Consider the following 560,000-nt stretch of genomic DNA (forward strand, 5'->3'; position numbering starts at 1 on the left):
CTCTCTCTCTCTCTCTCTCTCTCCATTTATTTATTTATGTACCATTTTCTTTTTCTTCTCACCTTCTCCTCCCTTTTTCTATTTCTGTTTCTCTTTCTCTCTTATGCCCTTTACTTCTTTTTTCCAACTTTCCCACTATCTCTATTTCTCTCTCTGTCTTTTTTACTTCTCTCGTTATTTGATCTTTCTCTCGTTCTCACTTTCACTTTTTTCCTCTCTTTTTTTTCTTCTCTTTGTTCCCTTTCTCTCTATACAGTGCTCTCTCTCTCTCTACTGTGCACCCCTTATTTCTCTGACTCTTTCTCCATTTTTCTGTCTATCTTACCTTCTCTCTCTCTCTCTTTCTTTTCTCCCACTCTTACACTCTATGTGTCTCTCTTTTTCTCTTCCTTTGTTGCTCTTTGTCTCTTTCTCTCTCTGTGTCTTTTAACCTCTTTTGCTCTAACTTCCTTTTCTCTTTTCTCTTTCTCTCTTTATACCCTTCGCGCTTTCTTTTCTCTTTTCTCTCCTTCTGTCTTTGTATTTCTCTTTGGATTTCTTTCTTCCTCTCCCTTTCTTGTCCCCCTCTCTCACGACTTTTTATCTTTTGTTTCTCACGCTCTCTCCCTCTCTCTCTCTTTCTTTTTTGTCCCGCCCTCTCTCCTTTTTCTTCCCTCTTTCTCTTATTCCTTTATCTCTTTTTTTTTCTCTTTAATCTACTAATCCGGCCCCCCGACAGAATGTGTGTTCTATTGTGTGGCCCCCCCGAATGAGTTAGACACCCCTGCCTTAGCTACAGCTAGCAATAGATATTTGATTATTGTCTCTGCACATTTCTTGTTTCCACGTCAGTGTTATAGAAAATGAGCGCTCCACAAAGGCAACATGTCTTATCCACTATTCTGAGCTGTCTGTGCAGCAGACCCTTCATCAGAACCTTGCATTCATGCTGGACTCGGTTCCCCCACACGGCATCCGCAAATCCAATAATATTGATCGGTCATCCAATTCCCGGCTCTTTCAGCAAAGTATAAAAAGGAAAAGAAAAGAAAAAGGCCATTTGAAACACCAGCATCCCATACTGAGTATCGAGTGGACAGACAGTTGCATGTTCACCTCGTCCTCATATAGGATTGCCGTTTATTGAAACTGATGAGCAGGGTTGGGTAGGGTTACTTTAACTGGATTACTTTCAATGACTTTTGGATTACTCCGATACCAAATATGCTAATAAAAGACAAAAGAAACTCAGTATGAGTAAAATGACTCAATTTTGTGCAGGCTTGGGGAGTAACGGAATACATGGAACGGCAAAAATGATGTTGGCAAGCTGTTTGGATTTATTTTCATTTTGTTTCCGTCCCATTTTATGTTCGTTTTGCCGTAGATCAAATAAATCAAAGCCAGGAGACAAAGCTTACCACGTGTTGTGAGTCATTATTTTATTCATATTTAGTTTATTTTGTCGATTATTAGCATATATCCAAAAGTAATTAAAAGTAATCAAGTTAAAGTAACCCTACCCAACCCTGGTGCTTTATCAGTTATGCCTTATGTGTGTAACTGAGACTGCGTACATCAGTATGGTGTGCCGTAGTTTGAAAAATGTTGCTTATAAGTAAGGATCTTTTTTTCAGTGTTTAAATGTTAGACCTTGAACAAGACATTGAAGAGTATCACTAAGTGCTAATATGCGGGGTTGGGTAGGGTTACTTTAACTTGATTACTTTCAATTACTTTTGGATTACTCCAATACCAAATATGCTAATAAAAGACAAAAGAAACTAAATATGACGGAGTAACAGAATACATGGAACGGCAAAAATGATGTTGGCAAGCTGTTTGGATTTATTTTCATTTTGTTTCTGTCGCATTTTATGTTCGTTATGCCGGAGATCAAAGAGATCAAAGCCAGGAGAGAAAGCTTACCATGTGTTGTGAGTCATCATTTTATTCATATTTAGTTTCTTTGGTCTTTTATTAGCATATTTGCTATTGGAGTCATCCAAAAGTCATTGAGAGTAATCCAGTTAAAGTAACCCTACCTAACCCTGGGCATTTGATGTTAGTTTTGCCGGAGATCAAAGAGATCAAAGCCAGGAGAGAAAGCTTACCATGTGTTGTGAGTCATCATTTTATTCATATTTAGTTTCTTTGGTCTTTTATTAGCATATTTGCTATTGGAGTCATCCAAAAGTCATTGAAAGTAATCCAGTTAAAGTAACCCTACCCAACCCTGGAATGTATATACATTTATTTTTTCAATTTACCTTTTATTTTGAAAGGTAATCCAAACAGGTACCATATTTTCAGTCTATAAGGCTCACTGGATATAAGTGAATTCACTTTGATTTTTTTTTTAATGAAGCCTTTTATTTTAATTAATTTATCTGCAGTCTTACTTAAAAGCAATTTAATAAATCATCATACAGGGACAAAGAAAAGTAAAGGACGAGATGAGACGTGAACCTTAGCGGACTCCTGGGAAGACGGGAGACTAGCGGTCAGGGCTGCTAATTGAAGGGTTACCGGTTCAAGTCCCTGGACTGACAAGTCACTCAACAACTTTGAAGAGCACAGTCTGCACTCGTATATAACACTGGAACATATAACTCCGTTTGTCACTTTAACAATTTGTCAAGTAAGTTTTATAGGCCTCTAGCGAGGGTCAGGGATGATGGGAATGTGTGGATATTTTTTCCTGAGAATGGTAACTTGTTGGGGTTTTTTTTTTATATGCTCAACTAAAATCATAATTCCAGCTTAGATAAATCATATTATTTGCAAGGTTGTTGTAATACTAGTCTGTGTCATGATTACTGATGTGACTCAGCTTATTTGATTGGCTCCCTGTTACTGTTTCAACTCTGTCAATCCCCTGTTGTCAGTCCGTCTGCGAACCTCAGTGTATACTAGGCAAGCCTTTTTCGACCCTGAATCCAACCTGTCCCGTTTTTGCTCCCGTCTGTCTCCGGTTGCGACCCGTTTTTGACCCCGACCACGTCTGCTCTCCCGTCCCGGCCTACGACCCGTTTCTGACCCCGACCACGTTTTTGGTCTCCTGTCCCGGCTATCGACCTGTTTTTCCGTCCTTGACACCACCATCGCTCGCTACGGGAGATCCACTTTCATGTTCGGATTACAATCCGAGTACGAGACTTGCTTCCCGCGCCTAACGAACGCAGGATAGTGGGCGCAGCCCTTCCTCTTTCCTTTAATAAAACGTAACGCAATTGGGTCCTATTTCCGTTCTGGTCCTGAGGGTCTGTGGTCCGTGCAGCCCTCTGAAACTCTTTGTGATTAAGGGCTATATAAATAAACATGACTTATACTTAAAAGTAAGTGAGCATTAATACCCGGTATTGCTATCCCACAACACATGATTGTCAGGACCTGAACAGAAACAGGACCCACTCGCATAACATTTCTCACAAGTTTTATTAGAAGAAAGGGAAAGGTTTGCGCCCACGATCCAGGGATTGCTGGAAACGGGAAGCAGGTCGCTCTGAACGCGGAACTTCCGTGGCAAATGATGGCTGTGTCGGGAACGGAAAAAACAGGTCAGTAGCTGGCAAAGAAGGGCAAAAACGTGGTCCAGATTGGAAACAAGTTGAAAGCCAGGAGAGAAGACTAGACGTGGTCGAGATCAAAAAACGGATTGTTATTCAGGGCGGGAGAACAGACGTGGTCCAGATCAAAACAGATCGTAATTCAGGACGGGAGAGCAGACGTGGTCGAGATCAAAAACAGATCGCAGCGGGAGACAAACAGGAGCAAAAAACGGGACGGACGAAAAAGGGCTTGCCGTATAAAAACAGAGGTTCGCAGACGGACCGACAAAAGTGGACTGAGAGGACAGAGTTTAAATACTGACAGGGAACCAATCTATCAACAAGCTGCAGCTGGCGCCACACGGGCGGTCCAATTGGGCGCCATGGCAACTTTGACAATGGTATCACTATACCCCCAGCCCACCTCAGCTCTATGGGGAGCAGAGCTTTCAGCCGCTCTGCCCCCCAGCTCTGGAACTCATTTACGCCTGACCTCCGAAATTCTGCAACCCTGTCTACCTTCAAATCCAGACTCAAAACTATTCAGACTTGCCTTTTCTTGACCATCTGCCTCACACACTGTCCTGCTTATTTTCGATATCCTGTCCCGTCCTTGTCCAGTATCAACCCCATCTGTCCGATATCAACTCGGACAATTGGTATCGATCTCGTTGGCCTCTGGCTTCTTATCATTTCACGCCAGACCGCTGCCTAACGTGCATGACTCCCCATTTCCCGTAAAATAAAAGGCTTGTGTGAGAACGTCACGCGTTTGGGTCCTGACCATGTTCTAGTTCTTGACATAGGTAATAACAAAAAAAATATTAAGAAGTCCAAGACACTGAGTGTCAGTTTAAAGACAATGTTTCCTGGACATGAATTAATTGGGGAAGCACGGCGGCGCTGTGGGTAGCGCGTTTGCGACACAGTTCTGAGGTCGTGAGATCACACCTCCTGGGTGGAGTTTGCATGTTCTCCCCGCGCTTGCACGGGTTTCCTCCGGGCACTCCGGTTTTCCTCCCACATTCCAAAAACATGCATGTCAGGTTAATTGGCCGGTTCAAATTGTCCCTAGGTGTGAATGAGCGAGCGAACTGCCCACTGCCCGAAGATAGCTGGGATGGGCTCCAGTACCCCCGCGACCCTACTGAGGATAAGCAGTGCAGATAATGGCTGGATGGATGTATTAATTGGTCCGCAATGAAGAAAATCATGTCCTTTCGCATGTTTGATTATATTAATAGCAATACAAATGTAATAAAGACTCAGTGTCTCTTAAAACAGGTTTTCATAGACCATTTAGATCATGGGTGTCAAACAGGCGGCCCGCGGGCCAAATCAGGCCCGCTAAGGGATTGAATCCGGCCCGCGAGACAACGCTTAGAGAAGCACAAGAGAAAAACGAGCCGCAGGTTGAAATATATCCACATGATGTTGCCAAAGCCGGGTGCCTGTGAAAAACGCTGTACTTGGATTTCTCTCTCACTCTCTCTCTCTTCCTTCCTTTTTCTCTCACTCTCTATCTCTCTTTCACTCTCGCTGTCTCTCTTTTTCTTTCTTTGTTCTTCTTCCTCTTTGTGTCTTTTTACCTTCTTTTGCTCTCTTCCTTTTTCATTTTTCTCTCTTTTCTTTCTCGCCATCTCACTTGCTTTCTCCTTCTCTCTTTCTCTTTTTCTCCTTCTCTCTTTGTATTTCTCTTTGGATTTCATACTTTCTCTCTTTTAACCCCTTCTCTATTTCTCATTTCATCTCTTTTGTTTCTCTCGCTCCCTCTTTCTCTCTCTTTTCTCTCTCTCCATCTCACTTGCTTTCTCCTTCTCTCTTTCTCTTTTTCTCCTTCTCTCTTTGTATTTCTCTTTGGATTTCATACTTTCTCTCTTTTAACCCCTTCTCTATTTCTCATTTCATCTCTTTTGTTTCTCTCGCTCCCTCTTTCCCTCTCTTTTCTCTCTCTCCATCTCACTTGCTTTCTCCTTCTCTCTTTCTCTTTTTCTCCTTCTCTCTTTGTATTTCTCTTTGGATTTCATACTTTCTCTCTTTTAACCCCTCCTCTATTTCTCATTTCATCTCTTTTGTTTCTCTCTCTCCCTCTTTCTCTCTCTTTTCTCTCTCTCTCTTTCTCCCTGTCTCTTTTTCTTTGTCCTATCCTCTCTACTTCTCTCTCCCTCCCTATTTTTCTCTTATTTCTTTCTCCCTTTTTTTGTATCTCTAATCTACTTCTCCGGCCCCCGAGAGAATGTTTGTTCTATCGTGTGGCCCCCGGGTTAAAATGAGTTTGACACCCCTGATTTAGATGAATAATAATCATTGAAACTGCAAATAGGGTAGAACAACATGGACAATATCAATTTTTGAGAATGCGCGTGCTTCAAATACATTTTAAATCATAAAGAATCAACGAGCCATAAAATAAACCGTTTCTCCTTAATCATTTGACAGGTTTTAAAAGGGCAGGAGGGACCAAATTTTGAGCCTGTGTCAGTCGGGTCGATAGCAAGATCCTGTCATTAAACCTGTGCCAGTCAAACATCCAGCCATAATTGATGAACGTCCCCCTGGGAGAGGAAAGCTGTCATCGGGCTTCAACAGACAGGAAAGCGGGAATTTGTGCACGGATTCGGTCCTGGAGTCAATCTGTGAGAAGATAGCTCACTGACTTCTGACTCTGAAACAAAGACCAGGAAGCCAAAAGATTATTGGCTTTAGGACGATAGACCTGTGGTTCGTTGCAAGTCCGGAAATGGACTTAAAAGGAATGGGTCATTGCGTGGCATGTAGGAAAGTCATGAACCATTTGTCTAGAAATAGAAAGGCTGTTTCTGTCAAGAACCAGGTCAGGAAACAGGAATGGAGAACCCAATCGCGTAACGTACTCACAGTTTATTAGAATAGAATAGAATAGAATAGAATAGAATAGAATAGAATATGCCTTTATTGTCATTGTTACAACATGGGATATGCTGTGACAACGAAATTGGACGACCCCAGGTCCACATTTACAGTGAGGATAAGGAAACAAAGAGATAAAGGAACAAAGAACTAACTGACTTTGTTGTAAGTAGGCTTTGTTTTCCTCCAAGGGGGTTGAGGGTCAAACAGAGTTGCTGGATACAACCGGAATGTATGATGTTTGATCTTACATTACACATAGTCCAGTGTTTTTCCGAATGCGTGCAGACTCGATCCGGGGATAGAGGGTCGCGGAAGTGGATTTGAAATCCGAACAAAAGAGTTCAGGCCAAAAATAAAACAGGATCAAACACAGGCAAAATTCACAGAATGAAGCATTTCACACAGAGTTTAACAGGAGTCTTGCAGGCAACTCGCGAGACTGCCTTTAAGTAGTCCGGCAGCAATCTGTCAATGCGTTTCAGCTGGTGTCAGTGGGCGGGGCCAATTTGGGCGCCGTGGCAACCGTGGCAACCGTGACAGAACCTGGCGCCACACGGCGGGGACCAATTGAGCGCCATGGCAACCATGACAGTTTCTTCTAGACTTTGCCCAAATATGGCCCTAAATATTGATTCGGAAACGTCAACAAACTGACAGAACTGCCGGGACCAGAACGGAAACTGAACTCAATTGCGTTACGTTTCTCACAAGTTTTTATTTGCGTCGTCGGGGACAAAAAGAGGTCGTAAGCCGGGACGGGAGAGTAGACGTGGTCAGGATCAAAACGGGTCGTAGCTGGAGACAGACAGGAGCAAAAACGGGACAGGTGGGAGTCAGGGTTGAAAAAGGCTTGCCTAGTATACACTGAGGTTTGCAGACGGACTGACAACAGGGAACAAATGTGCTAACTTTTACTCTATGGAAACACGGTCTGATGAGACAAAGACGAATGTATTTGCCTCAGATGGTATGAAGAATTTGTGGCGGCAACCAGGTGAGGAGTGAGGATGATGGTGACGTCGTGTGGTGGGGCTTGGTTGACAGCCTGGTGGAGTTGGTCAAAGAACGCGTCCTTCGCATCCTCATCAGCGACATCGGTGGGGGCGTAGGCGACGATCACTGTCATCTTGCCGTGATGGTGGAGGAATCGAGCAGACAGTAGTCTGTCACTTATTGGTGTCCAGCTGATGAGGGACCTCCGGAGGGCTTTTGGAATGGCAAGAGCCACACCGTAAAGGCCGGTCCGACTCTCGGGGCCACTCCAGATGTAGCAATGGTTGCCAGCTGTTGTTTCACCATTGCCTTGCCATCGTACTTCACAGAGCCCTGCCATGGTGATGTTATAGCGACAGAGCTCTCGGGACAGCAGGGTGGCAGCTCCGGGGCGAAGGAGTGTCTGGACATTCCAGGTGGCGACACGGGTCTTATGACGAAGATCGATCCGTACTCGTTGGTCGGGGGCAGGCTGGGGTCCGTTACCGTGTTATCGCCAGAGACTTCAGTTGCTCCATCCGCCGCTCTCTTGATACCCTGGCTCCTGACAAGCTGACAGACTGGGCGGCCTTCAAGGAAAGTGTCCTCCAGTCTGCTCACAATGTCCTCGGACGCCCGCGATCCTCCCCGAGAAAGCCCTGGATATCAGAGAGGACACTAAACATCATAGACCAGCGGCGTGAGGCCCGACTCCGAGGCGACCTCACAGAGTATCGGAGACTGAATCGCCTGCGCAATGTGGCCATTGCTGAAGATAGGGAGAGGTTTTGGCAGGCAGAAGCCCAACAGCTTGAGTCCGCGGCCAACAACAACAACATGAGCCGCGTATTCAGTCTACTACGCCAAGCCCGTAGCGGCCCACACATAAAGACAGCCCTGGTAAAGGACTCAGACGGCAACCTCATCATGACAGAAGCCAACTGCCTCGAGCGCTGGAAGGAGCACTTTAGCCTCCTCTTGCAGCACAGCACCATCCCGGCTGATCCCACCCTCCTACGGGCTGCGAGCACAGCACCTCCTAACGACACCTGCTGCACAGACCCCGTAACACCCGAGGAAGTGAGAGCTGCTCTGAAGAAGCTGAACACCAAGAAAGCCCCCGGCATCTGTGCCATTACCGGCGAGATGCTCAAGGCCGGCGGTGATGGCATGGTGGAGTGGCTAACCCGCCTATTCAACCAGGTGTGGGAATCGGAGCAGCTGCCCACCGACTGGACCAGAGGAGTCATCTTGCCCTTCTGGAAATGCAAGGGCGACAGGCTTGTCTGTGGAAACCACAGAGGCATAACCTTACTCTCCATCCCGGGCAAGGTCTTTACCAGGATCTTGCTCAGCCGTGCCCTTCCAGCAATCAGAAGCTGCCGCCGTCCCCAGCAGGCTGGCTTTATGCCCAACCGCTCCACAACGGACCACATCTCTGCCGTCCGTTTGCTGATAGAAAAGACCCGTGAATTCCGTAAAGATCGCCATCTATATATCGGATTCATTGATCTGAAGGCCGCCTTTGACACCGTCTGCCACTCTTCACTGTGGAACATCCTCCAAGCTCTCAGAGCACCACCCAAGATCATAGCCCTGTTCAAGCTGCTCTACAGCAACACAGAGAGCTGTGTCCGTATCAACGGCATTGACTCCGACTGGTTTGCTATCTCCAGCGGCGTTCGCCAAGGCTGTGTGGCTGCTCCCGACCTTTTTAATTGCATCATCGACCATCTGATGTTCAGGGTTAGTGAGCGCATCCCCGGAGTGTCTTTCGGCAACTACCACCTGACTGACCTGGAGTATGCTGACGACACCATCATTCTCAGCACTTCCTACAGCCAGCTGAGAGACGCTCTGGGCATTTACAGCGAAGAGGCAGCGCGGCTTGGCCTGCAAGTGAGTTGGACGAAAACCAAGTTCATGTATGTCGGTGATGGACCAGATCCACCTCCCATCCAAATTGGTAGCGACATCGTAGAGCCTGTCAAGAGCTTTGTATATCTGGGGTCCATGGTGACAGACAATGGGGACCTAAAACCAGAGATTCTCCGCAGAAGAGCCCTGGCAGCATCTGCTCTGCAGTCTCTCTGGAAACCACTCTGGCGGCACCAGACCATCGCACGCAAGACGAAGCTCCGCATTTACAACCTCGCCGTACTCCCTATCCTGCTTTATGGCTCAGAAACATGGCCCCTGAACGACACCCTGGCCACAAGAATCGATGGTTTTGATAGCAGGGCTCTCAGAACCATCGAGAACATCAGGTGGCCCCAGCGAGTCTCCAATAAAGAGCTCAGAGCCCGCACGTGCCAGCCCCAAGCATCTTCCTTGGTCGCACAACGCCGCACCCGCTGGTTTGGCCATGTCCTTCGTCTACCACCAGACCATCCGACACGAGCCATTCTCCAGTTTGACCCAAAGGCCGCAGGCTGGAGACGACCACGAGGGAAACCCCGCACTCGATGGCTCGACGTCGTTGCGGGCGACCTCCAACAACACGGAGTTGCCGTAGAGGATGCAGAACAGCTGGCACAAGACCGCCAGCATTGGAAAAACCTGGTTCATCTGGTCGGCTCAACGCACAGGGACGGGACCCCCCGACCTTCGCTGGAGCAATAAGTAAGTAAGTAACCAGGTGAGGAGTGAAAACATGTTTGTGTTGTGCCTAAAGTCAATCATAATGTTGGGAATGTCATGGTTTAGGGCTGCATAAGTGCAACTGGAATTGGGGAGTTGTATTTCATGAAACACAAACTCAAGGATGTATTTTGAAAAACTGAAGCAAAGAATGATCCCCTCTCCCTAAAAACTGGGTCGCAGGGCAATGTTCCAGCCAGACAACGACCCCAAATACACTTCTAAGATGACCAAAGCTTTTCTACAGGGGGCTAAGGATAAAGGGGATGGACTGGCCTATGTTTTTAGGGGATTTCTTTGGATGTTTTTGCTCTCCTGTCCCGGCTAGTGACCTGTTTTCCGTCCCTGACACAGAATGCAAAAAATCTGAAAGAAAATGGCGCGCTAAGCTTCAGGTTTTCCGTCAAACCTGGTGTGACAGCTTGTTAAAGTATAAAGCAGCCCTTGCCTCTGCAAAATCAGCCTATTTTCGAAGGTGATTGCGGCACAAAAGAATAACCCTAAAATCCTTTTTGACACTGTAGCATCGCTAAGTCCACTTTTATTAAACCTACACTGAAACGACCCAACCTTGATCCAGAAAGATTATGTACCGTATTTTCCGCACTATAAGGCGCACCTAAAAGCCTTTATTTTTTTCAAAAACTGACCATGCGCCTTATAATACAGTGCGCCTTATTTATGGATCAACATTAAGTTTTCCAACTAACTTGCAGCCGCCAACTAGATTTTCCCCCGAACGCCTAGTAGTACGCAGTGTATGCTGGGATTTATTTACCGGCGTTTCATTGGCTAACCAATGTGTCAATCATCATTTGAATCGATCACTATTGGCTAAAGTTATTCAGAGGAAAAGAGGGCGGATCCTTTTTATCATTTACAGGCTGGCATAGGCTAAAGCGGCAAAACACAGCCTGCAATTGGCCAAAAAAGATGTGTCAATAATCAGTTGAATCGATCACTATTGGCTGCACATTATTATGAACACAACGACTTCGGTGAGCTACTCCGGGTTTTATATTGTCCCTGTATCTTGTTTCAGACTGAACTCGATGTTTCTGTGATAAGCGGTGCAGATAATGGATGGAATGGAGTGTCTATTTTTAAATTCAACTCAATTCCAAGTGTTTATTGTCATATATACAGTAAAGTTGCGAGCGAAAAAGAAAATAGAAACTAAAGAATGGTTGGCATTTCTTGAATCCCAAGACTTTAACCTTCCGAATGATGGAACGATGCATTTGAGTGACATCGTACGGACACCGCTTCTGCACGTGTTCTCGACACGTATTTGCGTCTTTGCAAGCTTTGGGGATGTTAAGGGGGTAATAAGTTGGACTGAACTATCTGACTGTTTTGTCCACGTTCCCATTGTAGCGCCTTATAATCCGGTGCGTCTTATGTATGTCAAAAATAGGACCAAAAACGATTTTTTCGGGGGGCGCCCTATAACCCGGTGCGCCTTATAGTGCGGAAAATACGGTAATTGACTTGATTTTTATTTTATCAAAGCTAGCAAGACACCACATAGTCATTACCTGGTAATTACAGAATTGTATCGGTGCAGGAAATATACTGCAAGTCAATAGTGTTGCATCATGGTGCTTTGGTCTTTAGAACATTCTTCCCTGGGTTTTGTATTGTGACTGCAGATCTTCTGCTAAGCTCTCATCAACACCAGCCAAAAAAAATGGTGGGGAGGGGCATGGGGTGTTCATGCAAATTCACAATGTCCCCTCATGCGATGGTAGTGTGAACTGGAGCAGCTCGTGCCAAATTGACAAAAACTGAAATCCACAAAACAGCAGTGTGGGTGAAGCAGATGGAGGGAGATAGCAGGTGAAAGGAGCGTTTCCGACCCCGACCCCGTCTTGCTCTTGCCTATCAGTAGCCCATTGTTCCGAGCATTGGGTCATGGAGGTCAGAGACTCCTCCTCCTTGTCTGCACATACAAAACCCTTCACTTTTTTTCCACCAAATTGATGTTCAAGCCAAAGAGCGATAACGATTACCATATTTTCCAGACTCCCCTCTCATATCTTTTAGATTTCATTTCCCACTATGTTCCTGCTCGGAGCCTTCGACTTGTGATCCCAAGAGTCAAGAAGAAATGTGCAGGTGGCCCATAGGAAATAAGTGTATGTACGATGTCACCAGTTTCTGAAATACGTCATGCCACATTTGAAGGCTTTCAAGGTCGAGTACGTCATTTAAAAAACATTGATCGTGACTTAAAGCCAGCAGATGGCGGCAGAGTAACCCATGATTTGCATGCATGTCTTCGAAACGCTTTTTTCAGCCTCAAAGAGGCCCGATACAAGTAAGATAAAAGCGGATAGGCGCAATTGAAAATAAAGTATAGGGGCTCTTTGAACTCAGTTAGGCTGTCACGGTTGCCCATGGCGCCCAATTGGCCCCACCCGTTGGGCGCCAGCTGCGGCTCGTTGACTGATTGGCTTCCCTGCTGTTTAAGCTCAGTGCTCTCACTCATCCTTTATCAGTCCGTCAAGGAACCTCTGCACCTGCACCTGCAAGACGTGGGTTTCGACTCTGACCCGTTTCCTGATGGTATTTTCTGTCTGGTATTGTTCCCGTTTATTTTGTCCTGTTTAATATCGGTTTCCAGTTTCGTTCCAGTCTAGTTTGTCCTGTTTACTTTCGATATTCTGTTTTGATATCATTCCTGTCTGTCCTGTCCTGTCCGGTATCCACCCCATCTGTCCGATATCTGCTCGGGCAATTGGTATCGATCTCGTTGGCCTCTGGCTTCCTATTATTCCACGCCAGACTGCTGCCTAATGTGCATGAATCCCTATTTCCTGTAAAATAAAAGCCTTGTGTGAGAAACGTCACGCATTTGGGTCCTGATCCTGTTCCGGTTCATGACGAAAAAAATCAAATTTGGCCAGAAATTATATAGTGCGACTTATATTCCGCAAAAATACGGTGGATAAGATTGGTAATGCATACAGTAATTATAGGTATGGATACCGTACAAGGTTTTACGCCACACAACACTGTGTATTCCAATCAGACCCCAATATAAGAATGCGTAACGTCTTTTGTGATTCATTTTTCTGCACCATTGTTAGGCGCAAGAGTGCGCAATCATTAGTTGACTTCTGGAAAGAGAAGTAAAATATTTACTACTCTTTCAAAATGTCTAAAAATCCAACAGTATTTGAACCCAGTCCTGTCAATCCCCTGTTGTCAGTCCGTCTGCGAATCCCTGTTTTTGAAGGCAAGCCTTTTTCGACCCTGATCCCCGCCTGTCCCGTTTTTGCTCCCGTTTGTCTCCGGCTACAACCCGTTTTGATCCCGATCACGTCTGCTCTCCCATCCCAGCTTACGACCCCTTTTTATTCCTGACTACGTCTACTCTCCCGTTCTGTCTTACGACTCGTTTCCGACCACGTCTTGCTCTACCAGTCCCGGCTACCGACCAGTTTTCCGCCCCTGACACCGCCATCGCTCGCTACGGAAGATCCACTTCCGTGTTCCGATCCCAATCCGAGAGCGATTTGCTTCCCGCGCCCAGCGAACACCGGATCGTGGGCGCCCTTCCTCTCTCCTTCAATAAAACTTATATAACCTTTATTGCTCGCTGTCAGTATTTGAACCTAGTCCTGTCTGTCCCCTATTGTCAGTCCGTCAGCGAACCTCAGTGAACACTAGGCAAGCCATTTTCGGACCTGAATCCCACCTGGCCGGTTTTTTGCTCCCCGTCTGTCTCCGGCTAGACCCATTTTGATCCCGACCACGTCTTCTTTCCTGTCCCGGCTTTCGACCTTTTTTTGTCCCCAACTACGTCTACTCTCCCATTCCAGCTTACGACTCACTTCCGACCCCAACCACGCCTTGCTCTCCCAGTCCCGGCTACCGACCCGTTTTCTCCGTCCCTGACACCGCCATCGCTAGTTACGGAAGATCCACTTCCGTGTTCGGATCACAATCTGAGTAGGAAAGCGACTTGCTTCCCGCGTCCAGTGAACACCGGATAGTGTTCCTCTTTCCTTCAATAAAAGTGGGTCCTGTTTCCGTTCTGGTCCTGACAGTATACCTTATCACTTCACATTGTAAAGCACGCCTATAAATACTGTGTGCATTTTCAATCGTATCCACTGTATTGTGCGGTATGCAAGGTGCACCGGGTTTTAAGTGTCAAATCTCTAGGTGAGGCTTATATTCCAGAAAATATGGTAACAATGTTCTTGTCACACTGCCACAAATGGATGCAGTTTTCCACAAAGAGTGTGGGGGTTGCCTTCAATAACAGACTAGACTGCAGCGATAGCACGCATTGATTCTGGCAATTTTGATTTATCGATCCGTCCCCCTTTCTAAAATCGACGTCCGAGATGGGCGGCTAATCTGGAGCTGCTACGGACAATCTCTGACAGATAAGGCTCACCTCAAAAGGAACGACACTTATCCGATTCGCGCGGCGATTTTGGCCTTCCTTCGGATGCCAGCACACGGCAAAAACCTTTCTGTGCGGTTGTTGGTGTGTTTTGGTGCTGTGCGGAATCCGGGCGGGGGTTGTGAAGCAGTACAGTCACCAGCAGTGTTCCCTCTAAGCTCCGCACGTGCGCAATTGTGCACTGCTCGCATATTCTCAGCGCACAAGGGGGCGGCAGTAGCTCAGGAGGTAGAGCGCCCGTCTTGGGATCAAGGGATCCCAGTTCGAATCCCGGCTCGTCCGTGTTACATGTCGAAGTGTCCTTGGGTAAGACACTGAACCCCTAATACCCCCAATAAGCAGGTTAGCGTCTTACATGGCTGCAATACAAGGCCGCTATTGGGAAATGTGAAGCACACTGTAAAGCGCTATATAAATGCAGATCATTTCATTTCATTTTGTACATAAACAAGCCGCACCTGTATATAAGCCGCATGCGCCCACACTTAAACATGTAACACAAACACAAAGTTAACCCGAACCCGACTTCAAGTCCCGCGATTGAAACTAAATTAAAAAAAAATCCACAGTCCAAAAACCATAGTCTGCAAAATAAACGGAAAATGATACCGGTACTTAAGGTTTGATGCAGACCTGCAGAGTCCGGGTCCCGTTGAAAGTAATCCAAGGGTCTATTTCCAAGGGTAAGGGTGGGAAAAATATATCAGATGAACACATTTACTCATGCAACTCCTTTAACTTGAACCAACTTTTTACCCCCTCTTCTTTCCTTGTCTGTCCCTCACCTTTAGCGGTCCCCACTTAAACTCGGCACCCCGCGTTTGTTCCGCCCCTCATTTTTCGTTCACACGTGCAAAACATATCAGAATAAGTGTCTAAAATAAATGTGTCCTTGGGTAAGACACTGAACCCCTAACACCCCCAATAAGCAGGTTAGCGCCTTACATGGCTGCAAGGCAGCTATTGGGAAATGTGGAGCACATTGTAAAGTGCTTTGGGAAGTCATTGACTTGAAAGCGCTACATAAGATGCAGATCATTTCATTTCACAAGAAAATCTAGCCGGCGCACAAAAATCAGGGCTCAAAATTACTAATTAAGAAGCGACTTAAGTCAAAGTTACAGTGCATGAAGGTCAAAAAACACGGGTTCCCTTGACGTTGTGTTCTGAATGCGGTATTTTGACGTCGAGTCGAAGTAGAACGAAGTTGAGTAAAGTTAGTAGAGTTTGCCGAGAACCGGCTTCTTCGGCTCGGCTCACTAAAAGGAATCGGCTCTTTCGGGTCCTAAACGGCACTTCAGGTTTTTTTTTTGCCTCTTTCATCCCAACATGACAAAATATTATGTAAAATTATGCACAAAATGACTTAAAGGAAGGGGGTAATAGAACAAAAAAGAAAAAAAATACCAAAATGAAAAAGAAGTGAAAAGGAAGAGAAAAAAAGAAGGAAAAATTTAGAAAAAAGCCAGAAAAAAAGAAAAGAAAGAAATGTAGGAAAAAAGTAACAGCTCGGAAAAAAATAAACACAATTAGATTTTTTTTAAAGGAATTAAAAAATAGAAGAAAAAGTGTGTGTTGCATTCAAACAATTTCCAATGATATCAAGTGAATCATGTTGCCAACATTCTACTTCCACTAAAAAAATGTGATTAAGTACAGTTCTGTATCTTACAACCGACTAAAAAAGCCCCCAAAAATGTTAATATTATGCGACAAAATATATCAGGAAATAAAAAGAAACGGATATCTTGTGAAAGAATTGTAAGAACAAATGACATTTGTGAGCCTGCAGCCTTTGCAATAGTACACGAGTCAATTCATTCCAAAGAGAAAAATCATTTTGCATTGCCGGAAACTCCGCAAAATGTAACTTGATGTCAAGTTTTGGACATGTTTGATCATGAATTATCTTGCCACACTTGGGATTACGGTTACTCACTGTAGTTTCAAGCGTCGCTCACCGACTTTGTGCGAACGCTCAGACCCGTAAGGAAAATGACAGGGAACATCGGTCACCAGGCAGAACAGAGTGGATCTATAAATTGATGGAATTCAAAGCCTCCAGCATCGATTACCATTATAACAAACAGCAGCGCGCAGAATGTCTGATTATTTTTAGACAAAGATTCTGTGCTCTCAGCAGCAATTCTGCTGATGCTGTCACACTTTCCAACATCTGCCTATGATTGCAATTAGACGGGATACAAAAAGAAAAATAATACCCCATCTGCGTTTTCCGCACGTCTCCGCCTCTTTCCCTTTTCTTTCCCCGTCTTTAATTTGCGCCGGCCGAGCCGTGCGTACAATAGTGCCCACCTTAGTACCTTACTAGAGGTTTTTTTCTTCCTCACTCGTCAACATTTTGGTTTTGTCTTTGTGAGAGGCCCCGAAAAAAGCTTACGACGACAGATGTAATCAAGGCGAACCTACTTTAATGAATCAATGTCAAACGCTTTCCATGCAATTAATTAGCGATCCTGTAATTTGCCTAAAACTCTTCTTCTTGCAGAAAACCATGCTCTCCTCTCTTGCTATTTTGATTTAATATACTGTATAAGCAGGGTTGGGTAGGGTTACTTTAACTTGATTACTTTCAATGACTTTTGGATTACTCCGATACCAAATATGCTAATAAAAGACAAAAGAAACTCAGTATGAGTAAAATGATGACTCACAACACGTGGTAAGCTTTCTCTCCTGGCTTTGATCTCTTTGATTGTATACTCTTCAATGTCTTGTTCAAGGTCTAACATTTAAACACAGAAGAAAAGATGCTTACTTATAAGCAACATTTTTTGTCAACTGTATTTTTAAAACTACGGCACACCATACTGATGTGCGCAGTCTCAGTTAGACACACATAAGGCATACCTGATAAAGCACCAGGGTTGGGTAGGGTTACTTTAACTGGATTACTTTCAATTTCTTTTGGATATATGATAATAAAAGACAAAAGAAACTAAATATGTGAGTCTTTCCTGGCTTTGATCTCTTTGATCTCCGGCAAAACTAACAGAAAATGCGACAGAAAATGAAAATCAATCCAAACAGCTTGCCAACATCATTTTTGCCGTTCCATGTATTCCGTTACTCCCCAAGCCTGCACAAAATTGAGTCATTTTACTCATACTGAGTTTCTTTTGTCTTTTATTAGCATATTTGGTATCGGAGTAATCCAAAAGTAATTGAAAGTAATCCAGTTAAAGTAACCCTACCCTTCCCTGCATATTAGCACTTAGTGATACTCTTCAATGTCTTGTTCAAGGTCTAACATTTAAACACAGAAGAAAAGATGCTTGCTTATAAGCAACATTTTTTGTCAACTGTATTTTTAAAACTACGTCACACCATACTGATGTGCGCAGTCTCAGTTACACACACATACGGCATAACTGATAAAGCACCAGGGTTGGGTAGGGTTACCTTAACTTGATTACTTTCAATTACTTTTGGATATATGCTAATAAAAGACAAAAGAAACTAAATATGTGAGTCTTTCCTGGCTTTGATCTCTTTGATCTCCGGCAAAACTAACAGAAAATGCGACAGAAAATGAAAATCAATCCAAACAGCTTGCCAACATCATTTTTGCCGTTCCATGTATTCCGTTACTCCCCAAGCCTGCACAAAATTGAGTCATTTTACTCATACTGAGTTTCTTTTGTCTTTTATTAGCATATTTGGTATCGGAGTAATCCAAAAGTAATTGAAAGTAATCCAGTTAAAGTAACCCTACCCAACCCTGCATATTAGCACTTAGTGATACTCTTCAATGTCTTGTTCAAGGTCTAACATTTAAACACAGAAGAAAAGATGCTTACTTATAAGCAACATTTTTAAAACTACGGCACACCATACTGATGTACGCAGTCTCAGTTACACACACATAAGGCATAACTGATAAAGCACCAGGGTTGGGTAGGGTTACTTTAACTTGATCACTTTCAATTACTTTTGGATATATGCTAATAAAAAACAATATAAACTAAATATGAATAAAATGATGACTCACAACACGTGGTAAGCTTTCACTCCTGGCTTTGATCTCTTTGATCTCCGGCAAAACTAACATAAAATGCGACAGAAACAAAATGAAAATCAATCCAAACAGCTTGCCAACATCCTTTTTGCCGTTCTATGTATTCCGTTACTCCCCAAGCATGCACAAAATTGAGTCATTTTATTCATATTTAGTTTCTTTTGTCTTTTATTCGCATATTTGGTATTGGAGTCATCCAAAAGTAATTGAAAGTAATCAAGTGAAAGTTACCCTACCCAACCCTGGCTCTGACACCTCTCTAAGCTGAAGACTGGTGTGATATATCAGCCCAAACGATTAATCGCCGGTACGTCAGTCTGTCTTTAAACAGCGTGCTAAAACTTACACATGGAAAGAAACGTGCACGAGCGTTATGATCATCCGCAAAAGGTGCGAGCGGTGTTGTCAGCCATTCTTCGTCACCCGCCGCTTCTTCTGAGAGTTTTTGGCACCTGACGCGAGAGAGGACAGCCTACTTGTCAACGCCTTTCTCGTTTTAAATCCTAAAACGTCCACTTGATTCGCATGCACACCGTCATTTTGTACAACAATATGGCATGCAGTACAGTATTTGTCCCCTTCCTGATTTTATGCATATTTCATCACTCCCAAAGGTTTAAGATCATCTACCTGTCATGATTACTGATTAGCATCACCTGTGCCCGCTCATTTGTCAGTCCGTCAGCAAACCTCTGTTGTTACAAGGCAAGCACCTTGACTCTGACTCCCGTCAGTCCCGCTTTTTGCACTCGTCCGTTCTTGATCTCCCCGTTTGTCTCCTGTTTCTGATCCCGACCACGTTTGCTCTTCCGTCCCGGCTTACGACCTGTTATTGATCCCAAATATGTTTTTCTCTCCTGTCCCGGGCTATCGAGCTGTTTTTCCGTCCTTGACACCGCCATCTCCCGCTCCAGAGGATCTACTATCCGTATTCGGATTGTGTGAGCAGCTTGCTTCCCGCGTCCAGCCAGCACCGGATCGCGGGCGCTGCCCTTCCTCTTTCTATCAATAAACTTGTGGTTAGCGCTACGCATTTGGGTCCTGATTCCGTTCTGGTCGTGACACTACCAATTTTGATATCACACAGAGACAACCCAAGGAAATACAAAAATACAGTTTTTAAACGTTAATTCCATTCAAGGCACAAACAAAAAAATCCAAACCTGTTTGGCCCTAAGTGAAGAAGTATTTGCCCCCTGAACCTAATAGCGAGTTGGTCCACATTTGGTAGATTTCAAGCGTATAAGATCATAGGTAATGAGTCTTCTACGACGCTGTGGAGGAATTTTGGCCCACTCTTCTTTGCAAAGTTGATTCATATCTGCCATATTGGAGAATTTTCTAGCATGAACTGCCCGCTTAAGGTCGAAACACAGCATCTCAATTGGATTCAAATCCGGTCTTTGACTTGGCCAATCCAGATACTTCATTGGGTTTTGTTTACGAGCTATTTGGAGGTGAACTTCCTGGTGTTTTCCTGCTGCATGATCCAAGAGTGCTAGAGTTTGAGGGCACGGACTGATGGCCGGACGTTCTCCATGAAGTGGAACACACTGTATTGGATATTTTAAACTTTTTTTAACAAATAATAAACGAAAAAGCGGGTGTGCAAAATGATTCAGCCCCTTTACTTTCAGTGCAGTCAACTCTGTCCAGAAGTTCAGTGAGGATCTCAATGTTGATCTAAATGACTAACGATGATAAATGGAATCCACCTGTGTGTAATTAAGTCTCCGTATAAATGCACCTGCACTGTGATAGTCTCAGAGATCTGTTTAAAGCGCAGAGAGCATCACGAAGAACGAGGAACACACCAGGCAGGTCCGAGATACTGTTGTGGAGAAGATTAAAGCTGGATTTGGATAAAAAAAAGATTTCCCAGGCTTCAAACATCCCAAGGAGCACTGAGCAAGCAATAATATTGAAATGGAAGGAGTATCAGACCACTGCAAATCTACCAAGATCGGGCCGTCCCCCTAAACTTTCAGCTCACACAAGGAGAAAACTGATCAGTGATGCAGCCAAGAGGCCCATGATCACTCTGGATGAACAGTAGAGATCTACAGCTGAGGTGGGAGAATCTGTCCATAGGACAACAATCAGTCGTGGACTGCACAAATCTGGCCTTTATGGAAGAGTGGCAAGAAGGAAGCCATTTCTTAAAGATATCCATAAAAAATGTCGTTTAAAGTTTGTGGGATACATACCAAACATGTGGAAGAAGGTGCTCTGGTCAGATGAGACCAAAATCGAACTTTTTGGCAAGAATGCGAGACGTTACGTCTGGCGAAAAAACAGCACAACTCATTACCCTCAACACACCATCCACACAGTCAAACATGGTGGTGGCAGCATCATGGTTTGGATATTTTTCGTCATCCCGAAGAAAATGATCGTATCTACCGTTTTTCGTAAACCGAACGTTCGTAAGTAGGGGGGCGTCTGTATTGTGTGCATGATCCAAATACTCTCCAAAGGGAAATTTTGAGTATTCAATATGCTTTGTTATGTTATTTCTTAAATAGAAGAGGGCAATTCAAAGTTTCTTTATAATCCGGAGCAATTTAAAGTCCGGGTATAGGGCGAATAGAACACATTTTGTCATGATTACTGATTCTGGGCACCTGCCCCGTTGGCGCCAACAGCCCTGGTCGCTGATTGGCTCCTTGCCACTTTTTAACCCCCCCAGCTCCCCGTTACCGGCGTCAGACCGTCCTGCGAACCTACGCTTTTGCTAGGCAAGCACCGTATCCTCCGACAATCTCCTGCTCTGTTTTCTCCTGCCTGATTACCTGTTGCCGACCTGTTTCTGGACCTGTTTCTGCCCTGCTCTTCCGTCCCGGCCATCGACCTGTTTTGCCCAGTTTCCTGATATATTTTGTCCCATAATATTAACATTTTTGGGGGATTATTGAGTCGGTTGTAAGATACAGAACTGTACTTAATCACCTTTTTAGTGGAAGTACAATGTTGGCAACAAGATTCACTTGATATCATTGGAAATGATTTGAATGCAACACAAACTTTTTCTTCTTTTTTCTGTGTTTTTTTCTACTTTTTTTGTCAATTTTTTCATTTTGTTCTCTAGTTACTTTTTTCCTACGTTTCTTTCTTTTCTTTTTTTCTGGCTTTTTTCTAAATTTTTCCTTCTTTTTTTCTCTTCCTTTTGTTTCTTTTTTTTCTCAGCTTCTCACTACTTTTTCCTTTTTTGTATTTTTTTTCTTTTTTGTTCTATTCCCCCCTTCTTTTAAGTCATGTTGTGCATAATTTTACATCCTATTTGGTCATGTTGGGATTAAAGAAGCAAAAAAAACCTGAAGAGCCGTTTAGGACCCGAAAGAGCCGGTTCCTTTTAGTGAGCCGAGCCAAAGAAGCCGGTTCTCGACAAACGCTACTAACTTTACTCAGTTCCTTTTACTTCGACTCGACTTCAAAATACCGCATTTAGGTCACAATGTCAGGGGAACCTGTGTATTTTGACCTTCATGCACTGTAACTTTGACTTAAGTGGCTTCTTAATTAGTAATTTTGAGCCCTGATTTTTGTGCGCTGGCTAGATTTTCTTGTGCGCGCAGCTTAGAGGGAACACTGGTCCTGTCTCCATTTCGGGCTTGTGACACATTTTGCTTTGCGATGTTCTTTGAAAGCGGAGAAGTCAACTGAGCTAGTTTTCGTTCCCAAGCTCAACCATCCAGGTCAGTTATCGGAAGTGACAGGAGACTCTGCAAATACAGTTGTCACGACGATGGCCCACTTTCACCGCAAACTACAACGCAACCTCACCTGCAATTGTTTATTCTCTCTCAAGAAATGTCAATCTGTTCCCTCTCAGGTGCGCCGCTCTTCCTTTTGTTTTTGTTGTTTTCTCCGCCGCACTCTCCCTTTTCCCCTGTCGATTGCGGCGAGATCAAAGCGCCACTGCCGGAAGAATCTGAATATTTCAGGTAGGGAGAGGCGGCCATGTTTCGCACCACCTGGTCCCTCCTCTTAGACTCAGTTAGAGGGCCCTCGGGGGCCCGGCGACATAAAACCGAGGCCACCTGTCTGAAAGGGAGGGAATGCTACTTTACCCTGCTTTCGTTTTACAGCTTTTTTTTGAACCCAAAATAAAACGAATCTAAATAGAGCGCTGAGAGTGGGAATAAAACTAGTGCTGACAACAAGCAGCTTGGAGCTTTGAGTCCTGTCGCAAAGGCTCCGAGATCTGTACTAGAGCGGCACAATGGGAGCAGACGCTTAAAAGGGCAGTTTATACATGAATCATTTTGGAATGGGGCCTCATCTGAGGCATGAGGCTAAGCTGTAAAGTCAAATTAGACCCCCAAAAAATAAGGAGCCTGGTCAAAAGAGTATATTTTTCACAGTTTGCAGTAGAATTACAATTCTCCTTATGTCAAGGTTGCCATGGCGCCCAATTGGCCCTGCCCGTGAACAGCACAGCCCCACGTTCCCACAAAACATCCACCGCCCACCAGCCACCCAACCATGCTGCACTCTGATTCTATTTAAGCTCAGTGCTCTCACTCATCTTTTGTCAGTCCGTCAACGAACCTCTGTCCCGCAAGACGTGGGTATTGACTGTCCGGTTCCTGCCTGTGTTTCCTGTCACAAGTTTTATTTTGATATCGGTTTCCAGTTTCGTTCCTGTCTAGTTTGTCCTGTTTAATTTCGATATCGGGCGGCAGTAGCTCAGGAGGTAGAGCGATCGTTTTAGGATTAAGGGATCCCAGTTCGAATCCCGGCTTGTCCGTGTTACATGCCGAAGTGTCCTTGGGTAAGACACTGAACCCCCAATACCCCCAATAAGCAGGTTAGCGCCTTACATGGCCGCACAGATCACGGCCGCTATTGGGAAATGTGAAGCACAATGTAAAGCGCTTTGGGAAGTCATTGACTTGAAAAGCGCTATATAAATGCAGACCATTTCATTTCATTTCATATCCTGTTTGGATATCAATTCTGTCTGTCTGTCCTGTCCAGTATCGACCCCATCTGTTCGATATCTGCTCGGGCAATAAATCTCATCGGCCTCTGGCTTCCTGTCATTCCATGCCAGACTGCTGTCGGGAACGGAAAAACGGGTCATAGATGGGACAGGAGAGCAGAAACGTGGTCAGGTTCGGAAGAGAGTTGTAAGCCAGGAAAGGAGAGTACACGCGGTCGGGAACAAAATGAGGTCAAAAGCCGGGACAGGAGAACAGACGTGGTCAGGATCAAAAACGGGTCGAAGTCGAGGGACAGACGGGAGCAAAAAACAGGTGGGAGTCAGGGTGGAGAAAGGCTTGCCTAGTGTTAACTGAGGTACGCAGACGGACTGACAAAAGGGGACAGATAGGAGTGGGTATAAATAGGGACAGGGAGCCAATTAGAGTCCGAGGAATTTGGCGCCAAAGGAGTGGGCACGGGTGATTCACATCAATCATGACATAAAAAGATGAATAAATAAAATTGTTTGAAACAAAAATTATATTCTCTTAAGTAATTGCTTAAAAATGATTATTACTTGAATACCTATATATTGTTTGCCCATGAAGCCCATGAACTGTAATTTATTCATTTGAATCTCTAAAATATCAACTTATGTTATTACCGGGTTAATTATTAAAAACAGGGTTAAACAAAACTCATTCAACCAAAACTATTAGAAAATCACCATGACCTAGCACTGATGAGCTCATCTGTCCTGAGATTCAACAGATTGTGTTTATTGCCATATGCACAGTAAAGAACTACAATTCCCTGCACAATGAGGGGGTACCATTTAGACCCCCGGTTTAGGGGGTGTAACGCTACCGATTCATTGGCCCGTCTCTCCAAAGGGCCATTAAGTCTTTACGGCAAATTCCTTACATTCATCTGTGTCAGGCCACTCGGCGCACATTAGGCATTTACACAAGAGGAAACAAAATCTATTTGATGCAACACTGCCCACGCGTTGGTAAACCTCCTCCCCCCTGCCGGAGATTCAGTGTTTAACTTTCATTTCATATTCTGAAGAGAGATCGGACTCCATCTTTCTGTAAATCAGCATCTAAACACTCGGAAGAGTCAACAAGCGGCCTCCTAATGATCTATGCCAGACCCAAAAACTCACACCTTGTCAGAATCGGACCCAAACGCGTAACGTTTCACACAAAGCTTTATCGGAGAATCGAGGAAGTCTGTCATGATTACTGATTGGCGCCAACAGCCCTGGTCGCTGATTGGCTCCCTGCCACTTTTTAAACCCCCCGGCTCCCTGTTGTCGGGGTCAGACCGTCCTGCGAACCTACGCTTTTGCTATGCAAGCTCCGTACCCTCCGTCAATCTCCTGCCCTGTTTTCTCCTGCCTGTTACCAGTTGCCGACCTGTTTCTGGATAGATAGATGCCACTTAAGTCAAAGTTAAAATCAATTGATTGGAATTTAATATGCTGTATTTCCGGTAAACAAATGAATAAAAAGATGAATAAATAAGGTTGTTTGTAATTGCTTAAAAAAATGATTCGTACTTGAATATTTTTTTCGTCCATGAAGCCCATGAACTGTAATTTATCTATTTGAATTTCTAAAATATTGTCAGGATTACTGATTCAGGACACCTGTGGCTGCCCCGTTGGCGCCAACAGCAAACGGGACCTGATTGGCTGTTGGACTCTTTTTAAACTCCTGTCTTCTGAAAGGAACCCGTCAGACCGTCTGCGAACCTATGCTCTCAGCTAGGCAAGCTTTGTCCTCTCCGACATTATCCTGCCCTGTTTTCCTGCCTGATACCTGTTGCGGACCTTTTTCTGGACCCGTTTCTGCCTTTACTCTTACGTCCCGGCTATCGACCGGTTTTGCCCTGTTTCCTGCCTGATACCTGTTGCCGACCTGTTTCTGGACCCGTTTCTGCCCTGCTCTTCCGTCCCGGCCATCGACCTGTTTTACCCTGTTTCGACCCTGACCCCGTCTGTCCCGTTTTTGCTCCCGTTTGTCTCCTGCTACAACCCGTTTTAATCCCGATCACAATTACGACCCCCTAGAAAAATGACATAAATCGGCCGCATCACTGAATAAGCCGCAGGGTTGAAAGTTAAGGAAAAAAGAATAGAATAGAATAGAATAGAATATGCCTTTATTGTCATTGTTACAACATGGGATATGCTGTGACAACGAAATTGGAAGACTCCAGTTCCACATTTACAGCGAGGATAAGGAAACAAAGAGATAAAGGAACAAAGAACTAACTGTCTTTGTCGTAAGTAGGCTGGGGGTGATGAGGGGGGTGAGGGACAAACAGAGTTGGTGGATACAACCGGAATGTTTGATGTTTGATCTTACATTACACATAGTCCAGTGTTTTCCCCGAATTTGGGAGTACAGTCCATAAACATGCCCGATTAAAGGCTTATAGTCCGGAATTTACGGTATCTGTGGTGCTTATGAGAACAAGTGGAGGTTAATCTGGAGCAGGTCATCTCCACTCTTCTCATTGGAAATGTCAGCAGAGACATGCAGGTATTTCTTAATAGCACCCTCAACCAACAAGGGAGACGGCACCAAGATGGATGACTGACTCGGAGATGTCCTTCCCCCTCCTCTCGCCACAATCGCCCACCGATCCTGCTCCAGAAAACCCTATCAATCAATCCATCGATTTATCGCCATAAATCAGGCCGCACTTTGATTGTATCAGCAAATCGTGCGATCAATCAATTAGTCCGGACTAGAAACCTAATTTACCTAAAGAAAGATGAATGCTCCGGCGGATCCTTCATTTGGTTTACCCAACGAACGGGGTTGTTGTCGAGTCCCGGACCCGGCAAGAATCCTTTTATTGATTTCTGCGGATTAAACTTGCAAAGGAAATCAAAGGACACTCAACTGACTGGGAATCATTCTTTCTTCATTTGTAGTCAAATACGTCCTATGCTCTCCTTTGATAGAGCTGCCTCGTCATCCCGAACATACAGTACGTAAATATTTGGATTTGATGTACCAAAATGACTCAAAGCAAAGATAGATATAGATAGATAGATGTCTCGATGTCTAGATAGATGTCTAGATAGATGTCTAGATAGATGTCTAGATAGATGTCTAGATAGATAGATAGATAGATAGATAGATAGATAGATAGATAGATAGATAGATAGATAGATAGATAGATAGATTTGGATATAGATAGATAGATAGGTATAGATAGAGATTTGGATATAGATAGATAGATAGATAGATAGATAGATAGATAGGTATAGATAGAGATGTTGATAGAGATAGATAGATAGATAGATAGATAGATAGATAGATAGATAGATAGATAGATAGATAGATAGGTAGATGTCTAGAAAGATAGAGATAGATGTCTAGATGTCTAGATAGATAGATATATGTCTAGATAGATAGATGTCTAGATAGATGTCTAGATAGATAGATAAATAGATGTCTAGATAGAAATAATAGATGTCTAGATAGATAAATAGATAGATGTCTAGATAGATATATAGATAGATAGATGTCTAGATAGATAGATAGAAGTTTAGATAGATGTCTAGATAGATAGATAAATAGATGTCTAGATAGATAAATAGATAGATGTCTAGATAGATAAATAGATAGATGTCTAGATAGATAGATGCCTAGATAGATAGATAGATAGATAGATGTCTAGATAGGTAGATAGAAGTTTAGATAGATGTCTAGATAGATGTCTAGATAGATAGATAGATGTCTAGATAGATAGATAGATGTCTAGATAGATAGATAGATAGATAGATAGATAGATAGATAGATAGATAGATAGATAGATAGATAGATAGATAGATAGATAGATAGATAGATAGATAGATAGATAGATAGATAGATAGATAGATAGATAGATAGATAGATAGATAGATAGATAGATAGATAGATAGATAGATAGATAGATAGATAGATGTCTGGATAGATGTCTGGATATATGTCTAGATGTCTACATAGATAGATGTCTAGATAGATTGATCTATCTATCTAGACATTGATATATGTCTAGATAGATAGATGTCTAGATAGATAGATCAATGTCTAGATAGTTTCCTGCCTGATACTTGTTGCCGACATTTTGTCTGGACTCGTTACCGCCCTTGGTCCCCTGTACCGGCTACCGACCAGCTTTCCTGCCACCCACGACTATCCTGCCATCAGCCACCCGGAATTTACGGTATCTGTGGTGCTTAAAAAGAACCTGTCGATATAAATTACACCACATCAACTATAGGGAATTTCTACACAACACGGAACCTTCAAACCACTGTTTTGTAACAATCACAAGCGTGTTACATATATATCTATCTAGACATTGATCTATGTCTAGATAGATAGATGTCTAGATAGATAGATCAATGTCTAGATAGATAGATAGATGTCTAGATGCCTAGATACATAGATCGATGTCTAGACATATGTCTAGATATATGTCTAGGTGTCTAGATAGATAGGTAGATGTCTAGATAGATGTCTAGATAGATGTCTAGATAGATGTCTAGATAGATGTCTAGATAAATAGATATAAATAGATAGATGATCAATGTCTAGATAGATAGATAGGTGTCTAGATATCTAGATGACTAGATACATGTCTAGATGTCTAGATGTATAGATAGATAAATGGATACTTTATTTGTCCCCGTACGGAAATTCCCACTACGAGCAGTACCCTTGTGTTGAAAAATAAAAACAAAATAGAAAACATTTAAATAGTGCTACGTAAAGTACACTCCGTAATATAAATAGGGTAATATGCAAATGTGGGGGTGGGGTTTCATGTGGGCTTTTACTCCCCCGGGTGAAGTTAAAGAGCCTCATGGCATGAGGAAGAATTGATCTCCTCAGTCTGTCCGTGGAACAAGACTGTGACAGCAGTCTGTCGCTGAAGCTGCTCTTCCGTCTGGAGATAATGCTGTGTCGTGGATGTGACGAATTGTCCATGATTGACCACAGCTTTTTCAGTGCCCGTCTCTCAGCTACAGTTGTCAGGCCGTCCAGCTCTCTCCACCAGTTTATTAAGAAGACTGTTCCAAGGAAAAGTACATCACGGAGTCACAAGGCACAAATCTCAGATCATTACGACCCCGTTGCGCCCCACCTCGCCGAGCTAGGAACCAGGAAACAGCCGGGTGAACAAACTGTGAAAAGCATTCATATGAAAGCACATTTGCTTCATTTTTCATTCCAACTGTGAATTCCAATCCACGTGGTGACACCGACTTCCCTGGTCCAATGCCTCCCATCTGTAACTCTGGTGTCAGCATGTCTCACAGGACAAGGTTGGAAACTACAGGGACCACAAAATGTCAGGAGCAAGTAGAGCACGACAGAGTGTGTTGCTAGTCCCTGTGCGGGTTTTTGTAGTCTTGCCTAATAAGTAGACTGTATCAGCAAATGGATAGACGTCTAAATAGATAGATAGATGTCTAGATAGATGTCTAGATAGATAGATGTCTAGATAGATAGATAGATGTCTAGATAGATAGATAGATGTCTAGATAGATAGATGTCTAGATGTCTAGATGTCTAGATGTCTAGATGTCTAGATAGATAGATAGATAGATAGATAGATAGATAGATAGATAGATAGATAGATAGATAGATAGATAGATAGATAGATAGATAGATAGATAGATAGATAGATAGATAGATAGATAGATAGATAGATAGATAGATAGATAGATAGATAGATAGATAGATAGATAGATAGATAGATAGATAGATAGATAGATAGATAGATAGATAGATAGATAGATAGATAGATGTCTAGATAGATAGATAGATAGATAGATAGATGCATGTCAAGATAGATAGATGTCTAGATAGATGTCTAAATGTCTAGATAGATAGATGTCTAGATAGATATATACATGTCTAGATAGATAGATAGATGTCTAGATAGATGTCTAGATAGATAGATGTCTAGATAGATGTCTCGATGTCTAGATAGATGTCTAGATAGATAGAAGACTAGATAGAAAGAGAGATGTCTAGTGCACAGTGACGATAAAGGCAGGGTTGGGTAGGGTTACTTTAACTGGATTACTTTCAATGACTTTTGGATGACTCCAATACCAAACATGCTAGTAAAAGACCAAAGAAACTCAATATGAATAAAATGATGACTCACAACACGTGGTAAGTTTTCTCTCCTGGCTTTGATCTCTTTGATCTCCGGCAAAACGAACATCAAATGCCACAGAAACAAAATGAAAATCAATCCAAACAGCTTTTTGCCGTTCCGTGTATTCCGTTACTCCCCAAGCCTGCACAAAATTGAGTCATTTTATTCATATTTAGTTTTTGTCTTTTATTAGCATATTTGGTATTGGAGTAATCTAAAAGTCATTGAAATTAATCCAGTTAAACTAACCCTATAGGTGAACTTGGGGAATAAATATTGCAGACTCTCTTCGACCAACTCACCGATAAATAAAAAAAAAAACGAAAATTAGATATTGTCATGAATGCCCATTGAGCGCACCTGCGGTGTCTTAATTTGCGCCAACAGCCCAGACAGCTGATTGGCTGTCTCTTTTTAAACCCCCGGCTTCCTCTTAGAAGCCGTCAGATCGTTATGCAAACTGTTGCCTTCAGCTCAGCAAGCCTTTTCGTCCGACTCTGTTTTTGCCCTGCTTTTTTCTGCCTGATCTTTGTTGCCAACCCTTTTCCGGACCTGACTACGCCCCGTTCTGCTTGCCTGTTACCTAACGTGTTTTGCCCCGTGACCTGTCTACCTCCTGCTACAGACCTAGCTTGCGAACTCGACACCGCCTTTGATCTCCAGTCCCGGCCAACGACTTGCTGTTCCCGCCTGTCCCTCCTTCTCGCCAGACACGGAAGTGCCACAAGTTGCTTGAATCTATGCCACATCCCTAATTCAAACCCACTCCTATCTGTCCCCTGTTGTCAGTCCGTCTGCAAACCTCAGGTTACTGTAGGCAAGCTTGTCGACCCTGACTCCCACCTGTTTTTTGCTCCTGTCTGTTTCCCGGCTTTGACCCGTTTTTGATCTTGACCAGGTCTACTCTCCTCTGCTGGCTTTCGTCTCGTTCCCGATCCGGACCTCGTTTTTGCTCTCCTGTCCTAGCTACTGACCCGTTTCTTCCGTTCGTAAAGCATGGTGGTGCAGGTATCTTCCTCTGGTGTTGGACCCATTTATCGTATACCAGGGATCCTGGATCAGTTTGTAAATGTCAAACCCACTCCTATCTGTCCCCTGTTGTCTGTCCGTCTGCGAACCTCAGTTTACATTAGGCAAGCTTGTCGACCCCGACTCACTCCTGTTTTTGCTCCCGTCTGTTTCCCGGCTTCGACCCGTTTTTTGATCTTGACCACGTCTACTCTCCTCACCTGGCTTTCGACTCGTTGCTGATCCCGACTACGTTTTTGCTCTCCTGTCCTGGCTACTGACCCGTTTCTTCCGTTCGTAAAGCATGGTGGTGCAAGTATCTTCCTCTGGTGTTGGACCCATTTATCGTATACCAGGGATCCTGGATCAGTTTGTAAATGTCAAACCCACTCCTATCTGTCCCCTGTTGTCAGTCCGTCTGCGAACCTCAGTTTACTCCTGACAAGCTTGTCGACCCCGACTCACTCCTGTTTTTGCTCCCGTCTGTTTCCCGGCTTCGACCCGTTTTTTGATCTTGACCACGTCTACTCTCCTCTCCTGGCTTTCGACTCGTTGCTAATCCCGACCACGTGTTTTGCTCTCCTGTCCCGGCTACTGACCTGTTTCTTCTGTTCGTAAAGCATGGTGGTGCAAGTATCTTCCTCTGGTGTCAAGCTTGTCGACCCTGACTCACTCCTGTTTTTTGCTCTTGTCTGTTTCCCTTTCCTTTCCTGGCTTACGACTCGCTCCCGACCACGTTTTTGCTCTCCTGTCCCGGCTACTGCCCAGTTTCTTCCGTTCCCGACACGGGAATGCCACTTCCGCGTTCAGAGCGACCTTCTCCCCGCGACCACCGGATCGTGTGTGCAATCCTTTCCATCTCATCTCATCTCATCATCTGCTGCACCGCTTATCCTCAGTAGGGTCGCAGGGGTGCTGGAGCCCATCCCAGCAGTCATCGGGCAGTGGGCAGGGGACACCCTGAACTGGTTGCCAGCCAATCGCAGGTCACACGGGGACAGACAACTCACTCGCTCAGTCACACCTAGGGACAATTTTGACCGGCCAATTCACCTGAAATGCATGTCTTTGGAATGTGGGAGGAAACCGGAGTGCCCGGAGGAAACCCACGCAAGCACGGGGAGAACATACAAACTCCACACAGTAAGGCCGGGAGCTGGATTTGAACCCACTCCGGAGGTTCCCACGACCTCAGAACTGTGCCGCACACGCGCTAACCACTGCCCCGCCGTGCTGCCTGCAATCCTTTCCTTTCTTCCCCCCAAAAAACTGAGAGAAACGTCACGCAAGTGGGTCCTGTCTCCGTTCTGGTCCAGACAACAGGCCTATAATTAATGCAGAGGGATCAAAACCTGTAATTTTCCAGTATGCAAAACCATTGCATACATAGTCATATGTATGAAAGTGCTTCGAGGTAAACAAGGACATTTTCCACTATCAAACTCTCCGGCGGCGAGCGAAAAAAAATCGTAAAAGAGCACAGGAGGGACCGGGGTATATTCAAGACACACACAATTATGCAACGGAGGAGATCCATTATTCATCTCAGAAACATTTTTCATTTAAGAGTGGGCCGAATATGAGCAAAGATGAATGTATGGCCCGGAATGCAATTTGTATGTAAAATAACGCAAGATTACAGACAATGTTTTAAGAGCAAATGGAGTTGGTTGCCATTTTAGGGCAAAATACATTTTGGTACGATTGGAAATAAGACCGGAGTTTCCTAAAATCACTTGGCCCGTAGCTATTCGGCTTTCAAGATTTTATAAACGGTCACAATAAGAAGCTCGAGTGATAAATGAGCTGCCCAAATTTTTATCTGTATAAAACACAGCATCGTCTAGGGCTGAGCGATTGTGGAAGAAAAAGTACCGTCAATTCCGGACTATAGAGCGCACCTGATTATAAGCCGCACCCACCGCATTTTAAGAGGTAAACCGATTTTGGGGGCAGCAGTAGCTCAGGAGGTAGAGCGCTCGTCTTGGGATCAAGGGGTCCCAGTTCGAATCCCGGCTCGTCCGTGTTACATGTCGAAGTGTCCTTGGGTAAGACACTGAACCCCTAATACCCCCAATAAGCAGGTTAGCGTCTTACATACTTTACATACCTCCTGAGTGGGTTCAAATCCAGCTCCCGGCCTTACTGTGCGGAGTTTGTATGTTCTCCTCGTGCTTGCGTGGGTTTCCTCCGGGCACTCCGGTTTCCTCCCACATTCCAAAAACATGCATTTCAGGTGAATTGGCCGGTCTAAATTGTCCCTAGGTGTGACTGAGCGAGTGAGTTGTCTGTCTCCGTGTGCCCTGCGATTGGCTGGCAACCAGTCCAGGGTGTCCCCTGCCCACTGCCCGATGATTGCTGGGATGGGCTCCAGCATCCCCGCGACCCTACTGAGGATAAGCGGTGCAGCTGATGAGATGAGATGAGATGAGATGAGACAAGCCGCACCTGTATATAAGCCGCATGCGCCCACATTTAAACATGTAACACAAACACAAAGTTAACCCGAACCCGACTTCAAGTCCCGCGATTGAAACTAAATCTAAAAAAAATCCACAGTCCAAAAACCACAGCCGGCAAAATGAACGGAAAATGATACCGGTGCTTAAGGTTTGATGCAGACCTGCAGAGTCCGGGTCCCGTTGAAAGTAATCCAAGGAAAAAAGTGTATATTTCCAAAAGTAAGGGTGGGAAAAATATATCAGATGAACACATTTACTCACGCAACTCCTTTTTCTTTAACCAACTTTTTACCCCCTCGTCTTTCCTTGTCCGTCCCTCACCTTTAGCCGTCCCCACTTAAACTCGGCACCCCGCGTTTGTTCCGCCCCTCATTTTTCGTTCACACGTCCAAAACATATCAGAATAAGTGTCTAAAATAAATACAAATAAATAGATTACAAAAATATACAGTTGCATATACATATTATACATGGGTTACACATATTTACAAAGAAAGACGGTACACCGAGAGACACAATGTGGCTGCATCACTGAATAAGCCGCAGGGTTGAAAGTAGCGGCTTATAGTCCGGAATTTACGGTATTATATTTCTATGGAAATTGAAATCCCGATTGATTAAAACTATAGGCAATATCAATAGTATTTATTGACAACTGAAATGATGTAATATCATGAAAAACAACGAATTGTCTGTCCCTGTGTGCCCTGCGACTGGCCGGCCACCAGTTCAGGGTGTCCCCTACCCACTGCCCCAAGACAGCTGGGATGGGCTCCAGCACCCCCGCGACCCTACTGAGGATAAACATTGCAGATAACGGATGGATGGATGAATGAGTCAGAGAGAAATGGAGAAATACGACCACAATTGTTTTGCAAGTGTTAACTGGCTTTGGTGACATCCGGTGGAAATATTTTAAACTACAGCTCGTTTTCCTCTTGCGCTTCTCTCACTGTTGTCATTGCTGGGCCTGATCTAAATCTGTGATTTACACCCAGTGAGCAAACGAAGCAAACAATCGGATACATGCCCACCCACACAAGAACTTGCAATCACCCTTCGGACAAATGGGTCTGAAAGCTCTCGTCAGCTTCACTCCCCGTTTCGGTTCAGTGCTTTTCAAAGTGCATTCCCCTTTTCCTCTATCCACAGCCCAAAGATTGAACACAGCCTCCCGACACAAGACATTCCCACTACACAGCGTGTAATACAACTCATTACTGGTCTTGGGGGGGTGCAGAGGGCTCCTATCACAGAGTGACAAGCACAACAGACCGGCCCGCAAGACAAAGCTGAGGGAAGCGCAAGAGAAAAACGAGCTGCGGGTTAAAATATCTCCACTTGATTTTGCCAAAGCCAGGCGCCTCTCACAAACGCTGCACTTGTATTTCTTTCTCTCTTCCACTCTCTCTCTCTCGTCCTCCCTTTTTCTCTCACCTTCAATCTCTCTCTCTTTCACTCGCTCTGTCTCTCTTTTTCTTTCTTTGTTCCTCTTCTTATCTTTTTCTATCTGTGTCTTTTTACCTTCTTTGGCTCTCTCTTCCTTTTTTTCCCTTTCTCTGTCTTTTCTCTCTCTCTCTCTCTCTCTCTTGCACCAACCTCCTCTTTCTCCCCTTCTCTCTTTCTCTCCTTCTCTCTTTGTATTCCTGTTTGGATTTATTTTTCTCTCCCTTTCTTTCCCCCTCTCTCACTATTTCTCTTTTGTTTAACATTCTCTGTCTCTCACTCTCCTTTGTCTCTCTCTCGCTTTCTCCCTTTCTCTTTCTTTGTCCCACCCTCCCTCTTGTCCTCTCCCTCTCTTTCTCTTATTTCTTTCTCTCTTCGTCTTTCTCCTCAATTTACTAGTCTTTCTTTCTTTCTCTTTTTCTTTCGTTGTTTCTTTTTTCTTTCTTTCTCTTTTTCTTTCTGTCTTTCTTTCTCTCCATATTTTCTTTTCATTCTTCCTTTTTTCTTTCTTTCTTTCCTTTACATTCTTCCTACCTCATTAGTCCGGCCCCAGAGAGAATGTTTGTTCTATCCTGTGGCCCCCGAGTTAAAATGAGTTTGACACCCCTCATCTAGGGGTATCAGTTGCGCTAGATCAGGGCTTCTCAATTATCCAAAAAAGCGTCTCCTATTGGATTATAGTGTCTTTAAGTGAGAGATTCATTGATTTGGCTTCATGCTGTCCTCTGCCAACAGTTTTAACGTACCAAGTCAAGTCATGTTTATTTGTATAGTCCTTAACAGGGTTGGGTAGGGTTACTTTAACTGGATTACTCCAATACCAAATATGCTAATAAAAAACAAAAGGAAATAAAAATGAATAAAATGATGACTCACAACGCGTGGTAAGCTTTCTCTCCTGGCTTTGATCTCTTTGATCTCCGGCAAAACGAACATCAAATGCGACAGAAACAAAATGAAAATCAATCCAAACAGCTTGCCAACATCATTTTTGCCGTTCCGTGTATTCCGTTACTCCCCAAGCCTGCACAAAATTTAGTAATTTTATTCGTATTTAGTTTATTTTGCCTTTTATTAGCATATTTGGTATTGGAGTAATCCAAAAGTAATTGAAAGTAATCCAGTTAAAGTAACCCTACCCAACCCTGCTTGCGCTAGATCAGGGCATGTTTTTGGAATGTGGGAGGAAACCGGAGTGCCCGGAGGAAACCCACGCAAGCACAGGGAGAACCTGCAAACTCCACACAGGAAGGTTGGTAGCTGGATTTGAACCCATGACTTCAGAACTGTGCCGCACATGCGCTAACCACTGTGCCGCCGTGCTGCATGTCAGGTTAATTGACCGGTCCAAATTGTCCCTAGATATGAATGAGCGAGTGAATTGTCTGTCCCTGTGTCCCCTGCGACTGGCTGGCAACCGGTTCAGGGTGTCCCCTGCCCACTGCCTGGAGATGGCTGGGATGGGCTCCAGCACCCCCGTGACCCTACTGAGGATAAGCGGTACAGATAATTGATGGATGGCTAGTCCAAATTGTCCCTTGGTGTGAATGAGCGAGCGAATTGTCTGTACCTGTGACTGGCTGGCAACCAGTTCAGAGTGTCCCCTGCCCACTGCCCGGAGATGGCTGGGATGGGCTCCAGCACCCCCGCGACCCTACTGAGGATAAGCGGTACAGATAATTGATGGATGGATAGATCAGGGCTTCTCAATTATTTTCTGTCAAAGAAACTCAAGTGTCTTATCAGCGTCTATCAGGTGTCTTTAAGTGAGAGATTAATCTATTTGGCTTCATGCTGTCCGCTGCCAACAGTTTTAACATACCGAGGATAGAAAAATTAGGTATGTGCCGTTACGGTGTGGTAGCAGACAGGAAAACGCTCCAGAGGGTCATCAAATCAGCCCAGGAAATCATCGGTTGCTCTCTGCCCAGTCTGGAGGACATTGCCTGCTCTCGCTACCTCAGCAGAGCAGAACACATCATCAAGGACTTTTCTCACCTCTTTGACCTGCTGCCTTCCGGCAAGCGCTACAGGTCACACAAAAGAAAAACAAACAGACTCCGAGACACAAAAACCTTATCCTCCTTGTTTTTATAACCTTATCTTCTCTGTTCCTTTGTTTTCTTGGTTTCTTTTATCCTCACTGTGAATATGTGAAACTGGAGTGCCATGCCCAATTTCGTTGTCACAATATGTTAACCCATTTTGTATCAATGACAATAAAGGTATATTCTATTCTATTCTATTCAGACTAACTTCAACAGATCGGATACAGGTCGCGTTTGTGCAAAAAAATTCATTTTCCTGCAGTGTAAACATAGCCTATATATTTGGGGGTGTCATTCATTTTTTTTACTGAAGATTCTTCACTTTGCCATCCTAAAACTGTTTTGGCTCACCAGCAAACTGTGCCTAATCACTCAAGCAAAAGACGCGACTGTATCTGGGTCAACACATTGATCTCCGTGCCTGACCTGTCCGGAACCACCCCGTCGTCATATTTTTTTCTGGAAGACATAGGACAGAAAAATCGCCAATTCAGACGCTAGAACACAGGTGTCAAACAGGCGGCCCGCGGGTTAGATCAGGCCCGCTAAGGGATTGAATCCGAGACAACACTCAGAGAAGCGCAAGAGAAAAACAAGCTGCAGGTTGAAATATGTCAACGTAATGTTGCCAAAGCCAGGTGCCTTGAACAAAGACACTGTACATGTCTTTCTTTTTCTCTCTCTCTTTTCCATTCCTTTTCTCTCACTCTCTGTCTCTGTCTCTTTCACTCTCTGTGTATCTCTTTTTCTCTTCCTTTGTTGCTCTTTTTCTCTTTCTCTCTCTGTGTCTTTTTAACTTCTTTTGCTCTAACTTCCTTTTTTCCTTTTCTCTCTTTTCTCTTTCTCTCTTCCTACCCTTCGCGCTTTCTTTTTTCTTTTCTCTCCTGTCTTTCTATTTCTCTTTGGATTTCTTTCTTCCTCTCCCTTTCTTTTTTCCCTCTCTCACAACTTTTTTTATCTTTTGTTTCTCACGCTCTCTCCCTCTCTCTCTTTTTCTTTCTTTGTCCCGCCCTGAAACCAAATATTGATATTATCGATACTAAGCAGATACTTGGATCGGAACGATACTATTGTGTTAAAGATCGATACCGTCTCCCCAACTGCCTCGGACTCTGATTGGCTCCCTGTCCCTATTCAAACCCACTCCTATCTGTCCCCTTTTGTCAGTCCGTCTGCGAACCTCAGTTAACACTAGGCAAGCCCTTTTCGACCCTGACTCCCGCCTGTTTTTTGCTCCTGTCTGTCCTCCGGCTACGATCCGTTTTGATCCTGATCATGTCTGCTCTCCTGTCCCGGCTTACGACCCCTTTTTGTTCCAGACTGCTATGGAAATTGTACAACTATTGTAATAAGAATAAGTAAAATATCCATCAATAACACTTTAAATTTACATTTGTAAATAAAGATACGACAATATCAACCATTGATGTGTAGTGCCTAATTTCGACTCCCCTGCAAAATCCTCCCCCCTCGCCCTTCCGACAATAGCTTTATTGTTTTAATAAGCTTGTTATATAGAATAAGATTGCTATTGTCGGAAGCGCAGCATAATGCGCGTTCACGCAAGGGGGGAGGATTTTGCAGGGGAGGCGAAATTTGGCACTACAGCGGCAGACGCATGCGCACAGTAGCAACGAAGAAAAACGATACAGAGATAGAGGCTACCGCGGCGAACTCCTTTGACTTGACTGATTTGCCGATTCGTGATAGTCGGTGTCAATGTTCCCTCTAAGCTGCGCGCGTTCTCTGCGCACAAGAAAATCTATCCAGCGCAGTTTTTCGAGAACCGGCTTCTTCGGCTCGGCTCACTAAAAGGAACCGGCTCTTTCGGGTCCTAAACGGCTCTTCGGGTTGTTTTTGCTTCTTTCATCCCTATATGACCAAATATTATGTAGAATTATGCACAAAATGACTTAAAGGAAGGGGGGAATAGAACAGAAAAGAAAAAAATACCAAAATGAAAAAGTAGTGAAAAGCTGAGAAAAAAAGGAAACAAAAGGAAGAGAAAAAAGAAGGAAAAAGTCAGAAAAAAAGCCAGAAAGAAAAGAAAGAAACAAAGGAAAAAAGGTAAATAGAGGACAAAAAGAAAAAAGGTAACAGCTCGGAAAAAATAAACACAATGAGATTTTTTTTAAAGGAATTAAAAAAAAAAAAACTTCGATATCACTCTGAAACAAGATACTGGGAAAATATATAGCCAGAGTAGCTCACCGAAGTCGTTGTGTTCAATAATAATGTGCAACCATGGTCCTCTTATATCCGTGAGTGTAGTAAATCCAGGAGAGTAAAATGTTTACAAATACAGACTAATGAAACATGTTTCTTTATGGCGTTGTTTAGCAAGCTTGCTGTTCAGTCATCTTTTTCGGCCAATTGCAGGGTTTGTTTCGGCCCTCTAGCCAATCCGAGGCTCCGAATAACTTCAGCCAATAGCGATCGATTCGACTGATGATTGACACATCTTTTTCGGCCAATTGCAGGCTTTGTTTTGGCCCTCTAGCCTATCCGAAGCTCCGAATAACTTTAGCCAATAGCGATCGATTTAAATGATGATTGACACATTGGTTAGCCAATGAAACGCCGGTATATAAATCCCAGCATACAAAAATCGAAAATCGAGTCGGCGGCTGTTGCGTAAGTTGCGAGACCTTGCGATTTAATATTGAGCCATATATAAGGCGCACTGTTTTATAAGTGTGCCCTGCGATTGGCTGGCAACCAGTTCAGGGTGTCCCCTGCCCACTGCCTCGGAGATGGCTGGGATGGGCTCCAGCACCCCCGCGACCCTACTGAGGATAAGCGGTGCAGCTAATGAGATGAGATGAGATTGGTCGGTGTATACCGGATGGTACCCATCATTGACAAATTTACGTTTTTCCGTACAGATTTTCTCGTACGTCGAACTCGTCTTAAAATCCTTAATAAACGTACTTTGTACGGCAAAAAACGTACAGGTTGACAGGTATGAAAACGAAATGAATGGAAGCTTCATGACAGCGTTTGGAGAAGGGCTATAAACAAGTCGGGAACGGGAGATAGAAAAGGACGAGCGGGGTTGTCAGCATCTCCCTTTCTGTCGGTGCGTTTCAAACCGAGGCGAGCAAATGGGCCTAATTCGCACAGGCTGTGTAGCGAGTGTCTCCGCTGTCTGAGCGGGAATTAGATCTATGGTTTGCAGCCTTCATCCCTTCCCAGACAGACTTGTTCCGGCCCACAGGCGCTGCCTAATCCGCACCCCTCTCTCGCTCGCACTCCCGGAAAATGACTTCACACAGCTGCTTCCGACGTCGAGCAGCGATCCTCCGCTGGCTGACTCGCCCTGTTAAAAAAAAAAGCCTTAGCAGACCTCCCCTAGCTCATTTAACATACCGATTCCTCCCAAAAGCTTTCCCCGGGAGACAAAAAACAGCGAGAAAACGACTACGGCCTCACTTGATGATTTAAGGGGCTTTTTCCTCCAGAGGTGTCAAAATATGGAGTACAGATTCCAAACAACAAGGAGTTTACGAGGGGAAAGGTACGGTATGACGAGTTGAAAACTATTGTACGGGGTTCAGCCTTTCGTGTATCCATCCAATTAAATTCAATGTCAACTCATATCGAGGCTAGCTGCTCTTTATATAAGACGGTAACTGCAAATAGAAGAACAAGGTGAGAGAGTGCATCAGGGTAAGTGTAAAGTAGGCTTAAACGTATCTGCTCAAGGTGTGTATTTCTAATCAGTTTGATGTCGTCTCCTTGTCTTCCTATGTTAAACTGCAATTTTCCCTGGATAACCTCAAACGGGCAATATTTTTCTTCTGGCAGTGTGGCGCATCTACACAGGAGGTATTTGATCAATTATTGATTAAATTGACACACCGTACTTTAAATAAAATATCAATTAAAGTAATAAAATCACTCTTTGTGTCGCCAGCGAGAAACAGGTGGCCCCCAAAAAGCACCTGAGTATCCCACGGAGCAATTGGGAAAATAGCTTTACCAGTAAACAAGTCATTGAGATTATCAAGGAAATTTAGGAATGAAAACTGTGGATATATAAAAGGATATATTAAAGGTGTTTTCCAGGGGGGGTGGTCTTTTGTGTTTGACTCAACATACCAGTACTTTTCCATGTCTTGTGATCTCAATAAAACACAGAGGCGTGAGGGAGATTGAGATGGAGATTGAGCCAGAGAGCTACTGTCAAGACCAGAAGGGAGACAGGACCCACTTGCGTTGCGTTTCTCTCAGTTTTATTGAAAGAGAGAGTAAGGCCAGTTGGGCGTCAAAACAGGTCGTAGCCGGAAAAAAACGGGAGCAAAATTGGGACAGGTAGGAGTCAGGGTCGAAAAAGGCTTGCCTTTTATACACAGATTCATAATATTTATGTTCTTTTTATCTTCTGTTTTAATCTCATGCGTGTCAGGACCAGAACGGAAACAGGACCCACTTGCGTTGCGTTTCTCTCAGTTTTATTGAAAGAGAGAGGAAGGGCAGCGCCCACCATCCGGTGTTCGTTGGGTGTCAAAACAGGTCGTAGACGGAAAAAAAACGGGAGCAAAATCGGGGCAGGTAGGAGTCAAGGTCGAAAAAGGCTTGCCTTGTATACACAGATTCATAATATTTATGTTCTTTTTATCTTCTGTTTTAATCTCATGCGTGTCAGGACCAGAACAGAAACAGGACCCACTTGCATGACATTTACCACAAGTTTTATTGAAAGAGAGAGAAAGGGCTGTGCCCACCATCCAGTGTTCGCTGGGCGTGGGAAACAAGTCGCTCTCATACTCGGATTGCGACCCGAGCACGGGACTGGATCTTCCGTAGCGAGCGATGGCGGTGTCAGGGGCAGAAAACTGGTCGGTAGCCGGGACTGAGAGAACAAGACGTGGTCGGGGTCGGAAACGAGTCGTAAACCGGAATGGGAGAGTAGACGTAGTCGGGAACAAAAAGGGGTCGTAAGCCGGGACGGTAAAGCAGACGTGATCGGGATCAACACGGGTTGTAGCCGGAGAAAAACGGGAGCAAAAACGGGACAGGCGGGGGTCAGGGTCGAAAAAGGCTTGCCTTGTATACACGGAGAATCATGACACAACTGAGACACTAATATACAGTCAACTGATGGTACTCCCAAAGAACTCTTTGGACCAGGGATGTCAAACTCAGTATAACCCGGTGGCCACACGATAGAACAAACATTCTGTCGGGGGCCGGACGAGAGATAAAGAAATAAGAGAAAGAGGGAAGGAAAAGGAGAGAGGGTGAGACAAAGAAAGAAAAAGAGAGAGAAAGAGAGAGGGAGAGAGCATGAAAGGAGAGAGGGGGAAATAAAGGAGAGGAAGAAAGAAATCCAAAGAGAAATAGAAAGACAGAAGGAGAGAAAAGAAAAAGGAAAGCGCAAAGGGTAGGAAGAGAGAAAGAGAAAAGGAAAAAAGGAAGTTTGAGCAAATGAAGTTAACAAGACACAGAGAGAGAAAGAGACAAAGAGCAACAAAGGAAGAGAAAAATAGAGACACAGAGAGTGAAAGAGACAGAGTGGGAGAAAAGGGGTGGAAGAGAGAGAGAGAGAGGGAGAGAGAGAGAGTAAGAGAGAGAGAAATTGAGAGTCAGAGAAATTGAGGGGGCACTGTATAGAGAGAGAGGGAGCACTGTATAGAGAGAGAGGGAACAAAGGAGAGAGAAAAAAAGAAAAACACGAAAGAAAGACGAAAAAAAAGAAAGTGAGAACGAGAAAGAGAAACATCAAATGACGAGAGAAGAGAAAAAGAGAGAAAGAGGGAGAGAAACAAAGGGAGTGGAAAAGTGGGAAAAAGAAGTCAAGAGTGTAAGAGAGAGAAAGAGAGAAACAAATACAAGTACAGTGTCTTTGTTCGAGGAACCTTTCTTTGGCAACATCAAGCTGACATATTTCAAGCTGAAGCTTGTTTTTCTCTTGCGCTTCTCTGAGTGTTGTCTCGCAGGCCGGATTCAATCCCTTAGCGGGCCTGATCTGGCCCGCGGGCCGCCGGTTTAACACCTCTGGTGTAGACTCTTCTATCTACCAAGAGAGCTAACTGTGGTCATTGTGGTTGCTGTTTACGTTCCCCCGGATGCTAACGTTAGCATAGCGCTAAATCTCCTGCCCGCTGCTATCAATAAACAGCAGCTTTTATCGTCACCAGCGACTTTAATCAGGCATGCTTAAGGACTGTACTTCCCAAATCCATTCAACACGTGGACTGAGCAATTAGGGAAAAAACACTGGACCGTGTGTACAGTAAGATCAAACATCTAGTTGGATCCGGCCATCTCTGTCTGTCCCTCACCCCCTCATACCCCCCCCCCTGTGGAGGAAAACAAAGCCTGCAACAAGGACAGTACAAACATCTTCTTTGTTCCTTGATCTTCTTTGTTTTCCTTATCCACACTGTAAAACGTGGACCTGGAGTGCCACGTCCAATTTCGTTGTCACAATATATTCGACCCATGTTGTAACAATGAAAATAAAGGTATATTCTATTCTATTCTATTCTATTCTAAACATTTAGAATGGAAAAAGGGATTTGAGTGAAAAAGGGAAAAACTCTGGACCCATTTGAAGCCATAGACAATCATGTAAATGCTGCGTTAGCCAATTGTCCAGACCGGACCGGGGACAGGACCCACTTGCGTTGCGTTTCTCACAAGTTTTATTGGAAGAAAGAGAAAGGGTTACGCGGGTTACTGGACGCGAGCGAAGGCGGTGTCAGGAACAGAAAAACGGTCAGTAGCCGGGACAGGAGAGCAAAAACGTGGTCGGAAGCGAGTCGGAAGCCAGGAAAGAACAGTAGACATGGTGTTGGGATTATATACGTATATTTATCCTACAGTTGACACAAATATGTTATAAGTGTTCTCAGCCCTTTTTGTATAGTTTTCAGCCTAAGCTGTTTCTCAAGGCCATGAGTTTTTGTTTCTGTCTCTTTCACATTCCAGTGGGTGCACCCTGACCTGTGCATGCCATAACTCAAGTTGTTTTTCTCCAAGAACCTGAATATTAGAAGGGAGGGTTCGGAGACATCTTCAGAGCGAGGGAGGAGGAGATTCTAACAGCTTGGTCTCCGCGGCTCTCATAATGATGATTAATAAAATAACCAATTCTAAAAAACCGATTCTCTTTGTCTTTTATTTCAGAGCGTTTTATTAAAAATGTTGGGGACTTGAACCTAACACATGGTCGGGGACAAACAGAGGTCGAAAGCCGGGACGGGAGAGTACAAGTGGTCAGGATCAAAAACGGGTCGAAGCCGGGCGACACACAGGAGCAAAAAACAGGTGGGAGTCGGGGTCAAAAAGGGCTTGCCGGATTCAATCCCGTAGCGGGCCTGATGTGCCCCGCGGGCCGCCTGTTTCACACCTGTGCTTTGGACAATGACGAGAAGAGGAAGCGATATCACGAGAACAAGAGAACGATTCATCCCTTCACAGCCTTTTGACGCCAAAATAAACTCTGGAGTCCGTTCCTCCGTGCCAGCTAGTTATCTTCCCGGGCTAATTGAACACCATCATTCACGTTCCGTATAAAATCCACCCTGATGTGTGGCTGTAGATCATTTGCAGAGCATGCTCCACTTTTGGGCAAAAAAGCCGGAATGAGATCATATTCACCAAGCAATTAAACACTTCAGTGGGAATCGATGTAAAACCCATGAGCCCTGAAAACAATGCATATGGCGGAGAACATTAGAAGACATTACCTACTCTCGGTTCCCCTTCTCTGCAGATGCAATTTCAAATCCTCCATCGCTTCGGATTCATAACACACGGCGATGATAAAATATTTTTTCAGAAACATATTCAAAGACTAAATTGCCCGAGGTAACGGAGTATCAGAAGATTGCAAAGTGAATTAGCGAGTAGGGGGACCGTTTGCTCTCAACAGGGAGGGGTGTCGTTATTGGCCAAATTAGGAGTTTGCTACAAAGAGGGGCGAGTGATGGTAAAAACTACCGTATTTTCCGCACTATAAGGCGCACCGTGTTATAGGGCGCACCCCCAAAAAAATAGTTTTATGGTCCTATATTTTCCATACATAAGGCGCACCAAATGATAAGGTGCTACATTGGGCGTGGGTGGGAGCCAAAAATGAGTCGAAAAGCCAAGAGACGGGAGTAGACGAGGTCGGGGGTCTAAGCAAGTCAAAAAACGGGGAAAACTGAGTATACGAGGTCAGGAGCCAAAACGAGTCAAACAGACGGGAGCAAAAACAGGTGGGATAGTTCAGTCAAATTTTTTACCCCCTTAACATTCCGAAAGCTTGCAAAGAAGCAAATACGTGTCGTAGACACGTGCGGATGCGGTGTCCGTACGATGTCACCGAACAAACATTTCTTAGTTTCCATTTTATTTTTTGCTGGCAACTGTGTGGACAGCAAAGTAAGAATTTGATTGTGCAGGGAAACGGGGTTCTTTACTGTGCATAGGACAATAAACACTTTGAATTGAATTGAGTTTAAAAATAGACTCATCGCAGAAACATCAAGATCGTTCCAAAACAAGATACCGGGAAAATATAAATCCGCGTAGCTCAACTAAGTTCTCTTGCAGCCATCACGTTCAATAATGATACGTAACCATGGTCTTCCCACAACCGTGAGTGTAGTAAATCCAGGAGAGTAAAATATTTACAAATACAGAATAGTAAAAAATGTTTTCTCTATGCCGTAGTGCAACCCAACGTGTGATTCACATTCATCTTTTTTGGCCAGTTGCAGGCTTTGTTTCGCCCCTTTAGCCTATGCGAGCCTGTAAATGATCAAAAGGATCCGCCCCCTTTACCTCCGAATAACTTTAGCCAATAGTAATGGATTCAACTGATGATTGACACATTGGTTAGCCAATGAAACGCCGGTAAATAAATCCCAGCATACACCGCGGACTATTTCGCGTTCGGGGGAAAATCTGGTCGGCGGCTGCTGCATTAGTTGCAAGACTTTGCGACTTAATATTGATCCATATATAAGGCGCACTGTATTATAAGGCGCATGGTCAGCTTTTGAAAAATATAAAAGCTTTAAGGTGCGCCTTATAGTGCGGAAAATACGGTACTTTCAATGACTTTTGGATTACTCCAATACCAAAGATGCTACTAAAAGACAAAAGAAACTAAATATGAATAAAACTACAAAATTTTGTGCAGGCTTGGGGAGTAACGGAATACATGGAACGACAAAAACGATGTCGGCAAGCTGTTTGGATTTATTTTCATTTTGTTTCTGTCGCATTTGATGTTCGTTTTGCAGGAGATCAAAGAGATCAAAGCCAGGAGAGAAAGCTTACCACGTGTTGTGATTCGTCATTTAGTTTATTTTGTCTTTTATTAGCATACATCCAAAAGTAATTGAAAGTAATCCAGTTAAAGTAACCCTACCCAACCCTGGTGCTTTATCAGGAATGCCTTATGTGTGTCTAACTGAGACTGCGCACATCAGTATGGTGTGCCGTAGTTTTAAAAATACAGCTGACAAAAAATGTTGCTTATAAGCAAGCATCTTTTCTTCTGAGTTTAAATGTTAGACCTTGAACAAGACATTGAAGAGTATCACTAAGTTCTAATATGCAGGGTTGGGTAGGGTAACTTTAACTGGATTACTTTCAATTACTTTTGGATTACTCCAATACCAAATATGCTAATAAAAGCCAAAATGAATTAAATATGAATAAAATGACTACATTTTGTGCTGGCTTGGGGAGTAACGGAATACATGGAACGCATTTTATGTTAGTTTTGCCGGAGATCAAAGAGATCAAAAGCCAGGAGAGAAAGCTTACCACGTGTTGTGATTCATTCATTTTATTCATATTTAGGCTTTTAGGTGCGCCTTATAGTGCGGAAAATACGGTAATCACTCAGTGACTTTGATATGGTAAGGCATCAAAACTCCATCTGCCCGCTTGAAGCTCCTGCTGAGTTGATGATATTGACCGATTCCCCAAGAGAAGCAGTGGGGGATTTCTTACGGATACAGAGATGAGAACATGATATTGCGTTGCCGCAATATACACTATTCCCATGTACTGTAAACTAAAAACTGCAAGAACGAAAAGAGACAATACCACCTCCCCGCAGGACAGCACTATTTAAACCCAGTCCTGTCTGTCCCCTGTTGTCAGTCCGTCTGCGAACCTCCGTGTATACAAGGCAAGCCTTTTTCGACCCTGACTCCTACCTGTCCCGTTTTTGCTCCCGTTTGTCTACCTGTTTTGATCCTGACCACGCCTGCTCTCCCTTCCCGGCTTAAGAGCCATTTTGGATCTTCACTACGTCAATTCTCCTTCGTCCTGGCTTACAAATCGTTTCCTATCCCGACTACGTTTTTGCTCTCCTGTCCCGGGTATCGACCTGCTTTTCCGTCCCTGGCACTGCCATCGCCCGCTACATACTTCCGTATTCGGATCACAATCCGATTGCGAGGGCGACTTCCTTCCTGCGTCTAGTGAGCACCGGATGGTGGGCGCTGCTCACTTATCTCAATAAACTTGTGAGAAACGTTACGCGATTGGGTCCTGTTTCCGTTCTGGTCCTGACAGTTTCCTTGTTTGTTCTATTTTTACATGTTTTTGTTTTGTGAAATTGACAATAATCAGGATGCCTTGCAGTATTTGTAATGCATATTCAGAATAAATAACAACAACAACAACCGCCGCTTTAAAGGACAAACAACAAGCACCACAAATCAAACAAATAAAGCAAAATGTTTAATCCAATTTAAAAAAACGTCTTTTCTGTCATGATTACTGATGCCAGGCCCCTGTGCCTACATCTCGGACGCTGATTGGCTCCCTGTCACTCTTTAAACCCCCGGCTTTCTGCTACCAGTTGTCAGACCGTCTACGAACCTCAGTCACACTAGTCAAGATTTTTGACTCCCGTTTTTGCTCCCGTCTGTTTCCTGGCTTTTTGACTCGTTTTGGCTCCTGACCTCGTATACTATGTTCTCCCCGTTTTTTGACTCGCTTAGGCCCCCGACCTCGTCTACTCCAGTCTCCTGGCTTTTCGACTCGTTTCTGGCTCCCGACCGCGCCTTTGCTCCCCTATCCCGGCTACCGACCCGTTTTTCCGTTCCCGACGCCACCCTCGCTCGTCACGGAAGTCCCCACTTCCGCGTTCAGAACGAACGGCTCCCCGCGACCGCCGAGCTCCAGATCGTGTGTACCCTCTTTTCCCTTCTTCCCAATAAAACTCTGTGAAACGTTACGCGACTGGGTCCTGTCTCCATTCTGGTTTCTGACATTTCCGTTTCTCTCAAATGGTTATGTAAGGGAAAAGCACATGAGTCATAATCGACCGTAAGGCCTTTAGATTTCTAAGGAGTTCTCACAGTGAGAGTTGGCCTTTCCAACTCCAAACAGCAATTACGCTTAATGGTTTGCTAATATGTCCATCGGTTGTGGAGGTGAGTAAACGGGTCACTCTGAAGGCATTAGTTTGTCAGACAGGGTTAAAATGCTTCCCACCTTTTTCTTGCTTCAACCCGTTTTTGATCCTGACCACGTCTACTCTCCCGTCCCGGCTTATACCCGTTTTTGATCTCCTTTCCTGGCCTACGACTCGTTTCCGACCCCGACCGCGTTTTTGCTCTCCTGCAGAATAGTGACAAAAATGTTGAAGAGGAAGTAGCAAAGAGACCATTAAATATGTATAAAAATTGTCATTAGATGGTTGGCTAAAAAGGTAAACGGGTCAAAATCTATAGTATAAATAGATAGTATAAATCCAGGCATAAAATATATTTCTATTCTTTACTTATGAATGACCTATATTTCATGTTGACAATATCCGTGTGTTGTTTGTATTGCCTAGAAAGGGGATTACCTTCTCAAAGTTTCTTTATTTTCCTCATCTTGGGGTTTTTGAGTTTTCCTTGCCCTCATGTAGGTTTTAGATCAGGGAATGGTGTCATAATAGTCTGTAGTTTGCAATAGTCTGTGCAGCCCTTTGAGACATCTTGTGATTAAGGGCTTTACAAGTAAACATGACTTGACTTGACTGAGGTTTTTGAGTTTTCCTTGCCCTCATGTAGGTTTTAGATCAGGGGATGGTGTCGTAATAGTCTGTGGTTGTCATGATTTCCGATGTGATGCACTCTGATTGGCTCCCTGTCCCTATTTAAACGCATTCCTTTCTGTCCCCTAATGTCAGTCCGTCTGGGAACCTCAAATTACACTCGGCAAGCTTTTTCGACCCTGACTCCCACCTGTTTTTTGCTCCCGTCTGTTCCCGTTTTTGATCCTGACCACGTCTACTCTCCTCTCCTGACTTAGGACTCGTTTCCGACCCCGACCACGTTTCTGATCTCCTGTCCCGGCTACTGACCCGTTTTTCCGTTCCTGACACCGCCATCGATTTTTCCAAATATAAGACTTTTTCAGACCTTTTCAAGAGCATATCCGAATAAATTTAAGACCCGTCTCTCACCTATTCTGATATAGGTGACAACAGGTTAGAGTGACTGTATGTAAATCAAACAACACATTGTATTTATCGGTCGGATACAAAACTTCAAAGAAATATGTCAAAAATACTTCTATTGAAATATTACAAAAATACTACGAAAATACTGCTTTGAAAATACATCAAAAGGACTTCAACAAAAATACTACTACCTAATACTATGAGAAGCATTACAACAGAAATACAGCATTGAATACAAGTACAGCAATACTGCAGAAATTCTACAATGAAAATACAAAGAAAAATACAACTATAGTAATACTGTACTTCAAAAATACTACAGATATACTACAGACAAAAATTCCATTATAGAAATATTACAAAATACCCAAAAAATACTCCAAAAATACTAAAATACATTTTGTGATCAAGGGTTTTCGAAATAAATGTGACTTGAGTTGACCTGAAACTAATCTTGTCAAGAACCAGAACAGAATCAGGACCCAAACGCGCGACGTTCTCACACGAGCCTTTTATTTACGGGAAATGGGGAGTCATGCACGTTAGGCAGCCGGTCTGGCGTGGAAAGACAGGAGGCCAGAGACCGACGTGATTGATACCAATTGCCCGAGTTGATATCGGACAAATGGGGTCGATACCGGACAGGACTGGACAGACAGGATAGATAATGAATGAGGATATAAAAAATAAACAGGAGAAACTAGACAAGAACGAAAACTGGAGAAAATAATAAACAGGACAAAAACAGAAACAAAACTGGAAACCCAAATTAAACAGGACAAAATAAACGGGAACAATACCGGACAGGAAATACCAACAGGAACAGGACCGTGTCGAAACCCACGTCTTGCGGGGCAGAGGTTCGTTGACGGGCTGACAAAAGTAAGAGTGAGAGCACTGAGCTTGAATAAACGGAAAGCCAATTTGTAATGAGCAGCAGCTGGTGCCACACGGGCGGGGCCAATTGGGCACCATGGCAACAGTGACAAATCTACTTAAAAACAAATATAACATGTAAAATATGTATTCATTCAGAAATGAAAACAATAGATAAGTCAGCGTGATGAGCCCCTTGGCCACAGGTGTCAAACAGGCGGCCCGTGGGCCAGATCAGGCCCGCTAAGGGATTGAATCCGGCCCGCGAGACAACACTCAGAGAAGCGCAAGAGAAAAACAAGCTGCAGGTTGAAATATGCCAACTTGATGTTGCCAAAGCCAGGTGCCTCGAACAAAGACAATGTACATGTCTTTCTTTTTCTCTCTCTCTCTCTCTCTTCCTCTCTCTCTCTTTTCCACCCCTTTTCTCCCACTCTCTGTCTCTCTTTTTCTCTTCCTTTGTTGCTCTTTGTCTCTTTCTCTCTCTTTTAACCTATTTTGCTCTAACTTCCTTTTTTCCTTTTCTCTCTTTTCTCTTTCTCTCTTCCTACCCTTTGCGCTTTCTTTTCTCTTTTCCCTCCTTCCGTCTTTCTATTTCTCTTTGGATTTCTTTCTTCCGCTCCCTTTCTTTTCCCCCTCTCTCACGACTTTTTATCTTTTCTTTCTCACGCTCTCTCCCGCTCTCTCTTTTTTTTTCTTTTACCCGCCCTCTCTCCTTTTCCCTCCCTCTTTCTCTTATTTCTTTATCTCTTTTTCTTTCCCTTGAATCTACTAGTCCGGCCCCCGACAGAATGTTTGTTCTATCGTGTGGCCCCCGAGTTCAAATGACTTTGACACCCCTGCCCTAGGCCATATTTTTTAAACCCAACGCGGCCCTCGACTCCAGATAGTTGCCCACCCCTGGAGTAGAACATGAAATCCGATTTTGCTTGGGCCAGACATGTCCCAGAAATACATTTACTATCACGTCCAAGCAGCCGCACCATTTCTAAAGCCGAAGCAGCAAGAGAGTCGTTGGAAAATTCACATTTCGATCTACTCCTCCAGATTTAGACCTATTTAGAGTCTTTTTCTCCAGGAGTTCCACCTTCAAACGGATCTCTGAACTCAGACACCCGGGCCATTGTCTTGTCAACCGTGGATGTTGTGCGTCGGTGAATTCCTTCCCCCTCCCCCACTCGATTACCCTCGATACTAGCCGTGTTTTCTGAGAACAATTAGAATACGACAAACGATCCGTCATTGCCGTCTATCGGGTCGGAGCTGACAGGAATCCTTTAGATAGGGGGCGCCGTTCGGCCCAACCTCCGGGGTCCCCTGCTTTAGTATCCATGGCAACGAGCAAGCCACTTGCCACGCTTGCCACTTCACACTGAGAGATGAGCGTCGTGAGGGGCTTGGAAAATTAGCTTTTGACACACTCTTCTTCTGCTCTCCTTGTCTACGGTCCGGCCCCTCTGGGGGCCCTCGGAATATTCGGGGCCCTCGGGACATTCGGGGCCCCGTTTGGCATTCTGGCCCGCACAAACACAAGACAGATCACTGCGTAAACATCATTTCGGAGTGTCTTTAAGGTCTTTTTATTATTTTGGGGTTTCAATGATTAAGTTTTCTGAGAGAAGCACAAGGGAAAAATGAGCTGCAGTTATAAATATGGCAACTTGATGTCACCCGAGCCAGGCACCAAACTGGTAGTATTTCTTTCTTTTTCTCTCTCTATTTTCTTTTTCTCTATTTTTCTTCCGTCCTGTCGCTTTCTTTCTATCTTTGTCTCTTCCTTTTTCCCTCTTTTACTCTCTCTCTTTCTTTATCTTTTTCGCTCTTTTACTCTCTCTCTTTCTTTATCTTTTTCCCTCTCTTGCTCTTTTTCCTTATTTATCCATTTCACTCTGTTTCTCTTCCTCTTTTTATTTATCTCTCTCTATCTCTTCCTCTTTTTCTCTCTCTCTCTTCCTCTTTTTCTCTCTCTCTCTCTCTCTCTCTCGCTCACTCTGTTTCTCTCTCTCACTCTCTCTCTCTCTCTCACTCTGTTTCTCTCTCTCACTCTCTCACTCTGTTTCTCACATTCTATCTCTCTCTCACTCTGTTTCTCTCTCACTCTGTTTCTCACATTCTCTCTTTCTCACTCTCTCACTCTGTTTCTCACATTCTCTCTCTCTCTCTCACTCTGTGTCTCTCTCACTCTGTTTCTCACATTCTCTCTTTCTCTCTCTCTCTCTCTCTCTCTCTCTCACTCTGTTTCTCACATTCTCTCTCTCTCTCTCACTGTTTCTCACATTCTCTCTCTCTCTCTCTCACACTCTGTTTCTCACATTCTATCTCTCTCTCACTCTGTTTCTCTCTCACTCTGTTTCTCACATTCTCTCTTTCTCTCTCTCTCTCTATCTCACTCTGTTTCTCACATTCTCTCTCTCTCTCTCACTCTGTTTCTCTCTCACTCTGTTTCTCACATTCTCTCTTTCTCTCTCTCTCTCTCTCTCTCTCTCTCACTCTTTTTCTCACATTCTCTCTCTCTCTCACTGTTTCTCACATTCTCTCTCTCTCTCTCTCTCTCTCTCTCACACTGTTTCTCACATTCTCTCTCTCTCCCTCTCTCTCTCACTCTGTTTCTCGCATTCTTTCTCTCTCTCCCACTCTGTTTCTCACATTCTTTCTCTCTCTCTCTCTCTCACTCTCCCTCTCCCTCTCCCTCTCTCTCTCTCTCTCTCTCTCTCTTCCTTCCTTTTGTTTTTTTTTCTCAGCTTTTCACTACTTTTTTATTTTGGAACTTTTTTCTTTTTTGTTCTATTCCCCCCTTCCTTTAAGTCATTTTGTGCGTAATTTTACATCATATTTGGTCATGTTGGGATGAAAGAAGCAAAAACAACCCAAAGAGCCATTTAGGACCCGAAAGAGTCGGTTCCTTTTAGTGAGCCGAGCCGAAGAAGCCGGTTCTCGACAAACTCTACTAACTTTACTCAACTTTGTTCTCCTTCGACTCGACTTCAAAATACCGCATTTAGGACACAATGTCGGGGGAACCCGTGTATTTTGACCTTCATGCACTGTAACTTTGACTTAAGTCGCTTCTTAATGAGTCATTTCGAGCCCTGATTTTTGTGCGCCGGCTAGATTTTCTTGTGCGCAGAGAATGTGCGAGCAGTGGGAACACTGCTCCTGATTCTGCTCTGGTTCATGACAGAAACAAACAAAAGGCCTGAAAATGCAACAGGGTGTCAGAGGCATTGGTTTTACGCCGTGTTTTAAATCATATTTGGAGAAACATTAAAGGGAAGGGAGGTAAGGATGTCAACCGATATCAGCAGCAACTGACATCAAGCGGAGCCGACTCGTTCATTGATGTGGCAGCCTCTCATTTTCACCAAGCAGACAGTTTTGCAGCGCCCGGCGGTTCTTAATTATCTCCCGACTTTGTCTAATTCAATCAACACAACTCAGATCCGGGTGCGAAATGGCACTCGCATCCCCTCAAGCTCGGCAAGACAGAAAACACTGAATAAGTGGAACGGGCGAACTGACAAAATGGCAGAGCACGTGAGAAAATTCCAGTCTTTTCATCTCCGGGGCGGGGAATCTCAGCCGGAACGACGGGGACGGGGGGCAAAAGGACTCGAGAGTCAAGGGTTTTTACTGTGTGAGGTCAGAGTTTTTTCTTCGGGCCCTTGCTGTCTGACTGCTAAAGGTTTTATATCCCGCAACAGGAGACCAAACCAAGAAACATGGATGTATGTGTCAGAACCAGAACGGAGACAGAACCCACTAGTGTTCTGTCTCACAAGTTTTATTAAAGGAAAGAAGAAGGGCTACGCACACATGATCCAGAGTTCGCTAGGCGCAGGAAGCAGGTCGCTCTGAATGTCAAGAACGGAAAAAACACGTCAGTAGCCAGGACAGGAGAGCAAAAAATGTGGTCGGGATCAGAAACGAGTCGAAAGCCAGGAGAGGAGAGTAGACGTGGTCAGGATCCAAAAAACGGGTCGAAGCCGGGAAACAGACGGGAGCAAAAACAGCTGTGAGTCAGGGTCGAAAAAAGTTTGGATGTATATGTCAAAACCAGAACGGAGACAGAACCCACTTGCGTAACGTTTCTCACAAGTTTTATTAAAGGAAAGAGGAAGGGCTACGCACACAATCCAGAGTTCGCTAGGCGCCGGAAGCAGGTCGCTCTGAACATCGAGCGATGGCGGTGTCGGGATCGGAAAAAAACGGGTCAGTAGCCAGGACAGGAGAGCAAAAAACGTGGTCGGGATCAGAAACGAGTCGATAGCCAGGAGAGGAGAGTAGACGTGGTCAGGATCCAAAAAACGGGTCGAAGCCGGGAAACAGACGGGAGCAAAAACAGCTGTGAGTCAGGGTCGAAAAAAGTTTGGATGTATATGTCAAAACCAGAACGGAGACAGAACCCACTTGCGTAACGTTTCTCACAAGTTTTATTAAAGAAAAGAGGAAGGGCTACGCACATGATCCGGAGTTCGCTAGGCGCCGGAAGCAGGTCGCTCTGAACATCGAGCGATGGCGGTGTCAGGATCGGAAAAAAACGGGTCGGTAGCCGGGACAGGAGAGCAAAAAACGTGGTAGGGATCAGAAACGTGTCGAAAGCCAGGAGAGGAGAGTTGACGTGGTCAGGATCAAAAAACGGGTCGAAGCCGGGAGACAGAGAGGAACAATAAACTGGTGGGAAGTTAGGGTCGAAAAAAGCTTGCCTAGAGTAAACTGAGGTTTGCAGACAGACTGCTAAACATTTTATATTCCGCAACACCAGACCAAACCAAAAAATATGGACGTATGTGTTAAGACCAGAACGGAGACCGAATCCACTTGCGTAACATCTCTCACAAGTTTTATTAAAGGAAAGAGGAAGGGCTGCGCACATCATCCGGAGTTAGCTAGCCGCGGGAAGCAGGTCGCTCTGAACATCGAGCGATGGCGGTGTCAGGATCGGAAAAAACGGGTCGGTAGCCGGGACGGGAGATCAAAAACGTGGACGGGATCAGAAACGAGTCGAAAGCCAGGAGAGGAGAGGAAACGTGGTCAGGATCAAAAAAACGGGTCGAAGCGGGGAACAGACGGGAGCAAAAACAGCTGTGAGTCAGGGTCGAAAAAAAGCTTGCCTAGAGTAAACTGAGGTTTGCAGACGGACTGACAACACGTGACAGAAAGACGTGGGTTTAATTAGTGACAGGGTAAGAAGAGAGAAAGAAAAGAGAGAAAAGGAAAAAAGGAAGTTAGAGCAAAAGAAGTTAAAAAGACACAGAGAGAGAAAGAGACAAAGAGCAACAAAGGAAGAGAAAAAGAGAGATACAGAGAGTGAAAGAGACAGAGAGTGGGAGAAAAGGGGTGGAAAAGAGAGAGCGAGAAAAAAAGAAATACAAGTACAGTGTCTTTGTTCGAGGCACCTGGCTTTTGGCCACATCAAGTTGACATATTTCAACTTGTTTTTCTCTTGCGCTTCTCTGAGTGTTGTCTCTCAGGCTGGATTCAATCCTTTAGCAGCCCTGATCCGACCCGCGGGCCGCCTGTTTAACACCTGTGATTTAGACCATATTAGCACAAATGGCGATAGAAATCCCCACTGTCTTTCCAAACCCTTTAGTTTGTAACTCACTGCCAAATCTGTTTTGCACTTGCTCCAAATTAGTGGAGCTTGTCTCAGAGGTTAATTTAAAGTGACGGGGGCTAAGTCGGTGACAATTATGCATGCGGGGAGATATTACGGCACTTTACATCGCGATTGGATTAAAATGTTTCCGCAACAATGAAAGTTTGATTCTCCAATACAGCGCTGACTGATAGCGATACTGTCAGAACAATGCTTTACAATACCGTTTTGTTTTTGTGCTTTCCATTGATATTAATAGGAAACTGCCCAAAGAAATAGTGTTAGAAATCCAGTCAAATTGGAAAAGGATTCGACAGAGATGAATTTTTAAAAGATGTGCTTATGGAAAGCTCTGCAAATCAACCGCCTCGGATTCTGATTGGCTCCCTGTCCCTATTTAAACCCACTCCTATCTGTCACCTATTGTCAGTCCGTCTGCGAACCTCAGAAACCCTAGGCAAGTCTTTTTCGACCCTGACTCCTACCTGTTTCTTGCTCCCGTCTGTCCCCCGGCTTCGACCCACTTTTGACCCTGACCACGTCTACTCTCCCGTCCCGGCTTTGACCTGTTTTTGTCCCCGATTACGTCTACTCTCCTTTCCTGGCCTACGACTCGTTTCCGTCACCGACCACGTTTTTGCTCTCCTGTCCCGAGAGAGCCATCCTAAAATTGATCAGAACTGTGTCAAGAACCGGAACAGGATCAGGACCCAAACGCGTTCTCACGTTCTCACACGCACAGGCCTTTTTATTTTACGGGAAATGGGGAGTCATGCACGTTAGGCAGCGGTCTGGCGTGGAAAGACAGGAAGCCAGAGACCGACGAGATCGATTCCAATTGCCCGAGTAGATATCGGACGGATGGGGTCGATACGGGACAGGACGGGACGGACAGGATTGATAATGAAACAGGATATCAAAATTAAACAGGACAAAAATAGACGGGAACGGAACAGGAAACCAATATTTAACTGGACAAAATAAACGGGAACTACATCGGACAGGAAATACCTCAGAACCCACGTCTTGCGGGGCAGAGGTTCGTTGATGGACTGACAAAGGAAAAATTAGCACTGAGCTTAAATAGACGGAAAGCCAATCTGTCGATGAGCCGCAGCTGACGCCACATGGGCGGGGCCAATTGGGCGCCATGGCAACCGTGACAAACTGTTAAACCTGCTTTTTCTTCAAAAGCTTTTTTTTCAGCACCTTTTATTTCTCTGTATATGATTTAATTTTATGAAATAATATAAATGCCAGACTCTGTGTTTCATATCAACCAATATACCACTTAAAACTTCTCCCAGTCCCACAGTTACTTAACATCATTGAGGCACATTGCAACCTATATTTTTTCATAAATGATTTCAAAACAAGGTGAAAGCAGAGTTCTTTTGTAGATATGTCACAAAAAACTGCAAACAAAAAATGTATGGATGTGTTTCCCTTGAGTGCAGTGGGCATGCAAAAGAGAGTGGAGCATAGTTCCGCCCACCCCTACCGCTCACCCGATCCAATTCTTCTGTGAGCTTAACTAGAGTTTGTGGTTAATTACAGTTTGTTCTGTAGGTTTTTGTCATAAAGTTTCTCAACAATGAACATACAATATTTAATGAGCTTCCATATACATTATTTTAACCACGTAGGTGTGACAGCTAGACTGTAAACTGTAAGTAAAACTGTGCCCTTTATATACAGGACCGAAAATAAGTCATTATTAGAATAAGCGGAGGAATTTGCAGGAGTAACATTTTATCACCGAGCCATTTGTACTCATGAAAAGGAAGAACAGGTCGATGGCCAGGACGGTGGAGCAGAAACGTAATTGAGTTCAGAAAAGGGGTCGGCGCCAGGAATCAAACCGGAATCAGGACAGGAGAGAGTCAGGGTCAAAAGGGGCTTGCCTAGCGTGGGGCTGAGGTTCGCAGACGGACTGACAGCAGCTGACAGGAAGACGGGGGTTTAAAAGGAGATGAGCAGCCAATCAGGGTCCGAGGCAGTTGGCGCTAACCGAGCCGACTCAGGTGCCTTGCATCAGTAATCATGACACACAAGCTATATGTTCCCAACCCCATGCTTTACAGAGTCATCCATCAGCCTGTGCACATACGTATTGTTTTTGTGAAACTAACCAACTGTCTATATCTGAAATATGTACTTTTGTATCCGAGGTCCAATTCTCTCATGAACTGTTGACAGCCAGGTGTAATGAAGGCAAGCTTTGGGTAATAGGGTAGAGCGAATCTGCCAGTCTCCTGGGGTATTCCCCACCGTCCCGTTACCTCCGATAAATCCCAGTGCTTTACGATTAGGTACATAAAATGACTCAAAGATCTAGACGGTAAATAAGAGCTTGTCAGTGGGGCTGACGCCAGGTCTACCCCCTCCTGCGCCGGATGGTCCCACTCACCATCAGGCTGCTGCTATTGAGCAAGGGTTGAAAAGGTTCTCATAAATAACACTAATAGTTCCCTAAGGGTAGGTATGGTGCCACCTAGAGTTAGGCATTTGTCACACGTTCGATCAAAATTCTAGTGAGTTATACAGTGTTCTGGTTTGCCCGCGTCCCTGCGTCCTGGACGCATCATTTTTGCTGGGGACGCATTGTGTCAAATCAACGTGCGTCCCCGGGACGCAACTTTTTTGACACCAAATTGTCATTATCATTTTTTAACAAAGGTTTACCGCACTCCAAACTTTTCGTCAGGCAGATCCGCCATTGTTGTTTTGGTCTCGCGGTTGGAGTTTTATGAGATTGACGTCATTGTTGTGGTGCTTGTTGTCGAGGGAAGGTGAAAGTTAAGTATGCCTCCGAAAAAAACTGTTAGGTGCAAATCAACACAAAGTTGGTCATTTCTTCAGTGTCGGTAATAAGTCGAAATGTAACGCAGAAAGTAGTAACAACAGCAATATTTCCGGCACGAAAAAACGGCGGAGAAATTCTTCGGAAGAACGCGGAGGCAAGGAAAACACGCGTGTTGAAGCCAACGATTCTTTTTTCCTGGCCTTTTTTCTGAATGTTTCCTTCTTTTTTCTCTTCCTTTTGTTTCTTTTTTTCTCAGCTTTTCACTCCTTTTTTCATTTTGGTATTTTTTTCTTTTTTGTTCTATTCGCCCCTTTCTTTAAGTCATTTTGTGCATAATTTTACATAATATTTGGTCGTATAGGGATGAAAGAAGCAAAAACAACCTGAAGAGCCGTTTAGGACCCGAAAGTGAGCCGAAGGACGATTGGGACAATTGCATCAACACGGCGCGGACCAATCAGCCAGAGGCTTGGTCATGGGACGTAAATATTCCATCGGCATGAATTATAACAGAGGAGCCCCCGGACTCTCGTCGCTCTGTTTCTTGAACACTATTGTAATTGGCACAGACAGATACCTGATTTTGTTCAACTATGTGTTTCGGCTAAATAAATTAATATGTGGACTAACTTCTCCGACTTTTGGGCATGCTCCAACTGGAAGGGTTTGGACAAGAAACGGGAAGTGTCTTGGAGTCAGATTGCAGTTTAGGGAATGTTAAAACCTTACACAACCCAAGTGGGTCCTTTCTGCGTTCCGGTCTTGACAAAGACCCCTTACCTTCCTGTGAGTGAGCAGAGCCGAAGAAGCCAGTTCTCGAAAAACTCTACTGACTTTACTCAACTTCGTTCTACTTCGACTCGACTTCAAAATACCGCATTTACAACTCAGCGTCAGGGGAACCCTTGTATTTTGACCTTCATGCACTGTAACTTTGACTTAATTCGCTTCTTAATTAGCAATTTCGAGCCCTGATTTTTGTGAGCTGGCTAGATTTTCTTGTGCGCAGAAAAGCTTTGGGTAGTGCACGCGCAGCTTAGAGGGAACATTGGTTGGGACCCATAGATTTTTGAGCGTGGGAGTGTTGCGGAAAATAGACTTGCATTTGTAGAATAGATTTACATACATTTAGAAATGTAGAAAGACTTGCTTACAGTTGTGAGATAATTTTGACATCATTTCGGGAAGGTCCTTGGCAGCCTTAAAAGGGCATGGGAACTTCGAGGACTCTCTGAGCAAACTGAGGCGAACAGCATGTCCTAATAAGGGTACGACAGCATCTTCCTTGTTGTTACTGAGGACTAGGGCCGCCTTTTGGGTTGTACTCAAATTAAAGCTATAAAAGCATTGTTATGTCTGGAGTTCTCTGAGTTCTTTGGGATGACGAAATAAAGAGCTCCCCCTCATGACAAGGCCTCCGTGTACTTGATTAAATCACGTAAGAAGACTTAAAAGATATCGAACCTCCATTTTCTCCTACAGGAGTCCCCGGGACCCATCACTTTTCACAGGTCAAATCAGCACTGGTAATAGGAAAGTGAGTTTTTGTTTTCAGCATGTTTCCAATGACTTCATCCAGACAGTGAAGCTAAGAAGTTATCAGATCAATCCATCTACATATCTTCAAACTTTACACTTCAAGATCTTTTAATGGACCTCCAATCCATACTGGCAATTACGCAAAATATCCCATTAAGTAACTCCACTTACAGTACACAGTACTTACTGCGCTAGTTGTTTGGGTGCTTTTCAGACTCACGAGATGTGAGCAACAATAAGACCCGGAGCGCAGAGGTATAGAAAAGTTAGAGTAGGTATTTTCCAAATGGAAGAATAAAACGGAAACATTCTCAGTTGCAGTCTCTGATTGGCTCTCTGTCCCTATTTAAACCCACTCCTATCTGTTCCCTTTTGTCAGTCCGTCTGCAAGTTTTTTTCAACCCTGACTTCCACCTGTTTTCCACCTGTCTGTCCCTCGGTTTCGACCTGTTTTTGATCCCAACCACGTCTGCTCTCCCGTCCCGGCTTACGACACGTTTCTGACCCGTGACTACGTTTTTGCTCTCCTGTCCCGGCTATCAACCCGTTTTTCCGTCCTCGACACCGCCATTGCTCGCTACGGAAGATCCACTTCGGTAATCGGATCACAAACCGAGTACGAGAGGGACTTGCTTCCTGCGCCCAGCGACCACCAGATCTTGGGCTTTTGATCCTGACCACGTCTGTTCTCCTGTCCCGGCTTACGACCCATTTTCTTCCCCCGACCACAACTGCTCTCCCATCCCGGCTTACGACGCGTTTCTGACCCCGACCACGTTTTTGCTCTCCTGTCCCGGCTATCGACCTGTTTTTCCGTCCTCGATACCGCCATTGCTCGCTACGGAAGATCCACTCCGGTAATCAGATCACAAACCGAGTACGAGAGCGACTTGCTTCCCGCGCCCTGAGAACACCGGATTGTGGGCTTTTGATCCTGACCACGTCTGTTCTCCTGTCCCAGCTTACGACCTCTTTTTGTCCCCCGACCACGACTGCTCTCCTGTCCCGGCTTACGACACGTTTCTGACCCCGACCACGTTTTTGCTCTCCTGTCCCGGCTATCGACCTATTTTTCCGTCCTCGACACCGCCATCGCTCGCTACGGAAGATCCACTTCCGTAATCGGATCACAAACCGAGTACGAGAGCGACTTGCTTCCCGCGCCCAGAGAACACCGGATCGTGTGCGCAGCCCTTCCTCGCTCTTCCAATAACACTTTTGTTCCTGACCACATCTGTTCTCCTGTCCCGGCTTACGACCTCTTTTTGTCCCCCGACCACGACTGCTCTCCCGTCCCGGCTTACGACCCGTTTCTGACCCCGACCACGTTTTTGCTCTCCTGTCCCGGCTATCGACCTGTTTTTCCGTCCTCAACACCGCCATCGCTCGCTACGGAAGATCCACTTCCGTGTTCGGATTACAATCCGAGTACGAGAGAGACTTGCTTCCTGCGCCCAGCGACCACCAGATCGTGGGCTTTTGATCCTGACCACGTCTGTTCTCCTGTCCCGGCTTACAACCTCTTTTTGTCCCCCGACCACGACTGCTCTCCCGTCCCGGCTTACGACCCGTTTCTGACCCCGACCAGGTTTTTGCTCTCCTGTCCCGGCTATCAACCTGTTTTTCCGTCCTCGATACCGCCATTGCTCGCTACGGAAGATCCACTCCGGTAATCGGATCACAAACAGAGTACGAAGGCGACTTGCTTCCCGCGCCCTGAGAACACCGGATTGTGGGCTTTTGATCCTGACCACGTCTGTTCTCCTGTCCCGGCTTACGACCTCTTTTTGTCCCCCGACCACGACTGCTCTCCTGTCCCGGCTTACGACACGTTTCTGACCCCAACCACGTTTTTGCTCTCCTGTCTCGGCTATCGACCTATTTTTCCGTCCTCGACACCGCCATCGCTCGCTACGGAAGATACACTTCCATGTTCGGATCACAATCTGAGTACGAGAGCGACTTGCTTCCTGCGCCCAGAGTACACCGGATCTTGGGCGCAGCCCTTCCTCGCTCTTCCAAAAACACTTTTGATCCTGACCACGTCTGCTCTCCCGTCCCGGCTTTCAACCTCTTTTTGTCCCCGACTACGTCTTCTCTCCCATTCCGGCTTACGACTCGCTTCCGACTCTGGATCGTGGGCGCAGCCCTTCCTCTTACCTTTAATAAAACTTGTAAGAAACGTAATTGGGTCCTGTTTCTGTTCCAGTCCTGACGATTTGAAGCCTTTAAGCATTCTAAAAGTGACACAACACTGTGTGATTAAAACCCCAGTGTGTATTATAGGACCACTATATGGCACTGTATTGTTTAATACGAACAAAAAACAATGAGTACATCATAGAAGGAAGATTCCAGACCAACATGGCGGCAAATTTATGCCCTCTAAAGTCGGGTTCATCTACAGATACACCAAAGAGTTGTTTCCCTCATCGTGCTTTTTTTTGTTTATTTTTTATCTTTCAGAAACGACTTTCTGTTTTCTCCATTCTCCAACAGTCGTACTCTCCTTTCCTGGCTTACGACTCGCTTCTGACCACGTTTTTGCTCTCTGTCCCGGCTACTGACCCGTTTTCTGTTCCCGACACCGCCATCTCCATGGACGATCCACTTCCGCGTTCAGAGCGACCTGCTTCCCGCGTCCAGCAATCCCCGGATAGTGGGCGCAACCTTTTCCCTTTCTTCTTATAAAACTTGTGACAAACATAACGCAAGTGGGTCCTGTCTCCGTTCTGGCCCTGACAATCCTTCCCTTAATAACCACCTTTGCATTTTAAACAGGCAAACGGAAAGTCAGGGCACAAAATGTTACAGGATTTAAGAGCTGGGACACACCGGGAGTGTCACATTGTCTCATTAGCTCATTTTAAATAAAAACCCATCTGGTTATGTTTTGATGAATATGCGATGTAATGTGCTCAATAAAAACATAATTATGGCCACTTGAATCATTGATCACTTTAAGTATTTTTACACGCATATATTGCTCATTAGTCTTAGGGGTGTAGTTTTATGTCATGATTACTGATGGCGCCAACTGCCGCTGGTTCTGATTGGCTCCCTGTCAGTATTTGAACCCAGTCCTGTCAGTTCCCTGTGGTCAGTCTGTCTGCGAACCTCAGTGAATACTAGGCAAGCCTTTTTCGACCCTGACTCCCACCTGTCCCGTTTTTGTTCCCGTCTATCTCCGGCTACAACCTGTTTTGCTCCTGACAACGTCTGTCCTCCCATCCCAGCTTACGACCTCTTTTTGTCCGCCGACCACATCTACTCTCCTGTTCTGGCTTACGACTCGTTTCCGACCCCGACCACGCCTTGCTCTCCTAGTCCCGGCTACCGACCCGTTTTTTCCATCCCTGACACCGCCATCTCTTTTTGTCCCCCGACCACAACTGCTCTCCTGTCCCGGCTTACGACCCGTTTCTGACCCCGACCACGTTTTTGCTCTCCTGTCCCGGCTATCGACCTGTTGTTCCATCCTTGACACCGCCATCGCTCGCTATGAAAGATCGACTGCCGTGTTCGGATCACAATCCGAGTACGAGAGAGACTTGCTTCCTGCGCCCAGCAACCACCGGATCGTGGGCACAACCCTTCCTCTCTCTTTCAATAAAACTGAATCTGAATCTGAATCTTTAGATCCTGACCATGTCTGTTCTCCTGTCCCGGCTTACGACCTCTTTTTGTCCCCCGACCACGACTGCTCTCCTGTCCCGGCTTACGACACGTTTCTGACCCGTGACCACGTTTTTGCTCTCCTGTCCCGGCTATCGACCTGTTGTTCCGTCCTTGACACCGCCATCGCTTGCTACGGAAGATCGACTTCCGTGTTCGTAACACAATCCGAGTACGAGAGCGACTTGCTTCCCGCGCCCAGCGAACACCGGATCGTGGGCGCAGCCCTTCCTCTCTCTTTCAATAACACTTTTGATCCTGACCACGTCTGCTCTCCCGTCCCAGCTTTCGACCTCTTTTTGTCCCCGACTACGTCTTCTCTCCTATTCTGGCTTACGACTCGCTTCCGACCACGCTTTTGCTCTCCTGTCCCGGCTACCGAACCGCTTTTTCCGTCCCTGACACCGCCAACGCTCGCCACGGAAGACCCACTTCCGCATACCAGAGCGACTTGCTTCCCGCGCCCAGCAAACACCAGATCGTGGGCGCAGCCCTTCCCCGCTCTTTCAATAACACTTTTAATCCTGACCACGTCTGCTCTCCCGTACCAGCTTTCGACCTCTTTTTGTCCCCGACTACGTCTTCTCTCCTATTCTGGCTTACGACTCACTTCCGACCACGCTTTTGCTCTCCTGTCCCGGCTACCGACCGGCTTTTTCCGTCCCTGACACCGCTCGCCACGGAAGACCCACTTCCGCATACCAGAGCGACTTGCTTCCCGCGCCCAGCAAACACCGGATCGTGGGCGCAGCCCTTCCTCTCTATTTCAATAAAACTTTTGATCCTGACCACGTCTGCTCTCCCGTCCCGGCTTTCATCCTCTTTTTGTCCCCGAATACGTCTTCTCTCCTATTCTGGCTTACGACCCGCTTCCGACCACGCTTTTGCTCTCCTGTCCCGGCTACCGACCCGCTTTTTCCGTCCCTGACACCGCCATCGCTCGCCACGGAAGACCCACTTCCGCATACCAGAGCAACTTGCCTCCCACGTCCAGCGAATACCGGATTGTGGGCGCAGCCCTTCCTCTCTCTTTCAATAAAACTTGTGGTAAAACGTCACGCAAGTGGGTCCTGTTTCCGTTCTGGTCCTGACAGTTTTACCTATATTTAATGTTTTAAGGCCAATTTTTCAATACAAAGCTAGAAATCAAATGACAGTCGGTCTCTCAATGGAAGTCTGTGAAGTCTGGCAACAGGAAAGACGTCGTCATTTTTAGTTGTGGATTCCTTGGCGAAATAGAGCTTTTTTAAAATATCACGATTTTTTTTAATGAAATGTGTTATGTATTGCGATAATATTGATCTATTCATTTGACTTTGATGAATGATTTACTCACATCAGGACAGAACAGTATTGATTTTACACCATGTTGCGTTATTTGACCTTGCATACTAAAACATTTCATGGCCTAAAAGGACACTGGATTTTTTAAATGCATGTGTCCAACAGCCACGGACCCTGATTGGCTGCTTCCTCTTTTTTAAACCCCCGCTTTCCTGACAACACTTGTCGGATCGTCTGTGAACCTATGCTACCCGCTAGGCAAGCTTTTGTGACTCTCCGACTCTATCCTGCCTTGTGTTCTGTCTGATTCCCGTTGCCGACCTCTTTTCTGGACCCGTTTATGTTTTTACTCCTACGACTCGGCCATCGACCTGTTCTTCTCGTTTTCAACAACTACCTTCGCTCGACACGGAAGTGCCACTTCCACGTTACAGCTACCTGCTACCCGTGACCCGTCTCCGTTCCTGCTTCGTGACAAAACATGTTAGTGAGTAACAGTTTTTCCTGTAAAATATCACACACATACACGTTACTTTGAATCATTAACGAGTGTGCAGCCAGATAATGCATGGCGCAGTTGCCTCACGATGTCAAGACCAGAACGGAAACAGGACCCACTTGCGTGACGTTTCTCACAAGTTTTATCGAAGGCGGTAATAGAATCGGTCTGTGATCCGAACATGGAAGTGGATCATCCGTAGCGAGCGATGGCGGTGTCAGGGACGGAAAACCGGTCGATTGCCAGGAGAGCAACAACGTGGTCGGGATCAAAAAACGGGTCGTAAGTCGGGACGGGAGAGCAAACGTGGTCGGGAGCAAAACAGGTCGTCACAGGAGACAAACGGGAGCAAAAACAGGACAGGCGGGAGTTAGGGGTTGAAAAAGGCTTGCCTTGACAAACAGAGGTTCGCAGACGGACTGACTCCAGGGGATTGAAAGGACTGAGTTTAAATAGGCAGGGAGCCAATCAGAACCCGCGGCTGAGTCACATTAGTTATCATGACACACTAACTTGGGCATATCTTCAATTTCACAATGGTTGCAGATATTTAAAACTTTGTCTTAATATATAACGCAGATGTATTCCCCGAACGAAAGGGCCATACTAGACTACATCTGTAGATGCAAATTGAGAAGCTGTCACGGTTGCCATGGCGCCCAATCGGCCCCGCCCGTGTGGCGCCAGCTGCAGCTCGTTGACAGATTGGCTTTACGTCTATGTAAGCTCAGTGCTCTCACTCTTCCGTTGTCAGCCCGTCAACCAACCTCTGACCCGCGATACGTGGGTTTTGACTCCGTCCAGTTCCCTGTTGGTATTACCTGTCCGGTAATGTTCCCATTTATTTTTGTCCTGTTTAATATCGGTTTCCAGTTTCGTTCCCCTCTATTTTTGTCCTGTTTATTATTCTCTCCAGTTTTCGTTCCTGTCTAGTTTATCCTATTTAATTTCGATATCCTGTTTTATTATCAATCCTGTCCGTCCCGTCCTGTCCGATATCGACCCCATCTGTCCAATATCTACTCGGGCAATTGGTATCGAGCCTCTGGCTTCCTATCATTGCCATGCCAGACTGCTGCCTCACGTGCATGACTCCCCATTTCCCGTAAAATAAAAGGCTTGTGTGAGTAACGTCACGCAATTGGGTCCTGTTCCGGTTCATGACAGAAGCCTTTATAGAGAAAATACCATAAACTACAGATATCATTACAGTCAACCACTTTAATCAGTGGATGTGATGCACAAAGTTAAATAGCATTTACATAATGACAAAAAATTCAGGATCGTGTGGTCTATTGGTGTGTGAGTGTGTATGTGAATGGGTAAGTGTGAAGCACATTGTAGAGCGCTTTGGGAGGTCTTCATTGACTTGAAAAGCGCTATAGAAATGCAGACCATTTACCATTTAGCATCTTGATTATCCTCAAAACGTTTAGAGGCTGACTCCCTATTGGTGTGTGGATGTGGGTGTGAATGGGTAAGTGTGAAGCACATTGTAAAGCACTTTGGGAGGTCTTCATTGACTTGAAAATCACTATAGAAATGCAGACCATTTACCATTTAGCATCTTGATTATCCTCAAAACGGTTAGAGGCTGACTCCCTTTTGGTGTGTGAGTGTGTGTGTGAATGGGTAAATGTGAAGCACATTGTAAAGCGCTTTAGGAGCTCTTCATTGACTTGAAAAGCGCTATAGAAATGCAGACCATTTACCATTTAGCATCTTGATTATCCTCAAAACCTTTAGAGGCTGACTCCCTATTGGTGTGTGAGTGTGTGTGTGAATGGGTAAGTGTGAAGCACATTGTAAAGCGCTTTGGGAGGTTTTCATTGACTTGAAAAGCGCTATAGAAATGCAGACCATTTACCATTTAGCATCTTGATTATCCTCAAAACCTTTAGAGGCTGACTCCCTATTGGTGTGTGGGGGTGTGTGTGAATGGGTATAGAAATACAGACCATTTACCATTTTTTTTTTCAAACAGACATTCCAACAAATCAAGACAGCTGACCAGCAACTGTCTTTCCATCCACTATGGTATTGACCATAGTCAGATGCTCCGCTGATTAAAAATTGATCCATTTTGAAAAATCTAATCAACTGAATAGGATTGTTTCGCGCGTGGGTAGAGGTTGGGTCTATTGTCGGAGATGCTGGGGGGTTGAACAGCTACTGACAGACCTGTTATTAACCCCTGTGACTCCACGGAGCCCCTGCACCCCAGTTCACATCCCTCTGCGCCCCGGGACTAGACGCTGCCCAGACGTTCTGAATTATTCAGCAGTCTAAGAGACGGCTCCGGCCACTTGGACTATTAAAGCCTGCGGTGGAGGCTCGGGGCTCTAATGGACAGTCCTGAGGAACCCCAGTTCCCTGCAGACAGGAGGAGCTTCAGAGGCCAGACTGCAGGGGATACAAGAGCCAATTCACCAGAGGTAGAGGTCGCAGCAGGTTAATGATGCTGCACGTCTAGACGGATGCTGGACACACAGCCATGGCCAAGAGGCAATGGGGGGGGGGGGGGATATAATACAAGAATCTGAATGAGAACCAGCTCTGTGGTATTATGTTTGAAGGCTTTATCAAACACCAGCCCCATTGCCGAAAGCCATGATCTGAAATCGACCTGACAATCTTCCTTAAAATGAATACATAAGTATCAGGTGCCGCAGTTTACACTGTGTGAGTCGTTATTGTGGAGGGGAAAAAGGCTTGGGCACGAAGTTTGGGCTGATCATTTTCAAGATTTTCCTTTATAAATCAATGGTTGTTCGGATTAGCAATTTCAGTTAAATACATCATATAGCAGAAAAACACAGTGATATCTGACAAGTGAAATGAAGTTCATCAGATTTACAGAAAGTGTGCAATAATTGCTTAAACAAAAGTAGGCAGGTGCATAAATTTGGGAACCCTTGTTGTTTTATGGTTTTTAATACCTTTAGCACTAATTATTCGAACACAAAATCTTCTCTGAAGAGTGGCAACATGGGAGCCTCAGAACAACTGACCTGACCTGAAAATAAAGATTGTTCAACATCAAAGTTGAGGGGAAGGATACAAAAAGCTACCTCAGAGATTTCAGCGGTCAGTTTCTACGGTGAGGAACATAGTGAGGAAATGGAAGTTCTCAGGCACAGTTCTAGTTAAGGCCCGGAGTTTCAGGCAATGAAAAATCTCAGATAAGCAGAGGCAAAGAATGGTGAGAAGAGTCAAACTCAACCCACAGACCAGCTCCAAAGATCTACAGCATGATCTTGCCGCGGGCTCTGATTGGCTCCCTGTCCCTACTTAAACCCAGTTGTCAGTCCGTCTGCGAACCTCTGTGTATGCAAGGCTAGCCTTTTTCGACCCTGACCCCTACCTGTGCCGTTTTTTGCGCCCGTTTGTCTCCGGCTACGACCTGTTTTGATCCCGACCACGCCTGCTTTCCCGTCCCGGCTTACGACTCGTTTCCGATCCCGACCACATTTTTGCTCTCTTTTCCCGGCTATCGACCTGTTTTTCTGTCCTTGACACTGCTCTCTCCCGCTGCGGAAGATCCACTTCCGCATTCAGAGCGACCTGCTTCCCGCGTCAAGCAATCACCGGACCGTGGGCGCTGCCCTTCCTCTCCCTATCTCAATAAACAAGTGAGAAACGTTGCGAGATTGGGTCCCGTTTCCGTCCTGGTCCTGACAGCGGAGTGCATTGGAGCATTGATGAGGGTTCTGAAACTGTTATCTTTGCCACTGTGCAATATAAAGCTAGAGGCAATTCTTATTTTTGTCTTAAAAGTCTGGTCATGGAGGTTCCCATCAAGATACCAACCCTCGGACAGAAAAGACTTTCTGAATTTCTCTCGTTAGCTTGCTCACTGCAATCCTCCTGTAGTGTCTTTTCCAGATGATTTTTTTTTATTTTCTTCCCTGCACTCGCTCTCTTATTCCTTGCTCTCTCACTCCTCAGCAGTTTTCCCCAGACAGGTTCCACAGTGTTTTAGAGGGGATGGATTTAATTGCTCTGCTGGGATTGGTTGGCTGTTCCGGGCTCGGCTGTTTAATTAGTGTACCCTGCCGGGATTGGTTTAATGCTTCATGATCTTGAAATTGTCTGATTGTTCAGTCCTCTGGGGACTTTCCCTGCCTACATAGACAGCAGGTTTAGCTAAACATTGCTCCAGGCTTGCGGCATTGTGCCTAAGGACCCAAGGAAGGAAAATTTGAGATGGGTTGCTCAATTGCGGGGTGGGGGTCAACTTAAAAGACGGACCATGTTTTTCTAGTGGATTTTATTGCACTTGAGTTGAACAATTCTCACTGGAATGTTTCCGCTTCATGTAATCAACCTAAACTTGATATTATAAAATATAATCATCATCTTGATTATTCATGTATGTTAGACAATGATATTGTATTTTTTAATAGTAAGCAGTTTTGGTCACTTAGCAAAATTGACTGGCAATGGACTCCGATGCTTCATCACTGCTGCCTTTGACACTGTGGACCATAATATCTTACTAGAACGGTTGGAAAATTGGATTGGTCTCTCAGGAACCGCCCTCTTATGGTTCAGATCCTACCTCTCTGTGTTAAATAGGGTGAAATGACATCTGAGCCCTGTGGTGTTCCGCAGGGTTCAATACTTGGCCCCCTTCTTTTCAGTATTTACATGCTTCCATGAGGTGATATTATTCGCAAGTATAATATCAGTTTTCATTGCTATGCAGATGACACTCAACTCTATCCTCCGACGCAGGAATCTGCCACACTAAACTGTGGAAATTTGGAGGCCTGCCTCACTGAGATAAATGAACGGATGTCACTCTTCAACTTTTTGCGCCTTAACTTTGAAAAGACCGAAAAGTTAGTTATTGGTCCATCTAAATGCCGTGACTTGTTCTCAAAAACTGCTCTGAACATTGACAAATGTAATATCACCCAGAGTAACTCAGTCTAAAATGTAGGTGTCCTATTTGACCCCGATCTGTCCTTTCAAACACACGTTAAGAATATTACTAGAACAGCTTTTTTTCCATCTTAGCAACATTGCTAAAATTCACCCCATGCTGTCTCAGTCGGATACGGAGATTATAATTCACTCGTTTGTCCAAAATCAAGAGCCTTCAGCTTGTACAAAATGCTGCAGCGAGGCTTTTAACTAATACAAGACAGTTTGACCACATGACCCCGATTTTAGCTAACCTGCATTGGCTCCCTGTTAGCTTAAGATGTGATTTTAAAGTTCTGATGGTAGTATACAAAATCATGCAAGGACTTACTCCCTCATATCTTTCAGATTTAATGTCCCCCCCCATTGTTCCGGTCCAAAGCCTTCGCTCTGAAAATGCTGGTCTACAAGTGATCCCAAGAGTCAAGAAGAAATCCAACAGTGATTTCCATTGGGGGCCTTGGTGCTGTTCAATGCTCTTCCCCCTGAGATTCGATCTGCAACCTCAGTGGAACTGTTTAAATCTAAGCTTAAAACACACTTCTATTCTATAGCGTATGAATAACCTATATTTTATGTTGACAATATCTGTGTATTATTTGCCCTCATGTCGGTTTTAAATCAGGGGATGGGGTCATAATAGTTTGTGGTTTGCAATAATCTGTGGTCTGTGTAGCCCTTTGAGGCTCTTTGTGATTAAGGGCATCACAAATAATCATGACTTGAGTCGGGGTTTTTGAGTTTTTCCTTGCCCTCATGTAGGTTTTAGATCAGTGGATGGTGTCATAATAGTCTGTGGTTTGCAAAAATCTGTGGTCCGTGCAACCCTTTGAGACTCTTTGTGATTAAGGGCATCACAAATAATCATGACTTGACTTGAGTCGAGGTTTTTGAGTTTTTCCTGCCCTCATGTAGGTTTTAGATCAGGGGATGGTGTCATAATAGTCTGTGGTTTGCAAAAATCTGTGGTCTGTGCAACCCTTTGAGACTCTTTGTGATTAAGGGCATCACAAATAATCATGACTTGACTTGAGTCGAGGTTTTTGAGTTTTTCCTTGCCCTCATGTAGGCCTTAGATCAGGGGATGGTGTCATGATAGACCATAGTTTGCAATAGTCTTTGATCTGTGCAGCACTTTGAGACTCTTTGTGATTAAGGGCGTCACAAATAAACATGACTTGACTTGATTTGCGCTTCATGTAGATTTCTGCTTCTTTGCTACTGAAAACATTTACTCTATAATCTAAATAGATGATGTTCCTGGATCTGTTCTTTGAACATAGGCAGTAGCATCTCACGACGATCTGTGAATGATGTGCGTGGTCACCTTGAGTTAGGAGAGTTGCAGAGATTACATTTGTGTAAAAGGTTCGGGGCGTGTCCGTGTCCCTTCTGCGGCCTTCCGCGGCATGCCCTTGATTTTGTTCAATCACGCCACTGTTTTTGACCTTAAGAGTAAATGCGCTTGGCATTAGATCACGGATGAGGAAGAGAGTGGCGGTTCAGCCCAGTACAGACAGTACTTATTGAAGGCTAAACTCATTCCGCTTCATCAAACTTATTGAGCCATCGCTTTCAAAGAAGTCAACCTTGAAGTGCATAAATCCTCATTGGCTGGTAATAAGAGTATGGTCCTGCATCTGTTTGTGCTCTCATACAATGGTAAAAGGGTGTTCTTGTTTGGTGACCGCTTGGTAGAAACATAAGATTTTATCAAATCTTTAGAGATCTTCCATCAATTACAGAACCCGCATAAGAAGGTGAGAACCCGGGAATTTAAAAGCACTTGGTTGTCGAAAAACGAGTTACATTTACTCGTTACATTGAATTGAGTGAGTCTTGGGACATTTTGTACTTCTGAGAGTATTTTCAAATCACTTCTGTTAACTTTTACTTGAGTAGATTTTTGAAGAAGAAACGGTAATCTTACGGTTGTCTACATTAGGCTATCTATCTAGACATCTATCTATCTTGACATCTATCTAGATATATATCTAGACATATATCCATCTATCTATCTAGACATATATTTATCTATCTATCTCTATCTACCTCTATCTATCTAGACATCGATCTATTTAGACATCTATCTATCTAGACTTGTATCTATTCATCTATCTATCTATCTATCTAGACATCTAGACATCTATCTATCTAGACATATATCTATATATATATCTAGACATATATCCACCTATCTATCTAGACATATATCTATCTATCTATATCTACCTCTATCTATCTAGACATCTATCTATTTAGACATCTATCTATTTAGACATCTATCTAGATATACTCAGTATATATCTAGACATATATCCATCTATCTATCTAGACATATATCTATCTATCTATCTATCTACCTATCTCTATCTACCTCTGTCTATCTAGACATCTATCTATCTAGACATCTTTCTATCTAGACATGTATCCATTCATCTATCTATCTATCTATCTATCTATCTATCTTGACATCTATCTATCTAGACATCTATCTAGACATCTATCTATCTTGAATGAATGAATAAAAAATTTTATTTCGAACATAAAAATAAAAACAGGACAAAAACAATGACTCAAGAACAAAAATAATGTTAGCATAACATTTTCGAAAAGGGGTAGTAAGAAGCAGAGTTTGGTTTTCCCTACCCCTTCATCTTCCCTATTTAAAACATTCTACAGATAGCTCCTCTTGTGTCCAATACAACAAAATCTCATGGATATACTTATTACATGGGTCAGATATCAATAATTATAATAGTTACAATAATCACATATTTTATACACTAATCATCGCAATACCATCCCTCAACGTCAAAATGCGCATAATGTCACTGCGGCACCAGTGATAATTACAATAAATATAAACACAATACTTATAATAACAGTTCTGATAGAATAATAGCAACACTAACAACAAATTAACCATAGTTTGAAATGCAGTATTTCCAATCTCCCTCATATCCCATTTTCTTCATCCCTGTATTTCGCCAGTAATGCTTTTTTGTATTTAAATTTGAACACATGGATAGTTGGACATTGTTTGATCTCATTTTGCAAACTATTCCAAAGTCTGACTCCGCACACAGACACACACATACTTTTCCTGGTGGTTCTCACCTTTGGGATTTTGAATTAATCTATCTTGACATCTATCTAGATATATATCTAGACATATATCCATCTATCTATCTAGACATATATCTATCTATCTATCTCTATCTACCTCTATCTATCTAGACATATATCTATCTCTATATATCTAGACATCTATCTATCTATCTTGACATCTATCTACATCTACTTCCTGCGGAGGATGAGGAGAGCCCACCTGCCCCCACCCGCCCTCATCACATTCTACAGGGGCACCATTGAGAGTATCCTGACCAGCTGTATCTCTGTGTGGTGTGGAGGCTGCAGCGCTACCGACTGGGGTAGTGTGAGGAGGGTAACGAGGACAGCAGAGAAAATAATCGGGACTACACTTCCCTCCATTCAGGACATTGGCCAGAGGCGCTGCCTATCCCATGCTAAGAACATTATCGGGGACCCCTCTCACCCCCATCATGGACTGTTCACTCTGCTAGCCTCTGGGAAGAGGTACTGCAGTGTGCGGTGCAGGACCACCAGGTTCCGCAGTAGTCTAGTCCCCCTGGCCATTAGACTGTTAAATGGTCAATCTAACATATAGTTAACCTAAATCTAAACGGCTGCTAATCTGACTTTTTGCACTACTGGCAGTTCTTTATAGCTTGCCACTCCTTGCACATTTGCTCTCTGCACTATTGTACTTACAGCGTTATTGTTACAGTGTTAATGTTACTGTTTACCTGACTTGTTAACCTGAATGCCCATCTGGTTAGCTACTCCTCTTGCACTATCGGCACTATGGTAAAATACTATACGTAGCCATAATACAATACAACTTTTACTTATATCTGTACATTCGAGGAAACTGTGCGGGTCAGATGTATCGACGTTTTGTTCTGTATACACGTGTACTAGAATGACAATAAAGTAGGTCTGAATCTGAATCTGAATCGATCTATTCATCTATCTAGACATGTATGTATTTATCTATCCATCTATCTAGACATGTATCTATTCATCTATCTATATATCTATCTAGCTTGACATCCATCTATCTAGACATCTATCGAGACATCTATCTATCTACCTTGGTCATATCCCTCAAGAGGGGTGACCCACAGCAAGACAAACACGTATACAAAAACAATGAAAAAAGGAAAAAGTAGCAAAGAACAAAAAAAATTGACCATGGCCAACCCAATTGCCCAAACACCCAAACAAGTTAGGCACCTAAATTGGTCATGCTTTCGTCCCTCCAGATGAAACGGGACACAAGACAGCGGCCATGTCACTCGGGTCCGGGTGACACAACACACTCTTCTCTTCAACAGCAGGGCCCGACAGCTTTCACTGGTTTACCCCTGCCGCATCATAGAAGTGCCCTGCCCATCCCTTAGAACACGTCTAAGCATCCCACTATCCTTTTACAACACCTCTCCACTCATTCCTATCACTAACAAGAGCTCTGTTGAAAAACGATCTTCCATAACTTATCTAAGAGACAGAACTCTTATTCTCACAAGTATCAAAAATGAAAAAAGGATACTCATTGTTGATGTCAACTGAGTGTTTCTGGAAATAACCAAAAGCAGGGGGCTTTGTAAACGGTTTAGGATGTCACCAAGTTGGGAATCGTATTTGAAAATACTCAAATTGAAGACAGTTGGTTTATTTACTGCTGCATCCTGTTTCCTCAGTCATTGCAGTTTTGATTTGTGTCATGATTACCGATGGGAATCACCTGTGCCCGCTCCTTTGGTGCCAACTGCCTCGGACTCTGATTGGCTCCCTGACCCTATTTATACCCACTCCTATCTGTCCCCTTTTGTCAGTCCGTCTGCGAACCTCAGTTAACACTAGGCAAGCCTTTTTCGACCCCGTTTTTTATCCTGACCACTTGTACTCTCCCGTCCCGGCTTTCGACCTCTGTTTGTCACCGACCATGTCTACTCTCCTTTCCTGGCTTCCGACTCGCTTCCGACCACGTTTTTGCTCTCCTGTCCCGGCTACTGACCCGTCTTTCCGTTCCTGACACCGCCTTCGCTCGCCACGGAAGATCCACTTCCGCGTTTAGAGCGACCTGCTTCCCACTTCTAGCAACCACCGGATCGTGGGCGCAACCCTTTCTCTATCTTCCAATAAAACTTGTGAGAAACGCAACGCAAGGTGCGTCCTGTCTCCGTTCTGGTCATGACAATTGGCTAACGCACCATTTACATGATTGTCTATGGCTTCAAATGGGTCCAGAGTTTTTCCCCTTTTCACGCAAATACCTTTTTCCATTCTAAATCTTTAGAATAGAATAGAAAGAATAGAATATACCTTTATTTTGATTGTTACAACATGGGTTGAATATATTGCGACAACGAAATTGGACGTGGCACTCCAGTCCCACATTTTACAGTGTGGATAAGGAAAACAAAGAAGATAAAGGAACAAAGAAGATGTTTGTACTGTCCTTGTTGCAGGCTTTGTTTTCCTCCGGAGGGGGGTGTATGAGGGGGTGAGGGACAGACAGAGATGGCCGGATCAGACTAGATGTTTGATCTTACTGTACATACGGTCCAGTGTTTTCCCCCCTGGTTGCTCAGTCCACTTATTGAATGAATTTGGGAAGTACAGTCCTTAAGCATGCCTGATTAAAGTCGCCGGCGACGATAAAAGCTCAGTCCGGGTGTGCAAGCTGCTGTTTATTGATAGCAGCGGGCAGGAGATTTAGCGCTATGCTAATGTTAGCATCCGGTGGAACGTAAACAGCAACCACAATGACCACAGTTAGCTCTCTCGGTAGATAGAAGAGTCTACACCACAGGCGTCAAACAGGCGGCCCGCGGGCCAGATCAGGCCCGCCAAGGGATTGAATCCGGCCCGCGAGACAACACTCAGAGAAGCGCAAGAGAAAAACAAGCTGCAGGTTGAAATGTGTCAACTTGATGTTGCCAAAGCTAGGTGCCTCTCACAAAGACACTACTTGTATTTATTTCTCTCTCTCTCTGTATCTCTGTCTCTCTCTCTCTCTCTCTCTCTCTTCCACACCTTTTCTCCCACTCTCTGTCTCTGTCTCTTTCACTCTGTGACTCTTTTTTCTCTTCCTTTGTTGCTCTTTGTCTCTTTCTCTCTCTGTGTCTTTTAAGCTTATTTTGCTCTAACTTAATTTTTTCCTTTTCTCCCTTTTCTCTTTCTCTCTTCCTACCCTTCGCGCTTTCTTTTCTCTTTTCTCTCCTTCTGTCTTTTTATTTCTCTTGGATTTCTTTCTTCCTCTCCCTTTCTTTCCCCCTCTCTTATGACTTCTCTTTTTATCGCTTTTGTTCCTCACGCTCTCTCCCTCTTTCTCTTTCTTTGTCCCGCCCTCTCTCTTCTTTTCCATCCCTCTTTCTCTTCTTTCTTTATCTCTTTTTCTTTCTCTTTAATCAACTAGTCCGGCCCCCGACAGAATGTTTGTTCTATCGTGTGGCCCCCGAGTTAAAATGAGTCTGACACCCCTGGTCTTACACGATACTATTACTATTACTATTTAGGGTTATAGGCTCTACCTTATGAAACTTTATCACAACTCGGAGTGAGAATCTGTGAAGATTTAAAATAGTCCAGCTTTCTAATAGCATCATTTATGTATTTTATCCATCCCCCATTTTTCCAACTGCCTATTCTCACTAGGTTTGTTGGTGTGATGGAGCCCATACCAGCTGTGAGCATTCCTGATTTAAATGCGAGTTTACCCTGTGAACAGTCCTTTAGGTAGACATCCAAGTTGCTTATTCTTCTGTTGACTAAGTTGCATCAAACCCTGGGGGTATTTTTTTTCTTCTTCTTTGTTTCCTATGGTGTTTACATCATTAGAGACCCCGGGCGGATGCACATGATCACCAAGGCGATTGAACACATGGTAACGGAGCTGCTCCCAAATGAGTCCCACCCTGAATTCCCTCCTCTTTCTCTCTGGGGGAGATGCCCTGATTACCAAGTGCTGGAGTTGAGGGTCCTCTCCAGATGTTTGGATTGTTGAAGTATGATGATGAGAATCCGGAGTTGTACTGTAGAGATAATCTCGCTTATACAGTCGTATGCAAAGGTTTGGGCACCCCTGATCACAGCCGATTCTAGTTTGAGTTTTTTAAACTAATTTCGCCTAAGTATTAAGATACTTTATTTTCCTAGATGCTATTGTCGACACTATTTCCTGCCCTCTGTGGAAAAACTGAATTTATCTTATTGTAAAAATGGCTTCATCTTAAAATTATTCCAAATTTATATATTAATACATGTTTTTACCTGAGTAAATACACCAATCTGGCTCGTTTGGAGAAGCCCTGAGTCGATCCAAGAATCCCGAATGCTAACCTCGTGTTGCTATCTGCCATCTTGTTCTTCCCCATGTGCTCTCGCTTTGTCTTCTCAATCGTTCTTAATCGGCCAACAAGGGGGTCCGATCGGATCGTTTCGGCACCAATTGTTAAAGTTAGAACTTATATAAACTCTATGTTGGCAAAATGACTCAAATAAAAACAAGCATTAAGTTAAATAAACTTCCCAAGCGGAAGAGCCCTGTCCGGTCAGAAGCCCTTTTATTGACAAAGGAAACAGGAAAAGGAACACACATGAACGCGACTTCAAAATAAAAGAATATAAGATCAATAAACGTATAAAAGATCTAATTAGACTGATATTTGAAACGTAAATTTATGTGTGTGTGTGTGTGTGTGAGAAAGATTGTTTTTATATTTAGGAATATAAAAACAAGTTATTTTCATTGCATTGAATTCTGAGAAATGTACATATCCAAAACGGCCAACTTTACAGCATCCAAGACCAGACAGGTTACAAAAGTGTCATGACGTAGAGAGGGGCAAAACAAACGCAGGGAGACAGGAAGTGGGGACTGGTAAAGGTGAGTGTTTGTGGACGGGGCGGACAATAGTGGATATATATTTTCCCCACCCTTACCTTTGGAAATATACACTTTTTTCCTTGGATTACTTTCAACGGGACCCGGACTCTGCAGGTCTGCATCAAACCTTAAGTATCGGTATCATTTTCCGTTCATTTTGCCGGCTGGGATTTTTGGACTTTTATGAAGGACATTCGGTTTGTTAAAATAAACATACCGTACATATAGAAATCTTGATGCTAAGTCCTTAGCTTGGCCTCTTTGATTTTTGCATTTCGGAGATGGAATATGAGCTTGCTCTGTCCACTCCACGCATCGGCCCGGTATTGCAGTACCTCCGGGAACGGTGCATTCGCAATGATCGCAGCAAGGCTTTAGGGCTAGGACCTTAGCTTGGCCTTTTGGCTGAGAGTAAGTGTCCCGGCTCCTAGGCTTTGTAGCGTATTATGAACTGACCGATAACGGATAATGGATAATGAATAACGAAGATAGATCAATAACCCTTAAAAACCCCAAACCCCATTCAGTTTCAATCGCGGGACTTAAAGTTGGGTTTCGTTAATTTTGCGTTTGTGTTACATTTTTTTATGTGGGCGCATGCGGCTTATATACAGGTGCGGCTTGTGTAAGTACAAAATCGGTTTTCCTCTTAAAATGTGGTGGGTGCGGCTTATAATCAGGTGCGCTCTATAGTCCGGAATTTACGGTAACTCAAATTCAAACATTTTCTTGTTCTTGAAAACACAACAGGGCAGCACGGCGGCACAGTGGTTAGCGCATGTGCGGCACAGTTCATGTCATGGGAAACTCCTGCGTGGGTTCAAATCCAGCTCCAGACTTCCTGTGCGGAGTTTGTATGTTCTCCCCGTGCTTGCGTGGGTTTCCTCCGGGCACTCCGGTTTCCTCCCACATTCCAAAAAAAAAAAACATGCATGTCAGGTTGATTGGCCGGTCCAAATTGTCCCTAGGTGTGACTGAGCGAGTGAGTTGTCTGTCCCCCTGTGCCCTGCGATTGGCTGGCAACCAGTTGAGGGTGTCCCCTGCCCACTGCCCGGAGATGGCTGGGATGGGCTCCAGCCCCCCGCGACCCTAATGAGGATAAGCGGTACAGCTAATGAGATGAGATGAGGATTTCAAGCACCCGTATGAACCCTGTGCATAAAAACAGAGTCTGCGCCATAAAATCGACCATTTCTTAGGGACGAAAGATTGGCATGCACGCGAAACCTCCAATTTTTGCGCCAGGCCAAAATGACAGCCGTGGAAGGGGTGGATTGAAATAGTCAAAACGTTGTAGGATAGAGTAAATCGAGGACTATTTTTATCGTACTTGGTAAATCCTCCCTTTCTCCCCAGAGACAAAAGAAAGGTCCGCTTTGCTAAAAAGAAAGCCAATAATGTGAAAGCACTCAGGTTTGAGGGGGGGGTGCTTCATAACAGACTGTAAGGACAAGGAAGATAGTGTGGACTTGCTCTTTCCTCCCCCAAATGCGTCGCCATATAAATCACAAAGCTCGCTTCACGTCTTTACTTCCTCTTCCTCTCCATTAAAAATGATAAACTATACCTCTTGAAACCGCTGGCTCGCTTTAAGGCCCCGGTCTACACCTTTCTGGTGAAGCTGCTCGGGTGCGTGACTCAGATTTATTCTATCCCCTCGCATTGTTGGGGATGAATAAAAGAGTAATTAGCCGAGTGACACGACCGGACCCATCCATCGGTTTCTCACCGTTGCGTGCTTTCAGTGTTATACTGTTCAAATCGCTGCTTGGTAACAATAAAACATGGACTACTCTTGCATAAATGTCCGGCCCCTGTATAGGAAACCCTCTCCAAGCACCATCGCATAATGAGAGCAACCGAGGTCCCCGAAGACAAGCAGGAGAGGGTTAGAGATGCATTGATCTCATGAGTGCAGTGGGCCCGAGAGTCCCCATCCCACGATGCTATCATGCGCTACATGACAAGGAACATAAGAACACAGGACTCCCGTTTTTCGGCGTGAAGAATGAAGCGACTGAAATGAAAATAAAGTGGAACGTGCCTGCGGTTAGATGAGGCATGGAGAGTCCTGATCAGAGGTGGGTGGATGGAGCCAAAATATTTTCACAAGTAAAAGTAGTGTTCATTCATTCATCCATCCATCCATTATCTGCACCGCTTATCCTCAGTAGGGTCACGGGGGTGCTGGAGCCCATCCCAGCTGTTTTCGGGCAGTGGGCAGGGGACACACACCTAGGGACAATTGGGACCAGCCAATTAACCTGAAATGCATGTTTTTGGATGTGGGAGGAAATCGGAGAGCCAGGAGGAAACCCACGTAAGCACGGAGAGAACATGCAAACTCCACACGGGAGGTTCAATCTCATGTCCTCATGCCCTAAAAGTAGTGTTACTTCAGACTCAAGTAGAAGTGAAAAGTAGCCATCCAAATAAATACTTGATTATTAGTAAAAAAGTACTTGGTGGAAAAACTTCTCAAGTGCTGCGTAACTGTAGAAAAGTCAAATTTTTTAATCATTTTTTTTAATTAAACTACCATTCAATCAGATCTTCGAATCATCAAAAGCCATCCCATTATCAATAACAAGTCAAGTCATGTTTATTTGTGGAGGAGTCTCAAAGGGCTGCACAGACCACAGATTATTGCAAACTACAGACTATGATGACACCATCCCCTGATCTAAGACCTACATGAGGGAGAGGGAGATTCAAAAAACACAAGTCAAGTCAAGTCATGATTATTTGTGACACCTTTAATCACTTGGAGTCTCAAACGGCTTCACAGACCACAGGCTATTGCAAACTACAGACTATGATGACACCATCCCCTGATCTAAAACCTACATGAGGGCAAGGAAAAACTCAAAAACCTAAAATCAAGTCATGTTTATTTGTGACACACTTAATCACAAGGAGTCTCAAAGAACTGCACAGACCACAGACTATTGAAAATATACTATTATGACACCAACCCCTGATCTAAAACCTACATGAGGGCAAGGAAAAACTCAAAAAAACCTCAAGTCATGATTATTTGTGACGCCCTTAATCACAAAGAGTCTCAAACGGCTGCATAGACCAATGCCAATGACAGACTACAGACTATTATGACACCATCCCCCGATCTAAAACCTACACGAGAGCAAGGAAAACTCAAAAACCTCAAGTCAAGTCATGTTTATTTGTGACACTCTTAATCACAAGGAGTCTCAAAGGGCTGCACAGACCATTGCAAAGTGCAGACTATTATGACACCATCCCCTGATCTAAAACCTACATGAGGGCAAGGAAAACTCAAAAACATCAACATAAGGAAACACACAGTGACTCTCACTCAGGGGACATCAATGAGTAAAGAAGCAAGCAAAGGAATAGATAGAGTGAGAGATAGATAGAGTGAGTGAGTGAGTGAGTGAGATGTCTAGATAGATAGATAGATGTCTAGATAGATAGATGTCTAGATAGATAGATAGATAGATAGATAGATAGATAGATAGATAGATAGATAGATAGATAGATAGATAGATAGATAGATAGATAGATAGATAGATAGATAGATAGATAGATAGATAGATAGATAGATAGATAGATAGATAGATAGATAGATAGATAGATAGATAGATAGATAGATAGATAGATAGATAGATAGATAGATAGATAGATAGATAGATAGATAGATAGATAGATAGATAGATAGATAGATAGATAGATCATTTCCTACAGGGATGAATAAAGTAAGTTACTTAGTAACGGGATAAACGTAACCTAAGGTAGACAACCGTAAGACTACCGTTTCTTCTTCAAAAAATTTCAAGTAAAAGTTAAAATAAGTGATTTAAAAATACTCTCAGAAGTACAAAATGTCCCAAGACTCACTCAAATGGTCTATGGTCTGCATTTCTATAGCGCTTTTCAAGTCAATGAAGACCTCCCAAAGTGCTTTACAATGTGCTTTACATTTACCCATTCCAGACACACCCATACACCAATAGGGAGTCGGCCTCTAAACGTTTTGAGGATAATCAAGATGCTAAATGGTAAATGGTCTGCATTTTTATAGCGCTTTTTAAGTCAATGAAGACCTCCCAAAGCGCTTTACAATGTGCTTCACATTTACCCATTCCAGACACACCCACACACCAATAGGGAGTCAGCCTCTAGACGTTTTGAGGATAATCAAGATGCTAAACGGTAAATGGTCTGCATTTATATTGCGCTTTTCAAGTCACTGAAGACCTTCCAAAGCGCTTTACAATGTGCTTCACATTTACCCATTCACACACACACTCACACACCAATTGGGAGTCAGCCATGCAAGGCGCCTACCTGCTTATTGGGGGCATAAGAGATTCAGTGTCTTGCCCAAGGACACTTTGAAATACAACACAGAGGAGCAGGGAATCGAACCTGCGACCCAGAATATAGTTTGGACGGAGGCAGTTTGGGGGTATAAAGCCTGTGATATGCACAAGAAAAAAACTGGTGCTCAATATGTGCGCAGTGGCGTCAAACGGTAAAAACAAATAAAACCAAGGCCGGGGCGGAGAAACACAGCTCGATATAAGTAGGGGGCCCGGCTGTCAACAGGGAGAACGGCCCCAGCTTTATACTCCTCCCGAAGAGCCATTGCATCTTCCCTGATGTTTCCGCTTTGCCCATGTGTGAGTGGAGAAGAGGCTTCCCTACCACGATGGAGCAGTCCTCCTGCAGACTAATGTGTCCCCGAAGTTTTGTTAAAGCCGGTTATTTACTCCTGCAGAGCGATTGCTTCAGCCTCGGGGCAGTAGAAGACCGCGATAAAAATTAGGCATCACTGTGAAGTACCGTCATCTACCAAGGGTGCGCTTGAGCTGGGGAAAAAATAGAACTGAGCTACTGCCTTTGAGACATGAGAAAATATTGAGAAAAAAAACAAAAGTATATCATCAATATGGCTAGGGGAGGTTGGATCTACAAATACATGCTATGAGAACTGAAACATTTTTAATATATGAATGAATGAAAACCTTATTTCGAACATTATAAAATAAAAACAGGACAAAAACAAAGACTGAACCACAAAAATAATGTAAACATAATATGTTCGAAAAAAGGTAGTAAGAAGCAGATGCTTATTTTCCCTACCCCTTCATTTCCCCTATTAATTATATTCTACAAATAGCTCCTCTTGTGTCTAATATAACAAAATTTCACAGATATACATATTACATAGGTCAGATATCAATAATATGATATTAGCACTTGGTGATAGTCTTCAATGTCTTGTTCAAGGTCTAAGATTTAAACACAGAAGGAAAGATGCTTACTTATGAGCAACATTTTTTGGCAACTGTATTTTTAAAACTACGGCACACCATACTGATGTGCGCAGTCTCAGTTACACACACATAAGGCATACCTGATAAAGCACCAGGGTTGGGTAGGTTTACTTTAACTAGATTACTTTCAATTACTTTTGGATGTATGCTAATAAAAGACAAAAGAAACTAAATATGAATAAAATGATGAATCGCAACACGTGGTAAGCTTTCTCTCCTGGCTTTGATCTCTTTGATCTCCGGCAAAACTAACATAAAATGCGTTCCATGGATTCCGTTACTCCCCAAGCCTGCACAAAATTGAGTCATTTTATTCATATTTAGTTTCTTTTGTCTTTTATTAGCATATTTGGTATCGGAGTAATCCAAAAGTAATTGAAAGTAATCAAGTTAAAGTAACCCTACCCAACCCTGCATATTAGCACTTAGTGATACTCTTCAATGTCTTGTTCAAGGTCTAACATTTAAACACAGAAGAAAAGATGCTTACTTATGAGCAACATTTTTTGGCAACTGTATTTTTAAAACTACGGCACACCATACTGATGTGCGCAGTCTCAGTTACACACACATAAGGCATACCTGATAAAGCACCAGGGTTGGGTAGGGTTACTTTAACTGGATTACTTTCAATTACTTTTGGATGTATGCTAATAAAAGACAAAAGAAACTAAATATGAATAAAATGATGAATCGCAACACGTGGTAAGCTTTCTCTCCTGGCTTTGATCTCTTTGATCTCCGGCAAAACGAACATAAAATGCGACAGAAACAAAATGAAAATCAATCCAAACAGCTTGCCGACATCATTTTTGCCGTTCCGTGTATTCCGTTACTACCCAAGCCTGCACTAAATTTTATTCATATTTAGTTTCTTTCGTCTTTTATTAGCATATTTGCTATTGGAGTAATCCAAAAGCAACTGAAAGTAATCCAGTTAAAGTAACCCTACCCAACCCTGGACACGACATGCCCGACTTTAAAAACAACGTCATCACAGAGTGGCTTATCCAAACAGCGCACATCCACGGCAACGTGAAGACAGGAACACAAGCGGGAAAAAGATAGGTATGGAAATCTACTTGAAGGAAGGTCAGAGTGATTAAGCCGACATTAATGACAGGCCCGGTCTTTGAGTGTGAATGCCGAACGTAGCTTCCTCTAAACCCATTTGTCATTCGTCTTCCAACACTCCAGCGTCTGCTTTGAAGTCTCTACCACTAATGCTACACTGTGAGGTTAAACAGCTTAACGCTAAAGTCTGTTTCACTCCTCTCACGCTCTCATGTTCCCCGGTTATATATAAACTAGGGTTATTGCTCCTGGATTTCACGTCTCAATTTGCCGCAGATTGCTGCCTTTTCTTTGTTGCTTCCGTCAAAGGGAAAGGACCCGAAAGGATGCCGGCTCGTGACAGACACGGCCCTCCCTTTGAGTCGAGTAAGTCGTGGTAGCGGGGGCCATATGTTTACACCACGATTCGATATAGTGCTTTTACATTAAACGCGGCGCTTAATCTGCAACACTTTTGAAAGAGCTGCCGACATGAGACAAGTTGGGAAAGATGGAATCATGAATTCCGTATTTTACTAATCAGTAAAAACAGGAGACAGGCCAACCAAAAGTATGCAGTAAGCAGCCAGGATACCCGGGATCCAAAAACAAAAAAGCTGCCGACATGAGACAAGTTGTGAAAGATGGAATCATGAATTCCGTATTTTACTAATCAGTAAAAACAGGAGACAGGCCAACCAAAAGTATGCAGTAAGCAGCCAGGATACCCGGGATCCAAAAACAAAAAAGCTGCCGACATGAGACAAGTTGTGAAAGATGGAATCATGAATTCCGTATTTTACTAATCAGTAAAAACAGGAGACAGGCCAACCAAAAGTATGCAGTAAGCAGCCAGGATACCCGGGATCCAAAAACAAAAAAGCTGCCGACATGAGACAAGTTGTGAAAGATGGAATCATGAATTCCGTATTTTACTAATCAGTAAAAACAGGAGACAGGCCAACCAAAAGTATGCAGTAAGCAGCCAGGATACCCGGGATCCAAAAACAAAAAAGCTGCCGACATGAGACAAGTTGTGAAAGATGGAATCATGAATTCCGTATTTTACTGATCTGCCATCAGTAAAAACAGGAGACAGGCCAACCAAAAGTATGCAGTAAGCAGCCAGGATACCCAGGATCCAAAAACAACAAATGGCCCATGAGTCGAGTAAGTCGTGGTAGCAAGGGGGGGCATATGTTTACACTACGATTCGATACAGTGCTTTTACATTAAACGCAGCGCTTAATCTGCAACACTTTTGAAGGAGCTGCCGACACGAGACTAGTTGTGAAAGATGGAATCATGAATTCCGTATTTTACTAATCAGTAAAAACAGGAGACAGGCCAACCAAAAGCATGCAGTAAGCAGCCAGGATACCCGGGATCCAAAAACGAAAAAGCTGCCGACATGAGACAAGTTGTGAAAGATGGAATCATGAATTCCGTATTTTACTGATCTGCCATCAGTAAAAACGGGAGACAGGCCAACCAAAAGTATGCAGTAAGCAGCCAGGATACCCGGGATACAAAAACAAAAAATGGCCTTTGAGTTGAGTAAGTGGTGGTAGAATTCCGTATTTTACGGTAGAACCGGCTTTTTTGGCTCGGCTCACTGAAAAGAGCTGGTATTTTTTACTCCAAAACAGGTCTTCTGTACCAATAATGATGAAACATTGTGCACTAGATTATTGACTTTACAAAATGTATTATCCGAGTATATCTTAATAGCCTTTATTGTTTCAATATTAAGTGTTCTTTTACCAAATTTAAACTTTCAAATAGTAAGCAAACCACACAGAAATGACACCAGAACAATCACTAGTGCAGTCAAGAGAGAATGAGAGAGACAAAGAGAGACAGATATACAAAAATAAAAGAAAGGAAAGAAAAAGAGAAGGAAAGATAGAGAAAGAAAGAGAGCAAAAAAAAGAGAGAGAGAGAGAGAGAGATAAAAGATAAACAAAGAAAATGAGACAGATATTAAGAAGGAAGGCAATAGAAAAAGAGAGCAAATAGAGAAAAAGAGAAAGACAGAAACAGGGCAAAAAAAGAGAAAGACAGAGACAGAGCTAGAAAGACAGAGAAAGTGAGAGACAGAAAGACAGAGAAAGCGAGAGACAGAGCGAGAAAGACCTAGAAAGTGAAGACAGAAAGACAGAGAAAGACAGAGACAGAGAAAGACAGAGTCAGAAAGACAGAGTCAGAAAGACAGCCAAAGACAGAACCAGACCAAAAAAAAGACTCAGAAAGACAGAGAAAAAAAACAAAGAAAGAAAGAGCTAGATACTGTGCGAGAGAGCTGATTGATGGGGACCCTGCTCCCGTCGATCACCCCAAAGAGCCAACTCAAAGAGCATCATCAAAGAGCCCTTTCCTTCACAAACGACTCCTCACCACAACGGAGAAAGAGACAGAGAAAGAAACAAAGAAAGAAGGAGCGAGAAAGCTGATTGACGGGGAGCCTGCTCCCGTCGATCACCCCAAAGAGCCAACTCAAAGAGCATCATCAAAGAGCCCTTTCGTTCACAAACGACTCCTCACCACAACGGAGAAAGAGACAGAGAAAGAAACAAAGAAAGAAGGAGCGAGAAAGCTGATTGACGGGGAGCCGGCTCCTGTTGTTCACTTCAAAGAGCTGACTCATAGAGCCGTTTCGTTCACAAATGACTCTTCACTACCACGGAGAGCAGTACCCACAGCGAAGGACATCTTTGAAGCCAACTCAGCTTTGCAATCAAACGATACATCCATTAAGATCAATAATACGAAATCGGAGCCAGTCTTACGGCACGCTACAATGAGATTACGCCGAGACGAGTGACATGAGCGCTATTAGCAAACAAATATTTAAAGCGTGAACGAATGAGAGACAGACAGGAATTTTCACAGCCAATTTGAGCGGCTTGCCAGACGGGATCACGAGCCGCGAAGCAATTTGGCTCTTTGGCAAGACTCTCGTCTGTGGATTAGAGCTGACACCGGAGAAACTGAGTCATGCTGAATGTAGCGAGGCTTTTGTTCGCCAGCGAAAAAAACCCGCGCCGCCTCTTTAATTCGTGGAAGAGGAGAGTAGAAACGAGGTCAAGGAATCCCAACAAATCAGTGAGGCGTTATTTCGCCCAATGAGCAAAGTGTTGCAACATCGCATGAAACAACAGACGGCTTTGTGGGGGACCATACGCTTTCAAATCTCCGTCGCATCCGATTTGTTTTGTTCCAAATTAAGGATAAGAAGTCCAGTTTTGACGACCTTGATCTACATATACAACACGGAAGAAAAACCGGAAGAAAAATGGGCGTACATGTCTTTCCGTCTATTTAAGCACAGTGCTCTCACTCTTCCTTGGTCAGTCCGTCAATGAACCTCTGCCCCGCAAGACGTGGGTTTTGACTCGGTCCTGTTTCCTGTTGGTATTTCCTGTCCGGTATGGTTCCCAGTTATTTTGTCCTGTTTAATATCGGTTTCCAGTTTCGTTCCCGTCTAGTTTGTCGTGTTTGATTTCGATATCCTGTTTTGATATCAATCCTGTCCGTCCCTTTGTTTAATATCTGTTTCCACTTTCATTCCCGTCTAGTTTGTCCTGTTTAATTTAGATATCCTGTTTTGATAGCAATCCTGTCTGTCCCATTGTTTGATATCGGTTTCCAGTTTTGTTCCCGTCTAGTTTGTCCTGTTTAATTTCGATATCCTGTTTAGATAGCAATCCTATCTGTCCCGTTGTTTAATATCGGGTTCCAGTTTCGTTCCCGTCTAGTTTGTTCTGTTTAATTTTGATATCCTTTTTAGATATCAATCCTGTCTGTCCCGTTGTTTAATATCGGTTTCCGGTTTCGTTCCCATCTAATTTGTCCTGTTTAATTTCGGTATCCTGTTTAGATATCAATCCTGTCTGTCCCGTTGTTTAATGTCGGTTTCCAGTTTCGTTCCCGTCTAGTTTGTCCTGTTTAATTTTGATATCCTGTTTTGATATCAACCCTATCCGTCCTGTTGTTTAATATCGGTTTCCAGTTTCGTTCCCGTCTAATTTGTCCTGTTTAATTTTGGTATCCTGTTTGAATATCAATCCTGTTCGTCCCGTTGTTTAATATCGGTTTCCAGTTTCGTTCCCATCTACTAGTTTGTCCTGTTTAATTTTGATATCCTTTTTAGATATCAATCCTGTCTGTCCCGTTGTTTAATATCGGTTTCCGGTTTCGTTCCCGTCTAATTTGTCCTGTTTTATTTCGGTATCCTGTTTAGATATCAATCCTGTCTGTCCCGTTGTTTAATGTCGGTTTCCAGTTTCGTTCCCGTCTAGTTTGTCCTGTTTAATTTTGATATCCTGTTTTGATATCAACCCTATCCGTCCTGTTGTTTAATATCGGTTTCCAGTTTCGTTCCCGTCTAATTTGTCCTGTTTAATTTCGGTATCCTGTTTGAATATCATTCCTGTCCGTCCCGTTGTTTAATATCGGTTTCCAGTTTCGTTCCCATCTACTAGTTTGTCCTGTTTAATTTTGATATCTTGTTTAGATATCAATCCTGTCTGTCCCGTTGTTTAATATCGGTTTCCAGTTTTGTTCCCATCTAGTTTGACCTTTTTAATTTCGATACCCTGTTTAGATATAAATCCTGTCCGTCCCGTTATTTAATATTGGTTGCCAGTTTCGTTCCCGTTTATTTTGTCCTGTTTAATATCAGTTTCCAGTTTCGTTCCCGTCTAGTTTGTCCTGTTTAATATCAGTATCCTGTTTTGATGTCAATCCTGTTTGTCCCGTTGTTTAATATCGGTTTCCAGTTTCGTTCCCGTCTAGTTTGACCTGTTTAATTTCGATACCCTGTTTAGATATAAATCCTGTCTGTCCCGTTATTTAATATCGGTTGCCAGTTTAGTTCCTGTTTATTTTGTCCTGTTTAATATCAGTTTCCAGTTTCGTTTCCGTCTAGTTCGTCGTGTTTAATATCAGTATCCTGTTTTGATGTCAACCCTGTTTGTCCCGTTGTTTAATATCGGTTTCCAGTTTCGTTCCTGTATAATTTGTCCTGTTTAATATCAGTTTCCAGTTTCGTTCCCGTCTAGTTTTTCCTGTTTAATTTTGATACCCTGTTTAGATATAAATCCTGTCCGTCCCGTTATTTAATATCGGTTGCCAGTTTCGTTCCCGTTTATTTTGTCCTGTTTAATATCAGTTTCCAGTTTCGTTCCCGTCTAGTTTGTCCTGTTTAATATCAGTATCCTGTTTTGATGTCAACCCTGTTTGTCCCGTTGTTTAATATCGGTTTCCAGTTTCGTTCCCGTCTAATTTGTCCTGTTTTATATCAGTTTCCAGTTTCGTTCCCGTCTAGTTTGTCCTGTTTAATTTCAGTATCCTGTTTTGATGTCAATCCTGTTTGTCCCGTTGTTTAATATCGGTTGCCAGTTTCGTTCCCGTTTATTTTGTACTGTTTAATATCAGTTTCCAGTGTCGTTCCCATCTAGTTTGTCCTGTTTAATATCAGTATCCTGTTTTTATGTCATCCCTGTTTGTCCCGTTGTTTAATATCGGTTTCCAGTTTCGTTCCCGTCTAATTTGTCCTGTTTTATATCAGTTTCCAGTTTCGTTCCCGTCTAGTTTTTCCTGTTTAATTTCGATACCCTGTTTAGATATAAATCCTATCCATCCCGTTGTTTAATATCATTTTCCTAAAAGTCAGGTGAACCCCACCCTGTCATCCCAACAAATGTTCCTCCCGCCCAGGGTTCTTCACTCGGCTTGGCAGCAGAGACCCTGACCCGTCCTTTTCCCGCTCGCCCACAGAAACGCCATCTGGCCGGTGTGAATGATTACCACAGCAACGGGCGGGCGACCTTCAGCCAGCAGGAGCCAAGGTCACCCCACCTCAGCGCTTCACACTCTCCGTGCCCTCATTTCGTCCGCCTGCAGGTGAAATATTCCTCCCGGAGGCAAAAAAACTCAACCGCACCAATACTCGAGTACTCGTAACCGATGCTTCCCTGTCATTTTCCTTACGGGTCTGAGCGTTCACACAAAGTCGGTGAGCAACGCTTGAAACAACAGTGAGCAACGGTAATCCCAAGTGTGGCAAGATAATTAAGAATAGGATAGAATAGACTATACCTTTATTGTCATTGTTACAAAATGGGTGAACATATTGTGACAACGAAATCGGGCATGACACTCCAGTTTTATCGTGAAATGAGTCGAAATCTAATCTTAGACCCAGGTTAATAAGTTCCTGGCGACTTAAGGTGATAGTTGCCGAGCAGGTATTTATCAAAGGAAAGATGAGAGATAAAAGAACACTTAAAGTAAAAAGATTTACTGGAGAGACACGTGAAGCCGCAGCGTAGAGACGCGCCGCCATCTTGAGAAAAATAAGACGAATCGGCCTGGGCTCGAACCAGCGACTGACGTGTCTGAGAGCAGCCGGCCTACTTACCAGGCCATCAGTTATTAATTATGAAACATGTCCAAAACTTGACATCAAGTTCCATTTTGCGGAGTTTCCGGCAATGCAAAATCATTTGTCACTTTTGAATGAATTGACTCATGTACGATTGCAAAGGCTGCAGGCTCACAAATGTCATTTGTTCTTACAATTCTTTCACAAGATATCCGTTTCTTTTTATTTCCTGATATATTTTGTCTCATAATATTAACATTTTTGGGGGCTTATTTAGTCGGTTGCAAGATACAGAACTATACTTAATCCCATTTTTTAGTGGAAGTAAAATGTTGTCAGCTTATCTTTATTGCACAAATATAGTAATATACTACAGGCAAAGCCTGAGTTTGACTTTAATTTGGATAGAATAAAAGTGAGTGTTCAGTAGTCTCTCGCTTTTTTGCGGGGGTTGCGTTACAAAATCTTTAAAGTGAGGGTTATTTACTTATTTATTTGTTTGTTTGTTTGTTTACTTATTTATTTATTTAAAGTAACTTTAACCCTAACCCTAACTCTAACCCTAACCCTAACTCGAAGCCTACATCCAAAACACACCTACAGGGGCTTAATACAATCACAGTTGCTCAGATTCCACAGAATCTGCTCACAAAATACGGACATTGAAAAGGCTACTCAAACCCTGTTCAAGGCACTGAGACCGAGAGGATACTCTAGATCTTTCCTCAGGCAAGTCCGTAAAACATTTTTAACCACAAAACAACTGGACACACAGAAAATCATCCCCCTAATAAGCACCTACTCAGCATTTAGCCAAACTGCTAATAGAAAAATTAGACAAAATATAAACCAGACACTACAGAACACAGACATAATCCAAGATTACAAAATCATCTCAGCCTTTAAAAGAAACAAAAACCTAAAAGACTACTTAGTAAAAAGTAAATTACCGGAAATCAACATAACACAAACGCAGGGCCCCACATTCTACAAACAAGCCACCACAGTTAGGAACACCGTCACCAACACAAACTACCTAATTAAACAAACAATCACACCTACTACAGAAAACTGTATATATGTCATAAAGTGCAAACACTGTGACATTAAATATATAGGAGAGACAGGAAATTCTATCAGATGTAGATTAGCACAACACATTTACAACATTAAGAACCTTAAACAAAGTAATACACATCTTGTAGCCCACTTCATACACCATGGACTACAGGCACTAGAAATATGGGGCCTACAAACAAACAGCAATTGGACGCAAAAGGAAAGACGCAAGGCAGAAAAACACTGGATAATAAAACTCAACACTCTCTTTCCAAACAAACTAAACAAACGCATGTAAAACAAGAAAAGCTCCGGTATCCTGAATAGCCAGTGCAAAACTTCCTTTCCCAAGGGCCTCAGATTTAGGGGAACTTGGGAAAGAAAGGTGTTTCCTGACCTAACCCTAACCCTAACCCTAACCCTAGATCAACCCCAAAAAAAATTTTTTGAGGGACCTTGGGAAAGTAAGATTGCCTCAAAAACCTAACCCTAGATCCTAACCCTAACCCTAACCCTAACCCTAGCTCTAGCCCTAACCCGAACCCTAACCCTAACCAACAAGATTCACTTGGTATCATTGGAAATTATTTGAATGCAACACAAACTTTTTCTTCTTTTTCCATTTTTTTTTCTATTTTTTAAATTCCTTTAAAAAAAATCTCATTGTGTTTATTTCTTCCGAGCTGCTACTTTTTTTCTTTTTGTTCTCTATTTACTTTTTTCCTACATTTCTTTCTTTTCTTTTTTCTGGCTTTTTTCAAAATGTTTCCTTCTTTTTTCTCTTCCTTTTGTTTCTTTTTTTTCTCAGCTTTTCACTACTTTTTTATTTTGGTGTATTTTTCTTTTTTGTTCTATTCCCCCTTTCTTTAAGTCTAAGTCATAATTTTACATAATATTTGGTCATGTCGGGATGAAAGAAGCAAAAACAACCCGAAGAGCCGTTTAGGACCCGAAAGAGCCGGTTCCTTGTAGTGAGCCGAGCCGAAGAAGCCGGTTCTCGAAAAACTCTACTGACTTTACTCAACTTCGTTCTAAATCGACCTTGACTTCAAAATACCTCATTTAGAACACAACGTCAGGGGAACCTGTGTATTTTTACCTTTATCCACTGTAACTTTGACTTAAGTCGCTTCTTAATAAGTAATTTTGAGCCCTGATTTTTGTGCGCTGGCTAGATTTTCTTGTGCGCCGAGAATGTGTGAGCAGTGCTTCAGCTTAGAGGGAACACTGCTCATAATAGTGTGTAATGAGAAAATAAATGTTGCGCTTTTAAGTGCTGATATAAATAGTCGATACTGACAGACCATAAACGCGAAGATGGCATTTTGGGTCATGCCATTGCTCCGATGATTGTTCATTCTCCGGTAACGGAATCGCTTTAAACCCGCGTTCGTGTCGAGCAGGTGGTGGAAAAATAACGTCGCACTAAAATAAGACAAGGTGTGCAAATCACGCCGGCCACATTCAAACCACACGATCCTAATTGTTTGTAAACTTATCCGTGAGTGGGGGATTCGAACCCGGAGCGAGACAAAATTCACACCATAGAGTACATGCAAATATGGGCTAAGATTTTCAAAACAAAATATATGTCATGATTACCGATATGCTTCACCTACGCCAACTGCCTCGGACTCCGATTGGCTCCCGGTCACTATTTATCTATCTGTCACCTGTTGTCAGTCCGTCTGCAAACCTCAGTTTACTCTAGGCAAGCTTGTCGACCCTGACTCACTCCTGTTTTGGCCCCCGTCTGTTTCCCGGCTTCGACCTGTTTCTTTTTATTCCTGACCACGTCGACTCTCCTCTCCTGGCTTTCGACTCGTTTCCGACCCCGACCACGTTCTTGCTCTCCCGTCCTGGCTACTGACCTGTTTTTTCTGTTCCCGACTCTGCCATCGCTCGCCACGGATGTCCCACTTCCGCGTTCAGAGTGACCTGCTTCCCGCGCCCAGCGATCACCGGATCGTGGGTGCAACCCTTTCCTTTCTTCCAATAAAACTGAGAGAAACGTAACGCAAGTGGGTCCTGTCTCCGTTCTGGTCCTGACAATAAGTTAAAATATGAATATTAAATTATGATGTAGAGTGCCAAAGAATTAATACTTTTTATGATTTTTTTTCAGGGTTTTTGTGTCGTTGTTTGACTAAATGTGTTCAGTGTGTAAAAAGCAAAAATTGTTTAGTATTTTACAAATTTTGGGGTAGATCTGTGAATATTTTAATTTATATTTTGTGTTTTTAGGGATGTTCTGCAAATATAATGTTTGAATATTAATGATAATCGATCATTTAGAGAAAAGAAAATAATATGAGGAGCCGTTTGGGAGCTGAAAGAGCTGGCTCTCTCAAGAGCCAAAATAGGCAGTTTTCTAAATAGAGCTGTCCTCTTGGGCGCGACCAGTAGGGGCTGATTTACAGCATTTTCAAGCACTTCACCCAAATTCTAACATTTTCCTGACCTTGAAAACACATTAAAATTGAAGCATTGTCAAGGATTTCAAGCACCCGTATGAACCCTGTGCATAAAAATAGAGCGCGCCTAAAATCGGACGAAAGGTGGGCATGCACGCAAAACCTCCGATAAACAATTTTGCGCATATTGAGAATATTAATAAGTAACTTCTACTACGGGCAGCACGGCGGCGCAGTGGTTAGCGCATGTGCGGCACAGTTCATGACTTGGGAACCTCCTGCGTGGGTTCAAATCCAGCTACCGGACTTCCTGTGTGGAGTTTGTATGTTCTCCCCGTGCTTGCGTGGGTGTCCTCCGGGCACTCCGGTTTCCTCCCACATTCCAAAAACATGCATTTCAGGTGAATTGGTCGGTCCAAATTGTCCCTAAGTGTGAATGAGTGAGTTGTCTGTCCCTGTGTGCCCTGCGATTGGCTGGCAACCAGTTCAGGGTGTCCCCTGCCCAATGCCCGATGATTGCTGGGATGGGCTCCAGCACCCCCGCGACCCTACTGAGGATAAGCGGTATAGCTAATGAGATGACTTGATTGGGGGCTAAGACAGCCCGGAATATCGCAACGACCCTACTCGGCAACCGAATATTCTGCATCCTCGGCAGTGTCTCCGAGCCGGGGACGGTCCGGTCCGACAGCCAGGAACTGCAGTAACACTCGACACCGATACGCACAGCAGATGCGATTGTTCCCGCTCGCTAGGTTTGGTGGAGGGGGGCGGTCCGCCATGTTCCTGTCATTTGTCATGATGCAGGACATCAGTCAGACGGCGGGGACGGTGCCCTTGCGCCAAACCCGGCCTGATTTACAAACATTAGCGGGGAATACAATTACAGCCCCCGCCGCCCCTCCGGTCAAGCAGTCCTATGCGGCTTCGGGGGAGGGGGGCTCCGGAGGGAGGGGTGCGGAAACCACATTTCAACCCTTAGCTTTCCGATACATTTGCACCAAATGCATTTTGCACAACCCTACGATATCAAACTGTATGTAACATCCTACATGCCGACATTCCTCGGGTAAATTTTGTGTCAATTATAACTAAAACCTTATCCTTCTTATTTTATAACCTTATCTTCTCTGTTCCATTATCTTCTTGGCTGTTTTACCTCACTGTGAATGTGTGAAACTGGAGTGTCAAGCCGCTACTTTTTTCCCAAATGTTCAACCCTGCGGCTTATTCAGTGATGCGGCCAATTTATGTATTTTTTCTAACAGCCGCCAGCAGCGCTCGAGTACAAAAGGTAAGATTTAGAACGGTGGAGTGTGTAGCTGGCATGTTTTTGAATAAAGGAGCGTAGGACGACGTCCATATGACAAATCCTCTTTCCCATATTGGGGAAGACGACTTTAATGACGTCAGTTATAAGGAGGAAGATGAGGACGGTTTACCATGATTTTTACAAGTACCGTATTTTCTTTAACAGACACGTTTCCTTGTGTTGCCAGCGTGTTCCTAGTAGCGTTTTGCTACCCTTCACAGACACGGTTCGGGATGAAAGTTATAATATTATTATTAATGCTCTCGGTGTACCGTCTTTCTTTGTAAATATGTGTAACCATGTATAATATGTATGTGCAACTGTATATTTTTTTCATGTATTTATTTTAGAGACTTATTCTGATGTGTTTTCCACGGGCTAATCAAAAAGAAGGGGCGAATACAACGGGGGCTGATGGGAAGTGGAGTAAAGGTGAGACGTGTTTGTGGACGCAGCGGACAATAGTGGATATATATTTTTCCCACCCTTACCTTTGGAAGTATACATTTTTTTTCCTTGGATTATTTTCAACGGGACCCGGACTCTGCAGGTCTGCGTTATATCTTAACTACCGGTATCATTTTACGTTCAATTTTCCGGCTGTTGTTTTTGGACTATTTACTTCATATTCAGTCACAATTGCGGGACTCAAAGTCGGGTTTGGGTTAACTTCGTGATTGGATTACATGTTTTAATATGGGCGCATGCGGCTTATATACAGGTGCGGCTTGTGTAAGTACAAATGCGGTTGTCCTCCTAAAATGTGGTGGGTGCGGCTTATAATCAGGTGCGCTCTATAGTCCGGAATTTACGGTATAACCTTACCCTTCTTGTTTTATAACCTTATCTTCTCTGTTCCTTTATCTTCTTGGGTTTTTTACCTCACTGTGAATGTGTGAAACTGGAGTGTCCTAATTTCGTTGTCACAATATGTTAACCCATTTTGTAACAATGACAATAAAGGTATATTCTATTCTATTCTATTCTACATGCAGCGGAAAATATCAAAACGGGAGCAGTTGTAGCTCTTATCTTGTATGTTTTCTCTGAATTTTTTGGGATCATTTAAATTGTGTACGACTGTCGTACGTTTTTGCCGAACAAAGAAAATCTGTACAGAAAAAGGCAAATTTGTCAATGATCCGACTATCACGAAACGGCAAATCAATCAAGTCAAACGAGTTCGCCGCGGTAGCCTCTATCTCGGTATCGTTTTTTTTGTTGCAAACGAAGCGAGCGGTTTGATACTACTGTGCGCATGGGTCTGCCGCCTGGGGATTTCCCATCATGCATCATTCCGCAGTAGTTGTGTAGTGAAAGGAAGTCCGTCTCTTTTTAGAGAACCGGCTTTTTCGGCTCAACTCATAAAAGAGAGCCGGCTCTCAAACGGCTCACTTGCTTTGATGGATTATATTACGAATGATTATGTTGTATATAGAATTGAAGAAAAAAAGGAAGTATAAAAGGAGAAAATGAAAAAAGACTGGTTTGTGGTGATCCCTTGGATCAGTATATTACCAACAATCATTTAATGCAGAAAATGAATTCATAATTTGAATAAGAAAATGTATTATTCTACTTCATTCTACTTGCATGTATTTTTTCCTTCTACAGTGAACGTCCAAGCGACTTCATTTTTGAACTTTTTTTATAATAAACCTCATTCATGTCGAGCAACTGACAACAAAATGTTCATGAACAATATATAGGATAGAACGAAACACATGTACAATATAACATGTTAAACTACATAAATAAACACGTTTGAAAAAAAAATGGTGTAAGATTATTTTGTATTTTGTAAAGGAAAATACAACATTTTGTACAGGCATGGCGCCCTGGAGGTTGACAGGTATGGACTGTAAACAATTTTTTACGGGAATCTTTTTTCCTCAAACCCCTGCTGAGTAACGTTTGACCACTGCGCAGCACTGTATTTTCTTATGCGAACGAAAACCAATGCTACAGAGCACAGCAGCAAGTTGCCAGACAAACATTGCGGCGACATTAGGTAGGGATACCACTATGTAGCAATACAAATGTTTGGACCTTTTTTCTATAAAATTTAATATTGGCATGATAGTTCAGGTATGTTTCCCTAGTATTCAATTTTTTTACTGATTGAAAATGTTTTTGTACCACTAGGAGGCACTAAATAGTAGATAGATAGAGAGATAGACAGATAGATACAGATAGATATACCGTAAATTCCGGACTATAAGCCGCAACTTTCAACCCTGCGGCTTATTCAGTGATGCGGCCAATTTATGTCATTTTTCTAACGGCCGCTAGCGGCGCTCCAGTGTTGCTACCATTAACTGCCCTGTAAAAGCAATATTATTATTATACAAGCTTTGACAACTCTCTCGGTGTAATAATTAATAATAATAATAATTTCCTTTGTATTGTCATTCTTTGTAACAATTTACACAGAACGAAATGTCGATACACCTGACCCGTTGTAGCGAGTCGATGCAGCCGCAGCCAGAGGGCGCCGCCATTATACCAATTAGGTATGACTCGGCCGAGGCGCGAACCAGCGACCTCCCAGTCTCAAAGCCGGCACACTACCATCTAGGTTACTGAGCTGGTACCGTCTTTCTCTGTAAATATGTGTAACCCGTGTATAATATATATTTGCAACTGTATATTTTTGTAATGTATTTATTTTAGACACTTATTCTGATATGTTTCGCACGGGTGAACGAAAAATGAGGGGCGGAGCAAACGTGGGGTGCCGAGTTTAAGTGGGGACCGCTAAAGGTGAGGGACAGACAAGAAAAGAAGAGGGGGTAAAAAGTTGGTTAAAGAAAAAGGACTTGCGTGAGTAAATGTGTTCATCTGATGTATTTTTCCCACCCTTACCTTTGGAAATATACACTTTTTTCCTTGGATTACTTTCAACGGGACCCTGACTCTGCAGGTCTGCATCAAACCTTAAGTACTGGTATCATTTTGCCAGCTGTGATTTTTGGACTCTGGACTTTAATGAAGGACATTTAGTTTCAATTGCTGGACTTGAAGTCGGGTTTGGCTTAATTTTGTGTTTGTGTTACAAGTTTAAATGTGGGCGCATGAGGCTTATATGCAGGTGCGGCTTGTGTATGTACAAAATCGGTTTTCCTCTTAAAATGTGGTGGGTGCGGCTTATAATCAGGTGCTCTCTATAGTCCGGAATTTACAGTAGATAGAAAGATACATTATTCATCCCCGTCAGGAAATTCACATTTCCAGCAGTATCCTTGTGTTGAAAAATAAAAGATATTGAATACAAAAATGTTCAATAAAGCGGTGTTTCTCTACTGGTGGGTCGGGACCCAAAAGTCGATCTCGGACCTTTTTTTGAGTGTGTCGCGGGCGTTCGCCTCGGCGAAATATAATGCTAAGGAAATGAATAACTGAGGGTCAATTACACTTCAGAACAGTAGATGGCGATACCGCCCTGCAAATGAAAGCTGACATTCACCATTTTTCACCACAGAAAAAGACCAGTACAGTTTGTTGACACATGTTGAGAATGGCCGAAGCAGATACAATGGAGACTATATGAGATATACATTTTTTTCTTACGTCAAGGACAACGCTACTAAAGTGAAGCGTTTCAGATTTCATAAAGGATGCGGACAATGTCTCAAACCAGGGCAGGAAACAGAATTGAGAACCCAATAGCGTAACGTACTCACAATATATTAGGGAGAGGAGGAATCCGCGCACACTCGATCCGGTGATCGATGGTCGCGTAATTGGATTGAAATCCAAACAAAAGAGTGGTCAAAATCACAAACAAATCAGGCCAAAAATAAAACAGGCTCAAACGCAGGCGAATTCACAGAACTAGGGTTTGCACAGAGTTTAACAGGAGTCTTGCAGAAGTTTTACAGACGCTCAGACAACTAACGGCTCACAGGACCGCGTTTAAGTACTCCCAAGGAGCAATCAGTCAACGCGTCTCAGCCGGTGTCCATGGGCGGGGCCAATTGGGCGCCGTGGCAATCGCGATAGAACCCGAACGCCACCCGGCTGGGACTAACTGGACGCCATGGCAACCGTGACAGGTAATTAATCATTAAAGGGACACTGTGTAATAGATGACCACTCAATGTCGGTGTATTGTGAAGCACAACCAAATACGACTGCTACAAAGCACTAGGAAAACCAGAAACTACGGGGACTCAGTCACCAAACCGTACCATTTTCCTTCTCGTTCTTTTACGACCTTTTTGTTTCTTTCGGGTACCCGTCCGTAGCAGCAAGATGGCAGACAAAATGGTGCGGCTCGTGGTATGTAAAATAAATTCAAATTTCTCAACAATTTGATTATTAAAACAATAAACTCAATAATGAATTTATATTGATTTTTTTATAATGGAGTTTTTTACCATAGCAGGTAGTTGACTTGGATGGCTGACACTGCTATCGGTTGGTTAGTGTGTAAAAGGGAAAAGTGTGAAGCATATTGTAAAGCACTTTGGGAGGTCTTCATTGACTTGAAAAGCGCTATAGAAATACAGACCACATACCTGTCAACCTGTACAGTTTTGCTGTACAAAGTATGTTGTGGCAAATACACTTGCAAATGTAGAATGGATTTGCATACATGTGGAAATTTAGAAAGACTTGCTTACGTTTGTGGGAAAAGGTCGGGTAGACATCCTTGAAGATACTCTTGGCAGACATTAAGTTTCCTTGAAGATAGCGTGCAAGGGACGGGACGCTCTGTACTTGATACGTGATACAGGACCGCCTTTTGGGGTGTACTCAATCGAAGCCTAATCGTCACTACCAGCTTTAAATACATTGTCATGTTCCTAGCTCTGTGAGATCTTTATTGACGCATCAATAAAGTGACATCTCCCTCCGTAACGAAGCTGGCTCCTGTCTATTTCTCTTATCCACTTATGAGAAGACTTTCTCTCGATTATCGGACCTCCAATTTCTACAACAAGTACTTTTATTATGCATTTTAAGACGTGTATGACGTACGAGAAAATTGTCACGAGGGAGACCGGACCAGAACGGAGGCAGGAGGCAGGAAGGGAGAACTCAATTGCGTTGACGATCAAAACTTTTATTTACCAAAATAAAAGTCGTCCAAAACTCAGGGACAAGACAGAAAAAACAGGCTTAAACAAAAAACGTGCAAACACAGGTTTCTTCCGACTCAAACAAAACAGGACAGAGCAAAACAGAACGGTAAATGCAGACAGAAAACGCAATGAGCCAGCACCCGCAAAACCCAAAACCCACCCTTAAGTAGCAGACGCGCAAATTAGGCGATCTCCTACAGCCGTGCCCAGTCAATTATGGGTACCGTCTGGCATACACCGACTATGACCAAACGGCAAATCAATCAAGTCAAACGAGTTGGCCGCGGTAGCCTCTATCTCTGTATCGTTTTTTTTCGTTGCAAACAAAGCGAGCGGTTTGATGCTACTGTGCGCATGCGTCTGCAGCCTCAGATTGCATGTGGTAGTTATGTAGTGAAAGGAAGTCCGTCTCTTTTTAGAGAACCGGCTTTTTCGGCTCAACTCATTAAAGAGAGCCGTCTCTCAAACGGCTCACTTGCTTTGATGCATTATATTACGAATGATGATGTTGTATGAAGAAGTTAAGAAAAAAAGGAAGTATAAAAGGAGAAAATGAAAAAAAAGACAGGTTCGTGGTTATCCCTTTCATCAGTATATTACCAACAATAATTTAATGCAGAAAATGAATTCATAATTTGAAAGAGAAAATGTATTATTCTACTTAATTCTGTTTGCATGTATTTTTTCCTTCTACAGTAAACATCCAAGCGACTTCATTTTTGAACTTTTTTATAATAAACCTCATTCATGTCGAGCAACTCAGGATCCCACAACAAAATGTTATTTCACAATAAAAATGATATAACGAAACACATGTACAATATAACATGTTAAACGACATAAATAAACACGTTTGAGAAAAAAATATGGTGTAAAATTATTTTGTATTTTGTAAGGGAAAATACGGGCATGGAGCAGTGGAGGTTGACAGGTATGTGCATCACGCGTATCACAATGTGAATATCAATGACAATAAAGAAAATTCAATTCTAATGTATTTGTTAGAGCACTTTTGTCCCTTTTAATTTTAAATCTCTCTCGCAGTCTATATCAAATCATATGCGGGGCACATTGGAGCCCCCGACCAAGAGTTTGACACATGTATTCTACATAGTATGTGAGTAAATAGGTGCCGCGTCGTGTTTTAAAAGGTTTATTATCGCTTAAGGGCGAATAGCAATCCTTACTAAGGGGAGACGAGGTACACAGGCGTGAAAATATCCAAACCGCCTTGCATCGTTTTTCCAGTCAAGCTTCACGAAACGATGTTCCTAAAATAAAAAATGCCTACCTGCCGCATTCTCCAAACGACCCATTTCTGTAAAAAAAACTCCAACAGATCGCTTGGGGATCTATTTCCCGCACGATGATGCGTTCGCTTGTTTATCGCATAAACCTCAAATGTCCGATTCCCATTAAATGTAACACCTCGGTTTAAAAAAAAAAAAAATTAAATAAAACTTACCTAAAAAAATGTGAAATCCACTCCAGAAAAAACGTTAGATTTAGGTCGGGGTGTATTTTAAAAAATAATAAAATCACCGTGGCGTTCGTTGACGAAAACCCCACGCGTGAAAAGTTAGCACGCGACAAGGGCAACCCAGCGGCGCATTAAAAGTTTCCGTACATGTGAGCACGGATGTGCAAATCCACTCCCAAAAATAAGTCGTAATTCGAATCCACGGAAAGAGAAATATGCGAAAATATGAAATATGAGTGCTGTCCGCGGTGCTGATCCCAGATCGGTCTGGCTGGCGGAAGCTTGTGCTGCTGATCGATGATTGAACCGAACAAAGGCAGAAAAGCCGATCAATTTCTAATAAGTAGCCACGCAAAACTCGCCGCTTTCCCTCTCGCCGTCACCCGAAAAGACCCGAGACCCTCCCCACGAAAACCCCGACAAACCGCTGAGGAAAATCCAGCGAGAAGGAGGAGGATGGCACTAACCTGCAGCCGCCGTAGATCAAATTTCTTCCAATATTGAAACATCGATCCTACATCGGCGGCCATCTTGGGGGATATTGAGGAGATTTCGTTCGGTGGCTGCAATAAATATGTGGGCTGGATTCGCCCCCCGCTTTCACGGATGCCACTTTGCGAAAAATGCACGATCCGTCGATATATCTACCATTGTATCTGCAAAAAGTCAATCCAATAAAAATCAAGAAAAGTCATTTTTCATCAACACTGCTTTTAACAAGAAACGCCGACTAATGGACTCCAAGATTTCACGAACTGGACCTTTACGTTTGATTATTGCTTTGGGTAAAGTTATCGATACTGACGTAAAGCTTAATCGATGGCGTCTGGGAGGAGAGAGAAGATGATGACTAGATCGGCGCAGTTGAGGGAATTTAGCCAAGCCCACTTACTCGTTTCTCTTGGAGCTCAATTTCTATCAGGGAACAGCCAATAAAATGCATTACTGGGATGTTGTGATATTAGGACAGGGGGGTCTTCGAGTTTTTTTTAAGCTGAGGACTACTTTTTCCGATTTTTTTGGGGGGGGGGACCCGGTTTGGTATGCGGTTCTAAGATAACGACTTCTCTTGGATGACTTAGTATATATTGCTACTATGTTGGTACCAGTCCGATTATTGGAAGTGGGATGAAGAGAGAGAGAGAGAAAGAAAGAGAGAAAGACAAGACAGGCAGACAGACAAAAATAAATAATGAAAGAAAGAATGAAAGAAAAAGAATGAAAGGAAGAAAGAATAAATGAAAGAAAGAAAGAACAAAAGAAAGGAAGAAAGAAAAACAGGCAGACTGACAGGCAGACAGATAGACAGAAATAAAGAATGAAAGAATGAAATACAAAACAATGAGAGAAAGAAAGAAAGACAGAAAGAAAGACAGACAGAAAGAAAGAAAGAAAGAAAGAAAGAAAGAAAGAAAGAAAGAAAGAAAGAAAGAAAGAAAGAAAGAAAGAAAGAAAGAAAGAAAGAAAGAAAGAAAGAAAGAAAGAAAGAAAGAAAGAAAGAAAGAAAGAAAGAAAGAAAGAAAGAAAGAATGAAAGAAAAAGAATGACAGAAAGAAAGAATAAAAGAAGGGAAGAAAGAACAAAAGAAAGAATGATGGAAAGAAAGAAAGGAAGAAAGAAAAACAGACAGACTGACAGACAGACAGACAGACAGACAGACAGACAGACAGACAGACAAAAATAAAGAATGAAAGAATGAAATACAAAACAATGAAAGTAAGAACGAAAGAAAGAAACAAAGAAAAATGGAGAGTAAGAAACGAAGAAAGAAAAACAGACAGATAGACAGACAGACAAAACTGAAGAACAAAAGAATGAAATAAAAAAACAACGAAAGAAAGAAACAAACAAACAAACAAACAAAAAGCCAGAGACTGAAAGAAAAAGTGTGAAAGAGAGGGGGAGAGAAGAGAGAAAGAGAGAAAATAGAGACAGTAAAAGAAAAGGAGGAAGAAAAAAGAACAATAGAAAAAGAAAAGGTTGAAAGAGGAAGAGAAAAAGAAAGAGAGAACAAGAGAGATAGAAAGAGAAAGAAAGAGAAACAAAAAGATGAAAAGAGATAAGTAGGGAGCAAGTTCACTCAAGTAAACCACATAAAAAAAAATCATTTTACTAGAAAATCTCAATGACCCAGCACTGCCAGGTATTTTTAGAACAGGTCCCCGGGCACCTCGGCTGTCCTCAGGGGGCTTCTCTATTGAAACGTCCCCAAAATCCTTCCCTCCCGATTATAGACATCAATATGGGCTCAAGCACCCCCAAATTCAACCAAAGCCCCCCCAAAAACTCTAGCATTTTTAAAACCCTCCTTGCCTTCATAAAGAACAAGATAGGCTTCGATCTGATGAACAAGGCAGCGTCTGAAACACTCCACTGTGTTGAAATGGTCCAGTCCATTTGATTCCTGGCACCACTCTCGCCCCCTTTTGAGAAGGGTACAGTTAGCGCTGTTGAGGCAGAGCGTGCACCAAATGACTGATTGACAGCAACCTGTATTCCAAAGCAGTCTCAGATCTAAGTACTAACAAGTCCCGACCTAGCTTCGGTTCCTGAGATTGAATTCGATCCCCTTAGGAAAATTCATTTTCACTGAATGTAGGGGAGGAGGGTACAGTCAGTGCTGTTGAGGCAGAGCGTGCACCAAATGACTGATTTACGGCACCTTGTATTCCCAAGCCGTCTCCCACCCAAGTACTCACTAATCCTGACCCTGATTAGATTCCTGAGATTGAATTTGGTCCTCTTAGGAAAATTCATTTTCACTCAAGGTAGGGGACGAGGGTACAGTCAGTGCTGTCCCAGCAGAGCGTGCACCATATGACCGCTGCTTAGCTTCCTGAGATCGGGCGTTCTCAAGGTGGAATGGCCATAAACAGGTCGATTAATACATAAATCAACAGAGATTTTATGGAAACATTCGGCAAAACGAAAAGTGCGAGTCACATGAGAGCGAAACGCGCAAATTTAAGTGGAATACGATCATGACAATTATTACTTGTGTCTGCAGATTTTGAGTTCATGGTATAACAAAATGTAGGAAGTCATGTCTATTGAGTAGTTCATATTCTCTTAGTTGGCGTCGTAGCCTTCATGAAGTCACATGATTGTGTGTGATTGTGCTACGAGTATCAATTAGGAATGACAGAATTTGCAACTGTTGTATCAAAATATTTCCTGCAACATGAAGATCATTTTTCCCCATTAGGTAAACAAGCAACTTCAATCTTTCGAATCCTGACAGCTAGCGCTCTCTAGCGGTTGTTAAAGGTAAATGCATGCAATTTACTCCACGCCAGGGGTCACAAACTCCGGTCCTCCAGGACACCCATCCGGCATGTTTTGGATGTTTCCCAGCTCGCAAACAGCTGATTCATATGATCGGCTCATCGGCAACTCTGCAGAAAAAACAGGATTTATTGTGGAATACATCTAATAAGATGGTATTTGGAGTGTTTAAAGGGACAGTGTGTAACATGTAGTGCCTATAAAAAACTTCATTTATCAAAAAAAAGGTATTGATTTGAATACTAGGACAAAATACATAACAATGTTCATCTTATCTCATTAGCTACGCCGCTTATCCTCAGTAGGGTCGCGGGGGTGCTGGAGCCCATCCCAGCAATCATCGGGCAGTGGGCAGGGGACACCCTGAACTGGTTGCCAGCCAATCGCAGGGCACACGGGGACAGACAACTCACTCGCTCATTCACAATGTTGATTTTTATTAAAAATAATTGATCGAGAAATTTGTATTTTACATAGTGGAATCCCTACCTAATGTCACCACTGTTATTGTCTGGCATCCTGCTGCTACACTGATCTGCTGTATTGTTTTTAGATCGCGTTAGACCAGGGGTCTCGAACTCGCGGCCCGGGGGACATTTGCGGCCAGTGGAAGGATAGTTTGAGGCCCCGGTATGAAAGTGAGTATTATTTGGCGCCTCATAGTGGTGGACGGAAGATGTCATTCTTTACAAAAACGATATTTATTTGAAAAAAAAAAAAGCGAAAATAAGTAAACTGTGATCTAAATATGTTTTTTTTAAATACCAGTGGACACATTTGCATTTATTCAACACATGATATGATTGTCTGCCATCTTGCTGCTTTGGGTTCTTTTTTTTTTTCTTTACGTTTATCTTCTTTTTTTCTTATCTTTTTTTGTTTCTTTTTTCTATATTTTCCTCTGTTCTTTTCTTTTTTTTATCCTTTTTTTCTTTTTTTTTCTTTCTTTGTCTTTTTACTGTACATCTTCTTTTTTGTTCTCTCTTTTTTTCTTTCTTTTTTCCTTTTTGGTCATTTTCTTCTCTTTTTTTTCCTTTTTCTTCCTATATCCCTTTTATTATTTGCAAAGACCTGGTGTATAAAATGTATAAAATAATTAGTCCTGATTTTTTTTTTAAATGAAAACCCGGATTAATGGCTACATTTTATTTAAAGCCCCAGTGAGTTATATTCGACCACTAGATGGCAGTGTATTGTTTAATGCGAAGGAAAAAAAACAGTCCCAAATGAGCACAACGTAGCAGCAAGTTGGCAGACAAACATGGCGGTGACTAATAGGTATGGATTCCACCATGTAAAAGAAATATATATTTCTCCACCTATGAATATTAATGAAAAAACAACATTGGGATGATACTTTATATATTTGTACCTCGTATCCTCCACTAGGGGGCACTAAATATTACACACTGTCCCTTTAAAAGATGTGGAGATCATGTATTGGCTTCAAAGCAAACTATGTATGGAATCAGACACAAAATATATTATTGTTAAGGTGTTAAAAGTATCATACTTTATAATACACTAAAAATTAACAAATTATTAATGATTAATAAAGCTGTTATCATTTCGTCTTTTGTATTTCCGGGCCTCCATTCCAGTAGGAGGCAGTAACGAGCCTAATAGTCGAAAAAAGCACCCTAGTCTGCCCATTTCTACAAGGTGCGGCAGTAAAAAAAAACAGGAAAAAAACAGTGGAAGGATCTTTGTGTAGTCGATCGTCGATATTATTTTACATCCCCGCCTAGAATTTAGTCATTTAGATGTAGCCTTTTTTTAATCCTGTTAAACTTAAGACTCTCCGAATAGTTGCATCGAATCAGGCGCAAACCAACATATTTGCCCTCCACCGGAAACCACCCAGACGCTAACGCTGTGTGCTAATGCTAACAGAGCTAGCGGGTAACACCGAAACCTACTTTCGTTTTCGAATATTTGATATATAAATAGCAAAACCGCAATGGCCGACGTCGATAAACTCAATATAGACAGCATAATCCAACGACTCCTGGAAGGTAAGCCCTTTGTATTCCATTTCTCGAATGTACGAAAACAGTTCGTCGATTATAGCGGACATTCGGCCAAGCGTGTTTGTCAACAGCTTTCCTAATGGAATTGTTTTCCGTCGCTTGAAATGGTAAAAATGGTCTGCATTTCTATAGCGCTTTTCAAGTCAGTGATGACCTCCAAAGGCGCTTTACAATGTGCTTCACGCTTACCCATTCACACACACACACACACACACACCAATAGGGAGTCAGCCATGCAAGTCAAGTCATTTTTATTTGTATAGCCCTTAATCACAAAGAGTCTCAAAGGGATTCACAGGTTATTACACAGACTATTATTACACCATCCCCTGATCTGGAACCAACATGAAGGCAAGGAAAAACTCAAAAACCTCAACATGAGGAAAATGAAGAAACCTTGAGAAGGGACAGCACATGTGGCATCCCCCTTTCAGGATTACCAGACGGCAAAGGATGTTGCAATCACAAATAATACACAGATATTGTCCACGAAAAGTATAGGTTATTCATATGCTATAGAGTAGAAGTGTGTTTTAAGCTTGGATTTAAACATTTCCACTGAGGTTGCAGAACAGATCTCAGTGGGAAGAGCATTCCACAGCACCGGTGCCCGGATGGAGAACGCTCTCGAACCAGTGGAACACTTCTCGGCTCTTAGGATCACCAGAAGACCGGCGCTCTCAGAACGAAGGCCTCGGACCGGAACATAGGAGGAAATCAGATCTGAAAAATATGGGGGAGCAAGTCTATGTATGATTTTGTATAATACCAAGAGAACCTTGAAATCACATCTTAGGCTAACAGGGAGCCAATGCAGGTTAGCCATTTTGGCGTGATGTGATCGGACTTTTTTGTCCTAGTTAAAAGCCTTGCTGCAGCAATTTGTACCAGCTGCAGACTCTTGATTCTGGACTTCGGGAGACCGGAGAATAGTGCATTACAGTCATCGAGACGGGAGGTAACAAACGCGTGAATTATAATCTCCGCATCAGACTGAGACAGTATAGGACGAATTTTAGCAATGTTGCAAAGATGGAAGAAAGCGGTTCTGGTAATTTTCTTCACGTCTGTTTGAAAGGACAGATCGGGGTCAAATATGACACCTACATTTTTACCTGAGTCACTCTGTGTGACGTGATATTTGTCAATGTTCACAGCAGTTTTTGAGAATAAGTCAGGGCATTTAGATGGACCAATAACTAACATTTCGGTCTTTTCAGAGTTAAGACGCAAGAAATTGAGTGACATCCATTCTTTTATCTCGGTGAGGCAGGCCTCCAAATTTCCACAATTTAGTGTGGCAGATTACTCCGACGGAAGATAGAGTTGAGTGTCATCTGCGTAGCAGTGGAAGAAGCCTACTTGCTTGAACTGCAATAAACTTGTCTGATTTAATGCATTAAGTGCGACATGTGATGATTGTGGTACATTGTGTCCTTTCAAGTGAGAGGAGCCAAACCGGGCAAGAACGTCCAACTGCAGGAGAATGAGATTCGTGGACTGTGCTTGAAATCCAGGGAGATTTTCCTCAGTCAACCCATTCTTCTGGAACTTGAGGCTCCTCTCAAGATCTGCGGTAAGAAGACCAAAAATCGTGCTATATTTAATACATAAAATAGTAAACCCTCTTAATTTGTGTACCAGGTGACATCCACGGACAATACTATGATTTGCTAAGGCTGTTTGAGTATGGAGGTTTCCCCCCAGAAAGCAACTACCTATTTTTGGGAGACTATGTGGACAGGGGCAAGCAGTCCCTGGAAACCATCTGTCTTCTACTTGCTTATAAGATCAAATACCCTGAGAACTTCTTCCTCTTGAGGGGGAACCACGAATGTGCTTCAATCAACAGAATATATGGCTTTTATGATGAGTGTGAGTAAATTGTTTATTTTAAATGCATCTTTTTCTATAAAATCTCGAGCCACACAGTCCATCAAAAATGTTTTTAAAAATGGTTGGAGTCACTGAGCGGATCATCGGAAGAAGACGAAACTGAACAATTGGAAATTTTCGCTTGGTGTCGCGCGCTTCCCTGAATTTCAATCGGGCCATATTGGATGGGTCCACCAGAAGCCAGTCTACACTAGATTTGTTGAAAATTCAAATGAAAAGAATGTACAGTGGAACCTCGGTTCTCGACCATAATCCGTTCCAGAACCCTGTTCGAAAACCGATTTGTTCGATCACCGAAATCATTTTTCCCATTAAAAATAATGTAAATCGTTTTAATCCGTTCTAACACCCTCAATGTTTACCTTGAATGTTTAACGTAAACATAAAGCTAACCCAGGCTAATCGTACGTTCGCGTTATCTTAATCTTCTGTACGAAAGATTACGCTAACATGAACGTGTAAAAATAAAAAAATCAGGTCGTTTACAAGTCATTTACCCGGGTCTCCACAACAAGTGGTGAGCGGTTCATTGGAAAGGGGGCTCCGTTCCAACACCCTGAATTTGGGCTCCGTTCCAACACCCTGAATGTTTACCTTGAATGTTTAATGTAAACATAAAGCTAACCCAGGCTAATCGTACATTCGCGTTATCATAATCTTCCGTACGAAAGATTACGCTAACATGAACGCGTAAAAATAAAATGATAAAGAAAATAATTATGAATAGGATTTCTTACCTTTGTGGTGGTAAGCAGAAGGCGCTCGCACACCTCCATCATATTTTGCTATTATTTCCTTCTTAAATGCAATAGTTCTACGCATTACTTTTCTTTTTTCACCTGTAACAACTTTGCTGCTTGCACTGACTTTCTTCGGAGGCATAATTAGGGGCTAAAACATTTCGTACACCTATATTAAAAGCGAAAGCAAAACGAAACACGTCCGCACGCGATAACAGTTGGTCACGAAAAGAGCGATAAAAACCCTCAAGTCAAGTCAAATCATGACTATTTGTGTCACCCTTAATCACAAGACGTCTCAAAGAGCTGGACAGACTTTTACAAACTATTATGACAGCATCCCCTGATCTAAAACCTACATGAGGGCAAGGAAAAACTCAAAAACCTCAACGTGGGGAGCGTTGTTTTGGGGGGACTTCACTGAGGGACTTTATTTTAGGTACTGTTACTTGGTGAGTAGAGGACATAGCGAGAACCTCACTTGAAATGCGCCCTACAAAGATAGTGGCCCTAGCGCATAAACCCTTGGCAAACAATGCCGAAACCACCTCCAAAGAAAGCACCTAGTGTTCCCATAGGTCTAGCCATAAAGGGTGTACTATTATCGGGTGAGTGGAGTGGAGGGGAGAGATGGGGTCAAAAATAACGCGATGCGACCCCTGGGGATGCCCCTGGTATGCTAAAATGCCCTGCCGATGGTGGTGTGCTGTTCGTTGGCTAAAATAAGTCACAGAGACACGCTTTTCTCTTGCTCGTATGGGTCTTGTTTGTACATCAGTGAACATTATTTGTCGTAACTCATCCCGCAACGTTTAACGCCAGTCAAACTACAGCTTTGATAGCTGTATTTCTAATTGAAATCAGAATAATATGGAGTGGGGAAAACCTACACTCATCCGGCAAGGGCACGACTACTCAGGTTGTCTGGATGGAGTTCACGTGGTTAGGAATGATTAATGGCGTTCTTTTTTGCAAAAATATAACTGGACACCAGTCCAAATAGACAACATGGATATACATTGAAATCATATAACTAACCAATTTATCTTCCACTATCCTTGTTCATCAATCAACTAAAAAATGAATGTGGAAAAACAAGTGGAAAGGCCTGTAGCCATCCATGACTTTCAACTTCTTACCACAAGAATTAACCGGAATCAACCATTCTTCATCAACAATGAATTACAATCAAACAAGTGATATGGAAAGCAACCATACTATTCATCAATGATATAGTCTTGCAGAAAATATCAAAACTTAAAATAACAGCAGCAAAGTATAAGGCACACGCACGCACACACACACTTCTTAAAAATATTCGCCATCAGTAAATTGTTTTCTGTGCTTTGCTATGCAGTGAGCAATGTGATAACTTGCTTCAGTGGTGGTGTTTTTAGCTGTGACTAAGGTTTTCAGTCTGTTTGTTGGCCGTACCTGGACACAGCGCATTTTAATGTCTCCGCCTTGTCGGACTGATCCTTGAATTCGTGTTCATGTTTCGTCTCGTAATGACGATTAATAACACTTGATGTGCGGGGACAACGCACTCGAGGCATAATGCACAAAACAGCACGGTCATTTTTTGCACAAAGCCTCATTCGTCTGTCCCCGCTGGCTGGAAAGAACATGATGTTTTCGCTCGTCATGATTAGTTCATTTATCGTGCGCGTTTCGTTGGCTGGAATAAAACACGGATCTCTCCTCTGTTAGCCGCACACGAGGCGCTAACGTAAAGCCTCTCAATAACACGGCGCGCAACTGAAAATGTCTAAACTTCAGCTAAAGTGTGAATTTTTAAAATATAATCATTATTATTTTGCCGTGCGGTCGCGTGCCACTGGTTAACCCCTCTTGTGCCGACCCCTGGTCCATACTCTGTGGAATGGCATGTACAAAATCTATTGTCTACCTAATTACTATTCTAACTTTTATATATCCTCATATATTTTGCTTTTTCTTCTGCATGTTGTAGGTAAAAGAAGGTACAACATTAAGCTCTGGAAGACGTTTACAGATTGTTTCAACTGTCTCCCAATTGCTGCGATTGTGGATGAGAAGATCTTTTGCTGTCATGGAGGTCAGTCTTTGTTTGATGTAGAGGAAAATAAAGCAAGGGTCACCAACCCTTTCGAAGCTACCTTTTGCTATTTATTGGCGTGAAAGGCGACCATTTTGATACACATTTATAGAATAACAACTTGAATTATTACTATTTTCAAGGTTTGTACATTGTGCTTGAAATCTTTGAAAATGTGTGAATTTTAATGTTTGCAAGGATTGAAAAGGACTTAAAGCTTGTAAATGCTTTAAATGGTTGCCATGTTTCTCAACTAGTCTGCTTTAAAATGACAGACTGCTCTATGTTGCCATTGCATTTCCTCTTCCCCAATGATTAACTTCTGCTGGCATTAGGTTGCGCCCAAAAGGAAGGTGCATGCCACACCTAAAAAGGGCACTATGAAATATGTATTTGTCCAAGGATTATTTTTACGTAATGCACATTTATTGTGCACTGTGCAAAACAATTAGTGTTTCCTAGGGGTTAATTGTAATGGGGAGAACTTCCTGCATCTTTTATTGTCAATTTTAACACTTATTTGGAGAGAGATTTGTCCAAAATATATTTACACACGTCTTGTTCAGATCAACAAATATACTCGAGATCTAAAAATCATGTTTGATAATTGCATATATTTGTGACTCTGCAAAATACACAATTCACACTGGATTTCTTCTCTTAATAGTACTGGAAATTTTGGATTATTAACTTGAAAGTCCTTAACATTCGGCCACAAAAAGGTGTACACACCCTGTATTTAGTTACCACATTATTATCAGGTTGTAATTACTATAGTCAGTGTCTGAAAGTCGTGAGAAAAAGTTAGCCGACACCAGGCCATAAAGTTGCCTGCCCCAATTTTCACAACTTGAAACACAATAAGACGACTCAACGCAAAAAAAAAAAACATTGTTGCAATTAAAGATTGATGATAAGAATATATAACAGAACAACACTTTAAAATTAAGTTTATTATCAATCTACTTATAACATACATTGCGTGTATATTACATCGCTGTTTTCCATCTGCCATCTGTATGTACCTGTAGTTACTCATCTTCATTCATGCAATGTTTGCGTTGCGTCATCTGCTACAAGCCACGTGAACTCCTCTTTCCACGATGCTTTTTAATGTACGTTTACGTTTTTTAGTGTCATCAATTTTGTTAGCTTCTTTTGAATCTTCTGGGGCTGAGGTTTCGGCTTGATTCCTAAGCACTTCTCCATTTTTCTTGTGTTCTCCGTGCGTCTACTTTGGAAAATGACATGCAAATGCACCACCTTATAACGATCGGGATGCAGCCACCCGACTGGCTGCAGAGTATGCAAATTGCCAGTCGAAATTCCGAACGAAGATTTTGAAATTAGAATAAAGCAAACGTTGATTTGAAAAACACCCCAGCAGAGACGTTTTTTAAGTTGTACGCCCGATGTAAATAAAAGATGCACGCCCCAGGCAGACGTTATTTCAGACACTGCTATAGGTCAAGTCAACAACTAAAACATTTCGGTTAGAATTTAAATTTCTCTAAAATCGCTGTGACCTATCACTGGTGAGTTTCATTCAGAATCTGCCTGTGAGCTCCTGAGATGTTCTTACGTAGGAACCACTTTTGGACTTATTTTTGATGTATAAAGATATATAAAAGTATTCTTTGAAATGATGTCATCGTGCTAAATTCTTCAGCACTTGCAACACTGCACTGCATTGGAACCACATTGTTGGATTGATTCCTAAGTACCTCCCCGAATTTGTATTTTGAAGAAACGTGAGATCTGTTTACTTAAAAGCTGTATTTGCTTTGAGGAAAAACAAGCAGGAAAACATGTTATCTGTAACTCTGGCTGCCAACAATTTCCTGCAGTTTTAAATAAACGTACTAAGGACACGCTTTGACGTCAATCTTTTTCATTTGTCCTTGATAAGGCCCTGTCGAGTTTGTCTACCGGAGTTAAGCAGACATCCCGAGTATGGCAATGTTTGAACTACTCTGCTCTTTCTGTCCAGGACTTTCTCCTGACCTGCAGTCCATGGAGCAGATCAGACGCATTATGCGGCCGACTGACGTTCCTGACCAGGGTTTGCTCTGCGATTTGCTCTGGTCTGATCCGGACAAAGATGTGTTGGGCTGGGGGGAAAATGACCGAGGTGTGTCATTTACCTTTGGCTCGGAAGTGGTGGCCAAGTTTCTTCACAAGCACGATTTGGATCTGATCTGTCGTGCTCATCAGGTATTTTTTTAATCAGGGAAATGCGATTAGCCCTTCTGCGAGTTGTGGTGGAGGTTTTTGTCTCAATTTTTCTAGGAGCTATGTTGTCTTGGGGCTACAAGCCTTTAGTAGGGTTACGCATGGCTCTGCCAAGGACAGATACTGGATACAAGCGGTGGATTTTCTTCCGCAGGGTGGCAGGACTCTCCCTTAGTGATGGGGTGAGAAGCTCGGTCATCTGAGAGGGACACGTTTTAGAGCCTCTGTGTTAAAAGGAGCCAGTTGAGATGGCTTGGGTATCAAATAAGAAAGCCTTCTGGACGCCTCCCTTGGGAAGTGTTCCGGGCATATCCCCCATGCCACAGGCCTTGGGGACAACCCAGGACACGCTGGAGGGACTCCGTTTCTAGCCAGGCCTCGGGATCCTGTCGGATAAGCTAGATGAAGTGGCTGGGGATAGGGAGGTCTGGGCTTTCCTGCTTCCCCTGTAACTTGACACCAAATAAGCGAAAGATAAGTGATGGATGGAATTTGGATTATACAAGCAAGGGGTGAAAGGTTATTGAAAATAATTTATGATTGACCCCCAACCAGACCCAATATTTTAGTGGTGTAATATTTAATGATTTGGTTTGGGTCATTTTGAAATGTCTCATCTCATTAGCTGTACCGCTTATCCTTATTAGGGTCGCGGGGGGGCTGGAGCCCATCCCAGCCATCTCCGGGCAGTGGGCAGGGGATACCCTGAACTGGTTGCCAGCCAATCGCAGGGCACACAGGGACAGACAACTCACTCGCTCAGTCACACCTAGGGACAATTTTGGACCGGCCAATTCACCTAAAATGCATGTTTTTGGAATGTGGGAGAAAACCGGAGTGCCCAAAGGAAACCCACGCAAGCACGGGGAGAACATACAAACTCCGCATAGTAAGGCCGGTAGCTGGATTTGAACCCACGCAGGAGGTTCCCACGACCTCAGAACTGTGCCGCACACGCACTAACCACTGCCCTGCCGTGCTGCCCATCATTTTGAAATGTATTTAATGACATTTTACTTTGACATACTCATAAAAATGGACAAGCATTTAGTGTTAACTCACCCTCTCACTACTGCTCTTAACTATCAGGAATGTTATGTAGAGAAGAGGTATGGGTGTCCAAACTTTTCTCCTCTGAGGGCCACACCGGAAAATATCAAAGGGACAATTGGATTAAAAAAAAAAAAAATACTGTAAATTTGGGTACACCCACAAAACACCAAAAATACCTTTCTAGTGTATTAAACAAGGGTCCCTAAGCGTTTTCATGTGCGGGCCCCATAACACTTCCCTTCTTTGATACGGGTCAGTAACAGAAAAGGTGTGACGATTGCAGGAGTGCATAAATGTAAAAAAATATTGTTTTCTGAAAGCCTCAATTATATTACCCTTCTAGATTCTTCACAGAACAAAAGTCAGAAAATAAATATAACAATATTAATTGAATACTAACCAGATAACAATATCAAATGAATTATAACCATATTAATAACCAAACAACATCCATCCATCCATTATCTGCACCGCTTATCCTCAGTAGGCTCACAGGAGTGCTGGAGCCCATCCCAGCTGTCTTAGGGTAGTGGGCAGGGGACACCCTGAACTGGTTGCCAGCCAGTTGCAGGGCACACAGAGAGACAACTCACTCGCTCATTCACACCTAGGGACAATTTGGACCGGCCAATTAACCTGACATGCATGTTTTTGGAATGTGGGAGGAAACCAGAGTGCACGCAAGCACGGGGAGAACATGCAAACTCCACACAGGAGGTTTTATCTCATGACCTCAGAACTGTGCCGCACACATGCTAACCACTACTCCACCGTGCTGCCCTGACCAAACAACACTCAACATAGAATTTCTGTTTCTCTTAAATGGTAAATGGTCTACATTTCTATAGCGCTTTTCAAGTCAATGAAGAGCTCCCAAAGCACTTTACAATGTGCTTCACACTTACCCATTCACACACACTCACAGCAACAGGATCAGCTTAGTTTTCAGAGCACTGGACGACCAGTGGCAGAACATGATTTGCAAAAAGGCAGTAATTTTCTCATTCTCGCACTATTTTCTGTCACAGTACCTGAGACAAATGTTAATTTCGTTTTGCTTTTTATATGTTACAATGACAATAAATGATATTCCAAGCATTGTAAGTAACCAATATATTTTTATCGTAACATGTAAAATACACTTTGAAATTTGTCTCTGGTACCGTGACTTGATAATGTGTGGTAATGGGATAAAACCCAATGTCTTTTCATATGTCATCTATATTACTTCTGCTCCCGTGACCCAGGTTAAAAATCCTGTTTCACCCCAAAACGCACTCACAGAATTTGCTTTCAAAAAGAAAGTGTCAAAATAATCTCTGGTATTGTTCAGGAGGCGGGCTGTAGTTTGGGGACCACTGACACAAAACATTGATTTGTGGGTCATAAATCTTTTGTAGTTTGTGCGACAGGACATAAATAATTGTTTGCGGGCCGCATATGCCCCCAGGGCTGAAGTTTGGACTACCTTAATCAATAGTAATTGTATTGATACAGATATTGAATGAGTGTTATGTATAATCTTCTGAAGCGTTTGCTTTTTGTCTCTGTTCCAGGTTGTTGAAGATGGCTATGAGTTTTTTGCCAAACGACAACTTGTCACTCTGTTCTCTGCACCAAATTATTGCGGGGAGTTTGATAACGCTGGTGCAATGATGAGTGTCGACGAGACGCTCATGTGTTCTTTTCAGGTATGGTGTTTGTTTTTTACTTGTTTAGATAGGTGGATAGATACTTTATTCCTCCCCGTAGGGAAATTCACACTTCCAGCAGTATCCTTGTGTTGAAAAATAAAATAATAAAATAAAGATATAGAATTCAATCACACACTGTAATAAAAATATGGTAATATGCAAATGTGGGGGTGGGGTTTAATGTGGGCTTTTACTCCCCCGGGTGGTGTTAAAGAGCCTCATGGCATGAAGGAGAAATGATCTCCTCAGTCTGTCCGTTTATGAATGTTTGGGGGTTTATTTCACTAAAGCCCACTAAGAAGAGTAATGCTGACTCAAGAATGCTGCTATGTATGAGTTCTCAATTTTGAAATTACCATGGCGTTTGTCCCAGAAAAATTCCTCCCACAATGCAACTTTGCTTGTTGATTGGTCTGAATCGGGCAAAAATCAGCAGGCTGCAAAATGTATTTTGGGACTTTTAAATTCACAAACACAGAGAATCTTGCAGCACAACGTTTGTAGTCCCCTGTCACCCACCAAATCGTAAACTGGAAATTGTATACGACCCCCCAAAAAATCTTCTCGTTCCCGTTTGGTTGACAAAAACTGATATTTTTTCTCAAAGCGTATGCATATTCTAGGGTTTGTACAGGTGCTTGAAAGTCTTAAAAATACTTGGATTTAAATGTTGTGTTTTCCGGGTTTGAAAAGTGCTTGAATTTTGGGCGACTTGCTAGAAAGTGTGGCCATGTCTCCGATAAATCACGCATTAAATATACAAAAAACAAGTCTGACTAAAAATGATGCACCTGATGGCTTCGCTTTAAAGTTGCATTTCTTCTTCCCTTGTCATTAATCGCAGCTGTCCCTTAGTGTGTTTGCCATTGTCCTATTAAGTGTCTTCGCCCACTACTACACCTTAACATGGCTTTGTCAAATGTGTATTAGTGCAAGGGCTACATATGAATTCTGGACATTTATGTAAAAAATGAGGGTAGAATTTCTCAGTGGTAAATTGTAATAAGGAGAACTTCATTTTACTGTAGATTTAAGCAACAAATATCCATCATTTTTACCTAACACCTACAGGGAAAGATTTGGCTCGAGCATATTTACACATGTATTGTTCAGATCCACACATATATAAATCATATGCCTTGATAAATGCCAGTGTCTGAAATAACGTCTGCCCGGACACCCGGTACGTGCATCTTTTACGTACAACTTACAAAACGTCTCCGCCCGGGTGGCTGACAACTTTCCCAAGAAAAACAAATCGTTGGGTTTTTTTCTCCTTTTTTTTTCATTTTTTATCTATTTTTTTCCCCATATCAAACGTTTGCTTTACTACGATTTCGAAATCTTCGCTCGGTTTGGCAATTTGCATACTCTGCAGCCAATCAGAAGCCTGCATCAAATAACTTGCTTCCGGACTCTCCCGAGCGTTATAGACAGAAAACATAAGAAAAATGGATGGGTGGTTAGGAATCAAGCCAAAACCTTAGCACCAGAAGAAAGATTCAAAAGAAGCTAACAAAATTGATGACGCTACAAAACGTAAACGTACATTAAAAGCATCGTGGAAAGAGGAGTTCACGTGGCTTGTAGCAGACGACGCAACGAAAACATTGAATGAATTAAGATCAGTAAATACAGGTACCTACAGCGATGTCATTTACATGCAATGAATGTTATAAGTAGATTTATAATAAACTTAATTTTAAAGTGTTTTGTTTTATATTCTGATTATCAATCCTTAATACTTTGCAACAATGTTATTTTTTGCAATGAGTCGTCTTATTGTGTTTCAAGTTATGAAAAATGGGGCAGGCAACTTTATGGCTGGGCAGGCAACTTTTCAGAGTTTCTGCCCTAGTGTCTGCTAACTTTTTCTCACGAGTTTCAGACACTGTAAATGCACACGCAATATATATTTGTGGATCTCCAAAATACGTGATTCCCACCCAATTTCTTTAAATGGTTCCAGAGAAATCGGAACATTTAATTTGAAAGTCCTTAATATGCTTGAATTTGGCCATGAACGAACCTTGCTATTCATGTCAGTGAAACTCACGGTTTCTCTATTAATTTAGCATTCACCCTCATCCTCCTTTTCCGTATCCTCCACAGATTCTCAAACCAGCCGAGAAAAAGAAACCCAACGGCAGCCGTCCGGTCACTCCCCCTCGCAATATGGTCACCAAGCAAGCAAAGAAATAAAACCAGGGCCGGGCACAGGTTACCCGCCACGCATCACCTTGTTTTGTTGATTGCACTCGAGAAATCGGTCAAACATTGTTTTACCAGATCCGTCAAAGACGTTCACTCTCACTCCTTTCGAAAACAAAATGTTTTGTCACCATGAAATCCTCAGGTGTTTTGCACTCCCATTTTGCAGCTTCGCCACGTGACTGTCCAACCATCAAAACCTAACAATGATGCTACTTATGCACAGGGATGCCATGTTTATAGCCGTGCACAATATTAGCCATTATCTTCAAGTCACGTTTCCGCCATTCCTTCCCAGTAAGGGTGATTAACACTACAAACGATAGACATTTACAGATACCACTTTACTGTAGAATTCTAAGCTTATTTACAATTAATGTCTTGGAACGATGACTCTATCTACTCATATTTTTATTCAAGTCTTGTGCTAAATGAAACGACTAAACGAGCTCTCTTTTAATTCAAACTTTTATTAAACTTTGAGTGTATTTAAGGGAATATTTTGTTGAGGGTTTTTTTTTCGGGTGTGTGTTTTTCAGTTCTTGTCACACTGCAACATACGAAACGGCACATGTGCCAGGCATGTCATGAGGATGTATGTTGGTATGATTATAATCAGGGTTGGGTAGGGTTACTTTAACTTGATTACTTTCAATGACTTTTGGATTACTCCAATACCAAATACGCTAATAAAAGACAAAAGAAACTAAATATGAATAAAATGATGACTCACAACATGTTGTGGCAAATACACTTGCAAATGTAGAATGGATTTGCATACATGTGGAAATTTAGAAAGACTTGCTTACGTTTGTGGGAAAAGGTCGGGTAGACATCCTTGAAGATACTCTTGGCAGACATTAAGTTTCCTTGAAGATAGCGTGCAAGGGACGGGACGCTCTGTACTTGATACGTAATACAGGACCGCCTTTTGGGGTGTACTCAATCGAAGCCTAATCGTCACTACCAGCTTTAAATACATTGTCATGTTCCTAGCTCTGTGAGATCTTTATTGACGCATCAATAAAGTGACCTCTCCCTCCATAACGAAGCGGGCTCCTGTCTATTTCTTTTATCCACTTATGAGAAGACTTTCTCTCGATTATCGGACCTCCAATTTCTACAACATTTGGCGCCGCAACGTGGATTGGCACTAATTAAATAAACAGAAAAGGGAAAAGACTTCTCAGTGGAACGGTCTCGAATGAGCGGTTGAGGTAAGGATAGTTTTTTCTCTCCTTGTTTCAATTTGCTTGTCGAGATTCGTGGGGGGACGGGAGCTTGTGACGTCGGAGCTAAATTATGAAAATGCGTGCACGTGGAATTTTCCGTCTATAATCAGGCCCAAGTTCGGACGGATGAGATATATAGACTGAGTTGTGATTTTTATGTCCGACGGGATTCTGAGCTCACAGAGTCCTGTTTGTTTTGGGACGTAGGCTGCTTGAAAAAGGAAAAAAGGCTAATTTTACCTGGATAAAATGGTGCAGCGGCGTCGGTATTTATATATTTATGATTGTCTTGAGATCTGTGTAAAGCTGTGATAAGACGTCGTCATTTGCTAAAGTGACAGTTCGAGAGTAGACGATCTATGTATGGTTAATACGGGGCATGTTTTATGTGTTTCCCTAGTCGATTGATGATTTGGGAGGGATATGTAACCTTGCACTTAGGAAAAAGTGTGGTGCATGGAACCTCGCCATTTTCTACAATCTAAAAGGTTATACCGGCGTTAGAAAAATGAGCAGTAATCAGATGTTGTATTATTAAGATATATTCGCATAGAAACAAGCGATACACAGAATGTGTGAGAATTGCTTACATGTTTTCAGTCTGGGAGATGTCTCATTCGGAAATGTTGGTGTGTGTGCCAGCTGGCGTTAATTGTGCGTGTGTCTCTCTGTATGTGGATGTGTGTTCTGTTCGGTTCGGAGGTAGTGTTTTGATTACCCCCACCACTCTCCGTCTTCCCTGTGTGAGTTGAGCTCAACCGTGTGGCCCTACGTATTTACGTATTTGGGAAAGTATAACGATTCAATATTGTGCTTTAAAGGAAAGCTAATTAAACGATTTAGGTTCACTATCAAGACATTTCTAATAAAAACTCGCAGGAAAAAACTAGGTTTTAACTTATTTTTACGGAATGTCTCAACTTCCCCCCTGAGTTAAAACCTAAGTTCACAATCTATGTCTCTCTTTCGTCTGTCTCATCCCATAATACTCGGAATTTCAGTAATTCAAACCTGTCTTCTATCGCAATCGCACTATTTATACACGTCCTTCTACTCAATCAAGGAAGCAAGGTCTAGGGCGCTCTGAGGAGAGGGATGACTGAGTATGGGCGCCAAGAGTGGACTGAGAGTGTGATCGTGGCCACTGTGTTGTGCGGTGCAGAGACGATTCAGTTTTATTAAGACGACAGCAGTGTGCGTGTGTGTGTGTCGTCGTATCGATACTAATAACTAAATGGAGTGGAATGGAACTATGATGACTATAACATGAAACCAAACGAGACGTCACGCTCTATAGAGAATTATCGACCTATTTCATCATCGCCTACAATCAGCTCAAAAAAACCTTAACCGAGAACGAACGTTTTATCCAGAAGCTGTAGCAAAGAAACTCAAACGTTTTGATTGTTTAAGTGTTAGGAACTATAAACAGGACTGGCGCATTTGGCTCCATTGCCCAGCGCCTGTGCTAAAAGTAAATACGTAAGTGTCTTCAGTTGTAGGGATTTTTAACACTTTCGTTTTGGAATAGAGTGGCAGACAAAATGAGCCTCAGCACTCATAAGTGACGGCGGGAGGGAGTCGAATTTTAAGTCACTCAACACTCAAAACATCACACAGTGAAAATTAAAATCGCTGAATGAAAGTACCGTAAAAATACTACGACAGTAATAAGGTAATAGAGAAATGCCCCTGGGGCAAGGGTGTCAAAGTCATTTGAAGTCGGGGGCCACACGATAGAACGAACATTCTGTCGGGGGCCTGACTGGTAGATTCAAGAGAAAGAAACTGAGAGAATAAGGGGAAGAGGGAAGGAAAAGAAGAGGGGGAGAGAGCATGAGAGACAAAGGGGATAAAAAGTCATGAGAGAGGGGGAAAAGTAAGTAATCAAAAGAGAAATAGAAAGACAGAAGGAGAGAAAGGAAGGCGTGAAGGGTAGGAAGAAAGAGAAAAGAGAGAAAAGGAAAAAATGAAGGTAGGGCAAAAGAAGTTAAAAAGAGACACAGTAAGTGAAAGAGACAGAGACAAAGTGGGAGAAAAGGGGTGGAAAAGAGAGAGAGAAAGCGAAAGAAATACAGAACAATGTCTTTGTTCAAGGCACCTGGGTTTCATAATTCAACCTGCAGCCTCTTTGACACCTGTGCCCTAGAGGTATACTAAACAGTATTACAAATCATAGATAACAATACACGGACAGAGTTTACGCGAATCGAAAATAAAATAAAATTCTGGCGGTCAGCCTGCTGTGATCATTCTAACTTTCATTGTTCATGTTTCATTTACAAAAACCCCCAACACTCCAAACATCTGACCCATGCACTAACCCCCCCTTCATTTATCTTTATCCGTACACACTGGATTATACACGCGGACCGTCGACGGTTGATCGGTACGTGATAAAGGTAAATGAATAAATGAACTGATAAGTGAGTGATAACAAATTTCGGTAACAGTCGTCGATACATTTCAAGATGAGTGCATGACTGGATAGTGATATCCACATTGGCCTTTGGCCTGACCCCCGTGAACAATTTGAAGACCATGCATTGTCGTATTCGTCAACGGGTGTCGTGAAGTCAGATGTTGGAGTGAGTGTTCATCCCAGCAGGCATCACGCTCAGTTTCCATGCAGCCAAAAACCCGGAAGCGACGATGCATCCTGACCATCCCAGACAGCAGCTTGCTCCCCGGCAGTGTGACATACCAACAAAAGAATCACAATCAGAAACCAATATATTTGTTGCTGTTATTCCTAGTGAGACTGACTATCAACGTTGCCAGATAAAATTCAAGGCGTTGAATTTAGTTGAGTCATCTGTTCTTCCTCACTTAGGAATAGGCTTGGATATTTAATCACTAACTGTGCTCATTGAGCTTCTGCCACCCTAGTATTGCCACTACTGTCATTTGTTCTCCAAAAGTCTTAAGAATTCTTCTTTCAAGAATAGGTATGGCACAGAAACACATAATTATTACGACAGGTAGCACAAAAATTTCCCTTTTCGCTAACAGACTACCCCAGTACCCAAATGTAGACGAGAACCAATCAAAAGAGATACTGTTCTTCTCAGTATTTACTGTCACTTCATTGCTCAACTCACAAATCTTCGACAGTGCTTCCTGCTTCGGCTGTGTTTAAAGGTATATAAGTACAGCATTCCTCCTTTATCATATGACACACGCCTCCTTTACTGGCTAAGAGAAAATCGAGGGCCTGACGATCTTGCCAGGCCATCCTAGATGTCTCATGTAATTGCTCTCCTACTGCACTAAAGGCCTCGTTAATGTAATTAATGTAATTAATAAAACGTCGTTGGTTGTAATAAATCAATAAATGTAATTAAGCCATTCTGCGTTCTTATTCGGAGTTTTCCAGATCAATATCGATTCTAATCCAGACTTAATTTTATTCCTAGCTTTAAATTCTTCTCGAATTCCTCTCGGTTGTCTGATGGTATCTAGCTATACACGTCCACCCGGAATATATGCTCTTTAACTCCGGCCAATTGTCAACAAAAATATGTCATTTAATTACTTTTTCCCCTTTTCATTTCTTCCTTTCCTCACTTGTATGTCCCTCTCTTCTCTTTTCCTCAACGCCTACTTTCTTTTCCCCTTTTTACCTTCTTATCTTACTTGCATGTCCCTCTCTTCCTTAATGTCTACTTTCTTTTCCCCTTCTTATTTTCTTTTACTAACTTTTATCTTTCTGTACTTGTAACTTCCTTACTTGCTCTGCCAACAATCCATTTTCTACATAACTTTCCCTTCTCCTACGCCCTCTAACACATTCTTTTTAGCCCACTAGTTCAATGTGAAATTGACATATAACCATCTCACTAATTTATTTATTTATCTATTTATTTATTTTTTATTTTTATTTTTTGTCTCTCCAAACCAATTCAATCTACTATCTTAGCTTCACCTACTTAATGTGAAAATGACGTGCATTGATCTACAATGATTCATCTTACTCATTTTTATTCGACTCAATGAATTTTTCCTCCATATTCAATGAAAAGAAAGTATTTACTCACGCTTTTCCACTACTTTCGTATAACAATGCTTTTCATTCTCAAATTACTCCATTCCAATTCACTCAATTGGATTCTTCCTCGTCTTCACATTCCTTAATTTTCCAATTCTGAACTGAAAACCGGAATAGGTTAACTTTTTTCTTTTTGTTATTATTCTATCCTTTCTTGGTGTTATTCTGGCATTAACTTCATTTAACGCATCTAAAATAACTCAAACATAAGTTCTCTAAACTTATCACCCCTAAATTCATCGTTTTCCAACTGAAAAAACATTTATTTTTCCGGGAACTCCATAGGCTCTCGGACGTTATGTTGCACACCCTTAGCGTCAAAACGATTTCTATAAAAAAACGAACGTTTTCGATTCCTAACGAGACGTGCTATCGGTTCTATCTAAAACAATACATTTTAAACCGTCTTCCTCTTCAAAAACGTTTTTCTCGTCTCTTTGAGCACTGTATTGTTCCCTTTTTCCTTTTCCTTCGATATTATTCTGTTAATCCTTTCAGTTACGTGGGCCGATTAAACGCTGGACAACCATATAGACAAGAAAGATAAGAATACAGGAAAGAATACAAACACTTACAACATTGAACAAACATAAAACATAAAACAAGACAGATGGCCCACACAAATTTAAGTTAATTAGTCTAATTAAGTCAGTGCACACTGAGGCCATGCGCCTACACAACTACCGAGTTAGGGTTATGGTTTTCCTCTTCTACACAATTTCCCGAATTTTACGTACTGGCCGTGCACTCATTTTTGGCTGTCGGCGTTGTAACCTCACTCTTCAGTGCTGTCGCCGTGGGTGTTGGTTTTTCTGGACTTTGGCGTGTCGGTACCCTTCTCGCCTGTATCGTCACATTAAGGTTTAGCATATTATCCGTCACTTTAGTCTGTACTGTCGTTAACACATTTGGTTTTCGGTAGTCCATCGGCACTCCGACTGGTTGCACGTTTTTATATTTATTTTAAGTGAAAATCAAAATCCCTACTATAAGATGCCCTATCCATTTTGAGCATTCTATCCCAAAATTCTAACTAGAAGATAAACAATTTATTTTTTAAATTGTCAGTTCTAAATTTCAAATTTTGCTTTTTCACTAAATACAGTCACTGGATCAGTTTAACCATTATCCCTGTCAGAATCATTTACCCTGATTTGAGTGTTTGAGTGTTCTCTTTTGTAGATTGATCACATCCGAGAAAAAATTTGTATGCACTTTTTATTTGCATTTCCTTTTGATTTTCAACGTGTTATCTCGCTGTTGGCCATTCCCCTCGAGGCAGATGACCAGGATAGATTGTTAAATTGTCAATTTAACCCAAGAAAAGACGTTTTTATTGTTATGATTCACTCTTTGTTTTGCCTTTTACAAAAATCATAACCTATATAAGATCTCTTCAGTAAGTAAACTTGTTCAAAATAACAGTATTTTGCAAAGAAAGCAGGTATTTCACGCTCAAAGTGAATGATTTTGCCAAAAATGAAAAATACCATCCCAAAATGTTCTCAATGTGGGCGATTTGCTAATGGTGAATGGTTATCTTAATTGATTCTTGTTAATCAATTTGACAAACATTGTAAATTTTGTAATATTACAACATTTCTTCTGTGTAATATTTTTCTATCCGTCCATAATTTCAGTGTCCATCTTTTCGTTGGTTATAAATGGACAAATTCAAAAGAGGCGTAATACATAAAAAGATTGTTTCCTTAGTTTTTTTTCATATTCAATAATAGATTACTAGTGGTATGAATGATTTCGAATAACGAAAAAAAAAAAAAAAAAAAAAAAAAAAAAAAAAAATTGAAAGAAGTTTGAAAATGACGACATATTATCACAGGGAAGAAAATTCGAGACTAGAAATCATTAATAACGTGGCTGAAGCTATTTCAGTCACTGAATGAAATATGTCTTTTAAAAAAGAAAAGAAAAAGAAAAAACAGGCAAAGAAAAACAAAGGGAACTAAGACAATTGCGTAAAAACGAAGATTGTTGCGCGGAATAAAAGATTATGATAATAATATAAAATAAATACGAGTCAAAAAGATAATTCATGAGTGACAAGTAGGTATTGCTTTATATCGAATCAACAATAAGAGATTATGATTACAGAGGGATGAAAAGACAATTAGAAATTTTTGACATTGAGTTCGAGTTGGCAGTTTTTTTAGGACAATTGGTTCCACACTGAATTTTTTAGAATGAGTGTTACGTTCGACAAATGATTAATAAATGTGAAACAATAGCTGACTTATGGTTTGGTTAAGTTAAAATGAAACAATGTCTATGGAAAAGAGCATTTTTGTTTTAGAAGACAATGAGAAAAAGATTGATCAATCCTGGAAAGGATTAAAGGAATTCAAAATAACGGATTAGTGGATTTAGAGACAACCATACAAGACGATTTTGGTGATTTAGAAATATAACTGCATGGGAAATGAATGGAAATTAATTAAACTAAGATAATTAATGTCTACTAGTACTTAAATTTAGAGAAAAATTTAGAAATTGAATAAACTGGCTAATTTACTAAAACATCTCAGTACGTAAGCACGATGAGACTTAACGAGACTCTAAGTGCCCCTGAATTACACAAAAAAGTTAACCTAGTATATTGTTTTGCTTTAATTCCGAAAGGAAAGGGAAAAGAAACACTAAGACAAACATACAACATAAGTTATTTAAATAAGGATAATTTGCTGAAAAATGGGTATGAAAAACTTGAGACAAAAGTATGAAAAACAACACATTAGGTGGTGTTTTTGGAGTTCCCCAGGGTCTTGAAAAGCACTATATAAATCCAGACCATTTATGATGGAATGGAATATACCTTTACGGACATAGTTACAAAACGGGTTCACATATTGTAACTGACAATTAATTTGGCATGACACTCCATCTTCAAAGTTAGGTAAAGGTTCGGAAAAGATAAGGTTATAGTTATAATTAATACAATATTTACACAAGAATGTGCATTTAAAATGTTACATACAGTTGAGGTTTGTGTAAATATGCATTTGGTGAAAAATAGTCATTGTAGTGCAAAAAAAAAAAAAAAAAAAGTTGTCAGCATTGTGCAAAACATATAACAGTATTTTTATAGATAAGCTATGAAAATAAAAGGAAATTATTAAAAGGATCAATATCTAATTGAAGGCAAGTAAACATAGACATAACATGTTGTTTTGCTTTAGAATAAGAAGATACGTACCACGCAATACATAAGATTTTGTTATAGAAAAAGATGCTGAGCACAGGGGTGAACGAATTAATCAGATGGATAGATAGATAGATACTTTACTCATCCCCTGAGGGAAAATCACATTTCCAGCAGCATCCCTGAGCTGAGAACAATACAATAATAAAGCCAAAAGAATACAATATACAAATACCCAGTGTGACGTGCAAATGCCCACTTTAGCATGTTATATAGAGTAACTAAATAGTGCTACACAGAATACATATTGCAGTAAGATTCGGTAATGTCCAATGTAGGTGGTGTTGTTTAATGTACGTATTTTTGCGAGATGAAACCCATATCCATAGGATAGAAAGTAATCCAAGTGTTGCAAGGCACTGATAAAGTAAGCAAAACTAAATAAACAAATAAATAAATCACAAAAGTAGCGAAAATAACACGGGGGCTGCTGGAATGGCTGCCATTCGTGACGGCGCCGGAAGTAACATTGTCAAATACATTTTTCCACAATTGGGTCAGAATTAAACCTCTAGGGTTTAATCCAGCCATTCATGTGCAGTAAACCAAAGGAGAACAAGAAATGGGATGGTAAAGTATTACGATAATGTAAATCCTACTACAGAAATTCTATGAAATTACTAGAAAACGGAATATAGAGCTTGGAAAACGGGACATAGTATATGGTACGGCTATAATTCTAAAAAGACCAACTACAGAAATTCTGCAAGAATACTGCTACAAAACTACAACAGCATTAATACTAGCGCTACTAAAAAAAAAAAAAAATCCTTCAAAAATACTACAACAGACTTCGAAAATATTACAGAATCTTATTTTGTAAATATTATAAGATACTACTGCAGGAATGGTTGAGTTAAGTGCAGACCGGACCTGAACTCAATCGCTTAACGACCAGTTACTTTTATTCAGCAAAATTGTCCAACGCTCAGGGAGAAAACAAAACAGCAACAGGCCTACAGACAAAAAGGAACTCAGACTAGGAATACTCATAAAACAGGCTTTTACTCAGAACGGGCAAGCCCTTAAGAAGGACACACGCAAATTAGACGGTCGCCACGGCGACCATGCTGGACATGACAGAAATACTACATACGTGAACAACTACAATAACACAGTTGTACCTCTACTTATAAGTTTAATTGGTTCTAGCAGTAAATATGGAATGATGAAACTATTGTAAATCGAAACACATTATCAATTTGAATCAATTGGATTGAAACGGGATTAGTCCGTTCCGAAAGCAAACGAACCTTGTTGAATCAACTGCAATTGCCCTGAAGGTATGCTGGTGTTCAGTAGGGGTTCATACATATACACAAAATAGATAAACATGAAATAAATATAATGAAATATAACATCATAACTGTAAATGAGAAAAACTGGATGTGTCCCCAGGCTCGTGACGCCAAAAGTTTGCCCACCCTTGACTTAGAACCATTGTTTTTGGGACGATGGACTGGTGGTTAATTGCGCTTTTAATGACGGATTTCTTTTTAGGTTCTTTTTAAGAAGCAGAATGTTGGAAAAAAATTTTGAGCTGATTGTAGGCGATGATGAAATAGGTCGATAATTCTCTATAGAGCGTGACGTCTCGTTTGGTTTCATGTTATAGTCATCATAGTTCCATTCCACTCCATTTAGTTATTAGTATCGATACGACGACACACACACACGCACACTGCTGTCGTCTTAATAAAACTGAATCGTCTCTGCACCGCACAACACAGTGGCCACGATCACACTCTCAGTCCACTCTTGGCGCCCATACTCAGTCATCCCTCTCCTCAGAGCGCCCTAGACCTTGCTTCCTTGATTGAGTAGAAGGACGTGTATAAATAGTGCGATTGCGATAGAAGACAGGTTTGAATTACTGAAATTCCGAGTATTATGGGATGAGACAGACGAAAGAGAGACATAGATTGTGAACTTAGGTTTTAACTCAGGGGGGAAGTTGAGACATTCCGTAAAAATAAGTTAAAACCTAGTTTTTTCCGAAATTGATGAAAAATTGTCTTCTGAATAAGCTCTCCATATAGCTGTTTTTTGAGATTCACATTACGAAATTTCCAATTTCTACAACAACACGTGGTAAGCTTTCTCTCCTGGCTTTGATCTCCGGCAAAACTAACATCAAATGCGACAGAAACAAAATGAAAATCAATCCAAACAGCTTGCCAACATCATTTTTGCCGTTCCATGTATTCCGTTACTCCCCAAGCCTGCACAAAATTGAGTCATTTTATTCATATTTAGTTTCTCTTGTCTTTTATTAGCATATTTGGTTTTGGAGTAATCCAAAAGTAATTAAGAGTAATCAAGCTAAAGTAATCCTAATCCTACCCAACCCTGATTATAATATAGGTTACTGTACTGTAGAAGGAGAAGGCCCGGGTGGTTATGGATTTGAGAGAGTCCTCCGATCATCTTGTTAGATCAGCGGGTACCAAAGTTCAAACAGGAAGGAAGTGGAAGGCAGAAGAAAAGGTCGACCAGGCAGTCGGCAGGTTAAAACATGGCGAAGTGGTCGGCAGAGTCCAAGTAGGGCGAGTAGGTCTTGGTTGGAGCGACGTGCCCCTCTTCTGTTCAAAGGCTTCCAGGCGGGAGAAGAAAGAGATAGTGGTGACGGAAGTGATAAAGTCTGAGCAGGAACGCCATACCATCAAAGCGGTTTCCCAGAGCAGGCAGGGCATCTGGACAACATGGGAAGGGGTCATGGACAGGCCTTTGTCCCTCAAGCCAGGCTCATCTTTCTGATCCGGGCAAACTATAAGACACTACCCTGCCCCCAAAATCTACATCTGTGGTTTGGCACCAATGTTCCCTGTAATTTTCCAGGGGTCTGAGCGTTCACACCAAGTCGGTGAGCAACTCTTGAAACAACAGTGAGCAACAGCAAACCCAAGTGTGGCAACTAAGTCATTATCAAACATGTCCAAAACTTGACATCACGTTACATTTTGCTGAGTTTCCGGCAATGCAAAAAAAAATGTTTACTTTTGAATGAATTGACTAATGTATTATTGCAAAGGTTGTACGGGCCTACAAACGTCATTTGTTTTTACAATTCTTTCACAAGATTTCCATTTTTTTTTTTTTTCCTGGTATCTTTTGTCACATAATACTAACATTTTTAGGGGATTATTGAGTCGATTTCACCATACAGAACTGTATTTAATCACATTTTTTAGTGGAAGTACAATGTTGGCAACAAGATTGACTTGGTATAATTGGAAATTATTTGAATGCAACACAAACCTTTTCCTCTTTTTCCGTTTTTTTTTTTTTTTTTTTAAATTCCTTTAAAAAAATCTCATTGTGTTTATTTTTCCGAGCTGTTACTTTTGTCTTTTTGTTCTCTAATTACCCTTTTCCTTTGTTTCTTTCTTTTCTCGCTGTTTTTCAGAATTTTTCCTTCTTTTTTCTCTTCCTTTTTTTTTTCCCCTCAGCTTTTCACTACTTTTTCATTTTGGTATTTTTTTTTCTTTTTTGTTCTATTCCCCCCTTCCTTTAAGTCATTTAGTGCACAATTTGACATAATATTTGGTCGTGTAGGGATTAAAGAAGCAAAAACAACCTGAAGAGCCGGTTCTTTTTAGTGAGCCAAGCTGAAGAAGCCGGTTCTCGAAAAACTCTACTGATTTTACTCAACTTCGTTCTCCTCAACCCCTGTATTTTTACTTTCATGCACTGTAACTTTGACTTAATTTGCTTCTTAATTAGCAATTTCGAGCCCTGATTTTTGTGAGCTTGGCTAGATTTTCTTGTGCGCGGAAAAGCTCTGGGTAGTGCGCAATTGCGCACACACGCAGCTTAGAGGGAACATTGTTTGACACTGATGCGATCTGCCCCATCTGTGGTACCATCAATGCTAGCTTTCGGCATATCCTCTCAAGCTGCAAGATGGCACTTTCCCAAGCCCGCTACAGGTGGCGGCATGATGCCGTCCTAAAGAAGCTGGCAGAGGTAGTCAAAGGTTGCAGACAGGGAGCAAACAGTCGGCCAGCTCCTCCATCAAATCACCTCATCCAGTTTGCAAGGGCTGGCGACAACATTCGCAAAAACATCAATGCCCCTCTCCCGTTACACTCCGGAAGGCTCCTCTCGCCTGCCAGACCTCAAAAGGCAGTTGCAGTGCCCTAGGGAGATCGCCGAAACATTGTGCTGTGGTCTGTAGCCAGCAATGGGCAGTGTTCTGGTCTGCCCGCGTCCTAGACGCATCATTTCACCCTTACGATACCAACGGTATCACGATAACACTGTATGTAACATCCCACATGCTGACATTTCTTGTGTAAATACCATGTAAATCATAACTATAGTCTTATCCCCCTTGTTTTATAACCTTATCTTCTCTGTTCCTTTATCTTCTTGGCTCATACCTCACTGTAAATGTGTAAAACTGGAGTGTCATGCCCAATTTCGTTGTCACAATATGTTAACCCATTTTGTAACAATGACAATAAAGGTATGTTCTATTCTATTTTTGCTGGGGACGCATTGTGTCAAATTAACGTGCGTCCCTGGGACGTAACTTTTTTGACACCAAATTGTCATTATTACCTGATTACTTTTTTCTTTTTAACAAAGATTTACCGCACTCCAAACCTTTCGTCAGGCAGATCCGCCGTTGTTGTTTTGGTCTCGCGCCGATCTCGGCAAACGAGATCTCGTGGCTTCGAGATGTGATTGTTTTGGTGGTTGTCGAGTGAAAGAAAAGTATGCCTCCGTAAAAACAGTTGGTATAAGGTGCAAATCAAGAAAAAATCGGTAATTTCTTCAGTGTCGAAACAATACAGAAAGTGGTAACAAAGGCAATAATTCCGGCACGAAAAAAACGGCGGAGAAATTCTTCAGAAGACCGCGAAGGTAAGGAAAACACGTGTTTTGAAGCGAAAGATTCGACGAAAGATAATAAACAAAAGAATACTCCTAGCAAGAAAAGGACTTTTTTGCCAAAATGGACTCAATTATATTCCTGGTTACGCTAAGAGGAGGATGATGGATTGGACCTTGAGAAGGCATAACCACTGTGGCGGGACAGCAAACCACAAAGAATATATGAATCGGAACATCTGAAGTGATAATTTGCTTTGTATTACCAATTAACTGTGATGATTAATACTGAGGGCAGTACGGCGGCGCAGTGGTTAGTACGTGTGCGGCACAGTTCTAAGGTCTTGGGAACCTCCTGTGTGGGTTCAAATCCAGCTACCGGACTTCCTGTGTGGAGTTTGTATGTTCTCCCCGTGCTTGCGTAGGTTTCCTCCGGGCACTCTGGTTTCCTCCCACATTCCAAAGACATGCATTTCAGATGGATTGGCCGGTCCAAATTGTCCCTAGGTGTGAATGTGCGAGCGAATTGTCTGTCCCTGTGTGCCCTGCAACTGGCTGGCAACCAGTTCAGGGTGTCCCCTGCCCAAGGATTGCTGGGATGAGCTCCAGCACCCCCGCGACCCTACTGAGGATAAGCGGTGCAGCTAATGAGATGAATTATATTTGCATGTATTTTTCCTTCTACAGTGAACGTCCAAACGACTTCATTTTTTAAACTTTTTTTTGTAATAAACCTCATTCATGTCGAGCAACTCAGTATCTCACAACAAAATGTTAATGAACAATATATATGTCATCTCATTAACTGTACCGCTTATCCTCATTGGGGTCGCGGGGGGGGTTTGGGGGGGGGGGGGGGGGGGGCTGGAGCCCATCCCAGCCATCTCCGGGCAGTGGGCAGGGGACACCCTGAACTGGTTGCCAGCCAAACGCAGGGCACACAGGGACAGACAACTCATTCGCTCATTCACACCTAGGGACAATTTGGACCCGCCAATTCACCTGAAATGCATGGGAGGAAACCGGAGTGCCCGGAGGAAACCCACGCAAGTATGGGGAGAACATACAAACTCCGCACACGACAGGTTCCCATGACATAAACTGTGCCGCACAAGCGCTAACCACTGCGCCGCCGTGTTGCCCCAACAATATACCGGTATATGATATATCGAAACACATGTAGATTATAACATGTTAAACTACATAAAAAAGACGTTTGAAAAAAATATGGTTTAAGATTATTTTGGAAGGGAAAATACGACATTGTAAGGGCATGGAGGCCTGGAGCGCGACAGGTTTGATAATGTGATCAAACTTTTTTGCTAGAAAGGCAGGCTGCATCAAACGAATCAATTATGCAAAATAAATCATATTCAGAAGATAAATATCGAAAGGAGTTTTTTTTTTGGTTTGAACAAATTTATTGACACTAATATTAAAATAAAACAATCATGACAATCACAACAGCAATCAAGCACATTCATAATATTATGTTCCAATATGATGTTATTACCAGCAAACACATAGTGAGGATTTGAAAAACCCTTCTCGAAAATCCTATTAGCAATCAAACATATTCACAATTTCATTAAATGACATCTTTGTTAGTGTCAATAGATCACCAACAACAGAAAACAATTATGACCAACACAACAGCAATCATGCATATTCACAATATTATATTCCAATATGACGATTTTAACAACAAACACAATGTGAGGTTTGAACAACCTTTCTCGAAAAACTCAATAGCAATCAAGCATATTCACAATTTCATTATATAACATCTTTGTTAGTGTCAATAGATCCGTCCAGGCCAAAGTTGATTGTCCTCGGTCTGAAAAAATCCACCGACTCCAACAGCAGCAAAAACAAAACCGACATCAATTAAACAATTTCAGAGTTATTTTCTTTCAACAGTAGTTAACCAGCGTGTAAAAGGCAATACTATTGTGCAAGGGCGTAGCTCTGCCATCCCATCCTCCCAAACAGCACTCTTACAGTCCTCTTTTTGGGTCTTCTCCAGGCCGTTGCTGCCGGGACTCCCACAGTGTAGCTTCCGCTGCTGTCGGGACTCCCACAGTGGGTCCTCTCAGGCCGTTGCTGCCGGGACTTCCACAGTATATCTCCCGTTGCTGCCGGGACTCCCACAGTGTAGTTCCGGTTCCCATCTCTGGGTGGGTGCAGACGAGTCTTCTTTATGGCTGCGTCCTAGCCCCGCCGCTCGCAGATTGTATGGTATCCGCAGCCATTTGTAGCACAGCCACAGGGGGGATCTGCCTGCACCTCCATACCAACAGGTTTCTGGAGGTCCAGATGGCGTCCTTGATGGCTGCGAGAGTGAGCCAGTCCCTGGCAAAGTCGTTCTGAGACCTCATCGACCGACTCACCCCGTAAAGCACGTACTGTGCATCAGGGACCTCCCCTGCTGGCAAGTCCGGGAACTTTCCTAGTTGGTCGGCCATTGTCCACAAGACCTCGGCAGCGCTGCACTCACAAAAAAGGTGCCTCACCGATTCCTGGGCGCCACAGCCAGGTCGAGGGCACGTCGAAGTCGCCGACATACCTCGGTGGTGCATTACGGCTCTGACTGGGAGAACTTCATGAGCCACCATCCATGACAAGTCTCTTAGTCTGTTTGGGAGGGCAGGATGATTCACGTTTCTCCAAACCGTTGTAGGTTCGCCAAACGCAAGCCCCCGCACAGGGCTTACTGTTGCTCGCTCTTGCACAATAGCAATAAGGGCCCTGTGGTTTTGTAAATTGTGACATTCTTGTTTTTCCAAATCAAACTTCTTTAAAAAATCCCTAATAAAGAGATGTGTTGGTGGCAAGTTAAATGATACTGGAATCAAACGATTGTTTGGTACAAGCTTTAGCTTCCGCAAATATGAGCCCATCCAAAACCGGGTCATTGCTTGACTTTTCGGGTTGTTGGGTGGGCCCACAGCGTTTTGGAAGTGGAGAGAGACATATTTGCTTCCCAGGAAAAGCTGGAGGTCAGGTACTCCTTTTCCCCCTTTTTCCTTTTTCTTTTTCATTGTATCTCTTTTTATCCTTTCCCACTTTGATCCCCAGACAAAGCGAAAGATGGCTCGGTCCAGTTGTAATAGCACGTTTCTTTTGGGCATAAAAACTAAACTGATTGACAAAAGCATTGGTAGGATGATCGCTTTGATGATAAGGACCTTCCCCTCTATTGTCATTTTTCTCAGTGACCAAAAAACAAGTCTTTGCTTAACTTTCCTTGTCATGTCATCCCAGTTGGTCTCGCCTCCTCCATCCGCATTGAATTTTATCCCTAGGATTTTCTGGTCTGTCTTTAATACCGTCAGCGGGAGTCCTGCCTTTTCTGTCTCTTTCCACATTCCATAAAACTTTACTTGTGATTTTTCTCTATTTAGCCTTGACCCAGACGCCCTTCCAAACAGGTCAGTCAAGTCAAGGGCTCTTCCAACAGATGCGCGGTCAGTACATAAAATATTAAAATCATCCATGTACAAAACACACTTGATAATTTGTCCCCCACTTCCTGGGATATTGATCCCTTCGACAAATCTATCTTTTCTTAACATTTGTGCCAAAGGTTCAATGCAAAGAACATAGAGAAGCGGAGACATAGGGCAACCTTGACGTACACCGCAGTTGACCTCGATTGCTTCCGATAAATTCCCGTTAATCATGAATTTGCTGAAGATGTCTCGGTATAGCAGTCCTACCCACTTGATGTATTTTTGGGGAAAACCACATTTTTGCAATACCCTGAAGAGGTATTGGTGCGAGACTCGATCAAAGGCTTTTTCAAAGTCTAGGTTTAGGACCGCTAGTCGCATGTTTCTGTCTCTCGCATAACAAATGGTGTCACGGATCAGCATGAGACTGTCGTTGATCTTCCTTCCCACAATGGCACAGGTTTGGTCTGGATCAACCAAGTCTCCCAAGACTACAGACATTCGTGTCGCTAGAAGCTTGCTGAAAATTTTACAGTCCACATTTAAAAGTGTTATAGGTCGCCAGTTTTTTAAGTCAATTTTGTCTCCTTTTTTGTGCAATAGAGTAACTATCCCTATTCTGAAACTGTCTGGCATATTGTCTCGACTGGAAAATTCGTTAAAAACCGTAATCAGATCTGGTGCTAAAATATCCCAAAAAGTCCGGTAAAATTCGAGGTTGAGTCCGTCCTCCCCAGGTGATTTGCCTTTTTTCATAGCTTTTATGCAATCATTCAGTTGTTCTTGGGTAAAGTCTGACGTTAAAAAGGGGTCTTGACGCACTGATCTTGAAATATGATCCAATACATGCCCCATTTCATTCTCATGTGTTTCTTTCTTTTCAAATAATTTTTTGTAGTAGTCTTCTACCAATCTGGTTATTTCACTACTTTCCTTTGTTATTTGCCCGTTTTCGTTTTGAAGTTTAAAAAGCCCCTCATTTTTGCTCATAATTTTTTTAAAAAAGTAGCGTGTACATTTTTCCCCTTCTTCTATTTCTCTTTCTCTGCTTCTTATTATGATGCCTTTACTCTTTATTTCCGCCAAAGCGTTTAGTTCTTGTTTGGTCTCTTTGATTTCATCATTAAAGTCCATCCCCTTTTCTGTTAGGATGAAATAGCGTTGGAGTCTTCTTTGTAGACCCGACATGCGTTTCATCTCTTTAAGTTTCTTGTTTTTCCCTGCATTTTTAAAAAAGGTCTGTGTTCGTTTCTTTGTCATTTCCCACCATTCTGCTCGAGAATCATACGAGTCTTGAAGGGTCTGCCAGTCTTTGTAAAGCTCTCTGTATTGTGTGACTATAGCCTCATCCTCCAGCAAAGAGCAGTTTAACTTCCACAAACCCTTCCCAACAGTCATACCTGAAGAGAATGAGAGAGAGCAGGACAATAGCAAGTGATCCGAAAAAAAAACAGGAATTAATCTTGCATCACTCTGTGCTAAACCCCTTGTAAATATGTAGTCTATTCGAGAGGCTCTGGCATTGTCACTACTGAACCAGGTGAAGCCCTCTTCTCCTGGATGTATGGATTTAAAACAGTCCACCAGTTTAAATGTCCGGCACATGTCTTGTAATAAAGTTGATGTTTTATCTACTTTAAACTCCTCATCGGTCCTCTTTCTATCCTTCCGACTTAGGATGCAATTAAAATCTCCTCCCACGATTAGTGGTTGATGGCCTAGCATATGCGACTGGATGTCCTCTAAAAGTTCGTACCTGAGATGTCTGTCGGCATGGCCGTATATGTTAATTAGGTTAAAATCATTCCCTATATAAGAAAGTTTTGCTAAGATTGCGCGTCCTTCTCTCATCACAGTACTCCCCTTTATGATGAGTTGAGGGTTGTTTATTAAAATGGCTACCCCATCGTTACGGTTTTCATTCGAGCCACTCCATAATGAAGGATATGGCCAAATCTCTTCCCACTGTTTATAATTTTTTAGAAAGGGGATGCAGCATTCTTGTAGTAAAAACACATCTGTTCTGATAGTTTTTAAGAACGATAAAACACTGTGAGCCTTAATCTTTGATCTCACACTTCTCACATTGATAGTAGAGAATGTAATGTTCATAATTGTGGTTAAAGTATTTAAACTAGTTAGACAAAACCGGGGGATCTGAGTCCATTCTTTGGTGATCATCAAGAGTGTCACCTGTGTCAGACATATCACTTAAGAGTAGTACTTCATTTGGAGACTCACCGGGGAAAACTCTGGAATCCTCCGACTCTCTGTCTGTGGTTCCAGGTCTTCCCCTTTTTTCTGGGTTAGGGGGTGAGCCAGAGGACCTATCAAGGGGTCTTTTACTTCCCTGCCCACAAAGGGGCAGATTTTTTCCTTCCCCGACTTCCTCCATCTCAACTTCATACAGTTCCCTTGTGGGCTTTTTTGTCGGCAATCGGCTTTCTTCTAAATCTCTTCCCTTTGTTTCCGGTGTTTTCACCACCCCCAATTTTGTCTTACTTTTACCCCTCTTTCCAGTGCCTGTAGGGGTTTTTGGAGAGTCGTTCACCTTTTCAATTTTTTTGTCTTTTTCAAATTCCGGTAGTGGCGTAGTAAAACATTTTGTTATTTTGGACTGTCTTCCAGGCCCTTCCTGATTAATATGTGTTGTCTTTTCTATTTGTTTGTCTTGTCCAAATTCAGGTATTTGATGAAAAATCGAATTAGAATTTCCAGTTCCTTCCTGACTCAAATTTGATTCTTTGGTCTCTCCTCCAGAGGTTTGAGGTGTATTTTCAATTTGTTTGTCTTGTTCATTTTCTTTGTGCATTTCTTGTTCATCTTCATTAGATATTTCCATAACTTTATTCATTTTCTGTTCATCTTTATTGGGTATTTCCATAAATTTATTAATTTCTTGTTCATTTTCATTTTGCATTTCCATAACTTTAGTCATTTCATTGTTTTTGTTGTCTTTTTTCATTTCATTGTCTTTGTTGCATATATTAATTTCATTATCTATGGTTTCTGACATCATTTCATTGTCTTCTGACATCATTTCATTGTCTTTGTTGTCTTTGTTAACTGCCTTCCTAGCTTTCAACTTGTTAGCAAACGACTTTGGGCAGTTCCTATAGAGGTGGTTCGTTTCTCCACAGAGATTACATTTTCTGCTATTGGTGCATTCTTCAAAGGAATGTCCAATTGTCCTGCACTTTCCACAAAAAACTCGATCACATACCTCAGCTAGATGTCCATGCTCACCACATTTGCGACAGAGTTTCGGTTGACCTTGATAGTGGACAAAGCCACGGTTTTCCCCCAGGAATATAGTCGACGGGAGCTGTTTCAGTCCCTGAAAGCCCTGAGGATCTTGCAATTGCTGGATGGGTATCCTCCAGGCACAATTCCAAACGCCTTTCTCATCCCTCACCTTCATAGCTGGTCCTTTTATCAAGCAATATCTACTCAACAAAAAACATATATCCTCAGCATTCACCATTTCATTAAACATCCTGACAATAACTGTCTTGTTGGCATTATCAGACAGCTTCTCCACTATAAAACCAGAAAACTGGGGCCTCACCCCCTCAAAACGATTCCAAAACTCTTGATAAAGAGCCGCCGTTACAAAACTTACATCAAAGCCCTTGCCAGAAGTCAAAGTTATGACGCAATGCAAGTCCTCCATTTTAAACTTCAGAATTTTATCAAGAAACTTGTTCATAAAATCAAGTCTTGACATTCCTACATCTTTGAATAAGAATCGCACGCAATTATGTCTCCGCCCGTTGGCATAACGCCCGGCCATGGCAGGACTCTGCGGAAGGGAATTCCCTTCGCACGCGCACGGCCAATTGAGTGAGTCTCGGAAAAATATCCCAACAATTTCCTAAAATAAAAAAAAATCTAGCCACACAATTTTTGCAAGGGGTCAAAACATCTGCAATTACTCCATTTTTGTCGTCGATCAAAGTTGCGTTTAACCTTAAAATACTTGTGACATTTTGCCAAATGTTGGATTGAGAATGCGCAGGAAGAGATCAAGCTCAAAGTAATGCGATAGTAATCACTCCTTATATGGAACGGAAGGTTGCGTAAGGGGGATGACGTCAGAGAAGTCACAAGACCTCGTGAGCAGCCGCTCACCATCACACACTCTGCCTGCAAACGTCTTCAAAGGCACCAGCAAGCACCATGGCCGCGGTCGTCAATGACGGACGACACTCGAAGGAAACCACCTTCCTCTAAGTCCCTTCACTCTGACGTCGAGTTCCTCCTGCCTTCTCCTTCCCTTTCGTCAACATTAGCTAACCTCCGAGGTAAGCTAGCGCTCGCTCGCGCTAGCCCCGGCCGCCTCTCTCCGGAGTTGGGAAGCCGTTTCCCCGGGTGATGTTATCCGTGCTGTCGTACGGGCGACTGGTGGCCAGAGCGGTCATCGGCGGACTCTCTCAGACCGACGGCCGCGACTACAGCCTGGTGACGGCGAGCTGCGGCTTCGGCAAGGATTTCCGGAAAGGAATCCTCAAGAAGGGAATGTGCTATGGGGACGACGCCTGCTTCATCGCCCGACACAAATCTGCGGATGTTTTGGGTGAGACAAAGGATCATTTGTATTCCTTTCTATTGTCTAAATCAGGGGTCGGCAATATTTTAAATTTAAATTTCCCTGTAAATCAGTGTGCCTCACCAAGATTCATGACTCGCTGAACATTTTCTTAATATCCAACAGAGCTGACATTTACACCAAATATACAACATGGATAGACATTTTAATCATATAACTGACCAATTTATCCTCCACTTCTTGTTTATCAACAAACTAAAAAATGAATGCAAGCAACACGTGGAAAGGCCTGAAGACATCCATGACTTCAACTACCGTAAAATCTGGACTATAGAGCGCAACTGATTATAAGCCGCACGCACCACCTTTTACGGACATTATTGGTTTTGTCCTTACGCAAGCCGCACCTGTATATAAGCCGCATGCGCCAACATTTAAACATGTAACACAGTCATAAGTTCATCCCAAACCTGACTTTAGGTGACGTGATTGTAACTGCAAATATCGTACACAGTCCATCCACCACAATCGGCAACATGAACTGAAAATGATTCCGGTAGTTAGAATTTAATGCAAACCTTTAAAGTCCAGGTCCCGTTGAAAGTAACCCAACAAAAAAAGTCTATATTTCCAAAGTTAAGGGTGGGAAAAATATATATCCACTATTGTCCGCTGCAACAACAAAGAGATTTAACTCAGCTTTACCCCACTTCCTGTCAGCCCGCGTTTGCTCCGCCCCTTCTTTTTGATTCGCTCGTAGAAAACATATCACAATAAGTCTCTAAAATAAATACATTACAAAAATATACAGTTGCTAATACACATTATACATGGTTACACATATTTACAAAGAAAGACGGTACACCGAGAGAGTTTTCAAAGCTTTAAGAATAATAATATAACTTTCATCCCAAATTGTGCCTGTGAAAGGTACCACCACGCTACTCCTAACACGCTCGCAACGCACAAAGCGTAGCTGTTGAAAAAAGCCGTACCGCAATTGCGAAATTCACGGTAAACCGTCCTCGTATTTCTCCTCATAACTGTCGCCATTAAGAGCGTCTTCCTCATAATCGGAACGAACCTCTGTCCTCTGTCGTACGGACAATTCGAACATAAACTAAGAGGATGCAGTCTACCTCGGCGCACAATTCTACCGGTCTAAATTTTACCTTTTGTACTCGAGTGCCGCTGGTGGCCGTTAGAAAAATTACATAAATTGGCCGCTTCACTGAATAAGCCGCAGGGCTGAACATTTGGGATAAAAGTAGGGGCTTATAGTCAGGAATTTACGGTATTCTTCATGTCAAGTCAAGTCATTTTTATTTCTATAGCCCTCGATCACAAAGAGTCTCAAAGGGCTGCACAGGTTATTGCACAGACTATTATTTCAGACTATTATGACACCATCCCCTGATCTGGAACCAACACGAGGGCAAGGAAAAACTCAAAAACCTCAACATGAGGAAAATGTAAAAACCTTGAGAAGGGACCGCACATGTGGTATCCCCCTTTCAGGATGACCAGACAGCAAAGGATGTTGCAATTACAAATTATATAGAGATACCACAAAAAGTATAGGTTATTCATATGCTTCATCAACAATGAACTACAATTAAAATCAAGTAATATGGACAGCTACCATACCATTCATCAGTAAAATCTTATTTTAGAAACTATCAAAACTTGAAACACATACACACACGTTTCTTTAAAATATTCGCCATCAGTAAATGGTTTTCCGTGATTCCGTTCAGATGAGAAAACGAAGTTTCAGTCGGGCACAATAAAGAGAAGAAACGCGATAGGGGGTTGAGCAGCCAGGCGTCAGGAGAGTAAATTGTAAATGGTCTGCCTTTATATAGTGCTTTTACAAGTCAAGCGCTTTACAATGTGCTTCACACTTACCCATTACACCAATAGGGAGTCAGCCATGCAACCTGCTTATTGGGGGCATTAGGGATTCAGTGGAAGCATTTTTTTGGCTTGTGCAATGTTAAGAGCTTGCTAACAAAACCTCAGAGACACTCCATATCCATTTTTGGGCGTTAGGGATTCAGTGTCTTGCCCACTTTGACTTATAACACAGTGGAGCCAGGAATTGAATCCACGACCTCTTGATCCTAAGCAAGCGCTCTACCTCCTTAGCTTAATGGCGCCCGGGTGAACAATGTCCAGTAAGTAAGCTATCCTAACTTCAAAGGCGCTTTCATTTATGACACCATGTCTTATCAAACTTCTCCGCATATTATAGGTTTTAGACCCAAGATTACATTTCAACCATGGTAAATTATCGTGCGTGACAAGCATGGGATCTACTGTTGAGATGGGACTTTTTCATGTTCTATGGCAGTGACTTTCAACCACTGTGCCACGGCACACTAGCGAGAGATCGTCAGGGGTGCTGTGAGAAATGATCCAATGTCACTTTTTAAAATTTTATAAAAAATGTATGAATCATTTTCTGCAAATATGTAATTGTAAAGTGTCTGTGTTGTAAAAACAAAGGGTTTTATAAATTATATTGTAATTAAACAAACTGTTCAGTGTCATTTTATAACATTTTTGGTTAGTGGCGTGCCGTGAAATTTTTCCAATGTAAAAAAAACGTGCTCTGGCTTAAAAAAAGTTGAAAAACACTGTTCTACGGAGTAGAACTTTTCAAATTGTCTGAATACATGTGAAAAAATTGAAGTAATTGCTCTAGATTCCCCTCATTAATCCTAGCATTCTGATTCCTGACTTTGAAGCAGCTTGCATCAATAGAAATTGCAGTTGACTTTATATGTTGCATGAAAAAAAAATATGATTCCATGTTGATACTGAGCATGTCTTCATCTTAACGGATCCAAGCGTATAATCATCTTTCTGAACCTCTGTTTAAAACTGGAAGCTATCTGCTTAATGCAATTCTGAGAACGGTTCGCTGAAGAAGTGGAGTTGGAAAAGAGGAGATCCTCTCAACGAGATGTGTTATTTCGGGATGTTTGTTGTAAAGCAGGACACCGTTTGTTTTTGGCAAACGCTAAGCAGGCTTGAGGCTCTTCCATGTATGGTCAGAGAAGTCTGTTATAGGAGTGACAATGAAACTATCTACTCTGGTCATATCCCTCGAGAAGGGTGACTGACGGCAAGACAAACACATACAAAAATAAAGAATTTTTTTTTTTTTTAAAAAGGGAAAAAGTAGCAAAAAACACACACAAACATTTTTGGACCATGGCTAATCCAAATGCCCAAACACACAAACAAGTTCAGCAACTCGGCACCTAAGTTGGTCAGGCTTTCCTCCCTCCAGATGAAATGGGACACAAGAAAGCGGCCATGTCACTCATACGGGTGCCCTGCCCATCCCTTAGAACGCGTCCAAACATCCCATTATCCTTCACACCCCTCCACTCAAACCAACGAGAGCTCTAGCTTCCACGATATTTAGACCTCTTTCCTGCAGTGCACTCATAACACCATGCATCGACGTCAATTGCAGCCTTCCTCTTGGTCTCCTTCCATTTACTTCTGCTCTGTAGATCCTCAACATTCGCTCCTCATCCATTCTCCCCATGTGTCCAAACCAACTGAGTACTCTCTTATCCACACGCTTGCTCAGTTCCACTACTACTCCAATTCTGTCTCTCACAATTTCATTTCTCAATCTATCCAATCTTGTCACTCCTAACATACTCCTCAAACACTTCATCTCAAAAACATTTATTTTTCCTTCTCAAATCTGCGTTCAGCCTCCAAGTCTCTGCACCATACAACACAGTCGGCACAATCACACTCTCATACAGTCCCCCTGGGAGGTGTGAGAATTCTCCCACCGTGGTCCGCTGAGTGTCATAAGAGTTGACTAAAGTGGAGGGGACTGGGGATCCCTTCCTGTCTATGTCTACTCCCTAAGAGACAGCAAGGCAAAGAAAGGGGGGCGGGGGACCGAAAGGTCTCGTAAACCCTAGTTATAGGGTCACTAAATGTGAGAGGATGTGAAAGTAAAGCGACTGAGTGGAAGAAAGAAGAGATCGGAAGCATGATGACTAAAAGGAAGGTTGATGTGTTAGCCTTGACTGAAACAATGAAACTACATCTTGGAAAGTCTATGAGCCTCTTATTTTCTACACAATTGATTGCAGGATGTTGTTGATTCGTTCCTATTTCAGAGTAAATTCAAAGTAAGATGTTTACTGTGACAGTTTTAGTGCCACATTTATTTTAAGTCTTGAATTACTGGCTCAGGTATATTTTAAGGCATTGTTTATCATCATTTACTATGTAAACTGTAAATTTGTTACCTTTCCAGCCTGATGCCTTTATTTTGATATGTGTGTGACTGCAGGTGTAGCAGACGGAGTAGGAGGCTGGCGGGACTACGGCGTGGACCCGTCGCAATTTTCCAGCACCCTGATGAAGACGTGCGAGCGCCTCGTGAAGGAGGGTCGCTTCGTTCCCAGCAATCCAGTCGGTGTGCTCACCGCCAGCTATTATGAGCTTCTGCAAAACAAAGTGCCGCTGCTGGGTGAGTGACTATGTGCAAACGACATACACATTGCGTTATATTAACCGCATAAATTAGCTATTGTATTATCTAAGAATTAGGCGGCTTGTACGAAACTGAATGGTGTTGAAGTTAAGGCAACCAAGAGCGAACTTGCAAACTTAGAATGAGAGAGGGAGAGAACAAATTTAAACTATGATAAACTAGTTGATATTTATTGGGAGAGCAGGGTCGCTTTGATCAAAGCCATGCTGACAGAGACGGGGAGCGCGAGCGAGGCAAAAAGAGAATAAAGGGTTCGACGGATGCATTGCCTTGGCAGCATGATGAAGGCGCAGAACATAAATTCTTCTCAGTGAGATGCAGTGGAACGCAGAGCAGGTGTCCGGTAACAGGATAGTACGAAAGACGCTTTGATATGAATTGGCAAATTGGATTCGGAGATTTAATGTCAAGAGGTGATGGCCAATCGGCTTGAATCTTGGCTGCCCCTGCCCCTCACTACCCCCTCGCGCAGTCGAGCTGGCACAGAGAGTGATTTCGCAAGAGCGGTGCAGGAAGCATTCGTTGTGGTTTTTAATTGTTTTTCTTATTTTTTTCCTGTGAAGGAGTGAACCAGTGATAACTAAAGCACAAAGTAGTTAGAGGCGCTTGTCTGAGAGAGATATTCCATCACATAGAAACATGTTTGTTTGTGGATTTTTCTTTTGTGCTGTATCTGAGTTAGATCTGGAGGCTTCTCCTATTACTGGCAACCATGGAAACCAGTACAATCGGTTTCATGTGGGGAAGCAAACTCATACCTCATAAAACAGCTTTAAGGGATAACCACCAGGCTCTACTTACCCAAAACACACCACAGGAAGTTGTGCCTACGACCCAGGCGGATAAGGGATTTATGAACAGTGAACATAAAACATCAATCATTATTTGACCAAAGAAAACAAAGGGAGTTAGCTGAAGCTTTTTAAGTTCCTACCCAGGTTTCATTTTTTGTTTTCCCTTGTAGGAACGACATATTCAAAATGGCACTATACCCAAAAAGGAAAGCAGCACTGGTCGCAGATGTCTGAAATGCCTCAAAAATTGTAAAATAAATAAATAAATTAAAAACTAAATAAAATCATAGCCTCCGCAAATGCAAATTTGCTGTGACATAGCAGGCTTATTTTACACTCATACATAATCTTTTGACCGGAAATGGAGGGAGGGAATGCTGAAATTTGTCACAATCATTGATATGAATGTAAAATCTATCTTGGGAGATTGTAGTTTCACAGCTTACACACATTGATTTTAACTCATAAAGAGAGTAGTTTACTGCAGACAATTCCATGAACTGATTAAGCTTTAATATCAATATTTAATGATATTTCACTAGACAAAATTGATGACACTTCACTCTTTTGTATGTTTGAGAAATTGTTCTTTGGTTTTGTTTGGATAAAATTGATAATATTACTGAAAGGGAAAATGACCTTAGTTTAAAAAAAAATGAGGTGAATTCCTCCTCCTTCCTACCAGTTATTTTCCAACTCCTTTTCACGCGAGCACCAGGCACAAAATGTAGTCATTTGATGAACACTCATTCGATGAATTGCGGGCGGCAATGTGTTTCCTATTGTGGTTGGACACTGGACAAAGAATGTAGAAGGGAGTGAGTCATAAGCGGGCTTTTTGGTGGTCCAACAGAGCGTATTTCAGTGTTTTTTCCTCAATGAGTCACGACAAGGGTGTGGTCGGCTGGCTCCACCGCAGACTTGTGTTTCATAAAAGGTGGAACATCAAGTTCTCTCTATACCAGCTCCGGGGCTAAATGGTAGAAAAACTCATTTGGGCCGGACTAGTCGATAAACAGGGTTCTCCCTAGTTCTTAAAAACTTTGAAAAGTCTTAAATTTGATGAAAACAAATAACTGAATTGAAAAGGTCTTAACTTTTCCCTACAATTTTTCTCTTTAACTCTCATATGTCTTAATTTTCCCTTGCTTTATCTGTGTGATAGAGCATAACTGTACAGTGGTACTTATACTTACAAATTTAACTGTTCTGGGAGTAGTTTTGTAACCTAAACATTTGTAAGTAGGGGGCGCCTTTTGAATGTGCAAGCTTCGCAAAAGTATACATTTTTTAATAAATCGTAAAAGTATCAGAACATGAAACAAAAGCATATATAAATTAGATTACCGAACAATGGAACTAAAACGAGGCATATAATGTAAAAAGAAAAAAAAAAGAAGGAAAGAAGGTTCAAAAAAATCGTTTACCGTTTAAACTGGCCCTCAGTATTGTTCTTGCCTTGCAGTTTCTTGAAAAACTGATCCAATGACGTCTGCTTTTGCCAGCGTTTGAAAATTTGTCGTAAATGCGTGAGGCAAATGTCATCAAAATGAGCACTAGCCCGTCCTGTCAACCCTTTTTTGGGGTGATTCCGTTCCACAAATTCTGAGACGTCATGGAAGTTTGCCGTGCTCACAGAATGATGGCTGTATCCCCCTCGTCCTCTCCAAACTCCTCCTGAACGGCAGCGTGTGTTTTACTACCTTTCCATTGCTTTGTTTCGATGGCCAGAAAAAGTCCCTTCATCTTCTTTTCTCCTTGCCCACTTTTCTGCAAGTCTTTCATGGGGTCCATTTTGAATGATAGCTCTTTGTAGCAGTACCATACAGTAGACTGATTACAGAGCGGGTAGGGGACACAATGCGCTTACTGGGATTCTCTCAGATGCAAAGGGTTGCTAGGTAAAACTCTGTAAGTGTCGAATGGCAGCGCGTACTGTATGTTTGACTTTGTATCCTGGAACACCTTTGTAACCAGGCAGCAGCTCATGAGTCTGCAGGCACCCGGGTCAGTCTGTACCCAGCCCCGAATCCTGCGCAGTCTTGCTCATGGCACCCACTTAGTCCAAGCTTAGCCGCAGTTGGGTTGGGGGCCTCTCCCCCCTTAGTGCCAATGCGGTCCGGCCGCACTTGGAACCCTAACCTCAGCCGCCGGGTGCGCAAACCCTCCTTCAGGCCGGGGCCTTAAACTTGCAGCCAGGTGGCGCCAGGGGCAGGGGTCTGTCACGACTCGGCGTTTGCCTCCTGCGTGCACGATTGGTCTTTAATATCAATGGATGTGGTCTTGAAAAAGTCTTTAAAAAGTCTTAAATCGTAATGGGAAAACCCTGATTTAACAGAAAGAAAAAAAGAGGGTAAGTAAGAAAGAAAATCAAACAAAAGAGGTAGAGTGAGAGTTTGACACAAAAGGTTATTTTCAGCATAAACCCTTCCAGACACCATCCCCTGATCTGGAACCAACATGAGGGCAAGGAAAATCTCAAAAAACCTCAACATGAGGAAAATGAAACCTTGAGAAGGGACCACACATGTGGTATCCCCCTTCCAGGATTACCAGACAGCAAAGGATGTTGCAAACACAAATAATACAGAGATATTGTCCACGAAAAGTCTAGGATTCTTTAACCTCATGTGCGCGGTCCCTTTTCAAGGTATCTTCATTTTCCTCATATTGAGGTTTTTGAGTTTTTCCCTTGCACTCATGTCGGTTTTAGATCAGGTGATGGTGTCATAATAGTCTGTAGTTTGCAATAATCTGTGGTCTCTGCCGCCCTTCTTGTGATTAAGAGCATCACAAATAAACATGACATGTCAATGTCAAAAATATTATGTTGTGGCTCTACGAATGCATTTTTCAGTTTGTAGAATGAAATAAAATCCTAATCCATCTGTGGGGGTGACCATTTTGAGTTTGTGTGGAGTATGGATAATAATTGAAATTACAAATATTTTTATTATCATTTTAAGTCTTTCTCTGCTATAATCCAAAATTCGAGAGGGCATGACTGTTCTGAGCAGAGCCATCAAAACACAATCATGAATCAAAAGAACCTAACAGGGATACCCAACCCTGTAAGAATCTTCCATAGTTTATAGCAAATTACAAAATTTTCTATGAGAACATCTAATGTTTTGAAGAAAACTCAAGCTTTTCACGCTCTTATTAAAGAAGCCCTAGGTCAGGAGGTAGAGCGCTCGTCGTGGGATCGAGAGATTGCAGTTCGAATCCTCCGTGTTACATGTCAAAGTGTCCTAGGGTAAGACACTGAACCCCTAATGCCCCCAATAAGCAGGTTTGCGCCTTACATGGCTGCACGGCCGCCATTGGGAAATGTGAAGCACATTGTAAAGCGCTTTGGGAAGTCATTGACTTGAAAAGCGCTATATAAATGCAGATCATTTCATTTCAATTATAGACCACTTGGTAGCACTGTATTGTCTACTGCGAATGAAAACAAGTGCCAAGAGCACAGCGTAGCAGCAAGATTCCAGACAAACATGGTGGCGACTTCTAGGGAGGGATTCCACCATGTAAAAGAAATACAGACTTCTCGACTTCTTATATAAAAACTTCAGCTATTTTTGCCTAGTATTCAAGTACGTTTTTTTTTTTTTTTACTGAATGGCTTTATTTGTAGTACTAAGAGGCACTGATTATTACACACCGTCCCTTCAAAAATGTAAGATTTACAAATGTGTTTAGCTGTGAGTTATTGATCTTCAAAATGAAACAAAAGTGGGTCGCATCACATGACATGCACACAGAGCAACCTGCATCATAAAGTGACCACGGAATTCATCGACCATTAAGGAGTTGACGAAACTTATTTTAAAGTCTCGGGATAAGTTCATACACAAAGGGGGAAGCTTTGCTGGGTGGACATGTCTAAATTTAAATTAACATCAGAGATTGGGTTCATAGCCCTTTTTTAATGGACAAATATAAGCACTTTTAAGGACTTTCAAAACCAATTTTCCAATTCCTCCAGTACCATTAAATGAAGAAATCCAGTCCATGTATTTTGCAGAACCACAAATATATCTGCGCTATACATCTGCATAAAGTAAATCGCTAATATACGTGTGAGGTAAAATGACAGTAATATGTAACTTACATTTTCAGTTGCAGGAAGTTCATCCTCTGAGAATCTATCAACCTATGTTCGTTTTAGAGACACTTTATGATAAAAAGTCACAGAAAAAACTAACACAATTCAAACTTTTTACCTAAAAGCTCTAGCCAAGCACTTTGAGCAATTTGATTGGGTAAGCGATAGGAATGGGTGGAGCTATACACAGGGTACGGGCACTCTTTCTCCTCACCCAGTACCTTCTGCACTGAGGCTAAATGATTTGGTATCCTCGTTTGCAGTATTTTGTGACGTTTTTACGAAAAAACTTTGCTTACACCTTATTTTGAAAGCATTATTTAGGACAAAAATGACAGTCAAAACGAGCCTCAACACTCTTAAGTAACTGCGGGAGGGAGATTAAGTGATATTTTTCCTTGCCGTTTTAGATCAGGGGACGGTGTCATAATAGTCTGTAGTTTGGAATGGTTTGTGCAGCCCATTGAGACTCTTTGTGATTAAGGGCGTCACAAATAAACATGACTTGAGAAAAGCTACCATTTTTTGCACTGCCCATTTCAAATGTCCATAATTAATATGAAATCTTAGCACTTATATACGTTAGTGTGGGGTAAAATGACAGTGATATGTAACTTACATTTTCAGTTGCAGGAAGTTCATCCTCTGACAATTTACCATTGAGAAAAAGCTACCATTATTTTTTCCGCGGCCCATTTTAAATGTCCATAATTAATACGAAATCTTAGCACTTATATACGTTTCATAGTGCCCTGTTTATGTGTAGTATGCACCAGTCCTGTAGGTGGAGATGACGCCTCATAGGACAATCCAATACAAACTAATGCCAGCTGCTGTTAATCACGCAAGAAGAAATTGCTGGCTTATTTTTAATCCAAAAACATGGCAACAACTTCAAGCATTTACAAGCACGTCACCCAAAATGCAAGCACTTTTTAACCCTTGCTACCACAACACTAAAATTCGAGGATTTCGAGCACCTGTATAACCCTGCAAGGAGTCTGAAGATCTTGATCATTTCTGTTGCATTTTCGTGCTTTCTGTGCAGGCAGCAGCACAGCGTGCATTGTGGTGTTGGACCGGCAGAGTCACCAGCTGCACACGGCCAATCTGGGCGACTCGGGCTTCCTAGTGGTCCGCGGCGGAGAGGTGGTCCATCGCTCGGACGAGCAGCAGCATTACTTCAATACGCCCTTTCAATTGTCCATCGCGCCTCCGGAGGCGGAGGGGGCGGTCTTAAGTGACAGGTACCCATGAAACTCGAGATGTGGCTAAAATTGTGATGAAGCTAATCTCTCGTGTTACCCCGGTGGCCGATTCGAGCCAATGCCTTCTGATGACCATTCACTTAATCAGAAACTAAATACAGCGCTACCTCTGCTCATGAATAAAGTTAGTTCCAGCAGCGACGTATAATGAAACGGTTGAAAATCAAAACACGTTTTCCTAAATTGTTGTAGTGAAATACGAAAAATTTGCCTCAAAGTCTTATATCAAAAGTAGTACAGATGCTACCCTACTTACGAACGAAAGATCATTCGTAAGTTGAATTTGTTCGTCAGTTGCTTTAGTGCTATATTTTTTATGGAATGTATGTTTAAGGTTCATATAATTATGTTTAAGGCTTAAGTATGCTGTATAGTTTTGTACTAAAAAATAAGCATTCAATAAAATAATATGCTCCATAAAGATTAAAAAAAAAGTTAAGTTTAGCTTACTTTTGGAAGATGTGCTTCAGGAGGTCCTCCCCTGTGGTATAGAATGAATGAAAAAAAAGCGATCTAACAATTTTCTCAACCGCATTAATCTTTCCTATTCCACTTTCTTTTCTAAAGAAACCACTTGCCTCTTTACACTTTACACCAACCATATTAAATGGATGCACAAGATATTAAACAATAAAAAGTTCTTACCGCGCTGTAGATAGAATATGGATCGATTTCACCCGAACTAGAAGGAGGAAGCGGATATCTTCTTCAGGGTGGATGCTCGGTGACCTCTCACAGTGCCACACGCCTGTAGAGGCGGAAAGAAACACTGCAGTGATGTCCTGTAGTCATAAAAAGGTGCACACAATACAAAATCTAACTTACAGCAATGTCCGAATATTTTTCGACATCCCGAAAAAAATGTTCGGATCTACCGTTTTACCCAAGTCGTTTCAAAAAATGTTAGTCCGTTGCCGCTTGCAAATATCTTAAGGGATGATGTGTAATATTTAGTGCCTCAAAGTGGTACAAAAACATTAATTTGAATACCTCAAACTATCATGACAAGTTTTATTAAAAAAAAAAAATCATATGTTGAGGAAATTTGTATTTTTTTTAAAGTGTGATCCCACCGTTTGTCTAACAGCTTGCTGCTACGCTGTGCTCAGTTGGCACTGGTTTTCTCCACATTAGATAATACGGTGCCATCTAGTGGTCAAATATTACACACCGGGGTTTCAGATAAACATTCTGAGCACACTGCCTCAGGCCTGACCATAGAAAAAGGATTCCTTCCTGGTTGCTATGTGACCAATGTTGAGCAAAAACAGTTTGTTCTTCACGTGGTGTTAAATCGATGAATGCTGGAGCACGAGAAAGTGCCGCGTGCCAAGAGGCAGTGGCAGGGCGGGCTTTGGTCATTTGCTAAGGTTTTCCTCTCACTGGCCAAAGTTAGTGAATTCTAGTATAAAATCAGGAATCCTTAAGGGGGTTATAAAACACTCAATTTTTCCAATTAGGAACAGGATAAGTCTTGTTCCTCCCTTCAATCATGCAGATATGTTGCAAAGTATTCCACGCGCTGGGGGACTCGAGAAATTGAGTCTCAAAGTCGATCGATTTGCCTCATAACCTGTAAAGCTGTGACGTCAACAGATTTTAAAAAAGGCGCATAAATGTGGTGGGCCTCATTAAAAAGACAAACGAAGATTGGAGTAAACAGCGATTGCATAGAGCTCATTTCTGTTTGGAGAATGTGGAACTTTGCTTACCCTGTTGCCGGGGGACCCGTGTTTGGTCCGAGTTGGGTGAGATAGGTTTGCCTGTCTTGTATAGCGTGCGTTCCTTTTTTGCCTTGGCCTACTTTTAGGTAGGCAACTGTGTTTTTCGCTGCGTGTCTTGCAACTGGTATAATATTGTCCAGATAGCTCTCCACTGGTGTCTGTGCTGCCGAAGGCTTTCAGGTTTTTTTTGCCCGATTTTCACTCCTTGATAGTTTGTTTTGCGTCTTTGAACAGCCCTGACGCTGCAGACAGCTCTTCTTTTGACGTCCAATTGGGTGACATCATCCTCACCGCCACTGACGGACTTTTTGACAACATGCCTGACTACATGATCCTGCAGGAGCTCAAGAAACTGAAGGTGAGAACCTTTTTTCCAGACTATAAGTCTGGGGTTTTTTTCATAGTTGGGGGTGGAACTTGCACTCTGGTGTGACTTGTGGGTGAAATTGTTAGCACATCATCACATCATTTCACATATTATTTTCCACCGAAACCTTATGTAAGAAATTATTCTCACATTGATGGGAGAGCAGAGCTTTCAGCCGCTCTGCCCCACAGCTCTGAAACTCATGACCACCTGGCCTCCAGAATTTCGCCACCCTGTCCACCTTTAAATGCGGATTCAAAACCAGCCTCTTCAGACTTGGCTAGTAGTAATTTACTGCCTCAACATACAACCCCCTTGTTTAACTACCCTTTTTGGGGATTTATTGCTTGCTTGTTTTATTCTTGTTTTACTGTTTTGATATTTTGTGTACCGCGACCTTTGAATTAAAAAAATATTTTTATTATTATATCATTTTGAATATTATTTTCACACTGAATTGCAATAGGGCGTTCTAGGCCTGTGTTGATAATTTCAACATTGGTAGTTTATAAAACCACTTAGAAAAAAAAAAATCATATTCTGCAGATTACAAGCTGCAAATAGTGAAATATGAAGCCGAAAACCGGAATCGAGCATCAGAAAGTTTGGAGGTGAGGATGAATCTGACGTAAGAGATGTAGAAGAGAAAGCGGTGCATCGTCTACTTCCCAGGTTGGGAGAGTTGTTTACTGGTAAAAATGACAGAGAGGATGAACATTTCATTTAATAATTTAGAGTGAAACTGACAGTTTGGTAATCATGTTCTTTTTGCTAGTTATTTAAATAACTCTTAATATGTCACGACATTAGATAGATAGATAGATGATAGATAGATACTTTATTGATCCCCGGAGGGAAATTCACATTTTCAGCAGCATCCCTGAGCTGAGAACATTACTGACATTACCAGGCATTTACCGTCTGTGTACACTTATTCAGCCTGTTGTGCTGTTTATTTTTAGTTCTGATTGCCTTTCAAGAGCACATGTTTTTGGTGTTGAATCTAATGAAAAAAATGTCCCTCAAAATTCGACTTATACTCCAGGTCTGACTGGTATATGTTCCTTCCTAATTATGCATTTCTTGGCTGGTGCGATTTATTATACGGAGCGACTTACAGTCCATAAAACACGGTGGTAAAAAGGAAAAGTGTTGCTTTTATTGACTGCTTTCTGTTTTTTTTTCTAGAACGCCAGCTACGAAAACGTGGAGCAGACCGCCCGCAGTATCGCGGAGCAGGCCCACCACCTTGCCTACGACCCCAACTACATGTCACCTTTTGCGCAGTTCGCATGCGACAACGGACTCAACGTGCGAGGTGACGAGAAGAATTTCCTCACTGTCTTGTGAAGAATGTTTATTTCCGGATTCTATTTTTCTGGCAAAACTTAATTTGGACACATTTTTATTCACATTAAAATAATTATACATTTAACTGCGACAAGATTTAAAAGAAAACTAAACAATGAATGTAAATTTCGGAATACACAGCGCACCTTAATGAAAAGTGCGCAAATTAAAGGAAGAAACTTAACTTTTTTATGCATAAGCCGCTCTGGATTTTAAGGCCGCCAACTTGAACTCATTCAATGCAATAAATACAAAAATAAAATATTATTACATTTTAAAATAGGAGGGGGTTGTTAAGCATGTTAGCAGTTTGTTATGGATAGGCAATTCGGAAGAGATGGGTTTGGGTCTGGATTTGAAGATGGACAGGGCAGTCGAATTCTGGAGGTCAGGTGGTAATGAGTTCCAGAGCTGCGGGGCAGAGCGGCTGAAAGCTCTGCTCTCCAGCGAGCAGAGACGAGCAGCTTGTACAGTGAAATCGAGGGAGCAGGAAAGCCTGCGGGTGTGGGATGGCATGGCAATGTGAAGAATGTCTGAAAGGTAAGAAGGAGCAAGGTTATAAGGTGAGGGGTTGGGTTTACAGTGAAGGTAGAGTGGGGTCTCGTCCACGAAGTAGTGGAAGGCAATTCTAAATTCATGGAAGATTTGCCCTATGGGGGAGGATGTAGGTTATGAAGAGGAGAGGCGCCAGGGCGAAGCCCTGAGGCACACCTGTGATGAGGCATTTGGCTACCGAAGGTAGTCATAGTTACTCCCACCATTTACTCCGCTTCATTAAATTTCTTCACTTTGACATTCAGAGCACCAGGCAGAATTCACATCGCGTCATCACCTGCCTGCACCCCTTGCGACACTTTTGTTTTAAATATAACAGTCGAATGCCCCTGATCCGCACCAGTTATATGCCAGCTGCTAATTGTAGCTGAGGCGACCTGCCAAACATGGCGGGGAGCGTAGACGCGGTACCCCGACGGCACCGCAGCTGGGGAAGTCCACGGGAAGGGCCCAGTGCATGTCTGAAATTGCTGCAGACACCATCCATCTCGCAAAAAAATAAATTACAAAAAAATAATGAGACTCATAATATGGTAAGCTGCTGTCTTTAAAATGTCGGAAAAAATGATACATGGCAATTGGAATGCATTTATATAGCTTGGCCAGTCACTGAGGACCTCAAAGCGGTTTACAATATACCTTACCCCTTCACTCACTCACTCACACACCAATAGAGGACCATTTCTTTATTTCAATGCATTGTTTTTTGTTTGCTTTTTAGGAGGGAAACCAGATGACATCACAGTGCTGTTGTCCATAGTAGCAGAATACACTGACTAGGCGTGACGAGAGGCTGTGACCGGCCCAAGTGTTTTGACTCCTGCTGGACAGGAAGAGAGACTCGGGACGACGTCGGACGTTTTGTTTTGGGTGGGTGTTGAAGAACTGTAGCAGGCGCCAAAAAAGTCATTTGGCAAAAAAGACAATGCGGCGGTAGAGAAGAAATATTGGGACTTGTAAACGTCCAAGCAGCTTCTTGATGGGAAGGGTGTACTTGATCAGTGGTGTTTGCAGAAGATGCTTCAGGCTTTCATGCTGAATACTATAAGGCGCACTGGATTGTAAGGATTATAAGGCGCACCCCCTGAAAAAAGTCTTGTCATGCATTCTTCATATAGAAGGCACATGAATTAAATCAACATCTTCGTCCTGTCATTTTTTTTTTACCGGTAAACAACTCCCCCCACACAGAAGGTAGACAAAAAGCTGCTCCCGCTTCTACGTTGCAGTCAAGGTTGAATTATAAACACAGACCTAGAGCGACCTCGCATGGTTTATTGTGAAAATAACATGAAGTGATGTAAAGTACCAGTAATGAAAATTTAAAACTCAATTTTCTAATAATGTGTTAAGAATTTAACATATATGTCTTAACAGAGTACAAGTAGAAGCCCGGCCAAATTATGAAATAAACTGTCACTTATAGTCTGCAAAATACAGTATTAGTGCAATGATTGATCAGTCGCTGACTAGGATCACAAAACATCGTATGCAAGGGGAATCAAACCCATTATATTAATGTTAGAGAATGGAGAAAACCACATTGTTTGATTTTTAAATCATTAGCAAATCATGGTGGAAAACAAAGTATTTGGTCAATACCAAAATGTTCATCTCAATACTTTATGTAGCCTTTGTTGGCAATAACAAAGCCTAAACGTTTTCTGTAACTCTTCACACGCTTTTCGTATACTGGTATTTTGGCCCATTCCTCCATGCAGATCTCCTGTAGAGCATCATTGTTTTCAGGCTGCAGTTGGGCAACACAGATTTTCAAATCACTCCACAGATTTTCTATGGGGTTGAGATCTGGAGACTGGCTAGGCCACTACAGGACCTTGGAATGCTTACAAAGCCACTCCTTCGTTGCCTTGGCTGTGTGCTTGGGATCATTGTCATGCTGAAAGACGCAGCCACGTCCCATTTTCAATGCTATTGCTGATTTTCACTCAAAATCTCACTTAATCTACTTATACATGGCCCCAATAATTCATTCTTTGGCACAGCTCAGTGCTCAGTGGGGGGTTGTGGAGTGCGGCTTATAGTCCGGAAAATTCGTCAAATGAAGATGTTAATAGTGGTTATTAGCTATCTTTGTTTATGAATGCAAAGAGCAAATGTTTTATTGTTTTTTGTCAATGTCTAAGCGAAAAAAACCTCCTTACTCAGTGCGTTTGAAATCTGCTTTTGTGAAGAAGCAGCTGCCTTTTGTATAAAATAAGTCACGTTTCGTGGAGCGTTTGGTCCAAAAGGTGGTTTCCCTTTAATATCACTGCTGCTGTGATAGTTTGCAAAAGGAGAATTTGTGAGAAATCATTTTTGAGGTTTGAAAACGCTGGAGATGCCACAGTGTGCCAGTGTTCAACGCACAAAGCTGAAAGCGTGTATAAAAGTCAGTGTATATCTGTTCTTTTTTTTTTTTTTTTAAGGGACAGTGTGTATAATTTGATCACTAGGTGTTTTTGTCATGCCACTTAAGAAGAGTGCTAGTACGCATAATGCAGAATGTAAACTAAAGTGACCAAATTGCTCCTTTTTTTTCTCTTTTTTTTTTTTTTTTACCCTGCCTTATGCAAGGTTTTTTGGGTCTTTGTAGCAGCAAGAAAGTTCGCTAAGCTCCCTCTAGGTGAGGCTCATGTTATGTCTTATAAAGACATTAGTATAGAAAAAAATGCTTGTTTGTAGCGGTTTATTTTCTTTTTGCATATTATTCAAATATATATATTTTGTTTCAATGAAATTTTGTTCTCCACTAGGAAGCACGCACCTATAAACAAGCGGCAAAAGTTTTTACAGAGACTTTGCGATCTGGGCAAAACCATCGCACAGTGGCCGCTAAAAGAAAATGTTGAAACTAAAGATAATTATTCATTTTTTTGTACAAGATCTACGCATCCTCAAACACGTGAAATTAGGATAATTGGAAAAAGGTAGCACATTCATATTTAAATATTGGTTTTTGGATGAGTTATATAAAACTAGGAGGCACTAAATAAATACACACTGTCCCTTCAAATAATATATTTTACTTAACCTACATAGTAAAGTTCAACCAATGTCTTTGTCCCCCCCTGTCTTCTGAGACAATTAAGAGGGACATTGTGTGTTTTTGTTTATTTTTTTACATACCGTATTTTCTGGACCATAAGGAGCACCGTCAAAATAATCCTTTGAACTATTTACTTATATAAGGCGCAGCGGACTATAATATGCATGAAACTAACACTACAGTAAGACTGAGTTGCATTGAAAAACCCCATAGAAAATCCAAAATATTTTCTAGACCACAAATATTAGGAAATCTGGTCTTGCAGATAAAGATTGACCGATACGGGTACTTCAGGGACGATACTGATTATGGGTATTAAGAGGACGCCAATAACCGATATCTGGAGACGAAATGTACTCCTTGTAAAAGTTTAAAAATTAGCGCAAGAATTTATAATAATGCAAAAAGAAAACATTTGTTTATAAATTTCAAATAAAACTTGAATAGCTTTCAGAAACCTTTCACAGTAAACGAATGAGAAGTTAAAAAAAACTAGTATGACTAATCTTCAACCGAAAACTAACTGCAGGAAACGAGGCTTAGTAGCTACTCGTTATAGGTACTCAAATAGCTGCCTAAAACTTTTTACAATAAATAAAACTGTCAATGCAACCGACATGACTTAAATCAAAAAGTATAAAAAATGTAAACAGTGCTTGCAAATTGAAAATTGTGGGCACTCCTTGTTTTAGAGCCCGGTTAAAGATTGAATGTTATGGTAACAGCTAATCACTCAGCCTTTCACTTTAAAGTGCTTTTTATTCAATCCCAACTAAGCTCACGAAAAGAGCTAATTTATCAATCTCTACCTGAACGTGCATCCCTAAAACTAGTTAACTACATGTTTTATGCGTTCTCTTAATCACACTCATGCTTTTCTACCAGTTTTTAGACTGTCAATATTATCATTGGTCTTGATCCATAGGCATGTCGGGACTCAGGAGTTAGCTGAGCTGCCGTTGTAAACTCCACTCTAATGTTATTCTTTCCGCCTCAGTGGCTCCGCCCTGCTGGGCCAATCAGGCGCGGGGTGTGTTATATCTGAGACAGCGAGTGGGAGAGAGGCTCGCCTGCATCTGAGCCTAAATAATTGGCCTATGGAATAAATAAAAATACCGATGTCGGTCCTTGCCAGGTCATCGGTAGATCTCTAATAAATCATCCCTAACGTTAGTCGTAGCATTTTCTATTTCACTTAGTATATTTCTATTAAACGCATTGGATTTTTAGGCGCACTTTTAAATTTCCTACACATTTTTTAATGGGCTTTCATAGTCCTGAAAATACGGTATTGTTGTCAATGAAATCCCTGCACCTTTTCAAACAGATCATACTTGCAACGCTAATCCCTGTGTTTAGCTATCAGTCCAAATGTCATTTTTACAAATATTTCAGTATACAATCTTGCACTCAAGAACTGTTTACAAAAAATCGTATTGGAAGAAAAAAAGGGAGTGATTACAATGTTTTAATCTCTTATCGCAAGCCGGGGAGACCTAATCCCCAGAAAACAGTTTCCTACCTGTTTTCAGGCTCTATCCTCCAACATGGCTGCAGCTCATCAGTGAGCTCCATAAATGCCGATAACTTGCTGCAGCCCTGTTGGAGGAGCGAGATATTGGAACCAGACGGGCTCTATAGGACTAATGTTCCCGGTCTTTGTTATATCGCCTTAACCAGTGTTTTTCAAGCTTTTCTGTTAAACTTGATGTACACCGTCCTTCAAAAATGTTTACAAATTAACCCCGGGCACTCGTTTCATGATGTTGTTTTGAACTTAAATTAACATATTGCTTAAATTGACAGGATTAATTTTTAATCTTTTGTGGTTTCCATGGCTCAGGAGGTAATACAGATTATTAGGTATTCTTATTAGTCATTTTTCCTTATCAAGGTGTCATTTTCTTCATGTTGAGGTTTTCCTTGCCCTCATGCAGGATTTAGATTAGGGGATGGTATAATAGTAGTCGGTAGTCTATACAGCCCTTTGAGACTCCTTGTGATTGAGAGCGTCACAAAAAAACATGACACTTTTAGAATATATAAAATAATAAAATAAAACTGCGAAATGCCGCGCAAGGGTTTTTACATTTTTTGATGTATTGTTATTTTTCTGTGCAAACCTAAACATTTCATAAAAACAAAGGGCTCGGTGGAAAGTCTTCAGAGCAGGTTGGACTTCCTTAAAGGCTTCTCTCCCTGTTCCATTGATGTCCTCTCCTTATTTTGAATGTCTTGCGCTTGTATCCCTTAAGCACACGGGTTGTAGGGGCACCATTTCCTATGGTGTGTCTTGGGCAAGTACAACCTGGTGGCACCCATCCCTCTCCAGGCCAACAAATGTCTTGAACTGGGAACCTTTCGCACGTCTACTAAACTTTAGGCTTTTTATTTGAAATTAAATATGTTATCAAATCTATTTCCCTGTACTACCTCATGAGCATATGCTTAGTATATAAAATAAAAAAAATGGCAATCTGCTGCCACCTGACTGGAAGAAAAGGCGGTGAACAATGTCCGGCTTTTTTGCAATAAAAATTCAAATCGGGCAATTTCTCGCGGCACATTAGTGCACCCTTGCGCACTGGTTGAAAAATACTGGCCTTAACAATTCGGTGACATAGCTACTCTGGACTCCCACCCTAAAATCATATATATTTTTTGCCCTTTTGACAAAGTAGAGCATATTTTGAGTGTCTGCTGTTCATTGTTTCAATAAAGATGTTATTTATGATTCTCTTGTAAAAATGACCTCGGTGTGTTTTATTTTTATGAATTGAAGTTTCGTATGTAATACATCACCCAAGAACCTGAAGAGTATGAGTCAACGAGTGAAGGAGCTCAATTAGCACTCCGAGTCTTCATCCTCTTCCGTGTCACTGTCATGGGCAAGAACAGTTGCATCGTCCGGCTGCGATGACGCGGCCCGGAAAAGGAGAGAGCAGACCTTCGAAAGTAAAGAGGGAAATGCATTATCTAACTCTTTTACTTCAGAAATTCCTGTTAACCACGAGCAAAAAGTGAAAATCCACTAAGTAGTGTTGTACATTTTAAGAGCGGGAGGGAGGGCCAAAGAGACAAGGGCCAAAGACATAGGGGGGAGAGAGATAGAAGGAAGAGATTGAAAGGGGGGTGAAATTGAGAGAGGGGAAGCGTGAGATAGAAAGAGGGGAGGGAGATGGATTGGGGTGAAAGGGGGCAGACAGGATGAAAGAGGGAGACCAAAAGAGGGGAGAGAGGGCAAAAGAGAAAGGGGAGTGAGAGATTGGGGGTAAAAGACAGAAAGGGGGGGGAAGGGAGACTGGGGCAAAATATAGAAAGAGGGGAGAGAGGGGGAGGAAGAGTGATTGAAAAGGGGGTGAATTTGAGAGGGGGGAAGAAAGATTGAAAGAGGGAAGATGGATTGGGGTGAAAGAGGAGAGGGGATGATAAAGCGAGATCAAAAGAGGGGAGAGAGAAGGCAAAAGAGACAGATGGGGGACAAAAGAGAGAGGGGAGCAAGACAGATAGGGGGGAGACGGGCATAAGAGATAGAAAGAGGGGAGAGAGGGAGGAAGAGAGAAGATGAATGGATTAGGCAGCACGAGGAATGAAGCAAGAAAAACTCTTCTCAGCAAAGAAAAATTGGACATCTTCATGCTTTGCCAGAGTATCAGATGCAGACAATCAAATCGATCGTCGTTTTTCTCCCTTAGGCCCCTCTGGTAAATTTTGTGGCCCGCCACTCACCGATTTTAATGCTGCATTGCTATTGAAACCTCAATAACAGTGTTCAGAACTAAATTTTGTCATTTTGTACTTTCTCCAAGTCAAGGGTCTCCAATATGGTGCCCGCAGACCCGTACTGAAAGTAGCTCACTGGTGCAGGTCATTGTGTTTTTCTGATAAAAGTAGTCCATTTAACCTTACTTCCGAAATGTTACCTGTAATAACATAGTAACAACATAGTCATAACATAGGTTATTTCAGAAATGCATATCAGGCTGGGTGCCTTTTGAGCTAATGAGTTACAAAAAGCGTCACTAAGCTAAAACAGCTTGGAGACCCCTGCTCAAAGTATTAAAGGTGGGCAAAGATGCAGCACTTGTCATCACAACATTTACCGCAGAGGAGGCCGGACTGGCAGTCGTAGCGGGGTTGCCGAGTGCAAGAAGACTGCGCTCGTGACGCTCCCACAACGGGGTTGTCGGGACCCTCGGGCTGCCCTGGCTGGATGCAACCAATTCCGTACCAAGATGGAGACTCGGGGATCGATTCGGGGCCGTTGCTTCTTCGTACCTGTCACGCAACAATCGTCTTAGTGACACCAAAAGCTGAGAGTGAGGGATATTTGTTGTAGACTTCCTGTGTTATGATACATCTCATCTAATATATTTTCCATGTAGACACCCAAAAACCAGCACTATCACTGGATTTAAGCGGAACTGACTACCTTGTAAATCCCGCCTAAGGTGGAAAGTATAGTAAGAGATTACGTAGAGTGAAGCAGACGCCCACACGACTCCCTCCACGCGGCCTACTTGTCTCAGACACAGACGCAAGAATGACTTTAACCCTACGCCGACTTAAGAATCTAAAAGCAGCCAATCGTAACCGAGTAGCATGACTGACTTCCAACAAAGAGCCTTGGGTCAAAGAGTCAGGTACAGTAGATTTCTATCTATCTATCTATCTATCTATCTATCTATCTATCTATCTATCTATCTATCTATCTATCTATCTATCTATCTATCTATCTATCTATCTATCTATCTATCTATCTATCTATCTATCTATCTATCTATCTATCTATCTATCTATCTATCTATCTATCTACCTACCTACCTACCTACCTACCTTTTGCACGTTTAAGAATTTGGGATTAATATTAAAATCATAGAAGAGTTTTGTGTAGGTATCTTGATGGTGTGATGTCGTGTCATACCTAGGGGACGTCGGGTCCGGGGTATTAGTTTTTTGTGAGGGGTCTCCGCTGTCAAGAGTAGCCAGGACCACAGTGGCCTCCAGGCCTGCGTCCTCCACAGAAAAGCATGCAGGACTAGACACAAAACACTTCCCTCATTCCTCATTTTATGCCTGTTTTGTTCACTTAATAAGACTTACTTTCCTGCAGCGCCAAATTGGACTGAAACCGGAAGGTAGTGCATTTCCGCAAAGGACAGCAAACCCTTTAAAAGACATCAACGGATTTGCAAGTCATGTGTAGGAATATTCAAGTGTGTCACGCATATCTAATCATGATTGTACGAGTCATAAACTTTATTGTTTCAATCATTGATAACTTCTTGACTTAGTTGTATTGAATGCACTTCATGATTGGATGGGCGTCAGCAGGCTGTACTTGCCCAAGACACACAACAGGAAATAGTGCCCCTACGATCCTAGCGCTCAAGGGAGCCCTAATATAATGACTTGACTTCTTGCTATATCCATTATTAGTTGGCGATACTTGGAATTTTGGCGTAAATCTGACCTAAGTAATACAGGGTCGTATCAATCGATAGTATCAATCAATGATCCAATTACCAATATTTTTTGCTTGGAAATGTCATGATTGTTGAATAATATGTCCATTTTCTTTGGTCGATCTGCCCACTCCTAATATCCATTAATTCAGTGGTGTTTTTAGTTTGCAGTTATGAGAAAGCTTTGAGTTTTATCAATACTTGCCAGACAAAGGGCTGGTGTGAAGTAGGGATTTTTCGTTTTGTTTGCGTCATGTACTGCCCTCCCAGTATTCAAGTAATTGTCAGTTATTTTGATAGGAAATTTAGGTCCTGAAGCTCATTTGTGCCTGGAATACTCTCTTATTATAAAACTTCGAAGAAATTGCTCATCTCAGCTCCAGCGCTTGTTTTACCAGTCTTAAAACCTGGGTGTAAGCGAACGCATGGAGGAAGAAAAGTCATTCCTCTTCGGTTTTCCTTGAATAGCGAGGCTCGATGGGACGGATCGGACTTCAAACAGAAGAAAGGGCAGGCCAAGACGGGGGCAGTGTCAGTGCCTCACAGTAGGCCATCACAGACGCCTTCCAAAACAAGTTGAGGGTGTTAATGCGGGTCAAGTCTTCCTAATTGGACTAACACCACGGCTGTTTATCTAAATTTCCACAAGCCCTCCCAAACGCTTTGTCGTTTGGATTCTGTTACAATGAGGGGAAACAGCAAACTAGTTTTAATGCTTCTTCTTTCATGAGACCGATACCAGTACCTTTTCCTTTATTTCCTAAAAGAAAGACATTTATATGTCTAACACAGATTTTTAAAATCTTAAATGCATTACAAATTCATGGCAAATATGAAAATATAAATACATAAATAAATGATAAAATCCATGAATAAATGAATCAATTACATTCATGTTATATATTCAGGTATTATCTGACGTATCTATGAGTTAATTTATATGGCATACATTTATAGGTATGTGTTACTTCTACATATGGCATGACCTCCATAGAAAAGCACTGTACTTAACAGTCTAGTTCACTTAGTTAAGAACAAACTAATTGGGACGTTTTGAGTAAACGACCCAGAAAAAATAGGTCAACCTGACCCGTCTTTAGGGTTGGTGAAATGTTTGCGCTTTGTGATTTTACAGTATTGTGCATATTTTACAATTTTACTTGGGCCTTAAGAATTATCCCAACTAAGTCTCTTTATGTTCAGCAGCTTGAGTTAACACCATTGAGGAAAAGTAACATAGAAAAGGCGTGAACGGATGTGCTCTGAGGTGTCAAACTCATTTACGCTTGGGGGCCACATGGTAGAAAAGACATTCTCATGAGAGTAAAGAGAAATAAGCGGAAAGAGAAAGAGAGAAAGAAATAGAGAAAATGAGAGAAAGAAAGGGAGAAATAGAAAAAAAGCAAGAGAAATAGAGAGACCAATGGAGCGGAGGGGAGAAGTAAAAACAAAAAGAGATAACAAGAAAGTAAGAAAGAGAGAAAAAAAGTAAGAAAATAGAGAGAGTGATAGAGGGTGAGGGAGAAAGAAATAGTCAGAGATAAAAAGAGAGAGAAATAGAGAAAAGAAGAGATGGAGGAGAAAGAGAATAGGGTGAGAGAAATAAAAAAGAAACAAATAAGCAAGGAAGCAGACAGAAACAAAGACAAAGAGAAAGCTAGAGAAAAAACAAACAGAAAGAGAGAGAAAAGAGAGAGGGAATGAGATAAGGAGAGAAATGAGAGAAAGAGTGAAGACAAAAGATAAACAGAAAGAGAAATTGACATAGAAAAAGGGACGGAAAGAGAGGAATAAGCGTGAGAAAGAGAGACAAAGATAAAGAGAGAAAAAGAAATACAGTTACAGTGGTTATGTGAGTGGCACCTGACTTTGACGACATCAAGTGGACATATTTAAAACTGCAGCTCGTTTTTCTCTTGCAATTCTCTCAGCAATGTCTTGGGGGGACATTATGGCTCATGTTTGAAACCCCTGTCCTATAATTACCACACAATAAACAGTACAAAGAGAGACTGGAACAGTGTCCAATACTTCCAATCACAGGCACAAACAGTCCACGCTCACGAGCCGTGTTACCCTCAGCTCCTTCAGACAGAAGGTCACGGCCGCGTCCCCTCCGGACGCAAAATAGTCAAACTCGTCCGGGTGTAAGGACATCTCGGTGTACATCGTCCTCATGTGATCTGCGACACAAGTGCCTCTGTGTAAACCCGATCGCTCGCATCGGCTAGTCGCTGAGTGATCGTTTTACAAAAAGGTCAGAGATAGACCAAGATTAGCTCACCATTCTTTCCATCGTGGTAATTCCTCAAAGAGACTCGCGAGGGGGTTAGGGAGAGTGTGACTTCCTCCTGAGATCGTTGAAAGTGCGTCACCATGTTTGCAAGAAGCCTGAGTGACAACAAAGTGTGGGATAGTCCTTACAAATGGGAACTCCACTGCTGTTTATATCATCATTAGGTTTAAGCGGAGCATTTTTAGAAAATATTGCCCATTTGTTGGATCACTTCATCAGATTAAGCGCATTGTCTACAGAAGTTGTACAATTCGTGGAGAGCAGAGTATTTGAAAAGCAGGTTAATTCAACTGGGAAGGTAGGAGCAGGGGTGTCCAAACAGAATTGGTGAGCTGAAAATGTGTGTCGGCCGACTATACGGCCTGGCATTCTTTAGTAAAATTAAATAATAAATACTTAGTTTGTAGTGCTTGGGGATTAGTGTCACAACCTCGTAGCTTGCCTTTTTAGCATTTTCATTTGACTGGCAGGGTCTTGTGAAAAAGTGCTGGTTGCCATAGATAAAGCTTCCGGAAAAAAAGAGAGAAAGAAAGAAAGCCAAAGAGAAATAGAAAGAGAGAAAGACATAATGAGAGAAAAAAGAAAGAAAGAGAAAAGGAAAAAAGGAAGAGAGAGCAAAAGAAGGTAAAAGATACAGAGAAAGAGACAAAGATGAACAAAGTAAGAGAATAAGAGAGAGGGGGGGGAAAGGGGGAAGAGAGCGAGAGAAAGAGAAAGAAAGAGAGAGAGAGAGAGAGAGAGAGAGAGAGAGAGAAATACAAGTACAGCGTCTGTTAGAGGGACCTGGCTTTGGCAACATCGAGTGGACATATTTCAACCTGCAGCTCGTTTTTCTCTTGCGCTTCCCCCTGGGTTGTCCCGCGGACCGGATTCAATCCCTTAGCGGGCCTGAACCGGCCCGCGGGCCGCCGGTTTAACGGTTTTGGTCTAGTATCTATTTATTGCACGCCACAAAACTGTATTGGGCTGGAACACTGCTGTATTTTAAGCTACAATAGGTTTTCTACTATCCAATCCCTTTTTTGCAAACTCATGTCGTTTATCAATGATTACTATTTTCCCGTTGTTGCATTACTGGAACTACAGGACACAATGTTTATGTCGTTTTCAACTCTTAAGATTTTGCCCGTGTTTAACAAATTCCCCCCAAATTCGTAGTATTGTGAAAGTAGATAATACGGATATTACAGGTGGGGTGTGTAGTTTAAGGTGTCCTTAAAAATTGAACAAATGTTACATATTTTCTCTATTAGGTATGGGTTAACACTGCTCAACTAAGTACAAAGAGCACATGACCGTGATTTTAGCTAACCTGCATTGGCTCCTTGTTAGCTTAAGATGTGATTTTAAGGTTCTGTTGGTAGTATACAAAATCATGCAAGGACTTGCTCCCTTATATCTTTCAGATTTAATTTCCCCCTATTTTCCGGTGCAGAGCCTTCGCTCTGAAAATGCTGGTCTACTAGTGATCCCAAGAGCCAAGAAGAAATCCGACAGTGTTTTCCATTGGGGCCTTGGTGCTGTGGAATGCTCTTCCCTCTGAGATTTGATCTGCAACCTCAGTGGAAATGTTTCAATCCAAGCTTAAAACACACTACAATTATATAGCATATGAGTAACCTATATTTTATGTTGACAATATCTGTGTATTATTTACCCTCATGTAGGTTTTAGATCAGGTGATTGTGTCATAATAGTCTGTGGTTTGCAATAATCTGTGGTCTGTGCAGCCCTTTGAGACTCTTTGTGATTAAGGACTATACAAATAAACATGAATTGACTTGACATGTCATTATTTCCTTTCATCAGGCCTGTTCAGGGCGGAACCAACCCCCAAAAAGGTGAAAAAAGAAGAGTATTTGAGCGCATCTAAGAAAGACCATGTGTTATTCTGCCACCACCCCTGGCTAAAGTTATGATTGCAGCCTTAAATTTCGAAATCGCACACCACATTTAACCAACCGTGAAGAAGTAGAAATAAAGGAAAAGTCCTACTAGTGTTAATGTGACGTAAATAGAAAACTCCTGTGTATAATTTTCTTAAGGAGTATTTGTCTTTATTAAAGGAGGCTGCTAATATTTGTGTATGGAAAGTATGGACAATGGATCCATCGATGGAGAGATGGATGGATGGATGAACAGCTGGGCAAAGAGTACAACAGATTTACTTGCCTTGCAGGACCCTTGAGCACATTAGAACAGAGATGTGACTCAAACACAGCCTGCAGAGCTGCACTTTCCTGGTAACACAGATAGTAAGTTTTGGTGATACCTAAGGAGAAAACACATCATGAACAGTATTACACAACCAAACGCTACCACCCTGTGGTGTCATCGTGTACTGAACGCATAAAATACACCTAACTCTACCGTGTCTGCAGGAAAACTGCAACAAGACTTTGTCTTTGGGAGAGCAACAGGATATATAGCATCGCTCCACGTTCTTCTCTTTTGAAGTCAAACATCGGAAAAGTGGCAGCAAAGACTTCAGAGGCAAAAGGAATAATATTCAGATTCAGATATACTTTATTGTCATTCTTGTACACGTGTATACAGAACGAAATGTCGATACATCTGACCCGCAGTTTCCTTGAATGTACAGATATAAATAAAATGTTGTATTGAGTTGGAGTATTGAAGTACTAATATTATACTAAATAGTTATAGCTATGTATAGTATTATACAGTAGTGCAAAGAGTGCAAGAGGAGCAGCTAACCAGATGTGCAAAATGGGCAGTCGGGTAAACAAGTCACTATACAATAACAATAACACTGGAGTACGATAGTGCAGAGGAGAACAGATGAGCAAAGGAGTGGCTAGCTATAAGAGAATTGCCAGTAGTGTAAAAAAACAAAAAAACAAACGGATGTACAGATTAGAAATAAAGCTCATTGTTTAATCGGCAGGCAGCACGGCGGCGCAGTGGTTAGCGCGTGTGCGGCACAGTTCTGAGGTCATGGGTTCAAATCCATCTACCGGACTTGTATGTTCTCCCCGTGCTTGCGTGGGTTTCCTCCGGGCACTCCGGTTTCCACCCACATCCCAAAAACATGCCTTTCAGGGTAATTGGCCGGTCCAAATTGTCCCTAGGAGTGAATGAGCGAGCAAATTGTCTGTCCCTGTGTGCCCTGCGATTGGCTGGCAACCAGTTCAGGGTGTCCCCTGCCCACTGCCCGAAGATGGCTGGGATGGGCTCCAGCACCCATGCGACCCTACTGAGGATAAGTGGTGCAGATAATGGATGGATGGATGTTTAATCGGCTTTCGGGGGGATGTAAAATAGATTGCATCCGACTTTTGAGTGCGTCAGCGTCCCCTACCTTCATTTGCAGCTTGCATTTAATGGATTCACTGGCCTCCTCCGACCCCAGGCTGTAATTGTGGAAGAACATCGGCGAGAATAAGAAGCAACCGTATGCAGACTGAGATGAATTGACAGATCTCAGAGCCAGCTGGAAAAGAGATGTATAATATACCGTAAATCTCATGACTTGCAATATTCCTCTCAGATCCGATTCTAGAAGCCCACTCACCCCTTTGACCGTAGGATCCAACCACAGCTCATCTCCAATTCGTGAAAGTGCATGAATGGCTTTTCCGAAAGCTGTAACATGCACACAGGGACACTTTGTTCACTTTATTTTTCCTAAACCACACTTTCTACCTTGTTTGACGATATCCTTTTGACATTAAAGCTTTTACCGCTAATTTATGGGGCGCTTTAGCTAGCTTTGGCCATTGTAAAGTTAGCATATCAAAAAAAACGGGATAAAGTTGGCAACTCCACTCGATACTAGACCCAAAACACAAACGTTTAATAAATGTAGACCAACATAAACTTTGTTTTAACAAAATATTACCTTTAATGGCGTTTCCTTCGAGAGTGCAGTCCATTTTTACAAGGTGACTGTTTTCCCGCTCAACGGTGCCTCTAAAACGAACGTGCCATCCCATAATAGTAAAGTGTAATGGCAGGCTGAAATTTGGATGTTATAGTACGTTTTTATTAATATCCTTCATTATTTTTTTTAAATCTTATTTAAACACACATTTGTATTAACTCACCTTTTTTATAGTTGAAATATCATTTTTGATATTTTTTAATATTATTTATTTTTAATATTATTATAATTGTTAATATTAATGAAAATGTTGATATTTTTGATAAATATACATACATATTCTAGCTTCAGGTGTTATATTTAGAAAAAGGGTCAAAGTCAAGTCAAAGTAAAGAAAATGAATGTGTTATTTATTTTATGCATTGTTAGAATGGTAACACTGTTTACATTTAAATGAAGAAGTGTGACTTTTTCACAACATAGACAATATAGTTTTTTTTTTTTTTTTTAAATCTGCAGATGTATCATTAAAGCAGTTTTAGCTGCAATAGGAACAATCCACATGAGAAACTAAATATGCTTCCATTGAGCTTACACCATAGTAAGCTGTTTTTGTCTATGTGTTTGGTTTTTCAGAGATAAATCTATTATTAGTTGTTTGTGAGGGGATATGTGCAAACGTGTTTTCCGCCTAACATATTCAAATCATGTGTAATAGGATTTCAAAAGTCATGTTTATTTATTAATCACAAAAAGTCTCTAAGGGTTGCACAGATATCACCTGATCTGAAACCTACATTAGGTCAAGGAAAAACTCAAAAACCTCAGCATGGGGGAAATGAAGAAACCTTAAGAAGGGTCAGCACATTAAGTAATCGCTCTTCCAGGATGACTAAACTGGACGTTGCAAAGCCATCAACAGCCACTGACATCATCAACATGAAATATCTATCCATCTATGTAGTCTGGTCTATTATATAAATCCCGATTTGCGTGTGTGTGTTTGTATGCGGCTTACAGGCTCCGAAACAGCTGAACCAATTGTCTTGAACATGTACACAGTAGTACCTCAGACCTCTGGGAGTGTCTTTAGCTAGGTTTCATGACAAGGCACCCCAAATAAATACCAACAAAATCTATAAACATCTGCTTTTGTGTACAAGCAGTTCTGTAGTTGCATGCAGTAATACAGATTTTTGGCACTCCCCAGTGGTCTCCTAGCGCTATTATTTTTATTTTTGTCAACATGGAATATTTGCCCAAAACAGGTTGTGTTATATTTTCTTGCGTACCTCTGAGAACAAAGAGCACCTCTCAGGGCAGGGGTGTGTGAGAGGAAGCACATGGCCTCACAAGAAGATGAAGAAAGCCCTGTTTCTACCCCTTTTGGTGGTGGACCTCACACCGGTTTTTCTCATCCAGATGACAGGGACGGAGAGAACCAAAGGCTCTCCAAGCCTCATGGCTCTGGGGTGGCCAGTTCTCAAACCTTTAGACCTCAGTCGTCCATCTGGGTCCATACCCCAAAAATTTAGATACAAAGTCGTTTTAGTAACATTTGCACGAGGGGGGTCTTTCTCTTTGCATTTTTCAGCACAACGAAGAACAGCTGCCTAGAACTGGTAAGCATCCAGACTTTTAGATCAGCACTGGTGTATGGGATACTCCATTTGCATTATAGTGTTACAGTAGGTGCGGACGGGTAGCTAACCCTGCTAATGCTATCATCAGTTTCTCTGGGTGTGAATGAGCGGGTGAGTTTTCTGTCTCTGTCCCCTGTGACTGTCTGACAACCAGTTCAGGGTATCCCCTGCCCGCTTTCTGAAAATGGCTGGGATGGGCTCCAGTGCCCCCGCAACCCTGGTGAGAATAACTAGCTTAGTAAATAGATGGATGGATAGACCAATAGAACCTTAAAAAAAATCACAACTTAAATCATGACTGAGAGGTACCAACTGCAAACTTTTGATTCTAGACATTACAGTAATTGAGACAGGAGGTAATACACACAGGTATACTGTAGTTTCAACGCCAGACTGGAACAGTTTACGGTAAATCTTTGCAATGTTGCAAAAATGGAAAAAAGCTATCCTAGTAATATTCTTTACATGTAGCTGAAAAGACATATTAGGGTCAAATGTGACACAATGTGAAGTCTGGGGCAATTATTACAAAAAGTTCACTACAGCCCCTTTTTATCCTCCAATAATGTGCAGTTAGAACCATACACAGGTTAGGGTATCGGGATCATACTCATATTTTATTCCTGTAGTCCCAATTATTAAAATTGGATGATTTAGTAAAATGTTTCACTGCACAACTGCTATATAAGGTCAACAAAAACAGTGCCAGAAAACATCCAAAAATTATTAATTCGGAGAGAGGTAAGTTATAATTTAAGGGGTTGTAGTAAATTCAAAATCCCAAAGGTGAGAACCACCAGGAAAAATATGTGTGTGTCTGTGTGCGGAGTCAAACTTTGGAACAATTTACAAGACGAGATCAAACAATGTCCAACTATTTGCGTGTTCAAATTTAAATACAAAAAAAACATTACTGGCGGAATACAAAGATGAAGTAAATGGGGTATGAGTGATACGAGGGATTGGAAATACTGCATACAACTATAGTTAACTTTGTTGTTATTGTTACTGTTATATCATAACTGTTATTATTGCTTTTGTTATTATCATCGGTGTCACAATATTTAGTGTCTAGTAGCATTATAACGTTAATAGATGGGTACTACGATTAGTGTATAAAAAATGTGACTATTGTTATTATTACAATCATTAATATCTGACCTATGTAATATATATATCCGTGAGATTTTGTTATATTACACACAAAAGAGTAGATATCTGTAAAATGGAATTAATAGGGAAGATGAAGCGGTAGGGAAAAATAAGCTGCTTCTTACTACCCCTTTTCTTAACATGTTATGTTAACATTATTTTTGTTCAGTCATTGTTTTTATCCTGTTTTTATTTCATAATGTTCGAAATAAAGTCTTCATTCATTCATTTACCTACATTTTTGAGTGAGTCACTCTAGATTTTACTAAATATGGTTCAGAGCAGCGTTTGACAACAAGTCATGACATTGAGCTAGACCATTTCGGTTGTTTTAGAATAGAATAGAATATACCTTTATTGTCATTGTTACAACATGGGATATATTGTGACAACAAAATTGGACGTGGCACTCCAGTTCCACATTTTACAGTGAGGATAAGGATAACAGAGATAAAGGAACAAAGAAAATGTTTGTACTGTCCTTGTTGTATAGGCTTTGTTTTCCTCCGGAGCGGAGGTGTATGAGGGGGTGAGGGACAGACAGAGATGGGCGGATCCAACTAGATGTTTGATCTTACTGTACACACGGTCCAGTGTTTTTTTCCCTAATTGCTCAGTCCACGTATTGAATGGATTTGGGAAGTACAGACGTTAAACATGCCCGATTAAAGTCGCTGGCGATGATAAAAGCTCCGTCGGGGTGTAGGGTTAAAACGAGAGAAATTGAGACACTTGCAAATTAGAAAGAAATTTAAAGTATGAATGCTAAACAAAACCCAAAGAAAGCAGTCATTTTACACACTTTATTGAGCATCATGTCCAATATACATTGCGTCGACACAAAATGGAAACCAAAACAAGTCGCGTTGTTATCGGGTGTAAACCCGGACACCATATTCAGAGCATATTGCTTGAGGATGTTTGAAAAACGCACCGAATTTGTGCAAATACAGTGAACACCGGTCAGAGGAGGTCATGGTGGGTGCAAAAATTCTGACGGAAAACATTGACAGCGGCGACATGATCGTCAATTCAAGAAAAGGTCTACGATTACACACCACATTCACTCGGGATTTACGTCGGAAAATGTTGTCCTTCATATATACTCATTCAACCCTGATTGCATGTGCCAAAAGCAATTTTCTAATCCATCTGTTGGTGCCATGGCTTAGTATTTATAATTTTGGAGGGGGAAATAGTAAATCACATATTTTACTTCAATTAAAAGTGGCGTTCTGCAATATTTTTGTCATCTTTTTGCAAAAAAGTAACCCAAATTGTGACCTTAACGTGATACCTGTTGGCTAAATGTGCACCAGCAAAAACTGAAGGCAACGGTTTGATCTTTCAATCTAGCTAGTCTACAGTAACTACACACAAAAGTGAAACGTGCAACAAACTGCCGGTTACACCTAAAGAAAAAAATCCTCATGTGCAAACACATCCTAACAGCTACTCCGATTCAACAATGGCTGACGCTAAACCTCCCCACATCAGGATCTCAAATCACCAGATTAGGGTCAATTCTAAAGCCAGAGGAGTCCAAACTATGCACCCAGAATGATCACAGCTTAGGTTTTTCGGTTTCCTTGGTTGAAAACAAAATCGACCGATAAAGGTCATGCACAATTTGAAGTATATATATACCCTACTGATAACTGTTAGCAACATGAGTGAAATCCTGAGTTGGCACAAACTTTTGAGTTAATACGGGGACATCCAAGGAAAAGATTCGGTTTAAAACATCGAAATAGAGTTGATGGGATCCTGCAGGTCACTGCTTAACCCTAGTGGCTTCCCCAAAATACAAAGAAAAACCTTTAACGGACACAAAAATGCCTAATCATCACTTTCTGGACAGCAAAACAAAATAAAGAAATAAAGCCAATCATGAATCACAAACACATCGGTGACGATTTGTTCGGAGATGATGTGTATGGTTTGTAAGTAAAGGAGCTGATGACGTAAAATAACACAAAAAAAAAACAGGCTTCCATTTGTTCCTCTAAATCCTGACCACGAAATTGCATAAAAACCTGGTCGTACAAAGTAGAAAGTGTTCAGCAGCAGATAAAAAAAGCAAGTTCATTTACAGTAGTCACATATTTTACATCGTTAGTTTTCCCCAAAATAAATAAAATTAAATATACAATTCCAGGTAGGAAGTAACGTGAATTTCGCTGGTAGTGTTCTCAAATTTGCGGTTCTCGTGGCGGCTTGCGAGGAGAATGATTCGTTCCTTCTCGCAAAACAAGGAGTCGCGACGTTTCCTTCTCGGAGGCGTTTCCTGAAACAGGACGGAAAACAAAGAGAAATGACACTAGTGTTTCCCAACCTTTTTATTGATGCACCCCTTGCTGAAATATTTTAAACTACATTACCTTTGTATTTTCTTTTATTGAAAATATATATTTCTGAACCTTTAGTAACACTCGTTTTAAATATATATATTTTTTGTTCATGTACTATATCATAATACCAGGAAAAAAAAAAGAATCTTAATTTTTTCCCCCCAGAAAATCAAATAAAAACATTTCTGCGTAGTTAGGGTCGTTGTCGTGTGGAAAAACCCAGCCTCGACCGATCTTCAATGCTCTGACTGGAGAAGGAGGTTGTTCCCCAAAATCTCACAATACACGGCCGAAGTCATCCTCTCTTTAATCCAGTGCACTCAGGATGTCCCATGTTTAGAAAAACACCCCAAAAGCATGATGCTACCACCCCTATGCTTCACAGTAGGGAGTGTTCTTCGGATTGTACTCTTTATTCTTCTACCTCCAAACACACTTGGTGGAATTATGACCAAAAAGTTCTATTTTGGACTCATCCGACCACAAAACCTCCCATGACTCCTCTGTATCATCCAAATCCTCATATGCAAGCTTAAGACGGGCCTTGACATGTGCTGGTTTAAGCGGGGGAACCTTTCGGGCCATGCATGATTTCAAACCATGACGTCTTAGTGTATTACCTACAGTCACCTTGGAAACGGCGGTCCAAGCTCTTTTCAGGTCATTGACCAACTCTTGTCGTGTAATTCCAGGCTGATTCCTCACCTTTCTTGGAATCATTAAGACCCCACGAGGTGATATCTGGCATGGGGTTCCAGTCCGATTGAGATTGACCGTCATGTTGAGCTTCTTCGATTTTCTAATAATTGCTCCAACAGTGGACCTTTTTTCACCAAGCTGCTTGGCAATTGCTCTGTAGCGCTTACAAGCCTCGTGGAGGTGTACAATTTTGTCTCTGGTGTTTTTGGACAGCACTTCGGTCTTCACCATGTTAAAAGTTAAAGTCTTACTGATTTTATGGGGTGCACAGGTGTCTTTATGCAGCTTACGACCTCAAACAGGTGTATCTGATTCAGGATGATAAATAGAGTGCAGGTAGACCTCTAATGGCCAGATTAAAAGCTCCTTAAGGGTCAGAATTCTAGATGATACACAGGTGTTCAAATACTTATTTGCAGCTGTATCACACATACAAATTCTTCAAAAATCATGCATTGTGATTTCTGGATTTTTCTTTTTAGTTTATCTCTCTCACAGAGGACATGCACCTTAGATAAATATTTAAGACCCCCTCCATGATTTCTAAGTGGGAGAAATAGCAAAATAGCATGGTGTTCAAATACTTATTTTCTTCACTGTAGATACATACAGCATGTGTTGCATTCATTATAAAGCTTATATAAGGCTTTTGTTTTTTTTTCAGCTCCTGACAGTTTGTTTTGATCCAATATGGCTCTTTCAACATTTTGGGTTGGGACTTTAAGTGTGCTACTTGTGCTTAGTTTATTTCTTTGATTTATAATATTTTTTGTTTATTCAAGTACTTGAATATTTTAATCTATTTTACATTTAATTTATTGTTCATTGAAACGACTTTGATGATTCGTTGATCTGATCAAAAGGTTGTTTAAAAAAAACTTACATGTTTTTTTCACTTTTACTGAAGTAATTATTTGGAGGACTACTTTTTACTTTTACTTGAGTCATATTATTCTGAAGTAACAGTACCTATACTTGAGTAAAATGTTGGGCTACTTTACCGACTTCTGCTTAGAAGGCAAGTAAACATTTTGAACACTTCGGCGTTCTTACCCTGGAAGCCACAGCACGCTTCTTTCTAATCAAAGGCCATCTCTTGACTCTTTCTTACACACCGAGCGACTTTTCTCTTGAATTCTCCATTTGGGTCCTCCCTCCACTCTTTCTGTGAGGAAAAGCGTGAAAATGGTCATGCCAAACTCCAAGAGGTTCGCATGGATAAGTTTGAAAAGATCAACTCACCGCCGCGTCCACGTTAGCTGGCGAATCGCTGTTGGGGTCGGCCAACATGGAGATCACGCTGATCATGATTGTCTCAACCGTATGGATGGGCAGCCAGCGCTCTTCGGGCTTCTCGTAGCCAAACTTGTCTTCTCCGGGCTCATGCAGGATGGAGATGCACACGTCCCCGTTTTTTGCAACTGTGTGGGTGACAAATTATTAAAAAAATGATGAAAATTGACAGTAAATAAATGTGTCTGACATTAATTTTGCAAAGAAAGACAAATAGTGGGGCTAGAACTCCTGCACTTTTGCCCAATTTCAGAAAAAAAAGATACCCATAAAGGAACAGTGTGTATTGTTTGAGCAATAGTTGTTGCTGTAATGCAGTGCTTTTTAATTGTTTTCTGCCACGCCCCCCTCAGAAGAAGAAATCTTTTCACGCCGCACCAAGAAATCTGTTAATTATTTCTTTGGGGCGTCACTTGAGGGTCTACACTTCATACCTAATGCTTATACTCTGTGCTATTTGCACAGCATGGAGGTAAAATGTAAACGAAAAAGGCCAACGAGAGCGCTACTGCTCCCTAATGTAGTGGAGGTGCAATTGCACTTGATTCTTTGTAAAGTTAAAAAAAGAAAAAGGTATAGATTCCATGACCTCCACGTTTAAAAAACAAAACAAAAAAAACCCGCACTTTTATTTGATATTCCATATGTTTTTGCTTATTACTATATTCAGACCGCTACACTCAGTTGGGTCTAAAATAAACACAAATAAAAAATGTTAAAAAGTAACTACTCCACTAATTGGGTTGTTTTATTTAAAGGTGGTGCCTGCAACTACAAAATATTCTACTTGGTGACGCCATTTTCATTGCAACCTCTATCAAGCTGCTTGTACGGCGCATGCACATCCAAGTCTCTCAGACACGCTCGAATAAACTCTTCTTTTATCATTTATCTTGGAGTTTGGGTTGGCGTTTGGACTGTATTTGAAAAGTTTATAGGGATTTTTATAGCTTTAATTTTGAAAATCGTCAGGATTGAAACAAATTATTCTTTACTGATATCAGTCGACAAATTTGTCTCTTGTGCTCCACCATAAACCTTTTTGTTCTCTGAAGGATGCTGGAATTTCCTACACTGATTTAAAAAAAAAAACGTTATTACTTTGAGTACTTGGAGTTCTGATATGAATCACTAATCCCCCAAAAATGGATTTAATGAACAAGGCCGATTGAAATAGGACACACAATTTACTAACAGACGGAGATTATGGGAGTTTTCAATCGCTGAAAGTTACCTACACAAAATCAAGTTTCCTACCATAATGCTTGTCAATTTGGGGAGATCCCTTTGTACAAAAAACAAAAACAAAAAAAAATGCTCATTCCTAAGAAGCAGCAAACATGGAGTTAAATCTGAAGCCATCACCTTATTCGTCATCGTGGAGAGATTTGGTCTCGTGCTCCTAATGGTCGCAATGTGTCCCACGTGCTGATCTCAAGGCCGCACACAGTTCAGGCCCGCAAGGACGCGCCAAGCGCTCGTAGTGCGCGGCGAACCAGCCGGGCAGGCAGAAGAGAGGCAATCGCTCAGCCAATTCTTTCTATATGGACCAGTGACACTAGACCAGATCATGCCTCTTTGGGCACGGTTTCAGATATTTGATACCATCAGTATCGGATGACGGTGTTTGAAATTGCTAAAATTGTTAGAAAGCCAAAGAAGTGGGAAATTTGCGTAATGATCTGCACTTGAGAATGTCCCTCCCATCGACATAATTACATACGGTGAGAACATTATTCCAAAATTCTGAGTTATTTGAACTGGGCAACTGTAACAGTTCAGTTTTTGTTTGTGGAAAAGAAAGCGGGAAAAAAAATCACATGGGAAAAAGAGGAATGCGGTAGTCATTTTTGTGCTGAGCTTATTTGCTCTACATGGTCCTTTTCTTAATTTTACCATTTTCATCAAAGCGCGTGTTTGTGACATAAGACATTTACCGTTTGGGTGCCAGATTTCAGTGATGAACTTCATCTTTGGAGGTCGAAGAGGGTAATCATATGGGAAGGTTAGATATGCTTTAAAAAAACCTCCTTCACTGCAAGAGAAAAGAACATCGTTCACTGGTTTGGACTGGAGCAAAGTAAAAAAATGAAAGTACATGCTCACTCACAAAAGGGTATCTTGGGGACCAATGATCACAACCTCCCATTTGTATATGTCGATGTCATCTATGAGGCCGGCTGAAAAGCCCTCCACAGGGTTCTTGTTGAGCTCTGAAAGAAAAGACAAAATACATGCTTTCAATGACCAAGTCGAACGTTCAACATTTTGATGGTTCTTTAAAGGGACAGTGTGTATTATTTGAACAATAGATGTTGCTATATGGAGTAGTGCAGGTGTTTGGGAACCTCTTTGACCCAAATAGCCATAAAAGCAAAAACACGGATTTCTTTGGAGAGAGAGCCACACCATATATTTTAAGACAAAACTTGTGAAACCCCCTCTCCAGACAAAAAAAAATTCATCAGCACATTTTAATTCACTATGTGACGTCTGATGATTGGATCAAATGGAATAATAAACAGAAGAGCAGCTTCAGCGACAGACTGCTGTCACAGTCTTGTTCCAGACAGACAGAGATCAATTCTCCCTCATGCCATGAGGCTCTTTAACTCCACCCGGGGGAGTAAAAGCCCACATTAAACCCCAACCCCACATTTGCATTTTACCCTATTTTTATTACGGTGTGTATTTCATGTAGCACTATTTAAATACTCTATATTAACACGTTATATTGGGTATTTTTGTATTCTATATCTTTTATTTTATTATTTTATTTTTCAACACAAGGATACTGCTGGAAGTGGGAATTTCCCTACGGGGATGAATAAAGTATCTATCTAATGCCAGACCCTGTGACCCATATCAATACAAATCACTGTTTCTCAATTATTTTTTGCCACGCCGCATAAGAAAGAGTAGTAATGTCTAAGTGACAGTTTAATTTATTTGACTTCATGCTGTCTGCTGCCAACATTTTTTAACATAGGAAGCACACCAGTCTTTGGTCATCTCTTTGTGGGGCGGCAGTGGCTCAGGAGGTAGAGCGCTCGTCTTGCGATCAAGAGATCGAAGTTTGAATCCCGGCTCCTCCGTGTTACATGTCGAAGTGTCCTTGGGTAAGACACTGAACCCCTAATGCCCCCAATAAGCAGGTTAGCGCCTTACATGGCTGCACGGCCGCTATTGGGAAATGTGAAGCACACTGTAAAGCGCTTTGGGAAGTCTTGACTTGAAAAGCGCTATATAAATGCAGATCATTTCATTTCATCTCCTTCATAGATTGAGGAAGTGCTCTAGAAGGAGACTTTTGTTAGACTCTTTACCCAGTCTCTCTTCGCATCAGTGTAAAATATTTTTTTCAAGCGGTAACTTGAGGGCCTGCTACACTTCATATCAATACCTTATACTCAATGCTTAAACTTTGTGCTTAATGTACTGCTGGAGGCTAAATGTAAACATAATAATAATAATAATAATAATTTCCTTTGTATTGTCATTCTTTGTAAGAACGAAAAGTCGATACACCTGACCCGTTGTAGCGAGCCGATGCAGCCGCAGCCAACAGAGGGCGCCGCCATTTTACCAATGTTATAAGTCTTAGGTATGACTCGGCCGAGGCGCGAACCAGCGACCTCCCAGTCTCAAAGCGGGCGCCCTACCATCTAGAGGTAAGATTTATGGCCCGAGCCCGAACCCGAACCCGAACCCGAGGCAATTTCGGGCCGGGTCGGGCCCTGAAATGTCAGTCATACGGTCGGGTCGGGTCGGGTTCGGTCCTGCTTTTTTTTTTTTTTTTTTTTTTTTTTTTTTTTTTTTTTTTTAATTAATTAATAATGTGTTAAATGTTCATTAAAAATATATACTTAAACTATGTATGGATACTAGACCAAGGAATACTTGTTATAAAATAAATAATTTGGATAAAACGGAGAAGGAGCTGTAATCGCTATTTTTCCGACTCCTATGGAAATTCCTCCCCCCCTCCGATTTTAAATGAAAAAAACAACAATTTGTTTACACCGCGGGATCCAATGCAACCAGGGTTTCATTCACAATAAAAAAGACATTACGTACGGATATTATAGTAAATCAAATGAATATTATTTGTGTACAATTAGTTGTGGTTGCGGAAATCATAGCGTACAGTGACGTTGGTGACTTTTCCATCCGCGTTAAAAAAATGCATTTTGTAAAATACGATCGCGCTTTATTGTTTAAATAAACGCGATCTCCCAATGATTATAATTAGCTCGCTTTATTTTGTTTTAAAGCGTATTATATAGAATACGATCGCTTTTGTCGGAAGCGTACATTGACGTTGGTGAGATTTTCATCCGCGTTAAAAAACGCAATCTGTAGAATACGATCGCGCTTTATTGTTTAAATAAACGCGTTATATAGACTAGGATCTCCCAATGATTATAATTAGCTCGCTTTATTGTTTTAATAAGCGTTTTATATAGAATACGATCAGGGGGGGGGGGGGGGGGGGGGATTTGCATAGGAGTCGGCACAACACGTCAACATCCCCTCTCAATGAAAGTGCTGCGCTAAAATCTTAAAGGCGTACTACTACTGCTGCTGTGGATTATGGCCCAATGATCAAGTCGTCAAAATGACGGACGCCTTTAAATGTTTTCGCTACCTCAAAAAAAAAACCGTCAATGACAGATTGTGGCTTAATGTAACATCTGCAGTGCAGACACAGAAATATAAAAGATGTAAATGTTTATACAGTTTTATTTAACTTAGGCCTAGATGTTGTAACAAAAGGCAGAGTTTAATTTGTTATCATAAATCACCCCTCCTTATAAATAAAATATGTAATTTCGGGCCCCCTCGGGCCGGGCCAGCAAATCCAGTTAATTAGTCGGGCCGGGTCCGGGTCGGGTTTAATACCCCCCGGGCCTGCGTCGGGTTCGGGTGCTTTTTTTGGGCCCGATCTTACCTCTACTACCATCTAGGCTACTGAGCTGGTAGCACTACCACTGAGAACGCCACTGCCCCCTAGTGTAGATGCAATTGCACTGTATTCCAGGAAGGTTATAAAAAAATAAAAAAGTTTCCATAAGTCAAATGCACTCATGCCACCCTTGATGGAGCCATTGACATGAATATACCACTTAAATTTGTCTCCCTCATGCAGTTACTTGAGAGTGTTGAGGGCCATTTTGTCCTACATAATGATGCCTCCTCTTAGGTACGTGATTGTGGCTTTTCCTTTGTACTTTTCACCGCATGTTTTGAGGTTGGTATAACATTGTCTGGTTAGCTTCCTTATAGTCTCAGGGTTGCCGAAGACTTCCGATTGTTTGATCTAGGTTAGCCCGTGTTAGCAGCCTGCTATGTCCCGACCTGGTTCAGGTTTGTTGCCATGGCCGTTTTTGTTGTAGATGTCAGGGTAGCCTGGCTGCTTCCTGCATGTTTTTAGTCGGCCAGCCTCCCGTTTTTTTCCGTCGATCGGTCCCGGTAAGCCCTTATTAGCAGCGGGCTAGCCTGCCGTAATCATTCGGTATATTTTCGGATGGGTTCGTGTTGGTTGCCGTGGCCGCTTTTGTTGTTGTCGGCTCTCGGCTATTCTGGCTGCTTACTGCATGCTTTTGGTCTGTCATCCCCCCGTTTTTCCGCTGATCAGCTCTGGTTAGCCGGCTTTAGCAGCCAGGTAGCCTACCGTGTCGCGGCAGGTTTAGCCCCTGTTAGCTCTCTGTGTGTTATTTTTGCCAGTTTGCCTGCCCACCATTTGTTGTACCATTGCTGCACCCACCTGTAACATCACGCCTAAGCATTCTCCAGGAAAAACTCCCAAATTTTCACCTAAAACCTTTTTGACTAAATAAAATGCAAAGTCAAGTCAAGTTTATTTGTGACGCCCTTAATCACAATGAGTCTCAAAGGCCTGCACAGACCACAGATTATTACAAACCACGGACTATTATTACAACATCCCCTGATCTAAAACCTACATGAGGGCAAGGAAAAACTCAAAAACCTCAACATGAGGAAAATAACGAAACCTTGAGAAGGGACTACATTTTGGTGACTAGCTTGCGAGGGGCCTGGTTTTACCCTGATCACATCACAGCTTGGGATGCTTAGGACAAGAATGGCTGTCTTCAAAATGCATTCTCCCAGAAAATAATTGGAATGTACCGACGAAATATATAGATGTGATGCAAAAAATATGTACCATTTCATCACATTTTGTATGTTTTAGAATCTGGGTATCCATTTAAGGCACAGGTGTCAAACAGGCGGCCCGCGGGCCAGATCAGGCCCGGTAAGGGATTGAATCCGGCCCGCGAGACAACACTCAGAGAAGCGCAAAAGAAAAACAAGCTGCAGGTTGAAATATGTCAACTTGATGCTGCCAAAGAAAGGTGCCTCGAACAAAGACACTGTACTTGTATTTCCTTTTCTCTCCCTCTTTTCCACCCATTTTCTCCCACTTTCTGTCTCTTTCACTCTCTGTGTCTCTCTTTTTCTTCCTTTGTTGCTCTTTGTCTCTTTCTCTGTTCCTTTCTAACTTCTTTTGCGCTAACTTCCTTTTTTCCTTTTCTCTTTCTCTCTTCCTACCCTTCGCGCTTTCTTTTCTCTTTTCTCTCCTTCTGTCTTTCTATTTCTCTTTGGATTTCTTTCTTCCTCTCCCTTTCTTTCCCCCCCTCTCACAACTTCTCTTTTTATCTCTTTTGTTTCTCACGCTCTCTCCCTCTTTCTTTGTCTGGCCCTCTCTCCTTTTCCCTCCCTCTTTCTCTTATTTCTTTATCCCTCTTTTTCTTTCTCTTTAATCTACTAGTCTGGCCCCCGACAGAATGTTTGTTCTATCGTGTGGCCCCGAGTTAAAATAATTTTGACACCCCTGATTTAAAGTAAAACCATGAAATGTGTTTTCTTTGCTACAGTTTGTATATTTATTTCTTGCTCTGCCGTTCGAATGATAAGATGTAGGTTCCTTATTTGTATTTTTGACATGCAAAATACGTTAGATTTGGCAGCGATTGGCTGGCAACCAGTTGAGGGTGTCCCCTGCCCACTGCCCGATGATTGCTGGGATGGGCTCCAGCACCCCCGCGACCCTAGTGAGGATAAGCGGTGCAGCTAATGAGATGAGACGTCATATAGGGCATTTTGAGGACACACTAGCCTGGAAAGTGCATCGTGTGCCAGCCTGCTCTTTCTCATCACGAGTTGGAATTGCACGATGAATCCTGTCAATACAATCAATAGTTTGTCAGAGACGCCACATGGACAACAATTCATTTCCAATTCAGAGTCTGCAACGACGACTTGCCCCCCCCCACACACACAAAAGGCACCACCAGCAACATTTAATCCCCCCTAAAACCTCTACGCATTTATAATTCGACAGTATAAAGTTGCAAATTCAGGAAGACTGCGATTTGTGAGCATCTATTATTAGCGAAGCATAATTGGGTCCTTGTCCTGATAATTCCTTTGTTCTGTCAGCGATCTAGTGACGAAGTACGTTAGCAAAGCTATGTTTCTACGATTGTGTTTTCGTTTCTTAAATGTTTATCCGATCGTGAATAAAACAATTTGTTTCCTTAATAAACTACAACTGGAAGAGTAAACAGAAGCCACCGTGCTCGATTTACGCTCCTGCGTGATAGCTTGGCAGTGCTAGGACGTAAATGATAGCTACGTAAACTTTCTATTAAACTCCTTTCCTCCGCACACAATGAGAAAAAGCGTACCTGCAAGTTGTTTTCGAAGAAGTAACGCCGATTGTTCGGTCATGGTATGTGTACGTTATTGTTTAATGTGGTTTTCTAAATCCTCCGAGGAAAATTCAAGCTAGCAAAGATTTGCAGCCTGCTGCCGATTTCCCTCTTGTGTTTTGACACAAGATTCAGCTGCTGGCTTCCGTTCTGCGCATGCGTGAATGTGATTACGTGATGAATGGGAAATACATTAAAATTAGATTTTGAAATTACATAAAAAATACGTCAAAAAATAAAATAATTCAAAAAATACAAAGTTTGCTTTTGATCTCGTTTATTTGTTAAACGACCTTGTTTGAAATCCTTTCTATGCGTTTTCAATCTAATTTCGGTGGTTAATTATTAAAGAAGCACGCGGTGAAATATAATCAAATAACATTTTTTTTTTACTCAAGAAGATAGAACATTAAAAAACAACAGATACTTGTTCTGGGTCTTTGAATTTTTGTAAAGTTTATTATTTTAATTTTTTGTTGTAGTTGAATGAAATAGGGGCAGCACGGCGGCGCAGTGGTTAGCGCTTGTGCGGCACAGTTCATGTCATGGGCCGGTCCAAATTGTCCCTAGGTGTGAATGAGCGAATGAGTTGTCTGTCCCTGTGTGCCCTGCGATTGGCTGGCAACCAGTTCAGGGTGTCCCCTGCCCACTGCCCGGAGATGGCTGGGATTGGCTCCAGCCCCCCCGCGACCCTAATGAGGATAAGCGGTACGGCTGATGAGATGAGATGAGATGAATGAAATAGTGAAAAAGTATAATATAGCACGAAACTGACCAAAAATGACATATATATATCTATATATATAGATATATATAGATATATACATATATAGATATATACATATCTTGATTTACCAGTCGATCTACGTTCTTACCCTCACCTATGGTCCTGAACTGTGGGTCATGATTGAAAAAACACGATCCAGGATACAAGTGGCTGAAATGAGTGTCTCTGCAGGGTGTTTGGGTTTACCATTATCTTTCAGATCTGATCTGCCCCTATGTCCCGGTCCGAAGCCTACGATCTGAGAGTGCCGGTCTTCTGGTGATCCCGAGAGCAAAGAAGTGTTCTGCTGGATCGAGAGCGTTCTCCATCCGGGCACCGGTGCTGTGGAATGCTCTTCCCCCTGAGATCCGATCTGCAACCTCAGTGGAAATGTTTAAATCTAAACTTAAAACTCACTTCTACTCCATTGCATATGAATAATAACCTACTCTTCTTGTCGGCTGAAAAATAGTCTGTGTAACATAGTGTACTAATCTGTGAAGCCCTTAGAGACTTATTGTGATTAAGGGCTATACAAATAAAAATGACTTGACTTGACTTGACCATTAGAGATAAGGTGAGAAGCTCAGTCATCCAGGAGGGACTCTATGTAGAGCCACTGCTCCTCTGTATTGAGAGGAGCCAGTTGAGGTAGCTCGGGCATCTGTTAAGGGTGCCTCCTGACGCCCGTCTCGGGAGGTGTTCCGGGCATGTCCCAATGGCAGGAGGCCCTGGCGACGACCCAGGACACGCTGGAGAGACTTTGTCTATTGGCTGGCCTGGGAACGCCTCAGGATCCCGTTGGATGAGCTGCAGGAGGTGGCTGGGGATAGGGACGTCTGGGCTTCCCTTTTAAAGCTGCTGCCCCTGTGACCCCGACCCCAGATAAGCGAAAGACAATGGATGGATGGGTGGACCCTGGAGTGTCATGTCTAATCTTCTTGCATACAATGTTTCACAACATTGATTTCAATGACAATAAAGACAGTTCTAATTGTAATTTAAAATCAAATTCTAAATGATGTTCCCCTGAACCAAATTCCTCCCTTAAAATTGGTGTCTCCCTAAAAAGTTGGAGGTAAAATATTTCCTCTATAAAAGGGACAGTGTGTAATATTTAGTGCCTCCTAGTGTCACAAAAGAACTTCAGTTAAAAAACAAACAAACAAAAATTGATTTGGATACTAGGCAAAAATATCTGAACTTACATGCTAATGTTATCCATCCATCCATCCATTATCTGCACCATTTATCCTCAGTAGGGTCACAGGGGTGCTGGGGCCCATCCCAGCTATCCTGGGGCAGTGGGCTTGTTTAACTTGCAGCCTGGAGGACAATTACGACCCCAGCCAGTCACAGGGAGCACAGGGACAGACAATTCGCTCGCTCATTCACACCTAGAGACATGCATGTTTTTGGAATGTGGGAGGAAACCGGAGTGCCCGGAGGAAACCCACACAAGCACGGGGAGAACATGCAAACTCCACACAGTAAGGTTCGATCTCATGACCTCAGAACTGTGCCGCACACGTGCTAACCGCTGCGCTGCCGTGCTGCATGCTAATGTTATTTTTCATTAAAAAAATCATAGCGAGCCTATTGAGCAGATAATGGATGGATGAATGGATACATTATTGTCAGGGTTGGGTAGGGTTACTTTAACTTTATTACTTTCAATTACTTTTGGATTACTCCAATACCAAATATGCTCATAAAAAACAAAAGAAACTAAATATGAATAAAATGACTCAATTTTGTGCAGGCTTGGGGAGTAACGGAATACACGGAAGGGCAAAAGGGATGTTGGCAAGCTGTTTGGATTTATTTTCATTTTGTTTCTGTCGCATTTCATGTTAGTTTTGCCGGAGATCAAAGCCAGGAGAGAAAGCTTACCACGTGTTGTGAATCAACATTTTATTCATATTTAGTTTCTTTTGTCTTTTATGAGCATATTTGGTATCGGAGTAATCCAAAAGTAATTGAAAGTAATCAAGTTAAAGTAACCCTACCCAACCCTGATTATTCTAATACAGAAGACGATACAATCAAAAATATACAAAAACGTTGTCAACTGACGTAATCTTTCTTTGTATGCAAGCTGTAGATCTGAGAAAGTGTTTTAAAAAGCTCATGTGATATGCATTAAAGAAATAAACACACGATACGAACAAAATAAAAGAATCGTAGAACAATAATTAAAAAACTATTCATTGATTTTACAATTAATATACGTATCGTATATTTGTTGTGACACAGAACAATGTACTTCTCATACTTCCGAGTGCACCCAAACTCACCATTTCACATTATGCGGAAGAGGGGTCATCGGGCGCCATTTTTGATACAACGAACAGAGCTAGCGAGCTAGCATTAGCTGTTTATAAACGGAAACTTTTCCGAAAAAACGTGTCTCTACCCCAACTACACTCTTCATCGAAAGCGAAAAATGAACGTAGTGGATCATGTGCGTGATATGGCCGCTGCTGGTCTTCACTCTAATGTGCGGATCATGAGCAGCTTGTTGCTGACGATGAGCAATAACAACTCGTAAGTATTTATATTCGGGGTTGGTCTATTTCTTCATATGCTGCATCAAAATATTTACGCTTTATGTCATTTAATGGGAATAATGCATAACACACCCGATCGCCTGCTTATCCTAAAAAATCGGCTATTAAAGTCACACCCGGCATTTACTGTTATGTATATATTACTGCGTCATATTATACACCATTTAAATATTAGCACTCAATAATTCACCACCTCTTTGTATTGAATAATATTAACAGTAATCCGATCCACTATCCACGTTTTATTATTGACAGATCCACCATGACTTATTGTCATCAAACCGTTATAATTTGTATCCCTCATCTCATTAGCTACACCGCTTATCCTCAGTAGGGTCGCGGGGGTGCTGGAGCCCATCCCAGCAATCGTCAGGCAGTGGGCAGGGGACACCCTGAACTGGTTGCCAGCCAATCGCAGGGCACACGGGGACAGACAACTCGCTCGCTCATTCACACCTAGGGACAATTTGGACCGGTCACTTCACCTGAAATGCATGTTTTTGGAATGTGGGAGGAAACCGGAGTGCCCGGAGGAAACCCACGCAAGCACGGGGAGAACATACAAACTCCGCACAGGAAGTCTGGAGCTGGATTTGAACCCACGCAGGAGGTTCCCAAGACATGAACTGTGCCGCACATGCGCTAACCACTGCTCCGCCGCGCTGCCCTAATTTGTGTCCATCCAGCAAAAAAAATCTGTAGTATAAGTTAATTGTTACCAGGTAAAGTAACTATTTCCGTTACCTTAAAATGTCGTATGTCAAGAATTTGAAATGTATCTAGCATTACCACCCTAAACACACACAAATTGAAAACTCTTGCAAACACACTACCTCATACGAACGTCAAATGGTACTCATGTCTATGTTTCTTGCACAATGTTGACTGCAGTTTACTGCTCACCTTGCACAATGTTGACTATTTTTTTTGCACTATGTCGACTATTTTTGCACCAAATGCATATTGCACAAATCCTTACGATACCAAACTGTATGTAACATCCTACATTTCTTTGTGTAAATATTGTGTAAATTATAACTATAACCTTATCCTCCTTGTTTTATAACCTTATCTTCTCCGTTCCTTATCTTCTTGGTTTCTTTACCTCATTGTGAATGTGTGAGACTGGAGTGTCATGCCCAATTTCGTTGTCACAATATGTTAACCCATTTTGTAACAATGACAATAAAGGTATATACTATTCTGTTCTATTCTAATTGAGATGGAAATTGTTAGGGAAAAAAACTATAATATAAATTTAGCGTTTACCAAATTGTTCGGATTAGTTATCTGACTCCATTTACCAATCACAAACTTTATTCTCCTAACAATGCATGCTTGTTTTCTTAATTTTAGGGAAACATATTGACAAGAGACAGGCTTTTCCACTCGGGGGCAGATTTATTTTCTTAATTTATTATTAAGGGAATTCCATCGAATTTTGCCGAATTATTATCGAATTAGTCTAATTAGTCTTGCTTGTGGTAAGCTTTCTCTCCTGGCTTTGATCTCTTTGATCTCCGGCAAAACGAACATAAAATGCGTCAGAAACAAAATGAAAATAAATCCAAACAGCTTGCCAACATCATTTTTGCCGTTCCATGGATTCCGTTACTCCCCACGCCTGCACAAAATTTAGTCATTTTATTCATATTTAGTTTCTTTTGTTTTTTATTAGCATATTTGGTATTGGAGTAATCCAAAAGTAATTGAAAGTAATTCAGTGAAAGTAACCCTACCCAACCCTGCCCATGATATATTTCCAGAACCATTCCACAGGCGACTCAAGTGGTCTTAAGGGGCTACTTGGTGCTTGCGGGCACCAGAATATAAAGAACATGATCACAATATTCCAAATTTCAGAAAATCCTACACTTTTTCCCCCATTTGCATTTCAACCCTATTTTGTGTCTGTCCCCAAGGGAGCTCTTCTCACCTGCTCAAAAGTACCAGCTTCTGGTTTACCACGCCGACGCCATCTTCCACGATAAAGAGTATCGCAATGCCGCCTGTAAATACAGCATGGCATTGCAACAGAAGAAGGTGATCAGCAAAACATCCAAAGTTCGTACTTCAGCTGGCGGGGCGGCCGCAAACCTTCAGGCACAGGTATGATCATCAAAAATATTTGAAGACAATAAATAGTCAGCGGGTGTATTAGCAAATAATATTTGTGATGTTAACACGAATTAAATAAATATTCCCCCTTGCTCTTCCCAACCTGACACTGAACATTTAGCCCAAAGCACAACAAAAGGTGAGTTGCTGTGCCTTGGAACCCCAAATCAGTCGAGAGGCCTGACAGCTTACACTGGTTTACCCCCTCTGCATCATCTTTGATAACGTACAGTGACCGCTATGATGATAAGTGATTTGTGGTTTCCTTCCTCGTCATGTCAAGAATCAAGGTTGTGCAAAGTCAGAGAAAGAAAGGTCAATTCAAGTCCTTTTTATTTGTATAGCCCTTAATCACAAAGAGTCTCAAAGGGCTGCACAGGTTATTGCACAGACTATTATTATTTCAGGCTATTATTACACCATCCCCTGATCTGAAACCAAAATGAGGGCAAGGAAAAACTCAAAACCTCAACATGAGGAAAATGAAGAAACCTTGAGAAGGATGACCAGGCTGCAATGGATATTGCAATAACAAATAATACACAGATATTGTCAACAAAAAATATAGGTTATTCATATGTTATAGAATAGAAGTGTGTATTAAGCTTAGATTTAAACATTTCCACTGAGGTGGCAGATCGAATCTCAGGGGGAAGAGCATTCCACAGCACCAAGGCCCCCAATGGAAAACACTGTCTGATTTCTTCTTGGCTCTTGGGATCACTAGTAGACCGGCGTTTTCAGAGCGAAGGCTTTGGACCGGAACAATGGGGGGGGAAATCAAATCTGAAAGATATGAGGGAGCAAGTCCACGTATGATTTTGTATAATACCAACAGAACCTTAAAATCACATCTTAAGCTAACAGGGAGCCAATGCAGGTTAGCTCAAATTGGGGTCATGTGATCAAACTGTCTTGTCTTAGTTAAAAGCCTGGCTGCAGCATTTTGTACCAGCTGGAGGTTCTTGATTTTGGACTTTGGGGGACCGGAGAGTAGGGCATTACAGTAATCTAGACGGGAACTAACAAATGAATTATAATTTCCGACTCATCCGACTGAGACAGCATGGGACAAATTTTAGGAATGTTGCGAAGATCGAAGAAAGCTGTTCTAGTAATTTTCTTCACGAGTGTTTGAAAGGCTAGATCCGGGTCAAATAGGACACCTAAATTTTTAACTGAGTCACTCTGTGTGATGTGACATTTGTCAATGTTCACAGCAGTTTTTGAGAATAAGTCACGGCATTTAGATGGACCAATACCTAAAATTTCGGTCTTTTCAGAGTTAAGGCGCAAGAAGTTGAGTGACATCCATTCTTCTATCTCAGTGAGGCAGGCCTCCAAATTTCCACAATTTAGTGTGGCAGATTCCCCCAACGGAAGATAGGAACATCTGAAATACAATGAGGGTTTGTACAGGTGCTTGAAATCCTTGAAAACTTGAAAATAAATGTGTTATCGAGGTCAGGAAAATGCTTGAATTTTGGGTGGAATAAGAATAAAAAATGTAAATTAAATTAATAAAAGCAAAAGATCAGCAGTGTCTAAGATTGAAAGATTGAATGCACTCGGTTTCGGATCAATCAATATCATGAAAATGCGTTCAAGTTATGCTCTTTTTTCTGCTTTTCTCACATACAGTACTTTATTTTTTTGTCTTCTGTATTAAAATCAATTATCACCCAATATCTATAGAGCTCAAATAACAATAACCTTTGACACTGTGGACCATAATATCTTACTAGACCGGTTGGAAAAATGTTCAGATCCTACCTGTCAGATAGGACGCAGTGTGTTAAATATGGTGAAATGACATCTGAGCCCTTTAGTGTTACCTGTGGTGTTCCGCAGGGTTCAGTACTTACCCCCCTTCTTTTCAGCATTTACATGCTTCCATGAGGTGATATTCGAAAGTATAAGATCAGTTTTCATTGCTACGCAGATGACACTCAACTCTATCTTCCGATGGAGGAATCTGCCACACTAAATTGTGGAAATTTGGAGGCCTGCCTCACTGAGATAAAAGAATGGATGTCACTCAATTTCTTGCGCCTCAAGTCTTAAAAGGTTTCTTCATTTTCCTCATGTTGAGGTTTTTGAGTTTTTCCTTGCCCTCATGTAGGGTTTAGATCAGGGGATGGTGTGGTAATAGTCTGTAGCTTGCAATAATCTGTGCAGCCCTTTGAGACTCTTTGTGATTAAGCGCTATACAAATAAACAAGACTTGACTTGACATTGCGCATGCATTGTTGAGGCAGAAATCATGTCAGTTTATAGCAGCCCATTGGCACAAAAAGATCTTGGCTCATGGATAGGAACAGCTCTAAACAGCAAAATGTATATGCTAGCTGCAAGATGGCGACTTTATTTTAGTCATCAAAGTTAAAAACAACCAAAGTGAAGTTATTTTGATCAGCGCTGTATTTTTATTTTTTTTTTAGGTGCTGGAAATATTGAAAAATTGGCTTTGAAAGTGCTTGAATTTGTAGTTTAAAAAGGTGTACAAACCCTGTGCAAGACTCAATTCTACATAGTTCATATCTTATTCCATGTTTATGAAAAGTAGCTCTAAATATTTGTCTATATCAGGGGTGTCAAACTCATTTTAACTCTGGGGCCACACGATAGAGCAAACATTCTGTCGGGGGCCGGACTAGTAGATTAAAGAGAAAGAAAAAGAGAGATAAAGAAATAAGAGGAAGAGGGAGGGAAAAGGAGGGCGGGACAAAGCAAGAGAGGGAGGGAGTGTGAGAAACAAAAGATAAAAAGTTGTGAGAGAGGGGGAAAAGAAAGGGAGAGGAAGAAAGAAATCCAAAGAGAAATAGAAAGACAGAAGGAGAGAAAAGAGAAAAGAAAGCAAGAAGGGTATGAAGAGAGAGAGAGAGAGAAAAGGAAAAAAGGAAGTTAGAGCAAAAGAGGTTAAAAGACACAGAGAAAGAAAGAGACAAAGAGCAACAAAGGAAGAGAAAAAGAGAGACACAGAGAGTGAAAGAGACAGAGACAGAGTGGGAGAAAAGGGCTGGAAGAGAAAGAGAGAGAGAGAAATAAATAAATACAAGTACAGTGTCTTTGTTTGAGGCACCTGGCTTTGGCAACATCAAGTTAACATGTTTCAACCTGCAGCTCGGTTTTTCTCTTGCGCTTCACTGAGTGTTGTCTCGCGGGCCGGATTCAATCCCTTAGCGGGCCTGATCTGGTCCGCGGGCCGCCTGTTTGACACCTGTGGTCTATATTATCCGAGTATTTGTCACTGGTAGTAGCGAACCTCCCCACTGAGTTGAATTATCATTGTTTTTCAGAGTCTCCCTTCAGAGATCGAAGTGAAGTACAAGATAGCTGAGTGTTATACTATTTTGAAACTGGATAAAGATGCCATCGCAGTGCTTGATGGGATTCCGTCTCGACAGAGGACCCCGAAGGTAAGATTAACAGGATTGGGTAGGGTTACTTTAACTGGATTACTTTCAATTACTTTTGGATGACTCCAATACCAAATATGCTAATAAAAGACAAAAGAAACTCAATATGAATAAAATGATGACTCACAACACGTGGTCAGCTTTCTCTCCTGGCTTTGATCTCTTTGATCGCCGGCAAAACGAACATCAAATGCGACAGAAACAAAATGAAAATAAATCCAAACAGCCTTTTGATGTTCCATGTATTCCGTTACTCCCCAAGCCTGCACAAAATTTAGTCATTTTATTCATATTTAGTTTCTTTTGTCTTTTATTAGCATATTTGGTATTGGAGTCATCCAAAAGTATTTGAAAGTAATCCAGTTAAAGTAACCCTACCCAACCCTGAACATAAGCATAAGAGGTACCATAAGACAGGAAACAGAGCCCTTAAAATGGAAGACAAACCTTTTGCTCTTTGAGTTTAAAAATACTACAATAACTTCCATCGATTAGGACGAGCTGCGGCTAAGAAGTCGCATGCAGTTCTTTAGCACAAGAGATTAACTCCCCGGCGTTTTTCCAAAAATCTTTTCAAGTGGAAAAAGATAGATAGATAGATAGATAGATAGATACTTTATTCATCCCCGTAGGGCAATTCACACTTCCAGCAGTATCCTTGTGTTGTTTATTAACAGATGAACAGGATGGCCTCGGGGTGCTGTGTTGTATTTTAGCAACAGCGGAGTGGATGATGTCACACGCTACGCCAAAAGTTCGACGTCCCTGATGGAAATCTTTGTGCCCAGGGTTACACCACCTCGTGTTCACGTAGATAGCGAGTCCACCTCCTCTCCGCTTCCCGGAGGCTTTAGTGTCTCTGTCTGTCCTAACAGCGCTGAAGCCGGGTAGCTCCATGTTAGCGTCCGGGATGCTAGACGTGAGCCACGTTTTCGTAAAACACAGCAAACTGCACTCCCTGTACGCTTTGATGTTTTTCATCAGCACAGCCAGTTCGTCGGTCTTATTTGGTATAAAGTTCACATTTACCATGATTACGGACGGTACCGAAGACTTATAACGCCGCTAGCCGCTTAGCCTTAGCTCCGGCACTGCATCCACGATGGAGTGGGGAAATCTACTTTTGTTTTAATATATTTTCTGAGGGAGGACAAATATGACACACTTTCAGCGTTTTCCAATTCTGGCGCAGTGGTTAGCGCGTGTGCAGCTCACTCCTGAGGTCATGAGATCGAACCTCCTGTGTGGAGTTTGCATGTTCTCCCCGTGCTTGCGTGGGTTTTCTTCCGGCACTCGGGTTTCCTCCCGCATTCCGAAAACAGGCATGTCAGGTTAATTGGCCGGTCAAAATTGTCCCTAGGTGTGAATGAGCAAGTAAATTGTCTGTCTCTATGTGCCCTGCGATAGCTGGGATGGGCTCCAGCACCCCCGCGACCCTACTGAGGATAAGCGGTGCAGATAATGGATGGATGGATGTTTCTTTTGGAATCCTGAACATACACGTGTACAAAACATATAAAAAGAAATGATGGGTCCCGGGGACTCACATGCTCAAAAATCTATGGGTCCCAACAGAGATCTATGGCTCCCCAAAATTTAGTGTGCTCCATGCCCTGACAAACTGTCGTATTTTCCCTTATAAAATACAAAAAAAACGTTTTTTTTTCAAACATGTTTTTTTATGTAGTTTAACATGTTATGTTCTACATGTGTTTCCTTATATCATATATATTGTTAATGAACATTTTGTTGTGAGACACTGAGTTGCTCGACATGAATGAGGTTTATTATAAAAAAAATTAAAAAAAATGAAGTCGCTTGGACGTTCACTGTAGAAGGAAAAAAATACATGCAAATAGAATGAAGTAGAATAATACATTTTCTTATTACAATTATGAATTCATTTTCTCCATGAAATTATTGTTGGTAAAATACTTATTAAAAGGGATCACCACAAACCTGTCTTTTTACATTTTCTCCTTTTATACTTCCTTTTTTTCTTAACTTCTTTATACAACGGGGCGGCAGTGGCTCAGGAGGTAGAGTTTTGGGATCAAGAGATCGCAGTTCGAATCCCGGCTCCTCCGTGTTGCATGTCGAAGTGTCCTTGGGTAAGACACTGAACCCCTAATGCCCCCAATAAGCAGGTTAGGGCCTTACATGGCTGCACGGCCGCTATTTGGGAAGTCTTGACTTGAAAAGCGCTATATAAATGCAGATCATTTCATCACAACATCATCATTCGTAATATAATGCATCAAAGCAAGTGAGCCGTTTGAGAGCCGGCTTTCTTCAATGAGTTGAGCCTAAAAATCCGGTTCTCTAAAAAGAAACGGACTTTCACTACACAACTCGAACTGGAGATCGGCGTGCAGACGAAAACTCGAACCGCGAGGCCAAAACAACAATGGCGGATCTGCCTGACGAAAAGATTGGAGTGCGGTAAATCTTTGTTAAAAAATGATTATGACAATTTGGTCTCCAAAAAGTTACGTCCCGGGGACGCACGTTGATTTGAGACGATGCGTCCCCAGTAAAAATAATGCGTCTAGGACGCAGGGACGCGGGCAAACGAGAACACTGACACTATATGGCCCAATGTCATTGGCATCTGATTATAAAAAAATAAATTAAAAAAATAGAATAGAATAGAAGCCTAGATGGTAGTGTGCCCGCTTTGAGACTGGGAGGTCGCTGGTTCGCGCCTCGACCGAGACATACCTAATTGGTATAATGGCGGCGCCCTCTGGCTGCGGCTGCATCGACTCGCTACAACGGGTCCGGTGTATCGACATTTCGTTCTGTGTACATTGTTACAAAGAATGACAATACAAAGGAAATTATTATTATTATTATTATTATATGCCTTTATTGTCATTGTTACAACATGGGATATGCTGTGACAACGAAATTGGACGACTCCAGTTCCACATTTACAGTGAGGATAAGGAAACAAAGAGATAAAGGAACAAAGAACTAACTGTCTTTGTTGTAAGTAGGCTTTGTTTTCCTTCGGAGGGTGAGGGGGGGGGGGGTTGGGGTGAGGGGGGTGAGGGACAAACAGAATTGGTGGATACAACCGGAATGTTTGATGTTTGATCTTACATTACACATAGTCCAGTGTTTTTCCCGAATTGCTCAGTCCATATATTGAATGGATTTGGGAGTACAGTCCATAAACATGCCCGATTAAAGTCGCCGTCGACTAAATATGCATTTATTTAGCGCTTTTCAAGTCAATGACTTCCCAAAGCGCTTTACAATGTGCTCCACATTTCCCAATAGCGGCCTTGCAGCCATGTAAGGCGCTAACCTGCTTATTGGGGGTATTAGGGGTTCAGTGTCTTACCCAGGGACACTTCGACATGTAACACGGGCGAGCCGGGATTCGAACTGAGACGAGCGCTCTACCTCCTGGGCTACTGCCGCCATGGGTACAGATGAAGATTTTGTGCGTCTTCTAGTAACTTTTTCTCCTGCGTTTCCCTCCGACTCAGATCAATATGATGCTAGCCAACCTGTACAGGAAAGCAGGCCAGGAACGCTCGGCAGTGACGAGCTACAAAGAAGTCCTGCGGCAGTGCCCCCTCGCCTTAGATGCAATCATCGGTAGGCGAGACCGCAACGCTTTTACAAAAACCTTGTGTGGTGAAAATCTCCGCTTTTGCCTCCCCCAGGCCTTTTGTCCTTATCGGTTAAAGGGGCAGAAGTTGCATCCATGACCATTGATGTCATCCAGAGCGTCCCCAATTTGGATTGGCTTTCCGTGTGGATCAAGGCGTACGCCTTCATCTATGCGGGTGATAATCAAAGGGCCATCAACACGATTTGGTAAGGAAACATTGTTTTTTGTATTAGATACAGCTAGCACAGAACTGAAATTGTTTACATATACAGTGAAGAAAATAAGTATTTGGCTATTTCTCTTACTTAGAAATCATGGCAGAGTCTGTAGGTGCATGTCCCCTGTGAGAGAGATAAACTAAAAAGAAAAATCCAGAGATTCCAATGCATGATTTTTTTAAGTTTATCAGTGTTCATTTGACTTCTGAAAAGTGATGAGTCCCCCGGACTCGCATGCTCAAAAATCTATGGGTCCCAACAGAGATCTATGGCTCCCCAACATTTAGTGTTATCGAGGTTGAAATTGTAAATCGGTGACAAATATAGAATAAAAATCTATATGTTCATTCAGTTTTAATCATCAAATTATTAATTCATTTTCTGCGTCAAATTATTGTTGGTAATATACCGATTAAAGGGATCACCACAAACCTGTCTTTTTTTCATTTTCTCCTTTTATACTTCCTTTTTTTTCTTAACTTCTTTATACAATATCATCATTCGTAATATAATGCATCAAAGCAAGTGAACCGTTTGAGAGCCGGCTCTCTTGAATGAGTTGAGCCGAAAAAGCCGGTTCTCTAAAAAGAGACGGACTTTTCACCTCGAGATCGGCGTGCAGACGAAAACTCGAACCGCGAGACCAAAACAACATCTGCCGGATCTGCCTGACGAAATGTTTGGAGTGCGGTAAATCTTTGTTTAAAAAAAAAAAAAAAACTAATCCGGTAATTATGACAATTTTGTGTCAAAAAAGTTGCGTCCCAGGGACGCACGTTGATTTGAGACTATGCGTCCCCAGCAAAAATGATGCGTCTAGGACGCAGGGACGTGGGCAAACCAGAGCACTGATTTATTTGTGATACAGCTGCAAATAAGTATTTGAACACCTGTATATCATCTAGAATTCTGACCCTGAAAGATCTGTTAATCCGCCCATTAGAAGTCCACCTGCACTCCATGTATCATCCTGAATCAGATGCACCTGTTTGAGGTCCTTAGCTGCATTAAGACACCTGTCCACCCCATAGAATCAGTAAGACTTTAACTTGTAACATGGCGAAGACCAAAGAGCTGTCCAAAGACACCAGAGACAAAATTGTACACCTCCACAAGGCTGGAAAGGGCTACGGAGCAATTGCCAAGCAGTTTGGTGAAAAAAGGTCCACTGTTGGAGCAATCATTCGAAAATGGAAGAAGCTAAACATGACGGTCTATCTCAATCGGAGTGGAGCCCCATGCAAGATATCACCTCGTGGGGTCTCAATGATTCTAAGAAAGGTGAAGAATTGGCCCGGAACTACACGACAGGAGTTGGTCAATGACCTAAAAAGAGCTGGGACCATGAAATCATGCATGGCACAAAAGGTTCCCCTGCCTAAACCAGCACATGTAAAGGCCCGTCTTAAGTTTGCATATGACCATTTGGAGGATACAAAGAAGTCATGGGAGATAGTTTTGTGGTCAGATGAGACCAATACAACTTTTGGGTCATAATTCTACGAAGCTTGTTTGGAGGAAGAAGAATGAAGATTCCGAAGAACAACATGTCTAATGTGAAACATGGGGGTGGTAGCATCTTGCTTTGGGGGTGTTTTTCTGCACATGGGATAGAAAGAACGGCCCTGCCCATTCTCTGTTTGGCAGCCCTGATGACATCTTTGTTTCAATAGCATACAAAAAGATGTTTAGCGATCTAACTCCTTAGCTAGGTCACCCTCATGTTTGTCTGCTTTGTTTCAATTGACATCGTTTTTCCGGAACTCATTGCTAGTGTCACAAAAAAAGAGAAGATAAAAAAAAACTTGCAGCGTAATATGAGCAAGCAAGTGGGATAAGGTGTCTGATGGTGGAAAGCACATGCGCACTGATAGTGGTGGTGAGCGTTCTTGAGCGGTCTCTAGTGGTAGCCTCTGGGAATGCTCGTAACTTGGATTCTCTGACTTACGTCGAGCAAGATATTTGTTACAATTAAATCTTATATCTGAACCCTCATGTATACAAAGGATACGACTGTAATTTATTTGAAGGTTTATCAACTTTTAATTCAATTTAATTTTCAATGTCTTGGATGTATTGAACATACAAGGAATGGAAATTTCATTTCACACTCTCACATGCGTAGACATTGAAAAGAGTAAAGTGTAGATGCACAGAATATTTCTAACCTAACATATTCAATTGACCTGTTTCCTAATACTGAAGTAAAACAACTTATCTATCCGACATGACATACAGTAAAATGTTCCAAGCAGCAGCAATACTGGCAGCATTATAGATAAAGGTAAAATATAAAAGGTAAAAGATAAAATAGGTAAAATGTAAATGCAATCAGGAGGTATGTTCAAGTTTATGTGCAATCAAGAGTGTGCATTTCTCTTCTCGTTTGGTGTAGAGAGTGTTCAGTATTCTTACTGCCTGGTGGATGAAGCTGTTAGTGAGTCAAGTAGTGCGGGAGATGAGGACAGGGGGCTGAGTAGACATTGTGCAGGATGGGTTATATGCAGTGTTCCCGCTAAGCTGCGGCCGTGCGCAATTGCGCGCTGCTTGCACATTCTCAGCGCACAAGAAAATCTAGCCAGCGCACAAAAAATGAGGGCTCAAAATGACTCATTAAGAAGCGACTTAAGTCAAAGTTACAGTGCATGAAGGTAAAAATACACGGGTTCCCCCGACGTTGTGTCCTAAATGCGGTATTTTGAAATCGAGTCGAAGTAGAACGAGGTTGAGTAAAGTAGAGTTTGTCGAGAACCGGCTTCTTCGGCTCGGCTCACTAAAAGGAACCGGCTCTTTCGGGTCCTAAACGGCTCTTCAGGTTGTTTTTGCTTATTTAATCCCAACATGACCAAATATTAAGTAAAAGTATGCACAAAATGACTTAAAGGAAGGGGGGAATAGAAACAAAAAGGAAAAAAATGCCAAAATGAAAAAGTAGTGAAAAGCTGGGAAAAAAGAAACAAAAGGAAGAGAAAAAAAGATGGAAAAATTTAGAAAAAAAGCCAGAAAAGAAAGAAATGTAGGAAAAAAGTAAATAGTGAACAAAAAGAAAAAAGTAACAGTTTGGAAAAAATAAACACAATGAGATTTTTTTTAAAGGAATTTTTAAAAAAAGTAGAAAAAAACACGGAAAAAATAAGAAAAAGTTTGTATTGCATTTAAATAATTTCCAATGATATCAAGTGAATCTTGTTGCCAACGTTGTACCTCCACAAAAAATGTGATTAAGTACAGTTCTGTATCTTACAACCGACTAAATAAGCCCCCCAAAATGTTAATATTATGCGACAAAATATGTCAGGAAATAAAAAGAAATGGATATCTTGTGAAAGAATTGTAAGAACAAATGACGTTTGTAGGCCGTACAACCTTTGCAATAGTACATGAGTCAATTCATTCAAAAGAGAAAAATCATTTTGCATTGCCGGAAACTCAGCAAAATGTCTCTTGATGTCAAGTTTTGGACATGTTTGATAATTAATTATCTTGCCACACTTGGGATTATGGTTTCTCACTGTTGTTTCAAGCGTTGCTCACCGACTTTGTGTGAACGCTCAGACCCGTAAGGAAAATTACAGGGAACATTGGTCAAGAGTGTTCATTTCTCTCCTCATCTGGTGTACAGAGAGTTCAGTATTCTTACTGCCTGGTGGATGAAGCTGTTCGTGAGTCTAGTAGTGCGGGAACTGAGGCCTCTGTATCTCTTCCCAAGGGGCATGGGGTTGATTATACATTGTGCATGACAGGTTATAGAGTTTGTCCTTTTTCCAGTTCTCTGGAGAAGAAGTCTCTGTTGCGGGACAACGTGGACCTTCTGGTGAGCCTGGCCGACGTTTACTTCAGGGCTGGCGACACCAAGAATGCCATCCTCAAATTTGAACAAGCCCAAATGCTGGACCCGTATCTCATCAAAGGTAGTTCATTGAAAATTATTGTTTTGTTCAAAAGTGATTAAAAATTGTAAAAGCGGAGATGACTAATAAAATCATGGTGTTTTTCTTTGGCTGTAGTTTATTGTGAAAGGTCTGGAGTTGCATGAGGGTTAAACCATTCACAGTTAATGTTGATAATATTTAATTTTTTTTTTTACTCATGAAAGTTTTAGCTGGATGATTTAAAATATATTTTCATTCTAATCCTGGTTGCACCCAACTAAAATCTGCGCTAACAATGAAGACATGGGGGTGGTAGCATCATGCTTGCCATTTAAAGCTACCATTTGTTCAAATTCCAAACCTCTCATATAAAAAATCGTCCTTGCACTGACACATTCCGACAGGCATGGACGTGTACGGCTATCTGTGGGCGCGAGAAGGCCATCTTGAGGATGTCGAGGTCCTGGGCGGGCGATTGTTTAATATATCCGACCAGCATGCGGAACCCTGGGTCATTTCGGGGTGAGTACTACTTTGAGAAGTAAATCATATTTGCTCTCACATGTAACAACATACTCTCACACGTGCACGACTTTACTGTCATACAGAAACAGCCATACTCATGCACAAACACTACTATTCTCTCATACGTACATTGTTCTCTCTCATGCCTTCTACTATATTCTCATACAAACTACTATACTCCCACACATGCTATTATGCTCTCACACAAATGCTACTAAACTCCCTCACACATATAGCTATACACTCAAACACACACTATTATACACTCACACACACTACTATGCTGTCACACACGTGCCACTATACTCTCTCACATTTACAATTATATTCTCTCACACATACTTTTTTCCTCTCTCACAAATACCACTGTACTCTTACACACACACACACACACACACTACTAAACTCTCACTCATGCCGATATACTCTCACACACACATTATGATACACTCTCACACATACTCCTATACATTCATACACACTCATATACTCGCTCACTCACAAAACTATTTTCTTATGCAGACACTATATTTTCACGCATACTGATATACTCTCATACAAATTACGATACTCTCACACATAGTCCTACACACTCATACACACACTTTTATATTCTGTCAAACATTACTATATTCTGATACACTACTATGCTGTCACACACATGCTACTTTACTCTCTCACATATACTACTATATTCTTTTACACATACTACTATATTCTGTCACACATACCACTATACTCTGATACACACACGACTAAACTCACCCATACCTATATACTCATACACACCTTACTATACTCTCTCACCATTGTTTCTATACACTTATTTACACACTATTATGCTCTCACACACACTACAATATTCTCATATATGCGCACTACTATGCTAAATATATTACCCTTTCTCATAAACAGACTACTATGCTGTCACACATGGCCACTATACTCTCACACATACCACTATACTTCACACATAACCTAAATCTTACCCATACTGCTATACTCTCATACATACATTACGATACTCTCACACATATTCCTATACACTCATACACACACTATTATACCGTGTCAAAATTATTACTATATTCTCATACACACACTACTATGCTGTCACACACATGCCACTATACTCTCTCTCGTGTACTACTATATTCTCTCACACAACTACTATACTCCATCACGGATACCACTATACTCTCATTCACACACTACTCAACTCTCTCACACATACTGTTTTACTCTCATACACCATCCATCCATCCATTGTCTTCCGCTTATCCTGGGTGTGGTCGCGGGGGCTTTTACTCTCCCACTCACATTACTATATTCTCATATACACACACTACTACACTCTGTCAACATATTACTATATTCTCATACACACACTACTATGCTGTCTAACACACTCTACTATGCTCTCTCATACAGTACTATACTCTCATACACACACTACTATACTCTCTTACACACATTACTATACTCTCTCTCTAAGTACGATACTCTCATACACACACACTCCTCTGCTGTCTTACACACATTACTATACTCTCACATGTATTACTATACACTCATACACATACTATTATACTCTCATTCACTGGTGTGTGAGAAAGAGTAATAGTGCATGAGAGTCTATAGTAATATATCAATGTGAGTTTGTTGTGTGTGAATGGGAGTATAGTGGTGTGTGTGTGAGAGTATAGTAGTATGTGTGTGAAAGCATTGTAATGTGGTTATGAAAGTATGGTAAGTAATATGTGTGAGCGAGTATAGTCCTGTTTTTACAAAGGTATGACTGTGTCTGTATGAGAGTATAGTGGTGCAGGTGTGAGAGTATGATGTTAAATGTCTGTATGATTACTCTCATATCTGAGATCCTCTATAAGAATCTGGAATCACCACTGCTTTCTCCTTCTATTAGTTGTCACAGCTTCTACAGCAAGCGCTACTCGCGAGCTCTGTACCTGGGAGCCAAAGCCATTCAGTTGAACAGCAACAGCGTTCAGGCTCTCCTCCTCAAGGGGGCGGCCTTGAGAAACATGGGCCGGGTCCAGGAAGCCATCATCCACTTCCGAGAGGCGATGCGATTGGCGCCCTGCCGCCTCGACTGCTACGAAGGCCTGATCGACTGTTACCTGGCGTCCAACGGGATCAGAGAAGCAATGGGGATGGCTAATAACATCTACAAAACACTGGGGGCCAACGCCCAGACATTGACTATTCTGGCCACCGTGTGCCTGGAGGACCCCGTGACGCAGGAAAAAGCCAAAACCTTGCTGGACAGAGCGCTGGCCCAGAGACCCGACTACACCAAGGCTGTGGTCAAGAAGGCGGAACTTCTCAGTAGGGAACACTTGGCAAACCTTTGTTCCTGTGACACATCAATAATGTCCTTTCATCAATATTCTTTTATTTGTGCAGGCCGGGAACAGAAACACGAAGAAGGGATCGCGCTGCTTCGGAACGCCCTGGCCAATCAGAGCGATTGTCTGCTGCATAGGATGCTGGGTGATTTCCTGGTGGCCGTCAACGACTACCAGGAGGCCATGGACCAGTACAGCATTGCACTCAGGTAAGGATTCATGCTCAACTTGATATAGTCAAGTCATGTGATTTGTGACGCCCTTAATCACGAAAGGTCTCAAAGGACTGCACAGACCACAGACTATTGCAAACTGTAGACTATTATGACACCGTCCCCTAATCTAAAACCGACATGAGAAGCCTAAGAAGTACTAAGAAGCCTAGACAATGCTGACTACTTAAAGGGTTAGTCCAGTATACAGTATGTCACAAAAGTGAGTACACCCCTCACATTTCTGCAGAGATTCCTTTATAATATTTGAAAAACACTGAAGAAACATCGCTTTGACACAATGAAAATAAGTCTGTGTAATGTTTTATAGCAGTGTAAATTTATTTTAACCCTCAAAAAACTCAAAATATACCCATCAATAAATGAAGCCTTTGCAACAAAAGTGAGTACACCCTAGCGTGAAAGTTCCTGAAGTCTATTGCCGGAGTACTTCCAGTCTGAACTCTCGCTGATATTTTTAAAACTCTGGTGGGTCTTGGCCACTGTACTGCAGCTCAACTTCAGGGTGTTGGCTAGCATCTTGTAGCCTTATGCATTGTTACAATTAATTGTTTAAGGTTCCCCGAGAGTTCTCTGCCATGGTGTGCCATCTTGGGAGGTTTAGTGACCAGTATGTACAGAGTGTACTATAGATCATACACACCTGCTCCCTGTTCATACCTGAGACCTTGTAAGGGTAACACGTTGCATGGTTTTTGGAGGGAAAATGACAAGCAGTGCTTTGTTTGGACATATAGGGGTGTACTCACTTTTGTTGCCAGGGGTTTTGTTATTGATGGGTTTATTTTGAGTTTTTTTTTGTCAAGAAAAAGAAATGTACTCTGCTATATAAGTGATACATGGACTTCTTTTCATTGTGTCAAAACAATGTTTCTCCTTTGTTGTCCTGTTCAACATTATAATGAAATCTCTGCAGAAATGTGAGGAGTGTACTCGAGTACTTTTTATATAGGACACAGTTTTTACTACAGTTTACAGTCAAGGTGTCACACCTACGGACCCCGTTTTGGCTGTAAATCACTAAAGAATCCTTTATATGGAAGCTCAAGAAACTATGTTCATTGTTGAGATGCTTTATGATGAAAAGCCACGGAACAACACCTAAAGGCTCTGGCAATTGATGAATTAATGTTCTGATAAGATCTAATATATCAGTCTGCTTCCCTTAAACAAGCAACTACACATTTTTAATGCTATCTCTTTTCTACCACAGACTAAAATATTAATATTATCAGCGGTATCTCAGGAGTTAGCAGAGCTGCCGCTGTTTACTCTGCTTTAACGCACTGGCACTGGTTTTTGTTACTCACAGGGGCTTTAATTTTAAATGTTATGATTTTTCATAGATTGATTCCTACAGTAGGAAAAAACTAAATATTGATTCATTCACATTTCCATGTAAGTTGTATAAAAAAGTACAACGATCGTCCTTAAAATGAGGACAACGTGAGGATTAAAGGTGGTTTCCATGACTTTGAAATATTCTCCAGGCTGACGCCATCTACTGGCTGAAATCCTCATTACAGCTCTTTGCGCGTGCAAGTATGTGCAATTCTTAATACGGTATTTGAAACGGTCCTTTTCTTACTTTTCCAAATTTCGTCCTAGAATAAACAAAAACCTTAAGCACATGCGTTCACTCTCCCCCCCCTCATCCCCCTGCCCTCCTTCCCCTAGCCTAATGCGCTATGTGGCGGTAACACCGATGATAAAGTAAGATAAAAACAGATAGGTGCGGTAGAAAAAAAAATTGACTCTTTGAACTAAGTTGGGCATCGTAAATGTTAAGTAGGCTTAAACGTATTAACTCAAGGTGTGTATTTCTAATCAGTTTGATGTTCCTTTTGGCATCTCTTAGTCTTCCTGTCTTTGTTTAAAGGTGTTTCCAGGGGGGTGGTCATTGGTCTTTCGTCTCAACTTACCAGTACTTTTCCATGTCTTGTGATTCCAATAAAACACAGAGGCAGACGGGGGGGGAGTCTCAGAGGGTGTGTCCAGCGAGCAGAGAGCGAGTAAATTGACCGCTCCTCCCCCTCCCCTCCAGCTGCAGTTGTAAAAAAACTAAACAAGTCTTTGCCTGAATTTCCTTCTACCGTTAGCCAAGTTATAGCTCTCACACACGTTAACACATACTTAATAGAATTCATTTAAAATTTTAAACATTTTTAGGACGCCTCATACTGCGTACCACACCTTTTGAACAAGCACATTATTATTATTTCTTTTTAAATGTTCAAATAGTGTGCAATCAAATCTAAGGTTGACACGTATCTCCCTCACGTCCCCTCCTCCCCAGTCTGGACCCCAACGACCAGAAGTCCTTAGAAGGCATGCAGAAGATGGAGAAGGAGGAGAGTCCCACGGACGCCACGGTGGAGCTGGACGGAGAAGACATGGAAGGCAGCGGAGAAGACGGAGACTTGGAAGGAAGCGACAGCGAGGCCGCGCAATGGGCGGACCAGGAGCAATGGTTTGGGATGCAGTAGGCCCAAACCCAGAAAAACCATGGACTCGAACGCACCGCCTTGTAGTGCTCCGGAGTGATGAAACGGGATCACTTGATTGGAGTCCGGATGGGGTTCAGAAACTTGACCCGGGGGCCCAGGTTTGGACACCTATCCCATTTTATTTCATTGATCAATAAATATACATGCAGATATTTATGTTATATTTCTTTTGAAACACTTAAGTCTCATCAAATTGGATCACAATGAAAGCCAAATCGTATATTAGGTCCCTGTGATAAGTACTTCATTTTATATTTAGTTTTGAAGTATTCCTGTACAAATTTTTTTTTTAAAACTGTTTTTAGTATTTTTGAAATCAGTTCTGTAGTGTTTTTGTGGTTTTGTTTTGTATTTCTGTAGTTGTATTTTTTCTTGTATTTCCATAGTGGAATTTTTGTTGCACAGTATATATCCGTAGTATTTTTAGACGTTTTATTTTTGTTTTTCAGTATTCGTTTTGTATTTTGTAGTATTTCCATTGTATAATATTTGTAATATCTGTAGTATTTCTGTATTACCGGAAATAAAAATACTACAAAATACTGGTACAGTAACACTAACGTACATATACTACAACAGAAATATTACCCTGAAAATACTACAAAAATAAAACTACAGTAATAGTCCTAAAATACCAAAGAAATAAAACAAAATTATTACTGTGGAAATACTACACTTCTACAGAAATACTCCTAAAATACTACTAAAGAAGTATTACAACAGAAATACTAAGAAACAAAAACTCCAGTAAAACTATGAAAAATACGACAGAAATAATATAAAAATAATACTACAGAAGTACTACAAAAATATTAAAGATATACAACAAAAATCCCACTATGGAAATACTATAAACATGCTACATAAATACTAAGAAGATATTACTATGGAGATATTATGAAAAAACTTCTGCAGAAATACTCCAAAAATACTACTACAAAAGTATTACTACAGAAATACTAAAAAAACAACAACTCCAGTAAAACCAGAAAAACTATGAAAATACAAAAATACCACAGAAACACTATATACAAATAAAACTACAGTAGTACTACAAAAAATACTACAAAAATATTAAAGAAATGCAACAAAAATCCCACTATGGAAATACTACAAACATGCTACATAAATACTAAGAAAATATTACTATGGAGAAAACTTCTGCAGAAATACTACAAAAATACGACGAAACATACTAAGAAACAAAAACTCCAGTAAAACCAGAAAAACCTTGATAATAATACAAAAATACCTTAAAAATGAACCTACAGTAGTACTACAAAAAATACTCCAAAAATATTAAAGATATACAAAAATCCCTCTATGGAAATACTATAAACATGCTACACAAATACTAAGAAGATATTTCTATGGAAATACGATTAAAAAACTGCAGAAATACTACAGATCTGCTACAAAAATCTGACACCACAAATACAAAATAAATACTAAATATAAACACGGTAGTACCACAAAACCAAATATCGAATGATGTCTTTAAAACAGGGTCCTAATATTTTACATGTAAATGACTGCATATATATCGACTCATCAATGGGAAAAAAATTGGATTGGTGTCCAAACCTGGGTCCCCGGGCCACATTTTGGAACCCGATGCGGCCCGACTCCAAACAGTAGCCCATTATTGATTAACACGATGGAAAACGATTTTATGCTTAGTGTGCAAAAACAAATTTGACGCTGAAATGGAGTTCCAAAAAATATGCGTTAGCGTTGAGCTTTCGTGCTGCTGCTCACTGGCAGCTAGAAAGAAAAGTCGATCCCATTACCGATCAAGATTCGGTCTTCGTTTTGAGCTCGTTTGTATCACAGTGTTACGTCGGAACGCGCAATGTCAACGTTTTTGAAATGTTGACATTGTTTTGTAAATATTTTTAACCAAACGTTTACTTTCAATAAAGGTTGTTGTGGATTTAATTTGACATACGTGAGAGAGAGAGAGAGAGAGAGAGAGAGAGAGAGAGAGAGAGAGAGAGAGAGAGAGAGAGGAGAGAGAGAGAGAGAGAGAGAGAGAGAGAGAGAGAGAGAGAGAGAGAGAGAGAGAGAGAGAGAGAGAGAGAGAGAGAGAGAGAGAGAGAGAGAGAGAGAGAGAAGATGGAGAGAGAGAGAGAGAAGATGGATGCGAGAGAGAGAGAAGATGGATGCGAGAGAGAGAGAGGAGAGAGGAGAGAGAGATGGATGCGAGAGAGAGAAGATGGATGCGAGAGAGAGAGAGAGAGAGAAGATGGATGCGAGAGAGAGAAGATGGATGCGAGAGAGAGAAGATGGATGCGAGAGAGAGAGAGAGAAGATGGATGCGAGAGAGGAGAGCTCGATCGATCGATCGATCGATCGATCGTCTTGGGATCAAGAGATCGCAGGTTCGATTCCCGGCTCCTCCGTGTTACATGTCGAAGTGTCCTTGGGTAAGACACTGAACTTCTACTACCCCCAATAATAATAATTATTATTATAATAATTATAATAATAATAATAATTATAATAATAATAATAATAGTAGTAGAAGTTCAGTGTCTTACCCAAGGACACTTCGACATGTAAAGCAGGTTAGCGCCTTACATGGCTGCACGGCCGCTATTGTGAAATGTGAAGCACACTGTAAAGCGCTTTGGGAAGTCTTGACTTGAAAAGCGCTATAGAAATGCAGATCATTTCATTTCATATGACGGTGTTTGAAATCGCTAAGCTTTTTAGAAAGGAGTGAGAAATTTGCCAAATGTCCTGTACTTAAGAATGTCCCTCCAATCGACATAATTAGGTACGGTGAGGGTATCATTTTATCGATACATTGCCTTGGATGTTTTAATTATATTCAAAACTTCATGTTATCAGATTCCATTATGGTACATGGTATAAATTGGTACGTTCGAGAACCGTCCAGAAGGGGGCGCCGTCGTTCCTTCCATTCCAAAGGTCCGAGTTACTTGTAAGTCAATTTTGTGTGTTTATTTGCTCTTTCTCCTTATCTCTCTCTCTCTCTCTCTCTCTCGCATCCATCTTCTCTCTCTCTCTCTCTCTCTCTCGCATCCATCTTCTCTCTCTCTCTCTCTCTCTCTCTCTCGCATGCATCTTCTCTCTCTCTCTCTCTCTCTCTCTCTCGCATCCATCTTCTCTCTCTCTCTCTCTCTCGCATCCATCTTCTCTCTCTCTCTCTCTCTCTCTCTCGCATCCATCTTCTCTCTCTCTCTCTCTCTCTCGCATCCATCTTCTCTCTCTCTCTCTCGCATCCATCTCTCTCTCTCTCTCGCATCGATCTTCTCTCTCTCTCTCTCTCGCATCCATCTTCTCTCTCTCTCTCTCTCTCTCTCTCGCATCCATCTTCTCTCTCTCTCTCTCGCATCCATCTTCTCTCTCTCTCTCTCTCTCTCTCTCGCATCCATCTTCTCTCTCTCTCTCTCTCTCACATCCATCTTCTCTCTCTCTCTTGCATCCATCTTCTCTCTCTCTCTCTTTCGCATCCATCTTCTCTCTCTCTCTCTCGCATCCATCTTCTCTCTCTCTCTCTGTCTCTCTCTCTCTCTCGCATCCATATTCTCTCTCTCTCTCTCGCATCCATATTCTCTCTCTCTCGCATCCATCTTCTCTCTCTCTCTCTCGCATCCATCCTCTCTCTCTCTCTCTCTCTCTCGCATCCATCCTCTCTCTCTCTCTCTCTCGCATCCATCTTCTCTCTCTCTCTCTCATCCATCTTCTCTCTCTCTCTCTCTCTCTCTCTCTCGCATCCATCTTCTCTCTCTCTCTCTCTCTCTCGCATCCATCTTCTCTCTCTCTCTCTCTCTCTCGCATCCATCTTCTCTCTCTCTCTCTCTCTCTCGCATCCATCTTCTCTCTCTCTCTGTCTCTCTCTCTCGCATCCATCTTCTCTCTCTCGCTCTCTCTCTCTCTCTCGCATCCATCTTCTCTTTCTCTCTTTATTGGAAAGTCCTAATGTTTGCGTCATGTTAGTCCTCCAACAGAAACAATATCATTTTGAACCATTTTGGAAAAAGAACCTGGGGCCACCAGGGAGCGCCAAAGAGCCGCATGCAGCTCCGTAGCTTGTTACCGACCCCCGGTCTAATGTGCAAAGCCGTCATGTGGTGGAGTATGATTTCGGTTTCTTGGAGATTCATACACGGAGACATGAAAAACTCACGAGATGGAATTTTATTGACCTGAATCTAAAGTTCATGTGACAAATTCGACAACCGGACCAAAAACAGAAGCAAAAAAAAAAGACTTCCTTGCTGATGTTCCTGTCGTACATTCACTACATCTGCTTTAATACTTTCCGTTCGTGATCTTCTCGTCATCGCATTTCCTTAGGAAAAACAAAACCGGTTTTAAGCGTATCTAACTTTTATCGGGCAAAAACTAGCAGTTTTTGACAATCTTTTTCACACAGGTAGTAGACATACACCCTGATTAACTCGTCTTGAGTTAACTCGTCTTGAGTTAATCCTGTATTTATTTTTTTTAAATATTCTTTTATTTAGGCATAAACTTAGAAGCAGTTTTTGACAATCTTTATCACACCGGTCGCAGACATACACCCATATTAACTCGTCTTGAGTTAACTCGTCTTGAGTTAATCTTGTATTTATATCTTTTTAATATTCTTTTATGTAGGCATAAACTTAGAAGCAGTTTTTGACAATTTTTATCACACAGGTCGCAGACATACACCCAGATTAACTCGTCTTGAGTTAACTCGTCTTGAGTTAATCTTGTATTTATATCTTTTTAATATTCTTTTATTTAGGCATAAACTTAGAAGCAGTTTTTGACAATCTTTTACACACAGGTCGCAGACATACACCCATATTAACTCGTCTTGAGTTAACTCGTCTTGAGTTAATCTTGTATTTATATCTTTTTAATATTCTTTTATGTAGGCATAAACTTAGAAGCAGTTTTTGACAATTTTTATCACACAGGTCGCAGACATACACCCAGATTAACTCGTCTTGAGTTAACTCGTCTTGAGTTAATCTTGTATTTATATCTTTTTAATATTCTTTTATTTAGGCATAAACTTAGAAGCAGTTTTTGACAATCTTTTTCACACAGGTAGCAGACATACACCCATATTAACTCGTCTTGAGTTAACTCGTCTTGAGTTAATCTTGTATTTATATCTTTTTAATATTCTTTTATTTAGGCATAAACTTAGAAGCAGTTTTTGTCCATCGTTATCACACAGGTCGCAGACATACCTCCATATTAACTCGCCTTGAGTTAACTCGTCTTGAGTTAATCTTGTATTTATATCTTTTTAATATTCTTTTATTTAGGCATAAACTTAGAAGCAGTTTTTGACAATCTTTTTCACACAGGTAGCAGACATACACCCAGATTAACTCGCCTTGAGTTAACTCGTCCTGGGTTAATCTTGTATTTATATCTTTTTAATATGATTTTATGTAGGCATAAATTTAGAGGCAGTTTTTGACAATCTTTATCACACAGGTCGCAGACATACACCCAGATTAACTCGTCTTGAGTTAACTCGTCTTGAGTTAATCTTGTATTTATATCTTTTTAATATTCTTTTATGTAGGCATAAACTTAGAAGCAGTTTTTGACAATTTTTATCACACAGGTCGCAGACATACACCCAGATTAACTCGTCTTGAGTTAACTCGTCTTGAGTTAATCTTGTATTTATATCTTTTTAATATTCTTTTATTTAGGCATAAACTTAGAAGCAGTTTTTGACAATCTTTTTCACACAGGTAGCAGACATACACCCATATTAACTCGTCTTGAGTTAACTCGTCTTGAGTTAATCTTGTATTTATATCTTTTTAATATTCTTTTATTTAGGCATAAACTTAGAAGCAGTTTTTGTCCATCGTTATCACACAGGTCGCAGACATACCTCCATATTAACTCGCCTTGAGTTAACTCGTCTTGAGTTAATCTTGTATTTATATCTTTTTAATATTCTTTTATTTAGGCATAAACTTAGAAGCAGTTTTTGACAATCTTTTTCACACAGGTAGCAGACATACACCCAGATTAACTCGCCTTGAGTTAACTCGTCCTGGGTTAATCTTGTATTTATATCTTTTTAATATGATTTTATGTAGGCATAAATTTAGAGGCAGTTTTTGACAATCTTTATCACACAGGTCGCAGACATACACCCAGATTAACTCGCTTTGAGTTAACTCGTCGAGTTAATCTTGTATTTATATCTTTTTAATATTCTTTTATGTAGGCATAAACTTAGAAGCGGTTTTTGACAATCTTTATCACACAGGTCGCAGACATACACTCAGATTAACTCGTCTTGAGTTAACTCGTCTTGAGTTAATCTTGTATTAATATCTTTTTAATATTCTTTTATTTAGGCATAAACTTAGAAGCAGTTTTTGACAATCTTTATCACACCAGTCGCAGACATACACCCATATTAACTCGTCTTGAGTTAACTCGTCTTGAGTTAATCTTGTATTAATATCTTTTTAATATTATTTTATTCAGGCATAAACTTAGAAGCAGTTTTTGACAATCTTTTTCACACAGGTGGCAGACATACACCCAGATTAACTCGCCTTGAGTTAACTTGTCGAGTTAATCCTGTATTTATATCTTTTTAATATTCTTTTATGTAGGCATAAACTTAGAAGCAGTTTTAGACAATCTATCACACAGGTCGCAGACAAACACCCAGATTAACTCGCCTTGAGTTAACTCGTCTTGGGTTAATCTTGTATTTATATCTTTTTAATATTATTTTATGTAGGCATAAACTTAGAAGCAGTTTTTGACAATCTTTATCACACAGGTCGCAGACATACACCCTGATTAACTCGTCTTGAGTTAACTCGTCTTGAGTTAACTCGTCTTGAGTTAATCTTGTATTTAACTTTTTAATATTCTTTCATGTAGGCATAAACTTAGAAGCAGTTTTTGACAATCTTTATCACACAGGTCGCAGACATACACCCAGATTAACTCGTCTTGAGTTAACTCGTCTTGAGTTAATCTTGTATTTATATCTTTTTAATATTCTTTTATGTAGGCATAAACTTAGAAGTGGTTTTTGACAATCTTTATCACACAGGTCGCAAACATACACCCATATTAACTCGTCTTGAGTTAACTCGTCTTGAGTTAATGTTGTATTTATCTTTTTAATATTCTTTTATTTAGGCATAAACTTAGAAGCAGTTTTTGACAATCTTTATCACACAGGTGGCAGACATACACCCAGATTAACTCGTCTTGAGTTAACTCGTCTTGAGTTAATCTTGTATTTATATCTTTTTAATATTCTTTTATGTAGGCATGTATATAGTTTCTCAGTTTCTATTTTTACGCTGGCAATTGTGTGGACAGCAAAGTAAGAATTTATTGTGCGGGGAAACGTAGTTCTTTACGGTGAATATGACAAAAAATACTTTGAATTTGAATATTATGCAATTGAATGTACACAAGAGTACTACGATTTTCAGGTAAAGTATAGCATAAGAGCTATTGGGGTACAAGAGGGGTGGGCAACTAGTGGGATCCTGGAGATCTTCATGAATATGTATAAACAAGTACATGTTATACTACTTTTGAAATGCAGTTTTTTTCAATTTAGTTTTGAAACAATCTGCAAAATATGATATCGGGTCCCTATTTAAGCACTTTGAGATTTAGTTTTAAAGTATTACTGCAGTTGTATTTTTTTTTTTTGTATTTCTGGGGTCAGATTTTTGTTGAAGTTGTATTTTTTTTGGTAGTATTACTGTAGTTTTAGTTTCATAGTATTTTTGTAGTATTATTTTTTTAGTAATTCCGCAGTATATTTTAATAGAATTTTTGTAGGTTTTTTGTTGTAATTCCTTAGTAGAACTTGCAAATCTGTAGTATTTTTGTAGCATATTTGTAGTATTACAGTAGTTTTATTTTTGTAGTATTATTTTGTATTTCTGAATAGTTGAATAATTTTTGTAGGTTTTTTGATTGTAATTCCACAGTTGAACTTGTATATTTGTAGTATCACAGTAAATTTATGTTTGTAGTATTACTTTAGTATAATTTTTTTTGTATTTCTGCAGTATTTTCGTTGTACTTTGTATTTTTTTAGTACAGTATTACTGCAGTTTATATATATATATATATATATATATATATGTAGTATTTTTGTAATTTTTCCACTGTACATTTTTTGTAGTATTTCTGTTTTAATTCTTCTTACTTGTATTTCTGTAGTAATATTTCTCTAGTAGGGTTTTGTGTTATAGTACTATGTACTAATGTGTTTTTGTAGAATTTCTGTAGAAGTATTTTAGTACTATTTTTGTGGAACGTTTGTAGTATATCCATAGTAGTAGTTAAGTCATATTTATTTGGTATTTTTGTAGTATTTCTTGGGTAATATTTCTATAGTGGTACTTTGTTATAGTATTAAAAATTTTGAAGTATTTTTAGTATACTTTATGTTGAGGATTTTGTAGTGTTTCCATAGTAGTATTTTTCAATATTATTGTAGTTGTATTTCTGAGGCAATATAGTCGTAGTCATATTTTGTATTATAGTAACACTTTGGTAGTATTTCTAGATTAGTTTTTCTTTTTTCAGAATGAAAGTAAAATAATGTATGAAGTCCTTGTTTTCAATATTTTCTAGTTGTAGTCATTCTGAAGTATTTTTCATTCATAGATTTTCCTTTAGATTTTTCATTTCTGTCGAAGTATATTTTGTTGTATACACACACAAAAACAACGGAGACAAAGTTAGCATCCCCTGTTAGTAGCATTTTATTGACTATTGTTCTGTTTTAACCAGTTTTGAGGACCGGATTGAAAAGCCAGCCGGGTCGCATGTGGCCCGCGGGCTGTACTTTGCCCACCCTTGCTGTACAAGGAGCATTGAGGATTTCAGTTGTCAAAACAAACCAATGAGCCGCCGTCTTCTCCTCCCCAAAATTTTTGGGGGTAGGACACGCATCTCTTCCACTGTAAGTGTGCTGCCCAAAACACACGCACGACACAAAACAAAGCTGAGAAATTTGGAGAGCGGATGAGTCTACACGGCTTTCGCTGCGGAGACAAAAAAAAAAAAGAGAAAAGAATGGTTACTGTGCACGCTAGCTCAAAACCACTAGCTTACCATTTTAAGTCCAAATATTTTAACGTGCAACATACAAAGTGCAGTACCGTATTTTCCAGACTATAGAGCAGGGGTCAGGAACTTTTTAGACCCATAAAAGCAAAAAATGTTTTAAAAATAAAATGAGAGAGCCACATCCTATATTTTCAGACAAAATTGAAAAAACTGCCAAACACGTTCTCTAGATAAAAGCTAATTCTTCAGCACATTTGATTTGACTGTGTGTCATTTGATGATTTCATCAAATGTATGAAATGATAATAATGCCAAATCAATGTCAATATGCCATTTACAATTTGTCTTCCATCTTAAGTTGAGAGCGTTGAGGCCATTTTTTTTCCATGAAATTTGTCCTTAATAACAGTTTCAAAACAATGTGCATGCAAAGTTCTTTTGTAAAAATGTCACAAATCACTGCAAACGATAAGCATATCATCATATTCACTTTCAGTGTAGACTGCACTGGGCAAGAGAGAGAGAGAGAGAAAAAGTGAGAGAAGATGGATGCGAGAGAGAGAGAGAGAGAGGATGGATGCGAGAGAGAGAGAGAGAGAGGATGGATGCGAGAGAGAGAGAGAAGATGGATGCGAGAGAGAGAGAGAGAGAGAGAAGATGGATGCGAGAGAGAGAGAGAGAGAGAGAAGATGGATGCGAGAGAGAGAGAGAGAGAGAAGATGGATGCGAGAGAGAGAGAGAGAGGATGGATGCGAGAGAGAATGGATGCGAGAGAGAATGGATGCGAGAGAGAGAATGGATGCGAGAGAGAGAGACAGAGAGAGAGATGCCTTACGCTGGATGCAGGGATCCGCCCACCTGTACTGCTTACCCAATCAAAGTCGTTTGCCAGCGTTTTTTTTTAATCAGTTTAGATGGTTTATTTTAAAACTTCTGCATTAAGTTGTTTCGGCCTTATATGGACATAAATCGGGATGAAATCGCTTGACTTTGGAACGCCACAGAGAGATGTGCAATAGTTACATTTTATTTCGGAGCCATACGTACTCATGAAAAGAGCCATACATGGCTCCCGAGCCATAGGTTCCCTACCCCTGCTATAGAGGCTTTTATAGCCCGTGTGACGTCACGATCGAAGCTTAAGGCAAAATACTCGCGCTGGTTAGAAAACAGAGGAAAAGAAAGCTGTTGTTTGAAGCTAGGTGTCATGTTGTGTGTCAGAATAGTAGGAAAAAAACGTTAGCGAGAGTAACTCCTGATCAAAGAAAGAATTGTGGCAGTGGCTCAGGAAGGTAGATCGCAGTTCGAATCCCGGCTCCTCCGTGTTACATGTCGAAGTGTCCTTGGGTAAGACACTGAACCCCCAATATGCAGGTTAGCGCCTTACATGACTGCACGGCCGCTATTGGGAAATGTGAAGCACACTGTAAAGCGCTTTGGGAAGTCTTGACTTGAAAAGCGCTATAGAAATGCAGATCCTTTCATAAATGCTTTTTAGCGAAAAGATTGGACCGAGGCACTCATCAGAAATGCTGTGGTTGTAGCGCACACTTCATATCAGATAAGTGAAATTAAACGTTTATGATCGTTGCAATGAAGTCCATATTACTTATTGAATCGGCAAAGTAGCTTGTTGTTTTCCTTAGCTTTAGCTAACTGTTAGCGTGTAGCTAAAATGCTATCGAGAGAAGCTTTAAAAAAAAATCATGAATAATTCAATGTATTTAATAAATGACTTGGATTGTGCCCCTCATGTTTGTAATGCGTGTCTGCTTTCTTTTCAATCCACGCAGTTTTTACAAGGTTACCATGGCAACCTGGCTACACGCTAACAGTTATAAAAAGAAAAAAAATGAAATTTCATTTCATTTAGCATCTACCTCTTAGCATTTACTTGTTAGGATGTTGTCGTAAGCATGTAGTCATTAGCGTGCAGCTTTAGCATGTATTCGTTAGCATCCTCTCTTTAGCATCTACCTGTTAGGATGTAGTTGTAAGCATGTAGTCATTAGCGTGTAGCGTTAGCATCTACCTCTAAGCATCTCTTTAGCATCTACCTCTTACGATCCACTTGTTAGGATGTAGTCGGGAGCATGTAGTCATTAGCATGTAGCTTTAGCATCTATTCGTTAGCATCTTCTCTTTAGCATCTACTTGTTAGGATGTAGTTGTAAGCATGTAGTCGTTAAAGTGTAGCTTTAGCATGTACTCGTTAGCATCTTCTCTTTAGCATCTACCTGTTTGGATGTAGTTGTTAGCATGTATTTGTTAGCATATTCTCTTTAGCATCCACCTGTTTGGATGTAGTCGTAAGCATGTAGTTGTTAGCATGTATTTGTTAGCATATTCTCTTTAGCATCCACCTGTTAGGATGTAGTCGTAAGCATGTAGTCGTTAGCGTGTAGCTTTAGCATGTATTCGTTAGCATCCTCTCTTTAGCATCTACCTTGTAGCATTTACTAGTTAGGATGTAGTCGTAAGCATGTAGTCCTTAGCGTGTAGCTTTAGCATGTATTCGTTAGCATCCTCTGTTTAGCATCTACCTGTTAGGATGTAGTTGTAAGCATGTGGTCATTAGCGTGCAGTCGTTAGCATATTACCTTAGCATGTATTTGTGAGCATCTTCTCCTTAGCATCTACCTGTTGGCATCTACTTGTTAGGATGTAGTTGTAAGCATGTAGTCGTTAAAATGTAGCTTTAGCATGTACTCGTTAGCATCTTCTCTTTAGCATCTACCTGTTTGGATGTAGTCGTAAGCATGTAGTCGATAGCATGTATTTGTTAGCATATTCTCTTTAGCATCCACCTGTTAGGATGTAGTCGTAAGCATGTAGTCCTTAGCGTGTAGCTTTAGCATGTATTCGTTAGCATCCTCTCTTTAGCATCTACCTCTTAGCATTTACTAGTTAGGATGTAGTCGTAAGCATGTAGTCCTTAGCGTGTAGCTTTAGCATGTATTTGTTAGCATCCTCTGTTAGGATGTAGTTGTAAGCATGTAGTCATTAGCGTGCAGTCGTTAGCATATTACCTTAGCATGTATTTGTTAGCATCTTTTCTTTCGCATCTACCTGTTAGCATCTGCTTGTTAGGATATAGTCGTAAGCATGTAGTCATTACCGTCATTACAGTTAGCTGAAGCTAGGAAAATATTCAAAATATTTTGCCAAACTAAGTAATATGGACTCCATAGCAACAATCATGAACATGTATTTTCCTGTTACTTCATCCGAAGTGTGCGCCGCGAACCCCAGCAGTTTAGACGAGTGCCTCGGTCCAATCTTTCGCTTGAGTTCATTTAACCCGTAAAAGATCAATTTACGATCCCGAAGGTTTTTTTCTCCGGTTCTGAAACACAACATAACATTTTAACATCCAACTCGCATAAACAGCTTGGTCTGTTCTAGTGGTTGGCAACCCAAAATGTTGAAAGAGCCATATTGGACCAAAACAATATAAGTTGGAGCTGCAAAAAAAATAATTTACACTAGCCTTATAAGGAAGGTCACATATACTATGTATAATCTATATCTAGTGGAAAAAATTAAGAATGTTTAATATCTTCCTACAAAAAAATAACTTAATAAAATCCATCTACTGTACAAATCATTTCCCTCCATAAACGATGACTTTTGTGAAATATTTTTGTTAGTTTAGCTTACTTTAGCATTGGCAGATTTGGTCTGTTACACTATCAGCACATGTACTATTGTATTTACGGTATTTATTTTAATTCATTTGAACCATTGTGTATGTATCTGAGTATTTGGCGTTCTGGGATAATGGATAAAGGAGAGATTTTATTTTATTATTGTACTTCAAAAAAACAGCATACAGCACTTTGAGTTGCGATACGTTGTCTGAAAAGAGCTTTACGAATACATTTTGATTTGATCTATCATTTTCCATTATCAAGCGTTTTTGAAAAATCACTAGGGAGTGCCAAAGAGCAGAATGCGGCTTCAGAGATGCTTGTTCCCGACCCCCGGTCTCTTCAGTCTTTTGACCAGCGTACTTTATTTGTAAAACTAAGGTTTTAAGTCGTCCATTTTGATGGTTGTTGACATATCGAGACTAAGCCCCGCCCACTTTCTACAGCACATTGTTTACAAACAGATGAATGAGTCTATAAGGCGCACCTGATTATAAATCGCATCTTGAATAATATTCCTCTGTGAAAGGTTTATACTTATAAAGGGCGCAACTGACTATAAGGCACCAGAAATTAAAAGTATGGTAAGAGCTAGATTTATATTTAATAATAGAACATATTCACAAATAGTGTATGTATGTTGCCATGGCAGTATCTACTCCATTTGCAATCTATAATGCGCACTGGATTATGAGGTGCACTTCATTTTCAGATGCGCCTTATAAGTCCGGAAAAAAACGGTACTTTACCTTAAACTGGGATGCAAAATATCACACAGGATTGTTTTTAATGACCACCTCAAAAACAGAACATTTTGTGTCAGTTAGAAATGGGAATTTTGACATGGAGATGATAAAAAAAAATTAATATTTAGAGTCTCGTAGGGGTGTACAGATCGTCTCGATCAGTGTTTCCAAATTTTTTGGGGGACGGAGCCAAATTTTTCTCGAAGCACAAAAAAAATTAATAAAGATTTCCTGGCACCAGTTCCATGTGTGCTCTTGAAAAGGTATTATGATGTAGCCTGGATCGACATTAGCTCGGTGGCCTTGGGGGTATGGCGCCCGCCCCGAGACTGGGAGGTTGTGGTTCAAGCCCCGGCCGAGACATACCTAAGACTTAAACATCGGTACCCGTTGCCTCCCTGCTTGGGGTTGGAATTGGGGGGTTTGATCACCTAATGACTCCCAACACCTCAGTTGGGTTGAGCGAGGGGGCTGGGAATCCCCTCCTCTAAATCAATCTCCCAAAAAGAGTCAGAAATGACTCCAGCCACCTCTCACTAGGGGGATATGGCTGTGGTATATATAATAATAAGTCTTATCATACATTTACAGTTTGCTTTTCTAGAAAACTTGCTTATGAGCAAAGATGATCTCATCCAGTGGAACCGCTTTTATTATTATTTTGGTAAAACTACTAATAGCAAAATGATACAAAATATTTTTATTTTAGTATTTAAAAAGCAAACAAAGGTTAATTGTGGGCAGCATGGCGGCGCAGTGGTTAGCGCGTCCATGGCACAGTTCTGAGGTCATAAGACCAACTCCTCCTGTGCGGAGTTAGCATGTTCTCCCCGTGCTTGTGTGGATATCGTCCGGGCCCTCCGGTTTCCTTCCACATTCCCCCCAGAAAAAATTCATGTCAGGTTAATCGGCTGGTCCAAATTGTCCCTAGGTGTGAATGGGCGAGCGAATCGTCTGTCCCTGTGTGCCCTGCAATTGGCTGGCAACCAATTCAGGGTGTCCCCTGCCCACTGCCCGAAAATAGCTGGGATGGGCTCCAGCACCCCCGCGGCCCTACTGAGGATAAGTGGTGCAGATCATGGATGGATGGTTAATTTTTTGGTGGAATTTGACTATTTTCAACCCGTTTTTCAAGGTTTACTATACATTTGCTTTTCTAGAAAACTTGCATGCACTTAAAATGAGCAAAGATTGACAAGTAGAAAAAAAAAAAAAATTAAAAATATCAAAATGATAAGATATTTTATTTTTTGCAGTGCAATCTTTTAATAGATTCATCACAATAAGTGATCACATATACTGTAATACCTCAAAAGCAGATAAATATGTAATTAGTATGTAAAAAGGAAAATATTTATTTTGATTCTAGATTTTATTTGTACCCTGTTTTACTCTCCATTTACTATATTTTTGCTTTTCTAGAAAACTTGCATGTACCTAAAATGAGCAAAGATGATCAAACAATGGAATAAAAAAATATTTCATCTCATTAGCTGCACCGCTTATCCTCAGTAGGGTCGCGGGGGTGCTGGAGCCCATCCCAGCAATCATCGGGCAGGGGACATGTCAACCTTTATCACATGAACAAAAAATATTTAAAATAGTAAATTGATATGCAATTTCACTTTATATAGTTTTGCAGTGGAATCTTTTAACAAGGTCATCAAAAAATGTGTTTTATAGACTGTGGTACTGCTCACCAGCAGATAATTCGTATGTAAAAAGAAAAAAATGGAATCTGCTGCCACCTACTGATAAGGATGAATGTTACAGTTACTCAGATCAATAGAAGAAAGCAAAGATACTGTGCCGCACTAGTGTGCCCCTGTCCACGGGTTTGAGAACACTTATCTAAATATCAGACCTGTTGATGTTGTTTTGGCGCTCCTGATTTTGACAAGCCCCCAACATGACCATGACCCAGCCTGGGTAGACGGGACCAAGTACAGGGCCCTGGGGAACAGTACAGGGCCCTGGTGAATGTGACGCACACAGGGGGAAGCGTGGTGACCACGCGGTGGAACTGAATCCTGCTGGCGAAGAAGACCCAGTGGCCCTGACCCCCACATGTGCTCCCAGTCGTGGACGACAGGCTGGCGCAGAAACGGGTGAGTGCGTGGAGGCGACCGAAATCGTCTGGGGTGGCAGAACGGCATCCGGGGATTCCCGTCAGCCCCATTGGCGGCACCACTGCCGCCGCAAAGAGTTCATGCATCCACTGGCAACCCCTCCCACTCATTCTCTGATACAGACAGAACAAGGTTTATACTTGAAATAGCTCAACCACAACACTTTCCCATCCCAAAGTTACTGTGCGTAGTAAAGCTCCAAAATAACGCTACTTTCGAAAACGCAGAAAGCTAAATTTGCCAATCGACATATTCCATTTATCGGTAAAGTCAGAGATATGATCAATTATATGACGACAACGGTCCATACTTTTGTTAGTTTACTTATCGATATTAGCTGTAGCATACAGATAAAACAGGGACAAAAACAAGTGACATCATAGGCACCGCCACGAGCGGCAGCCTTTCCAGCAGCTCCGTGTTATTTCGCTCTTTTCGTGATTTATTGTTTTAATTGTCTGCTTCTATCTTTGGTGTTTTTCGTCCCGTTTGACAACTACACTTTGGATGACTTTCCATCCTATGGTTATGGGTTTTAACGCACAAAAATGCGTTTATTCGAGGAATCGACTCCTTGCCCTGAATAATTCTAGTGCTGGCGTGATGAGGGGGCCCTATTGTGGATGCAGAGCCGGAGCTAGTTAAGCAGCTAGCGGCGTTATAAGTCTTGGGTACCGTCCGTAATCATGGTAAATGTGAACTCTCTACCAAATAAGACCGACCAACTGGCTGTGCTGGTGAAAAACATCAAAGCGTACAGGGAGTGCAGTTTGTTGTCTTTTACGGACACGTGGCTCACGTCTAGCATCCCGGACGCTAACGTGGAGCTACCCGGCTTCAGCGCTGTTAGGGCAGACAGACACAAAAGCCTGCGGGAAGCGGAGAGGAGGTGGACTCGCTATCCACGTGAACACGAGGTGGTGTAACCCTGGGCACAAAGATTTTCATCTGCTGCAGGGACGTCGAACTTTTGGCCTAGCGTGTGACGTCATCCACTCCGCTGTTGCTAAACTACAAACACAGCACCCCGAGGCCATCCTGTTCATCTGTTAATAATCAACAAGGATACTGCTGGAAGTGTGAATTTCCCTACGGTGAGGAATAAAGTATCTATTGATCTGAATTAAGACATTTGAGAGTTACATTTAACCCCTGTAGCAAAAATATAAGACTGTTTCAAGTGTGTAGGATCTTGGGGGAACCCTGTATTCAACCAGAACAACACAGCGACTGACCTCAATCGAATGACAATAGAAGATGAGATCGGTGGGAATGATTTATTTTAGTGGGGGTCGGCCAATCCAGTTTAGGAACTCAGTGCACCCCTATTCAAACGCTAATGAAAAATCCAAGTTTTGTACAAGTTATGGCACACAAAAACGGGCAAGCGCTTATTAGCATGCAGATCAAAGTGTGCAGTCCTCAAGCAGCAGGCATAAAAGGCATTTAAGGAAACTCTCGACGGCACTCGGTGGCAAAAAAAAACAAAAAAAAACAACAATCCAATCTACTTTGTGCGATATGTACATAAAGACAGACGCCGGGCCGTCCGCGTGAAGTAAGAATACAGTTTCTTATTCAAGTACAGTATGTGCGTTCCTCATAAATAGTTTAAAAACAATCAACAAATGGAATGCACAGAAAGACCTTACTTCACTAAGATGAGGAAAAACAAAAAAAGTGTATGAAGGCTTTGGGTGCTCCAATACGAGTCGGCATGGTAACGGAACAGCGGTGAGGTAGCTGTGCTCTGCCTAACGCAGAAAAGAACGCAGACGCCGACGTAGAAACCTCGATTCCGGACTACAAAGCACAGACGATTAAAAGCCAGGCGCCCGAATTCGAAAACGAAACTGATTTACAGCCGGAAGCTAAAAAAAAAAAAAAGGTTCAAAAAGAAAAAGGAAGTACCAGTAATTTATGTCCATTTCTCATATTTTGAGCCCTCCGGCTAAGCCCCGCCCTCAACCGTGATTAGCCCAATCACAGTGCACGTAAGCATGGCTAATGCATTGCAGTTTGTCAGTTTTCGTTCGTTTTTAAATTTTAAACTTTAAGATGTTCAAACATGCAAACCTTGTACCAGGTATCCCGAGAGACTCCATCTAAAATCGAATTAAATATCTGCTTTGGATCAAAGTGATGCAGTTGAGGGCAGCACCAACTCAACGTGGATAAAGTTCATAAGGATCTACATCTGTTTTAAGTCGACATACTGTCACTTTGCTGGAGAGAAATGTCATGTTATCTAAAACAAACATCTCTAATGTTATGCTAACGCTAGCGCTTGGCTGCGTTCTACACCAAGTCATTTGTTTACTGGAAGTTCAGTGGCTTATTATATCCTGAGCTGCACAGTGTTGGAGACAAAGCATCTGGCGAATGTGATTTCTGCCCAGTGTTCTGAATGTCAAAGTGAAAAAAAACTCAATAAACAGCGGTAGTAGCTAGGACTCTAAAAGCCGCGTTGTTTAAAACGAAGCAGCTACTAGTCCGGATTTTACAGTAAATTAGCATTCTTCTCGCCCGTACACCCTTCCGAAGCAACATTTTGTTTTATAAAAGTCGTGTAAATCTTCTCTTTATAGCTCTACATGTGCAGAATTATAACACACAAAATAACCTTGTGTTAGAATAAGAACACGGAAGTCAGACCACAGCCTCTCCCCCAAAACACGCTGCTAAAAATGTCCTAAATATCAAAGACACGTCGGCCCTAAGACCTGGAGTTAATCTTTCTGTTAGATGTGTGCACGTTAATGTCCACTCCGCAGCCGTGCCCGGGTAGTCGGGGTCAGTCAGGGCCACAGCACGGCAGCCACGTTAGTGTCGGCGCCGTAGATCCAAAACACCAGAGGCAGCGAGATGGCCACAAAGGGCCACGAGATGCCCTCGGCGCATGCGGAGAACCGGCGCCGCCCTTTGTGGCCCGTCGCCGGCTTCTCCCACTCTTTACCCAAGTCCAAGTGGTGCCTGGCTGTGAACTTCAGCAGCTCGTCCAGCAGGATGACCGGCATGGAGATCTTCAGCACCATCAACCACTGGGTGGCGTCCAGGGGCGTGATCTGGAAGATGACCTGCAGAGCGGAGCCACGTTAAATCCGATTTATGAGTACTCAAAGAGATATATGAAGACATTCAGACAGGGTTCCCAAGCTTTTTGCATGGCGGAATTTAAACACTTTTCAAGCACTTTCAAGGCCACTTTTTTCAATTTCTCCAGTACCTTCGACAAAAGAAATCAAGCTCCTATCAAAACATTTTTTTTGTTGGCTTTGATGACTACAATAAAGTTACTATCTTGCTGCTAGCACATCCTTTGACCTGTTACTCTCCTTGATGCTCTAAACCAGGGGAGTCAAAGAGGGGGGCCCGCGGGCCAGATCAGGCCCGCAAAGGGATTGAATCCGGCCCGCGAGACAACACTGAGGAAAGCGCAGGAGAAAAACGAGTTGCAAGTTGAAATATGTCCACTTGATGTTGCCAGAGCCACAAAGACGCTGTAGTTGCATTTCTCTCTCTTCACCAACCCCCCTCCTTCCTCCCTTTTTTCACTCACCCTCTCTCTTTGTTCCTCGTTGTCTCTGTCTTTTTACCTTATTTTGCTCTCTTCCTTTTTTCCCCTCTCTCTCCCTCCCTCTCTCTTTCCATTTCTCTTTGGATTTCTTTCTTTCTCTCTCTCTATCCTGGTCTCACCATTTCTCTTTTATTTCTCACGTTATCTCTCTTTCCCTTTCCTTGTCCCACACCCTTTCCTTTTCTCTATGGTTATCTTCCTCTTATTTCTTTCATTTTTTTCTTTCTCTCTAATCTACTATTTCGGACCCCGAGATAATGTCGGAGGCCCCCAGAGTTAAAACGAGTTTGACACCCCTGCTCTAAACTGACATGAATTCTGTCATTCTGCTTCAGCAATGCACGCTTGTTTACCAACACGGAAAAGGCTCTATTGGTGTTGGGTGGTAATGCAATTCAATACAGAAGAGAAAAAATAAAGTACATTTATAAAAAGCAGAAAAATGTGCCAAATTTGGGCTAATTTTAACGAGATTGATTGAGTGAATTCAATCTTTCAAATCGACTGCTGATCTTTGCCTTTTGTTGGAATCATTTTAATTTGTTTATATATTTTTCGGAGAATCTGTCTAAATTTGATAAAATAAACGTAAATCATTGTTTTTGCATGTTATCATTTAGTTACAGCACTGAAAAGTTAATTTTTAGTTTATTGCTTTTTCATGGATTTTGTGTTAAACTTTAAATCTGGGTGTAATAAGCTAAAATGGTTTCATATTTTACAATTTTCATAATACATATTTAATGTGTTTTTCAGGGACTCCCTGCAAAATATATGAAATAACTAAATAATTTGGTTGGCTTTTTCAGTAACCCGAGCTAAAGAGCAGATTTTCTAAATAGAGTTGTCTACTTGGGTACAACCACTAGGAGGCAGTGATACTTCACACCGACGGCATAATGACAAGCCACCGGAGCACATAATAATAATAATAATAATAATTTCCTTGTATTGTCATTCTGTGTAACAATGTACACAGAACGAAATGTCATGCACTTTTAAAAACATTTTTCATTCATTACGTGGTCCATTGAGTCAGACTGCCAAGAAACATTGAAATGGCAACAATTTCAAGCATTTACAAGCACTTCACCCAAAATTCAAGCATTTTCCTGACCTAGAAAACACGAAATGAAAATAATCAAGAATTTAAGGATTTCAAGCACCTGTACTAACCCTAAAACTGGTGAATGGACTGCATTTATACAGCGCTTTACCAGTCACTCACACACACCGATAGCAAGGTCAGTCTGCATATCGGAGGCATTAATATTAGTATGTTCTTATTATTTTGCTGCTGTATTGAATAATGTTGACTTACAGGCAGGGGCTCCACATGAAGGATGAGGAAGTGCAGGGACATCGAGAGGCAGATGGCCCCCAGCAGCCAAACGTTTTCCCAAGGGGGCATCCGCAACAGGGACTGGTTCTCTGACAGACTTTCAAAAGAAAAGAAGGGTCATCATGTGCAAAAAATGTCTCCATTTTTATTGACCCTTTGCACGAGACGTCACGTTGCCTTCCCTGGCAGAATGAGAGCCGTTACGGACGGCAAGAGGAACCCTAGCGGACAGTAGTTAAAGAAGCATTTGAGTTGAAAAATATCAACAGCGACGACAGAAGAATATAACCACCACCTATTACGATGGTGATTTATTGCTGTGCAAGTGGGAAAGCTTCTAAGCCAGATTTGGAATCTTAGCCCTTTTGGCAAAAACAGAAAACGGGGATGTTGGTCTGCAATCAAACAGAGGGACTGGTGTGTGTTGCCCGGGCACAAAACTGGCAGCCAATTCCAGGATTTGCAGCCAACATATTATCCAGGGTACGTTTGATGCATTTCTGAGCAATTTTCAGATTCAGATCTACTTTATTGTTTTTTTATTTATTTATTATTTATTTATTATATTTATTTATGTTAAGTAGTGAAGTTATACATTATTTTATACACCGTTTTATCTTACGTAAAGTCAAATATACTTGTTCTAAAATCTGACTTCAGTGTTTGAAGGCAAACTCAGAGAGAAGGTTGTCGTGAACCGCGCTTTGCCTTGGAATGTGCCTTTTCTTCCATTCTGTACAGATAACAATGACTTTACACCTTGCCTGGAACCATTCTCTCGGGAGGGTGATAACCTATCACCCCTCCACTTATTCTTCGGATCATGGTTGAAAAATTTGCATTGACGACCGCAGACCAATCAGCCAGAGGCTTGGTCATGGGGCGTGAACATTTCATTGGCATGAATTATAACAGAGGAAGACCCTGAAACCCGTTGCCTTCTGCACACGATTGTAATTGGCACAGGTGGAATTACCTGATTTGTTCAACTCTTTGATTTGGCTAAATAAATTGTTATGTGGACTACACTAGTCGTTCGGCTAATTAAATTTCTCCGACTTCTGAGTATGCTCCAACTTTAAGGGAATACACAAGACACGGGAAGCGTCCGAGTCAGATTTCAGTATAAGAAATGTTAAAACCTCACAGTAGGCATGAGTCACATCAAAGACTCTCAATGTAATAAGTGCTAAGGTAGATACCTTTGCCATTTCTTGCTACAAAAATTAGCTGCTTTTATTGCAATTAACCAGCGATTTAAAACGGTTATCTTTTGAATGTCATAGCTTGAAAATTGTTGTGCTCTGCTGTAATGCTTATAACGCCGAAATGAACTGTCAAATTATTAATCGGATGAAACGGGAAACAAATGTTCAGAAGATAAATCGTCATTTCTCCAAAGTAAATATTTTTACCATGTTTAAAAGTGATATCTATACAAGGTACAAATTCCCCGTGATTTACTGGCCTTTTACATTCCCCAAAAATATAGCAACATCTGAGCATTCATGCTGAGGAGGCATTCCTTTGGCTCAACAACATGTACCGACTCTGAAGAACTGGTAAGCATCCAGACTTTTATAAGCTTTTAGATCAGCACTGGTGTTTGGGGATACAGATGGTGTGGACTGAAGTCAGGCGGACTGGAGGATTCGGTTAGATCTGGGTCGATAGCTAGCTGTGCAAATGCTATCCTTAATTTCTCTAATAAGAGCCTCCTAATCCAACAGCAGCACACTATTCATTTGCCTCGTCATCGCTAATGGTGTTGAATAGTATAGCTTTTGCGGTTGTCTACCGTTTACCGACCTGCCCATGGTCTACTGCCGTCCGTCATGGTGTCGTCACGAGTGTGCAAAGGGTTAACAGGAAGGTTCTGTACCTGTTGAGAGCGTTGCACATCTCAATGGTGACGAGGACCGACAGGGCCATGGTCATGGGGTAGGGCGACTCGAACACCTCGCAATCCAAACTGTCAAAGTCTGGGTTGTCCGGAGTGCACTGGAGGAAGTGACTCTGATGGAAAAGATGAAGATGAACTGTTGAAAATTTCAGTGACTGAGTAATCCAACCATTTTTTTCTGCAGTTACCGACGGTCAAAAGCGGTGTGTTACTTTAAATAAACTATCAGCTGTAGGAGCCAAAATGTATGCGTGCCATTCATTGTTATTCTTGCTATTTCCAGGAGGGGGCAATGTTTGTAGGTAGATATCAGACCCAGAAGGGTGAAAGGTTTTTTGACTACCGCGCAAAAGCTGCGCTACGCGAAAGCGTTTCTTGTTAACCCTTTGTTTGAATATTTCTTGTGTTTAGGAACAAGCTATCTGACACAAGGTTTGAGAACCTTCTGCTCCTCATATACAATCACTGCTATGAGATGGGGTCGGATAGTCTGGTTGGCTGGATACATGATGGAAGAAGGACAGAAAGTCTCATTTGTCTCATGTTGTTAGATTTACACTGAAGTCTTAAAATACGCTCTGGTTGTGTATTATTGAACTGTTAAAATATTTTTTCACAATAAAAGTTAAGTACAGTAGCTAATGTCTACTTGACCAGTTGTCCGACTTGAGACTGACATATGCGATGACATGCTATTGTTTTGCCATCGACCCTTGTGGTAAAAAAAAAAAATTCAAACTAAAGTTCAGTTCCTAATGTCTATTTGACCAGTTCTCAGGTTGTGTAAGGGTTAGATTGAATTTATTAGACTCAAATTATAATAGTTTCCTGCTGATTATGATTTTATAACATTGCTCATTTTTTTTTCACATCAAGTTTATTTGTGACGCCCTTAATCGCAATGAGTCTCAAAGGGCTGCACCGACCACAGATTATTGCAAACCAAACTATTATTGCACCATTCCCTGATCTAAAACCTACATGAGGGCAAGGAAAAACTTAAAAACCTCAACATGAGAAAAATGAAGTGTAGGATAAATCTGTTGCTAGTGAGGTGCAATATTACAAGGTTTCACAACTACCCGTCTCTTCTCTATTTAAATGACCAGACTCGTGTTTGACATGCAACTTCTTTTTAAAGTAACAGAAATATGGTTACTTTCCCTGGCAATTAAGTACTTTTACTACCGAGTTACTAATTCTGTTGCTTTTGGAAGAAGTAGTGAGTAACTAAAAGTAACGTTCCCAACACGGTTCATTGGCTAGTGGGGTTGCCTCACCAGCTGATACAATGTGACTTGAGGTCCATCATCCGAAAGTATAAACCACCAAGCGGCGGCTCCCACTGTGGCAGCACCAACGTATCCTGCAAAAGACGGCAAAAGCGCAACCTCAGACGTCTTCCGAAACATAAACCACGTCAAGACTCCGGCGGCGACGCTCACCTCCGATGGCCAGATAGCGGAAGAAAAGCCATCCTGAAATAAGTGGTTCTTTGGCGTTCCGAGGGGGCTTTTCCATAATGTCCAGGTCTGGGGGGTTGAAGCCCAGGGCGGTGGCGGGCAGCCCGTCCGTCACTAGGTTGACCCACAGCAACTGAACGGGGATCAGCGCCTCGGGGAAGCCCAGTGCCGCCGTAAGGAAGATGCTAGCCGGAAAGGAAGATTTGATTGAGTAGCTGTACGACGATCGGAAGCAGTGATACTAGTCTTGTTTCCAGAGACGATTACAGATGACACAAATAACCACGGTGGTCTTTTCCTTTCCCCTCTACATTGTACTGTATGCTACTATAATGATATACTGTACACCAGGGGTCAGGAACGTTTTTGACCCAAAGAGCCATAATAGCTATACAGTGGGACCTCGGTTATCGCGGTTAATGGGGACCAAAACCACCCGCAAAACGTGAAAATCTGCGAAGTAGCGACGCCCCTTCAAAAATGCAAAAAAAAAGAAAAAAAAAAGAAAAAAAAACGCGAAGTCCCACTGTATATATAAAGAGAGAAGGAAAAGAAACAGAGAAAGAAAGAAAGAAAGAAAAAGAGAAAGAGAAAGAAAGGAGACAAATATATATATATATATGTATATATATAAAAAAAGAAAGATTAAAAAGAAAAAAAGGAAAAAAAGAAAGAGAGAGGGACTTAACATATTTTAAGATGCAATTCAGCAAAACCCGAATGATGCGAGAGCCTGTGTCCCATATCAACAAATGTACCACTTATATACATTTACCACATTAAACTTGTCTTCCTCCTGCAGTAACTTAAGATAATTAAGGCTCATTTTACCCTTCATATTTGTTTTGAATAAATAACGGTTTCAAAACAATGTGCAAGCAGAATTATTTTGTAAAAATGTCACAAAATACTGCAAAAGAGGATATTGACGTGCTTACTTTTAGTCCAGATAGCGGAAGGCAGAGAGAAGTGACTATATGCGCTGTGTGCATAGCTCCTCCCACCTTTAACGCTGACTCAATCAAACTGCTCTTTGTGCTCGGCTGGAGTTTCTAGGTGTTTAAAGTTTGTTCTGTGGGTTTTCATTTTTAATGAGCTTCTGTGTAAAGGATTTTTTTAGCGATTTACAACCACAACGGGGTCTGTTGGTGTGACAACTTGACGGTAAACTGTAGTTGGGATTGTGCCCATTATATACTGGACTGAACAGCTTGTACAACTGGTATTTAGTGGCTTATGCACGCACAAAAGTCGACTCTGAGCTAGTTAGAATTGGAGCACTCTAGATGAAATTTGCATGATCAGAATTTTAGCTCCAAATCATTCTCCGGAAAAGAGCCATAGTTTCCTGACCTCTGTCGCCGAGTGAGCAACTTTTTTGTTGAGGAAATGTCTTGTGTATGGAAATTCGTGTGTGTATAAGTGCTCATATACAACGTTTCCAACTCACCAAACAACCTCGCCTACATTGGAAGAGATGAGGTATCGGATGAACTGCTTCATGTTGTTGTATATGGCGCGGCCTTCCTCCACGGCGGCCACAATGGAAGAAAAGTTGTCATCGGCGAGAACCATCTCGGAGGCTGACTTGGCCACGGCGGTGCCAGAGCCCATAGCGATGCCAATTTCCGCCTTTTTTAAGGCGGGGGCATCGTTCACACCGTCTCCAGTCTGCAGGAAAACAGATTTTTATCAGTACTTACTATAATTGTTCTTGCTGAGTGACGTTTGTCTCTCACAATTGTCAAACAAGGCACTTTTCCATGAAATATTTTGAAGAAAATGTCATTCCTGCACCAGTTTAACATTTAAATTATCTAGACCGGCTATAACGTAGCCTAAGTTGACAAATGAAATGGCCCAGCTTATTAAATGGGAATCCATCCATTATCTGTACCGCTTATCCTCAGTAGGGTCGCGGGGGTGCTGGAGACCATCCCAGTTATCTTCAGGCAGTGGGCAGGGGACACCCTGAACTGGTTGCCAGCCATTGGCAGGGCACACAGAGACAGAGAACTCACTCACTCATTCACACCTAGGGACAATTTGGACCGGCCAATTAACCTGACATGCATGTTTTTGGAATGTGGAAGGAAACCAGAGCGCCCGGAAGAAAACCACGCAAGCACGGGGAGAACATGCAAACTCCACACAGGAGGTTCGATCCCATGACGTCAGAACTGTGCCACACACGCGCTAACCACTGTGCCACCGTGCTGCCCCTGGAAGGGAATCATTTTATGTAAATGGCTCTGAAGGTAGTAAAAGAATAGTAAACCATTTATTACAATTTTCTAGGGTAATTATACCATATTTTAGGAAATTATATGCTAGCCATACATTTTTTGACTATAATATTTTAACCTATTGTGTTAATAAGAATAATTCTCAAAATCGTAATTTAAGAAATAGTAATCTATTGTAAAGCTCTTTACTAGTACAAATAAATGTCCAAGTGCTACAGGTAAAGGTTTATAAAAAATAAAAAAAAAAATCAAATGTCAACTAGAACAAAAGATCTCAGAATCCAAAACGGTTGATTCAAAATGTTAAAGAAGTATTCAATAAGTTAAAAAAAAAAAAACAACAAAAAACTAAATGAAATACAATTACCGGTATCTTTATGTTGTATTCTTTGTATTCCAAGCTCAAACGCCATCTTCAAACAGTATTAATTTGGGTCATTTATTTTGTCATTTGAGGGTCTTCCCACTTTGTATCTACACTTTTATTCTCAATGCGGAGGATTAATGCAAACAAAACACTGCAAATGAGAGCGCAACTGCGCCCTAGTGTTGTGGAGGTTTAATTGCACTTGATTCTTAAGCCAAGTTTATTTGTATAGCCCTTAATCACAAAGAGTCTCAAAGGGCTGCACAGATCAAAGACTTTTGCAAACTAAAGAGCTGAAGAGCTGTGAGCTGCTGCGTCCATGCGCGCCGCCATCATCTTTGTAAATTTTCTTGATATGCTGAATTGGAAATTAAAATGTTTTGAGCAGTGAACAAACACTGGACTCCTTCGCATAAATTTGGACGGTTCTGAGTTGAATCATTGGCAATTTTCTCTTTCGAAATCTCACCTTGGGAAGCTTTTCTTATTCTGTCCGTTTCAAAGGCTTTCATTTAACAGAAAACTAAAAACAATTGAATACGACCCAAAACGATTAAAGAAGAAACCGCAACAACTAAACAACAAATGACCCAAAAACAGAAAACACAGTAAAACAGACCAAATAAAATACCCAAAGAACATTTGTGCCAAATCACCATCCTAGCTCTTACTATCGCCCTCTTACATGAGGCAAAAGAACTGCAGGCCTCATTCTGTATCTGCTCAGCACAGTGATAGATTACAAATTCATTGCAACATCATATAGAAAAATCACCCATTGAAAGTTCCGAGGTCAAACCTACTATTCGAGAACCCCTGCATTAGATGAATTTAGCACTGCTCTAGTAACTATATCAAACATCATCAAGGACTTTTCTCACCACCTCTTTGACCTGTTGCCTTCCGGCAAGCGCTACAGGTCACACAAAACAAAAACAAACAGACTCAGAGACAGTTTCTTCCCCAGAGCCATTACCACCCTAAACACACACCGCACAAAAAACTGAAAACTCTTGCAAATTCAATATGGCGGCGCCCCTGTTCGGCTGCATCGGCTCGCAACAGTTTTTTACACGTCGGCCATAAGACCCAGTCTTCGACTCAGTTTTGACGGCGCACAAAGTCGGCTCAAACTGCAGATTAAGATACGATCGCAGTTTTTTCGTCAAGCGCTCGGTGCTACGACCACTCGGGAGTGTTTATTAGCCACGGACTGCTATGTCAACAAGACCCAGCGGCCTACAAAGCAGCGAAGCAGAGTGGCAAGACAGCGGCGTGACCGCCGGACGAGGAAGCGAGGTTGTCGGGCCGGGCTAACAGCTAGGCTAAAGGCTAAACCCTGCAAAACGCCTCTCCCATCCATTTTCCTCTCCAATGTTCGCTCTCTGGACAATAAACTGGACCATTTAACAACTGTAAGTGGCATCGAACCGCGAGATGACGAACTGCTGCGCTAAAATTCTGACGAAGACATGGTTAATCTTATCTATCCCGGCTGACGTTCAAAGAAACTGTGCGGGTCAGATGTATCGACATTTCGTTCTGTATACACGTGTACACGAATGACAATAAAGTAAATCTGAATCTGAAACACACTACCTCATTCGAACGTAAAATGGTACACATGTCTATGTTTCTTGCACAATGTTGACTGCATTATGTTTACTGCTCACCTTGCACAATGTTGACTATTTTTTTTGCACTATGTTGACTATTTTTGCATCAAATGCATATTGCACAAATCCTTACGATACCAACTGTATGTAACATCCTACATGCCGTCATTTCTTTGTGTAAATATTGTGTAAATTATAACCTTATCTTCTCTGTTCCTTATCTTCTTACCTCACTGTGAATGTGTGAACCTGGAGTGTCATGCCCAATTTCGTTGTCACAATATGTTAACCCATTTTGTAACAGTGACAATAAAGGTATACACTATTCTATTCTATATTTGGTTGGGCAAAAAATTGCTAAGCTTGCGAAATAAAACCTCAATTACAGCCTACCATAGCCGTGATCTCATCGAAGCCTTGCAGGAACTCCACGATCTTGGACTTGTGCGAGGGCTCCACGCGTGCGAAGCAGCGGGCGTGGGTGACGGCCTCGAGCTGCGCGTTGGGCGCCAGATCGTCAAACTCTCGGCCGGTGAAGGCCATCTGCTCCACATCGTCGTCCTCGGAGAAGATGCCGATCCGCCGGCAGATGGCCACGGCCGTTCCTTTGTTGTCCCCGGTGATCATGATGACGCGGATACCGGCTTGGCGGCAGAGCTTGATGGACGCCGCCACCTCTTGCCTGGGAGGGTCCAGCATGCCCACGCAGCCCACGAAGGTCAGGTCCGACTGTAGACAACAAGTTTAGTCATGAAATGAATGAATGAAAACTTTATCCGATCATCAAAATAAAAACAGAACAAAAACAATAATTCAACAACAGAAAAATGTTACATAATATGTTCGAAAAGGGCTAGTAAGAAGCAAATGCTTATATTTCCTACCCCTTCATCTTCCCTATTCAATACACCAATGATAATAACAATAGTAATAATAATAATAACAGTCATAACAATAGCAACAATAACAACAATAGTTCTAGACGCACTATTCCCAATCTCTCGTGTCACTAATACCATTTTCTTCATCTCTGTATTCCGCCAGTAATGTTTTTTGTATTTAAACTCAAACAAGTAAATAGTTGGACATCGTTTGATCTCGTCTTGTAAATTGTTCCAAAGCTTGACTCCACACACAGACACACACATACTTTTCCTGGTGGTTCTCACCTTTGGGATTATGAATTTACGACAGCCCCTGAAGTAATAATTTCCATCTTTCCGAATGAATAATTTATGGATGTTTTCTGGCACTATGATTCTGTTGATCTTAAATAGCAGTTGTGCAGTGAAAATTTTTACTAAATCATCTAATTTTAATCATTTGGACTGCAGGAATAAAATCTTAGTATGATCTCAATATCAATAGTCATTAATTAAAGCAGGGGACGGGGGCCATATGGCTGCAAGATGACATAAAACTTGCACCATTTTCAATTCTATCATTACATATAAGACAGGATAGACAGAATACAGACCGTCCTATATATACTGGACCCAACCCGGTAATCACAATTTGAACTCTGTTTACAGTCAAGGTGTGTCACCAACAGACCCCTTTTTGGCCATAAATCGCCAAGTCATCCATTTTCTGGAAGCTCATTAAACAATCAATGTTGATTGTAGAGAAACTTTATGATGAAAGGCCAAAGAACCCATTTTAAACACCCCGAACCTCTATCCGAGCACCCAAAGCAATATTATTAAGTGAGCAGTAGGATTTGTGATTTTGGTCAACGACATTTTGAGACTGATCAATTATTGCCTTAATACTGTATATACCAGTGTTTTTCAACCAGTAAGCCGTGAGAACTTGCCCAATAAAAAGGACGCCATTGTTTATTTTTTCCAGTTATCAGCAAGGTAACCAACTTTCACCCATATCAGTTGGTGGGAACACATATAATGGTCATGGTAAATGGTCTGCCTTTATATAGCGCTTTTCAAGTCACTTGAGACCTCCCAAAACGCTTTACAACGTGCTTCACACTTACCCATTCACATACACACACCGATAGCGGCGTCAACCATGTAAGGCTTCCAATGCTTATTAGGGGTTGGGGGTTCAGTTTCTTGCCCAAGGGTACTTCAACATTTAACTCAGAGGAGCCAGGAGTTAAACCTTGATATTTTTTCTTATATAACAATTATCTGCTCTGGAGGTACTAATATATTCAAAAACGTTTTTTAACGAAGCTGTTTAAGGTCGCCCCGCAAAACAAAGTAAAACATTTTGTTCAATTATTATGTCATTTTACATTTTTTTTTTTTTTTTTTTTTTTTTTTTAATATAAAAACATTTTTGCTCTTTCTATACATTTCTGATTTTTCTGGGGAAAACAAAATAATATTATAGTACAACTTGAAAAACAGGTTAACGATGAAATAAAATCCCACATTACAGCAAACAAGATTCCCCTGTATTATTTCCTGAAGCACTATGACCAAAAACTAAAAAAAAACTTTAAAATGTCACTTTAAGCTTTAAAAATAGAATGAAAATGGAATAATTTTTAAACAATTCAACCGTCGGCGCGCCTCGATATTTTTGAATGTGAAAAGTGTGCCTTGGCTCAGAAAAGGTTGGAAAACACTGGTATATACCATAAGTGTATTAACCAATGTGCAAGAGTTATACACAAATCAATATGGTAGCCCTTACTGTAGTTTTAATTTCATGCGCCTTATAGTACAGTGCTCCTTATTTATGAAAAATATACCACAAGACTATTTTTTGGGGGTGCAACTTAGGATCCCATGTGGCTTATAGTGGGGAAAATAGCAAACTGAAAACTATAAACCGATGAAAGATGGTACAGATATTCAACAATGGCAAGCATTTATGCAAATACTAGAAATCAATTAGTAGTCACCAACTATGTAAAATCGGACTTATTTACAACACAATGGTTGAGAAACTCAGTAACTTATCTAGCACTCACCTCATACTCTGAAAATTTGGTGGGTTCGGACAGTATCATGTCCTCCATTTTGGGCGGGCTGTCTCTCGTAGCCAAAGCCAGACACCTCAGCGTGTCCCGACCGGTCCCGTACTCACGAATCACAGACATGATCTTTTCCTTGATGGGTTTGCTCAACGGAACCTTGCTGTTCCCTACACGGACGTGGGTGCATCTCTCGATGACGCCCTCTGGTGCTCCCTGAAAGACAGGTTTGAATGTTTCCTATTCAGAATTTGATTTTCTATTCAGATTGTTAGCAGTTTGAAAACAATTCTCCTGGAACATGAGATCTACAGTGGCTTGCGAAAGTATTTGGCCCCCTGGAACTTTGTGACCTTTTGCCACATTTCATATCTCAAACATAAAGATATAAAACTGTCATTTCTTGTGAAGCATCAACAATAAGTGGGACACAATCATGATGTGGAACACACCGTTGGATATTTTCAACTTTTTTAACTAACAGAAAACGAAAAAGTGGCTGTGCAAAATGATTCAGCCCCATTGAGTTAAGACTTTGTAGCGCCACCTTTTGCTGTGATGACAGCTGCAAGTCTCTATCAGTTTTGCACACCGAGAAACTGATATTTTTGCCCATTCCTCCTTGCAAAACAGCTCAAGCTCAGTGAGGTTGAATGGATAGCTTTTGTGAACAGCAGTTTTCAGTTCTTTCCACAGATTCTCAATTGGATTGAGGTCTGAGGCCATTCTAACGCCATTGTAGCCTTTTTTTATGGTTTGAATCATTGTCTTGTTGGAAGACAAATCTCTGTCCCAGTCTCAGGTCTTTTGCGGACTCCATCAGGTTTTCTTCCAGAATGATCCTGTATTTGGCTCCATCAATCTTCTCATCATTTTTTACCATCTTCCCTGTCCCTGCTGTAGAAAAGCATGATCCTGCCACCACCATGTTTGACTGTGCGGATGGTATGTTGGGTGATGAGCTGTGCTGCTTTTATGCTAAACATAACGTCTTGCATTGGTACCAAAAAGTTCGATTTTGGTCTCATCTGACCAGAGCACCTTCTTCCACATGTTTGGTGCGTCTCCCACAAACTTTAAACGACACTTTTTATGGATATCTTTAAGAAATGGCTTCCTTCTTGCCACTCTTCCATAAAGGCCAGATTTGTGCAGTCTACGACTGCTTGTTGTCCTATGGACAGATTCTCCCACCTCAACTGTAGACCTCTGCAGTTCCAGAGTGATCATGGGCCTCTTGGCTGCATCTCTGATCAGTTTTCTCCTCGTATGAGCTGAAAGTTTAGGGGGACGGCCCGATCTTGGTAGATTTGCAGTGGCCTGATACTCCTTTCATTTCAATATTATTGCTTGCTCAGTGCTCCTTGGGATGTTTAAAGCTTGGGAAATCTTTTTGTATCCAAATCCACCTTTAAACTTCTCCACAATATTATCTCGGACCTGCCTGGTGGGTTCCTTGTTCTTCGTAATGCTCTCTGGGCTTTAAACAGAGGCTCTGAGACTATCACAGTGCAGGTGCATTTATACAGAGACTTGATTACGCACAGGTGGATTTCATTTATCATCGTTAGTCATTTAGATCAACATTGAATCAATCAGAGATCCTCACTAAACTGCTGGACAGAGTGCTGCACTGAAAGTAAAGGGGCTGAATCATTTTGCACACCCACTTTTTTTTTTTTAATTTGTTAAAAAAGTTTAAAATATCCAATAAAGTGTGTTGCACTTCATGATTGTGTCCCACTTATTGATGCTTCACAAGAAATTACAGTTGTATATCTTTAAGTTTGATGTCTGATATGTGGCAAAAGGTCAAAGTTCATGGGGGCTAAATAGTTTCGCAAGCCACTCTATGTGAAGTTTTACCTTGACAAACATTTTTCCCATAGAGGACCGGGACTTGTTTGGTGTGCAGTAGACAGACATGGACTTCCTATCTCTGGAGAACTCCAGAGTGCACTCCTTCTTCATCAGTTGTTTAATCACCTGAAGTCGCCCAAAAATGTAAGAAAAATCAGCTGCGTACAGCGTGAACAGAGAGGAAATTGGTTTCACTCACCGAGTTGCAGGCATTCGCCCGATCAATCTTGGACAGGTTGTGGACCACCGTGTCAAAGACGTTCATCTTCTCCACTAAACAGGTTAATGCTGTCTCAGTGGCCTCGCCAACCTTTTCATATACGCCTTTCACCTACATATATTCAATATTTAAATTAACAACAATTTCCCAGTTCCTTAGTTTCAATTATAACTCTTAAAAGTAGAAAAACTAATCAAAGAACTTGATTATCATTGTTTGATTCTGATGCGTTAAGTGCCAAGTATCATTTCCATCTTGCCTTTAAGGCAAATCATGTTTATTTGTATAGCCCTTAATCACAAGACGTCTCAAAGGGCTGTACAGACTCCAGACTATTATTACACCAACACAATTCAGATGAATGACAAGAAGGTTCAGCAAATAAGCAAAAAAAAGAAAAAGAAAAATGAACACAACTTAGACGGTCTCCAATTTAGGGTATCCAAAATCCATTGGTATGTGCTGAAAGCACACGTCGATTCTTAAAGTTTAGTATCCCACAGTCAAGAGCAAAGGAATAATCCAAATCCTACCGCAACCTTGATGTGGAGCTCTAAGAAGAATCAGATCCTTGTTAGAGTTTCTTTACTTGTAAAAAGGAGTTACGAGGCAAAACGGACGGATTACAACACGGAACGTCAAACGATGCAGAAATGCTTTTAGGCAGATTTTTTTTTTTTTTAATCTGTCGGCATTATTTTGTGTTTTGGAGTCTAAAATATTCAGTGACACAGTTTAAAAAAAAAAAAATTATAATTGTATCCGTTTCTCAGCTTAAGTACATTAGTGTTGTTGCAAAATCATAAACACATAAAACAGTTTTTTTGACACCAAAATGTTACTGCAAAAAAGAAACGCTTATGAATGAATACCTACATAAATAAATACTTTCTTTTGTCAGTAACAACGAATCTATGAAAAGAGGCAAACAAGGTTTTCAAAAGCAAATTTTACCTTTACTGTTCAGTTATTTGTCATACTGTGCGCAATAAAACCAAATGTCTTGTGATAAATCTCTAACCTGCATACAATTGGCAGCTGTAGAGAAACGTTAACCGTACAAACAGATAAGAGGGAAATTGCTAGAAATAAAATCTAAATGTTATGCAAAAAAATGTTGAACCTTATTGTATTACTCATAATGCCTGCAGGCAAATCACCGTTTTTGAAAATATCCCCTGCTGCCTGGAGAGCACATTTATACAAACAACATTGGGCAAGCTGCGGTGCCTACTGTCTGAAGATGGTTAGACTAGCCTCCAGCACGCCCATGAGACCAACGAGAAAGGAAGTGATTAAGAAACCGGATAAACATTGTAGGTTGGGACGGTTAGTTTTTATATTAATTCTGGGCTCGTTGTTGGGAAGCATTCAGGTAACTTATTGGACTCTTAGAGTTAACTTGCGTTGAGGAAATCTGCTTTCCCAGAACACAAGAGGTTTGGATGTAGATATTGAACAAGTTTCTTAACAAAACAATTGTCTGCCCTTCTTGGCTTTGGACCCGTTTAAAATGAAAAATCCAACACCCAAGCTTGTTGGGAATACGACCTCCTTGGTCATGAAGGAAGAGTAGTCACAAAAACAGCCTAATTTTTTGGACTGCTACAGCAATAAAATGAGAGCTTTTGCATACCAGATGCTCACACAAAATACATGATGCAGTTGGGTGGTAAACTAGTGTAGGCTGAAGCCCTTCGAGACTTTGTGATTAAGTGCTATACAAATAAACATGACTTGACTTGTAACTTTTCCCTGCATCAATATATTGAACACTAGATGTCACCCTTTGTTAAGCTTACTCAGCTGGTATTGAGGTTTTTCTTTTGGAAAGGACAGCTCATAGCCCCCCAAAATAGAATCACCTTAATGAGATGATTGCATGTCCCGAAGCAGGACTAACCTTGGTAGCTTGTGCAGGTTCCTACAAAGCAAGGTAATCATTGCTCTTGTTTTTTCATCTATTTGACTATTAGGTCTCACAATATGAGCCCCTCTCTCACTAAGGTAATATTGGGACTTCAATCTTAATACCAAAAATTTACGAAGGCTATTGGTTCAAGCTTGATCCCTAGTAATTACCATAATAATACAATCCAAGGTGCATTCGGCCAAGATGCAGTGATGGACTTTATGTAGGAAAATAATTCATTTCTGATACTGATCATTCAAATTAGTTATTAACAAAGATGCTAATATAGAGAGCCAGGCATCACTTTAAACTCTCTAGTGGACAAAACTATATGTACAGGCATCAACAAATTTCAGAGGGGAATCGTATACACACTCCAAATAATCAGATTCGAGTGAGAGCAAATAACTTCTCATTCTGACATTCATCAACAATGTGCACTTGTCTGCCCTCTTGTACTCTCAATGTATCACATTTTAAAAAGCGATAAACACAGTTCAAACCTCATTAAAATCCAGTGATGAGTCATTACACAGGGCACAGATGGTAGCCAGTTCCACCAGAGCGTCATACTGAGAGCACTTGATTTGTTTGCCGTCCTGGTATCTGTGAGACATGCACCTCAGTCAGAATGAGAGCGACTTATCGTCACAGAACATGAATCCTCATTTCCTTCCAAATACTCACATGTTCCCTTCTGGTGCGTACGTAGAACCGGTGATGGTAAACTCCGACAGAGAGCAGCTCTCACCTTCGGCTTTGTTGATAATGAACATCTGAAAGATCAAAAGACTGCATTGACGTTTGAAAAGCCAAACAAGAATATTTGCCAACTAAAAGAACAGCTGGCTGCTTTTGAAGACCAAGCAGGTGTGTACTGAAAGAGGGTGAAAATAATGGCTTCCTGAAGATGAGCCACATTAGAACAGCCTATCTTTTCCTTTGTATTTCATTTAATCCCTTAACACAGTAAGGCAATGATGTACCGGTATGTTTTAAATATACCAAACACCTGCTCTAGACTCAACTGTAGTCTTCAGGATGGCTCGCTCGCCATGGTCCACGGGGCTTCTAGATTCCCTCTATTTTTGTAATATTACTTTTGTTGTATTTCTGTAGTGTTTTTTGTACTATAGTTAATAGTATAGAACTACTGTAGTAGTATTTTGTAGTATTTTTTTGTTTTTAGACTGAAAACAAATCAATATATTAGGTCTCTGTTTCCAAGCGCTAAATTTGATATTCAGAAAGTACATTGAAAAAAGACATTTTTGAAATTTTTCTATCCTTTACTTTTTGCCTTAATTCTTTTTTTCTCTTTCCTTTATTCTTTTTTGTCCTTTTCTCTTTTATTTATTTTGTCTTGCATTTTTCTCTTTTTTCTTTTCTCTATAAATTTAATAAGGTGTGTTATGGTCACTTTGAGTCTTCCTATTTTGTCTTGTTCCGTTTTTGCTGGCACGATGGGAAGCCTTCATTTACTTGAAAAGCGCTATATAAATGCAGACCATTTACCATCACGACAGAATACAGCGACATCTAGTGGGAAAATAACACACTGTCCCTTTCACTGGCACATTAAGGCGGGGACTTCAAACTATCATCCTGGGGGCCGCAACTTTTCCCCCCCGGGCCGCAAGTTTGAGACATCTGTTATATTGGCATATCATTGGTTGGATCCCTTAACCACACGGTTCATAGGGGCACCATTTCCTATGGTGTTGGGCAAGTACAGCCAGGTAGCACCCATCCCTCTCCTGCCCACACGAGTTTGACGCATCTCACCATAAATATGAATGAGAATTGTTGTTTAATATTAAGTGGTGTGCCATTTATCAGCACAGTTGCCCTGCAGAAAAAAACATCATCAAACTGCCGTACAAAAGACGATGTTTATACCATTCTTAAAGATAAATTCGACAAACACACAGGAATGACAAGAAATAGCTTGTGATAGTTAACGTGTCATTGTTACAATCTGGCACGAGTACTTGCAAAACACATTGTAAGGGTGAAAGAGGATACCAAAGAAAATGTAGGGCGGCTCCTGTCAGATTTGACCAACAACACAAAACAGGCAATTCAATTTCACAGTTAGTCAATAATAAAACTGATTATCCCAATTCAAATGATGAGGTATGTGTATAATGTAATCTCTTCATATTAGATTTATTCTGAATAATTTCCAGAGACGTTTGGTAAATGTTTGCGCAATTCAACCATCTTTCACCCACTAACAAACAGGTTCAACTGCCGACCTTGCTCGAGCTTAGACGGATGACTGAGCAGGCAAATAAAGAGTTCTTTACAATAATGAATTAATCTTATCACAAAGAGACAACGGAAGTACTGCTTGGCTGCTTTTCAGTTTGATGACGCAAGGTCAGTTACATAAGAGTAACGTGTCATCCGACTGCTTGATGTAGGCAAGACAAGTGGCTGCATGCTCCCTCTTGGTTAAATAACCTGGAGCGTGTTCGCGACGGGAACAGTATGATTTGCAAAGTTTCCCTTGAGCCAGTTATAAAAATCAGGAAATTTGGCTTCCTATTGAAATATTAGAGAAAAACAGCAAACTTACCCTGCATACGGACATCTGATTGGTGGTCAGAGTTCCCGTCTTGTCCGAACAAATGACAGAGGTGCAGCCCAGCGTCTCCACAGATGGCAGGCTGCGGACGATGGCGTTCTTCTTGGCCATGCGGCGGGTCCCCAGAGCCAAACAAGTGGTGATGACGGCGGGCAACCCTTCCGGGATGGCGGCCACAGCCAGCGCCACGGCGATCTTGAAGTAGTAGACGGCGCCGCGGATCCAGGAGCCTCCGTGCACGGGGTCGTTGAAGTGGCCGATGTTGATGATCCACACCGCGATGCAGATGAGGGAAATGACCTTGGAAAGCTGTTCACCAAACTCATCCAGCTTCTGTTGTAGTGGGGTCTTCTCCTGCTCAGTTGCTGCCATCTCGTCACGGATTTTACCGATCTCTGTGTTAACGCCTGTGGCCACAACCACACCTACAGCCTTCCCAGCTGCAATGTTGGTACCCTGAAACAAAAATATTGTGTTTCACAACAGCAACCAAGAAAGACGCCATTTTTTCCATGGGACATTGGCTAACTAAAATGTCAAAAGTGTGTTTCATATCGTATACAGTACTAACAGAGAAGAGCATGTTCTTTTTATCTTGATTGACAGCGCGAGGATCAGGCACAGGGTCGGTATGTTTGATCACGGAAACGGACTCTCCTGCAAAGTAAGGCACAGGTGGTATTGCTAAGAAATGAGAAAAATTGGAGTAGTACATCAGACAGTATTCTAATATCTACCCAAATGAGCATACTATGTATTTATGAATGACAAACATCGTTTTCAACCCCCCAAAAACTTAGTTTGTGTGTGCATTATACACAATCAGTCAACAAAATATCGCTGACTATCATCGCAACGGGAATCAAACCCAGGTCGTGACAGCGTGATCGCCAAATACCAACCACTGGATCACCAGGGGTATGGATCACATTCGAAGAGGCATTAGGTATTATATCATTATCACACTATAAAAATAACAAAGTCGTCCTGAAAGATATAAATTAACAAAAAGTGAAACAATTCTGATGTTATTAATGAATTTGAAAATAATTAAATAATGTCTTGGAAATCTTATGTTGTAACCATTAATAAAAAGGTCAGGTGATTAAATAAAATCCAACGCGTTATCATCTATATGACTGGCGGTCCAGCGACCAGAAATCGGCACCCTCACCACCGCGACCCAGGTTCAATTCCCACTGCAAAGTTTGAGCTGAGGAAAAAGTGAAAAACATTTTACAGATGATTTGTAATCCAAAATTAGAGGCGTGGGTTACACACAAACACATATGGCACATCAAGTTTGATTATTCATCTAAAACATCAATTTAAAATAAACCACTCAAACTGCATTAGTTGTTGGGATAGTACACAGGCAGTATTCTAATATAAAAAATGCAGATCATTAGTTGTTGTTTTTCAGTTCGCAGACTTCTATATTTTTGATTAACTCACCAGTTAGAATAGACTGATCCACTCTCAAAGTTGTTGATTTGATTGAACATAGACGGATATCAGCGGGCACTTTGTCTCCAACTGAAAGCAAACAAAACATCTGTGTAAAACACAAAACATATTGCTATATAATTAAAGGATTAATTCGAGACACTACCTCTATTTGATGGAAACACAATGCCAAAATCAATTTAGGGCTGTCCCTAGGGTGTACTAACCAACATTAACTAATTGCATATATGTGATCTTGAATCAGTGGGTGACAAATTGGTGGTTATGTAAACTGTCGTGGAAGCTAATTGCAGAGGTTGTTACAAGGTCTTGGGCAGTGCTGACGACACTGCAGCAAAGGAGAGAGAGAGAGCCAAACAGGGGAGGAAATTGAGCACTTGTGTGCCATAAATGGCTCGTCTCAAAGGAAATGACCAATTTGGGATTGTGGCGACCCAATTCAGCTTCCTAATGCTGCATTAAAAGAAACTGAGGGAATTGGCTCACGTTCTAACCATGTACAGTTAGAAGGTAATATATTATGCATTTGTCCCATGCTCAACTACATGAACAAGATACGATACTATAATTCAAATGAATCTGCAGTCATTAGTAAATATTTTTGTCCCCTTACTTTTTCAGAGTCTCGTTGAACAAGATCTTTCTCCCTAGTGGTAAAACCAAATCGAAATACTTAAGAAATATCATTAAAAAAAATCAAACGAGTATTGAAATCCATAAAGAGGGAGGAAATCCAAATCTGTCTGACCCATTTATTAAGTAGTACTAGCTCATTGCTGGCGTGAATAGTCAACATTCGGTTCTTTTTAAAAATTCTATAGAAAAAGAAAATCTTAATTGGAAAATTCCAAACTGAATTGGCCACTTCCAAACTCAATTCTTTGTTTATCCTTCAAATCAATCAATAGAGACCTCGTTGATTTGGCTTGTCATCCTTGCCTGTGGGCAAAAATTCTGGCCTAGTAAAGCAGATGGCACATTTTGACATGATTATGGTGTCTTGGACAATTTGCCAAAGCGTATTTTCCATGATAAGTGGTCCAGCAGACCAACCACCTTTTCTTTTACACTTGTCGCACAGCTGCTGCAACAATGTCTTAAGGGTGCCCCAATTGACATATTCTGTCATAATATACCATCGATCCTTAACAATGACAGACCTGCCAATCATGATTTTTGCAGATCCCAAAATAGTTTTTCTTATAACTAAAACAATACACCTCTACTGTGAATAAAAAGGACCAGTGTGACCTTTAGAGAACAGAAGGGCCTACCCCAACCAAGCACTAAGCCAAAAATGTAAAAAGTATTCCAAAATCTTCCCCAATGCTCTGATCAGGTTTAAATGCGGCCTTATGCTGGCAGCTGCCTTCACGTCAATGCAACAATAGAAGAAGAGACAAAAGGACATGCCCCTCTACTCGATACTGTACTCTGAATACAAACCGTCATAATACATTCCTAACAGGCCGGCGTCCGATTTCACTGTTGTCACAGTCTGTTTTCAGCCTTTTTACAGTTTTGTGCTCTTGAACACATGGGCATCGCTGCTTATGATCCTTGGAGAAGGCAGAAAATGACTTGCTGGTTAAGTGTCCTCACAGTAGTGCCAGAAATGTTGAGCTGTCAGCAAGTATTGTCCGATCCAGACAGACAGCATTTCTCAGAAGGACTGACGTCTAACACGGTAGCATCCAAACGCGGCACGGCTACAACAATAGAAGCGTCACTTCTGAGAAGGTCACTAATCCTGGCTCATGGACAGGTCAATCGACTCTACCGACACTCCAGGTCATGATTAATATAACAAACAGAAAAAGCAAGGTTACAATCACAATGTCAGTTGAAAAGTGAAACCTGAATTTATACTACCTTTGGCTTTCATACAGGAACTAACATCTCGTGCAGTGTTTTTTTTTTAAATTGCCTATCCTCTGCAGTTATGCAACTCTTACAGTCTCCAAGACGTTACTTTTGACGAAAGACTGATAAACCAACCTGACAATGATGCCTGCAGCTGAGTTTGGGATTTTCAGGACACCAGGATTGTCAAGGGGCTTTGTTACACCGCAGGCTCGCTCTGAATAAGTGCGTGTGTAAATCAGTTGTCACTTTGTGTCAACATCCTGCTTGGTAGCGGCCTAAGCGTCTCATCCGCCATCCACACTTTTGCACCTCTGTGTTTGCCAACAGGTGATGAGGTCCACAGTGTTCAAGCTTGGTGAGACATTGCACACAACATGACTCACACAGGGGCCTTTTAAATAGACCTTTCAACAGCAAGTGCGGCAGTAGCACAACGTAAGCTGGCAGCTTTGACTGGCACCTGCCCATGCCGTGTGCTGGGGCACAGCGTGAGCTTCAGGCTTCCTCAGGGGCAGCCACGCGGGTCCATGTGCTGATGGCAGCAGGACAAAAGGTTGACGTCCCGTCAAGTCAAGAGGGCCATTACACAAAAGTCGACGCGACAGCGCTCCAAAGCAGCCTTCCTTCAACAGCCACCTCAGTGAAATCTCAATCTACGAATGATAATTTGCTCTGCATTGACAATGAACTGCATAGTTTGAGGTTTCCTTAAAAAGTTTCAAATGAAATATTTTCTTTAAAACGAGTTAATGCCCAACTGCGTGCAAAGAGCCTTCATATATTTTTTACTGCGCCTATCTGGTTTTATCATCAGTGTTCCGCCCACGGAGTGTGATTTCACGCTCAAGGTTTTCCTTTCTATGATGAAAATGGTGAAAGAAAGAAAAGGAATAATAATGCCAACCTGAAACCCAAAAAAGGATGAGTTTATTCTAACCAATCTGTGAGACCCATACGTGTTCCTGGCAATGCAAGTAAAAATATTGTCATCATGAGATAAGCTCTGGTGCGTCAACGCATGTGATCTAGTGGTAAAGGGTCACGACTCGGATTTGATTTCCATTCCCAAAAATGTTTTGCGATTTTAATCAGCTATTCTTAAACGCTAATCATTGCAAAATACGATTAAACGCAAATAAACATGAAAACTCTTACTGTAGTCTCATTGTCATGAGCCTTATAGTCCGGTGCAACTTATGAAAATATTTTATGGCAAAAGACTATTGTTTTGGGAGGTTGCACCTTATTATCCAATGTCACTTTTTGAAATGTAACAAAACATTCATGAATCATTTTCTGTAAACATGTCATTTTCAAGTGTCTGTGCTGTAAAAACTGGGGGTATTATAAATTCTATTGTAATTAAACATACTGTTCAGTGTCATTTTATAACATTCCAAAATTTTTCCAATGTAAAAAAACGTGCCCTGGCTCAAAAAAGGTTGAAAAACACTGCGTTAGAGTACATGGTTCAATTATATCCAATACAGTAATATAATAAATAATAGTGATCCAAAAGGGGGCAGCTAATTGTCTATTTGCTCAAGATGTTTCTGCTTGTTCAAGGAGGCACTCAAGAATTAATTGTTTCTCAAAGGAAAATGGTGCATAGCAGCATATAGTGTTAAAAGAAAGCCCTGAATAACAGTTGAGCAACTTTGTGGATCCAGGGTTTATGACGTGCAACATCAAGCAGCGTCATAGATGTCGTTTCAAGACCTGAAACCACTCAACATTGAATGAGACATTAGTAATACTGCTAAGGTCGAGAAGATCAAATTAAAACTAACATTGAAATTTTAGACCAGAGAAAAACTGTCTTTTGACTTCACCAAACTCCTTTTACGTTTGGAATACGATCCTTTCGAGTGTTCAATCTCCTTTTAAAGAACACTTGTGACACTTTCCATCCACATGGCTTAAAATATAGCCACTTAAAGTACTACGTTGGGCATACGTCATGCAGTGGTTAGTGCATGCGCTGTGCAAAATGTACAAGGACCGCATGATGTAACGATGTCCACTAGCATATACTGTACTTCTATGGTACTAAACAAGCAGCACACATCACCCTTTGGGACTTTTTCGACCAAAGCATTAAATTACCGGTAGCTGGAAAAAATACCACACACAAAAAAAAAAAACTTCATTTACTGTGTAATCAGCAGACATTTTTCTTCTTTTAATATAACAAAAATCTACCGAAAAAATCATGTGCAGATGAAAAGACATTAGCTGTAGTAGGCCGTCACAATACATTCTTTACAGTTGTGTTTATTAAATTTGCCTATAAGTGAATGATACAACTGTACCCCCCCCCCCAATTATTCAACTACTGAACTCTGTGATCTAAAAAAAAACTATAGTAAACCAATTAAGCAATATTAGTCTTCAACATTTAAACTAATTCATAACAGGTTTACTTAATGTACTTTATAGTGGACACAGATAATTGCAAATATCTCATCAGTCCTTTATGAGTGACTCCAATCAAAGAAATGTTACTTTTGAAAGAATTACATGGAAACAGTTGAATAGATGTTGACTCGTGTGATTATTATTATTGATTACAAGTTGATACCCAATTGTATTGTGTGAATTTACGGTTGCAATGTAATATTTGGTATTACTGTAATGCACTAGTCTCCGATCTCCCGAAGTCCAAAATCAAGAGCCTCCAGCTGGTACAAAATACTGCAGCGAGGCTTTTAACTAAGACAAAAAAGTTTGATCACATGACTCCAATTTCAGCTAACCTGCATTGGCTCCCTGTTAGCTTAAGTTGTGATTTTAAAGTTCTGTTGGTAGTATACAAAATCATGCATGGACTTGCTCCCTCATATCTTTCGGATTTAATTTCCCCCTATGTTTCGGTCCGGAGCCTTCGCTCTGAAAATGCTGGTCTACTGGTGATCCCAAGAGCCAAGAAGAAATCCGTAGGTTTGAGGGCGTCCTCCATTCGGGCCCCGGTGCTGTGGAATGCTCTTCCCCCCCAAGATTCGATTTGCAACCTCAGTGTAAATGTTTAAATTTAAACTTAAAACACACTTCTCTATAGCATATGAATAACCTATATTTTATGTTGACAATATCTGTGTATTATTTGCCCTCATGTAGGTTTTAGATCAGGGGATGGGGTCCAATAGTTTGTAGTTTGCAATAGTCTGTGCAGCCCTTTGAGACCCTTTGTGATTAAGGGCTATACGAATAAACATGACTTGAAAGGAGGGCAGAACAGTTCGTTTCCAAGATAAGCTACAAGAAAAGGGAATTCTAAGCAACTAAAACATACCAAAGAATTTCATGTTAAACTGAGCAACATGAAGCAGCAAGATGCTGCCTTCTAGGTATCAAGAAAAAAAAAATGGTGTACAAAGCGAAGGAACAGAGTGATAAGCTTTTGGCTAAAGCAAACGTTTCTAGAGTCCTTGCAGCAATAAACAAAGACAAAAATAGTTTACAAGTAAAAATCTGCGTTTATGTACAGCTGAAAATATGATCAAAAACCTTCTGGGTCTGATCTATTGGACTTCTGTTATGCAATACCAGAACAGTCTCCTTCAGATCTCCGCTTTGCCTTTTGCTGGTATGAATCTTAAACAGCCGCCAACTCAGCCCGCACATTGCATGCAACTCTGGTGTGGTTCCCATGGCAACACAAACGAAGTTAGAGAAGCTTTTGTCAAAATTAACACGGTGCTTGGCAAGCTGAGGTAAACGTAGGTTGTAGGTAGTATGCAAGATGCATACTGATATTTGTACATCACATTGAATTTACCATGTTAGAGAATACGTAAAACAAAACTACAACCAAGTAATATGGCACAAAACTGCGCGAGTAGAAACAAACTATGGTCCCACCATATGTGGCAAAGTTTATAACAGATTTGTTTACTATACAATACCACTATTACTAACGAATTGCCAACAACAATATAATTGTTAAATATTTTAACCTTGAACGTTCCTGTAAAATTGGCCTAAAACACCATTCCAAGTTGTACCCAAATTAAATCAAATGACGTTCTTGAAAAGTTTGGAGAAAATAGATGGTTTTCGTCTCATTTCAAGAGGTAACACTCTAAAGTTTTGTCCCAAACTAAAATAATCACTGCAAGTGGTACTAACATTGAGTAATCCGAGTTGGAATACACAGAAATAGGTTTTTATTCTCGCCTGAATTTTTCTTTGCAATTAAATTCCTGCAGATGAGTGAAGGAAAGGCATCTTAGCTGCAAAACAGGTGAGACAATAGCTTAAAACTTTACTTGGTACCTTGTCAAATGTGATCACAATCTGAAAAACTAAACGATGTATTCTAGGGGAGATCTAGGCGTTTCCATAAGTAGCCATTTAGACACAACTAGTTTACAGTTCCAAAACTGGGTATTTTACTTCGGCCAATTTTTTAGAGCTTTTGAAAGTGTTGTAAATGTTTGACTTCTCTTTGTAGGATGATTGTGCACACTTAAGCGGAATAGTTGTGCCTAAATATGAATCACAAGTAGCGTTACGCACATTCGGGGGTCAAATTTAAAGACTCCGTGTATATCTGCGCATCATTCTGGTTAGAACTTCATTGGTTAACCAATGTGTCAACCATCCTTTGAACCGGTTACTACTGGCAAAAGATATCCAGAGCTAAAGATGGTGATCTCCATTTTATCAACACAGGCCCTTATAGACTAAGGCATATTGTGGACCGTGAAAAAAGCCACCTATTGACCGAGAGTAGTGTCAGAGACTTACGGCCATATTAGAAATTATTTTAAGAGTGTTTAATTTGAAAACGGATATTATATGGCAAAACATACGGATTGCAACAAGGACCATCCAACGATGCAGAAATGCTTTAAGGCTGATTTTTTTTTTTGCAGTCTGCATTGTTGTGTTTTGAAGTCGACATTTTACACGGTTGGATTGACTGGAGCGTCCAGGATGTAAATGACTCCATTTTTGCAAATAATGATCTCGTGAGCTGACTACTAGGGGAATTCTTGGTAAGCGGCTTTATAGTTTTTGAGTATCTTCTTTCAGATTGATCATGATGTTACTGTGATATGTACGTTTTCAATATGTGTGAATGAATGAATGAAAACTTTATTTCGAACATTATAAAATAAAAACAGGACAAGAATAATGACTTAAACAAAAAAAATAATGTTAACATAACATGTTCGAAAAGGGGTAGTAAGAAGCAGATGCTTATTTTCCCTACCCCTTCATCTTCCAAAATACATCTTACAGATAGCTCTTGTGTCTAATATAACAAGGTCTTACGGATAGACATATTACATGGTCAGATATCGATAGTCATCAACAATAGTCACATATTTTATACACTAATCATCATAGTACCCATCTTTTAACGTTATAATGCTACTAGTCATTAAATATCATTATGACACCAATGATAATAACAACAATAGCAATAATAGCAGTTATGATATAATAATAGCAACAATAACAAGGTTAACTATCGTTTTGAACGCAGTATTTCCAATCTCTAGCATCACTCATACGCCATTTTCTTCATCTCTGTATTCTGCCAGTATTGTCTTTTGTATTTATGTTTGAATAGTTGAACATTGTTTGATCTTGTCTTTTAAATTGACTCCACACACAGACACACACATACTTTTCCTGGTGGTTCTCACCTTTGGGATTTTGAATTTACTACAGCCCCTTAAGTTATAATTTCCCTCTTTCAGAGTGAATAATTTTTGGATGTTTTCTGGCACTGTGTTTTTGTTGACCTTAAATAGCAGTTGTGAAATAAATTTAAAAAATACCAAATCATCCAATTTTAAAAATTTGGACTGCAGGAATAAAATATGAGTATGATCTCGATATCCTACCCTGTGTATGGTTCAAATATTGGCATGGTTTATTAAATTGACCAGTGACACAGTGAAGACACGACTTTGCTTCTTAACAGTTCGACGACCTGCTGGCTGTCGATTCATTTTTATATTCTATCACAGCATTTACTGCACCTTTAAAAAGTTACTGTTAGAGTTAAATTGTGCCATCATTTTCACATAGAACGAAATCTAAGAATTAAAAAAAAAAAAGCCCATGTCATGCGAACCGCGCATGTCATCAAAATGAGACCATTCATCTCAAGCTCGTTGACAAGTCGTGAACAATTGCCAAAAGACAGTCCCTTGGTGATACTGGATGCTTGGCAGACCACATTAAATGAGGCTATCCACGGTGTCTGGAATCCTAGCGAAGGGCGCAGCGCTGACGGGTAGGGTCACTGTGCATGGAGTATAGAGGGGCAAGCTTCACCACAAAGTGCTTCCCTATAAGGCCATCTCTCCAACACAATGGGAGTAGACCAAAGCCTCCCCCTTGCCACCTTTCTCACAGAGCTGTACCACCCACCAATAAACTCACAGCCAGCTCTGAACGAACCCACTGAGATTTTTTGAAAGAACAGTGGGCCACCAACGACTCTCACCTGGAAAACATTGTTTGTGTAAAAAGGACCTAGCTTGGTTGTGTTACCAAAGACTTTTTATACGCAGCTATGCTAATATTAGTCGACGATAGTGAGGCATCTCTACATGAAAATAATCTTTGCCGGGAGTCGCTCATGCCCGATAGTCTCTTTCGACCGGTAATATAAAAAAGGGCATCAACATCAAAACTTCTGAAGTTTGGGAGCCTATTAGTCTGGAAACCGTCAATAAAAGTTTACTTGCAAAGTTTGCAACGCAGACCTTGCATGGTAGTAGCTCCGTGACGCACGGACACAGAGTTGAACGAAACGGAGTCTGACTCGCCTCGGAAAGATTCAAGTTACATTCAAGGCAATGAATAATTTACACACATATTTTGCTATTATAGAGCGCAAGCTTTTGCCAGACTGTGGCAGACAAACTTATTAGAAATTAACTGCATGCAGTCCCAATAACAATGTCAGTTGTTAAAACCGATCGATTTTAAACTGTTGAGAATGACCACTGGATGTACTTTGCAAAATGCACTTATTTTATTTACTGTTACACTGCTGCTAATGACCCCGGTAAAATTGATTACAAACTTTAAATAATGATCAAGTTATTTGACCGTTTCTAAAAATGCACAGAAATTCATTATGTTTCTACTGACGAAACGCACTGCGCCTAATGGTTTTATATTTATTGTACGCATGTTCAATAAAATAGGTATTTTTAATCGTACCAATTATTTTTGTGTTCAATAGAATTTCCCACGTAATTAACTCAACTCCATGCTAATCTTAAGAAGAAAAAAAAATAATTCGACTAGACGTTTAAATAGTCAGTGACTAGTCGACTATCATCCTGGAAGGGGGATTACCTCATGTGCGGTCCCTTCATTTTCCTCATGTTGAGGTTTTTGAGTTTTCCCTTGCCCTCATGTAGGTTTTAGATCAGGGGTTGGTGTCATAATAGTCTGTAGTTTACAATAATCTGTGGTCTGTGCAGCCCTTTGAGACTCATTGTTATTAAGGGCGTCACAAATAAACATGACTTGGGGTTTTTTAGTTTTTCCTTGCCCTCATGTAGGTTTTAGATCAGGGGATGGTGTCATAATAGTCTTGATGACATTCATCTGACAGGAGCTGAAAGAACACAACTCGAGTATGACTGGTAAACTAATTAAACATCAGACAAAGTCAACTAGCCCCTTTGAATTTTCAGGCAAAGCTTATTCTAGAAAATGAATATTGTAAAAAACTGCTAAAATCGGAACCTATGGTTTATACATGCAACTATAATTATCCCCCCCAAAAACAAAAATCACATGATTATTGTACAATTTAAAAAAAAAAAAAAAAAAAGTACCCATCTCAAGGTTACTACCGATTCACGTAACCCACCATGTGTGCCAAAAAAGAAACAAAGGGGCATATAGTAGGAGGTAGAGACCAGACACCTGTCATATTCACCAGTGCCTACTATAAATACAACATTCCATTATTCAAACCATCTATGACTAGCTATAAATAAAAGCAAGCGCTACACAAAGATTTTGCATCACTTCTGAGGCTAAGGGTTAAACACAGCTCCGAGATAAGACTAGTGTAGCTCAGATACTACAGCATTCCAAAGACACGCCCGTCAATTTAGCATGTAAAAAACGTTTGAGTTTAGGTTGCCTAGACATCAGTATTTACGAGATGACAAGGTTACATACAGCATGGGAAGTGAAAAAAAGTGGTTAGAATGAACCTTTCAGATTACAATTTGCACGATACGCAGGTCAATCTGAAATAAATGTTTTAAACAAAGAAAGAAATGGTTAGATAGGATATTTTGACAATTACCTATCTATCTACCTTGGTCATATCCCTCCAAAGGGGTGACCAACAGCAAGACAAAACACGTAGACAAAAACGAGGAAAAGAAAAAAGGAAAAAGTAGCAAAAAACAAAAAGAATTGACCATGGCCAACCACCCAAATAAGTTAGGCGCCTCGGCACCCAAGTTGGTCATGCTTTCGTCCCTCCAGATGAAACGGGACACAAGAAAGCGGCCGTGTCACTCGGGTCAGGGTGACACAACACACTCTTCTGTTCAACAGCAGGGCCCGACAGCTTTCGCTGGTTTACCCCTGCCGCATCATACAGGTGCCCTGCCCATCCCTTGGAACACGTCTAAACATCCCACTATCCTTTTACAACACCTCTCCACTCATTCCTATCCCATCTTTTTCCTGTGGTGAGGGGCCCTCTCCCCATGGGAGGTGTGAATTCTCCCACCGTGGTCCGCTGCGTGTCGCAAGAGGTGACTAAAGTGGAGGGAGCGAGGGGACTGGGGATCCTCTCCTCTCTATCTCTACTCCTTAAGAGACAGCAAGGCAAAGAAATGTGGCGGGAGACCGAAAGGTCTCGCAAACCCTAGTTATAGGGTCACGAAATGTGAGAGGATGTGGAAGTAAAGTGACTAAGTGGAAGAAAGAGGAGATCGGAAAGATGACCAAAATATACAATTGTCAATATTGGGGAGCATCTGCAAGTCGGGCTGTGTAATTGGTTTAATTATTTTGCCGTTTTCTTTGAATTTCATACTCAGAGGTATTTCAAAGTACTCTATTTAGAAAATATCCATAGTTTGCACCTTGGGACAATTCAGAAACTATCCAACAAAAGTTTTCTTACATTTGAAAAACTGAAAGGTAGTGGAAACATTTTTCAAATCGTACCAATTAAAATCGAGATGGTGGCGCGCACTAGTGTAGCAGCTAATGTCTCTGAAGTTTTATATTTCTTAATCTTTTCTTGGACTCATGTCTCCAAACAAAAGAGCAGCTTCAGCGACAGACTGATGTCACAGTCTTGTTCCACGGACAGGAGGCTCTTTAACTCCACCCAGGGGAGTAAAAGCCCACATTAAACCCCACCTCACATTTGCAAATTACCCTATGTTTATTACAGTGTGTATTTTCCATAGCACTATTTAAATACTCGTTATATTGGGTATCTGTGTATTCCATATCATTTATATTATTTTATTTTTCTACACAAGGATACTGCTGGAAGTGTGAATTTCACTACAGGGATGAATAAAGTATCTGTTTTTAAAATATAAATCATTGCATGAAACTGAAAGAGGTAAAAAAAAAATGTATATTATAATGTTTTTTAATATCACTGCTCTATTATCACAATGTGCTATTCTTCATTGCATCATTATCATTACAATTTAGGCTAGTTTTTCTACGCACGATGCTGTAATTGTTTTTTTCCTGCCTTTTCATCTGAGATTCTGTTTTCTCTTCAAAGTCTTTAAGGCGCCCGCTTTGAGACTGGGAGGTTCGGGTTCGCGCCCCGGCCGAGTCATTCCTAAGACTTAAAAAGTGGTCGGCGGCGCCCTCTCTTGGCTGCGGCTGCATCGGGTCAGATGCAATCGACATTTTGTTCTGTGTACATTGTTACACAGAATGACAATACAAGGAAATTATTATTATTATTATTATTATTATTTATATTAATTTTTTTTTACCCTGGTGTGCCACCGTCTAACAATGTTGATATCACTGTCAATAAAGACAATTCTAATTCTAAATGAATTACAGTGGGCAACCTTCCATGATATCCAATTTGAATTATAATCCGTTGGTAAAAAAACCCCAAAAAAAACAAAAATTTTAAGGAAATTGACTCTCTAAATTAATTTTGAAACCAATATTATTACAAATCTTAGTGACCACACTTTTTTTTCACTAAAAGTTGTCACGTTGTGTTGCAGTAATTATAATAGGCATTTTATCATGTATTCGGTATATAAAAACAGAAAAGACGATTTTCCTACCAGCGACTTCAACAATGTCTCCAGGAACTATGTCTCTCGCTTTGATCCTCTGGACAGTCTTTCTGTCCTGCCGGTAGACTTTGCCCATCTCGGGCTCATATTCCTTGAGCGCCTCAATGGCATCTTCAGCATTACGTTCCTGAAATCAATATATCAACTTAGCGTACACAAATTAATGTCATTTTAACTTTCCTTATGTGTACAACAATATAACTTAAATACTAGAAAGTAGAAAAAATACATATTTGATCAGATTGTTATTCTGTGGTGGGAAGTAAATTGTCTCCAGTCTTTTGATGATGACTGGAAATAATTTACTTTAATAACCATGTTTAAATAATATGCTAATTATTGCAAAAATTTCCAACCGCCGTGACTTTTTCTCTCATGTATAAATAAGACGGGAGGTAATGTTGAGGACAAACCACATTCTAGTCCAACTCACCTGCCACACCCCAACGATGGCATTAGCAATAAGAATGAGTAAAATTACAAAAGGTTCCACAAAGGCAGTAATAGTTTCTTCTCCCTCCTCAAACCAAGCCAGGACCTAAAACCAGAAAATAAAAACATGTTTTAAATCATTGGTGACCATATCTCAAAATACCATTTCATTATAAGTGTGACAGCGTAAACTCAATGAGGGTATGTAAATAGGAACAGGCCCACTCAATTTGCATGAAATTCCTTCATAAATAATACTTAAAAGCGTGACATTTTGTCCTAGAGATTTTATTTCAGCCTTATGCAGTGTTCTCATTTTGCCCGCGTCCCAGCATCATTTTTGCTGGGGACGCATTGGGTCAAATCAACGTGCGTCCCCGGGACGCAATTTTTTTTTACACCAAATTCTCATTATTACCCGATTATTTATTTTTTTTAACAAAGATTTACCGCACTTAAAACAAGTTGAAACATAATACAGAATGTGGTAACAACGGCAATAATTCCGTCACGAAAAAACGGCGGAGAAATTCTTCAGAAGACCGTGATGGCAAGGAAAACACATGTTTTGAAGCGAACGATTCGACGAAAGATAACAAAAGAATACTCCTAGCAAGAAAAGGACTTTTCTGCCAAAATGGACTCAATTATATACCTGGTTACGCTATGAGGAGGATGATAATGGAGGCTACATGTTCTGTGATGCGTGCAACCAGCGTGACAAAAAAACTGGATTGCATAAATCATTTCGCAATACGAACTTTCAGAAAAGCACATTGGATCGACAACGACAATGAAAACCACAAATTAGCTATGGAAATTCCGTTGCTGCAACTGGACCTTGAGAAGGCATTACAATTGTGGCGGGACAGCAAACCACGAAGAATGTATGAACTGAAAAATCTGAAGTGATTAAAACATGAATATATAGACTAATATTTCAGCAATATTATTTAGTATAATGTACAATATTTTTGTGAACTGAAAAATCTGAAGTAATAACTACTTTGTATTACCAATTAAGTGTGATGATTAAAACTGAATGAATATATGGATTTATATATTTATTTATATATTTGTCGCCAATGTACAATTTCAACCTCGATAACACAAAATTTTGGGGACCCATAGATCTCTGTTGGGACCCATAGATTTTTGAGCATGCGAGTCCCCGGGACCCATCACTTTTCACAGGTAAAATGAACACTGCTTATGTACTGTACGACACATTTATTAGATACAAGTGTCTATATGAATACACAAACTGAATATGGGATGCTTTTAGTAGTAAAATAGATTAGCCGTCTACTGGTTTGCAACCATCATAGAAAGAAATGAATCATCCGTAAGTCTTTAAAACTGAAGGGTGAAAGTTCAATTGTGCTGCAGATGGAATATAAAGATGGCAAGGCGTGAGCTACAGTAACAGCAGTGTTTGTGCAACTTCTTTGCCATTATCTCATTGCATCACGTTTGATTAAGCAAACAACCAAAAGAAACCTGTTTAACAGTTTGTTTGCTATTATAACTTGTGTTTTAATGATTTACCCTTAACGGGACGAGAGTTAAGAAAAAAAAGTAAAAAAACAATTTCCGATTTGAAATAGAGAGAAAAATTCGTGAAATATGCACAGACTCTTAAATGGTGCTGCTTTTTCTCCCCTAAGTTTTTAGAACACCAAAAGAAACCAGAAAAATAAAAGACTATGGAACCGGAGCAACAGGGAGTAGTCATGGAAACTCGTGTGATGCAGGTTGGCTGCCTGGGAGCGAGTTCCGTTTCCCAAAACAATGATTTACCATTTGACCAGGATTCGAGAGTAGGCAATTAAGCCATGATGCAATTGTGGTTCTAGGAAAGCGCAACAATTTAAAAAAGGGGGAAAAAAAAAAAAACTCTGCAATAAAAGAACATGCATGGACTTGCTCCTTCCTATCTAAGATTTAATTTCCCCTTATGTTCCGGTCCGGAGCCTTTGCTCTGAAAATGCTACTAGTGATCCCAAGAGCCAAGAAGAATTCCGCAGGTTAGAGGTCGTTCTCCATTCGGGCCCCAGTGCTGTGGAATACTCTTCCCCCTGAGATTTGATCTGCAACCTCAGTGGAAATGTATCAATCTAAGCTTAAAACACACTTCTATTCTATAGAATATGAATAACCTATATTTTATGTTGACAATGTATTATTTACCCTCATGTAGGTTTTAGATCAGGGGATGGTGTTATGATAGTCTGTGGTTTGCAATAATCGGTCTGTGCAGCCCTTTCACACTCCTTGTGATAAACGGCTATACAAATAAACATGACTCGACAATAAGCAGATATTTTGAATCCAACTGAAAATCTATCAAAGCAATTTAACATGAGTTATATTCTTGTAAGATGAATTATTTTTTCTTTTAATTTCTTTTGACCCAAAGTGAAAGGGTAAATCTTTATCACAGACAATTACAAAAATAACAAACTTGCAAAGTGAACGTAAAAATGACTTATTACTTTTACAAGGAAAAACATACCAGCGGTGACTCAAATGCTTATATGATTATTTTTGGAATGTTTTAACTATAGCCGTTACTGTGCCAGAAAGGGATCAATTTTTAAAGTTTCCTAAGTGACAAAAACAGGACTGATCATTATAGGTATGTGGGTTTTACACAGCCTGTCATTGTCCGGATAATCATAATTATACTCCGTTAAATATTCTTGTTTAAACAAAATCCTTTTTATATTAGTTTTTTTTTTTGCCTTAATTTGACTTCTAGGCACGGTAGATATTAGGCGTGAACCTACTAGGCGGCCTGAAGCCCAAATTTAGTCTTGAGTGGCTCTCTGTTCCCTTGTCACACAGCAACCACTGACACCTCCATATCACCTGACTGCCTGCTATACACTACATAACAGCTCTACACGCACATGACTTGGAAAAATATAGACAGGATCCTATACAAAGAATGTTATACTGTAATTCTCTTCATATAACTAACATTTACACAACAGTTGACCGAAAAAAATGAAATCAACTTGTAGCAATATTATTCAATTTTGTTGGCAATTATGCGAAATGCTTTACAGTTTTCTCATGAAGTGAGAAAAGAATGTGTTCAATTTTTAAGTAGACCCAAGACTCGGTAAACGAATCCCATGCATTATTTTGGCCACATACATCAATAAGCAAAAAAACAACTGTTCAAAAACACCGACTTCTCAGGACCAACTTGAAAACAGCTTCCCAAACTGCTATTTTAATGCAAATTCTCATATGTTTTTCACCATGGATGCTCCAAAGCTTCTAAATTGGGTTGGGGAGCACTTTCAGTTCCTCCCTTTTAGGACAAGTGCAGACAGCAATAAAAGATTCTTAGCAGTACTAAAGTATTGCCTGACGTATGAAGTGCAAGCCTGGGAGGTTAATCTGTGTATTATGGAAGGTAGTTGGTAAACATGTCCCTAGAAAGCTGCATCACCAGTATAGAGTCTGTTAATGGTAAATGGCCTGCGTTTCTATTGCACTTGTAACGCCAATGAATACCTCCCTTGACCATGTATTTCACACTTACCCATTACCACACCAATAATCGCATCAGCATTGCACGGCGCCTACTTGTGTCTTACTCAAGGACACTTTGATCGTGATCTCAGAGGAGCCGAGAATCGAACCTGAGACCTCTTGGTCCCATGACATACACTACCTCCTGAGTAAAGCGAGCTGGACATACCATTTTAAGTCGATAAAAGGATTAATGTGATAAGAGTATGACATTTTTGACAGACCATCTTTTGTGTGGATCAAATTGGAAACAATATTTTGAAAAACACCGTCTCGATGACTAATGCCCTACTCTCAGGTCTCCCGAAGTCCAAAATCAAGAGCCTTCAGCTGGTACAAAATGCTGCAGCGACGCTTTTAACCAAGACCAGAAAGTTTGATCACATGACCCCGATTTGAGCTAACCTGCATTGGCTCCCTGTTAGCTTAAGATGTGATTTTAAGGTTGTTGGTAGTATACAAAATCATGCATAGACTTTCTCAGTCATATCTTTCAGATTTAATTTCCCCCTATGTTCCGGTCCGGAGCCTTCGCTCTGAAAATGCTGGTCTACTAGTGTTCCCAAGAGTCAAGAAGAAATACGCAGGTTGAGAGCGTTCTCCATTCGAGCCCCGGTGTTCTACAATGCTCTGCCCCCTGAGATCCGATCTGCAACCTTAGTGGAAATGTTTAAATCCAAGCTTAAAACACACTTCTATTCTATAGCTTATGAAGGACCAATATTTTATACCAGCTCAGTAGCCTAAATGGTAGAGCGCCCGCTTTGAGACTGGGAGGTAGCTGGTTCGCGCCTCGGCCGAGTCATACCTAAGACTTATAACATTAGTAAAATGGCGGCGCCCTCTGTTGGCTGCGGCTGCATCGGCTCGCTACAACGGGTCAGGTGTATCGACATTTCGTTCTGTGTACATTGTTACAAAGAATGACAATACAAAGGAAATTATTATTATTATTATTATGTTGACAATATCTCTGTATTATTTGCCCTCGTGTAGGTTTTAGATAAGGTGATGGTGTCATAATAGTCTGTGCAGCCCTTCGAGACTCTTTGTGATTAAGGGCATCACAAATAAACGGGACTTGACTTGATGGTCATTGTAATTTTTTTGTTGCAAGAAAATCCTTTACATCAAGGTATGTAATAGACAGGAAAGAAAAAATGTGAATGGATGACTCCCATCCTTTCCTGACCGTCAAACCAACTGAGAACCTTTGAAAAATCCTCAAGCATAAAGGGTTTATGCAGGAAGAAACAGTGACAAAAGATCACTGGGAGGGAAGAAGAAATAAAAGTCTAATTTCACATTTGTTAATTATGATATGCTTCATACATTATTGTACATAGTAATTTGAAACAGTGTGGCTTAACTACGTGTTTTGAATAAAACAGGTTATTGTTGGGTTTGTTTTAAAATATTCAAATGATTCTCCAACAACAAATAACTTGATAATTATACTGATGCTACAAAAACGTCTTTGCCGTTTTACTAAATGGTTGGTTGATTTTAGGAGTGAGCATTTGCACCATCTCCGAACAAAAGCCCAAGTTCCAACACGGGTTTGTTAGAGCTAGACTGCAACGTAGGAGTCTCCTGAAGAACACCAAACCCTCATCCACTCAGCACTTAATACTATCTTCTCCAGAATATACAGCATGGCCAAATCTAGAATTGACTACTACACTCAAGAATCCTAATTCCCATGCTCTAAACATGAACATATAGACCCAGGGTCGTCAACCCGCGGCTCCTGAGCCTGAGTGGCTCCTTGGTACCTTTCCAAAAATGTCAACATATTGAAAAACATTGGGGAAGAAATGTATTTCCGTTTAAAGACATGAAAAAAACTCCATATTTTCTAATGCTGTGCATATGAGTAGAACATTACATTTCAACTGCTACGCTACATTTCTCCTCTGCTGATTTTGTCCCTCCCCTGACGGAGTCGAGCGTGATTTGGTATCAAGGGAGAGAAAAGGATGCTGCTGTTGTTGTTGTTGTTGTTAGATCGCTTCAAGTCGTCTAAAGATGATCTGTAGGAACGACATGGAACGCTTCGGTTGTGTTACGAGTTCCGCGAATTGGCCGCTCCGAAAGCGGATGAGGTCAGCTTTGGGTAACTTGTACCGAAGCGTTCGTGTAGCGGGTGGGAGACGCATTCGTCGGCCATGTGGCCGTCCACAGGACACCACGTGGAGGTTGCGTTCCTTGTCCTGCGGATGCTGCTGTGTTTTACCCATGCAAACATAAATTGCATAAGGTGATTTTATTTAGCTTTTCAAAAGGCTACTGTTTTCTAAATGTATGCGGCATTTATCGCACTCTGTTGCCACATTATGAACATTCCATTTTTTTTGTTTTTCAAAATCCTTAAAATAAAAATATCAAAAATTGGATTTCTTAACTGCATTTAATTCTATCAAAGCAATGAAAGGTACTTGTTTCATTATTATTATGAAGTTAAACTTGAGGTGGTGTACTACAACAGAGTAGTCACGTGGTGCTTCATTCTCCACAGAATCCAACAGAGTCATAAGGATAGTATGCTAATATAGCCATTATAGATACTGTACATACAAGAAGCCTATCACTTATTATAAGGCTCATATAAGCAGTGTCTGAAACTCATGACAAAAAGTGAGCGGACACCAGGGCAGACAACTCTGAAAAGTTGCTGCCCAGCCATAAAGTTGCCTGCCCCATTTTTCACAACTTTAAACACTAATCCTAAAACAACCCATTCTTGCAAAGTATTAAGGATTGATAATCAGTATATATATATATATAACAGAACAACAATTTAAAATTAAGTTTATTATAAATATACTTATAACATTCATTGCATGTATATGACATCAGTTTTCCATCTGCCATCAATATGTACCTGTATTTACTCATCTTCATTCATGCAATGTTTACGTTGCCTCGTCTGTTACAAGCCACGTGAACTCCTCTTTCCACGATGCTTTTAATATACTTTCATGTTTTGTGGCGTCATCAATTTTGTTAGCTTCTTTTGAATCCTCTGGGGCTGAGGTTTTGGCCTGATTCCTAACCACTTCTCCATTTTTCTTGTGTTCTCTGTGCATCAACTTTGCAAAATTATATGCAAATGCACGACCTTATAACGCTCGGGAAAGTCTGGAAGCAAGTTATTCGATGCAGGCTTCTGATTGGCTGCAGATCTTTAGGTTGTTTTTTTTTTTTTTTTCTTCCGGGCAGACGTTATTTCAAACACTACATTAAACACTGAACAATAATAAGGGAAGTTATTCAATGCAGACTTCTGTTTGGTTGCCGAGTATGCAAATTACCAAACTAACCGAAATTTAGAAATATTTCCAAACCGAATGAAGATTTCAAAATTGGAATAAAAGCAAACTTTTGATTTGAAAAAAATAAATACCGTAAAAACAAAAGATTTTTTTTTTCTTTCTTGAAAAAGTTGTCGGCCACCCTGGCAGAGACGTTGTGCAAGTCGTCCGGGAAGACGATATTTCAGACACCGATATAAGGCTTATTTTTTTTGCCGCTCCAGATAAATTCTGTTTTTGGTTTATTCCTTTCAATCGGGCCCTTACAACAGTTTGGGTTTCTGACCCAGTTATAGACCAATGCCATGTTTTGTCAAGAGTCCAGATAACATCTGCAGCAGTTAACGTAAATCATTGTTGTGCTCATTTCCCATTGAGAGTACATAGTGGGGTAGTTTTTGTCTCACTTGAAAAACAGGCTCCTCAGTATTGCAACAGACAAAACAAAGATCTAACGAGATTCTGCAACCAGTGTTCCCGTTGTGCTAGCGATAGTTTAGGACCCGACTCCCACCTTCAAAATGACGTCGCTCGTCAAAAAAAGAGCAGGCAGACAGACTACCTCCAGGTACTAGGTAATGGATGTGATAAAATGACCTCAAATCCCAATTTGAAAAAATACTGGTTAAAGAATAGTTCGCCATCCTACACCAGATACTGAACAAGCTGGTGAACCATCAGAGGAAGGAGTGACTGATTGTTGCGGCTGTTATTATCTGTACTACCTCTTTCTACTAAGGCTGTTTATTGCCAAATATTAAATGTACTCTTAAATATTTTGTTTGATCACAACAACTAACACCATATACGATTTAATTGCAACAGCTAATTAAGATATTGGCATTGGTGGAGAAGATTTGGTGAATAATTCAAGGGTTCCATGGTCCAAATGCATAAGTCAGCTTTTCAGTTTAGAAAGTGACTGAGCATTATGAAATGTGTCCAAAAAGGACTACTGTGCATCTATCTAGCTACCTACCCTGGTCATATCCCTCGAGAGGGATGACCGACAGCAAGACAAACACATACAATAACAAAAGAAAATTAAGGGAAAAAGTAGCAAAAACACAAAAATCTTTGGACCATGGCCAACCCAAATGCCCAAACACACAAACAAGTTAAGCACCTCGGCACCCAAGTTGGTCATGCATTCGTCGTTCCAGATGAAAGTGGACACAAGAGAGCCGCCATGTCACTCGGGTGTAGGGTGACACAACAGCTTTTTCTGGTTTACCCCTGCCGCATCATACAGGTGCCCTGCCCATCCGTTGGAACACGTCTAAACATCCCACTATCCTTTTACATCAACTCTCCACTCATTCCTATCACCTACAAGAGATCGAGCTTGCACTAGATTTCGACCTCTTTCCTGCAGTGCACTCATAACACCACCTATCCATGTCAATCGCGGGCTTCCTCTTGGTCTCTTTAGATATACCGTAATATTAACACAAAAAAACAGTTTCCTTTACCGGACAGAGAGCCCTCAAGCCTTTAATGTCACAAAAAATAAATAAATAAGGATGTAACATCATTGCCACAAAGTGTTTTTCAACAAAAAGATGAAAATCTCAAGTGATACAATGCATATTTGACAATGCGATACTCAAAATTTCTGAATAGTTTTGTCCCCCAGTGTTTTAGAATCTAGTTTGAGTATTATCAAACGCCGCTGCCTGACAATGCAGAGGTACCGCTCATATCTGCAGAATGACGCTTTACAGTGTAGGACAACGGCGACCAGATGATGAAGGTGCAATATCGGAGTCAGATCAGCAGACTATTCAAACTACTGGTAAACATGGAAACCAATACTATTGCTTTTCATGCGGGGAGGCAAACCCCTGTCCCAAAAACCACCAGGTTGTACTTTATCAAGACACACCACAGGTGGCCCAACAACCATGGCGGTTAAAGGGTCGGTGAATGTGAAAATATTAAATAGGACGATAAAACGCCTAAAAATCTTAGAGTAAATTTTTCCGAAAGGCTTTTTAGAACAAGATAGATAACAAAAGGCACACATTTCTTTACCTTTGTTAAAATAAAAGGAAACTAAAGGTAACAACGCATACAGAAAATAAAGTGTCAGTGCAATAGTCAGCCACCAATTGGGAAATTTGTCATAAATGTCAGTTTTTTGTTTTTACACGGGCTTTTAATTGTTTTCAAACATTTGCAATTGTATGCACCAACCAGATTTAATGTTTTTAGCAAAAATCTGTATTGTAAGCAGCCACTGACATATTTTAACAGAGTATTTCTAATATATGTAAGGTAAAAAAATGTTTTTTTAAAAAAAGGTTGTTACCTATATTCGTGTCACAGTTGTGCTTAAATAGAAAAAGTTCCAAAACGGATGATACAAAGTATAAAGGCAAAGATTGAGTTAGCCAAATAAATAACATTCCGACTGAGGAAAGGACAATTAAGCCCATAAGACTATACCTGTTATTATTACGACCCTTGAAGGGACAGTGTAATGTAGTGCCTCCTAGTGGTAGAAAAAACATTTTCATTAAGAAAAAGGATTTGAATACTGTGGAAAAAATCTTATACTATCATACCATTGTGATTTTTATAAAAACATGAATAAATAAATAAAATCTATTACATAGCGGAGTCCCCTACCTAGAAGTCACCGCCATGTTTGTCTGGCATCTTGCTCCTACACTCTGCTCTTGGCACTGGTTTTCGTGCCAACTAGTTCTCAAATATGACACACTGGGGCTTTGACTTTCCAGGGCCCATCATTCATATTGCTAAAAAGCAGCTGTTGTCACGATGCCCGAGTAGGATCACAAAACCTTCAAGTGTTTGAACTCTCGGACGAGTGCATGTAACTTCAGACGAGTTAAGCAAACTGAAAATGTTCGCACCTCAGCGCCACGCGCTTCCTACGCCGCATGAGAGCCGTTCATCTTACAGGGCCCGGTGTTAACGCCTTCAGCAATTTTCACTCGTACGTGGACGCTTTTAGTAAGACGTGGAAAGAGTTTTGTTATTTGCAGGATACAAGGCAGGCATCCATAGGAAACCGTATTTTCCGCACTATAAGACGCACCTAAAAGTCTTAATTTTTTTCAAAAGCTGACCATGCGCCTTATAACACAGTGCGCCTTATATATGGCTCAATATTAAATTCGCAAGGTCTCGCAACTTACGCAACAGCCGCCGACTCGATTTTCCCCCGAAGGCGAAGTCGTTCGCGGTGTATTCTGGGATTTATATACTGGCGTTTCAAAGGCTAACCAATGTGTCAATCATCATTTGAATCGATCGCTATTGGCTAAAGTTATTCGGAGCCTCGGATTGGCTAGAGGGCCAAAACAAACCCTGCAATTGGCCGAAAAAGATGTGTCAATCATTCGTTACATCGATCGCTATTGGCTGAAGTTATTCGGAGCCTCGGATTGGCTAGAGGGCCAAAACAAACCCTGCAATTGGCCGAAAAAGATGACTGAATAGCAAGCTTGCTTAACTACGCCATAAAGAAACATGTTTCATTAGTCTGCATTTGTAAATATTTTACTCTCCTGGATTTACTACACTCACGGTTGTAAGAAGACCATGATTGCGTATCATTATTGAACGTGAGAACTTAGGTGAGCTATGCGGCTTTATATTTTCCCGGTATCTTGTTTTAGAACGATCTTGATGTTGCTGTGATGAGTTGAGTGAATTCAACTCAATTCCAAGTGTTTATTGTCATATGTACAGTAAAGTTGCGAGCGAAAAAGAAAATAGAAACTAAGGAATGGTTGGCATTTCTTGAATTCCAAGACTTTAACCTTCCGAATGATATTTGAAATGACGCATTTAAGTGACATCGTACGGACACCGCGTCCGCACGTGTCTACGACACGTATTTGCTTCTTTGCAAGCTTTGGGAATGTTAAGGGGGTAATCAGTTTGACTGAATCATCCGACTGTTTTGTCGACGTTCCCATTGTAGCGACTTATAATCCGGTGCGCCTTATGTATGGAAGATATAGGACCGAAAACTATTTTTTGGGGGTGCGCCCTATAACCCGGTGCGCCCTATAGTGCGGAAAATACAGTACTTGATACTGCAAATACATTAATATCAAGCAAGGGTGAGGTCAGAAACCATATTATGTACTCTAAAATATTTCAGTTGTGTGGATAGAAAATTGTTATTGCTTTTTTTGTTTGAAGTCAATTTAGCCCACATTAGCTAAAATAGAAACTACAGTATAAGCTACTGATGCCTTAATTTAGTGTCTGAAATAACGTCTGGCCCGACGCCCAGGGCGTGCATCTTTTATGTCGGGCGTACAACTTACAAAACGTCTCCGCCCGGGTGGGCGACAACTTTCACAAGAAATAAAAAAAAGAAAAAAAAAAAATAACTGAAAGCTTGCTTTATTCCGATTTTGAAATCTTCGTTCGGTTCGGAAATTTCGGTTCGTTTGGCAATTTGCATACTCGGCAGCCAGTCAGAAGCCTGCATCGGATAACTTCCTGCTTCCGGACTTTCCCGAGCGTTATAAGGTCGTACATTTGCATATCATTTTCCAAAGTAGACGCACAGAGAACACAAGAAAAATGGAGAAGTGGTTAGGAATCAAGCCAAAACCTCAGCCCCAGAAGAAAGATTCAAAAGAAGCTAACAAAATTGATGACGCTACAAAACGTAAACGTACATTAAAAGCATCGTGGAAAGAGGAGTTCACGTGGCTTGTAGCAGACGACGCAACGCAAACATTGCATGGATGAAGATGAGTAAATACAGGTACATACTGATGGCAGATGGAAAACAGTGATGTCATATACATGGAATAAAAGTATATTTATAATAAACTTAATTTTAATGTGTTGTTCCGTTATAGATTCTGATTATCAATCCTTAATACTGTGCAAGAACAAGTTTTTTTGCGATTAGTGTTTTTCAAGTTGTGAAAAATGGGCCAGGCAACTTTATGGCTGGTGTCCGCTAACTTTGTGTCATGAGTTTCAGACACTGCTTAATTACATTGAAGTCATTTGTCTTGTGCCTGTTGAAAATTAAAGATTATTGACAAAGCCATCTTACAACATTGCTTTAAATATCTGACCATGTTGGAATAGATTTGGGAGATTTTCAGTAGGTTCAATTATACATTTGATCAGTCTGGCCCCCAACTTGTAGCCATTTTGATTTGGACTTACGACCGTTTGACTTTGAAACCCAGGCCCCATTTGCTCCAATGTAAAAATAGTCTTAAGTAAGCCTTTTACATTTGTTGGTCTCCCCACGGTCGTTCAACATTTTGGGTTACAGAGCCCTGGGTTAGACATGAAATACACTCTAAGCCCAAAACAGGAAAAAGACACGACATACTTACAAAAGAAATACAGGCAGCCAACAGAAGAATTCGTACGAGTAAGTCTTCAAACTGTTCAAGGACAAGTTCCCATAAAGATTTCCCTAAATGGAGAGAGCAAACAATTAAAGAATCATTCCAAGAGTCGTTTGTAAATTTGCAGTACAAGTACTGACATAACCTTACCTTCTTCAGCTGGTAATTCTATTCGTCAAGGGAAGAATGCCAAAGGTGGACATACAAAAAAAAAAAGAAATAGAAATATATTATATTTTTTCCAGATGGACATGTGACTTTCGCTTCCTCTTCCAAAACAGGAACTGCGAGAACAGGACATTATAGCGAACGCACCAAGAACTCAAAAATGTGGCCTTTTCAAAAATGCCAATGTAAATTACATAGTTCTATGTCACAGGTGTCAAACAGGCAGCCCGCGGGCCAGATCAGGCCCGCTAAGGGATTGAATCCGGCCCGCGAGACAACACTCAGAGAAGCGCAAGAGAAAAACAAGCTGCAGGTTGAAATATGTCAACTTGATGTTGCCAAAGCCAGGTGCTTCAAAGACACTGTACTTGTATTTTTTTTTCTCTCTCTCTCTTTTTTCTTTCTTTCTGTCTCCGTCTCTTTCGCTCTCTGTGACTCTCTTTTTCTCTTCCTTTTCTCTCTTTTCTCTTTCTCTCTTCCTACCCTTCGTGCTTTATTTTCTCTTTCCTCTCCTTCTGTCTTTCTATTTCTCTTTGGATTTCTTTCTTCCTCTCTCACCACTTTTTATCTTTTGTTTCTCACGCTCTCTCCCTCTCTCTTTTTCCTTCTTTGTCGCGCCCTCTCTCCTTTTCCCCTCCCTCTTTCTCTTTTATTCATCTCTCTTTCTTTCCCTTTAATCTACCAGTCCGGCCCCGAACAGTTTGTTCTATCGTGTGGCCCCTGAGTTCAAACGGGTTTGACACCCCTGTTCTATGTATATGCTGAAATACGGTAAAATGCTTTTGGAAACTGTACCAATTATCAGATTTTCAGATACAAATTGTGAACTTAAGTGTTTTCATATAAAAGGTATTATTAGCAAGGGTGTTTTTTAGTAGATAGCTACTTTCTTCATCCCCGTAGGGAAATTCACACAGCAGTATCCTCGTGTTGAAAAATAAAATAAGAAAAAACAAAGATATAGAATACAAAAATACCCAATATAACGTGTTGCTATAGAGTATTTAAATAGTGCTATGGAAAATACACGCTGTAATAAAAATAGGGTAATATGCAAATGTGGCAGTTTAATGTGGGCTTTTACTCCCCGGGTGGAGTTAAAGAGCCTCACGGCATGAGGAAGAAATCATCTTCTCGGTCTGTCCGTGGAACCTTCTATTTCTGTATATTCCAACTCTGATTACGCAATATTACTACCACTTGCAGTGATTATTTTAGTTTGGGACAAAACTTTAGAGTGTTACCTTTTTAAAAAAGACAAAAAACATCTATTTTCTCCAAACTGTTAAAGAACAGCATTTGATTTAATTTGGGTACAACTTGGAATGGTATGTTAGGCCAATTTTACAGGAACGTTCAAGGTTGAAATATTAGTTTAATGATTATTATTATTATTATTATGGTAATTAGTAATAGTGTTATTGCATAGTAAAACAAATTCTGTTATAAACTTTGCCACATATGGTGGGACCATCATTTGTTTCTACTAGCGCAGTTTTGTGCAAAGTTACTTAGTGTAGTTTTGTTTGGTATGGAGTATTTAAATAGTGCTACGGAAATCACACTGTAATAAGAATAGGGTAAATGTGGGGGTAGGGTTTAATGTGGGCTTTAACTCCCCCGGGTGGAGTTAAAGAGCCTCATGACATGAGAAAGAAATGATCTCCTCAGTCTGTCCGTGGAACAAGACTATGATAGCAGTCTGTTGCTGAAACTGCTCTTCTTTTTGGAGATGATGCTGTGTAGTGGATGTGATGAAACTAGAAACTGAACAGGAGGAGAAATTTGGGTGCATGATGGCGTGACCGATCTAGAAACTGAGAATGCCGACAGCAGTGGACAACTTTCACGAGAAATCCAATGCAAGCGAACATTTCCATTGTGGGCACAATAAAAGCTAGAGGCCGTGTAATCGGATTTGCAGTGACATCAATTGGCTTTGCCTACGAGCAGTGTTCGGAGTTACGCGTTACACAGGAAGGCAATTACTTTTTCTGGTAACTAGTACTCTAATGAGTTATCAACTACATTTTGTAACTCAACTGTTGTTACCGCATGGTGGAGAACTCTGCTTCTTTTTAAAAGCAGATGACGCGCTACAATGTCTTCTGTTATTTGTTGGCTCCTCTTTTGATCTGCTAGCAACAACGCTAAACCCTGTCCCTATTCGGACCCAGTCCTCTCAATACCCTGTTGTCAGTCTTTCTGCGAACCTCAGTGTAAATATTAGGCAAGCCTTTTTCGACCCCGACTCCCACCTGTCCCGTTTTTGCTACCGTCTGTCTCCGGCTACGACCCGTTTTGATCCTGACCACGTCTGCTCTCCCGTCCCGACTTACGACCTGCTTTTGATCCCGACCACATCTGCTCTCCCGTACTGGCTTGGGTTGTTTTAGACACGAGCAAATTTGGGGGTTTATAAATAAAAAAAGACATTTATTTTTAACACAAAAAACCCCCCGCATTATCTTATTTTTTGGGGCGAGTTGGAGAATATATTTTTTAAAGGTGTACTTGAAAAAGATTGGGTTTTTGAATAATGCCTATGTTTTAAAGCTCAGGAAGTAGAGCGCTCGTCTTGGGATCAAGAGGTCGCAGGTTCGATTCCCGGCTCCTCCGTGTTATATGTCGAAGTGTCCTTGAGCAAGACACTGAATCCCTAATGCTCCCAATAAGCAGGTAGGCGCCGTGCATGGCTGACTCCCTATTGGTGTGTGTGTGAATGGGTAAGTGTGAAGCACATTGTAAAGCGCTTTGGGAAGTCTCATTGACTTGAAAAGCGCTATATAAATGCAGATCATTTACCATTTAAACAAATCAAAAGAACAAAATCAATGGGGCAAACGTTAACGGTAAAAAGTGTACTGAATTTCTGTCTTTTCTATTTGTAAAATTATTTTTTGAAATATTCCAAGCATGCAGTAGAAAAACAAGAATACGTCTTTGACATAGCCCTGAATAGGAGATCTTTGAGTGGTTTGGAGACGATGCAAAATGGAAATGGAGTGTCTCCGCTAAGTGTTCGTTTGCAAGATCTCAAGACTGTCACCGGCTAATAAATAAAAGTTCACCGTTTCCAATGGCTGGTGTACACCAGGAGTCTCCAATGTGGTGCCTGCAACTAAGGACAGAAAATCTCACCATGGCCTGGTCATTGTGATTTTCTAGGAAAATTATTAGTGGTTGATTGAGTCTATTCAACCATACTTTCAATAATTTACCTGGTTATACAGTAACAACATGGTACTAACAGGTTGTCGTCTTTGAAATGTATATAAAACTGGGTGGCATTTCCTTTTTATGTGGCCATTTTTAAGCAGTTTTAGGGGGCTGGTTTCGATGCGAGTATATTCGGCAATTTGTAACTAGTTACATTCAGAGTGACGTGTTACTTTCGGCTGTCAGTAACGTGGGGGGTAACGGAACTACTTTTTAAATGAAAGAACTAATCGACTTATTACTTTTTTTCAGTAACACGCCTAACACTGAAATTCATTTTTAATCAGGTATTAATAGGATAGTAAATTGTATGAAGTTATTAAATGTATAATTAGTATATGAAAAGTATATACAAATCTACTGCCACCTACTGTTATATTTGGGGGCGGCAGTAGCTCAGGAGGTAGAGCGCTCGTCTTGGGATCAAGGGATCCCAGTTCAAATCCCGGCTCGTCCGTGTTACATGTCGAAGTGTCCTTGGGTAAGACACTGAACCCCTAATACCCCCAATAAGCAGGTTAGCGCCTTACATGGCTGCAAGGCCGCTATTGGGAAATGTGGAGCACATTGTAAAGCGCTTTGAGGAGTCATTGACTTGAAAAGCGCTATATAAATGCAGATCATTTCATTTCATATTAAGAAATCAAACAGTAGAAATACAATAAAAGCAAACATTTCTATGTGACATAATAAATCTTTAAAAAAACAAAAACAATGGTTGTTTAATCTGAGTTGCTATCATATATGTTGGCATTGTCTACAGGTCACAATGCGGTCACATACCTTTCAACTTGAACGCATTTCCCGTATTTTATGTTCTCTTTGATCGTTTCAAATTGTATAGCCTTTTAACGATTTTTCAACGGGGAATAATAGAAAAAAAACTTGTTTCCTGTAGACCAGTGTTTTTTAAGCGTTTTTGAACCAAGGTACACTTATTTATAAAAAGGTTCCGGGGGACACAGTCTGTGGAAAAAGTTTGAAAATGAAGTTATGTCAAATATTTCACTGTACTACCTTATAAGTAGGTCATTAGTATATAAAAAGAAAAAAATAATACTTAAAATAAATAATGATATGCTTTTATTTTTTAAACCGCTTTGTTGAACAAGTTATTACAGTAATCCTTTGGTTATCGCGGCTAAGGGGGACCAAAACAACCCGCGAAAAGTGAAAATCCGCGAAGTAGCGCTTGGTTATTGTGATTTTCCAGGAAAATTATTTGAGTGATCGAGTCTATTTAACCATAATTCTGATAATTTACCTGGTAACACAGTAACGACATGGTGCCAACAGGTTGTCATCTTTGAAATGTATATCAAACTGGGTCCCATTTCCTTTTTATGTGGCCATTTTAAGCAGTTCAAAAATGCTTAAAAAAATAAAATAAAAAAAAATAAAAAATCTTTGCCAATCCTTTTATTATTATTTTTTTTTAGACCCGCGAAGCTCTGAACCCGCGAACGTGGAACTGCGAGGTCCCGCTGTAAATGTATAATTAGTATATAAAAAGTATATAAAAATCTGCCACCTACTGATATGGATGACTATTACAGTTCCTCGTCTGAAGATAGCAAAAATACTGAATAATGGCCTGAATTTTTGGGAAAGATAAAATTGCAGCGGCAAACTAGACAAGGTCTCACGGCACACTAGTTGAAAAACACTGCTGTAGACCAACCTCATCTTGCCCATTGGGTACTCATCCGGTTGGTCTGAAAGTACTTCATAGTACGTCTTACCAATACCCAGTGCGCAAATACATGCGCAAGGCAGATAGCCATTTGTGCCTTTGAAACAAGGAAGTGCTCGATTTTTGTTTTAAATTTAGTCTTATTAGACTCACTGCTTCAAAATACAGTTTTCCGTTTGTAGCTTTAAAGCACAGGTGTCAAACAGGCGGCCCGCGGGGCAGATCAGGCCCGCTAAGGGATTGAATCCGGCCTGCGAGACAACACTCAGAGAAGTGCAAGAGAAAAACAAGCTGCAGGTTGAAATAAGTCAACTTGATGTTGCCAGAGCAAAAGACACTGTACTTTTATTTATTTGTCTCTCTCTCTTTCCCACCCCTTTTCTCCCACTCTTTCTTTCACACTCTTGTGTCTCTCTTTTTCTCCTCCTGTGTTGCTCTTTGTCTCTTTCTCTGTATCTTTTAACATCTTTTGCTCTAACTTCCTTCTTTCCTTTTCTCTTTCTCTCTTTATACCCTTCGCGCTTTCTTGTCTCTCCTTCTGTCTTTCTATTTCTCTTTGGATTTCTTTCTTCCTCTCCCTTTCTTTTCCCCCCCTCTCTCACGACTTTTTATCTTTTGTTTCTCACGCTCTCTCCCTCTCTCTTTTTCTATCTTTCTCCCGCCACTCCTTTTCCCTCCCTCTTTCTCTTATTTCTTTATCTCTCTTTTTCTTTCTCTTTAATCTACTAGTCCGGCCCCCGACAGAATGTTTGTTCTATCGTGTGGACCCCGAGTTAAAATGAGTTTCACACCCCTGATCTAGAACCTGCTGCATCGGTTAAGATTTTAGCACATAAAGCTGTCAACCAACTATTCTGTGATTACCTTATAGTTCATGTTGATGTCTGTGTATTGTCCATAGATTCCCTTGCAAGTCTCTTCATTTTCCTGAGGTTTGAGTTTTTCCTTGCCCTCATGTGGGTTTTAGATCAGGGGATGGTGTAATGGTAGGTAACTCATTCTACTCTGCAGCATGAAGGTTGCAAAAGACTCTTTAAAAGGTCCACCAAGAGCGTAGTTTACGTTTTTTCGGACCACGTCAGCATTCAAAATAGCGACTACATAGATAAATAGGTAGCAATTTCAAATATAGCATTTACCGATATGTCGAAAGAAAAGGCAAACAAGGGCCGAGTCGTGAAATGTATGAGCCTATATTGATTTTTAGTGACGTTTTATTTTCTCCTTTCTAATGTTTTAGGTCACCCTGATCTGTCCAATGAGAATCTTGGACACCATCAACCGTAATGTCGTGGAGGTGAGCATTTAAACTGTCAAATTTGGAGCAGTGTTAGTCTTTAAATGAACCGTGTGTAATATTTACTGCCTCCTAGTGGTACAAAAAAAACTTCAATCCAGTAATTGGGTTTCATAAAGCAAATGAATAAAAAATGTGCAGGTTTTTTAGCTAGCCATCGAGCTACTTTTTTTTAGCTTAGGGCGGCATTGGCTCAGGAGGTAAAGCGCACGTCTTGGGATCAAGAGATCGCAGGTTCGATTCCCGGCTCTTCCGTGGTATATGTCGAAGTGTCCTTGGGTAAGACACTGAATCCCTAATGCCCCCAATAAGCAGGTCGGCGCCTTACATGGCTGCTATTGGTGTGTGAGTGTGAAGCACATTGTAAAGCGCTTTGGGAGGCCTTGAATGACTTGAAAAGCGCTATAGAAATGCAGTCCATTTACCATTTAGCTTTGTAGCTAGCTATCTTTGTACATTTTTAGCTATTTAGCAAGCTATCTACCTAGCTTTTTACATTTTTTTGCATGCTAATCGAGCTAACATTTTATCATTTTTTACTATTTTGGCTAGCTATCTCGCTCCAAATAGTTTTTTTTACCCGAGTATGAACTTTAATTACAATATTATTACACATTTAGTTTTTCCATATTTTTCTTAACATTTTTCCGTTCCTCCAAAAATGTTTTATATAGCTGATGTTATATTTTACTACGTTTTTTTGTGTTCTGTACAGCCCTTTGAGACTTTTTGTGATAAAGGGCGTCACAAATAAATATGACTTGACTATATTTGACAGTGCTGTTGTCAGTGGTGAGGCAACAGACTCGTGACATTCACCAATGAAACGTCTCCATGAGCCGGATCTTGGGAGTGAACCAATGGAGCCGGTCGCGGTATTCTACATAGTCCGTCTTGCTGTGAGTAAATAGGATTACTGTAAAATTCGGTTTATAAGCCATGACTTTTTTTCCCCCAAGTTTTCAACCCTGCGGCTTCTGTGAAGATGCGGCTAATTTATGCATTTTTTATCATGACTGCCAGAAGCCCGTTCAGTAAGACACTTAGAATATATGCGCGTGAAAAAAAACTAGCATGAACAGACCCTCATCATAGAAAAGATGTCAATCGAAAGGGGAGGGCTACTTACCATATTGGGAATAATTTTACGAGTTTATTTATTTGTAGGAGGAAATAACGTGGCGAAACGAACGGATTACAAAAAGCAGCTTCCAATGAAGCCAGAATATCTTAAGGCGGATTTTTATTCATCTGTCGGCATTATCGTGCGTTTTGGTATAAATACTGAAGGATTTTATACATTTGACTAAAGGATTTTATACGATTGACTCATAATGCAATGAAGATTTTCACTAAGTAGGCTTTAGTTCAATGGCAGGTCACGCTGTTCCAAATGCAGAATATTTAGACCAGGGAATTTTGATAACAGGACTCTGACGGAGGACGGCAGGCATCGTTTAGAGAACAAAGCGTTGTGTTGTGAGAACGGTGGGCGCAAGACAATTCCTTGGTACCCCCATGGGAGGAGCCAGGATGCCATTTTACGGGGAGACGTGGGCCAAGAAGACAAAAGTAGAGAACTTTAGAAGAGGGCTTCCCAGAGACTAACGACACTAATTCGGCTGTTATCGATGGAGTACACTTAAGTTAAATTGTTAATGAAATTAAATCTGCCCCCGTGTGGAAATGTCGGCTTTCCTGTTCATCTTTTCAGTCAAGAAACGAGTGCGCATAAATTATTGGGTGGATGTAAGTCGTGTTTGGTTAATGGAGTCAGATAAAGATAATTAATTCGAACAGTTTGGTAAACGGTACATTTTGATATTTAATTCCCAACAATACTTTACACGGTTAGATTCTATGGATTGTCCTTGATGTAACAAAGCATTTAGTTTTTATGTATCCTATTTCAGACTGATCGTGACGTTTCTCTAACGGGTATATTTTGAAATCACCTTACATATAGATCAATGTTGGCTTCAATTCGAAATTACATATTTAGTTAATATTTCTACCCTGTGTATCAAATCAAATGAGCCGTGGATGTTTGTGTCATTCAGTAACTAAAAGAACTTCCTCCTGGTCCAAGTACCATGGGAAATGTAGTCCTATTGTGTGTCAGTGTGGTCTGTAGTTTTCAGGCTACGCTATGTGGAAAAAAAAACCTGCGAATGGCCGAGAGTGGTGCAATCAAAAGGTCAAAAGCCATATGGGGAACGTTTATTTTTATAGGGAAGTTTTTGAGGGAAAGGAACGTCTAAGCAGAAATACTTTTAGGCAGATTTTTTTTTAATCTGTCTGCATTATTATGTTTTTTGGGAGTAAATATTTTACACGGTTGGATTCTCTGTATTGTTCTTGATGTAACAAAGGCATTCAACTCATTTGATAACGACCAGGGGACATAATTGAGGACTCACACCGACTTCATTCGTTTTTGGGTAAGTTGTCTGTCTGATCGGGACGTTTCTGTGAGGAGTACATTTTTTTAAAACAGTCATGATATCTTGAATCCCAAGAGTAAGCTTTCCAATGATATGAGGCATAACAGACACGTATTAGTTTATTAAACGTCCGGCGGCTCACAATATCTCGGGTTTCAATGTGGGCACATGCGGCTTATAATCAGGTGCGGCTTATGTATGTGCAAAATTTGTTTTCCTTGAAAAATGCACTGGGTGCGCTTGACTTTATGGTATTACCGGTTAATAAGGATAATTTCAAGCATTAATACGGGGAGCAATTCGCTGAGGTTGACAAGTATGCGGTCGTTATGTATTAAAAACTTGACTATCTTTCTCTGTCTCACTCGCTCTTATTTTGTCCATTTCTCTTTCTTGCTCCCTCTTTATCTGCTTCACTTTTTTCCCCATTTCTCTTCATTTCTACATATCTCCCTCTTCATTTATTCCCCTCTATCTAGTTCTTCCTCATTTGATCTATTTATTTCTCTCGGACTAACCTTCTCCTTCACGCCATCTTTCTCTATATTTATTTTCATTCATTCTATCTTTTCATTTATTTCCTTTTTTCACCCCATTTCTCTTTATTTGTTTGACTATCCTTCTTTCTCCTTTTCTGTCTGTCTTTTCATTTTGCTATTTCTAACCTTTATCTTTATTTTTCTCTTGCTTTTTCTTTCTTATTTTCCCTCTACATATTTTTCTCTCTCTGTCTCTCACTCTTATTTTTTCTATTTCTCCTTTCTTGCTCCCTCTTTATCTGCTTCACCTTTTCTCCATATTTCTCCCTTTTTATTTCTACATTTGATCCCCTATTTCTCTTTCTATCTTGTTCTCCCTCACTTGATCTATCCATTTCTCTCTCTGACAAACCTTCTCCTTCATGCGATGTTCCCATCTTTCTATATCTATTCTCATTCATTCTATCTCTTCATTTATTGCCTTCTTTTTTCACCCTCTATTCTATTTGACTTTCTCCTTTTCTGTCTCTGTATTTTTATTTTGCTCTCTTTCTAACCTCTATCAATTTATTTTTCTCTTGCTTTCTCTTTATTTTTTTTTCTCTCTCTCTTGCTCTTATTTTGTCCATTTCTCTTTCATTCTTGCTCCCTCTATCCGCTTCACTTTTTCTCCATATTTCTCTCTTTTTATTTCAACATTTCTCCCCCTCTCTTACACCTCACTTGATCCATTTATTTCTCTCTCTCTCTGACTAACTTTCTCCTTCACGCTATCCATGTTCCCATCTTTCTATCTATTCTTGTTCATTCAATGTCTTCATTTATTTCCTTTTTTCACCCTCTCTTTCTCTTCATTTGACTCTCTCCATCTTTCTTTCTCCTTTTCTGTCTGTCTTTTTATTTTGCTCTCTCTATAACCTCTCTCATTATCAATTTATTTTTCTCTTGCTTTCCCTCTATGTTTTTCTCTCTCTTTTTCCGTCTCTCGCTCTTATTTTGTCCATTTCTCTTTTTTGCTCCCGCTATCCGCTTCACTTTTTCTCCATATTTCTCTTTTTTTTCTACATTTTTCCCCCTCTCTTTCCATCTTGCTCTCCCTCACTTGATCGATTTATTTCTCTCTCTGACTAACCTTCTCCTTCACGCTGTTCCCATCTTTCTCTTTCAGATCTATTCTCATTCATTCTCTTCATTTCCTTCTTTTTTCACCCTCTCTTTATTTGACTCTCCATCTTTTTTTCTCCTTTTCTGTCTCTTTGACTTTTTATTTTGCTCTCTTTCATTTTTCTCTTGCTTTCTCTCCCTCTCTATATATTTTTCTCCTCTCTTTCTCTTCCTTTCACGCTTTAAAGTGGTGATGACTGTATGAAGAAACAGGAAGCCCTCGGGTCACCTGCGCTTACGTGACGTCGAACTTTTCCACTCCGCGTGTTTTTTTCACGTCTCATTCATCGAATTGTCTTACCGTTCAAGCCCCATTTCTCCTTCAGTCGTTTCACCTCCTCCAGAGACAGTCCCGTGCTCTCGTTGACGCTGAAATAACCGTAAACTTCTTCCACACTCTTCGTGTGAGCGTTCTCCATGGCGGACCGGCGGCGGCTCCTCTCACACTTCACACCGCGTAAGGTGCCCCAGAGTTTTTAATGGAGGCAATTGGCGAATAATGGAGAAACCCGTTTATCAAGTGTCGAGCGGAATTCTCGCCGTTTGGGTTAGTAGGAGAGTCCGGTTGGGTCCCAAAAGGCCGGGAGGTTGTCTCTTCGGGCGCCCCGCGTGTGGCACTGCATTCGCTCCGAGTGTCGGCGAGTGTTCTTCGGCCGTTTCTCGCCTCACCTCGGCGCGCTTTCCTGTGAGTGGGCCATTACGTCGCCAGCAGTCTGCCTTTATTAAAGCGTGGCTCTTCGGTTCTGGATGTGGACTCGTCTGATTGGACGACTGGAGTCACATGGCCTCCGCCCGGGAAAATAAGAAGAACCCGGAAGTTACCCTGTCAAAAAATGTCTCCCCGGCGTGAAACGTCAAAAGGTATTGAATTCTTAACATCAGGGTTGGGTAGGGTTACTTTAACTTGATTACTTTCAATGACTTTTAGATGACTCCAATACCAAATATGCTAATAAAAGACAAAAGAAACTAAATATGAATGAAATGATGACTCACAACACGTGGTAAGCTTTCTCTCCTGGCTTTGATCTCTTTGATCTCTGGCAAAACGAACATCAAATGAGACAGAAACAAAATGAAAATAAATCCAAACAGCTAATTCGGCCGATTTCAATGGAGTTCACTTAGTTCTATTGTTAGGGAAAATAAATCTGCCCCCATATGTGGGGGTGGACCCCACGTGGGGGCTTTCCTGGCACGCCCATGGGAGGAGCCGGCAAACCAGTTTGCGGTAAAAACGTGGGCCGAGAAAAGGACGCAGAAGATCGAGAGAGGAGGCTTGACGGAGACTCATCTCATCTCATTAGCTGCACCGCTTATCCTCAATAGGATCGCGGGGGTGCTGGAGCCCATCCCAGCAATCATCGGGCAGTGGGCAGGGGACACCCTGAACTGGTTGACAGCCAATCGCAGGGCACACTGGGACAGACAACTCGCTCGCTCATTCACACCTAGGAACAATTTGGACCGGCCAATCCACCACAAATGCATGTCTTTGGAATGTGGGAGGAAACCGGAGTGCCCGGAGGAAACCCACGCAAGCACGGGGAGAACATACAAACTCTGCACAGGAAGTCTGGAGCTGGATTTGAACCCACGCAGGAGGTTCCCATGACTTGAACTGTGCCGCACATGCGCTAACCACTGCGCCGCCGTGCTGCCCTAGTCTGCGGTGTATGCTGGGATATGTATTCCGGTGTTTCGTTTCCTAACTAATGTGTCAATCATCATTTGAATCGGTCACTATTGGCTAAAGTCATTGAGGTTAAAGGAGGCGGGTCCTTTTTAGCATATACAAGCTCAGATAGGCTAAAGCCGGGCATAACAAAGCCTGCGATTGGCCGAAAAAGATGTGAATCACATGTTTGGTTGCTCTACGGCACAGGTGTCAAAGAGGCGGCCCGCGGGCCAGATCAGGCCCGCTAAGGGATTGAATGCGGCCCGCGAGACAACACTCAGAGAAGCGCAAGAGAAAAACAAGCTGCAGGTTGAAGCCTAGATGGTAGGGCGCCCGCTTTGAGACTGGGAGGTCGCTGGTTCGCGCCTCGGCCGAGTCATACCTAAGACTTATAACATTGGTAAAATGGCGGCGCCCTCTGTTGGCTGCGGCTGCATCGGCTCGCTTTAACGGGTCAGGTGTATCGACATTTCGTTCTTACAAAGAATGACAATACAAAGGAAATTATTATTATTATTATTAAATATGTCCACTTGATGTTGCCAAAAAAAGGTGCCTCGAACAAAGACACTGTACTTGTATTTGTTTCGCTCTCTTGCTCTCTCTGTCTCACTCTTTCTCTGTCTCTCTCACTCTGTCTTTCTCTCTCTGTCTCTCTCTTTTCCACCCCTTTTCTCCCTCTCTCTCTTTCACTCTCTGTGTCTCTCTTTTTCTCTTCTTTTGTTGCTCTTTGTGTCTCTTCTCTTTCTCTCTTCCTACCCTTCGCGCTTTCTTTTCGCTTTTCTCTCCTTCTGTCTTTCTATTTCTCTTTGGATTTCTTTCTTCCTCTCCCTTTGAAATATGTCAACTTGATGTTGCCAAAGCCAGGTGCCTCGAACAAAGACACTGTACTTGTATTTCTCTCTCTCTCTCTGTCTCTCTCTCACCACCCCTTTTCTCCCACTCTCTGTCTCTTTCACTCTCAGTGTCTCTCTTTTTCTCTTCCTTTGTTGCTTTTTGTTTATTTCTCTCTCTGTGTCTCTCTTTTAACTTATTTTGCTGTAACTTCCTTTTTTCCTTTTCACTCTTTCTCTCTTCCTACCCTTCGCGCTTTCTTTTCTCTTTTCTCTCCTTCTGTCTTTCTATTTCTCTTTGGATTTCTTTCTTCCTCTCCCTTTCTTTTCCCCCTCTCTCATGACTTTTTATCATTTGTTTCTCACGCTCTCTCCCTCTCTCTCTTTTTCTTTCTTTGTCCCGCCGTCTCTCCTTTTCCCTCCCTCTTTCTCTTTCTTCTTTTTCTCTCTTTTTCTTTTTCTTTAATCTACTAGTCCGGCCCCCGACAGAATGTTTGTTCTATCGTGTGGCCCCTGAGTTAAAATGAGTTTGACACCCCTGCTCTACGGCATGGAGAAAACACTTTTTACTAGTTTGTATTTGTAAACAGGAAATATGTAGCTTTTATTTGTCGGCATTATTGCGGTCACTATTCGTGACTATCGGCTAAAGTTATTCGGAGAATAGCATATACAGGCTCCCATAGGCTAAAGCTGGCCAAAACAAAGCCTGCAATTGGCCGAAAAAGATGTGAATCAGAAGTTAGGTTGCTTTACGGCCTGGAGAAAAACACTTTTCACTAGTCTGCAGGGTTGGGTAGGGTTACTTTAACTTGATTACTTTCAATTATTTTTGGATTACTCCGATACCAAATATGCTAATAAAAGACAGAATAAACTTTTGCTGTAGATCAAAGAGATCAAAGCCAGGAGAGAAAGCTTACCACGTGTTGTGAGTCATCATTTGAATCATATTTAGTTTATTTTGTTTTTTATTAGCATATTTGGTATTAGAGTAATCCAAAAGTCATTGAAAGTAATCCAGTTAAAGTAACCCTACCCCACCCTGGTTTTGCCGGAGATCAAAGAGATCAAAGCCAGGAGAGAAAGCTTACCACCTGTTGTGAGTCATCATTTGATTCCTATTTAGTTTCTTTTGTCTTTTATTAGCATATTTGGTATTAGAGTAATCCAAAAGTCATTGAAAGTAATCCAGTTAAAGTAACCCTACCCAACCCTGCTAGTCTGTATTTGTAAACAGGAATTATGAGGCTAAACAGACAGCAACAAGCAGATGCTTCTCTGCGGATTTGTTTTTATTTGTTGGAATTATTGCGTGTTTTGGGATGTGTCAATATTTGACACGGTTGGATTTACTACACTCACAGATGTAAGAAGACCACGGTTGCGTATTATTATTATTATTATTATTGTCACCAACGGAACCAGCAGGGGACCCAAATGCGTAACGGTTCACACGATGCTTTATTAAGGTATCGGGGGAGTCAGGGCGAGAGGAAAAAGACAGCGATCCGGTGCTCGCTGGATAGTAAGAGCGGGAAGCCCTCACGAACGAAGCGGAAATCGGAACAAGTCGGGCAGTCGGGACGGGAGAACGAAGCCTGGTCGGAGATCGGAACAAGTCGGGAAGCCGGGACGGGAGAACGGAGCGTAGTCGTGGATCGGAAGCAAAACAGGAGTGAGTCAGGGTCAAAAAGCTTGTCTCGAGTAAACTGAGGTTCGCAGACGGACTGACAACAGGGGATTGACAGGACTGGGTTTAAAGTGACAGGGAGCCAAAGGAAGGGGCACAGGTGAAGCACATCGGTAATCATGACAAAATCATTTTTAAGTTAAGATATTCTAATCAAACCTATTTCTATGCTATAGCAGCGTTCATTTGAGCTGTGAAAAGTGATGGGTCCCGGGGACTGGCATGCTCAAAAATCTATGGGTCCCGACAGAGATCTATGGCTCCCCAAAATTTAGTGTTATCAGGGTTGAAAATTTAAATCGGCGACAAATATATAATATAAATCTATATGTCCATTCAGTTTTAATCATCACAGTTTATTGATAATACAAATCAGTTATCACTTCAGATTTTTCAGTTCATATATTCTTCGTGGTTTGCTGTCCCGTCACAGTTGTAATGCCTTCTCAAGGTCCAATTGCAGCGACGGAATTTCCATAGCTCATTTGTGGTTTTCATTGTCGTTGTGCCGACCCAATGTGCTTTTCTGAAAGTTCGTATTGCGAAATGATTGATGCAATCCAGTTTTTTTGTCACGCTGGGTGCACGCATCACAGAACATGTAGCCTCCATTATCATCCTCCTCATAGCGTCACCAGGAATATAATTAAGTCCATTTAGGCAGAAAAGTCCTTTTCTTGCTAGGAGTATTCTTTTGTTTATTATCTTTCGTCGAATCGTTGGCTTCAACACGCGTGTTTTCCTTGCCTCCGCGGTCTTCCGAAGAATTTCTCAGCCGTTTTTTCGTGCCGGAATCATCGCCGTTGTTACCACTTTCTGCTTTATGTTTCGACTTATTATTGACACTGAAGAAATGACCAATTTTTTGTTGATTTTCACCTAATGCTAACTGTTTTTTTGCCTCACCAGACACAGAGTTCAGCGTACGTCACCGATTCACACCCACATTCAGACGTATCGCCTATCGTTTTAAAGTACTCCCCGGATAAAGTTTGGTGCGCAACACTGACATGATTTATCGGTCTCATGCTTCATGTTCCAAATAATGTCTTGAGCAAGGTTACGGGGTATCTTTTTCTAATCTCCCGATGACAGCAAACGCATCAGGGTCTTGTGCCAAACACAATGGCTGCATGTTGGTGTCCAACTGTGAAGTATCGGATTATTTTGAAAGCATCTTGGTCGAAGGGCCTTATTGAGATGTGATAGCAGGTGATGTACGTCATGCTTGGGGCAAAGATTTATTTACCGTATTTTCACCAACCAATGTTCCCTGTAATTTTCCAGGGGTCTGAGCGTTCACACAAAGTCGGTGAGCAACGCTTGAAACAACAGTGAGCAACGGCAATCCCAAGTGTGGCAACTAAATCATGATCAAACATGTACGAAACTTGACATCCAGTTACATTTTGCGGAGTTTCCGGCAATGCAAAATTATTTTTCCTTTTGAATGAATTGACTCATGCACTATTGCAAAGGTTGTACGGCCTACAAACGTCATTTGTTTTTACAATTCTTTCACAAAATTTCATTTCTTTTTTTTCCTGGTATCTTTTGTCACATAATACTAGCATTTTTGGGGGCTTATTGAGTCGGTTGCACGATACACAACTGTATTTAATCCCATTTTTTTGTGGAAGTACAATGTTGGCAACAAGATTGACTTGGTAACATTGGAAATTATTTGAATGCAACACACACTTTTTCTTCTTTTTTCCCTGTTTTTTTCTATTTTTTTTAATTCCTTTAAAAAAAAAATCTCATTGTGTTTATTTTTCCTAGCTGTTACTTTTTTCTTTTTGTTCTCTATTTACTTTTTTCCTTTGATTCTTTCTATTCTTTTTTTCTGTCTTTTTTTCTGAATTTTTCCTTCTTTTTTGTCAGCTTTTCACTACTTTTTCATTTTGGTATTTTTTTCTTTTTTGTTCTATTCCCCCCTTCCTGTAAGTCATTTTGTGCATAATTTTACAAAATATTTGGTTGTGTAGGGATTAAAGAAGCAAAAACAACCCGAAGAGCCGTTTGGGACCCGAAAGAGCCGGTTCTTTTTAGTGAGCCGAGCCGAAGAAGCCGGTTCTCGAAAAACTCTACTGACTTTACTCAACTTTGTACTACTTCGACCTTGACTTCCAAATACCGCATTTAGAACACAGTATCAGGGGAACCCTTGTATTTTTACCTTTATGCACTGTAACTTTGACTTAATTCGCTTCTTAATTAGCAATTTCGAGCCCTGATTTTTGTGAGCTGGCTAGATTTTCATGTGAACATTGGGCGCAACCCCCCCAAAAATCGTTTTTGGTCCTGTATTTTCCATACATGAGGCACACCGGACTATAAGGCCCTACTGTGGGAGCGTCAACAAAACAGTCGGATGGTTCAGTCTAACTTATTAACCCCTTAATATTCCAACGGCTAGCAAAGAAGTAAATACGTGTCCGTACGATGTCACCAATCACTCCAATGCGTCATTCCACATATCATTAGGAAGGTTTTCCTTTTTGGTGGCAGCTGTGTGGATAGCAAAGTAAGAATTTTAGCGTGCAGGGAAATGTAGTTCTTTACTGTGCATATGACAATAAACACTTTGAATTAAATTGAATTTAGAAATAGACTCATCACAGAAACATCAAGATCAGTCTGAAACAAGATACTGCCCCAGCTGCCACTCGTTCCCTAATTAGTCATCCTCCTATTCAAACACGTCATTCTCGTTCGTTCCTGGTAGGTCTGTCTGCGAACTGCAGCACATGCAAGGCAAGCACTTTTGACTTTGGCTCCCGTTTTGATCCCGACCTGTTTCCTGTATCGATCCCCGATCCAAGCTCCGTTCTCCTGTCCCGGTAAACGTATCCTGATTCTGTTTCCTGTATTGATCTCCAATCCAAGCTCCGTTCTCCTGTCCCGGTTACCCGTATCCTGATTCTGTTTCCTGAATCGATCCCTGATCCAAGGTCCGTTCCCCTGTCCCGGCTACCCGTATCCTGATCCTGTATCGATCCTTAATCCAAGCTCCGTTCTCCTGTCCCGGCTACCCGTATCCTGATCCTGTTTCCTGTATCGATCCTTGATCCAAGCTCCGTTCTCCTCTCCTGCCTACCCATATCCTGATTCTGTTTCCTGTATCGATCCCCGATCCAAGCTCCGTTCTCCTGTCCCGGTAAACGTATCCTGATTCTGTTTCCTGTATCGATCTCCAATCCAAGCTCCGTTCTCCTGTCCCGGTTACCCGTATCCTGATTCTGTTTCCTGAATCGATCCCTGATCCAAGGTCCGTTCCCCTGTCCCGGCTACCCGTATCCTGATCCTGTATCGATCCTTGATCCAAGCTCCTTTCTCCTGTCCCGGCTACTCGTATCCTGATTCTGTTTCCTGAATCGATCCCTGATCCAAGGTTCGTTCCCCTGTCCCGGCTACCTGTATCCTGATCCTGTTTCCTGTGTCGATCCCTGATCCAAGCTCCGTTCCCCTGTCCCGGCTACCCGTATCCTGACTCTTGTTTCCTGTATCGATCCCCGATCCAAGCTCCGTTCTCCGGTCTGGGTTACCCATATCCTGATTCTGCTTCCTGTATCGATCCCTGATCCAAGGTCCGTTCCCCTGTCCCGGCTACCCGTATCCTGATCCTGTATCGATCCTTGATCCAAGCTCCTTTCTCCTGTCCCGGCTACTCGTATCCTGATTCTGTTTCCTGAATCGATCCCTGATCCAAGGTTCGTTCCCCTGTCCCGGCTACCTGTATCCTGATCCTGTTTCCTGTGTCGATCCCTGTTTCAAGCTCCCTTCTCCTGTCCCGGCTACCCGTATCCTGACTCTTGTTTCCTGTATCGATCCCCGATCCAAGCTCCGTTCTCCGGTCTGGGTTACCCATATCCTGATTCTGCTTCCTGTATCGATCCCCGATCCAAGCTCCGTTCTCCTGTTTCCTGACTTCCCATTCGTCCCGGCTACCCAACTTGTTCTGATCTCCGATCACGCTCCTTCTCCCGTCCCAGCTGCCCGACTATTAGGGAACAAGTAGGAGGTAAGAGTGTTTGGGGGAGGAGAGTGATTTCACGCGTGTGCTGATGGTTTTCTTTTATTCTATGATGAAAATGGTGAAAGTAAGAAAAGGACTGTTTCAAATACAGTCCCAATGCCAACCCAAAACCCCAAAAAGATGAAAAAAGAAGAGTTTATTTAACAATTTCACGTACTTGCACATCCAACAGAAGGAGCTGCAATGATGATTTCAGCCAAAAGATGGTTTCAGACAGTACAATATTTAGAAGTCACGGACATCATATTCAAGTATGATGAGTAGGGCAGCCGGGACGGGAGAACGGAGCGTGGCTGGCCATCGGAACAAGTCGGGCAGCCGGGACAGGAGGCGGAGCGGGATTGGAGATCGGAACACGTCATGTAGCCGAGATGAGTGGGAAGTCAGAGATCGATACAGGAAAGTGAATTGGGCAAGATACGGGTACCCGGGACACGAGAACATAGCTTGGATCGGGGATCGATACAGGAAACAGAATCAGAAATTAGCGAGATGGCTTGCTAAATCGCTAAAATGTAACTTGATAGTTAGCTAGAATGGTAAACGGGGACTAAAAACTAAAAGGGGGCAGGATAGCTAGCTATAAGAGTAAAAAATATCTAAATAGTTAGATAGAAAGCTAAAAACAAAGCTAGCTAGCTAGAAAGGAACCCAGAATTTGGCTACTTTGGGTTACTTATTAGCGCAAAGGGTGCCCCGTTTGTTGCCAATTTCAACAATACTAACTTAGCTAGATGGCTTGCTAAATCGCTAAAATGTAACTCGATAGTTAGCTAGAATGGTAAACGGGGACAAAAAACTAAAAGGGGGCAGGATAGCTAGCTATAAGAGTAAAACATATCTAAATAGTTAGATAGAAAGCTAAAAACAAAGCTAGCTAGCTAAAAAGGAACCCAGAATTTGGCTACTTTGGGTTACTTATTAGCGCAAAGGGTACCCCGTTTGTTGCGAATTTCAACAATACTAACTTAGCTAGATGGCTTGCTAAATCGCTAAAATGTAACTCGATAGTTAGCTAGAATGGTAAAAAGGGAAAAACAACTAAAAGGGAGCAGGATAGCTAGCTATAAGAGTAAAAAAATAATCTAAATAGTTAGAAAGCTAAAAACAAAGCTAGCTAGCTAGGAGCCCAAAATTTAGCTTGGGAACTAGCAAAAAAGGTTAGCCAGATAGCGTGCGCAAAATATAAAATGCTAGCATGCTAAAATAGCTAAAAAGGTAGGAAAATAGCTAGCCACAAAGCTAAAATGTAAGCCAAATAGCTAAAACTGCACATTATTTGCCGATATGCTTTATAAAACCCATTAATTGGAATTTTGTGTTTCATGTTAAAAAAAATCTATAAAAATAAGAATAAATACATGTGTTTAATACACGAATAGATTCTCACTATATTCTCTTAATTAGTTGCCTAAATAATAATCCTTGAGTAGATTTTTTTGTCCACTGAAGGATTTTATACATTTTACTATAAAGGATTTTATACGATTAAATACAAGTTACATTTATCGAGTGCAATGAAGATTTTCACAGAGTAGGCTGAAGTTGAATGAATGAATGAAAACTTTATTTTAAACATTGAAATAAAAACAGGACAAAAACAATGAGTCAACAACAAAATAATGTCACATAAGATGTTCGAAAAGGGGTAGTCAGAAGCAGATGCTTCAATGACTGATCCGAATGCGGAATGTTTTGTTTAGTTCTGTTGATAACAGGACCCTGACGCAGGGCGGCAGGCATTGTTGGGAAAAGTTGTTTTGATAAACGCTCTGCTGTTTTGAGTTTCTCCAGACATCGAGACGAGGGGGTGTACCCCACGTGGGGGCTTTCCTGGCACGCCCATGGGAGGAGCCGGCACAACAGCTTGCGGAAAAAACGTGGGCCGAGAGAAGGAAGCAGAAGATCGAGAGAGAAGGCTTGACGGAGACTCGAGCGACACTAATTCGGCTAATTCGATGGAGTTCACTTAGTTAAATTGTTTCAGAAATTAAATCTGCCTCCGGGTGGAAATGCCGGTCTCTTGTTCATTTTCTAATTCGAACAATTTGGTAAACGGTACATTTCAATATTAAATTCCCAACACCACGAAGACCAGGAACTGAAATTTATTTGACTTTGTACTACAACTTACCATGTTATTACTAAGTTATTACCAGGTTACTTCTTAAAAATAGGGTTCAACGGTCAACAAATGAAAAAAGAATCTAGAAAACCACAATGACCCAGAACTGATGAGCTATTTTCATAACAGGTTCATTAGCACCTCGACTGTCCTCAGGGGGGGACCACGTTGGAGACCCATGATTCAAAGCAGAAGATGTATCAAGCCGTGTCGTTAAAGGGACAATTCGGCTCTGTGGGAACGCCGTATCACCGGTATCATTGGTATCACCGGTATCACCCAGTGACGAGAGGAATAGCGTTCACAACACGAGCCTATCTTCTCCTCCTTCCTGGATAACCTGACCCACAGAAGCCTCGTTCTGCACCCGAATGAAGCACTGTCTCTTGCATTCCATCAGCTGCTCCAAGTCCTGCCACATCTTCATCTGCTCCATGTTGGCAGCGTGGTTGTCCCTCACCAGCTTCTGTTTCTCGTGTAACTTCTACATTCCAGATAAAAACACATCTTTTCTTTTCAAAGCCCTTGAACTTTGGGACCCTTTGCCACATTTCAGACTTCAAACATCAAAATATAAAACTGTCATTTCTTGTGAAGCATCAACAAGAAGTGGGACACAATCATGAAAAGGAAAACACTTGATTCGATATTTTAAACTTTTTTTTAACCAATAAAAAAACTTTCAATTCGTCAAACTCTGTCCAGAAGTTCAGTGATTCAATGTTGATCTAAATGGCTAACGATGATGAATGGAATCTACCTGTCTCTGTATAAATGCACCTGCCCTGTGATAGTCTCAGAGGTCTGTTTAAAACAGGAGAGCATCATGAAGAACGAGGAACACACCAGGCAGGTCCGAGATACTGTTGTGGAGAAGTTTAAAGCTGGATTTCAATACAAAAAGATTTCCCAAGCTTTAAACATTCCAAGGAGCACTGTGCAAGCAATAATATTGAAATGGAAGGAGTATCAGACCACCAAATTTACCAAGATTCGGCCGTCCCCCTAAACTTTCAGCTCATACAAGGAGATAACTAATCAGAGATGCGCCCAAGAGGCCCATGATCACTCTGGATGAACTGCAGATGTGGGAGAATCTGTCCATAGGACAACAATCGGTCGTATACAGCACAAATCTGGCCTTTATGGAAAAGTGGCAAGAAGGAAGCCATTTCATAAAGATATCCATAAAAAGTGTTGTTTAAAGATTCCCACAAGCCACCTGGGAGACACACCAAACATGTGGAAGAAGGTGCTAAGGTCAGATGAAACCAAAATCGAACTTTTTGGCAACACTGCGAGACGTTATGTTTGGCGTAGAAACAGCACAGCTCATCACTCACAACACACCATCCCCACTGTCAAACATGGTGGTGGCAGCATCATGGTTTGGGCCTGCTTTTCTTCAACAGGGACAGGGAAGATGGTTAAAATTGATGGGAAGATGGATGGAGCCAAATGGAGGACCATTCTGGAAGAAAACCTGACGGAGTCCGCAAAAGACCTGAGACTGGGACGGAGATTTGTCTTCCAGCAAGACAATGATCCAAAACATAAAGCAAAAGGAATGTTTCACCAAGGTCCAAGGTGTTAGAATGGCCATGTCAAAGTCCAGACCTCAAGAACTGAAAACTGTTGTTCACAAACGCTTTCCATCCAACCTCACTGAGCTCGAGCTGTTTTGCAAGTAGGAATGGGCCAAAATATCAGTTTCTCGATGTGCAAAACCGATAGAGACAAACCCCAAGCGACTTGCAGCTGTCATCGCAGCGAAAGGTGGCGCTACAAAGTATTAACTCACTGGGGCTGAATCTTTTTGCACAGCCACTTTTTTGTTTTTTATTTGTTAAAAAAGTTTAAAGTATCCAATCAAGTGTGTTCCACTTCATGATTGTGTCCCACTTCTTGTTGATGCTTCACAAGAAATGACAGTTTTATATCTTTAAGTTAGAAGTCTGAAATGTGGCAAAAAGTCACAAAGTTCCAGGGGGCCAAATACTTTCGCAAGCCCCTGTATTTGCGTCATGCACGGTATTTGCTGAGAGTTCAAGGAATGAAAAATCTCACCTTGCCCAGAAGCTCCTGCTCTGCGATGTTCTTCAAGTAGACTTCCCTAAAAACGTGCGTGGAAGTCAGAAACAATGACTGTAGTCTGTGTTTTTTTTTTTTTTTTAGCATATTTATCACTCGAAACCTATCTGGCCCTATGTGAAGAAGTCATTGCCCCCTGAACCTAATAGCCAGTTGGGCCTCCTTTGTCAGCGATAACAGAAATCAAACACTTATGTTCATTGGTTATGAGTCTTTCACAACTCTGTGGAGGACATTTGGCCCATTCTTCTTTGCATCATTGTCCCAAATCTGCAAGAACTGTCCGTTTAAGGTCACACCACAGATTCTTGATTGGATTTCCATCCCGACTTTGACTAGGCTTCTCCAGAAACTTCATTTTCTATAATTTGAGCCATTCAGAGGTGGACTTGCTGCTGTGTTTGAGGGCACCAACTGGTGGCCGGACGTTCTCCATCAGGATCGGTAAGAAATTTCTAAAGACAGTGTTGATACATCACTTATTAAAGTTCTGAAATCTATAGATCCGCGACATGGTGGCTGTCCAGGGACTTCTTCCCGATTTAGTGATCTGTCACTTGATAATCTTAAACAGGTGAAGGGGGCCAAGTACTGAACCCTGCGGAACACCACAGGTAACATTAAAGGGCTCAGATGTCATTTCACCCTATTTAACACAGTGCGTCCTATCTGAGAGGTAGGATCTGTTTTTAGATCAGGTTTTAGACCAGGGGATGGTGTCATAATAGTCTGTAGTTTGCAATAGTCTTTGATCTGTGCAGCCCTTTGAGACTCTTTGTGATTAAGGGCGTCACAAATAAACATGACTTGACTTGAATTCAGGATCGGTAAACACCATATATCATTATTCTGTCAACTACAGCTAGGTGTTGTGGTCCTGAGGCAGCAAAGCAACACAAAGAGTTTTCTCACATTTGCTAAAAAGCATCTTGATTATCCTCAAAAGTTTTGGAGAAACATCCTGTGGACTGATGAGTCAAGAAAACGGAACCTTTTCGAAAGTTTGCAGCATTTGACGCAAAGAACATGATGCCAGCCGTAAAGCATGGTGGTGGCAGTATGATGGTATGGGGCTGCTTTGCTGCCTCAGGACCAGGACAACTTGGTGTGTCCTGAGGGGGCAACTTTTTTCACATGGGGCCGGATAAGTGTTTTTTTCTTTGTTCCTTAATAAATGGAACCAACTTTTCAAAACTGCGTTTTGTATTTCCTTGGGTTGTCTCTGTGTGATATTAAAATGAGTTTAATGATACCTTTGTGAGTGCTACAAACCGGGAAATCAGCTACTTTTTCAAGGCACTGTTTTTCTTTTCTTCCTGTCTCTTTCTTTTTCCCTGTTTATTTCTCTCTTCCTCTTTTCTCTTTGTTTCCTTTCCCTTTCTTTATCCCTCTTTATTTTCTCACTTTCTTTCTCTCTATTTCACACTCAATTTCTCTCTCTCTCTTTCTTTTTCCACTTCTTTCTTTTTTCTCTTTTGTTCTTTTCCTCTCCTTTTCTCTCTTATTGTGTCCTACCACTTTCTTGCTTTCTCTTTTCAATTATTTTTTTTTTCTCTCTTTCTCTCTCTCTCTTTTTTCTCTCCCTCTCTCTTTTCTCTCTCTCTCTCTTTCTCTCTTTTTTTCTCTTTTTTCTCTCTCTCTTTTTCTCTCTCTCGCTCTCTTTTCTCTCTCTCTCTCTCTCTCTTTTTTCTTTCTCTCTTATCTCCCTCAGTCTCTCTCTCTCTCTTATCTCTCTCAGTCTCTCTCTTATCTCTCTCAGTCTCTCTCTCAGTCTCTCTCTCTCTCTCTCTCAGTCTCTCTCTCAGTCTCTCTCTCTCTCTCTCTCAGTCTCTCTCTCTCTTTTTTTTTCTTTCTCTCTCTCTTATCTCTCTCAGTCTCTCTCTCTCTCTTATTGTTCTTTCTCTCTCTCTTATCTCTCTGTCTCTCTCTTATCTCTCTCTCTCAGTCTCTCTCTCTCATTCTCTCTCAGTCTCTCTCTCTCTGTCTCTCTTCTCCCACTCTCCCTCTCTCTCCTTTCCTTTTCATCTCTCCATATTTCTTTCTCCCTCTAATCTACTCTTCTGTGAGATTGTTTTTTTCTAGCATGTGGCCGAGCTACAATGAATTTAACACCCATGGTGTAAACGGTCACCTGAGGGCTTTTTTCCTCTCCTGGACATCAGAGGACACATATGCCTTCATCTCCCCGGCCGCACGCTGGATTTGCATCTCAATGATCTGTGGAAGACAGAAATAGAAGGATTATGGATACTACCAAGGCCATATTTGAAGTTGATGTGGGATACACTTATTGAACTAGTCCCGGTTTTTGCTTCTTACCCCGACAAAAGTATTCGAGTATTTATTAGTTCCTGTCTCAGTTACTGTAATACCCTACTCTCCGGTCTCCCGAAGTCCAAAATCAAGAGCCTACAGCTGGTACAAAATGCTGCAGCCAGGCTTTGAACAAAGACAAGAAAGTTTGATCACATGACCCCGATTTGAGCTAACCTGCATTGGCTCCCTGTTAGCTTAAGATGTGATTTGAAGGTTCTGTTGGTAGGATACCAAATCATGCATGGACTTGCTCCCTCATATTAATTCCACCCTATGTTTCTACTCGGAGCCTGCTTGGAGTCTACTAGTGATCCCAAGAGCCAAGAAGAAATCCATAGGTTCTCCATTCAGGCCCCGGTGCTGTTGAATACTCTGGGGATTTCTTCTTCCGAGGTCGGGCGTAACAGAAAATAATTGAGAAGCACTGTCTTAAAGGGACATTGTTTCTAATTTAGCTCCTCCTAGTGTTCAAAAACGTCATTCATTGAAAAAAAACACACACAATATTTATTGGAGTAATAAGCTAAAATACATAAACTATCAGTAGAGAACTGTGTGGTTTGGTACTTTGAGTCACTGGAGTTTGTATTCTTCCTTGTGTTTTGTAGCATTCGTTTTCGGTTGCATTACACAGTACAGCAACATCTAGAGGTCAAATTTTACTCAGTGTTCCTTTCAATCGTGCATGTCCAAAGTCTGGCCCAGGGGCCAGATACGGCCCGTGATTATTTTTTTACTGGCCGGCAGCCTCTGTTATAAATTCAATATGTGGCCCAGCAGTAATGTTGAACACAAAAAAATAAAAAATAAATTATCATATATATATATATATATATATATATACAGGGAGTGCAGAATGATTAGGCAAGTTGTATTTTTGAGGATGAATTTTATTATTGAACAACAACCATGTTCTTAATGAACCCAAAAGTCTCATTAATATCAAAGCTGAATATTTTGGAAGTTGGAGTGGGGCTTTTTTAGTTTTAGCTATTTTAGGAGGATATCTGTGTGTGCAGGTGACATTTACTGTGCATAATTATTAGGCAACTTAACAAAAAACAAATGTATACCCATTTCAATTATTGATTTTCATCAGGGAAACCAATATAACAGCTCAACATTCACAAATATACATTTCTGACATTCAAAAACAAAACAAAAACAAATCAGTGACCAATATAGCCACCTTTCTTTGCAAGGACACTCAAAAGCCTGCCATCCATGGATTCTGTCAGTGCTTTGATCTGTTCACGATCAACATTGCGTGCAGCAGCAACCACAGCCTCCCAGACACTGTTCAGAGAGGTGTACTGTTTTCCCTCCTTGTAAATCTCACATTTGATGAGGGACCACAGGTTCTCTATGGGGTTCAGATCAGGTGAACAAGGAGGCCATGTCATTAGTTTTTCTTCCTTTAGACCCTTTCTTGCCAGCCACGCTGTGGAGTACTTGGATGCGTGTGATGGAGCGTTGTCCTGCATGAAAATCATGTTTTTCTTGAAGGATGCGGACTTCTTCCTGTACCACTGCTTGAAGAAGGTGTCTTCCAGAAACTGGCAGTAGGACTGGAAGTTGAGCTTGAGTCCATCCTCAACCCGAAAAGGCCCCACAAGCTCATCTTTGATGATACCAGCCCATACCAGTACCCCACCTCCACCTTGCTGGCGTCTGAGGCGGACTGGAGCTCTCTGCCCTTTACCGATCCAGCCACGGGCCCATCCATCTGGCCCATCAAGACTCACTCTCATTTCATCAGTCCATAAAACCTTAGAAAAATCCGTCTTGAGATTTTTCTTGGCCCAGTCTTGACGTTTCAGCTTGTGTGTCTTGTTCAGTGGTGGTCGTTTTTCAGCCTTTCTTACCTTGGCCATGTCTCTGAGTATTGCACACCTTGTGCTTTTGGGCACTCCAGTGATGTTGCAGCTCTGAAATATGGCAAAACTGGTGGCAAGTAGCATCTTGGCAGCTGTACGCTTGACTTTTCTCAGTTCACGGGCAGTTATTTTGCGCCTTGGTTTTTCTACACGCTTCTTGCGACCCTGTTGACTATTTTGAATGTAACGCTTGATTGTTCGATGATCACGCTTCAGAAGCTTGGCAATTTTAAGAGTGCTGCATCCCTCTGCAAGATATCTCACTATTTTTGACTTTTCAGAGCCTGTCAAGTCCCTCTTCTGACCCATTTTGCCAAAGGAAAGGAAGTTGCCTAATAATTATGCACACCTGATATAGGGTGTTGATGTCATTAGACCACACCCCTTCTCATTACAGAGATGCACATCACCTGATATGCTTAATTGGTAGTAGGCTTTCGAGCCTATACAGCTTGGAGTAAGACAACATGCATAAAGAGGATGATGTGGTCAAAATACTCATTTGCCTAATAATTCTGCACTCCCTGTATATATATATATATATATATATATATATATATATATATATATATATATTATATATAAAATCGTTTCACCACATGATGACAGTAGTAGGTTTTCTGTGATAATTTTAGCCCACCCCATTTCTGAAATGGCAAATATCAATAAAAAAGGAAAATTGATTGTGAGGGGCTGCCGCTTCCAGGACAAGTGGAAATAGGAGTATTTTTCTCACCGAAATCCAAAGCATCTGCCCAGTTTTCTAAAATACTGTGGTTGTTTTCAAACAATATAATATCGAAAGGCACTGCCAGTCCAAACATTCTGACTAGAAAAAGATAAATGGGAACAAACACTGCGAAAGGTGAAGCAACTGAAAGCGCTTTTTCACAAGACCCTGCGTATCAAATGAAAAGGCTACAAAGGCCACTGTAAAGTAGGCTTAAACGTATTTGCTCAAAGGTGTGTCTTTCTAAATCAGTTTCATGTTCCCTTTTGGCGTTACCTAGTCTTCTTGTCTTTGTTTCTCACCAAGCCCACGGCTGTCCAGGGGGGGATGGTCTTTTCTCTCAGTACTTTTCCACCCTTGTGACTTCAATAAAACACAGCGCAGAAGGGGGGAGGTTTTCAGAAAGAGTTGAGCGAGGTGAAAGCAAGTAAAATCCTTGCTCTTCTGATCCTCTTCTTCTTCCAACTGCAATTGTTAAAAAAACTTAGCAAGTCTCATGCCTGGTGTATTTTCTAGCGTTAGCCAATTTTTAAAGCTCTCCCACATGTAAGTGGTCCCTTTTAAGACCCAACAGCCGAGCAATAAAAACCTTAATCAATAAGAACACGAGCTAGATACGCTGACTGCAGCCCAACTTTCAAGTCGTGAGTCAGAAAGTGACAAGTTGCGCAAAGAAGGTTATTTCTTGATGAACCTGATCTGGAGGCAAACAGTCTTGGGTGTGCTCGGTGAAGCTGAATTCAAACGCCCTAAATACATTTAATAGCCACTGTTTATTTATCCTTTCGTGCTGCCAAACAACTTTAATCGCAAGTTAATAATCAGAACAAGTGGAAAAAAAGGAATTTGAGAATAGGGCTGATAACTTCCTCATGATAGCTACCCGGGAGCTACCCGGCTTCAGCATACAGGGAGCGCAGTTTGCTGTGTTTTACAGAAACGTGGCTCCCGACTAGCATCCCGGACGCTAACGTGGAGCTACCCGGAGCTACCCGGCTTCAGTGCTGTTAGGGCAGAGACACAAAAGCCTGCGGGAAGCGGAGAGGAGGCGTACTCGCTATCTACGGGAACACGAGGCGGTGTAACCCTGGGCACAAAGATTTCCATCAGGGACGTCGAACTTTTGGCCTAGTGCAGGGGTTTCAAACTCTTTTTACTCGGGGGCCACACGATAGAACAAACATTCTGTCGGGGGCCGGACTTGTAGATTTAAGAGAAAGAGGGAGGGAAAAGGAGAGAGAGGGCGGGACAAAGAAAGAGAGAGGGAGAGAGCGTGAGAAACAAAAAAGATAAAAAGTCGTGAGAGAGGGGGAAAAGAAAGGGAGAGGAAGAAATAAATCCAAAGAAAAATAGAAACACAGAAGGAGAGAAAAGAGAAAAGAAAGCGCAAAGGGTATGGAGAAAGAGAAAAGAGAGAAAAGGAAAAAATGAAGTTAGATCAAATGAAGTTAAAAAGACACGGAGAGAGAAAGAGACAAAGAGCAACCAAGGAAGAGAAAAAGAGAGACACAGAGAGTGAAAGAGACAGAGACAGACAGTGGGAGAAAAAGGGTGGAAAAGAGAGAGAGAGAGAGAGAAAGAAATACAAGTACAGTGTCTTTGTTCAAGGCACCTGGCTTTGGCAACATCAAGTGGACATATTTCAACCTGCCGCTTGTTTTTCTCTTGCGCTTCTCTGAGTGTTGTCTCGCGGGCCGGATTTGCCTTTGTAGAGTTTTCATTTGACTCGCAGAGTCTTGTGAAAAAGTTTAAGAATTTTGGAGTGGGCTTGTTTTGTCCGTCAGTCCCTCTTGATATTCTATTCTTTGAAAACAATCACAGTCTCTTGACTGACGCAGTTGTTGCAGATTCAGAAAAATACTCAAATCTCCACTTCCTCACAGTCAGCATTCATTTTTTAATTTACTTTCTCTTTTTCATGCGCTTTCTTGCGTTCCTGCCCTCATTCTATCTGTCTTACTCCATCCCTGTCTCTCTCTTTCCGTCTTTCTAAGTAAGTCTCCCTAGTTTGTATTCGTCCTTGTGCTTTGTATCACTTGTTTTTGGTTGCACTAGGCCTCAGGTGTCAAACAGGCGGCCTGCGGGCCAGGTCAGGCCCGCTAAGGGATTGAATCCGGCCCACCAGACAACACTCGGAGAAGCGCAGGAGAAAAACAAGTTGCAGGTTGAAATATGTCAACTTGATGTTGCCAAAGCCAGGTGCCTCGAACAAAGACACTGTCCTTGTATTTCTTTTTTTCCTCTCTCTCCCTCTCTCTTTTCCACTCCTTTTCTCCCACTCTCTGTCTCTGTCCCTTTCACTCTCTCTCTCTCTCTTTTTCTCTTCCTTTGTTGCTCTTTGTCTCTTTCTCTCTCTGTGTCTTTTAACCTATTTTGCTCTAACTTTCTTTTTTCCTTTTCTCTCTTTCTCTCTTCCTACCCTTTGCGCTTTCTTTTCTCTTTTCTCTCCTTCTGTCTTTCTATTTCTCTTTGGATTTCTTTCTTCCTCTCCCTTTCTTTTCCCCCTCTCTCACGACTTTTTATCTCTTTCGTTTCTCTCGCTCTCTCCCTTTCTCTTTTTCTTTCTTTGTCCTGCCCTCTCTCCTTTTCCTTCCCTCTTTCTCTTATTTCTATATTTCTTTTGTTCTTTCTCTTCAATCTACTAGTCCGGCCCCCGACAGAATGTTTGTTCTATCGTGTGGCCCCCCGAGTTAAAATGGGTTTTGCCTAGTGACTAGGCAATACAGCGACATCTCATGGTCGAATAATACATGGTGTCCCTTTAAAACATCCCTTTAGTTCCAAGAACTTTTTTTTTATTTACAGCCACTGTCAAGACCAGAACGGAGACAGGACCCACTTGCGTTACGTTTCTCTCAGTTTTATTGGGAAGAAAGGAAAGGGTTGCACCCACGATCCGGTGATCGCTGGGCGCGGGAAGCAGGTCGCTCTGAACGCGGAAGTGGGACTTCCATGGCGAGCGACGGGGGTGTCGGGAACGGAAAAAACGGGTCAGTATCCGGGACAGGAGAGCAAAAAACGTGGTCGGGATCAGAAACGTGTCGAAAGCCAGGAGAGGAGAGAAGACCTGGTCAAGATCAAAAAAACGGGTCGAAGCCGGGGAACAGACAGAAGCAAAAACAGGAGTGAGTCAGGGTCGAAAGGCTTGCCTAGAGTAAACTGAGGTTTGCAGACGGACTGACAACAGGAGACAGAAAAGAGTGGGTTTAAATAGTGAAGAGGTATTTTTTTCCTTTTTTTTGTTCCAAATGTATTTTATACTGCCATCAACGTTACTGGCGGGCCACATCTTATTAATTTTATGACAGAGGCCAGGGGCCACTAAAAAAATGATGACGGGCCGTAACTGCCCCCCGGGCCGGACCTTGGACGCGCGGCAGTATACCACTGATAACTGATGTAAACCATTTCTTTTGCATTTCGTGCACAATAAGTTATCTAATTTAGAGTATATCAAAAAACGGGTCAAAGCCGGGCAACAGACAGGAGCAAAAACAAGAGTGAGTCAGGGTCGAAAAGCTTGCCTAGAGTAAACTGAGGTTTGCAGACGGACTGACAACAGGTGACAGAGGTATAGTGAAGAGGTATTTTTTTCTTTTTTTTGTTCCCAATTTTTTTTTTTCACATCTTATTAATTTTAAGTAAAAAAATGATGACGGGCCGTAACTGCCCCCCGGGCCGGACCTTGGACACGCGGCAGTATACCACTGATAACTGATGTAAACCATTTCTTTTGCATTTCGTGCACAATAAGTTATCTAAGTTAGAGTAGACTTTGTCAAGATCAAAAAACGGGTCAAAGCCGGGGAACAGACGGGAGCAAAAACAGGAGTGAGTCAGGGTCGAAAAGCTTGCCTAGAGTAAACTGAGGTTTGCAGACGGACTGACAACAGGTGTGTCAAAGCTAACCATATTTAGTTAATTGTGTATTTCTCTGTCTTCTATGTTACAAATAATCCTGATGAGCTTGACTTATATTACAACTCGTTTTCTACTCTTGTACTATTTTTGAACCGAAAGATATATATGACGTCGTTGGTTATTACTGCGCATGTGCGAACTTTGAACCGTAGACGTATGTGTGACGTCATTGATACTTTCTGCGCATGCGCACGCTTTTGAACAAAACCCGGTTGCAACGCGGGAAACTTGTGAGACGGTGAGACTTTTTGAATCCGTCTGCCCACTGCGGTGAATAAATTCTAAAACTACATTTGCCTCTCTTACTGATCACTCCAGTTTAACCTATTACGAAAATATTAACCCTAACATTTTGTTGTCGAAACCGGGACGGTACGTAGTATTTTGAAGTTGAAAACGAAAAAAAAAACCCAATCAATTCTACCGCGTGGTCTAGAACAAAGGAAACCCTTCAAAGTCCGCGTCACCGTCAACGAACCAGGAGGAAGTGATCGGTAAGAGATGCATTTGTAATATAAAAATTTGGAATAATTCTAAGAACGAAGCCATTTTTATAAAAAGATAAAGTTGAATTGGCCACAGAGAGAGATCATAGTGTTGGACGGGCGCCATATGTGGGCTTGAGAAGCCATTACAAAACCTTAGCTAAGTAAATACCCAAAAGGAATCAGAATAAAATACGAAGTATTTTAAATACTCAAACTTTTTGTTTGAGACGGTGAGACTTTTTGAATCCGTCTGCCCACTGCAGTGAATAAATTCTAAAACTACATTTGCCTCTCTTACTGATCACTCCAGTTTAACCTATTACGAAAATATTAACCCTAACAAGGTGACAGAGGTATAGTGAAGAGGTATTTTTTTCTTTTTTTGTTCCAAATGTATTTTATACTGCCATCAACGTTACTGGCGGGCCAGATCTTATTAATTTTAAGTAAAAAAATGATGACGGGCCGTAACCGCCCCCCGGGCCGGACCTTGGACACGCTGCAGTATACTATTGATAACTGATGTAAACCATTTCTTTTGCATTTTGTGCACAATAGGTTATTTAGTTTGGCTACTGAGGAGACTTTGAGTGTCTGTTGTCTAAAATACCAATCTAGACATGAATAAAGAAATAAAATTGCACAAATTTGCCGTCTCTGCTTTACTCTTGCCTCTGACTTGCAGTTGATGGAGTGATATCTGGTTTCCTCTTGTGCGGTCTCCTCTCTCAATGTTTTCACCTCCTGTAAATAAAGTGAAAGTGATTTGCAATGAACTGCAAGACAAAGAAGTCATTTGAGTTACGGAGGAAGCAGTGATGTCAGGTGAGGCACATCAGGCACAGCCTCACCTGTCATCACAGTAATATACAGTCAAAAATGTTTAAGTTGTATTTAACTTCACACTTTTGGGATTTTCTTTTTCAAAATTGCCGGATTTTCCCATTATCTCATCTCATTAGCTACACCGCTTATCCTCAGTAGGGTCGCGGGGGTGCTGGAGCCCATCCCAGCAATCATCGGGCAGTGGACAGGGGACACCCTGAACTGGTTGCCAGCCAATCGCAGGGCCCACGGGGACAGACAACTCACTCGCTCATTCACACCTAGGGACAATTTGGACCTGCCAATTCACCTGAAATGCATGTTTTTGGAACGTGGGAGGAAACCGGAGTGCCCGGAGGAAACCCACGCAAGCACGGGGAGAACATACAAACTCCGCACAGGAAGTCTGGAGCTGGATTTGAACCCACGCAGGAGGTTCCCAAGACATGAACTGTGCCTCACATGCGCTAACCACTGCTTTTCCCATTATGAATATTATTAATGGAATTACTATCTAACGCACAGGTGCCAAACAGGCGGCCCGCGGGCCGGATCGGGCCCGCTAGGAGATTGGATCCGGCCCGCAAGACAACGCTCAGAGAAGCGCAAGAGAAAGAGAGCTGTAGGTGTTGAAGATAAGACCAATTTGTTGAATCGTCTCGTACGTGTTCAAAGAAATGCAGGAATCAAAATGACGTAAGAGGGAGTTCTTTTTATTGGTACAAAATTTCAACAAGAGACTCAGCGAATCAAAGATATGCGTGTGTCTTTATAGTTTTCAACATAGCACGTGTACCCGGTTTGGCCCCATCCCTTTTCACGCCTGAAGGCGTACATGCCCAGGGTTCCGTCCTTATTTAGAAGTGTTTTTAAGTTTATGCCAGTTTATGTCACCTTGCCCTTTGCCGTTATCTGTTGTCCTCCTTTGAGGAGGATTGTTTATACTAATTTGTCCTTCGAGACCTTCCCGAGATGTAAACAACATTTCTCCCAACTGTAAGCAAGTCTTTCTACATTTCTTTCTAAATGTATGCAAATCTATTCTACAAATGCAAGTTTATTTTCTACAACGTAGGTTGAAATAGGTGCAATTGATGTTGCCAAAGCCAGGGGCCTTGAACAAACGCTGTACTTGTATTTCTTTCGTTCTCTCTCTCTCTCTCTTCCTCCCTTTTTCTCTCACTCTCTCTCTTTCACTCTCGATGTCACTTTTTCTCTTTTTTTGTTTCTTTTTGTCTCTTTGTCTCTGTCTTTTTACCTTCTTTTGCTCTCTCTTCAATTTTTCCTTTACTCTCTTTCCCTCTCTCTCTTGCTTTCCCTTCTGTCTTTCCCCTTTCTCCCTTTCTCTTCTTCTTTCTTTTATTTCTCTCTTTCTTTTTCTCTTTTGGATTTCATTCTTTCTCTTTCTTTCCCCCTCTCTCACTATTTCTGTTTTTATCTCTTGTCTCTCACGCTCTCTCTCTCCCTCTGTCTCTCTTTTTCTTTTTGTCCCACCCTCTCAACTTTTCTCTCCCTATCTTTCTCTTATTTCTTTCTCTCTTTTTTTTTCTTTCTCTCTAATCTACTAAATCGGCCCCCGAGAGAATGTTTGTTCCATCGTGTGGCCCCCGAGCATAAATGAGTTTGACACGCCTGATCTAACGTATTAATGTGCTTGAGCGTCTGGAGATCCAGAGTGAGGCACGCAATTCTCTCGCCTCATGACAGAGGGCGATGTTGAGACCATGACTCCCTCGACCTTAATCACAAGAAGTCTCAAAGGGCTGCACAGACCACAGACTAAACAGAGTCAGCTTTTTTTCCGCATTTTTCACATCTAGGGTAACTTATTTAAGCAATAATGAGCATTTTATTCATACTAGTAGGTCAAAATTTTATTTATTTATTTTGCACAAGACAAGGCTTATTGAAATCAGAAATCATGACACAAACTAACCGGGAACAAACGCTGTGAAAAGATGAAGCAACTGGAAGCCGTTTTGACGGCACTCAGCGCTTTTTCACGAGACCCTGCGAATCAAAGGAAAATGCTACGAAGGCGAACTACGAGGTTGCTACGCTAATCGCTAGGCACCGCAGACCTTTCAGTGCTGTGTTTATTAAAGACTGTTCAAAGAATGCCAGGCTGAATAGTCATCCCTCACACATTTTCAGCTTACCGAATCTGTCCCGCTTTCTGAAATTGTTGGTGATAGGAATGAGTGGAGAGGTGTTGTGAAAGGATAGTGGGATGTTTAGACGCGTTCTAAGGGATGGGCAGGGCACCCGTATGATGCGGCGGGGGTAAACCAGCGAAAGCTGTCGGACAGAAGAGTGTGTTTGTCACCCTGACCCAAGTAACATGGCCGCTTTCTCGTGTCCCGTTTCATCTGGAGGGACAAAAGCATGACCGACTAAGGTGCCGAGGTGCCTAACTTGTTGATGTTTAGGCATTTGGGTTGGCCATGGTCCAAAAATGTTTGTGTGTGTTTTTTGCTTTTTTAAATTTTTTTTATTGTATGTGTTTGTCTTGTTGTCGGTCACCCCTCTTGAGGGATATGACAAAGGTAGATAGATAGATAGATAGATATCTAGGTAGATAGATAGATTTCTAGATAGATAGATACAAGTCTAGATAGATAGATAGATGTCTATATAGATGTCTAGATAGATGTATAGATAGATAGAAGTCTAGATAGATAGATGTCTAGATGGATGTCTAGATAAATAGATGGAAGTCTAGATAGATAGATGTCTAGATAGATAGATGTCTAGATAGATAGATAGATGTCTAGATAGATAGATTTCTAGATAGATACAAGTCTAGATAGATAGATAGATGTCTATATAGATGTCTATATGTATAGATAGATAGAAGTCTAGATAGATAGATGTCTAGATAGATAGATGTCTAGATAGATAGATAGATGTCTAGATAGAGTCTAGATAGATGTCTAGATAGATAGATGTCTAGATAGATGTCTAGAAAGATAGATGTTTAGATAGATAGATGTCTAGATAGATGTCTTGATAGATATGTAGTTGTCTAGATGGATAGATGTCTAGATAGATAGATGTCTAGATGGATAGATGTCTAGATAGATAGTGGCTAGATAGATGTCTAGATAGATGTCTAGATAGATATATGTCTAGATAGATAGATGTCTAGATAGATAGATAGATAGATGTCTAGATAGAGTCTAGATGGATGTCTAGATAGATAGATGTCTAGATAGATGTCTAGATAGATGTCTAGATAGATGTCTAGATAGATGTCTAGATGTCTAGATAGATAGATAGATGTCTAGATAGAGTCTAGATGGATGTCTAGATAGATAGATGTCTAGATAGATGTCTAGAAAGATAGATGTTTAGATAGATAGATGTCTAGATAGATGTCTTGATAGATATCTAGTTGTCTAGATGGATAGATGTCTAGATAGATAGATGGAACGTTTCCTCAACAAAACCAACACCAGGGATATGTGGAAAGGCATTCAGGCCATTACCAAATACAAGCCAACCACCGCCCCAGTGCAGGACACTAGCATGGACTTTCTGAATGACCTCAACAAATTCTTTGGAAGGTTCGAGGCACAAAACGGCACCACTGCAGCGAAAGCGGTTCCAAATCTGGACGAAAGAGCACTCCACCTGGACTCATCTGACGTGAGGAAGACCCTGAGAAGGGTCAACACAAGGAAGGCTCCAGGCCCGGACAACATTCCGGGGCGGGTACTCAGGGAGTGCGCCGATCAGCTGGCTTGTGTACTAACAGACATTTTCAACACCTCGCTAGACCAAGCCAAAGTACCATCATGCTTCAAATTTGCCAACATCATCCCAGTGCCAAAGAAACCCCAGATCTTATCATTCAACGATTACCGGCCCGTTGCACTGACTCCTATCATAATGAAGTGCTTTGAGAGACTGGTTAAAGAGCACATCACCTCCAGTCTCCCCTCCTCATTCGACCCCTTTCAGTTTGCCTACAGGACAAACCGCTCCACCAGGGATGCCATCTCCTCTGCGCTTCACCTGAGCCTGACACATCTAGAGGAGAAGAACACCCATGTGCGGATGCTGTTCCTGGACTTCAGTTCAGCATTCAACACCATCATCCCACAACATCTGGTAGACAAGATGAGACTCCTGGGTTTCAACACCCCCCTGCGGAACTGGCTGCTGGACTTCCTCTGTGACAGACCCCAATCAGTGCGGATAGGTCAGAACAGTTCAGATGTTATCTACCTCAGCACGGGCTCCCCCCAAGGCTGCGTCCTAAGCCCCTTGCTGTTCACCTTGATGACACACGACTGCGTCCCTAGGTCCGCCACAAACCACATCGTGAAGTATGCTGACGACACAACAGTGGTGGGCCTCATCAGGGATGACAACGACCTAGCCTACAGAGAGGAGGTGGAGCAGTTGGTGGGCTGGTGCAGGGACAACAGCCTGGTCCTGAATGTTGACAAAACTAAAGAGATCATTGTCGACTTTAGGAAAAACCAGCCCAACCATGCCCCACTTTGCATCAACAACAAGGCTGTGGAGGTTGTCAGCAGTATCAAGTTCCTAGGGGTGCACATTACAAACAAACTCACCTGGTCCGTGAACACTGCATCACTGGTTAAGAGGGCACAGCAGCGCCTGTACTTCCTGCGGAGGATGAGGAGAGCCCACCTGCCCCCACCCTCCCTCATCACATTCTACAGGGGCACCATAGAGAGTATCCTGACCAGCTGTATCTCTGTGTGGTGTGGAGGCTGCAGCGCTACCGACTGGGGTAGTGTGAGGAGGGTAACGAGGACAGCAGAGAAAATAATCGGGACTACACTTCCCTCCATTCAGGACATTGGCCAGAAGCGCTGCCTATCCCATGCTAAGAACATTACCGGGGACCCCTCTCACCCCCATCATGGACTGTTCACTCTGCTAGCCTCTGGGAAGAGGTTCTGCAGTGTGCGGTGCAGGACCACCAGGCTCCGCAATAGTCTAGTCCCCCTGGCCATTAGACTGTTAAATGGTCAATCTAACATATAGTTAACTTAAATCTAAACGGCTGCTAATCTGTCTTTTTGCACTACTGGCAGTTTTTATAGCTTGCCACTCATTGCACATTGCTCTCTGCACTATGGTAATTACAGCGTTATTGTTACAGTGTTAATGTTACTGTGTACCTGACTTGTTAACCTGACTGCCCATTTTGCACATCTGGTTAGCTACTCTTCTTGCACTATCGGCACTATGGTAAAATACTATACGTAGCCAATTACAATACAACTTTATTTATATCTGTACATTCAAGGAAACTGTGGGGGTCAGATGCATCGACATTTCGTTCTGTATACACGTGTACTAGAATGACAATAAAGTAGATCTGAATCTGAATCTGAATCTGAATGTCTAGATGGATAGATGTCTAGATAGATAGTGGCTAGATAGATGTCTAGATAGATGTCTAGATAGATATATGTCTAGATAGATAGATGTCTAGATAGATAGATAGATAGATGTCTAGATAGAGTCTAGATGGATGTCTAGATAGATAGATGTCTAGATAGATGTCTAGATAGATGTCTAGATAGATGTCTAGATAGATGCCTAGATGTCTAGATAGATAGATAGATGTCTAGATAGAGTCTAGATGGATGTCTAGATAGATAGATAGAGGTCTAGATAGATGGCTAGATAGATATCTAGATAGATAGATATATGTCTAGATAGATAGATGTCTAGTGGGATGGATAGAAGTCTAGATAGATAGATAAAAGTCTAGAGAGATAGATGTCTAGATAGATAGATAGAAGTCTAGATAGATAGATGTCTAGATAGATGTCAAGATAGATGTCTAGATAGATGTCTAGATAGATGTCTAGATAGATAGATGTCTAGATAGATAGATAGATGTCTAGATAGATAGATGTCTAGATAGATGTCTAGATAGATAGATGTCTAGATAGATAGATGTCTAGATAGATGTCTAGATAGATAGAAGTCTAGATAGATAGATGTCTAGATAGATGTCTAGATAGATGTCTAGATAGATGTCTAGATGTCTAGATAGAAGTCTAGATAGATAGATGTCTAGATAGATGTCTAGATAGATAGATGTCTAGATAGATAGATAGATGTATAGATAGATAGAAGTCTAGATAGATAGATGTCTAGATAGATAGTTAGATGTCTAGATAGATAGATAGATGTCTAGATAGATAGATGTCTAGATAGATAATGCACTGTAATCCACACAGGTAAGAAACCCTACTCCATATTCTGGTGAAAACTGAAAAACCGTACCTGCTCCAATTTGGATCGGTTACTTTCCAGACCCGCAGCACAATTTTCATACTGGGCTTTCTTTTCATCATATTCCTGGTTCAACACCTGATAGGAGTATAGAGCACACAGTGGATATTTTAAACCCAACAAAAAAGAAAGAAAAAAACAGAGCTTTCTTTATTGCACAACATTGTAGCACGAAATTAATTTCAACACCGTCCCGATATAGCGGCGCTCCAAACGCAGAATGACTTGGAGCAAGCGAACTCACAACGGGCTCTTAGAATGTCTATTTCCGTCCTCCGGTTGCAGGGTTTCATTGGTAGCCACAAAAGAGAAAGATGGAACACATGTAGGAAAATCTAATCCTTTAGCCTTTGGCGGAGCAATGTGGGGGGCTTTCCCTTCAAGCATTTTATTTTGGGAGCATGTAAATGATTGTTAGAGTGACTTGTTATGATAATAGACGATACAGAAGTCAAACGGGAATCGGTGATAGAGTAATAAGGATATCGTCTTGAATTAAGGATGGTCTTTTAAGCGTTTAACGGTTATTATTGTTCAGTGTTTAATGCAGTGTTTGAAATAACGTCTGCCCGGACGCCCGGAAGAAAAAGAAAAAAAAACCCTACAGGGCTGCACACTCGGCAGCCAATCAGAAGCCTGCATCGAATAACTTCCTGCTTCCGGACTTTCCAGAGCGTTATAAGGTCGAGCATTTGCATATCATTTTCCAAAGTAGACGCACAGAGAACACAAGAAAAATGGAGAAGTGGTTAGGAATCAAGCCAAAACCTCAGCCCCAGAAGAAAGATTCAAAAGAAGCTAACAAAATGGATGACGCTCCAAAACGTAAACGTACATTAAAAGCATCGTGGAAAGAGGAGTTCACGTGGGTTGTAGCAAACATTGCCTGAATGAAGATGAGTAAATACAGGTACATACTGATGGCAGACGGAAAACAGATATAAAAGTTTTTTTGAGGTTTTTTGTGTTTCAAGTTGTGAAAAATGGGGCAGACAACTTTATGGCTGGGCAGGCAACTTTGCAGAGTTTCGTCTGCCCCATTTTAACTGGATTACTTTCAATGACTTTTGGATTACTCCAAAACCAAATATGCTAATAAAAAAACAAAAGAAACTAAATATGAATACAATTATGACTCACAACACGTGGTAAGCTTTCTCTCCTGGCTTTGATCTCTTTGATCTCCGGCAAAACTAACATAAAATGCAACAGAAACAAAATGAAAATAAATCCAAACAGCTTTTTGCCGTTCCATGTATTCCGTTACTCCCCAAGCCTGCACAAAATGGAGTCATTTTATTCATATTTAGTTTCTTTTGTCTTTTATTAGCATATTTGGTATTGGAGTAATCCAAAAGTCATTGAAAGTAATCCAGTTAAAGTAACCCTACCCAACCCTGTTCACAACTTGAAACACAAAAAACCCATTGTTGCAAAGTATAAAGGATTGATAATCAGAATATATAACAGAACACTTTAAAATGAAGTTTGTTATAAATCTACTTATAACATTCATTGCATGTATATGACATTGCTGTTTTCCATCTGCCATCAGTATGTACCTGTATTGACTCATCTTCATTCGTGCAATGTTTGCATTGCGTTGTCTGCTACAAGCCACGTGAACTCCTCTTTCCACGATGCTTTTAATGTAGGTTTACATTTTGTAGCGTCATACATTTTGTTAGCTTCTTTTGAATCTCTTTAACTTTGCAGGTTGCCTGCCCTGGTGTCTGGTAACTTTTTTGTCACGAGTTTCAGACACTGGTTTAATGTAAGGCTTGAGGATCCAGGAATAAAAGATGAGGAGAAAAACAAAAAGAACTTAAAAAATGCTTTATGAAATAAAAGTCATGTTGACGCGATGTTTTGTGCTTTTAAGGAAGGACTGAGGTCCATTGCTTTAAACATGTAATGGCGACCAGAACCACCTGCGAAAAGTGAAAATGTATGTAGTACTGTCCCACAACTATTTATTTCTGGGAGCGGCCTTCATCAGAGCGGACTTGCCGACTGAGAATGGGAGAAATAGAAACGAATTCATACTGTTTTCGATTAGTTGATGTTTTTTGGGAGAAAGAGACAGAGAGAACGAGACAAGAGAGAGAGAGAGAAAGAAAAAGAGAAAGACAAGAAGAGAAAGACACAGAGACAGAGCGAGAGACAGCGAAAGCGACAGAAAGAGACAGGGAGAGCGAGAGTGGGAGAGTGAGAGAGGGATGAAGAGAAATAGAAAGCAAAGTTAGAGAATGAGAGAGATAGACACAAATTGAAACCCAATCCTATTTTTAATTAGTTTATGTTTTATTTTGGGAGGGCGTGCCTTGTTTAAAGCCCTGTTGACAGAGAGAGAGAGAGAGAGAGAGAGAGAGCGAGAGAGAAGAGAGGGATAGAGAGAAAGACAGAGGGAGAGAGAGAGAGAGAGAGAGAAAGACAGAGGGAGAGAGAGAGAGAGAGAGAGAGAGAGAGACAGAGAGAGAAAGAGAGAGAGAGCAAGAGTGGTAGAGCGAGAGAGCGAGAGTGAGACTGAGAGAGAGAGGAAAAGAGAGACAAGGAGTGAGAGAGCAAAGTGCGAGAGTGGGAGAGAGACAAAGAGAGAGAAACAAATTAAAACTCACTACTATTTTCAGTTAGTTGATGTTTTTTGGGGAGGGTGTGGCTTGTTTAAAGCCCTGTCGACAGAGAGAGAGATAGAGAGAGAGACAGAGAGCGAGAAAGAGAGGCAGAGAGAGAGAGAGAGAGAGACAAGCAGAGGGATAGAGACAGAGAGAAAGAGGCAGAGAGAGTGAGAGAGAGAGACAGAGACACAGAGACAGAGAGAGCAAAAGTGGAAGAGCAAGAGGAAGAGAGTAAGAGTGAGACAGAGAGAGTGGGAGAGAGAGACGGAGAGAGCAGAAGAGAGAGAGCAAATTGAGAGAGTGGGAGATAGACAGTGAGAGAGAGAGAGAGGGAGAGAGAGAGAAACACATTGAAACTCAACACGATTTTAAATTAGTTGGCCAACAGAGAGAGAACGCAAGAGAAACAATTAAAACCCAGAATCTATTTCAAATGACTTAATGCTTTTTTTGGGAAGGTGCGCCTTGATGAAAGCCCTGCTGACTAAGAGAGAGAAAGCGAGAGCGCTAGAGAGACAGAAAGACAGAGAGAGAGAGAGACAGCAAAAGTGAGAGGGACAGGGAGAGCGAGAGTGGGAGAGTGAGAAAGAGAGAGGGATAAAGAGACAGAGAGAGCAAATTTAGAGAATGAGAGAGATAGAAACAAATTGAAACTCAATAATATTCAATTAGTTTATGTTTTTTGGGGAGGGCATGCCATGTTTAAAGCCCTGTCGACAGAGACAGAGAGAGACAGAGTGAGCCTGAGCTAGAGAGAAAGAGCGAGAGAGACAAGGAGAGCGATACAGACAGAAAGTGGAAGAGAGAGTGAGACCGAGCTAGAGAGAGAGAGAGGGATAGAGACAAGGAGAGAGATAGAGACAGAGAGAAAGACAGAGGGAGAGAGAGAGAGAGAGAGAGAGAGAGTGACAGAGCAAGAGACAGAGCAAGAGACAGAGAGAGCAAATTGGAAGAGCAAGAGTGAGAGTGAGATTGAGAGAGAGAGGAAGAGAGAGAGGAAGAGAGAAAGACAGAGGGAGAGAGAGAGAGAGAGAGAGAGAGAGTGACAGAGCAAGAGACAGAGCAAGAGACAGAGAGAGCAAATTGGAAGAGCAAGAGTGAGATTGAGAGAGAGAGGAAGAGAGAGAGGAAGAGAGAAAGGAAGAGAGAGAGGAAGAGAGAGACAAAGAGAGCAGGAGCGAGAGAGCAAAACGAGAGTGGGAGAGAGACAAAGAGAGAAACAAATTGAGACTCACTACTATTTTTAATTAGTTTATGTTTTTGGGGAGGGTGTGCCTTGTTTAAAGCCTTGTCGACACAGAGAGAGAGACAGAGAGAGAGAGAGAGAGAGAGAGACAAAGAGACAGACAGAAAGTGGGAGAGAGAGCGAAACTGAGTAAGAGAGAGAGCGAGAGAGACAAAGAGAGAGACAGAGACAGAGAGAAAGAGGCAGAGAGAAAGAGAGACTGAGCAAGAGACAGAGAAATCGACAGAGAGAGCAAGGGTGGAAGAGCAAGAGGAAGAGAGTAAGAGTGAGACAGAGAGAGTGGGAGAGAGAGCCAGAGAGAGCAGAAGAGAGAGAGCAAATTGAGAGAGTGGGAGATAGACAGTGAGAGAGAGAGAGAGGGAGAGAGAGAAACACATTGAAACTCAATACGATTAAATTAGTTGGCCAACAGAGAGAGAACGTAAGAGAGAGAAAAAATTGAAACCCAGAATGTATTTCAAATGCTTTTTTTGGGAAGGTGCACCTTGATCAAAGCCCTGCTGACTAAGAGAGAGAAAGAGTCAAACAGAGGGATAGAGACAGAGAGAAAGAGGCAGAGAGAGAGTGAGAGAGAGAGAGACACAGAGACAGAGAGAGCAAAAGTGGAAGAGCAAGAGGAAGAGAGTAAGAGTGCAACAGAGAGAGTGGGAGAGAGAGACAGAGAGAGAGCAGAAGAGAGAGAGCAAATTGAGAGAGTGGGAGACAGACAGTGAGAGAGAGAGACAGTGAGAGAGACAGACAGTGAGAGAGAGAGAGAGAGAGAGAGAGAGAGAGCGAGAGAGAGAGAGAGAGCGAGAGCGAGAGACAGAGAGACAGAGAGAGAGAGAGAGAGAGAGGGAATTAAAAGAAATGAGTCCACCAGCGATAACTGAAGCGCAAAGTGACGAGAGGTCTCTTAGCTACAAAGTTATTTTTGATATAAAAGCTCTTTGAACTAAAACAAATAATGGAATAGTGATGCTCACTTGAGATTGCTGTCTCAATGACCTCAACTCTTTGATAATCGGAGCCAACGTGGACTTCTTCTCCACTATCATGGAATTCAATTGCTTCACCTAAGAACACAGAAGCAAAAAGTCAATCGGGATTTTCACACAGTCTGATCATTCACGTTCATCATCAAAATTACCATCTCCGCCATATCGTCCAGCGTGCGGCCTTTCTTTTCATCCAGCTCGCTTTTAATGGCCGACACCTTCTCCAGTTCCTCCTGAGTATTGCTGTAGCCGGAGATTCCCTTCTCGGCTTCCACGTTTTGCTTCAAATACACAAATGAGAGAGGTGTGGAAAGTTGGTGAAACGAAATGAGGCAGACACTGCTTCTATTCTATAGCATATGCATAACCTCTATTTTATGTTGACAATATCGGTGTATTATTTGCCCTCATGTAGGTTTTAGATCAGGGGATGGTGTCATAATAGTCTGTGGTTTGCAATAGTCTGTGGTCTCTGCAGCCCTTTGAGACTCCTTGTGATTAAGGGTGTCACAAATAAACATGACTTAAGGTTTTTGAGTTTTTCCTTGCCCTCATGTATGTTTTAGATCAGGAGATGTTGTCATTTAGGTTTTAGATCAGGGGATGGTGTCATAATAGTCTGTGGTTTGCAATAGTCTGTGGTCTCTGCAGCCCTTTGTGACTCCTTGTGATTAAGGGTGTCACAAATAAACATGACTTGTTGTTTCTGAGTTTTCCTTGCCCTCATGTAGGTTTTAGATCAGGAGATGGTGTCATTTAGGTTTTAGATCAGGGGATGGTATCATAATAGTCTGTGGTTTGCAATAATCTGTCGTCTGTGCAGCCCTTTCAGACTCTTTGTGATTAAGGGCGTCACAAATAAACATGACTTGACTTGAGGTTTTTGAGTTTTCCTTGCCCTCATGTAGGTTTTAGATCAGGGGATGGTGTCATAATAGTCTAAAGTTTGTAATAATCTGTGGTCTCTGCAGCCCTTTGAGACTCCTTGTGATTAAGACTGTCACAAATAAACATGACTTGACTTGAGGTTTTTGAGTTTTCCCTTGCCCTCATGTAGGCTTTAGATCAGGGGATGATGTCATAAAAGTCTACAGTTTGTAATAATCTGTGGTCTCTGCAGCCCTTTGAGACTCCTTCTGATTTAGGGCGTCACAAATAATCATGACTTGACTTGACTGCGTTGGACAGTCATCCATCCATTATCTGCACCGCTTATCCTCAGTAGGGACGCGGGGGCGCTGGAGCCCATCCCAGCTATCTTCGGGCAGTGGGCAGGGGACACCCTGAACTGGCAACTGAGACAGACACTCGCTCATTCACACCTAGGGACAATTTGGACCGGCCAATTAACCTGACACGCATGTTTTCGGAATGTGGGAGGAAACCGGAGTGCATGGATGAAACCCACGTAAGCACGGGGAGAACATGCAAACTCCGCTCAGGCGGTTCGATCTTATGACCTCAGAACGATGCCACACACGCGCTAACCACAGTGCCGCCATGCTGCTATCTGTATATGGTCAACCAGTATATGCCAATTAATTTTAGATAGCTGGGATGGGCTCCAGCACCCCCGCGACCCTACTGAGGAGAAGCGGTGCAGCTCATGAGATGAGATGAGATGAGATGTATTATTTTCTCACATTTTGCACGTTTTAGAATTTGGGTATCCCTTTTTCGGGAAGAAATGTTTCCTTTTGTTGAGCTACTAAGTCCAAAAGGATGAGACTGAAAGTGTCACAGCTGAACAAGCCCCATGGAGAGATGGAGACAGAGAAGGGGCAGCAGATGCAGCTGTCAGAAATAGCTGCTTTCAGACAGCCTATCGACAAGTCAGGCGCTGGGACCACAAAGAGGCGTGAAGCCATTTCCAGGAAACTTCCAGCACGCTAGCGTTAACACGGACAGAGCAAATGCAAACAGACGATTTGTAGCAGGGCAAATAAAGAAAGGTTGAGTGCCTTGCTCAAGGGCAGTAGTCAAGTCAAAACATGTTTATTTGTGACGCAATTAATCACAAAGAGTCTCAAAGGGCTGCACAGACTACAGACTATTATGACACCATCCCCTGATCTAAAACCTACATGAGGGCACGGAAAAACTTAAAAACCTCAAGTCATGATTATTTGTGACACCCTTAATCACAAGGAGTCTCAAAGGGCTGCACAAACCATAGACTATTGCAGACCACAGACTATTATGACACCATCCCATGATCTAAAGCCGACATGAGGGCAAGGAAAAACTCAAAAACCTCAAGTCAAGTCATGTTTATTTGTGACACCCTTAATCACAAGGAGTCTCAAAGGGCTGCACAAACCATAGACTATTGCAGACCACAGACTATTATGACACCATCCCTTGATCTAAAACCGACATGAGGGCAAGGAAAAACTCAAAAACCTCAAGTCAAGTCCTGTTTATTTGTGACACCCTTAATCACAAGGAGTCTCAAAGGGCTGCACAAACCATAGACTATTGCAGACCACAGACTATTATGACACCATCCCATGATCTAAAGCCGACATGAGGGCAAGGAAAAACTCAAAAACCTCAAGTCAAGTCATGTTTATTTGTGACACCCTTAATCACAAGGAGTCTCAAAGGGCTGCACAAACCATAGACTATTGCAGACCACAGACTATTATGACACCATCCCATGATCTAAAACCGACATGAGGGCAAGGAAAAACTCAAAAACCTCAAGTCAAGTTATAATTATTTGTGACACACTTAATAACAAAGAGTCTCAAAGGGCTGCACAAACCATAGACTATTGCAGACCACAGACTATTATGACACCATCCCATGATCTAAAACCTACATAAGGCAAGGAAAAACTCAAAAACCTCAACATGAGGAAAATGAAAAAACCTTGAGAAGGGACCACACATGAGGTAATCCCCCTAACACAGGCGTGTCAAACTCATTTGAACTCGGGGGCCACACGATAGAACAAACATTCTGTCGGGGGGCCGGACTAGAAGATTAAAGAGAAAAAAAAAAGAGAGATAAAGAAAAAAGAGAAAGAGGGAAGGAAAAGGAGAGAGGGCGGGACATAGAAAGAGAGATAGAGGGGAGAGAGAGTGTGAGAAACAAGAGATAAAAAGTAGCACCTAAATTGGTCATGTTTTCGTCCCTACAAAAGAGACGGGACACAAGACAGCGGCCATGTCACTCGGGTCCGGGTGACACAACACACTCTTCTGTTCAACAGCAGGGCCCGAGAGCTTTCGCTGGTTTACCCCTGCCGCATCATACGGGTGCCCTGCCCATTCCTTAGAACGCCTCCAAACATCCCACTATCCTTTCACAACACCTCTCATAACCAAAAAGATCTCTAGCTTCCACTATATTTGGACCTCTTTCCTGCAGTACACTCATAACACCATCCATCCACGTCCTCTTGGTCTCCTTCCATTTACTTCTGCTTTGTAGATCCTCTTCAACATTCGCTCCTCATCCATCCTCTCCATGTGTCCAAACCAAACGAGTACTCTCTTATCCACACGCTTGCTCAGTTCCACTACTACTCCAGTTCTGTCTCTCACAATTTCATTTCTCAATCGTGTCACTCCTAACATACTCTTAAAACACTTCATCTCAAAAACATTTAATTTCCTCCTCAAATCTGCTTGGAGCCCGAACTAAACTCTACTCTGTACTAATCTTAATTGGAATGCTAAAGAAGACATTTTATCGCCCAGAATTCAGGACTCATTGAAAGAGCCATATCTGGTTCGCAGGCCATAGGTTCCTGACCCTTACCATGAACCTTTCTGTCTCACATTCTGTTTGCCAAACCAGCCAATCATAATGAACCACACACATCACAAAAACATTTGTAGTTACCAGTTTCTCTTGAACGGCCTCATGCTTTTGCTTGAGAATCTCCTCTGTCCGTTGTAGAACTCCGTACTCGGCCTTCAGCTCCGCGATTTCTTGTCGCTTCTTCTTGTACACTGTCCCTTTACTTCGCAGTTTTGCCACCAAACGCTTCAGCTGCGGAAGAGAAAACATTGAAGTCGGTTAAGAGCAGTGTCTGAAATAACGTTTGCCCCCGGGGCGTGCATCTTTTACGTCAGGCTTCGAAATCTCTGTTCAGTTTGTAAATTTCGGTTCATTTGGCAATTTGTATACTCGGCAGCCAATCAGAAGTCCGCATCGAATAACTTCGTGCTTCCGGACTTTTCCGAGTGTTATAAGGTCGTGCATTTTGCAAAGTAGACGCACAGAGAACACAAGAAAAATGGAGAAGTGGTTAGGAATCAAGCCAAAACCTCAGCCCCAGATGAAAGATTCAAAAGAAGCTAACAAAATTGATGACGCTACAAAACGTAAATGTACATTCCAAGCATCGTGGAACAGGAGTCGGTTTTATGCCCACAAGTCCCCCAACACAAGCCCGGTTTTAAGCCACTAGGAGCGGGCACAAATCCCCAAACACTAGCCCAGTTTTATGCCACTAGTGGCGGGCACAAGCCCCCAAACACTAGCCCGGTTTTATGTCCACAAGTCCCCCAACACAAGCCCGGTTTTAAGCCACTAGAGGCGGGCACAAATCCCCAAACACTATCCCGGTTTTAAGCCACTAGAGGCGGGCACAAATCCCCAAACACTAGCCCGGTTTTATGCCACTAGTGGCGGGCACAAGCCCCCAAACACTAGCCCGGTTTTATGTCCACAAGTCCCCCAACACAAGCCCGGTTTTAAGCCACTAGTGGCGGGCACAAGCCCCCAAACACTAGCCCGGTTTTATGCCACTAGTGGCGGGCACAAGTCCCCAAACACTAGCCCGGTTTTATGTCCACAAGTCCCCCAACAAAAGCCCGGTTTTAAGCCACTAGAGGCGGGCACAAATCCCCAAACACTAGCCCGGTTTTATGCCACTAGTGGCGGGCACAAGTCCCCAAACACTAGCCCGGTTTTATGTCCACAAGTCCGCCAACACAAGCCCGGTTTTAAGCCACTAGAGGCGGGCACAAATCCCCAAACACTTGCCCGGTTTTATGCCACTAGTGGCGGGCACAAGTCCCCAAACACTAGCCCGGTTTTATGTCCACAAGTCCCCCAACACAAGCCCGGTTTTAAGCCACTAGAGGCGGGCACAAATCCCCAAACACTAGCCCGGTTTTATGTCCACAAGTCCCCCAACACAAGCCCGGTTTTAAGCCACTAGAGGCGGGCACAAATCCCCAAACACTAGCCCGGTTTTATGCCACTAGTGGCGGGCACAAGTCCCCAAACACTAGCCCGGTTTTATGTCCACAAGTCCCCCAACACAAGCCCGGTTTTAAGCCACTAGAGGCGGGCACAAATCCCCAAACACTAGCCCAGTTTTATGTCCACAAGTCCCCCAACACTATCCCGGTTTTAAGCCACTAGAGGCGGGCACAAATCCCCAAACACTAGCCCGGTTTTATGCCACTAGTGGCGGGCACAAGCCCCCAAACACTAGCCCGGTTTTATGTCCAAAAGTCCGCCAACACAAGCCCGGTTTTAAGCCACTAGAGGCGGGCACAAATCCCCAAACACTAGCCCGGTTTTATGCCACTAGTGGCGGGCACAAGTCCCCAAACACTAGCCCGGTTTTATGTCCACAAGTCCCCCAACACAAGCCCGGTCTTAAGCCACTAGAGGCGGGCACAAATCCCCAAACACTAGCCCGGTTTTATGCCCACAAGTCCCCAAGCAGCTTAGAGGAGTTCACGCGGCTTGTAGCAGACAAAACAAAGCGAGATGGTGTAATAATAGACTGTGGTTTGCAAAAATCTGTGGTTTCTGCAGCCCTATGAGACTCTTCGTGATTAAGGGCGTCCCAAATAAACATGACTTGACTTCCTTCTCTGTGGTAGAAAGTGGCCGCAAAAAAAAAAAAAAACAGTTTTCTCAACCGCATCAAGCTTTCTTATTCCACTTTCGTTTCAAAAGAAACGGCTCGCCTCTTCTTTACACTTTATTAAATGGATGCACGAGATATTAAACGATAAAAATGTTTTTAGCGCGTTGGAGATACAGTATACCGTAAATTGCGGACTATAAGCCGCTACTTTTTTCCCAAATGTTCAGCCCTGCGGCTTATTCAGTGAAGCGACCAATTTATGGAATTTTTCTAACGGCCACCAGCGGCGCTCGCGTACAAAAGGTAAGATTTAGACCGGTGGAATATATGCGCCGAGGAAGACTGCAACTTCTTAGCTTATCCATACATTGCCTGTAAAGAATTTTTCCGATAATGAGAAAGACACCCTTGATGGCGATAGTTATGAGGAGGAAGTCGAGGACGATCTACCGTGAAATTCACAATTACGGGATGCTTTCTTTTGACAGACTCGTTTGATGCATTGCGAGGGTGTTCCTAGTAGCGTTTTGCTACCCTTCACAGACACGGTTTGGGATGAAAGTTATATTATTATTATTAAAGCTTTGAAAACTCTCTCGGTGTACCGTCTTTCTTCGTAAATATGTGTAACCATGTATAATATGTATTTGCGACTGTATATTTTTGTAATGCATTTATTTTAGAGATTGATTCTGTTATGTGTTCTACGGACGAATCAAAAAGAAGGGGCGGAGCAAACGCGGGCTGATGGGAAGTGGGTTAAAGCTGAGTTACCGGTAGATCTGTCTGTTGTCGCAGCGGATAATAGTGGATATATATTTTTCCCACCCTTAACTTTGGAAATATACATTTTGTTTCCTTGGATTACTTTCAAGGGGACCCGGACTTTACAAGTCTGCATCATACGTTAATTACGGGTATCATTTTCCAATTATGATACCAACTGTAGTTCTAGAATTAGGTACTTTCTATGTAGGTACAATCGTAGAACTTACAGCCTGGTTTGGGTTGTATATGTGATTGTGTCACAAGCTTTAATGCGGGCGCATGCGGCTTATACATGGGTGCGGCTTGTGTAAGCACAGAAGTGGCGAATCACCTAAAGAGTGGTGGGTGCAGTTTATAATCAGGTGCGCTTTATAGTCCTGAATTTACGGTAATATGTTTACGCATGGACGAGGAAGAGGAAACCAGATTTCTTCTTCGGGGTGGATGCTGGTTGAGCTCTCACAGCGCCACACGCCGGTAGTGGCGGAAAGAAGCACTACAGTACTGTACTCTGAAAAAGGTGCACACGATACAAAATCTAACTGACAGCAATGTCAGAATATTTTTCAACATCCGGAAAAAAATGTTCGTATCTACCGTTTTTGGTAACTCAAATGTCCGTAAGTAGGGGAGCGTCTATACTTATGATGTCCTGTCTGTGTCATTTCTTGCCTGTGATTGGACCATTGCCACAAGTGGATGCCTGTGAGATACCATCGTGGGATGTTGCTGCCACCTTGTGGGTATTTTTAAGATCTACTGAGACTGAATTTTTTCTTTTTTTAATCGCCTCGAAAACCGATCTCTTCTGAGAATAGCAAATCCCTTAATTTCTTCTCTCCTCATTTTAAAGGGCTACTAAAGTTTAAACCTAGCAGAAATGTTTTGTGAAAAAATGGCCTTGACTTTTCAATTTCAATGTATTGTATTTATAAAAACTAGAGGGGCATTAACTCAGGAGGTAGGGCGCTCGTCTTGGGATCAAGAGGTCGCAGGTTCGATTCCCGGCTCCTCTGTGTTTAACGTCGAACTGCCTCGGGCAACACACTGAATCCCCAATGCCCCCTTGCATGGCTGACGCTGCTATCGGTTAGTTAGTGTGTAAAAGGGAAAAGTGTGAAGCACATTGTAAAGCGCTGGGGCACAGTTCTGAGGTCACCTCCTGCGTGGAGTTTGCATGTTCTCCCCGTGCTTGCGTGGGTTTCCTCCTGGCACTGTTTCCTCCCACATTCCAAAAACATGCATGTCTGGTTAATTGGCTGGTCCTAATTGTCCCTAGGTATAAATAAGCGAGTGAGTTGTCCGTCTCTGTGGTTAGGGTGTCCCCTGCCCACAGCCCGAAGACAGCTGGGATGGGCTCCAGCACCCCCGCGACCCTACTGAGGATAAGCTATTTGGACCGGGCAATTAACCTGACACGCATGTTTTTGGAATGTGGGAGGAAACCGGAGTGCACGGAGGAAACCCACGTAAGCACGGGGAGAACATGCAAACTCTGCTCAGTAGGTTCGATCTCATGACCTCAGAACGATGCCACATACGCGCTAACCACTGTTCCGCCATGCTGCTATCTGTATATATTCAACCAGTATATGCCAATTATTTTTAGATAGCTGGGACGGGCTCCAGCACCCCCGCGACCCTACTGAGGATAAGCGGTGCAGATCATGGACGGATGGATAAAGAATAGCTGCAGGAAAAATCCCCAAAATATAACTCTGACAACAATTATAATACTCGGAGTGACTTCAGCATAACATAGGTAAAGGTCAGGAGAACAAAGGATTTGGAGAACAGCAGACGGGGGGCTCTGGGGTCCGGATCTGACACGGTCACTTGATCTGTCCAACAAATAACTCAAGCTGGCCAAATTCCCTCAACAAGTGGACGCTCAGTGTGGCCCCACCCTGAAAGTGTCCATCAGGACACCGTGAAGCACCTTCACAATGAAGAGCAGCTATAAATGTACAAGGACACTGGAGAACAGTCCCAGAAAACACAGAATGTGCTTCACGTCCTTTGGGGACCGGAGAGGAGTGGCTGGACGGAGGGGACGCTTCAGAGAGAATATTCCATGTGTATTTTAGGACATCAAGGGCAGTGCTGGCTGAGGGAGGACTTAACAGAGGAGGATAATACTCCATAGTGTTCCTGACAGTATGTTCCCAAAGGGAATTCCTGTGACCAAACAAGCAACCGGACCACCCGCAACACACTTGAGCACTCCAAAATAAAGTATACGATCGTAATAAAGTACATTAACGAGCAGACCGGAAAAGACAGGTTTTACATTGCCAGATTCTAGCCCTTTTCAAGCACTTCCAAGGCCAATTTTTCAATGTTTCCAGTACCTTCTAAGTCCAGTGGCGATCGAAATAAAAGAAAAAATTGACAAAGAGTCTTAAAGGGCTGCACGGACCACAGACTACTGCAAACTACAGACTATTATGACACCATCCCCTGGTCGAAAACCTACATGAGGGCAAGGAAAAACTCCAAAACCTCAAGTCAAGTCATGTATATTTGTGACGCCCTTAATCACAAAGAGTCTCAAAGTGCTGCACAGATCAAAGACTATTGCACACTACAGACTTTTATGACATCATCCCCTGATCTAAAGCCTACATGAGGGCAAGGGAAAACTCAAAAACCTCAAGTCAAGTCATGTTTATTTGTGACAGTCTTAATCACAAAGAGTCTCAAAGGGCTGAACAGACCACAAATTATTGCAAACCACAGACTATTATGACACCAACCCCTGATCTAAAACCGACATGAGGGCAAAGAAAAATTCAAAAACCTCAAGTCAAGTCATGTTTATTGGTGACGCGCTTAATCACAAGGAGTCTCAAAGGGCTGCACAGACTAAAGCCTATTATGACACCATGCCCTGATCTAAAACCTTCATGAGGGCAAATAATACACAGATATTGTTTACATAAAATATAGGTTATTCATATACTATAGAGTGGAAGTCTGTTTTAAGCTTGGATTTAAACATTTCCACTGAGGTTGCAGATCAAATCTCAGGGGAAAGAGCATTCCACAGGACCGGGGCCCGGATGGAGAACACTCTCAAACCTGCGGATTTCTTCTTGGCTCTTGGGATCACTAGTAGACCAGCATTTTCAGGGCAAAGGCTCCAAACCGGAACATAAGGGTTAGATTAAATCTGAACGATATTAGGGAGCTTGATTTTGTATACTACCAAGAGAACCTTCAAATCACATCTTAAGTTAACAGGGAGCCAGTGCAGGTTAGCTAAAATCGGGGTCATGTGATCAAACTTTCTTTTATTATATTTTATGTGTTATTCAGGGATCCTTGCAAAAAATATAAAATGACTTATAGCAAAATAATCTGGTGCTTATTTCTTATTATTATTGATATCATTTAAAAAAAAAACATAGGAGGAGCAGTTTAGGAGCCGAGCAAGAAGCCGGTTTTCTAAATAGAGCTGTCCTCTTAGCTAAGAAGAGTAGGGGGCGGTGATGCTTCACATGACTACGCCATAATGGCGAGCCATAGCTAGCATTTAAAAATGGCTTATAGCAAAATAATCTGGTGCTTATTTTTTATTATTATTGATATTATTTAAAAAAAAAAAAACATGGGCAATTTAGGAGCCGAGCAAGAAGTCGGTTTTCTAAATAGAGCTGTCCTCTTGGCTAAGAGTAGGGGCGGTGACGCTTCACATGACTACGCCATAATGGCGAGCCACAGCTAGCATTTAAAAAAGACTTATAGCAAAATAATCTGGTGCTTATTTTTTTTATTATTATTGATATTATTTAAAAAAAAAAAAAACATAGTAGGAGCAGTTTAGGAGCCGAGCAAGAAGCCGGTTTTCTAAATAGAGCTGTCCTCTTGGCTAAGAAGAGGCGCTTCACATGACGACGCCAAAATGACGAGCCACTAGCATGCTAGCATTTCAGCGTCATTTAACACATAAGGAAAAACATTTATTGCGACGTTTATAGAGTGCTAAAAAACATGGCAATGGCAACAATTTCAACCTCTTCACCCAAAATCCAAGCAATTTCCTGACCTTGAAAACCTTAAACTCCAAGGATTTCAAGCACCCGTACGAACCTAAACTTCCGACAGAAACTGGACTATCTCGTAACGATAGCGCCACTATTTTTAAGCGGCGCGATGGGGTCAGGCGATAAACCATACAGGCAGGTGGCCGACCAACGCTGACCAGATGCAGTTGGTGGGCGGCCGGGCGATGACAGAACAAGCAGAATGGAAAATACCGCTGATAAAGTGATCACCTCGACTGGGGCCCCTGGCCCCAACTGTGGGGGAGGGTCCGCTGAGCAGCGTTTCCGTGAACTGCAACTTCATTCGGGAACAAATGACCCACTTTGTTAGCACGAATGCTTTTCGACACTTTGGACGTGAGGGAAGACGGTTAGTAAGAATTAGCTTACTTTAACTTGGGGTGGGGGTTGTTGGGCTGTGTTAAGACAGTGAACAGTCTGTGTTTGGATAGCCACAGAATTCGATTTTTTTTTTCCCTGTCATGGTTTGAATTGGAGTTTGCATGTTCTCCCCGAGCTTGCGTGGGTTTCCTCCGGGCACTCCGGTTTCCTCCCACATTCCAAAAACATGCATGTTAGGTTAACTTGCCGGTCCAAACTGTTCCTAGGTGTTGTAGGATTTTATACATATGACTATAAAGGATCTGCGATTGGCTGGCAACCAGTTCAGGGTCTCCCCTGCTCACTGCCCGGAGATGGCTTTGAATTGGTGGGCAGCACGGCGGTGCAGTGGTGCGCGCGTGTGTGTGGCACAGTTCTGAGGTCATGAGATCAAACCTCCTGTGTGGGCTGTGTTAAGACAGTGAACAGTCCGTGTTTGGATAGCCACAGAATTCGATATTTTTTCCAATGTTATGGTTTGAATTGGAGTTTGCATGTTCTCCCCGTGCTTGCGTGGGTTTCCTCCGGGCACTCCGGTTTCCTCCCACATTCAAAAAACATGCATGTCAGGTCGATTGGCCGGTCCAAATTGTCCCTAGGTGTGTCTGTCCCTGTTTGCCCTGCAATTGGCTGGCAACCAGTTCAGGGTGTCCCCTGCCCACTGCTCGAAGATAGCTGGGATGGGCTCCAGCACCCCCGCGACCCTACTGAGGATAAGCGGTGCAGATAATGGATGGATGGATAATGGATGGGTTTGAATTGGTGGGCAGCACGGCGGTGCAGTGGTTCGCGCATGTGCGGCACAGTTCTGAGGTCATGAGATCAAACCTCCTGTGTGGAGTTTGCATGTTCTCCCCGTGCTTGCGTGGGTTTCCTTCAGGCACTCCGGTTTCCTCCCACATTGAGTTTTATCGATGCGACTCTTTCGTGTGAACTTCTTTTTTCTGAGTAACAGAGAAAAGACGGAGAGAGGAGAGAAAAAGAATGAAGAGAAAAAGAAAAAAAAGAGGGTGAGTGAGAGTTAAAAGAGAAAGAAAGAAAAAAAGGGAGAAGTGAGGCAGAGGAGAAGAGACAGATACGGAGAGAGAGTAAAAAGAGCGAAAGAGAGAGGGAAGGAGACAGAAATGGAGAACAAAGAGACAAAGAGAGAGGGATAGAGATAAGAGAGAGAGAAAATGGGAACAATGGAGAAAAGAGAGAAAGACAGAGAATTGGAAAAAAAATGAGACAGAGAGAGAGAGAAAGAGAGAGACAGAGAAAAGACAGAGAGGGGAGAGAAAAAGAATGAAGAGTAAAAGAAGAAAAAGAAGGTGAGTGAGAGTTAAAAGACAAAGAAATAAAAAGATAAAGGCAGGGATAAAAACATGGAGAAAGTGAGGCAGAGAAGAAGAGACAGATATGGAGAGAGAGAAAAAAAGAGAAAGAGCGAAAGAAAGAGACAGAAAAGGAGAACAGAAAGACAAAGAGAGGATAGAGATAACAGAGAGAAAGTGGGAAATAAGGAGAAAAGAGAGAAAGACAGAGAATTGGAAAAATAACGAGACAGAGAGAGAGAGAGAGAGAGAGAGACTGAGAGACATATAAATGACTGAGAGAAGAGAGAAAAAGAATGAAAAGAAAAACAAAAAAAGAGGGTGAGTGAGAGTTAAAAGAGAAAGAAAGAAAAAGATAAAAGCAGAGATAGAAAAGGGAGAAAGTGAGGCAGAGAAGAAGAGACAGATACGGAGAGAGTAAAAAAAAGAGAAAGAGCGAGAGAGACAGAAGAGGAGAACAAAGAGAGAGGAATAGAGATAATAGAGAGAGAGAAAGTGGGAAGGATGAGGAAAAGAAAGACAGAGAATTGGAAAAATAATGAGACAGAGAGAGAGAGAGAAAGAGAGAGAGAGAGAGAGAGAGAGAAAAGACAGAGAGGGGAGGGAAAAAGAATGAAGAGTAAAAGAAAAAAAAGAAGGTGAGTGAGAGTTAAAAGAGAAAGAAAGAAAAAGATAAAGGCAGGAATAAAAAATGGAGAAAGTGAGGCAGAGAAGAAGAGACAGATACGGAGAGAGAGTAAAAAGAGAAAAAGAGCGAGGGAGGGAGACAGACAAGGAGAACAAAGAGACAAAGAGAGAGGGATAGAGATAACAGAGAGAGAGAAAGTAGGAAGAATGGAGAAAAGAGAGAAAGACAGAGAATTGGAAAAAAATGAGACAGAGAGAGAGAGAGAGAGACAGAGAAAAGACGGAGAGGGGAGAGAAAAAGAATGAAGAGTAAAAGAAGAAAAATAAGGTGAGTAAGAGTTAAAAGAGAAAGAAATAAAAAGATAAAGGCAGGGATAAAAACATGGAGAAAGTGAGGCAGAAAAGAAGAGACAGATATGGAGAGAGAGAAAAAAAGAGAAAGAGCGAAAGAAAGAGACAGAAAAGGAGAACAGAGAGACAAAGAGAGAGGATAGAGATAACAGAGAGAAAGTGGGAAATATGGAGAAAAGAGAGAAAGACAGAGAATTGGAAAAATAACGAGACAGAGAGAGAGAGAGAGAGAGAGAGACTGAGAGACATATAAATGACTGAGAGAAGAGAGAAAAAGAATGAAAAGAAAAACAAAAAAAGAGGGTGAGTGAGAGTTAAAAGAGAAAGAAAGAAAAAGATAAAAGCAGAGATAGAAAAGGGAGAAAGTGAGGCAGAGAAGAAGAGACAGATACGGAGAGAGTAAAAAAAGAGACAGACAGAAAAGGAGAACAAAGAGAGAGGAATAGAGATAATAGAGAGAGAGAAAGTGGGAAATATGGAGAAAAGAGAGAAAGACAGAGAATTGGAAAAAATAATGAGACAGAGAAAGAGAGAGAGGAGACAGAGAGGGGGGGAAAAAAGAAGAGTAAAAGAAAAAAAAGAAGGTGAGTGAGAGTTAAAAGAGAAAAAGAGAAGAAGAGACAGATACGGAGAGAGAGAAAAAAAGAGAAAGAGAGACAGCTAAAGAAAGAAATAGCTCGACTGTCTTTGTGAGTGGTGTCTAGCTCCACAACATCAAGTGGATATATCTCTAACTCCAGCTCATTTCCCTCTTGCGCTTCTCTTACCGTTGTCGGGTAGGCCATTTTAAAACCCTCGGCGGGCCATATCTAACTCGCAAGCCACAGTTTTCCAATCTCTGATCTCAGCCTTCAGGAAAAGCACATTGGCCAGTATTTAAGTCCCTTGTGACGCAATTAAACACAAAAAAAATGAACTTTATACTTGCTTCTCCGAATGTAAACAAAAGATTGAGGGGAAAAGCAAACTTCCTGACATTTCTTCGCTGCTTCTTCTCAGCTGGATTCTAAGAATAGATTTTTATGGGAACTTGGGGTGGGGGTTGTTGGGCTGCGTTAAGACACTGAACAGTCCGTGTTTGGATAGCCACAGAATTCAATTTTTTTCCCCCCCTGTCATGGTTTGAATTGGAGTTTGCATGTTCTCCCCCTGCTTGCGTGGGTTTCCTCCGGGCGCTCCGGTTTCCTCCCACATTCTAAAAACATGCATGTCAGGTCGATTTGCGTGTCCAAATTGTCCCTAGGTGTGTCTGTCCCTGTTTGCCCTGCAAATGGCTGGCAACCAGTTCAGGGTGTCCCCTGCCCACTGCTCGAAGATAGCTGGGATGGGCTCCAGCACCCCCGCGACCCTACTGAGGATAAGCGGTGCAGATAATGGATGGATAGATAATGGATGGGTTTGAATTGGAGGGCAGCACGGCGGTGCAGTGGTTAGCGCGTGTGCGGCACAGTTCTGAGGTCATGAGATCAAACCTCCTGTGTGGAGTTTGCATGTTCTCCCCGTGCTTGTGTGGGTTTCCTCCGGGCGCTCCGGTTTCCTCCCACATTCCAAAAACATGCATGTCAGGTCGATTGGCCGGTCAAAATTGTCCCTAGGTGTCTGTCCCCGTGTGCCCTGCGATTGGCTGGCAACCAGTTCAGGGTGTCCCCTGCCCGTTGACCGTAGATGGCTGGGATGGGCTCCAGCACCCCCGCGACCCTACTGAGGATAAGAGGTGCAGATAATGGATGGATGGATAATGGATGGGTTTGAATTGGTGGGCAGCACGACGGTGCAGTGGTTAGCGCGTGTGCGGCACAGTTCTGAGGTCATGAGATCAAACCTCCTGTGTGGAGTTTGCATGTTCTCCCCGTGCTTGCGTGGGTTTCCTCCGGGCGCTCCGGTTTCCTCCCACATTCTAAAAACATGCATGTCAGGTCGATTTGCCTGTCCAAATTGTCCCTAGGTGTGTCTGTCCCTGTGTGCCCTGCAACCAGTTCAGGGTGTCCCGTGCCCACTGCCCGAGAATGGCTGGGATGGGCTCCAGCACCCCCGCGACCCTACTGAGGATAAGCGGTGCAGAAAATGGATGGATGGTTTGAATTGACACCACAATCGGATCGGTTTAGCGATAACAAATTCGGTTGAATAACACAGGAAACGATCTCAAGCGTCTCCAGTCGATTCGTTTTTGCGAAAGTCGCTCGGGTTTACCTCGTCGCCCCGGACGATCTCCCCCCCGTTCGAGGCTTGGGCCTGGTCCATTCTGGTTTTTAACTCCCGCTCTGCAGCCGCTAACTCCTCCCTGGCTTCCTGCAGCTCTTCAGCTTTGGCCTCCTTCTTACGAAGGATGATGGAGGCCTGTTGAAGTCGTATTCATAAAGAAAAGAGAATGAAAAACACACAATTCAGGGTTGGTTTTCAAACTTCGGGGCAGGGCTGGCCCAAGTCTTCATGGGACCCTAAGCCAAATTACATTTTGGGGCCCCCTATTACTCGATCATTTGCATACCTACCAAAACTCATTACATGTTCTACTCCAGGGGTTGGTAACTGTTTGGAGTTGGGGGCTGCATCATGGTGAAGGATTTTATACATTTGACTATAAAGGATTTTGTACGATCAAATACAAATTACATTTAAATGCAAATTATATTCACTGGCTGAGACGAAGGGCTGATATGATAATCAGGACTTCTCGACGCAGACGGCCCTGGTGACGTAGAAACGCTCGGGGATGTTTTGACCATTTCAGACATCGAGGCGAGGGGGCTTTCCTGGCACACCTATGGGAGGAGCCGGCACACTAGCTTGCGGGGAAAAAAACGTGGGCCGGGTGAAGAAGGGCTGAAGATAGAAGAAGATCGAGAGAGGAGGCTTGACGGAGACTCAAGCGACACTAATTCAGCCACATAATGGTCAAGAAGTTGGTTCAGGTGCCCAGGTTTGGACAACTTGGGTCCCTTAACCGCATTGGTCATCAGGGCACCAATGAGGACACAACTCTGGAAAGCTTTCTCCACTGTGACAGCTTGTCCATTCCTTAATGTTGTGGGCCCGGTTCTTCTTCTGCTCCTTGGACTGTGCCCTGGGGAATTCTCTTGGTCAGTCCTGATGATCTGGTGACGTGACCATCCCACTGACATTTCCGTCTGAGCACAGGTGACAACAGTTCTTGGTAGGGTCCAATGTGTCCTCTGATGGTGTTGCGCACCATTTTTCTCGTCACATGGGTTAAGGAGCTGATGCCTAGAAGTTTCCTGTAGCATGGCATCTCCATGGCCTGGATTTTCTTTTCCAGATTTGCTGTGAGAGTCCAGGTCTTCCAAGCGTAGAGGAAGTATCCAGATCTTGCATGAGTCTGAAATTTGAGGTCACTGCTATGTTCTTGTCCCTCCAGATGGGTTTAAGTCTGGCAAGTATGATGGTGGTTTGAGATATCCTGGCCATGATTTCTGGTTCTGACCCCTCCTCTGATATAACACCCCCAAGGTGTTACAATTTGGTGACAAGTTCTAGCTCTTTGTGGTTGACGGTGAAGTTTGTGGTGATATCTTGGGGATTGTAGGTCACTACTTTTGCTTGTTCTGTGGTGATTTCCATTCCATACTGGGTTGATGCTTCGTCCAGATGATTGACCAAATCTCTGAGTTCCTGTTCTTCTCCTGCCAATCCGGCGATATCATCAGCAAAATGGAGGTTGGTGATGTTCTGTAGCTTCATGTTGCTCCGGAGCTTCCTCTCCAGGAAGATGTTGAGTATAGTTGGAGAACTATACATGCAGATGTTTACATGTTATGTTTCTTTTAAAATCATCAATGCCATCTAGTGGCCAAACACTGGGGCTTTGAGCTTTTTTTTGTAAAACACAAGAAATATTTGTCTTTTTTTTTCAATAAATATATAATTTTAAAGGAATTGGTGGATGTATTTGGTAATATGTTACGGACTTAAAAAAAACCCTCCCTTATTTCAAAAGGGTCAGGACCAGAACGGAAACAGGACCCACTTGTTTACCACAAGTTTTATTTAAAGAGAAAGGAAGGGCTGCGCCCCCGATCCGGTGTTCGCTGGGCGCGGGAAGCAAGTCGCTCTCGTACTTGGATTGTGATCCGAATGCGAAAATGGATCTTCCGTAGCGAGCGATCGCGGTGTCAGGGGCGGAAAACTGGTCGGTTGCCAGGACTGGGAAAGCAAGGCGTGGTCGGGGTCAGAAACGAGTTGTAAGCCGGGACGGGAGAGCAGACGTGGTCGGAGTAAAAAACGGGTCGTAAGAGCAGATGTGGTCAGGAACACAACGGGTCGTAGCCGGAGACAGACGGGAGCAAAAACGGGACAGGTGGAGTCAGGGTCAAAAAAGGCTTGCCTAGTATACACGGAGATTCGCAGACGGACTGACAACAGAGGATTGACAGGACAAGGTTGAAATAGTGACAGGGAGCCAATCAGAACCCGTCGAGCTTCTCACATTATGATTTGACCTTACAAATTAAATTACCTACTACATATTCCTTTAAGTGTAAAGTGAATGGAAGGAAACATACTTAGTGTTACGTAATTACAAAGATAGGAAAATGGTGGCGCCTCAATTATTCAAGTTTATATGCTGCACAGAAGATACAATGTTTTCTTAAATAAAGAGGGCAGACAGGACCAGAACGGAAACAGGACCCACTTGTTTACCCCAAGTTTTATTTAAAGAGAGAGGAAGGGCTGCGCCCCCGATCCGGTGTTCGCTGGGCGCGGGAAGCAAGTCGCTCTCGTACTTGGATTGTGATCCGAATGCGAAAATGGATCTTCCGTAGCGAGCGATGGCGGTGTCAGGGGCGGAAAACTGGTCTGTTGCCAGGACTGGGAAAGCAAGGCGTGGTCGGGGTCGGAAACGAGTGGTAAGCCGGGACGGGAGAGCAGACATGGTCGGGATCAAAAACAGGTCGTAAGTCGGGACGGGATAACAGACGTGGTCGGGATCAAAACGGGTCGTAGCCGGAGACAAACGGGAGCAAAAACGGGACAGGTGGGAGTCATGGTCAAAAAAGGCTTGCCTAGTATACACGGAGATTTGCAGACGGACTGACAACAGAAGATTGACAGGACAAGGTTCAAATAGTGACAGGGAGCCAATCAGAACCCGTCGAGCTTCTCACATTATGATTTGACCTTACAAGTTAAATTACTTACTACTTATTCCTTTTAGTGTAAATTAAATAGAAGGAAACATACTATGTGTTAATTACACAGATAGAAAAATAGTGGAGCCTCCATGATTAGTTTATATCCTGTTTCTTAAATAAAGAGCAACACAACAGGTTTAGTATACAGACCAGTAAATAATTCAAATATATCCCGAAAGATTCACCTGCTGCCTGTAGAGGGTGAGCTTGTCATCAATTGGGTCGCTTCTCATCATCTTTTTCTCAATCAGCTGATTTATCTGAGAATCCGCTTCTTTAATCTGCAAACACCGAAAGTCAATTCCAAAATGGAGTTTGACAAATTAACAGTAAATGAGGACCGACTTCACTAGGGCTGCAACTTATTTTAATAATCGATGAATCGGATTTAAAAAAAAAAACGCATTTTTATTTCCCTCCTGTAATCATGTATTGAAGTATTGGACGGATAGAGAAATAGGGCAGAAAACAACAAAATATTCTGTAATATTCTTCCTCATGCCATGAGGCTCTTTAACTCCACCCGGGGTAGTAAAAGCCCATATTAAACCCCACCCCTACATTTGCATATTACCCTATTTTTATGACAGAGTGTATTTTCCGTAGCACTATTTAAATACTCTATATCAACAGGTTCTATTGGGTATTTTTGTATTCTATTTCTTTTATTTTATTATTTTACTTTTCAACACAAGGATGCTGCTGGAAGTGAGAATTTCCCTACGGGGAGGAATAAGGTATCTATCTATCTAAAATCCAAATGTTTGACAAAAAAACTTAACAAGCAGCAGGCAGCGCAGTGGTTATGAGATCAAACCTCCTGTGTGGAGTTTGCATGTTCTCCCTGTGCTTTTGTGGGTTTCCTCCTGGCACTCTGGTTTCCTCCCACATTCCCAAAAACATGCATGTTAGGTTAATTGGCCGGTCCAAATTGTCCCTAGGTGTGAATGAGCGAGTAAGTTGTCTGTCTCTGTGTGCCCTGCGACTGTCTGGCAACCAGTTGAGGGTGTCCCCTGCCCACTGCCCGAGGATGGCTGGGATGGGCTCCAGCACTCCCGCGACCCTACTGAGGATAAGCGGTGCAGATGATGGATGGGTAAACAAGCAGCACTTTCTGTCCGCTTGAAAATGGTTAACTTTGTACTGTTGTACTTTTTCACGCCAACTTTGTTTATAATGATGCAAGGTTCAACTAAAAAACTAAAAAAAAAACAAACAAAAAAACCTTTAAATAAAAAGGTCTTAAGACGCTCTCTGCCAGACCAAAGAGGTACTCCAACTTCACAACATCCAATGCACTTTTTTTGCATTGATTTAAACGGTCTTAACGGTTCATAAATTGCGCAACTCATCAAATTGACGATATAATCACGCTTTAAATACCGTATTTTCCGCACTATAAGGCGCACCGGGTTATAGGGCGCACCCCGAAAAAATAGTTTTTGGTCCTATTTTTGACATACATAAGGCGCACCGGATTATAAGGCGCTACAATGGGAACGTGGACAAAACAGTCAGATAGTTCAGTCCAACTGATTACCCCCTTAACATTCCCAAAGCTTGCAAAGAAGCAAATACGTGTCGAGAACACGTGCGGAAACTGTCCGTACGATGTCACTCAAATGCATCGTTCCAAATATCATTCGGAAGGTTAAAGTCTTGGGATTCAAGAAATGCCAACCATTCCTTAGTTTCTATTTTCTTTTTCGCTCACAACTTTACTGTATATATGACAATAAACACTTGGAATTGAGTTGAATTTAAAAATAGACACTCCATTCCATCCATTATCTGCACCGCTTAGCACAGAAACATCGAGTTCAGTCTGAAACAAGATACAGGGAAAATATAGAAAGCCAGAGTAGCTCACCGAAGTCGTTGTGTTCATAATAATGTGCAGCCAATGTCCTCTTATATCCGTGAGTTTAGTGAATCCAGGAGAATAAAATATTTACAAATACAAAATAGCAAAAAAATGCTTTCTGTATGCCGTCAGCCACGTGCTATACGCATTCATCTTTTTCGACCAATTGCAGGCTTTGTTTTGCCATTTAAGCCAATGCCAGCCTGTAAATGATAAAAAAGATCCGCCTCTTGACCTCCGAATAACTTTAGCCAATAGTGATCAATTCAACTGATGATTGACACATTGGTTAGCCAATGAAACGCCGGTAAATAAATCCCAGCATACACCGCGGACGACTTGGCGTTCGGGGGAAAATCGAGTCGGCGGCTGCAAGTTAGTTGGAAGACTTTGCGACTTAATATTGATCCATATATAAGGCGCACTGTATTATAAGGCGCATGGTCAGCTTTTGAAAAAAATAAAGGCTTTTAGGTGCGCCTTATAGTGCGGAAAATACGGTAATCGCTATTAATCTATGTTATCGATTCGTTGTTGCAGCCTTAGACTTCACAGTAACTACGTGTAAGCAACCTTATCCCCCAACTCCAGCAGATCCCCGTGACCCATGGCGGGTTCTGATGCCACTTTTTGAAGGTACTGCACTGTACGTCTGTGGACTTCTAATTCTTTGGGGAGTTTCTCCGTGACCATGTAGGAGTTGATCTTGATCTTCTCTTCCAGTCGTTTCATTAAGCCTGAGGGGGATACCGATCGATACATTTAGATATCGAATGCTTTCAGCAAGTAGAGACTAATCCGGCACAGCGTTATGATACACAGGGTTGGGCAGGGTTACTTTAACTGGATTACTTTCAATTACTTTTGGATGACTCCAATACCTCATCTCATCTCATCTCCTGCACCGCTTATCCTCAGTAGGGTCGCAGGGGTGCTGGAGCCCATCCCAGCAATCATCGGGAAGTGGGCAGGGGACACCCTGAACTGGTTGCCAGTCATACTCCAATACCAAATATGCCAATTAAAGACAAAATAAACTAAATATGAATACAATTATGACTCACAACACGTGGTAAGCTTTCTCTCCTGGTTTTGATCTCTTTGATCTCCGGCAAAACGAACATCAAATGCGACAGAAACAAAATGAAAATAAATCCAAACAGCTTGCCAACGTCATTTTTGACGTTCCATGTATTTCGTTACTCCCCAAGCCTGCACAAAATGGAGTCATTTTATTCATATTCAGTTTTATTTTGTCTTTTATTAGCATATTTGGTATTGGAGTAATCCAAAAGTAATTGAAAGTAATCAAGTTAAAGTAACCCTACTCAACCCTGGAAGAGACGATTCTTACTTATGAGCAACATTTTTTTTCAACTGTATTTTTAAAACTACGGCACACCATACTGATGTGCACAGTCTCAGTTACACACACATAAGGCATACCTGATAAAGCACCAGGGTTGGGTAGGGTTACTTTAACTTGATTACTTTCAATTACTTTTGGATTACAGTACTCCAATACCGAATATGCTAATAAAAGACAAAAGAAACTGAATATGAATACAATTATGAATCACTTTATTTCGGGACGGGATAACAGACATTTTATTCATATTTAGTTTCTTTTGTTAGCATATTTGGTATTGGAGTAATCCAAAAGTCATTGAAAGTAATCCAGTTAAAGTAACCCTACCCAACCCTGGTGATACACAAGGGATCGCCAACCTTTGCCTCATGCTGAGAGCTTCTTTTTGTTACTAATTAGCTGGTTTCATATATATTTCTAACATAGCATCTTAGCTAGATTGCTTTTTACACTCTATAGCAGTTCTATTGAGGATATCATAAACCTGGTGCATCAAAACCGAAGTAGTAATACTTACTATCGGGACTGGAATCGGCTGCAGCCTGCCGCATGTCTTTGAGTTGCTGCTGCGACCTCTGAAGCCTCTGCTCTGCCTGAAACAGCTAAAAATCAAGCAGCTCGTGATTAGCATATGCTAACGGGAACATTGTAACTTCATTAAGTCATGTTTATTCGTATTGAGAGTATAAAGTTTTATATCCAAACTTCAATCCAATACTTCATTTATATCAATCCATCCATAAATGGTTGTATGGATGGGGTGAAAAGTTCTCCGGATGTGAGGTCGGTTAATTGAATGGAAGCAGTGGTGTGCGCATATGATGCGGAGGGGGTAAACCAGCGTATGCAGTCGGGCCTCTCTACCAATTGCTGGTTCCAAGGGACGGCAACTCACCCCTCGTTGTGCTGTGGGCTAAATATTCAGTGGCTGGTTGGGAAGAGCGAAGAGGAATGATTGAATGAATGAATGAATGAATGAGAGAGATAGAGAGATAGAGACATGGGTGGATGGAGATAGATAGATAGAGATACATGGGTGGATGGAGATAGATAGATAGATAGATAGATAGATAGATACATAGATAGATAGATAGATAGATAGATAGATAGATAGATAGATAGATAGATAGATAGATAGATAGATAGAGAGATATGGATGGAGATAGATAGATAGAGATAGATAGACAGATAAATAAATAGATGGATAGATTGATATAGTGAGAAAGAGATAGATATTGAGAGATGTCTAGATAGATAGAGATGTCTAGATAGATAGATAGATGGATATAGTGAGAAAGAGATAGATATGAGAAAGAGATGTCTAGATAGATAGAGATGTCTAGATAGATAGAGATGTCTAGATAGATATAGAGATGTCTAGATAGATGCCTAGATAGATAGATGTCTCGATAGATAGATGTCTAGATAGATAGATATTGAGAAAGAGATAGATAGAGAGATAGATAGACAGATAGAAATAGAGAAAAAGAAAGAGAGAGAGAGATAGAGATAGAAAGACAGAGACAGAGACAGAGAGACAGATAGATGGATAGATAGAAAGAGATAGAGAGAGAGATAGATAGACAGATAGAAATAGAGAAAAAGAAAGAGAGAGAGATAGAGATACAGAGACAGAGAGACGGATAGATGGATAGATAGAAAGAGATAGAGAGATACTTTATTCATCCCTGTAGAATGATTGGTGTAGCCACCTCCAACCTACGGGCATATGGTTTTGATCTATAGATAGATAAATAGATCAATACTTCAAATGGTTTGATTTTCTTTTAATACAAGTTCTAGAACCTGGCGTGGCCCAACGACACCCTGGCAGCAAGGCAGGATTTTCATATGGTATGGGAAACCCCGAATCACATTGGAAACATGCAAAATTATGAAAATTTCAGAAGTTTCACCTGGTTCTTTTGTTCCTGCTTCTGGTGAGCCAAATGTTCTTCTCGTTTCTTTTCAACCCTCAGCTGTTTGGCCTGCTCCAGCATATGTTGATGGTTGGACACCGACTCCACCTAGTGGAAAAACGACTGTAAGTTTTGTTCGGTGCAATATCTTGAGGGGGATAGCGCCTTCCAAATATAAACACTCAGCATCCAGCGTCTGGTTTCACCTTCTGGAACGAGCTGGAAGTTGGATCAACAGCTTGTTAATTTGTTGCGGAATCAAAACCACTTTACAAGGTGTCAGATCCACCAAGAAGGTGATAATATACGGCTCGGGTTCGGTTTTCGTTCCTCGGTAAATCCTAAAGCCTCTTGGAGCGTTCCAAGAGCAATTGGCCTCTTACAGGGTTGGGTAGGGTTTCTTTAACTTGATTACGTTCAATTACTTTTGGATTACTCCAAAACCAGATATGCTAAAAAAAAGACAAAAAAAACTAAATATGAATAAAATGATGACTCACAAACCGTGGTAAGCTTTCTCTCCTGGCTTTGATCTCTTTGATCTCCGGCAAAAATAACATAAAATGCGACAGAAAGAAAATGAAAATAAATCCAAACAGCTTGCCAACATCATTTTTGCCGTTCCATGTATTCCGTTACTCCCCAAGCCTGCACAAAATTGAGTCATTTTATTCATATTTAATTTCTTTTGTCTTTTAGATAGATAGATAGATAGATACTTTATTCATCCCCGTAGGGAAATTCACACTTCCAGCAGTCTACCCCGTTGTTTATTAACAGATGAACATGATGCCCTAGGGGTGACGTGACGCCAGTCCAAAAGTTCGACATCCCTGCGGCAGATGGAAAAATTTTCTTTGTGAAAATCCAGGGATACACCACCTCGTGTTAGCAAGTCCGCCTCCTCTCCGATTCCCCCCGGCTTTCGTGTCTCTGTTTAGCGGCGTTGAAGCCGGATAGCTCCGGGTAGCTCCGGGTGGCTACACGTTAGCGTCCGGAATGCTAAACGTGAGCCACGTTTCCGCAAAACACAGCAACTGCGCTCCCTGTGCGCTTCGATGTTTTCCACCAGCACTCGATGATCTTATTTGGTCGTGAGTTCGCATTAACCATGATTACGGATGGTACCGAAGACTTATAACGCCGCTAGCCGCTTCGCTAGCTCCGGCTCTTCTTCCACGATAGGCCCCTTCATCACGCCGGCACGAGAATTCTTCAGGGCAAGGAGTTGAAATTCCTTGAATACACGCATTTTTGTGCGCTAAAACCCATGTCCCATAGGATAGAAGTAATCCATAGTGTAGTTGTCAAAACGAAAAGAAAAAACACCGAAGATAGGAGCAGACAATAAAACAATAGGGCAGCTGCTGGAAAAGGCAGCCGCTCGTGGCAGCGCCGCTTTTATTAGCATATTTGGTATTGGAGTAATCCAAAAGTAATTTAAAGTAACCAAGTTTAAGTAACCCTACCCAACCCTGGCTACTAAATGTGAGAGGATGTGGAAGTAAAGCGACTGAGTGGAAGAAAGAGATCGGAAGGATGATGACTAAAAGGAATATGTAAACTATAGAGTAGAAAAAATGATTTTATCATCTTGCTATATCTTCTTGATTAAAAGTATCAATAGATAAAAAGCCTGCACAGAACGGAGTCATTTTATTCATATTTAGTTTCTTTTGTCTCTTATTAGCATATTTGGTATTGGAGTCATCCAAAAGTATTTGAAAGTAATCCAATTAAAGAAACCCTACCCAACCCTGGCCTCTTAGGGGGTTTAACTCACCCTCTTCTTCAAGCGGTCCACACGTTTGATAAGTGGACCCTTCTCTTCCTCCATTGCACTGATGTCCTGTTGCAAAACAAAAGAAGAAATGTTTAGCGAGGATGTAATCCCTGTAATAATATAATAATATAATAATAATAATAATTTCCTTGTATTGTCATTCTGTGTAACAATGTACACAGAACGAAATGTCGATTGCACCTGACCCGTTGTAGCGAGCCGATGCAGCCGCAGCCAACAGAGGGCGCCGCCGACCACTTTTTAAGTCTTAGGAATGACTCGGCCGGGGCGCGAACCACCGACCTCCCAGTCTCAAAGCGGGCGCCTTACCATCTAATATAGAAGCAGTTGTATTTAAATATCTATATTCTCTCTTTACGGTCTTCAATTCAAATTCAATATACAATATAGGGGACATTTTGTGTTATTTAGTGCCTCCTGGTGGTAAAAATCTTTACAACATCATTGATTTGAATAATAAGTCAAGTCAAGTCCTATTTATTTGTATAGCCCTTTATCACAAAAAGTCTCAAAGGGCTGTGCAGAACACCAAAACAACAAAAAAATAAATAAATGAATTAAAAAAACTAGTAAATATAAAAGAAAGGAGGAGGAATGAAATGAAATGAAAGCGCTTTACAGTGTGCTTCACATTTCCCAATAGCGGCCTTGTATTGCAGCCATGAAAGATGCTAACCTGCTTATTGGGGGTATTAGGGGTTCAGTGTCTTACCCAAGGACACTTCGACATGTAACACGGACAAGCTTAAGCGAAATAAGGGAAAATTAAATGTGTAACTTGGTTGGTGCCAAATATGATTATATAAATGATATTATTGTAATGTAAAGTTCATACTCAGGTAAAAAACTATTTGGAGCTAGATAGCTAGCCCAAAAAATGATAAAATGTTAGCTCAATAGCATGCAAAATAACGTAAAAAGCTAGGTAGATAGCTTGCTAAATAGCTAAAAATGCTAAACAAGTAGCCAGATAGCTAACTTAAAAAAAAAAATGCACATTTTTTGCTTATTCGCTTTATGAAACCCAATTACTGGTTTAGTTTTTTTGTACCACTAGGAGGCAGTAAATATTACACACGGTCTCTTTAAAGACTAACACTGCTCCAAATTTGACACTTTAATAATAATGAGAATTTTCTTCATACTCATAGGTCAAGAAAATTGTATTTATTTTACATAATATGAGGCTTATTGAAAGGAAGCTGACATGACCGTCTGCAATCTTGCTGCTACGGGTGCCCCCCCAAACATAAACCTTGTAATAGGCTTGGCAGTATAAGGAGATATAAAATGATGAGCATTGTTCACTTTGAGTCTCGGTGGTTTGTATTCTCCCTTGTGCTTTTAGCACTCTTTTCCAGTTGCACTACATACACCAGGGGTGTCCGAACATTTCAGAAAGCGGGACAGATTCGGTAAGATGAAAATGTGTGAGGACCGACTCTTCAGCCTGGCATTCTTTGAACAGTTTTTAATAAACACGTCCATGAAAGGTCTGCGGTGCCTAGCGATTAGCGTAGCAACCTCGTATTTCGCCTTTGTAGCATTTTCATTTGATTCGCAGGATCTCGTGAAAAAGCGCCGAGTGCCGTCAAAACAGCTTCCAGTTGCTTCACCCTTTCACAGCGTTTGTTTCCAGTTAGCTTTTTGTGTCATGATTACCGATGTGAATCACCAGTGCCCGCTCCTTTGGCGCCAACTGCCTCGGACTCTGATTGGCTCCCTGTCCGTATTTAAACCCACTCCTATCTGTCCCCCTTTTGTCAGTCCGTCTGCAAACCTCTGTTTTTCAAGGCAAGCCTTTTTCAACTCCCGCCTGTCCCATTTTTGCTACCGTTTGTCTCCGGCTAACGACCGTTTTGATCCCGACCACGTCTGCTCTCCCGTCCCAACTTACGACCCGTTTTTTCATCCCGACCACGTTTTTGCTCTCATGTCCCGGCAATCGACCGATTTTCCGTCCCTGACACCGCCATCGCTCGCTACTATCCACTTCCGCTGTCGGATCACAAGCAGAGTACGAGCGCGAACTCCGGATCGAGAGCGCACCCCTTCCTCGTTCCTTCAATAAAACTTGTGGTAAACATTACGCAAGTGTGTCCTGTTTCCGTTGGGGTCCTGACATTTTGTAGTCCGCATGTTTCGTCGGCAGAGTCTCTTGATCGGTCTCTTGGCAAATTAGGCAGTTTTTTAGGATTTCGGTGGAAAAAAAACTCCACAATTTCCACTTGTCCTGATAACGGCCCTCACAGTCAACTTTCCTTTTTTATTTACAATAGCCATGTCGGAAATGGGGTGGGCTAAAATTCTCACAGAAAGCCAAGGGTAATTAGGCCTGACCCTAACTCTGAGTAAAAGAAAATCTCCCATGCCTTTCAAACTTTCGCACCCAACTATATGAGAGCCAATGCTTTAAGGAGTGCATTTTCTATAGTTAATATATTTTCAATCAATACAAAAAAGGTTGGTTTACCCTTCTGATTTCTGCTGTTGAAAATCCTGAGGACCTGAGCTGCTCGCATTCCTTATGACTGGTCTTAAATCCTTCCACCAGTTCTTCATACTAAAAACAAAAAATGAAAGCATCAGCTCAAAGACTCTAGGCACAATCACTGGTCTCATACATACAGTAAAATCATGGAAGGGTCTGAAATTTTCATCGTAGGTGCATCTCCACTGTGAGAGGGATAAACTAAAAAGAAAAATCCGGAAATCACAATGCATGAGTCATGGGAGTAAGTTTTGTAGTCAGATAAACCAAAATTTGGTCATAGTTTCACGAAGTGTGTTTGGAGGAAGAAGAATGAAGAGTACAATCCGAAGAACACCATCCCTACTGTGAAACATGGGGGTGGTAGCATCATGCTTTGGGGGTGCTTTTCTGCACATAGGACAGGACCCGCGCACTGCATTAAAGAGAGGATGACTGGGGCTGTGTATTGTGAGATTTTGGGGAACAACCTCCTTCCCTCAGTTAGAGCTTTGAAGATGGGACGTGGCTGGGTCTTCCAACACGACCCAAAGCAGACAGCCAGGAAAACCAAGGAGTGGCTCCCTGAGAAGCATATCAAGGCTCTAGCATGTCCCAGCCGGTCTCCAGACCTGAACCCAATGGAAAATCTTTGGCGGGAGCTCGAACTCCGGGTTTCTCAGCGACACCCCAGAAACCTGACTGATCTAGAGAAGATCTGTGTGGAGGAGTGGGCCAAAATCCCTCCTTTAGTGTGTCCAAACCTGGTGAGAGACTACATGAAATGTTTGACCTCTGTAGTAGTAAACAAAGGCTACTGTACCAAATACTAACATTCATTTTCTCAGGTGTTCAAGTACATATTTGCAGCAAATATATTGTAGAAAAATCTGGATTTTTCTTTTTAGTTTATCTGTCTCACAGTGGTCATGCACCTAAGATGAAAATGTCAAGATTTCTAAGTGGGAGCAATACCAAAATAGGGTGTTCAGATACTTTTCTTCACTGTACAAGTAAGTGAGATTTGGTCCAACCTGGTGATACGTGTCATTGATGACATCGTCAGCCAGAAATTCTCCAGGAACGTCAAGTTTCACCAGGAAACGAGACAAGTACGCTCTTTTCTTGAGTTCCGGCACCCTCTGCAGAAGCCAGTGCAGGATAGGATGGACAACAGGTTTGCTGCCAACCACGAGACCTTGCCTGAAGCTGCTCCTGAGGAAAAACATTGGAATGGGAAATGTCCCACAGGGCGATTTTGGGTTCAGAGCTTTTGTCGTGAACAAAATACATGAAGTACAGTAGGCTATGTCTACTTGACCAGTTGTCTCAGCTTGTTAGTTAGATTCAATTGATTCAACTCATTTTATATATTTTTATTGTGTATATTGTTGTTGACTCGAATACTGCACAGATCATTTTAAAATTCTTTGACAAGTTATTTTTAAAGTAACGGAAATAGTTACTTTCACGGGTAACGAGTTACTTTAAGTATGGAGTAATTCAGTTACTAACTCTGTTACTGTTACTGACAGTCAAACGTGGTGCACTACTTTGAATAACCTAAAGAAATTACTAGCAGTAGTGAGTCAAAGAAAGAGAGAGAGGGCAACGGATAGAGAGGGGGATGGAAACTTAGGGAGCTAGGGGAAGGAGGGAGAGAGGTAGAGAGAAGGATTGGATAGTCACTTTATATCGTTTTACTGTTGACTTTTGTCGTAAACAATTTTTTTTTAAGTGCATTAGCCTAGTTCTACTTGACCGCACTTTATAATGTTAAACTGTTTACTTTTGTTGTGTAAAACACTTCAAGTACAGTAGCATATGTCTACTTGAGCAGTTGTCCGACTAGAGCTTGCCATTTACTCTATAGAATGAACCTCATTTTATATGGTTTTACAATCAACTTTTGTCGTGAACAAAATACATGAAGTACAGTAGGCTGTGTCTACTTGACCAGTTGTTTCAGGTCGTGAGAGTTAGATTTAATTGATTAAACTCATTTGATATATTTTGTTTATTGTGTATATTATTGTTGACTCCAATGCTGCACAGATCATTTCAAAATTCTTTGACAAGTTATTTTTAAAGTAACGGAAATAGTTACTTTCCTGTGTAACGAGTTACTTTAAGTATGGAATAATTCAGTTATTAACTCTGTTTTTACAAGGATTTTTTATTTTATTAATTTGACTATAAGGGATTTAATATGATACAAATTACAATTGTGTTGAATGCGGTGGGGATTTTTGACAGAAGAGTGTTTTGGCTGGGGAATTTTGATAGCAGGGCGCTGACGAGGGAATTAGGCCTTGTTTTAATAAACGCTTGGCATTGCTTTGAGCTGATAAGCTTTCTTGTTGTGAGCCCTCTAGATGTGGCGGCGTCTTCCGGCGAGGAGGAGGTAAGGTGGGCACCTGACCCAACCCACCCCATTGGGGGCCTTCGTGACACACAGGTCAGCACGCCCCAACGGGAGTGGCCGATGCCCCGACGTGTCAAAAAGAAGACAAGACAGACAGACAGGATCGGGGAACGGGAAATGGGAGGTTCGACAAGACTAATTAGACAATAATTCGGCAAAATTCGATGGAATTCACTTAAGAAATAATTTAAGAAAATAAATCTGCCCCCGGGCAGCACGGCGGCGCAGTGGTTAGCGCTTGTGCGGCACAGTTCATGTCATGGGGACCTGTCGTGGGTTCAAATCCAGCTCCAGACTTCCTGTGCGGAGTTTGTATGTTCTCCCCGTGCATGCGTGGGTTTCCTCTGGGCACTCCGTTTTTTTTCCAAAAACATGCATCTTCCCTAGGTGTGAATGAGCGAATGAGTTGTCTGTTCCTGTGTGCCCTGCGATTGGCTGGCAACCAGTTCAGGGTGTCCCCTGCCCACTGCCCGGAGATGGCTGGGATGGGCTCCAGCCCCCCACCCCCGCGACTCTAATGAGGATAAGCGGTACGGCTAATGAGATGAGATGAGAAATCTGCCCCCGTGTGGAAAAGCCTGTCTCTTGTCAATATGTTTCCCTAAATTAAGAAAACGAGCATGCAGTGTTAGGGGAGAATAAAGTTTGTGTTTGGTTAATGGAGTCAGATAACTCATTCGAACAATTTGGTAAACGCAAAATTTATAATATAGTTTTTTTCCCTAACATCGTGAACAAAATACTTGAAGTACAGTAGGCTATGTCTACTTGACCAGTTGTCTCAGGTTGTGAGAGTTAGATTTAATTAATTAAACTCATCTCATCTCATCTCATTAGCTGCACCGCTTATCCTCAGTAAGGTCGCGGGGGTGCTGGAGCCCATCCCAGCAATCATCCGGCAGTGGGCAGGGGACACCCTGAACTGGTTGCCAGCCAATCGTAGGGCACACGGGGACAGACAACTCACTCGCTCATTCACACCTAGGGACAATTTGGACCCAAATTCACCTGAAATGCTTGTTTTTGGAAAGTGGGAGGAAACCGGAGTGCCCGGAGGAAACCCACGCAAGCACGGGGAGAACATGCAAACTCCGCACAGGAAGTCTGGAGCTGGATTTGAACCCACGCAGGAGGTTCCCATGACTTGAACTCATTTTATATATTTTTCATTGTGTATATCGTTGACTCGAATACTGCACAGCTCATTTCTGAATTCTTTGACAAACAACAAGTTGTTTTTAAAGTAACGGAAATAGTTACTTTTCCGGGTAACTGGTTACTTTAGGTATGGAGTAATTTAGATACTTACTCCGTTACTTTTTGGAGGAAGTAGTGAGTAACTATAACGCAACACTGGTCCTTTTTATTTAACCCTCAACACAAAAACTTACAGTTCCGATTGGCTACCCGGTGGTTTATACTTGAGCATTCCGAGGAGAGCACACATTCTCTTCGCTGTTTGTTCGGGCATTTCTTCGCGAATGTCAATCGCTTGCTGGAAATAAAATAGATTTAGAATTCATAAATGGACACATTAGGATAAAATATTTGCCACCGATTTGGGTAAATAATAATCCATTACCTTTGGGTCGACTTCCGCTAAAACGTCGTTTAAAACCTGGAGCAGCTGCATCGGTTCGAGCGAGTCGAAGGTGATTAGATTAAAGTTTTTGCGAAAAGGTTCTTTTTTTAGTTGCTCAACTATAAATTTTAGTTGTTCACTCATGGTTGCGAGTTTCTTAAATTTGTTTTAATCGCTAAAAAGTGATAAACAGCTAGCTAACTTAAACTAGCATACGACGTCTGCTATCAAGGAAGGACGGTGCGTTTCAATGTCATGAATACGTCGGAATTTTAACTTGTATACGTCCTGAGCTAAACAAATCAAAATATTTCCTTTATTCTCATTGACATAATTATATCAAACGTCGCGTATTATTACATATCCATGTCCTTCCTCTAGAAATCTTTTCTTAAATCAAATTCAAGCAAAACAAAAATTTCCCGTTTTATAAAACATATACACGCTTTAAAATGCAGTCAAAATACATCAAATTCCGAACAACTCATATCAATCTGAGGTATAAAGATTATACACACTGCATACATTTTGTAAAACCGGAAACGAAAACGAACAGGGGTTTATTTCACTTTCTAAACAGATGAATCCCAAACTATCACACTATTATGCGTAACGCGAATGCATCTCCATGACTTCGCGTTGGTCCAGTTGCCGTGGATACCATAAATATGTTCCGGGTTGATAGCCAATCGGCTACATGCTTCAAGAATGCTACCAAAAAGCCAATTTATATTAAAAAACAACTTTTGAAAAATATGCAAGATTTAAAAACAGTACAGAATAGCCAACCATATGTTCTATTTTGGTTAACGCATTGAAAAAAAGCAGCACATGAGCACGCAATGATTTTAATTTCAACCGCTAGGTGGCGTTATTGGATATTTTCTATTCTGCATATTAGATACACGAAAACTGACCGTTAAACTAACAAATTTAATCTGGACCGTGAATAATGTGGCATTTTTTAAATCATTTTGTTTTCCAAAATTGATAGCAAAGCAAAGGGAATAGTTCGTGTAATAAACTCATAAGGGAAAAATATGTTTACCGATATTAAAGCGTCAGGAAACAATTTTTAGTCCACAATTTTAACATTAAAACACGTTTATAAGTGTGGATTCTCCATTGTGACACGAAATTAATTTAATTTTTGTACTTTTTAATGTGTTTTTGTTAAGGCAGAATGACACATGGATGCCCCGCCTCCTCCTCTGCTTTTTATCGAGGAACCAAAACAGAAGCGCTAGTTCTCTAGTCTCACAGCAAACCGAGATCACGGACTCTTTATACTCAACGCTTTGCAAGAAAGAACATCAGAACAACTAGACATTTCCAAACTCATTCAGAGAAGTAACAAGACCCGTCATGTTTTAGATTCCCTTTGCTTGGAGCACCAGGAGAACCGAGACGCTTGCGGATAAACAGTGGATAGACATTCCTCTTTCTTTTCACGGCACCATGGAGATTCCAGCACGAAGGAAGTTATGTTCCTCATGTTTGCAGAGATATTTTCTTGTACTTTTTGTGTGAATAGTACTGCATTCGTCTACAGCAACAATGGTGGAGCCAGTTGGATTTGTGGACGCTTGGAGAGCCCAGTTTCCTAATTCTGATCCACCATGCATGGAGTTGAACTCCATGGGAGATATTGAACAGGAGCTGGACAAATGCAAGACATCCGTCAAACACTTGGAGAAAGAGGTCAACAAAGAACGCTTCAGGATGATTTACCTTCAGACTCTTCTTGCCAAAGAAAGGAAGTCTTATGACGGTCAGCGATGGGGATTTCAACGGATTCCTCAGGCAAGTGATGGAAACCAACATAGTGGTATGGACGGTGAGATGCAGGAAGCGCCTGGTAACACAGAGAAGTGGGCACCAAGTTCAGAGGGGGAGAAGGAAGTCCGCCAAGAGGACCATTCTGAATTCCCAGTGGGACCAGGTTCTGTGGCTGCTCTGAGATCCAACTTTGAACGCATTAGGAGAGCCAACTCCAACACGGATACCAGAGGGTTGTCAGTGATGGGAGGACCAGGGAAACCCTTCTACGTGAACATGGAGTACCACCACGAACGAGGGCTTGTCAAGGTGAACGACAAGGACGTTTCGGACAAGATCAGCACGCTCGGCTGTCAGGCCATGCAGTTGGAACGCAAAAGGTGTCTCTATTCGGTGCCTGGGAATCTGTCCTCCAGCGCGGGGGACACGAGCAGATGTGTGCAGAGGGGTCGATCCACCGAGGGGAACTACGGTTCCAATGGTTCTTGTGAAGGACCAGAGATCACCCGTCACTTCCAGAAAAACAAAGCCATCCATTCCACAAGCGCAGCAGCAGATTGTCAACCCTACGCCAGTGTGTATGTCGGCGCAAAGATGACAGAGGGTGATGATGGAGTGATCCACATCAGGGACCACAGTATGGAAGAGAACCTGCATCTAACATGGCCTCGGCGCTCCGGTTCTCCCGGAAGCTTAGACGACGACCGAGGAGGAGGGTACACGCCAGACTGCAGCTCCAACGAGAACTTGACATCCAGCGAAGAGGACTTCTCTTCAAGCCAGTCCAGCCACATCTCTCCTAGTCCCACAACCTGCCAGATGTTCAGGGACCAAAGTCGCTCACCTTCTCAGCAGTCATTTGACAGCAGCAGCCCACCCAGAAGCCACCTGAAGGAGCAGGTGGGGGTGACCAAGCAAAGCAGGGTGCATAAAGCGGGACAACCTTGGCCGAGTGATGGAGAGTCCACCACGTCGAGCAGGACTTCCCATGACAACAGTCTTCAAGGGGATATGGGTAAGTCCAAACCATTTGAAGTTAGATTCCTGCTTCAGTATAGACAACTAATGTGTTCCTATTTGAAGTTGGACCTGGTTTCCTCAGAAGTGACTCTCACAAGAACATGACAGTCAATGACTTCCACAAGTGACACTAATGGGGATGAATATCTATCTATCTATACCTATCTATCTAGATATCTAGACATCTCTCTATCTATCTAGACATCTCTCTATCTATCTAGACATCTATCTAGACATCTATCTAGATATCTAGACATCTATCTAGACATTATCTAGACATCTATCTATCTATGTATCTATCTATCTATGTATCTAGACATCTATCTAGACATCTAGACATCTATCTAGACATGTAGAAATCTAGACATCTAGACATCTATCTATCTAGACATCTAGACATCTATCTATCTAGACATATATCTAGACATCTATCTATCTAGACATCTATATAGACATCTATCTAGACATCTATCTAGACATCTATCTATCTAGACATCTATCTAGACATCTATCTAGACATCTATCTATCTAGACATCTATCTAGACATCTAGACATCTATCTAGACATCTAGAAATCTAGAAATCTAGACATCTAGACATCTATCTATCTAGACATATATCTAGACATCTATCTATCTAGACATCTATATAGACATCTAGAATCTATCTATCTAGACATCTATCTAGACATCTATCTAGACATCTATCTAGACATCTATCTAGACATCTATCTAGACATCTATCTAGACATCTATCCATCTAGACATCTATCTATCTAGACATCTATCTATCTATCCATCTATCGATCTATCCATTTATCGATCTATCTAGACATCTATCTGTTAGACATCTAGACATCTATCTAGACCACTAGACATCTAACTAGACATCTATCTATCTAGACATCTAGACAACTAGACATCTAGCCATCTGGACATCTAGACATCTATCTATCTAGACATCTAGAAATCTAGGCATCTAGAATCTATCTATCTAGACATATATCTATACATCTATCTAGACATCTATACATCTATCTAGACATCTATACATCTATCTAGACATCTAGACATATATGTATCTATCTAGACATCTATCCAGACATCTATCACATGATCGCGACCTAAAAATCAAATCAAATCAATAGAATGTCAGACCTGTAGCGCTTATTAGAAGGCAGCAGATCAGTGTTAGCTGGGGTGAGAAAAGTCCTTTATAATGTCCTTGGCTCTGCTGAAGTTTCGCAAGCCAGCAAAGTCCCTCAGATTGGGCAGAGAACAGCCAATGATTCTTTGGTTTGTGTTGATGACTCCATGTTTTCCCTGCCCACATACCACACCATGTTTTTTTTAATTACTTATTATGAATAACAGAGTTTTAATATTCAGCCAGAAAATATAAGTGATTCTTTTTCGGCATCTTTGTTTATTTTTAAACAATTATATTACTCTGTATAGTTTATTTTAACCTTTTCTGCAAGGTGAATTCTACTGTATAATAAAACTGACATAATTGTCTGCCATCTTTCTGCTACGGCTACTCCAAAACAAAACAAAAACCTTGAGAAAGAGTGGTAAAAATGTGAAAAAGAAATATCACTTTTTGACATTTTGAGTCTCCGTAGTTTGTGCTTTTTAGCACTTGTTTTGTATTGCACGACACAATACGGCGACATCTAGTGGACAATTAATGTACACTTGATCTTTAAAAAGTAGATGACCAAAACTACATTACGATACGGTGTAAATCGTGTTTAGAATACAGTTAAGGTGCAAAACCAGAGGGGGGTAGGGTAGCCAGAAATGTACTCAGGTAAAAGTACTGTTACTTTAGAATGAAAAACTCAACTAAAAGTAAAAACTAGTCATCCAAATAAGTACTTGACTAATAGTAAAAAAGTTTTTGGTGAAAAAAACGACTCAAGTAACTGTAGCAACGTCCTATTTTTTTTTCCAAACAACCATACTAATCATATATATATATATATATATATATATATATATATATAATTGTGTGTGTGTGTGTGTGTGTGTGAGAGGCTACAGCTATATAAACTGCGCTAACAATACATTAAAAAAAACCTTCCTTACCCAGCTCGCTAGTGCCACCTAGTGTTTTTTTTGGGGTCACTGGTCAAATCAGAATAATAGAAACGAGGTCTCCAACAAAATAAATGAATGCGCCTTCGCAAAGGCAGTCAGAAACATACTTATGTAAAGGTGATTTAAGTAACGGCTTCAAAGTAGCCCAATGTAGTGGAGTATAGTTTCTTCTTCAGAAATCTACTCACGTAAAAGTAAATGGTACACTGATTTAAAAATATTCTTATAAGTACAAAATGTCCCAAAACTTACTCAATTAAATGTAATGGAGCAAATGTAACTTACCATTGTCTTTGGTTCCATAGGAGAGAAACAGAGCTACTTAAAAGAATGTAAACATAGATTTCTAAAGTACACATTCACACGAATGAATGATTTTGAAAATTAAAATAAAAACAGAACAAAAACAATAACTCAACAACAAAATAATGTTACATAAAATGTTCAAAAAGGGGTAGTAAGAAGCAGATGCTTATTTTCCCTATTAAATACACCAATGATAATAACTATAATAGTAATAATATTAATAATAACAGTTTTGATATAACAATAGCAACAATAACAACAAAGTTAACCATAGTTCTAGACGCACTATTCCCAATCTCTCGTATCACTTATACCCCATTTTCTTCATCTCTGTATTCCGCCAGTAATGTTTTTTGTGTATTTAAATTTAGTTGGACATTTTTTGATCTCGTCTTGTCAATTGTTCCAAAGTTTGACTCCACACACAGACACTCACATACTTTTCCTGGTGGTTCTCACCTTTGGGATTTGGAATTGACTACAGCCCCTCAAGTTATAATTTCCCTCTTTCCGAATGAATAATGTATGGATGTTTTCAGATTCAGATTCAAAAAACTTAATTGTCATTCTTGTACACGTGTATACAGAACGAAATGTCGATACATCTGACCCGCACAGTTTCCTTGAATGTACAGATATAAATAAAATGTTGTATTGAGCTGGAGTATTGAAGTACTAATATTGTACTAAATAGTTATAGCTATGTATAGTATTATACAGTAGTGCAAAGAGGGGCGGCAGTAGCTCAGGAGGTAGAGCGCTCGTCTTGGGATCAAAGGATCCCAGTTCGAATCCCCGCTTGTCTGTGTTACATGTGGAAGTGTCCTTGGGTAAGACACTGAACCCCCAATACCCCCAGGTTAGCGCCTTACATGGCTGCACAGATCACGGCCGCTATTGGGAAATGTGAAGCACAATGTAAAGCGCTTTGGGAAGTCATTGACTTGAAAAGCGCTATAGAAATGCAGATCATTTCATTTCATAGTGCAAAGAGTGCAAGAGGAGCAGCTAACCAGATGTGCAAAATGGGCAGTCAGGTAAACAAGTCACTATACAATAACAATAACACTGGAGTACGATAGTGCAGAGGAGAAGAGATGTGCAAAGGAGTGGCTAGCTATAAGAGAACTATGTTTTTGTTGACCTTAAATAGCAGTTGTGCAGTGAAGAATCTTATGAAATGAAATGATCTGCATTTCTATAGCGCTTTTCAAGTCAATGACTTCCCAAAGCGCTTTACAATGTGCTCCACATTTCCCAATAGTGGCCATGTAAGGCGCTAACCTGCTTATTAGGGGTATTCCGGGTTCAGTGTCTTACCCAAGGACACTTCGACATGTAACACGGACGAGCCGGGATTCGAACTGGGATCCCTTGATCCCAAGACGAGCGCTCTACCTCCTGAGCTACTGCCGCCCCTCATGATCTGCATTTATATAGCGCTTTTCAAGTCAATGACTTCCCAAAGCGCTTTACAGTGTGCTTCACATTTCCCAATAGCGGCCTTGTATTGCAGCCATGTAAGACGCTAACCTGCTTATTGGGGGTATTAGGGGTTCAGTGTCTTACCCAAGGACACTTCGACATGTAACATGGACGAGCCGGGATTTGAACTGGGATCCCTTGATCCTAACACAAGCGCTCTACCTCCTGAGCTACTGCCGCCCCCATGAAGAAGAATCTTACCAAATCATTCAATTTTAATCATTTGGACTGAACAATTTTAACAAAAGTAGTTCTCATTGATCGTCCATCTGCAAACTCGCTTATGACAGAGAATCCAGGATGATGATACCCTATTTTTAACTCCGGTAGAAGACAACCTGCAAAGATATGAAAATGATCATGAGATGAATGACTTGACCTACAAAAGCTAGGCTAACTAGGTTTAATGAATTGCATATTTTTCACTCTATAATGAAGCGTAGGACATATTTTCCCCAAAGCCTGTTCATGAATGTTAATTCTTTGCAGTTTTAATCAGCTTTTGCTGCTGTGCACAACACCGGAAAATGATTTGGACTTTCCAAAAGTGCCTTCTGCATTGATTACTGATCAAATATATATACTATATATATATAGTCAAGTCAAGTCATGTTTATTTGTGACGCCCTTAATCACAAAGAGTCTCAAAGGGCTGCACAGTTCAAAGACTATTGCAAACTAGAGGCAAGCCTCCCAATTTCCACAGTTTAGTGTGGCAAATTCCTCCATCGGAAGAAATAGTTGAGTGCAGTGTTCCCTCTAAGCTGCGCGCACAAGAAAATCTAGCCGGCGCACAAAAATCAGGGCTCAAAAATACTCATTAAGAAGCGACTTAAGTCAAAGTTACAGTGCATGAAGGTAAAAACACACGGGTTCCCCTGACGTTGTGTCGGTATTTTGAAGTCAAGTCAGAGTAGAACGAAGTTGAGTAAAGTTAGTAGAGTTTGTCGAGAACCGGCTTCTTCGGCTCGGCTCACTAAAAGGAACCGGCTCTTTCGGGTTCTAAACGGCTCTTCGGGTTGTTTTTGCTTCTTTAATCCCAACATGACCAAATGTTATGTAAAACTATGCACAAAATGACTTAAAAGAAGGGGAGAATAGAACAAAAAAGAAAAAAATACCAAAATGAAAAAGTAGTGAAAAGCTGAGAAAAAAAGAAACAAAAGGAAGAGAAAAAAAGAAGGAAAAATTTAGAAACAAGCCAGAAAAAAAGAAAAGAAAGAAACGTAGGAAAAAAGTAAACAGAGAACAAAAACAAAAAAGTAACAGCTTGGAAAAAATAAACACAATGAGATTTTTTTTAAAGGAATTATAATTTTACATCAAATTTGGTCATGTTGCGATTAAAGAAGCAAAAACAACCTGAAGAGCCGTTTAGGACCCAAAAGAGCTGATTCCTTTTAGTGAGCCGAGCTGAAGAAGCCGGTTCTTGACCGACTCTACAATGAAATGAAACGAAATGATCTGCATTTATATAGCGCTTTTCAAGTCAAGACTTCCCAAAGCGCTATACAATGTGCTTCACATTTCCCAATAGCAGCCTGCAGCCATGTAAGGCGCTAACCTGCTTATTGGGGGTATTAGGGGTTCAGTGTCTTACCCAAGGACACTTCGACATGTAACACGGAGGAGCCGGGATTCAAACTGCGATCACTTGATCCCAAGACGAGCACTCTACCTCCTGAGCCACAGCCGCCCGAGTGACTAACTAACTTTACTTATTTTTACCTTCATGCACTGTAAATTTGACTTAAGTTGCTTCTTAATTAGTCATTTTGAGCCCTCATTTTTGTGCGCCGGCTCGATTTTCTTGTGCGCTGAGAATGTGCGAGCAGTGCGCAGCTTAGAGGGAACACTGTTCTCGACCCCTGCCCTAATGGAAGCATGTAAATACTGAAAAGAAGGGGGCCGAGTACGGAACCCTGCGGTACACCACAGTTAACACTAAAGGGCTCGGATGTCATTTCACCATATTTAACACAGTGCGTCCTATCTGAAAGGTAGGATCTGAAAAGCCTTCTACTATTAGCTCAGTGACGGGCGAATGCTCTCCCAGAAAGAACATGACAGAGGCAGCTCCTGCCCCTCGGGCGTCCCACTTACTCTGGGCTGGTCCACTCCGAGTGGTTTTGTGTCAGCACGCATCAGTGTTGTTGTCCCTGGTCCGAGTCATTAACCTAAAGGGGTTGGTCTAGCGTGATAAATCCAGGGAATCCCTTTTGTCATCGGGCGGGTCGACAAAAGCCTCCAGGACTGACTCCGAAAAGAGGATTGAATGGCTTCAAAACGTGTCACGCGGCTTCCGATCCAATTGCTGTCCATCCGGGTTTCCTGCTGTTTCACAACACAATAGTAGAATCTTTTATTGTGAGTATTGACATGGTAACAATACAACAATGTTGAGTGGAATAAGGCTAGTGCTTCTCAATTGTTTTCTGTCACGCCCCCCTAGGAAGAAGAAATCCTCTCACTCCCTCCCAAGGTTGATCTTTTTTTAAGTGATCACATAATATCGCTTGATATTAAAACGTCACCTACGTCCAGGGTTGGGTAGGGTTACTTTAACTGGATTACTTTCAATGACTTTTGGATGACTCCAATACCAAATATGCTAATACAAGACAAAAGAAACTAAATATGAATAAAATGACGACTCACAACACGTGGTAAGCTTTCTCTCCTGGCTTTGATCTCTTTGATCTCCGGCAAAACGAACATCAAATGCCACAGAAACAAAATGAAAATCAATCCAAACAGCTTGCCAACATCATTTTTGCCGTTCCATGTGTTCCGTTACTCCCCAAGCCTGCACAAAATTGAGTCATTTTATTCCTATTTAGTTTCTTTTGTCTTTTATTAGCATGTTTGGTATTGGAGTAATCCAAAAGTAATTGAAAGTAATCTAGTTAAAGTAACCCTACCCAACCCTGCATATTAGCACCTAGTGATACTCTTCAATGTCTTGTTCAAGGTCTAACATTTAAACACAGAAGAAAAGATGCTTACTTATGAGAAACATTTTTTGTCAACTGTATTTTTAAAACTACAGCACACCATACTGATGTGCGCAGTCTCAGTAACACACACATACGGCATACCTGATAAAGCACCAGGGTTGGGTAGGGTTACTTTAACTGGATTACTTTCAATGACTTTTGGATGACTCCAATACCAAATATGCTAATACAAGACAAAAGAAACTAAATATGAATAAAATGACGACTCACAACACGTGGTAAGCTTTCTCTCCTGGCTTTGATCTCTTTGATCTCCGGCAAAACGAACATAAAATGCGACAGAAACAAAATGAAAATCAATCCAAACAGCTTTTTGCCGTTCCATGTAATCCGTTACTCCCCAAGCCTGCACAAAATTTAGTTATTTTATTCATATTTAGTTTCTTTTGTCTTTTATTAGCATATTTGGTATCGGAGTAATCCAAAAGGAATTGAAAGTAATCTAGTTAAAGTAACCCGACCCAACCCTGCATATTAGCACCTAGTGATACTCTTCAATGTCATGTTCAAGGTCTAACATTTAAACACAGAAGAAAAGATGCTTACTTATGAGAAACATTTTTTGTCAACTGTATTTTTAAAACTACAGCACACCATACTGATGTGCGCAGTCTCAGTAACACACACATACGGCATACCTGATAAAGCACCAGGGTTGGGTAGGGTTACTTTAACTGGATTACTTTCAATGACTTTTGGATGACTCCAATACCAAATATGCTAATACAAGACAAAAGAAACTAAATATGAATAAAATGACGACTCACAACACGTGGTAAGCTTTCTCTCCTGGCCTTGATCTCTTTGATCTCCGGCAAAACGAACATAAAATGCCACGGAAACAAAATGAAAATCAATCCAAACAGCTTTTTGCCGTTCCATGTAATCCGTTACTCCCCAATCCTGCACAAAATTTAGTTATTTTATTCATATTTAGTTTCTTTTGTCTTTTATTAGCATATTTGGTATCGGAGTAATCCGAAAGTCATTGAAAGTAATCCAGTTAAAGTAATCCTACCCAACCCTGCCTACGTCTGTGCTGAATCTAGGCCTTTTGGCACATTTTCACTGAGAAAAAAACCACGTCTTATCAGCATGATTGGGTTGTAATGTCTCGAAGTGACAGCTGTATTGATTTGGCATCATGCAGTCCGCTGCCAACATTTTTAACATAGCAAGGAAACTACTACGTGCAAAGTGTTACGTACGCTTTGTCAAACTTCCTCGTCCTAGCTTTCAGGAGGACAATTTTGTTTGTGTCATGATTACTGATGCGGGGCACCTGTGGTTTCCCCGTTGGTGCCAACAGCCACAGGCCCTGATTGGCTGTTGGACTCTTTTTAAACTCTCGTCTTCTGGAAACAACCCGTCAGATCGTCTGCGAACCTATGCTCCCAGCTAGGCAAGCTTTTTGTGACTCTCTGTTATGTTAGTCCATGCCTTGCTATAAACATATTTTATTTATACTCCTATTTATACTGTTTTTATTGTACTTTTACCATTTTGTGTGGCTTTGTAAGGGTTTTGGGTGGATGGGTGGTGATATAGGAGGGGGTTTTATTGTCTTATTGCATCCTAATTGTCTTTGGGCGGCAGTAGCTCAGGAGGTAGAGCGCTCGTCAAGGGATCCCAGTTCGAATCCAGGCTCGTCCGTGTTACATGTGGAAGTGTCCTTGGGTAAGACACTGAACCCCTAATACCCCCAATAAGCAGGTTAGCGTCTTACATGGCTGCAAGGCCGCTATTGTGAAATGTGGAGCACTTTGGGAAGTCATTGACTTGAAAACCGCTATATAAATTCAGATCATTTCATTTCATTTCATTTAGACAGCACTTTGATTAGCAATTTATCTCCCGAAAAGGACTCTACAAATACATTTGACTTGATAAATATAAAAGCAATGAAAGGAAGCTGACAGACAATTTAAAGTTACTTAATAGGTATTCGTGGACAAAATATTAGCATCACATGATTCAGATCTTTTTTAAGGCCACCAGAGAATGCTTTGCGGACCCTGACGGCCCACCGCCGTTAAATCCCAATGATTGTTCATCAGAACGCTGAAAATTCAGTGTAAAGAGATTTAGAGGCGGGATATTGTTGGCCTCTACTGCTTCGAATCATTCAATGGAGGTCGGATTAAGCAGATGCACAGAATGTGTTGTTATATAAGGTGATGCGGCTCCAAAGCTCTTCCACACAAAGCATGTGACCAACTGGTAGAATCCTGCGTGATGTCATCGGGGAGAAATGTTGGCCAAAATGCCTCCAGGAAGGAACTGCCATTCATTCAGTCTTCTTCTGTGTCTCTCTTCATTCTTATTTCGACATTCAGAGCTGCACACGTGATTTTTAGTCGAAAGTCAAGAATTCCACATGGCACAAGCTAATTTCGGATGAATACTTGATATTGTGGTGAAGCGAAATTTGGGTGGTCAATATATCATACCTGCAGTGTTCTGGTTTGCCCGCATCCCTGCGTCCTAGACGCATCATTTTTGCTGGGGACGCATAGTCTCAAATCAACGTGCGTCCCCGGGATGCAACTTTTTTGACACCAAATTGTCATTATTACTTGATAACTTTTTTTAACAAAGATTTACCGCACTCCAAACTTTTCGTCAGGCAGATCTGTAGGTTTTAGATCCGGGGATGGTGTCATAATAGTCTGTGGTTTACAATAATCTGTGGTCTGTGCTGCCCTTTGAGACTCTTTGTGATTAAGAGCTTTACAAATAAACATGACTTGACTTGAGGTTTTTGTGTATTTCCTTGTCTTCATGTAGGTTTTAAGATCAGGGGATGGTGTCATAATAGTCTTTGGTTTGCAATAATCTGTGGTCTTTGCAGCCCTTTGAGACTCTTTGTGATTAAGGGCGTCACAGCTAACATGACTTGACTTGAGGTTTTTGAGTTTTTCCTTGCCCTCATGTAGGTTTGAGATCAGGGGATGGTGTCATAATAGTCTGTGGTTTGCAGTAATCTGTGGTCTGTGCAGCCCTTTGAGACTCTTTGTGATTAAGGGTGTCACAAATAAACATGACTTGAGGTTTTTGTGTATTTCCTTGCCCTCATGTAGGTTTGATATCAGGGGATGGTGTCATAATAGTCTGTGGTTTGCAATAGTCTGTGTTCTGTGCTGCCCTTTGAGACTCTTTGTGATTAAGCGTGTCACAAGTAAACACGAATCGACTTAAAACATTGTATTTTCATAACGCGAAAAATAGGACCCATGACATCAACAAACACAATTTTCCAATATAATCATAGTTTTAGTCATCTGTAATTATAGTGCATGCCTGGAAGTCCTTCTGACGTGTTTCCTTTCCATCTTGCGAATTGTAGAAGCGTATTTTTACCCGGTGGGGCTTGTAGCACTGGTTTAACCGCTACTTACCTTCCTTCCGATAGCCGATTGTCACCCAGTCCCAAACATTTGGATTTTTTTCACATTATATCCGTCCGATTGTTCCTCTTTGATATGATTGTAAGTCCCCTATCTACTCCCAAAAGCATTTTCCTCATCTTTGACCCCAAAGATGGCTAAAAACAGGCAGATATTGCTTTTGAACTCATAACACCTTATTTTCTGGAATATAAGCCGCACCAATGATTGCGAAAATACAGCATATATACAACTACAATAATACTACAGTACTAAAAGTCACATTTAGAGCGAAAAACTGTCAGGGCCAGGACAGGAAGCAGAACCCACTCGCGTAACGTTACTCACAGTTTATTGGGGAGAAGAGAGAAATAGAGTAAACAGTGAACGAGAGAAAATGAGAAAGAGGAAAAAAAGAAAGAGAGAAGAGATATTGAGAAAAATAAAAGACAAAACACGAGAGAATGAGAAAAAAAGGGAGAGAGGCAAAAATAAAAAAAGAGAGAGAGCTAAGGAGTAGGGAAGAGAGAGAGAAGGCTCATGATTACCGATGTGAATCACCTGTACCCGCTTTAAACCCACACCTATCTGTCCCCTTTTGTCAGTCCGTCTGCGAACCTCAGTGAACACTAGGCAAGCCTTTTTTTCCGACCCTGACTCAAACCTGTTTTTTGCTCCTGTCTGTCCCCCGGCTTTGATCCTGACCACGTCTTCTCTCCTGTCCCGGCTTTCGGCCTTTTTTGTCCTTGACCATGTCTACTCTCCTTTCCTGGCTTTCGACTTGTTTCCGACCCCATTTTTGCTCTCCTGTCCCGGGGACTGTTCCGTTTTCCATTCCCGACATCGCCATCGCTCGGCACGGAAGTCCAACTTCCGCTTTCAGAGCGACCTGCTTCCTGCGTCCAGCGATCACCTGATCGTGGGTGCAACCCTTTCCTTTTTCCAATAAAACTGAGAGAAACGTAATGCAAGTGGGTCCTGTCTCCGTTCTGGTCCTGACAGAGAGAGAGCTAAAGTGTATGAAAAAGAGAGAAGTGTCATGAATACCGATGTGAATCACCTGTGCCCGCTTCTTTGGCGCCAACTGCCTCGGACTCTGATTGGCTCCCTTTCACTATTTGAAAACAGTCCTCTGTTGTCAGTCCGTCTGCGAACCTCAGTTTACGCTAGGCAAGCCTTTTTTTCGACCCTGACTCAAACCTGCTCCTGTCTGTCCCCCGGCTTTGATCCTGACCACGTCTACTCTCCCGTCCCGGCTTTCGACCTTTTTTGTCTTCGACCACGTCTACTCTCCTTTCCTGGCTTACGACTCGTTTCCGACCCCAACCACGTTTTTGCTCTCCCGTCCCGGCTACTGTTCCGTTTTCCGTTCCCGACACCGCCATCGCTCGGCACGGAAGTCCCACATCTGCGTGGGTGCAACCCTTTCCTTTTTTCCGATAAAACTGAGAGAAACGTAACGCAAGTGGGTCCTGTCTCCGTTCTGGTCCTGACATACTAAGAATAAGCGGTGTAGATAATGGATCGATGGATGGATATCCTCCTATACAGAACATTTTTAGCACAGGTTTCTCCTGTTTGTGGTGTATTGCTAACGTTTAGCATTCTTCACAGGCACCATGTGGATTCTGTGTCACAATACTTTTATTGCGAAGCCCTGGTAGCATATTAACTTCTTAATTTGTAGCCTGCAAGTCCGGGCAGCCCCGATGACATCACTGAGACTTCATGAGCGTCGTTTTTAATTGGCCTGTGTTTTCTTTGATCTCGTTGCAATTTGGTCCAAACACGTTTAAGTTTTTTGTCTGAAAGAAAGCTACAGTAGAAAATTATAAGCGCTTGTTCACCAGTATTGGGCATGATACTTAAAAAAGTAGTCATGTTTATTTGTGACGCCCTTAATCACAGAGAGTCTCAAAGGGCTGCACAGATTATTGCAAACCACAGACTATTGGACCCCATCCCCTGATCTAAAACCTACCTGAGGGCAAATAATACACAAAATAGAGGTTATTCATATGCTATAGTGTGTTTTAAGCTTAGATTTAAACATTTCCACTGAGGTTGCAGATCGAATCTCAGGGGAAGAGCATTCCACAGCACCAAGGCCCCCAATGGAAAACACTGTCGGATTTCTTCTTGGCTCTTGGGATCACTAGTAGACCGGCATTTTCAGAGCGAAGGCTCCGGACCGGAACATAGGGGGAAATTAAATCTGAAAGATATGAGGGAGCAAGTCCATGCATGATTTTGTATAATACCAACAGAACCTAGGGGCGGCAGTAGATGTTTTAGGAGGTTGAGCGCTCATGCCAGAAAACATGAGTGGGTGTCATTCCGAGGAGGAAAGCGCCTACGAGACGAGGAATGCCTTGGAGGAAGTGGCCCCCAGAAAGTCCCCAAATACCGGGGGCCGTCTCTGGGACAGAGTACGTAGCAGTCTGGTCAGACCAAAGGTAACATACTGAAAACGGACATGCTAACACCAAAGCCTTTATACTTCTTAGCCTGTGCAATCTTGAGAGCTTGCCACAGCCGAGACACTCCATATCCATTTTGTCTTTTGTCTTCAAACTCTATTATTTATGAGATTTCAAAATATGCCTGTGATTATTTGAACCATTTCTGAAATATTGCCAGAGTCCGCTCATTTCTCTCTCAATCTGACTCGGTCCTGTTTTCCTGTCGGTATTTCCTGTCCGGTATTATTCTAGTTGGGGCGGCAGTAGCTCAGGAGGTAGAGCGCTCGTCTCGGGATCAAGGGATCCCAGTTCGAATCCCGGCTCGTCCGTGTTACATGTCAAAGTGTCATTGTATAAGACACTGAATCCCTAATAGCCCCAATAAGCAGGTTAGCGCCTTCCATGGCTGCAAGGCCGCTATTGGGAAATGTGTAGCACATTGTAAAGCGCTTAGGAAGTCATTGACTTGAGAAGCGCCATAGAAATGCAGATCACTTCGTTTCATTTCATATTTGTGGGGCGGCAGTAGCTCAGGAGGTAGAGCGTTCGTCTTGGGATCAAGGGATTCCAGTTCGAATCCCGGCTCGTCCGTGTTACATGTCAAAGTGTCATTGGATAAGACACTGAATCCCTAATACCCCCAATAAGCAGGTTAGCGCCTTCCATGGCTGCAAGGCTGCTATTGGGAAATGTGAAGCACATTGTAAAGCGCTTTGGGATGTCATTGACTTGAGAAGCGCCATAGAAATGCAGATCACTTCGTTTCATTTCATATTTGTGGGGCGGCAGTAGCTCAGGAGGTAGAGCGTTCGTCTTGGGATCAAGGGATTCCAGTTCGAATCCCGGCTCCTCCGTGTTACATGTTTAAGTGTCCTTGGGTAAGACACTGAACCCCTAATACCTCCAATAAGTAGGTTAGCGCCTTAGATGGCTGCAAGGCCGCTATTGGGAAATGTGAAGTACATTGTAAAGCGCTTTGGGAAGTCATTGACTTGAAAAGCACTATATAAAAATATGCAAAAATGCACATCTTAAGCTAACAGGGAGCCAATGCAGCTTAGCTAAAATCAGGGTCATGTGATCAAACTTTCTTGTCTTAGTTAAAAGCCTTGCTGCAGCATTTTGTACCAGCTGAGGGCTTTTGATTTTGGACTTCGGGAGACCGGAGAGTAGGGCATTACAGTCATCGAGACGGGAAGTAACAAACGCATGAATTATAATTTCCGACTCATCCGACTGAGACAGCATGGGACAAATTTTAGTAATGTTGCGAAGATGGAAGAAAGCAGTTCTGGTAATTTTCTTCACGTCTGTTTGAAAGGACAGATCGGGGTCAAATAGGACACCTCAATTTTTAACTGAGTCACTCTGTGTGATGTGACATTTGTCAATGTTCACAGCAGTTTTTGAGAATAAGGCATATATCAAAACACATGTACAATAGAACATGTTAAACGACATAAATAAACAGGTTTGTAAAAAAAAAAAATATGGTGTAAGATTATTTTGTATTTTGTAAGGGAAAATACAACATTTTGCAAGGGCATGGAGCGCGACAGGTATGATGGTTGCATGCAGGCCATAAACATCATACAATATCCCAGACAACTCCGATGACAGCAAAGTAGCAGACCAGTGGAAGGCATGCTGGCGTCACTCTGCACCAAAGAAGTCATTGTGTCGTTTTTGGAATTTACAGTTGTTTCATAAACATATCACATGACGAGCATTGGGGTTTTCCTATTTGGTGCTTTAATCCTGCCCTTGGGGACTAGGGCCTAGTCAGTCACATGATTTGAAAGTTCTGGGAGTCATGGAAGGAATCTCTTAGAGTTTTTGTTTCAATTTGTATCAAAAGGGTGCTGAGCAGTGTTCCCTCGCACTGCTCGGACATTCTCCGCGCACAAGAAAATCTAGCCAGCGCACAGAAATCAGGGCTCAAAATTACTAATTAAGAAGCGAATTCAGTCAATGTTACAGTGCATGAAGGTAAAAATACACGGGTTCCCCCGACGTTGTGTCCTAAATGCGGTATTTTGAAGTCGAGTCGAAGTAGAACTAAGTTGAGTAAAGTCAGTAGAGTTTTTCGAGAACCGGCTTCTTCGGCTCGGCTCACTAAAAGGAACCGGATCTTTCGGGTCCTAAACGGCTCTTCGGGTTGTTTTTGCTTCTTTCATCCCAACATGACCAAATATTAAGTAAAATTATGCACGAAATGACTTAAAGGAAGGGGGGGAATAGAACAAAAAAGAAAAAAATACTGAAATGAAAAAGTAGTGAAAAGCTAAGAAAAAAGGAAAGGAAAAAAAGAAGGAAAAATTTAGAAAAAAGCCAGAAAAAGAGAAAAGAAAGAAACATAGGAAAAAAGTAAATAGAGAACAAAAAGAAAAAAGTTACAGCTCGGAAAAAATAAACACAATGAGATTTTTTTTAAAGGAATTTTTAAAAAAAGTAGAAAAAAACACAGAAAAAAGAATAAAAAGTTACTGTTGCATTCAAATCATTTCCAATTATATCAAGTAAATCTTGTTGCCAACTTTGTACTAAAAATGTGATTAAGTACAGGTCTGTATCTTACAAGCGACTAAATAAGCCCCCAAAAATGTGAATATTATGCGACAAAATATATCAGGAAATAAAAAGAAATGGATATCTTGTGAAAGAATTGTAAGAACAAATGACGTTTGTGAGCCTGCGGCCTTGGCAATCGTACATGAGTCAATTCATTCAAAAGAGAAAAATACTTTTGCATTGCCGGAAACTCGACAAAATGTAACGTGATGTCAAGTTTTGGACATGTTTGATAATGACTCAGTTGCCACACTTGGGATTGCCGTTGCTCACTGTAGTTTCAAGCATTGCTCACCGACTTTGTGTGAACGCTCAGACCCGTAAGGAAAATTACAGGGAACATTGGTGCTGAGAAAGGTTTTCCAGCTTTGAGAAATATCCGGTACAGTCTCTCTCTTCTGTTCATAATAGGATTAGTTGAGCTGAACTGATTATATTGTTGGAACGCTTTTGGGAGTTTGCATGGTCACTGCTACTCAATTCTGTAGAAATCAGGTGAGCAGGGATATTGTATTCGACTGTTTTGTAGAAAAACGCCCTATTCTAACCTGCCCAAATGATGTCCTATGTTAAAATGACATCTTGCTCAGGGTTCTGTCAGGACCAGAACGGAGACAGGACTGTTTCTCACTGTTTTACTGGAAAGAAGGTAAAGGAGTGCTCACACGATCTGGAGATGGCAATGGCGGTGTCGGAAACGGAAAAAACGGGTCAGTAGCCAGGTCAGGAGAGCAAAAAACGGGTCGAAGCCGGGAAACAGACGGGAGCCAAAACAGGAGTGAGTCAGGGTCGAAAAGCTTGCCTAGAGTACATTGAGGTTCGCAGATGGACTGACAACAGGTGACAGATAAACATGGGTTCAAATAGTGACCAGGAACCAATCAGAGTCCGAGGCAGTTGGCACAGGTGCTTCGCATCAGTAATCATGACACGTACCTAGCACTTCACTGCCACTACGGAAGGAGAGGACCAAAGACTGCTTGCTATGTTCCATTGTTGGCAGCGGACAGCACAAAGCCAAATCAATCAAGCCGTCACCTAAAGACATTACAACCCAAAAATGGACGGAATCAATGGACGGATCAGTTATCGGCTAGTTATTGGTCCATCTCAATGCCGTGACTTGTTTTCAAAAACGGCTCTGAACATTGACAAATGTAATATCACCCAGAGTGACTCAGTCAATAATTTAGATGTCCTATTTGACCCCGATCTGTCCTTTTAAACACGCGTGAAGAATATTACTGGAACAGCTTTTTTCCATCTTGACAACATTGCTAAAATTCGTCCTATGCTGTCCCAGTCGGATGCGGAGATTATAATTCATCCCGTCTCGATGACTGTAATGCCCTACTCTCCGGTCTCCCAAAGTCCAAAATCAAGAGCCTACAGCTGGTACAAAAAGCTGCAGCGAGGATTTTAACTAAGACAAGGAAGTTTGATCACATGACCCCGATTTTAGCTAACCTGCATTGGCTCCCTGTTAACTTAAGATGTGATTTTAAGGTTATGTTGGTAGTGTACAAAATCATGCATGGACTTGCTCCCTCATATCTTTCAGATTTAATTTCCCCCTATGTTCCGGTCCGAAGCCTTTGCTCTGAAAACGCTGGTCTACTCGTGATTACAAGAGCCAAGAAGAGCCCCAGTGCTGTGGAATGTTCTTTCCCTTAAGATTGGATCTGCAACCTCAGTGGAACTGTTTAAATCTAGGCTTAAAACACTCTTCTATTCTATAGCATATGAATAACCTACATTTTATGTTGACAATATCTGTGTATTATTTACCCTCATGTAGGTTTTAGATCAGGGGATGGTGTCATAATAGTCTGTGGTTTGCAATAATCTGTGGTCTGTGCAGCCCTTTGAGACTCCTTGTGATTAAGGGCTATTCAAATAATCATGGCTTGACTTGAGTCGAGGTTTTTGAGTTTTTCCTTGCCCTCATGTAGGTTTTAGATCAGGGGTTGGTGTCATAATAGTCTGTGGTTTGCAATAATCTGTTGTCTGTGCAGCACTTTGAGACTCCTTGTGATTAAGGGCTATTCAAATAATCATGGCTTGACTTGAGTCGAGGTTTTTGAGTTTTTCCTTGCCCTCATGTAGGTTTTAGATCAGGGGTTGGTGTCATAATAGTCTGTGGTTTGCAATAATCTGTTGTCTGTGCAGCCCTTCTTGTAATTAAGAGTATCACAAATAAACAAGACTTGACTTGAGGTTTTTGAGGTTTTCCTTGCCCTCATGTAGGTTTTAGATCAGGGGATGGTGTCATAATAGTCTGTAGTTTGCAATAGTCTTTGATCTGTGCCGCCCTTTGAGACTCTTTGTGATTAAGGGCGTCACAAATAAACATGACTTGACTTGAATCAGTTAGATGAAGAGGATTTCTTCTTCCGATGGAGGGACCTGACAGAAAAAAATCGAGAAGATCTGCATGAAGGCCTTCCTGAGCAACTAAAATACACCTGTTCCCCTGCGCGGCATACAGTGCACAGTATTCAAATCTGGCAGACAGTCCTGACAGCAGGTCTGACTCTAGCAGCTGCTCTCAAAGAAAAGAACATGAATGGTCTCCTTGTCCACCTTATCTGGGAACAGGAAAACAACCGGGCCAGGTGCTTGCGAAACCCTCCTCTTAGGTTGTTGACACTTTGTCGTAGATAACAGAAAAAGAAAATACAAGGTATGTTTCTGAGTTTGTGGACCTGGATCAGCCGCCGGTCCCACCTTAAAGTCTCTGGTCCTTTCGTCTTAGCTCCTGAAAGGGACCTCTGTGTTCCAGGCTGGCTGGCAAGTGCCAATGGAATGCCTCAGCTGCTCTCAGGGCGTGGGGGGAAACGGCTAATGAAATCTTAAGTGTGGGACCGGACTAAGAGTTCAGCTCTTTCATCGATGAATTTTTAGTCAACACCAGCGTTCCCTCTAAGCTGCTCGCAAATTCTCAGCGCACAAGAAAATCGAGCCAGCGCACAAAAATGAGGGCTCAAAATTACTAATTAAGAAGCGACTCGAGTCAATGTTACAGTACATGAAGGTCAAAATACACGGGTTCGTCTGACGTTGTGTCCTAAATGCGGTATTTGGAAGTCGAGTCGAAGTAGAACGAAGTTGAGTAAAGTTAGTAGAGTTTGTCGGGGAACCGGCTTCTTCGGCTCGGCTCACTAAAAGGAACCGGCTCTTTCGGGTCCTCAACGGCTCTTCGGGTTGTTTTTGCTTCTTTAATCCCAACAAGGATTCCCCTGACGTTGTGTCGGTATTTTGAAGTCGAGTCAGAGTAGAACGAAGTTGAGTAAAGTTAGTAGAGTTTGTCGGGGAACCGGCTTCTTCGGCTCGGCTCACTAAAAGGAACCGGCTCTTTCGGGTCCTCAACGGCTCTTCGGGTTGTTTTTGCTTCTTTAATCCCAATAAGGATTCCCCTGACGTTTTGTCTGTATTTTGAAGTCGAGTCAGAGTAGAACGAAGTTGAGTAAAGTTAGTAGAGTTTGTCGGGGAACCGGCTTCTTCGGCTCGGCTCACTAAAAGGAACCGGCTCTTTCGGGTCCTCAACGGCTCTTCGGGTTGTTTTTGCTTCTTTAATCCCAACAAGGATTCCCCTGACGTTGTGTCGGTATTTTGAAGTCGAGTCAGAGTAGAACGAAGTTGAGTAAAGTTAGTAGAGTTTGTCGAGAACCGGCTTCTTCGGCTCGGCTCACTAAAAGGAACCGGCTCTTTCGGGTCCTAAACGGCTCTTCGGGTTGTTTTTGCTTCTTTAATCCCAACAAGGATTCCCCTGACGTTGTGTCGGTATTTTGAAGTCGAGTCAGAGTAGAACGAAGTTGAGTAAAGTTAGTAGAGTTTGTCGAGAACCGGCTTCTTCGGCTCGGCTCACTAAAAGGAACCGGCTCTTTCGGGTCCTAAACGGCTCTTCGGGTTGTTTTTGCTTCTTTAATCCCAACAAGGATTCCCCTGACGTTGTGTCGGTATTTTGAAGTCGAGTCAGAGTAGAACGAAGTTGAGTAAAGTTAGTAGAGTTTGTCGAGAACCGGCTTCTTCGGCTCGGCTCACTAAAAGGAACCGGCTCTTTCGGGTCCTAAACGGCTCTTCGGGTTGTTTTTGCTTCTTTAATCCCAACAAGGATTCCCCTGACGTTGTGTCGGTATTTTGAAGTCGAGTCAGAGTAGAACGAAGTTGAGTAAAGTTAGTAGAGTTTGTCGAGAACCGGCTTCTTCGGCTCGGCTCACTAAAAGGAACCGGCTCTTTCGGGTCCTAAACGGCTCTTCGGGTTGTTTTTGCTTCTTTAATCCCAACAAGGATTCCCCTGACGTTGTGTCGGTATTTTGAAGTCGAGTCAGAGTAGAACGAAGTTGAGTAAAGTTAGTAGAGTTTGTCGAGAACCGGCTTCTTCGGCTCGGCTCACTAAAAGGAACCGGCTCTTTCGGGTCCTAAACGGCTCATCGGGTTGTTTTTGCTTCTTTCATCCCAACAAGACCAAATATTATGCAAAATTATGCACACAATGACTTAAAGGAAGAGGGGAATAGAACAAAAAAGAAAAAAATACCCTAATGAAAAAGTAGTGAAAAGCTGAGGGAAAAAAAGAAACAAAAGGAAGAGAAAAAAGAAGGAAAAATTCTGTGCAGGCTTGGGGAGTAACGGAACACACGGAACGGCAAAAATGATGTTGGCTCTCTCTTCCTTTGTTGCTCTTTGTCTCTTTCTCTCTCTGTGTCTTTTAACCTCTTTTGCTCTAACTTCCTTTTTTCATTTTCTCTCTTTTCTGTTTCTCTCTTCCTACCCTTCGCACTTTCTTTTCTCTCCTTCTGTCTTTCTATTTCTCTTTGGATTTCTTTCTTCCTCTCCCTTTCTTTTCCCCCTCTCTCACGACTTTTTATCTTTTGTTTCTCACGCTCTCTCCCTCTCTCTCTTTTTCTTTCTTTGTCCCGCCCCCTGTACTTTTCCCTCCCTCTTTCTCTCATTTCTTTCTTTCTTTCTCTCTCTCTCTCTCTCTCTCTCTCTCTCTCTCTCTCTCTCTCTCTCTCTCTCTCTCTCTCTCTCTTCCTTTGTTGCTCTTTGTCTCTTTCTCTCTGTGTCTTTTAACCTCTTTTGCTCTAACTTCCTTTTTTCATTTTCTCTCTTTTCTGTTTCTCTCTTCCTACCCTTCGCACTTTCTTTTCTCTCCTTCTGTCTTTCTATTTCTCTTTGGATTTCTTTCTTCCTCTCCCTTTCTTTTCCCCCTCTCTCACGACTTTTTATCTTTTGTTTCTCACGCTCTCTCCCTCTCTCTCTTTTTCTTTCTTTGTCCCGCCCCCTGTACTTTTCCCTCCCTCTTTCTCTCATTTCTTTCTTTCTCTCTCTCTCTCTCTCTCTCTGTCTCTCTCTCTCTCTCTCTCTCTCTCTCTCTCTCTCTCTCTCTCTCTCTCTCTCTCTTCCTTTGTTGCTCTTTGTCTCTTTCTCTCTCTGTGTCTTTTAACCTCTTTTGCTCTAACTTCCTTTTTTCATTTTCTCTCTTTTCTGTTTCTCTCTTCCTACCCTTCGCACTTTCTTTTCTCTCCTTCTGTCTTTCTATTTCTCTTTGGATTTCTTTCTTCCTCTCCCTTTCTTTTCCCCCTCTCTCACAACTTGTTATCTTTTGTTTCTCACGCTCTCTCCCTCTCTCTCTTTTTCTTTCTTTGTCCCGCCCTCTCTCCTTTTCCCTCCCTCTTTCTCTTATTTCTTTATCTCTTTAATCTACTCGTCCGGCCCCCGACAGAATGTTTGTTCTATCGTGTGGCCCCCGAGTTAAAATGAGCTTGACACCCCTGCACTAAACCCTTTTGCACTTATTACAGTACAATAAAAAAGGATGGTTTATAAAAAAAGGCCTCTATGTGTGTTCACAGATTAAAACTACTGATTATTTCTCTTATAACGCATATTCCAGTCGGCGGTTTCGCCTCTCTGAGCTATTTTCTCCACACTGATGAGTAGGTTGACTGGGCAGGGCAGTTTTAACCAATCGTGTTCCCCGACTGACTGGCACTAATTTTAGGTCGGCCTACAGAGCAGATGAGACGATGGGTGGCTTTCGCTGCTTCCACAGACTCTTTCGGCTATTATTTCAGCAGCTTTTGCTGGCTCCACAGTCTCTTTTGGCTCTTATTTCAGAAGCTCGCCACAACAAACGGGAACTTAGCATGTACAGAATCTGCAGCTACTGGAGTTTTCAGGCAAAGTCCAATTACCTTCACTTTTACGACTCCTGGCACATTGCACAGCTTGTAAAAACAACAGTCGGCTTTAACGGCTTCCCAGACTGGGGATAATCGTTCTGGTGTTTTCACAGTAATGGTTCAAGTAACATTGTAGGTGTATTCTTAAATTTGTTTGTGTGGTTTGAGGGAGATTCGTTAAGTCAGGTTTATTTGTGATGTCCTTAATCACAAGGGCTGCACAGACCACTGATTATTGCAAACTACAGACTATTATGACAGCATCCCCTGATCTAAAACCTACATGAGGGTAAGGAAAAACTCAAAAGTCAAGTTATGTTTGTTTGTGACACCCTTAATCACAAGGAGTCTCAAAGGGCTGCACAGACCACTGACTATTGCACACTACAGACTATTATGACACCATCCCCTGATCTAAAACCTAAACGACACCATCCCCTGATCTAAAACGTACATGAGGGCAAGGAAAAACTCAAAAATCTCAAGTGAAGTCATGTTTATATGTGACGCCCTTAGTCACAAGGAGTCTCAAAGGGCTGCACAGACCACAGATTATTGCAGACCACAGACTATTATGACACCATCCCCTGATCTAAAACCGACACGAGGGCAAGGAAAAACTCAAAAACCTCAAGCCAAGTCATGTTTATTTGTGACGCCCTTATCACAAAGGGTCTCAAAGGGCTGGACAGACTATTATGACACCATCCCCTGATCTAAACCCTACATGAGGGCAAGGAAAAACTCAAAAACCTCAAGTCAAGTCATGTTTGTTTGTGACACTCTTAATCACAAGGAGTCTCAAATGGCTGCACAGACTATTAGACAGCCTACCCTGATCTAAACCTACATGAGGGCAAGGAAAAACTCAAAAACCTCAAGTCAAGTCATGTTTATTTGTTGACCCTTAATCACAAGGAGTCTCAAAGAGCAGCAGAGATCACAGACTGTTATTACACCATCCCATGATCTAAACCCGACATGAGGGCAAGGAAAAACCTCAAGTCATGTTTTTTTGTTTGACCCTTAATCACAAGGAGTCTCAAAGAGCAGCAGAGATCACAGACTATTATGACACCATCCCCTGATCTAAAACCTACATGAGGGCAAGGAAAATCTCAAAAACCCCAACATAAGGAAAGAAACACAGACATCGTCAACATGAATCCTACTGTATGCATTTATAAACAATAAAATATAAGTGTTTTTTAAACCTAGATATAAACGGTTCAACTGAGGTTGCAGGTTACTATTGTTCAATCATGTCATGGTTTGGTCCTTGCAGTCCCTCTTTTCTCCAAAAGATGGTAGCATTACTCTATGTTCCAGTCCCCCTCACTTTTCCCCTTTTCCATTTGCTTCACCCTGGGCTCCCACCTCATGTTGCTGATGCGTTTCGATTCCTGAAGACTGTGTTACACGCCAGAAGTTTCGACCTCTTTTGTCAATTCCTACTCCAAGACCTGCCACTCCAATCACCTTCTCAGTTCCTTCTTTGTCCCATAATTGTCCACTCAAGCCATATTTCTTGAATACCGTATTTTCCGCACTATAAGGCGCACCGGGTTATAGGGCGCACCCTGAAAAAAATCGTTTTTGGTCCTATTTTTGACATACATAAGACGCACCGGATTATAAGGCGCTACAATGGGAACGTGGACAAAACAGTCAGATGGTTCAGTCCAACTGATTACCCCCTTAACATTCCCAAAGCTTGCAAAGCTGCAAATACGTGTCGAGAACACGTGCGGATGCGGTGTCCGTACGATGTCACTCAAATGCATCGTTCCATCATTCGGAAGGTTAAAGTCTTGGAATTCAAGAAATGCCAACCATTCCTTAGTTTCTATTTTCTTTTTCGCTCGCAACTTTACTGTATATATGACCATAAACACTTGGAATTGAGTTGAATTTAAAAATAGACACTCCATTCCATCCATTATCTGCACCGCTTATCACAGAAACATCGAGTTCAGTCTGAAACAAGATACAGGGATAATATATAGCCGGAGTAGCTCACCGAAGTCGTTGTGTTCATAATAATGTGCAGCCAATGTCCTCTTATATCCGTGAGTATAGTAAATCCAGGAGAATAAAATATTTACAAATACAGTATAGTAAAAAATGCTTTCTCTATGCCGTCAGCCACGTGCTATACACATTCATCTTTTTCGGCCAATTGCAGGCTTTGTTTTGCCGTTTAAGCCAATGCCAGCCTGTAAATGATAAAAAGGATCCGCCCCTTGACCTCCGAATAACTTTAGCCAATAGCGATCGATTCAAATGATGATTGACACATTGGTTAGCCAATGAAACGCCGGTATATAAATCCCAGCATACACCGCGGACGACTTCGCCTTCGGGGTAAAATCGAGTCGTCGGCTGTTGCATTAGTTGCAAGACTTTGCGACTTATTATTTATCCATATATAAGGCGCACTGTATTATAAGGCGCATGGTCAGCTTTTGAAAAAAATAAAGGATTTTAGGTGCGCCTTATAGTGCGGAAAATACGGTATATTGCTAAATCTCCCTTTCAAGATTTTCTTCACCCCGAGACCCCCTCTTTAGTTTCCCTCGCAGGCCCCTCTCTCAAAATCTTCTCCACAGCAGTTCTGGCCCCACACCAACTACTTTTTTGTTCCTGGCTAATAAACAAGTCAGCAAAACCGAAAGTGCTGAGTCGACTTCTTCTTGGCTTTTTTCACAATAGGTAACTCTTCTGACTGTCTTCAAGACACTGTGTTGAAATTAGAGGCTGTTTTGGCCTGGAAGAGGGGAATGTCTTTCTGGAAAAGCTACTGAGATGGCAAAACCAAAGGTGTGCTAAGTCACTTTATTATGGAAATTTCACCTCTAGAGTGACCTTCCTGATTGCTTTTGAAAGATTATGACCCCGGCCAAACTTGAAGAGAATGTCTTTTTGGAAAAGCTACTGAGACGGCAAAACTAAATGTGCACAGTCAGCTATTTTTCAGGGAAATTTCACATCTTGAGTAACCTTACTTGACTGCCTGTAAAAGATGTGTTATATTCATTGGGTTTCTGCCCTGGGAGAGTGAAATGTCTTTCTGGGAAAACGTCTGAGTCAGCAAGTCAAATGTCCTAAGTCAATTTATCTTGGCATTTTCACCTCTAGAGTCACCTACCTGATTGCTTGTGAAAGATTGAGACCCTGGACAAACTTGCTCTGGCCTGGGAAAGAATGTCTTTCTGGAAAAGCTACCAAGAATGCACAGTCAGTTATTTTTCGGGCAGATTTCACATCTTGGATGACCTACTTGACTACCTGTAAAAGATAGTGTTATATTCATTGTGTTTCTGGCCTGGGAGAGTGAAATGTCTTTCTGGAAAAACTGCTGAGTCAGCAAGTCAAAGGTCCTAAGTCAATTTATTTTGGCACTTTCACCTCTTGAGTGACCTTCCTGATTGCTTTTGAAAGATTGTGACCCTGGCCAAACCTGCTCTGGCCTGGGAGAGAATGTCTTTTTGGAAAAGCTACTGAGATAGCAAAACTAAATATGCACAGTCAGCTTTTTGGGGGCAGATTTCACATCTGGGGTAGCCTGGTAGAGTGAAATGTCTTCCTGGAAAAACATGCAGTCAACTTTTTATTGGCATTTTTTCACATATAAGTCAACATTTCTAACTGTCTGCAAGACGTGTTGAAATTGAATGATGTTCTGGCCTAGAAGACGTGAATGTCTTTCTGGAAAAACAGCTGAGTCGGCAAAACCAAAAGTGCTGGCTCTGTTTTTACATCTAGAGTGACAATAACTAATAGCTTGTGAAAGAGTGTGATTCTGGCAAAACCTGCTCTGGTCTGCGAGAGAATGTCTTTCTCGAAAAACTGCTGAGCCAGCAAAACCAAAAATGCATATTCAGCTTTTTTTCTGTGGCAGTTTTCACAGTCGGGGTGTCTTACCTGATGTATCTGTAAAAGACGGTGTTGATATTCCATGTCATTCTAGTCTGGAAGAGTGGAATGTCTTTCTGAGAAAAAAATGTGTGAACAAGCAAAAGTGCTGAGTCAGATTTGTGGGGGAATAATTCACATCTAGGGTAACCTACCTGACGGCTTGCTAAATATGGTGTTACATTCATTGTGTTTCTGGCCTGGGAGAGTGAAATGTCTCTCTGAAAAAAATGTCAGCAAAACCAAAAGTGCCGAGTCACCTTTTAATTGGCATGCTGTTCTGGCCTCGAAGACGTGACAGGACGATACAGACAAGATCAATACTGAATACTGGAGCCTTGAGCAAGATACTGGACAGGACAACACAGACGGGATGGATACCGGGTACTGAATACACGAGCAGGATACCGGCCGGACAGGAGAGACGGGATCGATACCCGATACCGGATACACGAGCAAGATACTGGACAGGACAAGACAGACGGGATAGATACCAGATACTGGAGCAAGATACCGGACAGGAAAAGACAGGCGGGATCGATACCGAATACTGGAGCAAGATACCGGACAAGACGGGAAAAAAACTACTAAATCAGTAAAACTAAAAGTGCTGACTCAGATTTGAAGGGAAATTTTTCATATCTAGAGTAACCTACTTGACCGTTAATAACGGATGGTGGTCATATTTAAACTCCTTCCCCTTTTCTTGGGTGACTCTAACTCTTAACCACTAGAGTCGCAGGGGCTCCATTTCCTATGGTGTGTCTTGGGCAAGTACAGCCTGGTGGCGCCCATCCCTCTAACAAATCTCTCCACCCGGTCTCCACCGTGGATCCAAAACAAAAGCATTATGACCACTCTATTTTTGCTCGCGGGTGATGATGGGCAAAATAGAAATTATGATATTTTTATATTTTTAGCAACCTTACAAGTAAAGGTATCAGAGTAGATAGATCCCAATCTTAATTTAGCTCCATTCACAACAATCAAGATTCTATTCATCAGTTGGAAAGTAGTTCATATATTTTCCCAGATGAATCCATCTCTTTGTTATCTTGCTAATCTTTATTTTTGAACACATGCAAGAAAGGCAGATGTCTCTGCCTTCTAGCACTCGAATCAATGAAGTCGCTGTTCTGGTCTGCTCCCCTTTCCGTCACGGTTGCCCATTGTCCTAACTCAGTGCTCCCGTTAATTTCTGGTCAGTCCGTCAACGAACCTCTGCACTTGCAAGGCAAGCATTGTGACTCTGTCCGGTATCCTGCTCGTGTATCCAGTATCCGGTATCGATCCTGTCTGTCCCTTCCTGTCCAGCATCTTGCTCCAGTATTCGGTATCTATCCCGCCTGTCTTGTCCTGTCCGGTATCTTGCTCGTGTATCCGGTATCCGGTATTGAGCCCGTCTCTCCTGTCCTGTCCGGTATCCTGCTCGTGTATTTAGTACCCGGTATCGATCCCTTCTGTCTCGTCCTGTCCGGTATCTTGCTCAAGTGTCCAGTATTCGGTATTGATCCTGTCTGTATCGTCCTGTCAGGTATCTTGCTCCAGTATCCAGTATCTATCCCGTCTCTTCTGTCCTGTCCGGTATCTTGCTTATGTAACCATTCCCTATTTAAACCCAGTCCGGTCAGTCCCCTGTTGTCAGTCCGTCTGCAAACCTCTGTTTTTACAAGGCAAGCCTTTTTTGACCCTGACTCCCGTCCTGCCTGCCCTGTTTTTGCTCCTGTTTTTCTTCGGCTATGACATGTTTTGATCCTGACCACGTCTGCTCTCCCGTCCCGGCTTATGACGCAGTTTTGATCCCGACAACGTCTACTCTCCCGTCCTGGCTTACGACCCGTTTCTGACCCCGACCACGCATTGTTCTCCCAGTCCCGGCTACTGGCCTGTTTTTCTGTCCCTGACACTGCTATCGCTTGCAAGATCCACTTCCGTGTTCGGATCACAAGAGTACGAGAGCGACTTGCTTCCGCGTCCTGCGAACACCGGATCGTAGACACAGCCCTTTTATTTCATTCTATAAAACTGGTAGTAAACGTTACGCAATTGGGTCCTGTTTCCGTTCTGGTCCTGACACTTTCCTTGTCCCACCCTCTCTCTGTTTCTCTCCCTCTTTCTCTCTCTCGCCCCCGAAGGAATGTTTGGTCACCAAACACTGGACTGAAGCCGCTGGACTGAATCAATACACCTCTTTGCTGGGTTTCACATCGATCAGTTCCTATTTTGTCTAGATGGGCGATGGAGATCATCGATGCTATTTTTGTGTCCCCGTCTTCACTTTTTGGATCTAAAATCCGTGGCATGATTATGGCATGACAGAATAAGACCCGATGATTATCCGTCCAAGATTGAATCTCCGATTTTGTAACCGTCTCACTCTCAGCTGTACATCTGTCGCTGGACCCCGACCGGGGTTTATCTCCGCGGATTAGGATTAGGGATTTGATCATGTTTTTGCTGAGTCATCAATAGCCGATCCCGAAATTGCACCCTTCACTTCTCAATGCAATCAGGATTCAGGGCTAAGCGCTCTACTGAGACAGCACTGATTAATGTAACCAATGATCTTCTATTGGCGTCCATATTGAGCGTGAGAAACAAAAGAGATAAAAAGAGAAGTTGTGAGAGAGGGGGAAAGAAAGGGAGAGGACGAAAGAAATCCAAAGAGAAATAGAAAGACAGAAGGAGAGAAAAGAGAAAAGAAAGCGCGAAAGGTATGATGAGAGAAAGAGAAAAGAGGAAGGAAATAAGGAAGTTAGAGCAAAAGAGGTTAAAAGACACAGAGAGAGAAAGAGGGAAAGAGCAACAAAGGAAGAGAGAGAGAGAGAGAGAGAGAGACAGACAGAGTGGGAGAAAAGGGGTGGAAAAGAGAGGGAAAGAAAAAGAGAAAGAGAAATAAGAGAAAGAGGGAGGGAAAAGGAGAAAGGGCAGGACAAAGAAAGGGAGAGAGCGTGAGAAATAAAAGATAAAAAGTCGTGAGAGAGGGGGAAAAGAAAGGGAGAGGAAGAAAGAAATCCAAAGAGAAATAGAAAGACAGAAGGAGAGAAAAGAGAAAAGAAAGCGCGAAGGGTAGGAAGAGAGAAAGAGAAAAGAGAGAAAATGAAAAAAGGAAGTTAGAGCAAAAGAGGTTAAAAGACACAGAGAGAGAAAGAGACAAAGAGCAACAAAGGAAGAGAAAAAGAGAGACACAGAGAGTGAAAGTGACAGAGACAGAGTGGGAAAAAATGGGTGCGAGAGAGAGAGAGAGAGAGAGAGAGAGAGAGAGAGTAATAAATACAAGTACAGTGTCTTTGTTTGAGGCACCTGGCTTTGGCAACATCAAGTTGACATGTTTCAACCTGCAGCTTGTTTTTCTCTTGCGCTTCTCTGAGTGTTGTCTTGCGGGCCTGATCTGGCCCGCGGCCCGCCTGTTTGACACCTGTGCTTTAGGGATTAAGCTGTGTCGCCAATTTCATGATATTGAGTCGTAAAATAATTGGACTGAACCATTCATTCTTGACATTTATGATTTTTTTTCTCCTTTTTTTAATCTAGCATTTTTCATTATTTTTAAGCCGATCCTGTCTTTCATTAAGGAAAATAAATATTTTTTCAGGGGTGCTAACTTTCGTTCCCGTCTAGTTTGTCCTATTTAATTTCGATATCCTGTGTTATTATCTTCATGTCTGTCCCGTTCTGTCCGGTATCGACCCCATCAGTCCGATATCTGCTCAGGCAATTGGTATCGATTTCGTCAGCCTCTGGCTTCCTGTCACTCCACGCCAGACTGCTGCCTAACCTGCATGACTCCCCGTTTCACGTAAAATAAGAGGCTTGTCTGAGAAATGTCACGCATTTGGGTCCTGATCTTGTTCCGGTTCTGACATTTTTTTCTCATCTCATTAGCTACACTGCCTATCCTCAGTAGGGTCACAGGGGTGCTGGAGCCCATCCCAGCAATCTTGGGGCAGTGGGCAGGGGACACCCTGAACCGGTTGCCAGCCAGGTGGATTGGCCGGTCCAAATTGTCCCTAGGTGTGAATGAGCGAGCGAGTTGTCTGTCCCTGTGTGTCCTGCGATTGGCTGGCAACCGGTTCAGGGTGTCCCCTGCCCACTGCCCGATGATTGCTGGGATGGGCTCCAGCACCCCCGTGACCCTACTGATTATAAGCGGTGCAGCTAATGAGATGAGATGAGACGAAATATTTTTTCAGGGGGCTGCTTGGGTTGAGCACCCCCAAAAACGGGCTGCTCATAATCCTTTCTAACAAATGAAGTATTCTTCAAAAAGGGCAAATTAGAGTGCAGGCAAAGCCCGGAGCTTTGCTGTGATCCACAGCTGGTGGGTGCACTACTTATGCAACGTCATTAGAGAGTATTTATGACAGCTTTATTGCACGGTTGAAACTATTATGGGCTGCTTTGAGAAGACGCAGAGGACATAAAACTGCATGTTTTAAGATAATAACATAATTATAAATGGTTCCCCTCCTATTTCAACTCTCATTCACTCTTGGTCAGTCCGTCAACGAACCTCTGCACTTGCAAGACTTATTTTGGCTCTGTCCGGTATCCTGCTCGTGTATCCAGTATCCGGTATCGATCCCGTCTGTCCCGTCCTGTCCGGTATCTTGCTCCAGTATTCGGTATCAATCCCGCCTGTCTTGTCCTGTCCGGTATCCTGCTCCAGTATTCGGTATCGATCCCGCCTGTCTTGTCCTGTCCGGTATCTTGCTCCAGTATTCGGTATCGATCCCGCCTGTCTTGTCCTGTCCGGTATCTTGCTCCAGTATTCGGTATCAATCCCGCCTGTCTTGTCCTGTCCGGTATCCTGCTCCAGTATTCGGTATCGATCCCGCCTGTCTTGTCCTGTCCGGTATCTTGCTCCAGTATCCGGTATCGATCCCGCCTGTGTTGTCCTGTCCGGTATCTTGCTCGCGTATCCGGAATCCGGTATCGATCCCGTCTCTCCTGTCCTGTCCGGTATCCTGCTTGTGTATTCAGTACCCGGTATTGATCCCGTCTGTCCTGTCCTGTCCGGTATCTTGCTCCAGTATTGATCCTGCCTGTCCTTCTAGCACTCGAATCAATGAACTCGCTGTTCTGGTCTGCTCCCCTTTCCGTCACGGTTGCCCATTGTCCTAACTCAGTGCTCCCGTTAATTCCTGGTCAGTCCGTCAACAAACCTCTGCACTTGCAAGGCAAGCATTTTGACTTTCTCCGGTATCCTGCTCACGTATCCAGTATCCGGTATCAATCCCGTCTGTCCCGTCCTGTCCAGCATCTTGCTCCAGTATTCGGTATCTATCCCGCCTGTCTTGTCCTGTCCGGTATCTTGCTCGTGTATCCGGTATCGATCCCGTCCCTCCTGTCCTGTCCATCATCCTGCTCGTGTATTCAGTACCCGGTATCGATCCCGTCTGTCTTGTCCTGTCTGGTATCTTGCTCAAGTCTCCAGTATTCGGTATTGATCCTGTCTGTATCGTCCTGTCCGGTATCTTGCTCCAGTATCCAGTATCTATCCTGTCTCTCCTGTCCTGTCCGGTATCTTGCTTATGTAACCTGTATCCGGTGTCGATCCCGTCTGTCCTGTCCTGTCCAGTATCTTGCTGTTGTATCCAGTATCTAGTATCTGGTATCGATCCCTTCTGTCCTGTCCTGTCCGGTATCTTGCTCCTTTATCCGGTATCGATCCTGCCTGTCTCGTCCTGTCCAGTATCTTGCTCCAGTCTCCAGTATCCGGCATAGATCCCATCTTTCCCGTCCTGTCCGGTATCTTGCTCCAGTATCCATTATCGATCCCGCCTGTTTTTCCTGTCCGGTATCTTGCTCCTGTATCCGGTTTCGAGCCTGCCTGTCTCGTCCTGTCCGGTATCTTGCTCCAGTCTCCAGTATCTGGTATCGACCCCGTCTGTCTTGTCCTGTCTGGTATCTTGCTCCAGTCACCAGTATCCGGTATCAATCCCGTCTGTCTCGTCCTGTCCAGTATCCTGCTCCAGTCTCCGGTATCGATCCCGTATGTCTCGTCCTGTCCATTGTCTTTCTCCAGTATCCAGTATCGATCCCGCCTGTCCCGTCCTGTCCGGTATCTTGCTCGTGTGACCAGTATCCGGTATCGATCCCGTCTGTCCCGTCCTGCCCAGTATCTTGCTGTTGTAACCAGTATCCATTATCCGGTATCAATCCCTTCTGTCCCGTCCTGTCAAATATCTTGCTCGTGTATCCAGTATCTGGTATCAATCCCGCCTGTCCTGTCCGGTATCTTGCTGTTATATCTATTGTCCAGTATCCGGTATCAATCCCGCCTGTCCTGTCCTGTCCGGTATCTTGCTCTCATATCCATTGTCCAGTACCCGGTATCAATCCCTTTTGTCCCGTGCTGCTCTGTATGTTGCTCGTGTATCCAATATCAAGTATCGATTTCGTCTGTCCCGTCCTGTCCGATATCTGCTCGTGTATCCTGTATCTGATACCGATTCCATCTGTCCTGTCCGGTTTCGATCTTGTTTTCTCTTGGCTTCCTGTTTTCCCGCGCATGACCGCCCCGTTCCCGTAAAATAAAGCTTGTGTGAAAACGTTGAGCATCGGACTGATAATATCTATATACCTTACGCTTGCTATTCCTTCAGCACTCGTCCAGTTCCCGCTTTGATGTCAAAGATGAATTGCTGAAGTTCCCGAACGGGGCTCCAAGGAAACTTCCTCAGTGTAATTCTTGTGTGTCTTTGATTTTTCGAACGTCCCCTGTTCCTTCATGAGATAGAGGAAATGGTTTTCCAGAGGATGTGTTATTCATCTACCGGCAGAGTTGATGTATAATCTCGCTAGAACACGGTGTGGCCTTTCACACTGCACTTCCCGGTGTTTTCGGGGTTGGCCCGAACTGCTCTTTTTTTTCCTCACTAAGTCAATATGTGTCTTTGCCTGTTTTTGGGGTTGGTCGGGGTCGTTTGTTACATATTGTCTGGAGATGTCACCGAGTAAAATACGCCTGCTTTCCGTGACTCAGATATGTCCTCCCTCGCTTTCCGGAATCCTCGCTTTCCTGTTTTCGTGAACTGCTCTTGGAGGTTTTACATCAGTGTCATTGTGGCCTGTGCAGCCCTTTGAGACTCTCCCTGTGATGAAGGACTGTACCAATACAGTCACTGTAACTTACTGGTCACAGGTCTCTACCACACATGCTCCAATTACAACGTACAGCACAGATTAAGTTGCTTCTTCTTCATGTCTTCCTCATGCCATGAGGCTCTTTAACTCCACCCGGGGGAGTAAAAGCCCACATTAAACCCCACCCCCAACATTTGCATTTTACCCTATTTTTATGACAGTGTGTATTTTCCGGAACAATTTTTAAATACTCTATAGCAATATATTGGGTATTTTTGTATTCTATATCTTTATTTTATTATTTTATTTTTCAACACAAGGATACTGCTGGAAGTGCAAATTTGCCTACGGGGATGAATAAAGTAGCTATCTAACTATCGATGGTATATATGGTATCTATCTATCTTTCTATCTATGGTATCTATGGTATCCATCTATCTATCTATTGATGGTATCTATCGATGGTATCTATTGTATCTATCGATGGTATCTATAGTATCTATCGATGGTATCTATGGTATATATCGATGGTATCTATGGTATATATATATATGGTATCTATCGATGGTATATATGGTTTCTATCAATGTTGTCTATGGTGTCTATTGGTGGTATCTATGGTATCCATGGTATCTATCTATGGTATATACTGTATCTATCTATCTATCTATGGTATCCATCTATCTGTGGTATCTATGGTATCTATGGTATCTATCTATCTATCTATCGATGGTATCTACAGTATGGTATCTATTGATGGTATCTATGGTATATATGGTATCCATCTATCTATCTATGGTATATATCTATCTATCGATGGTATCTATGGTATCTATCGATGGTATCTATGGTATCTATTGATGGTATATATGGTATCTATCGATGGTATCTATGGTATCTATTTATGGTATCTATGGTATATATGGTATCCATAAATGGTATCTATGGTATCTATCGATGGTATCTATGGTATCTATCTATCTATCGATGGTATCTATTGATGGTATCTATGGTATATATGGTATTTATCGATGGTTTCTATGGTATCTATCTATCTATGGTATCTATCTACCTATCTATCGATGGTATCTATGGTATCTATTGATGGTATCTATGGTATCTATCGATGGTATCGGTGGTATCTATGGTATCTATGGTATCTATCTATGGTATATACTGTATCTATCTATGGTATCTATGGTATCTATGGTATCTATCTATCTATCTATCTACAATACAGATGAGCAATAGCAACAAGTTTTCTTTTTGTGTTTTTTTTTTTTTTTTTTTTTTTTTTAAATGAAGTAAGTGCAGTGGTTAGCACATTTGCCTAACACACGAAAGGTCCCCGGTGCGAGACCGGTTGGAAACATATGTGGGCCTGGAGAGGGACGGGCACCACCAGGCTGCACTTGCCCAAGACACACCACATAAAATTGTGCCCCTTACGACACTAGTGGTCAAGGGATCCAACCCACCATCCATCCCTCATTATCTGCATCGCTTATCCTTATTAGTGTCAGGATTTTTCTAGCTTTTATTTTGAAAGTCGTTGGGATTTAAATGAATTATTCTTTACTGCAATCAGTAAACGAATTTGCCTCGAGGTGTTGATTGTGCTCCACCATAAATGTTTTTTCTCTCTGAAGGATACTAGAATGTCCTACACTGATGATTACTTTGAGTTCTTTGAGTTCTGATATGAATTACTAATCCCAAGAAAATGGCTTCAATAAACAAGGCCGATTGAAATAGTACACATGCTCCTCGGTCATTGGCCAATGTCGGCTGGGGTGGGCTCCGGCACCCCCCGGGACCTTGGTGATGATACGCTTTTCAGAAAATGAATGAATGAATAATTCCGTTCTGACACGGCCCACATCTGCCTTTTTGTTTCCGACAGACGTTGAAGCTCCTCCATCTTTTACTTATGACCTGGAACATTCGGAAGAGCCATCTTGTCCCGATACTCTGTCCTTCACGGGTTCTCCTTCCTCATCTCCACAACTCCGCTCCAAGGGTCGATGCAGTCGTGACACGCAATCTTCCGGTTCCTTGGAGTCTACCTTGTCGGTAAGCATTTCAGGGTACAGTCTGGTACATGCGATGAATACCCGTCTGAACATAAGACTTTGACACTGTCATGAACCGGAACAGGGTGAGAACCCAAATGCGTGACGTTTCTCACACAAGCTTTTATTTTACGGGAAATGGGGCAGTCATGCACGTTAACACAAATGCCGGTGATTTGGTGATCGTTAGGCAGAAGATGGGGTCGATACCGGACAGGACGGGACAGACAGGATTGATATCAAAACTGGATATGGAAATTAAACATGACAAAATAGACGGGAACAATACCGGACAGGAAGCACTAGCAGATACTGGACTGAGTAAAAACCCACGTCTTGCGGGGCAGAGGTTCGTTGACGGACTGACAAAGGGTGAGTGAAAGCACTGAGCTTCGATAGAAGGGATGCCGATCTGTCAACAAGCCGCAGCTGGTGCCACTCAGGCGGGGCCAATTGGGTGCCATGGCAACAGACAGATTGTGACAAAAAAGACAAAAATCAGGGGTATGTCAGGAACCGGAACAGGATCAGGACCAGGACCCAAATGCGTGACGTTCCTCACAAGAGCCTTTTATTTTACGGTATATGGGGAGTCATGCACGTCAGGCAGCAATCTGGCGTGGAATGATAGGAAGTCAGAGGCCGAGGAGATCAATACTAATTGCTCAAGCAGATATCGGACAGATGGAGCGATACTGGACAGGACAGGACAGACAGGATTGATAGCAAAACTGGAGATCGATATTAAACAAGACAAAATAGACGGGAAGAATATCAAACAGGAAACACAGCCAGGGAACCAGATAGAGTCAAAACCCACGTCTTGCGGGGAAGAGGTTTGTTGACGGACTGACAAAGGGTGATTGAAAGCACTGAGCTTCAATAGAAGGGATGCCAATCTGTCAACAAGCCGCAGCTGGCGCCACACAGGCGGGGCCAATTGGGTGCTATGGCAACAGACAGATTGTGACAAAAAAGACAAAAATCAGGGGTGTGTCAGGAACCGGAACAGGATCAGGACCCAAATGCGTGACGTTTCTCAAACAAGCCTTTTTTTTTTACGGGAAATGGGGAGTCATGCATGTTTGGCAGCCGGTCTGGCGTGGAATGACGGGAAGCCGACGGCTGACGAGATCGATACCAATTGCACGAGCAGATATCACAGAGCTGGAGCGATACCAGACAGTACAGGACAGACAATATTGATATTAAAACTGGATATCGAAATTAAACCGGACAAACTAAACGGTAACAAAAACTGGAGATTGAAAATAAACGGAACAAAAATAGACGGGGATGAAACTTGAGACCGATATTAAACAGGACAAAATAAACGGGAACAATACCGGACAGGAAATACCAACAGGAAATAGGACCAAGTCAGAACCCGCGTCTTGAGGGGCAGAGGTTCGTTGACGGACTGACAAAGGAAGAGTGAGAGTGCTGATCTTAAATAGACGGAAAGTCAATCTGTCAACGAGCCGCAGTTGGCGCCACATGGGCGGGGCCAATTGGGCGCCATGGCAACCGTGACAGACCATTTCTGATGAAGTCAGGCCCCCCAAAAACTGAAAATATTGACTAATTTAAAACGGGAGCTGCGACGAGTCATTTTAGACAAGACCTGTTTTAAATTTGTTCTATTTCTCGCTCTCTCGGTCGGTTATTTGGATTTTCGGCTTCAATGTAGTTGCTCAAAAGAAGAAGAAAAAAAACATTGACTCATTTAAAATATGTAGCGTTTATTTTTGTCAGTTGGTAAACAGGCTTTACTGAATAACGGTGGCGCAGTGGTTAGCGCCTGCGCGGCACAGTTCTGAGATCATGAGATGGAACCTCCTGTGTGGAGTTTGCATGTTCTCCCCGTGCTTGCTTGGGTTTCTTCCGGGCACTGCGGTTTCCTCCCACATTCCAAAAACATACATGCCGGTCCAAATTGTCCAGTTGAGGGTGTCCCCCTGCCCACTGCCCGAAGATAGCTGGGATGGGCTCCAGTACTCCCGTGACCCTACTGATGATAAGCGTTGCAGATATTAGTATTTTCACTTTGCGCGGGTTGTTTTGGTCCCTATTAACTACAAAAAACTGATCTTAGTATCCGGAACTTGTTCCCGATTACAATTTTCCGAACGAGTAACTCTATCGGCTGACATTTTGAAAGCAACCCTCCCCATCCTGACAACTGATATCTTTTCTTCACCTCCGTTGCGATCGCCTGCACCAAGATGCAGGATTTTTTTGGACCAGTTGAAATAATAAACCCTGCTCCAAAAACACGTTTATCTTCTTAGAGCAGGGGTGTCATTCGAACTCGGGGGCCACACGATAGAACAAACATTCTGTCGGGGCCCGGACGAGTAGATTAAAGAGAAAGAAAAAGAGAGAGAAAGAAATAAGAGAAAGAGGGAGGAAAAAGGAGAGAGGGCAGGACAAAGAAAGAAAAAGAGAGAGAGGGAGAGAGCGTGAGAAACAATAGAGATAAAAAGTCATGAGAAAGGGGGAAAGAAAGGGAGAGGAAGAAAGAAATCCAAAGAGAAATAGAAAGACAGAAGGAGAGAAAAGAGAAAAGAAAGCGTGAAGGGTAGGAAGAGAGACAGAGAAAAGAGAGAAAAGGAAAAAAGAAAGTTAGAGCAAAAGAAGTTAAAAAGACACAGAGAGAGAAAAAGACAGAGCAACAAAGGAAGAGAAAAAGAGAAACAGAGAGTGAAAGAGTCAGAGACAGAGAGTGGGAGAAAAGGGGTGGAGAAGAGAGAGAGACAGAGAGAGGGAGAAAAAGAAAAGAGAGAAAATGAGAAAAGGAAGTTAGAGCAAAAGAGGTTAAAAGACACAGAGAGAGAAAGAGACAAAGAGCAACAAAGAAGAGAAAAAGAGACACAGAGAGTGAAAGAGACAGAGACCGAGTGGGAGAAAAGGGATGGAAAAGAGAGAGAGAGAGAGAGAGAGAGAGAATGTGAGAAACAGAGAGAGAGAGAGAGAGAGAGAGAGAATGTAAGAAACAGAGAGAGAGAGAATGTGAGAAACAGAGAGAGAGAGAGAGAGAGAATGTGAGAAACAGAGAGAGAGAGAGAGAGAATGTGAGAAAAAGAGAGAGAGAGAGAGAATGTGAGAAACAGAGAGAGAGAGAGAGAGAATGTGAGAAACAGAGAGAGAGAGAATGTGAGAAACAGAGAGAGAGAGAAACAGAGTGAGAGAGAGAGAGAGAGAGAAACAGAGTGAGAGAGAGAGAGAATGTGAAAACAGAGTGAGAGAGAGAGAGAGAATGTGAGAAACAGAGAGAGAGAGAATGTGAGAAACAGAATGTGAGAAACAGAGAGAGAGAGAGAGAGAGAGAGAGAGAGAGAGAGAGAGAGAGAGAGAGAGAGAGAGAGAGAGAGAGAGAGAGAGAGAGAGAGAGAGAGAGAGAAATACAAGTACAGTGTCTTTGTTCGAGGCACCTGTCTTGGGCAATATCAAGTTGACATGTTTCAACCTGCAGCTTGTTTTTCTCTTGCTCTTCTCTGAGTGTTGTCTGGCGGGCCAGATTCAATCCCTTAGCGGGCCTGATCTGGCCCGCGGGCCGCCTGTTTGACACCCGTGTCTTAGAGATACCACAAGGGTATGACTTAGGCCCCCTGTGGAATTTCAAACTCCTATCTCGAATCCTATTTGTAGTTCATAACTCTTGACACATGTAATAACAGGAGACTGCTGTTTTCCTAATAGGATTGTTTACATTTGGTTTTGTTCCTATCAGGTGGAACTGGAGCAGGAAAAGGAGGTGGAGATGAGGAAATGGGTTTTGACTGGAATCCTGGCCAGCGAGGAGACCTACCTCAGCCACCTCGAAGCACTTTTGATAGTACGTCTCAATTTTTGTTCTCCGTGGTTTGTTTTTTGGGTTTGAACGTGGTGGCGTTCCTGTCTGGTTAGTCCAAATAATTGAACATGCTAACCTTTCAAAATTGTATCGGTCCAGCTCGGGGTATCATTCTGTAACATTGTTTCCAACCAATTGTTTCAAATTGTCATGAAACGGAACAGGATCAGGACCCAAACGCGTGACGTTTCTCACACAAGCGTTTGATTTTACGGGAAATGGGGAGTCATGCACGTTAGGCAGCGGTCTGGTGTGGAATGATAGGAAGCCTGAGGCTGGCGGGATCGATTCCAATTGCCTGAGATGATATAGGACAGATGGGGTCGATACCGGACAGGACGGGACAGACAGGATTGATATTTAAACAGGACAAACTAGACAAGAACGAAACTGGAAACCGATGTTAAACAACAGGACAGGCAGGGTTGGTATCAAAAAAGGATCTTGAAATTAAATAGGACAAACTAGACGGGAACGAAACTGGAAACTGATATTAAACAACTTGACAGTCAGGGTTGATATCAAAACAGGGTATCGAAATTAAATAGGACAAATTAGACGGGAACGAAACTGGAAACCGATATTAAACAACGGGACAGACAGGATTGATATCAAAACAGGATATGGAAATAAAACAGGACAAACTAGACAGGAACAAAACTGGAAACCGATATTAAACAACGGGACAGACAGGATTGATATCAAAACAGGATATCGAAATTAAACAGGACAAACTAGACGGGAACGAAACTGGAAAGCGATATTAAATAACGGGACAGTCAGGGTTGATATCAAAATGGGATATCGAAATTAAACAGGACAAACTGGTTGGGATCGAAACTGGAAACCGATATTAAACAACGGGACAGACAGGATTGATATCAAAACAGGATATGGAAATAAAACAGAACAAACTAGACGGGAACGAAACTGGAAACTGATATTAAACAACTTGACAGTCAGGGTTGATATCAAAACAGGATATCGAAATTAAACAGGACAAACCAGATGGGATCAAAACTGGAAACCAATATTAAACAACGGGACGGACAGGGTTGATATCAAAACGGGATATGGAAATAAAACAGGACAAACTAGACGGGAACGAAACTGGAAAGCAATATTAAATAACGGGACAGTCAGGGTTGATATTAAAACAGGATATTGAAATTAAACAGGACAGACTAGACAGGAGCAAAACTGGAAACTGATTTTAGACAACGGGACAGACATGATTGCTATCTAAACAGGATATCAAAATTAAACAGGACCAACTAGACGGGAACAAAACTGGAAACCGATATCAAACAACAGGACAGTCAGGGTTTATATCAAAACAGGACATGGAAATAAAACAGGACAAACTAGACGGGAATGAAACTGGAAACCGATATTAAACAACGGGACAGTCAGGAATGATATCGAAACAGGATATCAAAATTAAACAGGACAAACTAGACGGGATCGAAAGTGGAAACCGATATTAAACAACGGGACGGACAGGATTGATATCAAAACAGGATATGGAAATAAAACAGGACAAACTAGACGGAAACTTAAACTGGAAACCGATATTAAACAACGGGACAGACTAGATTTATACCAAAACAGGGTATCGAAATTAAATAGGACAAATTAGACGGGAACGAAACTGGAAACCGATATTAAACAACGGGACGGACAGGATTGATATCAAAACACGTTATCGAAATTAAACAGGACAAATTAGACGGGAACGAAACTGGAAACCGATATTAAACAACGGGACACTCAGGATTGATATCAAAACAGGATATCGAAATTAAACAGGACAAATTAGACGGGAACGAAACTGGAAACCGATATTAAACAACGGGACAGACAGGATGGATATCAAAACAGGATACTGAAATCAAACAGGACAAACTAGGCGGGAACAAAACTGGAAACCGATATTAAACAACGGGACAGACAGGGTTGATATCAAAACAGAATATTGAAATTAAACAGGACAAACTAGATGGGAACGAAACTGGAAACTGATATTAAACAACGGGACAGTCAGGAGTGATATCAAAACAGGACATGGAAATAAAACAGGACAAACTAGACGGAACAAAACTGTAAACCGATATTAAACAACGGGACAGTCAGGATTGATATCAAAACAGGATATCGAAATTAAACAGGACAAACTGGATGGGATCAAAACTGGAAACCGATATTAAACAACGGGACAGACAGGATTGATATCAAAACAGGATATGGAAATAAAACTGGACAAACTAGACGGGAACGAAACTGGAAACCGATATTATACAACGGGACAGTCAGGGATGATATAAAAACGGGATATCGAAATTAAACAGGACAAACTAGACGGAAACTAAACTGGAAACCGATATTAAACAACGGGACAGACTAGATTTATACCAAAACAGGGTATCGAAATTAAACAGGACAAACTAGACGGGAACGAAACTGGAAACTGATATTAAACAGCGTGACAGACAGGATTGATATCAAGAAAGGATATCGAAAATAAACAGGACAAACTAGACGGGAACAAAACTGGAAACCGATATTAAACAACGGGACAGACAGGATTGATATCAAAACAGGATATCAAAATTAAACAGGACAAACTAGGCGGGAACGAAACTGGAAACCGATATTAAACAACGGGACAGACAGGATTGATATCAAAACACGTTATCGAAATTAAACAGGACAAATTAGACGGGAACGAAACTGGAAACCGATATTAAACAACGGGACAGTCAGGGTTGATATCAAAACGGGATATCGAAATTAAACAGGACAAATTAGACGGGAACGAAACTGGAAACCGATATTAAACAACGGGACAGTCAGGGTTGATATCAAAACGGGATATTGAAATTAAACAGGACAAACTAGACAGGAACGAAACTGGAAAACGATATTAAACAACGGGACAGTCAGGGTTTATATCAAAACAGAATATCGAAATTAAACAGGACAAACTGGACGGGATCAAAACTGGAAACCAATATTAAACAACGGGACAGACAGGATTGATATCAAAACGGGATATGGAAATAAAACAGGACAAACTAGACGGGAACGAAACTGGAAACCGATATTAAACAACGGGACAGACAGGATTGATATCAAAACACGTTATCGAAATTAAGCAGGACAAATTAGACAGGAACGAAAGTGGAAACCGATATTAAACAACGGGACAGACAGGATTGATATCAAAACACGTTATCGAAATTAAACAGGACAAATTAGACGGGAACGAAACTGGAAACCGATATTAAACAACGGGACAGACATGATTTATATGAAAACAGGATATCGACATTAAACAGGACAAACTGGATGGGATCGAAAGTGGAAACAGATATTATACAACGGGACGGACAGGATTGATATCAAAACAGGATATGGAAATAAAACAGGACAAACTAGACGGGAACGAAACTGGAAACTGATATTATACAACGGGACAGTCAGGATTTATATCAAAACAGGATATGGAAATAAAACAGGACAAACTAGACGGGAACGAAACTGGAAACCGATATTAAACAACGGGACAGACTAGATTTATACCAAAACAGGGTATCGAAATTAAATAGGACAAATTAGACGGGAACGAAACTGGAAACCGATATTAAACAACGGGACAGTCAGGATTGATATCAAAACGGGATATCGACATTAAACAGGACAAACTAGACGGGAACGAAACTGGAAACCGATATTAAACAACGGGACGGACAGGATTGATATCAAAACAGGACAAACTATATATGACATTTGTTCTTCAGCCTATGAAGCCTTTACGGGCAGCCGCCACGACCTCCCAACCTATGCTGAGCGTCCAGCAGATCGAAACCATTTTCTTCAAAGTTCCAGAACTTTACGAGATCCACAAAGACTTCTACCACGCCTTGCTTCCTCACGTCCAAGAATGGAGTTACCAGCAGTGTGTCGGAGATCTCTTCCAGAGACTGGTAGGATCTCGGTTGTCAGGTCCTAAATCCGGCTCGGGGGCCGGTGACGGCCCGTGATTCCATTTTTCACCGGCCCGTGACCTCTGTCATGAAATTAGTTTATTCCCAGAGGCTTGATACTCACTGATAAGCTGTGCCAAACCCGTTATCATAGTAATTTTAAAAATCGCAACTTAGCTAAATGGCTACATAGCTAAAAAGCTAGCTTGAATGCTTTATTCAACCTTCTAGTCGATACCTGGCCTAAAATGTCAATCATTAAGTCGGGCTGGTCAAGCTTCTCTTGAAAGAGAGAAAGAGAGACAGAAAATAAGAGAGAGAACAAGAGAAAGTGAGGACAGAGAAAGTTAGAGAGCAGGGACAAACAACAAAAAGAGATAGAGAGAACAAAAGAGAGAGAGAAAGAGAAAGAAAACAAAAGAGAGAGAGAGAAAACAAGCGTGCAAAATAGATAGCAAAAGACTGAATGAAAAGGAGAGAGAGAACAAAAGAGAAAGAGCGAAAGCCAGAGAAAGAAAGAAAGAGAGAAAGAAAGACAGAATTAATATAAGGAAAAGAGAAAGACAGACAGAAATAACACAAGAAAGAGACCAAGAAAGACAGAAAGAATATGAGGAAGAGAGGAAGGCAGACAGAAAATAAGAAAGAGAGAGCAGGAGACAGTGAGAACAGAGAAAGTTAGAGAGCAGAGAGATAGAACAAAAGAGAGAGAGAGAGAACCAAAGAGAAGGAGGTAGAGAGAGAGAACGAGAGAGATAAGAAAAAAGAGTGCAAAAGAGAGAGCAAAAGACTGAATAAAATAGAGAGGTATATAAAGAAAGAAAGATAGAGTGAAAGAGAAAAAGAAAGAAATGAGAGAAAGACAATAAGAAAGTGAGAAAGAAAGACGGAAAGAAAACGAGGAAAAGAGAAAGGCAGATAGAAAATAAAAAAGAGAGAACAGGAGAAAGTGAAAACAGAGAAAGGTAGAGAGCAGAGAGAACGAACAAAGAGAGAGAGAGAACAAAACAGAGGAAGGGAGAGAGAGAGAGAGAGAGAGAATAAGAGATAGATTAGAAAAAGTAGTGCAAAAGAGAGAGCAAAAGACTGAATAAAAAAGAGAGGCATATAAAAGAAGACAGATAGAGTGAAAGAGAGAAGGAAATAAATGAGAGAAAGACAATAAGAAAGTGAGAAAGAAAGACGGAAAGAAAACGAGGAAAAGAGAAAGGCAGATAGAAAATAAAAAAGAGAGAACAGGAGAAAGTGAGAACAGAGAAAGGTAGAGAGCAGAGAGAACGAACAAAGAGAGAGAGAGAACAAAACAGAGGAAGGGAGAGAGAGAGAGAGAGAGAGAGAGAACAAGAGATAGATTAGAAAAAGTAGTGCAAAAGAGAGAGCAAAAGACTGAACAAAAAAGAGAGGTACATAAAGAAAGATAGAGTGAAAGAGAGAAGGAAAGAAATGAGAGAAAGATAATAAGAAAGACGGAAAGAATATGAGGAAAAGAGAAAGGCAGACAGAAAATAAAAAGAACAGGAGAATGTGAGAACAGAGAGAGAGAGAGTAAAAGAGAGAGCTAATCAAAAAGCAAGAGAAAGAGAAAAAAAGAGATAGGGAGAAAAAGAGATGGATAAGAAAAAAGAGTGCAAAACAGAGATAAAAATAGTAAGACGTATAGAAAGAAAGAGAGATCAAGCAAAAGAGAGAAAAACTACTAGAGCTTAAGGCAGAAAAAGAGAGAACAATGACATACAGATATATTGAGAAAGGAAAAAAGAAAGAGAGAAAAAGAAAGAGAGAGAAAGAAACAGTGAGAGAGAGAGAGAGAGAGAGAGAGAGAGAGAGAGAGAGAGAGAGAGAGAGAGAAATGAGAGAAGAAAGAGAGAAGTAAATTGGGGGAGGCAAAGAGAGAGAGAAAGAGAGATAGAAAGGAGGGGGGAGAAAAAGGCAAAGAGAAATAAGAAAGAGAGAGAGATGGAGGGATATAGAAAGAGAGAAAAGACAGAGAGAGTCGCTAGTGAGAGTAGCTGGGGAAAAAGAGAGAGAAAAGAGGAAGAAAGAGAAAACAAGAGAAAGAGTTTTAAAAAAGAGACACAAAAAGAGAAGAGAGTAGAAAAAGTGAAAAAAAAAGAAGAAAAGAGATATATAGAGAGATCATTAAGAAAAAGAGGGGCCGAATGGCAAACCTCAGCGGGACCGATCCGGCCCGCGTTGCCGCACGTTTGACACCCGTGCTTTAAAAACCAAAAGTCTCCCGACTCCGTATGAATATATTCCTTCTTTCTTTTTCTTTTTTCTCTTTTTTTCTCAAAAAAAGAAGAAATAACTTCCCCCCTTTCTCCCGCAGGCCAGCCGGCTGGGCGTTTACAGGGCCTTCGTGGATAACTATAAGGTTGCCGTGGCGACCTTGGACAAATGTTGCCAGGCCAACACGCAGTTCGCCCAAATATCCCAGGTACGTGGTAACCAATGGGAATCCAGCAGGATGACTCGGCAGTTTTTTTAAAGGATGCTCCCAGCACAAGGAGCTACAAAACTTGTTTTGATTGCGCGGGGCTTTGAGGCTCTTTGTTAACGGGACAATTATCTCTTGTTGACAGAACCTCAAGGTGAAAGGCGCAAAGGACGGCAAAGAATCGGACAAGAAATCCCTGGAAAGTGAGTATTGAGGGAAGTTTTGCTTCTCTTTGTCCCTCTTTCTTATTCTTTCTCTCTCTAGATTTTTTTCTTTGTCTCTCTCTTTCTCTCTTCTCTCTCTCTGTCTTCCCTTACCTCTGTCTTTCTCTGTGTTTTCCTTCTTTCTCTCTTTCTTGCTTTCTTTCTCTTCTTTTTCTCTTTTACCTTCTCTCCTGTGTCATTCTTTTTCTTTCTCTTTATCTCCCTCTCTCTAAACATTACTTTGTCTCGTTCTCTTTTTGCTCTATTTTTTCGTTTTTTGTCTCTCTTTCTCTCTTTCTGTGTCTTTCCTTGTCTCTCTTTCTTCCTCTGTTTTTTCTTTCTTTGTTTCTCTCTTGATTTATTTTTCTTGTTTTTCTCTTTTGCTCCTCTCTCTTCTCTCACTCTTTTCTCTCTTTATGTCTCGCTTTTCTCTTTTGTCTCTCTCTCTCTTTATTCCCTCTCTCTATTTTCCTTCATCTCATTCTCTTTCTTTTTCACTCCTTTCTTTTTTCTCTCTCATTTTCCCTCTCTCTTCTCTCACTCTTTCTTTTTTCTCTTTGCCTTTTTCTCCACACCTCCTTTCTATCTCTCTTTCTCTGTCTCTCTTTCCCTCCCCCCATTTGCTTCTCTCTTTCTTCTCTCATTTTTCTCTCTCTCTCTTTCCCTCTCTCTTCTTTCACTTTTCTCTTTTTTTTCTTTCTCTTTCTCTCTTATCTCTCTTCGCCCATTTCTCTCTCCCCCTTTCTTTCTCTCTTTCTCTCTCCCTCTCTCTCTCTTGTTCTTTCCCTTTAATCCACACGTGTGAGCCCCCGAACCCACGTCGTGCTCTCTCTCTCTCTCTCTCTCTCTCATATCTCTCTTTGCCCCTTTCTCCCTTCACCTCTTTTCTTCCTTTCTATCTCTGTCTCTCTTTGCCTTCCTTCATTTCCTTCTCTCTTTCTTCTCTCTTCTCTCTCTTGTTTCATTGTTTGTTTCTCTCTTTCTTTTTCTTTCTCTCTCTCCTATCTTTCTTTGCCCATTTCTCTCTCCTCCTCCTTTCTTTCTTTCTCTCTCTCTCTCTCTCTCTATTTAGCTCTTTACCTCCCCCCATTTCCTTTTCTCTCTCTCTCTCTCTCTCTCTCTCTCTCTCTCTCTCTCCCTTTACCACTCTCCCACTCTTTCTCTCTTTCTTTTTTCCTTTTCCCTCCCTTTTTTCCTCTCTATCTCTGTCTCTTTTGCCTTCCCCCATTTCTTTCTCTCTTTCTTCTCCCTTCTCTCTCTTTCTCTCCTTCCCCCTCTCTTGTCTCACTGTTTCTTTCTCTCTCTTTCTTATCTCTCTTTGCCCCTTTCTCTTTCCCACTCGTTTCTTTCACACACTCTCTCTCTCTCTCTTTCTTTATTCCCTCTCTCTATTTTTCCTTAATCTCCTTCTCTTTCTTCTTCACTCTTTTTTTCCTCTCTCTCCTCTCACTCTCTCTCTCTCTTTCTTATTTCTCTTTGCCTTTTTCTCCCCCCCTCCTTTCTATCTCTCTTTCTTTCTCTCTTTGCCTTCCCCAATTTGCTTCTCTCTTTCTTCTCTCATTTTCTCTCTCTCTCTCTCTCTCTCTCTCTCTCTCTCTCTTGCCTCCCCCAATTTGCTTCTCTCTTCTCTCATTTTTCTCTCTCTCTTACCCTCTCTCTTCTCTCACTTTTTCTTTCTCTCTCTTTCCTTTTCCTTCTCTCGCTCTCTCTTATCTCGTTTTGGCTATTTCTCTCTCCTCTCTCTCTCTCTCTCTCTCCTCTCTCTCTCTCTCTCTCTCTCTTTCTCTTTCTCTCTCTCTTTGCCTCCCCCAATTTGCTTCTCTCTTTCTTCTCTCATTTCTCTCTCTCTCTCTCTCTCTCTCTCTCTCTCTCTCTCTCTCTCACTGTTTCTTTCTCTCTCTTTCTTTTTCTTTCTCTCTCTATCTCTCTCTCTCCTATCTCTCTTTGCCCATTTCTCTCTCTATCTCTCTCTCTCCTATCTCTCTTTGCCCATTTCTCTCTCCTCCTCCTTTCTTTTTCTCTCTCTCTCTCTCCTCTCTCATTCTCTCTCTCTTTCTTATTTCTCTTTGCCTTTTTCTCCCCCCCTCCTTTCTATCTCTCTTTCTCTCTCTCTTTGCCTCCCCCAATTTGCTTCTCTCTTTCTTCTCTCTTTTTTCTCTCTCTCTCTCTCTCACAGTGTTTCTTTCTCTCTCTTTCTTTTTCTTTCTCTCTCTCTCTCTCTCTCTCTCCTATCTCTCTTTTCCCATTTCTGTCTCCTCCTCCTTTCTTTTTCTCTCTCTCTCTCTCTCTCTCTCTCTCTCTCTCTCTCTCTCTCTCTCTCTCTCTCTCTCTCTCTCGTTGTTTCCCTTTAACCCACGTCGGGCTCTCTCTCTCTCTCTCTCTCCCGGCAGCGCTCCTCTACAAGCCGATCGATCGAGTGACCCGCGGCACCCTGGTCCTGCACGTGAGCGGACACTCTCCGGGCGGATGCCGGGTGGCGGCCATTTTGGAGGCTGACCCCCCCCCCCTCTCTGTCTCCCCCTTCAGGACCTGGTGAAGCACACCCCCGGGGCCCACCCCGACTACCCGCTGCTGCAGGAGGCCCTGCGCATCTCCCAGAACTTCCTCTCCAGTATCAACGAAGAGATCACCCCTCGGAGGCACTCCATGACCGTCAAGAAGGGAGAGGTTTGGGGATTTTTCTTTTTAGTTTATCTCTCATCGTGGACGTGCACCTATGATGAACATTTTAGACCCCTTTCCTATTTTTCCTTGTTTTTGCTGAGCTTTTTTTCTTCTTTTTTTCTCTCTTTCCTCATCTTTTCCTTTCTTTTTCTTTTTCTGTGTTTTTTTCTTTTTCCTTTTCCCCATCTTTTTTTTCTTTTTGCTCTCTTCTTTCATCTTTTCTTTTTCTTCTCTCTCTGTCGTTTTTTCTTCTTTCCCCTTTCCTTTTCCCCCACTATTTTTCTTTTTTCTCTCTTTTTTCATCTTTTTCTTTTCTTTTTCTTCTATTTTTGTCCCCTTTGCCCCCTTTCCTTTCCCCCCTCTTTTTTTTCTATTTTCTCTCTTTTTTCATCTCTTCCCTTTCTTTTTCTTCTATTTTTGTCGCCGTTTCCCCCTTTCCTTTTCCCCCATCTTTTTTTCTCTCTATTTTCATCTTTTCCTTTTCTTTTTCTTCTATTTTTGTCCCCGTTTCCCCCTTTCCTTTTCCCCCATCTTTTTTTTCTTTTTTTCTCTCTATTTTCATCTTTTCCTTTTCTTTTTCTTCTTTTTTTTTCTTTTTTCCCTTTTCCTATTCCACATCTTTTGTTCTTTTTTCTCTTTTTTTTCATCTTTTGCTTTTCTTCTTTCTTTGTCATTTTTTTCTTTTTCCCCTTCCCTTTTCTTTCTTTTTTTTCTGTCTCATATAACTCGTGGATGCAGTCACGTCATTATCATCATAATTATCACAATCACCTTTTTCTTTCCTTTTTTTCCCTGTTTTCTTTTTTCTTTTTTTTCCTTTTTGTTCCTTTTTTTCTTTATTTTCTTTTTTTCCCTTCCCTGCTGTCATTATCATCATCAAGCGGCCCCTCCCGCAACTCTCCAAATTACATTCGTCACAATTACTTTGTAGAAACAGATTTCGGGTAAAAGACCTCACATAATTCTTCCGCATTTCCTGTGTTATAGTTCGACGGTAACAGGGCTGAGCTTGTAGTGTTCCCGAGTTCATGAAAGCCGGCCCGTGTCTCATTTCGGCCCGTGTGCCGCGTTTGGGAAGGAAGTGGAGCCAAAAGGAAGCTTGTGACTCAGCTCTGAAAAACACAGGAGGGTTAGGGTCTTTCCTGAGGTCGGACCCTTCTAAGTCCCAGAATCAACTTGGAAGAGGGTCTCTCGCCCTCACAGAGCCGGACATCAATTTCAACAGAGTCAGAGTGTAAAACAGGGGTGTTAAACCCGCAGCCCGCAGGCCACATCCGGCCCTGTGAAATCATTTTATATACTGCTATAACGGCCCGGCTCTACGAAGCTCCGATAATTCTCAGACTACAGATCCCACAATGCCGTGCTTCCCGTCTTAATCGAATTAGCCGTAGCCTGACGAGTGCTTTAATAGTGTGTTTTAGTGTCAGGAGGCGGGGACGGCTTTCTAGCCATCAAAATGTAACAAAAGGCTAAAATGGAAAAAAGCAGGGTGACGTCCCTGTTGATGTGGGTGACGCGGCAGCTAAACCTCAAAATGGCCGAAAGTCGATTCGGAAAGCGGAGCCTTTCGAAACCCACGCAAGCACGGGGAGAATGTGCAAACTCCGCACGGCAGCTGGAATTGAACCCCGGACCTCTGAACTGTGGAGCTGCACGCTAACTAGCCAGCCACCGTGCTGCCCCACAAAAATAGAAATTAAAAATGCATAACTAGATATATTTGAAATACTTAGACGTAGAGGGATTTGCATTTGTTTTACATAACATTAGCCTCAGTGCGATGGGGCCATCGTGCTGCTACAGGTACTCTGAAAAAAACCCTTTCCTATTTTTCCTTGTTTTTGCCTAGTTTTTTTTTTTCTTTTTTGATCTCTTTCCTCATCTTTTCCTTTCTTTTTCTTTTTTGTCTTTTTCCTGTTTTCCTTTTCTCCATCCTTTTTTTTCTTTTTGCTCTCGTTTTTCATCTTTTCTTTTTCTTATTTCTTTCATGTTTTTTTTCTTTTTCCCCCTTTCCTTTTCCCCCAGCTTTTTTTCTTTTTTTCTCTCTTTTTTCACTTTTCCTTTTTTTTCTTAAGTCGTTTTTTTCTTTTTTCCCATTTACTTTTCCTTTTCTTTTTCTTATTTCTTTCATGTTTTTTTTCTTTTTTCCCCTTTCCTTTTCCCCCACCTTTTTTTCTTTTTTTCTCTCTTTTTTCACTTTTCCTTTTTTTTCTTAAGTCGTTTTTTTCTTTTTTTCCCATTTCCTTTTCCTTTTCTTTTTCTTATGTTGTTTTTTTCTTTTTTCCCTTTTACCTTTCCTTTTCTTTTTCTTATGTTGTTTTTTTCTTTTTTCTCTTTTTCATCTTCTTTTCTTTTTTTTTCTCTTTTCCTTTTCTTCTTTCTTTGTGTTTTTTTTCTTTTTTCCCTTTTCCTTTTCCTTTTCCCCATCTTTTTTCCTTTTTTTCTCTTTTTCATCTTCTCTTCTTTTTTCTTTGTCTTTTATTTCTTTTTTCTCTTTTCCTTTTCTTCTTTTTTGTCTTTTTTTTCCTTTTCCCCATCTTTTTTTCTTTTTTCTCTCTTTTTCCATGTTTTCCTTTTTTTCTTTCTATGTCATTTTTTTCTCATTCCCTTTTCCTTTTCCTTTTCCCCATCTTTTTTCCTTTTTTTCTCTTTTTCATCTTCTCTTCTTTTTTCTTTGTCTTTTATTTCTTTTTTCTCTTTTCCTTTTCTTCTTTTTTGTCTTTTTTTTCCTTTTCCCCATCTTTTTTTCTTTTTTCTCTCTTTTTCCATGTTTTCCTTTTTTTCTTTCTATGTCATTTTTTTCTCATTCCCTTTTTCTTTTCCCCATTGTTTTCTTTATTTTTTTCCCCTCTTTTTCATCTTTTTTCTTTTCTGATTTTTCTTCTCCCTTTTTCGTAAAAAAGGACCATGTTCAGGATAGACTCTATTACCCAATGTAACCCAAAAGAAATACACGAAACCTCACGGTCGTCTGTGCTACCCAGGGAATCCATTCAAACCTTAATTTGAAGTTGTGCCACTCCCGAACAGTGTCCAACGATCCTAAACAACAAACTACAAAGTCCACACACGGTACTCCACGTCACGGGAAGCCATTGATTAAAAACCAAAACGGGAGCGCGAACAGCTGCTTTTTCCATTGGTTTATCGAGCGCATGTTAATCCCTCCATGTTTGGAAACCGGGACAGAACCCCCAGAGTCTCATCGGGCATGGATTTTCCCGTTTTATTCCCTTCCCCCTTTCGGTTCGTGTTTGGCAACAAAGTCTAACATGGGCGGTGTCATAATGTCAACAATCTCCACCCAGGGGCCAAAGTACCATGTCTAGAACAAGAAGCCTAGGCTCTAATTTGGAGAGTCTGACTCTTGTCAGAATTGAATGAGAATGTTTAGTTGAAAATGGAATCAATGAAAGGTAGTCTGTGGCCAGGGTTGGGTAGGGTTTACTGGATTACTTTCAATGACTTTTGGATTACTCCGATACCAAATATGCTAATAAAAGACAAAAGAAACTAAAAGAAACTAAACCCTGTCTAAAACCTTCTATCCATCTAGACATCTATCTATCTATCTATCTATCTATCTATCTATCTATCTATCTATCTATCTATCTATCTATCTATCTATCTATCTATCTATCTCTATAACTTTCTATGTATCTATGCATATCCATCTATCTATCTATCTATCTATCTATCTATCTATTTATCTATCTATCTATCTATCTATCTATCTCTATAACTTTCTATGTATCTATGCATATCCATCTATCTATCTATCTATCTATCTATCTATCTATCTCTATAACTTTCTATGTATCTATACATATCTATCTATCCATCTATCTATCTCTATAACTTTCTATGTATCTATGCATATCTATCTATCTATCTATCTATCTATCTATCTATCTATCTCTATATCTCTATATCTCTATAACTTTCTATGTAGCTATACATATCTATCTATCTATCTCTATAACTTTCTATGTATCTATACATATCTATCTATCTATTCTATCTATCTATCTATCAATCTATCTCTATAACTTTCTATGTATCTATGCATATCTATCTATCTCTATAACTTTCTATGTAGCTATACATATCTATCTATCTATCTCTATAACTTTCTATGTATCTATACATATCTATCTATCTATCTATCTATCTATCTATCTCTATAACTTTCTATGTATCTATACATATCTATATCTATCTATCTATCTATCTATCTATCTATCTATCTATCTATCTATCTATCTCTTTATCTCTATAACTTTCTATGTAGCTATACATATCTATCTATCTATCTCTATAACTTTCTATGTATCTATACATATCTATCTATCTATCTATCTATCCATCTATCTCTATAACTTTCTATGTATTTATGCATATCTATCTATCTCTATAACTTTCTATGTAGCTATACATATCTATCTATCTATCTCTATAACTTTCTATGTATCTATACATATCTATCTATCTATCTATCTATCTCTATAACTTTCTATGTATCTATACATATCTATATCTATCTATCTATCTATCTATCTCTATAACAAGGGTTGGGTAGGGTTACTTTAACTGGATTACTTTCAATGACTTTTGGATGACTCCAATAGCAAATATGCTAATAAAAGTCAAAAGAAACTCAATATGAATAAAATGATGACTCACAACATGTGGTAAGCTCTCTCTCCTGGCTTTGATCTCTTTGATCTCCGGCAAAACGAACATCAAATGCGACAGAAACAAAATGAAAATCAATCCAAACAGCTTTTTGATGTTCCATGTATTCCGTTACTCCCCAAGCCTGCACAAAATGGAGTCATTTTATTCCTATTTAGTTTCTTTTGTCTTTTATGAGCATATTTGGTATTGGAGTAATCCAAAAGTCATTGAAAGTAATCCAGTTAAAGTAACCCTACCCAACCCTGTCTGTGTCAAGCTTATACATCAGATTTAATTCATTTTCCCCCTAAAAGAAACTCAAAGCATAGCCATGAGTAGCTAAACTTCCGGTGACAAAAGTGAGTAGAATAGAATATGGCACTCCAGTTTCACATTTTACAGTGAGGATAGAAGAAAACAAAGAAGATAAAGGAACAAAGAAGATGTTTGTATTGTCCTTGTTGCAGGCTTAGTTTTTCTCCGGAGGGGGGTGAGGGACAGACAGAGATGGCCGGATCCAGCTAGGTGGGGGAGGGGGGGAGCTCTGTACGCATCTTTGATGTTACTGTATACGCGGTCCTGTGTTTTTCCCCCCCCTGGTTGCACAGTCCACGTATTGAATGAATTTGGGAAGTACAGTCCTTAATCATGCCTGATAAAAGTCGCCGGCGACGATAAAAGCTCCGTCGGGGTGTGCAAGCTGCGAGCAGGAGATTTAGCGCTATGCTAACGTTAGCATCCGGTGGAACGTAAACAGCAATCACAATGACCACAGTTAGCTCTCTCGGTAGATCACAGGTGTCAAACAGGCGGCCCGCGGGCCAGATCAGGCCCGCTAAGGGATTGAATCCGGCCCGCGAGACAACACTCAGAGAAGCGCAAGAGAAAAACAAGCTGTAGGTTGAAATATGTCAACTTGAAAGCCAGGTGCCTCTCACAAAGACACTGTACTTGTATTTATTTCTCTCTCTCTCTTTCTTTTCCACCCCTTTTCTCCCACTCTGTCTCCATCTCTTTCACTCTCTGTGTCTCTCTTTTTCTCTTCCTTTGTTGCCCTTTGTCTCTTTCTCTCTCTGTGTGTCTTTTAACCTCTTTTGCTCTAACTTCCTTTTTTCCCTTTCTCTCTTTTCTCTTTCTCTCTTCATACCCTTTGCGCTTTCTTTTCTCTTTTCTCTCCTTCTGTCTTTCTATTTCTCTTTGGAATTCTTTCTTCCTCTCCCTTTCTTTTCCCCCTCTCTCACAACTTTTTATCTTTTGTTTCACACGCTCTCTCCCTCTCTCTTTTTCTTTCTTTGTCCCGCCCTCTCTCCTTTTTCCTCCCTCTTTCTCTTATTTCTTTCTCTCTCTCTCTCTCTCTCTCTCTCTCTCTTCTCCACCCCTTTTCTCCCATTCTCTGTCTCTGACTCTTTCACTCTCTGTTTCTCTTTTTCTTTTCCTTTGTTGCCCTTTGTCTCTTTCTCTCTCTGTGTCTTTTAACCTCTTTTGCTCTAACTTCCTTTTTTCCCTTTCTCTCTTTTCTCTTTCTCTCTTCATACCCTTTGCGCTTTCTTTTCTCTTTTCTCTCCTTCTGTCTTTCTATTTCTCTTTGGAATTCTTTCTTCCTCTCCCTTTCTTTTCCCCCTCTCTCACAACTCTTTATATTTTGTTTCACACGCTCTTTCCCTCTCTCTCTTTTTCTTTCTTTGTCCCTCCCTCTTTCTCTTATTCCTCTATCTCTTTTTCTTTCTCTTTAATCTACTAGTCCGGCCCCCGACAGAATGTTTGTTTATCGTGTGGCCTCCGAGTTCAAATGAGTTTGACACCCCTGCTGTAGATAGAAGGGTCTACACGATACTGCTAGAGACTCTATATCGGGTGAGCAGTGTGTGTCAATGATTCTGCTGTAAATGCAGCGCATAGTCCCCCACCCCTTGTTTTTACCGGAGTCTCCGTCTCGGTAGTGCCGGTGTAGCGTGCGTCCTGCTAGTTGGACTGCGGCGACGGGGAAGCCAAGACTCCGTGATGACAGAAATACTGCAATTCCGGACGAAGCTGTTGGTGGCGATCCGCAGCTCAAATTCACTCATTTTGTGAACGATGGAGGAGTCAAAGGGAAAATATGAGGGATAAAAAAACCACTAAAAACAAAAAGACGAACTGGAGAGCCTGAAGCCGCTGCACCCGCGCGCGCCGCCATCTTGACTCCTTCCTTGCCCTCATGTCGGGTTTAGATCATGGGATGGTGTCATAATAGTCTCTGATCTCTGCTGCTCTTTGAGACTCCTTGTGATTAAGGGTGTCACGAATAAACATGACTTGACTATTCTTCGTTTTCCTCATGTTGATGTTTTTGGGTTTTTCCTTGCCCTCATGTCGGTTTTAGATCATGGGATGGTGTAATAATGGTCTCTGATCTCTTCTGCTCTTTGAGACTCCTTGTGATTAAGGGCTTTACAAATAACCATGACTTGAGGTTTTTGAGTTTTTTCCTTGCCCTCATGTCGGTTTTAGATCATGGGATGGTGTAATAATAGTCTTTGATCTCTGCTGCTCTTTGAGACTCCTTGTGATTAAGGGCCAAACAAATAAACATGACTTGACTTGGGGTTTTTGAGGTTTTCCTTGCCCTCATGTCGGGTTTAGATCATGGGATGGTGTCATAATAGTCTGTGATCTCTGCTGCTCTTTGAGACTCCTTGTGATTAAGGGTCAAACAAAAAAACATGACTTGAGGTTTTTCCTGGCCCTCATGTCGGGTTTAGATCATGGGATGGTGTAATAACAGTCTGTGATCTCTGCTGCTCTTTGAGACTCCTTGTGATTAAGGGCCAAACAAATAAACATGACTTGACTTGGGGTTTTTGAGTTTTTCCTTGCCCTCCTGTCGGTTTTAGATCATGGGATGGTGTAATAATAGTCTCTGATCTCTGCTGCTCTTTGAGACTCCTTGTGATTAAGGGCCAAACAAATAAACATGATTTGACTTGAGTTTTTTGAGTTTTCCCTTGCCCTCATGTAGGTTTTAGATCATGGGAAGGTGTAATAATAGTCTTTGATCTCTGCTGCTCTTTGAGACTCCATGTGATTAAGGGCGTCACAAATGAACATGACTTGGGGTTTTTGAGTTTTTCCCTTCCCTCATGTAGGTTTTAGATCATGGGATGGTGTGATAATATTCTTTGATCTCTGCTGCTCTTTGACACTTCTTGTGTTTAAGAGCGTCACAAATAAACATGACTTGACTTGAAGTTTTTGAGTTTTTCCTTGCCCTCATGTCGGGTTTAGATCATGGGATGGTGCCATAATAGTCTCTGATCTCTGCTGCTCTTTGAGACTCCTTGTGATTAAGGGCCAAACAAATAAACATGACTTGACTTGAGGTTTTTGAGTTTTTCCTTACCCTCATGTAGGTTTTATATCAGGGGATGGTGTCATAATAGTCTGTAGTTTGCAATAATCTGTCCAGCCCTTTGAGACTCCTTGTGATTGAGGGCTTGACTTAATGCAAACATAAATTAGTGCCACAGAGCACAGCAAAGCAGCAAGTTGCCAGACAAACATGGCGGCGACCTTAGGTAGGGATTGCATTATGTAATAGACCTATGATTTTTTTTGATAAAAATTTGGTATGATCCATGTTTCTTTTCCACTAATTGATTGTTTTTTGTACCTCTAGGAGGCACTAAGTATTACACACTGTCCCTTTAAAACCGACACTCAAAAACATTATTCAAATTCGGGTGTTACTTCTGTAACCGTAGCTTACTATCGACAGAATCGTCAGCTTCTGAGGGACCGTTTCATGGTGGAGCTGGTTGAAGGTTCCAGGAAACTCCGTCACGTCTTCCTCTTCACCGACCTGCTGCTCTGTACCAAGCTGAAGAAACAGACTGCCGGGTACGCGGGTTCGAATCCCTTTTCTGTCAATTTCAATCTCACTTTCCGAATTTTAGATGAATGAAACATTCGTATTCGGAACAGGAAAGGGCAGCAGTACGACTTCAAGTGGTACATCCCCCTAGCCGACCTGACGTTCCAGACGCTGGAAGACTGCGAGTCCAACCCTATCCCTTTGGTCCAGGATGAGGAAATCGATGCTATGAAGATCAAACTCTCCCAAATCAAGAATGAGATCCAAAGAGAGAAGGTAAGGGTTCCTTCAGATAGGTTCAGATCCTACCTGTCAGATAGGACGCAATGTGTTAAATAGAGTGAAATGACATCTGAGCCCTTTAGTGTTACATGTGGTGTTCCGCAGGGTTCAGTACTTGGTCCCCTTCTTTTCAGCATTTACATGCTTCCATGAGGTGATGACACTCAACTCTATCTTCCGATGGAGGAATCTGCCACACTAAACTGTGGAAATTTGGAGACCTACCTCACGGAGATAAAAGAATGGATGTCACTCAACTTCTTGCGCCTTAACTCTGAAAAGACCGAAATGTTAGTTATTGGTCCTTCTAAATGCCGTGACTTGTTCTCAAAAACAGCTCTGAACATTGACAAATGTAATATCACCCAGAAAATTTGCCCTATTCTGTCTCAGTCTGATGAGTCGGAAATTATAATTCATTTGTTAGTTCCCGTCTAGATTACTGTAATGCCCTACTCTCCGGTCTCCCGAAGTCCAAAATCAATAGCCTTCAGCTGGTACAAAATGCTGCAGCCAGGCTTTTAACTAAGGCAACTATATATACACAAAATGTTAATAAAATGTGTACATATACAAGTATCACATATGAGTAAAGCTAAACAATGACAATTATTTAAATATGTAGGCAATGAGGAATAATCTACTGGTAGAAAGTAAAATAATTTGAAAAATGTATTGAACCTTAATGGCTATCTATCTGTCTATCTATCTCTATAACTTTCTATCTATCTATCTATCTATCTATCTATCTATCTATCTATCTATCTATCTATGTATCTATGCATATCTATCTATCTATCTATAACTTTCTTTCTATCTATCTATCTATCTATCTATCTATCTATGCATATCTATCAACTATCCATCTATCTATCTATGCATATCTATTTATCTATCTATCCATCTATCTATCTCTATAACTTTCTATGTATCTATCTATCTATCTATCTATCTATCTATCTATCTATCTATCTATCTATCTATCTATCTATCTATAACTTTCTATGTATCTATGCATATCTATATATCTATCTATCTCTATAACTTTCTATGTATCTATATCTATCTATCTATCTATCTATCTATCTATCTATCTATCTATCTATCTATCTCTATAACTTTCTATGTATCTATACATATCTATCTATGCATATCTATCAACTATCTATCTATCTATCTATCTATCTATGCATGCATATCTATTTATTTATCTATCCATCTATCTATCTCTATAACTTTCTATGTATCTATACATATCTATCTATCTATCTCTATAACTTTCTATGTATCTATACATATCTATCTATCTATCTATCTATCTATCTATCTATCTATCTATCTATCTATCTATCTATCTATCTATCTATCTATCTATCTATCTATCTATCTCTATAACTTTCTATGTATCTATGCATATCTATCTATCTATCTATCTATCTATCTATCTATCTATCTCCATAACCAGGGTTTGGTAGGGTTACTTTAACTTGATTACTTTTAATGACTTTTGGATGACTCCAATAGCAAATATGCTAATAAAAGACAAAAGAAACTAAATATGAATAAAATGATGACTCACAACACGCGGTAAGGCATTTGTAGATCATCCTCAAATTTTGCAATCATTCCCTTCTTCGTCTCAATTGTTGTCACTGTTTTCCACTTCCCCTTATCACTAATTTCTTGGGATTCAATAATATCATGACAAATGGGCAATAAAACACAGTAGATCACAATAAAATGAGATGTGGTCTTGCCCAACACAATTGGAACAGAACAAGATCAGGTAGAGGGCATGTTATATGTCGGAGTGTCCTTGGGCAAGACGCTGAATCCATCATGCCCCCAATAAGCAGGTCGGCGCCATGCATGGCAGTATGGCTGACTCCCCATTGGTATGTGAGTGTGTGTGTGAATGGGTAAATCTGAAGCATATTGTAAAGCGCTTTGGGAGCTCTTCATTGACTTGAAAAGTGCTATAGAAATGCAGACCATTTACCATTTACAAGGAAGTTTGATCACATGACCCCGATTTTAGCTAAACTGCATTGGCTCCCTGTTAGCTTAAGATGTGATTTTAAGGTTCTGTTGGTAGTATACAAACTCATGCATGGACTTGCTCCTTCATATCTTTCAGATTTAATTTCCCCCTATGTTCCGGTCCGGAGCCTTCGCTCTGAAAACGCCGGTCTACTAGTGATTCCAAGAGCCAAGAAGAAATCTGACAGTGTTTTCCATTGGGGGCCTTGGTGCTGTGGAATGCTCTTCCCCCTGAGATTCGATCTGGAACCTCAGTGGAAATATTTAAATCCAAGCTTAAAACAGACTTCCACTCTATAGCATATGAGTACCGGTAACCTTCGTATTATTTGCCCTCATGTAGGTTTTAGATCAGGGGACGGTGTCATAATAGTCTGTAGTTGGCAAGAGTCTTTGATCTGTGCAGCCCTTTGAGACTCTTTGTGATTAAGGGGGTCACAAATAAACATGACTTGACTTGATTAAAATCATACTCTTCGAAATCCCGACGTTCTTCTCAAGAGGATTAGTGAAGCACTTGCAAACCATGAAGCCTATCACCTATTGTTTTCTAGGGAACCACCAAAGGACCCAAGGCGGTGGAGCGGCTGAAGAAGAGGTTATCAGAACAAGAGTCCCTGCTTCTCCTCATGTCACCCAACACGGCCTTCAGAGTGGCGAACAGGAACGGCAAGGTCCGAAATCGGACATCGATACGGTCCCCTACCCAGGAAGCGGTCTCTCAGCAAACCCTTTCCTTATGTTCCTTCAGGGTTTCACCTTCCTGATCTCCTCGGACTACGAACGTGCCGAATTGGGGGAGATCATTCGCGAACAGCAGAAAAAATGCAAGTTCCGTCAGCGTTTGAAGACCTCTGCCCCCGTTCCCGTCTGACCTCAATGTGTCTGAATCCCACCGGTAGGCTTCAAGAGCTTCTCCCTGACCTCGCTAGAACTTCAAATGCTCACCAACTCCTGTGTGAAACTGCAAACTGTCCACACCGTTCCGGTGACCATGACCAAAGACGGTGAGACGGACGATGGGTGTAGAACTTTCCAGTTTGATCCTAAACAGGTTCTTGTGTCTCACATAGATGACGAAACCCCGGGACTGTACGGATTTTTGAACGTGATCGTACATTCTGCGTCGGGTCTCAAGCAAACCTCAAGTGAGTGATGTTCCATCACTAATGTTCCCTCAAGCTTCCACAGGTCTGAGTGTTCACACAAAGTCCGTGAGCATCGCTTGGAAAGATGGTGAGATAGATAGATACCATAGATACCATAGATACCATAGATACAACAGATAGATACCATAGATAGATAAATGTCTAGATAGATAGATGTCTAGATAGATAGATCGATGGCTAGGTAGATACCATAGATACCACAGATAGATACCATAGATACCATACATAGATACCATAGATACAACAGATAGATACCATAGATAGATAGATGTCTAGACAGATAGATGTCTAGATAGATAGATAGATGGCTAGGTAGATACCATAGATACCACAGATAGATACCATAGATACCATAGATACCATACATAGATACAACAGATAGATACCATAGATAGATGTCTAGATAGATAGATGTCTAGATAGATAGATAGATGGCTAGGTAGATACCATAGATACCACAGATAGATACCATAGATACCATACATAGATACCATAAATACAACAGATAGATACCATAGATAGATAGATGTCTAGATAGATAGATAGATGGCTAGGTAGATACCATAGATACCACAGATAGATACCATAGATACCATAGATACCATACATAGATACCATAGATACAACAGATAGATACCATAGATAAATAGATGTCTAGATAGATAGATGTCTAGATAGATAGATGGCTAAGTAGATACCATAGATACCACAGATAGATACCATAGATACCATAGTCCCATACATAGATACCATAAATACAGCAGATAGATACCATAGATAGATAGATGTCCAGATAGATAGATAGATGGCTAGGTAAATACCATAGATACCACAGATAGATACCATAGATACCATAGATACCATACATAGATACCATAGATACAACAGATAGATACCATAGATAAATAGATGTCTAGATAGATAGATGTCTAGATAGATAGATGGCTAGGTAGATACCATAGATACCATAGATACCATACATAGGTACCATAAATACAACAGATAGATACCATAGATAGATAGATGTCTAGATAGATAGATGTCTAGATACCGTTTACCAAATTGTTCGAATTAGTTATCTGAATCCATTAACCAAACACAACCTACATTCACCTAACAATGCGCGCTCGTTTCTTGACGGAAAAATGAACAAGAGACCGGCATTTCCACACGGGGGCAGATTCAATTTCTTAAACAATTTTAGAGTGAACTCCATCAAATATGGCCGAATTAGTGTCGCTCGAGTCTCTGTCAAGCCTCTTCTCTCGATCTTCCTCGATCTTCTCTCGGCCTACGTTTTTTTCTGCAATCTGGTGTGCCGGCTCCTCCCATGGGCGTGCCAATGAAGCCCCCACGTGGGCTCCACGGCTCCACCACCTCGCCTCGATGTCTGGAAAAACTCAAAACAGCAGAGCGTTTATCAAAACAATGCCTGCCGTCTTCCGTCATCGGGGCCCCTCCGTGTCTAGATGCGCTGATTATCTTATCAGCCTCATGTCAGGGTGCCCTGAACTTTCACCGCTACTCAGTGAAAATCTTCATTGCACTCAATAAATGTAACTTGTATTCAATCGTATAAAATCTTTTATAATCAAATGTATAAAATCCTTCAGTACCCATATTTGACAAATTTGCGTTTATCCGTACGGATTTTCTTGTACGTCGTACACGTCTTAAAATGCATAATAAACGTACTTTGTACGACAAAAAATGTACAGGTTGACAGCAGTGTTCCCTCTAAGCAGATTCTCATCGCACAAGAAAATTTAGCCGGCACACAAAAATGAGGGCTCAAAATTACCGACGTTGTGTCCTAAATGCGGTATTTTGAAGTCGAGTCGAAGTAGAACGAAGTTGAGTAAAGTTAGTAGAGTATGTCGAGAACCGGCTTCTTTGGCTCGGCTCACTAAAAAGGAACCGGCTCTTTCGGGTCCTAAACGGCTCTTCGGGTTGTTTTTGCTTCTTTCATCCCAACATGACCAAATATGAAGTAAAATTATGCACAAAATGATTTAAAGGAAGGGGGTAATAGAACAAAAAAGAAAAAAACACCAAAATGAAAAAGTAGTGAAAAGCTGAGAAAAAAAGAAACAAAAAGAAGAGAAAAAAAAAGAAGGAAAAATTTCGAAAAAAAAGCCAGAAAAAAAGAAAGAAATGTAGGAAACAGTAAATAGAGAACAAAAATAAAAAAGTAACAGCTCGGAAAAAATAAACACAATGAGATTTTTTTTTAAAAGAATTAAAAAAAAAAGTAGAAAAAAAACAGAAAAAAGAAGAAAAAGTTTGTGTTGCATTCAAATAAGTTCCAATAATATCAAGTGAATCTTGTTGCCAACATTGTACTTCCACTAAAAAATGTGATTAAATACAGTTCTGTATCGTGCAACCGACTAAATAAGCCCCCAAAAATGTTAATATTATGCGACAAAATATATCAGGAAATAAAAAGAAATGGATATCTTGTGAAAGAATTGTAAAAACAAACGACGTTTGTAGGCCGTACAACCTTTGCAATAGTACATGAGTCAATTCCTTCAAAAGAGAAATATAATTTTGCATTGCCGGAAACTCAACAAAATCTAACTTGATGTCAAGTTTTGGACATGTTTGATAAAGAATTATCTTGCCACACTTGGGATTATGGTGGCTCACTGTTGTTTCAAGCGTTGCTTACCGACTTTGTGTGAACGCTCAGACCCGTAAGGAAAATTAAAGGGAACATTGGTTGACAGGTATGCGTTTATTATCTGGAAAATACGGTAATCAAAATAGTAACAGCGGAACTCTAATAAAGGAAGTGGTTTGTTTCATCAGTTCCTTTTTTAAGGTTGCGCTTTCCACTTCTCCCCATCAGACCTTTACTGCTCTCTCGAGGTGGATTCCTTCGGCTATTTTGTCAACAAAGCCAAAACGCGTGTCTACAGAGACTCCACGGAACCCAGCTGGAACGAGGTGAGAACTTTATAGAGGGAAAACTTCTTGTTTTTCCATGTTTTGCGTCTATTTGGTTCCATATGTATGTGGACGTCATGGCGCCCTCTACTGTTCTTCTCAAGGAATTTGAGATCGAACTGGAAGGATCTCAGACTCTCAGGCTGCTCTGCTATGAGAAGTCTTGCAGTAAACACAAGCAGAGCAAAGAAGATGGAGAGATGACGGACAAGATTATAGTTAAAGGACAGATTCAGGTAATGGGTGAAAGATATTGTGTGATACAGCGCCATCTTGTGGCTTAGATCTGCTACATTAACATACATTGGTTTGAATTGGCGATTTTAGGTCTGGTCATTGATAATGAGCGTCGTCTTAATTTTGTTTTAATAATAGTCGTTTAATTTAAATGAATCAAACTTTTTATAGTTAAGTTAAGGAATGTTATTGTCCAATTTTCCACCAATTTACCCAAACACATATCGACTTACATACCTACTTAGGTACCTACCTACCTATTGACATATTTACCTACAAACCTTCCAATCTATTGGCATGTCTGAGCATTAATACCTACAAACCTACCTACCTACCTACCTACGTGTACAAATACCTACCTACCTACCTACGTATCCACATATCTACCTCCCTACCTACCTACCCATTGACAAATTTACCTACAAACCTATTGGCATATCTAGGCATACCTATCTATTTACCTACTTTCCTATCCATACATCTACCTACCTACCGACCTACTTACCTAACCACATACCTATTTACCTACCTTCCTACCTAGCCACCTACCTATGGACATATCTAGCCACCTATCTTTCTATCTAATTGTTTACCTACCTACTTACCTACCTACCTTTCCACCTACCTACCTACCTACCTACCTACCTATCCACCAACCTACCAACTTACCTACGTACCTACCAACTTACCTACCTATCCACCTACCTTCCTACTTAGCTACCTATCCACCTACCTTCCTATCTACCTACCAACTTACTTACCTACCTACCTACCTACCTGCTTACTTACCTACCTACCTACCAACTTACCTGCCTGCCTACCTACCTAGCCACCTACCTATCCACGTATCCACATATCTACCTACCTATCTATACACATATCTATCTACCTACCTACCAACCAACCTGGCTACTGGCATATCTACCTATAAACCTACCTGTCTACCTACCTACCGATTCACATATATAGCTACATTTCTACCTGCCTACCTACATATATACCTACTTGCATGTATATCTACCTACCTATTCACATCTGTATTTACCTACCTATTATATCTCATCACCTACAAACCTACAGTATTTATCTACCTATTGGAATATCTACCTATAAACCTATCTACCTACATACCCACCTACCTACCATTCCACATATGTACTTAACTACTGATCTTTACAAATATCTACCTACCTATCTATAAACATATCTACCTACCTACCTACTTACCTACCTACCCATCCACATATCTAGCCACCTATCCACATATCTACCTCCCTACCTACCTACCCATTGACAAATTTATCTACAAACCTATTGGCATATCTAGGCATACCTATCTATTTACCTACTTTCCTATCCATACATCTACCGACCTACTTACCTAACCACATACCTATTTACCTACCTTCCTACCTACCTCCCTACCTAGCCACCTACCTATGGACATATCTAGCCACCTATCTTTCTATCTAATTGTGTACCTACCTACCTTTCCACCTACCTACCTACCTACCTTTCCACCTACCTACCTACCTACCTACCTACCTACCTACCTACCTACCTATCCACCAACCTACCAACTTACCTACGTACCTACCAACTTACCTACCTATCCACCTACCTTCCTACTTAGCTACCTATCCACCTACCTTCCTATCTACCTACCAACTTACTTACCTACCTACCTACCAACTTACCTGCCTGCCTACCTACCTAGCCACCTACCTATCCACGTATCCACATATCTACCTACCTATCTATACACATATCTATCTACCTACCTACCAACCAACCTGGCTACTGGCATATCTACCTATAAACCTACCTGTCTACCTACCTACCGATTCACATATATAGCTACATTTCTACCTGCCTACCTACATATATACCTACTTGCATGTATATCTACCTACCTATTCACATCTGTATTTACCTACCTATTATATCTCATCACCTACAAACCTACAGTATTTATCTACCTATTGGAATATCTACCTATAAACCTATCTACCTACATACCCACCTACCTACCATTCCACATATGTACTTAACTACTGATCTTTACAAATATCTACCTACCTATCTATAAACATATCTACCTACCTACCTACTTACCTACCTACCCATCCACATATCTAGCCACCTATCCACATATCTACCTCCCTACCTACCTACCCATTGACAAATTTATCTACAAACCTATTGGCATATCTAGGCATACCTATCTATTTACCTACTTTCCTATCCATACATCTACCGACCTACTTACCTAACCACATACCTATTTACCTACCTTCCTACCTACCTCCCTACCTAGCCACCTACCTATGGACATATCTAGCCACCTATCTTTCTATCTAATTGTGTACCTACCTACCTTTCCACCTACCTACCTACCTACCTTTCCACCTACCTACCTACCTACCTATCCACCAACCTACCAACTTACCTACGTACCTACCAACTTACCTACCTATCCACCTACCTTCCTACTTAGCTACCTATCCACCTACCTTCCTATCTACCTACCAACTTACTTACCTACCTACCTACCAACTTACCTGCCTGCCTACCTACCTAGCCACCTACCTATCCACATATCTACCTACCTATCTATACACATATCTATCTACCTACCTACCAACCAACCTGGCTACTGGCATATCTACCTATAAACCTACCTGTCTACCTACCTACCGATTCACATATATAGCTACATTTCTACCTGCCTACCTACATATATACCTACTTGCATGTATATCTACCTACCTATTCACATCTGTATTTACCTACATATTATATCTCATCACTAACAAACCTACAGTATTTATCTACCTATTGGAATATCTAGCTATAAACCTATCTACCTACATACCCACCTACCTACCTACCATTCCACATATGTACTTAACTACTGATCTTTACAAATATCTACCTACCTACCTATCTATAAACATATCTACCTACCTATGATTAAACATATGTAACGTTCTACCTACCTACCTACTTACCTACCTACCCATCCACATATCTAGCCACCTATCCACATATCTACCTACCTACCTACCTACCTGACTACCTAGCCACCTACCTAGCCACCTATCTATCCACCTATCTATCCACCTACCTATCCACCTACCTATCCACATAGCTATCTATTTAATTACCTACCTATCCACCTATTGCACGTATAAGGCAATATACAAAAACCTCCTATATAACGCGCACCCAAACTTTGACTTTTACACCAAAAAATACGCTAGTTGTTCTTTGTGTCCCTTTAAGAACGACGTTGTAGTCCAAACCATTTTCTGTCGACTACTTATTCCTTCGGGCCTTCTTTCTTTTTTTGCTGTTCAAAGCGAACCGACGTGTTTGTTAGCACGCGGGGTCACAAGCGCTCGGCCCCCGATAGTGTTGTGACAGAGGGCGGATTAGACTTTGGCTTGACCAAATGTGGCCCTTGGCAAGGGTCCAGAAATGGCCCGAGGGGGAAACGCACAAAGCACCCTTTGATAAAACCGAGAACGGATTTCCCTGCGGCAGGAAAGGGGCCTTCAATCACTTCGGGGATTTGAGGGAGCGAAAAAAACACAAATTGTCATCAAGGTTTCCCCGAAAATTGGACGGACTGTCGATAATATACACACAAAGACACCGGCCGTGACCTCATTTGCGGACACCTATTTATTCCGTCAATGCTACATTGAGAAGATTGAATATATCTGCAGGCGGTTGATTCTGTGTCATTTGTACGATACAGGAGGGAACCTACGGCTCGCCAGCCATTTATGGCTCTTTTCACCAGTTCCTTATGGCTCAACGATTAAAGTTTGCTCATGCAATTTCCAACTGTCTTGCTTCAATCCTGATTTGCTCTAAAATGCCCTTTTTCGACCGCGTTAAAAAATTGAGCTTCTTATACACTGAACAGATTAAAAATCTGAAAATGCAAAACAATAAAATAAAATGTTAAAATATGAATTCTTTATGAAATGAAATGATCTGCATTTCTATAGCGCTTTTCAAGTCAATGACTTCCCAAAGCGCTTTACAATGTGCTTCACATTTCCCAATAGCGGCCTTGCAGCCATGTAAGGCGCTAACCTGCTTATTGGGGGTATTAGGGGTTCAGTGTCTTACCCAAGGACACTTCGACATGTAACACGGACGAGCCGGGATTCGAACTGGGATCCCTTGATCCTAACACAAGCGCTCTACCTCCTGAGCTACTGCGCAGTGGTTAGCGCGTGTGCGGCACAGTTCTAAGGTCTCGGGAACCTCCTGTGTGGGTTCAAATCCAGCTACCGGACTTACTGTGCGGAGTTTGTATGTTCTCCCCGTACTTGCGTGGGTTTCCTCCGGGCTCTCCGGTTTCCTCCCACATTCCAAAGACATGCATTTCAGGTGGATTGGCCGGTCCAAATTGTCCCTAGGTGTGAATGAGCGAGCGAGTTGTCTGTCCCTGTGTGCCCTGCGATTGGCTGGCAACCAGTTCAGGGTGTCTCCTGCCCACTGCTCGATGATTGCTGGGATGGGCTCCAGCACGCCCGCGACCCTACTGAGGATAAGCGGTGCAGGTAATGAGATGAGATGAGATGAATTCTTTAGGGTTATAAATGAATAATAAAATGCAAAAAATAACCATTCACAATTCTGTTTTAACCGATTTACACACAGTTCTTCTGGGAAAAACATGCAAAAATACAGTTTAAAAGTTTAAAAAGTTAAAAAAAGCATTCTTTCGATCATCAGTGCTGGATTTCTTCCTTTAAAAGTACTGAAAAAAGTGAAAAATTGGCCTTAAAAGTACTTTAGCAATTAAAAGGCACACAAAAAGGCTGTAAGGATGTGCGTTACACACACAGTACACTTCCTTATCTCTTATATGTGGCCACTGTGCTGAAGGGCGACTGTATGGCGGGAAATTTATGGTTTGTAGTATTTTGTGACATTTTTTTACGAAACCACTGCTTGCACCTTATTCTGAAACTATTATTTACCAAAAGGTCGAGATGAGCCTCAGCGATCTTAAGTAACTGCAAGAGGGAAATGAGTTTAAAGCCTTGATTTGGGACACTGGCACCTTTTATTATTAAATCAAATAATGCCACACAGAGGGGATTACCACTTGCGAGACCCCTTCTCAAGGTGTCTATTTTCTTCATGCTGAGGATTTTAAGGTTTTCCCTTGCCCGCATGTTGGTTTAAGATTAGGTGATGGTGTCATTGTAACCTGTGCATCCAATTGAGATATTTTGTGACTAAGGGCGTCACAAATAAACGAGACTTGACTTGACAGATGTCATGAATCGGAACAGGAGGAGGACCCAGATGCGTAACGTTTCTCACACAAGGTTTACTTTGCGGGAATGTGGCAGTCATGCACGTTAACTCAAACGCCAGTGATTCGGCGATCGCTGGGCGGAAGAAAGAAAGAAAGAAGTCTGGTGTGGATCAAAAGGGAGTCAGAGGCCGACGAGATCGATACCAATTGCACGAGCAGATACCGGACAGATGCGATCGATACCGGACAGAACGGGACTGACAGGCTTGATAACAGATACACGAGCAGATCCGGGACCGACGGGGTCGAAACCGGACAGGACGGGACATACAGGATTGGTATCAGATACAGGAGACTGGAGACAGATATCAGACAGGACGAGACATACAGGATCGATACCAGACACTGGAGACTAGAGTTCGATATCAAACAGGACGAGATAGATTGGGACAATACCCGATGCTGGAGATTGTAGCAAGGTCTCAGACAGGGCGAGACAGACGGGATCGATACCAGACACCGGAGACTGATATCGAAACAGGACAAAATAGATGGCATCGATACCGGACAGGATACACAAAAAGGATATCAGAGAGCGTCAAAACACAGGTCTTGCGGGTGCAGAGGTTCGTTGACGGACTGACAAGGAGTGAATGAGAGCACTGAGCTTAAATAGGAGGGGAGCCTATCAGACAACCAGTCGCAGCTGGCGCCAAACGGGCGGGGCCAATTGGGCGCCATGGGCAACCGTGACAACAGAGAAATAAAATGCACTGGAAAATTAGCTTTTTCAGTTTTGCTGAAAGTAGTCTTAAAATACATGATGTGGCTCTTTAAAAAAAGACCACAGATGTCAAACAGGCGGCCCGCGGGCCAGATCAGGCCCACCAATGGTTTAAATCCGGCCCGCAAGACAACAGTGAGAGAAGCGCAAGAGGAAAATGAGCTGTAGTTTTAAATATTTCCACCGGATGTCACCAAAGCCAGGTAACACTTGCAAAACAATTCTGGTAGTATTTCTCCGTTTATCTCTGACTCACTTTTTAAAAAAAATGTTTCTCCCTTTTTTTCTTTCTCCTGTTCACTCTCTCTTTTTCTCTATTTCTCTCTCACTCTCTAACACTTTCTTTTTCTCTGTCTCTTTTTATTTTCTCTCTTTAATTATCTTTCTTTCTATTTTTCTCTTTCTTTCTCACCTTCTTTCTTTCCCATTTTCGACCTTTCTCTCTCTCTCTCTCTCTCTTTCTTTCCCTCTCTCACCTCACTTTGTCTTTTTCTCTTGCTGACTCTTTTTCTTTCTGTCGTTTCACTTCTCTTATTCTTTTTATCTTTCTCTTTTTTCACTTTCTTTTTCTCTCTATATTCATTTCCCCCTTCTCCATTCATATCTCTATTCTGCTCTCTCTTTTTCTCTCACTGTTACTCTGTCTCCCTTGTTCTCCCTCTCTGTTTATTGCTCTTTTTTTCTTTTCCTCCCTGTCTTTCTCTCTTTTTTTCTCCCTCTCTCTTTCTCTTAAACTTACTAGTTCGGCCCCCGCGAGATTTTTTTCATAGCATTTGTGGCCCCCAGCTAAAACAAGTTTGACACCCCTGTAGTAGATCCTATTTAGTTTCCTTCAGAAGCAACAGCAGGCGTGAGGGCGTCGATAATGAGGTTGGACGGGATTCTCGGCAGGTTAATCTCTCAAATCCAACAGGGACGCACAACAACAACAACAACACAGAGTACAAAGTCAGCAGAGCGCGTGGATTTTTCTTCGCCGCCGGAATAAGCTTTTATAGGCATGGACCTCCTGCTTTTCGTATCTCCAGAGCAGTTTTCCCCTTTGTTAGTCAAAAACATGTTTTAGGAGGTTGAGCGCTCATGCCAGAAAACATGAGTGGGTGTCATTCCGAGGAGGAAAGCGCCTACGAGACGAGGAATGCCTTGGAGGAAGTGGCCCCCAGAAAGTCCCCAAATACCGGGGGCCGTCTCTGGGACAGAGTACGTAGCAGTCTGGTCAGACCAAAGGTAACATACTGAAAACGGACATGCTAACACCAAAGCCTTTATACTTCTTAGCCTGTGCAATCTTGAGAGCTTGCCACAGCCGAGACACTCCATATCCATTTTGTCTTCAAACTCTATTATTTATGAGATTTCAAAATATGCCTGTGATTATTTGAACCATTTCTGAAATATTGCCAGAGTCCGCCCATTTCTCTCTCAATCTGACTCGGTCCTGTTTTCCTGTCGGTATTTCCTGTCCGGTATTATTCCAGTTGGGGCGGCAGTAGCTCAGGAGGTAGAGCGCTCTTCTTGGGATCAAGGCATCCCAGTTCGAATCCCAGCTCGTCCGTGTTACATGTCGAAGTGTCCTTGGGTAAGACACTGAACCCCTAATACCCCCAATAAGCAGGTTAGAGCCTTACATGGCTGCAAGGCCGCTATTGGGAAATGTGAAGCACATTGTAAAGCGCTTTGGGAAGTCATTGACTTGAAAAGCGCTATAGAAATGCAGATCATTTCAGTTTATTTTGTCCTGTTTAATATGGGTTTCTAGTTTTGTTCCTGTAATTTTTTGTCCTGTTTATTATTCTCCCGTCTAGTTTGTCCTGTTTAATTTCGATATCCCGTTTCATTATCAACCCTGTCTGTCCCGTCCTGTCCGGTATCGACCCCATCTGTCCTATATCTGCTCCGGCAATTGGAATCGATCTCCTCGGTCTCTGGCTTCCTGTCTTTCCACGCCGGACCGCTGCCTAATGTGCTTGACTCCCCATTTCCTGTAAATTAAAAGGCTTGTGTGAGAACGTCACGCGTTTGGGTCCTGTTCCGGTTCATGACCGATTTTAACTTTCAACTCCTCTTATTTCTCTTTAGTGGAACATTTTTTTGCACATTTGAAATTTGGGTCGTCAACTCTCTATTATTACTATTTTATTACAAAAATAATAATCTTTCATGTAAGATTTTAGTCGGCATTCTAATATGCTAATTTTCAAGTATTGAGTGTGTGATAAAAGTCAACAGTGAACAAGAAAAACCATTACACTGCACGTCCTGATTCTTACTAAGTTGTTTTATTGTAAATGACTGGTTAAAGTATTTACGCGGTATTGCATTTTCACAGCTGGATCCTCAGAACCTGCAAAACAAAGACTGGCAGCGGACAGTCATCGCAATGAACGGGGTGAGTTAAACTAAAAAAACTGCACGTCTGAAAGAGTCGCAAAACAAATCATGCAAGGTCAGAGTTAAGGTTTTCTCCTCCTCGACCAAATGTTTTGATTCCAGTTTATTCATTCGTAAGCTATTATAAGTGTCAGGACCAGAACTGAGACTGGAAAAAAACGGGTCAGTAGCCGAGACAGGAGAGCAAAAACATGGTCGGGATCAAAAACGGGTCGTAAGTCGGGACGGGTCAGGATAAAAAAAAACTGGTCAAAGCCGGGGGACAGACGGGAGTCAGGGTCGAAAAAAAGCTTGCCTAGTGTAAACTGAGGTTCGCAGACGGACTGGCAACAGGTGACAGATAGGAGTGGGACAGGGAGCCAATCAGAGTCTGAGGCAGTTGGTGCCAAAAGAGTGGGCAGGGGTGATTCACATCAGTAATCATGACAATAAGGACTTCTTAACGCTCTTGTTGTCCTCATTTTTTAGGTAGGTAGACAGGTAGGTAGGTTTATAGGTAGATATGCCAGTAGGTAGGTAGATATGTGTATATGAATAGGTAGGTAGGTAGATAGGTACATATGTGTAAACGTAGGTAGGTAGGTAAGTAGGTAGGTAGATATACATGCAAGTAGGTATATACGTAGGTAGGCAGGTAGAAATGTAGGTAGGTATATATGTGAGTAGGTAGATAGGTAGGTTTATAGGTAGATATGCCAGTAGGTAGGTTGGTAGGTAGATATGTGTATATGAATAGGTAGATAGGTAGATAGGTACATATGTATAAACGTAGGTAGGTAAGTAGGTAGGTAGATATACATGCAAGTACGTATATACGTAGGTAGGCAGGTAGAAATGTAGGTAAGTATATTTGTGAATAGGTAGGTAGGTAGATAGGTGCGTTTATAGGTAGATATGCCAGTAGCCAGGTTGGTTGGTAGGTAGATATACATGCAAGTAGGTATATACGTAGGTAGGCAGGTAGAAATATAGGTAGGTATATATGTGAATTGGTAGGTAGGTAGATATTTAGGTAGATATGTGTATAAATAGGTAGGTAGATAAATATGTGAACAGGTAGGTAGGATGATATGTATAAAAATAGGTAGGTTGATATGTATAAAAATAGGTAGGTAGATATGCGTAAAGATAAGTAGGTAAGTAGATATGTGGATAAGTAGGCAAGTAAATATGTGGATAGGTTGGTAGGTATGTAGGTAGGTAGGTAGAAAGTTACATATGTTTAAACATAGGTAGGTAGATATGTTTATAGATAGGTAGGTAGATATTTGTAAAGATCGGTAGTTAAGTACATATGTGGAATGGTAGGTAGGTAGGTGGGTATGTAGGTAGATATGTTTATAGGTAGATATTCCAATAGGTAGATAGATACTGTAGGTTTGTAGGTGATGAGATATAATAGGTAGGTAAATACAGATGTGGATAGGTAGAGGTAGGTAGATGTATATGTGAATAGGTAGGTAGGTAGATATACATGCAAGTAGGTATATATGTAGGTAGGCAGGTAGAAATGTAGCTATATATGTGAATCGGCAGGTAGGTAGACAGGTAGGTTTATAGGTAGATATGCCAGTAGCCAGGTTGGTTGGTAGGTAGGTAGATAGATATGTGTATAGATAAGTAGGTAGATATGTGAATGGGTAGGTAAAAAGATATGTATATAGACGGGTAGGTAGATATATGTAAAGATAAGTAGGTAAGTAGATATTTCTAAAGATGGGTAGGTAAGTAGATATGTGGATAGGTAGGTAAGTATGTAGGTAGGTAGGTAGAAAGGTACATATGTGTAAACATAGGTAGGTTGATATGTTTATAGATAGGTAGTTAAGTACATATGTGGATAGGTAGGTCAGTAAATATGTGGAATGGTAGGTAGGTAGGTGGGTAAGTAGGTAGATAGGTTTATAGGTAGATATTCTAATAGGTAGGTAGGTAGATAGATACTGTAGGTTTGTAGGTGATGAGATGCAATAGGTAGTTAGGTACAGATGTGGATAGGTAGAGGTAGGTAGGCATATATGTGAATAGGTAGGTAGGTAGGTAGGTATATATGTAGGTAGAAATGTAAATAGGTAGGTAGGTATATATGTGAATAGGTATGTAGGTAGGTAAGTAGATATGAATATAGATAGGTAGATATGTGTTAAGATAAGTAGGTAAGTAGATATGTCTAAAGATGGGTAGGTAAGTAGACATGTGGATAGGTAGGTAAGTAAATATATGGATAGGTAGTTATGTAGGTAGAAAGGTACATATGTGTAAACATATGTAGGTAGATATGTTTATAGAAAGGTAGGTAGATATTTGTAAACATAGGTAGTTAAGTACATATGTGGATAGGTAGGTCAGTAAATATGTGGAATGGTAGGTAGGTAGGTGGGTAAGTAGGTAGATTTTAGGTTAGGTTTTAGGTTTATAGGTAGATATTCTAATAGGTAGGTAGGTAGGTAGATACTGTAGGTTTGTAGGTGATGAGATACAATAGGTAGGTCGGTAAGTAGGTTTGTAGGTAGATATTCCAAGGTATGCCGATAGTTAGGTATTTTTGTCGGTAATAAGGTAGATATGTAGGTAGGTAGATATGCCAAGAGTGGGAGGTCATTTTGAACAGGAGGGTGAATGCCACAGACTTCTGGCCTTCTAGCGCTCTATTTTGTGTTTCAGGTGGAGGTCAAGCTTTCCATGAAGTTCACCAGCAGAGAGTTCAGTCTTAAGCGCATGCCTTCACGGAAACAGTCCGGTGTCTTTGGGGTGAAAATTCATGTCGTCACAAAGTGAGTCGATACACTTTGAATAATCATTTTGAAAATAACCCAAAATTATCTTCAAGTTGTGTCAGGACGGGAACGAGGACAGTGTCGAGAGCGGGGAAAAACAGATCCATAGCCGGGACGGGGGAGCAAAAACGTAGTCAAGTTCAGAAAAGGGGTCGGTGCCGGGAATCGAACAGGAATCAGGACGGGAGAGAGTCAGTGTCGAAAAGGCTTGCCTAGCGGGAGCTGAGGTTTGCAGACGGACTGACAATGGGTGACAGGAAGACGGGAGTTTAAAAAGTGATGAGCAGCCAATCAGCGTCTGAGGCAGTTGTGTGAAGCAGTAATCATGACAAGTTGGGATCCGGGATTTGAAAAATTAAAGCTGCAATAATGACTTTAGGCCAGGAGGTGGCGGCAGAGTAAAACATGATTTGCGTGCAAGTACATGGCCCCTCTTTGATAAGCTCGAATGAACTCTTCCTTTTTCATCTTTTGGGGGGTTTGTTCCGCCCGAACTGGCCTGATAAAAGTAAGATAAAAGCGAATAGGCACAATGGAAAACAAAACATAAGGGCTCTTTGAACTCAGGTGGGCACTGTTAACACAAATATTTAACTTAACTTTTTAAGGACATTTCAAACAACGTACCCCCCTGTAACTAGCAGACGGTAGATTATTTAGCGAATTTAAAGGAACGTTTCGGCCAGACTGGCAAAATCAATTACTGAAACGAGTACAGCCAGCTATGACTATTTAGTGTCAGGACCAGAACGGAAACAGGACCCAAATGCGTTACGTTTCTCAGAAGTTTTATTAAAGGAAAGAGGAAGGGCTGCGCCCACGATCCGGCGTTCGCCAGGCGCGGGAAGCAAGTCGCTCTCGTACTCGGATTGTGATCTGAACACGGAGGTGGATCTTCCGTAGCGAGCGATGGCGGTGTCGGGGACGGAAAAACGGGTCGATAGCCGGGACAGAAGAGCAAAAACGTGGTCGGGGTCAGAAACGGGTCGTAAGCTGGGACGGGAGAACAGACGTGGTCAGGATCAAAAACGGGTCGTAAGTCGGGACGGGAGAGCAGACATGGTCAGAATCAAAACGGGTCATAGCCGGAGACAGACGGGAGCGAAAACGGGACAGGCGGGGGTCAGGGTCGAAAAAGGCTTGCCTTGAACACACGGAGATTCGCAGACGGACTGACTAAATGGGGATTGACAGGACAGGGTTTAAATAGTGGGGAAGCCAATCCATCAACAAGCTGCAGCCGGCGCCACACGAGCGGGGCCAGTTGGGCGCCGTGGCAACCTTGACAAGTAGTCTCTACCATATTTGTCCGGCATCTTGCTGTGATGCTGTGCTCCTCTGGCACTGGTTTCCATTCGCATTAGACAATACACTGCCAACTAGTGGCTTTGTGTAATATTCTCATGTATGTAATATGTAATATTCATGTAATACTCTCAGCCGCTCTACCCCCCAGCTCTGGAACTCATGACCACCTGAACTCCGGAATTCCGTGAACCTTTTCCACTTTCAATTCTGGACTCAAAACCCACCTATTCCCTGTTTTTTTTTAACTTTACTTTGTTTTATTTATGACTTGCTTGTCTTATTGTCGCTTGATATTCTGTGTACAGCGATTTGGGCGTCCTGAAATGCAATTTGAAGTCAAATGCATTATTATTATTATTATTATTATTATTATGTACCTTTAAAGTCTATAGCTCTAGCTTTCCAATATGTCAATTATTTCTTTTTGGAACTGGTTCTTAGGCTATATATTCAAACCTGATTTTATGGCTCCACTCCCAATATGACTTATTTACCGACTTCAACCTTGTTTGGGTGTTTTCTGCTCAGACGGGAACGCTCCAAGATCCCCCTCATCGTACGGCAATGTGTCGAAGAGATAGAACGACGAGGGATGGAGGAAGTGGGCATCTACAGAGTGTCGGGTGTCGCGACCGACATCCAAGCCCTGAAGGCTGCCTTCGATTCCAGTGAGTTGATATTTAAGCTCCTGGGCGTTTTTAGAAGCATTGTCCCCCCTATGTGATGTACCCTAAAAATAGTTTTTTCTTGTTTTATTTCAAAAAGATATTACAAATGGTTCAGTGCTCCTCATCAGTATGTATCAAGCCTCTGGGAATGATTTCAGTATGATAAATCGCCATTATTCGTCAGGAGTGGCTTTGAGGAGATCTTTGTCCACACGTCCAAGAAGCCCAACTTCCTTGTGTAGCTTCCTTTTCTGATGACTAAGTGAGTGTAGGTGGCCCCCTTGTGGCGAGCAGGGTTGGGTAGGGTTACTTTAACTGGAAAACAGCTTGCCAACATCATTTTTGCCGTTCCATGTATTCCGTTACTCCCCAATTCTGCACAAAATGGAGTCATTTTATTCATATTTAGTTTCTTTTGTCTTTTATTAGCATATTTGGTATTGGAGTAATCCAAAAGTCATTGAAAGTAATCAAGTTAAAGTAACCCTACCCAACCCTGGTGGCGAGTAGGCATAGTGAAGCAGTGTGGGAAGAGACACACGGCAGGGAAAACAGGCAACATGCTTCAACAGAGCGTTTTCCATTTAGAAAACAAAACAAAGTACCATGGTCACCAACTGGTCAGAGAGGGATGACGTTTCGTGCACGCCTGAGCGAGCGGGATTGGTGTGGTGATCGAAATCGTGTGATCACCGGGAAAAATCAAGGGATGAAAATATCTTGCTTGGTCCGTGTTCATTTTAATGAAAGCGAAAGAGCTACCTTCTGACAATAACAACATACTTTAGCTAGCGGCATGGAACGGCTTTTACGACAAATACACGAAACCACGCACAATTAGCCGTGTTTCGGTAGTACAAACAACCGTTTGCTTTTGGTATAATAAAGTCAAACTTGAGATGAAATGTGACAAAAGAGAATATACTTACGTCGTGTCGCCGAGTTCCTACATAATAGACCAGCGCCACATAAGAAGGGGGGTGAGGTGGGAGGAGTTGAATGAGGGGGGATGAGCGAAGCCGCAATGACTAAGCATTGTGTCAGGGCCTCCCCCTCCCCTTCACAATAAGAGTGTCCACACCAAGTTCATGCATCGTCTGTTTGAGTTCAGTGTTCTTGCCATAAAATGTTATTTTGCAATGATTAGATATTTAGATTTAGATCTTCATCACAAGATCAGATCAGGCCCGCTAAGACAACACTCAGAGAAGCGCAAGAGAAAAACAAGCTGCAGGTTGAACTATGTCATCTTGATGTTGCCAAAGCCAGGTTCTTCTCACACTTGTATTTCTTTCTTTCTCGCCCTCTCTTTCTCTCTCTCTCTCTCTATCTCTCTCTCTATCTCTCTCTCTTTTTTTTCTTTTTTTTCTCATTTTCTCTTTTTCTCTTTCTCTTTTTCTTTTTCTCTCTTTCTCTTTCTCTCTTTTTTTCTTTCTTTCTTTTTTTTCTCTTTCTCTCTTTTCTTTTTCTTTCTTTTTCTTTTCTTTCTTATTCTTTTTTTCTTTCTTTCTCTTTTTCTTTTTTCTTTCTTTCTCTTTTTCTTTCTTTTTATTTCTTTCTTTCTTTTTCTTTCTCTCTTTCTCTTTCTTTCTTTCTCTCTCTCTCTCTCTCTGTGTCTTTTTAACTTCTTTTGCTCTAACTTCCTTTTTTCCTATTCTCTTTTCTCTTACTACCCTTCGCGCTTTCTTTTCTCTTTGGATTTCTTTCTTCCTCTCCCTTTCTTTTCCCCCTCTCTCACAACTCTTTATCTTTTGTTTCTCACGCTCTCTCCCTCTCTCTCTTTTTCTTTCTTTGTCCCGCCCTCTCTCCTTTTCCTTCCCTCTTTCTCTTATTTCTTCATCTCTCTTTTTCTTTCTCTTGAATCTACTCGTCCGGCCCCCGACAGAATGTTTGTTCTATGGTGTGGCCCCGGAGTTCAAATGAGTTCTCCTGTGAATTTCTCTCCAGACAACAAGGACGTGTCTGTGACGATGAGGGACATGGACGTGAACGCCATCGCCGGGACACTCAAGTTGTATTTCCGAGAGCTGCCCGAACCCCTTTTCACCGACCAGCTGTACCCCAACTTTTCCGGAGGCATCGGCGAGTCACCGATTATTTTCGAATCCCTTTTCCGTTTAGGTCCCGTTTTTCCGTGCGTCTCTGAAATTCACCATGTGCTGTTTCCGTGCAGCGCTCTCCGACAGCGCGGCCAAGGAAAGCTGCATGCTCAACCTGCTGATGTCTTTACCCGAGTCCAACCTGGTCACCTTTCTTTTTCTACTTGATCACCTGAAAAGGTAACCTGGTCTCATTTGACTTTTGCCTAGTATTCAAATCAATGTTGTTTTTTTGTTCCACACTGTCCCTTTAAACAAAGGCTTGGTTTGTTCTTTGGCTTTAGTCTGTTATGCAGTAGTGAATTGAATAAATAATTGTAAAAAAAATGAAAGGTTTCTACTTCACTGATTTTGCCGATCGATGGCTCATCTTGGAACTTAAACCCCTTAATAAGCTGTACATTATTTTGGTTGGTCTTGTCTGGTCTGGGTCTTGGTCTGGGTTTTGTTTTTGGTCTATTTTGTTTTGTTCTTTGGTCTTGGTCGGTTTTGTCTTTTTCTGTATCGGTCTTGTCTTGGTCTTGTGTCTTGGTCTGTTTTTTGTGTTTGTTGTGTTGTGTCTTGGTCTTAGTCTGTTTTGTTTTTGGTCTGTTTTGTTTTTTGGTCTTGGTCTGTTTTTGATTTTTTTGTATTGGTCTTGCTTGGTCTTGTGGCTTGGTCTGTTTTTGTGTTTGTTGTGTTGTGGTCGTTGTGTTGTGTCTTAGTCTGTTTTGTTTTTGGTCTGTTTTGTTTGGTTTTGTTCTTGGTCTTGGTCCATTTTGTTTTGTTCTTTGGTCTGTTTTGTTTTTTAGTCTTGGTCTGTTTTGCTTTGTTTTTGGTCTTGGTCTGTTTTTTGTTTTGGTCTTGTCTTGTCTTGGTCTTGTGTCTTGGACTGTTTTTGTGTGTGTGTTGTGTTGTGTCTTGGTTGTTGTGTTGTGTCTTGGTCTTGGTGCTAGTCTGTTTTGTTTTTGGTCTGTTTTGTTTAGTTTTCTAGGCCTGTTTTGTTTTGTTCTTTGGTCTTGGTCTGTTTTTTTTTTGTCTTTGTCTTGGTCTTAGTCTGTTTTTTGTTTTGTTTTGTTCTTTGTCTTGGTCGGTTTTGTCTTTTTTTGTATCGGTCTTGTCTAAGTCTTGTGTCTTGGTCTGTTTTTGTGTTTGTTGTGTTGTGGTCGTTGTGTTGTGTCTTAGTCTGTTTTGTTTTTGGTCTGTTTTGTTTGGTTTTGTTCTTAGTCTTGGTCCATTTTTTTTTGTTCTTTGGTCTTGGTCTGTTTTGTTTTTTAGTTGTGGTCTGTTTTGCTTTGTTTTTGGTCTTGGTCTGTTTTTTGTTTTGGTCTTGTCTTGTCTTGGTCTTGTGTCTTGGACTGTTTTTGTGTGTGTGTTGTGTCTTGGTTGTTGTGTTGTGTCTTGGTCTTGGTGCTAGTCTGTTTTGTTTTTGGTCTGTTTTATTTTGTTTTCTAGGTCTGTTTTGTTCTTTGGTCTTGGTCTGTTTTTTTTTTTGTCTTGGTCTTGGTCTTAGTCTGTTTTTTGTTTTGTTTTGTTCTTGGTCTTGGTCGGTTTTGTATTTTTTTGTATCGGTCTTGTCTAAGTCTTGTGTCTTGGTCTGTTTTTGTGTTTGTTGTGTTGTGTCTTGGTCTTGGTCTGTTTTGTTTTTTGGTCTTGGTCTGTTTTTGATTTTTTGTATTGGTCTTGTCTTGGTCTTGTGGCTTGGTCTGTTTTTGTGTTTGTTGTGTTGTGGTCGTTGTGTTGTGTCTTGGTCTTAGTCTGTTTTGTTTTTGGTCTGTTTTGTTTTTTAGTCTTGGTCTGTTTTGTTTTTTTCGTTGGTCTTGGTCGGTTTTGTATTTTTTTGTATCGGTCTTGTCTTGGTCTTGGACTGTTTTTGTGTGTGTTGTGTTGTGTCTTGGTCGTTGTGTTGTGTGTCTGTTTTGTTTTTGGTCTGTTTTGTTTTGTTCTTTGGTCTTGTCTGTTTTGTTTTTTGTCTTGGTCTGTTTTGTTTTTGTTTTGTTTCGTTTTGTTCTTTGGTCTTGGTCTGCTTTGTTTTTTGGTCTTGGTCTGTTTTTTGGTTATTTTTTTTGTCGTTTTTTTTTTGTCTTGGTCTTGTCTTGGTCTTTTGTCTTGTGTCTTGGTCTGCTTTTGTGTTTGTTGTGTTGTGTTTTGCCTTGGTCATTGTGTTCTGTCTTGGTCCTGGCCTTGGTTTGTTTTTGTCATATCAACAAATACCTGGTAGCCGGGGCAGGAGAGCAGAAAGCGTGGTCAAAAACAGAAACGGGTTGCAGCTGGGTCGAGGGCAGGAAAACATGTCAGTAGCCGGGGCAAGAGAGCAAAGCGTGGTCGAGATTGAAAAAACGGGTCGGAGCCGGGAAACGGATGGGAGCCAAAAACAGAAGTGAGTCCGGGTCGTAAGGCTTGCCTAGCGTGAGCTGAGGTTCGCAGACGGTCTGACAACCGCTTAAGAAAGCCGGGGGCTTAAAAAGTGGCAGGGAGACAATCAGAATTGTTTGGAATTCAATATTAAAATGTATCGTTTACCAAATTGTTTGAATTAGTTATTTGACTCCATTAACCAAAATGTGACATTTTCACATGAGGGCCGATTTAATTTCATTATTAATTTAACTAAGTGTACGCCATCGAATACGGCCAAATAAGTAGAATTAGTCTCTTGGAAGCCTTCTCTGGAGTCCTCTCGCTTCTCCCCTCAGCCCACGTTTCCCCGCAAGATGGTGTGCCGGCTCCTCCCATGCCCACGCCAATGAAGCCCACCGTGAGCTTCACACTCTCAGAGACGAGCGTCCCGATGTCTGTGGTTCCTCCAAACAACGGAGAGCGTTTCTCAAAACAATGCCTGCCGTCCTCTGTCAGAGTCCTGTTATCAACAGAACTAGACAAAATATTCTGCATTCGGATCAGCGTGACCTGTCATTGAACTTAAGCCTACTCGGGTGAAAATCTTTATTGCACTCAATAAATGTAACTTGTGTTCAATCGTATAAAGTCCTTTATAGTCAAATATATAAAATCTTTCAATGTCCGGGGTTGTTGGTGCCAAAAGGAGCGGGCACAGGTGCCTCGCATCAGTAATCGTGACATTGAGTAGGTCTGCAAATGATCAAGTAATCTCATCTCATTAGCTACACCGCTTATCCTCAATAGGGTCGCGGGGGTGCTGGAGCCCATCCCAGCAATCATCGGGCAGTGGGCAGGGGACACCCTGAACTGGTTGCCAGCCAATCGCAGGGCACACGGGGACAGACAACTCACTCGCTCATTCACACCTAGGGACAATTTGGACCGGCCTATTCACCTGAAATGCATGTTTTTGGAATGTGGGAGGAAACCGGAGTGCCCGGAGGAAACCCACGCAAGCACGGGGAGAACATACAAACTCCGCACAGGAAGTTTGGAGCTGGATTTGAACCCACGCAGGAGGTTCCCAAGACATGAACTGTGCCGCACATGCGCTGACCACTGCGCCGCCGTGCTGCCCATGATCAAGTAATAGGGTTTCCCAATTCTAAGGGCTTAGGGTTAGGGGTAAGGGCTAGGGTTAAGCAAGCGTTTTGCTCACCCCCTTGTTCAATGTGCCACGTTCCGATAGGGTGGCTGAAAACGAGATCTTCAACAAAATGTCCCTGCACAACCTGGCCACGGTTTTTGGACCCACGTTGCTCCGGCCGTCGGAGAAGGACAGCAAAATCACCGTCAACAGTTCGCAGCCCATCTCCATGAACGACAGTTGGTCTCTGGAGGTCATGGCTCAGGTAAAACCCCGACCGACACGCGATCCTTCTTGGCTTTTTTTTTTCATCTGGTCTTCGGTCTTAGGTGCAAGTTCTACTCTACTTCCTCCAATTGGAGAGCATCCCGACACCCGACAGCAAAAGGCAAAGCCTTCTCATCTCAACTGAAGTCTAACACTTGACAGCGGTCCGAGAAAAGGAGGAGATGCGCAGTCTGGCCACTAGGTGGCGGGATAACCTCATCGGTCATCGGAAGCGAGGAGTCGGGCCCCCCCTCCCCCGAAATGTGCACGGACTGTATCTTGGCGGATTGTAGATTGAATAGTATTTTCTAGAGCAGGGGTCGGGAACTTTTTCAACCCAAAGAGCCGAACATGATTTTTGGTTGGTTGGGTGTAGAGGTAAGATCGGGCCTAAAATTTCAGCCCGACCCCACCCGAGTCACTGATATATGATCACGAACCCGAAGGATTAACTTGATTCGATAACCGGGCCCCAAAAAAACCTGAAGCTGTTTGGACCAGAACGGAAACAGGACCCAAGTGCGTAGCGTACCACTAGTTTTATCGAAGGAAAGAGGAAGGGCAACACCCACGATCCGGTGTTTGCTGGACATGGGAAGCAAGTCGCTCTCTGATTCGGATTGTGATCCGAAGACGGAAGTGGATCTTCCGTTGCGAGCGATGACGGTGTCAGGAACGGAAAAACTGGTCAGTAGCCGGGACTGGGAGAGCAAGGCGTTGTCGGGGTCGGAAACAAGTCGTAAGCCAGAACAGGAGAACCAACATCAGGATCAAGACAGGTCGTAGCCGGAGACAGACGGGAGCAAAAACAGGACAGGTGGGAGTCAGGGTCGAAAAAGGCTTGCCTAGTATACACTGAGGTGGAAATACTACATACTACATAAACACTACAAAAATACTAAAATATAATACTACATTAATACTACAAAAAACTGACAACATAAAACTACTCTAACACTACAAAAATGTTGCAGATATACAACACAAATTTTACTATCGTAATACAACAAAATACGACAGAAATACTTATAATATACTACTGTGTAAATACTACAAGCAACTACTGCAGAAATACTACAAAAATAAAACTCCAGTCATACTGTACTACAAAAATACTACATAGATACTATGGATATACAACAACACTTTTACGATGGAAATACTACGTAATACAACAAAATTACTACAGAAATACAAAAATGATACTACAGTAATACTAAAAAATACTGAAATCATAAAACTACTCTAATACTACGAAATTTTGCAGATATACTACACAAATTCTACGATTAAAATACAACAAAATACTTCAGATATACTTGGAAAAAACTCCTCGGTTGCTGGGACTGGGAGAGCAAGGCGTGGTCGGGATCGGAAACGAGTCGTAACCCAGGACGGGAGAGTAGACGTAGTCGGGGACAAAAAACGGTCGTAATCCGGTCTCTTAACTCTCTTTTTCTTAATTAAGGGCAGCATAGGCTAAAATATGATGAGAAACGCAAGAATTTTATAAAAAATGTTCAAACAAATGTAAATGTGAAGAACGCAGCCTCAGAAATACTCCACTGCCTTGAAATGGTTCAGTCCATTTGATTCCTAGCACCGCAGGAGTGTTTTTGTAGTATTTTCTAGAGTAGAATTTTATAGTATATCTGTCGTATTACTGTAGTTGTATTCTTGTGCCACCGAAAACGATGGATAAAAGCACAAAGAAGACAAAATACGGAGACTCAAAGTGACCAAAACGCAACTTCTTACTTTCGAAAAGAAGAAGAGATTAAAAAAGAGAAAAATGTCAGGACCGTAACGGAGACAGGACCCACTTGTGTTGCGTTTTATTGAAAGAAAGAGAAAGGCTTGCGCCCACGATCGGGTGATTGCTGAACGCGGGAAGCAGGTCGCTCAGATACGCGGAAGTGGGACTTCCGTGGCGAGCAATGGCGGTGTCGGGAACGGGAAAACGGGTCAGTAGTCGGGACAGGGGAGCAAAAACATGGTCGGAAGCGAGTCATAAGCCAGAATAGGTGAGAAGACGTGGTCGGGGACAAAAAGAGGTCGCAAGCCGGGACAGGAGAGCAGATGTGGTCAGGATCAAAACGGGTTGTAGCCGGAGACAGACGGGAGCATAAACGGGACAGGTGGGAGACAGGGTTGAAAAAGGCTTGCATAGTATACATAGAGGTTTGCAGACAGACTGACAACAGGGGATTGACAGGACTGAGTTGAAATAGTGACAGGGAGCCAATCAGAACCCGCAACAGTTGGCGCGAAATGAGCGGGCACAGGTAAGTCACATCATTAATCATGACAGAAGCTTTAATTTGCCGCCAAAGTAAACAGGAAGCTTTATTATAAATGATGAAAATAATGAAAAGATTTGGCCATAAAGCAGGAAGGACATTTGTAAAGTTTGTAAGCAATTGGCAAGAAGAAGAAATGACGTCTGAAGTGAGGGAGGTGGAAGGAGGAAGTCGTGCGTCTTTAACCCCAGAGGAAGAAGATATTTTTGGATTTAGTGGAGTAAAACTGGTTGTAGGGACACCATTTCCTGTGGGGTGTCTTCAGCAAGTACAGCCTGGTGGCGTCCTTCCCTCCCCAGACCATCATATATCTCCACCTGGTCTCGAACCGGGGACCTTTCGTGTGTTGTTTTATTTGCAGTTTTACTCTCTGTCATTTGTTAAGAAAGAGCCACACCATATCCAGATGTACCTTTACTTATGAATGTCCTTACATTTAAAAGTTTCAGGTTAGGAAGTACCTGAACGGGAAAATATGGCCTCTAGTTATGAAAATTGGTTGTAGTTCTGAAGTCAAGAATTCAGTGCAGTACAGACTCACGGTTTTCCCGGACGTAAATAAAAGGGCTATCGCTTTAAATCTGCCTGGCAACCCTGTGGGGAAGCATGCTCCCAGCATGCTCTTCGTGTCACCGTCAGAGTTCACAGACGATTAGGAGGAGGGTTTGTGGCAAGATAGTGGGAGCTGGTGGAAGCCATCTTTCAATCAGCCCAAATTAAAGACTTTGGAGCCAAATTCCATGAATTCTCAAAATTTTTGGAAAGGAATCCTCTGGGAAGTCAGGCTATCGCTACGTCTGCCTCACACATTTTCTGGCCGATTGGCAAAAGCCAGCAAAAGCAGACGTCTTTGGATCAGTTTTCCAAGAAACGCGAGGCAAAAATGAATGAATATTTTTATTATTTCTTTTATTCTTTGTTTTTTTTTACATTCTATGCCTCTCATTTTACGTTCATTGTGCTTCTATCTAATTTTGATATATATTTGTTTCACGTTCCTATGCTCTTTTATTGTTTATTAAGAAAATTGATCATACTTTTGCTGGGCTTGGAACGGATTAGACCATTTACATACAGAATGCGTCTCTACTTATGAAGATTTAGGTCACGAAGCTACTCCCAGAACGAATTAAATTCATAAGTAGGGGTAACACTGTACTTTCAGACAATAGTCTACAAAACCAAACCCCCTAATTCTTCAGCACATTTTATTTTATTTTGATAATTTGACACAATCTATGAAATAATAATAATACCTGAGGCTGTGATGAATATAAATATACCACTTAAAACTCATCTCATTCCTGAGGTTACTTAAAAGTGCATTTTTGTCTTAAAAATGTTTTCAAAACAAGGTGCGAGCAAAGTTGTTTTGTAAAAATGTCACAAAATACTGCAAACAAGAATACCAACGTATTTACCTTCATTTCAGTGGGCGAAGACGGAGAAGAGTGCTCACCCTGTGTATATAACTTCTTCCATTCCATAGTGGGACATTGTTTGATCTGGTCTTGTAAATTGTTCTAAAGTTTGACTCCGCACACAGACACACACATACTTTTCCTGGTGGTTCTCACCTTTGGGATTTTGAATTCACTACAGCCCCTTAAATTATAATTTCCCTCTTTCCGAATGAATCATTTTTGTATATTTTCTGGCACTGTGTTTTTGTTGACCTTAAATAGCAGTTGTGCTGTGAAAAAAATACCAAATCATCCAATTTTAATCATTTGGACTGCAGGAATAAAATATGAGTACGATCCCGATACCCTACCCTGTGTACGGTTCTGATTGCATGATTTTGAAGGATAAAAAGGGGCTGTAGTGAACTTTTGTAGCGACTTCTGCACAATATGTTACGCTTCTGGGTGTTTACAGTTGGTTCAGTGGCTTTTCATCATCGAGTGTCTCAAAAATGAACATCGATTGTTGAATGAGCTTCCATATGAAGGATTCTTTAGCGATAAACAGCCAAAATGGGGTCTGTTGATGTGACACCTTGATCGTAAACTACTTAATATTGTGTACTATATATATATATATATATATATATATATATATATATACACTGGACCAAACGCATCCTGTAAGCAGTTTTGTCTTAACTTGAATCAATTTAACTTGCATCAATTTATTATTGAGCCATAAATTCCCGACCCCTGTTCTATAGTCTCACCATTCTCGTTCTGTTTACCGATTCATTTGTAGAATACTGTCCCTTTAAGGTTTTTTCCCACTGTTGACTGTGAATGTTGTTTTGTTTTGTATAGTTTTTTGGGGAGTCCAAAACCAAAATTTGCAGGTTGCAATCAACATGCGGGCATGTTGACCTGGAAGAGAAACTGGAATAGTGGTCGGCGGCGCCCTCTGTTGGCTGCGGCTGCATCGGCTCGCTACAACGGGTCAGGTGCAATCGACATTTCGTTCTGTGTACATTGTTACACAGAATGACAATACAAGGAAATTATTATTATTATTATTATTATATGTGTACAACAGTATGTTTTAGATGTCCTTTTGAGATGTTTTTATTGAATTTTTGCGTTTTTGTCCCCGTTCTTTTAACGTTTTCTCTACCTTTTTTTGTGGCACTCTGTTTGGAACGCAGTATCGGTGATTCTAACGGCATTCCTTTTTCATCGTCGGTTGTCCTTTTGATCGGTCGAAATACGGTTTGTTTGTAGTACTGATGTATTCGCAAATGTTAGAAGTACTACAAAATATACACTTGCTTCTAATATACACTGACCAAATGTGTGTTATGATTTCTATGAATATGATTTTTATGAATAAAGATTTACTGGAATTTATCTGGTAAAATGAGTTTTTGAGGAAGAAAAGTGCCAAAACGGAATGTACCGTATTTTCCGCACTATAAGACGCACCGTATTATAAGGCGCTACAATGGGAACGTGGACAAAACAGTCAGATGGTTCAGTCCAACTTATTACCCCCTCAACATTCCTAAAGCTTGCAAAGACGCAAATACGTGTCGAGAACACGTGCGGATGCGGTGTCCGTACGATGTCACTCAAATGCATCGTTCCATCATTCGGAAGGTTAAAGTCTTGGGATTCAAGAAATGCCAACCATTCCTTAGTTTCTATTTTCTTTTTTGCTCGCAACTTTACTGTGCGTATGACAATAAACACTTGGAATTGAGTTGAATTTAAAAATAGACACTCCATTCCATCCATTATCTGCACCGCTTATCACAGAAACATAGAGTTCAGTCTGAAACAAAATACAGGGACAATATAAAACCCGGAGTAGTTCACCGAAGTCGTTGTGTTCATAATAATGTGCAGCCAATGTCCTCTTATATCTGTGAGGGTAGTAAATCCAGGAGAATAAAATATTTACAAATACAGTATAGTAAAAAATGCTTTCTCTATGCCGTCAACCACGTGCCATAAACATTCATCTTTTTCGGCCAATTGCAGGCTTTGTTTTGCCGCTTCAGCCTATGCCAGCCTGTAAATGATAAAAAGGATCCGCTCCTTGACCTCCGAATAACTTTAGCCAATAGTGATCGATTCAAAGGATGATTGACACATTGGTTAGCCAATGAAACGCCGGTAAATAAATCCCAGCATACACCGCATACTACTTGGCGTTCAGGGGAAAATCGAGTCGGCGGCTGCAAGTTAGTTGGAAAACTTGGCGATTTAATGTTCATCCATAAATAAGGCGCACTATATTATAAGGCGCATGGTCAGCTTTTGAAAAAAATAAAGGCTTTTAGGTGCGCCTTATAGTGCGGAAAATACGGTATAAATATATGATGTACTGTAATTCTCATGAATTGGAACAGGAGGAGGACCCAGATGCGTGGCGTTTCTCACACAAGCTTTATTTTACAGGAAATGGGGTTGTCAAGAGTAGAACGGAGAAGGACCCACTTGCGTTTTGTTTCTCTCAGTTTTGTTGAAGAAAGGAAAGGATTGCACACACGATCCGGTGATCGCGGGGAACAGGTCGCTCTGAACGCAAAAGTGGCACTTCCGTGGAGGATGATGGCGGTGTCGGGAAGGAAAAAACGGGTCAGTAGCCGGGACAAAGGGCGAAAAGCGTGGTCAAGATCAAAAAACGGGTCGAAACCGGGAAACAGACGGGAGCAAAAACAGGAGTGAGTCAAGGTCGAAAAGCTTGCCTAGAGTAAACTAAGGTTCGCAGACGGACTGACAACAGGTGACAGAAAGACGTGGGTTTAAATAGTGACAGGGAGCCAATCAGAGTCCGAGGCAGTGGGCGCCAAATCGGAAATCATAACAGAGCAATCATTCACATTAACCCAAACGCCAGTGATTCGGCAATCGTTGGGCGGAAGACGTAAAGCAGCAGTCTGGCGTGGAAAGACAGGAAGCCAGAGGCCGACGAGATCGATACCAATTGCACGAGCAGGTATCGGACAGATGGGGTCGATACCGGACAGGACGGGACAGACAGGATTGATGTCAGGCACTGGAGACCGGAGTCCGATAACAAACAGAGTCAAAACCCACGTCTTGCGGGTGCAGAGGTTTGTTGACGGACTGACAAAGGGTGAGTTAGAGCACTGAACTTAAATAGGAGGGAAGCCAATCAGTAAATGGGCGGGGCCAATTGGGCGCCATGGGCAACCGTGACAGATACCAGTGCATCCAGTACCGATATTAGGACAAAACCTTTCTTCCGTAAGCAGCCATTGTGTTATCATGTTTTTGATTTGTTTTTTTATCAATTCCCCATTGTAGTAGTCTCATCATATGCCTGAAAAATACTCAATACATTAATGAAGAAATTCGGTACCATTTGTTTTCCTGATACTTATTGATACCATTGCATCCATTACCGATACAGGACCAAAACTTTCTATCTGTATGCAGCCATTTTGATCAATTTCTGACCTTTTGCTTATCATGTGCTTGAAAATCACGCAATACATAAACGAAAGGAATTTGATACCATTTATGTTCCTGTTATACATCGATACCAGTGCATTCATTATTGATACCAGGACAAAAAAACGTTTCTCTGTATGCAGCCATTTTTATCAAATTCTGACCTTTTTCTCATCATGTGCCTGAAAAATACGCAATACATTAATGACAATATTCGATACCATTTGTTTTCCTGATACACATCGATATCACTGCCTCCATTACCGATACCAGAACAAAAACTTTCCCTCTGCATGCAGCCATTTTTAACAATTTCTGTCCTTTTTCTTATCATGTGCCTGAAAAATACACAATACATTAAAGAAGAAATTCGATACCATTTGTTTTCCTGATACACATCGATACCAGTGCCTCCATTACCGATACCAGGACAAAAACATTCTCTCTGCATGCAGCCATTTTGATCAATTTCTGACCTTTTTCTTATCATGTCCCTGAAAAATACACAATACATCAACAAAAGGAATTTGATACCATTTATTTTCCTGATATACACTGATACCAGTTTATCCAGTACCGATACCAGGACAAAAACTTTCCCTCTGTATGCAGCCATTTTGATCAATTTCTGACTTTTTGCTTATCATGTGCCTGAAAAATACGCAATACATTAATGACAATATTCAATACCATTTGTTTTCCTGATACACATCGATACCAGTGCATCCATTACCGATACAGGACAAAAACCTTTTTCCTATCATGTGCATGAAAAATACACATAGGAGGGAAGCAATATATTCGATACCAAAAATATTCGATACCTTTTGTTTTCCTGATACACTGATACCAGTTTATCCAGTACCGATACTGGACAAAAACCTATCGGTATGCAGCCATTTTGACCAATTTCTGACCTTTTTCTTATCATGTGCCTGAAAAATACACAATACATTAATGAAGAAATTCGATACCATTTGTTTTCCTGATACACATCGATACCAGTGCACCCAGTACCGATATTAGGACAAAAACCTTCTCTCTGTATGCAGCCATTTTGATCAATTTCTGACCTTTTTCTCATCATGTGCCTGAAAAATACGCAATACATTAATGACAATATTCAATACCATTTGTTTTCCTGATACACATCGATACCAGTGCATCCATTACCGATACAGGACAAAAACCTATCTGTATGCAGCCATTTTGATTATATTCTGACCTTTTTCCTATCGTGTGCATGAATAATACACATAGGAGGGAAGCAATATATTCGATACCAAAAATATTTGATACCTTTTGTTTTCCTGATACACATCGATACCAGTTTATCCAGTACCGATACTGGACAAAAACCTTTCGATATGCAGCCATTTTGACCAATTTCTGACCTTTTTCTTATCATGTGCCTGAAAAATACACAATACATTAATGAAGAAATTCGATACCATTTGTTTTCCTGATACACATCGATACCAGTGCACCCAGTACCGATATTAGGACAAAAACCTTCTCTCTGTATGCAGCCATTTTGATCAATTTCTGACCTTTTTCTCATCATGTGCCTGAAAAATACGCAATACATTAATGACAATATTCAATACCATTTGTTTTCCTGATACACATCGATACCAGTGCATCCATTACCGATACAGGACAAAAACCTATCTGTATGCAGCCATTTTGATTATATTCTGACCTTTTTCCTATCGTGTGCATGAATAATACACATAGGAGGGAAGCAATATATTCGATACCAAAAATATTTGATACCTTTTGTTTTCCTGATACACATCGATACCAGTTTATCCAGTACCGATACTGGACAAAAACCTATCGATATGCAGCCATTTTGACCAATTTCTGACCTTTTTCTTATCATGTGCCTGAAAAATACACAAAACATTAATGAAGAAATTCGATATCATTTGTTTTCCTGATACACATCGATACCAGTGCACCCAGTACCGATATTAGGACAAAATCCTTTGCAGCCATTGTCTTCTGGTGTTTTCTTTCCAAGATTATGAGCAGTTCTACTTTTAAACTCAGATCTCATGTGACAAACAGCATAGCTGCTACAAATAGCATCACGAGGTGTGCGCATGCGCACAGAGCGACTCCACTCAGAGACGTCGTGCTGCTAAACATCCCAGGTAAGGATCCACAACTTTTCTTCTTTTCTCGATTTTGGGAAGAACGAAAACTTCTTTTTCTTTTAACTTCCCAGGAATTTTCAATTGGAACGATTTAAAATGAAGGCCAGCGCGTCGGAGCCCTGCGATGTGTCGTCGTTGTTAAATATTTGGGAAAGTCGCGTCAGGAAGCATCGTCAACGCCAAAAGAGAGAACAGCAAAGGAGGGAGAGGAGCGCCCTCCCCAGGTCATTATTGTAGTTACACTACAGCCCCGGGATACGACGTGAAGTAATACACAAATATAAATCATTATAAATAAAGGGAATACGATATTTGATTACCCTTTGTTGTAAAGTGACTTGAGCTGGTGCAGTGCAGTAACGGGTGGATGCAAAAGGGGGAGGAGACTGAGGCTGGAAATCTCAACAGCTATAGATCGTCATCCCCTACCAATATTTTGTTGCTTTATCTTATTACCTTATTTTTAAAGGGACAGTGTGTATTGTAACTAAAAATAAATGCTGTAAATCACAAAGAGAAATACAAACTACCTTAAGGCTAATTTTTTTTTTGTATTTGGGCACCCGTAGCAGCAAGATTTTTCTCAGCTCCCTCGAGGTGAGGTTCATGTTACATCAAATGAAATAAAATTTCAACACCCACGACTATTCTTAAAAAAAAAATCCACGTTTATATCATAGTACATCTATGTTTGCTTTTTTTTCCAATTAACAAGGTTTTTCCTACCACTAGGAGGTGCTCTAAAATACACACGTTTCCTTTAATGATATTCCTAACTGCTATTTGGTTGGGGCTATGCAACTAAGCAAGGGTCGCAAGCCTTCTTCGTTTTTCTTATTCATCATAAGCTTCGTTGCCGTGGTTATCATGTTTTTGCTTTTCCCTTTAGCATCACTAAAGCGTCATAGCGAATAAATACAGGAGAAAAAAAATACAGTATTGTATAGCAAAGTCTTTACCAAGCACATGCGATTCTCAAACACACGGAGAGACAGAAAGGCATTGTGGGAAGTAGCTCAGCCAATGGCATATCTGCATTTTTCTGATGCCCTGAGGGCAACCAATAGCAGACCATCATTTTATATGACGTCGACCAATAGCGAAAAGGCATCTTTGAGACGTGACTTTGTTTTTGGGAACACAAAATAATTACTGTTGACGTGGTATTGTCAGGACCAGAACAGAGACAGGACCCACTTGCGTACGTTTCTCTCAGTTTTATTGGGAAGAAGGGAAAGGAGTGCACCAACAATCCGGTGATCGCTGGTCGCGGGGAGCAGGTCACTCTGAACGCGGAAATGGCACTTCCGTGGCGAGCGATGGCGGTGTCAGGAACAGGAAAACAGGTCAGTAGCCAGAAAAGGAGATCAAAAACGTGGCCGGGGGTCGGAAGCGAGTGTTAAGCCAGAAAAGGAGGGTAGACGTGGTCGGGGACGAAAAGAGGTCGAAAGCCGGGACGGTAGAGTAGACGTGGTCAGGATCAAGAAACTGGTCGAAGCTGGGAAACAGACGGGAGACAAAACAGGAGTGAGTCAGGGTCGAAAGGCTTGCCTAGTGTTAACTGAGGTTCGCAGACGGACTGACAAAAGGGGACAGACAGGAGTGGGTACAAGTACTAAGCAGGTTTCTCCGAACGCGGAAGTGGCACTTCCGTGGCGAGCGATGTCGGTGTCGGGAGTGGAAAAAACAGGTCCGTAGCCGGGACAGGAGAGCAAAAAACATGGTCAGGATCGGAAACGGGTCGAAAGCCAGGAGAGGAGAGTAGACGGGGTCAAGATCAAAAAACGGGTCGAAGCCGGGAAACAGACGGGAGACAAAACAGGAGTGAGTCAGGGTCGAAAGGCTTGCCTAGTGTTAACTGAGGTTCGCAGACGGACTGACAAAAGGGGACAGACAGGAGTGGGTACAAGTACTGAGCAGGTCACTCCGAACGCGGAAGTGGCACTTCCGTGGCGAGCGATGGCGGTGTCGGGAGCTGAAGAAACGGGTCAGTAGCCGGGACAGGAGAGCAAAAAACGTGGTCGGGATCGGAAACGGGTCGAAAGCCAGGAGAGGAGAGTAGACGGGGTCAATATAAAAAAAACGGGTCGAAGCTGGGAAACAGATGGGAGACAAAACAGGAGTGAGTCAGGGTCGAAAGACTTACCTAGAGTCAACTGAGGTTCGCAGACAGACTGACAACAGGTGACAGAAAGGGGTGGGTTTAAATAGGCACAGGGAGCCAATCAGAGTCCGAGGCAGGCAGTTGGCGCCAAACTATCGGGCACAGGTGCTTCATGACAGGTATAGTGGGGTAAATGCTGTAAAGAGGGTCCGAAAAACAAATCTTTTGCACAGTAAAGTGGAAACGCCGTAAGGTGGGGTCGCTGTATCCAGGGGTCCACTATATCCTCATGATACCAACCTATATCCGTGCACACAGGATTGAACGAGAGTGGCACTATCGCTTCTACTGCAAGAAGCACAAAGCGACGCAAGACAAGCTAGCAGGTAGCGTTAGCGGGTTTTTGGACAGTAGCAAGATAACAGGACACCAACTTTACATGTACGTTTATTTCCAGGTGAGCCACCGGCAAACGATAGCCCGCAAGATGGCGGCCATGACGGTAGTGACGACAGTGACCTGTCCTTCCATCTGTCCGGTGAGCAGTGGAAGGTGAGCTAAATGCTATGCTAGCCTCTCAAATCGGACTCCGTGTCTCACACGCTTGCTTTAAAGGGACTGTGAGTGAAAACTGTCCACTAGAGGGTGTTTGTTGTAGCTCTCACGATTACTGATGTGAAGCACCTGTGCCCACTCGTTTGGCGCCAACTGCCTCGGACTTTGATTGGCTCCCCGTCACTATTTAAACCCACTCGTATCTGTCCCCTTTTGTCAGTCCGTCTGCGAACCTCGGTTTACTCTTGGCAAGCTCTTTTCGACACTGCCATCGCTCGCCGCAGAAGTCCCACTTCCGCGTTCAGAGCGACCTGCTCCCGCGTCCAGCGACCACTGGATCGTGGGTGCAACCCTGTCCTTTCTTCCAATAAAACTGAGAGAAACGTAACGCAAGTGGGTCCTGTCACTGTTCTGGTCTTGACAGTAACTTAAAAAGGAAGAAGAAGAGGCGCATTGACGTCTGCCCTTCTACGTCTGGCCTTTTCCGTCAGCGCTCACAGGAATTCTGTTCACAGAAATACGTCTGATGCATTCCACACAGCCTAACCTTCTAATTTACCTTTAATAAAAACACAGTAAGTGAATATCTCTACTGCATCAACTGAACACATGTACTTTGTAGTCAATCGTATAAAATCCTTTATAGTCAAATGTATAAAATCATACCGAATTACCTAAGCAACTAGTGGGAAAAGTTACCAAAAGTCTGGTAAAAGACTGATAAAACAATCTTTATTGACATGGAGCAACTAACAATAACAATTGCAGTTTGAGGTATCTTAGAGCAAAGTAGTTAATATGAATGGCTAGAGAAGGAAACGGTGGACAAAAAAAATGGAAGATGCCGCAATCCCTGGGGTTGGCAACGTTTGCTTGCATAAGCAACAAAGGCGAGTGACACCGAAAGATGAATTATGAGGAGCTAACAATAGCAGCTAGCGACGAACCCTTGCCTCCAGCCAAGTGGCCAACGTGAGTGGCTAGAGAGGGAAACTGTGGAAATGAAAACAGGGTTGCCCGAATGATGGGACCATGAGTATGAGTGACAAGGTAGGATGAAGCAAGAGCAGCTAGCAATAACAATCGCAGCTAGCATGGGCGGCTGAAAAAAAGAAATGACCGGCTATGTAACGCGGGTGACGCTAAAGGACAAAGTAGTAGCAGCTAACAACAGTAGCAGCTAGCGACAAGCCGAGGCTAACATAAAGAGCTAGAGAAAGAAACAGTGGAAAAAAAGTGTTTGGATAATGTAATAATCACAAAAAAGCAGTGTTGGGACAAACTAGCTTGGCAAAATCCTCCTGCAGGGTTCCGTAGTAGCAAGATGACTGCCATAAACGTCAGCTTTTTTCTTCTTTTCTCTTTCGCTTGTCAGGATTTCCCAGAAGACTTGGAATGGAAAAGCTTCTTGCTATCGTGGCACGTTAGCGGCACCAAAATCCAGAATCTTCCAGACTACTTAGCGACCTTTAGCCGTTTAAACGTGTTGGAGCTAGCTAACAACAAGCTAGCCCGGCTGCCTTCTGATATCGGTGAGGGTTCATCCTGTCCTTTTCGCGTACTGTCCATTTTTGTCTCCTGTCCTGTGCCTTCTTTCATGCTAGATATGCTACGCTAGGGAAACTGGGCGAGTTGCGCCACCTCAACGCTAGCTTCAACTGTTTAAGCCAAGTTCCTGCCGAGTTGGGAATGTGCCACCTGCTGGAGAGGCTGGAACTTGCCGGAAATGGAAACCTCTGCGAGCTGCCTTTCGAGGTTTTTGGGTGCTAGCATCTCCTTAGCATGTTTGTTGACGTTACCTGTTAGCATTTAACCTTAGCATGAATTCTGTTGTGATAAAAATACCATTAGCATGTGTTAGCATCTCATGGCATTGTTAAAAACAAGACTGTGCGGTAGTCACTTTAGCACATGTGTTAGCATTTCATGCATTAGCATCAGCAGTAGAATTAGGATTAGCATTGGCATTAGCATTAGTGTTAGCCTTAGCATCAACATTAGCATTAGCATCAACGTTAACATTAGCGTTAGCCTTGGCGTTAGCGTTAACGTCAACATTAGCATCAACATTAACATTAGCATCAGCAGTAGAATTAGGATTGGCATTAGCATTGGCGTTAGCGTTAGTGTTAGCATCAACATTGACATTAGCATCAACATTAACATTAGCGTTAGTGTTAGACTTGGTGTTACCGTTAAAATTATCATCAGCATTAACATTAGCATCAGCAGTACAATTAGGATTGGCATTAGCATTAGCATTTGCATTAGCATTAACATTAACATTAGCATCAACATTAACATTAGCATTAGCGTTAGCCTTGGCGTTAGCGTTAACGTCAACATTAGCATCAACATTAACATTAGCATCAGCAGTAGAATTAGGATTGGCATTAGCATTAACATTGGCATTAGCGTTAGTGTTAGCATCAACATTGACATTAGCATCAACATTAACATTAGCGTTAGTGTTAGCCTTGGTGTTACCGTTAACATTATTATCAGCATTAACATTAGCATCAGCAGTACAATTAGGATTGGCATTAGCATTAACATTGGCATTAGCATCAACATTAACATTAGCATCAACATTAACATTAGCGTTAGTGTTAGCCTTGGCGTTAGCGTTAACGTCAACATTAACATTAGCATCAGCAGTAGAATTAGGATTGGCATTAGCATTGGCATTAGCGTTAGTGTTAGCATCAACATTGACATTAGCATCAACATTAACATTAGCGTTAGTGTTAGCCTTGGTGTTACCGTTAACATTATCATCAGCATTAACATTAGCATCAGCAGTACAATTAGGATTGGCATTAGCATTAGCATTGGCATTAGCATTGACATTAACATTAGCATCAACATTAACATTAGCGTTAGTGTTAGCCTTGGCGTTAGCGTTAACGTCAACATTAGCATCAACATTAACATTAGCATCAGCAGTAGAATTAGGATTGGCATTAGCATTAGCATTGGCATTAGCGTTAGTGTTAGCATCAACATTGACATTAGCATCAACATTAACATTAGCATCAGCATTAACATTAACATTAACATCGATGTTACACATTAGCGTTAGCCTTGGCGTTAGCGTTAAAATTAGCATCAGCGTTAGGATTAGCTTTAATATTAGCATTAGCATCAACGTTAGCATTAGCCTCACCGTTAGCCTTACCGTTAGCATTAGCATCAGCAAGCACACGCGTGTGTCGGCAGCTCAGCTCCCTGAAGCGCCTGGCTCACCTGGACCTAGCGGAGAACGGGTTCGGCTCCATCCCGATATGCGTTCTGCGGATGAGCGGCCTCCGGCACCTGGACCTGAGCCACAACCGCCTGCGAGACCTTCCTCAGGACATGGACAGGTCGCCGCGGCAACCGTGCGCTCGGCGTCACTCTGCGGTTTGACCGTATTTGGGCGTGTGACCGTCAGGTTAAGCTCGTTGGTCGACTTGCTGCTGCACAAGAACCTGCTCTCCTACCTCCCGCATTGCCTGACCGACATCTCCTCGCTCGAGATGGTCGTCGTCAGCGGCGACCGTCTCGTTTGCGTGCCCACCAAACTCTGCAGCAACCCGGCCATCAAGTAAGCGAAAACAGGAAGTGATGGGCGCCAAACAGGAAGTGCCGCCCGCCAAACAGGAAGTGACCTGCGCTCCGCCCTTTCAGGTTCATCCGCCTGCACGACAACGAGAAGGAAACGAGACAAGACGAGCACGGCAGGGACAAAGAATTTCTCGACGCTTACGTCGGCACGCTTCAGGACAGAGGTCAGAGGTCGCTTTCAAGGGCAAATTAGAGCCGCTGACTTCAAAATAAAAGCTCGACTTTTGAAAAAAGAAGTTCACACGAAAGAGTCGCATCAATAAAACTCAAGTTTACGATAACATATGAGAATATTTCTACAAAACTGAGCTTTTATTCTGAAAAGGTAGAAAGATAGAGGTCGCTTTCAAGGGGGTTCAAGGGCAAGTTAGAGTCGCTGACTTCAAAATAAATGCTCGACTTTTGAAAAAAGAAGTTCACACAAAAGAGTCGCATCGATAAAACTCAACTTTATGATAACGTATGAGAACATTTCTACAAAACTGAGCTTTTATTCTGAAAAGGTGGAAAGATAGAAGTCAGAGGTCGCTTTCAAGGAGGTTTAAGGGCAAGTTAGAGCCGCTGACTTCAAAATAAAAGCTCGACTTTTGAAAAAAGTTCACACGAAAGAGTCGCATCGATAAAACTCAAGTTTACGATAACATATGAGAATATTTCTTCAAAACTGAGCTTTTATTCTGAAAAGGTAGGAAGATAGAGGTCAGAGGTCGCTTTCAAGGGGGTTCAAGGGCAAGTTAGAGCCGCTGACTTCAAAATAAAAGCTCGACTTTTGAAAAAAGAAGTTCACACAAAAGAGTCGCATCGATAAAACTCAACTTTATGATAACGTATGAGAACATTTCTACAAAACTGAGCTTTTATTCTGAAAAGGTGGAAAGATAGAAGTCAGAGGTCGCTTTCAAGGAGGTTTAAGGGCAAGTTAGAGCCGCTGACTTCAAAATAAAAGCTCGACTTTTGAAAAAAGTTCACACGAAAGAGTCGCATCGATAAAACTCAAGTTTACGATAACATATGAGAATATTTCTTCAAAACTGAGCTTTTATTCTGAAAAGGTAGGAAGATAGAGGTCAGAGGTCGCTTTCAAGGGGGTTCAAGGGCAAGTTAGAGCCGCTGACTTCAAAATAAAAGCTCGACTTTTGAAAAAAGAAGTTCACACTAAAGAGTCGCATGGATAAAACTCAACTTTACGATAACGTATGAGAACATTTCTTCAAAACTGAGCTTTTATTCTGAAAGGGTAGAAAAATAGAGGTCAGAGGTCTCACAGGGCATTCAAGGTCACATTAGAGCTGCTGACTTCAAAATAAAAGCTCGACTTTCGAAAAAATAAGTTCACACGAAAGAGTCGCATGGATAAAACTCAACTTTACGATAACGTATGAGAATATTTCTACAAAACTAGGCTTTTATTCTGAAAGGGTAGAAAGATAAAGGTCAGAAGTCTCACGGGGCATTCAAGGTCAAGTTAGAGCTACTGACTACAAATAAAAGTTCGACTTCTGGAAAAAAGGTCCACACATCAGTCATCCAAATACAAAAAAAAAGCATGAAACCGATAATATTTCTTTAAAGAAATGAGCTTTTATTTTGAAGGGCTGTGACATGGCAATCCGAAACGATAGGTCACAGGTCACAAGGGGCATTTGTGGTCCGTTTAGAACCACTGACTTCAAAATAAAAGCAGCACTTTTGAATAAGAACATACTTTAAAATCATCCAAATAAGACTCAACGTCACGATAAAGCCAACATTTCGAAAAAGTATAACATTTATTTTGAAGGGTTGGCACACGACAATTCAAAGAGGTCAGGGGTCACTTTGGGCATTCCAGGTCAACAAAGAGCTATTGATTTCAAAATAAAAGCCGGACTTCAGAAAAGGTTCAACCCCAACAAATCCAAAAAATACTTCACAAAAAGAGAATATTTCGTAAATATCGAGCTTTAATTTTGAAGAGTTTTGACAGGAAAATGCAAAAAAGAGGGGTCAGAGGTTACAAGGGTCTTATGGGGTCATTTTCGACCTGCCGACTTCAAATTAAAACCTCAACTTCTGAAAAACAAGTCCATGATTTCGAGTAGCTTTTATTTTGAAGGGCGATAACAACACAATCAAGAGTTAGAGGTCATAGGTCACAAGTATCTGGCGTCATTTTGGCAGCTTACGCTTTCAAGTGCAATGATTTCAAAATAAAATCTTCAGTTTTGAAAAAGAAGCCCATGCTTTTGAGTCAGACTCAACTTCAAAATCCAACAAGAATCTTCCTACGAAATTGAGCTTTTTATTTTGAAGGTTTGTAACAATACAATCGAAATGACCTTCAAATATTGCCCTCTTTTCAGAGGACATGCCTTATTCTACCACCAAGGTCACCATTTCTTGTTTGCTGTAACCCCGCCTACCAGGAAGTACCGCAGCTACCGTGCTAACGCATCCTCCCAGGGTTATTTTGTGGAGCAGTGGGAATCTCTCGTCTTTTATTTTGTAAAGGGCAAGAATGTCATTTGTTTAGTTTTGCTGCTTACCGTTTGAATAAAGCTAAAATGAGCAATAAACTATTTATTTTTTGTGCATTTTCATCTTTTAAAAGGAAACAGGAAATGGAAGGGTGGGTCACGTGACTTTTGAACAGGAAGTGATTAAGTCAAGTTCATGCAAATCGTATTTATATTTATATTACAAATAGTCTCAAAGGACTGCAAATACCACCTATCGTAATATTTTGAAGTATTTCTGAAGTGATATTTTTGTAGGATTACTGTGCTTGTTTTTAATGGTATTTCTGTAGGATGTTTTTTTGTGTTTTTGTGGTTGTATTTCTGCATTGTAGTATAACTTTAGTGGTATATCTTTGTAGTATTTCTGTAGTATTTACGTTGTAGTATTACCATACTTGCATATTTGTAATATTTCTGTAGAGGTTTTTTGAAGTATTTCCATAAAAGTATTTTTGTAGTATTTCTTTTATATGTTGAAATATTTCCATAGTAACATTTTAGTAGTATATCTGTGTTCTTTTTTTCATTAAAAAATAAACTTTCAGTTTTTAAATGTTTTAATTAATTTTGCTTAATAATGCAGGGTTCCTGCGAATCCTTGAAATTTTTAGAAGGCATTAAATTCATTATTCTAAAATTAAGACCTTAATTGACATTAAAATGTCTTGAATTCGAAAAGTCTTAAAGAATTCACTAATATTTATCAATTGTCCACATCCAGGGAGTACAAAGTTTTCAACTGGACCAAAATGTGATGATAAAAGTAAATAAATAAAATAAACATTTATGAAAATTTCCCTTTAATTCATGTGGTGTTTTTTTGTTTTGTTTGTTTCAAATGTGTTCTTATTGTTGACTTGGTCTTAAATAATATTTCAAAATGCATTAAAAAAGTATTTAAAAGTCTTGAATTTAACTTGTTTTATGAAAACCGGGATTAAAATGAGCAATTTAGGATTTGTTTTCAGTGCGCATGCTTTGCTTTAACCGGGACAATGACCCGACAAACATGGCCGCCTTGCAGGCACGCTGGCGCTGACCTATCACGTCAGTGACCTAAAATCGGCGTCAAAATGCGCATGCGCATTGAGGATAAGTTTCGTTCCCCATAGGGGGAATTGTCACCTTAAAGTTGTCGTCCAGCTGAAATGTACGGAGAAAAAAACAACAAAAATGTCGGCTCCAATATGAGTAAATGTGGTCCACGCATTGTCACTATTTTATTTTAATCAAACATAATTATTGCTCTCCTGTAAATTTAAACTCCCTGGCAGTGGTTAGCATAGCCTAGCTAGCTAGCTAGGCTATGCTAACCACTGCTAGCCGCTCGTTTGCCCCCCCCTGTTTGATTTTAACATCTAAATTCCGCAAATATTCTAATTTCGGTTGAAAAATGTTAGCAAGAACGAAATGGAAGCGTGAAGAGGAGCAATGGGGATCGCAAGACGCTGTCTGCAATCAACTTGGAGTGGTGCTGAACACAGCAGGTTTGTACACGCCATACTTCTTAGTTTAATGCAAAAATGTCTGTCTTTTCCTGCTCCCCAGTTTTATTCCCGATACTACGAGGATAATATTAATGTCGTGTCTTATATCTGCCGGTGACGTGCGGCGAGGCATCCATTCCATCCATCCATTATCTGTACCGCTTATCCTCAGTAGGATCGCGAGGGTGCTGGAGCCCATCTCAGCTATCTTCGGGCAGTGGGTAGGGGACACCCGGAACTGATTGCCAGCCAATCGCAGGGCACACAGAGACAGGCAACTCACTCGCTCATTCCCACCTAGGGACAATTTGGACCGGCCAATTAACCTGACACGCATGTTTTTGGAGTGTGGGAGTAAACCTACGCTAGCACGGGGAGAACATGCAAACTCCACACAGGATGTTCATTCTCATGACCTCAGAACTGTGCTGCACATGCGCTAACCACTGGGCTCCCGTGCTGCATCAAAGATTTCCAATTAAATCTAAATCAAATTCATAATTTTATTGGAAGATCATTAGGGGAAACTGGGGACAGTTGGAACCGTCAAATTTTGACTATTTGGAAGATAGTTTATTGATGTAAATGGTATATAGCAGGGGTGTCAAACTCGTTTTAGCTGGGGGCCACAAATGCTATAGATAATCTCACGGGGGGCCGGACTAGTAAATTCAAGAGAAAGAGAGAGGGAGAAAGAGAGAGAGAGAGAGCGAGAGAGAGAGGGAGGGAAAGAGAAAGCGATAAACAGATAGGGAGACAGAGTAACAGTGAGAGAAAAAGAGAGAGCAGAATAGAGAAATGAATGGAGAAGAAGGGGGAAATGAATATTGAGAGAAAAAGAAAGTGATAAAAGAGAAAGATGGAAAGAATAAGAGAAATAAAACGACACAAAAAAGAGTCAGCAGGAAAAAAAGAGACAAAGTGAGGTGAGAGAGAGAGAGAGGGAGAAAGAGAGAGAGAGGGAGAGAAAGAGAGAGCGATAAACAGATAGGGAGAACAAGGGAGACAGAGTAACAGTGAGAGAAAAAGAGAGAGCAGAATAGAGATATGAATGGAGAAGAAGGGGGAAATGAATATTGAGTGAAAAAGAAAGTGATAAAAGAGAAAGATAGAAAGAATAAGAGAAATAAAACGACACAAAAAAGAGTCAGCAGGAGAAAAAGAGACAAAGTGAGGTGAGAGAGAGAGAGAGAGAGAGAGAGGGGTCAAAAGGGAAAAAAAGAGGGTGAGAAAAAAAAAAGTGTATTAGAGAGAGAAAATGGAAAGGGAGCAAGACAGAGAAAAAGAAAGAGTTAGAGTGAGAGAGAAATAGAGAAAAGAGAAAAAAGAGAGAGTGAACAGGAGAAAGAAAAAGGGAGAAATAAATAAAAAAGAAGTGAGTCAGAGAGAAATGGAGAACTACTACCACAATTGTTTTGTAAGTGTTAACTGGCTTGGGTGACATCTGGTGGAAATATTTAAAACTACAGCTCATTTTCCTCTTGCGCTTCTCTCACTGTTGTCTTGCGGGCCAGATTCAAACCATTGGTGGGCCTGATCTGGCCCGCGGGCCGCCTGTTTGACACCTGTGGTATATAGGATATTTCCCTTTGCTTTTGGACCTCATACAAGACGTTTGGAGACTCTGAATGACATTGTCTCAAGTCTATCAATAAACAATTTTCTAGTCAATACTGGTCCTAAGATCGCAATTACCGTATTTTCTGCACTACAAGGCGCGCCCCTAAAAAAGTCCGTCTTATATTTTCCAAACACAAGGCGCACCGCACTATAAGGTGCTACAATAGGAACGTCAAATGACAAGTCAGATAGGTCCGTGAAACTTAATTAAGCAGTTAACGTTCCGACGCCCTGGAATTTGTCGTGTCACATATCATAGAAAAGCTTAAAGTTTTGTGATTCGAGACATGCTAAAAATTGTAAAAACATCACCATCAATCTTAAACAAGACACCCAAAAAATATAAAGCCTGGGTAGCTCACTAAAGATGGCTTCTTACAGCCATACCGTTCGATGATAATACATAACCGAGGTCCCCTTACATCCATGAGTATCGTCAAGCCGTGTGTATTTGTATAGCCCTTAATTACAAGAAGTCTCAAATGGCTGTACAGACTACAGGCTATTATTTTTCCAGTATCAAAAGGCTGCAATGGATGTTAGAATTAACAGTCCACCTACTGGGATCTCACAAAAAATTATGGGAAAACACTGACAGTGTAATACAATGACGTACTCCAAAAAAAACGCGATAATGCCACCCCAAAAAAAAATCCGCCAAAAAGCATCTCTGCATCAATGGAAGTTGCTTGTTGGTTTCAAGTCGGTGGCTGCTTACCGTAGTTCACAGGTGTAAAACAGGCGGCCCGCGGGCCAAATCAGGCCCGCTAAGGGATTGAATCCGGCCCGCGAGACTACACTCAGAAAAGCGCAAGAGAAAAACAAGCTGCAGGTTGAAATATGTCAACTTGATGTTGCCAAAGCCAGGTGCCTCTCAGAAAGACACTGTACTTGTATTTATTTCTCTCTCTCTCTCTCTCTCTCTCTCTCCCTCTCTTCCTCTCTCTCTCTCTTTCTTTCTTTTCCACCCCTTTTCTCCCACTCTTTCACTCTCTGTTTCTCTTTTTTTGTCTTCCTTTGTTGATCTTTCTCTCTTTGTGTCTTTTAACCTCTTTTGCTCTAACTTCCTCTTTTCCTTTTCTCTCTTTCCTCTTTCTCTCTTCATACCCTTCGCGCTTTCTTTTCTCTCCTTCTGTCTTTCTATTTCTCTCAGGATTTCTTTCTTCCTCTCCCTTTCTTTTCCCCCTCTCTCGCGACTTTTTATCTTTTGTTTCTCACGCTCTCTCCCTCTCTCACTTTTTCCTTCTTTGTCCTGCCCTCTCTCCTTTTCCCTCCCTCTTTCTCTTGTTTTTTTTATCTCTTTTTCTTTCTTTTTAATCTACTAGTCCGGCCCTCGACAGAATGGTTGTTCTATCGTGTGGCCCCCAAGTTAAAATGAGTTTGACACCCCTGCCGTAGTTGCAAGACCTGTTGTGACTCAAGGTTGCTCCATATATAAGGCGCACCGTACTATAAGGTGCATGGTCAGCTTTTGAAAAAAATGGAGCCCTTTAGGTGCGTCTTATAATGTGGTAAATACGGTAGGTTTATTCACAAAATCGTGCTACCCTACCCTTAATGTTTTGGGTTGGCAAAATCCGAAGCGATTTATAGTCTGTAAAAAATTGTACTTGCCGAAAATAAAACGTTCTAGTTGTTGCACTGTTTTTGTGCAGAAACCAGACCACATTCGTTCTAGAATTGGTGTGAATCCTGTGGTTAAACCCTGCCAGTGAGGAGGGAGTGTTCCGGAGAATAAGAAATCAAGCCTAGATATTACCAGGATTTCTCTAGCATTTTCCAACTCTACTTTTCTTTTACCCGCATGAGCTAAAAAAAAACAGCACGATATTTCGGAGCAGACCGTGTATCCGCCTCACCCCAAAGTATGCACAAAAGAGCAGAGAAGTTTGACGGTGAGGAAGACGTCGTTTATTGATATTCGTCAGCGTTCAAACAGCAATCTCGTTCGTCTAAGGGACAATCAGCTTTCTTATACCCTCCGGAGCAGACACATCACGTGTTGTTTTTCTCTTACTGGGCGCACACTGTTTATCTCAGAATGTTTTCGTCCTCTTTCAATTCTCCAAAAGGACGCGATTTCCAAGAAAATAGTCGGAGTCGCCCTGACCCAGCCAAATTCCTGTCAGCTTCGCAAGCTGTTCCAAACCAAGCCGAGTGTTTTTGCTTCAAGCCTGGAATTTCCTGTCTAAACAAATGTATCCTCATTATGTCGATAAGCTCTGTATTCCACGACAGATGAAAGTAAACTGTCCTATTATACAAAAGGTTGTTTCTTGTGTCCTGCAGATATCGGTGAAAAAAATCGGACTCCTGGGCGGCAGGAGCCAGAGTTGACTATCACGAAAGAGGAGGAGGAGGAGGAGCCTTTTGGCATTAAGGAGGAGGAGCAGATGCAAGAATACATTAAAGAGGAGGGAGATTCCACAGAGTTGCCCGTAACTGGGTCTCATTTTGCCACTGAAGTTCAAAATTATTATGAAGAGAAAAAAGGAAAAGAACTCCAGAGCAGAGGATCAAGTCATCACATAAAAAGAGAAGAGAACGAAGAGAACCTTCGAGGGTCGGAGAGTTGGGTAGCTCCAATGTCAGAAGACGACGACACTTCCAGTTCTTCTCAGAGTGACGACGCCAAACGGACCGAAAGGGAATCCACACGATTTGAATGTTCTCAGTGTGGGAAGACGTTTCGATACAAGTCCGATTTGAAGAGGCACTTGATTGTCCACACGGGTGAGAAACCATTCACCTGCTCGGTGTGTGGGCGGAAATATACTCGCCGAGAAACCTTGAAGAGACACGCAAGAACCCATACAGGTGAGAAAACTTTGGCCTTTGGGGTTCGTACGGGTGCTTGAAATCCTTGAGAAGGATGGAATTTCAATGTTGTGTTTTTAAGGTCTGCAAAACGCTGGAAGTTTTGGGTGACGGCTTGAAAATTCTTGAAATTGTTGCCATTGGTATGTTTCTTGGCCGTCTGAATCTAGACCACTGGTGTCAAACAGGCGGCCCGCAGGCCAGATCAGGCCCGCCATGGGATTGAAACCGGCCCGCGAGACAACACCCAGAGAAGCACAAGAGAAAAACAAGCTGCAGGTTGAACTATGTCAACTTGATGTTGCCAAAGCCAGGTGCCTCGAACAGAGACACTGTACTTGTATTTCTTTCTCTCTCTCTCTCTCTCTCTCTCTTCCACACCTTTTCTCCCAGTCTCTTTCACTCTCTGTGTCTCTCTTTTTCTCTTCCTTTGTTGCTCTTTGTTTCTTTCTCTCTCTGTGTCTTTTTAACTTCTTTTGCTCTAACTTCCTTTTTTCCTTTTCTCTTTCTCTCTTCCTACCCTTCGCACTTTCTTTTCGCCTTTCTCTCCTTCTGTCTTTCTATTTATCTTTGGATTTCTTTCTTCCTCTCCCTTTCTTTCCCCCTCTCTCACGACTCCTCTTTTGTTTCTCACGCTCTCTCCCTCTCTCTCTTTCTTTGTCCCGCCCTCTCTCTTCTTTTCCCTCCCTCTTTCTCTTATTTCTTTATCTCTCTTTTTCTTTCTCTTTAATCTACTAGTCCGGCCCCCGACAGAATGTTTGTTCTATCGTGTGGCCTCCGAGTTAAAATGCGTTTGACACCCCTGCTCTAGACCAAGCAATAAATGAAGAAAAGAAGGTGTAAAAATGACGCTGACACCTGTTGACTTGTCATTATGGCGTTGTCATGTCACCGTCCCCGTTAGCTAAGTGTGTGGTAAGATTCTCAGAGGGTGGGAACTTAAGAAACAGGTAAAATATTTACGCAGAGCCTCTTGGCTGCGGCTGCATCGGCTCGCTACAACGGGTCAGGTGCAATCGACATTTCGTTCTGTGTACATTGTTACACATAATGACAATACAAGGAAATTATTATTATTATATAGGTGAGACACTTTCTGGCTGCTCTTTCTGCAGTCCAAAATATCGGCAGGCTTATTAACACACGAGAACCCGCACTGGTGAGAAACATTTACCGTATTTTCCGCACTATAGGGCGCACTGGGTTAGGGCGCACCCCCAAAAAATAGTTTTTGGTCCTATATCTTCCATAGATAAGGCGCACCGGATTATAAGGCGCTACAATGGGAACGTGGACAAAACAGTCAGATGGTTCAGTCCAACTGATTACCCCCTTAACATTCCCAAAGCTTGCAAAGAAGCAAATACGTGTCGTAGACACGTGCGGATGCAGTGTCCGTACGATGTCACTCAAATGCATCGTTTCAAATATCATTCGGAAGGTTCAAGTCTAGGGATTCAAGAAATGCCAACCATTCCTTAGTTTCTATTTTCTTTTTCGCTCGCAACTTTACTGCGCATATGAGAATAAACACTTGGAATTGAGTTGAATTCACTCAACTCATCACAGCAACATCAAGATCGTTCTAAAACAAGATACCGGGAAAATAGAAAGCCGCGTAGCTCACCTAAGTTCTCACGTTCAATAATGATACGCAATCATGGTCTTCTTACAACCGTGAGTGTAGTAAATCTAGGAGAGTAAAATGTTTACAAATACAGACTAAAGAAACATGTTTCTTTATGGCGTAGTTAAGCAAGCTTGCTATTCAGTCATCTTTTTCGGCCAATTGCAGGGTTTGTTTCGGCCCTCTAGCCTATCTGAGGCTCCGAATAACTTCAGCCAATAGCGATCGATGTAACTGATGATTGACACATCTTTTTCGGCCAATTGCAGGGTTTGTTTCGGCCCTCTAGCCTATCTGAGGCTCCGAATAACTTCAGCCAATAGCGATCGATGTAACTGATGATTGACACATCTTTTTCGGCCAATTGCAGGGTTTGTTTTAGCCCTCTAGCGTATCCGAGGCTCCGAATAACTTCAGCCAATAGCGATCGATTTAACGGATGATTGACACATCTTTTTCGGCCAATTGCAGGGTTTGTTTTAGCCCTCTAGCGTATCCGAGGCTCCGAATAACTTCAGCCAATAGCGATCGATTTAACGGATGATTGACACATCTTTTTCGGCCAATTGCAGGGTTTGTTTCGGCCCGCTAGCCAATCCGAGGCTCCGAATAACTTTAGCCAATAGCGATCGATTCAAATGATGATTGACACATTGGTTAGCCAATGAAACGCCGGTATATAAATCCCAGCATACACTGCGGACTACTCCACGTTCGGGGGAAAATCGAGTCGGCGGCTGTTGCGTAAGTTGCGAAATCTTGCGAATTTTGATATTGATCCATATATAAGGCGCACTGAATTATAAGGCGCATGGTCAGCTTTTGAAAAAAATTAAGACTTTTAGGTGCGCCTTATAGTGCAGAAAATGCGGTAGTTTCATGGAGAAACTTTACACAAAGTTTATCCAGTAGGGCTAAATATAAGCCTCAAATGCCCTTATGACAAAAGTACTGATTACTAAATATGGATACTCTCATGTTTGGATTTACATACTGTGCAATGATCCCATGTTATGTTTTTCGTAGAAAAGGTCACATCTAAAACTGGTATGAATCTGTATTTTTCTCAATTTATGTGGATATACCCCTGGCTCTTTGCGCTTCGGTGATTATTGGTTCTCCCCATCACGGATTTTGAATTGAATTGATTTTGTGTTTTTGTCATTGATATCATTTTATCCATTGTGTTCTGCAGACAGCCGGGACAATTTAGAGAGGGCACTCTGTGTATGTGGGTATGACAATTTTCGTGCAGGACTGTGATTGGCTGGTTTATGTTGTTAATCAAACAGCGGCCGGGCGTTGCCTTTGTAAACAAAACGGGAAACATAGCGACTGCTAGTTTTTAGCGGATTGTTTCTTTGTAAATAATTCAGCAATAAATTGGACTCTCCGGAAAGTCAGAAAGCTGCAGGTCCACCCTACTGCTAAGGGCCAGGCTAACAACTCTGCTAAGTCACTGCTGCGGAGCCTGTATCTTTCCAACGCCAGGTTCGTTAGCCATAAAACAAATAACCTGGAGCTACAACTCTTGGTAAACCGCTACATTCGGGATAGTTTTATTTTAATCCGTGGGAGATCTGGCTTGATTCAAGGACACCTGATGCCTGCAGCTAGCCAGCCGCTTTCTAATTTGCCTTCTTACACTGATGGGAGAATCCTTCCAATTGAATTTTGCGAAATGAGAATAAAACTATTCAACTGCAATTATGTGTTAATTGTAGATATACAATTGTTATTTTGGTCTCTCAGTCTGTGATGGGACATATATTCAGTTGAACTTTAAGGCCTATATTATTTTGTTGATTTTTGTTTTACAGTCGTTAAGGCTAAGGCCTACACAATAATATATGAACGGGTTGATACCATTGGTTTAAGTTTAACTCTTTGGTGGGTTTTATAAAGGTGCTACGCTAATTTGTGGATTTCTACTGTTCGCGGAGGGTTCTAGTCCCCATTTACCGCAAAAACTGAGGGATCTGTGTATATCTTGTGTAAGATCAAAGGCGCCGCCGCGAGCGGCAGCCTTTCCAGCAGCTCTGTTATTTGGCTCTTTTTGTGATTTGTTGTTTTAATTGTCTGCTTCTACCTTCTGTGTTTTTCGTCCCGTTTGACAACTACACTTTGGATGACTTTCTATCCTATCATTATGGGTTTTAACGCACAAAAATGCGAAGAATCAACTCCTAACCCTGAAGAATTCTCGTGCCGGCGTGACGAGGGGGCCCTATCGTGGCTGCAGAGCCGGAGCTAAGGCTAAGCAGCTAGCAGGGTTATAAGTCTTCGGTACCGTCCGTAATCATGGGAAATGGGAACTCTCTACCAAATAAGGCCGACGAACTGGCTGTGCTGGTGAAAAACATCAAAGCGTATAGGGAGTGCAGTTTGCTGTGTTTTCCGGAAACGTGGCTCACGTCTAGCATCCCGGACGCTAACGTGGAGCTACCCGGCTTCAGCGCTGTTAGGGCAGACAGAGACACAAACACCTGCGGGAAGCGGAGAAGAGGCGGACTCGCTATCTACGTGAACACGAGGCGGTGTAACCCTGGGCACAAAGATTTCCATCTGCCGCAGGGACGTCAAACTTTTGGCCTAGGGTGTGATGTCATCCACTCCGCTGGTGCTAAACTACCACACAGCACCCCGAGGCCATTCTGTTAATCTGTTAATAAACAACAAACGGATACTGCTAGAAGTGTGAATTTCCCTACGGGGATGAATAAAGTATTTATCAATTGTTAGGGGAAAAAACTATATTACAAAAGTAGCGTTTACCAAACTGAATGAGTTATCTGACTCCATTAACCTCGTTCCTTAATTAAAGGGCAACTATTGACAAGAGACAGGCTTTTCCACACGGGGGCAGATTTATTTTCTTAAAGTATTTTAATGATTTAAGTGAATTCCATCGAATTTAGACGAATTATTGTCGAATTAGTCTAATTGGTCTTCTTCCAGCCTCCCTCTCTTTCTCGATCTGATCTCTCGTCTTCCGTCTTTTTCACACGTCGGGGCGTCGGCCACCCCCCATGGGCGTGCTGACTCCTCCCCTGGGTGTGCTGACTCCTCCCCCGGGACGGGTCAGGTGCCAGCTTCACCTCCTCCTCGCCGAAAGGCGCCGCCATGTCTAAAGGACTCACAACAAGAAAGCTTATCAACCACTTGTCCCCGTTCTTGTTGTTTTTCTGTAAACATCATTCTTGTCTAGGCCACACTGACCCCAAACCTTCCCTGTGAAAAATCCCCACTGCATTCAACAAATGTAATTTGTATTCTATTAAATCCTTTATAGTCAAGTAAATAAAATAAAAAATCCTTCACTATTTATCTCTCTTGTTAAGACCAGTAATGGGGAAACTACAGACTGCGGGCTACATAGAGAAATCAAAGCAACAACGCTGTGAGAATGAAATATGACATCACTTACGATCCGCTTCTCACCTGAACCGTCTTTAAAAACCAGCTTAACTTGTGTGTTTCTTGTGTCTCGCAGACGGCAGTGAAAAATGTCTTCCTCCTGACGGTCCAGAGCCAGCGTTGGCTGGCACTAAGGAGTCGGTCTCGGAACAGGAACCGATGCCACCAAATATTAAAGAGGAGGGTGATTTGCCCATGACTTTGACCCATTCAACAACCGAAGATTCTGGTCAATACGTGGAGACAAAACGGAAAGGGCCTCCCAGCGGCAACTCAAGTCATGACGTAAAAAGAGAAGGGGACGAAGGACACCCAGAAGGGTCGGACATCCAGTTAGCCGTATCATCAGAGGGTGACAACGAACAGACGGAATGGGAGACCGTCTGTCAAATCGAAGGAAACTCCTGGAAATGTCCTTGGTGCGCAAAGACGTTTCGGTACAAGTCGGCTTTGAAAAGGCACATGATTGTCCACACGGGGGACAAACCCTTCGCCTGCTCCGTTTGCGGCCAAAGATTTTCTCAGAAGGAACACGTCAAAAAACACTCAAGGACCCACTTTGGCGAGGAACTTGTAGACACGGAAGACCTAAAACCATACACAAGAACCCAAACGGGTGAAAAGCATTTGGCAGGCTCCCTCTGTGGTGAAATATTTCCTCAGAAGATACAATTCCAAAAAATAACTACCTCTCGTAAAAAACGTTACGTTTGCTCCGTCTGCGGCAAACAATTTACCAAAAGCGGGAACCTCAAAGATCACGAAGGAACCCACACCAGCGAGAGACCGTACGCCTGCTCAGCTTGCGGTAAGAAATTTACGCGCAGGAGGGACTTGAAAAGACACGCGATCGTCCACACGGGGGAGAAACCGTTTGCCTGCTCGATTTGCGATCGGAGATTCACACAGAGCGGGACTTTGAAAATACACTTACGAACTCACACAGGTGAGAAACCTTTTGCCTGTTCAGTTTGTGGTCAACAATTTACAGTCAGGTCAAACTTAAAAAAACACGCATGCCACCACACAGGTGAGAAACCTTTTGTCTGATCAGTTTTTGGAAGATTGAGATAAATTCATGAGAACCCACACAGTTGAGAAACCTTTTGCGAGCTCAATTTGCGATCGAAAATTCACACAGAGCGGGACTTTGAAAATACACTTACGAACTCACACAGGTGAGAAACCATTTGCCTGATCAGTTTTTGGAGAAAGATTTGGAGAAACACATGAGGAACCCACACGGTTGAGAAACCTTTTGCCTTGTCAATTTGCGATCGAAGATTCACACAGAGCGGGACCTTGAAAATACACTTAGGAACTCACACAGGTGAGAAACCCTTTGCCTGTTCAGTTTGTGGTCAACAATTTACAGTCAGATCCAAATAAAATAAACACGCATGCAACCACACAGGTGAGAAACCTTTTGTCTGATCAGTTTTTGGAAGATTGAGATGAATTCATGAGAACCTACACAGTTGAGAAACCTTTTGCCTGCTCAATTTACGATCGAAGATTCACACAGAGCGGTACCTTGAAAATACACTTAAGAACTCACACAGGTGAGAAACCTTTTGCCTGTTCAGTTTGTGGTCAACAATTTACTGTCAGATCCGACATAAAAAACCAGGCATGCAACCACACAGCTTAAGCGCGGCACCTACTTTGAGTGTAGGAAGCGCTGTCCTTACGTTTATCCAATGGTTAAATAAATGGAAGCTAGCAAAAACTCACAGGATTCATTCATGTTATTCAAAAATGCGCGGCAATACTACGCAGTCACGAGAGTAAATGAGGTCATGTTACACGGGGACTGGGCTGATACTTTGTGGTATTGGACGCAGGAGAGTCCACACTAGTCTTCCCTACACAATTTTATATGAATGGCAGTGTCTGAAACTCATGAGAAAAAGCAAGCGGACACCAGGACTCTGAAATGTTGCCTGCCCATCCATAAAGTTGTACGGCCCATTTTTCACCTCGGTTCTCGACCATAATCCGTTCCAGAACCCTGTTCGAAAAACAATTTGTTCGATCACCGAAATCATTTTTCCCATTAAAAATAATGTAAATTGTTTTAATCCGTTCCAACACCCTGAATGTTTACCGTGAATGTTTAACGTAAACATGATGCTAACCCAGGCTAATCGCACGTTCGCGTTAGCGTAATCTTCCGTACGAAAGATTACGCTAACATGAACGTGTAAAAATAAAAAAATCAGGTCGTTTACAAGTCGTTTAGCACCCGGGTCTCCACAACATGTGGTGAGCGGTTCATTGGAAAGGGGGCTCCGTTCCAACACCCTGAATGTTGGGCTCCGTTTCAACACCTTGAATGTTTACCTTGAATGTTTAATGTAAACATAAAGCTAACCCAGGCTAATCGTACGTTCGCGTTATCGTAATCTTCCCTACGAGAGATTACGCTAACATGAACGTGTAAAAATAAAAAAAAGGATAAAGAAAAGAATTATGAATAGGATTTCTTACCTTTGTGGTGGTCAGCAGAAGGCGCAGGTGGGGAGAGGGATGGAGGAGGAAGGAAAATGATTGTTTGGAAGGATGTTCTTTTCTCTTAAAATACCGATCTAATGACTTGCTTCTGCCTTCTTTTTAGCACTTTTCTAAAGTGACTCATGACAGAGGCATAATTAGGGGCTAAAACACTTGGTGCACCTATATTAAAAGCGAAAGCAGAACGAAGCACGTCCGCACGCGATAACAGTTGGTCACGAAAAGAGCCATCTACACCCGTACGCCGCTCAGCACTGACCCTAGCGTAAGCACTCACACATTATTGGCGTTCGAACTTCGATTTTTTGACCAAACAGCGACATTTTGGGTCAGACTGCGATTTGTTCAAACTGAGAGGCGTTCGAAAACCGAGGTTCCACTGTATATGACATCGCCGTTTTCCATCTGCCATCAGTATGTACCTGTACTTACTCATCTTTATTCATGCGATGTTTGCGTTGCTTCGTCTGCTACAAACCACGTGAACTCCTCTTTCCACGATGCTTTCAATGTAGGTTTACGTTTTGTAGCGTCATCAATTTTGTTAGCTTCTTTTGAATCTTCTGGGGCTGAGGTTTTGGCTTGTTTCCTAACCACTTCTCCATTTTCCTTGTGTTCTTTGTGCATGTACTTTGAAAAATGATATACAAATACACAACCTTACATCTCTCGGGAAAGTTCGGAAGCAGGAAGTTATTCGATGCAGGCTTCTGATTGGCTGCCGAGTATGCAAATTGCCAAACAAACCAAAATTTCCAAACCAAACGAAGATTTCGAAATCGGAATAGACCAAATCTTTTCGGGCAGACGTTATTTCAGACACTGTGAATTGGTTGATCCCACAGGGATAGCATGCATGATCCAAGAGGCATGAGTTGTAGGTCACAAACTGATGCCCCGGACGTTCTTCTTCAGGATCTTCTGGTAAACACTGGAAATCAGTATTCTGTCAACCACGGTTTTCTTGGTCCTGAGGCAGCGACACAACCCCAGACCATTTAATGTTCATGACTCCACCATAAGAAAGACACTGGTCATAAATGGCATGCAATGGGAGAGTTCCCAGGCGAAAACCACTGCCGTCACAAAAGACCACTGTCGTCTCACATTCTCCAAAAAGCATCTTGATTATCCTCAAGACTTTTGGAGAAACAGTCCAAAAACAGTCCTTTTAAACGACTGCGACCTTGCAGGATTTCACCTTTTAAGGAACAATCCACAGGTGAGGTAACAGGTCCTAAGGTCTTTGACTCAACTTTTCAGTGGTAAAGTGCAAAATGTAACAAAGTGCAAAAACGAGGTGAACAAATACTCAACTCCTATAAAGTGAGTGCAGCTAACAGCAGCAGATGCATGTCTCTTGTCCTTGCTTCAAGTTCTTAGGCTTTGAAAACAAAGACTGGTACCCAGTAAAATGAACTACCGTATTTTCCGCACTATAAGGCGCACCTAAAAGTCTTATTTTTTTTTCAAAAGCTGACCATGCGCCTTATAATACAGTGCGCCTTATATATGACTCAACATTAAATCTGCAAGGTCTCGCAACTTACGTAACAGCCGCCGACTCGATTTTCCCCCGAACGTGGAGTAGTTCGCGGTGTATGCTGGGATTTATTTACCGGCGTTTCATTGGCTAACCAATGTGTCAATCATCATTTGAATCGATCGCTATTGGCTGAAGTTATTCGGAGCCTCGGATAGGCTAGAGGGCCGAAACAAACCCTGCAATTGGCCTAAAAAGATGTGTCAATCATCCGTTAAACCGATCGCTATTGGCTGAAGTTATTCTGAGCCTCGGATTGGCTAGAGCGCCAAAACAAACCCTGCAATTGGCCAAAAAAGATGTATCAATCATCCATTGAATCGATCGCTATTGGCTGAAGTTATTCGGAGCCTCGGATTGGCTAGAGGGCCAAAACAAAGCCTGCAATTGGCCGAAAAAGATGACTGAATAGCAAGCTTGCTAAACTACGCCATAAAGAAACATGTTTCATTAGTCTGTATTTGTAAACATTTTACTCTCCTGGATTTACTACACTCACGGTTGTAAGAAGACCATGATTGCGTATCATTATTGAACGTGAGAACTTAGGTGAGCTATGCGGCTTTATATTTTCCCGGTATCTTGTTTTAGAACGATCTTGATGTTGCTGTGATGAGTTGAGTGAATTCAACTCAATTCCAAGTGTTTATTGTCATATGCACAGTAAAGTTGCGAGCGAAAATAGAAACTAAGGAATGGTTGGCATTTCTTGAATCCCAAGACTTCAACCTTCCGAATGATATTTGAAACGATGCATTTGAGTGACATCGTACGGACACCGCATCCGCACGTGTCTACGACACGTATTTGCTTCTTTGCAAGCTTTGGGAATGTTAAGGGGGTAATCAGTTGGACTGAACCATCTGACTGTTTTGTCCACGTTCCCATTGTAGCGCCTTATAATCCGGTGCGCCTTATCTATGGAAGATATAGGAACAAAAACAATTTTTTGGGGATGCGCCCTATAACCCGGTGCGCCCTATAGTGCGGAAAATACGGTAAGTTCACTAAGTAAACATAGTTTCTCGAAGAATCTGTAAAATAACAATTGCATAGCGTAAGCTTTGTTAACATGACATGATATTGAATATGAACTTGTAAGGTTTTATCATTTATTAGACTGAAATCTGACTCCGAAGACACTTCTCGTGTCTTGTCTAAACCCTTACAGTAGGAGAATGTTCAGAAGTCGGAGAAATTTAATCAGCCGGGCGACGAGTATAGTCCACATATTAATTTAGTGAGTCGAATAAAAGAGTTGAACAGATCGGGTCTTTCTGCCGTGCCGAATTACAATCGTGTGGAGAAGACTTGGAGGCTCCAGGGTTTCCACATGTTGTAACACATAGCGATGAAATGTTCACGCCCCATGACCAAGCTGCTGCCGATTGGTCCACGCTGTTGCCGATGCAGATTTCACAATCCTCTTTTGAAGAATGGGAGGAGGGGTGATAGGTCACCGCCTTCCGGACAAAATGGGGAAAGACACTCCAACCCCCCAAGTGAGGTGATAAGTCATTGTTATCGGCACAGAATGGAAAAATAAGCACATTCCAGCACAACGTGCAGTTTACGACACCCTTCTGCCAGAGTTCGCACTCAAAGGCTGAAGTCAGATTTAGAACAAGTATATTTGACTCCTTAAAATCCTACTAGAGAAATACCACGAAAATACTACAAAACTACGGTATCAAACTCAATGCCTAAAAACAAGAACTTAATATATCATTTTGTTTTCATTCTGATAAGAAAAAATATAGAAATACTACAAAAATACAACTTAACTAATATTAACAAATACTAGAGTAATACTACTATGGAAATACTTTTTAAAATCCTACTACAGAAATACCACGAAAGTACTACAACACTAAATACTTTATCAAACTCAACGCCTAAAAACAAAGACTTAATATATTATTTGTCTTCATTCTGATAAGAAAAAAATATAGAAATACTACAAAAAAAACAACTTAACTCATATTAAAAAGGACTAGAAATACTTTAAAAAATCCTACTACAAAAATACCACAATAATACTACAAAGCTAAATACTGTATCAAACTCAATTCCTAAAAACAAGAACTTAATATATCATTTTGTCTTCATTCTGATATGAAAAAAATATAGAAATACTACAAATATACAAATAAACTCATATTAAAAATACTAGAGTAATATTACTATGGAAATACTTTTTAAAATCCTACTACAGAAATACCACGAAAATACTACAAAACTAAATATTGTCTCAAACTCAATGCCTAAAAACAAAGACTTAATATATTATTTGTCTTCATTCTGATGAGAAAAAAATATAGAAATACCACAAAAACACAACTAAACTCATTAAAAATACGATAGTAATACTACTATCGAAATACTTTTAAAAATTCTACTACAGAAATACCACAAAAATACTACATAACTAAACACTGTATCAAACTCAATGCCTAAAAACAAGAACTTAATATATCATTTTGTCTTCATTCTGATAAGAAAAACAGAAATACTACAAAAATACTTTCACTGTAATACTATGATACAAAACTACTATTGCATAAATACAATTCAAGCAAAATTAATAATACTATTAACGTAATACTACGATACAAAACTACTATTACAGAAATACAACTCAAGCAATATTAAAAATACTTGAGAAATACTACAAAGATACTCCTCGGCCGAGTCACACCAAAGACTTATAACATTGGTAAATGGCGGCGCCCTCTGTTGGCTGCGGCTGCATCGGCTCGCTACAACGGGTCAGGTGTATCGACATTTCGTTCTGTGTACATTGTTACACAGAATGACAATACAAAGGAAATTATTATTATTAAAATCATTTTTAAAAAATACTGCTACGGAAATACTACAAAGTGTTTAAAATCGGGGACCTAATATATTTATTTTGCTGGTTTCTCTTTCCACCTCTGCTCAAATTCAACCCAAGCAATCCCCAAAATTATAGCATTTTTCAAACTCGTTTTCTTGATAAAGGACAAGATAGGCTTAAAATATCAAAAAACGAGTGCTAAAATATAAAAAACAAAAAAAGAGAACCCGCAGTGTCAGAAATAGTCATCTCCTGTCCGTTTTATCCCAAACAGCGCTCTCGCTCGACTAGTGTCACTTGCGGCATAGAGGCGGAGTCTGTGGTGGCTCCGGTGTATTACGGTGAGAGTATGTTATTATGGAAGCCCAAAAGTGCCATAATTCATATTCAAAAAAGGAACATTCAATCGATAAAAACAGACTTTTAAAATAAAAAACCTTTAGTCAAACATTTGCATCAAAATGTTATCATAATTGAATTTGACATAATTCACACTTTGTTTTTTTTGTCATTGATATCAATTTATCCTGCATTGTGTTCTGCAGACAGCCGGGACAATTTAGAGAAAGTGAAATAAAGTGAAGCAGCACGGCGGCGCAGTGGTTAACGCATGTGCGGCACAGTTCAAGTCATGGGAACCTCCTGTCGTGGGTTCAAATCCAGCTCCAGACTTCCTGTGCGGAGTTTGTATGTTCTCCCCGTGCTTGCGTGGGTTTCCTCCGGGCACTCCGGTTTCCTCCCACGTTCCAAAAACATGCATTTCAGGTGAATTGGCCGGTCCAAATTGCCCCTAGGTGTGAATGAGCGAGCGAGTTGTCTGTCCCCGTGTGCCCTGCGATTGGCTGCAACCAGTTCAGGGTGTCCCCTGCCCACTGCCCGATGATTGCTGGGATGGGCTCCAGCACCCCGCGACCCTACTGAGGATAAGCGGTGCAGCTAATGAGATGAGAGATGAGATGAGAAATAAAGTGAAATCAAAAAAATGTTATTAACCAGCGAGACACTCTGGTTGCTCAGCAACAGGGTTGGGTAGGATTACTTTAACTGGATTACTTTCCATTACTTTTGGATTACTCCGATACCAAATATGCTCATAAAAGACAAAAGAAACTAAATAGGAATCAAATGACTCCATTTTGTGCAGGCTTGGGGAGTAACGGAATACATGGAACGGCAAAAATGATGTTGGCAAGCTGTTTGGATTCAAAGAGATCAAAGCCAGGAGAGAAAGCTTACCACGTGTTGTGAGTCCTCATCTTAGTCATCAAAATCTCTTAGCGTTTTCTTAAAGGACCCCTCAAACGACACAATCTACCTTTAAAGTAGATTCCAAGAGAAAGTAAAATAACGTCCGGGGCGTGGCCATACCTGCAAAAGGGGCGCGGCTTATTGACGTCAAAGAGGACGCCCCCTTCCCGCGAGCGCACCTGACTTCCGCCTTTTTCCACTCGTCCGACTGGTCAAACTGGGAAGAGCTGGCTTCGCTAGTTTGGCCGATCGGGTTCACCACCGCGGTTCTGGAAGAGTTTTGGTACCGGACGCGTAGAGGAAGAAGGCAAGTGCGGCTAATGTCACTGAAGACGACGTGGCTTCTCGCCTGCGTGCTAGCTACAGGTGAGTTTTTCGGCGTCTTGTTTTATGGCCATGGGAGTTCCGTCTGTTTTTTAGAGAAGCGGCTCTTTTGGCTTGGCTCACAAATGAAAGAGTCGGCTTATTCAAGTAACTCTTTGTGATCATGTAATACGGAAGTATAGTAGAATAGCATTTATTGTTTGAATATAAAGTCAACTTTTACTTCATCTAAACTTTCAAAAGACGAAACTCATATTGGTTCAGTCCCAAGTGCCTTCAAATAGAGAGGGGCAGAGAGAGTGAGAAAGAATGAAAGAGAGAAAGACAAAAAGAAAGGGAGAGCAAAAGATGGTGAGAAAAAGAGAGGACGAGAGATAAAGAAGGAGAAAACGAGAGAAATATAGAGCGAGAGAGTCAGAAAGAATGAAAGAGAGAGAGACAAAAAGACAGAGAAAAAGATGGTGAAAACAAGAAGGGGAGAGATAAAGAAGGAGAAAATGAGAGGAATATAGAGGGAGAGAGTCGGAAAGAATGAAATAAAGAGGGGAAAATAGTGAGAAAAAGAGGGGGGAGAGATAAAGAAAGAGAAAACGACAGAAATATATAGAGAGAAAGAAAAAGATAGTGAGTGAGAAAGAGAGGGCAGAGAGAGATAAAGAAAAAAGAATGAGAGAAATATAGAGAAAGAAAAAGATAAGTGAGAAAGAGAGAAATATAAAGAATGAGAGAGCAAAAGAGATTGAGAGAACAAACTAGGGAGTAGAGGGCAGAGGCAAAGAAAGGGAACGACATGGTAAGTGAGACAAAGAGAGGGAGAGAGACTGAAAGGGACAAAAAGTCAAATCTAGAGAAAAAAAAGGGAGGGAGAGAAAGGCAAAGACAGAAAGAGAAAGAGAGAACTTTAAAGAGAACAGTGAGCAAAAGAGAGACAAGGAGGGGAGCAAAAACATAGAGAGACAAATACAGAGAAAGAGAGGGTGAAAAAATAGACAGGGACAAAGAAAGAAATCTAATTAAAGGAAGAGAAAGAAACAGACAGAAATATCAAGAGAGAGAGAGACAGAAAGGGACAAAAACTGAAGGAGAGAAAGAGAGAAAGAGACAAAGATAGTTAAAGAGAAAAATAAAGACAGTGAGAGTGAAAGAGAGACAAGTAGAGAAAGAGAGAACAAAGGGAGAAGGAAAAGATAGACAGGGACAAAGAGAAAGAGATCCAATTAAAGGGAGAGAAAGAGAAAGAAACAGACTGAGAAATATTCGAGAGAGAGATAGAGAGAGAGAAAGAGAAAAAAAGCGAAATATGGAGCGTAAGAGAGAGCAAGAGAGAGGCAAAGACAGAAAGAGACAAAGATAGAGAAAGTTAAAGAGAAAAATAAAGACAGTGAGAGTGAAAGAGACAAGTAAAGAAAGAGAGAACAAAAGGAGAATAAAAAGATAGACAGGGAGAAAGAGAAAGAGATCTAATTAAAGGGGGAGAAAGAGAGAGAAACAGACTGAAAAATATCGGTCGAGAGAGAGAGAGAGAGAGAGAGACCGAAAGAGACAAAAAGTGAAATATGGAGAGTGAGAAAGAGACAAAGATAGAGAAAGTTAAAGAGAAAAAGGAGACAAGTAGACAAAGGGAGAAGAAAATGATAGACAGGGACAAAGAAAGAGATCTAAGTAAAGGGAGAGAAAGAGAAAGAAACAGACGGAGAAATACCGAGAAAGAGAGACCAAAAAGTGAAATATGGAGAGGAAGAAAGAGAGAGCAAGAGAGAGGCAAAGACAGAAAGAGTCAAAGAGAAAAATAAAGACAGTGAGAGCGAAAGAGAGACAAGTAGGGAAAGAGAAAACAAAGGGAGAAGAAAATGATAGACAAAGAAAAAGAACTAATTAAAAGGAGAGAAAGAGAAAGAAACAGACTGAGAAATATCAAGAGAGAAAGAGAGGGAAAGGGACGAAAAGTGAAGTAGAGAAAGAGAGAGACAAAGACAGAAAGAGACAAAGATAGAGAAAGTTAAAGAGAAAAATAAAGACAGTGAGAGTGAAAAAGAGAAGTAGAGAAAGAGAGAAGAAAGGGAGAAGAAAAAGAAAGAAAGAAAGAGGCAAAAAGAGATTTAATTTAGAGAGAGAGAGAGAGAGAGAGAGAAAGAGCGAGAGAGAGCATTTGGAAGGGAGCCAACTCCCGTTCACCTTCAAGAGCACATGTGTCAAACGGGCGGCCCGCGGGCCAGATCAGGCCCGCTAAGGGATTGAATCCGGCCCGCGAGACAAAGCTGAGGGAAGCGCAAGAGAAAAACGAGCTGCAGGTTGAAATATGTCCACTTGATTCTGCCAAAGCCAGGCGCCTCTCACAAACGCTGTACTTGCATGTCTTTCTTTCTCTCTCTCTCTTTCACTCTCTCTCATCCTCCCTTTTTCTCTCACCTTCAATCTCTCTCTTTCACTCGCTCTGTCTCTCTTTTTCTTTCTTTGTTCCTCTTCTTCTCTTTTTCTATCTGTGTCTTTCTACCTTCTTTGGCTCTCCCTTCCTTTTTTCCTTTTCTCTGTCTTTTCTCTCTCTCTCTCTTGCATCAACCTGCTCTTACTCCCCTTCTCTCTTTCTCTCCTTCTCTCTTTCTCTCCTTCTCTCTTTTTATTCCTGTTTGGATTTCTTTTCCTCTCTCTTTCTTTCCCCCCTCTCTCACTATTTCTCTTTTGTTTAACATTCTCTGTCTCACGTTCTCCTTTATCTCTCTCTCGCTTTATCCCTTTCTCTCTTTCTTTGTCCCACCCTCCCTCTTGTTCTCTCCCTCTCTTTCTCTTATTTTTTTCTCTCTTCGTCTTTCTCCTCAATTTACTAGTCTTTCTTTCTTTCTCTTTTTCTTTCTTTTGTTGTTTCTTCTTTCTTTCTCTTTTTCTTTCTTTTGTTGTTTCTTTTTTCTTTCTTTCTCTTTTTCTTTCTGTCTTTCTTTCTCTCCATATTTTCTTTTCATTCTTCCTTTTTTCTTTCTTTCTTTCTTTCTTTCCTTTACATTCTTCCTACCTCATTAGTCCGGCCCCTGAGAGAATGTTTGTTCTATGGTGTGGCCCCCGAGTTCAAATGAGTTTGACACCCCTGTTCAAGAGCCTCTGCTCATCGAGCCGTTTCTTTTACGAACGACACTCGACTACCTACTCATTTAGTGTTCCGCAGCAGCGGGCGCTGGGGGTTCGGACGAGCCGTCGGAGGTGACCGCCGCCCCCGGCGACGTGCTGCTGCTTCCCTGCTACTCGGAGGGGGACGCCGCTCTCTCTGCCTCCCGGACTCGCTGGAGCAAGGACGGGGAAGAGCTGGCCCCCTCCCGCGAGGAGGAGGCACCGCTGAGGCTGCGCGGTGACGGAAGCCTCCACTTCCGGGGCGTGGCGGAGGGCGACCAGGGCCTGTACGTCTGCGAGACCCAACTTCCGGGTAACGTCACCTGGCGCGCGGCGACGCTGCTGCGATTGGCTAGTAAGTCCATGGCCACGCCTATTTCATTACTCACTAAGATTTATTTCTACGGAGTACCCAAACGGACAAAATTAAAAATACACAGAAAATAAATACCATTTATAAGATTAAATACAAATTAAAAACATAAACGGAGATATAATGGACGATTTAGAAAATATTCAAATACATGAATAAGTAGATGAGTTAAAAACCAATACAGAACAACAAAACAGAAATAAAATCAACAATCTATATAATGTGTACATCTCTAAATAAATACAACAATACAATTGAAAATATAAACAATAATGTAGAAATTGATGCGAAAAAAAATAATCAGCACATACAACAAAAAATAGAAATAAAATCTACAATCTAGAAAATATTCTGACGTGAAAATAAATGGAAATAGAAATGCTAAACAATACCAGACAAAGTTCAAGATGAAAAATTGGTAAAGGAAAAAAAACAAAATTAAACACAACAAAAATAAAGAAATCTTTGAAAAATGACTAGTTAAGTCAAGTCATGTGTATTTGAGACGCCATCAATAGTAATATTTATTACACCCAAAATAAAGAAAAACATACTACTACAGAAATATTAATAAACTACTAAATAATTCTGCAAACATACTATTATGAAAATACTACAGAAATACTACAAAAATACTAGTACAGTAATACTACAATACAAATGCACTACTACAGAAATATGACAAAACTGCCTAGATACACAAAAACACTACAAAAATACTATGATAAAAATACTAAAAAAAAAAACATAAATACTACAAAAATACCACTACAGTAATACTAAAATACAAACATTCTGTACTACTACAGAAAAATCACAAAACTACTAAATCAATACTACAAGTCAAGTCAAATACTAATAAAATACTACAGAAATACTCAAAAAATACCACTACAGTAATACTATAATAAAACATGCAATACTACTACAGAAATATTTCAGAACTATTAAATTAGTACTACAAAATACTATGATGAAAAACTAATAAAATACTACAGAAATACTACAAAAATACCACTACAGTAATACTAAAATACAAACATTCTGTACTACTACAGAAATATTACAAAACTACTAAATTAATACTACAAGTCAAGTCAAATACTAATAAAATACTACAAAAATACTCCAAAAATACCACTACAGTAATACTATAATAAAAACATACTATACTACTACAGAAATATTACAAAACTAATAAATTAATACTACAAAATACTATGATGAAAATACTAAAAAAATACTACAGAAATACTCCAAAAATACCACTACAGTAATACTAAAATACAAACATTCTGTACTACTACAGAAATATTACAAAACTACTAAATTAATACTACAAGTCAAGTCAAATACTAATAAAATACTACAGAAATACTCCAAAATTACCACTACAGTAATACTATAATAAAAACATACTATACTACTACAGAAATATTACAAAACTAATAAATTCATACTACAAAATACTATGATGAAAATACTAAAAAAATACTACAGAAATACTACAAAATTAACACTACAATAATACTAAAATACAAACATTCTGTACTACTAGAGAAATATTACAAAACTACTAAATCAATACCACAAGTCAAGTCAAATTCTAATAAAATACTACAGAAATACTCAAAAAATACCACTACAGTAATACTATAATAAAACATGCAATACTACTACAGAAATATTACAGAACTATTAAATTAATACTACAAAATACTATGATGAAAAACTAATAAAATACTACAGAAATACTACAAAAATACCACTACAGTAATACTAAAATACAAATATTCTGTACTACTACAGAAAAATCACAAAACTACTAAATCAATACTACAAGTCAAGTCAAATACTAATAAAATACTACAGAAATACTCAAAAAATACCACTACAGTAATACTATAATAAAACATGCAATACTACTACAGAAATATTACAGAACTATTAAATTAATACTACAAAATACTATGATGAAAAACTAAAAAAATACTACGGAAATACTACAAAAATACCACTACAGTAATACTAAAATACAAACATTCTGTACTACTACAGAAAAATCACAAAACTACTAAATTAATACTACAAGTCAAGTCAAATACTAATAAAATACTACAGAAATGCTCCAAAAATACCACTACAGTAATACTATAATAAAAACATACTATACTACTACAGAAATATTACAAAACTAATAAATTAATACTACAAAATACTATGATGAAAATACTAAAAAAATACTACAGAAATACTCCAAAAATACCACTACAGTAATACTATAATAAAAACGTACTATACTACTACAGAAATATTACAAAAATACTAAATTAATACTACAAAATATTATGATGAAAATACTAATAAAGTACTACATAAATACTCCAAAAACACCACTACAGTAATACTATAATAAAAACATACTATACTACTACAGAAATATTACAGAACTACTTAATTAATACTACAAAATACTATGATGAAAAACTAAAAATATACTACAGAAATACTCCAAAAATACCACTACAGTTATACTATAATAAAACATACTATACTACTACAGAAATATTACAAAAATACTAAATTATTACTACAAAATACTATGATAAAAATACTAAAAGAAAAATAACAGAAATACAACAAAAATACCACTACAGTAATACTATAATAAAAACATACTTTACTACGACAGAAATATTACAAAAATACTAAATTAATACTACAAAATACTATAATGAAAATACTAAAAAAAAAACAGAAATACTACAAAAATACCACTACAGTAATACTAAAATACAAACATTCTGTACTACTACAGAAAAATCACAAAACTACTAAATTAATACTACAAGTCAAGTCAAATACTAATAAAATACCACAGAAATACTCCAAAAATACCACTACAGTAATACTATAATAAAAACATACTATACTAATACAGAAATATTACAAAAATACTAAATGAATACTACAAAATACTATGATGAAAATACTAAAAAAATACAACAAAAATACCACTACAGTAATACTATAATAAAAACATACTATACTACGACAGAAATATTACAAAACGACTAAATTTATACTACAAAATACTATGATGAAAATACTAAAAGAAAATACTGCAGAAATAACACAAGAACACCACTACAGTAATACTATAATAAAAACATACTATACTACTACAGAAATATTACAAAACTAATAAATTAATACTACAAAATACTATGATGAAAATACTAAAAAAATACTACAGAAATACTCCAAAAATACCACTACAGTAATACTATAATAAAAACATACTATACTAATACAGAAATATTACAAAAATACTAAATTAATACTACAAAATACTATGAGGAAAATACTAAAAAAAATACAAGAAAAATACCACTACAGTAATACTATAATAAAAACATACTATACTAAGACAGAAATATTACAAAACGACTAAATTTATACTACAAAATACTATGATGAAAATACTAATAAACTACTACAGTAATATTCCCAAAATACCACTACAGTAATACTATAATAAAAACATACTATACTACTACAGAAATATTACAAAAATACTAAATGAATACTACAAAATACTATGATGAAAATACTAAAAAAATACAACAAAAATACCACTACAGTAATACTATAATAAAAACATACTATACTACGACAGAAATATTACAAAACGACTAAATTTATACTACAAAATACTATGATGAAAATACTAAAAAAAAATACAACAAAAATACCACTACAGTAATACTATAATAAAAACATACTATACTACAGAAATATGACAAAACGACTAAATTAATACTACAAAATACTATGATGAAAATACTAAAGAAAATACAACAAAAATACCACTACAGTAATACTATAATAAAAACATACTATACTACGACAAAAATATGACAAAACGACTAAATTAATACTACAAAATACAATGATGAAAATACTAAAAAAAATACCACTACAGTAATACTATAATAAAACGGACTATACTACTACAGAAATATTACAAAACGACTAAATTAATACTACAAAATACTATGATGAAAATACTAAAAAATGCTACAGAAATACCACAAGAACACCACTCCAATGATACTATAATACAAACATACTGCACTACTACAAAAAATATTACAAAACTTTGAAAAAAAATTCCTTGGTTTTTATAATTTCATGGATTTTATTCTTATATATATATATGAAACTCAAACCCTAGATCCTAACCCTGTTTCAAACCATAACCCTATCTCTAAACCTATTTCAAACCCAACATTCTGTTCAAAACCCTGATCTGGAGCACAAACCCTAGATCCTAACCCTAAACCTAGACCTTCTAGCTGTAACCCTAGTCCTAAACCTAAGTTCAGTTTAATACCCTAATAAGGAGCCTAAATCGTGGTTCCTAAGCCTAGCTCCAGTCCTAATTTAGACCCCTAAATCAGTTTAAAACCCTTATTTGAAGCCTAAGCCCTAGCTTATAACCATAGCATAGCACCTAACCTAAGAAACATGGCAACCATTTCAAGCATTTACAAGTGCTTCACCTACAATGCAAGCATGCGACCTTAAAAACACATTAATATTTAAGCTATTTAAGGATTTCAAACACCCTATACCACAGGTAACAAACAGGCGGCCCTCAGAGAAGCGCAAGAGAAAAACGAGCTGCAGGTTGAAATATGGCAACTTGATGTTGCCAAAGCCAGGTGCCTCACACAAAGACCCTGTACTTGTATTTCTTTCTCTTTCTCTCTCTTTTCCACCCCTTTTCTCCCACTCTCTGTCTCTTTCACTCTCTGTGTCTCTCTTTTTCTCTTCCTTTGTTGCTCTTTGTCTCTTTCTCTCTCTGTCTTTTTTAACTTATTTTGCTGTAACTTCCTTTTTTCCTTTTCTTTCTTTTCTTTTTCTCTCTTCCTACCCTTTCCGCTTTCTTTTCTCTTTTCTCTCCTTCTGTCTTTCTATTTCTCTTTAGATTTCTTTCTTCCTCTACCTTTCTTTCTCCCTCTCACAACTTTTTATATTTTGTTTCCCCCTCTCTCTCTCTCTCTCTCTCTCTCTTTTTCCACCCCTTTTCTCCCACTCTGTCTTTGTCTCTTTCTCTCTCCGTGTCTTTAACCTCTTTTGCTCTAACTTCCTCTATTCTTCTTCTCTCTTTTCTCTTTCTCTCTTTCTACCCTTTGCGCTTTCTTTTCTCTTTTCTCTCCTTCTGCCTTTCTATTTGTCTATGGATTTCTTTTCCCCCTCTCTCAGGACTTTTTATCTTTTGTTTCTCACGCTCTCTCCCTCTCTCTCTTTTTCTTTCTTTGTCCCGCCCTCTCTCCTTTTCCCTCCCTCTTTCTCTTATTTCTTTCTTTCTTTCTCTCTCTCTCTCTCTTCCACCCCTTTTCTCCCACTCTCTGTCTCTTTCACTCTCTGTGTCTCTCTTTTTCTCTTTCTTTGTTGCTCTTTGTATCTTTCTCTCTCTGTGTCTTTATAACTTCTTTTGCTCTAACTTCCTTTTTTCCGTTTCTCTTTCTCTCTTCCTACCCTTTGCGCTTTCTTTTCTCTTTCTGTCTTTCTATTTCTCTTGGGATTTCTTTCTTTCTCTCCCTTTTTTTCCCCCCTCTCTAGCGACTTTTATCTTTTGTTTCTCACGCTCTCTCCCTCTCTTTTTTTTTCTTTCGTTGTCCCGCCCTCTCTCCTTTTCTCTTATTTCTTTATCTCTCTTTTTCTTTCTCTTGAATCTACTCGTCCGGCCCCCGACAGAATGTTTGTTCTATCGTGTGGCCCCCGAGTTCAAATGAGTTTGACGCCCCTGCACTATACGAACCCCGAATCCTGACACTGTCTCCCCCCTCAGGCGGTCCTGAGAATGCGTCCGTGTCCATCGTTCCGTCCACGACGCTGTCCAACGGCACGCTAGTTGTCCACCGCGGCGCTAGCGTGTCCTTCCACTGCGCCGCCGCCTCCTACCCGTCACAAAGCCTCACCTGGACCTTTGTGGGCGGGGCCAACGCCGACTCCGCCCTGGCGGGCTCCACCCAAGGCGGCACCGTCCTGGCGGCGTCCGCCAGCGCCCCCTGGCTGGACTGGAGGTTAAAGGACATCCGGGCGGAGTCGCAGGGCGTCTACAGCTGCCTCGCCAACAACACGCTAACGCACGTCGTGGCTAACGCTAGCGCGCAACTTCTCGTATACTGTGAGGAAACAAATTCAAACTGAGAAGAATTAGAATGTATACAAACAGGGTTGGGTAGGGTTACTTTTACTTGATTACTTTCAATGACTTTTGGATTACTCCGATACCAAATATGCCAATAAAAGACAAAAGAAACTAAATAGGAATAAAATGACTAAATTTCGTGCAGGCTTGGGGAGGAACGGTATACATGGAACGGCAAAAACCAGCCTTAAAGTCACACCTTAAGTCACAGGTGTCAAGCAGGCGGCCCGCGGGCCGGATCAGGCCCGCTAAGGGATTGAATCCGGCCCGCGAGACAAGACTCAGAGAAGCGCAAGAGAAAAACAAGCTGCAGGTTGAAATATGTCCACTTGATGTTGCCAAACCCAGGTGCCTCTCACAAGGACACTGTACTTGTATTTATGTCTCTCTTTCTCTTTCTCTTTCTTTTCCACCCCTTTTCTCCCACTCTGTCTCTGTCTCTTTCACTCTGTGTCTCTTTTTCTCTCTCCCTTGGTTGCTCTTTGTTTCTTTCACTCTCTGTGTCTCTCTTTTTCTCTCCCTTTGTTGCTCTTTGTCTCTCACTCTCTGTGTCTCTCTTTTTCTCTCCCTGTTGCTCTTTGTCTCTTTCACTCTCTGTGTCTCTCTTTTTCTCTGCCTTTGTTGCTCTTTGTCTCTTTCACTCTCTGTGCCTTTTAACCTCTTTTGCTCTAACATCCTGTTTTCCTTTTCTCTTTCTCTCTCTCTGTCTCTTTTTCTCTTCGTACCCTTTGTGCTTTCTTTTCTCTTTTCTCTCCTTCTGTCTTTCTATTTCTCTTTTTTTTCCTCTCCCTTTCTTACCCCCTATATCACGACTTCTTTTTATCTCTTTTGTTTCTCACGCTCTCTCCCTCTCTGTTTCTTTGTCCCACCCTTTCTCTTCTTTTCTCTTTCTCTTATTTCTTTCTTTTTCTTTTTCTTTCTCTTGAATCTACTAGTCCGGCCCCCGACAGAATGTTTGTTCTATCGTGTGGCCCCCGAGTTCAAATGAGTTTGACACCCCTGCCTTAAGTGGACTGGGAGCCAGTGCAAGTTGGCCAATACAGGAGTAATATGCTCAAACTTTTTGGTCTTAGTCAAAAGTCTAGCTGCCGCACTCTGAACCAGCTACAAACTTTTTATGCTAGACATCGGGAGACCAGAAAGCAATACATTACAGTAATCGAGCCGAGAAGTAATAAACGCATGAAATAAAACCTCTGCATCCGTTTGGGACAGCATCGAACGAATCTTCGCAATATTACGGAGGTGGTAGATGAAATGAAATGAACTGCATTTCTATAGCGCTTTTCAAGTCAATGACTTCGCAAAGCGCTTTACAATGTGCTCCACATTTCCCAATAGCGGCCTTGCAGCCATGTAAGGCGCTAACCTGCTTATTAGGGGTATTAGGGGTTCAGTGTCTTACCCAAGGACACTTCGACATGTAACACAGACGAGCTGGGATTCGAACTGGGATCCCTTGATCCCGAGACGAGCGCTCTACCTCCTGAGCTATTGCTGGCCAATATAAATCCGAATAGCTCACCTAAGTTCTCTTGCAGCCATCTGTAGCGACCCTCTTTCTTGCACGACACAAGGTTTCACAGTCTCTGGGTTTATTGCCTGCATTCAGTAAACAAAACAATACAAAAGTCAGGGGCATCTGTTCACGACTGCAATTATCTTCAGCGCTTACAAATTCACTTAAGCAGACAACATGCGAGCACATTAATAATTAAACTTCCTTAATAACAATGAACATAACTTTCCCACGTACCTGCATTCAGTGAACAAAACAATACAAAAGTCAGGGGCATCTGTTCACGACTGCAATTATCTTCAGCGCTTACAAATTCACTTGAGCTACAGCAAGCGGACAACATGCGAGCACATTAATAATGAAACTTCCATAATAACAATGAACATAACTTTCCCACGTACCTGCATCCAGTAAACAAAACAATACAAAAATCAGGGGCATCTGTTCACGACTGTAATTATCTAAAATATTAAAGATACAAAAAAACGGGTCATCACTCAACAGGCCGCACCTCGTGGCGTGTTTGCATCAAAACACGTTGCGTCATCGTTTCAAGCCGTATTGCTTTACTTCTTATTTACTGCTTTTTTTTAATATACATCATTTAGCACAACTTATATATCTTTATATACAAAAATAATTTGCGAAAGCAGCTCATATGTCTAGCAAAATATGCATTTTTTTATACAACTGATATTGGGCACATTTTACCTTCAGCGCGATGCAAATGAGCTGAAGCTACGGCAAGCGCTGAAGCCCATAAAGTGCCAAACAAATATTAACAGTAATACAACAAAAACACAGATTTTGTGAGAATTCCAAAAAACATTCAAAACAATCCAATTTCAACTCTGTTACACATCACGTTCAATAATGATACGTACCGTATTTTCCGCACTATAAGGCGCACCTAAAAGCCTTTATTTTCTTCAAAAGCTGACCATGCGCCTTATAATACAGTGCGCCTTATATATGGATCAATATTAAGTCGCAAAGTCTTGCAACTAAGGCAAGCAGCCGCCGACTCGATTTTCCCCCGAAGGCCAAGTCGTCCGCGGTGTTTGCTGGGATTTATTTACCGGCGTTTCATTGGCTAACCAATGTGTTAATCATCATTTGAATCGATCGCTATTGGCTAAAGTTATTCGGAGGTCAAGGGGCGGATCCTTTTTATCATTTACAGGCTGGCATTGGCTTAAACGGCAAAACAAAGCCTGCAATTGGACGAAAAAGATTCATGTGTATAGCATGTGGTTGACGGCATACAGAAAGCAGTTTTTACTATACTGTATTTGTAAATATTTTATTCTCCTGGATTTACAAAATTCGCGGATATAAGAGGACCACGGCTGCACATTATTATGAACACAACGACTTCGGTGAGCTACTCTGGCTATATATTTTCCCAGTATCTTGTTTCAGACTGAACTCGATGTTTCTGTGATAAGCGGCGCAGATAATGGATGGAATGGAGTGTCTATTTTTAAATTCAACTCAATTCCAAGTGTTTATTGTCATATGCACGGTAAAGTTGCGAGCGAAAAAGAAAATAGAAACTAAGGAATGGTTGGCATTTCTTGAATCCCAAGACTTTAACCTTCCGAATGATGGAACGCGATGTTCTCGACACGTATTTGCGTCTTTGCAAGCTTTGGGAATATTAAGGGGGTAATAAAATGGACTGAACCATCTGACTGTTTTGTCCACGTTCCTATTGTAGTGCCTTATAATCCGGTGCGCCTTATGTATGTCAAAAATAGGACCAAAAACGATTTTTTCGGGGTGCGCCCTATAACCCGGTGCGCCTTATAGTGCGGAAAATACGGTAACCATGGTCTTCTTACAATTGTGAGTGTAGTAAATCCAGGAGAGTATTTGTCTGTATGTACATTGTTACTTTTATTTCAGCATAAAGTTTTTTTTTTGTGGGCGCAGACGTTTCCGAGCGACACCCCGAGTGCTCTTGGCTGCAGTCTCCGGACCCCACCCAAGTCCGCTTCAGTTGCGCCTGGCCCGGCTGCTACCCACACCCCGACCTCAAATGGACTCTGGACCAGGCCGAGAGCGGGTCGGACCGGGTGCTAGCTTCGGACGTGACCTCCGTCCTGCAGGTGGCGCTCAACCGTTCCTCGCTCGTCGGCGGGAAAACCTTGAGGTGCGCGGCGCAACACTCGGCGCTAGCAGCCGGACGGGAAGCCGCTTGCTCCTTTCAGCTGGGTAAAATTATCTCGCCGCACTAGCGCCACCGACTGGTTGTTTTCGGTAAGGAACCGCCATTTCGTCACAGAGGCGCCGTTTCCGGAAGTTTCCCCGTTGGCGTGGGCGCGAAATGGCGGCAACGCGACGCTGCGGTGCACCGAGGCCGCGTCGGTGCCGCCCGCCCGCACCGGCTGGAGGCGGGGCTCGCAAGAGGCGGAGCTAAAGCCCGGCTCCAAGTACAGCTTAAGCCGGGACGGCGCCACCTACGTGCTGACCATCGCTAACATTAGCCGGGACGACGGCGGCGCGTACGTTTGCCGAAGCGAGAACGCGCTAGGGGTGCGCCGGGCAGAGGTTTACCTCAGCGTCACGGGTGAGTGCCACGCCTCTTTCTCGGGGTTTGTAAGAGCGCTTGAAATCCTTGAGAATGTTTGAATGTTAATTTTGTGCTTTCGAGGTTTGAAAAGTGCTGGAATTTTGCGAGAAGCACTGTATTTTCACGACTATAAGGCGCACCGGGTTATAGGGCGCATCCCCCCAAAATACTTTTTGGTCCTATATTTTCCATACATAAAGCGCACCGGATTATAAGGCGCTACAATGGGAACGTCGACAAAACAGTCAGCTAGTTCAGTCCAACTTATTACCCCCGGATGCGGTGTCCGTACGATGTCACTCAAATGCATCGTTCCAAATATCATTCGGAAGGTTAAAGTCTTGGGATTCAAGAAATGCCAACCATTCCTTAGTTTCTATTTTCTTTTTCGCTGGTAACCGTGTGGACAGCAAAGTAAGAATTTTATTGTGCAGGGAAACGGGGTTCTTTACTGTGCATATAACAATAAACACTTTGAATGGAATTGAGTTTCAAAATAGACTTATCACAGAAACATCAAGATCGTTCTAAAACAAGATACCGGGAAAATAGAAAGCCACATTGCTCACCTAAGTTCTCTTGCAGCCATCACATTCAATAATGATACGTAACCATGGTCTTCTTACAACCGTGAGTGAAGTAAATCCAGGAAAGTCAAATATTTACAAATACAGAATAGTAAAAAATGTTTTCTCTATGCCGTAGTGCAACTCAACGTGTGATTCACATTCATCTTTTTCGGCCAATTGCAAGCTTTGTTTTGCCGTTTAAGCCAATGCCAGCCTGTAAATGATAAAAAGGATCCGCCCCTTGACCTCCGAATAACTTTAGCCAATAGCGATCGATTCAAATGATGATTGACACATTGGTTAGCCAATGAAACGCCGGTATACAAATCCCAGCACACACCGCGGACTACTCCATGTTCGGGGGAAAATCGAGTCGGCGGCTGCTTGCCTTAGTTGCAAGACTTTGCGACTTAATATTGATCCATATATAAGGCGCACTGTATTATAAGGTCAGCTTTTGAAAAAAATAAAGGCTTTTAGGTGCGCCTTATAGTGCGGAAAATACGGTACTTGTAAATGCTTGAAATGGTTTCCATATTTCTCGTCTAACAGCAGTGACTGCAGTTTTTATTCTGCCAGCAGATTGGAACGGCACAGGCGTGGCGATTGGCATCCTGGTCTCGGTGCTCATCGTGGTTTTGGCCTTCCTGGTGGCCAGGTTGATCTTCGCCGACAGACACCGCATCTGTATCGGTAAGTTTTTTGGCCTAAAAGGGAATGGGCGCACCTCGCACCCAGGATTGGGTAGGGTTACTTTAACTTGATTACTTTCAATGACTTTTGGATTACTCCAATACCAAATATGCTAATAAAAGACAAAAGAAACTAAATATAAATAAAATGACTCCATTTTGTGCAGGCTTGGGGAGTAACGGATTACATGGAACGGCAAAAAGCTGTTTGGATTGATTTTCATTTTGTTTCTGTCGCATTTTATGTTCGTTTTGCCGGAGATCAAAGAGATCAAAGCCGGGAGAGAAAGCTTACCACGTGTTGTGAGTCATCATTTTATTCATATTTAGTTTCTTTAGTCTTTTATTATCATATATCCAAAAGAAATTGAAAGTAATCCAGTTAAAGTAACCCTACCCAACCCTGGTGCTTTATCAGGTATGCCGTATGTGTGTGTAACTGAGACTGCGCACATCAGTATGGTGTGCCGTTGTTTTAAAAATACAGTTGAGAAAAAGTGTTGCTTATAAGCAAGCATCTTTTCTTCTGTGTTTAAATGTTAGACCTTGAACAAGACATTGAAGAGTATCACTAAGTGCTAATATGCAGGGTTGGGTAGGGTTACTTTAACTAGATTACTTTCAATGACTTTTGGATGACTCCAATACCAAATATGCTAATAAAAGACAAAAGAAACTAAATATGAATCAAATGACTCCATTTTGTGGAGGCTTGGGGAGTGACGGAATCCATGGAACGGCAAAAAGCTGTTTGGATTGATTTTCATTTTGTTTCTGTCGCATTTTATGTTATTTTTGCCGGAGATCAAAGCCAGGAGAGAAAGCTTACCACGTGTTGTGAGTCATCATTTGATTCATATTGAGTTTCTTTTGTCTTTTATTAGCATATTTGCTATTGGAGTCATCCAAAAGTCATTGAAAGTAATCCAGTTAAAGTAACCCTACCCAACACTGCTCACACCTCGTTCCAAATCCCCAAGGAGTTAACGCACCTCCAGGATACGGTTTTGAGAGTTTCTCATGCAAATTCATTCAACAGAATCCTCCCCGAACGTTAACACGCACACAGCTAAAATAATGCTAACACGGTTTTGGGTCAAACGACCACTCGCTTCAATGCTTCTTGTGTGAGCCTACTTTCATGTTTTGGTCCGTTAGAGCACAGGTGTCAAACAGGCGGCCCGCGGGCCAGATCAGGCACCGCTCGGAGAAGCGCAAGAGAAAAACGAGCTGCAAAAAACAAACATGATAGTAAGACACAAGATATGTTGGGACACTAACTATTGTAACTGACCGAAACATAAAGTAAGATATGTTGGGACATTAATAATTCCTAAATAAACAAAACATGAATGTTGGGCGCATGATATTTTGGCACACCACAAAACATGAAAGGAAGACACGGGATATGTAGGAACACTAACGACTTCTAACGGAAAAAAACATGAAAGTAAGACACCGTATTAGTTCACCCAACAACAGAACAAAACATGAAAGTAGGACAGCGCAGGACGACATCCACCCACAAATTCGCGGTATTTGTGTTTCAGGGCGACCTTTCAGGTGAGTCAACTCTCCCCAGTCGTTTCACCCAATCAGTGCCGGGGAAAAAGGAATGTGGGCGGAGTAAAGAGCGGCGGCCATTTTGTAGGTCCTGGGAAGGCGACACGCTAAGTTTGGTGGACTCGGACGATGAAATCTTCGGGGCCGTCCCTCGACTTCCTCCGGGATTGGACGCCGTCCGCCATTTACCGACTGGTATGACCAATCACGTGAGAGTTTGGGGGCGGGGCCTCATTAACGCCCATGTCCTTTCTTATAGGTGAGCTGTCGGACACCGGACACGCCCACCCGACCGCTTTATAGTAACAGACAAAATGAGAGGCGTGGCTAACAGTGTGGCCCCTCCCACAGTCACCTGGGATTGGCACAGCTCGTCAAAGAGGCGTGTCCAACAGGCAACCTCGCACTGATTGGACGAGCCAGACGCCAAAGTGGGCGGCGGCTTACGCGATTAGCCCCGCCTTCCCACCAACAGAGTACATTTGGAAAACTGGGCAGGGCAATCAGGGAATTTTTCATTTTAACTTTTTAATGTTTGCATAGAAATATTATGGGGATTGAAATGGCTAATTAGCTAAAGCGTTCCAAATCCCTGGCACCACAGATAAAAAACAATCAAAATACAGAATAATATATATTAAGTACTACTTATTTGAGTACACATAATTAATAACAAACGAATGTCAAGAAAAAAATGACGTTTGATGATTCACATTTCTTGATCTATTGAAGCTTCGTTTCCATGGTCATCAGGATTTTGCTTCTCCCCTTAGACATGTAGCCACAGTACATAAAACCACAGTTTTGTATTGCAATACAGTGGAACCTTCGCGGTTCCACTTTTGCGGGTTCAGAGCTTCGCGGGTCTAAAAAATAGACTTTACCTTCTCAATAAAAGCATTTATTGACTTGAGCAAGCGCGAGCTTATGTCAACTGAGGACACGGTGTGGACACTCATATTGTGAAGGGGAGGGGGAGGCCCTGACACAATGCTTCGTCATTGCCACTTCGCTCACCCCCGCTCCTTCAACTCCTCCCACCTCACCCCCTTCTTATGTGTTGACTTGAGCCATTGAGCTCGAGCTTATGTCAACTGAGGACACGGTGTGGACACTCTTATTGTGAAGGGGAGGGGGAGGCCCTGACACAATGCTTAGTCATTGCGGCTTCGCTCATCCCCCCTCCTTCAACTCCTCCCACCTCACCCCCCTTCTTATGTGGCGCTCGTCTATTATGTAGGAACTCGGCGACACGACGTAAGTATATTCTCTTTTGTCACATTTCATCTCAAGTTTGACTTTATTATACCAAAAGCCAGCGGTTGTTTGTACTACCGAAACACGGCTAATTGTGCATGGTTTCGTGTATTTGTCGTAAAAGCCGTTCCATGCCGCTAGCTAAAGTATGTTGTTATTGTCAGAAGGTAGCTCTTTCGCTTTCATTCAAATGAACACGGACCATTTTTTGAACTGTTGTTTCCCAAAACGCTTCACAAACACTCATCAGATATCACATTTTCACTGTTTTTATTTTAAATATGTAACCGGTAGTGTAAACAAGCGAAAAAAACTGCGATGGCTGCATGTGGTTGAGAGCGGTTCGGGTTCCTAGTGGTTTCGCTGCAGTCCTATTCCGTGTACATACAACATATTTTACAGGTTTTTTTTGTTATATCATGAATTTCACTCTCTCTCTCTCTCTACCCGTATTCTATATGGTGTACTGTATACAGGGGGGTATACTGTATACCTGTATATGTTTTCTTTAAGCATTTTTGAAGGGGCGCCGCTACTTTGCGGATTTTCAGTTTTCGCGGGTGGTCTCTGTCCCCATTAACTGCGATAACCGGGGGATTACTGTAATAATAAAATCCTTACCAAAGCACATGTCATTCTGAATCGATGTCAGGTTTTCAATGTAAATCTCTTGAATTTCTGTCTCAAGGTAATTAGCTTGTTTTTATATTCCTAAATATAAAAACAATGTTTCTCATACACACACACACATGAAGTCACGTTTCAATAATCAGTCTAATCGCATCTGTTGTACGTTTATCAATCTTGTATTCTTTTATTTTGAAGTCGTGTTCTTGTCCGTACTGATTCCTCTGACGTAAAAATAAACACTGCCCTGACTCCATCCAGAACGCACGTAAGTTTTTGTCTTCCACCATCGTGTAGAATTAAACTATATACATGTAGTTTATCTGAGCAAATATAGCCACTAAATAGTCTTAATAATGTCAATCCCTGACAATCGATAGGAGTGCAGGGTTTTAACTATTTATTTGGGTTTAAAATTTGGGTTTGGTGGTTGAGTCGGCCAGAAGATGGTGCTCAAAATCTCATCTCATCTCATTAGCCGTACCGCTTATCCTCATTAGGGTCGCGGGGGGGCTGGAGCCCATCCCAGCCATCTCCGGGCAGTAGGCAGGGGACACCCTGGACTGGTTGCCAGCCAATCGCAGGGCACACGGACGGGGACAGACAACTCACTCGCTCATTCACACCTAGGGACAATTTGGACCGGTCAATCCACCTGAAATGCATGTTTTTTGGAATGTGGGAGGAAACCGGAGTGCCCGGAGGAAACCCACGCAAACACGGGGAGAACATACAAACTCCGCACAGGAAGTCTGGAGCTGGATTTGAACCCACGCAGGAGGTTCCCATGACATGAACTGTGCCGCACAAGCGCTCAAAATCCCCCACCCGAATTAGGACCCAAAATGGTTTTTTGTCTCCAGTATCATTTATCATGAAGGAAGAAATACTCTGAACATCTTGTATTTTAGCTTTAAATAATTGATTTTGCAGTTCATTTATTTTGATCATGATTGATTAGTCCAGAGTAAGAACATATATATATATATATATATATATATATATATACACACAAATACACAGAAAAATCCACCTCACTGTGTGTTGACTCCATCATGCTTTTTACCGACTGGGAGGGTGGGAGAGAACCACAGACCGTCCAGGCTTTGTGTTTGCCATGCACCACTATTGTAAGTCCGGGGGCGGGAACCTATGGCTCGCGAGCCATATATTACTCTTTTCATGAGTACGAATAGTTCCGAGCAATGTTCCCTGTAATTTTCCAGGGGTCTGAGCGTTCACACAAAGTGGGTGAGCAACGCTTGAAACAACAGTGAGCAACCATAATCCCAAGTTTGGCAAGATAATTCATTATCAAACATGTCCAAAACTTGACATCAAGTTATATTTTACGGAGTTTCCGGCAATGTAAAATTATTTTTCTCTTTTGAATGAATTGACTCATGTACTATTGCAAAGGTTGTACGGCCTACAAACGTCATTTGTTCTTACAATTCTTTCACAAGATATCCATTTCTTTTTATTTCCTGATATATTTTGTCACATAATATTAACATTTTTGATGACTTATTTAGTAAGATACAGAACTGTATTTGATTACATTTTTTAGTGGAAGTACAATGTTGGTTCACTTGGAAATTATTTGAATGCAACACAAACTTTTTCTTCTTTTTTCCGTGTTTTTTTTCTACTTTTTTAAAAATTCCTTTAAAAAAAAGTCTCATTGTGTTTATTTTTTCCGAGTTGTTACTTTTTTCTTTTTGTTCTCCATTTACTTTTTTCCCATGTTTCTTTCTTTTCTTTTTTTTCTGGCTTTTTTTCTAAATTTGTCCTTCTTTTTTCTCTTCCTTTTGTCTCTTTTTTTCCCCAGCTTTTCCGTTTTGGTAATTTTTTCTTTTTTGTTCTATTCCCCCCTTCTTTTAAGTCATTTTGTGCATAATTTTACATCATATTTGGTCATGTTGGGATGAAAGAAGCAAAAACAACCCGAAGAGCCGTTTAAGGACCCGAAAGAGCCGGTTCCTTGTAGTGAGCCGAGCCGAAGAAGCCGGTTCTCGACAAACTCTACTAACTTTACTCAACTTCGTTCGACTTCGACTCGACTTCAAAATACTGCATTTAGGACACAACGTCAGACAAACCCATGTATTTTTACCTTCATGCACTGTAACTTTGACTTAATTTGCTTCTTATTTATCAATTTCGAGCCCTGATTTTTGTGCGCTGGCTAGATTTTCTTGTGCGCTGAGAATGTGCGAGTCGTGCGCAATTGCGCACGCGCGCAGTTTAGAGGGAACACTGGTTCCGAGACATATTTGCTTCCAAATTAAATCCCAATTTTTGGGTTTTATAAAGCAAATGCGCCAAAAAATGTCCAGGTTTTTTTGTTAGCTGGTTACCCTTTTAGCTTGGTAGCTAGCTATCTTTGTACCTTTTTAGATATTTAGCAAGCTATCTAGCCATCTTTTTACATTTTTTGTATTCTATTTAGCTAGCATTTTCCTTTTTTAATAGTTTTGAATCTGAGTTTCTGCTATCTAGCTTTGTTTTTAGCTTTTATCGACTATTTACTCTTTCAGTGACCCATTTAGCTCCCACCTTTCGAGCTAACTATCAAGCTACCTTTTTAGTTATTTGGCAAGCTATCTTTTTACATTTTTTTTTGCATGCTATCTAGCTAAAATGTACCCTTTTTTGCTAGTTATCAAGCTAAATTTTGGGCTCCTTTCTAGCTAGCTTTGTTTTTTTCGTTCCTTCCGGCTATTTACATGGATTTTTACTCTTTTACCGATTATTAGTAGTGAGAGGAGGCCGATAACTGATATTTGGAGCTGATATTCATTTCCTGTCAAAGCTAAAGAAAGCTGGCGTAATACATTTTTAATGATGAAAAAAATACACAAAGAGTATTTGTTCTGAATTCAAATAAAACTTTAACTAGCTCACTGAAACATTTTAAAGCAAATAAATAAAAAAAATCAACACAACATAACTAAGGCTTAGCAGCAACTAAGCCTCACAAATGTACATAAAAACATAAATAGGTCACTGTTTTTTTTTTTCTAAATTTGATAAAAAGTCAATACAACCAATAATACTTTAAGCCTTAAAATAAAAAGTGAAAAAGGGCAAATTTCAACGGTGCTGGCGATTTAAAAAGTGTTGGCGCACCTGTTTTAGAGCCAGTTGGACGAACTAATGTTATGGTAAGAGCTCATCACTTAGCATTCCGTTTTAGCTTTCTTTTGATGTTCTCAAACACACAAAACTTACATAAATACACACAAAAACGTTTGTGAACTTACACAAAAATGTACATAACCACACAAAACGTACGTAAACAGGGATGTACATACAATGTACATGTAAATACACACAAAGGTACGCGTAAAAATGTATGTGAACGCACAGATTTTTGCGTTAACACGTAAAATGAACGTAAATACATACAAAAAAAGTATGTCAAGGCACACAGTGAAAAAACCACGTAATAACACATCCAAAACGTACATAAAAACATACGTACTCGCACAGAAACGTACGTAAACACGTAAAACCACAAAAACGCACACAAAGACGTTCGTGAACGTACATAATTTTAGGTAAACGCGTAAAATTGACGTAAATACGCCTAAAATCCAATGTAAAGGCATAAACGAAAAACTATGTAAAGACACACAAAACATACGTAAAACATACGAAAACGCATGCACGGAAACACGCGTGAATGCGTTTACGTGAAAACACACAAAAGCGTACCTAAACACACACTAAAACCTACGTTACGCACAGCTTTTCACAGTCAGAAACGTCAGGGAATTTAATTCTATTACTTTAAGAACTATAAGGCTTTTTTTTGGAAAAAAATAAGGCTTTTAGGTGCGCCTTACAGTCGTGAAAATACGGTAACAAATGCCAGTATCCAATTGGTTAAGAGACGAGAGGTGTAACTGATTGGTTGCTTGTTGCTAGGCACCTTCCCTTACTCCTGACGAATGTCTGTTCGATAAAAGGTGAAAACGGATATGAATGGGTAAATCAAAGTTACAAGACAAAATAAATCGGATTAAGTTAGAAATAAGAATAATATAAAACGTAAAAAAAAAAAAATATATATATATGTAACCGTGGTGTACTTGTCCCACCAAAGATCCACCTTCACGCTGGACTGGATGATGAGGTTTTTATTACAGTTACTGCAAATGAATGAGTCACAACATTAGCTTTTCTGCTGGCTTTGATCTCTTTGATCTCAGTAGCAGTTCCCTCTGAAAACTGTCCAACAAAGCATATCAAAGAGCTTTCTTTTCAATTGACATAGAATACATTTTAGAATATCACAATACATTTTTACCTCCATTTTAACAAGATACTTTTAACAAGAGATCGTATAGAGGATTTTTAACGTTTACAATGAATTCAACATATTTTTCTTTAGTCTGAATTTTAACCAAACTCATCCTTTTTAATGTATATGAGAAAATAGAAATAAAAACAATAATGAGTATAAAAACGGGTACAATTTACCTGCAAATGAATGAGTCACAACATTAGCTTTTCTGCTGGCTTTGATCTCTTTGATTTCAGTAGCAGTTCCCTCTGAAAACTGTCCAACAAAGCATATCAAAGAGCTTTCTTTTCAATTGACATAAAATACATTTTAGAATATCACAATACATTTTTACATCCATTTTAACAAGAGATCGTATAGTGGGTTTTTAACGTTTACAATGAATTCAACATATTTTTCTTTAGTCTGAATTTTAACCAACATCATCCTTTTTATTGTATATGAGAAAATAGAAATAAAAACAATAATGAGTATAAAAACGGGTACAATTTACCTGCAAATGAATGAGTCACAACATTAGCTTTTCTGCTGGCTTTGATCTCTTTGATTTCAAGCAGTTCCCTCTGAAAACTGTCCAACAAAGCATATCAAAGAGCTTTCTTTTCAATTGACATAAAATACATTTTAGAATATCACAATACATTTTTACATCCATTTTAACAAGAGATCGTATAGTGGGTTTTTAACGTTTACAATGAATTCAACATATTTTTCTTTAGTCTGAATTTTAACCAACATCATCCTTTTTAATGTATATGAGAAAATAGAAATAAAAACAATAATGAGTATAAAAACGGGTACAATTTACCTGCAAATGAATGAGTCACAACATTAGCTTTTCTGCTGGCTTTGATCTCTACAAGGGGAATTAATATTTTAGTGAAACAGAAACAAAACGAAAATAAATCTAAACAGCTTGACAACATCAATCACATTACTGTGCATGTTGAGAGATTTGTCAGCTGTGGTTATAATGTTTAAAATTAACTTCTTTTGTGGAGCACCAAAAGATGTGTCTTATCGTTGGCAGCTCGCTCTGTAGACTGCCAAATAAACCCCGCCTCCCGGTCACATGTCAGAAGCCAAAACCAAACCCCACCCCATACCAGCAGGTGGCACTGTTGGACTCATCATTGCAGGACATTTACCAAAAACTATACACATATTTCAGCAGGAATTTCAATAAAACAAAAGTTATTATTACACCCGTTACATATATACAGATAGCTACTTTTAGGTGTTAGAGAGGGCGGAGCTTAGAGTCCAGCCCGCTGTTGCCGTGACAACAAGGCCACGCCCCTCAGCGCTCTTGCGCAATACCAGGGCGACAATCACCTGGGAAGAAGACGAAGACGCCATTTCCGCGTGACGCGGAAACGTCCCCCGAGGATTCCCCGCCGACGTCCCCGGAGCACGTGAAGCCGTCGCCCGCGACGATGTGCTCGACCGGAGACCCCGCGCCGGAGCTCCAACCGTCGCCGATCCTGGAGCTGAAGGGTCGGCGGCCGCCGTGGCTGGAGGGCCGAGCGGGCTGCGAGACGTGGAGCGTGGACTTCTCGGCGGACGGGGACTGGTTCGCCTGGTCTGCGGGACACGGTGTGGTCTGGGTGCTCGCCTGGCCCCTCCGAGAGCGGTGGGTCTCCCCGAGGGTCCGTGAAGCTCACGTGAGGCGTTCGCGGCCACCACGGAATGTTTGGTCTCTCGTTTACTTCCGGGTTCTCGCGAGGCCTTTTAAAATTGTCGCTTTTAAAGTTTGAAATTTCGAATAATAATCTTTAATTAAAGGCTCATTTTTACTATTCGGTGCATTTTCCTTCACTCTTAATAGAAAGAAACACTCAACCAGGAGCGTAACCACACTGTTTTAAGGGGTGCTCGAACACCCCCACAAATAATAGCATTTTTAAAACTTTTCCTTAATTAAAAACGGAATAGACTCACGACAACTGCTAAATAAAAAATAAAAAAGTTAAACAAAACCAAATTGGAAATACTCCATTGCCTTGAAATGGTTCAGTCCATTTGATTCCTAGCACCGCATCCTAGTATTTCTGCAGTAGTATTTTAATATTTTTTTCTTTAGTAACATTTTACATTTTTAAGTAATCTGTAGTAACACTGTTTTTTTTTGTAGTTTTTCCACAATTGTCTTTTGTATTTCCATAGTAGAATCTTTGTAGTCTACTGTAGTATTTTTGGAGTTTTCCATGAGTTCTCTTTTAGTAATATTTCTGCAGTTAAGATTTTTTTTGTGGTAGTATTTCTTTAATATTTTAATATTATTACTTTTATTCTGTTGTATTTTTTTGGTAGTATTTATGCTGCTATCGGTGTGTGTGGGTGTGTGTGTGAATGGGTAAAGTGTAAAGTGCATTGTAGAGTGCTTGTCTTGGGACCATGAGGTTGCAGGTTCCATTCCCGGCTCCTCTGTGTTAAATGTAGAAGTGTCCTTGGGCATGACACTGAACCCCTAATGCCCCCGATAAGCAGGTCGGCGCCTTGCACGGCTGACTCCCTATTGGTGTGTGAGTGTGTGTGTGAATGGGTAAGTGTGAATGCATATCATTTACCATTTAAAATTGAGCACTACATATATTTAAATAAGAGGTATGAACAGGCCTAAAAAATATAGCCTGACCCAACCAGAGACGCGGGTATATAAACCCGAAACCGACGGACAAACTTGATTCAATAATGGAGCCCAAAATAAATCCGCATCTTTATTTTACAGCCAAAGTATACGGGACGCCGCGTGTACTTCAGCATATAAATCCGCAAATAAATCCTATTCTGCAGGTTACAAACGGAAATTGTCAAGATTTTGCCAAAAAGCAGAAAGTTTGTAAAGCTTGTAAGCGACTGACGAGAAGCAGAAAGGATGTCTGACGTGAGGGAGGTGGAAGGAGGAAGCCGTGAGTCTTTTACCCCAACGCCGAGAAGGGAAATTTCTTTGGATTTAGTGATTTGGAGTTAAATTTATAGTTAGCTAAGAATTTTGTTTTAAATTTGAATAATTACTTGAGTAAAAGTAAGTGCATGCTATGTAGATCTTCTATTAAGGGAAAAAAAAGACAGCGAGAGAGAAGCCCGACCGTCCTGATTTAATGATTGATATTTTAAGTCTGAAATTCAGGCCTAATTTGAATGTTATCGTTCTCTCTCACAGAGAAGCTCAGGACAACAAGACTGAGCGCAAAGACAGGAGCTTCAATTGCGGTCATCGGGTTTGGGGTCTGTCCTTGGGGCCCCGGGTCCCCAAGCGCTCGGCTGACGGATCGCAAGGAAAGGGGACTGTCAAAGATGGCCGTGACCCTCTCCTCCTGGCCACCGGCTTGGAAAACGGAACCATCAAAATCTGGAACGTTTACACGGGTGAGACTTTTGAGGAATTTTCCAGTACCTTCAAAGGAAGAAATCCAGCATATTTTCAGATTTCAAGCACCCATACGAACCCCAGTGTGTATTTCCCCCCCATGTTTTTAGGCGTGGTCCTGTGGGACCTCCTCGGTCACGGACGCGTGGTCCGAAACCTGGTTTTCCTTCCAGACGGGACCCTCACGCTGGTTTCTTCGTCCCGAGATAAGACCCTGAGGGTGTGGGACCTTCAGCACAAAAGTGGGTTCTTTCAGTGACCCATAACCTGGTGCCAAAGCCAAAACCTTGTTGCGGTCCAGGTCCGAAGGTCCAAGTCCTGTCCGGGCACGAAGACTGGATCACTTCTTGCAGCGTTTCGCCCGACTGCAGCATGGCGGCCACCGTGGGGCGCTTCGACAGGGTGAGAGCCTTCCTTCAAGAACTAGGGTGGGCAAACTGCGGCCCGTGGGCTTTTTCATACAGTCAAACCAAAAATCGGATATGAATTAAAGCAGGGGTCTCACTCGCAGCCCGGGGGGCAATCGCGGCCCCAGGATGATGGTTTGAAACGCCCGCCTTAATATGAAAGTTAAGGGGAAACTGTATATTATTTGCTCACTAGATGTCGCTGTGTTCTGTCATGCCACCGAAAACGAGTGCTAAAATGCACAAAGAAGACAAAATACTCAGTGACCAAAACGCACCTTATTGCTTTTGAAGAGTTTTCTTTTATTAATCAGCTATGGAAAAAAACTTGAAAACAAAACAAAAGAAGAAAACAAAATAAAACAACGAAGTAGGGACTGGCACCATTCAAATAGAAACAACAACTTCTGCTTACTTTAGATATATCAATAATGCCCAGTTGCCTGAAGTTCTTTGATAAAATTGACATGGACTTCGGTCTCGGTTCGATGATGGTGGAAGCGGTTCTGATGTCATCGGCAGTAGACTGGAGCGAGGAGTCCTCAAGGCTGGAGGCCCGGTTCAGAACCAGAACCACTGGATCTCAAGGGCGCTTTGAGACCGTTAGCTAGGTCCCACCGGTTTGGCTGACATTGGCGAAGTAAAGCTTTCTGGTTGCTTACTCACAAGACTTGCTCAGAATCCTCTTTGGTTGCTTATTGGCCAGGACGACTTAGTCCTTTTCTACTACCGGCTCGCTGGTTTACAGAAAACCTTTTTCAGCTTGACCTTTTGGCTTTTTCGCTGGGTCAAAAGAACTGACTTGCAAGGTTTCGGGCTCCGGCTGGCTCCCCAGATGGGACTGTTGTCCAGGCAACCTGGAAAGTCCCTTTTTCGCAAATAGGAGATAATTAACCGCACGCCTGGTTACTACTAGATAATAAATCTCTGTGCATAGTTGAATTAAAACGCAGTATTCGTCTCACATCTCAAAATGGGTACATTTGAATGACAAGTTTAGCCTTAGTGTTTGGTCAGATGGGCTGTTGCAATAAGATGGAGTCCAGCTAAGGGAGGGAAAGCTAGACAGATACTTTATTCATCCCTGTAGGGAAATTCACACTTCCGGCAGTATCCTTTTGTTGTTTATTAACAGGATGGCCTTGGGGTGCTGTGTTGTAGTTTAGCAGCAGCGGAGTGGATGACGTCACACAGTTCGACGTCCCTGCAGCCGATGGAAATCTTTGTGCCCAGGGTTACACCACCTCGTGTTTACGTAGATAGCGAGTCCGCCCCCTCTCCGCTTCCCGCAAGCTTTTGTCTCTGTCTGCCCTAACAGCGCTGAAGCCGGGTAACTCCACGTTAGCGTCTGGGATGCTAGACGTGAGCCACGTTTCCGTAAAACACAGCAAACTGCACTCCCTGTATGCTTTGATGTTTTTCACCAGCACAGCCAGTTCGTCAGTCGTATTTGGTAGAGAGTTCGCATTTACCATAATTACGGACGGTCCCGAAGACTTATAACGCTGCTAGCTGCTTACTCTTAGCTCTGGCTCTGCATCCACGATAGGGCCCCCTTATCACGCTGGCACGAGAATTCTTTAGGGCTTTATTCCTCGAATAAACGCATTTTTGTACATTAAAACCCATAACCAAAGGATAGGAAGTAATCCAAAGTGTACCGAAGATAGAAGCAGACAATTAAAACAATCACCAAAAAAGCAAAATAACACTGAGCTGCTGGAAATAAGAGAGGGCGAGGAAGGTACAGATGGGCGAGGGAGGAGCAGGGGCAGGACCTGTCAGCCTGAAAGACCAACACTGTCCTAAGGTTTTTGGAGTTTTCTAGCCAGGCAAGTCATGAATCAGACTAGTCATGCTTTCTTCTTGAGGTGCCAATCACATCTGGTGAAGTCGGCGTCTCCAAGCAGGCCTTTAGCACCATTGTGCAACACAAGAGACTGAATGTAGTTTCTAGGTGTCATGGTTTTCCTTCCCAGATGGTGTGCTTGTGGAGCCTTCGCTCATACACTTTAATCCGCAACCTGAGCGGCGCAGACGGCCAAGAAACCCTCTACCTGCTGGCGGCGTGCGATTTCTCGCCGGATGGCGCCCTGTTGGCCTCCGCTGCCTTAAACGGTTCCGGCTGGTGGGTGGACCTGTGGGATCCCTTCACGGCGCAGAAGCTAACAGCGCTAACGTGAGGCTCCCCCTGTTGTTAGCAAGATGCGCTAAAATAATGCTAACAAGACTATCCCACTGCAGACACTACTCAGAGGGGCCTAGACAGATCTCATCCATCCAATTCTCGCCCAATGGCGTGCATTTGGCCATCGTGACTGACAACAGGTGAGTGAAATGGAGGCGGGATCAGAGGTGATCCTGTGTTAGGTTAACCCCAACACTTGTAATAAAAACCTGCACTCAAAGACACAGAGACGTGAATATGACTTACTTGCAAGGAGAGATGACCATTGGCTGCCTATTACAGTCTACTGGACACTGCAAAAGTCTAGTTCGTCCTTGCCTTTTTATTGTATTAGGAACGCCCTAATTTACACGTTTCTTCTGCTAAAGGGAGGGGGAGTGACGAAAAAACAGTTTGAGATCTGTTTTCACAACAACCTCTTATCGTATCAACAATATTACTACTATTGAACTAGGCGAGAATGGCACACTAAGCAAGAATATACAGAGTATGCAACAGTAGAATAACTTATTTACAGTTTAAATCCATCATCCTGCAAATCAAGTGAGTTGGGCTGGATGGGGCTTTTATACCCGCAAGCCTGGGTGAGGTCAGCCTGGATTTCTGGAGCCCAATCTTACCTCCGATACAGGGATCTCAGCATCTGGGAACTGGGAAAAACCGGGCTGACCATGCAGACGCCACCCGATTGCCAATCCAACGGGTTATGCTGCAAGTACCACCCACAAGGGGGCGTCATCGCCACCGGGTAAGAGAAAAAAGACGAAACGGAAGGCCGGAACAAGTTTTTTGACATCCGAATTTTCGGTGGCAGAACTCGAGACGGGCACGTGAGGTTCTGGCGCGCTCCCCCGTCGGTGCCGGTGCTGCGCCACCTGTGCCGCATCGCCCTGCGCAGTGCCATGTCCATCCACCAGGTGGAGCCGCTGCCCCTGCCCAAGCGCATCCTCCACTACCTCGCCTACCGCGACGTCGCCTTGCACCAATTGTAACGCGAAAAAAAAAGACTTCGATGATTGTTTATTATTTAATACTGATGCTAATTTACTCTTGCTTTGGTTGTCAGTATCCAGCATCACTACTGTTTATCACCTAGTTTTTTTTATGGGATGAAATATGCACAGCCTTCTGATTTTGTGGTCAATTTCTTTGAGTTAAGGTCTCTATGTCTCTCTCACGCTGTGGCGCCTGTCTCTCATCGACCCATTACACTAGCCTTCCTTTTTTATCACTCTACAGTGAAGTTTTAACTAATTAAAACCTTTTTATACCAAGCAACAAAGTCAAGCAACTAATACCTGATAAATAAACTTCACGACTAAATAAAAAATAATTCTTCAGTGCTATAAAAAAAAACAAGAACTTCTAACAAATCAACTCCTAGCGAATATAGACTGAAACAACACAAAATATACATTAACAAGTGTATAACCAGTGTCTGAAATAACGTCTGCCTGGACTTACAAAACGTCTCCGAACGGATGGCCGACAACTTTTTCAAGGGGTAAAAAAAAAACAGATTTTTCTTTCAACTCAAACGTTTTCTTTATTTCGATTTCGAAATCTTCGTTCGGTTTGGACATTTCGGAATTTCGGTTCATTTTTCAATCTGCATACTCGGCAGCCAATCAGAAGCCGGATTCAAATAACTTCCGGTCTTTCCCGAGCTATAGAAGGTTGTGCATTTGCATATCATTTTCCAAATTAGAACACAAGAAAAATGGTGGTTAGGAATCAAGCCAAAACCTCAGCCCCAGAAGAAAGATTCAAAAGAAGCTAACAAAATTGATGACGCTACAAAACGTACAGTAAAAGCATCATGGAAAGAGGAGTTCACGTGGCTTGTAGCAGACGACGCAACGCAAACATTGCATGAAGATAAGTAAATACAGGTACATACTGATGGCAGATGGAAAACAGCGATGTCATATACATGCAATGAATGTTATAAGTAGATTGATAATAAACTTAATTTTAAAGTGTTGTTCTGTTATATATTCTGACTATCAATCCATAATACTTTGCAACAACTTTTTTTTTTGGGCGATTCGTCGTCTTATTGTGTTTCAAGTTGTGAAAAATGGGGGAGGCAACTTTTCAGAGTTATCTGCCCTGGTGTCCGCTAACTTTTTGTCATGACTTTCAGACACTGGTATAACAAAAACAAAAATCATTGGTCTCTTCTGATTGGCATTTAGGAACACAAAGTGCTCAGCTTTGAAGGAATGATTCAAATTTTTCTGTCAGTGATGGACGACGCACAATGTTTTGGAGACATTAATATAAGTCAAATAAGGATCATTTTCCTGCTTTTAAAAATGTCCTTTTTGTCCTCTGTATTGCAACCTCCCTTAAGCTGCGACAGCAGTGCCCCTAACCCTTCCCCAATGCATTAAACAATCAACCAATTACCCAAAAGTGAGTGAAAACCCCCCAAAAAAACTCAAAATACAAGTTTGAGACCATGGTGGCACTACAGACTAAGATTTCTTTCTGGGACCATTATAAAAATCATGTGAGACATGACAATAAAAACAGTCCTCGTGCCTGCACATACTACACTGATAATACAAACGCACCCCCTCTAACGCCCGATTCTCTCATGGAAATCGCCTCAAAACACTTTATAGATAATTCATGTACCGTATTTTATGCACTATAAGGCCCACCTAAAAGCCTTTTTTTTTTTCAAAAGCTGACCATGCGCCTTATAATACAGTGCGCCTTATATATGGATCAATATTAAGTCGCAAAGTCTTGCAACTAAAGCAAGCAGCCGCCGAATCGATTTTCCCCCGAAGGCGAAGTCGTCCGTGGTGTATGCTGGGATTTATATACCGCCGTTTCATTTCCTGACCAATGTGTCAATCATCATTTGAATCGGTCACTATTGGCTAAAGTTATTCGGAGGTGAAGGGGGCGGATCCTTTTTATCATTTACAGGCTCGCATAGGCTAAAGGGGCAAAACAAAGCCTGCAATTGGCCGAAAAAGATGAATGTGAATCACAGGTTGGGTTGCACTACGGCATAGAGAAAACATCTTTTTTTACTATTCTGTATTTGTAAATATTTTACTCTCCTGGATTTACTACACTCACGGTTGTAAGAAGACCATGGTTACGTATCATTATTGAACGCGATGGCTGCAAGAGGACTTAGGTGAGCGATGCGGCTTTATATTTTCCCGGTATCTTGTTTTAGAACGATCTTGATGTTTCTGTGATGAGTCTATTTTTAAACTCTGCATTCGCAATGATCGCAGCAAGGCTTAAGGGCTAGGACCTTAGCTTGGCCTTTTGGCTGAGAGTAAGAGTCCCGGCTCCTTGGCTTTGTAGCGTATTATGAACTGACCGATAACGGATAATGGAAAATTAATAACGAAGATAGAACAATAACCCTTAAAAACCCCAATTCAATTCAAAGTGTTTATTGTCATATGCACAGTAAAGAACCCCGTTTCTCTGCACAATCAAATTCTTTGTCCACACAGTTGCCAGCAAAAAATAAAATGGAAACTAAGAAATGTTTGGCATGTCTTGAATCTCGAGCCTTTAACCTTCCAAATGATATTTGGAACGATGCGTTTGAGTGATCGGTGACATCGTACAGACACTGTTTCCGTACATGTCTGAGACACGTATTTCCTTCTTTGCAAGCTTTGGGAATGTTAAGGGGGTAATCAGTTTGACTGAATCATCTGACCGTTTTGTCGATGTTCCAATTGTAGCGCCTTATAATCCGGTGCGCCTTATGTATGGAAAATATAGGACCAAAAACCATTTTTAGGGGATGCGCCCTATAACCCGGTGCGCCTTATAGTGCGGAAAATACGGTAGGTCACCCTTTATTTTTTAACTTCAAAATGGTAAAATTATTTTTAAGGTGAGATATTTTCCTTCCTCTCTCTCTGTCTCTCACAAATATATACACGTCAAAATAAAGCTTCAAATTGGAAAAAAAAAAAACATTTTTATTTCGTACAGTTTTTTCTGGTTCTTGGAAAAGCTTTTAGACTATTAACAGAAAATGCTCCTGAGAACAAGAGAAAAATCTGCTTGTTCCACATTTCAAGCTCGTGTCTTTGGCTAACCTGAAGCCAAAGTGTGTCGTTGCTACGGCGACCGTCCCTCACTGGGCCTGCTTGACCACCAGGTCGCGTACGGCTTGGAAGGCCGCCACCGTGGAGCTCAGCTGGATCTTCTCGTTGGTGCCCGACGCCAAGCGGTGCCTGGAGAAAAATCAAGGAATTGCATTTAATAGCATCCATAGCGCCCCCTGGCAGACTCGCCAATGTCACTCACTCCACGTCAGCCAGCTTGATGAGGAGACCCATCCGCACCCAGGCCGGGAAGTCCACTTTGTCGTTGGGGAAGAGACAAAGAAAATAATTTGAATTGAAGTGTTCTTCAGCTTCTGCCCGTGAAAAGCTCGAAAGATACTCAATGGACAGTTCCAACAAAGATTTTTAAATTCATCAGTCAACGATCTGGTTGCAGCCTCTCGAATTGCACGATTTTAAAGCCATGACGGTCCTTTAAGGTATTCCCAAATTCCTAAACATGCGAAATATGAAGAAATAGATGGATACTTTATTCATCCCCATAGGGAAATTCACACTTCCAGCAGTATCCTTGTGTTGTTTATTAACAGATTAACAGGATGGCCTCAGGGTGCTGTGTTGTAGTTTAGCAACAGCAGAGTGGATGACGTCACACGCTAGGCCAAAAGTTCGACGTCCCTGCGGCAGATGGAAATCTTTGTGCCCAGGGTTACACCACCTCCTGTTCACGTAGACAGCGAGTCCGCCTCCTCTTCGCTTCCTGCAGGCTTTTGTGTCTCTGTCTGCCCTAATAGCACTGAAGCCGGGTAGCTCCACGTTAGCATCCGGGATGCTAGACGTGAGCCACGTTTCCGTAAAACACAGACAACGGCACTCCTTGTATGCCTTGATGTTTTTCACCAGCACAGCCAGTTCGTCGGTCTTATTTGGTAGAGAGTTCACATTTACCATGATTACGGACGGTATCGAAGACTTATAACTCTGCTAGCCTAGCCTTAGCTCCGGCTCTGCAGCCACGATAAGGCCCCCCACATCACGCTGGCACCAGAATTCTTCAGGGCAAGGAGTTAATTCCTCGAATAAACGCATTTTTGTGCGTTAGAATTCATAACCATAGGATAGAAAGTAATCCAAAGTGTAGTTGTCAAACGTGACGAAAAACACAGAAGATAGAAGCAGACAATGAAAACAATAAATCACAAAAAGAGCAAAATAACACGGAGCTGCTGGAAAGGCTGCCGCCCGCGGCGGCGCCTATGATGTAATAGTACCGTATTTAAAAGTCTCGGACATAGCTGAGGCCACCATGAGGCTGCTAAAGGTGAAGTGAGGACGTGTATATAAGGCTAAGTTCACACTCCAAAGTTAAATGCTCAATTCTGAATTTGCGGTCAAATCTCATGTTTTTTCGAGATCGTTCACATTTCCTACTCAATGTGACTTTTATGCGTCTCCTGTGCGAATGTCACGAGTATCCTGCACCCGCAGAAGAGGCCACGTCATACGCAATGCGCCCATTGTTTGCTGAAGTACTCATGGATGCTCACGCCGTAGCGCATCTCGCAATTTGATCGTTCTTGTGCTACCGGAGGCTGACAGAGTTGTCCCCAAAATATGAATTAAATCCAAAAACCTCACTTTCTCTCCATTGAATTCTTCCCGTGTTTATATCCGCCATAGTGTATTGATTTATATACTTTCCGGAAAAACATGAAAAGTGAGAAGCCGCGAGAGAATAGAAGATGAAAGAATTGATGGTTCGCAAGTGGAGGAACCTGAAAAACGAACTCCGACAAGGCGGAGTGGCCGGAGCTGGAGGAACGACTTGAGCAGTGAATCAAGCAAAGCACAACAGTAAAAGAAGACTTTTCAGACCCCGTTGTGCACTCTATGCATGTGTTAAATAGGACCAGCTACGGAGACTGCGACTAGACACGGTGCGCCCTATACCCGTGAAGATATGGTACCTGCTTTTTGCATAAAAATCTATATAAATTTCATCAGTATGAATCAATTTATTTCCAAGATAATGCTTTTTGAAGAAGGGATGTCTCGTCTTTGTCATCCTGAACTGTGATGTCTTCAGAGGAACACCAGAACCCTGGCAAGCCAGCAACCATTGTTTTACGCGTTAATTAGAGGTATCAAGTGTTTTGAGCTAAGTTTTGGTCAATTTTGAGAAAAATGTCTAGGCGTTGTGTCGTAGGTAGATGCAGTAAAGTTACAAGAAAGGCCGAGCAGCCAAAAAGGGGTTAACTGGAAAAAATAAACACACAGAGCTAACGGAGGCTAGCTGGGACTGATCAACGAAAGGCGGACACAACCTCTGGGGAAAAACTATCCAAGAACCACAGAGCAAAACTGGCCCCAATGCCAGGCTAGCCAGCCAAACACACAGTGGCAGCACACAAATCTGGAAGCCCCGGGCAGCCGTGACGCTAACAGGGAGCTAGCAGGACCAAACTGTACTGATCGAGACTCAAAGGAAAAGCCAAGATGGCCTACCAAAAAGAGGCAAAGAAGGAGAGCACGTTGTAGTGGCAGCAGGTAAACTTACCCCACGCAACTCAGACAAAACCGTCACAAAGACTCCTGCGACACAGTAAGCAAATATCCAAATTCTACAAGCAAAAATTAGTGATATGCTATCGCTTTTCCCTACACTTGCTGGCTGTTTTGGAGCTGCCTCACGTGTTGTGTTAAGGTGATTCTCCATTTTGAAAGTGCTGTATTCCTTCAATGACATCACAGCTCTACAGCAACCAGGCATAGGGGTCACCTTCGAGACTACGTTTCTCCAGTCGTGAAATATTTTGCAACATATATGCATCATTGTGGGAAAGAACAATACACATTCTTTACCTGATAGAAAACAAAATCTCTTTGGGAATACCTTAAAGAGCATATTCTGGTCTTATAACTCTTGCGAAAGGATTTCTCCAGGGTACGTACCTCTGTGGACAAGCAGGTGGACTTGAGTGAGGATGTCTTGTAGCGCCAACCCTTTCAAGGTCTTCAGTTCCAGGATTTCTGTCAGGCACGTTCAAGGCCAAGTTAGTAGTGTGTAGCGCAGGGGCAACACTATGGGGTCAGTTGGTTGGTCCAATATATAAAGGACACAGTCTTAACTACAGTTTACACTTACAGTCTTACACCAACATTGCGCTGTTTTGGCTGTATGTAGCAAAAAAAATCCTTTATATGAAAGCTCATTAAACAACGCATGTTCACTGTTGAGACACTTTATGATGAAAACCCACCGAACAAACTGAACACCCCAAAACGCCAGCAACGCACCCAAAGCAATTTGATTGGATGAGCGATAGAGATGGGCGGAATTATACACACAACACACTTACTCCCTTTTCTGGTTGGCTTTGATGACTTAATTTAAGTTGCTATCTTGATTCTAGCACATACTTTGTGCTCTTTTGTGCTGATCCCATCTATAATCTACAATCTATTTGTGTTAATGGGCTTCTATACACTGACATGAATTCTGCCATTCTGCCTCAACAATGCACCGCAGCTTCAATACGTCACACTCGTGTACAAAGACAAAAAAGGATTTATAGGTGTTGGGTAATAATTGAGTTCGATAGGGAAGACGAAGAAAAAAACGATTGTATGTATGAGAACATAAAATGAACCAAAGCAGAGTGCTTTCGATCGACTTTCAATTTTCAATTCAACTTTCAATTGACAATCTTTCAACTGACTGCTAATATTTAGCTTTTTGTTTTACATATATTCATTTATATTTTTCGCACGCTTTTTAGTGGGTCAGTGACAAAATAGAATTTTAAATAGTTGTTTTTTTTTGGTGCATTTTATCATTTATTTATCGCCCCGAAGAATTAATATTTGTAATTTAGATGGATAGAGATAGATAGATAGATATAGAGGTAGGTAGATAGAGATAGATAGATAGAAATAGAGATATATATAGAGATAGATGGATAGAGATAGATAGATACTTTATTCATCGTTGTTTTGCATTTTCAGGGATTTTGTGTTGTTCGATTTAAAATCAGTTCAGTGTATAAAAAGCTAAAATTGATTCGAAAGAAAGTTCTTTAAAGCTCAATAATGTATTTAATATAACAAAGTCATAGAAAACCCTCGTAGTTTTCTTTTCAATATTTGATACAATAAGAAACAAAACATTTAATCATATATATATATATATATATATATATTTTTTTTTTAATCTTTGTGCCCAGGCATACAACACCTCGTGTTAGCAAGTCCAGCCGGGAATCGGAGAGGTTAGCTCCGGTAGCTACCGGTTGCTCCGGGTAACTCCACGTTAGCGTCCGGGATGCTAGACGTGAGCCACGTTTCCGTAAAACACAGCAAACTGCACTCTGTTTTTCACCAGCACAGCCAGTTCGTCTGTCTTATTTTGTAGAGTTCCCATTTCCCATGATTACGGACGGTACCGAAGGCTTATATTGCCGCTAGCCGCTTAGCCTTAGCTCCGGCACCGCATCCACGATAGGGCCCCCTCATCACGCCGGTGCAAGAATTCTTCAGGGCAAGGAGTTGATTCTGGCAGCGCCAATAGACTTTTGTTTGAAATGGTACTTCGTCTCCATCTTGCGGTGGAATGTTTTTACGATTTTATTTTTTGAAGGGGAAACCCGTAGTTTTTTTGATCCAACCGTAACACCGTAGTGGGTTCAAGAAAACCGTACTCATTACGGCAAAACCGTAGTACTTGGCAGGTATGTAAATATTATAATTCATATTCCAGGGATCGGGTGCAAAGCAATAAATTGCTAATGACTGAATGATTTGGGGCATAATGTTTTATTATTATTGATAATATATCATTAAAAAATAAATAAAAGAGTTTTTCTAAATAGAGCTGTCCAATTGGGTGCCACCAGTGGGAGGCGGTGACGCTTCACATGAATACGCCATAATAACAAGCCACTAGAGCAGTCGCGATGGCGTCATTTTCACACACTTACTTTTATTATTATTGCTTGGACTATAGTCAGCCAAGTAACTTTGCAATGGTAACAATTTCAAGCATTTTCAAACACTTCACCCAAATTCAAGCATTTCCTGACTTTTAAAATAACATTGGCAGTATTTTGAAACATTTTTACAAAATAACTTGCTTGCACCTTGTTTTGAAACCAGGATTTAAGACAAAAAGGATGGTCAAAATCAGACTCGACACTCTTAAGTAACTACAGGAGAGAGTTTGCCCGGGAGACGAATTGAAACTGGAATATTTAAGACACGGTCTATAAGAAGCCTTTGGCATCCATCCATTATCTGCACCCCTTATCCTCAGTAGGGTCGCGGGGGTGTTGGAGCCCATCCCAGCCATCCTCGAGCAGTGGGCATGGGACACCCTCAACTGGTTGCCAGCCAGTCGCAGGGCACACAGGGACAGACAATTCGCTCGCTCATTCACACCTAGGGACTATTTGGACCGGCCAATGAACCTGACATGCATGTTTTTGGAATGTGGGAGGAAACCCACGCAAGCACGGGGAGAACATGCAAACTCCACACAGGAGGTTTGATCTCATGACCTCAGAACTGTGCCGCACACGCGCTAACCACTGCGCCGCCGTGCTGCACCTTTGGCATTATTATTATTAATATTAGTATTTCATAGATTTTCTTAAATCATCAAACAGCGAAATCAAATGTGCTGAAGAATTAGCTTTTGTCTGGAGAGCGGGTTTACAGTTTTGTTGAACTTTGTCTTTGCAGTCCAAATTATTAAAATTAGATGATTTAGTAAAATTTTTCACAGCACAACTGCTATTTAAGGTCAACAAAAACATAGTGCCAGAAAACATCCATAAATGACTCATTCGGAAAGAGGGAAATTATAACTTAAGGGGCTGTAGTGAATTCATAATCCCAAAGGTGAGAACCACCAGGAAAAGTATGTGTGTGTCTGTGTGCGGAGTCAAACTTTGGAAAAATTTACAAGACGAGATCAAACAATGTCCAACTATTCACGTGTTCAAATTTAAATACAAAAAAAAAAAACATTCCTGGAGAATACAAAGATGAAGAAAATCGGGTATGAGTGATGCGAGAGATTGGGAATAGTGCGTCTACAACTATGGTTAACTTTGTGTTATTGTTGCTATTGTTATATCCTAACTGTTATTATTAATATTACTACAATTGTTGTTATATCATTGGTGTATTTAATAGGGAAGATGAAGGGGTAGGGAATATAAGCATTTGCTTCTGACTCCCCATTTTCGAACATATTATGTAACATTATTTTGTTGTTCAGTTTTTATTTTAATGTTTGAATAAAGTTTTCATTCATTCAAAATATATAGTTTAACTCGCTCTCAGAAACAAAATAATATTTCAAATACTTTTGATTTTACGGCGCGAAAATGTTGCCGACCCCCGGTGTCACTTAAACCCCACCCGTTTCGGAATAAGACCCCACCCGAAAGAGCAATGAGCAAACTCCTGACTGAGATGTCGTGGGCCGCTTACGCTTGTAGGCGCTGGTGAAGTCTTTATTGAGCGCCCAGTCCATGATGTTGGCGATGTCGGAGCGCAGAGGGTGGCCCGTGCACTGGTAGACCGTTTCCTCGCTCACGCGTTGGTACGCCATACTGGTGCTCTGAAAACGCAGAAAAAACATCATCGGCAAAGTCCGTGGTTGGGCAGGGACCTCGGGGTAAAGCACCTGCAGGATGTTGAGGGATCTCCTCATGTCGCCCGACGACAAGGTCACCAATGCCTTCATTCCGTCTGGTGTCACGTCCAGACTGGAAAAGAAAAAAAACAGCAGGCCTCGTACACCCTTTTCATGGCCAAATTCAAGCACTTTTGAAAGAAATCTCAAAGCCAATTTTCCAAGTTTTCTAGTACCACTAAAAGAAGCAATCCAGCACCGATTAAAAGAACAAGAGCCTAAACCTTCATTTCAAACCCTAAGTCCAGCCCCGACCTTTTTTCGGAACCCTCGAATCGATTTAAAATCCTAACTTGCATCCCATACGCTAGCTCCTAACCCTAGCCCAACATCTAACCAAAGTCACATGGCTACAATTTCAAGTATTTACAAAACCCTACCAGGTGGCTTGATGCCCCTAGACGACATAGCTCCTAGGATCATCGGGACGGACAAACTCCTCCACCACGATAAGCACTTTTTTAAAAAAGAAAAAAAACGACATAAAAAGCATTTAAGGATTTCAAGCAGCCGTACGAACCCCGAAAAACTCCAATTAAATCCGCCATTTCCCTGGCAACCCCAATTGAGCCATTTACAAGTTACTGTAATCCCTCACTGCTTTTGGCAGAATGACAAAAACTATTCATTTTAAAATGTAAAATATATAAAACAGAAATTCAAACTTGGTTGCCTGTGCACTGGATGCATCATTTCTTCGGTTTAGGCCGCTGAAGTTATCCATTATCCCCGATAGCATATTGCTACAAGCAGAGATTGACAGAGCGCCCTTTTGTCGAGCCTGGCGGCGTTTTTTCGCAATTATTTTCAATCAAAATGAACACCAACCGTGCGACCACAATCCATTATCCCCGATCACTTCTTGCTGTAAGTGGGGAACGGCAGAAGGCACTTTTGTTGGGTGTAGCAACGCTTCTGTTGACATTTTTTTTTTACCTAAAATGAGCTGCACTTGTGCAGCAGCGATCCATTAGGCTTGGAGACCGGCAAAAAGAACTTTTGTCGGGAGGTGTACCGTACATGCCCACCCAAAATTAAATGCCCTGTTTAGGCTGTGATCCATTATCCCTCATCAACTGTCGTTTAGAGCAGGGTCTACCGGCTGTTGAAGCGTGCTCCATTGTGCCCTCCCCTAATAATAATAATAATATATTTTTGGCTCATATCCATTATCTCTGTCAAGAGTAGATAAAATCAGGGGCTAGCAGGTGAAAAGTGCTGACTACAAAAAGCTAACAGGGAAGAAACGCTGTGAAAAGGTGAAGCAACCGGAAGCTGCTTTAACAGCACAGCAGCGTTTTTTCATGAGACCCAGCGAGTCAAATGAAAATGCTACAAAGGAGAGCTCCGAGGTGGCGACGCTGATCGCCAAGCACTGCAAACCTTTCAAGGAGGGTAAATTTATTCCAACAATGCCAGGCACATTTACAGCTTACCAAATCTAGCCCGCTTTCTGATAAATTGGGACGCCCCCGGCCTAGGCTCACCCTTCTTGGCGAATGACGTGCTCCAGCCTGGGCGTCATCTGCTCGGGCGATAGCGGTCCGAAGCGGAAGCGCGTGCATCGAGACTGCAGCGCTGGGATGATTTTGGACAGGTAGTTGCAGATCAGGCAGAAGCGTGTGTTCTCCGTATACTTCTCCATCACTAGCATGAACGGGAACACGTTAGCAGGGAGTTGCGTCGCTCACCGGCGCCCTCTAGACGCACCTCGCCGCAATGCGTTCTGGGCGTCCTGCGTCATGGCGTCGGCTTCGTCCAGGATCACCAATTTGAAGCCTTTCCTTAGCGAGAAGAAATCATATTTGTCATATTTCGACTTTTAAGGAAGGGGAGAAATACAGTAGACCCCGGGATACAGCGTCCCCGCCTTAAGACATTTTCAGCTTAAGACATGGTTCTCAAAATCAATTTAAAGTTGGGTGAAATCTCTGATCATCATTTAGTAATAATTCATGTGCACTTTTCTTCTATTAAACTTTCCTAATAAGGCGGGGGCATCAAACTTGCAGTTCCAGGCCCGCAATTGGTCCCCGGGCCGAGGTTTTGAGACCCTTGCATTACAGTGTGGAATAGGATGGTTTTTGGCCTCTCTTTAAGGCGTTTTCCCCACTATACCACATCAACTCAAAGCTATTGTGTGTGCCCAAAAATTAATGACAAAATTCAAACTTAATTCTGTCTCTGAGATGCATGTCTCCTATTGGTCAACGTCATATAAAATGCTTGTCTGCTATTGGTTGGCACCACAGTATCATAAAAACATAGATATTCTGTAAGCCGACCCCCTCCGGCAATGCATTTTTTTTTTCTTCAGCGATACAATTCTGTTTTTGTACTGTATTTATTTGCTATGCGTCCCGAGACTTGCAGTGATGCTAAAGTGAGAAGCAAAAAAATAAAAAATGATAACCGGGGAAACGAAGCTCATGATGACCAATAAATACGAAGAAGGGGCACAGATTAAATTCAGTCTATAGCAGATTTCGGACCAAAAAACAAAACGTGCTTCTGATCATTAAAACTAGAACTTTTTGTTTAAGTGAGAGGAATTAAAAATCAGTGAGAAGAAAGGACGCCATTTTCAAAGTTCTTACTTGAAGATGGTTCTGGTGCTGGAGAAGCTGAGGACAGGCCCTCGCACCACGTCGATGCCTCGGTCGTCCGACGCGTTGAGCTGCAGAGTTCGGCCCGGTCAAAACCCGGAAAGACAAAAAACCGGTCTACGGCACTGACCTCCAGAACCATGGAGTTGAATTCCTTGCCCTTGTACAGCTGCCTGGCACAGGCCAAGATGGTGGACGTCTTGCCGGTCCCGGGTGGTCCGTAGAACAACAGATGCGGAAGTCTGTCCTCGTTGATGAATTTCTGGACTGGAAGAACGGAAATTTGTTACGGAACATGTCGTTTAATGCGGTAAGTCGCCCACTTACTGGTTTTGAGAATGTCTTGGTGTGAGATCAGCTCATCCAGAGACTGCGGCCGGTATTTCTCAACCCTAGAAAAACACGGACCATGAGCTGCAATATTTGGACTGAAGGATTTCATACATTTGACTATAAAAGATTTTATACGATTGAACAAAAGTTACATTTATTGAGTGCAATGAAGATTTTCACCACGTAGGCCTAAGTTCAGGCAGCACGGCGGCGCAGTGGTTAGCGCATGTGCGGCACAGTTCATGTCATGGGAACCTCCTGCGTGATCAAATCCAGCTCCAGACTTCCTGTGCGGAGTTTGTATGTTCTCCCCGTGCTTGCGTGGGTTTCCTCCGGGCACTCCGGTTTCCTCCCACATTCCAAAAACATGCATTTCAGGTGAATTGGCCGGTCCAAATTGTCCCTTGGTGTGAATAAGCGAGTGAGTTGTCTGTCCCCGTGTGCCCTGCGATTGGCTGGCAACCAGATCAGGGTGTCCCCTGCCCACTGCCCGGAGATGGCTGGGATGGGCTCCAGCCCCCCCGCGACCCTAATGAGGATAAGCGGTACAGCTGATGAGATGAGGCCCAAGTTCAATGAGCAGTGAAAGTTCAGGGCACCCTGGCCTGGTAGGAAATGTTGTTTAGGAGTGGCGGGAGCTGAAGTGGGGCTGATAAGATAATCAGCGCATCCAGACGCGGACGGGACCTGATGACGGAGGACGGCAGGCATTGTTTTAAGAAACGCTCTCCATTGTTTCGAGGAACCACAGACATCAAGACGCTCGTCTCTGGGGTGTTGGAGCCCACGTGGGGCTTCCCTGGCACGCCCATGGGAGGAGCCGGTACGCCAGCTTCCGGGGAGGCGTGGGCCGAGAGGAAAAAGCCAGAGGACTTCAGAGAGGCTTCCCAGAGACTCTGACGACACTAATTCGACTCATTTGGCCATTTACGATGGAGTACACTTTAGTTAAATTCACAATGAAATTAAATCTGCCCCCGTGTGAAAATGTCGGTTTTTCTTGTTCATCTTTTCCATCGAGAAACGAGCGCAGATAACCAATTCGAACAATTTGGTAAACGAAACATTTTAATATTAAATTCCCAACAGGACCAAAATGTAACTTTCGTTAGAATTAGAGAGGCACAGAAAATGTTGAGGACAAAACAAAAATACGAAAAAAGTGTTAGAAAGAACAATGTTGTGATGACATCACGTTAAAGGTGAGGCGAGACATTCGAAGCTGGCTAACACTCAGGGCAGTTAGACCATGACACGGGAGCTTCTTCATCATTTTGCTGTGTGATGAACCGAAATGTCATTTTATTTTGATAGGAATTAGTGGCGCATCAAAAATACTTTGGCTGAAAAAAAAAAATGAAACTGGTTATTCTTTCTAAGCTGGTTTTCACTTGGAGTCTGCGCGTGATAGAGGATTTTATTCTTTATTTTGCTTTGCGATGAATCGAAATTCAATTTTATTGTCATTACAATTCGATGTGTTGAGAGAGAGAAAGAGAGAGAGATAGAAAGAGAGAGAGAGCGAGAAAGAGAGAGAGATAGAAAGAGAGGGAGAGAAAGGGAGAGAGAGAGAAAAAGAGGGAGAGAAAGAGAGATATAGAAAGAGATAGAAAGAGAGAGGGATAGAAAGAAAGAGAGAGAGGGAAAGAAAGAGGGAAAGAGAGAGAGAAAGAAAGAGAAAGAGAGAGAAAGATAAAAAGAAATAGAGAAAGAGAGAGAAAGATAAAAAGAAATAAAGAGAGAGAGAGAGAGAGAGAGAGAGAAAAAGAGACAAAGAGAAAGAAAAAGAGAGATACTTTATTCATCCCCGTAGGGAAATGTACACTTCCAGCAGGATCCTTGTATAAAATAATAAAATAAAAGAAATAGAATACAAAAAATACCCAATATAATGTTTTGCTATAGAGTATTCAAATAGTGCTATGGAAAATACACACTGTAATAAAAATAGGGTAATATGCATATGTGGGGGTGGGGTTTAATGTGGGCTTTTACTCCCCTGGGTGGAGTTAAAGAGCCTCATGGCATGAGGAAGAAATGGTCTCCTCAGTCTGTCAGTGGAACAAGACTGGGATGCGTTGAACAATTTTGGACCCTAACAAAAAAAATAAAACCGAAAAAAGCTTCAGTAAGAACAATGTTGCAATGAAGTCGAGCTTATGGTAAGCCAGTCGAAGCTGGTTTTCACTCTGGGGGGAGTTTGCGCGTGACGCGGGGGCTAATTTTTCAGCCGAAATTCAAATTTGATTAAAATTAGAGATCCGCAGAGAAATCATGGGGCCAAAACAAAAAATAAAACCACATTCCACAATAGCCTTCTATGGTGAGGCGAGACGTTCGAAGCTGGTTTTCAAATGGGGTGAAGTTTGTTCTCAATGCAGCTTGTTTTTATTATTTTCATGTGCAATTAACTGAAATGGAATTTTATTTTGATTAGAATACAATAAATTTCCCCCGGAATTAGTGTGTCATGTCTTTGCTAACCGCTAGCCAGATTTTGCTAATGTTTACATTAAAACACAACAGAGTTGACCTACTACAGTTAAACCAATTCGTAAACACATACTTTATCCGTTTGTCCTTAAAGTCCATTGGCTGGCGCCAATTGACACGTTAACAGCTACTATCATTTTTTGCATCGGCAATTGATTATGCATCTGGGTTTCGTCATCATCATTTCACTTCTACTCCGGTTCTCTAGTCATCATTCATGAGTTTGTTACGTCAAATAAATACACATTTTTCGACCTACGAGTGTTGAAAACGCACTTTTACGTAATACTTCGTGTTTTTGTTTCTTATTGAAATCGAAAATGTGGTTGTTGAATGAATGAATGAATGACGGCTTTTTACCACTAGGAGGCGCTGTTTTGTACAAAGTGTCCTTTTATCACACTTATAAATGTGTGAACGGCAATTTGGACGTATTACCTCGCTTTTTAAATCTATTTATATTCACTTAAAGTCTGTTTCTGAGGGCACTTGAAATTTGATAAGAAACAACGATGTTTTATTGAAAGAGTCTAAAGCTAACATGGATGTTGTAACGGTTTCCACAACTAGGTAGTTAGTAACTAGCTAGTATTGAAGCTAGCAGCCCAAACGCTAACTTATTGTGTTTCTCTTACTCACCAGGGTAAGTTTCTAGTCTGCGCCGGCATTTTACTGGTAGAAGACATTTAACCGAACGTGGAAGACGAAACGGACCGAACGACAAGGAAAAACAACACGACTTCCGCTCTATTTGCCGCGCACCACACAAACCGGAAAAGAAACCGATGACGTCATGACGTACAGCCTATTGATGTGGTGTTTAGGATTCGTGTTGCGTTCGGTGAAGCTGGGAAAAATGGAGGGCACGACTACATGGGAGGTGAACATAATGTCTTTTGGGCTATCTGCGTTAACGATACGATTAATTAAAAAGTTGACATTTTGCGATAAAAACTGCGATTTCCTCGATATTCCGTCTTTGCTGTGACATTTCAAATAATAGGATGACATTTGTATGGCATTAGAAATCGATGCGATGACCATTACACGTATAAAATGTGACAAAAATAAGGGTTGATGTTCTTTTTCCATTACTAGACGTACTTTCACGTAAATGTTGCTCTTTAAATGAATATAACATAACAACATAATATAATATAATATAATATAATATAATGTAATGTAATATCTCATCTCATTAGCTGCACCGCTTATCCTCAGTAGGGTCGCGGGGGTGCTGGAGCCCATCCCAGCAATCATCGGGCAGTGTATTATAATATAATGTGATATAATAGAATATAGAATAGGCAGCACGGCGGCGTAGTGGTTAGTGCGTGTCCGGCACAGTTCTAAGGTCTTGGGAACCAACCTGTGTGGGTTCAAATCCAGCTCCAGACTTGCTGTGCGGAGTTTGTATGTTCTCCCTGTGCTTGCGTGGGTTTCCTCCTGGCACTCCGGTTTTCTCCCACATTCCAAAAACATGCATTTCAGGTGGATTGGCCGGTCCAAATTGTCCCTAGGAGTGAATGAGCGAGCGAGTTGTCTGTCCCTGTGTGCCCTGCGATTGGCTGGCAACCAGTTCAGGGTGTCCCCTGCCCACTGCCCGATGATGGCTGGGATGGGCTCCAGCACCCCCGCGACCCTACTGATGATAAGCGGTGCAGATAATGGATGGATAATATAGAATAGTTTTTGTTGCAATTTATTATAACCAGTGTTGGGCACGTTACTTTAAAAAAGTAATTAGTCATACTGTAGTTATGTCATGATTACCGATGTGAATCACCTGTGCCTGCTCATTTGGCGCCAACTGCCGCGGGTTCTGATTGGCTCCCTGTCAGTATTTGAACTGAGTCCTGTCAATCCCCGGTTGTCAGTCTGTCTGCAAACCTCAGTTAACACTAGGCAAGCCTTTTTCGACCCTGACTCCCACCTGTTTTTGCTGCCGTCTGTCCCCCGGCTTCCCCCGGCTTCGACCCGTTTTTGATCCTGACCATGTCTACTCTTCTGTCCTGGCTTTCGACCTTTTTTGTCCTGACCATGTCTTCTCTCTGAATCTGGCTTCCGACTTTGACCACGTTTTTGCTCTCCTGTTCTTTCGACGTCTTTTGTCCCCGACTATGTCTTCTCTCCGAATCTGGCTTCCGACCACGTTTTTGCTCTCCTGTCCCGGCTACTGACGTGTTTTTTCCGTCCCTGACTCCGCCATCGCTCGCCACGGAAAATCCACTTCCGCGTTCGGTGCACAATCCGAGTATCAGAGGGACCTGCTTCCCGTGTCCAGCAATCACCGGATCGTGTGCGCAACTCTTTCTCTTTCTTCCAATAAAACTTGTGAGAAACGCAACGCAAGTGGGTCCTGTCTCCATTCTGGTCTTGATAGTTGAATACACGTTGAAAAGACTCAAGTTGCGTCCAAAAGTCGTCTCTATTTGCTTAAAAAGTTGAAAAAACATCATGAGGAGTTGAAAATATGATGAAAATACGCCACAGTCACGTCTAGTTACTCACTACTTCCTCCAGTTAGTAAGGAAGTTACTTAGCTAAATAGATCTTTTGCTAAAGTAACAAGTTACAATGGAAAGTAACTATTTTCTGTTACTTTAAAAAGAAGTTTTATGTCAAAGAATTTAAAATTTTCTGAGCAGTATTCGAGTCAGTTGACTGGAGAAGAGCAGACCGGTAGATGTGTTATAGAACCTTATCCTATTGATTGCACCTCACCAGCAACATATTTATCCTACACTTGAAAAACAACAAAAATAAAACTATATAATATGATAAAATAACAATCAGCATGAATATAAACACGCACCAAAACGTATGCAAAAATGCCTAAAAAAAATCGACGCAAACACGCATGAAAACAGACGTAAACACACTAAAAAGCTAACGTGAATGCACACAAAAAACGTACATAAACACGCAAAAAAAACGTACATTAAATGCACCCGCAAAAACATAAACACGAAAAAGTACGAACGAAGACGTACGCACGAAAACATACGCAAGAAAAAGTACGCACATAAACGTACGCAAGAAAAAGTACGCACAAAAAATGTACGCTCAAAATCGAGGTAAAAGCACACAAAATGTACATAACGCACCGCTTTTGACCATCAGTACTTCTTCCAAAAAAGTAACTAAGTTACTCACTGAATGATATAATGCAATTGTGTGTTTAATTGCTGTTAAAAATGTCGGAAAAAATGGTTAAAACGTCATATTGTCAGATATAACGTAATTGTGAATATGCTTAATTGCTGTTAAAATCCTCGAGAAAAAAATGTTCAAACCTCACATTGTTTATATGCTGTTAATAGTGTCAATAAAATTGTTCAAAAAAATAATTTAGTTACAATCGCATATTGTCAGATATAACGAAATTGTGAATACTGTATGCTTAATTGCTGTTAAAATTGTCGAGAAAAACCTTGCATTGTTTATTTGCTGTTAATAGTGTCAATAAAATTGTTCAAACCAAACTCTATGGTAAAATTAATTATGTACCCCCAACAAAGTAACTATTTCTGTTGATTTTTTCCGAGCAAATAAAAAACATCGTGTTTACTTGGAGAGATGGGTAATTCTGACTGTTTTTAGAGAAGCGGTGTGATCGGCTCAACTCACTAAAAAAGAGTCGACTCTTTTGGGTGCCAAACGGCTCTTCAGGTTGTTTTTTGGTTGCTTTATTGCCTACATGATATTTCTGTGTAAAGGCACATTTTTGTTTGCTTCTCCTCTCCTTTCATGTTTTGTTCAGTTGGAGTGTTCCAACAAATATTGTCTTTGTTTAGCTTGTCCCAACTTACAGTATATTGTGTTGTCTGTCTTTCATGTTTTGTTCATTCAAGGCTAGTCAGCATGCGAGCATTATATTTCATGGTTTCGTTGTCATGGCGCTTTTATTGTCGTCTCAGCCGTGTGTGGGAATGTTTCTTATGTTTTTTTTTTTCGTTTTTCATGTTTTGTTCTGTTAGAACTAGATGGCATTGTAATTCCCTCTTTACCCCCCTTCCATGTTGTGGTCAGTTAGAATTAGTTTTTGTTCCTTTTTCATATTTCACGATCTCGTCAACATGGCATAATTGTTGTTGTTCTGTCCACAGTCATTGTTGTCCAACTTCATGTTTTGTTCAGTTATACCTTCCCAATGTTCCACCATATCCACTGTTTTTCCCTTTCATGTTTTGTTCAGTCAAGGCTAATAAGCATGCTAGCATTATATTTCATGGTCTAGTTGTCATGGCGCTTTTATTGTCTCAGCCGTGTGTGGGAATGTTTCTTATGTTTCTTCCTTTTTCATGTTTTGTTCTGTTAGACCTAGATGGCATTGTAATTCCCTGTTTACCCGCCTTCCATGTTCTGGTCAGTTAGAATTAGTTAGTGTTCCTTCTTTATATTTCACGATCTCGTCGGCATGGCCTAATTGTTGTTGTTCTGTCCACAGTCATTGTTGTCCAACTTCATGTTTTGTTCAGTTATACCTTCCCATTGTTCCACCATATCCACTGTTTTCCTCTTTCATGTTTTGTTCAGTCAAGGCTTATAAGCATGCGAGCATTATATTTCATGGTCTAGTTGTCATGGCGCTTTTATTGTCTCAGCCGTGTGTGGGAATGTTTCTTATGTTTTCTTCATTTTTCTTGTTTTGTTCTGTTAGAACTAGATGGCATTGTAACATTCGCTGTATGACTTCGTTCCATGTTCTGGTCAGTTAGAGGTTGTGAGTGTTCCTGCTTTATATTTCACGATCTCGTCGACACGGCCTAATTGTTGTTCTGTTCACGGTTGAGAATGTTTTGTTTGTCGTCCCCCTTTCATGTTTTGTTCAGTTAGACCCTCCCAATGTTCCACCGTATCCACTGTTTTCCATTTTCATGTTTTGTTCAGTTAGAGTTAGTTAGCTTTCCTGCATTATATTTCATGGTCCTGTTGTCATGACACACTTGTTCTGTGTGTAGAAATGTTCCTTCAGGTGTCTTTCTTTCATATTTTGTTCTTTTAGAACTAGTTTGCATTTTAACATACGCTGTTTGTCTTCCTTTTATGTTCTGTTTAGAATTTCTGCATAATATTTCGTGGTCTATTTGTCATTGGCACTATTGTTGTTTGGTTCATGGGCAAGAATGTTTTGTGTATTGTCCTCCATTTATGTTTTGTTCAGTTACAGCTTTTTTTTTAAGTTCCACTCTTTTCCGTTTTCATGTTTTGTTCAGTTATAGTTAGCTTCCCTGCATTATATTTAATGGTCCCATAGTCATGGCACTCTTGTTGTTCTGTCTGAGTGTGGGAATGTTTCTGTTTCTCCAGGTGTCTATTTTCATGTTTTGTTCAGTTAGACCTTCCAATGTTCCACCGTATCCACTGTTTTTCATTTTCATGTTTTGTTCAATTAGAGTTAGTTAGCTTTCCTGCGTTATATTTATGGTCCTGTTGTCATGGCACACTTGTTCTGTCTGCGTATGGGAATGTTCTATGAAGTGTCTTCCTTTTATATTTTGTTCTTTTAGAACTAGTTTGTATTTTAACATACGCTGTTTGTCTTCCTTTCATGTTCTGTTTAGCATTTCTGCATAATATTTCATGGTCTATTTGTCATTGGCACTATTGTCTTGTTCTGTTCACCGGCAACAATGTTTTGTTATATGTCCTCCATTTATGTTTTGTTCAGTTAGAGCTTTTTTTTTACTATCAAACAGTTCCACTCTTTTTTTTGTTTTCATGTTTTGTGCAGTTATAGTTAGTTTCCCTGCATTGTATTTAATGGTCCCATTGTCATGGCACACTTGTTGTTCTGTCTGAGTGTGGGAATGTTTTTAGTGTTTTGACATGATGTAGCAGGGCTGTTCTTATAAGTATCTTTGATCCGTGTGAATTCTGAAGATCTTAGTTAACTTTCTTGTTCTTTTTCTGTACGCTATCTGCTTCTCTGTAAATACATTTTTTGTTTTTTTTTCAAGTTGGGTTCATTTGAATCTAGTGTTTTGACATGATGTAGCAGGGTAATGCAGTCTTAGAGTACCTTTAATGTCGTTGCATTCTGAAGATCATAGTAAACTTCCTTGTTCTGTTTCTGTACATTTATCTGATACTGATTCCTTCTCTGTAAACACATTTTGTGTGTTCTTTCTTTCAAGTTGGGTTCATTTGAATCTAGTGTTTTGACATGATGTAGCAGGGTAATGCAGTCTTAGAGTATCTTTAATGTTTTTGCATTATGACGATCCTAGTAAATTTCTTGTTCTGTTTCTGTACATTTATCTGATACAGGTTCCTTCTCTGTAAATACATTTTGTGTCTTCTTTCTTTCAAGTTGGGTTTATTCGAATCTAGTTAGTGTTTTGACATGATGTAGCAGGGTAATGCAGTCTTAGAGTATCTTTCATGTTTTTGCATTATGACGATCCTAGTAAATTTCTTGTTCTGTTTCTGTACATTTATCTGATACAGATTCTTTCTCTGTAAATAAATTTTGTGTCTTCTTTCTTTCAAGTTTTGATCATTTTGTTCTAGCTAGTGTTTTCGACATGACGTAGCAGGGCTATTCTTATAAGTATCTTTCATCGGTGTGAATTCTGAAGCTCTTAGTTAACTTTCTTGTTCTTTTTCTGTTTGCTATCTGCTTCTCTGTTAAGATGTCTTTCTTTCAAGTTTTTTTTTTTTATCAAGTTGTTTTTTGACATGATGTAGCAGTCTTATGCAGTCTGTAATGCAGTCTTGGAGTATCTTTAATATCTTTGCATTCTGGAGATCCTAGTAAACTTCCTTGTTCTGTTTCTGTACATTTATCTGATATAGATTCTTTCTCTGGAAACATTTTGTTTGTTCTTTCTTTCAAGTTGGGTTCATTCGAATCGAGTTGGTGTTTTGACATCATGTAGCAGGGCTGTGTCGTATTTTTTTTAAACGTGTTTGAGTTCTGAAGACCCCATTCAACTTCATGGTCCTCTTTTCATCCCTTCTTCGAGGTCTTTCCTCAAATGGAATTTTACGTCTCAATCGACGAAATCTATTTCCCTGGGCCACCCCGGAACCTGACGCACATCAAAGTTTCGCTCGAGTCCACGCGAGATTTGCGTGATTGACGACTAACAAGCCGGGGAAATACCACCCAAAACGGACCCCCACCCCCCTCCACCTCTTCTCCATTTTCGGAGCCTGGCGTCCATCGTCGGCTGGCATCACCTCACCGTGAGCTCCTCCTCCCTTCCTCCGATCCCCTCCTCCTCCTCCACCTCCTCCATCGGCACCGCGATGAGGAGGCACCATCATCCTCATCGGCGATGGAGCCGCTCCTAGCGCTCCTAGCGCTCCTAGCGCTCCTAGCTCTCCGTCGGACGTGAGGAACCGCCGCACGCACGGAGGAGAGGATCCAGATTCAGCGCGTGCGTGGATGGGAAGCATGGAGGACGAGAGCGCGCCCAAGGCGCAAAAGGCGCTGCAGCAATGCGAGCTGGTGCAGAACATGATCGACATCAGCATCTCCAGCCTGGAGGGCCTCAGGACCAAATGCGCCGCCTCCAACGACCTCACGCAAAAGGAGATGCGCACGCTGGAGGTGAGACGCCAAAAAATGCGACCGCGTGCGCGTGGGAGAGAGAGAGCCCGCGAACCGCGGCTAGCTAGCTTCCTTCTAGTATTGCGTAACTCGGTGCAGAAAATGGAAAAAAAAGGGGGGGGGGGGGGAGGGGGGCAGTTGTTCTCTGCAGGTGGTGGACATTAGAAGGTAAAGGAACCCCCCTCCGTCACCCCATACCCCACAGGTGTCAAAAAGGCGGCCCGCGGGCCGGATCAGGCCCGCTAAGGGATTGAATCCGGCCTGCGAGACAACACTCAGAGAAGCGCAGGAGAAAAACGAGCTGCTGGTTGAAATATGGCAACTTGATGTTGCCAAAGAAAGGTGCCTCGAACAAAGACACTATACTTGTATTTCTCTCTCTCTCTCTCTCTCTCTCTCTCTCTCTCTCTCTCTCTCTCTCTCTCTCTCTCTCTCTCTCTCTCTCTCTCTCTCTCTCTCTCTCTCTCTCTCTCTCTTTCTTTCCCACCCCTTTTCTCCCACTCTGTCTCTTTCACTCCCCGTGTCTCTCTTTTTCTCTTCCTTTGTTGCTCTTTGTCTCTTTCTCTCTCTGTGTCTTTTCAACTTTCTCTCTTTTCTCTTTCTCTCTTCCTCCCCTTCGCGCTTTCTTTTCTCTTTTCTCTCCTTCTGTCTTTCTATTTTTCGTTGGATTTCTTTCTTCCTCTCCCTTTCTTTCTCCGTCTCTCTCACAACTTTTTATCTCTTTTGTTTCTCACGCTCTCTCACTCTCTCTTTCTCTTCCTTTGTTGCTCTTTGTCTCTTTCTCTTTCTGTGTCTTTACAACTTTCTCTCTTTTCTCTTTCTCTCTTCCTACCCTTCGCGCTTTCTTTTCTCTTTTCTCTCCTTCTGTCTTTCTATTTCTCTTTGGATTTCTTTCTTCCTCTTCCTTTCTTTTCCCCTCTCACGACTTCTCTTTTTATCTCTTTTGTTTTTCACGCTCTATCCCTCTCTCTCTTTTTCTTTCTTTGTCTTTTTCATCCCTCTTTCTCTTATTTCTTTATCTCTCTTTTTCTTTCCCTTTAATCTACTCGTCCGGCCCCCGACAGAATGTTTGTTCTATTGTGTGGCCCCCGAGTTCAAATGAGTTTGACACCGTGCCCCCCCTCCTTGAGTTTGTTATGCAAGGAATATCCAAAATGTAGCAACGGTCTCGATTTTAAAGGGACAGTGTGTTTTATTTAGCGCCTCATAGTGGTAGAAACAATATTAATTTAAATCCCACGCATACCTGTCAACCTTAGCCACTTGCTCCCATTTATTCGTACTCTGCATTACTCCTCGATACACTTCACAGTTTTTCAGTATGTTTGCCACATTTTTCCCTACATTTTAGTACTTTTTCTATAATTTTCTGTATTTTTCAGTGCTTTTTAAAATATTCTTCTTTTTTCATACTTTTCAGTACTCATCAAAACGGGTTATTATATTTTACTACTTGTCACAGTTGCCATGGCGCCCAATTGGCCCCGCCCGCGTGGCACCAGTCGCAGCTCGTTGACGGATTCGCTTCCCTTCTATTTAAGCTCAGTGCTCTCACTCACCCTTTGTCAGTCCGTCAACGAACCTCTGCCCCGCAAGACGTGGGTTTTGACTCGGTCCTGTTTCCTGTTAGTATTTCCTGTCCGGTATTGTTCCCGTTTATTTTGTTCTGTTTAATATCAGTTTTCAGTTTTGTTCCTGTCTAGTTTGTCCTGTTTATTTTCGATACCTGGTTTTGATATCCATCCTGTCTGTCCCGTCCTGTCCGGTATCGACCCTATCTGTCTGATATCTGCTCGGGCAATCGGTATCGAGCTCGTCGGCCTCTGGATTCCTGTCATTCCACACCAGACTGCTGCCTAACGTGCATGACTCCCCATTTCCCGTAAAATAAAAGGCTTGTGTGAGAAACGTCACGCGTTTGGGTCCCGATCCTGTTCCGATTCATGACACTACTGCTTTACATAATCTTTTCTGTCATTTTTAAAGCACTTTTTCATTTTTTTTCAGTTTTTCCAGAGTACCAACTCTGCATTACTCTTTTCAATACCCTTCCCAGTTTTTCACTACTTTTGCCATACTTTTCACTATTTTCCCCTACTTTTATTTTTGAGAATTTTTCACAACTTTAAAAAAAAATCACTTCTTTTTCATACTTTTCAGTACTCTTCAAGACGGTTCATGAGTTTCACGACTGTTTTACATAATACTCCCCCTTATTCACCTTAATAAACCGTACAAACACAACGCGGCGCCTATTTACTCACAACAAGACAGACTATGTCAATTAAAAACACATATCATTTGTGTAAAGAAGTTTTATTTATGAAATAAACAACACAATAATTCTTTTAGCGTCTTCGTCAATTTAGTGTTGCTTATTGTCAGTGTTTACGTACATTTTTGTGTGTCTGCAACTGCCTCGGACGCCGATTGGCTGCTTGTCTCTTTTTAAACCCCCTGTCACCCGTTGTCAGTCCGTCTGCAAACCTCAGCTCACGCTAGGCAAGCTTTTTCGACCCTCACTCTCTCCTGTTCTGATTCCTGTTCGATCCCCGTTTCCCGTTTTCTGAACTTGTTTTTTTGTTCACCTGATTGGCTGCTAGTTTCTTTTTAAACCCCCTGTCACCCGTTGTCAGTCCATCTGCAAACCTCAGCTCACGCTAGGCAAGCTTTTTTGACCCTCACTCTCTCCTGTTCTGATTCCTGTTCCATTCCCGTTTCCCGTTTTCTGAACTTGTTTTTTTGTTCACCTGATTGGTTGCTAGTTTCTTTTTGAACCCCCTGTCACCCGTTGTCAGTCTGTCTGCAAACCTCAGCTCACGCTAGGCAAGCTTTTTTGACCCTCACTCTCTCCTGTTCTGATTCCTGTTCAATCCCCGTTTCCCGTTTTCTGAACTTGTTTTTTTGTTCACCTGATTGGCTGCTAGTTTCTTTTTAAACCCCCTGTCACCCGTTGTCAGTCCGTCTGCAAACTTCAGCTCACGCTAGGCAAGCTTTTTTGACCCTCACTCTCTCCTGTTCTGATTCCTGTTCGATTCCCGTTTCCCGTTTTCTGAACTTGTTTTTTTGTTCACCTGATTGGCTGCTAGTTTCTTTTTAAACCCCCTGTCACCCGTTGTCAGTCCGTCTGCAAACCTCAGCTCACGCTAGGCAAGCTTTTTCGACCCTCACTCTCTCCTGTTCTGATTCCTGTTCGATTCCCGTTTCCCGTGTTCTGAACTTGTTTTTTTGTTCACCTGATTGGCTGCTAGTTTCTTTTTAAACCCCCTGTCACCCGTTGTCAGTCCGTCTGCAAACCTCAGCTCACGCTAGGCAAGCTTTTTTGACCCTCACTCTCTCCTGTTCTGATTCCTGTTCCATTCCCGTTTCCCGTTTTCTGAACTTGTTTTTTTGTTCACCTGATTGGCTGCTAGTTTCTTTTTAAACCCCCTGTCACCCGTTGTCAGTCCGTCTGCAAACCTCAGCTCACGCTAGGCAAGCTTTTTCGACCCTCACTCTCTCCTGTTCTGATTCCTGTTCCATTCCCGTTTCCCGTTTTCTGAACTTGTTTTTTGTTCACCTGATTGGCTGCTAGTCTCTTTTTAAACCCCCTGTCACCCGTTGTCAGTCCGTCTGCAAACCTCAGCTCACGCTAGGCAAGCTTTTTTGACCCTCACTCTCTCCTGTTCTGATTCCTGTTCGATTCCCGTTTCCCGTTTTCTGAACTTGTTTTTTTGTTCACCTGATTGGCTGCTAGTTTCTTTTTAAACCCCCTGTCACCCGTTGTCAGTCCGTCTGCAAACCTCAGCTCACGCTAGGCAAGCTTTTTCGACCCTCACTCTCTCCTGTTCTGATTCCTGTTCGATTCCCGTTTCCCGTGTTCTGAACTTGTTTTTTTGTTCACCTGATTGGCTGCTAGTTTCTTTTTAAACCCCCTGTCACCCGTTGTCAGTCCGTCTGCAAACCTCAGCTCATGCTAGGCAAGCTTTTTCGACCCTCACTCTCTCCTGTTCTGATTCCTGTTCGATCCCCGTTTCCCGTTTTCTGAACTTGTTTTTTTGTTCACCTGATTGGCTGCTTGTCTCTTTTTAAACCCCCTGTCACCTGTTGTCAGTCCGTCTGCAAACCTCAGCTCACGCTAGGCAAGCTTTTTCGACTCTCACTCTCTCCTGTTCTGGTTCCTGTTCGATTCCCGTTTCCCGTTTTCTGAACTTGTTTTTTTGTTCACCTGATTGGCTGCTAGTTTCTTTTTAAACCCCCTGTCACCCGTTGTCAGTCCGTCTGCAAACCTCAGCTCACGCTAGGCAAGCTTTTTCGACCCTCACTCTCTCCTGTTCTGATTCCTGTTCGATTCCCGTTTCCCATTTTCTGAACTTGTTTTTTTGTTCACCTGATTGGCTGCTAGTTTCTTTTTAAACCCCCTGTCACCCGTTGTCAGTCCGTCTGCAAACCTCAGCTCACGCTAGGCAAGCTTTTTCGACCCTCACTCTCTCCTGTTCTGATTCCTGTTCGATTCCCGTTTCCCGTTTTCTGAACTTGTTTTTTGGTTCACCTGATTGGCTGCTAGTTTCTTTTTAAACCCCCTGTCACCCGTTGTCAGTCCGTCTGCAAACCTCAGCTCACGCTAGGCAGGCTTTTTTAACCCTCACTCTCTCCTGTTCTGATTCCTGTTCGATTCCCGTTTCCCGTTTTCTGAACTTGTTTTTTTGTTCACCTGATTGGCTGCTAGTTTCTTTTTAAACCCCCTGTCACCCGTTGTCAGTCCGTCTGCAAACCTCAGCTCACGCTAGGCAAGCATTTTCGACCCTCACTCTCTCCTGTTCTGATTCCTGTTCCATTCCCGTTTCCCGTTTTCTGAACTTGTTTTTTTGTTCACCTGATTGGCTGCTTGTCTCTTTTTAAACCCCCTGTCACCCGTTGTCAGTCCGTCTGCAAACCTCAGCTCACGCTAGGCAAGCTTTTTCGACCCTCACTCTCTCCTGTTCTGATTCCTGTTCCATTCCCGTTTCCCGTTTTCTGAACTTGTTTTTTTGTTCACCTGATTGGCTGCTAGTTTCTTTTTAAACCCCCTGTCACCCGTTGTCAGTCCGTCTGCAAACCTCAGCTCACGCTAGGCAAGCTTTTTTGACCCTCACTCTCTCCTGTTCTGATTCCTGTTTGATTCCCGTTTCCCGAACAAGTTTTTTTGTTCCCCTGTCCCGGCTACTTATCTGTTTTTTCCGCTCTCGACACCGCCATCGCTCGCCACAGAAATACCACTTCCGGCTCTGAGCAACCTGCTCCCCATGACCAGCGATCTCCGGCTCGTGTGTTCGCTTCTTTACAATAAAACTTGTGAGAAACGTTACACGAGTGGGTCCTGTCTCAGTTCTGGTCCTGACAGATTTGCGTGTTTACGTACATTTTGAGTGTGTTGATGTACATTTTCGTTCGTGTTTACTTACATTTTTGTGTGTTTTCATACATGTTTGTGTGCTTGAATTGACATACCGTATTTTCCGCACTATAAGGCGCACCGGGTAATAGGGCGCACCCCGAAAAAATAGTTTTTGGTCCTATTTTTGACATATATAAGACGCACCGGATTATAAGGCGCTACAATGGGAACGTGGACAAAACAGTCAGATGGTTCAGTCTGATTACCCCCTTAACATTCCCAAAGCTTGCAAAGACGTGTCGAGAACACGTGCGGATGCGATGTCCGTACGATGTCACTCGGAAGGTTAAAGAAATGCCAACCATTCCTTAGTTTCTATTTTCTTTTTCGCTCGCGACTTTACTGTGCATATGACAATAAACACTTGGAAATGAGTTGAATAAAAATAGACACTCCATTCCATCCATGATCTGCACCGCTTATCACAGAAACATCGAGTTCAGTCTGAAACAAGATACAGGGACAATATAAAACCCGGAGTAGCTCACCGAAGTCGTTGTGATCATAATAATGTGCAGCCAATGTCCTCTTATATCCGTGAGGGTAGTAAATCCAGGAGAATACAATATTCACAAATACAGAATAGAAAAAAATGCTTTCTCTATGCCGTCAGCCACGTGCTATACACATTCATCTTTTTCGGCCAATTGCAGGCTTTGTTTCGCCGTTTAAGCCAATGGCAGCCTGTAAATGATAAAAAGGATCCGCCCCTTGACCTCCGAATAACTTTAGCCAATAGTGATCGATTCAACTGATGATTGACACATCTTTTTCGGCCAATTGCAGGCTTTGTTTTGGCCTTCTAGCCTATCCGAGGCTCCGAATAACTTTAGCCAATAGTGATCAATTCAAATGATGATTGACACATTGGTTAGCCAATGAAACGCCGGTAAATCAATCCCAGCATACACTGCGGACTATTTCGCGTTCGGGGCAAAATCGAGTCGGCGGCTGCAAGTTAGTTGCAAGACTTTGCGACTTAATATTGATCCATATATAAGACGCACTGTATTATAAGGCGCATGGTCGGCTTTAGAAAAAAATAAAGGCTTTTAGGTGCGCCTTATAGTGCGGAAAATACGGTACATTTTTGTGTGTGTTTACGTATATTTCCGTACATGTTTATGTACGATTTTCGTGTTTTAAGTACGTTTTGATGTACATTTTTGTGCATGTTTAGTACTTTTATATATGTTTTTGTGAGTTTATGCAAATTTTAATGCCTAAAAATAATAATCTAAAAATTTCTGTGTGTTTACACACGCTTTCATACGTGTTTACGTACGATATGCGTGTTTACGTATGTTTTGAGTGTTTTGATGTACATTTTTCTGCCTATTTAGTACTTTTTTATGTGTTTTTACATCCGTTTTTGTAAAAATGTGAGTTGATGTAAATTTTAATGTCTGTTTATGTATGTTTTTCTGTGTGTTTACACACGCTTTCATACGCGTTTACATACATTTTTGTGTGTGTTTATCTATGTTTTGAGTGTGCTGATGCACATTTTTGTGCCTATTTAGTACTTTTATGTGTTTTTACATACGTTTTCGCGAGTTTATGCAAGTATTAATGCCTGCGTTTACGTACGTTTTTCTGTGTTTTCATACATTTTCATACGTGTTTGCGTACGTTTTTTGTGTGTTTATCTGAGTTTTGAGTGTGCTGATGTGCATTTTCGTTTACTTACTTTTTAATGTGTTTTTACCTGTTTTTGTGCTTGAATTTTTGTACGTTTTGTGTGTTTTTACGTATGTTTTTGTGCGTCTTTACGTGTTTTTGTACGTGTTTACGTACCCTTTTCATGCGCGTTTACTCTTGTTTTTGTGCGTATTTACGTACATTTTTGTTCTGCGTTTCCCTACGTTTTTATGGTGGTTACATGCGTTTTGTGTGTTTATGTATGTTTTTAAAGTAATAATAATATTGATAATTGTCAGGACCAGAGCAGAGACAGGACCCACTTGCGTTACGTTTTTCTCAGTTTTATTGGAAGAAAGGAAATGGTTGCACACACGATCCGGTGATCGTTGGGCGCGGGAAGCAGGTCGCTCTGAACGCGGAAGTGGAACTTCCGTGGCGAGGGATGTCGGTGTCGGGAACAGAAAAACGGGTCAGTAGCCAGGACAGGAGAGCAAAAAACGTGGTCGGGATCAGAAATGAGTCGAAAGCCAGGAGACGAGAGTAGACGTGGTCAAGATCAAAAACGGATTGTTATTCGGGACGGGAGAACAGACGTGGTCGAGATCAAAACAGGTCGGAATTCAGGACGGGAGAGCAGACGTTGTCGAGATCAAAGCAGATCGTAGCGGGAGACAAACAGGACCAAAAAACGGGACAGGGGGAAAAAGGGCTTGCCATGTAAAAACAGAGATTCGCAGACGGACCGACAAAATGGGACTGACAGGACAGAGTTTAAATACTGACAGGGAGCCAATCCGTCAACAAACTGCAGTAGGCCGGTCAGTAGGCGGGCAGGAGAGCAAAAAACGTGGTCGGGATCGGAAACGAGTCGAAACCCAGGGGAGGAGAGTAGACGTGGTCAGGATCAAAAAACGGGTCGAAGCCGGCGAACAGACGGGAGCAAAAACAGGTGGGAGTCAGGGTCGAAAATGACTTACCTAGTGTTCACTGAAGTTTGCAGACGGACTGACAAAAGGGGACAGAATGTAGTGGGTTTAAATAGGGACAGGGAGCCAATCAGAGTCCAAGGTAGTTGGCGGCAAAGGAGAAGCACATCTGTAATCATGACAGATAATAGTAATGATCAAAAAAATAATAATAATAATGGTACAGTACATTTTACTTCAAAGTAGAAAAGGGGACGGTATGTGAAGCAGATGATCAGAAATAGACAATTCTGAAAAAATGGGTTTTGAGACCAAATTTGAGGGTAGACAGGGTGACAGAATTACAGAAGTCAGGCGGCAATGAGTTCCAGAGCTGGGGGACAGAGCGGCCGAACGCTATGCTCCCCATGGAGCTGAGACGGGCCAGTTGGTATAGTGCGATGGAGGTAGGAGGAAGGTCTGAGGGTGTGGGATGGCGTGGTCCAAAAGGTAGGGAGGGGCAAGGTTGTGAATGGCCATGTAGAGAAGGAGTTGGTAGTTAGTGGCTGGAACTGGTCGATAGCCGGGACGGGAGAGCAAGAGCGGTATCGAGTCCAGAAAAGAAATCGGCAACAGGTATCAGGCAGGAAACAGGGCAAAACAGGTCGGTGGTCGGGATGGCAGATCAGGGCAGAAACGGGTCCAGAAACAGGTCGGCAACAGGTATCAGGCAGGAGAAAACAGGGCAGGAAAATGTCGGGAGGTATGAGCTTGCCTAGCTGGGAGCATAGGTTCGCAAACGGTCTGACGGCTTCCGAAAAAAAGAATCTCTGAACCAATCAGTGCTCAGGGCTGTTGCTGCCAATTGGGCAGGTGCCCTGAATCAGTAATCATGACAGAGGATGGCAGTGGTGAGGGTTGGGCAAAGACGTTACTTTTCACTATTTTCCCCTACTTCTTAGTACTTTTTCTATAATTTTCCTTTTTTTTTCAATTATTCTGTATACTCTTTTCTGTTTCTCACTATTTTTGCCATACTTTTTACTATTTTTCCTTGATTTTCAGTATTTTTTCTTACATTTTCAGGTCTTTTTAATACTCTTCAAGACAGTTCACTAGTTTCACTGATGTTTTACATAACATTCACCCCTTTTTAAGTACTTTTTAATGTTCTTTCGTACTCTGCAGTACTCTTCAAAACAGGTTATTATTTTTCACTAAAGCTTTACATAATTTATACCCTTACCCAGTACTTTTTAATATTTTTCAGTTTTTTGGTACTCTGCATTACTCTTTTCAATATGCTTCACAGTTTTTCAGTATGTTTGCCATACTTTCACTATTTTCCCCTACTTTTTAGTACTTTTTCTATAATTTTCTGTCTTTTTCTAAAATATCCTTTTTTTCATACTTTTCAGTACTCGTGAGAACAGGTTATTAAATTTCAATACTTGTCACGATTGCCATGGTTCCCTATTGTTCCCGTTTATTTTGTCCTGTTTAATATCGGTTTCCAGTTTCGTTCCCGTCTAGTTTGTCCTGTTTAATTTGGATATCCTGTTTTGATATCAATCCAGTCTGTCCCGTTGTTTAATTTCGGTTTCCAGTTTTGTTCCCGTCTAGTTTGTCCTGTTTATTTTCGATACCTTGTTTCAATATCAATCCTGTCTGCCCCGTTGTGTAATATCAGTTCCCAGTTTAGTTTCCGTCTAGTTTGTCCTGTTTAATTTCGATATCCTGTTTTGATATCAATCCTGTCTGTCCCGTTGTTTAGTATCGTTTTCCAGTTTTGTTCCCGTCTAGTTTTTCCTGTTTAATTTCGATACCCTGTTTTGATATCAACCCTGTCTGTCCCGTCCTGTCCGGTATCGACCCTATCCGTCCGATATCTGCTCGGCCAATTGGTGTCGATCTCGTCGGTCTCTGGATTCCTGTCTTTCCACATCAGACCGCTGTCTAACGTGCATGACTCCCCATTTCCCGTAAAATAAAAGACTTGTGTGAGTAACGTCACACGTCCGGTTCATGACACTTCTGGCTTTACATCATTTGCACCGCTTCTCTGTAATTTTTAAAGTACTTTTTCCATTTTTTTTCAGTTTTTCCAGAGTACAAACTCTGCATTACTCTTTTCAATACCCTTCACAGTTTTTCACTACTTTTGCCATACATTTCTCTATTTTCCCCTACTTTTGTTTTTGAGAATTTTTCAGAACTTTAAAAAAAAAAAATCACTTTTCATACTCTTCAGTACTCTTCAAGACGGTTCATTAGTTTCACTACTGTTTGAATGAATGAATGAATGAATAGTAGTAATGAGTAATAATAATGAGTAGTTTCACTACTGGTTTTTTTTCTGAACTTTTTTCAATACTTTTTAATATTATTTGTTTCTTTCATACTCTGCAGTACTCTTTCACTATTTTTCATGACCTTTAACATACTTTTCACTACTTTCCCCACTTTTTAGTACTTTTTTACAAGATTTTTCAGTACTTTTTAATATTCTTTTGCACTCTGCAGTACTCTATTTAATACAGTTCACTATTATTCAATTCCTCTGCCCAATTGTTCACTATTTTCCCCTACTTTTAAGTACTTTTTCTATCCTTTTCACAAATTTTCGGTACTTTTTTTCAGTAGTTTAAAAAATATTTTTCAGTTCTTTTTCATTCTTTTTTGGTACTCTTGAAGACAGGCTAGTATTTTTTACTACTATCTTACAAAATTTGCACCACTTTTCAGTACTTTTTACACTTTGCACAGTTTTTCACTACGTTTGCCATACTTTCCACTATTTTTTCCTTCTTTAGAGTACTTTTTGTATCATTTTCAATATTTTTCTGGACTTTTTTCAGTACTTATGAATATTCTATCGCACTCTGCAGTACTCTATTTAATACAGTTCACTATTATTCAATTCCTCTGCCCAATTGTTCACTATTTTCCCCTACTTTTAAGTACTTTTTCTATCCTTTTCACAAATTTTCTGTACTTTTTTTCAGTAGCTTAAAAAATATTTTTCAGTTCTTTTTCATTCTTTTTTGGTACTCTTGAAGACAGGCTAGTATTTTTTACTATTATCTAATTTGCACCACTTCTCAGTACTTTTTTCAGTATTTTTTAATATTTTCAGTCTGTGGTACTCTTTCAATACAGTTTTTTTACTACGTTTTCCATACTTTCCACTATTTTTTTCTTTAGAGTACTTTTTGTATTATTTTCAATATTTTTCTGGACTTTCTTCAGTACTTTTTAATATTCTTTCGCACTCTGCAGTACTCTATTTAATACAGTTCACTATTCATTAAATTTCTCTGCCCTATTGTTCACTATTTCCCCTAATTTTTAAGTACTTTTTCCTATCCTTTTCACTAATTTTCTGTTCTTTTTTTTCTTTTTGGTAGTCTTCGATACAGGTTCTTATTTTTATTACTGTTTTACATAATTAGCACCCTTTTTCAGTACCTTTATTAAGTATTTTTCAATATTTTTCAGTTCTCTTGTACTCTGCGGTAATCTTTTCAAAACACTTCAGAGTTTTTTTTTACTATGTTTGCCATTCTTTTCCCCACTTTTTCCATTATTTCCATTATTTTTCTGTACTTTTTCCAGTATTCTTAAATATTTTTCAGTTGTTTTATTTTCCGCAGTACACTTTTTAATACAGTTTTCCACTACGTTTGCCATAATTTTCACTCTTTTGCCCTTCTTTAGAATATTTTTTTATCATTTTAAATATTTTCTGTACTTTTTTTTAGTGCATTTTAATATTATTCCATTTTTTCATACTCTACAAAACAGGTCATGATTTTCAGTATTGTTTTGCATAGTTTTCACCCTTTTTTTCTTGTACTTTTTGATATTTTTTGTCATGATCCAGAACAGGATCAGGACCCAAACGCGTGACATTACTCACACAAGCCTTTTATTTTACGGGAAATGGGGAGTCATGCACGTTAGGCAGCAGTCTGGCATGAAATGATAGGAAGCCAGAGGCCGACGAGATCGATACTGATTGCCCGAGCTGATATCGGACAGATGGGGTCAATACTGGGCAGGACGGGACAGACAGGATAGATAATGAAACAGGATATCGAAAATAAACAGGACAAACTAGACAGGAACGAAAACTGAAGAGAAAAATAAACAGGACAAAAATAGACGGGAACGAAACTGGAAACTGATATTAAACAGGACAAAAATAAACGGGAATAATACCAGAGAGGGAATACCAACAGGAAAACAGGACCCAGTCAAAACCCACGTCTTGCGGGGCAGAGGTTCGTTGACAGACTGACAAAGGAAAAATGACAGCACTGAGCTTAAATAGACGGAAAGCCACACGGGCGGGGCCAATTGGGCGCCATGGCAACCGTGACAATTTTTCATTTTTTGTACTCTTATCAATAACTTTAACTGGTTTTCACTACGTTTGCAATAATTTTCAGTACGTTTTCTATCATTTTCAATATTTTTCTGTACTTTTTTCAGGAAAATTTGAATATTTTTCTGTTCTTATCGTACTCTGCAGTACTCTTTTCATTACCTTTCACTCTTTTCTACTATGTTTATTTTATCAAATAAATAACAGGGACATAATAGGGAATTTTACTTTTGAGTTGACTCCCTGATTTATATTATACAAGTTTTTCAATAACTCAATATTTGGTCATGTTGTGAGTGTCCCCATCATAGCCTCCTTCTTCATCTCATCTCATCTCATTAGCCGTACCGCTTATTCTCATTAGGGTCGCGGGGGGGCTGGAGCCCATCCCAGCCATCTCCGGGCAGTGGGCAGGGGACACCCTGAACTGGTTGCCAGCCAATCGCAGGGCACACAGGGACAGACAACTCATTCGCTCATTCACACCTAGGGACAATTTGGACCGGCCAATTCACCTGAAACGCATGTTTTTGGAACGTGGGAGGAAACCGGAGTGCCCGGAGGAAACCCACGCAAGCACGGGGAGAACATACAAACTCCGCACAGGAAATCTGGAACTGGATTTGAACCCACGACAGGTTCCCATGACATGAACTGTGCCGCACAAGCGCTAACCACTGCGCCACCGTGCTCCTTCTTATTTCTATTTAAAGCACAAGGTCAAACCATGATGCCGTGACCTTGTGTTTGTCCTTCAGGGCAAGCTGGTCAAGTACTTCAGCCGGCAACTCTCCTGGAAGCGCAAAGTGGCCGAGGAGGAGCGCAACGCCCAACTGGACGACTTCCCTCGCCTGGGACATTGGTTCCGCATCATCGACCTAAGGAAGGAGGTGGCGCAGGTGAGACCGAAGACCGACGTGGCAAAAAAAGTGGCTCCTGTAGAACCCAAAAAGTAGAATCGGCCTGAATGGCGGTGGTTGTAGGACCGGAAAGGAGGAATGGTCCAAGTGGCGTTCCTTGAGGAACCCCAACAAGAATAAGTGATCCTGGTTACAAACCCAAAAAGGGTAAATGATCCAAACGTTACCGATTGTAGAACCACAAAAAGGTAAAACATTACCCAAATGGGGACGGTTCTAGAACCCAAAAAGTAGTACCGGTCTTAGTGGTGTCGGTTGTAAAAACCCAAAAAGTGAAAAAAAAAAAAGTCCAAACATTGCCGCTTCTAGAACCCAAATGTAGCCTGGACCAAGTGGCGAAGGTTGTAGAACCCCAAAAAGTAAAAATCGTGATCATGGTTGCAAACCCAAAAAGGGGAAATGATCCAAACGTTGCCGATTGTAGAACCACAAACAAGTAAAAAATTGTCCAAGTGGTGACGGTTCTAGAACCCAAAAAGTAGGACTGGTCTTAGTGGTGTCGGTTGTAAAACACCCAAAAAGTGAAAAAAAAAAAAAAGTCCAAACGTTGCCGCTTCTACAACCCAAATGTAGCCTGGACCAAGTGGCGAAGGTTGTAGAACCCCAAAAAGTAAAAATCGTGATCATGGTTGCAAACCCAAAAAGGGGAAATGATCCAAACGTTGCCGATTGTAGAACCACAAACAAGTAAAAAAAATTGTCCAAGTGGTGACGGTTATAGAACCCAAAAAGTAGTACTGGTCTCAATGGTGTCGGTTGTAGAACCCCCAAAAAGTGAAAAAAAAAGTCCAAACGTTTATGGTTGTAGAACCACAAAAAAGTAAAACATTGTCCAAATTGCCACGAACCAGGAAAATAGTTTTGGAGCTAGTTGTGGAACTGATCCAAGTGGTGACATTTCTAGAACCCAAATGTAGACTGGTCCAAGTGACGTTGGCAGTAGAATCCCAAAAAAGTAAAAAATTGTGCAAGAGATGGCAGTTCTAGAACCACCAAATTGTAAAAAAAAAATGTTCCATGTGGCATGAGTTGTAAAACCCCCAAAAATATCGTTCCTCCAAGTGGTGAACCCAAAAAGTAGAACTGGTCTAAGTGGCGTGAGTTATAGAACCTCAAAAATTTAAACTGGTCCAAGTGGTGTTGGTTCTAGAACCACCAAAAAAGGGAAAAAATGTCGAATCTTTGCCGGTTATAGAACCCCAAAAAGTAGAAATGGTTTAAGTAACGCCCGTTGAGGAACCCCCAAAACTATAAGTGCTCCTGATTGCAAACCCAAAAAGGGGAAATGACCCAAGTGGTGCCGGTTGTAGAACCACAAAAAAATAAAAACTTGTCAGAGTGGCGCTGGTTGTAGAACCCAAAACACAAGAAAAGGTCCAAGTGGTGGCATTTGTAGTGTGACTGGTCCAAGTGTTGCCAGTTGTAGAACCCCAAAAAAGTGAAAAAAAATTGTCCAAACGTTGCCGGTTGTAGAACCACAAAAAAAGTAAAACATTGCCCAAATTGCCAGGGTAGTAGAACCAGGAAAATAGACATGGAGCTAGTTGTGGAACTGATCCAAGTAGTGTCATTTCTAGAACCCAAATGTAGACAGGTCCAAGTGGCGCTGGATGTAGAACCCCAAAAAGTAAAAATCATCCAAGAGGTGGACATCAAATTGTAAAAAAAAAATGTTCCATGTGGCGTGAGATGTGAAACCCCAAAAAGTATCAATCCTCCAAGCGGTATACCCAAAAAGTAGAACTGGTCCAAGTGGCGCCAGTTATAAAACCTCAAAAAATAGAACTGATGGGGTCGATACCGGGCAGGACGGGACAGACAGGATAGATAATGAAACAGGTTATCGAAAATAAACAGGACAAACTAGACGGGAACGAAAACTGGAGAGAAAAATAAACAGGACAAAAATAGACGGGAACGAAACTGGAAACTGATATTAAACAGGACAAAAATAAACGGGAATAATACCAGGAAGACAGGACCAAGTCAAAACCCACGTCTTGCGGGGCAGAGGGTGGTTGACAGACTGACAAAGGAAAAATGACAGCACTGAGCTTAAATAGACGGAAAGCCACACGGGCGGGGCCAATTGGGCGCCCTGGCAACCGTGACAATTTTTCATTTTTTGTACTCTATCAATACGTTTAACTGGTTTTCACTACGTTTGCAATACTTTTCTGTACGTTTCCTATCATTTTCAATATTTTTCTGTACTTTTTTCAGGAAAATTTGAATATTTTTCTGTTTTTATCGTACTCTGCAGTACCCATTTCATTACCTTTCACTCTTTTCTACTATGTTTATTTTATATTAATCAAAATAATGATTCATTTCTGAATGGGGGAAATTGTATTTGCGTCCCAAAACTGGCCACTAGAGGGCATCTGACACCAGGAACCATTGTGACTAACAAAATACTTTTATACTAAACTGAAACAAAACTAAAACTGCTCATAAATGTAAAGAAAAGATACCAAACCTGACCACTAGAGGGCACCCGACACCAGGCACAGATGTGTAACAATACTTCAATAATAATAACAAAAACATTTAAAATATATAAAACGGTTAATAAATGCAAGACCATAACGGGCCACTAGAGGGCACCAAATACTAGCCACTGATGAGAGTAACAAAACCTCAGTAAAGATTATACTAAACAACCCGATAATAAATGTAAAATTGGCCGCTAGAGGGCATCCGGTACCAGGCACAGATGAGTAACAATACCTCAAAAATGATAATAACAAAATAAAAAAAATAAAAATGCTACCAAGTGTAAAAATAACAATCCAAAAACTGGCCACTAGAGGGCACCATATACCAGTTACGGATAAGTGTAACAATACCTTAACAATGATGATACTAAACCGAAAAATACATTTCTAAAAATAACAAATGTAATAAAAATACAGGCACTGGTGTGAGTGGAAACAGTTTAAAGGGACAGTGTGTAACATTAAAAAAAAAACTCATTCACTGAAAAAAAAAAAATATCGATGTGAAATTGTGAGTACTAGGCAAAAATACAGAGATCATTTGGCACTGGTTTTCCTTTGCATTATACAACAGCGCCCTCTAGTGATGAAATATCAAACACTCTGACTTTAACTCTACTTTTCATAATTAAAAATCTGTTCTGTTTCTCGTTTTGGTTTTCAGATGATTTATTATTATAATATTTTTCAGATTATTTTGTTTTTGTTTGGCTTTTTTTATTTCTCAGAAACGTTTTTTTCAGGTTTTTTTCCCCCCGAAATTATCATCTTTTCAGCTTTTCATCACATAAACATTTAAAAGTATTTAAAAAACGTTGGTGGTATTGGAAGTTTTTTCTCGGAAATTGGATTTCTAATTGTCTTACAATACTTTATGTTTTCATATATTTATCAGCTATGGGTCCCAAAGCTTGCAGTGTTGCTAAAGGGAAAAGCAAAAACATGATAACCATGGAATCGAAGCTTGTCACGAGCAAGAAATACAAAGAAGCCGCGCGAATGGGTGTAACCAATCTTCGATCGATTGGTAAACATCTTTCTAGTCATCGATACGATATAGCATTTCTTGTACTGTATTTATGAGGTATGGGTCTCAAAGCTTGCAGTGATGCTAAAGGGAAAAGCAAAAACATGATAACCATGGAATCGAAGCTTGTCACTAGCAAGAAATACAAAGAAGCCGCACGAATGGGTGTAACTGATCTTCAATCGATGTTACTAATCGGCGATACGATACTGTATTTCTTGTACTGTATTTGATATGGGTCTCAAAGCTTGCAGTGATGCTAAAGGGAAAAGCAAAAACATGATAACCATGGAATCGAAGCTTGTCACTAGCAAGAAATACAAAGAAGCCACACAAATGGGTGTAACTGATCTTCAATCGATGTTACTAATCGGCGATACGATACTGTATTTCTTGTACTGTATTTGATATGGGTCTCAAAGCTTGCAGTGATGCTAAAGGGAAAAGCAAAAACATGATAACCATGGAATCGAAGCTGGTCACGAGCAAGAAATAGAAAAATAGCCGCACGAATGGGTGTAACCGATCTTTGATCGATTGGTAAACAAATCGGCAATACGATACTGTATGTTTTGTACTGTATTTACTAGGTATGGGTCTCAAAGCTTGCAGTGATGCTAAAGGGAGAAGCAAAATCATGACAACCAGGGAAACAAAACTCGAAGCAGGCTCGTGCATGATTACATTTACTAAGGAATATAGCTGCAACCAATCGACCATCAGGAAAATAAGAAGAACCTCCAATAAGAAATAAGAAATATAAATTAAAAAAATGCGAATAATTGGTATATTTTTGTCAGGATTTGAGTCCGGCGGGCGTGACCCTGGAGGGCCTCTTAGAGATGAGCGAGCCTCAGGTTTGCCAACTGCTGCAAAAATTCGGCGCCACCGTCGAGGAATGCGCCCGCCTCAACGCTTCCCTCGCCAGCCTGCGGAGGGCGCACCAGCTCGGTGAGTGCCAACACTCAAAAAAGAAGAAGAAGAGCAAGCGTTGTCGTGCGCTTTTGTCACGTGGACGGTGCTGCAGAGGCAGCTCTGATCTTCACTCACTTTTACATTTTATTTATATATAAATCAAGGTTTTTTAACAAAGTATACTAAAAAGTACTCAAAAGTATAAAATCATACTAAAAGTACGGAAAAAGTCGTGTAAAGTACTGAAAATTTTTCAAGTATTGTAATATATGATAAAAATATTGAAAAGGATGTCAATGTACTAAATAATCTTAAAAAGTACTGAAAAAGTATTTAAAAAAAAAACTAAAATTACAAGTATGGAAAAAGTACAAAAATAGAGTAAATTACTGAAAAGTACTCAAAAGTATCAAAGGGCTGCAATGTATGAAAAAAAAATTACTAAAAGTATGTTAAAGTACTGAATAGTCTTTAAAATACTAAAGAAGTATGAAAATATACAAATGTACTGTGAAAAAGGTAAAAAATGTATTAAAGAATGTAAAGAGGTACTCAAAAGTACTCAAAAGTATTGTAAAGTTTAAAAAAATCCTGAAAAATAGTTAAAAAAAAAACACATAAAAGAGTTAAAAATATACTGAATAGTAAAAAGAACGTACTCAAAAGTATAAAAATATACTAAAAGTATGGAAAAAGTAGTATAAATTACTGAAAATGATTACAAATACTGTAATATATGAAAAAAAATATTGAGGCTTAAGAATTACTGTAAAAGTACTTGAAAAAAAAACTAAAATTACAAGTAACGGGAAACGTACAAAACTACAGTAAATGACCAAAAAGTACTCAAAGGTATTAAAGGGCTGCAATGTATGGAAAAAAATACCAAAAATAATGTTAAAGTACTGAATAGTCTTGAAAATATACAAAAGTACTGTAAAAAATGTACTAAAGAATATAAAGAGGTGCTCAAAAGTACTGTAAAGTATAAGTAGTTAAAAACATAAAAGAGTAAAAAATATACTGAAAAGTAAAACGAACATGCTAAAAAGTATATAAAAATATACAAAAAAGTACCAAATTACTGTAAAGTACTAAAAAGTATAAAATTCTAAATAAATAAAAATATGTATAAGTACTAAATAGTCTTAAAAAGTGCTGAAAAAGTATTTAAAAAATAACTAAAATTACAAAGATGGAAAAAATACAAAACTACAAAATTACCGAAAAGTACTCAAGAGTATTAAAGAGCTGCAATATATGAAAACAAAACTACTAAAAAAGTATGTTAAAGTATTGAAAAGTCTTAAAAATACTAAAGACGTATGAAAATATAGAAAAGTACTGTAAAAAATGTACTAAAGAATTTAAAGAGGTACTCAAAAGTATAAAAAGTACTGTAAACTATCAAAAAAATCCTGAAAAGTAGTTAAAAAAACATTAAAGAGTAAAAAATATACTGAAAAGTAAAAAAAAAAAAAACGTACTCAAAAGTATATAAATATACTAAAAAGTACCAAATTAGTGTAAAGTACTAAAAAGTATAAAATTTTACTCAAAAGTATAAAAATGCTAAATACATAAAAGTATGTTAAAGTACTGAATAGTCTAAAAAATACCAAAGACGTATGAAAATATACAAAAGTACTGTAAAAAATGTACTAAAGAATATAAAGAGGTACTCAAAAGTATAAAAAGTACTGTAAACTATCAAAAAAATCCTGAAAAGTAGTTAAAAAACATTAAAGAGTAAAAAATATACTGAAAAGTAAAAAAAAAAAAACGTACTCAAAAGTATATAAATATACTAAAAAGTACCAAATTAGTGTAAAGTACTAAAAAGTATAAAATTTTACTCAAAAGTATAAAAATGCTAAATACATAAAAGTATGTTGAAGTACTGAATAGTCTAAAAAATACCAAAGAAGTATGAAAATATACAAAAGTACTGTTAAAAAAGTACTGAAGGATATAAAGAGGTACTCAAAAGTACTCAAAAGTACTGTAAAGTATCAAAAAATCCTGAAAAGTACTTAAAAAAAATAAGGGAGTAAAAAATATACTGAAAAGTAAAAAGAATGTACTCAAAAGTATACGAATATATTAAAAAGTACCAAATTAGTGTAAAGTACGAAAAAACATAAAAGGTTACTCAAAAGTATTAAAAGTGCTAAATACATCAAAGTATGTTTAAGTACCAAATCGTCTTAAAAAGTGTTGAAAAAGTGAAAATGAAATATACAAAAAGTACTGTAAAACAAATTTTTAAAAGTAAAACGTACTGAAAAGTATTTAAAAGGTACTAAAAAGTACTGTATTGTATGAAAAAGTAAAGAAAATTAATTGAAAGTGATAAATATACTAAAAAGTAAGAAAACTAGTGTAAAGTACCTATAAGTATGGAAACGTTTAAAAAATGTTGTAATATACGAAGAAAAAAAATACTGAAAAGAATGCTAAAGTACTATATAGTCTTCAAAAGTATTGAAAAGTATAAAAATGTCAAACAAATGTAAAAAAAGTAAAAAATGTATTGAATAGTATAAAAAAGGTACTAAAAAGTACTGTAAGGTATGAAAAAAGTAAGAAAAAGTAGTAAAGAAATGTAAGAAAGTGATAAATGTACTAAAAAGTGTAAAAATGTATTCAAAAGTATGAAAAAGTAGTAAAAAACAACAGTTAAAACGTGAAAATATACCAAAAAGTATAATACAGGTACTATAAAGCATAAAGGTACTGTAAACTATGAGAAAGTAAAGAATAAAAAAGTATATAAAAAAAAAAGAATTGAATGATATTGAAAAGTACTCAAACTTGTGAAAATAGACAAAAAGTACTACAAAGTATGGAAAAAGTACTGAAAAGATTGAGAAAGTAAAAAGTATAAAACAATAGTGAAAAGTATGAAAAAGTATTAAAAGCGCAGTAGTATATGAAAGAAATACTCAGAAGTATGTTTAAGGTCTAAATAGTTTTAAAAAGTACTGAAAAAGTATGAAAATATACAAAAATTTTACCTAAGGAAAAAGTACAAAACTAGTGCAAAATACTGTCAAGAATGAAAAAGTATTAAAAGTGCAGTAGTATATGAAAGAAATACAGAAAAGTATGTTAAAATACTAGATATTTTAAATAGTACTATAAAAGTATGAAAATATTCAAAAACTACTGTAAAAACTAAAAAAGAAATGTACTGAGAAGTATAACGAGGTATTCAAAAGTATAAAAAGTACGGGAAAGAATGAAAAAGTATTCAAAGTGCTGTAAAATATGAAAAAAAGATTGTAAAGTATGTTATAGTACTAGATAGTCTTAAAAAGTATGAAATTATACTAAAATTATACGTAAGGTAAAAGTACAAAACGAGTGTAAAATACTGAAAAGTAGGAAAAAGTATTAAAAGTGCAGTAGTACATGAAAAAAATACTGAAAAGTATGTTAAAATACTAGATATTTTTAGATAGTACTAAAAATATGAAAATATTCAATAACTACTGTAAAAAGTAAAAAAGAAATGTACTGAAAAGTATAACGAGATATTCAAAAGCATAAAAAATACTGTAAAGTATGTTGTATTAAAGTATTAAAAATGCTGTAATATATGAAAAAATATCGTAAAGTATGTTATAGTACTAGATAATCTTATATAGTACAAAACAAAGTATGAAAATATACTAAAATTATACGTAAGGAAAAAGTACAAAACCAGTGTAAAATACTTAAAAGTAGGAAAAAGTACTACATCGTCTAATAGTACTATAAAAGTATGAAAATATAGTAAAATTATACGTAAGGAAAAAGTACAAAACCAGTGTAAAATACTTAAAAGTAGGAAAAAGTACTACATCGTCTAATAGTACTATAAAAGTATGAAAATATAGTAAAATTATACGTAAGGAAAAAGTACAAAACCAGTGTAAAATACTTAAAAGTAGGAAAAAGTACTACATCGTCTAATAGTACTATAAAAGTATGAAAATATACTAAAATTATACGTAAGGAAACAGTACAAAACTAGTGTAAAATACTGAAAAGTAGGAAAAAGTACTACATCGTCTAATAGTACTATAAAAGTATGAAAATATACTAAAATCATACGTAAGGAAAAAGTACAATATTGTGTAAAATATTGAAATGTAGGAAAAAGTACTATATCGTCTTAAATAGTACTATAAAAGTATGAAAATATACAAAAATTATACGTAAGGAAAACGTACAGAACGAGTGTAAAATATTGAAATGTAGGAAAAAGTACTAGATCGTCTTAAATAGTACCAGAGAAGTATCAAAATATACTAAAATTACTTTTTAGTACCTTTATACCATCAGTACATGTTTTACCTTTCAGGGTTTTTTTTTTACTACGTTTCAGGACTTTTTCATTCTTTCCTGTACTTTTTATACTTTTGAATACCTCGTTATACTTTTCAGTACCTTTCTTTTTTACTTTTTACAGTAGTTTTTGAATATTGTCATACTTCTATAGTACTATTTAAGACGATCTAGTACTTTTTCCAACATTTCAATATTTTACACTCGTTTTGTACTTTTTCCTTATGTATAATTTTAATATATTTTCATACTTTTATAGAACTATTTAAGACGATGTAGTACTTTTTCCTACTTTTCAGTATTTTATGCTAGTTTTGTACTTTTTCCTTACGTATAATTTTAGTATATTTTCATACTTTTATAGTACTATTAGACGATGTAGTACTTTTTTCTACTTTTAAGTATTTTACACTGGTTTTGTACTGTTTCCTTACGTATAATTTTAGTATATTTTCATACTTTTATAGTACTATTAGACGATGTAGTACTTTTTCCTACTTTTAAGTATTTTACACTGGTTGTGTACTTTTTCCTTACGAATAATTTTAGTATATTTTCTTACCTTTTATAGTACTGTTAGACGATGTAGTACTTTTTCCTACTTTTAAGTATTTTACACTGGTTTTGTACTTTTTCCTCACGTATAATTTTACTATATTTTCATACTTTTATAGTACTATTAGACGATGTAGTACTTTTTCCTACTTTTAAGTATTTTACACTGGTTTTGTACTGTTTCCTTACGTATAATTTTAGTATATTTTCATACTTTTATAGTACTATTAGACGATGTAGTACTTTTTCCTACTTTTAAGTATTTTACACTGGTTGTGTACTTTTTCCTTACGAATAATTTTAGTATATTTTCTTACCTTTTATAGTACTGTTAGACGATGTAGTACTTTTTCCTACTTTTAAGTATTTTACACTGGTTTTGTACTTTTTCCTCACGTATAATTTTACTATATTTTCATACTTTTATAGTACTATTAGACGATGTAGTACTTTTTCCTACTTTTAAGTATTTTACACTGGTTTTGTACTGTTTCCTTACGTATAATTTTAGTATATTTTCATACTTTTATAGTACTATTAGACGATGTAGTACTTTTTCCTACTTTTCAGTATTTTACACTGGTTTTGTACTTTTTCCTCACGTATAATTTTACTATATTTTCATACTTTTATATTACTATTAGACGATGTAGTACTTTTTCCTACTTTTAAGTCTTTTACACTGGTTTTGTACTTTTTCCTTACGTATAATTTTAGTATATTTTCATATATTTATAGTACTATTAGACGATGTAGTACTTTTTCCTACTTTTAAGTATTTTACACTGGTTTTGTACTTTTTCCTTACGTACTCAAAAGTATTTGAAAAATCGTAAATAAGGTGATAAATGTACTAAAAAGTATAAAGATAGTGATCCGATAATACACACTGTCCCTTTAAGTATTCTTCATAGGTGCGTTCAGGTGACTTTTGTTTTGCAATGCGCATGCGCACAAGCCCCGCTGAATGTCATACTGTCATTTTGAGTTGAGCGGCTAGGAGGCGACAAAGACCCGATTTTAGAATCTGCTGCAGTGGCATCAAAAGACCAAAAGGGGGCAGTAACGTAACGCGTCAATGTAGTTGTTTCTCTTGGGCTTTTTAGCAGAAGTTGAAAAGGCAAAACGGGAAGTCCGACTCATTCAATTGGGCGAAGTCTTGACGGTGGGCGCCATTTTCTCATCAGTATTCGTCAAATAAGGTTGCTTGGAGCAGGGGGTGTCAAAGGTGTGGCCCGTTCGCCAGATCAGGGTCGCCGACAGAGACACACACAAAGAGAAAGAGGCAAACAACCACCTGCAGTTTTTAATATGTCCGCTTGATGTCACCAAATGCTCGTGCCACTCCCCAGACGACTGTAGGATTCTTTCTGTCTCTTTCTTTCTTTCTTTCTTTCTTTCTTTCTTTCTTTCTTTCTTTCTTTCTTTCTTTCTTTCTTTCTTTCTTTCTCTTAAATTCTCAATTTTCTTTCTCTCTCTCCCTTTCTCTTGATTCATCTTCCCTTTCTTTTTTATAGTTTTCTTCTTTTTTCTTTAATCCTTTCTTCTTCCTACCTTTTCTTTTTTGTTCTTTTTAAGTTTTCACTTTCTTATTAAGTTCTTCCCTTTTAGCTTTTTTCTTTATTCTTTGCTTCTTTTTTTCCATTCTTTTTTATTTTCATTTTTTCATTATTTTCGCTGTCCCCTTTTTCCTTTTCTTTCTCCAGTTTTTTCTTTTTTCTTTAGTCGTTCCTTATTTTCGTGTTACTTTTATTTTGTTTGCGATTTCAGTTTTTTTTTCTTCTTAGTTTTTTCCTTTCTTTTCTTTATTCCTTCCTTCTTTTTTCCATTCTTTTTTCTTTCCCCTTTTCATTCATTTCGCTACCTCTTCTCTGTTATTTATGTTTTCGTTTTTTTCAGTTTTCATCCTTTTTGTAATCCTTCCTTCTTTCTTTCCTTATATTTTAAAGATTCTTTTTACATTTTCTTTCTCTTCTGCTTTCTTTTTTTTTATTCATTCCTTGATTTCAACAATCTTTTTTCTTTTCCATTTTTTCAATCCTTTTCACTCTTTTTTGTCTTCTTTTCTCCTCTCCCTATTCTTTTTCTTTCATCTTTTTTTCTTTCTTTCCTTATATCTATTTTCTTTATTCCTTCCCTCTTTTTTCTCTTGGAACCCCCCAAAAAACAAAAATCTTGCAAAAGGCAAAATAAAACCACAGAAACTTTGAGTTAGGTTAAAAAGGTTAGGTTGAAAAAAAACGCATCATACACAATTAAAAAAATATAATTTCGAAGGAGATATAGTAGTAGAATATTGGATAATTCTTGACTCAGTTCCAAAATAGCCTATTGGAGACCCCTTCCATACAGCCTATTAAGCCACGCCCACCAGGTCCTAGATCCATTTTCTAGCTAACATACATCTTCGTCCCAGCAAATGTCAAACTTCTCATCTCGTTTGCTCGTTTTCAAAACCTTCGGAGGAACCCAGATGACGGATACGTACGTCGGCGGACCGATCGATAATGTCGGGATGTCTTTGAACGCAACACCCCCCCTCTTCCGAACCGTCCCGATTGACGGATATGCACGTCGGTGGCAAGCGACGGGCGGAGTCTCGCGGACGGATCGATAAGGCGCTTTTTAGCGCTCGAGCGTCACCAAAGCGGGGATGTCTTTGAACGCAACGCCCCCCCCCCCCCAGCTCGTTAAAGGGACGGCGCCAGAAGGTCCTTAAACGAATGACTGAGCGCGCTCGCTCATAGAATTCAGATAGAGGGGAAGGGCCTTTAAAGGTCTGCTCTGGTTTATAAAGCAAAGGAGCTTCTCCGATCCGATAGAATGGGGAGGTGTGCGCTCTCTAGATACATGTGTCCTACCGGGCCCCTTACGTTCCACCCATAAACCTATAAAGTATGAAAAAAGTATGTGAAAGTAAGTTCCCTGATTAGAACGGGTCACTTGCAGTCCAAAAACCTGTTGAAAACAGGTCACTTCTGGTTGGAAAACGGGCACTTTTAGTTTGAAACATTCCCTTCTGGTTCAAAACAGGTTACTTCTGGTGAAATCATGTCTTTTTTGGTTAGAAATGGTAACTTCTGGATCCAAAACAGGCACTTCCGGTTCAGAACAGGTTACTTCCTGTCATTCCCTGGTTAAGTCAAGTCTTTTTCAATTTGAAACGGTCACTTTGGGTCCAAAAACAGGCACTTCCGGTTCAGAACAGGTTACTTCCGGTCACTCTGGTGAAATCAAGTCTTTTACGGTTTGAAACGGTCACTTCAGGTCCCAAAACAGGCACTTCCGGTTCAGAACAGGTTACTTCCTGTCACTCCCTGGTGAAGTCATGTCTCTTTCAATTTAAAACAGTCACTTCAGGTCCAAAAACAGGCATTTCCGGTTCAGAACAGGTTACTCCCGGTCACTCTCTGGTGAAATCAAGTCTTTTTCGGTTGGAAATGGTCACTTCTGGATACAAATCAGGCACTTCCGGTTCAAAAAAAGTTACTTCCGGTTCAAAATAGGTTACTTCCTGTCACTCCCTGGTTAAGTCAAGTCTTTTTCAATTTGAAACGGTCACTTCAGGTCCAAAAACCGGCACTTCCGGTTCAGAACAGCTTACTTCCTGTCACTCCCTGGTGAAGTCATGTCTCTTTCAATTTAAAACGGTCACTTCAGGTCCCAAAACAGGCACTTCCGGTTCAGAAAAGGTTACTTCCGGTCAGTCTCTGGTGAAATCAAGTCTTTTTCGGTTGGAAATGGTCACTTCCGGATACAAATCAGGCACTTCCGGTTCAAAAGAAGTTACTTCCGGTTCAAAATAGGTTACTTCCTGTCACTCCCTGGTTAAGTCATGTCTTTTTCAATTTAAAACAATCGCTTCCGGTCCAAAAATAGTCACTTCCGGTTCAGAACAGGTTTCTTTGGATCACTCCCTGTTGAAATCAAGTCAGTTACAGTTTTAAACGGTTACTTTTGGACCCAAAACAGGCACTTCCGGTTCAAATGGGTTACTTCCGGTCACTCTCTGGTTGGTCAAGTCGTCTTTGGTTTGAAACAGTCACTTCTGGTCCCATTCCTGGTGTCTTTTGGGCAAGACACTGAACCCCTCATGCCCCCTACATACAGGTAGGCGCCTTGCATGGCTGACTCCGCTATCGGTGTGTGAGTGTTTGTGCTAATGGCTCAAGTGTGAAGTGTATTGTAGAGCACTCATCTCTGGACCAATAGGTTGCAGGTTACAATATGTATTTGTAGAAGGGTCCTTGGGCAAGACACTGAATCCCAATTCCCTCGATCAGCAGGTAGGCGCCTTGCATGGCTGCACGGCCACTATCGGTGTATGAGTGTGTGTGAATGGGTAAAATTGTGAAAAGGGCATTAGAGTTCCTCAGTGACTGGTAAAACTTTTAGTTACAGTTGATTTTAGGGGGGGTTTGGTTGCATTTGATGACCTTGGAACGGATTAATCCCGTTCCCATTCATTTCAATGGGAAAACGTGTTTCAGTTTGCAACATTCGGAAGTAAAGGTACCGCTTTTTTAATAATAGATCCGCCGGAATAGAGAACAGGGTCCTGTTTGAGCACTTCCTCGGCCAAGGATTACAGATTAAGCGAAACGTTGCCCCCTTTCTTCGTGACTCATAGAAAGGCCAGGGGGGGGGGGGGGGGGGGGCGGACAAGGGCGGGCTTATATAAAACGTGTCGGCTAGAATCCGACCGGATTAGACACGGCCGAAGCGGCGCAGGACGGAAACTAATGCGGAAACTAATGGAATTTCTGCGCAAACAGGATGACTCATAGGTTTGCACACACATGGACAAGCATTTCCGATGGGTGGTGGGGGGGATTGTTGGCTGTGATGCCCCCCTCCCCTCCTAACTCCCTTTTATCGCGTTTTACTTAAGCCCCTGATGCTATTCGAAGCTAACTCCGAAAGCGTGTCCTCAGACTTGAAAACAAAACAAAAAAAAAAAAGGATGAAAAGCGGTGGAAAAGCGCTTCCTGTCCAAAGCCTCCATTGGCTGACGGGGACGCCATCATTTCCTGTTCGAATCGTCAAATAAAATGTTATTTATGTATATCGAATGTTATTATTTCAGACATGATGACTTTTATTATTTGAATGTTACGTAGGTTTCCTTTTAATCCGCCATTTTCTATTTCCTCCAGTTTCAGTTTGATTCAGTGACCACCCTCCCGGTGTAAAAGGGATTGTCAGCCATGAAAACATAAATAATGAATAAATAAAAAGAAATATTAAAAAAAAAAAGAAATAAAAAACTATATTCTAAGAGACAGGAAAAAAAGATAAGCTGTAGTAGAGTAGTATTTTTGTCGTATTATTGTAGTATTTCTGCTGTAGAATTTCTGTGGTATTTTTGTGGTTGTACTTTTTTCGTATTTCTTTAGTATTTTTTTAGTATTGCTATTTGAATGTAGTAATATTTCTGTAGTAGTATTTTTGGAGTGTAGTATTTCTTTGGGGGTATTTTTCTGGTATTACTGTAGTGATAATTTGTATTATTTTTATAGTATTCCTGTCGTAGTATTTTGTAGTATTTATGTAGTAGTATTTCTGTGGTATTTTTGTGGTTGTACTTTTTTCGTATTTCTTTAGTATTTTTTTAGTATTGCTATTTGAATGTAGTAATATTTCTGTAGTAGTATTTTTGTTGTGTCGTATTTTTCTGGTATTAATGTAGAATAATTTTAAGTAGAATTTATTTTTACCCTATTCTTGCCGTAGTATTTTGTAGTATTTATGTAATATTTCTGTAGTAGTATTTTTTGCAGTATTTTGTAGTATTTTCGTGGTTGTGTTTTTGTAGTATTACTCTAATATTTTTTAAATATGTATGCAGTATTTTTGAAGTACTTCTGTGTTTTAATTTTTGAGTATATCTGTGGGGGTATTTTTGTCATGTTTCTGTAGTATTTTGTGGATTACAGAAATAGTAGTATTTTTGTCGTATTATTGTAGTATTTCTGCTGTAGAATTTCCGTGGTATTTTTGTGGTTGTACTTTTTTCGTATTTAGTATTTTTTTAGTATTGCTATTTGAATGTAGTAATATTTCTGTAGTAGTATTTTTGTAGTGTCATATTTTTCTGGTATTAATGTAGAATAATTTTAAGTAGAATTTATTTTTACCCTATTCTTGTCGTAGTATTTTGTAGTATTTATGTAATATTTCTGTTGTAGTATTTTTTGCAGTATTTTGTAGTATTTTCGTGGTTGTTTTTTTGTAGTATTACTGTAATATTTTTTAAATATGTATGCAGTATTTTTGAAGTACTTCTGTGTTTTAATTTTTGAGAATATCTGTGGGGGTATTTTTGTCATAATTCTGTAGTATTTTGTGGATTACAGAAATAGTAGTATTTTTGTCGTATTATTGTAGTATTTCTGCTGTAGAATTTCTGTGGTATTTTTGGTGTTGTACTTTTTTCGTATTTCTTTAGTATTTTTTTAGTATTGCTATTTGAATGTAGTAATATTTCTGTAGTAGTATTTTTGTATTGTCGTATTTTTCTGGTATTACTGTAGTATAATTTTAAGTAGAATTTATTTTTACACTATTCTTGTCGTAGTATTTTGTAGTATTTATGTAATATTTCTGTACTAGTATTTTTTTTTGCCATATTTTGTAATCTTTCCGTGGTTGTGTTTTTGTTGTATTACTGTAGTATTTTTTTAATATGTATGCAGTATTTTTCAAGTACTTCTGTGTTTTAATTTTTGAGTATATCTGTGGGGGTATTTTTGTCATATTTCTGTAGTATTTTGTGGATTACAGAAATACTAGTATTTTTGTCGTATTATTGTAGTATTTCTGCTGTAGAATTTCTGTGGTATTTTTGTGGTTGTACTTTTTTCGTATTTCTTTAGTATTTTTTTTAGTATTGCTATTTGAATGTAGTGATATTTCTGTAGTAGTATTTTTGTAGTGTCGTATTTTTCTGGTATTACTGTAGTATAATTTTAAGTAGAATTTATTTTTACACTATTCTGGTCGTAGTATTTTGTAGTATTTATGTAATATTTCTGTACTAGTATTTTTTTTGCCATATTTTGTAATCTTTCCGTGGTTGTGTTTTTGTTGTATTACTGTAGTATTTTTTAAATATGTATGCAGTATTTTTCAAGTACTTCTGTGTTTTAATTTTTGAGTATATCTGTGGGGGTATTTTTGTCATATTTCTGTAGTATTTTGTGGATTACAGAAATACTAGTATTTTTGTCGTATTATTGTAGTATTTCTGCTGTAGAATTTCTGTGGTATTTTTGTGGTTGTACTTTTTTCGTATTTCTTTAGTATTTTTTTAGTATTGCTATTTGAATGTAGTAATATTTCTGTAGTAGTATTTTTGTATTGTCGTATTTTTCTGGTATTACTGTAGTATAATTTTAGGTAGAATTTATTTTTACCCTATTCTTGTCGTAGTATTTTGTAGTATTTATGTAATATTTCTGTAGTAGTATTTTTTGCAGTATTTTGTAGTATTTTCGTGGTTGTGTTTTTGTAGTATTACTGTAATATTTTTTAAATGTGCATGCAGTATTTTTGAAGTACTTCTGTGATTTAATTTTTGAATATTTCTGTGGGAGTATTTTTGTCGTTTTTCTGTAGTACTTTGTGGATTACAGAAATAGTAGTATTTTTGTCGTATTATTGTAGTATTTCTGCTGTAGAATTTCTGAGGTATTTTTGTGTTTGTACTTTTTTCGTATTTCTTTAGTATTTTTTTAGTATTGCTATTTGACTGTAGTAATATTTCTGTAGTAGTATTTTTGTAGTGTCGTATTTTTCTGGTATTACTGTAGTATAATTTTAAGTAGAATTTCTTTTTACACTATTCTTGTTGTAGTATTTTGTAGTATTTATGTAATATTTCTGTAGTAGTCATTTTTGCCATATTTTGTAATCTTTCTGTGGTTGTGTTTTTGTAGTATTACTGTAGTATTTTTAAAATATGTATGCAGCATTTTTGAAGTACTTCTGTGTTTTAATTTTTGAGTATATCTGTGGGGGTATTTTTGTCATATTTCTGTAGTATTTTGTGGATTACAGAAATACTAGTATTTTTGTCGTATTATTGTAGTATTTCTGCTGTAGTATTTCTGTAGTATTTTTGTGGTTGTACTTTTTTCGTATTTCTTTAGTATTTTTTTTAGTATTGCCATTTGAATGTTTCGTAGGTTTTCTTTTAATCCGCCATTTTCTATTTCCTCCAGTTTCCGTTTGACTCAGGGACCACCCTCCCGGTATAAAAGCAGTTGTCAGCCATGTCAGTCTTTGTACTTGTCAATTCCTACAGCCAATAAAACAAAAGTAATCATATTTAATCATGTATAACGCACATTTTGTTTGAATTTAAAAAGGGCTGGTGTGCGTTATGCACAAGGTTTGAGAATTATGAAAAACATAAAAATAACTAAATAAATAACTAAATAATATATAAAGAAATATATAAAATATTTTTTTTTCTGTACAAAAATTTAAGAAATTAAAAAGAATATTTAAATATTTTAAAAAAATATTTTTTAAACACAAATATTATTGTAGCATAATATTCTAGTAGTATTTTGAAGAAGTTCGGTAATATTTTTGAAACATGACTGTATTAGATTTGTTTTTTGTATTTCTTTAGTGTTTTGTAGTATTACTGTAGTAGTATATTTTTAGTATTTTTTGCATAGTATTATTGCAGCATTTCTGTTGTATTTGTGGAGTATTTCTGTATTTTTGTAGTGTTGTATTTCTTTGGGAGTATTTTTTCTGGTATGACTGTAGTAATATTTTGAATTATTTTTACATTATTCCTGTCGTAGTATTTTGTAGTATTTATGTAATATTTCTGTAGTAGTATTTCTTTGCAGTATTTTGTAGTATTTCCGTGGTTTTGTTTTTGTAGTATTACTGTAGTATTTTTTAAACATGTATGCAGTATTTTTGAAGTACTTCAGTGATTTAATTTTTGAGTATTTCTGTGGGAGTATTTTTGGTGTATTACTGTAGTATTCTGTGGATTACAGAAATAGTAAGATTTTTGTCGTATTATTGTAGTATTTCTGCTGTAGTATTTTTGTGGTTGTACTTTTTTAGTATTTCTTTAGTGTTTTTTTAGTATTGCTTGGGACCAAGAAGTGATGTTATGAGGGGGCGGGTCCAAATCGGTGATGTTAGGAAGGGGCGGGACTAATATGGTGATGTTATGAGGGGGCGTGGCAAAAACGGAAATGTCATGAGTGGGCGGGACTTAATCGGTGATGTTATTAGGGGGCGGGTCTTAAGCGGTGACTTTTGAGGGGGCGGGACTAATACGGTGACGTTAGGAGGGGCGGGTCTGAATCGGTGATGTTATGAAGGGGCGGGACTAATTCGGTGATGTTGTGAGGGGCGGGTTTAAATCGGTGACGTTGTGAGGGGGCGGGACTAATTCGGTGATGTTATGAGGGGGCGTGACGAAATCGGTTGTGTCATGAGTGGGCGGGACTAATTTGGTGATGTTATGAGGGGGCGTGGCGAAATCAGTTGTGTCATGAGTGGGCGGGACTGAATCATTGTTGTTATTAGGGGGCGGGTCTTAATTGTTGACATCATGAGGGGGCGGGACTAATTCGGTGATGTTATGAGGGGCGGGTCTAAATCGTTGATGTTAGGAAGGGGTGGGACTAATTCGGTGATGTTGTGAGGGGCGGGTTTAAATCGGTGACGTTGTGAGGGGGCGGGACTAATTCGGTGATGTTATGAGGGGGCGTGACGAAATCGGTTGTGTCATGAGTGGGCGGGACTAATTTGGTGATGTTATGAGGGGGCGTGGCGAAATCAGTTGTGTCATGAGTGGGCGGGACTGAATCATTGTTGTTATTAGGGGGCGGGTCTTAATTGTTGACATCATGAGGGGGCGGGACTAATTCGGTGATGTTATGAGGGGCGGGTCTAAATCGTTGATGTTAGGAAGGGGTGGGACTAATTCGGTGATGTTGTGAGGGGCGGGTTTAAATCGGTGACGTTGTGAGGGGGCGGGACTAATTCGGTGATGTTATGAGGGGGCGTGACGAAATCGGTTGTGTCATGAGTGGGCGGGACTAATTTGGTGATGTTATGAGGGGGCGTGGCGAAATCAGTTGTGTCATGAGTGGGCGGGACTGAATCATTGTTGTTATTAGGGGGTGGGTATTAATTGTTGACATCATGAGGGGGCGGGACTAATTCGGTGATGTTATGAGGGGCGGGTCTAAATCGTTGATGTTAGGAAGGGGTGGGACTAATTCAGTGATGTTATGAGGGGCGGGTCTAAATCGGTGACGTTATGAGGGGGCGGGACTAATTCGAAGATGTTAGTCGGGGGCGTGACGAAATCGGTTGTGTCATGAGTGGGCGGGACTAATTTGGTGATGTTATGAGGGGACGTGGCGAAATCAGTTGTGTCATGAGTGGGCGGGACTAATTTGGTGATGTTATGAGGGGGCGTGGCGAAATCAGTTGTGTCATGAGTGGGCGGGACTGAATCATTGTTGTTATTAGGGGGCGGGTCTTAATTGTTGACATCATGAGGGGCGGGTTTAAATCGGTGACGTTGTGAGGGGGCGGGACTAATTCGGTGATGTTATGAGGGGGCGTGACGAAATCAGTTGTGTCATGAGTGGGCGGGACTAATTTGGTGATGTTATGAGGGGGCGTGGCGAAATCAGTTGTGTCATGAGTGGGCGGGACTGAATCATTGTTGTTATTAGGGGGTGGGTCTTAATTGTTGACATCATGAGGGGGCGGGACTAATTCGGTGATGTTATGAGGGGCGGGTCTAAATCGTTGATGTTAGGAAGGGGTGGGACTAATTCAGTGATGTTATGAGGGGTGGGTCTAAATCGGTGACGTTATGAGGGGGCGGGACTAATTCGATGATGTTAGTCGGGGGCGTGACGAAATCGGTTGTGTCATGAGTGGGCGGGACTAATTTGGTGATGTTATGAGGGGGCGTGGCGAAATCAGTTGTGTCATGAGTGGGCGGGACTAATTTGGTGATGTTATGAGGGGGCGTGGCGAAATCAGTTGTGTCATGAGTGGGCGGGACTGAATCATTGTTGTTATTAGGGGGCGGGTCTTAATTGTTGACATCATGAGGGGGCGGGACTAATTCGGTGATGTTATGAGGGGCGGGTCTAAATCGTTGATGTTAGGAAGGGGTGGGACTAATTCGGTGATGTTGTGAGGGGCGGGTTTAAATCGGTGACGTTGTGAGGGGCCGGGACTAATTCGGTGATGTTATGAGGGGGCGTGACGAAATCGGTTGTGTCATGAGTGGGCGGGACTGAATCATTGTTGTTATTAGGGGGTGGGTCTTAATTGTTGACATCATGAATAAAGTATCTATCTATCTATCTATCTATCTATGAGGGGGCGGGACTAATTCGGTGATGTTATGAGGGGCGGGTCTAAATCGTTGATGTTAGGAAGGGGTGGGACTAATTCAGTGATGTTATGAGGGGCGGGTCTAAATCGGTGACGTTATGAGGCGGCGGGACTAATTCGATGATGTTAGTCGGGGGCGTGACGAAATCGGTTGTGTCATGAGTGGGCGGGACTGTATCAGTGTTGTTATTAGGGGGCGGGTCTTAATATGTGACATTATTAGGGGGCGGGACTCATTTGGTGATGTTATGAGGGGGCGTGACGAAATCGGTTGTGTCATGAGTGGGCGGGACTGAATCAGTGTTGTTATTAGGGGGCGGGTCTTAATTGGTGACATCATGAGGGGGCGGGACTCATTCGGTGATGTTATGAAGGGGCGTGACGAAATCTGTTGTGTCATGAGTGGGCGGGACTGAATCAGTGATGCTGTCAGGGAGCGGGTCTAAATCGGTGACGTTATGAAGGAGTGGGACTAATTCGGTGATGTTATGAGGGGGCGTGACGAACTCGGATGTGTCATGAGTGGGCGGGACTGAATCAGTGTTGTTATTAGGGGGCGGGTCTTAATTGGTGACATCATGAGGGGTTGGGACTCATTCGGTGATGTTATGAGGGGCGGGTCTAAATCGGGGACGTTATGAGGGGGCGGGACTAATTTGGTGATGTTTTGAGGGGGCGGGACTAATTCGGTGATGTTATGAGGGGGCGTGAGAAATCGGGTGTGTCATGAGTGGGCGGGACTGAATCAGTGATGTTATCAGGGGGCGGGTCTAAATCGGTGACGTTGTGAAGGGGCGGGACTAATTCGGTGATGTTTTGAGGGGCGGGTCTAAATCAGTGACGTTATGAGGGGGCGGGACTAATTCGGTGATGTTATGAGGGGCGGGCCTAAATCGGTGACGTTATGAAGGGGCGGTACTAATTCGGTTATGCGGGTCTTAATTAGTGACATTCTGAGGGGGTGGGACTCTTTCGGTGATGTTATGAGGGGCAGGTCTAAATCGGTGACGTTTTGAGGGGGCGGGACTAATTCGGTAATGTTAGTCGGGGGTGTGACGAAATCGGTTATGTCATGAGTGGGCGGGACTGAATCAGTGTTGTTATTAGGGGGCGGGTCTTAATTGGTGACATCATGAGGGGTTGGGACTCATTCGGTGATGTTATGAGGGGGCGTGACGAACTCGGATGTGTCATGAGTGGGCGGGACTGAATCAGTGTTGTTATTAGGGGGCGGGTCTTAATTGGTGACATCATGAGGGGTTGGGACTCATTCGGTGATGTTATGAGGGGCGGGTCTAAATCGGGGACGTTATGAGGGGGCGGGACTAATTTGGTGATGTTTTGAGGGGGCGGGACTAATTCGGTGATGTTATGAGGGGGCGTGACGAAATCTGTTGTGTCATGAGTGGGCGGGACTGAATCAGTGATGCTGTCAGGGAGCGGGTCTAAATCGGTGACGTTATGAAGGGGTGGGACTAATTCGGTGATGTTATGAGGGGGCGTGACGAACTCGGGTGTGTCATGAGTGGGCGGGACTGAATCAGTGTTATTATTAGGGGGCGGGTCTTAATTGTTGACATTATGAGGGGGCGGGACGAAATCAGTTGTGTCATAAGGGAGCGTGACGAAATCGGTGACGTCATCCGATGGATCGTTCCGACAGGAGCGGCATCCGTTGGTTCTCTCTCGGCTTTAACAGGTTTCTACTTGAGAAAGCGGGCCTCGAGATAGGTCATCTCCTCCTCGGCGCCAGTGAAAGAAGAAAGAAATGTCAATTTGCGACGCAGTTGCTAGGAAACCCCCGCAACCTGCCCCGAAGCTGCCAGTATTCCGTCGCACGGATGCTTTCATTAGGCGTACTTGAGGTTCTCCAATTTGCCACTGCGTCGCTGAAGAGGTGGCTAATTGGAGCGCTACGTTCAGACACTGAGCGCACGTGACGGCGTGCCACCAGGCGCTCTTCAATCAGATTCCTGTGATTTATCATCGTTAGTCGTTTAGATCAACATTGAATCATTCGGAAATCCTCACTGAACTTCTGTTTTCCACCTCCTTAAACGTTCTGCCGTGCTCGATCAACTTTTAACGTCAGCGCTAGGCTAACAACTGCACTTCCCATTTGTTGTCGAGCCTTTAGCTTGACTCTTAAAGTGACAGAGTTTATTATTCGACCACTAGATGTCGCCGTACTATGGAACAAAGTTGGAAACGAGGGCTAAAAAGCGTGAGGATGAACACAAACTACACAAATTCAAAGGGACCTAAACACACCAAAATGGTGAAGAATGAAAAAAAGGGAGAAAAAGGAAACATAAAAATAAGTAAAAGGGAAGGGAAGAAAGAAAGGGAAAAAGAAAGTGAAGAGATAACGAAATAAGGAAAAGGGAAAGAGAAGGGAAAAGGAAAATGAAGAAAAGGGGAAAGGTGGAAAATAATAAAAGTGGAATGGAAAGGGGAGGAAGGAAAAGAGGAAAGGGGGGAGGAGAAAAGGGAAGAGGGGAGAGAAGGTAAAGGGAAATGGAGGGGAAGGAGAAAAGGGGAAGGGAAAAGGTGGTTAGGGAGAAAAGAGAAAGGAGGAAAGGAGAAATTTTGAAGGCGAAGGGGGGAAAAAAGGAAAAGGAAAGGAGGTAGAAGGAGAAAAGGGAGGAAAGGGAAAAAGGAAATCGGAAGGAGAAAGGGGGAATAGGGAGGTAGGGAAAGGAAAAGGCAGAGAAAGGAGAAAAGTGAAAGGCAGAAAGGAGAAATGTGTAAGGGATAGGAAGGAAAGGAAAAAAAAGGGAAGGAAAGGGGGTAGAAGGAGAAAAGGGAGGAAAGGTAAAAAGGAAATTGGAAGGAGAAAAGGGGAATGAAACTAGGGAGGTAGGGAAAGGAAATGACAGAGAAAGGAGAAAAGTGAAAGGCAGAAAGGAGAAATGTGTAAGGGAAAGGAGGGAAACACAAAAAAGGGGAAGAAAGGAGGTAGAAGGAGAAAAGGGAGGAAACGGAAAAAGGAAATTGGAAGGAGAAAAGGGGAATGAAAATACGGAGGTAGGGAAAGGAAATGGCAGAGAAAGGAGAAAAGTGAACGGCAGAAAGGAGAAATGTGTAAGGGAAAGGAGGGAAACACAAAAAAGGGGAAGGAAAGGAGGTAGGAGAAAAGGGAAAGGGAGAAAGGAGAAATATGTAAGGGAAAGGAGGGAAACACAAAAAAAGGAAGGAAAGAAGGTAGAAGGAGAAAAGGGAACGTGAAAAAGGAGAAAAGATGAAGGGAAAGGGGAAATAAAAAAAGACCAGGGAAAAAGGAAGGACCTAGTGGCGTTTGAAAAACATAACTTTATTTGACTTCACAAACAGATCACACAATGAAAAATATTCTAAGCATTTATGTACCCAATAACAATTTGAATTTTCTTTAAAAGTAATAGCACGACTCGGTTTTGTCCCCTCCTGACCTCTTTGTAATGTGTCTTTCAGTATTCATATACTTCTCCGTGACGCATATTTAAATCTTAAACGCGGTCATAACATCTATATGTCATTGTTATGATGCTCATAACAATATTTTTATGATAGTCATCAGAGCTAATCTCCATAAAGTCAGGTTTACAAAGCTGTAGAATCCAAATCAATCTAAATCATTGACTTCTGCATTACAAAATACTATCTATCTATCTATCTATCTATCTATCTATCTATCTATCTATCTATCTATCTATCTATCTATCTATCTATCTATCTATCTATCTATCTATCTATCTATCTAGACATCTATCTATCTATCTATCTATCTATCTATCTATCTATCTATCTATCTATCTATCTATCTATCT

General features: G+C 41.4%; 15 protein-coding genes, 1 long non-coding RNA gene and 1 pseudogene across 19 annotated transcripts in view; 10 read left to right on the top strand and 7 right to left on the bottom strand.

Moving 5' to 3' along the window:
- cux2b (cut-like homeobox 2b) overlaps nt 1-102,807 on the bottom strand; it is a 268,878-nt gene extending 166,071 nt beyond the window's left edge. Inside the window, exon 1 of the mRNA XM_088336926.1 lies at nt 102,745-102,807. Coding sequence (XP_088193052.1) covers nt 102,745-102,807 — 63 coding nt within the window. The remainder of the gene's footprint in view (nt 1-102,744) is intronic.
- LOC148366476 (U2 spliceosomal RNA) lies at nt 78,424-78,513 on the top strand (annotated as a pseudogene).
- Nucleotides 102,808-107,202: 4,395 nt separating the features above from the next.
- On the top strand, nt 107,203-119,993 carry LOC148366477 (serine/threonine-protein phosphatase PP1-gamma catalytic subunit A). Its single transcript, XM_088336928.1, has 7 exons — nt 107,203-107,577; nt 109,037-109,168; nt 109,237-109,467; nt 112,201-112,305; nt 114,296-114,519; nt 117,147-117,281; nt 119,397-119,993. Exons 1-7 carry the CDS (start codon nt 107,523-107,525, stop codon nt 119,484-119,486), a joined length of 972 nt encoding a protein of 323 aa, XP_088193054.1. The 5' UTR covers nt 107,203-107,522; the 3' UTR covers nt 119,487-119,993.
- A 14,497-nt stretch (nt 119,994-134,490) lies between these two features.
- LOC148366478 (uncharacterized) lies at nt 134,491-140,161 on the bottom strand. Its single transcript, XR_015850585.1, has 2 exons — nt 138,522-140,161; nt 134,491-137,680 (listed from the first exon to the last, which is right to left on the bottom strand). It is a non-coding gene; the product is annotated as an uncharacterized LOC148366478 (long non-coding RNA).
- Nucleotides 140,162-140,375: 214 nt separating this feature from the next.
- On the top strand, nt 140,376-156,687 carry pptc7a (protein phosphatase targeting COQ7 a). Its single transcript, XM_088336932.1, has 6 exons — nt 140,376-140,856; nt 145,163-145,342; nt 151,317-151,515; nt 153,495-153,618; nt 154,816-154,945; nt 156,254-156,687. Exons 1-6 carry the CDS (start codon nt 140,655-140,657, stop codon nt 156,310-156,312), a joined length of 894 nt encoding a protein of 297 aa, XP_088193058.1. The 5' UTR covers nt 140,376-140,654; the 3' UTR covers nt 156,313-156,687.
- A 3,456-nt stretch (nt 156,688-160,143) lies between these two features.
- Nucleotides 160,144-170,296, bottom strand: rad9b (RAD9 checkpoint clamp component B). Of its 2 annotated transcripts, none has more exons than XM_088336931.1 (11): nt 170,205-170,296; nt 169,878-169,948; nt 169,665-169,796; nt 168,713-168,827; nt 168,515-168,614; nt 166,331-166,437; nt 166,123-166,229; nt 163,685-163,749; nt 163,506-163,619; nt 162,685-162,859; nt 160,144-161,528 (listed from the first exon to the last, which is right to left on the bottom strand). In XM_088336931.1, the coding sequence occupies exons 1-11, from the start codon at nt 170,236-170,238 to the stop codon at nt 161,427-161,429; spliced, it is 1,122 nt and encodes a 373-aa protein (XP_088193057.1). In that variant the 5' UTR covers nt 170,239-170,296; the 3' UTR covers nt 160,144-161,426. The 2 variants fall into 2 exon arrangements, with proteins under 2 accessions (XP_088193057.1, XP_088193056.1); XM_088336930.1 differs by having other exon boundaries at nt 166,123-166,244.
- Nucleotides 170,297-173,769: 3,473 nt separating this feature from the next.
- Nucleotides 173,770-185,205, bottom strand: LOC148366481 (ubiquitin-conjugating enzyme E2 G1-like). Its single transcript, XM_088336933.1, has 6 exons — nt 185,040-185,205; nt 179,435-179,537; nt 179,262-179,359; nt 177,274-177,452; nt 177,085-177,196; nt 173,770-175,268 (listed from the first exon to the last, which is right to left on the bottom strand). The coding sequence occupies exons 1-5, from the start codon at nt 185,080-185,082 to the stop codon at nt 177,110-177,112; spliced, it is 510 nt and encodes a 169-aa protein (XP_088193059.1). The 5' UTR covers nt 185,083-185,205; the 3' UTR covers nt 173,770-175,268; nt 177,085-177,109.
- A 2,916-nt stretch (nt 185,206-188,121) lies between these two features.
- Nucleotides 188,122-207,570, top strand: anapc7 (anaphase promoting complex subunit 7). The gene is made up of 10 exons (XM_088336934.1): nt 188,122-188,376; nt 190,322-190,508; nt 193,817-193,936; nt 197,434-197,545; nt 197,614-197,767; nt 201,548-201,690; nt 202,056-202,173; nt 204,101-204,522; nt 204,601-204,751; nt 207,072-207,570. The coding sequence occupies exons 1-10, from the start codon at nt 188,276-188,278 to the stop codon at nt 207,259-207,261; spliced, it is 1,698 nt and encodes a 565-aa protein (XP_088193060.1). The 5' UTR covers nt 188,122-188,275; the 3' UTR covers nt 207,262-207,570.
- Nucleotides 207,571-215,605: 8,035 nt separating this feature from the next.
- Nucleotides 215,606-282,406, bottom strand: atp2a2a (ATPase sarcoplasmic/endoplasmic reticulum Ca2+ transporting 2a). 2 transcript variants are annotated; one of them, XM_088336936.1, is made up of 21 exons: nt 281,962-282,406; nt 271,347-271,364; nt 271,182-271,264; nt 258,975-259,079; nt 258,530-258,668; nt 246,366-246,446; nt 245,482-245,567; nt 244,902-245,366; nt 243,008-243,096; nt 242,824-242,926; nt 240,388-240,519; nt 240,195-240,314; nt 238,326-238,544; nt 235,778-236,113; nt 232,606-232,826; nt 231,138-231,340; nt 230,973-231,058; nt 229,672-229,805; nt 227,769-227,886; nt 225,827-225,947; nt 215,606-216,320 (listed from the first exon to the last, which is right to left on the bottom strand). In XM_088336936.1, exons 1-21 carry the CDS (start codon nt 282,077-282,079, stop codon nt 216,307-216,309), a joined length of 2,991 nt encoding a protein of 996 aa, XP_088193062.1. In that variant the 5' UTR covers nt 282,080-282,406; the 3' UTR covers nt 215,606-216,306. The 2 variants fall into 2 exon arrangements, with proteins under 2 accessions (XP_088193062.1, XP_088193061.1); XM_088336935.1 differs by lacking the exon at nt 215,606-216,320 and having other exon boundaries at nt 224,134-225,947; nt 281,962-282,405.
- A 9,042-nt stretch (nt 282,407-291,448) lies between these two features.
- Nucleotides 291,449-347,913, bottom strand: ift81 (intraflagellar transport 81 homolog). Its single transcript, XM_088336937.1, has 18 exons — nt 347,320-347,913; nt 347,129-347,232; nt 344,347-344,527; nt 343,316-343,405; nt 340,822-340,887; nt 339,036-339,146; nt 337,637-337,721; nt 336,324-336,487; nt 334,072-334,167; nt 330,927-331,073; nt 319,258-319,407; nt 315,558-315,686; nt 315,394-315,483; nt 310,556-310,642; nt 304,124-304,195; nt 296,251-296,336; nt 294,096-294,141; nt 291,449-292,512 (listed from the first exon to the last, which is right to left on the bottom strand). Exons 1-18 carry the CDS (start codon nt 347,461-347,463, stop codon nt 292,330-292,332), a joined length of 2,031 nt encoding a protein of 676 aa, XP_088193063.1. The 5' UTR covers nt 347,464-347,913; the 3' UTR covers nt 291,449-292,329.
- Nucleotides 347,914-348,586: 673 nt separating this feature from the next.
- Nucleotides 348,587-436,763, top strand: LOC148366485 (breakpoint cluster region protein-like). Its single transcript, XM_088336939.1, has 23 exons — nt 348,587-350,113; nt 384,543-384,712; nt 388,445-388,549; nt 392,368-392,553; nt 394,883-394,990; nt 395,136-395,193; nt 397,584-397,636; nt 397,720-397,860; nt 406,292-406,413; nt 406,498-406,663; nt 409,264-409,383; nt 409,461-409,536; nt 409,612-409,716; nt 409,783-409,857; nt 412,733-412,830; nt 412,935-413,066; nt 421,468-421,527; nt 424,194-424,303; nt 426,143-426,282; nt 428,230-428,364; nt 428,456-428,561; nt 431,953-432,115; nt 432,180-436,763. Exons 1-23 carry the CDS (start codon nt 348,877-348,879, stop codon nt 432,267-432,269), a joined length of 3,756 nt encoding a protein of 1,251 aa, XP_088193065.1. The 5' UTR covers nt 348,587-348,876; the 3' UTR covers nt 432,270-436,763.
- A 4,618-nt stretch (nt 436,764-441,381) lies between these two features.
- lrrc2 (leucine rich repeat containing 2) lies at nt 441,382-450,285 on the top strand. Its single transcript, XM_088336940.1, has 10 exons — nt 441,382-441,459; nt 441,534-441,686; nt 443,885-443,952; nt 444,024-444,118; nt 445,497-445,653; nt 445,740-445,876; nt 447,341-447,486; nt 447,555-447,707; nt 447,791-447,891; nt 450,070-450,285. Exons 2-10 carry the CDS (start codon nt 441,559-441,561, stop codon nt 450,117-450,119), a joined length of 1,035 nt encoding a protein of 344 aa, XP_088193066.1. The 5' UTR covers nt 441,382-441,459; nt 441,534-441,558; the 3' UTR covers nt 450,120-450,285.
- A 1,240-nt stretch (nt 450,286-451,525) lies between these two features.
- LOC148366487 (uncharacterized) lies at nt 451,526-462,604 on the top strand. Its single transcript, XM_088336941.1, has 3 exons — nt 451,526-451,712; nt 455,622-456,149; nt 461,270-462,604. The coding sequence occupies exons 1-3, from the start codon at nt 451,619-451,621 to the stop codon at nt 462,241-462,243; spliced, it is 1,596 nt and encodes a 531-aa protein (XP_088193067.1). The 5' UTR covers nt 451,526-451,618; the 3' UTR covers nt 462,244-462,604.
- Nucleotides 462,605-469,518: 6,914 nt separating this feature from the next.
- On the top strand, nt 469,519-488,414 carry vsig10 (V-set and immunoglobulin domain containing 10). The gene is made up of 9 exons (XM_088336942.1): nt 469,519-469,703; nt 472,819-473,115; nt 478,994-479,332; nt 482,811-483,092; nt 483,163-483,447; nt 484,602-484,712; nt 486,262-486,274; nt 486,363-486,469; nt 486,534-488,414. The coding sequence occupies exons 1-9, from the start codon at nt 469,658-469,660 to the stop codon at nt 486,575-486,577; spliced, it is 1,524 nt and encodes a 507-aa protein (XP_088193068.1). The 5' UTR covers nt 469,519-469,657; the 3' UTR covers nt 486,578-488,414.
- A 5,360-nt stretch (nt 488,415-493,774) lies between these two features.
- Nucleotides 493,775-501,654, top strand: wsb2 (WD repeat and SOCS box containing 2). 2 transcript variants are annotated; one of them, XM_088336943.1, is made up of 8 exons: nt 493,775-494,103; nt 495,637-495,842; nt 495,954-496,085; nt 496,145-496,245; nt 498,230-498,429; nt 498,495-498,578; nt 498,956-499,186; nt 499,253-501,654. In XM_088336943.1, exons 1-8 carry the CDS (start codon nt 493,907-493,909, stop codon nt 499,428-499,430), a joined length of 1,329 nt encoding a protein of 442 aa, XP_088193069.1. In that variant the 5' UTR covers nt 493,775-493,906; the 3' UTR covers nt 499,431-501,654. The 2 variants fall into 2 exon arrangements, with proteins under 2 accessions (XP_088193069.1, XP_088193070.1); XM_088336944.1 differs by having other exon boundaries at nt 499,070-499,186; nt 499,253-501,652.
- A 734-nt stretch (nt 501,655-502,388) lies between these two features.
- On the bottom strand, nt 502,389-515,430 carry rfc5 (replication factor C (activator 1) 5). Its single transcript, XM_088336945.1, has 11 exons — nt 515,268-515,430; nt 512,130-512,194; nt 511,933-512,069; nt 511,794-511,873; nt 510,907-510,980; nt 510,684-510,843; nt 509,188-509,269; nt 508,992-509,121; nt 505,452-505,529; nt 502,741-502,795; nt 502,389-502,667 (listed from the first exon to the last, which is right to left on the bottom strand). The coding sequence occupies exons 1-11, from the start codon at nt 515,312-515,314 to the stop codon at nt 502,568-502,570; spliced, it is 1,008 nt and encodes a 335-aa protein (XP_088193071.1). The 5' UTR covers nt 515,315-515,430; the 3' UTR covers nt 502,389-502,567.
- Nucleotides 515,431-521,796: 6,366 nt separating this feature from the next.
- ksr2 (kinase suppressor of ras 2) overlaps nt 521,797-560,000 on the top strand; it is a 137,456-nt gene continuing 99,252 nt past the window's right edge. Inside the window, exons 1-3 of the mRNA XM_088336947.1 lie at nt 521,797-522,189; nt 535,300-535,440; nt 539,787-539,937. Coding sequence (XP_088193073.1) covers nt 522,025-522,189; nt 535,300-535,440; nt 539,787-539,937 — 457 coding nt within the window. The 5' untranslated portion in view covers nt 521,797-522,024. The remainder of the gene's footprint in view (nt 522,190-535,299; nt 535,441-539,786; nt 539,938-560,000) is intronic.

This window comes from Urocampus carinirostris, chromosome 5 (genome assembly GCF_059441175.1).
Source record: "Urocampus carinirostris isolate Australia breed hairy pipefish chromosome 5, RoL_Ucar_1.0, whole genome shotgun sequence".
Taxonomy (NCBI): domain Eukaryota; kingdom Metazoa; phylum Chordata; class Actinopteri; order Syngnathiformes; family Syngnathidae; genus Urocampus; species Urocampus carinirostris.

What these genes read in the sequence shown, in the direction of transcription:
- LOC148366477 (XM_088336928.1), top strand. Translation starts at nt 107,523, where the DNA reads ATGGCCGACGTCGATAAACTCAATATAGACAGCATAATCCAACGACTC. An exon ending in GGCTCCTCTCAAGATCTGCG is followed by an intron (nt 109,169 to 109,236) that starts GTAAGAAGACCA and finishes TTTGTGTACCAG; the next exon opens with GTGACATCCACGGACAATAC. An exon ending in TGATCTGTCGTGCTCATCAG is followed by an intron (nt 114,520 to 117,146) that starts GTATTTTTTTAA and finishes TCTCTGTTCCAG; the next exon opens with GTTGTTGAAGATGGCTATGA.
- pptc7a (XM_088336932.1), top strand. Translation starts at nt 140,655, where the DNA reads ATGTTATCCGTGCTGTCGTACGGGCGACTGGTGGCCAGAGCGGTCATC. An exon ending in CAAATCTGCGGATGTTTTGG is followed by an intron (nt 140,857 to 145,162) that starts GTGAGACAAAGG and finishes GTGTGACTGCAG; the next exon opens with GTGTAGCAGACGGAGTAGGA. An exon ending in GGGGCGGTCTTAAGTGACAG is followed by an intron (nt 151,516 to 153,494) that starts GTACCCATGAAA and finishes GTCTTTGAACAG; the next exon opens with CCCTGACGCTGCAGACAGCT.
- rad9b (XM_088336930.1), bottom strand. Translation starts at nt 170,238, where the DNA reads ATGGACTGCACTCTCGAAGGAAACGCCATTAAAG. An exon ending in CGAAGGAAACGCCATTAAAG is followed by an intron (nt 169,949 to 170,204) that starts GTAATATTTTGT and finishes TGCATGTTACAG; the next exon opens with CTTTCGGAAAAGCCATTCAT. An exon ending in AATGCAAGCTGCAAATGAAG is followed by an intron (nt 168,828 to 169,664) that starts GTAGGGGACGCT and finishes TTGCCTCTGAAG; the next exon opens with TCTTTGCTGCCACTTTTCCG.
- LOC148366481 (XM_088336933.1), bottom strand. Translation starts at nt 185,082, where the DNA reads ATGACCGAACAATCGGCGTTACTTCTTCGAAAACAACTTGCAG. An exon ending in GGTCCCCAAGATACCCTTTT is followed by an intron (nt 179,360 to 179,434) that starts GTGAGTGAGCAT and finishes TTTCTCTTGCAG; the next exon opens with TGAAGGAGGTTTTTTTAAAG. An exon ending in TGAAATCTGGCACCCAAACG is followed by an intron (nt 177,453 to 179,261) that starts GTAAATGTCTTA and finishes TCACCCACACAG; the next exon opens with TTGCAAAAAACGGGGACGTG.
- anapc7 (XM_088336934.1), top strand. Translation starts at nt 188,276, where the DNA reads ATGAACGTAGTGGATCATGTGCGTGATATGGCCGCTGCTGGTCTTCAC. An exon ending in CAAGAAGGCGGAACTTCTCA is followed by an intron (nt 204,523 to 204,600) that starts GTAGGGAACACT and finishes TTATTTGTGCAG; the next exon opens with GCCGGGAACAGAAACACGAA. An exon ending in CAGTACAGCATTGCACTCAG is followed by an intron (nt 204,752 to 207,071) that starts GTAAGGATTCAT and finishes CCTCCTCCCCAG; the next exon opens with TCTGGACCCCAACGACCAGA.
- atp2a2a (XM_088336935.1), bottom strand. Translation starts at nt 282,079, where the DNA reads ATGGAGAACGCTCACACGAAGAGTGTGGAAGAAGTTTACGGTTATTTC. An exon ending in ATCAGATGTCCGTATGCAGG is followed by an intron (nt 243,097 to 244,901) that starts GTAAGTTTGCTG and finishes TTGATCTTTCAG; the next exon opens with ATGTTCATTATCAACAAAGC. An exon ending in CCAAATTTTCAGAGTATGAG is followed by an intron (nt 236,114 to 238,325) that starts GTGAGTGCTAGA and finishes TGTTGTCTACAG; the next exon opens with TCGGACCTGACCTTCGTGGG.
- ift81 (XM_088336937.1), bottom strand. Translation starts at nt 347,463, where the DNA reads ATGAGTGAACAACTAAAATTTATAGTTGAGCAACTAAAAAAAGAACCT. An exon ending in TGGACCGCTTGAAGAAGAGG is followed by an intron (nt 339,147 to 340,821) that starts GTGAGTTAAACC and finishes TTTTTCCACTAG; the next exon opens with GTGGAGTCGGTGTCCAACCA. An exon ending in CATTGAGACAGCAATCTCAA is followed by an intron (nt 310,643 to 315,393) that starts GTGAGCATCACT and finishes TACTCCTATCAG; the next exon opens with GTGTTGAACCAGGAATATGA.
- LOC148366485 (XM_088336939.1), top strand. Translation starts at nt 348,877, where the DNA reads ATGGTGGAGCCAGTTGGATTTGTGGACGCTTGGAGAGCCCAGTTTCCT. An exon ending in GCGGCACCCTGGTCCTGCAC is followed by an intron (nt 397,637 to 397,719) that starts GTGAGCGGACAC and finishes CTCCCCCTTCAG; the next exon opens with GACCTGGTGAAGCACACCCC. An exon ending in GAAGGCTGCCTTCGATTCCA is followed by an intron (nt 426,283 to 428,229) that starts GTGAGTTGATAT and finishes ATTTCTCTCCAG; the next exon opens with ACAACAAGGACGTGTCTGTG.
- lrrc2 (XM_088336940.1), top strand. Translation starts at nt 441,559, where the DNA reads ATGAAGGCCAGCGCGTCGGAGCCCTGCGATGTGTCGTCGTTGTTAAAT. An exon ending in TGCAGCAACCCGGCCATCAA is followed by an intron (nt 447,708 to 447,790) that starts GTAAGCGAAAAC and finishes CCGCCCTTTCAG; the next exon opens with GTTCATCCGCCTGCACGACA. An exon ending in CGGCACGCTTCAGGACAGAG is followed by an intron (nt 447,892 to 450,069) that starts GTCAGAGGTCGC and finishes CCCTCTTTTCAG; the next exon opens with AGGACATGCCTTATTCTACC.
- LOC148366487 (XM_088336941.1), top strand. Translation starts at nt 451,619, where the DNA reads ATGTTAGCAAGAACGAAATGGAAGCGTGAAGAGGAGCAATGGGGATCG. An exon ending in AGTGGTGCTGAACACAGCAG is followed by an intron (nt 451,713 to 455,621) that starts GTTTGTACACGC and finishes TGTGTCCTGCAG; the next exon opens with ATATCGGTGAAAAAAATCGG. An exon ending in ACACGCAAGAACCCATACAG is followed by an intron (nt 456,150 to 461,269) that starts GTGAGAAAACTT and finishes TGTGTCTCGCAG; the next exon opens with ACGGCAGTGAAAAATGTCTT.
- vsig10 (XM_088336942.1), top strand. Translation starts at nt 469,658, where the DNA reads ATGTCACTGAAGACGACGTGGCTTCTCGCCTGCGTGCTAGCTACAG. An exon ending in CGCCTGCGTGCTAGCTACAG is followed by an intron (nt 469,704 to 472,818) that starts GTGAGTTTTTCG and finishes AGTGTTCCGCAG; the next exon opens with CAGCGGGCGCTGGGGGTTCG. An exon ending in CGTCCGCCATTTACCGACTG is followed by an intron (nt 486,470 to 486,533) that starts GTATGACCAATC and finishes CCTTTCTTATAG; the next exon opens with GTGAGCTGTCGGACACCGGA.
- wsb2 (XM_088336943.1), top strand. Translation starts at nt 493,907, where the DNA reads ATGTGCTCGACCGGAGACCCCGCGCCGGAGCTCCAACCGTCGCCGATC. An exon ending in AATCTGGAACGTTTACACGG is followed by an intron (nt 495,843 to 495,953) that starts GTGAGACTTTTG and finishes CCATGTTTTTAG; the next exon opens with GCGTGGTCCTGTGGGACCTC. An exon ending in CAGAAGCTAACAGCGCTAAC is followed by an intron (nt 498,430 to 498,494) that starts GTGAGGCTCCCC and finishes ATCCCACTGCAG; the next exon opens with ACACTACTCAGAGGGGCCTA.
- rfc5 (XM_088336945.1), bottom strand. Translation starts at nt 515,314, where the DNA reads ATGTCTTCTACCAGTAAAATGCCGGCGCAGACTAGAAACTTACCCTG. An exon ending in TCAACTCCATGGTTCTGGAG is followed by an intron (nt 511,874 to 511,932) that starts GTCAGTGCCGTA and finishes CGAACTCTGCAG; the next exon opens with CTCAACGCGTCGGACGACCG. An exon ending in CCAGAACGCATTGCGGCGAG is followed by an intron (nt 510,844 to 510,906) that starts GTGCGTCTAGAG and finishes CGTTCATGCTAG; the next exon opens with TGATGGAGAAGTATACGGAG.